Consider the following 548,667-nt stretch of genomic DNA (forward strand, 5'->3'; position numbering starts at 1 on the left):
TTCAGCTCCAGTGTCCAGGAGTGAAATGGTGAAGGTTAAAAACCGCTTTTCAATGACTTGCTTATCGTCGATCAGGACGACAGAGAAGAGGATTATTTTCTCAATTTATAGTTGTTCCCTCAAATATCTATCTATACCCCCCCCGTCCCCCCCTTCCCGCATGACAGTCAGATACCTGCCTTGATGTCCTTTGCTCATCCACTGTCAGCGCATCTGACGAGATATACGACGGAGGACGGAATGTGATCTGAATTTTATTCCCACCCATCAGCGCGGCGCCGTCTTGATTGACAGCCTGACAGGTGAAAGTGATGAAGCAGCTAATAGCATGTCAGTAAACGTAAATCAAGACTAATGTGGGGCTCAATGGATAAGCGGATTGGAGGAGTGACTTGACTGCGAGGTCAGCAACCTCGCAGGAGGGCGGGGGTGTGAAAATACAATACACATTCAACCGTGCGCCCCCCCCCCGGGTGATTGTCAAGGTCACCTGTGGGTCGACTCCGCTGTGAAAGAAACACTGTGTTTATTATGTACTGTCAAGATAGTTCGTTCAGGTTTTTAAACGTCTTTTATCCAGTGTTGGGCCTTTTTCTTTTTTTTACTCTGGAGGACGCAGACTGTGGGTCCGAAGTGAGATTTCCTGGATAACATATCGTGAACTTCAATAATCATTTATACCCAGTAAATTTAGGATTGTGTATTCAAGAGTTTTACAATTAATGGTGGATATTCACACACTACAGTACAGGCCAAATGTTTGGACACGCACTTTCATTCAATGTGTTTTCTTTGACTATTTAGATTATCACTGAAGGGATCAAAACTACCTTCACAGGTGTTTGTTGTTTAGGTTACTTAGTGGAATGTCTTGACTTTTTAAATGGAGTTGTGTTGTGCAGAAGTCAGGTTGAAACACAGCCTTATTTGACAACTGTTAGACTTGATATTATGACAAGAAACAATCAGCTGAATCAAGAGAAATGAAGCGACCATCATTACTTTTAGAAACAAAGCTCAGCCAGACCGGAAAATTTCCCAAACTTTGAATGAGCCTGTTAGGTGTGTCTAAACTTCTGGCCTGTACTGTACTGTATTATTTACCCTAAATAATTATTTGTTAAAGAAAAGTCAAATAAAAACCTATTTATGCAAGCTACCTAATTCCTAGCATTCCCTAAAGGTGTGGACTTACCATTCCACCATGATCTGGTGTCACATGACTCCTTAATTGACTATTGTCTTGAGCTACTGGTGTTCTGTCATCGTCTGGGGCTGCCTGAATCAAAACTTTATCTGTTGTCATCTGTCCATTTTTAGAATTTGGAGCTACCTGCATACTGTCATAGTTTGGATCTACATGTCTGCTGTGATTCTTCATCTGTTGTCCCTGAAGGAATTATTTAGGATTGTTTCTTGTTTTGGCCTCTCACTACTTTCTGTCAAAATCTTACTTAGTGCTGATTTAAAATAGCACTAATACTAGCATGTTATTTTTCTAGTTTTCCTCTTATCTTTATTAAATAATCAATTCTAATCTTGTTCTTCCTTGAAGTGGTCAACCCCGGCCCGTTTTCTGAAAACATGCAAAAAACGATGACAAGCATTTCCAGGTTTAGAACACAAATACATCCATTTTAATTTGAGAAAATACAAAAAGAAACCATGTACAATCTATGTACAAACGTTTTGTACAAGACAGTATATTTATCAGCAGATTATATTTGACAGAGTCAGGTAGATCAACTCAGCACCATCAAATAATCCATCACCCGTCGTATCTAAGAACGCATCCAAAACAAATTAGACTGCAGTGTCAAACTCCTGTTTGCCGCGATGACAATGTGCCAACAAATCAGTGATACGCAACAGCAATGTCCTGAATTATTCCTGGACTGATATGTATCCAAAGAAAATTCAAAAACTCTAACGTTTGTTTTTTAAAAAATAATAAAAATGTGATATTAAGACTTGAGACCCAAATCCCATCCCTGTGTGTCATTATATATTCTATATTCTTGTACTATTTCCCAGCATATAAGCTTTTATAGCCATCTTTTTTTTCAGCAAAAAATAGATTAACAAAAATAATGCAGCATACCGTGACAGTAACGATGCATCTTTGAATGGAGTGGACGATCTTTCAGTCCATGTACTTCTATTTTTTAGCATTTACTGGACGTAACACACAACACGGACGAATGTGTCAATAAGTAGGACTTTATGACCAAATTACAAAAATGCCACTTTTCGCTCTAGTGGGGCTTAAAATGGGTCCTCCTGCACTGCCTGGCACCGCACTAACATGGAGGCAACGATAGCTTGGATGTTCTCCATGTCAGTGCAAGACTCTCACAGTGGATTAAATCCTTCCCTGAACGACGGAAGGACGCGCGTTCGAAAAACTCTCCATGGCACTTCAAAGACAACGTTTCGAGGTATACGATGCATTCACAATACACCAAGTGAGAAGGATGAAGAGGAGCAGGTCGTTGTGATGAACGTTGGCTCTAAGTGAGCCGTACAGCACAGTATTCAAGTCAAAAAAATAATCGGAGCGTCACATTGCGAGTCGAAGCCAACGGTGTTTAAGTAGCTTAAATAAATGTGTAAACAAAGAACAAGTGGCAGAGATGTGAAGACAAGCTGACAAAATGGAATGTTAACCATCTACAAACACATCAAATAAAAGTCATTTGACTATTGAATTGGCGCTACCCTCCATCTTTGTGAAGACCGAATTCCATCACGCCCGATCAAACAGAACCTCTTTTGTCAATATAAACACTTGCCCGTTTTTTTTTTTTTACACAACAATCAGTTGTCTATAAAATTAGTCATTAGATCCTCAATGCTTAAGCTAGCTGTTTGCAACCGAATTACACACACAAAAAAAAATCACTTTTACATTTAAATCTTTTGAATGGAATTCTAATTACTACGACGATGTAATCACAGTTCAAAAGTTCACTTCAGGACAAATGTGCGTGAGGCCTCAGTATTATACAACCAATGGACGGACAGTGAAGCTCTGACCAGTTTTTGCCTTTGAAATGAAACAAGGTTAGATTCACGACAAACAAGTTCTGCACAATTTGTTTTTCCATAGTTTTTAAAGCCTCAAGAGAAAGAATCGTTGCGATAAATTCTACTTTATCGTCTTAAGCCCAATGTACAGTGTATGGCTTTGGGTTAGCAGAGAAAAACACTCATGTAGGAGAAAGTATGTCAAGTTATAACAACTGTTTTAACTAGAACTGGATCCTGAAGTTGATTCTTGGACTGACAAAAAAACGCTTCCCAAATTAAATGGGTTATCTGGGTAATTAGCGTTTGTTTTGGTTGTATTCTATAATACAATCTAGGAGTTTAACCCTTAAGGTCCCCAAAATGGTTAGAATGGTAGAACCAAATGTTGAATTATTAAAGAACTGGGCAAGGCTTCAAACTATTTGTCAGGCCCAATGGAAGCCAAATATAAGATTCCAAGTCTCCAGTCTCCGTCATAAATTGTAAAATACACATTCCAAAATAATTTAACAACTTTTTTATGATCTTCCCAACTCCTTTTTCGATATTTAATAACATTAATACAAAGCTGAGATATATATTCAGCAGTTTCTCCCTTTTCTTTGTGCTATACAAAACACATTTTGGTAATTTTGTTTAATTGAAAATGGTTTTCATTTGGCATGTTTTCACCACATTATTAAATGGGTTATATAGTTCCAGGGAGTCCAGTTGGAAACTTAGAGAAGAAAATAATAACTAATAATAATTAGTTTGAGGTGCTTGGTTTTGTTGCTTATTATGTGTCTTATTTCATTCTGTAATGCCAACACAAAAATCCCATGTTTTGTTTACAACACTGGCAATAAAACTTTCTGATCCTAATGTATGTATAGTTTCCTTGACTCACAATAACTTCTAAAACCACACACGGTATCTTGGGCTTAAAACCTCACAAGCTAACTCTGATGTTAGCATCTCTCCAGGGACCTAATTTAGGTCAAACACTGTTCAAATATGATGATCTACGATTGTGCCTGTTTAACATTTACCCTCCTCGACACACCTTCGCTCGTAGCTTAGCAGTGGACGCAGCTCAGATTCTACGAGCACTCAAAGAGTCGAGCTGCCGGGCTGAAGATTTAGTACAGCAAGCCAGTTTGGATGAGCTTCCTCGTGGTGCCGTTGACAAGCTAATGTGGGGGAAAAATACGACATATTCAGATCTTTTGATATGTCAACTACATTAGTAGTTTCACTTGGCTAAAGTCTGTAAAATGAATGGTTAAAATCCATATTCATGTGAAATGAGGACGTTTCTACCTCAAGCCCTCAGCAGGAGGTTCAACCAAACTCTCCGCAAGAGACCCTCGCCGCCTCCCCCAATCATGTTTGAGCATCGTGACGTCATCCAGGTTATTGTATCGAGACATCTGAATTGGCAGCGGAGAACATCCAAGCCTTTTTTTTCTGCCTCCGTGCCAATCCTGTGCCAGGCAGTTTTCTCTATCAGGAGGACCCATTGATGCCCACTAGTTTAGCAACATGTGGCATTTATTTTCTAAGGACACGACAGATGAAACATTCACTCTTCACTGTGATCCCAAATTTCTTCTGGATGACGTCAACGTGTGAACAGAGCTCAAACATGATTGGGTTCGATGCGGCTTTTTTGTGGTAAATCCCAGACTTTTTTCCTTTTTAGACAAGTTCCCGCATACCACAGTTATCAAACACATACCAGCTGATAGTGGACATTACAAGAGATACAATGTTCTTAAAATGTGAACACACTGATCGACAAGAGGTGTAACGGAACATATTTCACTCGGGTCTGTTTGTCTTTTCTCCAATATAGTCTTACACTGTAAAGTATATGTGATGATATGACACCATCAATAAAATTGAATTGAATATTCCTGATCCAAATACACTTGGTGTTAATGTTACACCATGCATCATCTTAGAAACACTTTCCAATTGATTATGTTTCCATTTGGTAATTGTGGTACATAAATAGACACACAAATGATATGGTGCCTTCAAAGTATTCTATGAAGTTTGACAATTATGTTTTGGTATCCAAATTCAAAAAACGGTATTGAGGGGGTCTACATCCGAATAATGCTCATAATGCACTCAAAACATTTAGCCTAGAAATACAGGAGGAACATTAGAGAGCTATAGGATTTTCATTCAAGACAATGTAGATGATATGATGGTATATGAGGTCAAAGAAATGGCTAAAAATTTAATTGTGTATTTACTTTTTTCAATAATAAATTGTTTAGTTGTTTGTTTTATTAATTGTGTCCCTTTTATCATTGTTTAGAAATGTGTCCTTTTTGTGTTCATTTGTTTTCCCAAGCAATAATTGAAGTAAATTCAATATACTGTTGAAAACGGGCCTTTTATCATATTTTTATTTATTCTTTAAGTGGATTTTTATTTATCTTTTAGCTTTGTTAAAAAAAAAATTGGCATAAGGACATATTTCTTCTCTATTTTCTTTCCTTGTTTTCCATTGGCTCGACGGCCCCTCATAACAGTCACAGTATACAATTTGGCCCCTGAACAAATGTAATTGCCCACCTCTGATCTACACGAAAGGGGCCAGGCTGAAATGAGCTGTCTCATGTTGATCTGCAGTGAGAACAGTGTTGAAAGGAAGGAGGAAGTTACCATGTGATGGCCAAAAAGGTGATTCATTAGATTATTTTAGACCCTGATATGGTGCTCAGGGTCAAGCCGCTCTATTGCACTGCTGATCAGCGTGTTTGAAATTGAAATAAATAGGTTTGCCCTTTCAGTTTTTTGCCCTCATAATTCCATTTGTACCCAATGTTTACCAACACAAGTCTAAAGGTGGAGGTCTTGTAGAACAAAACCAACCACTCTTCAGCTTTTACAAAAAACTTTTGGTCACCTGTAAGATGATCAGACCGAGGATGTTCTGGGTAGTGGTATGAACCGTTACACCTCCGTGATCGACTGTTCTTGACGTCGGTTACATGAGCATGTTGACATATCTCTCCTCATCGCTACACCACACGATGTTCTGCAGGACTGGAATGCACTCATGACGATATAGTAGCAAATGTGACAACAACCTCAGAAACGTTAGCGTGCCTTCCTTAGCGACATTCCTCCTCCATTTTTTAGTTTCGTCGTTAGCTCTTTCACACCATCCTTCTGAGCGAGGGCAGTATCCGATGGTACCGGTTGTTCTATCGAAAGTAACAGTTTTAGTGCAAATAGAACAGAAGTAGACAGGACACATGATCTTGGCGGATCTTTGGGAGATGATATGATCGCTCGAACCAACCAGCCACAGAGTCCGGTCGCACCGAGAGGTGGACTATTGCAAAGAATTCGAGGAAGTACTTTCTTTTTTTTTTTTTTCTTCAGCAAATCTTAAAATAATTCCAAAAAGTGCTAGAGGGGAGGGGCTGTACAATGCTTATTTTGATTGTCATTATGTACATCTCTATGGATACATTAATAAATAAAACAATTGTCCAAGAGCATGGAAGTAACATTAAAGGTATACACAAAGGAGGTCCCTTCCAGTCCAGGTTCCAGTCCAACCTTCTTTAGAAGAATGAGTGAAGGTGGTGATTCCTCATCACTCACGGTGTCTTTTAAAGAGTGTTTTTGGTGAGTCAGCATGGAAACGTCTGGTGTTCAGCATTCATCTTCGACTTCTCTGATCGGTGGAATCAGACTACTGGTGGATTTGTACTGGTTGACTTGGTTGGCCATGTGAGTGCTCATGGGCTTGATCTGAATGTTCCGTGGGTAGGCATTGTCTGGTTCATCTGTAAACCATTTCTTTTCTGAAGAGGACCGAGCGGGAAGGGGGAGGGAAGACAAAGAGTTAATAAAAAAACAAACATCACACGGTGAATTAAACTGCCTCAGTTTAAGTGATACATGTGCATTCCACAGCGTCAGACTGATGTGGTTCAAAATGATCTTTGATGGAGTAAACCCATCAAGTATCCATGTTGGATAAGACAGTCTTTTTGTGGCGAGACATTTAAATAAAAGGAACGGTGTCAAAATTAAATCAAATGATTTGGTTGTAAACTTTGATACAATTACTTCTTTAACTTTGCATGTACTTCATAATGAATACTGATCTTAAAAGTACTTTCTATTTAAACACAATTGATACTTTCATTTATCCACTATCATGGAAAATAAACACGAATAGGATCACAATTTCATATTATTAACAGTTACTAAATGTTTTATACAAGGGTTAATTCACCCCAATCTAAATTTCACTCAGTTGCCACTCACCCTCATGTCAACTAAGGTTTTGGATTATTTTTTAAGAGGAACCTGGTCCTTTTTAAAATGTAAATCCATTTTAAAACCTTTATAAAAAGGCGTATTCACTGTTACTATTGTTTTATTGTTTCGATTTTTTTATTATAACTTCCTGTTGCTTTTTAAATCTGTCCGTTTGGTGTTTTGAAAGGAGCTTTATATATAAAATAAATTATTGCTATTTATTATTTTATTGTAGCGACTGAAGCTCACTTGTCTTCGTCTTCATCTTCATCTTTCAAGGAGGATAAACATGTAGCTGGAGATTAGCATGAACATACAATTATGTCTATAACTCTAGAAAGGAACAGATTACTCTGAATAATCCCAACTCTTAGTCGACACGAGGGTGAGTAGAAAGTGAGTGAGTGAGTGAAATTTGGGTGAACTATTACTTTAAGTTCATTTTGAGTTCCTATCAGAAGTTTGTAAACTCTCTCACTCAGACATCAGCGGCGCCAATCAAAATGTCATTTTGAAAGTTGTAACTTTTTTTTTCTCAACCTGTGCAATGTGGAGCAAGCATGAGTGTGTGTTGAGATCTATCGGCGTGTGTGTCAGCGATCTTAAAGCCGCAGGTGCCGCGTGTTACAGCACTGGTATTTGATGTGTGGAATTGTGCCCCGGGGTGAAGCAAGATGCCTGCCATCTCTATCCAGTCTGCCGCTGATACGGTGATCCAGGTGTAGTCGCCTCAAACCAACGCATCAGTCGCAACCAGCAAAGGCACTGACACACACATCCCCGCCGATTTAGACCCCGGATTGGTCACGCCTCCCACTTTCCTGGTGTGACCGATGGCAGGGGGATGGACACACTTTTTGCAAAGTTGTCTGAGAGTCATTCAATTGGATGCACCGGGGGGGATTTCAATCTATGTGACCTAAATTCAACTTGAAAAAAGTCAGACCTGATGGGTTTCTGGTCTCATTATGAAACAATATAGATAAACACTCTGCTGAGGACAACATCCAGTGTGTCAGAGGGGGTCAAACACACAGAGCTCTCACACAAGGCATGATGGGTAAAAAAAAATATATATAAGAGAAACAAATAATGGGGGGTCATCACAGCCTCATGCAGAGTGAACATGGTCTTGATCATGGATGAGGAGAGGCAGCAACAGACACTTTGCTTTCTACATGAAAGCAAAACTTAAACTGAGGCAGTGTTAAACAAATAAATTGATTGAAACAAAAAAAATCCAAACAATGTTTTCATAACAACATCCTGGGAGGACGAGGTTATGAGAGGATCCCCAGGTAAGTCATGCAGAATCGTTAACTTGCATACCTTGGCCCATTCTATTCATCCTTGTTGCACTTCAGAGAGAGAGGTGAGTAATCTACCGTGAGTTTACACTCTACAAGCAAATACACATGCAACAAATACGCTTCATATTAAAAGCTTTTGCACACCAGAGACTCGCCTTAGCACAATTACCCTTAATGAAATATTACCCAGAAGTCCATTGAATTTACAGCAGAGGAAAATATGGTCAGTTTGATAGTAGCTTTAAGTTATTTGCTAACTGTTGCAGTGCATCAGGGAACATGATATATGCACTGAGGTGTTGCTTTTTTTTAACCTGCAGCTCATAGACATTTAAAAAAAAGTTGTGACGTTTCTGTCAGCCCGTTCCATATTGAGTCTAGTTCTGCTTGAGGTTTCTAACGAGTTAAAGTGACCAACAAGTATGAGTTCATCTGATCCAAGCAATAGGCTGGACAAGAACTCAGATAGGAATTCAGAATATGGACCAGGAGGACGATACACTACAGAGAAACTGTTTGGAAGTGATCTCTAGGTTGTCAAAGACGGACCAAGAACAATCATTTAAAAAAGAGTAAGATCTAATTGTGGTTTAGTACAGGCTAATAAACACTGGCCAAGTTAATAGAATGTGAACTTCATTAACTCGTCTTGTTTTTCAACTTTTCCATTATAAATTTCAATGCAAATATAAATTTGCATTTTGTCCTCCTAACAAATGACCAACTTAAAGATTGCAGGTAAATGGTTAAATTGCTAAAGAAACGGAAACCTAAACTTTTACAAATTTCCCTTATATCAGAAATAAAGTTGTTTTTAATTAGTATTCAGTTTGCAAATTAAATCTACAGTATGTAAAATAATGATTAGTTGTTTTTGAAGTCTAGATTAAAGTTTATTGAATCCTAAACATAATGACTTGTGTTGTCTCTGGGTCTAGGTGAACGACCTCCACCACTGCATATGTATTTATGGAAGCCAGGGAGGTCACCTGACACAACACAAGGGATACCACAAATACATTTTTACTTTCGGGACCACCGGGTCACCTTGACCCTGAGATAACACAAGGGTTAAACACACATATTTTAGGCCTTGGTTGGTGTGCAAAGACTGTCACACATCAAACATCTTTAGCTTAAGATGTGTTTTTCCGGGCTTCACATTTGCTTTGTACAATTTGTAACAAATCTGCATGCTTATTGACAACTTATTAAACTCTTATTTCCCCCAAATAGTTGAAAATGTTGATTTTGGGGAAAGAACATAAAAACATACGTGTAAATAAATGTTAACAATAATAAATATCGACATGCAGCAGCACAGGTGAGTGGCAAGATATCAAAGATGAAGGTGAGAGTTCGGACTATACGATGTCATTTATCAGTCTGGAACCGTTTGTTTAAACGACTAGAATTGTGGCACAATATCCCACAAACATCATCCACAACAAACAACGAGTATAAACTAATTTAAACACATAACGCCGATGTGACTCAAACAGAAGCTGCTTTTTGAGCCTTTGTTTTCTTATTAGTGATAAAGTGTTCCAGTCAAATATCTGGATGTCATGATGAGAATGTTAAGAGACGCGACAGGTATCATGAAGGAAAACACAAGTGAGGACAGTAAACACACACACAAACACACAATATAACGTGTCCAACATGCCACTAAAAAACATGGCTGCACCTACTTCTGTTTGTCGCGAGCCTCCCGAGTCTTACTGCTGCGGTTTTGTCTGTTGGACGCAGGGATGGAGTGGACGGAGGAGCTCTTTTTGCTGGAGGAATGAGACGAGTGGGACGAGTGGGACAAGCTTGTCCGCGACTGGCCTGCGTTGTGGTCGAACTGCATGAGGCAGAAGATCAAGTCTGTGGGCACCAGCTCGAACTCGTACGGAGGGTTGGTGATCACGTATCTGAGGCCAGAGAGAAGAATTCACTCAATGTCAAGATATTACAAAATAACAGTGTTAAACACAAGAAAATCTTTTTTTCCTGGTTTCCACAAAGAACTGTATGCAGACATATTCTCTCACTTCTAGTACGTCAACTTGGTGATTTCCAGAAGAAAAGTTTACTTGCTAAATTCTAAGCCAAATATGACCCTATAAAATGTATATCTCTTAAGAATAAAGTAAACCACAAGCAGAGGAAATTTAAAAAAAAAGTTTAAAACAAATAAAGATTAGAGAAACATGGAACTAAAAAAGTTTTCTACTCCAGGATCCATCAAAATGGTGTCAAAGGATCCAGATTTCCCTCCCTGGTCTCGGCTCTCTTCTATCACTTTATCCTCCCTCACTCTTTTTCTCCATCCCTCAATCTAACTCCCCCCTTCCCAGCCGATCACAGCAGGAGGCCCTCAACACTGAGTCTGGTTCTGCTCAAGGTTTCTGCCTTCTAAAGGGAGTTTTTCCTCCCTTTTTATTGGAAATTGATTGATAGTGATTTTTTTTTTAAAGAATTGACGCACCGTTTTGTACACGGGCTCGGTGAAATGAGATGAGCGTCTCTTAATCTGTAGATTCCAAAACACAGCATGTTGTAGGTCTTCAGTGCTTTGCAGAAGAGATCTCCATAACAGCCGCCGTCCTGAAGAGAAGAAGAAATAAAGCAGAATATAACAAACAAATGTGCTGTTGATGCTTTAGATCAGATGACAGGAAAGTGGTTCCAACATTAAAACTTAAAACTCCATTCTAACATTGACTTACTCCTAAGTCGGCGAACGGGCCGTCGTAGAGCGCCAGCTGGGCGACGCGACACCTGTCTCTGTTGGCCAGTGTCTGCGGCGTGCTGTAGCCTCCTCGGAGCGCATTCTCCTCGGCCAGAAGAGCCTCAAGCTCCGGGGTCGCTCCTCCCGTGACCAACGTCCGGATCAGAGTCAGGATGTTGTCGTTGAAATACGTCTGGGAAGCAGAAAATAGTTCAAGAACAGCCATTTTGTTTGTTAAAAATATATAGATAATAAAGAAAGCGTCTGGAACGGAATATTTGAAATATTAATAATAATTTAACAATAATAATAGAAAACAATAATTAATTAAACAGTTTCAATCAAAGTTTCTTGAGATATCTTTGTTGTGATGGCACTTTAAGCAAGTGATTAAGAAATGTCCATCGGTAGGAATGAGACCACAAGACAGACCAAGGACACGTTGGCGAGACTATTTATTTCAGCTACTGCCCCGGAACCAGACCCTGGATGAAGCCAGCGTTATGTATATTTAACACTAATGTGTTAGTTTCATGATCATACTGAATTGAGAGGAATATATTCTGACTTTAAATATCGGAATCTTAGATGTACAATGTGAGCAAATAAGTTGAACAGAATTTGCAACTCAAAATTGCAACAAACGACTCAGTGACGAGCTTTAAATACATTTTCATGATATTTCAGTCACCACTCGTAGACGCACACTTAACAGAAGGTTCTGTTCTTGGCTCAATCCTACTCACAATCTATACGCTTGGCAATGACAACGGAAAACAATTAAATGTTCACCGTTATGCTGATGACACCCAATTGTATTCATCAAGAAGCCAGATGAAAGTGATTAGATAAAACACGCATCAAATCCTGGATGACCCAAAACTTTCTTACACTAACAAAACTGAGGTTCTACTAGTTGGTCCACAACATCTTAGACGATCCCTAACTCATGATCAAGATCTTTATAATGGACTTGTTACAACTGCTAACACCACTGTAAAGAATCTTGGTGTTTGCTTTGATCAGGACTCATTTAACTTCCACATAAAACAAATTTCACGAACTGCCTACTTCCACCTTTGTAAAATTTAAAAAATCAGTATTTTCCTTCCCTTGGTTGCTGCTGAAAAACTCATCCATGCTTTTGTTACCTCCAGACTGGACTATTGTAACCCTCTTCTCTCAGAACTCTTCAGATCAAGCTTCCAAGACTAGCGTGATCACATTTCTCCTTTGCTGTCCTCTGTACATTGGCTTGAAGAATTAAGAATACAATTTTAGATCCTTCTTTTAACCTACACAGCTTAACATGGTCGAGCACCAACATACATCAGAGATCTAATCCAAACTTATCAACCTTCTAGGAAGTTACGATCGTTAAATTCAGATCTTTTCATTATACCACAAACGTTTAAATGTAGATTTGGAGCCAGGGCCTTCAGTTTTCAAGCTCCTCTGCTGTGGAACCAACTACCGGCTCAAACTTTTTGAAAAGAAGCCTATAGACCAGGGGTCTCCAAACCGGTCCTCAAAGGGCCGGGGTGGTGCAGGTTTTTCTTCCAACCGATCAAGCATGTATAGTTTAACCAATGAGGTTTCAGCTTAAACAAGCAACACCAGACTGTCAATCAACTGATTACACTCTATGACACCTGATTGGGTTAAGGGGGGTGCTCTTTATTGGTTGGAACAAAAACCTGCACCACCCTGGCCCTTTGAAGACCGGTTTGGAGACCCCTGCTATAGACGGATGGACTTTATGAACCCCTTTGGAGATCTCCTTCAGGAAATTAGATAGTTAGGATTCCAGGATATCCAGCTCTTATTCATGACGCTATATGTTTCAGTTTTTTATATATGTTTTAAACCCTTATCTTGTGTTAAAGAAATACCAGTTTTTGACTTTGACACATTTTACACAGTTTACCCTTGACTTATTAGACAACAAGACGAGGGAAACCTCTTAAATGAAACCCATTTAACAGATCCATCCGTCACGGCTACGTCACTGTCACTCTGATTCAACCTTGATTTATATTTCAACCAAATGATCTCTCACGAGCAACGTTGGAATTCAATTAAGATTTTTTTTTTTTCCCACTGATAAATGAGCTGAAGTGAAGGAAACAATTCTGGCGCATCCGAATGCTTCCAGCATGGGTTCCTCTTCTCAGACAAGTGTTTGACTGCGCTCTGCGGGTGTCAGCTTCTCTTGTCCTTCAAGCCGATCAGGAGCTGCTGGTGAAGACAGCTCGTGTCACTGGCAGCTCCTCTCCTCGCCTTCCTGACAGGCCGCCAGAGCTTCATGATGGATGAGCAGTGTCCATTAGCCGGCTTCACCTCTGACCGGCTCCAGACTACAGCTGACGCCCGCCCTCCCCCCCACACGGCCTCCTAACCCCTCACTCAGCGCTGGAATTAAACCATCAAGGCGGCAGAGAAGGGGGTAAAAAAAAAAAAGCCTTCAGTGAGAGGTAAAATTAGGTTTATCTTATCTCGGCCGCTTTGATGACATTGTCAAAAGGTGGAGCACTTTTTTGCGATCGCTTGCTATAGTCGAGTTGGTGACATCGTCGTTAACCTGACACACTCCCTTCATTAAAAGACCTAATAAGACCTTCCAAAGTTGAAGCCCTCCTTCTTAAAATAAGCTGTAATAGCGTCAACTTCCTTCAGGGTGTTGGCAGACCAGGCAGGGCGAGTTGAAACTGCAGTTACATTTCTATCCAAAACAAATTCTATCACCAATTCACCCTCAAAAACTGAAACCGTTGAACACCATGCTTGTTCACTTGATGTCAATTTCATATACTGTTTTAAATCAAGATCATTAAATCGATCCTCACCGCGCTCATCAGGGAGTCGAGCACGCTGACGGCGAAGGCGGTTCCGCAGGCGAAGGGCTGCGTGAGGTACAGCTCCGTGTCCGGGTCGTCGTCGTCGTCTTGGTCCAAGAACTGAACATTCGAGTCGTTCACTGAGAGATTAAACACGTGTTAGAAATACACATCTGGTGGCATACAGGCATTATAGCACATAAAAGGTCAGTTCACCTTCATATTAAATTTAAACTTCACTCATTTTCTACTCACCCTCTTGTCGACTAAGGGTTGGGATTATTTTCAGAGTAAAGTCAAAAATGTAAAGACGAAGACAACTGAGCTCCAGCGTTACATTAAAATGAACAAACGTTTTTGTCTAAAACTCTAAAAAGAAACAGATTACCCTCAAAATAATCGCAACCCTTTGGTCGACACGAGGGTGAGTAGAAAATGAGTGATGTTTCAAACTTTTGGTGAACAATCACTTTAACATTGATTATACGAAAAGTTCAAAATTATAATTAAAATATTATTTTAAATTGAAGTCCGGAATAGAGATGTATACCACATGCAGGCGGAGGCAAGTCGCTTTCAGAAATAATCATGTAAGGAGAAACATTCATTTCAATAACCATTGCAGAAGTCTGAGGTATGAACCGAGCGTTGCTAAACAGACGAATACAGATTGAACAGATTGAGGTACCAGAACCAGACTTGAACAATGGCTATCTTCACAGCTTCATGCATTTTTTAAATCATGCCGATTCTGATGGTCGGAACATCATCACCGCCAATATTTACCTGAAACAATGGAATGACATGTATTGTCATCTATAGACGTCGACCACTGAGATCAAGTCTTATAAATAACTGCTTTAAAATATGTTGTTGTTGTTAGCATTCGAATGTTTAAGTGATGTTTTGAAGAAATGAAAGAGGATTTGTTTCTGAATGTTTTAACTGTTAAAGTCTTCCTCTATAAGATGCATTAAGTCTCTCATCATGACCATGTTTTGAAGTTAGTTCTCCCCCATCTGAAGTCTGGGCGAACAAGAGGTTATGAGAGCGGAGTCTATTATGATGTAATAATGGCTTCACTCCTCCTCCAGCCAGTTGTAATCACGCCCTGCTTTGTTTATACAACGAGTCTCTTGGAGGTGGAGACTTCCTCAATTTATGACGGGTGGTGACAAACCTCCATTATTGTGGTTATGTTAAACAAGATTTCATGTCTAGAAAAACTGAGTGTTTTCAGTGGGTGGGCCTTGAAAACATTTTCTAATGTAAATATTTTAATGAAAAGAGAGTTTTGTACAAACAGACACATACTGATCAGTACAATAGAGTCCAACATCTATTTAAGACACACTTAAATCAACACAATAGTTGACCTATATTCTGAACAACTTAAAACTCTATAAACATTTAGCTATAAAGCATTTTTAATTGTTTATTTATGACACAATGACTGATTGTTATGAATATATTTTGATTCACGTAGTGACTCCTCTGCACTGTGGAAGAGAAATGTCAGTCAAAGATACAACAGGCGGATGCAAACGCGCTCGAGGGCAAGAGCGATGTGTGTTTAAGTGTGTGTGGTGGCAGCAGGGTGAGGATGCAGGGCAGAAGAGGGTTTTGCTATGGAAACAGCCACAAGTAGAGCGTGATCAAAGGCCTCGCGAGGCTCTGTAGACGCGACTGGAGGAGGAGAAAAATAAAGGGAGGACGGAAAAAAAAAACGATGAAGGTGGGCTTAGAAACAAGACCGAAAACAAGGACAACATGTGTTGAGAGTGAAGCCATGGTAGCAGAGGAGGCCTCGACTGCAGCCAGATGTATCTAGAGAAGCAGATGAGGAACGGATGGCAGCGGAGGACAAAGGCTCGGCTTACCCAGCTCTGTTATCATTTGTATGTTGAGTCCGCTTTTTTTTTCCTGACTGAGTGCAACCAACGGCAGCAGTTTGCCAGGCTTAGCTAACGGTGATGAGACAGTGGAGGAGAAACGCTCGCGTTATTGAAACAGCATCAAAGGTGGCAATAAAAGGCATTGAGCTACTTCCTTGTTACGCTTGCATGGATTATCGTCGGCTGGGAATCTCTGCCGACGCCGGGGCCGGAGCACAAAAGCAACAATTGGTCTCACGTGGAAAAATCTGTCTTATCTAGGAACGCACCTACGTCACACCTCGGAATCGATCATGCAACTTACGAAGGTGTGTTTTCGCTCGGCCTGACATAAATCTCCTGCTGGCAGCGGAAACTGAGCATGTGGCAGTAGAATTATTGTACACGACTGCAGTGAGACACACAAGTCGCCCACATCTCGTAACACACCTACAGGACAATCTTATCACAAGTTTGTCTTTATTCCCTGAACCTGCCTGCAATTGACTCAATCTGCTTTGATTTGAGTAAAAAAAAATCATTTTCTCTTTGACTCTTTATGTATTCAGGCCTTACAGACCTGCCTGTTTTTCTGTGAATACTTGGTTACACTTAAGAATGTGAAACACACACTATTATTAAGCTACTTATTCTGTATAAACAGATAATTATCCACTTCATAACCATCATCAAGTAGTAACTCACCCCTTTGTCATATTCTGCAATTAATAGTATGATATCAAGGAGTTCACTCTGAACTAAACCTCAACTTGTATTAGGCGTAAATACTATGCAATAAGTAATTCACAGATGATAATACTCTAATAATAATGAGTCTTTTTGTAAGGAAAAAAAGCAAAAATATACTAAAAATAATAGCAAAATAAGTATTTGTAATTGGGAATATTTCCCCTATTCTAAAGTGGCAACATGTTCATACTTTCAAAAAAAACTTATTTACAAATATTATAACGATAAACAATAATCTACAAGTATTTACAGAATCATAATTACCGTTCAAAAACCTAACTTGGTGTTTGTATATGGATTTTGTATAATAGTTTACATGTTTTTTGTTTTTTTTATTACCTTTTTACATCATGGTCAGGGACCTATAGATAAAAACTAGCCTTTTGGCTCATTCTAGATTTGTTAACCATGTTTTTTATGAAATTGCACTGTACCATTTTAAATACACTAATTTGAAATATTAATACCAGTAGCTTTTTTCCTTTAAAAGAGAAAGAAACATTATTGGGGAATTATTTATCTCTAGTACTTTGGTACTATGGTGAATAGAGAGAAGTTAGCTCGTCACCACAGTTTATTTTTTATTACTTCTTTATCGTCTATTAATAAACAGTAATTAAGGTGTTGTTCTTCGGGAACACTTTAACATCATACTTTTAAGGATAGAATATCGTCACAAATATATCCTACAGTATCGCCAGATTCTTGCCAATAAACAACCCTAGTTTGCAACTTTTAAAGCTCAGAGTTACAGAAAAGAAAAGAAAATTGGAGCCACAAAACCCTTTTGGCATTTAAAATAAAATATTATGTTTACCATGTACAGTTTTTTTACTGCAGTGTTTAATGTTTAACCAAGTTGTTTTTCAGTCTGTTCTTATGAAAAGCACTTTGTATATAAAATGATATAGTAATACTTTGATTTTCGTAAATATTATTATTACCATTTCCACAATGCAGAATAAAAAAAGGTCCTTCAAAACTAAATGATTTGATATCAAAAATGTAACGTATGGATTTTAATTTTATATTGTATTAGTATTTTTTGTTTTTTTGTTTTTTAGTGGACAGAAATCGTATCAACCAAATAATCTATAATAATGATCTTATCCATTGATTCCACCGAAACAAAAGAAAGAAAAATAGACCATAATGGATTCTTAGTAGTAAACAGTCTACAAATCTCTCAAACTTTAAAGTCCCGAGCAGAAGCCCGCGGCTCCAACCTGGATAGGATCTAGTCTACCCTTCCTAATGGACGAGCTCCTTTTCTAGGTAATGGCTCTTCCTCTTATAGGTAACATTAGGTGGCTTCTTTCTCTTCCTGGCCCTTTTCTGATCTGGTCCACGCTCCAGTGCTCCGTAATTGGGTCAGGGGAGACATAGTAGCCGGTCTCTGGTGCTTTCCACTGCCCCTCCGAGATCTGAAAGTTTCATGAGTCCCCACCACCAGAGGGAATACAGCCACCATTGTTATTAATAAATGGACCCATTTTGCAACCAAGGCAGTTTTTCCACCCTTCTACCTTTTCCACTCTCTTTGCTTTCTCTTTGCTTTTCCATCAGACTGAGTTTGGCTCCTGCATTAGTGGACAAATTGCAGTTGATGTTGCAATCGTCCATCTGACATCCTCAAGTTACACACGTCCAAAGACTTTTCCTCACATCCTCGTCAGCTGACAGAACTATGCAGAGCCCGCTCACATGAATACATGGACGGTTAGCGGCACCAAGCTTCAGACAGAACATGTGAAGGGGACAAGGATTGCACCAGACACAAGTCGGACCTTGAATGAGTGGAAACGTTTAGAGGTGTTTGCACATGATTAATGAGTCGATCTGGAGGTTTGTTATTTGGAAGGACATGCATGTGTTTTGCGTCTGGATTCTGGCGATTTTTGTACCTAGTTCTGTGATGATGGGGATGTTGGCGCCGGTGGTGACGGAAGCCTGACGCACAAAGCCATGTACTGGGCTGCTGTCTGGAGATGACCGGTCCATTCCAGGAGGCGTGAAACCTGAAATGACAACCAAAGAGTCTTTGAGATATACATGTATATATACGTATACACAGTACAAGCCAAGCATGTGCCTCATGGTGCCTCAGTGTTAGAGTGATCACCTAAAAGCAAGAAGGTTGCCGGTTCGCTTCCAGGTCGGAAGGGAGCCAACTTCTCACCTTTCTATGTGGACTTTGTATGTTTACCTTTGTTTGCATTAAAGATTATCACGCGATGCATCAAAACTACCAATGAACGCATTCAGAATTATGTATTTAACAAAGTGAAATAACTGAAAACTTGTCCTATATCGCCGAAAACCAAAATACTACTGTACAATTGGGAGTCAAATCAAATACAAGTCAAGTTAAACATTATATAGCTTCAAAAATATATGTTGGATGTAATCAGAAACATGAGTATAAATATTCAATAAACAACATTAGAGCCATTTTATTTTTTAAAAGGAAAGAACTGAGAAAATAAATAAATAGATAGAATTTTTTATAAAGGGGGAGATCAGACCAGGTACACTAGTGTTTCCATTGTTTTTCTATGAGGGAAATATTCAGAAGGTAAGTAAGTAAAACAATAAAAACATAATATTTTTAGTAGTATATTGGGTATGAATTTTTTTTACGGTTTATCCTGGATATGTTATACGACTCCCGACTTTTGAAGTTGTTGTTAATTTTATTTATTCTGAAACCAAAATATGTCTGAACATCAGCTTTAAAAGCTGCAGGAGTTGACTGTATCCTCTCATACTCAGTCATCGCTGGGAAATTAACATTCATTTAGGTGCGGAGGACCGAATGATTCCTGCCATCTAGGGGCCGGAAATTTAGTTTCAACAGGAAATAAACCGCATCATAAGGACTATGATTGAGAAACTTATTATTTTGCTAAAGAGCTTGGAATTGATTCAAAATATATATTTTAAACTAGTGCAAAACTTTTGAACACACACAATTATGACACAAAATAACCTTTACATACTTACTTACTTAAAAAGCAAGTCTCCAAGTGTAATATTGAAAGATTCACTTCAAAAAAAAGAAGATTTCCTCTCCACGTGACCTCTGTATTGATACCATTACATATAGTGCATCTGAGCCCAGTCAGCATGTCAACGTTCTCCATTCTCTTCCACGTGTGTGCGTTCAGAGAAGATAAGTGATGAAGGCCTTCAAACAAACATACAGAAGCGGTGCTTTTAGGGTCCACCATACTCAGCATTCACATCCTTCCATCAACGGCCACATCAATTTTAAATGCGGTTCATTTTGTTACAATAAAATTGGTGAAGTGGATACGGAGGAAAAACCTTTCATGGGGAAACGGCTCAGAACTGCAAATGACAAGCGGCATAAATCCACATGACTTCACTTTTGTGCCTCAAAGTGACAAGTAAACACCCTAAATCTGTAATGCTGAATGTATAATGCATTGACTGTGTTTTGACATCCTTCATTTATTGCTGACTTCAGCAGAAAAAAAAAACACACCGGCTCACAGCGCAGAGACCGAACTTAAAATGCATCGGGGTCACAAAGTTTTTCAGCAGGGGATGGTGAAGTCTGCGCGCCTGTGTTGATACAGTAAATGAGACAGTTACTTTATAAAAGCGATTGTTGAATCTACGCTGAGGAAAAACCCTGCAAAACAGTTGAGCTCACAGCAGGAAGTGTTCGCTCAACACTGAACACTGTTGTTACACCAATTATTGTACTTGGAGAGTGAGATGGTTTGACACTCCCAGGCTTTTGGGGGGAAAAGATGCTCTGTCGGAGTGTAAATTCCATAAAGTATGTTTTACCAACATGCTGTTGCTAAACTCGGCTGATGTTCTTTCAAAGCGAACACGCAGACAAACCTTCAACTGAAAACGTAGTGTCGGTGAAAACGGGTGAACATAGAAACCGCTTTATGACTCATGGTTGTGCGAGGGATGACATTTATATTATAAGGTTGATTTTAAAATGGAGACAAATTATATAATTTAGTCATGTGTGAACATCCGACGGCTCTTTAACATTTGTATTTAAATGGATACCTTCCTGTCTCTTTGTCTACTGACTCCTTCAAGAAACATCTGAAGACATTTTTATTTGTTCAGGCTTTTCCTTGATTTTCTGGAACTCCTGTGTTGTTCTCAGTTTTATCTTGACTTTTAAAGTATATATTTTATTGAGTATTGTTTTGATTGTTTGAGCGCTTTGTGACCCTGGTCTGGAAAAGTGCTATATAAATATAAATTACTTACTTACTTACTTTGGTAAAACTACTATTCAAATGGTATTATTTGAAACATTTTGTTTATATGAAGGGTAATATTATAATTTTATTTTTTATTATAATGAATAACTTCCTCTCTATTTCCTAAATATATAAACAAAAGATAAGATAATCAAAAGTAGTCGTAAGTAAGAATTTAAAAGTATTTTTTAAAGGATCATTTCATTTTATTTTTTTATTTTCCAATCGCTTTCTTTATATAATCATAAAATACTTTATTTTTAATTAAAAAATATATCTTTATATATTCTGCCTTATATTTGCTGCCGAGGTCGTGACTGACATAATAACGATTAAGATTATTATCTCTTAAAAAAAAGGAATATTTTATTTCTGTCACTGTGTAAAAATGTTTTCTTTTCCATTTCTAATTTATTTTTGTCTAAATATTTTTTTAATTTCCATTTTTTAAGATGGTTTAATAACCTATTAAATCATGCCATTATAATGCTGAACGCTTCTTCAACACATTGTCTTGCTACACATGACGTAAGCTGTATTCTAATGTAATACTGTATTTACTGGTGATACATTTCAGGACAGGTTGGAGACACGAGCCAGAAATGTAGAAGTTTTCGTAAGCCCTCACCAGAGCCGTGGAGTGAACTGCTGCAACCTCCTCTGCTCGACTGCGTCGCACATCGACGAGTGAGATCTAGGTTACATGCCCCCTCATCCCTGTAGCCCCCCGGGCACAGCTACGCTCTGCGGTTGACTACATGCTAGAGCAGCCGTGAGAAGTTCTCCCCCAGGAAAGATCTGTTTACTTATTCATTCGCACCTTCTTGTTTTAAATTCTACTGTCTGAACAGAAGCGTCGCTGTGAGGTGAGTATCCCTGCAGACTCACCTGTGACACAACAGTGTGGTGCCACGTGCACGAGCGCCTGTCACTCTCCTGTGTGTGCACGTGTGTGTCTGTGTGTAGCAAAGTTTCAATACGGTGAGTGAAATTGTCGATACTGGCTTCAAACATGGAATAAAAAGTCAGTTGGGATGACCTCGAGTGCAAATGACCATTAATTATATTGATAAAAATGATCAGTTTTACATGACAAATGTTTTTCTCTTCTCTCTAGTGTGTCACAGAAGCAGGAAAATAATTGTTTTTTAATAATATGGATAAAATACAAGCTTACGTTCTGTATGTTTGCATCGTTTTAGTCAAAGCAATAACAATGGCTTCACTCCTCTATCCAGCTGTAATTACACCCTGCTTTCTTTGTACAACGAGTCCCTTGAGTTTCCTTGAGTTAGTGGCCATTGAGTTTGACACACGTGCTCCATAAGCTGAACTGGATGACAACAATCACATGTAATAATTCACTCAAAATTCACTCATTTTCTACTCACCCTCATGTCAGCTAGAGTTGAATTAGAATTATTTGTTGGGAGTAATCGGTTTCTTTTTTAAATTATAGAGAAAAATGAATGTTCATTTTATGCGAAGTCATAAAGTCTACATTTTTACAGCTCCAAAATCGGACTGAAATTTAAAAACCTTTAAATTTCAAGCACTGTAATATTTCCACTGTCTATTTTTTTTTCAACCTAGAAACCGGTCTAAAAATCAATGTGCAAAAATATTTAATCTGTGTAAATGACTAAATCTGTCATATGTTTAAGAAATTTAGTGGAAAAAGAATCAGTGCAAACTGGGCAACCTTTGAAATTGAACTTCCAACAATTTATTTTTAAAGTTTCAAAATAAATAATATTTTAAAAGCCATCACATTTCAAGCATCGTTATTTTTGCCATCTTTCAATAATGAAGTTCTTTTTACATTTAATTTTTAACAAAATTATTTATATTATATTGATAGTATTTTTTCAAGTTTGAATTTACTCCAAATTTATTTCTACATTGAAAAAGAAAAAAGGTGAAGAATTTGCCTCTTTTTTATGTTTTTAAGTGTCTTTTTGGATGAAGATGAAGAAGAAGACAACCGAGCTCCAGTCGCTACATTAAAATGAATAAACATTTTTCTCTATAACTCTAAAAAATAACATTACTCTGAAAATAATCCCAACCCTTATTCAACATAAGGGTAGAAAAATGAGTGAAGTTTTAATTTTGGGTTGAACCATCACTAACAGTGTGAAGCTACATGTTGCCACAGCGATGAATCGCTCATGAGACTTTCTTCTCCATCATTTGTGCTCTCAGTGCCAGCCCTGGCGAGTCCTTTTCCCGACGTGTCCTGCCTAATCACAAACATGGATCTACCTGCCTCTATTGACATCGCTGTGGTCTCATCCAACATGAAGGTGTGTGTGAGTGTGTGTGAGACTAATGAGCAGCAGCTGAATTGGTCCGCCTGGTGATTTGTTACTCGCTGCTTAATGATGATGAGGCCTGATGGGACGCCAAGGATCACGTGTTTGTCGGCAAACATCAACAATCTGTTTCGGGACGACGCTGCCAGACACCAGATCAGGGGGAACGACGTCAAAACGACACCGTCGTGTTGATTACATCATTAAAAAGCATCATCAAGGAGCGTGTTGTTACAAGAACAAGAGCGAGACTGTCGGCGAATCATCTGGTGTAAACACTTTTCAAATGCTTGATGAAACAACCCCCCCCCCCCCAAAACCCCTCTATTATTTCATCTTCCTGTCACCCTTTTTTTCCGGGGTAACAAACTCCTCTTCTTACCTTGAGAGTTAGCCTGTAACACTCCGATGCTGTCATCAAACTGCATAGATTTGATGTTGAGTGATGCCAAGATGCATTCTTTATCCTGCAGCGAGGCGTCTTCGATGTTGTTCTGATTGGCTGACAGTATTACGCACATGTCGCAGAGGTTGATGTTGACAGCCCTTAAATCTGCCCGACTTAATGGCGTGCCCTTAAGGGGGGGGGGAGGACGGCACAAAGTGAGGACGCAGAACAAACAAGGGAGAGGAGGGAAGAGAAAAAAGAGAATGTGAGACGAGCACAGAGTGGGGCCAGGGGAGATTAGTAAACAAGTCTTCTTGTCGTGCGGCGATGACACGCAACTTATGCGGCGGCCACTGCGGGAATCAAAAAGATTCATCTAAAGCCGGCGATTCTTGCTCCGAGACGCGAGTCAGACCGATCGCTAACTGGCTTTTCGCAGGCACCGAACTGTCTGAACGCGACGCAAATAAAAATAAAAAAAAAGTGTTTTGTTTTTTTGGCAGGAGATGGAAGAGCCGGACTTCAGAAGACTCAGCGTTTCATGTAACTTTGAATTTACATCTGAGACAAAGTGTTTGTTTTCTGTCCCACAAACTGGTGAGTTAGCACACGCTAGAAGATAGCACTTCAAGTGATAGTTCAAACTTAATTCCACTCGTTTTCTACTCAACCTCATGAGCTATAGACAAAAATGTTTGTTCATTTTAATGTAGCGACTGGAGCTCAGTTGTCTTCGTCTTCATCTTCGTCCAAAAAGACACTTAAAAACATCCAAATACCTCCATACTGCTCGTCTGTAACGTCCATCTTGTATTGAAGCCTCCAAATGAGGAATAAAGTCCATATTTTAAGTTTGTTTGTAGCGAAAGCTGCTAGGTCATTAGAATAGGAGATACCTGAAGCTTTTGCTACAAACAAACTTAAAATAAACAATTTTTTGGGGGACAATTCCTCATGTCCAGTCTTCGATACAAGGCGGACGTTACAGGCGAGCACTATGGAGGTATTTTGATGTTTTTAAGTGTCTTTTTGGACAAAGTTGAAGACAAAGACAACTGAGCTCCAGTCACTACATTAAAATGAACGAACATCTTTGTCTATAACTCTAAAAAATAACAGATTACTCTGAAAATAATCCTAACTCTTAGTCAACATGAGGGAGAGTAGAAAATGAGTGAAAGTAAAGTAAAAAGCAACATCTTCTAAACTAACTATATTAGGTAATCATGACGATGAGATAATATCTAATAATAGTTAAATAAATGTTCTTTTGTTAAAGACTCATTGAAATCTTTATGATTCATTTGCTTAAGTATGTTCTCGATTGTAGCAAATGTGCCATGAAGGCAACACAAGCTCTGGTAAAGAAAACATATATTTCCAAAGCTTAAACTTTACCAATCAAACAGAGGGTAGTTTATATAATTGTGAGAGTTTGTTTTTCAGAAAATGTTATAATTCTCAACAAAAGAGCCAAAATATAGTTTTAATCAAATTAATAAACAAGTTGGTTGAAAATAATTATGTTAAGCGGAGAGTTTAAACTGAACAAAATGTTAATAGAATACAAAGTAAATAAATTAAATTAATATTATATATAATATAATTATATTTGTAATTTAATAGTTTAAAGACATCAACATCCTGATCAATTAATAAAAGGTAATACAGGAGTTCTCAATAAATAATGCTAGCAAAGCGTTATTGTGCTAGTTTAATACATTTAAACCGAAATATTTAATTTTACTTTTATTAGAAGCAAAATAGTTTCGAATACACATGTTACACACACCAAAGAATAGAGTTCGCAACACAGACTGAAATAAATTTGTTGAAGGGTGAAAATGTGGCACTTACAGGTAAGATGGAGACTTTAGGGAAGTTGTGTAAAGTCTCCCACTCTCGCCGCAGGTATTCCAAAGAGCCCACGAAAACGATGGGCTTGAGTTCATGGTAATGGAAGTTACTAGCTCTTAAAGGCATCACAAGGTTTCGCAGCCCCACTAAAGCGGACGTGACATCCCCAAATATACAGACCACTACATGACCACTGAGCACCGTCATGGAGGCTTCGCTGCGAGTCTGCAGGACAGAGGACGAGAAGAAGGGACAGAGGAGAGGAGATATCAGTGGACTTGTCTCGCGGCAGGAAAGAAACGATTTCACTTCAAACTGTTATAAACACCTTGAAATAGTTTGTTAACCACAGAACACATGTTAACCATTGATCATTACGAGAGATGGAAGGTTAAAAACTATTTGGTTTATAAGCAGTTTTTGAATGAAGAGAAGCATTTTCTAGAAAAGTTCCAGTCGAGTTCATGCAGTTTGTAAGATTTCAGGGGCACGATTTCACTCTGGACATTTCAAACTTCCATTCAACGGTTACTAAAAAGGTTTCCAGCGACTGCAAGATTTAAAAATAAATCTCACACTTTTCACTGACAAGCTGCAAACACTAACATATATATGTTCGTGAAAGGCAGCTCAACATACGTCATTATAAAACACTGGATATTAGAGCAATGCTTTGAAAATAGACATCAGTAAAAAACGTTGTACTAAATGCAGTGAATAAAAAAGTACTAGAATTTAAATAAAAAGTTAAAAAATATTTGCTGAAATGAAAAAACTGTCCTTTGTGCAAATCTAGATCTAGAAACACACACACATATATAAATATAAATATAAATACATACCTAGGTTTATTTACATACATACATACATACATACATAAACATATATTAACTAAATAGAAATATATAAATGTGTACACACATATATATGAAAAATGTATAAATGGACATGGTGAAGTGCATTAATATGAAAATACATTAAATAAATGTATTGAAAATATAGATCAGTAAATAAAAGTTGTGATAAATGCTCTGATAATAAAAAAGAACCACAATTTAAATTAAAACTTTGAAAACAACCTGTCCTTCATACATCTCAGTACTTCTATGTATTATTTGTTTTTAATTATTTTGTATAGATTTTAGAAAATATATACATATAAATTATAAATTGAAAATTAAAATATTTATAAATATTGCAATATGCATGTATAAGATAAAATATTGAGGCCACAAATATATTGATAATGTGTTAATGAACATGGTGAAGTGCATCAATATAAAAAATCATTAAATCAATGCATTAGGTTGTGATAAATGCGCTGATTATAACTGTTTGAAAAAAGTTTTTTCAAATGAAAACAAATGTCCTTTATGCAACTCAGTACTTCTATGTATTTTTAAACCTATTTTTATAGATGGAAAAAATATATTTACAAAGATATAAATTGAAATACAGAAAATGTATGAATATTTATAAATATAGCACATGTATAAAATTAAACATGTGTAAATGAACATTGTGAAGCGCATCAATAGAATAGAAAAATATTTGAATAAAACGTTTCAGTTCAGTTAAAAAAAAAAAAATCTCTCATTTGTACAACAATATATCTACTTATTTTTCGTGTTATTTTATGAAGATAATATCATAAAAATATTAAATAAAATATCTAAATTGTATAAAGAATATTTAAAAATATTGCAATACTCATTCATGACATTAAATATTAATGCAAAAATACATTTAATAAATGTCTGAAAATCTAGACAAATGAGACAAGTGACTCGAGTACACATGGAAAGTAAGACCATCACTCCCAGAGACTCATATTTCTATGAACCAAAATGCTTACAAACTGCTAGGATTAGGACAAACGTCATGCTTGTAGTCTTGAGTAAAAAACAAAAGGCAACAAACTCACCTTGAAACACAGAGGCAGTGAGAGAAATGTCAGTGCATATTAGTGGATCACCTTAGATGTGTGTGTGTGTGTGTGTGTGGGAGGGTGTGGGGGGGGGTCTTCCTATCATACTTACTTCTGGCTGGTTTTGTTTCTACTGAATTGTTTTTGTTTTTAAATGACACTATACTACATGCACGAGCGTGGATTCACTCACCAGGATGACCTTTTCGATGTCTTTGGACGGGCACCAGTGAAACATTCCTGTCGAATCATACCTCTTCACGCTCATGTCCATGTTTTCTATCTGGTCGTTCCCCGGGATGAGAAGAGGATCGTGTCTACTGTGGAGCACAATGGCGCAGGATATCAAGATTGTGCCGCTTCAATAAAAAATGCAAAACAAACGATGTAAATAAACTTAAAATGGTAAAAGCATGTTCTGGGTCAGCCCTTTGTGACACGAGGCTCTCATGGATGATCATCCCCAGAACTCTTGAAACTCAGCTACATGCGACAGCTCTTTTGACCCTTTCCACTTCATTTTAAGACTTAAAAAACATCTAACTCTGAAACAAACATGAAACCACAACATATCTTCCATCATAAAGTTGCAACCGGGTGGAAAATGTGGCCCCGGACTGCGTGATTCAAAGAGGAATATGGTTGGTTTTTTTTGCGACATAGAACCCTCATGACTGCTGCATGATTCCTGCTGCTCCACTTCTCTGGATGTCGACTCGTCAGGGAAGGCCCAGATGTTTGCGGAGAACAGTGCGACTTAACAAGTACTGACTGAGTGGCATGACAACACAGGGCCAATTACCAGCTTTTACCCTCTCCTCCAGCTCGCCGCGCCGCGTGGCGCAGAAAGTAAAAGCTCCGACAGACTTGCGCTTTAAATATTTCAGGAATTTGCCCAATCACATTTTGCTCTCCAAACTGACGGTCATTAATGTTTCAGTGAGGTGTCACAACCGAAACAAGCTAATCCGCAGCAGTGGCTCGCTGAGTGTGATCCGGTGAAACACTGGCCGGGGAAAAAAAAAAAAAGGCTGCCTTCACTCGCGCTACGACGACTCCGCCACTGTTTCTCTGCGTGTTCAAGACGTGTTCAAGACGTGTTCTCACAGTTGCAGGAGATCCAGATCCACAAAGACTCTTTCGCCCACGTTTAACCGTTTCTCTGTCTGTCTCAGTAATCTGGCACTTTTTACCAACTAGATTTAGCAGAATTTGTTTAGGAAATACAGAGGCCAGAATAATCCTTTTAACCCTCATGTTATGTTGGGGTCAATGTGACCCAGAGACAACACTAGGGATACCACAAACACATTTGTTTTCAGGGCTGAGATAACACCAGGTCTAAAAAGGGCAGCAAGTAATAGCAAATAAGGAAAAAAACAATTGACTGTTTCTTAATTAATTTGTACTTCCTAAAACGTTTGTTTTTTTTGTCTTACAACGTTGCACAGTGTTTATTTATTATTTTCATAGTTTAATTAAAACACCTATTGTTTTTTAATACATTGTATTGTACACTGTATATTACAATTTAATTTTTCCCAGAGCTGAAACATATTTTTTATAATTATAATTATAATTATATAGATATTTATGTGTTTTCATTGTCTAAAAACTTATTTTTTTTATGAATATGTGAAATGATTCTAGTTTAATGGGCAACTTTACTAATCAGTATGTTTGTACAAAACCTTCCTTTTATTGAAATATTTACTGTACATTAGTATTTACGTAAGCTCCGCCCACTAGAAACATCTCAAATTCTGGTGATGAAATCTTGTTTACCATAACCATGCCCTCTCTGCTGTGATTGGTCGAACATTGAGGTTTGTCACTGCACGTCATCAATCCTGGAAGTCTCCACATCCAAGGGCCTCATTGTATAAAAAAAAAAGCGGGGCATGATTACAGCTGCCCAATCCCATTTGACGACATTATGATGTCATAATGGACTCCGCTCTAGTAACCTCTTGTTTGCCGAGATTTCAGATGGGGGGAGAACTTCTTTTTTTATATATATCTTAATGTATTCTTCTTTAAACTTTTAGCCATGAAAAAATATGTTTGCTTTAAATCGTGATTTTCTAGTGTTAAGCCAGGTCAACCAGGTCATTTACTTCCTAAAAAGGTACTTTTTAATGTGATTAAAACAATTTTAACTACGTAATTTTGTCCAATCAGACACTCAGTAGTTATTAAATACTCTGTCGTAGATCTGCAAAGTTGGTTGCATGAACAGCCAAAAGTTGAGGGATAATCTTTACTTTGTCATTTTTATAACATTTTGGTTGCAACAGTGAATATAAAGCCAAACCCAGGTTCTCTCATCAAGCTCTTTTTTTATGCTCTTTTGATGCTATTTTTCACCCTAATGAAGAGACGCTCTGCGAGGGAAGGAAGGTGAGACATTTAGGAGAAGACGTCTCCGGAGTTCGACACACCTTTCTCTCAACGTCGGTCCTTTATCAACACGTCACTCACGGAACGAGGCTTTGAAGTTGCCACCGGAAAAGTGGAAGTCGAAAAAAAAAAAAAGCTGTCAATTAGTCGCCTTCTTTCTTTCCCTTTTTTTTTCCCCCACCCTCTTCTTCCTCTCCATCAGGTGATAATAACACCGACAGCATTTAGTGTTTTTACACTCAGCCTGAATCTTTCATCCGGAGCAGCGTGTTGCGCCAATCAAGCCGACGGTGCCGCCGTCACTTCAATGTGCTCGGCTCGCCTCCACGCCGGCGTGTTGCTGCTCCACCTCTCACTGCCGAGACAGCTATCTCTCAGCGAGCTGTCAGCGCTCTGACTGGCAGCTTGTCACCGGCTCAGCACACCTCCCTCCTCCTCAACCCTGCACTCGCTCTGCCTTCTTCCTGCCTTGGGGGTGAACCCACCACCACCACCACCACCAATGCTACCTCCTCCCCCTCATCCTCTAGTTGGAGCAGATGCATTGTTGTGCCACACCCAAAGGATATCAGCTGCGGAGGACGCGATTGGCTGCGTGTCATCAGCTTGTCGCTCTAGGATTTGTGGCGTCGTGTCAGCTGTGTAGGTTTAAGACGGGAGGCACTCTTTGAGACTTTCATCAGCGTGTGACGTTGCGCTGCAACGGCAAGGCAGATCATAGTCTGCGGAGAAAATGTCTCAACCGAAATCAGATCCATCCATTTTTCCCCATTTGACAACTTTATTTTCGTTAATTAATTAACAATTTAAGTAGTTTAAAGTGATGCTTAGAGTTCAACCAAAATGCAAATTTAGCTAATTTTCTACTAACCTTTATTTCGACTAAGGGTTGGGATTATTTCCAAAGTAATATGTTCCTTTATAGAGTTATATACAAAAATGTTTGTTCATTTTAATGTAGCGACTGGATTTCAGTTGTCTTCGTCCAAAAAGACACTTCAAAATCCATCCAAATACCTCCATACTTTTCGCCTGTGACGTCCATCTTGTATTGAAGCCTCAACAATAGAAATGTATCCAAAATTATTTTAAATTAAGTCTATTTTTCAAGCTTTTTTTAGGAGAAGCTAAGAGGCTAACATGCTACACAGACAGATGTAGCATGTTAGTCTTTTAGTGTCCGTTGAAAACAAGCTTAAAATATAGAGTTCAAACATTTTATTGTTCTTAACAATTCTTCATGTTGAGGCTTCAATACAAGATGGATGTTACTGACTAGCAGTATGGAGGTATTTGGATGTTTTTAAGTGTCTTTTTGGACAATAAGGACACAGGACAGTTAGCGACATTAGCAACATATTTTACCTATAACTACAAAAAGGAACAGATTACTCTGAAAACAATCCCAACCCTTAGTCGACATGAGGGTGAGTAGAAAATGAGTGAAATTTTAATTTTGGGTGAACTATCCCACTACTGCTGATCAAAATTTAATTGGCATCCGTTTTCATCCAGACAGTAGTTTGTTGCAGGGGTTCCCAGAGCAATTACATAAATATTAACAAAGACGTAGCGGAAGGAAATTACATTTCTATATTTAGCCTAGCTAGCTAAACATTGCTAGTAAAATATTGTTCATATATTTTCTGTGCAGCTTATTCCCTTATGGGGGTAGCAGGGGTATGGATCCCAGTTTATTCGAGCGAGAGACAGGGACACCCTGGACAGGACACACAGACATGCAACCATTCACACACACTTATAGCTTTGTACAATTTCCCCTAATCAACCTCTGCATGTTTTTGGACTGTGGGAGGAAACCGGAGGGCCCGGAGTAAACCCACACAACACAGGGAAAAGACAGAAATATCAAATATCATACAGGTTTTTAACTGGAATTGGCAAGAAAAGTTTGGGAATCTCTAATGTAGGCGAACAAACATCCATGAACACACTCACATGTGCGGACAATGGAGAGACCTCGACTGACCTCCTAATGTTTTCGCCACACAAAGAACCTACCATCTCACAGAACAGGAAGCACGTCTCAATCTGTTGATTTAACTCTGAAATCATGAAGAATTGTTTGGTTTTTTGGGTCCAAAAAAATGTGTTTTCCCCCCATTCTCTCTCTTTCCCGTCCTCGCTTCCCTTCCTTCAGTCTATATTTCAAACAGAGTTGAGTTATTCCAACGTATCACTCGGCAGTCACAGACTGGGGATGCTCGTGCTCCCCCAATCCCTCCCTGCCAGACTACGAAGACAGCCTCTCGCTTTGAAAATTTTCCCCATCATGCAAACTGACAAAGGCATGCTTTTCAAAAGCCCACAGCCAATCTGTTGATCATTATTTATTTACAAAGGCCTTCGGGCTGCGAGTCCTGTAAAAACCATACTTGATACATATTCTCTCTCTGCTGAGCTGTTCCCCCTCCTTCCTTGTAGAGTAAGGTATCCCTAAGGCGACCTCAAACAATCACTTTTCATTGTGCATAAAATCCACCTTGTAAAGCACAACTGTTTAATATATGTGGCGTTATATGTTGACAGGGGCAGCTGTGCGTGTGTGTGTGTGTGTGTGTAGGGGGGGGGGGGTGTGATGGGTAATTTGATGTTTAGCTGAGGGCTAAGAGAAAAAAAACTACACCTATAACAGAGGACTTGTCATCCTGGCACCCAAGAGCCGGCAGAATAGTGAAGCAGCCCTAAAGCGGAGAAAACTTTGACACCTCTTTGAAGCATTTTTTTTTTTCAAAACCGAGTAAATAACTCGCGCAAATTATTATCGAGATCAAAGCCGCGATGCATATATTCCATTGCGAAGAGGGACCATCCCTTACGCCGACAACGAGGAAGAGAATAAAAAAAAAAGGGCTTTGTACGCAAATTTAGGAAAACTAAACAACCTTTTAAACCAGCGGTTGGCTGGAAAAGTGCCAGTGCCTCGTTTGTTGTGTTGCAGTTATCTCCCTCTCAGCAAGGGCATTGAAAATGATGTTGCAAACTAGACTGAAGGGTATGACTCGGTGTCGGTCTAATGGCTTTGCGAGTGCGAGCGCTTGTTAAGTGCTTGTTTTGTGGAGAACTGAGGGGGAGGCCGGCGTGAAAACGCTGGACCAAATCATATAGGCATGCCAGTTACCGTAGGAGGAAGAAAGCCGGAGGGACGCGACGTACAAAGAGAGGAACGCAGGCAATCCTGAATGTACAACGTGTTCTATAAGCACATGCTTGACTCAGATCTCACACTCATTAGGAGGAAGTAGTTCGGTGAAGTATTTGGCTGTGAAACACAGGGAGGAAAACTTTTAACCTGTTTTTTGTTCTGTCTGTAATTTTCGAATTAGTTATCAAAAGTTCCCCCAGCAGTAGAGGGCGCCAGATACATATTGTCAATCTTCCATACGGCTGCTTTAATATTTCAAATGCATAAAAATGATTTGAAAAGTTTTTTTAATAACATAAACGTAGGGAAATAATAAGGTGTGAATAAGTGGCTGTGTGTGTTTTTATTTAAAAATCTAGTTATTTTCCTTTGAAAACCATGAAATATGTGTTGTTGATGAAATTATTTTTGTTACATATATCCAAGGAAAGTAGGGTAAAAAGTTAATATATGCAAATAATTATTTTATTGTTTTGCAATTTAAAAATCACGGTTATATCTAGAGCCACCTGTGCTTAGTGAGCCTTTTTTAGCCAACACTATCAAAGCAATTGTGTTAAGATTCTGACAGATAAATATTTTTAAAATAACTTTTTACAACTTGTATAACTGGATATAATAGTTGTTTTCCAATCGTTTTGAGGCTACATTTATCCGTTTGGCTAAATGGCCCCTCACAACTGAATATACAGTAATATGGCCCCTTTAAATTGTTACTGGGTGCAGTTTACTGTACTTTAATAGAGATAGGGAGTTACTGCAGAGAACCTGCTGGAAATTCCATGTTTTTCTATGTTATACCATGATATAACTTACTACTACTACTATTATAGTGTTTAAGAGTGATGTGAACGTGAAAGAAAAAGGTTAAATAAGGTTACAAGTATTACATATATAAACTAAATTAGGGGAAGTAAGTAAGTAAGTAAGTAAGTAAAGGTTATTTGAAAAGTGCCTTTCTAGTCCAGGGTCATAAAGCGCCTTAACAATCAAAAACAATACACAGGTAACATATATACTGTACTTTAAAAGGCCAAACACAGAGGGAGAGGAAGATCGTTCCAAAGCTTAGGAGCAACAGACTGGAAGGATCTGGTCCTGAACCGTGTTCAGGAACCATCAGTAGATTCTGATCCACAGACCTCAGAGCCCGAGCTGGGGTGTAAGGCTGGATCAGATCACTGATGTAAGGAGGAGCCTGACCATGAGTAGATATGAAAGTAAGAACCAGAATTTTAAAACTGATCCTGAAAGAAACTTGCAGCCAGTGAAGAGTTTTAAGGATCGGGTGAAATGTGAGTTCTTCTACTAGAGCAGGTCAGAATTCTCGCTGCTGTGTTTTGTATTAACTGCAGGTGAGACAGCTCCTTCTTGTTAAGACATGGAAATAAACTGTTACAATAATCTAAATGAGAAGATACAAACACATGGATTATAAGCTCTTGTGTGAAAATGATCAGCATTGAAAAATGTAAATTGAACATGTTTGTTCGTAAGATTTAAACACATCGGGAGATATTGTGTTGATAACACAATGATAATTAATAAAATAATAAGTATCTAGTTTACCATATTTTTTCTTTCAACACTATAAAGCAGGGGTTACGTTATGAAAATATTTTTCATACAAACACAACTGTCTTCTCTGGCCCTGCCAACCAACATATGGTTACACAGTATCACGGTATGTCGACACAGTTTCTTTCAGCACATCAAGTGTGACTAAAGTGAACCACACACTCTCGTCCCTTGTAAAGTCAAACAGATGCCGACCGTTACACTTTTATTCAGAGAGAACTGGCGAACATCGCGGTGTTCACGTCCTGTTAGATCTTCCCTCACCACGCCTCGCCTCGCACGCCCCAGTACGCACGGCATTTTCCACGCCGTCGTGAGGCCGAACCCCTCGCCACGGAATGAAAAAATCTTTCAAAATCAATTAAGAGCAGTTTAATAGCAGCGGACAGGATAAAAGGAAGGTAATATTTGAATTCATATTTGATTGCGATGATACATCTCGCATATGGCTTTAAGTACCGGCAAAAGTACTCACAGGGGTTCCCACAATAGAAGAGTCGCCCGAGGGCGAAGTACCCGCGCGGGTTCCTCTGATTGGTTGCCGGTGTCATTAGTGTCAGCATTGTTTAAGGAGTACATGTGGACCAGACCGGAGGAGGTGGCAGCTGCGACTCCTCGGCGAGAGGAGTTTCTTCAACAAAAAAAAAGATCCTCGCCGCCTCTTTTTTTTCCACCACAGAAATATTATTTCAGCTCCGTCATTAATAGCTGACAGCATCCCCGAACCCGCCGGAGCCTTACGGGGGCACTTCCCCACTCTATTTGTCTCCCACACCTAATTTGCCCCCCCCCCACCACCCCACCTCCCATCCTGCCACACTCCCACCACCACCACCCGCCTGTGAAGTATCTCTCAAAAACCTCCAGCCCCGACTTCCCTTCACTCCTCTGTTTGAAGGTTTGGAAAAAAAAAAAAATCAATGTCTCTTACCTCATCATTTTGGGTGAGCAGTTGGGCGAGTTTCGCATTCCGCCGTTGCGCTGCTTTTTTTTGGGCGAGAGAGTTGACGGATGCTCATCTTCGACTGCAAACACATGCACAGAATGTCAGAGCGGGAAGACAGACGGTAGGGGAAAGTGAGCAGGACCTGACATGAAACATAAATAGTTAGCAGTCAAAGTAACGAAGAAAACAAAAAAAACAAAAAAGGAAATTACAGAAGGAAATTAAAAATAAAAACGTTTTCAAATTAAAAGAAATGTAAAAGGAAGCATTAGTGACAGATTTGAAGATAAAAAATAAAAAAGCGGCAGGAGAAAACCTTGGAGAAAAACCAATTTATGAGCTGACAACGTTGCGGCGGGGCGAAGGCGATATCGTCGCCTCTGCTAAGGTTCAATTCAATTTTGGCTGTTCGTTCAGAACACCCTGTAGTCGGACGCATCAGAGCGACTTGTCTACACCACTGAACGCCATGTGATGGTAAACATTGTCATCGCGGCACAGGCAGAGAGCAATGACAACGACGGAGAGAGAGGTTAAGAGGATGAATTTGGGAAGGGGTGTAACAGTACGCGACAATTGAGTTGAAAACTTGATTTTTATTTTGTTGTTTTTGGACTGGCTGTGACAGACTCAACACACACTGTGATTTATACGTGTGATAATACAACTCAAGATCAGCTGTTTTGTTTTTTGCTGAGGGATTGAAAAAAAAATATTAGTTAAAATACAACTAAACATAGACATCTAATCGTAGACAGAAAAGCCTTCTGGAAACATAATATTATTTGTTGTTATAGTACTGTTTTACGACACTTTTACATATTTAAGAGTACAGTAAAAGAGGTCAATTAAAAAAAAAGCTAAAAACAGGTAACAATTATTAAGATTTATAAACTAAATTAAGTGAAAAAATTAGCTTGTTTATGTGTAAGATTTAAACATGTCATATTATTTACATTATTTACTAGAGCTGTGTATTGGCAAGAATCTGGCGATACAATACGTATCACGATACATATGTGACGATACAATATATTGTGATTCTGTAGGAATTACGATATATTATTTCTCTTAAAGAACAACACTTTTTACGGCTTTTACAACAAATAAATGAGCAAATATAAATCAAATGTGAAAGTGCTTGAAGAAAATTACAAATAATGTTAACTTAATTAACAAAGAAGAGTTTCAATCAACCTGGAGCAACATGCAATATCCAGTATCTGTCAGTGTTTACTTTTTTAACTTTAAACTTTGTTTTAAAGCCAGAATGAGTCCAAACATCAACTTTAAAATCTACTGGAGCCTGGTTTGCCATTTCTTTTTCATTCACTGCTGCCATTTTGTCCGTTTTGTTGTCACTTTGGCACAGAGGAAATGACGAATGTCGCCAACTACAGGCCAGGTAATTCATTTCATCACACAAATGAATAAACGCCATTAATATTAATGAACATTAATTGTAAAATAAAACTTTGAATGATTGTCTTTATACACACAATTTTGAAATATAAACCATAAGATAACTTGGAATTAAAATAATATGTGATTTCAAAGGTGAAATTATACTTCTACTACTACTACTACTACTACTACTAATAATAATATACATTTAATATATCGATACAGTATTGGGATATAAAATTATATTGTGATAAACCGTTATATATATTTTCCTAAACCCCTATTATTTACACATATTGTGGCAGTAATGTGCCTTAATAGAATACATTTAGTTTTTAGTTTTGACAAGGGATTATCAAAATACTATCTATTTTGCAATACCACAAAACCAATGGGTCTGCTGTCCATACGATAAACATCTTATTATGTTTTATTTCAAGTTCCCTTTCTTGTAGATACATTGGTTATTATAGAAAAAACTGAATTTAAATATATTTTCAGACTTTTATATTGTATTTGTCAGTTTCTTTTTACAAAGGTATGTATTAACATTATACCACCTAATATTATAGACTTCAGCTTTTCCTATCTGCAATGAGCACAAGCTAAATCAGTGGTTCCCCCAAACCATCTTCGAAAAATATATCAATAAGCAGAACATTTTTAGTGAAGTAACAATTTTTGCTTTTACATCAATGCTGCGTTCAAAGACACCCTACAAATCGGGAGTGTATCATTGTTCATCATACTTCAAGTACATGTAAGACATGATGTCATTTTTCACTAGTAAAGCTATAAGCATTCAATTTCTACATATTTTTGTTGCGACTAAACTTGCACTGTTTTTATAAATGCACCCTGTTGCGCCACTTTGGAAACCACTGACCTGAAGTATGGTATGAAAGTGTTAAACTACTAAAAAGAAAACGCTAACTTCTACAAGCTATGGTTTAGCTCACGGTGATGCTTGCATTAAGTGACCTTTGACCCATCTTTTAGATTTGTGGTACAACCAAAAAAAGGTCACGGATGAACTTAAGAATTCAAAATATTAACGTGGTTAATTATTTTTTCTGCTCAAATTGCAAACATAGTTTGGCTCTCAGATAACACGTAGCTTTGTACCGTTACACCCCTAGACATATAGGTTTGAGATTCCCATTTAATGAATAACTATTAAATGGAAATCCTGCCCGCGATCGGAGCTCTAGCTACAGGGCAGCGTCATGGCTCTTCTACTGGTCTACCTCCATGCCAAGAACACACTCAGCACTCCGTACACATCCGTGAAGGACACTCTCGGAGCGTAAATTAGTCGGCTATGCATTTCAAAAAAGCAGCCAGTCACAGCCTGCAGCGCAAGGTCAGCATAACCTTAATGAATTCATTGCAAAAAAAAATAAACATTACTTTGTCCAAATCCAAGTAAATATTTGGGGGGAGAGAACCCTACAGAAATGATTGAATTCATTCTGGAACGTTACCCTGCTTTCAAAAGCTTTCAGACTCCAGACTCGATCTGCTCAAATGCCAAGTGTAGCATCACTTCAAACCCATGTTAGTCCTTTGGTTAGAAATCAATAACACAGCATGATATTAGTGTGAATCAATGCGCCAGCCGTGACTATTTCAAGCGTGTGGAATTTCATTATTGTCTGCGCGCTGCTTTCTAAGCTGTCACCTAATTTTGCTAATGAAAGATAAGAAATGTGACGTCGCCTGCTAATAAAATGTCATCCGCTGACATTTCTTTTTGTGGCATTCAGGGAAGCTGAGAGAGAGAAAAAAAAAGCTTACAGCTCACTTTACAAATCGTTTTTTTTCTTCTCTAATTAATCCTTGAAAATACCCCCAAAAGCAGCCCCTTTGGCACTTTAGGCTCAACTCATGTGATGATTAAATAAAACTATTTGCATTTTTATATTGTGAATTTCAACAAGATCATTAGAATTAACCTTTATAGACTCATCGCAGTTAAGATTGAATAAAGTCTGAGGACCAACAACACCAAATTAAAATTAATTATCAACACTAATACACATTTTTGTCAAACAGTTAGTTAAATAAATGCGTCTCAGTCCATCTTCCACTGCATCAGTAGGCAAAGCAGAACCAGCGGGTCATGCAGCAGAACACACAGATGAAGGGACAAGCGTGGTACTGACTGATGCATCCCACTAAGGGGGCAACCTACAGTGCCTACTGTGACCGAGCAGCACGGCATTACTGGGGTGGTAGCGGTATTTCACCGGCAGACTGCGCGCCCGGTTCAGCCGACTCTCAGCCAGGGATCTGGCCGCCGCGTCTCCCGGGCCTGAGATACTGAAGCGCACTTTGGACTGGAAGGGCGCCGCCCGCCCGAGGGGAACCAGGCTCCCTTTGCGGTTATTTACGAGGGGGACGTTGAGCGTACTTTTGTTGAGCAGGGGGTCCGGGTTGGGGTGCAGGGTGTTGGGTTGGAATGCGTTTGAGGTGATGGAGGTGGAGCCAGTTTTTTTAACGGATGCTTTTTTATAGGTTGCTCTAACGTCATCCATGACTGTCAAACAATGGAAAATAAAGGTGATAAGAAAGATTGAAACAATCGAGTTAGTTGAAAATATGTGTGTGAAAAAAGAAGATTAAGAAAAGAAAATTGAATTTATTGATATTTTCTGCATAGTAATTTTAATTTTTTATTATTATCAATTAATACAATTATTAATTGATATAGATTTCAAAATATTTAATATTATATTTAATAATATTAAGTTTCATTTCTATATCCAATATGATGTTTTTAGTTCAATTTAAATAATAGTTATAATACAATTAATGAAATGAATAAATAATGATTCGTATTCTCGGGTTTAAAGTATAATTGGGCATTTTATTAATAAATAATTACTTGAAAAAACGGGTCTTTATTTATAACGAATAAATACAAATATATATATATATATATAACTTATGTAATACATTTTAAATATTTATAATTGTATTCATTTTAAATATTTATTTGTTAATTATTAATAATTTCAGTAAATGGGTTTAAAAAAAATGTTGTACTTGTTCGTGTCTCATATTTTATACATTTAGGTAAAAAATATAAGCACCAAAATAATGTTGTTATTCACATAAATAAGTTGGAAGACGCTTGTTTTACCTGAGAATTTAAAAGCTAAATAGTTAGAAATATCTAAATTACATTTCTATAGCAATAGAGTAAGAAAATGAAACGGTCGCTCGGTTCTATTACTGTTTCATGTCGTCCTGACTTTGGCCCACGACGTTGTCGGCGACGTCTGCATTAGTGACAGACATGAATAAATGACGAGCGCCTCACTCTCACTGCTCACACGTGCTGCACTTTTCTGCCAGAACAAAGCAGAGACACGACTCGGCTTGAGTCGGTCACATCTCATCAGATACCGCGTCGTTCCGGAGGCACGCGTGGCAAAGAAAAATCGTACTAATAATTCATCGTATTACTCATTGAAGAATTGAAATAGATGAATTATTGATAGTTGAGGATGTTTGGACTTTAATGGAGAGTAATTAAGTGTTATGGCTATAAAGAAAGGCTTGTTAGTAAGTAAATACATGTTAAAACAATATGAAGGAAATCATTTAAACATGTTGGGAAGAATGCATTATATTTATTTTCATCATCAAGCACTCACTTTATATTTTTCTCTCTGTATTAAATTGCTAACAAAGAGATTCTAGAGAAGGCTCCTCCCTAGATGCAACACTAATAGACTCAGCGACTCATTCATTCCTATTAGGCTGTTTAATTCTGAGTTTGGGGGCAGGAGTGGATTGTAAAGATGATAATCCATGTTAATCTTTGTATCCTTTTTCTTTGATCTATATTTTTTTAAATCATATTCTGTCATCCCTTGCACTTTGTTCCTTTTCTTGTTTTCTACACCAATTTCCTGAAGGAGATCTACAGAGGAATTAATAAAGTTTATCAATCTATCTAAATTGCATATAAAAAAAGCTACAATCTTTCTTCTTTTAAAAAATAAATTGACTTTTTATAAGAAAATGTATTTCCTGGCCAAAGTAAAACAAAATAACATTTGCAATGTTGAGGTTTAGTACGAAGGAAGTGAGATGGAGGAGTGGGATGGGACACAATTTCAGAGACTTTCCTGCCTAAAACTGAGACATGAAGGCAGGACGAGACGCTATTTCAATCGCTAAAAACTTGGGAGTATAACCTCAAAATAGGCCGTTGAAAGTGGGAAGGACAGCTAGAAAGCTCGTTTTCCAGTCCAGTTGGAACAACAGAAAGGTGCCGAGGAACAAGAAATGACTCTAATTTTAAATGTTTTGATTAGATTTCAATGTATTTATTTGTATAAAATGTCCAAATAGCTAGACTATTTACGCTAACCCTGTCACGGATCATCCTGTTGTAATTCATACTAAGACAAAACGTCAAGTCCACTCAAGACAACCAGCATGTTCGTGTGCACTAGAGGCTTCCCGGGAACAAACAAGCGGATGATGACTCCGATATATCTGGTTGCAAACCCCGACCGGGTGAGACAAAGATCCTTTATTTCCTGCCGTTCGGTTGGAAGTCCTCTCTCTGGTTTTGTTTCGGGAGGGAAAGAGCATGCTCGGGTGGCCCGCCGGCGATAAACAGACGTTTATCCCGGCCGTCAGCTGCCTCCTTGATTTAGGGGCCGCCACGATAGCTCCTGGATTCATCTGGCCCTTGTCAAACACGTGCAGCGTTAGAGAGCGCTCACCCGCCCTGGCAGCACCACTGTGCTTCCTGAACAACCCAGACGGCAACTGTCCCTTCCTGAAACCCCTAATCACATGACAGTGGTGGACGCCCTATCAGGATCCCCGGGAGAGGGTCTCACCGCATGAGGAGGTTTATGCCATGCAACTGTTTGTAAAAAGAACAGATCATGATCGTCGCTACGGAAGAAATGTGTGTTTTCGACATGACGGTAGAGAAACGAAACATGGAAAATGTTGGACGAAGAGATGCCATTTGACAAAAGCTACACTTGTGTACCAAACATTTACCTAAAATGCAATCAGCTTTGAATCGAACGCCAGTCTCTTTTTGGCTTCCACTGTTGCCTGGTGTTGTAGCGCCATCTGCTGCTAGATGCAGCACAGTACAGAAAGAATAGTTGATGGGACTAACATTCTTAGAACAGACTAGTGTGATACAGAATTCTCCAAATGATTTGACAGTTCTAAACATAGAGGGGGGGGGGGTGTTATCGTCAGCTCAACTAAGAAGGGAGTCTAGAGAAAAAAAGACATGACATTGCAGTCTAAACACTGAGCTGAAGCAAAAAATGGAAAAGGACAGAGAAACACACTTACGTGGTCTGACATATCCATTATACTTATATTTGGCTGAATGCAGAGACAAGTGGCACAGAGAGGGAGAAAGGATGTAATGCAACAGACACATTAGGAAATAGAGACATCAGCACAAGAGCGCCGCATGGAAATCAAAGAGAAATCAAAGAGAAAAAGATGGCGGTGATCGAAAAGAAAGAGTGAGTCGATGCCTTTTTTTTTTTGCTTATTGTGTCTCCTGGACAAGTTGTTTCTAAATAAAAAAAACTTAAATGCTGATGAAACCTGAGTGGAAAATTAAACATGATTAATCTTAACAGCGGTTCTACATGTCCTGGACTGAGAGAGAACTGGGACTTGAACTGGTGACACTCCTCTCCAGAGTCTCTTTTGAGCAGGAAAGGTCAAGGCCCAGGGGCCGGCACACGACACAGAGCCTCAAACAGCGACCCACAGTGGCCCTGGCATCTGTCTCTAGAGATCTGCCCGCACCACCAAGGCGGCAGCCGAACCAGCAGCTGGGGCACAGAAGTGAGGCGGCGTCGGGGGGCTCGGGCCTGCCTGGTGGACGGGAGCTGTCAGGGCAAGTTTGGTGACAGAGCAGCGGGGCTCGGGAAAATGAAAATGCAAACATAATTTCCACGTCTCTACGGATAAGATCACCAGCGGTGAGACGTGCATGTGCATACATGCACGGAGAGAGAGCTACACGCTGAAGGCAACACACTAGCGCCTGGACCAGGATATAAGTCACTCAAGATGTTTATTTATTTGGGAGCTAACAAACAATAGCATAGCCACAATGTTTTATCATGTCAATAACAATATTTTAGATAACTTTCTCATCTATTAAATCTGGATTAGAGCGTTGATTACTTTTTTTAATTCAAAATTAATTGGAAATATTTATAAATATTACCAATTTTTTCGCCATGAACACAGTTTTTAGTTTTTCCCATAATCATTTTCATTTTTTCCACTGATAAAAATCAACTTTTTCAGTATCTAATCTACATTTTAAATACATATTATGTCATATTTGTTTTCTCAGAATGATTTTTTTCCCTATATGTATTCTTTTTTTTTGTCTGTAGCTTCTTTGAGAGAATTGAAATAAAAAAAGTCCAAAAATATTGCTTAAAAAAATACCCATATCAATGTGTTTCATCCTCAGTTTGGTGTTTTTCTAATGAAAAAATTAAACAATGTATTGTTTATTAGTCAAAACTAACTGCTCTGTCACCATTTTTAAATACCCTTTTGTATTTTCAATTATTTCTATTTAAAAATCTCTTAAGATCACTGTGATATAATTAAGTAAACCAATTTGGAAAAAAGCCAACAGAATTAAACATTTTATTCTGATTCAAAGACGTGTAACTAGTTGTACTGTAAATATAGTTAAAGTTGTTTTTTTAGGAAATAAATTCAATTTCTTCCCCAATTCATGAACATTTATTGTTCGCAAAATAAATGGAAAATTTAAAATTAAATCAAATTTGAATCATGTATTTTCAAGACTTTTTAAAAATGTATATATAATTACTTTAAAAATAAATCCAATCAAATTATATCTTATTTTATGATGTTATAAGGTTACTTGCAAAAAATCATTATTTTATTTTATTTTTTGTCCTTGATCCTAAAGTATTTTTATTTTTTTAATTCTTTAATGCTATTTTTCTTTATCCCATATTTCCTTTGGCTTGGCCCCTCACAACAACAGTAACAACAAATTAAAAACAACATCAACAAACTTCTATTCCTACCACCAAGAACTACTATAGAAGCCAACTTTGATCACAAAAAACTAGCAGCCGCTGTCACACATTTCAATTGAAGACAAACTAGTAAAGTCAAGTCGTACTCAAAGAAGGTATAAAGACATTAAAAGAGTGAAGACTCTATATCCGATCTGGTTGAAGAAAAATTCACAGAGAATCCAACAACCCTTGACGGACAAATCCCAACACACTCATTGACTAAACCGGCTTTGTTCAGAGTCTAAAAGAGAAATGTAAGAAAGGAAAAGGCTTCCCTCAAATCCTACAGGGGGCTGAAGGAGAAGTGAGATCAGTAACCATGTAATGGCCAGTAATTGGTACCGAGGGATATCAGCCCGGACCGAACTACACGAGAAGGAGCAGAACTCATCATTGCATGTTTGACACTAATCCGGCCTGAGCCTGCGAACGGCGGGAGAATGTTGAGGAGGAAATCAGATCTGTTCGTCTGAACCTGAGGCTTTGATAGCGAGGCCTACTGCGCTGCGATGGATCATCCACTATTTTGTGCTTCCACTCTGGAACAGAATCCAGAAGAAGTATTGACACTACACTTCATGATAGTGAACTTCATAGATCTGTGTTGTGGCTAAAAGAAAGTACATAGTCATTTAAACTAGATATTTTAGGCACTACTTGAACAAAGATATACAATTGTTTATGTTGTTTTATGGTAAGATACACTTGTTAATTTTTAGTTTGTACAAGAGAATAAAAAAGCAATATTTTTTATATAAAAGTATGTATTAAATAATGTGTTTTTATGGCCAGGTTTCAGTAATCAGTTAAAAGGTAATGTATTTTATTTATTTTTATTAATAATTGATTTTGTCATTTTGAGGTGATCTCTCTTATTTTATTTTAATTTATTTTATCTAATTTTATTTATTCAATTTAATTATTTTACTATTTCTTATTCACTTTAATACTGTGTAATGCCACCACAACAAATTCCTGTTTTGTGTTTGCAACACTTGTGATAAATCTATGTACATAACCAATTAACTATATTCATTGAAGATATTGAAGTTCAAATTGAATGTTTGCTATTTTTCTTTTTTCAATTGATTTGACAGAAAATATTTCTTGTACTTGCAATACTTTAAACCTAATCTTTTGAATAGACGAGCAACAAAAAGTAAGCAATATGCTCTTAGGAACATGCAACAATTTAAACATTAATATTTCCTGATATTTCTGAAACAGTTAATTTAAACTTGGCCGATTCATTTTTTTCAAATCAAATGTACATTAAAAAATAAAGTACTTTCGGTATATTTAATGCATATTTTAATAGGGGGTTTTCCAGCAGTTATTTAAATCAAATAAAAATAATTCATGAATTTAATTCAAAGTCAAATAAAATGAGAAACAAAGGCAAAGCTGCGTCAACAGAAAACAAGAACTGAAAACAGCATCAACTCAGAAGTTCCCGAAAATGCAAATTGTTCATCAAAAGCAAATAGAAAAAACAAACATTTTCAACACCGTTAAAAAGCTGAAAAATACATTTTCTTCTGCATCTTACCTTCATCAAACACAAGTCAACAAATGCTAACAGTTGTTAGAATCACAACACTGCATGAGTGATGCAGCATGCGATAGCCACGAGTCTAACAGCTACCACTGAACAGAACCAGCACCACAGAGCCACCACGGACCCACTACACAGTACACATGATGGAACAGCAAGATGAGAAGAGTGGGAAAGTCGTGAAATAAATGTTAAAAACGGGACATTATACATGAAAAAAAGTTTGAGTTTTCAAGCTATATTGCTTCATAGTATGATTATACAATATATTTTATTATTAAATTCAAATTAAATTGAAGTTGCATTTTAACGTTTTTTTACAAGATAGCTTTAGAATTTCAAACATGGGCGGGGGACCCCAACCTTTTCCCACCACGGACCAGATTATTGTCGAAATTATATTTACAGACCAGGCTACAAATAAAAAAGTGAAAAAAGAAATAGCATAACTGGCGAAAAAGCCAACTTTAAAGTGCATTAAAAATATACCATAATGCTGAGTCAGCAGGAGCCCTGGACAAGATGGCTCTTTATAAAGGTTGTGTGTTTTTTACTAGTTTACAAGTTGATTTTTTTGGAGTCTTGACTGAAACTTTCAAAATAAAACATCTTTCAAACAGTAATAATAATCAAAATAACAGATATTATTAAGATTATTTTTTCTTTCTGTGAGGCCCCCACCGAAAAAAATTGGGATTCATATTCCACTAAAATAAATCACTTATTATGAATTATTTTAAGATAATAAAATGGTAAGTAGCATTTTTCGATTAGCATGTTAAGATAATAGCTACACATTTAGCATGTATGCTAGCCACACATATAAGTAAGTAAGTAATAATTATTTGCATTGGACCAGGGTCACAAAACGCATAAACAACAAATAAATCCAAATACTTTAAAATGCCATATTTTGGTAAATATATTAAGTTTATCGGGCGATACTAATTTAGCATCTTAGCATTTATTAACTTATTAACCCGTTTGATAGAATAAAAGAAGGAAGATTGTCAATTGAGCTTTGAATTCGAAATATATTTAAGTTGAATCGAATAAACTTAAGTAATCGGATGGAAAATGAGTGAACATGGAGACAAAACATTGTAAGACACAAAAAAACAAAAATTAAATGGATAAAGAATAGTGAGAAATAAACTTAAAGAATCCAATAAAAACAACAACATCAGTTGTGTATTCCAGATGAACGAGACGACAGCGACACACAACACCACGTCAACAACATTGTGGTACCACAGCCTGGTACAAACACACACACACACACACACACACACCACAGACACGTAACAGCATGTGTTGGGCGGTGTAACTTACAGGCACGTAAAGTGGTTGCGCAATCATGAACAGAGACAGAGGAAAGTGGGTAGGCCCTCTGAAGGGTGTCCATGTTACTATGTACACTGCCTGACATGCAAGAGCAGTCTTGCTCTGAGCGGCCGCAATCAAAACAACATGCCAGTTTCATTCTTTTGTAGACGGACATCTTGGCTACAGTCATGGGTCGGGATGAGAGGAGAGGAAAAGCAGCAGGTTAATGGCAGAAAGGAGAAACTTTCGTCCAGGGGAAAAGGTCGAAAGGTTACGTCATCAGAAAGTGGAAGCCTTTTGCTGCCGCAGACTTGAGCCCCGGGTTTTTTAAACTTGAAATCGTAAAAAAAAAAGTGATGCTTGTTTGAACTAGAGGGGGTCAAGCTGCGTGCTAAGGCTGCTACAGGTCAAAAGGCAAGAACTAGAACAGGGGGGAGGGAGGGAGGGAGGGAGGGAGGAGAGAGGAGAGGAAGGGGGAGGCATCCAGGGGGGGGGGGGGGGAGAAAGGCACAAGCAATGTCTTCAGCAGCAAACTTCATACAATGTTTCATACATTTGTACATCCTCTATGCATTTGGCTAAAGGAGTGGATCACGTACCTGTATCCCATCATGCAGCTGAGGCGGCTCTGTCCATCGCACTACACTAGCGGCCAAATCATGCTTCAGTCACCGCTCTGGCTTCACTCGTCCGCTTCCCGAGGGCGTGCGAGCGTTAACGTCTCGTGCTTATGATGTCAGTGGATTAACGGAGGTGTTTTATATCACTTTTTTTTGGGATTTTTTGGCCTCACAAAGTCAAAGAGAAACTATACAACTTTCTGACAGATAAACCAAAAACTTGCTGTTAATAATTTCCAATTTTATTTTGTAAATGTAAAACTATTTTTAACCATTTAATTTTAAAATAAGATTTAAAGTACATCATGTGGACAAAATAAAAGAAAAATGCTGAATTATTTTTACATTAAATATTTATTGTACTGTTTTCTTAAAGCAGCAGAAAATGTAACAAATAAAGTGAACTTAAAAATGTTGGGTTTTTTTTTTAGAATTGAAGGATTTTCTTTGTGATTTATAACTGGACCAAATATCAAATATGCTTTTGTTTTGACTTCATTTTATTTTTAATCAGCCTCAGAAAGTTAAAGATAAATTATAAAACTTTATGAAAATTAAACGAAAGTCGTGCTGTTAATTATTTTCAATTTTATTTTGTAAAATATTTTTAAAATTAATAATCCCCATTGATTTCTAAATATGATTTAAATTAGTTAATATGGATATAATTAGAGAAAAAATCCGAAATGAAATATTTATTGCCGCTCATGTTTTCATCAGCAAAAAGTAATAAATAACGTGAACTTAAACACAATAGAGTTTTTAAGAATTGTGGATTCAAAACTGCATTTTCTTTTTATGTCAATACTTTCATTGTGATTTCTAACTGAAGCCCGTTTTCACTCAAATATCATATATGCTTTTTCTTTTATTTCATTTTTTTTTAATTTGGCCTCAACAATACGCTTATGCCTTCAATGTCAGTAAAATAAAAAAGGTATTTTCTTTTGTATCACTTTTATTCTCATCTCACCAGTTCAGCTTCACCTGGATTTATTTCTGACTCAAAAAGTCAAAAGATAAACTAGATAAGCAGATAAGCTAATCATTTCATTTGTACATTTTTTTTTACCCATTTCATTTAAAAATATCATTTTTTGGTACATTTTGTGGACATTAAAGAATTATGTTATACAGAATATTAATAGATTTTCTTAAATCAGCGAAAAAATGATCTAAAAAATGTTTGAGGATTAAAAACCTGGATTTTTTTCACGCTGTTTTTTGTTGAGATTAATAACTGATGCTTGCAAATGTTGGTAAAATATCAAATATGCTGAATTAGTTTATTTATTTTAATAAAGAATAATGCACTTCTGTATCATCCAAAGACACTTTGATGACTGTACATGTGACGTGTGTGTGTGTGTGTGTGTGTGGAGTGTGTGTCTGAGCCCAGAGGGAAGCAGAGGCGAGAGTCCCCAGAGCAGCATCTCTAGATTGCTGTGACTGTGAGCAGAAACAGTCCCTGGTCCCCATTCTCTCATCGCCGAGGTGCAAACAGACAGCGGCCTAACTCTGTCTGGCACCTTCACAAACTCATGTTCAGCATCTTTGACACTACGTCACGTCGGAAAATATATAAGATTGGGGAAAAAAGGAGTGTCATCCTGTATTTTCCAGGCCAAGGACAGAATGGGAAACACAGATCAGAACCCACGAGATGAAGGCGACAGGGACTGTTGTTTCCTGCATGCATGTGCTCCTGGTGAGCATGTTATAAACATGCACTAAGACATAATCATCTCAGCGAGTGGGGGGGTGGGAGTGGGGGTGTGCAGAAATAACCGTCCATACTGATGGAAACGGTTGTCATGGAAACGCATACAACAGCAGCGGTGCTCTCAAACCATGCTAAAGTTTGGAAGAGTTACTTCGTTGTGAGTGACGATGAGGATTATTGACAGGTGGGAGGAGAGTAATGGACGACACAAGACAAACACACACACACGCACACGCGCGCTCAGACGATGTCTTTTGACTTAAAAAATGGGGCGTGTGAAGATTCAATGTCTGTCTCCCGACACTGGCCAACGGAAGCTATCGGGGCCCCAGGTTGAATGAGGAGGGCCCCGCTTCGTCAGAAGAACAGCAAGGGATAACGACAGAAGCTTCTTTTTTTTTAAATACTGTTATATAATGTATATCACCACGTTAATACACTTATGTTGAGATTGAACGAGGCACGTTAGCACCATCTAGTGGCGGCTCACTGGTAGATAATCCCACTTTTGTCACTTGCTAATATTATTATACATTTATAAATTTGAAGTTCTGGTGGATTTAAAGATGATCATGTTCTGCTCTCTGACACACAACCTCCTTCGAAAGAGAGCAGAACAATTGAAACCACTCATCGGGATAACAGAGTCGCCCCCCCATTTTCTCCTGCTCTATCCTAAAGCTGGCTCGACTTCAAGCTGACGTCATATCCTGCCGAGTCAGGGCTTTAAAACAAGACCTCCAGGTGGAGGTTTTGTGGCTTTCTGGTCTGAGTGTAGACATGAAAGGCGTGGAGAGGGATGCAGAGGCTACACTAGGACATGCAACATAGATACTTTCTGCTGAAGAGGATAAAAAAAACACTTCACTTCACTTTCAGTAATAGGACACCCAGTTTTTTTTTTTTTTTACTCACAATAAATCACTACCAGTGATAATTAATAATAAGAGATGTTTTCCAATGGCAGCAATGGGGAGGAAATACATTAGAATAGTGTCACTGGTCGTAAAGAAACATGGGAAAATAACAGAAGAGAAATCAAAACACAAGAGAACAAAGTGATTAATTTTCAATAGAGCTGTCGTTTGGATTAAGAAAACTATACAAATTATGTAATTGTACAATACTGAAGATAGAAACAAGGAGACGAACAAATTATAGATATAGAAAATAACATATCAAAATTATATATTTATAGATACAGTATAATTATAGTTTAAAGCATCTTAATGTTAACAATCCATTGTCAAATCAAGATAATGATACTTTTTTAAGACTAATAAGATAACTTTGTGATTATGTTTTATGTGCCATGATCATACATTTATTATACAAAATAAATAAATAATTAAATTTTGAATGTTACGATGTAACACGACTATCTAGTATAGTATAGTTTCTTTAAAAATGATTTGTATTTGTGTTATTGATGATATATTTTTATTTTAGACTTTAGTTATATTACAATTAGTTATCATTAAAAGTATTCCATTAGTATTTCATTTATGGTAAATAAAAAACACACTTTAAAGGTGATGATTCTATTTTTAAGTAAAATAATAAGCTTTAAATTAAATGCATCTATTTAAATATCCTGAAAGTCTTTGCATTTCTATTTTATCTGTTAAAATATAAAATTAGATGGTTAAATAAAAATAAAAATAACAAAAAATACCATTTGATTCTGGATTTTTCCGTCTTATTCAACACGTCCCCCATTATTATTGAACATTTCAAGAACAGGTAAAGTAGTACTAAGCATCATGGGAGAAGGGGAGACAAGAGAGGGGAGAGGCAGGAGAGGAAGGGAAGGGCTGGAGGACGACAAAACAACGGAGGAGCTACTTACGTCGTTTGCATCCACACTTCTTGATCCTTTTAGGGTCAGTGATGTCGTCGTGACAAGCTTTGCAGTAGAAAAAAGCTCTAAAAAGAGATGCAGCATTAACATTCAACATCATTTGAATCGACTCCCCGCACAGCGTGGGTGCGGCCATGGCGTCAGACAGAACAACACCGGTACCTCTTTACTTCTTTGGCATCACTGGCGATAAAGAACCCCAGTGTCCCCTCCTGCATCTTCACATGGTTCCCCGGGTTGATGAGGATGCTGGGAAGTGACAAGAGAATAGACACATGGTGCTCATGAACTTCTGGACAACAGGACGCTCATGCACACGACCAGCTAATCAAGAGGAATGGTACACACGCTTCGGAACTTGAAATTGAAATGTTCAATGTAGCGTCTTTTACTGCTGACACTGGTGGAGGGATTTGAAAGTGGATTTTTAGATTTCTTCCCAGGTGAGAACAGCAACAGAATGATTCAATTAGTCCATTTTAGTACAGAGAGGATGGACTGTTGTTGTCGTTAGTAGCAGACAGTGGCGTGTGAGGGAATGTACAGCTCAGAGAAATACTTAAATACAAGTCTCAGTTAAAAGTATCCTTTATATTAAATAAGAATCCAAAAGCTTATTTTTTTCATCTTCTTAATTAATCCAAAGATAAATAATAATAATAATAATACATAAGGTGTTATTTGCATATTATATATATATATATATATATAGTGTCACTAAATTTCATTCTCTCAACTCATGAATATTATATACTCAATTAAATGTATTTTATTTTTAAATGTATATTATTGAATTATTTTAATTCATTATTTATTCATTATTTATATGCCATTGTATGGTCATGACTGTTTTGTATTTATTTATTGTATTTATATTATTTATCTCTTTATATTTCATTTATATTTTTCAATTTTATACTGATATAAACTGATAATATATATATATATATACATCCAAAAAAATCCTGTGTTGTGTTTACAACACTGGCAATAAATGTTTTCTGATTCTGACACATTAGATGTTTTAAGCTTGTTTTAATTTTTATGTTTTAATACATTAAGCTTATAAATCAAACATTTTATTTATCAAAGATGTTCAACTCTAGCCTAACATGTGCTTACATAAAGAATAAAAAAAAGTGAATGTAAATCTGTTTTGCGCATCATTGTGGTTACACTAACAGAGCTGATGAACAACTAAATTGTGTAGTTTCAGCACGTGGTTATAAGCTGTAACATTCCCCATTAATTAGACTGACACGAGAAAAGACGCCGACACACACACACTTCTCATTAATGGTTACCTGTGGGCAACGGTCATCAATGATAGGAGTGTGAACATACTAGAAATCAAAACCACATCTCCACATATCTCCAGGGTCACACGGCAAAAAAACAAACATTCGAGCTCAGATGAAAGAAACTTTTTTTGGAAAAACCTGATTTTTGAGTTGATCATTTCGATGGTGGTTTAAGGAAAAAGTGTGAGGTTCATCTTTCACCTGTGCTCTTGAGTAAATCCATTTATACTGATTCAACAAAAATATTAGGGGTTAAGGGTGTTAAAATAACCTGTCATGCAAGGAGGATAAAACCTTTACCATTAAATGCCCCCCTGGGATTTTAATTTAGACATGATATCAGGCATGCTTTTTATTCAAACCAAAGATAAAAACCAACATTGCTGCCCAAAACTGAGATGAGATGTTGACTCGAAAGCTGATTTAAAAAATGAATGAAATCCTCAAATTGTGAGCAACAAGGCAGGAGTCCAAAACATCATGTGTGACGTGTCATTGCATGCAGTTACCAAAATACCATGAGGACGATCATAAAACAGAAATAAAAGAGCCACTGCGGTACAGTTATAGGGACGGGTACGTAGATGCAGACGGTTGCAGTAACTTCTGTGCAGTTGGATTGTTTCCCAAACACCAAACTGACAGGAAGTGACCTCACTAAAGAACATCTACTGAGGAGACGAACGAGCATGACACGACATGGGTGAGACGCACGTAACATTAACACGCCTCTTTCAACCGTCAGCCACTCACACACGAATGTACGTTAAGGGTCATGGGATGGAAAATGTGGACCACGATAATGAAATTTCAATTAAAACTCCAGATGCAAAATTTCAATTTGGATAGTTGCTATCCAAATCATCCATGCTTTTTTTTTTGTTGGTTGAGTGAGACACACATGAAGAAAAGGACATGCTATTATATCAACCACTGCCTATAGCAGTGACAGATATCCAGGAAAGCCAATTTTTAAATCAGATTATTTGTATATGTGCATGTTCAGGCCCCACACTGATTCTTAGCCTGAGAACCAGAGATTATTGTTCTGAAGAAAGAGTGGGATAATTAGTCGGACAGAATCGAAAAAACAGACACTTCAATAACAACTGAGAGACACTGAAAAAGAACTGAAAGTGAGAGAAATAAATTAGCAAAGGACTGGTCAAGGGACAGAACTGAAATAAGAGGTAGATATGGAGAGGGTGAGCGTTTGGCCTTGGTACACCGACAACAGCATAGACAGAGAAACAGCACTCCTACGGACAATTTGACTTCTATCGTCTTTCTCTGCCTGCAAAGAAGTTAGTGCATCGAGCACAAGAGACACCATGAAGAAAATAATAAAAATAATTAGAAAAATAAGCCCGTTTGGAAAAATGTCCCAAATGGGGAAATCTGCCCAAAGTCAGACGCTTTAAAGTGGTGGTTGGACTTTGGAAGTAAGATAAGGTAGAGGGCATACCGCTTTCGGCTTCTGCAAACAACAAGAAAGAAATCTTAAATCAAACAGTTGCGTTTAAAGAAACTATTGCCAAATAAACCAATGTTTGCAAGTAGATATATTCCACAGGAGATCTGGCAGATTGTCCCAGCAAGAGAATGAGTGTCAATTTGGCAATAGGGATAAAATGGATTAGCCGTCAAATGGCTTTTCACACACAGAAGAGAAACACATGTTAGAGTACAAGTGAGCACAGTCAGTGTATGAGTAAACTTAATTCAGGAATTGGGACCTTCAGTACAAAAGAGGGTGAATCACTTGTTGCTACTGGATGCACTGAGCAGTAAAAGTCCTAACTAAAAGATTTGTTGTTTTCTTTCTTGGATCATGCAGCTACTACTTTGTACTTCAATATGTGATTTCTCCTCTAGCTCAAATACAACAAGTTATAGTGCCATAGTCTGGATTAGAATTTGCCTTGAGAAACATCGTGATCTGATCCTGTCTCAAACAATGTGTCAATACTGGGCCCCTAAATCTAAAGTCAAAGACATCCAAAAGATCTAGGATCTTGATCCAAAGGACTCAGTTTTTGGACTTGGAAAAAGATCCCCGGTCCAACCCCTCAACAAGAAAGACTCAAGATAATCAGACCCAAACACCCATTCAGATAATAAGCAAAAAATGGACCCCGACTAATACTCAAAGACATAAACAGGAACTAGGTCAGGATATGCATTAGTCCAAGTGTAAGGCCAGGACCCTGACTAGGACTCTGACCAGGGACACATTATTTGTCTTATTTTAAATCAAACCAAGATGCCTTAACAAGCCCTAATTCACAATAAGACTGTGACCCTGTTAGAACCTCTGGTCCCACCTAAGGCCCTTGTTCACCGCTCACAAACCCCGATAAATGACCTATAACACGAGCATGAATCCTGAAATGTATTGAGTGTGCAACTATTCGCAAATGTCACCCTCATGTCGGCTAAAGGTTGGGATTATTTTCAGAATAATCCATTCATCTCGTCTGTAATGTCCCTTTTGTATTCAAGCCTCGACATTAGAAAATTGTTCCATAAAAACTTAAAGTCTGCATTTTAGCTTGTTTTTAGCGGATGCTGCTAGGCTATCTGCTAGGCTAGCTGCTAGTCCAATATCCTACACTGACAGGAAGTACTCCGTGTAAAATCATGAACACTTCCTGTGTAGATAGTAGACTGGAAGTGCTTGCTATATTTACCTGTACTTTCAGACAGTGTAGGTTGATGGCCTAGCAGTGTCTGCTTAAAAAAAGCTTAAAATATAGAATTGCTTAAGTTTCTCTGGAAATATTCCTCTTGTCGAGGCTTCAATACAAGATGGACGTTACAAGCGAGCAGTATGGAGGTATTTGGATGTTTTTAAGTGTATTTTTAGACGAAGATGAAGACGAACTGAGCTCCAGTAGCTACTTTAAAATGGAGGTACAATTTTTCTCTAAAAATAAAAACTATTACTTTGTAAATAATATCAACCCTTAGTCGACATGAGTAGAAAATGAGTTAGAATTCAGGGTGAATGTGTCGTTTCTGCAGGAGTTGCTACATTCTGGCCGTTACATCAATGCATTCACACAAGATGGAGTAGATGGATGGACGCTGCTACTGTTCTCAATTCTCTCCTCATTCATTAAGTTGGACATCCTTTTCCGAGGAAACAAGATTGTCTCTATAAGTCATGACACAAATGTTTATATAGTCGTCTACGAATAGCAGTGAAAACCAGTGTAACTCTTTCAACCCTTCGGTGATTGACGACCGGGACGACTAAGAATGTTAACAGACATTAGTTCTAGTCATCACCTCCACTTCAGAGGATCACAAACAGGAGAGATTAATTATATCCCTGGAAAAAAAAAAGTTTTTTTTGGCAGCTATTCGATTTCAGCCCTGATCTAGATGAATCATACAGCCCCGGAATCATTGAGAGAAGATTTAGAAGAGCAGACACAGACTTTGTTAAGCATGGAAAGGAAGCTATCTGAGATGACAAACGGCTACTGTGGGAGATATGCGTTCACAAACCTGCTCTCTCTCTGCTCAGACTTGTACTCGATGGCAATGAGCAACAGCTTCAGCTTCACGTAACACAGCCTGAAAAACATCAACAGCGACTTGTTTTAGTTGACATCGGTGTGGTTTGGTTCCCCTCAAGTTAAACCCTTCAGGATACCTACCATCCACTGTGTAGTAGGGAAACAGTGGTACTTACTCACAGATGGTGGGGAAGGAGAGGCCCACGAAGGCACTGGACAGATACTCTGTGTACATCTCGTTGGCCACTCCTTCAAGGTAATACTTCTGCCATGTGTCCTCTTCGATCTGACAGGAGCGTGCAGAGAAAAAAAAAAAAAAAAGTTTTTATTTCTCATCCTGGCTCAATGTGCTTCGCAGATGTTCAGGCCGGTCGCTGCGAGTTGATCCATCATCTTAAATGACAGGAAGACTCGTCTTTGAAAGAAGCAAGCACCTCTTTATTTTTACGCCACAGAGGAGCTAAACATATTCCAGATGAGCGCTCAAAGTAAAAAGATGACGTGCCGGGACATCTGATGGAAGACTCGGGCGGACAAAGATGTTAAGATTTCCAGGGGAATGTGCAGAATCTGTCAACAGGAGACCTATTGTACCCGCTCGCGTTAACCTCACCTCCAAACTTGAGATAAATCTCTTCATTTATCAAAAGGCTCGAGGAGAATCAGCTTATCTTTATTGCTTCAGACTGTTCGGAGGGAGCGATGGCAAAAGCAGACGGGGTGATCTGTCATACCTCGATGAAGGACCTCATGGAGAAGAGGTTGGCCAGCATGGTGGACAGGCCCTGGGCCAGACAGCTCTGGGCGATGAATCCTGCTTTGAGCTCCGCCAAGCAGATCGCATCATCGCCCTCCTTCCAATTCCAACTTGGAATGTTTAGCAGATGAGCCTTCATCCAGGGATGGACCAAGGTCATGAGAAACAGAGAGATGATTTACTCTTAAGAAAAAATATGCTTTTGATGTTTTTAGATTTTGTGTTAATTTAAAATCATGGATTTTATTTTATTTGGATAGTAAGGAATACAAACCAAATACGTAGGATGTTGCTCTAGAAATCAAAGGGGGTGTTTTGGACATGAGGACACATTAAAGTGTAAAGTTCACCTTTAGGGTGTTTGGAAAGAAAGAAACTGAGCACATTTCCCCATGTAAGATAAATGGTTAAACTGGAATAAAAAAATCCTTTAAATGGCAACTTATGTGAAAACCCAACTTTCCTAACTCACATCTTTAAAATGACTAATGAAGTAATTTTCGCCTTGATTATTTTTTTGTTTTTATATATATTTATAGTATCTTTTAAATTTGCCAGTGTAACCTTATATAACAGTTATCCCTTAAAGGGCAACTAATATGTTGAGTTAAGTGTCTCTTAAATAGATGTTGGACTCTATTGTCCTCATCAGTATGTGTCTGTTTGTACAAAACCCTTTTCATTTAAATATTAACATTAGAAAACGATCTTAAGGCCGGCCCACATGTCATCGACTTCGGAACTCTCCACCTCAAAGGGACTCGTTGTATAAACAAAGCGGGGCGTGATTACAGCTGGCTGGAGGAGGAGTGAATTAATATTAAGTCATAATGGACTTCACTCTCATATACTCTAGTTTGCTGAGATTTCAAACGGGGGAGAACTTTGTAAAGTAATAAGTTCAAAACATGGTCATGATGGGGAACTAACTGCATCTTGGAGAGCAAGACTTTCACATGGGTTTTAACATTAGATGTATTTTAAAGTGAAAGTAAAAATGTCTTATCACTCAAAGCTCAAATTAAAATATTACGTTTATCAATTCCCTTTTTTAATTTCAACTTTGTTAGACACTTTATTCCATTAAACTACTGGAAAGTTGTGCTAATTTATCCTGACAGATTCCTCTGTAAAATGTGAAAAGCCACCATCTAGGAACACTTGTATTCACCACAGTTGAAACCACATTATTTAAAACATATTTCAATTCTATTTAACTCTAGTTTCTGATCCTATTAGTTCAGTGCACTCATACTGTGGCCCCGTCTAGCATATTTTCCCTTCCCTGGTGACTTCTAAGTCTTCTAGTCTAAATCCTCTGCTATATTTTATTATTATGTTATTTGTTAAAGCCGAAGGTGTGTGATACGAGCAAAGGCTTCCACACCTTATTGTGGTACTGGAGCATCTGTGTGATGATTCTGATCTTGGGATGATAGTTCTTGATGGAGATGACCCTGGATAGACACAAAAACAGAAAGTAGTCAAACAATCATTTGTATTTACTTCTTTTGCACTAATTCATTAAACAAAACAAAAAGATTTACCTCATAATGTTTGAGGCGTCTTCCGCATCAGGGTCTGCACAATATTTGTTGGCCAAGATTAGACAGGCGTCTGCTGACTCAATCTGTGCAGGTTAAGTGGGGAAGGGAAGAAGAGATTGGTTGATGGTCAAAACTTGCACTTCTGAAGAAGAAAGCAATAGATCCAACACGTCACGTTTTTTTTCTTAATCCTTTTTAACCCTTATAGATAAATGCTTTAGACAAGAAGTCTGTTTTATACTGCATTGTGTCTGCTTTAGGACATCCCTGTGGGGGGAACACGTTGTCACTATCTGTCTGATAGTGTATGGTTAGATCGCACTGATCATCTCTGACTGTTGTATCTTCACTTTGTTTAGACATAAGAAGAACACAGTAACTAGGCCCCCAGGAAGCAATGACCTTAATCAAATCTATTTCTAACGGATAAAAAAACATTACTGTGTAATATAAATCTAGCCTTATATCATCTTACGTTTCTTAATGATAATCTTGTCTAAATTAAAAGACAATGTAACCAGATGATCATCTATCCCCTTAAAACTAGTGATAGTCTGATGAAGCGTCATGTTGTTTAGAGGTCAGTAGGTGGCGCCATCAGTTTGAAAATGATGTGACGTTCATTAGAATGGGTATTAAAAAAAAGTAAAATAGTACAGATGCTGCCATCAAGTGGCCCCTGAAGATAATGACACTGCTTCATGAAGCTTCATCAGACCAATGCTGTGTGTCAAATCGCATACTTGCGTACTCAAAGTTAGTATTTTTAGCGCGTAAGTGCGTCTCATTTCTTAGTATGCGAAATTTAGTGCGCCATGCACACTAAATTTGCGTGAAACACTAAATGCATATACTTACAGGTGCATTTTCAGCAGCAGTAGGAGGATGACACATCTCCGCTGCTGATACCAGCTTAAATATCTCGCAAATATTTAGTTTCTCATATTTTTTCTTTATTTCTTTTTCCAAACTTGCAAAACGTGCTGCCAGCAGGTGTCGGCGATAGCGTTCAAACAGCTGGTTGCAAGCATCGTTAAATAGTAGTTGAAGAAGAAGCTGTCGTGTCATTTCCTGTTAGTGCGTAGCGGCAGTGTTTGATTTGAAACATACTATCTGTTGAGAATTTGCGTACTAGTTAGTACGTACACTAAACGGATGCATACTAACTTCTAGTATACTAAGAGAAGTATGCGATTTGAGAAAAAGCACAACACTACTAAATACTAGGTAGAATCTAGTAAATCTGTAAAAAATACTTCTGTGTGATACAAGACGGATGATAGTGGTTCTATATGATGCCAGGATTTGGGAGGAAATATTTTATATGAAGTTCAGAAAAAACAAACCTACGTTCAGTTACCTGTGTACTGTACCCATGTTACCCGTCACAGAGAGCCTGAATGTCATACCTTCACTCTGGCCAGATCGTGAGGGTTGAGGACAGACCCTTGGTAGAACTCCACTTGGGTGAAGTGGCGTTTGAACAAGGCTTCCAGCTCAAGATTAGGGGAAATACTATCACACACAAGAGAGAGAAAAAACATGTGTCGATAACGTCTGTATGGGCGAGTGGTGGAACCAAAAGTGAACTTACTTATGGAGAAAAACAATTTCTACATTGACATCATCCCTGTCCTTGTGTAGGAAGTCTTTGAGGAAGTTGGAGACACTTTCGAGGGTAATATGGCCGCAAACGACAATATGCCTGGAAGAGGGGAAGAAATCATCTTGAGTGGGCGACATAAATCACGGTCCTGTCTCCCAACGATAATAAATCAAAGCACAGCAACAGACTCAAATATAGACAGAGAAAACAGTCCTTTCAAAGCCACCAAATAACTGAATTAGATCTACTCTGCTTTTAGAGAAATATTTTCCCCCGTTTGAAACGAACATGGTTGAATTCTGCACGACAAGTGCAATCAAACACTCACTCTGATCCACTTTAAAACTTCTACGATATAATCACGGAGCCCACAGTGGTTGGATTGTCATCCGTTCTCAATAGAAAAGCTGTCCCTACGGCCAAACCTCCCTTTGTGAGCTGAATAGATGTTGACAAAGACATGAACATCAATATGATCCTGCTTTTATACAGAGCATTAGTTAAAGGTTTCAAAGTGATTTTGAGGCCCGAGGTTGACACAAATTCTAAACAGGACCTCAGTGTATTTGACGGGTGCTTGGCAAGGTTCAGCGGTGCATTACAGCTGTGGGATCTGTCGGACCAAGTACTGATTATAGCCTCGAGGAAATGTTGGAGGTTGCATGGGAAAACTCTTCAGAAATCAAAGGGGGTGTTTTGGTCATGAGGACACATTGAAGTGTAAAGTTCACCTTTAGGGTGTTTGGAAAGGGAGAAACTGAGCACATGTCCCCAAATAACTGGAATAAAAATAATTCCTTTAACTTATGTATAAACCCAACTTTCCTAACTCACATGTTTAAAATGTTAAAGTTATTACTTGATAAGGTTCTCCCCCTCTCCTCTCTACAATCTTGGCAAACGAGAGGTTATGAGAATTCATTATGACGTTATAATGTCTTCACTCCTCCTCCAGCCAGCTGTAATCATACAACGAGTCCTTTGGAGGTGGAGACCTCCAGGATTGATAGCGCACGATGACAAACCTTGATGCTTGACCAATCACAGCAGAGTGGGCATGGTTATAGTAAACAAGATTTCATCTCCAGAAAAATAAGTGTTTTCAGTGGGCGGGCCTAAAGATAATTTTCTACTGTAAATATTTTAATGAAAAGAGAGTTTTGTACAAACAGACACATACTTGGCTGTATTTTATACTTTAATCAATAAATTACATTTTTTGTTTTCTGTTTTCTAATATTTGTAAGTTTTCTTACTAAAGCCTATCATTATTTGACAGAAATTGAGTTGCTTGGCGGAAATTTGCATCTAATGTGTTGATTTAAGTGCGTCTTAAATAGATGTTGGACTCTATTGTATCATCAGTATGTGTCAGTTTGTACAAAACTCTCTTTTCATTGAAATATTTACATTAAAATATTTGATTAAGCCGCGCCCACTGAAAACACTTTTTATTGGAGATTAAATTTTGTTTACCATAACCACACCTACTCTGCTGTAATTGGTCAAACATCAAGGTTTGTCACCCCATGTCATCAATCCCAGGAGTCTTTACCTCCAAGGGACTTGTTGTATAAACAAAGCGGGGTGTGATTACAGCTGGCTGGAGGAGTGAAGCCATTGTTACGTCATCATGGACTCTGCTCTCGTAACCTCTCGTTCGCTGAGATTTCAGACGAGGGAAAACTTTATAAAGTAATAAGTTGAAAACATGGTCATGATAAGAGACTTACTGCATCCTGGAGAGGAAGACTTCAACATTTGAAACATGTGAGTCAGTCAGGAAAGTTGGGTTTTCACATTAGTTGCCCTTTAACCAATATATTATAAAGTGTCTCAGGAAAAAACCCTTTAAATGTGTTTTCGTCTAAAACAGAACGAATATGTCCATGAAAAAAAAAAAAGTCACAGGCGACCTTCTCTTTTAGTTAGTTCCTAGTTAAATAGTTGGAGCTAAAGATGCCTGTCAGGGGAATTCAGAAGAGCATATATAAGATTAAAATCTGCACAAGCCCAGGATTCTAATCAAACATGGACGCATTCAGCAAAACATTCAAGTGCAATTTAACAGTGTTTGGCAGCCTGAACTAATCTGCTGGCTTCTATAATCTGTATCCCTCAGAAATAAAACTTGTTATTTTGATCCCAGACTTGACTAAAATACTTTGCCAAAATCCTTAAATGATAGATTGCCAAGTCGATGATAGCTCTTCTGAAGACACTAAGTACTTTGAACAGTCGGCAGTTCCACAAATTAACCCGGCCAGGCCTGGAGGCGGCGCGAGCAACGCACAACCTTAGTTTGGTGGAATAAACATTAGACAGTTTTATGGTTAAATCTTGAGCCTGAGTTGAGTTTTCCTGGACAAAAGAAATCACATTAGTCATATTTGATCTTTCTTCAGCTTGGGATCATCACACCTAATTTGTTATGACAGATGTCTTCCAGTTTATCTTCATTCTCTCATGTGGAAGCTCTGGCTAACACATTAACCTTCAGCAGTTAACTTCTAAAAGTACAACGAGCTCTTCTGAAACCGGACTCCGTTTGGCAGGTCAGGAGGAATAGCTTTTTTTTTTATTGAAGTCAGATGAAAGTCCAGATCACAGCTCCTATCGAGGGCCAGATGGACCGAACTTGCATGAAGTGGATTTGGCAACATAGCCGGTGTGAGGAGTGATTGGCAGCTCATAGATGTTCGGGGACATAATGGTGTTCGCAGATGTTGCGTCTACCATTTTTAAAAAAGGACCTAATGAGCAGCAATGCTGGCATAACTGGTTGGAGTCGAGCACAAGGGTCATGTGGCCGCTCAAAGCTGATGAGCTGAGATGTCTGCGGGCGAGCCAGCAGCCTCTGGCACCAGTCACGTCTCTTTTCAAGAGACCGAACACATCAGTCATGTTTTCCTTCTCGCTATGTCTGAGTACCCTTCTCTCCAAGGTTGGAGAGAAGATTAATGTTCTGTGATGTTAGGGTTCAAATGCCGTTGACAACTGTACTTTAGAAAGAACCCTAAACAACTACATGATTTGAAAACAAGTTTAAATGTTAAAATCTGCTTTCGTTTTTAAGTTAAAACTTCCACAGCAGTTCATAATATTACGCAAAACTGCCTCAATTAGTTAAAGTGATAGTTAATCAAAAATTCAGATTTCACTAATTTTCTACTCACCCTCCCAACGAATAAGGGTTGAGATTATTTTCAGAGTCATTTGTTCCTTTTTAGAGTAATAGACAAAATGTTTGTTCATTTTAATGTAGTTACTGGAGCTCAGTTGTCTTCATCCAAAAAGGCAATAAAAAACATCTAAATACCATATTCATACTGCTCGTCTGTAAACAAATTGCAAATGTCAGTGCACAAGATTTACACTGAAGGCCTTAAAATATTGACTTCTTTAATCCCTCAAGTCAAAGCTTCAATACAAGATGGACGTTACAGACGAGCAGTATGGAGGTATTTGGATGTTTTGAAGTGTTTTTTTTGGACGAAGATGAAGACGAAGACAACTGAGCTCCAGTCGCTACCATCTATCCATCTATATATACATATCCATCTATAAAAATTGCATCAAGGCGAGAAATATAGCAAATAAAAAAACAATACCAGAAAAAAAAAAAATATACACCTGTTGTACAATTTTCTTTGCCTCTAAACACATAAGAAACATCAACATGATACATCTTATTTTTTGGTTTGTCTTCTATTATACATGCCAATTGTTTATTAAGGTAGAGCAGAATGTCCCGAAAAAAAAGATAAATCAAACACATTTATAGTAAAACGCATGTGTAAGGTATTAATAAGTAGAATAAAAGATTTTATTTTGTATAAACACTAGTAACTGTTTGGATACCATGGTTAATTACTGGAACATCATCAGGGGAAATAGAGACTCTTTCCTTTCAAATATACCTTCTTCATCCAACTAAAGGTCTTTTTAATCTGATTTATGTCAGTATTGGTGGCTGAGAATTACACAGATAAAGCACATAGTTTCAATTTTAAGAACACAGCACACATCAATCTTTAAAAAAAAAAGAAAAATCACACAATGACTATTACGGTCGGAAGGGAGCATGCTCACAAATCATGCGGCGGTCACATGACATCCCATAATGCAAGTGGGACATGAACAAACAAGGAGCTCAAACATCAGCAACAGACTTGACTCACCTACTGCTCTATTCCACCTGACGTCAATAAAAGGTTCCTAAATTCATTTCGACGTGATTTGGTTACGACATACCTTGTTACCTTTTATGGCTCTATGTTTTAGTGAATGTCGTCCAAAAAAATGTTTCCCAGAGTTCACTTATAGTTGAAGACCTTTTTTTTTTTTTTAATCCTCTAAATTAAATCTTATAGTGATGACCTAAACACCGGTGTCGCCAGATAAACTTGTATGTGAGCTGTGTGTTGTCACCGCTGTAGTTCCAAACACGCTCCGATCAAATAATCCTCGCGGCCTGTTTTAAATGAGAGCTGAAGAGGTGAAAGAGTTTTGGAGTAGGTACGATGACATCATTGTTTATCGCGCCGTGATCCCGCAGATACGTTTAATCACATTTCAAATGACTTATTTCTGCTGGCGGCATCTCGTTGATAACCGTCACATGACTTTGGCGGAGACGTCAAAATCCTAAAGACGTAAACAGCGAAGGCACGTCTAAATTATAAAGCCTGGTCCTACTTAGCGGCTTTTGCTGTTTGGCGTGGATCTCTTGATGGTTGCCATGTGTCCGCCTCAGCCCCGAGCACGGGGACGAGGCGGGACGAGGAAAATAGAGTGTGCGGGAGAAACTATCTCCTGGTTCTGACAGGATTCTCTCAGCACCCATTTGTGGGTCTGAGCTGAGGTCAGCGACCAAATATAGCATTTCATCAATCTTATCTCGCGGACAGGCCAACATTATCGGAACAAAAGCTTCTCTTTTTGTCAACCCTGCATTAGACTGGAAATATTGAGCGGATGCTGGGAATAACAGGAGGTTACAAGTGTCGTGAAAGTTGATTTAACTGCTAGTAGAAAACAATTTCTGCTATTTTGACTCAAGGACTCTGTAGTGACAACATTGGAACAGACTAGAGTGCGTGTGATGTCATCAACTGTCATTTATAGACTTAAAGAAAAGACTCATCTAAACTTTTATTCTTAGACTTTTTCCTTTCTTTGGACAATTATATTTACATCCATCAATACATTTCCATCATCCGCTCAATATGATGTGTGTTCTACGATGAGTCTTATAATGATGATAAAGTGAGCAACTAGCTTGTTTATCTTCCCTTTTTTAACACGTTTTTGCATCTTTTTTAAAGTAAACTTTTATTTTCTTGCTTGTTATGAAAATAATTAAAGACAGTTTGGCTGTTTAATGGTAAGGTCTCTTAAAAAAACAAAAAACTATTCTTGCAAGAAGATTAATTATTTTAAAATGGGAGTCTGTGAACCCGCCTTTCTTTTTTCATTGGGTGAGAGATGTTTTATACTTTCTTAAATTGGAAAAAATAAGGTACTCTCTTAAAAAAAATCATCCAACAAATTTGAAAAAACATCGAGCCTCTTCTTTAACTTAGTAGATAAAAATAAACGTTTCAAATTTTTCAGATTACGTTGATTGATAAACAGAAAGTAGGGTGGGCCAATGCCAAGGCATTAGGTTTTTCATCTGCTTTTTCATCAGATTTTGTGTGTTTTTTGTCTATATTCTTGTTTTTGGAAGGGTTGTATCTACAGCGCTGTGCATTGTATTACACTTTTTGTCTTAATCTTTATGATTGACCGGTTGTTCTTAATGTGCTCCATTGTACCGCTCTGTATACGACCCATTCTGTTTTCTCTCTTTTGTTTTTGTTTTTGTTTTATTTTCTCTAAAGGGCTGAAAAAAAGAATATTTAAATTTTACAATGATACTGATTGTTTTGTTCTGTAAAATTGAATAAAAAAGTTGTTAATAACATGTTGAATTTTTCTTAAATTATTATTTTCTCTTATATTTAGACATAACATTTATTTTTCATTATTTATTTTTGTCTTTGCATACACATTCTTTGTCTTCATTGCTTTCTTTTGTCAAATTTGTAACTGGTTACAAGTGAACAGCCACCCCTTCCCCCATAAGTTCTCCGGGGCCCACTCCACCTCCCTCCTGTGGTGCGACAATGATCACTTCGTTTACATAACAAAATAACTGTCCACAGGTGGTTTCCAGCCAATCGGCTGCCCTTTCGTTTTTATAGGTAGAACAACAAAATGCTGAGACCTCTATTGTTAAACAAAAAAATAACGATGCATAACATTTTGAGATGAAAATGTATCAACTTAAGGAATGGTGGATGAGGTTTCATGAAACAGCTTTTGAGGTTTCATTAGTAGCTGTCGCTCTCAGTTATATGGTTATATCTGAACGGCAGAAATAGGTTCAGATATAAAGATTATCGAGCAGAGAATGTGCTGTAGTGGGCCTTTAAAAATGAGGACACTGTGTCATGAAGCCTCACCAGGTGTTTCGTGAAGCCTCATGAACCCAACACCAGTGGCCACTGTTGGTCATCTTGTTGACTGAAGAGGCATGATTATTTAACATTTATTAATCTGATTATGTTAAGTTATCAGATCATAACTTTGGACATAAATTGTGTCTCATAATGAAAAGGAGAAGTTTATCTTTTCTGCCAAAACGCAGAAGACTAAGTTGAAATAATGTGTTTTGGTAAAATATCAGTCTAGTTTAAAGTCATTTAAGGACAGAGAGAAAATAAATCTGTTTGCTGAACCTCAGTTCAGTTTGAGCTACGAAGGGAAGAGAACACCCACATGGTCATACGTTTTGCTTTGCATTCACACAACCGGACACAAGCTCCATCAGCTCCAGCACAGACGGACAGACAAGCACCTAAAACCGGGTTAAGCAAAGCAAGCCAAAAGCAACCCAGAGCCTTGGAAGGGAGAGAGGCAACCAGCATTCAGGGTGTGGGAGCTGACTGAAGATCAGGGCCAGAGTCATGTCAAGCATTGATGGTGCAGTGGGCAGGCAGACAGACCAGGAAGCTGGCTTTTGCATAAAAACCTAAATTGATGGAAAAGCCACATTTAGACATGCTTAAAAAAAAAAGAAGGTTAAAAAAAAACTAAGAAAACGTGCCAAATAAAACAGGAAAACTATCTTGCAACGGTCATTGAGATTGATGATGCTTGAAAAGACCACCAATAAAAATGCACTTGCAGATGTTATTCATCTTTTTTATCCTCGTCAAAATTGTCCTCGAGTCGGGGTTTCATGACTGCTTTCCTTCACCTGAACGGTGCTAATTCATCCATATCGATCCAGGTCTTAAAAAGTCAGACTGAGCACAAAGTCATGAAATCTCTATCCCCCCGAATAAAAATAAAAGCGCAACAAAGTTGCATTTAAAGAAAAAAAGAAAAAACAGCACAGCATATGAATGACTTAAGGAGAAGCTCAGAGTGATGGTTAGAGAAAGACTGAGGTAGAGAAAGAATCAAAACAAGACAGAGAGAGAGAGAGAGAGAGAACAAAGGGAGGACATGTGTGTTCTAATGGCCGAGGTCTCCAGTCACGCAGTGTGACTTCACATTTCTTTTTAAACCCCCAGTAAGTGCAATACGTCATAGGGGGCGCACTTGAGTCACACAACCACACCTTGTCTGGATTTCAACTTACTTTCTGCCTCGAGTCGAGTTATAACTCCCTCCGTATTTCTTCCGATTAAGGATGAGAGCAGCAATTTCTGGCACGTAGCGAGCAAACATGGCCTACATGCATGGAACAGAAAAACAGAAAAAAAGCATGCAGAGAGGGTTCTACCGCACACAGAAAACAGCAGAACCATCTGGAATACTTACTTTCTCCCATTAACCGCACTATAGGAACCACCATATTTCTTGCGGTTTCCTATTAACTCTATGATTTCAGGGACGTAGCTGGCAAACATGGCCTAAGGAGAAGATAGAGCACGTAAGAAGGGACTAAAAAAAAACGGAGACTACTACGCTGCAGAGAGGGTGGTGGGAAAACTGGTGATCCAGATTTCTGTCCAAAAAAAGAATGAATACAAAAGTAAAGAAGCCCTTTGAAAATAACTTCAGTTTTTTTGAGAATCACAGCTGATTGACAGTCAGTGACGGCACCCAGACCCTTTCTGGAGAGCAGAATTTAAATGTAGCTGAGAGATTTTCAATTTTTCTTTTTAAAAAAAGCCTATGTGCCATGTTTTGTCCAACAAACACAGAGAGTGTGGCAGGTCGATGTGAACAGGCCCGCCTGATGCTCCACGGCTACAAATCACATTAAGACTCATTTATTGGGCTTGGAAATGAGCTGGATGCGCTTTGCAAAGGTGGGTAAGGATAGGATACGTACCACGGTACAGTGGGAACGATACGGTATATTGCAATACTGTAGGAAGGATATATTTGTAGTATTGTCAGACCCAATGATTCCTGACGGAGTCGAAACTGTTTTTAATTTGTTTTGAAACCAAAATTTGTCCAAACATCAGCTTTAAAAGCTGCCGGAGCTGACTGTATCCTCTCGTCCTCAGTCATCACCAGGATCTCGCGGGATTACATTGTTCCTCTAAATGCAGAGGACGTAATGACTTCTGCCATCTAGGGGCTGGAAGTTTAATCGCAACACGAAAATTAATAAATGCTGTGATTGTTAACATGTTAATTGTCTTTTTGAAAAATTAAATAATTTTGTTTTAATCATACTCTGAACTGTGAAGCATAAAAGCTTTGCTTTTAAATATCGATACAGTATAAACATATAATTCAACATATTCTACAGTAAATTTGTGTTTAAGTTATTTATTTTATGAGATCCCTCATCAAGAGATATATATATATATATATATATATCTTCATTCAAAAAGTGGTTAAACTTTATAGTCTTCACTACTCAGAGATGCTGCAAAACCTTTGAACAAGCTGCATATTCTCTTTAATAATATTATCTTAAAAAAAGAACATCGGAAAATAAACAGAGCTCAATTTATAAGATGGTTTCTTTCTTCTTCTTTCTTTCATTCTACATATATATAGGGCTGTGTATTTGCAAGAATCTGGCGATATGATATGTATCACGATACATGCGTGACGATACGATATATTGCGATATATTGTTTCTTTAAAAGAAACTAGACCTTTTCTGGCTTTTACAACAAATAAATCAGCAAATACTTTCTCTAATCAAATGTGAAAGTGCTTGTAGGAAAGTGCTTCTCAAAATTTTGACAAAAATTTAAACTTATATTAACAATGAAGTGCATTAACCGTCACAAACAACCTAGAGCAATATCCAATCTCTGTCGGTGTTTAATAATTTTAACTTTAAACTTTGTTTTAAAACCAAAATGAGTCTAAACATCATCTTTAAAAGCTGCTGAAGCCTGGTGTATCTTTTCTTTTTCAGTCATTGCTGCTATTTTGCCGGTTTTGTTGTTAATTTAGCACGGAGGAAATGACGAATGGCGCCAGCTAGTGGCCAGAGGTTTAACTGCACCACACAAATGAACACGCGCCATGGATATTTGAGTGTTAATTGTAAAATAAAACATTAAAATTATAGTTATAGTATTATAGTTTAGTTATATTAATGGTTAAAAATGAAATATCGCGATATATCATTATATCAACATATACTTATACTATACTAATATATATATATATATATATATATATATATATATTTATATATATATATATATATTAGGGTGTATTATATATGTATATATTTAAAGTGTTATGGGGGCACAAAGTCTTCCGTTATCACATCAGCAAAAGGGCCAATATTTAAAGATTTAGTTTTGTTTAACTTCATACACTGATTCAGCCGCCATTATTCTAGACACCGAGACAAATCAATCGTTTTAATAGTCCTGGCTTCGAACCATCTGTGGCCTCAAGTCATTCTTTAACCACTGCCGATGACAGATAAAACTAAAAAAAAGGCCTAAAAGTTTTCCAGAATTTTCATCGCAAAGATCACCATGACCACAAGACGGTAAACACAGCTGCAGGTCATCAGTGCAAAGTGATTTTTTGACCAAATAAAGTGTTTTTTTCGTTTTCTCTTCATTTGTTTCCAAGTAGCTAGCCGGGTGACAGTTGCATCAGGGAAAATATCCACGGAGGGTGAAAGTGGGAGACTGTCGTTGCCGTGGAAACAGTCAAGCCGGCCTTAGCCACATCTCCCTGCCCCTGTGTTTGTTGGAATTGTGGGAAGAGACACAGGAGGAAGGGTGTCCTGAAACCGCAATTGCTTAAGGAAAGTTACAACAATATTAGCTTTGATTCTATTTCATAATTAAAATAAAACATGACACACAAGGAGAAGAACGTATTGACAGCAGGACGAGAGACAGAAGGCTGGAGAGGAGGAAATAACTAGGACATCAATATCATCCACAGTTCTAACATCATTACACAATGTTTTACACTAGCAGAGAATCATCATATTAACACATCTTTTATTAAATAGGGAGCGGTGGGGTTGGGGACGGGATCAAGGGACGGAAGGAAGTCGGGGGGGAAAAGAGCTTTTTTTACCAAACCGCCGAGGATGAAGAAGACCATAAACAGGCGGCCCAAAGTGGTTTTTGCATAGACGTCCCCGTAGCCCACCGTGGACATGGTCACCATCAGTAAGTAGACGCATTCCCAATAGGAAAGGGACTGGGAGTTTTGGAAGTTTTCCCAGGGATCCCCTGAGTTTTCCACCTACATATAAACAGAAGAGTTTAGTTTGTAAACACTGGAAAAACCTCTTTAATCACGTTTGATTAAGTCCAGGCTCGACGGCTCTGCGTCAGTGATGCTCGGACGAACTGGAGTTAGACTACCATCTAGTGGCGAAAAGGCTGAACTGCGTTTATCTGTCGTAAATATTCAACATGTTTGAACCAAGTTTCTTAATTCATTCTGTATAGATTTTAAATCCTATTCAAGTGATTTACAATAATTTATTTTAGTTAGATATGGAGTCACTTAATCACTTGAACGTTCACAACATAAAAATATTAATAAATCACTTTATTTTCCATTCTGTTTAAGTTGTTGTTTTACCTAATATAAAACAAATGTTTATTATTTTATATTTTTAATCAGAAACAGAGTGCTTATTGCTGTATTGTCAAAGTAAAACAGCATCGATGTACAGTGAAATGTATTTACCTCATTATTCAGCTGATAATATTTAGATATTAATTTCTATTGCTGTTATTATATTACAAGTAATACAAGTGGCTATTTCTGATGTGAAGTCAGACACTTTTTTTTAGGTTTTCTTATTTTGAAAGTATCAATGATTTAAAGTTTTTTTTAAAATGTTAATGTTAGATACAGTTTTAATTAAATGCAAGTATAATAAATCGACCATGTCTAATGAAATAAAGATAATAATAAATAAAGAAGGTTGCAAATTAGTATTTAAGTCATTTCAAATCATATATCCTACTTATAATTAAAATGATTTTTAGGGGTATATTTTCTCATCTAGAATGTCTTGTTTTATGCGTCTTGAAATAGACTAAAGATAAATCCCATGAGCATTTAGCATGATGCTTCTCTTACCAAATGGATGAATCCAGCAGCAGTGAGCCACGTGCTGATGAAGATGGAACACAGGTTCACCAGCTTGATGGAATTGCTGTGCAGAACATAAGAGCAAAAGTGTTCAGACCAGGTGGGATGAAAGTTATTAAACGTCTCACCTTGTTTTCAAGATATTCAAGAACTGTAAGATTTCAGAGAACTGTATTAACCGCAGCGCTCTCAGGAACCTTAGACCTGGAATGGACAGAAATAAAAAAAGAAAAGATAAAAGTTAAAGAGCAGCAATAAAAATGTCTCAAACGTAGAGGCTTTTACAGAGATGGTCAATAAATACATGTACCCTTCATTTAACTGATGTGCGCATCAAGTTTATTTTTTAAAACAGCATCTTCTGTGAGTAATTCTTGTAAAAAAAAAAAAAAAGAATTGTAAAAAAATATTTAAATCGGGTTCTGTTTTTAAGCTTGTTAAGAATTTTTTTTATAACATTTTAGGTATAATTAATGGAAAATTAAAATATAATTTCTAACAAAAGTTTTATATTAAAAAAAAATGGAATGCAATAAAATGGAAAAAAGACAGTATTTTACTGTTGTACACTCATTAAATATTACTTTTTAAACAACATTGAAATTAAAAAAACTAAAAAACAACCGTCTCCATTATAAACGTTTTTCATTTATCATTATGATTTTAAAAATCAAATAAAACGTTTCTTAAGTCACACTATATTTTTATGAAAACATCCCATGAGGCAAAAGAAGAAAGCGCAAGAGAACTAACTACTAAGTAAATACATTTAAATAAAGTATTTAATACTGGTAAATTGATATGTACTTGAGCTAATTTCAGGGTAATACTGTTTTTTTTATAGTAGAATACTTTAGTTTCCGTACAAAATCTGATACGAACTCAAACAGGCCTGAGCAACAGAGCCAACAGTCTGTGTGTTTCCAACTCGACCACTAGATGGTGCTAAATCTCCCTCTCGTCATGTCGCAGCCTACAGCTCGATTTCTTTCATTTCTTAATGATTTGAATTTCTGGTACAACGAAAGTTACATTTGTTTAAAAAAGAAACAATAATTAAAAAAATAATAATTTAAGAGCTGAATTGTTTAAACCAGACAAGTCCAAAGTATCACCTTTTGCTGATGTTGTGCAGCCTACAGTCTCCTTTATAAACAGAATTATTTAAGGAAAAATATACCACATTTTAAAACAATGACTTAAATATATTTATTTGATGTATTTTTTCTTCTTTACTACTTTACTACTGCCCATTTTTATTTTATATTCCAATCTTGTTTGTTTTCAATCAATTTTTTTTTTTACTATTTATCAATCCATTCTTCCTTCTTTCATTCCCTTCACGTTCATCCATCCATCCATCCATCCATCCATCCATCCTTCCATCCATCCATCCATCAAATAAAATGTGTTCAGATGCGTTTCTCCTTCCTTCCTTCCTTCCATCCATCCATCCATCAAATAACATATGCATTCAGCCATGTTTTTCCTACCTTCCTTTCTTTCTCCCATCCATCAATGCTTCCTTCCTTCCTTCCTTTAATTAAATAATGTATCTATTCAACTGTGTTCGATCCTCTCTTTACTTCATGTAAAATAAACAATTTGGTTTATTGTAAAAAATGTCACATAAGCTTGTGGTTTAGAACATTTCCAACTTAAATGGCCATTGAAAAAAGTTTTGTCCTTTTCACAAATTTTTCTTTAATATTCCAATATGGTTTTCTCAACCAATATTTACTTTTCAATACCGATTTATAGAGTTATTTATTGATTAACACTATTGCACTGACCAAAATAGAACAGATCCATCTTAAGTAACTTTGAAATCAAGAGTTGCCACAAAAAATGTTTTTTTTTTACCCCATTTCCAGAGAAACCGTAAATACACGAGCACAGAAAAACAAAGTCCACTGGATCTCTGGTCCGCTCGGTGACTCGGCGTGACCCTGTAGCCGTTCTGGAAAAGATCTCCACACGACTTCTTGCGCCTGAACGTCTCCTGGTGGGTCTGCAAGTCTGCCTCAGCCTGAGTCTGTCGGTACATCAGCAGCCGGGGAGGAATCATTGTTCTCAGGGACGGAGAGTACAGAAGAAGACCAGAGAAAAAGGATCCGGAGGATGGTGTCGGCTTGTTTGCGATCAAACAGGTCTGTGATCCAAATGTGACAAGAGAGCTTTGGTTGTCTCTAATCCTTAAAGCAGACAAATGTACCTGTTCTCCACTCATGTTTTCATCCTGTCAACCTACAGATGAAACGTTCTGCATCCAGCAGGGATTAGAGCGCGGATCACAAGAGCCAAACAATGAGGCACAAAACAATCATCGCAACATTTCAATCTGTGTCTGAGCCTCCGGAGCGACATGAAGAGATGCTCCTGCTCAGGTTCACACAAAGTCATTCAGTTCCTGAGGCGACCGAGACATTCACATGTCAGAGTTGAATTAGAGCCAGGTCAAATGATGGATCAGTCGAGGGTCTCAGATATGATTTGAGATGGTTTTGAAACATTTGACACTGTTGTGTTGCTAGAATGGTCATCCCTCACTTTCATCACATTCCTTTCTGCCTTCCTGCATTCCTTCCTAACTTTGTTCCTTCCTTCTCTTTGTGCCGGTACAGGATAAAAATAAACAAACTTCCTTCCTTCCTGCTTTCGTTCCTTTCTTCCTGCCTACAGTATTAACTCGAGGGTGACTTAATCCATTATAAATAAGATTTTCTATCAAACTGATTAGAGAAATAATAATAATTCTAGATCACTATAAGGAAAGGGTTAGTTCAGGATTTAAAAAAAATAACTTCCTTCCTTTCTTCGTGCTTTCATTCCTACCTTCCTGCATTTGTTCCTTCCTTCCTGCCTTTTTTTCCTTTCTTCCTGGTTTTGTTCCTTAATGACTTTGTTCCTTTCTTAATGACATTGTTCCTTCCTTTCTGCGTTTCTTCATTGTTCCTTCCTTCCTTTCTGTGTTCCTTCCTTCCTTTCTGCGTTCCTTCCTTCCTTTCTGCGCTCCTTCCGTCCTTCCTTCCTTTCTGCGTTCCTTCCTTTCTTCCTTCCTTCCTTCCTTCCCTCGTTCGTTCCTTCCTTCCCTCGTTCCTTCCTTCGTTTGTTTGTTCGTTCCTTCGTTCCTTCCTTCCTTCCATCCTTCGTGACTTCCTTCCTTCGTTTGTTCCTTCGTTCCTTCCTTCGTTTGTTCCTTCCTTCCTTCCTTCCTTCCTAACACTAACAGTTCACGTACGCCCTCTTCTGAGGAGTTCTGATTTTTCTCTGCACTTTATTGCGTTTTCAAAACAGCCGTGAACCTCCACACACACCATCAAGCTCTTAACAGTGTTGTATAAGAAGGTGATTGTTTGGTTTGAAATGAATCAAATGTTGACTTTTCAGTATTTATTTAGTCGGCTTACTCTTCTATTAAACACAATCACAACCTCTTCTTTTTCTAACAACACCCCACACATACATCAATAACAACACTTGGAGCTGGAGAATTAGTGTCAATGGGCGGGGCTTAAGATCATTTCTAATGTAAATATTTCAATGAAAAGAGAATTTTGTACGAACAGACACAAACTGATGAGTACAATAGAGTCCAACATCTATTTAAGACACACTTAAATTGCCCTTTAATAACGTTAAAAGGAAAATATACAACTTTAATCTGAAAGAAAGGGTCAAATTTTGTAAACAACTGTGGCCGGAAGAGAAATTTGGAAATCCCCTGAGCTGACGACACAATCCAAAATAGTGTGTGTAGAAAAATCTCAATGAATTTGTGAACCCTGACACGTGCTTGTGTACGAGGAAATCCCTTTCGGCACAGAAGCCAAAGCCTCTTTCACGCACGTGTCGGCTGGACAGATGCTCATTCAAAAAAATATATATATATGGAATGCCAGCCTGACTTCATTCAGGCATTATGACCCGGACATGCTCATGAGCCTGCTGCTGGAACCCACTGGGACCTTTTTATCAATGAGCGATCTGCGATCTGGGATTAGGTCATACTAGGTTCAATCTGGTCCTGCTCTAGTTTCCACCAGGAAGTCTCAAACGTAAGCGACCGATTATAGAAATGAAAAAAAAAAACTCTCTGGGCTGTAGATCTGGGCTATAACCTTCCAAAACGAAGCCCAGCCACCGGGCAGCTAAATCAAAGAGACTTAAGCTCACATGTATTGGCCCCTCTCAATGAACACCGAGGCTTCCTGCCAAAGAATGATCCCCATGAAGAGGAACTGCTCTGGTGTGAGTGCCAGGTACGGAGAGCGTGTTTCTGCAATACGACAAAAAATCCACTAGGAGGCAGTAGCGGTTTGGGTAAAAACAAAACTACACATACTTCAACTTTATGATACACTTTCAGTTTTACACAGAATACACGTTGACCTTCGATTGTTCCTGACCGATCACCTTGAAGATAATTTACGCATTATTTAGTTTTTATTAATGAAATAATATTTCTGATGAGATGTGTTTTGTTTTTTTCAAAAGTGCTTTCATAATTCTTTACATTTAATATGTATTGAATATTTTTTACTATCATATATTTGTATTTCTACTACTTTATATAAGATCTATATGTTGACTTGGTCTTTTCTTTTTTTTACTTGTAATGCTTCACATAGGTTATTATTTCATATTTAATTTAGTTATTTTTTTCTTCTTAGTTTTTCCATTGAACTGGCTTAGAAAATCCTTATTAATACATTAAATCATGAACTATGAATAATATTATTGTTTGTTTTTTCTTCTATTAAGATTTATACTTCTTATTGACTGAAAGTTTTCATTAATGAAAATGGGTTTTATTGGAAATTTAAACTTCTCTTTACTGAATTTGCTTCTGAAGTCGAAGCTCCCTTCTTTCCTTTTTCGCTCTTTTCTCCTGACGATCATGGATGTGATGGAAAAGGAGTGAGAGCTTCGGAGTGCTGAGCGACGGTAACCATTTCAAACAGCCATATGCTAATCCCTCCATGCTGCCTCTCTAGGGACCAACACTGGTTCAAGTTGTTAAAGGAGATTAATTTTCTTTTCGTCAAGCTCCCTCTCATTGCTCCTCCTCTTAATCAATGTCTAATTTACTAAAACAGGAAGAAACATTTCTCTGAAACTATACTTTTTTTTTCAGGATCACAGCAGAGAGAACATCCTCTATAAATCCTCTATAAGTGCTCCTTTAAGCTGGTGAAACACCCACAATGCATTTCAGCCGAGTGGAAAATGCACTCACACGTAGCAAGGTGTTGTGTAATTACAATTCTCACTGCTGCGGTTTGTAGTCCAGAAAGGGAAGTGTGAATTAATCTGTGGGGAATACACTGCTCTGTAAACAATCTTAACAACCGGGCAACAAAAGCACTCGAGTGAATGAGAAAAAGGAGCAATTATGGAAGAGTTTATTGACTGTTAAAGAAAAGCATTGTAACCGTGTCAAGAGTCGTCCAGTGCCATTAATCAACCATAGTGAACTGTGCTTACACACAATCTCTCAGGAAACCAAGAAAGAAAAGAAGGATATCTGTCATGAATACAGGTAATATCGAGGTACTTCTTATGGCACACAAAGTTCTCTCGTAGTAGCAGCAGTAGTGGTACTGTCTTTTGTTCGTAGTATTGTTAACATCTGATGAATGTTAGTGGTTACTAATCTTTAAAGGGCAACTCATGTCAAAACACAAATTATCTGAGTCACTCGCATGTTGAAGTCTTCTCTCCAAGGTGCAGTAAGTCCCTCATCATGACCATGTTTTCAACTTATTACTTTATAAAGTTCTCCTCCGTCTGAAATCTCAATAAACGAGTAGTTACGAGAGCGGAATCTATTATGAAATGATAATGGCTTCAATCCTCCTCCACCGAGTTTTGTTTATAAATTGAGTCCTTAGGAGGTGGAGACTTCCGAGATTGATGACACGGGTTGACAAACCTCGATGTTTGACCAATCACAGCAGAGCGCTCAAGATCAGCTAAGTATTTTCAGTGGGCGTGGCTTAATTACATTTTCTAATGTAAATATTTCAATGAAAAGAGAGTTTTGTACAAACAGTCACATACTGATGAGTACAATAGAGGTCCAACATCTATTTAAGACACACTTAAATCACTACATTAGTAGATCTTTAAGAGGTTTAGATTTTAAAGATGAAACAATTGTTGTTGAAGTAGAAGTGATGATAGTTGTAGCCGCAGAAGAAGAAAAAATACACTAGTAAAATCAAAACTTTAAATACATTTTAGGTTAGAAGGATTCATTGTGAAAGTCATATAAGATACCACTGGTAACTATGTGGTAATAGAAGTGGCAGCAGCAGTAAGGGTAGTGGTATTAGTAGCACTTTTACTTAGCAGTGGTGGTCGGGGTAACATAAGTCGCAAAACTAGCCGTGGAACTAGCATTAGCGGTAACAGTAAAGGCAACAGTAGCAGCAACAATTTGTCTTTGAAAGTAACAGAATTGAGACAGTTATATGTGTCAGCTAATTAAGAAGTTGAATAAATAGGTGAATTAGATGTCCAGTAGTACCAGTAGTAGAAGTAATAAAATCAGTTATGCTAATGTAAAACTGTTACGATTAGAAGTTTGTGAAAACTTAATTTAGTAGGCATTGTATTACACATAGTACTAATGGTCGAGAAGAAGTAGTAAAGTTATAGCGATAATAAAAAAAAAGAGTAACATAGCAGGAGTCATTTTTAACAAGATACATGTTAGCTAAACTATTAGTGGTGGAGATAAAACTAGAAGTAATAGAAGTACTCTAGAAAGTTGTGTTGCTTTGTTAAGTTTATGAAGTTGCAGATGCAGTATTTAGTAGCAACTTCTATTTTTTATTACCCCTTTGAGCACAAACATCTCCAGTTAAACGTGTAAAGAAACAGTTGAGGCTGGTGGTGCTGGATTATTTATACACTTTATGACAGTAATCTAAATTAAAATGTTCACACACGGTTATTTTGATACATATGAGCAATTAGTCAGAGGGCATGATATCCTCCAGCCTATCTGCACCCTGTTAATTTTATAAGTGACAGTTTGCAAGAATGCATGTAGCTTTTAACACGTGGAGGAGCCTCCAAACAGACTGTTGTGCCAACAGGACTTATGTTACAGTTCTGAGAGAGCTTCGGTCGGGAGAAAATAAACATCTTCTAAAGTTTGCGAGCGAAGCTACTTGATATCACGGATTAAAATAGACGGCAGAATGATGAAGTTATTAATACACGATCAAAGCTGTCTTGTTAAAAAGGTGAGACGCTCTCCAGTGCTCGCAGTATCTGCAGCGAAAGACGGTACGTTTCTAATGACGCCTGTTAATCTCTGCTGAATGTCAAGCGGGATCCAGACCACCGTTGCACTCGCTTTCATCATCATCATCATTTTCATCATCAAGGCATCGGAGCTTTACGAGGATGAGACGAGGACACCTCACGCCGTGAACGCTGACGGATTAGCTGAACAACCCGCACTTTGGGGTTTTTCGGTGTGTGGAAGTAGGCGACAACTATCTACTCAAAATAAACCGGAATATTAAGTTAAGAGTTTATTAAATAACTTGTGACTACACAAATATAATCATGAGTAAAGTGATTCTTACACTTCTAGATCACGTTCATTTGTGGCCTTGTTGAAATGCAACAATGAACTTTGACCTGTGTATATTGATCTTGTCAGCACAAAGATTTACAGCATGTGTTTCTACCAGGAATCTCTTAAATAAAACAAATTAATAACAAAACATGCTAGCTTAAATTATCTTTGAGTTACTTCTTCATCATTACCTGGGAAATTTGTATACCTAGGTATACAGGTTTCTAAGGTAGTGTTGAAGTAATTCAAAGATAATTTAAGCTAACATGTGTTATGTGTGATATACATACATATATAAATATATATATATTTTTTTTTTTTTACTAGGTACACAGTATTCTGGTTTTAGGTATAAAGGTTTCACAAAATACGATTCAATGCAACATTTTCATCTCCCGATATGATTCAATACAATATTTTCAGCTAATAATACGATTTGATACAATATATTTAGCTAATAATAAAATTTGATACAATATATTCAGGTAATAATCTGATTTGATACAGTATATTTAGCTAATAATACGATTTGATACAATATATTCAGCTAATAATACGATTTGATACAGTATATTCAGGTAATAATACAATTTGATACAATATATTCAGCTAATTATATGATTTGATACGATATATTCAGCTAATAATACGATTTGATACAATATATTCAACTAACAATACGATGTGATTCAATATATTCAGTTAATATTACGATTTAATACAATATATTCACCTGATAATACGAGTTGAAACAATATATTCAGCTTATTATACGATTAAATACAATATATTCAGCTAACAATACGGTTTGATACAATATTTTCATTTAATATTATGATTTGATACAATATATTCCGCTAACAATATGATTTGATATGATATATTCAGCTCTCGATACGATGCAATACGATTGCTAGAAAGTAACAAATTAATCTGATGTTCACGGCCTTGGCTACTTATCAATTTCTCTACAAAAAAAATCAACACATTATCAAGTTGTGATCACGCCTGGGGATCAAAACTTGGCACCAAATGTTATTGATACTCGATACAACAGACGCATTTCCATCAGTGCCAAATAAAGTTCAATAAACATCTAATATCTATTTTCATAATGTAATTAGAATTTAAATTCTCAATAATTAAGAAGCTGTCAAAAATATCATGTTGGGGATAGAATGAGACGGTGGAACACTGGGGCTATGAACATATATTTACAGGGCCAAAGGAAGAAGAAAAATGACTTCAAAGGGAGTATTTTTGTGCTGCGATCTAATTTGGGCTTGAAATTCTCTGAATGCACTGAGAAAGTAGGTCGTTATGTAATCCAGGTTAGGGTGTTTTCCCAGCCTGCTCATGCAAGAGGGAGTGTGTTTGGATGGTTTGTGTATTTCTACTCAACCATGGGCTTTTATAGCAGCACAAAGTGGCATTCCAGGTGCGTAAACACCTTAAAGCAGCAATTACGGATGAATCGCACGCACGCGCCCGTGCACACTCCGAGGAACTTCTCTCCCCATTAAGCTATCCACTCCGACGGCGTCTGTGCTGCCTGCAACGTCAGAGGAACCCAGGACTGTCACTTCCAATGATGAGGGAATGTTGACTGCAGCCCAGAGCGAGAGGGAACTCTGAGGCAGACTCACAGTGAAGGGGGGGGGGAGGGTGTGAAGGAGGGCCGACATGCAAAGGTGGATGGCAAGAACGAGAATTTGAAACTAAAAAAGTACTCTAGGTGATTCACGGATGAATAAAAAGGAATAGAAGACGTAATAAAAGATCGGTGAAGGTGAAGGTTTTAGGGTGGAAAGGAGCATAAATGACTGCATTTAATTCAGAGCTCTGGACATAAACTGCTGCAGTGCTAGGGTTCTAACAATACATTCATCTCATGACACGATTCCATACGATATACTCAGCTCACGATAGATTTCAATACGATATATTCAGCTCACGAAACGATTCGATATTATATATTTAGCTCATGATTTGATTCAATACAATATATTCTGCTCACAATACAATTCAATAAAATATATTTAGCTCACAATACTATTCGATACAATATATTCTGCTCCTGACATGATTCGATACGATATATTCTGCTCATGATACAATTCAATACAATATATTCAGCTCACAATACGTATTTTGAGTTGAAATACTCTGCTCACGATACGTATTTTGAGTTGAAATATTCTGCTGACGATACGTATTTTGAGTTTAAATATTCTGCTCACGATACGTATTTTGAGTTGAAATATTCTGCTCAATATACGTATTCTGAGTTGAAATATTTTGCTCACGATATGTAATTGGAGCTGAAATATTCATCTCATGATACAATATGATTCGATACATCCAACTGACAACAAGATTTAACACGTTATATTCGCAAAAAATACGAATTGATAGGATATATTTGAATATTTGCATAATTTTCTTAACTTTATTTTACTGTACTCTGAATTGAATTGATATCTTGTGATTGTTCCTCTTAATTGTAATTGAATTCATAGGAATGAAATGCAAAAATATTCACAAACATCAGCTTTAAAAGCAGCTGGAGCCGGTTGTATCCTCTAGTCCCCAGTCATCGCACAATTTCATTCTACTTAAAAGGACTTAATGACTGCTGCCATCTAGCAGCTGGAGGTTTCATTGAAAAAATGAACAAACATTGTTAATATGTTAAATGTAAATAAAAAAATGAAAAAAAAAGTTATTTTAATTTGCAAAAGTTTTTTGCAAATAAAAGCTTTTGGGAAAATAAAAAATAGATAGAGTGCTGTTGAATTTCAATACATCACCATGAACAAAAATATTGATATATATTGTTGTATGCTTTGTTCCTACACCCCTATGCTGTGCATTATAGGCGACTTAGTTTCTGCCGTTTATAATTGGCAGATTTAAGTATGTTCACAGATGCATTTGCTTCGTCCAATCATCACAACCTGAGCTGGCTTTGAAAGCCTTGATGCTCAGTACTCACCCAGCCAGCTCCTGTTCAGGTAGACGGACACAAACACGGGCGGGACGGTGAAGAAGTCGACCACGGAGTTGACTTCCAGCCAGAACCACAGCTTATCATTTGCCGCAATGAACTGCAAACGCCAAAATAAGGATGTTAAAATTTGAAAGGTTTGATTTATTCAGAGTGTCCCCAAAGAAACCCCGGTCCTCAATTTTAATGGCAAGCTGTCCCTCCTCCTGCCAACACAGCACCAGGAATCACAAAAGACGCATTCCTGTTGCTGAGTCACGCAAGACGCCATAAGCAGCTTAGAGGTTTATTTATTTATATAGTCATTTGGGATGGGATACAGTAAAACCACTTGGATGCCATTTTGGTGTGTTGAAAAATAATTTTAAGAATACGAAACAAAAACAAACAGTTCAGGAATTAATGCTCAGCATGATGGTGGCAGCTTACCCTCAGGCCAAAGTAAAGTAGAAAGAAGACATTGAAGGCCATATCGATCTGTAACGTGAAGTCTTTGTAGAAGTTCTGGCAGGATTCAATTGGACTGGGGAAGAAAAAGAAGAGAGAATAGAAGGTTAAACTCATACTACTGTACTTTAGTAATCACTTTTTTTTAAAACCTAGCAAACCAAGGTTTCTCAGCTCCAGGTACAAGTTTACCCTCATTCAAACACATTGCAAGTGTTAGTGCACAAAATATTCACGCTGATGGTCTGGGATCGTCTGTTAAAACAAGCTTAAAATAGACTTCTTAAACCTTTTTTTCAAAACAATAAAAAAAAAAAAATCATACTTATGTTCATTATTTCTCTAGAAAGAATCCCTTCAATAAGCACTGTCATCGTTTTTGGTCTTTCTATCCCTAGACTGTTGTTAAAAGAGATTTTATTCAATTCTAATCAAAAGAAAAACATGTCACAACACAACCAACTAGAAATAAAAGCTAAGAAGTTTAGTTTGACAGTTTAAACGGCCCAAATTCATTATTGATATCGTCAAGCATCTGTACAGATATAACTGGGTATAAATCCGTTTAATATAACCCTATGAAAAGAATAATCAGTCGGATCTGCCGCATAATTCAGGTTTACCTTTGAATGATTAACTAATAGGAATTTATGAAATCATTGATGAAATCATGCAGAAACTCATGACACATACTCATAAGGACACGCTAGGGGCAACCTTTGGGAAGAAGAATCCTAAGAGAGTGTTTAAATGAGCTGTACGGAGCACTCGACCAATGAAGACTTACTGAATAAACAAACCCTGCAGACGTAGACACGTTCTGTTTAATCATTCCACAAATCAAATATCGTGCCACATGACAAACCGCTTGCAACGGCTGACCGACTCCAGACGAATCGCTCCGAGACGATGATCCAATGTCTAATTCATGTAGAGTATCCTGAGGACATGTGTGAACTTTATCCCGGTAAAAATGTGTAATTAGAATGCGTCTGTGTCAAAGCTTTTCTTATTTATTTGGCTTATTTTTCCGCTAGTGAAGCAGGGGTTAATTTTGCCTACGACCCCTGCTTCCATTGATCCATTCTGACCCTTCAATTATTTACTCAACACCAGCCACTGACTCCAACAAGCTCCAGAACATCACAACCAACATGAATTATTCTGCACCACTTTACTATTATTTTAACTTCCATTTTCTCCGTATATCGTGCTGCCAAAAACCAGCCCACCAACTCACTTCACTCACTTTTGTATAAAACCACTCAGCCTGACAAGACGAATGAACACATGCACGAGCACACGGTGCACGCTGAAGACACCATTTGGAGAGGTCACTGTTGCACCTCCCCTTGGGCCCAGTTCTGGCCTATTTCTAAATCAGTCATGTGACCTATAGCATTCAAATTAGAAAGGATGGAATGTCAGGAAAGCCAGAGCTAGGTCGAAAAGCTTGTCCTGGAAACACAAATTTACAAAAACAGTTGTAAAATCCAAAACATATTAACTAATTAACCCTTATAAACATATTGAATGTACATAAATAAGCTAGAACCTCTGAGCATACTTTGGCCATCAAAGAACTCTGGTTTCCTCCCACAGTCCAAGAACATACAGATCTATTTCCTCTAAATGGTCCATAAGTGTGACTGAGTGTGTAGATGTGTAACTCTGATTACAATCATATTTTATCACACAGTGATAGTTAAATACATGCTGTGAATGTTTATTTGTTTTGTTTACAAACAAAATGTCAAGAATATTTCATTAAATGTGGGTCAAATTTTGTTAAATTTACTCCCAGAATCAAAATGAAATTAAGAGCCACGCTGAGAAGAGATAAATACAAAGTAATTGCTTAAGTTGAATTAAACTAAATAAATGATACTGAAGTGTAATATTGAAATGTTTTTAACAGTGTGAAGAGTCAATATAAGCGGGGGAAGTGTGCAAGTGTTATGTTAAATGCCAATTTTATACTGGTAGATATCCATTTGGCTTTAGGCTTGAATTTAAATTAAATCATCTTGGGGTTTTTTTTCTAATCTAGGTCAAAACTGTTTTTATTTTTATTTTACAAACTGATGCGAGCGTCCCTCAAGAACATGCATTGTATGTACATGTGTTGTTCATATAAATTATTGAATCCAAGCTTGAAGAATCAATATCTGCAACATCACGATGAATAAATTATGTCTATAAAGCTTCTGTTTGTATTTCTGTCGCTATTAAAGCTACAGAATTACAGTAGCACAGAATAGAAGAAAGCTACTAAACAAACTCAATTTCAAGATTATTTATTTCCCAGTTATATAACTTAAAGTGTAAATGGAAATGTAAATTGGGAAATATACAGTATGTCTGACAATAGCTTGTACTTAGGATTGAAACTAACTAGAATATAAAATATGTCCCTTTTGAGATTTTGTTGTTTCTCCTGAAGGCTAAACTTGGCTCATGTATCTCAGTGTCAAAATGTCTGGATAAATTGGAGCAGTTTTTATTTTATTCAGGCCTCACAACACAAAAGGCTCTTTTTGTGTGAATAACATCGACTGTCTGGCCCAAAAAAAAGAAATCACTCCCTGGACTTGAATACAAACATGTACGAACATTGTACAAAATAATTATTGCATGTACGATGATCTCTTGACCTGAATATACTCATGAGATTATTCCAGATTGGAAGTTTCTATTCTCTGATGACACAGCTTATTCCAAAATGACAATGCCGGGATGGGTCGGGCTCAAAGAGTGGTAAGGAAGCATGATGCAACCTTTTTACACAAGATACTTCCAACACAAAGTGAAACCTTTTAGCAATATTTAGGATGTGCTCAAAACTCCCATAGGTTTATTTGGTCTAAAACGCAAATATTGAACTGTTAAAGTCTTCCACCTAAAATGCAGTAAGTCCCTCATTAAGACCATGTTTTGAACTTATTACTTTATAAAGTTCTCCCCCGTCTGAAATCTCAGCGAACGAGAGGTTACGAGAGCAGAGTCCATTATGATGTATTAATGGTCTTCACTCCTCCTCCATAATCCCGCCCTGCTTTGTTTATACAACGATTGGAGGTGGAGACTTCAATTGATGACAAGTGCTGACAAACCTTGACGCTTAACCAATCACATCAGAGTGGGTGTGGTTATGGTAAACAAGATTTAGTTTCCAGAAAAATAGTGTGTGCTGGGTGTCGGCGGGGCTTAAGCACATTTTCTAAAGTAAATATTTCAATGAAAAGAGAGTTTTGTACAAACAAACACATACTGAAGATACAATAGAGACCAAGATACATTTAGGACACGCTTAAATCAACATTAGTTGAACTTTAATGTCTTATAAAACATAGACACATTAACAGAGACGAAGACACAGATAAGTACGACAGTCTGTGAGACAGGTTCCCAACCATGTGTCTGCTTCAGGAACATATCACACTTCCTCACATTAACCTCCTCCGACCAGACGTTCTTCCGCTGTAAAAACCAAAGCAGACAGATACATCTAATTCCTTCGCACAAGGGCAGAGGGTGGCGAGCTAAAAATAGCCGAGCACACCTTCAGTCGGGCCGCCAGGAGCACACCATTGGTCAGTAGCGTGACCTTGCTCCGCCACAGGAGCGATAATCAAGGGCGACCACTGAGTAACAACACTCTCTGCCAAAGGCATCTCACCGGATCCGAGTCCGTCATCGTACCCTTGCCACGTCCAACTACCGTCCAGAGATTACTCAGTGGCAGCATGAACCCAACATACACATATACATACATGAGAGTGAACCATTATTGAATCTTCCCCTCGCGACAGCTCCACCGAGGGAGACGGGTCGGGCTGGCACTTGAATAATTGATCCAAGTCAAGGCACCGCTCTAAAATGAAATACTTTAGCACCTTCGGCTTTGATGGGCAAGTGAAGCTTCTGCAGCTCTAAAAATAGAACACTCCCTTTTTTTCATCCAAATGCAAATGACTTGCATCCTGCCTCAAGTGTTTCCTCCCCACTCAAGAAATGATTTATTCCTAAGTGTCGGGCGCAGTTTTTTAAAGCAGCAGATAGTAAACCTCATTTGAATATAGAGGGGGAGTCGGGGGTTCAGATAACCCAAGAAATAAACCACATTCATCCTGGTTTTCAAAGTTCAAAGATAGTTAGAAATGTTCATTTTAAGGCTACAACAGTTACCCTTTACAAGAAAATGATCAAATATCTTCTTCTTTTCTTCTATCAGTGTTTTTGTTTCTACAAACTATCATGTTTTTTCTTTCAGTTACTTTTAACTGAAGTGCTTCACATGAATTAATCAAAGCAGCCTGACAGCCTGGAGAGTCACATGGGTAACTTTATGCCAAGTGTTAATAGAAAAAACGTTGGAACCATTTTGTATTTTGATCGTCCGCTAATAGCATTTTAAAAAATGAAATGAAAAACCTTTGGCCCAGGTGTTTTTAAAATTCAATGCAAATTTAATGTTTTAAAAAAAAGCTACAAATCCACTAAGGTTTTATTAATTTTCATTTGGGGATTATTAAGTGGACTGGGCTGACAGTCGAATAGGTCCTGCTGTGCTTTGTGCTTTGGTCTAAAAATAGCTGTTTTTTTTCTCATCACAGAGAGATATCACGCAGCAAAAAAAGCCACTTTTACTTCTATGTCGACTCTGGTTTTCGCTTGAGAAAAAAGTGTGCCGGGATCAAATCTGCAACCGCAAAGAAGAGAGTTAATTAGTGTTTGATTTGCGTTTTGCCTCATTTGCTTTTTCATGAAAGAGTAACAAGATTCAGGGAAAGGATGTTCTACAAAACAACAATGAGATACTATAACTAGCATCATTAGGATGTTTGTACATGTAAACATACGTTACATGATTTGTTTAAAATACAACTATATTTTCTAAATATAATAATGTTTAATCTGGTGCATTTTAAATAATTAAGTAAGTAAGAAGGTAATTTAAATTCGTAAAGCACCTTTCACAGACAGGTGTTTAAATGACAGAACAATACACGCTTAAAATACATACACGTTTAAAAACTTTAAAAGGTCAAGACAACATAGTGACAAACATACAGTATCAGCCCCAAGATCATTAAGAAAAATCATGCACGAATAAAAAGGTCTTAAGAAGCTTCTTGAAGGAGTCAGTAGACTCCAATAAACGCAGAGAGAGAGGAAGATCGTTCCAAAGCTCAGGAGCAACAGCCTGGAAGGATTTCTCTCCTCTGGTCCTGAACCGTGTGCGAGGAACCATCAGTAGATTCTGAACCACAGACCCCAGAGCCCAAGCTGGGATGTAAGGCTGGATCAGATGTAAGGAGGAGCCTGACCATGAATAGATCTGAATAAAGAACCAGAAATTTAAGGATCTGGGAAATGTGAGTCCTCCTACTAGAGCACCTCAGAATTCTCGCTGCAGAGTTTTGTCTGTGTTGGTCTCTTGTGGTATTGCTATTGTTTGTGGTGAGGTTTTGCTCTATAATTATAGTGATTTAAAAAAAAAAAAGTTATGTTTGCTGTTGGAACTAGTAAAAGTTAAACGAATTGTATTTGGATGTTTTTACCTGCATTGTTTTTGGACAGAGATGAAGACAAAGACAGCTGTGCTCCAGTCGCTACATTAAAATTAACAAAAAAAATTGTTTATAACTCTAAAAAGAAACATATTACTCGAAAAATAATCCCAACCATTAGTCGACAAGAGGGTGAGTAGAAAATAAGGGAAATTTGAATTTTGGGAATTTTACATTGTGGCTTTTGAGACTGTGTTGGTTATTGAAATGGTTTTGCTGTAGTAAATAATTTTGGTTGCATTGTTACAGTGCTGTGAAGGGAGTTGGTGCTTCTTGGAGGTGGATATCATTGTGGTTGTTGAGGGTTCAAATATTGTTACTCTAATGTTTGTGGACGACGTGCTGGTTTGTTGCAATGGTTGTCCAGGTGGTGTTTCAGTTGTTTCAGTAGTACTTGATGTGGTGGTGTGTCCAAACCAATTAATATGAAACATCTTGTTTTTAATTGACAAAAAAATGATTGATACTCAAACTCATTGTGATATTTACACATTCATTCATCTTCCTGCTACATGTACTTCATGTCTTCTTCTTCCTCTACTGCCTCCCTTCATTTTAATGATTTGACATTGACTGGCCACTAATGAAACCTTGTGAGACTGAAGACGACTCGTCATGGGGAGTAAACAACTGTGAGCGAGATACGTGACGGCGCAGGAGTGGGATGGGGGTGTGCAGTAGATGAATCGTTGAATATAGAAACAAAACTGGGACAAGAACAAGGGCATCCCTTAAAGCCTGCAGAGACTCTGCCCTACATTCCTGCTTATTGGTGAGATGAGAGCCGAAAGAAGAACTATGGGGGGCTGGAGGATGGACCGAGTTATTAAAGTGGATTGGCATGTGGGTGGGAGACGACTTTTGAGTCTTGCCAGGGAAGGAAAACAAACATGTGGGGAAGAATAGCTGTGTCGTGATGTTGCAGACTGATGATAAACCAGCGCATTGTAAAACCGAACAGAGGTTTTTTTTTCTCTCAAATGAAGATTCATCCTATTCATTTATTTATACCACACGATTGTTGAGCTCGTTCAAAGTGATAGTTCACCCAAAGTTCAAATATCACCCATTTTCTACTCGCACTCATGTCGACTAAGCGTTGGGATTATTTTCATAATCTGTTTCTTTTTAGAGTTATAGACAAAACTGTTTTTTCATTTTAATGTAGCGACTGGATCTCAGATGTCTTCGTCTTCATCTTCATCCAAAAAGACAAAAATCCAAATAGCTCTAGACTGCTCGTCTGTAACGTCCCTTCGCATTAGGAATTGTCCAAAAACACGTAAAAAAGTATCTTTTAAGTTTGTTACGTTACAGATGAGCTATTTGGATGTTTTTAAGTGTGTTTTTGGACAAAGATGAAGACGAGGACAACTGAGCTCCAGTCGATACATTAAAATGAATAAACATTTTTGTCTTCAACTCTAAAAACTAAAGGATTACTCTGAAAGTAATCCCAACCCTTGGTCGACATGAGGGTGAAAAAAAAAAGGATTTTGGGTTAACTATCCCTTTGAGAGAAATCAAGGTTTGCAAGTCCCTCATTCATGCATCCAGACACTGATGGGAGTAGGCTGCGATGCAGCGTGCCCGCTTGTGTTATGCGATATGACAGAATCATATGTGAAGCTGGGATTGAACCAGCAACTTCTTTGTAAAAAGCAAACCACTCTACTGTCTGGCAGAGACAAAAATATAAATAAAGTATGTATAGAAAAAAGTCCTTTGAGAGTTTAATTCAAGAAAACGATACCTTGATAATAACCAATAATTATCACATCAATAAGTATAACAGTGTACCTACAATGACACACGATTTACTATTGATTGATCAACGCCTTTTAAAAAAAAACTAAAAAACAAAGCTGTTCTTGTCTTTTTTACATGACTAATTGTTTTCAAATACACACAGCTATTAAACACATCAATAGTATTTTTTATTGAATGAATCAATAAAGTCAAAGTTGTTGTCCAACTAAACCAAGATAAGACTTTATCCAATTGAGGCCAATTTGAAATAATTTTACCAAAATGTAAGACTTTTGACAACACATCATTTAAAACGCTTTGTTTATGTTTCATGAACATTCAGAAATTTTGCAGTTGGTTTTACTTAATAAATTGTTCCAGGGAAAATCCCATCAAAATCATTCATTTGTCCTGCAACAGCAAGGCTTCCTTTTCCACATTAACCCATATTGCACTTACAATTTAATGACGCTGGTACTCTTCCAGTCATTATTTCCAGTATCCTTCAATCCTCGTCTTCCTACCATAAAATTAATTAACTTCACTCTCGAGTCTTTGAGAAAATATGTTTGTTCTTTACGCAGCTTGTTAAAGGTCAGTCTGATAATGTCACTACTCACATAAAACTGTGCTACTTCTCTCTTCCATTAACATTTAGCACCGACTTAAAAGGTCATAAAGATGCAGCGATTGTAAAAATGTTGTGATTAAGAGCAAATATACAAGTTTAATTTAGAAGCAAGGATAAGTCTTTCAGAATCTTTTAGTTGGTTCTGGGTGAGGTTTGTTAGCTTGTGTTCAGAGTTATGTGGTAAGCTGATGCTATATCAAATAGAACGTAGCAGACCGTAGAATAAGTCCAATAAATCTTCATCGGAGTGCAAGTGGGAAAGATTTACTGTCAGGGAAAATTGTGAAATATTGTGCACATAAAGGTCTGCAGCTGTTGAAGGGACTGGAGCTGGAGGTTGGGGTCACTCGGTGGAATTAACCAATTCATTTTAGACATGTCACAGGATGAGAATCTATACCTTTTTGGTTTAAAGGGATGTTTGGGGGGAAGGTAGACAACCATTTCCTTTAAATTTACTAAAGGTAAACACAATATAATCATTGTAGCATTATTGTGGGGCTAGTGAAAAAAATGCTTGTGAATACTGTTCAATTGTTAAGTCTAAGTTAAAGCCATAGTAATTATTAAGGATTTGAATGGGGGGCTACAAACTAAAGGTTTTAAGGTTTGACGAAAACCATTCTTAATATAAGGCGAAAACCTTAAAACAAAGGGTTACAGGTTTAAATGAATAAAAGTCATTGTTTTATTAAAGTTCAACTAATGTGTTGATTTAAGTGTGTCTTAAATAGATATTGGACTCTATTGTACTCATCAGTATGTTTCTGTTTGTCCAAAACTTCCAAACTCTTTTCAAACTCTGCTGTGTCAATCATCAAGAGTTTGTCCCGCATGTCATCAATCCCGGAAGTCTCCACCTCCAAGGGACTCGTTGTATAAACAAAGCAGGGCATGATTACAGCTGGCTGAAGGAGGAGTGAAGCCATTATTACGTCATAATGGACTCTGCTCTCGTAACCTCTTGTTCGCCGAGATTCCAGACTTTATAAAGTATAACTTTATAACACAGTCATAGTGAGGAACTTACTGCATCTTTGAGAGAAATTCTTCAATATTTGAAACGAAATGTGGGTGAGTCAGAAAACTTGGGATTTGACTTTAAGTGTTTAAGTGCGTTTTGAAATGATTGCAATTAAAACATATTTGCCACCTGGGTGGAATCATTTGCAACAAGATTTGGTTTAAAAACCACTACACACGCTTTAATAAACGTGTTATAATTTCAAACATTATGAATTATAACTGCACGAGTCATTTGAAACCTAGTGTGGAAGTGGCTCCTGCAGGGAACGGACAGATGCCAGGACTGCAATTTGTCTGTGGGCGTCTGCCAAACTGAAGACACACACACAGCTGACAATACACAGAGAAAAGATCCCGAAAACACACAAGACCATCGGACTGCCCCCCTGTTGCCATGGCAACCGACAGGGCCTCCCATTGACAAAATTCTCGGATGCAGATGTGTTGTGTTTTTGTGAGCCGAGTGGGGGTGTAGATTGGTGGAGAAGGCGGGCATGTGCGGATGAGTAAGAGCGCACGTGCCGCCGCCATTCACATCCAACCAGGAGTTCAGAACGTTCACGTGCGACGCCGGAGAAGTCTTGAAACGGGGAAGAGATTCATACTTACTCTGATGAATCTATGAAGTATATTCCAAGAGCTCCAATACTCAGCGCAAATACCAACACCACCTGGAATGAGAGAAAAAGGCAACAATTATTATTCCACTGGTCTGTAGATGAACACACAGTTTGTCACACAGCGCCCAGTTACTGCACGAGGGGCAACAAAGTTCCAGTTGAATAATGAACGACCTCCATGTCAGCAGACGGAGCTCGTTGACGGACAGCAGTGTAAGACACTGTTGTCCTAGGCTGGCGGTGAAAGGACAAACAAACGACTGTGACGCTGCAATCGGGAGCGACAATGTGTTTTCGCGAGGGCTGAGAGGATCCGGCCTATCGAGTGGCGACATGTTCTCGGATGCACTTGCTGAGTCAATGTTTACCGGGCGCTGTCAGTGGCAATAAAGAGTCGGGGAAAGTAAAGTCGTAAAAACTTGGTGGTGAAGAAGCAAGTCCTTCTGGGAAATCTCCAAGTATTACACAGAAATTAAATTAAATAAGTGTGGTTAGCGGGATCGCCTTACAGCAAGAAGGTAAAGGCGACTTGTGACCTTTATGTATGGAGTTGGTATGTTCCCCCTGTGTTGCGTGGGTTTACTCCGGGAACTCCGGTTTCCTCCCACAGTCCAACAACATATAAAGGTTGATTGGGAACTGTGGGAAACTGTCAGTAGTATCCTCTGAGCACTGTCATCAGTGAGCAGAGAAGCAGAATGAGTGCACGAATGCTCCTACCCAGGTGCAAAACAAATAGACTCAGGGACTCATTCATCCCTCGGGCTATTAAATTGTACAATTCTGAGTTCGGGGGCAGGAGTGCAGTGAGAGTATCTGGATGTTCTGTTCTATGTTAGTCTTTGTATCCTTTGTCTTTGTTGTTTTTCTTTGACCTATGTTCTTTGTCTTTATCTTTAGACTTAGATTGTGTCATCTTGTTCTTCCTCTTTATGTTCTTCTTCTTATTTTATTTTTTATGTATTCTTTTTTATTGTTTATGAAAAATTGCTGGCTATTGGTAAAAAACAATTTAATCAATAAAGTTTTACCTTACCTTACCTTACCTTAGTCATGAGTGTGTGTGTGTGTGTGTGAATTATTGTCTGTCTTAGCGTGCTCTGTGACAGACTGGCGTCCTGTCCAGGGTGTCCCCTGCCTCTTGCCCGAAGAAACTGGGATAGGCTCCAGCCCTCCGCGACCCACAACAAGGGATTAAGCGGCATTGAAAATGAATGAATGAAAAAGTGTTGAATGATATTTTGGTTGAAATGTTCCTGGCATCTGAACTAGACTAGAAGAAGAGAAGACGAACAATTCTTCCAGATCTGGTCATTCCCCCTATTCATCCGTCCCACAATTGAAGCCAATGTTCCCGCTGACCAAGTCGTTCATTATTGATGATGGGTGCTTGATCACTTTCATGTAATGATCTTCTAAATGAGATGATGCTTTGTGTTCCTAAATGCGGGACGGCTCTGGATGATAACAGGGGTCATGACAGAGTCAAACACTGAGCAGCTTAAGCTAAAGTTCTGAGAAAGAACTACATTTTTGTATGAATTGAAACTACTAAGGACAGAAAAAGAAAACATTTAATCCAAGTTCACATGACAGATCTTAAAGTGTCAGTGAGTAATCTGTTCCTTTTTAGAGTTATAGACAAAAATGTATGTTCATCTTAATGTAGCGACTGGAGATCAGTTGTCTTCGTCTTCAGCTTCGTCCAAAATGACACTTAAAAACATCCAGCCTTTTCACTCTACTGTCTACACTGGAAGCGTTTGAGATATTTACTTCCTGTCTGTGAAGCATGTTGGCCTAGCAGCTAACCTGGCAGCGTCCGCTAAAAACAATCTTAAAATCTCCAGCTTCAAGTTTATCCTCATTCTAATACATTGCAAGTGTCAGATTTACACTGATGGCCTGGTATCTTCCACTCAAAACAAACTTAAGAGATACATTTATTCACGTTTTTTCCAAACAATTCCTCATGTCGAGGCATCAATACAAGATGGACGTTACAGACGAGCAGTATGGAGGTATTTGGATGTTTTTAGGTCTTAAAAACTCTAGAAAACTCTAAAAAGGAACAGATTACCCTGAAAATAATCCCAACCCTTAGTTGACATGAGGGTGAGTAGAAAATGAGTAAAATTTGAATTATGTATGTTAATCTTATTATCTTTATTAATATATTTATTTTTGCTCCTCGAATGACAAACACATTTAATTGGAAACTGTGTTAGCTGTCGTGAAAACTAAAGCGTCACCAGACCACCATCCACCTTTGTATTTACCGATTACAAGAACACCTCGGTTCTTATACCTTCAAAAGCACTTCAGCGAAGGTGGAAATAAATACAAGTGCCGTCTCCAACCCACTGCTATAAAGCATTTTGTGTTTACGATGTGATTGGTTGAGTCTCTCAGGTAAAGTTGCGTTAGTTGTTACATTTCAAAATCAATCAACTGAGAAAATATGAAATATTTCATGGTGCTGCTAAAGAACGTCCTCACTGACAATCTTCAGACCCGTCACAAAGAACCTGAGCCAGCGTATTCAGGACAGATAAATAAAAGGTGAAAGGTTGTGCACGAGATAGACAAAAGAAGAGATGGAGGAACAGATAATAAATGAATAAAAGCCAGCAGCCAGAGGTCGTTGGTAAAAGCCGAGCAGCGAACAGCGATGCGTTGAGGTGATAAGACGCGTCATCATCTTATTCTGACCCGGTTATTCAGCTGTGAAAGCCTATTTTCTCATCCATCCCCCCATCCGGACCTCAGTTCATCTCTGACTCTCCACTATGAAAACCTGTCAAAACCTACATAAGCAAAGCTAACCCAGCGAGCTGCTGCCACTGTGGATCTGCAACACTGCCAGACTCGGGTGAACCTACAGGAATAACAATAGCAGAGGGGCATTCCCCGCACACAAATAGGATGTTAAGAAAGAGGAACTGCAGCATCGAAACGAGAGATTCTTTTGTTTGGAACATTATTTGTTGAGAAGAAAAAAAATCAACAGGAATGCAAGTACTAGTGTATTAACACTTTAGCCAAAATATTCTAAATTTAAAATTGTAACAAAACCAAAAAAAAATGGGTAATAAATAAGAATAAAAGTCTGAAACAAAGTTAATTATAAAAAGCAGTAGTTTTTCATCAATGAAATTGATGAAATAATGAAAAAATAAGATATTTTAGGTAAATTTAAAAGTTTAGAAAATTAAAAAAATATAGTATTTTTTGATTCATAAAATGCATCAAATAATGAACAATGTTTAAAAAAAATTCCTGGATTGACAAGAGATTCATTTTGAAAAAATTAAATATAATTAGTGGTTTTTGATTAATGAAATGATTTAAATAATGAACCATTGTGAGAATGTTAAAAAAAAAAAAAGGCTCCTGGAATGACTGAAATGACTGAATGAACAGATTATTTTTGTATTTAGAATGATTTTATTGAGAACAAAAAAATCGATTTAAAATATTCTACATCTAAAATTGCAACAAAAAAACTGGGAATGGATTGGAATGAGGATATGTGGTTAAATATAAATAATGAAAATAGGAAAATAGCAGGAATATTGGGATAAAAAAATAAAGGTAATATATAGTACTTTTTAATTCATGAAATATATGAAATCATCGTTAAAATGTTTTGGAAAAAACGCTTTTTCATTCATTCATTCAGTTTGAATTTGAAATTATTTTATTGAGAATATTTTTGAGAATAAGTACAAATCATGGAAAATTTGGGGAGAAAATAAGCACGGAAAAAATTAAAGATATTTTTTTTAAAGGTTGTAGTTTTTGATTTATCAAATAGATCAATTTAATGAACCATCGTAAGACAACAAAACAATTACTAACCCTTCCCCACTGTGGCACATGTCCTCATAAATGTTGTATACTCTTGCAAATATAAACTGGTAGAGAAATAAAACATGTGTCTCTTAAAAGAACACTTTAATGAAAAAAAAAATCAACCTGCAGGAAGGGAACTAGTGGTTCACCACAGCAGTCTACTTAATAGTCATGCAGGTTCTCGCTGGTGTCTCCTCTCTATATATAACGTGCTAAGCTAAATGCGTCGGATGTTTTCCGAGGTGCACTTTAGCAAGGCTGCGAGTGCAAAATAGGCCGGCGTCGACCGTGTGCCGGCTTGTGCATGAGCGTTTCAGTGTCTTCCAGGAGTCGGGTTGCAGGCTAAAGGTAGTCGCGCTCAGATGACAGCGGCAGCATTGTAAACACATAATAACGCTAAGTTACGCGTATAAACACACGTGCGGGTCAAACGCTCTCGCTTGGTTTGGCAGACGTGGAGGATTTTGAGATCCGAGCGGCTGTGAAGACTCGAGCCGAAATCTTACACGAGACGCTCATGTACATTTAATATGATATTTAATGATTTACCAAGTCCATCCGTGGCAGCAGAGATGAGACGATTAGAGTCAAGCGTAGAATAAAGCACTTCAGGGTTCAGATAAATGTTTTAATTTGAATTAATTAACCATTTGGCTTCATAAAGTACACTCACTTAGCATTATTACATTACTTACTTACATTACTATATATATATATATATATATATATATACATACATACATACATATACACTTACAAATATATAAAAACATATATATCAGAGTATATAGTTGTTAATTAAATTGCAACTGAGGAAAAAATTAATATTTTCCAAAAATAAAAATGTTCATAGATTTATAGAGATTTATAGATTTAGATATATATATATATATATACATATTTATATTACCAATTTAACTTCCATAGAAGATTTGCTAGTTGTTGATCCTTCAATGAAAAGTCTACCGTTGAAGTCTCGAAGGCACTGAAAGCTCATTTTGACACTTGAGTTTCTCAGTAATCTCACGAAACAAAACTGCGTGTGCGAAATATTGATAAGGTTTGAACCCAGGGGGCGAGTCAAGCGTGAACCCATTTACAAGACGCCGGAGTTCCAGAGGTCGACATCAAAGGCAAAGGCAAAACTGGCTTCTGGTCTTAAATAATGAATAAAAGCAAAAAATATCAAAGAATTCCACCAGAGTGAATCTTTCAGTGATTCTGAAAAATATCTCGAAATTATCTACTTGGTTGGATGCTGCAAATGCAAGTCAGAAATGGACAGCATCAGAAAATTTGGGATCATGCGTCTCCTGAACTCAAATGTTGCTTAGTTGCCGCAAAATATATACCCATACCTTTTGTAGTCAATCTCCAAGGCCTCATGTACAAAGAAGTTTGTTGAACTTCAACTAAATACGGTGAGACACTCAAATCTAGAAAATGGTGAACATACAAAAATATTCAGATTCATGAATCTATACATGCACACAAATACATGCACTTGTCCTTTGTACATCCAAATCCAAGGATCGCTCCGATCACATGATCTCTTGAGGGAAAATTTAGCTGATTTCATTCTGCAGCTTCAGTTTGATCAATCTGACGTGATGTTGTTCCACAAGAACGTCTGTGACTCTTGTAGAGAAAGACTTGAAGCGTCAGACGCTGATCGTTTTGTTCGTTATATTATAAAAACATGCTCATTATTCCTTTACATTTATTTCTGAATAGCTTGAAATAGCAGATTAAAATATTTAGTATAAAACGATCAATGTTGTCTTTATAAATACAGATCATCTGTTTGGTGAATGAGAACTTATTTATAAGTTTGTGAATAATTTAATATCCACTCATGTAGCTACAAACACTTGTGTGTGTGTTAATTTTTGATTAATATTGATCGTTAATGTAACTGATGCGAACATCTCAACATGACTGGTGAGGCTGACATGCATCTGAGCAGCTGATCCGTACGTACAAATGTGTCTACAATAGTTGCCCTTTAAAAATACCTTTTATAGATCCAAACCCACGTATCATGGAGGATATTTTGCTTGTAAATGGCTTTCCCGCTTTAATCGATCAGTAGTTTTAGCTTCTAAAGGTCAAAGGTAAATGCAGGTGCAGATCAAGACTAAGATAATAAACGTGTCATTGCATTTTTCTGCATTTTGCTAATAAAAGGAGTCATTACGAATAATAAAATCTTAATTATTGATCTATAATCCTGTCAAGATAAACTAGTTTTATGCAAAAATGTTTGTCTTTCAGAACTGGATTTAACGTGACTTATTATAATACACATTATATTATGATTTCTACCCGACGTTTTATCGATATCCTAATTAGCTGCATTTTCAGTGATGTTTGTCTCACTATATTTCATTCATTCCTCTTCATAACTCTGAAAGCGAGACCATCCTAGCAGCACATGAACTCACCATCTGGCAGTGGCAGCCGTCGTAAAACGTGGAAAAAAAAACAAAACACATCTGATTTATTGATTTCCAAATGCAATGTGGTTTGTTTAGACGGTCGTCTATGCTGCTGAAGCATCACATGCCACTCTGGAGTCAGCTCGCTCATTAAACTGTCACAATGTTTGTACGGGGGAAACAAACATCAATTACAAAAGTTTGCATCCATAACAAACACTTCCATTCATGCCGCGGATGAAAATGGTCTGACTTCTCGGCTCATGACACCAGGCTCACTAGTGTTCTTGTCAACAAGTCAAGACTCATCCTCACATGTCTCTTCACCTTTTCTTCTCAAGCCTCTCCTATCAGGAGATAAAGGAGGGATGAAAAACGAAAACTGGTATTCCACTCGTGTCCCCCTCTTTACAGCGATGCTGAGAGAGTATAATAAGACATCCAACTGAACTAAAGCGGAATAAAAGTAACTTTAACTTGGTAGTATTTTGAAATAAATGAAATTGTCTCCTTACTTTTTTAATGGATCATTTGCAATGTGTCTTAGAACTCAGCACTGTTGTTTCTCTCTTACGCACATTTGTCTGTCGAACAAAACATTTCTTGAAAATGTGAAGTATTTTTGTTGTAAATGAAATCTATGCATGTTTTGACATGTGTCAAGGGAGGCGAAGACAAATATTTTGGGTAGATCCGTTTTCATTGGATTCAATGACAATGGGATGAGAAAGAAGGAAGTACTCTTTTTTTTTCACAATTACTAAGGAAATTCTTCTTCAAACTCTTGTTTGAGAACATGATTGACAAGAGAAGGCTTGTTTTGGCAAGTGGAAAACATCTTTGACGATTTGGAACGTCAGTAGCAAAAAAAACAAAACTAGAGTATCTGCTTATCCATGGAAAAAGGGCAAAAGATAATTTTTCAGGTATATACAACTTTAGGTTTAATTTTTGCTTTTAAGTTTACTGAAATACTCAATGGACGGCAAATGTAGGTAATGTATCAGTTAAAAATTCAAGTGATCATTTTTTAACCATTTATTTATTCATAAATTGGTCTTTATTTGTATGCATAATATATATATATATATTTGATTATTTTAAGGACTGAAAATCCAACTTCACATTTGGATAATATTTCACTCAGCCTTAAGCTTGGTATTTTTTTGGTCTAGGAAATGCGAATTTTATTAATTATAATAATATTTTTTTCTAAAAAAAAAAGAAACAACAAAGAAACGTTTTGCTTTTTTTTAGTTCTTTGTTTTCTGACTCACTCACATGTTTCAAATGGTAAGTCCCTCATCATGACCATGTTTTGTAGTTATTACTTTATAAAGTTCTCCCCGTCTGAAATCTCGGCGAATGAGAGGTTACGAGAGTGGAGTCTATTATGACTAGTAATGGCTTCACTCCTCATCCAGCCAGCTGTAATCACGCCCCGCTTTGTTTATAAATCGAGTACCTTGGAGTAGGTGACTTAAGGGATTGATGACAAATGGTGACAAACCTCGATGCTTGACCAACCACAGGAGAGTGGGTGTGACTATGGTTATATCTCTAGAAGTGTTTTCAGAGGGCGGGGCTTAAACACATTTTCTAATGTAAATATTTCAATGAAAAGAGAGTTTTGTACAAACAGACACATACTGATGAGTACAATAGAGTCCAACATCTATTTAAGATACACTTAAATCAACACATTAGTTGTCCTTATCTGTCGAAGGCACCATGAACAAGCAGCAACAGGAAGTGTGTAAAAATGATGACCATGGCGATGATGCATGCAAAAATGTCTTAAACTAGCAAGGAACACAAACAAGCTAACAATAACTGGGATGTCAAGTTGCTGGCAGTCAGTTGACCCGTTCCTAGCAGAGCGCCGGGATTGTGCTTCATCACCTTCGAGTATGTCGGTATTTCGGGACAAAGTCACGACTGAAGTCTTCAGCCGGATGATGTATCCTCATGTCATCCTCCATTTTTATCCCTCACCTCTCACTTCATCTGGAGGATTAACATCAGAAAGTGTGACACAAACGCTCAAGGTCTAAGATCGTATTTCTCACAGCAGCGAGACATGTTGTTCAACTTCTTCTGCACAAGAATTCATGTCTTTTATGTTGTAAAAAAAAAAGAACAGCCTCAGTGAAACTTTTTTGCCCTGAAAATAAGGTCATATATATTATATATTAGTGAAAGTAAGTAAGTAAGTAATTCTTATTTGTATAGCACTTTTCTAGACCAGGGTCACAAAGCGCTTAAACAATCAAAACAATACTCAATAAAGTATATACTTTAAAGGGCAAGATAAAACTGATAACACAACAGGAGTTTCAGAAAATCAAGGAAAAGCCTGAACAAATAAAAACGTCTTAAGATGTTTCTTGAAGGAGTCAGTAGATCATCAAACACAGAGAGAGAGGAAGATCGTTCCAAAGCTTAGGAGCAACAGCCTGAATATTTCTCTCCTCTGGTCCTGAACCAGAATGAAGCAGTTTTAAAATGCATTTAGTTCCTTTTTCTGACATATAATTATCTGACATTCTTGTCTTTTTTCATCTTAATTTGTAGTTTTAAAATCGTAATTGGAGACCTAATCAGTTGCCAGAAAACGCCAAAGTATGACATCTGTGTTGTTGCTGAATCAAGAAAACAGTGGTGTTTCAAATGCCATTCATCGATTTATAGATCAAAAATTGATTGGAGAAGAGCAGCTGCTTCCTCGAGACAAGGAGAGAAACAATAGCGTCAATGGAAAGATGTGCTGTGTTTGCTAGTTGCACTGTTTGCACATGTAAAGTAGAGAAGTCAAGTGAAGTCTCTCCGGGCTTCGCACACGTTTTCTGCTAAACACGCTAATTCACATTTCTGATGCAAGGACAGGAAATAAGCCTTCCGTTGATGCAACATGCCGCTTCTTCACTTTTTCTATCTCGGCCTCCGTCACCTCTGATGCTCTCGACCTCCTATTGCTATTTCACAAGGACGCGGGGTTGGGCGGTCTCCAGGGGACAGACAGACAGTTTCAGTCGAAGGACATCCACGCATGCCATTCATCCACACTTTCTTGGCAGGCGATGTAGCGTTTTTTCCCTTTTAAAAAAATATCGTGGGGGGGGTGGTAATGTCGATCAATAGCCGATCAATAAAACACAGAGGTCTTGAATGTGTTCCAGTTATTTGAAACTTACTTTTCAAAACTGTAACGATGACACCACTGGTACTATTCTCACTGTCCAGACTTCAAATATCTGGTTCTGTTGGAAATGGATTTTGGCACCGAATCCCAGAGAAATGTTGATTTCCACTCGCAAAAGTACCTCTAAAGCAGGGGTGTCAAACTGGTCCACAAAAGGGCCGAGACGGTGCAGGTTTTTGTTCCAACCAGTCAAGCCCACACAAGATAACGAATCAGGTGTTGGCTTAAAGAAGCAACACCTGACTGACAATCAATTGATTACTGTCTTCAGACGCCTGATTGGTTCAACTATATGTGCTTGACCGGTTGGATCCAAAACCTGCACCGTCTCAGCCCTTTTCTGGACCAGTATGACACCTGTGCTCTAAAGTAGGTAAGTACGGTATGTATGTTTAATATATTGTGGCGTACTAAGCATTGATCAATGCTGCTCTTCCTCATAATAAAGGGAATGTCACGTTTATCAAATCTTTTCGGACGAGGATCCGTTTAACCCCGGTGGCCTCTTGGACGGAGATGGTCTCTTATTATAGAGCCTAAGCAACACAGAGACCTGATATGATGGGGGTGATGAGGAGGGGGGGGGGGGTGTGTGAAGCAAAGCCTCTTCACTTGTGACAAGATGACAGCTCTTAAAATGAGCATCTGTCAGTGAGCGATGAAGAGGAGGCCTGTGGGGATCTGTTTCAGACAAGACAGGACAACCTGTCTAAAAAATCTCCCCTAGAAGTTTCTCAGTGGCATCACTTATTCATAGCGAGATACCTTGGATTTTTGCGCCCCGTCACTGATGATTGGGAGAAGAATTATGGGACTGTAACCAGAAGACACCTTCTTTAACTTCAGATCAAGCTTCAGTTCAGGTGGTGACAATCCACGCCTCAATCACCCGTAGAGTTGAGGATCATCCATCTGCTCACATTGCACCTTACCCCATATTTCCATAAGTGGAAATGTATGTTTCTTTCAACATGTTACATTGTTGGATAAATAATAAAATATGTGGGCACTACAATCAAATTAAAATTAACTTTTTAGTGGCTCAATTTTGTTTGGAAAAACAAACATCAATCCTTAATCCAGAGGAAACCATAAAAACACCGCAAATGTATAGTTCCTAAATGTTTTAGCAATAATAATATCAACTATTTCTTCCTTAAAGGGTAACTTGTGTGAAAACCCAACTCTCCTGATGTTTTAAATGTTGAAGTCTTCCTCTCCAAGATTCAGTAAGTCACTTATCATGACCTTGTTTTGAAGTTTTACGTTAGTTCTCCCCCACCAGAAATCTCGGCAAAGGAGAGGTTATATGGCGGAGTCCATTAAGACGTAATAATGGCTTCACTTCTTCTCCAGCCAGCTGAAATCATGCCCTGTTTTGTTTATACAACAAGTCCCTTGGAGATGGAGACTTCCGGGATTGATGATGCACGATGACAAACCTGAATCACCAATCAAAGCAGAGTGGGCGTGGTTATGGTAAACAAGATTTAATTTTTTCAATGGGCGGGGCTTAAGTACATTTTCTAATGTAAATATTTCAATGAAAATAGTTTTGTACAAACAGACACATACTGATAAGTACAATATCCATTTAAGAGACACTTAAATCTTAAATCAACACATTAGTTGAACTTTAAATCCAGACTAAACACCGGAAAAATATAGTTCCTGAATGTTTTAGCGAAAATAATATTAACCTATTGTTTTTTTTTAATGATTTCAATTGTTTCTAGCAGGAACATTTTCTAAACAGACACAATCCCATAATCTCGTAAAATCGTAAATTAAACTTCAACTCAGGATTACAGTATAACATCAAGTACTTGTTGCATTGCATTACGGGGCGAGCATTAGTGCTTCATCAATCATAGATGTTATGAGATGAACATACCTGGCTAATAAATCCTTTTACATTTTTAAAACTTTCATAAAGAGGATTACATGATTCATGAAAAATAAATGGATGGAGGCGCCTGTTGAGTTTTGAAAGCACCATGAACAGATTAAATTATTACTTTAGCACCGATGTGGAGTTCTTGAGACTTACAACACATATTTATGAAGCTGGTTGGATGAATACAAGACAACACAGTGGAAAAAAACGACCATAAATATGTGTATGACCTTCAGCATTAGCCTTCAATCTGAAAAACTGGGGATTGATCAAGTATTGATTTGTCTCGAGTCTTAGGATAGAACACCGCCTAATTCAAACCTCTTTTCCTCTCGTCCAATACTGTCATTTGTCTCAGTGATTTATAGCCAGTTAACTGAAGATATACGCCAATTTCCAGTAAACTTAATTTATCTTCCATCTTTTTCGAGAAGAGCAGGTGCCTGGTTTGCATCATGAGGTAACGATATGGGTGAATGTGATTCACTTTTTTTTTTGGAAGTCATGTCTGCAATGTATCACTGATGACAGCATTAAAGAAAATACAGTGTCTGAATGCTGATTTTGTTACTGACTTAACTTGATTATTTGTAATTGACATAACCCCTAGAAGATGTTTTCTATCAAGAAAGTTCAAACACCATCATGCTTAAATTACTTTTATTAAGGTAGCACGCAGCACTTTTGAATTATGACCAGCCAAAAACAGAGCAGTCTCAAATAGGGCCATAAGGTCATTGTCCTTAGTCATGACCTAATGCTTTTAACAACAAATTGAAAACATTAAATCTGGTTTAAAGACACACATTTTACTTGTATACAAGTGAGAAAGAACAACACAGAGTTTCCATCTTTCCGTGTCAATCCTATCTGAAGTAGAGAGCTCTGAGGTACAGGTATATTCAAACCCTTTACTAGATATGTTGAATATAACATATTGAAAATGTAATTAATCATGAAAAGAAGGATAAAAAAAACTATTATTTATAGCAATGTTTAAACCATTTTAAAGCCATGAAACCAAAATGAAGTCAGTCCATGTGTAGATTATTAAAGTCGTAAACACTGGTGACAGCCTTGTTCAGTCCTGAAGGTGCTGAAGACTGGTCAGTTCATAAGACCGTTAACACCATCTAACAATCTCAAAATCGGTGCGATATTAACTCCACTCACTGTAGTGGAGTCTGTGTTTTTCCTAAAAAGTGACAAAAAAGGTTCCTTTAAGAACGATGTATTTGCAGGAGGGGGAAGTCTAAAAGGAAAGGAAGAGGAAGCAAGAGTCAAACGGATAAAGAGGTGATGATGACACGTGATAAAGGGATGAGAGAATTTTAGAGTGCCCCCTGTGGGACACGAGAAGCATTAGGAGGTGACAGTAAATTGCTTGTGGCAGCGACAGAATGAGAGCAAGCCGCTGAAGAGGAAGAAGGGTGGAGGGATGGAGAATATTAGAGCATGTCCTCTAAGGCACAGCAAGAGCTTAAATGCCAGCGCGTGTGCATGCCTGTGCACGTGTTCTTTGTGTGTGATGATGTGTGTGTCTTCAACCTTTCTATGTCTTCAATCTCAGTGAGACAGAGGGAGATCCTTACTGGGATTATTGCAGCGTTAAGTGATGAGAGGATGCAGGCGATGATCAGGAACATTGACTATTATTATCTCCATCACGAGCATATCAACACATCTGAAAGCTGCCCAGCACCTGCAGGATAACAAGCAGCTTTTCATTCCGAGCCGGAGCCGCTTTTAATCCAATGTTCATTTTGCACATGGCAAATAGCCGCAGGATGGTCATATTTTTGCGTGATATGCGACTTCTCAGCTGTCCCTGGCTTGAATGGAACCCATTAGCCTTCTGCTTCAGGGACATTAACACCGATCACTATCGTTCCAGATGGTGCAGATGCAGAGAAATGTCAGGCAAACATTTGTTTCACGGTATTGAAATGACTAACAGTCCGTCAAGAGGGGAGCAAAACAGGAAATGCAGGTGCTGCGTCACAAGCTTATTTCTTTAAATTAATGCTAGTTGATTTAATAATGAGAGACAGAAAGTCAAAAATATTAATGGAGATTAACGTATCCCTTACAGATGTATGTATTTACATGCATAATAAATATAGCATTTGGTTGGAGGGAAAATAAATAATGATAATTATTATCATCAATTATCATCAAGACTTGTATATAGTAATTTAGTAAAAATTAACAAAACATGAGCAAAATATAAAAACAATATATAATTAAACTGCTCCAAAGAAATTAGAAAAAAAAAAAAATCAGGAAAAAACTGCTTTACATCTCTAATATGTTGTCAGCAAATGAATTGATCTCCATTAATTTTTTATATATTTGTCGACATCAACGAAACCCTTTATTTATGTACATGCATAATAAATTTGATTGGAGGGGAAATGGATTATTATTATTATTAAAAAATAATCATCATTAACAATTCAATATGGTCATTTAATAATAGTTAATAAACATGAGAAAAATATGAAAATAAACTGATTGGAAGACAGTAGAACCGATTGCATATATAGCAAACATACAATGTTTTTCGTACAAATGTACCGAATATGACATTGGAGATTATAAATGGGTGATTTTATCTGTGATTTACAGAACAGATATAAAAAGTGTTCAGGATAGATGGAAAGTCAGGGCAGCCAATCAAAGCTTCCCTCTTCACAGGCCTCGTCTCAATGCTACCTTAAGTCATTTCTCTAGTACTCCTGGGACAGTTTTAGGACCTTCTACCAGAGACTTTCACTTGAGGCACATGATTATGAAGGAGCCAGTGTTGAAGATCTGAGCTTTTTCTGGATCACCCGGAGGTGGAGGCTTCTGGGATTAATGATGCACGGGGACAAACTGATGCTGAAAATGAAAACAATGACCAGTTTGAAATATCTTCATTGTCCGATAAACTGTCCGCAGAGGTTTAAAAAAAAACAACCAGATAGTTGCTGCGGACACGTCTGTTCTGGTGTCTACTCGAGTGGGCAGGAAACAGAGTCCGGCACTAGCAACATAAGTTTTACGGGGTGAGAAATTCCAACACATTTTGGACGCAGTGAGCTAAGTGTAGTATCTTCTGAATCATTAACTTCATTTATCTTTCACAAACATCTTTGATTTTGTTACTAATAAAACCTGACAAGGGCTGTAAAATAGTCACATGGCTCACAAGTTTTTATTCATCTTTAAGATGCATATTAGGTGCCGTTAATACTTTAAGTAGTTTAAGGTTTTAGGTTTCTGCAGCTTCTGACTTTGAATAATTACCAGCAGAAGCCTTTCGAAGGTTTTTACATTATGACTCGGCTTTTTTGTTTACAGCTCGTCAACGACGTTCTCTTCTTCGTTTTGACACAATCGGCACAAAACCAGCCAAAAAAATAACCTGGTGGGTTCTAATAAAACAGGTTGAAACCGGGGGCATGATGACATTTCTGCTGATGCATCCAAACCCCCAAAAGGAAAACTAATCTATAAAAAAAACAAATGTCTGAAGAGATTGAAGCTGCTTTGTTTGTAACCTTGACTGAACACATTGTTGAGCTTCTTCTTTGTTCCATTTAATATCGAGTCAGAAAGATACTTTCAAAGGAGAATACAGGTTCAATCAACTTCAAGTAGCAGCATGTGATGATGACCTCAAAGCCAAAGAGGACTTGTTGAAAATGTCAAAGTCTGCCTCCAAAGTGCTACTGTTCTGTTAGGATTTCTAAGATATATTGTTGCTTATTATAAGCTGTAAGACACCAATTCAACTTTTATTTTATCACTCTTTTGTTTGACAAAATCATTCTGTTTTCTACTCTTAGCGTAGTCGACTTCTCACTTCTCACTTCCAAGTTCTAAGAGATATCTCTCCATCTTTTTCTTCAATGGATCATCCAACCTAAAGGATCTAGCTGGTACAGGTCAGAGGGGCATCTTAGGGGCATCAGCTAGTTGTGGAGCCGCACTTCTGATGCTACTTAGACACTCTCCTGGAAGACCAACCTTGTCTCTATTTGTATCCAAGATCTTACCTTCAGTCACTGGAAGGGTGACCATATGATATTTAGATGTCTTTTTGGACGAATATGAAGACGAAAACAACTGAGCTACAGTCGCTACATTAAAATGAACAAACATTTTTCTCTATAACTCTAAAAAGGAACAGATTACTCTGAAAATAATCCCAACTCTTAGCCGACATGAGGGTGAATAAAACATAAGTAAAGTTTGATTTTTGGGTGAATTATCTCTTTAAATTTGAGATCCTAAAAAAGCATAGAGTTCAGATTCCCTGTTCCATCTTCAGGCGCAGGACAAAAGAAGGCCAAACCAACAATAAAAGGTTTCTCTAGTGTTTGACAGCACCTTTGAAATGATGCCCAATTGATTGTCACCTTGTTATTAGTTCAGGCCAGTCGAGCCAGTATTGTGTTGTTGTGTTAACTGAAGATGGGAAACAGTTGACCGTAAGAACATTCGTCCACCAGGAAATGTTTCCCTGACTTCCTCGTTGAAATGGATCCCAAGATCTCATGCTAACTTGGAGCTACTTTCAACTGGTGTTGGACTTTGTAGAAACCGTTACTCGTGCAATCTAACTTTCTTCGGGATTGAAAAAAAAAGCCTTCTTGATTCATTTGAATTCAAGAAGAACCTCAAAACTCATTTATTTTTACAAAAACCTCCATCATAAAGATTTTAATCTCTTAGTCCCGGTGTAAAGACCATACAATTGTGTCCGTTGGCCGGCGTTTAATTCTATAATGAAACATTAAGCACACTTTAAATCATTCTGGCCATGACCGATAATATTAGATTTATAGAACCAGAGCTAATTCAATAACAGCGCACGGCGACAACATTACTCTGCGTGATTTATATTGCAGATCTCAGCATAGTTTAACGCTTTTTCCAAACAGCACTTGGCAACCGGAGAACGCTGATCAAATTAAACACAGTCTAATAAATGAAAACAATCTCGCACTGTCACTTTGGGTCGAGCTTCATTTGTAAATAAATAAATAAGCGTTTTCTATATGGCCTACAATTCCCAGCGGGTGTGTACCTTTCATCCCAGAGGAGAAGCGACGGTGACACAATCTTCATCTCATTAAAACGAGGGTTTCGTTTCATTTCCTGAAGGTTAATGAGAAGTTTATCATCCACGTCAAAGCCTACTTTCTGACAACGTAGCCGGTGATGATAAGCTCGAACAGCGGCTCGCAGCAAGGTTAAAGACGCTGACTGCCGGTGGGACAAGAGCTTTTAAGATTCCATGAAAGAGGGAGAAAGCAGGCCTCGAAATCTGGGCGTATCTGCTGTTTGCTCTCCGCCACATCAGATCAAGACCTACGCAAGGTTGTGCAGCTCAGTCAATAAGGTGGGTGGAAGCGTGGAACCTGCCAAGACTGACATAAACCCAGCGCTAATACATTCGCCCATCAGTAGGAGGGATGAAGTCATTCTTGTGCGCACGAGAAATAAAATCCCACTTTTCTTTCTTGGAACTCTTTTTTTTTTTTTTTTTAAATCAGAGAGAGTGAATGTAATTTGCTTTCCTCATTGTAATTTTATAAATGACTCCGAAGTCAGTCGGCTATTATTAGGCGGATAATTAACATCTTCCTGTGGAGGAAACACAGCTGATCCAAATTTAATGTTGCAGGAATATACTCATTGAAGTAAAATGAAAGAAATGCCTTCAGGGCCTTTTCTTAGAAGTGGTTCAAATTTAAGTCAATATTATGATTCCTTTAAATCTTCACAATACTCACATTAATGTATTCTGTTCTTTCGGCCATTTTGGAACCATGCCTAAGCTACTTTCTTGGAGATATTCTACTCAAGCCAAGGACTGTTTGACTTCTCTGTGATCTTCAAGTTCAGGGGATGGTTTACCTTGTTGTACAAGTTGTATAAGAAGTTGACATTGTATTTAATAATGAATTCATTTTTCAGAGGGCAAATAATGTGTTGATTTGAGTTTATTTTAAATGATCTTGGACCTCTATTGTAGTATGTGTCTGTTTGTACAAAACTCTCTTGTTCGCCCAGATTTTAGACACAGGAGAACTTTATAAAGTAATATACTTTATATAATACTTTAAAACATGGTCATGATGTGGGACTTACTGCATCTTGGAAGACACTTGCAACATGTGAATGTGTCAGGAGAGTTAGGTTTTCACATTAGTTGACCCTTAAATGTTTAAGTTGACCACTGTCATCTTAGGACGAAATAAAAGACGAGATAAAAGATTTCGATCAGGTTCACACTTGAGCTGAAGGTCATGTCTGGTTTCGGCCTCATATTAACATCAATGTCGGTGAGTTCTCTTCTCACCTTTACACACTTCTCCTTTCATTGATCGTTGACCAACACCGCTGTGCATATTCAATACCCAGCCTACTCGGCAGCGTAAAGTTCAGCCGCCCGCCTGCCCGAAGGCGCCTTAGTCCACAGAGACGGAGGATTTTATTGGTTTAATACCAAACAAGTTTTACAGTCTCTCCACCTCAGTCTCAGCAAGCCAGAACTCAGATTTCACATGATTGAAGGAGCAATTTCAACCTGCTGAATAGCCATATATACAACGCTGCTGCTGCGTCATTTTAGCCTACATAAATAAGAAACCTAATAGGATTAAAGACTGAGCAAACCACAAGAAAATCAGTCATGTTGATATTTTGCCTCTTTGAGATTACTTTTTTATCATTTCCAGATATATCATTTTGTGTCTAATTGTTTCTCATATTCTTATTCAGGCAAGGAGAGGTTGGCATTTCACTCTGAGAACACACATCTCCTTATATTGACTCATATTTATCATTTACTAATTAGACTTAATTATAATGACATGTTGAGTATTACCTGCCCCGGAGCAATAATCCCAAGGTTCTTCATGTTATAGTTGTCCACCAGTCTATCATCAGGTAAAAAACACAATAATACACTCTTGGTAATTAAACTGCTGCACTGTAGAAAGAAAATTGCTGCCGGCTGGATGTAATAATGGTGTTTTCGTTGTTAACACAATCCTAAAATGCTCGCCTGCTGTCTTATCCAATCAATTAACAGCAAGATTGAATCACGTTCTTTTTGTTTTACTAGAATGTTTATTTGAAGAGAAGAAAACCGGTTTTCAACTCGAAAATATATGAATTATAATTCAAAGTGCACGATCAAAACTAGTAAAGCTAAACTTAATGAATGTATTGCTGATTTCATCTGCTGCTTATATTAAGGGTTATGGATGGTGAAAGAATTAGAAGCACGTCTGTAGTCATAGAAAACGGAAAAAAAATCCCTCAAAGTGTTGGAATTGAACCTGGAACCTGAACCTAGTTTCAGAACTACTTCCAGTGAGGAGTGTGTATTGGCAAGAATCTGGTGATATGATACGTATCACCATACGGGGACAACGATACGATACTGCGATACTGTAGGAACAAGGATATATAATTGTAGTATTGTCCGAGTACTTTACTTTGGTGATACAGAATTTACAGACCACAATAATTTGGATGAAGTCTTAAATGTTTTTGAAACCAAATTATTCAAAGCTTTAAAAGCGAGCTGGAGTTAACTGTATCCTCTCATTCTCAGTCATCACCAAGACCTCGCAGGATTTCATTGTTTGTTTAAGTGCAGAGGACGTAATGACTGGTGCCATCTAGCTACCAAATAAAAATTTTATTTTAGAAACACTTCATCAACCTGTACACCATTAACAAACTATTATTTTAATTAAATATGATTTGAAGTGAAAAAATGTTTTTTTGGGGGGAAACAAAAAAATGAATACAGTGCTGTTGAATATCGATACAGAATTGTGATAAAAAAGACTGTATATATCGCTGTATCTATATCTTCTAACACCCATCCTACCACCACTTTGAAAGATATTGTGTGATACTATATAAGCATGCCAGCTTCAATTATCCAGCGAGACACACGTTCGCTGCGGGAAAAGTAATAAGAAGGTGTTAACAAAACCAAGTCATCCATCTTTAGGACTGGTGGTGGTCTGGCCTCCTCGCCTCGGAGAGCCATTTGCGTTGAAGTACTCAAATGATGGAGCACTCCCTTGCTTCCACTGCGCAGTCAGTCTGTCAGACGGATTATTTCAAAATACGAGGGGAAACAAATTAGAGAAAGAAATACTGTCACGACGAATTACCAGAGAGAGTCTTCAACGCATTTAGCAGCACAGAAAGAGAAGATGAGGCGAGGAAAGAGAGTGACAAAAGCAGAAGAGGAGACAGTCGACATGTGCTTCTTCTTTGACGCACTGAGGCTTTGAAGTCAATACTGATGCAATAAAAGGGCTTGGAAGTCAGAGACAAACCTCCAGACCATTTCATTAACGCGTGTCTGTGGTTTCTAATTTAAGAGCTTAGTCTTAATGAAAGGCCGGGGTGTATGTGATAGAATATTCCTCACTAGTACAAAAAAAACAAGATTATATTGAGACCTGAAAAGAACTACAAGTCAAGCTATGACAGCTTTTGTTGCGGCTGAAAAAGCTTCTTATAGAGGGTGTCCGGTCATCCCTTTATGGTCTGGTATAGTTTCAGCCATCGGTCTCCATAGAAACGTAGGACCTCTACAAAATCCGACTCCAGTTTGACGTCCCATGTAAACCCGCTATGACCTTTTAGTTACCAAAAGAATACTTGTCCAAAACAAAAAGGCACAATTGATTCGTCTTTGGTCTCCTTCCTTTTCACACAATAATCATTAGTGCAGTATTCAGTGTGCAGTAATACCAGAACTCCCACGACAACGTATGGGTTAAGTCACATGTTTGACCAAGACATGGAGAGGCTTTCCCTGTATAGTACAGCATGATAGATCTAAAACAACAATCATGTACAAAAAATGAAATCCTATACAGTGGACTATTGCAACAGTTTGTTTTAAAGTCTTAACAAGAAGGAGCTGTCTCGCCTGTAATTGACACAGAACTCTGCAGCCAGAATTTTGACCGGCTCTAGTAGAAGAACTCACATTTCTCCGATCCTTAAAACTCTTCACTGGCTTCCAGTTTCTTTCAGAATCAACTTTAAAAATTCCTGGTTCTTACTTTCTGCGCTCGGTGGAGTCTACGGACTCCTTCAAGAAACATCTTAAGACATTTTTATTTTTGCAGGCCTTTCCTTGATTATCTGAGACTCCTGTGTTGTTCTTGGTGTTTTCTTGACCTTATAGTATAGTTATAAGTATATATTTTATTGAGTAATGTTTTGATTGTTTAAGCGCTTTGTGACCCTAGTCTGGAAAAGCGCTCTATAAATATAAATTACTAACTTACATTAGAGGTAAGAGGTGCAACCACCAAATCACATCTCTAGTAAGTAAGTAAGTAAGTAAGTCATTTTTATTTGTATATCGCTTTTCCAGACCAGGGTCACTAAGCGCTTAAACAATCAAAACAATATTCGATAAAGTATATATTTTAAAGATCAAGATAAAGCTGATAACACAACAGGAGTTCCAGAAAATCAAGGAAAACTATACTCTTAATGTAGAGGAGGCCCCAGGACGGACCCCTGGATTAAGGCTAGTTTGTTTCTTTAGCCCATGTTTTCTGATGTGATTTTTTGTTTAAATAATTGAAAAACACTATTAAAATCATCATAAAGGCAGAAAATTCAAGTTAACAGCAAATATTTAACAAAATTTAATACGTTTACAGACCTCCTTGTCGGTCACAGTCACCTGCCATGGAAACTGTGATAAGTAAGAGTCAGGGCAGGTGAAGCCTTGACGGGACAGCGTGGCCATCAAATTCCACGAAAACAGATCCCTCCCGGGGGGTAAGCCGATCTGGGACCAGGCTTAGGCAAGGGTTCTATAGACTCATTAAATAAAGGTTTAGAAGAGACATAACAATTAAAGCAGGTTATCTGTTGTTATGCTAAATGGTCAATCAATGTAAAAGTCAGGTCTCTGACCTTTCGTGTGTGAAGTTAGTTTAATGAAACATTGAGCGATAGCATCCATCTCTTGCCTCCGACACCTCTAATAACCTTTCACCCTCGAGAGCGGAGGATAAAAAGCCAATCTCTGTCATTTTACACCTACTCTCTTTTTTCACTGTGTGACTCAGACCTGCTGATGGTTCAGGTGAGACAGTCTCTCTGAGCGGCTGACACATTAAGCCAGCTGAGAAAGGCCACACTGAATTAGATAAAATACTCTGAGCAAGACATAAATGAGGATGAAAGTGAAATGTGCATTATCTCAAAGCATACTTCATCAAGAAAAACTCTAAGTATTGTGTTCATTACCTTCTATATTATTCATGAATGTTCTAGGATCGGTCAAAGTTAATTTTCCAGGACCGTGTAGAGTCAATAAAAATTTGAATGTACTAATATTAAAGTATAAAATACCAAGATCAGAGGGTAACAGACATAAGTTCCACATTTTAAAAGGAAAAGTTCGTAAAACGAACGTGCAGACCCATTGCTTTCTGAAAAGAAAAGAGCATTTGGTGTGCGTGTACTTTGTATACTGTATATGTTAAATTACATTCTTTAAACTATTTTTGTATAGTATTTTCTTCTACTTTTATAGTACACCGTTATGTTTTAAAACATATTTGAATACGACATGGCATTCAGTCAGCACCAACAACTGATGAAGGAGCAAGGTAGGGTTGTCCCAATTCTTAGTCGTATATTTCTACCCTTAGCCCTTAACACTTTAAAGCAGCTCTAGGCAGTTTGGGTACCTTAATATTTTTCTACTAAAATATTTTCATAAAACTTGTGATTGCACATCAACTTAAAACTAGTTGAATGACTCATACTGTGACTTGAGGTGTTTTGTGTGATTTTTATTTTCACTGTAAAAGTTCTTGGGGATGGTACATATCGCGCTGGTTGAGGTCACAACGCATATCATACCAACTGCTGCAAACCGGGACATGGTAAATTTTGCGACGTTTAGCGAGTGCTCATGGGAATATGATGTCCCGTCAGGCTAAACACTACCACTTTAGTCCAATGGTGTCGCTCGACTTCAGATTGCCTAAAATTGCTTTTAGGGGTAGGCGAAAGGAAGGGCTAAGACGTGGAATTGCCGCTTATTCTTAGAACTTTTGGTTTGGAGTCTGAGATTATACTAAAGCAAAGTCATCTTTCGTTTCCTCTTTGAGAAGATTGTAGACACTTCAAAAAGAAACATTGATCCGGAGGAATGAATACGCAATGAAATGCGGGGGTATTTTTGTATACAGTGTTTCTTGAAAATGTTGCTTCGATGTAATGCTACATTTGAGTCCAAACGGAACAGACCTATTGAACTCATTCTAAATGCATCATATGGCTCATACCCTAAATTTAGTTCCACTATATCAGTGTTGGTTGGACGATCAAGGTCAGACACAAGAGTTTTACATAATCCAGGCGTCACTGAGTAATCAAGCGTCATCTCTCAGATCATAGCAGGCAGTGATGACAAACATAATATGAGCAGGTCAACGTCAGGGAGGTGACAGGAGCCTCCGAATGACAAACAAGAGGACATCTGCATGCTCTGTGACTGCTTACTTGGCTCTCTCTCAGCCATCATGTAATTCTCTGCCAGTCTGTTTGCCTACAAGCCTCACTGTCTGTCATCCATGTAACGCCTAAAATCCAATCTAATTTGTGACCACGCCGCCATTCCGAAGCCAAGCGAAGGCATAAATTATCATTGCAGGGAGCAGCGGAATATCATTATAGCAGTCACTCACTGCGACTCACGGAGAGATCTTTTATTTTAATTATCTAATAGCCTCCTCTACTTGGTTAAAAGCTGAAGCGGGTTTGTGGTAATAAGCTAAGTGTTTTATTAGGCCGCTTCCAAATACTTCCACACTTTAGGTGGGAGGTAAAAAAAAATAGTTTTTATCTTTTTATTTAGGAGCATTTCTGTGAAAACTTGAAGGTCTTCAGGTTTGGCAAACAAAGACGATAAATGGTGATGGCCTCAAGATTTTTTGTAGGAATCCAAAATAGTCAAATTAAGGGGGTTTTGGACGGCCGATATCTGGGTTCCAAGAGGCTCGTTGGTTAGTTTGACAGAGTTCGTAGAGCCGACTAAAGTTAGTTATTGTAACATAAGTTTAACATCTACTATGGAATACTGCGACATGCCAGCTATGACTGAGGACAAGAGGATATCGTTGTCTTTAGCAGTTGTTAAAGTTTATGTATGGACATTTTATGGTTTTAAAACAAACAGTTACGACTTTGTCAAGAGTCATGTGCTTTGTTAATACTGCAACGCCAGAGTCAAGTACTTGACAACACTGCAAATGTATCCTTGTTCCTACAGTATCGCAATATAGAGCAAAATATCGTATCATTGCCCCTGTATTGTGATATATTTCCGGTATTTCTTTTATTCTCTAATAATCAAACACATGCACAGTCATAGAAGTATCTGCAGCAACCAAAACAAAATGAACTGATTAAAACAGGATGATTTAAGGAGCAAAGACTAGATGTCATGAATATTTGTATTTAATATTTTTATTCCCATTACACATATTTCAGAGACTAATTTACGTTATTATTTCATTTCAGAATCTATAATGTACAGTGTGTTAGCTCCAGTCCATGATCTGACAGCCACGGCAGACATTAAAGCAGGCGAACGTAAGATGAACGTCAACACTAAATTACCATAAGATCCCACTTATACCTTGTTCCATCCCATTCCAATTCAACGTGATTGTTTCCCTGACAACCGGGTCTAAAGCCGAATACCATTCTCCATTCATCAAGGCTTGTCAAAGCCAATTACAATGAAGAGACGAGTTATATTTTTCAAAACAGATATAATATCGAAGTACTTGGACAAGTAATGCTGCCACATTTCGTCCAACACAAGCCAGATAAGTAATCCGCCGAGCAAAAGCCTGGTTGGCGACTAACTGAAGCATCAATCCTGTGTCTGCTCTCTTGACCTTTCCTCAGTTTGAGAAACGATGGGACCGGCAAAAGGGCATGTACGTGGCAGCTGGGGAAGATGGGAGTTTGTCTCTGCCTCTTTAGAAACAAAGACCCATGTGGCAAACACTGAGGTTAATAGATGGAGGAGAGAGGAAGTACAAGCAATGATGACTCATCTCTGCAGAGTTATGACAGGCCTGGAGGCAAAATGAGAAGAAAAAAACCATTCATGAGGACAAAACAAGATCATCTGTTGCAGAGTTGTGAGATTATCACAAGATGAACCAGCCAGAACAAGCTCAATAAAACGAGAGAAAAGTAGACAAAAACTAATAAGTGTTAAAGTTTACTAGGGCTGGACCGTAGCAGGAAAAAGCACCACTCGCACTGGTAAATATTGCATAAATTACTAAATCTAATATGTTACATCCCCACCTGGGACCATGCTATCATATCATGGTGTTTTTGAGGTGGATACAGATTCTTCAGCTGCGTTAAAGTTAGATTTGTTTATTTATCTCTCTCCGACTTTCTGAAATAGTTTTCTGTTAAACTCGTATTGTGGTTGTTGTTTATTGTTCTCCTCCTATGCATGTCACAATGTTTCCTGGGACTGAACTTTATGAAACTATTTTGCAAAAGTTCAATAGGAAATGCCCAAAAGTAAGAACCTGTATTTTAAAAATGGAATTTTCTTTTAGCAGTCAGGTCTTATACTATAAACCCTAGTGTTATCTCTGGGTCAAGGTGACCCGGAGGCTCGGAAACAAATGTGTTTGTGGTATCCCTTGTGTTGCCTCTGGGTCAAGGTGAACGACCTCCCTGGCTTACAGGAGTACATATGCAGTGGTGGCACCCACTTCTAGGGCAAATGGAAACCCAGCTTGAGTCAGTGTCTGTCTATGTGCTCATAAATATCACAATGCATACATGTATATTGAAGGATGACTCTCTCATTGATCATTATAATCTTCCTTTCTTTCAATAAGTTTCAGCACTTATTCAGTATCATTGGCAAGACCATTTAACAGGAAACATGACTCTTTGAATGTTCTTTTAAACTGAAATTTAAAGCTCAAGTAGAAGCCATTTTTATATCAGACTTCCATGATCTTTTCAGACGCCTTTTCAAATTCTTTCTCACTCTAGTGTCGATAGCAATAACAGAGGAAGGTCTTTCGTTCCTCGTTTGGACTAAAGAAAAGTAAAGAAAAAAAACATCTTTCAATCATCACTCCATTCACCGAACATTCTTGTAAGGAGACAGATTCCAACTACAGACCAGGCAGGAGCAAAATCAAAAAGAAAAGAGACGGAAGTTCACACACCTTTCTTTCACACAGTAATGTCTGATCTGCTGTGATATTTGTGTGTTACAGATGTTTAGAAAACATGGTTTGTTAGTAGTAGTATTAGTAGTAATAGTTCAAGCTCAAACTGCTGCTGTGGTGGAGAAATCAAGTTCCTCCTACCTTTAAAAAGAAAACTTAACAAAACTTAAACAAACAGGCGAAGCTGCGTAACTGAAAGTAAAGTTGTTATTATGAAGGTTCTAGCCTTCCTGTTCTGACTCATCGTGGAGCAATAACAATGATTTTGTATTGAACTTTCTAAACCTTAAACTGTTTGATACACACACCTGTCCCCACATATAGCTTCAATGAAGATCCAAGAAAACACTTTAATGTGTGTATCATCCAACAAATGTCAGATGTCTGATATTTATAACTCGTATTTTTCATTTCCTTAAATAGTTCGGAGACTATTTCTTCCGTCCGTCAAAGGCAATAAAGGACAGAGTATCAAACTGAATAAATGTTGCTAAAATAACAACAAAGTAAAGCTAAACAAGAAGTCAGGTGAAAATAAATCTGCAAGTTCACATTCTGTGCCAGCGAAGAATGGATAATGTCATTATCTGGAGCAGTAAATGACTGCGAAATACTCAAGGTTCACAGGAGGAAAATTAATCTGTATGATAAGAAATATCTGATTAGGGGTATGAATGAGCTCTCCAGGCAGGAAAGGAGATCCTACCTTAAGTAAAGTTCAGGTATCTTTGCTTCATGAATAAAGGAAGATACACTGACAGGAATAAGGATACTGTATCTTCTTGTAGGGAAGGAAAAAACGTTGTGTATTTACAAACAACAAGATGGTGAATGTGAGCCGCTAAACTATTGCCAACGGAAAGAAAGAAAGAAGGAATAGGAGTTCCTGCCAGGCTCATGTTGGTGAGGTTTCCGACGCGACGTCTTCGGGTAAATAGAAGGAAATATCTTATCAATGGTGATGTAAGCGACAAAATAAAAAATAAGAATGAATAACAAGGGCTATTAATAACTGGAAAAAGGCAACTGATGTATGTATGGGATGAAAATAAAGTAAGAGGTAAAGCGTTGACTCACAGAGGATGCAGCAGTGAAGATGAAACGCAGCTAAGGTTCTGTCACGACTGAGCCAGATGCAGGAGATGTTGACAGCTGCAGCCATGCTGAGGAGTCTGCTAACAGCAATAAATTCGTTCCACACACTTAACAGGGAAGTCTAATTAGCTCGCCAGAAGAGACGCACACATTTATGCACACACACACTCGCAGGATAACCTTGCTTTATCAAACCCCGCATGACAGGACTCACACCTTTGGGTAGAGACTCAAGATGGAAACATTCCACAACAGCAGCGAACGTTCAGAGGGAGAAACACATGGGGAGCGAAGATAAACAAAGGCAATCTTTCGAGTTGGAACATGATGAATGGCGGCTTAGCAGGAGGAGAAGCAATCACAGTGAGTGAACCGTTCGTGACTCTTTCCTGAGCAGGACATTTGAGGACACATTTCGTCCCACTCACTCACTTTTAAAACATATCTTGAGCTATTTTAATGTAGCTTAGAAACACCCAAATACCTCCATACTGCTCGCCTGTAACGTCCATTTTGTATTGAAGCCTCGACATGAGGAATTGTTCAGAAATAAACATGAATGATTTTGTATTTTAAGCTTGTTTTTAGCGGTAGCTACAAATAATCAGCCTGTTTCCTTGTTGAAAAAATTGTAAGACGTCATTTACACTAAGATTAAGGCTGATGGTCTGGGAACTTCAACTAAAAACAATATTAAAATCAAGACATGTTTAAATCTTTTTTAGAACAATTCCTAAGAGCATCTTTTTGGACGAAGATGGAGTCGAAGACAACTGAGATCCAGTCGCTACATTAAAATGAACAAACATTTTTCTCTATAACTCTAAAAAGTAAGACATTACTTTGAAAATAATCCCTACCCTTAATCGATGTGAGGGTTAATAGAAAATGAGAGAAATGTAAATTTTGGCTAAATTATCAATTTAAGTCTCATCTTTTATTTAAAAAAATTAATAAACAGTAAAAAGGCAATAACCAGTATATCTGTAGGTCTATGTTTGTACCCACGTTCGCAAGTCTTGAGTGGAGACTAAAAAAAAAAGGAAAACACAAGCAGACAAGGTAAGGTTTCCTTACAGGGTGTCAGACTCTTGGTGAAAATAGGTTGAGACTCAAAGTCCCAGAGACAGCAGTTGAGTTGGTTAGATACTGGTTATGAGTAAGTTAATATAAAGAGCTACAATTATTAAAATTTCAAATCTTAACTATCTGTTGGAACCTTTTCCATGAACAATAACTGAAAATGGAAGCATATGTAAGAAAACAACGGGTAGGTGACAGAAAAGTGTTAAAGCTAAAGCCAAAGTATGTTCATCATATTTACCTACATAAGTTAATCCTATTCTCATTGTAATTGTTATTGCTGCATGTGTGGGAAAACAGGATGGAGAGTCTGTCTCTCGCTCAAGCCAGCTGTAAATCTTAAAGGAGTGAATACTGGTTCTGGATTGCGATCCTCAACATCAGTAAACCATTGAAGTTTGTTTATGGTGAAAAATTTAAGAGTAAGAAAATTGAGGGCTTGTGAAACTGTGAGAGAGATATAACAGCGAACTAACAGCTCTGTGCTTCAGAAATGATTCGGACAGAAATGTAAACTGTTCTACTTTCTCACTTGTATTCAAGTAAATGTGTGACTTAAAACCAGATGTGATTTCTATTCTTTGTTTAAATAAACTGCAAGTCAGATCTCTATCCTGACAGAAGGCTTTATCTTCCTTGAAACAGATGCTATTTTTACATAAATAGAAGGACAGAAAGATGTAAATCATGGAGACTATTGTATCATGCGGTGTGTAATCTTATGTTGGACAGAGGGATGACCAAAGGCGTTTGGAGATAAACCATGTGAACAGATGGTCTTCAGTTCCCACCAAGGATCCCAATAAGAAAAGATGGCGGGACTGACCTATTTCAGGTTCATCACGTTGTGCAAATCCAAGAAAATGCAATATCTACCTTTAGAGGCTGTAATCCTCTTCAAGGCTCAAGGAATCAATCGCTGCCCAAGATTCAAGACTTCTAGCGTCACATTTCAAAGAATGAACAAATGTTTTGCCTCTTAATGAATCACTATTAGGATCAGAGAACTGTTGGCAACCTTTAGACAAAGTTTCTAATTGGAAGGTCGTGGGTTGCCTTGGAATTCTAAGTGAAGCAAGAAAGTTGTTTTTACGTCTAACCTTTAAATTTCCCTATTGTCACATAATTAATACATTTAAGGAAAATACATTTAAAGTAATAGTGTCTACGCTCTACTATGGGAGCTTGCGAAATATTTACCCTGACTACTTACTATCTGTGTAGCATGTTAGCCTTTTAGCTTCTGCAACAAATGATCTTAAAATATAGACTTTTATTCTCCACTGTTTCTCATGTTGAGGCTTCGTCACAATAGGGACATTACATACAAGTCATAAAGAGATATTAAGATCGTGGACGAAGAAAATTGAGCTGCTACATTTTTGCCTATAACTCCAAAAAGACAAGAATTACAATATCCTCATTTCAAGGCTTCAATACAAGATGGACGTTACAGACGAGCAGTATGGAGGTATTTAGGTAAGAGGTAAGGGTCTTTTTGGACAAAGAAAACTGAGCTCCAGTCGCTACATTAAAATGAACAAACATTTTTGCCTATAAATCGAACAGATTACTCAGAAAATAATCCCAAATCTTACTCGACAATGAGATAAAATTTGAACTATCACTTTCATTTTTCATCAAGTTTGTTTAATTTCTGTTAAACATAGAGGCAGAGACACAGAGACCCCTGCTGGTGAATCAAAACTAACCAGTACTTTGGTCAGACTCTTGCCCTTGAAAGCCTAATGAGGCTCATCCACGGAGCCGCAGCCGTAAATTGCTTGTTCTGGGACTGATGAGCCGTCCAATGTCAGAGCTCAGCCCTTCACCTGTGTCTGGACGACTGCGTGTGGTCTCACGAGACAGGTTAGCTGTAGCTCATCAGTCAACCCTTTTACTTAACTTTGCTATCAAGACCGTGCATCAATATTTGTGGTAAGGGGGGTCATGTTTGACTATGTTTAGGGTCATTAACCCCTAATGTTTTCCCTTATGACCGCGAGCCAAGTGTCGACTGAACACCAGACTTGAGGCCGGTCATGTGTGAACGAGGCACTAAATATTTGATGCTTCGAAAAGCTGATGCAACACGGAGACTGACCCGGACATCCATCATCCCGGTGTGTAATTCATACGGCACATAAGGCGACACCGGGGTCTGATCGAAGTAGGATATATAGCCGTGTATGTTGCGTGTAGGTTATGGATGCTATGATTGCTCGAACCCAGGAGACTTTGACGTATGGCCGCTCCGAGGTAACAATGTATCACGGGCACCTTTGTGTTGTGACGCAACATTTAGGTGCACACATCAATCCGAGCGCACACCAGCGCCCGCGCACACCTGCTGCTCTTTGTTTGATGTGATTGCACGGCGGCAGCGTCGCCCTCGGTCGTAATGGCTTCTTGCTCAAACAGCCTCTGGTGCGGTCGAGGGTTGGGAGGATCTCTAATGACCGCGATGATCTGTTTCTCATGCAGCACATGCACGCCACTAATGGCCGCGCTGCATTCAATTCAGGCAGCGCCGCGTCAGAATTAAAACCTGGAAATAACTCCCTAATACGATTTAGAAGAGAGAGAGAGCAGACGACGAAATAGGAAAATAATTCTCATGGAAATATCTAAAGAATACAACAGAAGTATGAAACAAGTTTAAGTGTGTTTTTTTATTCTGAAGAAGAAATTGAAGGAGTATTTTGAACAGTTTAATAAGTGATAGTTCACCCAAAATTCTAATTTTACTAATTTCACTCACCCTCCTGTCGACTAAGGGTCAAGATTATTTACAGAGTAATCTGTTCCTTTTCAAAGTTAAAGACAAAAATGTTTGTTCATTTTAATGTAGTGACTGGAGCTCAGTTGTCTTCATCTTTGTCCAAAAAAAACATTAAAATACATCCATACTGCTCATCTGTAATGACCATCTTGTATTGAAGACTCGACATGAGGAATTGTTCCAAAAGAAATGTAAGTCTTTATTTCAAGCTTGTTTGTAACAGAAGCTAAAATGCTACACAGACAGGAAACACTCCCAGTAAATCTCACGCGCGTCTCTGTTTTCGCGAATATCATATGGACATACCTTTTCATCTTAAACACTAAAAAGGAACAGATTACTCTGAAAATAACCCCAAACCTAACAACATACGTAGTACAAATAGTGAAAAAAAACATCTGTTTTTTGGTTCCAGCTGGAGCAGTTTACGAAACTCATGATTCAATTATGACATTATATAAATCATTTTAAATATAATCCAAGCTCGAACTGAGAAAACTTGATTTAAGAGTTCAGGCACATCAACTCAGGGGAGAAAACAGAATCATGTGAGTTCATTTTCACTGCAAAAACAAGAGCAACACGTCTTTTAATTCATGAGAAGTGACTTGACTAAGTTAGCCTGGAGGTTAAATTAGACATTTTATTTCCACTAAAGTCATCACAGAGAAAGGTCGTTCTTGTATAGAGTGACGGCTTCATCAACTATTAATTCTGTGTTTTTGTGCGTGTCTGTTGAGTGTGTCCGTGTCTGCGTGTATCTTTGTGTTTTCTGAACCTGGATGTCGTTGTGTGCTTCTCCGTTTGTGTGCCTGTGTCTGTGTGTGCATTTTTATTTGTCTGTGTGTGTGCATGCATACGCGACTGTGTATTTGTGTGTCGGTTCAATTGTGTGCGTGTGTGTGAGTGTGTGCACCTATTTGGCTGTTTGTGTATGTGTTTGCTTGTGTATGTGTCTGTGTGTGTGTGTGTGCACATGTTTGTGTCTGTGCTTGTGTGCGAGTGCAATCACGTGTGTTGCTCTGTGTGTGAGTGCGTGCACATATGTGGGTCTGTGTTTGTGTTCACTTGTGTGTGAGTGCATTAGATCTGTGCGCGTGCTTTTGTGTGAGTGCAAGCACATGTGTGGGTCTGTGCGTGCTCTTGTGTGTGCAAATTTGTGAGTGTGCGCATATGTGTGGGTTTATGTTTGTGTTCACTTGTGTGTGAGTGCATGCATATGTGCAATCTGTTTGAGTGCTTGTGTGTGTATTTTTATGCGTCTATATTTATGTGTATTTGTGTCTGTTTAATTGTGTGCGTCTGTTTGTGTGTGTGAGTGTGTGCACCTATTTGGGAGTGTGTTTGCTTGTGTTCGTGTTCGTGCACATGTGTAGGTCTCTGTGTGTATGAGTGTGTGCCCATTTGTGGGTTTGTGTGTGTATTTGTGTTTGAGAGCGTCTGCATGTGTTGGTCTGCTTGTGTACTTGTGTGCGAGAGTGAGTGCGTGTGTAGCTTTCCGTGTGTGTGTGTGGTATGTGCACATGTGTGGTTCTCTGTGTGTGTTTGAGACTTCCCCCTAATGTCGAATGCCTGAGCGTCGCCACACAGCAGTTGCTATGGTTACCACCGAGCTTCTGTGTACACAGACTCATCATGACCGCATTGATGGGAGAACTGAGGATACGAACCGCCGACCTACACACGCCGTCCACGTCGTGTACATTCCAGCAACACACTGCTCACCCCCTGCTCACATTTATCTGCACCACCATGTGGCTGGAGTCATTACGAGGCAAACAATTCCTGTGGCGAAGAATGATCAGCCAAAGCAGAAGTAGCACAACTCACAGTAGGTGATGCACTGGCATCCCTTCACTCTGACGCACCGAACCACGAGCAGCTCGCATGGAGCTGCTGCTGCAGGCGTCTCTCTCGCTGCTAAAATGTCTGCCTCTGGTCTCCAACTTCAATGTAGGCTATATGTAGGGAAGGATGATGAAAGGGCCAGAGAGCCGCGGCTGTGCCAGTGCAGATCTGCGAGTGGAGAAGCGATGAAAGAGCGCCTCATTTAGTCAATTGACAGCTCCCTATAGGATCCTTCATCTCCACCATGAAAAGAGCAAATCCCACTCAACACAGAGAAAGAAAATGGTCACATTTCAGCAGGCGAGTTAGTCGTTTGCTTTACGATCCCACTGCTGCTGGTTCAATCCCAGATGCATTCTGGGATTTATATGTGGGATAAGCAAGATATGGAAAACTTTCTAGTGATTCTGACACTACAGGAGTCTTAACAAAACTTAAAACGTCAGCCATGTGTTCAAGGAGTTTTCTTATAAGCTTGAAGTGATTTTTAGAGGTATAGAAAACACATGTTTTTATTCATTTTAATGTAGCGACTAGAGCTCAGTTATCTTTAAATTCAATCGTCTCACTTGACAGAGCAACATAGTCTCATACGAAGAATCGATGGTTCCAGACCTGCATCTGCTGATCGATTCATTCTTTACAAAACGATTTTTATTCTTACACGATGATAAATAGATAGACCATTAGGTGATTAGTCTTTTAAAAATAAAGGAGCAATGAATGCTGGATGAGGGAAAGTCTGGAAGAAACACGACGTCTGATAACATTCTTCACAACTCTTTGACATCAACGATGCATTCAATGAAAATAGGATCGCAAATTATGTTGCGTTCAAGAACGTATGATATAACTTAACGCTGTATCACTAATAGAAAAAATAAACAGACAGATAACCCAGATCTGACAGAAATTCAGATTTTATGTGATTTTAAATTGTGGGTTTGATTAGTTCACTTTGAAAGTAATGAGTAACTTCAAGTAACAAAGTTACTTTTCCTAGTGACTAGTTACTTTGAAAGAAATGAGTAACTTAAAGTAACTGAGTTACTTTTCCTAGTGACTAGTTACTTTGAAAGAAATGAGTAACTTAAAGTAACAGAGTTTCTTTTCCTAATGACTACTGATTAACTTAAAGTAACTACGTTACTTTCCGTAGTGACTAGTTACTTTAAAACTACTGAGTAACTTGAAGTAACTGAGTTACTCTTCCTAGTGACTAGTTACTTTGAAAGTAATGAGTAACTTCAAGTAACTGAGTTACTTTTCCTAGTGACTAGTTACATTGAAAGTAATGATTAACCTAAAGTAACTAAGTTACTTTTACTAGTGACTAGTTACTTTATAAGTAATGAGTAACTACGTTACTTTTGCCTAGTAACTAGTTACTTTGAAAGTAACGATCAACTAAATGTAACAGTTACTTTTCCTAGTGACTAGTCACTTTGTAAGTAATGAGTAACTTAAAGTACCCGAGTTACTTTTCAAAGAAGTAACTAGTGATTTTACAAAGTAACAAATTCAAAGTAACAAACTCAACACTTTTGATAACTCATGAGAATTACATATTTCCCTTTTATTTGATGCGTTTGCTTGTGGTGGTGCCGAAATAAGTGCTGGACCAAGAACAAGACTTGAAATGTTGATATGACTAGATATTGTACGTCATGTATTGAGTCAATATAATCTCTAGAGTATCCTGAGATTAAACGCTTCATCTGACGCAGCAGTAAAGAGCAAACAAGAGATAACACAGGAGGCATGAACCTGCATCGCGAAGCACAGATCGCTGAAGGTTCTGGCTGCAGGATGACAGATGAAGTTAAAGACAGCAGGGTTTGATGCTACGCCAGATAAAGATTCCGACAGTGATAAATTGAACTGACACTATCTTTCCTCTGCACAAACACCACATTATATGCAACATTTCATACTCGACAAAGCAAATCAGACACACAAGTCAGGTAGACACAGTCGAGCGGCACGAAAGGCCGGAGAGATAACAAGTTCACAGAGATTCATCCGACGTCGTCTGCGGAGGGAAAATTAATAGCCTTTACTCCGCAGAGAAGTCTCTGCAGAGACGTATTAGTGAGTCATGAGAGTTCACCTCACTCCCAGCACGACATGGAATTGATACATAACCACGACTTCTCCCGTGTTATCTTGACTAAAAATCATCTCGGTGCGAGAACGTGCCAGTGAATGTGGAGATGACAGCTTCGACCACAATATTCCCGGCACCGGCGAATCACATGGCGGCTCCGTTCTTCTCAGTTACACCCGAAATATCTTGGGCTCATAATCGGGGCAGGCTGGGCTCGGGCCCAGAACGATCGGGTCGAACAAGCCAACTGGATTAAATCGAAAGCCAACTTGGGTGTGAAAAACCAGCTGCACCTCCGTCACCAGAGAAGGACCGAACTGATGCTTTACTTAATGCACGAACGTCGCTGCCAAAACAAGAGGGCGGGTGGAGTTCAATCAGATCCAGATATTGACCAATAAAAAGAGGAGCTGCATACCAGAACTCTGCCGGTGAGGGTCTGGGCCGAGATCATGACACCTGCCCAGTCTTTGACCGACGTCATCCATCCCACCTCGCTGGCTGGGACCTCCTCCTTCTCATCAGGATTCTTTGGCCGATCCGCCGACGGATTGTTAGCAGGGTTGATCACTTTCTGAGCCTCCTGGAAGAGAGAAAGTTAGGACATTAAACACCTCGCAGCCTTGACGGAAAAATCCTTAAATGGAATGAAAGTCGTTGTAATTTATGTGTGTCCGAGGATATATTCGCTGTAAATGCTTCATTTTCACTGCTGTGGGAACATTTTGAAAATCTTCCCCTTAATGTAAGTAAGTAAGTAAGTAATATTTATTTATATAGCGCTTTTCGAGACCAGGGTCACAAAGCGCTTAAACAATCAAAACAATACTCAAAAAAAGTACATACTTTAAAGATCAAGATAAAACTGAGAACAACACAGGAGTTCGAGAAATTCAAGGAAAAGCCTGAACAAATAGAAATGTGCAGACATTCATTCAATCATCTTCTGAGGTTTATTCGTGGTAAGATGGGTTTCGCAGGAGATACATGATACTTCTGGAGGGAAACTCATAACAGGTTTTCAGATCATTGCAGGGCACATCTGACAGACAACCACTGCCTTTGTTTTGTTTTCTGTTTGTTCAAAATTCTTCATTGACATTTTTACATTAGAAAATGTGCTTAACCCCCACACTGAAAACACTTTTTGAGATGAAATCTTGTTAACCATAACGACTCTAGTGTTATTTGTGAAGTATTATGGTTTGTCACCACATATCATGAATCTAGGAAGTCTCCACCTCCAAGGGATTCATTGTATATACAAAGCGGGCGTGATTACAGCTGGCTGGAGGAGGGGTGAAGCCATTAATACGTCAGAATGGACTCCGCTCTCGTAACCTCTTGTTCGCTGAGATTTCAGACGGAACAATTCCTATGGTCGAGGCTTCAATACAAGATGGACGTTACAGACGAGCAGTATGGAGGTATTTGGATGTTTTTAAGTGTCTTTTTGGACGAAGATGAAGACAAGGACAACTGAGCTCCAGTCGCTACATTAAAATGAACAAACTTTTTTGTCTATAACTCTAAAAAGGAACAGATTACTCTGAAAATAATCCCAACCCTTAGTCAACATGAGGATGGGTAAAAAATAAGTGAGATTTGAATATTGATTGAACTTTAACCGACTCCAGTGCTGACACACAGACTCACATGTTGTTGGTGCTACAACCAAAAACACACAAAAAGACTTTTTAATTTAATTCCTACTTGAGCGATGAGCGATGAGCAGGGCTGTTGTTACAGTTATGACAGGTGTCTAATAAACTGTCAAAAATGATCGTTTTTCCTTTTCAATAGGCTTCAGCTTTAATACAAGGTATTGGTTTACAGGTCAAGATAGGAGTACAAACATAGACGAGTCTTTAAAGTGTAACACAGGAAGTTTTAATCAACTTCCTGAAGACCAGGCTCATCAGCGCAGGGCACTAGGCTAATGGCTTCAGATTACCCAGCCATGACCACAATCATTAGAAAACCTATTTACAGAGAGACGTTGAGTCTTGTTCAACGCTTATGTGTGTGTTTTTCGCCTTGTGTGTGTCCTCTAATGCCAGGGCAAGTCAACGCCAGCCCTACACATTTTGCGCACAAGGGTTTTTAGGTTGATGGTTCCTCGGGGGATAGAGGAAGTAAGTCTGTCCCTCCCTCTGGTGAGCGGGCGAGTTAAACAGTTGTTCAGCGACATGCTTTGCTTGGCAGAGTCGCTGCATGCAGCTGTTGCTCTGCAGCCATTCATCCATTCTTGATTTGACACAAACACGCACAGAGATCACCAGCATTTTTCCTTTTTTGGAGGAAATAAAGGAAAGGATCGACTTCCTGATGGAAACCTTTCAAACGTCAAACTGTGAGAGATTCAGTGATTTGTGACGACTGTTGACCCGTCTAGAGGTCTGGTTATACTGCAGCTGAAATATGAACTTCTTTGAGATTTTACAAGGTCACGACTAAAAGTAGCATCTGACATGAAGCCATCAGAGCAGATTATGGACTATGGCGGCTACAGATTTGGTTTCCAGTAATCTACATTAAATTATCGCTATTATTCAAATTGAGTTGGAACATTTATATCCTACAAAATAACAAAAATAGACTAAATATATATATAAAAAATTGAATGAGAAAATCCCCCAAACAATTATCTTTCGAGCAACAAATTATTTATTGAAGTTAATTCCCAGAATATATTAATTAAAATGGCATCTATTAAAAAATCTGACAAAGACAGTGGTATTCATGCACAGTATATGGATATTTAAGAGAAGGTTAATTCTGCAATTATCATGTTATCAGGGATAAGATATTAAAAACGTGTTTAATTTTCTCTGGGTTGGGATTATTCTCAGAGTAATCTGTTCCTTTACAAACTTAAAGATGTCTAAATACCTCCATACTGCTTGTCCATAAACAAGTCTTTATTTTAAGCTTGTTTTTAGACGAAGATACCATTCCATCATCGTAAATCTTGCACATGTGCACTGACACTAAATGTCGGCCACAAACAGGCATAAAATATTAGTTTTTTTCTTGAAAAAATCCTCATGTTGAGGCTTCAGTACAAGAGGGAAGTTACAGACGAGCAGTATGGAGGTATTTGGATGTTTTTAAGTTTCTTATTGGACGAAGATGAAGACAAAGAAAACTGAGCTCCAGTCACTACATTAAAATGAACAAACATTTTTGCTTATAACTCTAAAAGTATATTTTCTATTACTGCAGGGTTACAACATTGATTCGTGCTTATTTTATTTAATATTTTATTGTGTTAAAACTGGTACTCACACCTTTTTGCTTCAGGTTTCCACTTCACTTTCACCTGCCATCAGCCATGTGACATTTTTATCATGTCCTCTCCACGTGTCCAGTTCATCTGACATCGGTATATGTGTCTCCTAACTTCTCTATGTGGCCTGTCTCATTTTTTTTTATTTCCGTTGTCCAGAAGTATTTCAAGAATCATCGACAGAATCAATCCAAGAGGTCAATCCAAAGCCTTCAGTCTATCGGAGCACTGTTCTTCTTCTTCTTCTTCTGCATGTTCATCCACAGCTGCATTATTCAAAAAGCCCTGTGGTCCATGATTTTTTGATGTCATCTCTCAATGTGCCTCTTACATCACGAATCCCATCGTGGGAGACCCAGCGTGCACGCATCAAAACAAAAGCAGAGTGCAACTTGAGTCTTCTGCATGTTTCAAAAGTAACGCTATAACAGATGCACCCAAGAGAGTGCTCCGTCCATTTCAAGAGGATTGTCTCGTCAAATTGGATTACATTTCATAATGATACGGCACGGACACAGCTGCCATTTTCCTAATTTGATTCCAACCCCCTAACAATGCCAATAAACTGGCTGTAAAAAAGCCTGACTTGGTCATTAGATCATTATCAGCTTCTGTGTTCAGGTCCTGCAGAGGAACACGCCGCTCAGGTCATTTAGATTTCAAACTTAAAAGGAGGTTTTCTCTTCCAAGTAAAAGATTTTCTGTAAGATTCCACCCTTCCCCTCGATCACTGCAGTGTCATTTGCCGACAGCACGCATGACCGAACATGATCAATATTCTGCTCAACGCTTCGCATCGACAGAAGCAATTTCAGGACCACATCAAGACGCCCCGAAACGTTTAAGTCCAGAAATGATTTTACCTTTCGCTTTTCTGGACACTTTGGTTATTGTATCGAGACATATTTGTTTCCTTTTCTTTCTTTCAGCAGTTTCTTTATGATGGAGAACAGCGTTTCCAGCTGAAATCTTACTTTACAAAATGATTTATAACATTCATTATTAGAAATCACTATTGTTTAGAAACCTAAAATAACTATACATTTGATTATTTTAATATCCAATATTAAAAAAACTGGATTTTTTATTTTTTTTTTATTAAATATATGTCATAATTAAACAAATATATATAATTAATGAATGGAATAAATAGAAAAGACAAGGAAATCCTTGATAAATATATAATCAATATAATTATAAACATTAAATTGAAGAAATACACTAAATTAATTAATTAATTATCACAAATTTACTTTAAAGGATAAAAAAAATACTTTTTGTTGTTTCAGTTTAAGGTTAATCATGTTTAAATCACACAATGGGAACTGATCATATCTTAAGAGAACTATACGACAACATGTTATAAAACAAAACAAAAAATGTTCCTTAAAACATGCAAGGTGTTATGAAGAAAATACATGTGCGTGTAATAACATAACAATATTGAGCCAATGTGTGTAAAACGTTTAAAAGAATTGTAAACATTTAAACCATCAAGAGTGAGAGAAATCCAAAATAAATGCATTGGATTTTAAAATAAATAAGAAGAGCTACATGAAAATATTGTTTAATGACTTTAAGTAGATTCTGTAGTTTTCCACTCATTGACAGATCAAGGGGTTTGAATTGAACACAGACACATAAAATAGAAACCAACTGTAAACACACTCAAACTAACTGTGTTGATTCAAGGAAGTGGATCATAATTCAAAATAATGGTCCTGCTGGAGCCAAGAAAAAAGGGCTCTCGAGGAATTCCCGAAAACAAAATATTGGTTCAATCCGAGAGACGATAACTTCAACCCTTATATGGTGAGTGTCTCGAGTAGTCGTAATGTACAACGTTCCAATAAATTGTAGATTAAAAACTCAGTTGAGAGAGCAAATCTTTTCACATGCAGGCGTTCTGAATGTAATGATGCGACACCATAAATGGCCTTGATGTTTGGTCCCTCACAACCAGGATTGAGACAATGATCGTCGTGACAAGAGCATCACGAAGTACAGCTTACGGCCTGATAGGAACAGCTGTTCTTCGCTCTCTGAAAGAAATGGTGCCGGGAGTAGGATGTCACATCGTGTGTTTAATGTGTATAGATGTAGCTCCACGTTGCGTGCTAAGGTTTCATTCAGTTTTGACAAAGACAAGGACTTTATGACAGTATTTAGTTGATTTTTAATGATTATTAATATTTGGAGATGTTCCTCCCCAGATGCAACACTAATAGACTCAGAGACTCATTCATTCCTCGTGCTATTAGATTGTATAATTCTGAGTTTAGGGGCAGGAGTGGAGTGAACGGATGATATTCTATATTCATCTTTGTATCATTTTTCCTTTATATCCTTTTCCTTTGCGTTATTTCCTTTGATCGATGTTCTTGATACTTGCACTTCCTGTTTTTATTAAAATGGCTGAACCTTCTGTTGTCTGCTGTGAACTGAAAACCTAATTTCCCAAAGGAGATCTCCAGAGGGATTAATAAAGTCAATCCATCTATGTTCAGTCTGTGTTTGTTTTGTAAATAACAAACAACATTGTGTATCACTCTTGATCCACCTCAGCCGACTTCTATCTACAAGAAGGAGAAGTAGATTCTACTTCAGGATCCCGAAAGATACAAAATCTTTGGGGTCAAATATAATGATTTTAACTTTGCTGAAAAAATATATTTAAAAAGAAAAGCTTCACAGTATACTTGGTTAGTTCTGAGATGTTTCTCCATCAGTATAGCCGCAAAATATTTGGATACCTGTTTGTTTTACTGGTGTCTACAAGCCAAAAGTTGTGATATACTACAAAATGTATATCTTGCCTCTCCTTCACCCCAAAGTCCAAATAGTATCTTTATATTTCCAGGAGATATTGAACATGTCATGCGGTCTTCATTGATAAAAAACAATGTACGGAAACTGCCAAGTCTCAAAACTGTCAGAGGCGTCTCAGGTTCACGGTTGGCGATGTGCCAGCTCCGAAGCACTTTTGGCATGTTGAGGAAGTGTAGTATGTGCCGAGAAGTTTCTTAACAGCGGTAACCTCACACCTGGCACAGCAGTGCAAGAACCACAGCAGTAAGAATATCACTCACACCTTTTTAAAGATGTATTACAAGAGGCTTTCATCTTCATTCACATGCTACACTTTCTAGACGCGACAGTCTCCGTCACTTTAAACTCCTCAGTCTCAGTTCTTATGATCAAAATCTAAATCTCTAACCCGATACTTCAAAGTTGAGTTCCTCAGTTTTAAGGTTCTTCAGGACCTCCCTTGACAATAAGTGGTATCCCAGAATGCCTGCGCATCAAGACTAAAATCAATGGCGGCGAAAAGCAGCAAAAAGTCGGGCTACAAAAATGTATTGATGTAAAAACTTTGAAAAAGCACGCAATTCTCTTAGTTCATTGTAGTTTTAAAGATTACATATCTTATTGTAACTAAATTAAATTATTCTTTACCATCTTTAGCTGGATGCGTAAGAGTTGCAAAGTGTAATTGTTCACGGTGATTAAGTTACAGCCGACATTCCCCAACATTTATGTTAAAGTAATGTAAAGATAATACCAAGTTATATGTAGCGTTAACGATAGCTACAGCTGGTGTTTCATTATTAATCTTATCGAGTTTAATAGCCATTTTATTTCTACTTAATGAAGTAAAAAGTCTCAGGTGTCACATTGCTTCCTTGTGCTAAAAGTAGTTCAGTCAAATTAAAGCTTAAAACAAAAAGACGGATCATAGTTTTCCTTTAATCTGGCAGTGGACGGAGTCTGCCAGGACGAGATGATCTCTAGCATCTCTCCTGGGTGGAGGAGGGGCGAGAAGAACGACGGGGCTGTCACGGACTGATGGCCGTGGAGATCAGGAGGAACAACATAAACAAGACATGGTTTCTAGTTCATCCGTGTGGCCGGCGGACGCTCGGAGAGGAGCACAGAAGGGGCCGGCTGGGGGAGAATCCATCTGCCGGCTATTTTTACACACCCATGATGTCAAAGTGAGAGTGAGACAGGCAGTGAGACAAAAGCGGGGGGTAGAGTGTGTGCACAACATCAACACCATTTTAAATGTATTTCATTGAGCCGAGGAGTCTGTATTATTAACGCGTCACTGATCTTGACTTCGCCGCAGACAGAGAAGCAAATTGAAAAAATATATTTTAGAAATTCATTACAAACGTCTCCATAAGAGTATAGAAAACAATTTATTTTGATGAAAAATTTAAATATTGTTGTTTAACACATAGAATGTCTTAGTTTAAAAAAATACATGTTTATAAAGCATGAATTAAATACTTGTTGGGTCGTTGACAAATGTTATTAAATAATGTATACATGGTTTCTCACGTTTAAACGCAAATCTAAAAAAAAATACAATTTTAAGTTACAAATGAATTCTAATGTTGGCAGTTGAATTTTGATTTAAAGTATTTTTTCCCCATTCATAGGAAATAAATATGATTACTGAACAAGTTTATTTGATTTGTTGTTGTGGGGTTGCGTTAAAAGGTAGTTTCGTGAAAACACACATCGTGAAATAATGAAACAAAAATATTAACAAAGTGACACTAACACTACTTAAGAAATAACCTTTGTTCAGTTCAAATAAGTAACGTGTAAATCAATTGTACCTCAATGTTCCAAGGTTTATATTTTCATTTCTATCATGTGTCACCTTTACTCTTTGTAATAACTCAAATGAAAATGAATAAACATGCGCGGTACTGAAGGTACAAAACTGCCATTAGAGCAGAAGCTTCCTAAGATTTAGTCATTATTTCCTAATTTCATTCATAAACCGTTGATGTTTCCTGGCAGCACTTTTCACTTTCCCAGGAGCCCCATTGACGTCTCACTTTGAGAAAAATGGCAGTTTCTGTGGACATCAGTGGGAATCTGAGGCACTCACGTCTCCCCTATTATTAACCAAAAATAAAAAGTGAGTATTGCAGCTGCAACACAAAAATGCCTCTATAATAAACAGTGAAAAAAAAAAGTTATTTAGTATGTGGATCAAACCCAAAATCTCCAGGAAGAGCTTCCCATTGAGCTATACAAACTGCTAATAAACGAATTAATTCATTGTGCTATTAGACTGTATTAATCCGAATTTGGAGGCAGGAGCAGAGTGAACAGATTATGTTATTCTATGTTAATCTTTGTATCCTTTTCTTTGCATTATATCCTTTGATCTATGTTCTTTATATTTGCACTTTGTCAGCAATTGCACTTTGTTCTTGTTTTTATGTATTTTTATGATATCCATCCATCTATCTATCCATCCATCTATCTATCTAAATGCATGCAGTGAGGAACATTTAAAGACAACATGTTTACAAAAAGTGTACGTATAAATGTAAGTTGAATTTGTAACCAAACTCTTCATAGACATTGCATTTGTAAACCAAGATCTGGCTGTATATAGATATGATTTAACTAAAAAAATGGGGGTAATGGTTAATGTTAGTGATTAAATGCAACAGAATTTTAAAGAAATGATTGTTGAATCCATATTTAACATAATAAAATTCTCTATCACAACAATGGGATGAGCAGTAAAACAAGACCTCAAGTTGCACGAGAGACAAACAACAGAGGACAAACAATTAATGCTGTAATACAATGATAATTAACCACATCCCCCACTATAGTTAGCCGGATCAGCGACGCAGGAAAACACAGTTCAATCACTGACATCAGCGCGAGTTCACGTCCTCTTTTTTTGTCATTTTTTAAAGTCCATGTAGTTCATCATCCGCCTCTGAATCATTGCGGGACGGATTGTTAATATTAGGATTGTTCTAATTAGCCGTCGACTCGAGGGACGATTTATAATGAGACTGAGAGACGTGATGCAACCGAGGGGGGAGAGGAACACGAGGCAGGTTCAAAAGCACAGACGCCATGGGAGGGAGGGGAAAAAATGGTGCCGGAGCGATAGCATGACCGAGCGATAAAAAGAAAGAAGTGAAGGTAGAAACATGAAAGACGGGTCAGACGAGCAGGCAGGGGAGAAACAAAAGGGGGCAGAGGCTGATTATGAGGTCGCTGGTAAAAGGAAGATTGGATTGAGAAACACAAAAGGAGGGAGAGAAAGCCAGGGACCACGTGACCGCTGATCTAACAGGACTTGGCTTTAGTGCAGCTGTTCCTCAGGCTTTCGTCTGCATCGTTGGGGAAAACTCTATTCCAGTGTGGGGGGAGGCTATTTATAGCTTCACCCGGGGAGACGAGAAACGAGTGAATCTAATAACATGCTCTGTTCCCCCTCTTTGCTATTTTAATGCCGGTACAGTTACCCAGTGTCCCTGGGTTATGTGGGCCTTCACTGGGTCACAGCGGAACAGATGAGGGGACACAGAATAGGCAGTCTGCAGTAAACAATTTGAAAAAAGAAGCATAAGAATAAATCTGGTCGCAAGATTAAAGGTGTGCAGGCGCCTAATATTATAAAAGGATTTATCAATGTGGTTTAAAGAAGCAAAGGATTCGAATCGCACAATAAAAATATCAATAAAACTGATGGGCTAAAAGAATGTTTATCCAATTTACTTAACCACGGTTTTAATTCTATCACTACTTTTGTTTTCATCACTGCTTGTGTGAGATAAGAATGTGAGGATTAGAGATGTCTTCGTGCCAATTTATTTTTTGCTGAAAACCATTGGTGTGAGATAAATAATGGCTCGCAAAACTGCCGCAGATATAACAGCGAACTAACAGCTTCAAAAAGTATTCAGACAGACATACAGACTACTTTCTCACTTGTATCCAAGTGAAATGTGTGTATTTAAACCAAATCTGATTTCTGTTTTTTGTTTAATTTCACTGTAAGTCAGATTCCTAACCTGACAAAAAGTTGTTTCAGAAATCGGGTGAGTTTGTCCAAATCCTGAGAAGCTAGAATAGCACCCATCACAGAAAGAACACCTGCACTACGGTCTTCTGGAAAAAGGTAGGTAAATTGTTGTGAGTGTGGGTGTTGTTGTGTCCAGTTCACTATATCTGCTCCATCAGTGCATGTGTGGTGCCGTTTAATTATGAAAGCAGCTTTTCCATGTATTTGTGTTCAACTCAATCATCACACTTGTTACATAACGCAGGGAAAGGTCAAGACTGCAATAACGATAATTGAATCGGAGCCATTACAATCAATAGTGTGAGCAAGAGTGAAGTGGCAGCACTGGTTGATGAGGGGAAGCGGTTACAGGCAAAAAATAAACGGTTGTATGGTTAGATTAAAGCAGACAGTTGTTGTCAGCCAATACCTCAATGTTATACTCCATTACTCAGTGACCTCCAACAGCCATTTATATCTACCAAGATTGACGTTTTTCTCGTCGACATACCATCGTTTCTGCACCACACGGCAAGATTGGGTCGGTAGAAGTACAATTTGGAATAGTGTTATCAACAACTCAAACTGGGAAATGACCTAAATATTAGAGCGAGACACTTTCAAGGTGACCTTGACGAAACCAACTCATGCTTAAAAACAAACACATATTTATGGAAGTATATCAACGCGATCAGAATATTAAATGGTTGAATTTAACATTTCACATTAATACACCTTTATTTTTTCCATTAAACTGTCTATATTCAATTTAAAAGGCTGCATTTTTTGCATTGTTATTATTGTTGTTGTTGGAAATAGAATATGAAGATCATTCTTTTTGAAAATATTGAATTAAATTAGTCAATAAAAACAAATTTAACCTTTTTAATTTTCAAATTCATTTTCAAAAGTCAATTATTTAACTAAAATAATCTAACCATTTAACATCGAAAAGCAATAACTTGTAAAAATAAATAATAATAATAATAATAATAATAATAATAAAATTTGAATTGAATTGAAATAAAAAAATATATAAAAGAATTCAAAGCTTGAAAAAATACTTGAATCGTAAAATGTAAAATGCAACCATTCAATATTCAGGTGACACTTCTTCTGTTTATATGGAACTGTTGAGTGAACTTCCATGTTGGTTACAACTATTACAGAAAAACCCGTCAGTTAATTTCTAATCGTGTCACTGTGATTGCCTTCAGGAATGTAAGTGCTTGTTGTGAGCTTATGTAACAAAAACGGTGAGATGTCGCTATGACTGACAAAGCTCTCGGTTTAGCGTTCACTCTCAGTTCCATCTCTTATGATCAGAACCTTTAGATCCTGATCCAAAAGATAGGTTGTAAAAACAAAGCCACTAAAATTGTTTGACAAGAAACACAGAAACATAAACATCTATCTTCAGGATGACATTAGTTCTCAGCAGGCCCTCGGCACTTGAGACGAGCTCACCAGAGACGGACCGGGAGATTCGTTTAAATGACAAGCACAATTCCCTCTTACAGGGGAAATGGTTAACATCGCTGTAGCCCGAAGCTGGACAACAAACCACAGGACAGGAAGTCGTTCTTAAACATGGACGCACTCTAAGCTTTTGTCCCGATTGTGACGCGGACTCGGCGAGTGGACGAGAAACAAGAAGGGAGTGATTTGAAAATAAGATACAAAAGCCTGCCAGCATTTGGTGTCTAAGGCTTCGGTGCTGGGATAAAAGCACGAGCGAATAAAGACACATCTACATTAGTGTTGCTCTCAGAAGACTGAGGGGGGGTTCATGAACATCTTGAATGAGTAGCTTTGTTGACGACCACTCTCTTCCATTGATACAGCCTTTGAATTATGGGAGGTTCAAAGGTCAGAGCTTGCTTTCCTTTCCTCGAGACATTTGGATTATTATTATTATCGTACATATGAAACATTCAATCAATAGTAAAAGAAAGGTTTTTAATCGTCCTTTTATTGGTTCTCCATGTCTAAAAATGTATATAACTGTAGATTTTGTTCATATTATCAATTATATAAACTGCTATAGTTCACTTTGAGTAGGATACCTAGGAGCAGCTGGTGAGGAGGTTTGACGTGCACAAGAGGAATTAGTTAACGTAGTAGCTGAGCCTGAAAAATAAAAATAAAAACACTATACTATCATCATCAAATAATACGATCATGACATTTATTATTAAAGTATTAAACTAATCATTTGAAATCCGTTTATCAAATCTAGAAAATGTAAAGCTTTCATGATGACGATAAAACGCTCAAGTCAGCCACAGGTATGCGTTCAATGAGAGGGAGTGAGACTTACAGCCAGTGGTTTTGGAAAACGTGTTGGATTTCGAGATATGAAGCATTTACTTAGTTATAAAGTGAGTTTTTAAGTTATTTTATTTTATTTCAGAAGACTAGCTTTTCTCTCACTCAAAACCACGATCATAGTAATATTTGTAACATTTCGTAAACTGTTTAAACATTGTGTTATCTCAGGGTCAATGTGACCCAAAGGGTTGAAAACAAATAATGAGCTCCCTGGCTTCCAGAAATACATACGCAGTACTGGACCGAACGTTCACCTTGACCCAGAGACAACAAAAAGGATACATCAAACACATTTGTTTTTCGGTTCTTCAGGTCACCTTGACCCAGAGATATTACAAGGGTTAAGGTCCTTCCAAATGTCAATATTTTGCTAACGTAATGGAACACATACTTTAAATTTAAGAGCAAGAGTTAATATTGTAATTTTCATTTAAACTAAATAAAAGAAAAATACTCTTGCCAAAAAACCTTTCAGAAAGTGGCAAAAGCACTCACTCAGCTTTTAAAATAAATAAACCTGTCATAGGTTACTTACCAAGTCATGATAATGGGCACACGACTCACACCTTTGAATTAACTGGCAGAAAAACTAAATCAATAAAACATTGACTATATTCATTTAATTTCCCATATATCATTATTTAATCTAAATCCTTTTTTAAGGCCGTAGACAAAGCATTGAGTGTATTCTCTATTAAATGACTGGTTAATCAGACGAGCAGCATAGATGGACAACTCTCGGTCTTTCTCGTGAGGGTTCCATTATTCCTCTTATCACCGACGAGAAGCTGCCATTCAAAAGATTCAACTCCTCCGACGGTTACAGAGACAACAAACAAAAGCCTTTTAATTGCTTGGAAATAAATGGAGGGCATTTGAACAATGATTGCAAAAAGGAAAGTCATTAAAAAAATACAATTAACAAGGTTGTCCTAGTAGTCCAATTATAACATATCAATATTGAGAGACAGCCTCTTTGTTGAACCTGCCATGACAGACTTCTTCATTCTTCAGCTCGTTTTTTTGTTTTTTTCGTTTCTTATTGTCCTGCCAGATGATGACCACACTTTTAGATGTGTTCTGACCCAGACGGCGACCTCCTGTGTATCCAGGAGGGAGTTTAAGTCACATTAGCCAATCAGCAGCCATGAAGAAGAAACTCCAACATGCATGAAAGACATCATCACATTATGGCCATCAGTAGCACGAACACCGGAGGCTAGTTTCCGCCATTTTGTCCGAGCAGAGACGCACAACTACGTCTTAAAAGAAGACGGTGGATTCAAATCAAAATCACACTAATAAAAACAGCAGCCATTCTTCCATGATCGCCCCTGAACGACTCGCTGATCTTGTTAAAGTCATATTTCTCAGGAGATCCATCTGTCCGGGGACACCCTGAAGGTCAGCTCCGCCTCCCATTATCCACACAGTTACCTTTACTCAAGGGCGATGGACAATTGTGTGGCGGGTGGTGTGTGTGTCGACGTGTAGTGACCGCATGTGTGTAGAGGTCGATCAATGATGTCCGTCATATTTGCAGTGTGTTCATGTCACCATTACTTTCATGTACAATTGTTCAAGAAGCAAAGTCAGGACTGCAGGCCTGTTATAGACATTTAGGTATTGATTTATCTTTGGTTTGAAAAATAGTTGAATGAATGTAATCCAGGAATATGAATTTACATAATAGATTTGTTAAACTCTTCTAGATCAAGAGGGACAAAGGTTATCCAAAATGTAGGCTTTGACATTGAATAAAATAATTCCAAAAGGAGCCAAAATCCTTTAGCAAAATCCCAAGTCGAACAAAATGTAATAATCGAGTTCAAGTCTGATTGTGATATTATTATTAGTTTATATTGGAGGCTCAATATATCTTCAATTTCTTTGTGTTTGTCCTCTTCTTTAGCGCTCACCAGTCATTGGAAGTCTCTGCACAATTGTTAACTTCAATAAGTAATGTTCCTTATCCAGGGGCCAAATGCTTTAGAACCTTTTTTTGTAACACGGACCGGTTAAAGGTCAGGATTATATTCACGAACCGACGTTCTGGACTGGTTACAACAAGATGTTTGTGCGTTTTCATCCATGGATATTTGATTGTATGCCGACGATGGTGTTATTTATGTGTGTAACTTCTAGATTTTCTTTGTGCCAATGTGTGAGTTTGTGTTCAACATTTGATATGGACTGATATATGGAAACAGAAGTTTTCTTTCTAGTTTGTCATAGTCATTTTTACTAGTGAAGAGTCACATGCTAATGCTATTTCAGAGAAAATCCTTGTGGCTTGTGAACCAATGAAGGAATGTTCAATGGCGTCTTTACATTAGGCACAAGAAGGGGTGCTCATATGTAGACTCAGCATAGTTGTGAATAGCATTGATCCACTTTATAGAGCAATAATTGAGAAAAAATATTTTATTAAGAATGATATTTTTTTTTAAAAAGACAACTTATGTGATGAAACAGTTTCCTACAGACAACCCTGGGTCACCAATATTCCCAGATCCACAACTGATCAAAATATTGGAATGACAATCCTTAAGGCGTAACTAACCTGTACATTTCTGTCAAAAACAAACAAACTGAAGAAAATCAACGACGTGGATTATTTTAAAAAGACATTGCCAGTAAAGAAAAACTTAGAAACTAAACATTTGGGACGCGATGGATTTTAACATTGAACATGGACCAATATTGACCCGTTTGTCCAGATGAAAGATCATAATACATCTTTTATATTCAAGGAACATACATCCCTGGTGAGTGGCATTTTTTGGGAACCTTTTATAAGTTGTATTATATATATTAACAATCGAATTTGATCTGGAATTGAATTGCAATGCCTCACCGTCGTCATGATAAAAAAGGGGGGCTCCATCATTATTATTTTTTCTTGTCATTTTGATAGAAAATCTTCATTTAAAATGATTAATGCACATGTAAAGTTTGAAGAATAAATTCTGCATAAATCTGGATACTTTCATTTGTCTACAGTAAAGATTAATCAGACATGAGAGTGCTCAGATTCTATAAAATAAACGTTATTTGTAGGACGTTTGTTTTGGTTGTAAGTGTCATTTCAGTATTAATCCAACAGCATACAACAGATTCCTCTTTAATAAGATGCTATTTTCCAGAAGAGCCAGTGCCTCACCATCCATGAACCTCAACACTCATCAGTCTGAAGTTCCAACTCTTGTGCGCCCCTTCATTTTCCATGCTAGAGACCCCACTTGTGCGGTCACAAAGATTCATGAACAACAAGAAGGGGAGTAAGATTAGTTAAAGAGCCCAAGACTCTCGCTTGCTGTTAGCCTACACATTTTATTTTATTCAATGTTTGCTCAGCCTTTAGCGTCACGTGAAATGTTTCCCTTGGCAGAAGTATGTGCTATCCTGGTGCTTTTCTTCTTGCACATAAAGAGTACACATTCTTTCTTTTCCAGGTGATTTGTTACAGAGAAGAACAAACAACGTCAAAACATCACCCGTCTTATCTTCCGTTGCCCTTAGACTAGTTTAATGAGCTTTCCAGTTAAGCCCGGCCCACTGTCAATGAGATGTTTCGCAGACAACAGACAGCGGCTACTGTCTGCAGAACAGACCATTTAGGTGTTTTCCGAGCGCTGAAAACAGCGGAGGTGCCTGCTACTCGCCCTAATTGGCTCCCTGCTGTCGGACCTGCGCTGATCAATGAGGCTCAGCTCTATAAAGAGCAACATCCGCATATGACTGGCAGCTCAAGTCTGCACCGGCGAGGTCAGAGATGAGCGGCTAATACCTCGGGGGATTTGATTGGGAATGTTTTTGTAACTTAGAGGCTTCTCAAGCAGAAACAAAAGTTTGAGAGAATCAAACTCCCTTTTTTTCCTATGTGTGGTCGCAGTCAGGACATTTCTTGTGAAATGTAACAACAACAAAATAAGAATCTTGACGCCAGGATTAGTTAAAGAAAAGTAAAAGGTTCAGGTTGGAAATTTGGTTGTTTGGCTTGCAAGTTCTTAAAGAGGACGTGGCCAGAAAAAAATATCGTAATGACATTATCTATTTAGGGATCCCAGACTTTTTCTTTTAACCCATGTGCTATTTCAGGGTCAAGGTGACCCGAAGGCTGTTGGGTTATCCTTTGTGCTGTCTTTGGGTGAAGGTGACCGACCCCCCTGGCTTCCAGAAATACATATGCAGTGTTGGAAGTCGTTCACCTTCACCCAGAGAACAAAAAAAAAGGAAAACTCAAATACTTTTGTTTTGGGCCTTCGGGTCACAGTGACCCTGAGATAACAAGGGTTTAGGATAGAATTTGATCACCAAGAAGGGACAGAGTAGAATCTTTTTTTTGCTGCATTGAAAGTAGTAAGTTAAGGTGACCTGGGCACTCACAGGTGAGGCGTGTCTAAAAGGGTGGAGAACATGGGTCTGGCCCAGCAGAGATGATATGTATGGATGATACACAGTGACGCAGCATTGGTCACGTACAGAGTAAGCAATGTTTTAATAGTCAAGGCGAGTTAAAAAGTGAAAAAATAGTTTGATCACTAAAGAAGATTCCGATCATTTCCATCATTTGCTGCGAGCGCTCAAGCTATTTTTACCTCCAGTACCGAAGCAAAAATCAAGCAGAAAACAACATCTTTGTCATCTAAATGAATCAATCACCCTTGAAAATGTGAGAGCAGAAAACAACAGATGAGTCGCTGTATGAGGACACTGAGCAGAACAGTCCATGCATGAGATATGAGTGACTAAGTACGAGCGCGATCCAGCCAAATTAACAGATGCGATATGCGCCAACGTGTCCTTTGTCCCGTCTTTCATAAGCATGTTCCGAGGTTACCGAAGGTTGATGTCGTGTTCCCTCTTCAGGGACTTTAACCCATTCTTCAACCCTCGCCATTTCACACTCAATTCTATCAGATGCTTCCTTTTCACTGTCACTCTCGGAGCTTAAGATGAGGATGAAGGCACGAGGGGAGATTAGATTGAGGCCTTGTTAGGTAGAGCTCCGCCAGTGGCCACACGCTTATATTCACGGGGAACCGTTTAATCTGTGCGCTGGCTTAAAGGCTGATATAGGTTCTTTTAACCGTAAACGTCTGGTGAGGTGTGTCGTCGTTCCCTGGTACTTAGGACTTAAATTTAAATACATTCTGGATGATGACGCCCAGAAGAGACCTTTGCTGAGTGGCCGAGAGAAGATGGCGCTTATCAGTTAACAGTCCCTTTAACTAAGACACTAAAGTTAAACGACATGATGGAGCCTTAAAGAAAAAGTCCAGTACAATATGGGTGTGTTGTTTGAGAGAGGGGAGATCAGCGGTCCATCACAGGACCGTGATGCATTGGTTACCGAGCAGCACATGAATAATCTTTTTGAATATAAATAATGAATACCGTTTGAAAGGCTTAAAAATATATATGGTATTCTTTCTTAACCCTTGTGTTATCTCTGGGTAAAGGGGATCTGAAAGGACCTAAAACAAATGTGTTTGTGGTATCCCTTGTGTTGTCTCTTGGTTAAGTCAAAACGTCGTGGAGGTCGTTCATCTTGACCCAGCGACAACACAAGGTATACCAAAAACACATTTGTTCTGAGGCCATCAGGTCACCCAGACCCAGATATAACACTATATTTAATTAACATTACCATGCGACTCTTGACAGATCAAAACATATGTTTCACAAGTTTATTCACAAAAAAAACCTGTAAACAAGTTTTGATTTATTTTTACTTTTTTAATCCGAAGGTGGGTCTGAGAATATAAATCTGACATTGAAACGGTCCGCGGTATAAAAGTGTTTGGGTCACTGGGGTGTCAAAGATAAAGTCAGTTGTTTGTGGCCCGTTAGAAGATAACATCAGAGCTGCTACGGTGACCGATAAAAGAAGTGTTGAAGATAAGAAGAGATTATCGATGTCAACAATCAAACACAGACTTCTTCCTAATTTCCCAAAGGGATCACTACGTTTCTATATTTATTAAATGAGCGAGAACAAGATGTCAAAGGAATTTGAAGCATTTATTGAAGGTCAATAACGTAGATAATTAATATAGACTCATGCTTCAAAGATTAAAAGCAATATCACGATGTTTGATGGACAAAAAAGACGTCTATATAGATTCAACAGGTGATGGCAGATCAGTTTTCGGGCCCTTAAATTACATCACTGATTTTTTTATTGTTAAATCAAGGGTGCTCATTTAGAATTTTTTGTTGTCCAGTTGCAAGATTGTTTTTAGACAAATTATATAATTCAAATTTTAGGTCTAATCTTTTTTGGCAACAAAGGTAAAAAGAAATGCTACGGATTTTATTTTTTTTAATAGATTGCCATTCACCTATTAAGAATACAATACAATTTGGAAAGAATAATAACTTTTTAGTGATTTATAATTATAACAAATGAACATTAAAGTAGATTATACAACTATTTGTTGCTTTTAATTAGATTTTTTAATTTGACAGTATCCTCAAGCGACTTTTAAAATTGTCATTTTTCCCATCACATTGGTTCCTTTGGTTTGATGGCCCCTCAAAACTACCCACACACCGACATGGTTCTCAATTAACCTCTATATGTGCAAGAAGAGGCTCTAAACACCGTGACCTCCAGATGACCCCCAGGCTGGACAATGTAAAGTGTTACGTGGGGTATATGAGTAGGTTGAGCACAACGTCGGAATTTCTCTCCTGGTTTTAAGTCACAATGGAATCAATTGTTGTTTTTTTTAACTATTTTCTTGACTCATAATCCTGTTTGTGATTCAAATAAACAAGAATAAATAGTTAATATAAATAATTCATGAATCCGAGAGGATCTCAATGTGTGTTGGATTGCTTATTCTGAATCTCCCGCTCTGGGGAAAAATAGAGAATTTAGGAAAATAAATAATAATTATGAATCTGAGGAAGGAGTGTGTTCTCCACTGCAGGGCCCCCGAAATGTGTCCCCCGAGAACCACCTGCATCTCTTCTCCGCCCCCTGACTTGACCCGTGCTAACGACTTGAACCACTCGGCGGAGTCGGAACAAGATATCACAGCCCCGTGGCTACAAATGTTCCAATTGTGAATCAATGCAATTATGCACGAGGCCGGCCTGGTGAAGCAATCTGCGCTCACATGAAAGGTCATCGCTTCTGGAGGAGACGCTGAACCTCACTGCGCCAACATTAAGCCGCCATGTGATGTCAAGTGTGAAGGAAGCTCTCGGGAGGGACTGGGGCTTCCTCGGCCTGTGTGCGCTCATCGCTTTCAACGTTTCCGTGTCGTCACTCGCACGCTTTTCAACGGTGACGTTAATACGTCTTGGATTTGGGAGATTATTATTAGATTCCACTGGATATTCATCCCTCAGGGTTCAATTCCAGACCCATTTCCATTCTACTCACTGTCTTTGTTGATTACAAGTATTTTATTTTTAACTTTATCCTTATCTGACCCCAATTCCTACTACTGTATATACTATTTTATACTCTGTGTTTAAGTAGTCGGCTGGATTGTGTAAAAGAACCATCTTTAGGAAGCACTTCATAACAATTTGACCACACAGTTTATGTTTTGATACAGGTACTGGTTCTACATTTTACATCTATATCGTGATGTGGTTATTGTTATTTTTATATCAGACTTTGCATTTCTTTACTCCTTTCATTGCTGACATCGGTAATTTTAATGCTTAAAAGTATGTCAAATAAAATAGATTAAATAGGTGTAAGGCAATAATATTGTCTCAAAAATAAAATAAAAGTATATGAGCAGCTCTGTTATCGACAGTGTTTGGTAAGGTACTTTGAAATGACTGTTACTAGTTCCTTCCTTCCTCAGTAACTCAGTTAGTATAAGTTACTAGTTACTTATAAGAGAGGGATGAAGGGAAATTGGATGAACCAGTGTTGGTTTGGATGCTGTGATCAAACAATTCAGACAAAAGTCGAAACAACTAAAATAAACAAATACGTATAAACAATGGTGATACAGATTTTTGTCTATTTTTTCCTCCCTAGGAACTAAAACATACACAAAAGTTGCTGTTTATTTTACTATTGATCACAGAAACCAATTAAATAACTACAATAAAACTGAAAACACTGCGTTAAAACTCAAAGTGTTGAATACATTTAATAACAGTAGTAGTACAGACAACAGTGAACTAATCAAACCAACAATTGAATCCATTGCTATTAATACCAAAGAAACATTCATGTGTACCAATCCTGTACTGCAACAGTCACTGCCATCTATATAAAATAGGTTTTGGCCGTGAAATCAGGATGTATATTTTATTATGACTCACTCAGGTCGCACACCTCTCCTCTACACTCGGGGACAACTTCCCAGAGGAAGTGGTTTGGGAGCCAAGTCCAACTGCGTTCAGCAGCAGATGACGTCTGCTCAGGATCCCACTGAGATGCACTTGTTTACGCAGCGTTGTGTCGCCGTGTGACAAAAAGAGACACCATCCAGCGGAGGGCAAAAAAGGCTTTCCCAGTGATGGATCTGAGCTGTGGGGGTGGTTTGGGCGCATGACAGCGTTGAGGAAACCTCCTCCCCGGAGTCAGATATTTGACCCTGGCAGGATTAATACAAGCTGCTGAGTTGAGCTCGAAACAAACAGAGCTGAAAATGCAGCACAAAAATAAAAAAGTGTTGCCAGGCCGCGTTTGCGGAAGAGAGTTGGCAACGGCCCTCGCATGCGATTATGTGAAGACTGAATCAGCTCGGCCGTCCTCGTGATCGCTGCAGAGACGGACTGCAGTGACACACACATTGGGACGTCGCTGATTAGCGTTAGCAATGGAAATTATGTTTTGAATACTAGAGTCGTTCATGTGAGAAGGTAATTTAGACTTGAAAACACGCCACGACCATATTCTTAGAGTCGTTATGCGACACTTGGATGCTGCAGCCCTGAACAAAGTGTAGTCTGGGGGCCATATACGGCCTTCAACTGTATTCATGCGGCCCTCCTGTTAACTAAATGCAGCTAATGTGTTGATTTAAGTGCGTCTTAAATAGATGTTGGACTCTATTTTACTCATCAGTATGTGTCTGTTTATACAAAACTCTCTCTTCATTGAGATATTTACATTAGAAAATGATCTTAAGCCCCGCCCACTGAAAACGCTTTTTTTCTGGAGATTAAATCTTGTTTATCATAACCTCACCTACTCTTCTGTGATTGGTTAAACATCCAGGTTTGTCAGCACACGTCATAAATCCCAGAAGTCTCCACCTCCAAGGGACTTGTTGTATAAGTCAAGCCATCATTACATCATAATGGACTCCGCTCTTGTAACCTCTCGTTCGCCAAAATTTTAATTTATAAAGTAATAAGTTCAAAACATGGTCATGATAAGAGACTTACAGCATCTTGGAGAGGAAGACTTCAACATTTGAAACATGCGAGTCAGGAGAGTTGTTGTTTGACAGAAGTTGCTGAAGATGTTCTAAAACGTATGTTTGATATCGTACTTTCCGCTGCTTATACCCTTATGGAGGTCAGAGGTCGCACCAACTACTACGCAACCGCCTGACCATTGATTTTGTTCTTTTCATTATTTAATACTTGTTTTACTCAAATTATTAAAGTTTTTTAATATCATTTCCTTTCATGCCATTCCCTTAAAAGTATGTTGAAAATATATCATACTTCAGATTTATACTATAGATACAATATTTTATACAAAATTAAAATTTATAATAGGAAATATTTTACAAACAAATAAGAATTTAGGTCAGGTTAATGCCATCATGGCATAAATATACATGTTGATACTTTACTATAAACATTTTTTTAAACCTTGCCCACCATCATAACAACAATACACTACAGTTGTAGCATAATCGTTTATTTTTTCAAATATATAAATAAGTAATACATAGATGAAAAATAAACATTAAAGGAAAAATACTTAAAATACGATATAACGGCACTTTATTTCAAATTTTACTTGCTAAGGAAAAATACATAAAAGAAAGAGCTTTTTATTTTCTTTTAGTTATATTTAGAGATAAACGAGTGAAATCAATCGAAGTAAAAATGTGTGGTTTTACGTGGACCTCCTCACCATGAGGTCCCCAGGTCTGAGCTAAGGTGTCTCTGCATTTCTGATAACACAAGAATCAAAGATGGACGAGAAACATTATCCGTCGTCACATATTGCAATTTATTCTTTAAATAACCTTCAGCATGAGATTTATACAGTTATGTATCCGTGTTGTGGTTTGATTCATCATCTGGAGTGTGATTCTAACGCTCAACCATCGGCGGGGATCAATATCGTGGAACTGGATCTTATTTCATCTTGTAAAACTAATGTACTCATGCGGCGCTGCAGCGGCGGAGTCAATCCTCTAATATTACATTTTATTGGATCTGGTAACAAGACCTGTCAGGTTCTTTTTATCCAGCGAGGATGATATTGCTCGTTTGTTTTGAGAGGAGAGAAGCAGAGAAGAAGGCTCTGAACGTATTTGTAGCTATAATGTATTATTAATCATAAAGAAAAACTGTGGACGGACCTTGAAGATTCTTCCTCTAGAAATATTGTATTTCTCTCTGACGCACTGAAACTTTTTCATGTATTCTCTGTAGAACGAGCTGCAATAGTAGTTTTATATATGGATATAATAGAAGGTCAGTCCATAATCAGAATTATGTAGCCTCAAGTCCAATAAAAGGTGGATACATTGACGACTGTGTGAGGTGTTGACTGTATCAGGGTCCAAATATTAGACTTGCTATGTTTCCAGGGTGTTGCTCTCACTCACCTAAATGTAGCTTTATCTATATATATATATATATATATATATATATATATATATATATATATAGTTATGGCTATTAGGGGTGTTAGAAATATATATATATATATATACTGTATATATATACAGTATATATATATATATATATATGGCGAAATATCACAAAATAGTTTTTCCACAATACTGTATTAATATTAGAATTATTTTTTGGGGGGGGTTAAAATGATATTTTATTGTCTACATTTTTTATGTTCAACTAAGATAAGCATATTACCTGCGTTTGTTAATTTTTGTGTTGCAATTAAACTTTATATATTATATTAAATTATACATTAGATGGCAGCATTTATTATGTCCCCCGCAGCTAAATGAACAATGAAATCCCTCGAGACGACTGAGGACGAGAGGATACAGCGACTCTAGCAGCTTTTAAAGTGGATGTTTGGACATATTTTGTATTCATAATAAACAAAAGCAGTTACAACTTTGTCAAGAGTTATGTGGTCTATAAATTCTGCAACACCATAGTCAAGTACTCGACAATACTACAAATACTCTTGTCCCTACTGGCTACTGTTCACATATGTGAATATGTTTATATGTCTTCTTGTTTAACAACTTGTAAAATAAAGCATTGTTGCGCATCGCAAACACTTTCCTTGATGAAAACAACAATAACCATAAATAAAGCAAACACTTCAGTAGTAGAAAATTAATAAATATTTTAATAGTAGTAAAATATGGAAATATGTGTTCTGGAGTATAAACTTCCTCCACATTTATTTGACATCTTATGATGGTGGGAAAGCAAATCTACATTTCTTTCAGGGGAACATCAGTCCAAGTGAACACCACACATGTGCATTACAACACCAGAGTTTACGCTTCATGAGGGTTGTTTTTTTTCCGGCGCTGCACATCTCGCGCTCGTAATCCACTCATCTCCATGTGCCTGTTGCTGTAACCTTCAGCCTGTTTGCTTCACTTCCACTGCGGCGGCGAGGAAATCCAGGGTCCCTAATCCTCGGCCTCACAGCTTTCACTTAACAGTCGCGGCGAAGATTTTCACCGTCTTCATTTGCCATTCACCAGGCTAATAGCTGCCGTTGATCAATACAGCGTGTAAGCGCTTCTCTGAGCTCAGCGTCGAGAACATTTGTCAAAATAAAAGCTGCATGTGACCCCGGGGGCCAATCAAGAGGCGAATTCTACTGCTTGGTAACACGAGACGTCGGATCAAACGTCTGTGTGTTCAGCTGCGGCGTCAGGTTACAACACGGTGTGATCCAAGCACACGGGGTTGAAATACTACAAAGACCGGCCCACACGAGTGATTAGTCCTCTGGTCATGAGGAGAGAGTGAGCTGCTGTAGGTGCCGTCAGGATGAGCTCATGACGGACAAACGTCGCTCGCATACGAGCGGTCCATCTCTCGTTGCCTGTCGCCTAGCAACAGAGACCTGGAAGGCAGACAGTAGGTGAGTGAGACAGAGTGTGTGGGCGGGGGAGGTTTTGGAGAAAGACAGGGAGAAGCAGAGAGGGAAGGCTGCGCTAGGAAAAGTCAACACACCTGTGGAAGAGCTGGGTGTGTGACAATGAACAATCACCAGCTCCTTGTTCGACTGTGTGTTCCTAGTTCACTCGAGGGATTTGTCCTGACTATTTTTTCTGTTGAAATAATAGTTTAACCAAAATTCTAATTCCACTCATATTCTACTCACTGGAGCTCAGTTGTCTTCGTCTTCATCTTTAAAAAAGACACTTAGAAATAGTCAAATACCTCCATACTGCTCGTCTGTAACGTCCATCTTGTATAGAAGCTTGCCATTAGGAATTTTTATGAAAAAAAATTATACATGTAAATATTTATTTGGTATTTGGATGTTTTTAAGTGTCTTTTTCAACAAAGATGTAGACCACTGAGCTCCAGTCGCTACATTAAAATGAACAAACATTTTTGACTACAACTCTTAAAAGGAACAGATTATAAATAATCCCAAACTTTAGTCGACATGAGGGTGAGTAGAAAATAAGTTATTTTGAATAAGATGTGCGACTTGTAACACTTAAGCACTGTGGTTAAGTTGGTTATAAACAAACTGACTTAATTATTCTTTACTTAAGACATACTTATAACATATAAAATATCACTTGTTAACATTGTTTGATAATTTGGTTAATGTTACTTTTGGTTTTTACATTTGCAATTTTTTTCATGTTCGTCCAAATAATAATAAGCCTTTTTCTTATAATATATTTTAATATATTTTTTATTATAATACAATATATAAATAAGAGAATAAAATGACTTTTTAAAGGTTTATTTTAAATTTTCACTAGATAGATTGGTCGCTTATATTTTTCCCATCATATAGAGGCTATTTTTCTTCTTAATCAAAACTTGGGAGTTTTGTTGTCGTCGTTTTTCCTGTATAAAATGCTTCAGTAATAATAGGGTTTAGTTAAATCTGTAATCGTTTCGGTGCAGTTTCAGTCAGGGGAGTTCTTTGGCATCATAGTAATGGACAATTATTTAATTATAATTTACTTAATTAACAGGTCAAATATGTGGCTTCAGTTTAAAACGCCTGATAAAAAAAACATTTTCACTTTATTATTTTGTAAACATTCATGTCTTGTAATATAAAAATATTTCCTACACTAGATAAAAATACTGTACACTTGCCACACAGGCTGACTGAGATTATTGCGGTCGTCAATCTTGGACCGACGTCGGGACAACTACATTCCAATAAACCTTCAACACCATGCGAAGCAGCCACATTGACTCAGATTGCATGTTCTAAATTTCCACATGATAAAAGCGCCATAGAAGGCAGAAGAAGGGCGTCCTCTTAATGCAGGTGGCAAAATACCGAAAATACCATCACGTTATTTTTAGCTCAGCAGGGGGTGAAAAATACTCCAAGTGCAACCCTGGCGTCCCGGGGCTTTACAAGACATATATTCTATAGTGAGGACGAATGTCGCAGAAGAGCAGTCAAGTCTCAAGGAAATGTCAATGACGTGCTAGGCTAGCTTAAGAATGCAAACATTCCCCCTTTTATATCGGATGTCTTGCGGACGCATTCAGCCTCATGACCTGCTGATCCGTGCTGCGTCAGTCCAGCACAGGGGTCCTTCAGTTATCCAGCTCTTAAACATGTCTCTTGTTCCGACAGCTCCGCCGATGAAGGTACGAGCCAAGATCTTCAGCGAGTCTCTGATGGAAAATACCCATCTCTATAGGCGGCCCGACTGAGGGCGCTTTAATTCAATCACGTGTGCAACTAAGCTGCCCCTGAATACCCACCCAGCTATTTTAAACTCCGCTTAACAATGACGGACTGGGAAGACTCCAGTATCCCCGAAAAATAACATTACGCAACAGAAACCAAACGTTATTTTGTCAGTTTCGTCATCAATAATCAAAAGAATAAAGCTGAAGGGTTGCTTCACACCCTGGAAAGGGCACCACTCCAATGCTAGGCATATAGTTTTTATAGGCATAGTTTTTTATTCTGGTTTATACACAGACAGAAGAAGTTGTTTGAGTCTAACTGCGACCCATGTGGATTTGTATGTTCTCCCCGTGTTTTCATGGGTTTACTCCGGGCACTCCGATTTCCTCCCACAGTCCAAAAACATTCAAAGGTTAAATGAGAACCCCAAGTTGTCCATAGGTGTGAGTGTTGCTCGAGAATGGTCGTAAGTATCTGTGTGCTCTACGACAGTCTGGGACGCTTCTCACGGTGTTCCCAGTCTATCGCCCTAGGGAGCTTGGATAGCATCCACATGATCCATTAAAATAAAAGGAGCAGAAACTAAAATAAAATACTCAAATATTTTGATAAAACATATTTCTAAATATTAAAACGCTGACTCCTAATTGTCTTTTTTTTTTTACTTAAATTTTGTCCCTTGCATGTCCAAAAAAAGCACCCAATAAACATGATGTATTTTTATTATTAAGAGTAAATATCATATTCACTACATCACAAATTACCAAATAGGGATACAATTAAATATTGGGTTAGCTAGCGCAACATGCAAGTGTATTTATTAGCAATTCTTGGCAAATACTTGCATTAATTTGTTTTTAATTTAATTAAATGAGAAATATTTGCATTTATATTTGACATAATGCTCAAAACTATCATTTATTTCCTTCCTAATCATGCCATGGCTGCACTACAGCTGTTGTTGACTATGCTAGCAGGATTATCTTGAAGTTCAAGTGGACGATCACACGTTTGTTCCCGGAATTCCTGGATTTTCCCGGCTCTCGTGCTGAGCTGAGCATGTGTCATCACTCCGTGCACCCTCCATTTGAAGTCAACTTCCAACAGTTGGATCGTCCACCATCTTTGTTATGGATTCAAGAAGACAAGGATGAGGAACGCAGCTTCGCTGCAAGGTTGTGGCTCCATCAATTATTCAGCGCGAGTATCTGTGTCCACACAACAAATGAACGACACACTGGGTCCTCCATTATTCATCAGGGATTTCACCTGTAGCCCACAGGTTGTATTATTTTCCTCCCACAGTCAGATGTACACGAGTCGTTACATTCAGCATTTCTATCTGCAGCACATGATATCCTGCGGTTCAAAACACAACCGTCTTGGATTACACAAAAGCTGCTCGCTGGAGTAATAGGTCGAAGCATAAACTCGATACTTGCAGCAGCAGCTTCTGTCTTCATGTGCATAGTCTGAGATCGTTCGGGGAAATTATTGATGACGTTTTATTGATCATCTGGTCGTCATTTATCAACACGATGTGTGAACAAGAGGAAGTAAGAAGACCCCAACATTCCCTGGTTGTTCTTTACTGGTTTCACTACCATCTTGCCATAAATACAAATACAAGAACAAGAAAATCCTTATTTAAATATATGTAAGAGAAATCAATCAGAGATAAAAAAAAAAAGAATTAAAAAAAAAAGTCACCTGAAGCTGGGTTTAAAAAAAACAAAAAGAAAACGGCCAACGACCCTCTTTGGGGTCCAGACCCACCAGTGGAAAACCACCGTTTCAAGAGGTTCGTGAGCAGGCGTGCTGAGTACACCTCTGACGCACAAAATGCTTCACAAAAGACACACAAACTTAAAGCTTAAAGGGCAACTAATGTGAAAACCCGACTCTCCTGTCTCTTATGTTTCAAATGTTGAAGTCTTCCTCTCCAAGACGAAGTTCCTCATCATGACCATGTTTTGAACTTATTACTTTATAAAGTTCTCCCATGTCTGAAATCTCGGTGAACGAGAGGTTACGAGAGCTGAGTCGATTATGACGTAATAATGACTTCACTCCTCCTCCAACCAGCGGTTATCACGTCCTGCTTTGTTTATACAATGAGTCCCTTGGAGGTGGAGACTTTGGGGATTGATGATGCGTAGTGACAAACATCAATGTTTGACCCATAACAGCAGAGTGGGCGTGGTTATGGTAAACAAGATTTCATCTCCAGAAAGACCAGGTGTTTTCAGTGGGCGGTGCTTAAATTCATTTTCTAATGTAAATATTGAAATGAAAAGAGAGTTTTGTACAAATAGAAACATACTGATGAGTACAATAGAGTCCAACATCTATTTGAGACACATTTAAATCAACTCTGAACTTTAAAAGATGTGTGCACATTAGCATTGAATACATTTTTGTTGGGCCACATAAAATGACAGATGAGTAGGTCAGATTTATCGCCAATCTTTACATTTGATCCATGTCTTCTATTTTTACACGTTCAGTTTCAAGAATTTACAAAGGTTTAAGATTATTGTGTCTAACTTTAACCGATTATAAAATCATATATTCAAAAAGATCTTGTTTATTGGATTAAGTATTTTAAAATGAAAAATTAAATTAGAAGAATATAAGAGACGGTTCATTGATCGTTGAAATGTTTTTACAACAACTAAGATTTATTTCCCAATTAATGTCAATCCACTCCGATTACTGACCCTGCATTTTTAAATGGCATCAAGCTTTTATATCCACATACGCACTCAAAGCGTGGCTTGACGGACAGGAGCGGTCAGTGCTGGTCAGAGGCTGCATGTTAAAGTAATTACAGAGCAGCCATCGTAGTCCTGCCAAGACTCGTCCCCCAGGAAGAGGAAACCGAGGCGGGACGTCCGTTTGGTTCACAAAGCAGCCGCCGCCGCCGCCGCCGCACTCAATGGACTGTCATGTGAGAACACACAGACTAATTTGACCTCTGACCTTCGCCACCTCTGATCCTGATCTCTGCTGGACAGGTGAAAGGGTCCATTTTGGACGGACACGAGTCACAACTTTTCCATTCGTGGTCCCTCAAGCGTGGGTCAGGTCCTTATAGGGCCTTGGCGGGGAATGAACTGCAGAAGCTTATGGATCACCTTCACACGCAAACACACGTTTCCTGCTTCAGTTCTTCAGGAGAGACGAACATTTTCACGCGTCATCAGCAAATCAACAAGGTTCTTGTGTTTATTTCCTAGAGGGGAAAAGGTCAAGTGGAATAACGACAGCTTAGCAGCAAGTAAACTCAGGTCTCCAAACTTGTACCTTCAGCAGAAGAAGAGTAGTGACCACTTTGGCCTTCAGTTAGTCAATGCTATATATATATATATAAATAAATACATATATTAGGGGTTTTAGAAAATTAATACAATATCTTTGATCTAGAACATGAAAATATATTGTATTGTTGTCCCGTATCGTGATGTGTATTGCAAAATGATTGCAGATACACACCTCTAATATATATATAAATGAATAATAAACATATTGGTATACAATTTAATATATTTTTTATTTATCCATATATTATACATCCCTATTTAAGTATTAATGAGATTTATTTTTTATGTAACTTAGAACAACTATATACATTTGCTACTGTTAGCTATGACATCGTTAGCCATGACACCATTAGCTATAGTAAGTAAGTAAGTAATTTATATTTGTAGAGTGCTTTTCCAGACCAGGGTCACAAAGCACTTAAACAATCAAAACAGTACTCAATAAAATAGATGCTAAAAGGTCAAGACAAGACCGAGACAAACAAAGGAGTTCTCAGTTTCTTAGTTGAAGGAAACTGTTTCTGGTCAGTTTTCTGCAGTGTTGACCTAGAGACATGTCTTTGTCAAATAAAACACCCAGATTTCTCAGGCTGACCCAAGTCACCCAAGTACTGACTCAACCCTGGAACCTTATCTTCAGGAGCAATAACCAAAGTTTCAATTTCGTCCACATTTAGCTGCAAAGTGTTTTCACTCAGCCATTGTTTGATTTCTAGCAAACAATTGACTAAGCTGTTCAGCCTCCGGGGCTCAGTTGGATAAAAAGAGCAGTAAAGCTGGATGTCATCAGGAAATTTGTGGTAAGAAACATCAGGAAATCTCTGAATGATTTTACCCAGGGGAATCAAGTACAGCAAAAACAATTAAGGACCCAGAACAGAACCTTGAGGGACTCCACGCAACAGATCCCGTCAGCTTCACAGAAGATGATTTTAGGAGCAGGAGGCACAAGAGAATGAATCGTGTCAAACACTTTGGGACACTGTTAGCTCTGACACTGTTAGCTTTGACACTGTTAGCTCTGACACTGTTTGCTTTGAAACTGTTAGCTATGACACTGTTAGCTACGACACTGTTTAATTTAAATATAAATGGCATATTCCCATGAATTCAGTTTTATTATCATTCATGTTAATATTACATCACGTTTACATTCACATTATGGTCATTTAATGTATTGATTTTGTTTTTTCCCTTTACATTTGACTAAATATACATTTGCTCATGCCTCACAGTGTAAGACACAAGGAGTTTTGCAACATTCCCAATCTTAATTGAATATCTGTGTGGGCTGGTTTTCCTTATCCCGCTCACGCCCACGTCCTCAACATTTCAGAGCATCACTGGCTGTTCACGCAAACGTGCCAACGCGCTGTTGCCAGCTCGTCAGAGTGCGACAACTCCAGTTGACGACAGCCGTACTATTGAAGAGACGTCTCTCTGACGAGACACATTATCCGCATCGATCGAGCTCAGGCTGTAACTCAGCGGTTTAACTGACCGAGGGACATTTTGTAAAGGTAAAGACGTTAATTATTTGTAGAGTCAATAACTACTAGACAGTAAACAAACATCAATTCCGTGTCAGACTATGGGAAGAAACCAACAGATGTCCATTATCTTCAATAATCTCAGACTTTTGCTGCCGGATCCTTCTTGTCACGTTTACGGCTCGTGACTAAAAATGTTTAATCCAATTAGCAGATCAGCCTGAAATGTTTGTAGAAACACAGCCATCCCTCCAGCAACACATCTGACAAATGTTTAGATCATCCAGAACAGAGTCTCACTGACTCACTTGCTTGTTTGTTTATGTCCAAAAGGCAAAACTCAGCCAGTTGTGGAGATGATGTGGTCGAGTGTGGGAAAGAGTCATTGGAATACACGCCGCTTTTTAATGGTAGAACACCCAAATTCAGCCAAAGAAAATTACTCATAGAACCTTTTATTGTTGTTGTTGTGATGAACTTGAAAAAACTTAGAAGGGTTCATAAGCCTGAGTAAATCGTCTGTTGACTAGTTGAAGAGAAAAATGGTATTTTGGGACAGAAATATCTGACAGGGCGTTCACACCAATCGACCGATTTTAATGTAACTTCGTGTCGTTTGGGGCGTCTGGGAAAAATTGAACACGTGGTAAAGTCGATGAATCTGAAAAGCTGTTGCGTGTTCAGAAATCAACGTTAAGCATGAGATGGAAAAATGAATCAAGAAGAAGAATAAAAACGAGGCTCTGGGACGTCACAGTCCAAATCGTCTTTTAAACTTCCACATGAGATAAGGATACAATCCTGCCTCTACGACCCGCCATTTTGAATTCAGACTAATGTTTCACAGACACACCCCCACCCCAGCAGATTGACCTACTTTTTTTTTAAAAGCGTCTTGAGAGACGACAGGAAGTCTTTTTGTTGCCAGAAACCAGCAACTAGTTAAGTGTCCGGTTTGCTGTAAACATACCTTTAGTCAATTGTGACGTGAAAGTCAACCAGCCGTGATGTTACACTAGTTTGATGCTTGTTAGGATGAAAACAGGTCATTTGAGTATAAATAACGTTTAATTTACGTTTTCATTACAAATTAAATGCAAAATCTTCAAGAAGCCTTGATGAGATACATTTGTTAAGAGGACGCTCAACACTGTACTTCTGTAAATGACATGCAGGAAAATATAAAATTGGCAAAAAGGTCAAAATAAAGTGTAAACTATAGACTTTTATCGTGTAAATCATTAACTGGTCAAATATCTGTATCAGAATTCTTCTAATGTTTTAGAATTCCCAGATGGTCTTAAAAACATTTTCCAGATGTGCAGTGAGAGACAGATGAATGGTGCAGCGCTCTCCATGGTGCTGAAAGTCTACAGATTTATTCAACTCAGGAAACGCATCCCTGCATGTAAGCATCTCAATCAATCCCCATGTCTCAAACGGAAGAGTAAACTGGTGATGGATACGAGGAAGAAGAAAAAGGGGGAGATCCAAATCAAGAGACGAGGAAGGGTGTCAAGTACAACCACATCTATCTTGGCTCAGGTTTCAAATAATTGTCATGATGACACATGAACACTGGCTGCTCCGTTTGAATATTTTAACACTTCCACGGAGCTCACTGATCGACATTTACCTCGTCACTCTTATACACGTTTGGATTAAATTTAAAATAAAATTATTTTATACGTTTCAATCGTTCCCATTTTGGGAAAAAAATATGTGAAACATCACAAACTAAAAATGAATTTTTACTGCAGAGACATTCGGAAACTTGACTTAAATTAAGACTTAAAAACTGAATTTGGAATTAAAACTAACATAAGTATGGTAGTGGAAGTGTTCTCCAGATAATTAGCCGTTAGCTTGGACACATGTGATGCCATAAGGAGATTGAGAGCAGTAGAAACTAAGCGTTAAAGTAAACAGACACGTGATTGATCATCAAGTCATTAGGTCTTATTGACGAAGCGCGAGTAAATCCCCTCACTGATCTGCACATAAAGATCACCGCGACTAAAAACCTGCTCCAGATTCATCAACCAGGCGGACCAAACAGATCTGATCGTAAATACCCGAGTATTTAATGAATTTAAGAAGTAAGAGCAGCTCATGGTAATGAGTCATTAGCACAAATTACTAGACAATGAAGACCATATTAGGAGGTGAAGATGATCCCGTCCACCTGTCAGACACACAAACAGAGATAACCGAACGACCTAACTTCTGTTAGCAGTAGAGTTGAAGTTATACATTTTATTTTTCCTTCTGTTAGTTGTGGAGTTGTGACAGGACAGTCAAAGCATCCTAACATAACTTTTCCTATTAGAGAATAAATGTATAGGCCATTATGTCTGAAACCTAACCGTAGATAAAGAGGAAGGAAGTTGGTCCGTACGTAATCGCTGATCGTAATTGCATCTTCTGGCACGTAATGGACGAAAAGACTGTTGGTTCAGGAGTGAAATACAACATAAAAACTAACTTAACCAGGCTCCGTTAATCTTTCCTCTGTAGAACATATTACAAGTGAAACATTAATGATGAAAAATTAACCCGCTAAAGAAACACTGCCGTTATAGTTAGCTATGACACTGTTATGACACAGCACAGTCTAGAGTGATCCGACAGTCCAAAATATCACCGGCTGACTAGAACATCGTTTGTATTGAGGAAACCTGTCAGAAAGGAAATATACCCGACCATTGATTATATATTTAGTTATTTTAACCGATAATTTTTCCTATAATCTTGCGTTTTATTTGTATTTTTACAAACATTTATCACGTAGAAAGATTTTTCACAATCATGAACCTAATCTGGATATTAAACTTGCCGTCAACTAAATGTGATACATTTTATTTTTTGTATTCAAAGGCATCCACGTACTGATCGCAAAGCGCAATATGAATTAAGCAGTTCATTTATTATAGTGACAAACATTATTTAGTGCATTCTTAAATTTACACAAACTCAGAAGCAGGTGTGGATTTTATGAGTAGCTAAAACAAGTTTTGAGCTACTAAACTATTGATAAAGGCCAAAATCCCATAAGTTTCTCGCTCTTTTACACGCAAATTCGTTCTGCTCACGCTTCATGAATGAGACAATGTTTTCATGCGTCATTCGCCCCCAAAGACGGAGCTGCCTCAAACCAGAATCTAGAAACATTTTTACCGTTTCCCAAAAAAATCCTTATTACTTTCCTCTTATCAACGCCATTATCCGCTTTCTGAACAACCCAAGGACACAGAAGACAAAAAGAAATCGGATGCACTTCTGCTTTGGGGACAAAGAAACCAGCTAAAGATAGCAGCCAACATCAACATGGCTAATGTTGATGGGACGGTGCCAAGCGGGGAGATCTTAGACGCTGCAGTGCGGTGACTACGCTGGCATGCAGACAGAAACCTGAGCCGGCCTGTTAGCCTGCTAGGCAAATGATGATTAGCATATTAGCCTAGCCCCCCTCAACCCCCTCCTCCGAGGTTAACCGAGACAGGTTGCCGAGGGCGCCGGTCGTGGCGTCGGTGACTTGTAATTCTCACACTTTCCTAACCTGGGATGACAACTGCGTTGTTCCCGGAATCGCGTGAGGAGAGGGGGAGGTGAAATGGCATATTTTTGAAGGTCACCAGAATGTTCCTCCCTCTTCCATCGTGTGCTCTGAATCATCATGCACCACAAATAGCTCCAATTACGGCGGTAACCTGGTTTTGACGTCCACTTGACAGGCCACGGTTCCTCGACTGCCCTGATTTCTGAGCGATGGGAAGAGAGGCTTGATCCTCACTCAGCTCTGACTGTTGTAACCCTTCAGTTATAAACTGAATAAAACAATCTTGATTATTTTTATATTTGGTTGCTACAATTAAAAAAACTGGAATTTCTTTATATAAATATATATTATTCTAATTATTTAGTCATTTATTAGCAGATAATGTATATGTTGCATGTCAGACCAATATTAAGAGAAGATGAATTGTTGTCATTAACAAGATTTTTTTAAAAATTAGATAACAAAGAAAGAAAAAAATAATAATTGTGAGGATTGGTACAACATTCATATTTTAATGTGTTCAATTTACCATTGAATGAATATTAAATATAAGCATTTTAATTTGTGTTGTACATTTTGTGGAAAATACAAACAATGTTTGTGTAAAAATGTCTCTTTGCATTAAATAAAACAACCTTCGTTATTTCATATTTGTTTGCTCGTGATTATTTTACAGTTTTAAAGAGATATTCACCTCATTTAAAATATATTTTTAAGGAGAAATGTCAAAATAATCCATTATTTTTTTCCAAATTACATTTGTTAGATGTCTGGTCATTTAATTTAATAATATTTATTAATATTACATGATGATTCATGATGATCAGATTGACATCCATGAGAAGTTTTCAGTCTTTGACACAGTTGATCACCAGATCCTGCTGAGAAGACTGATGGATGAAGTGGGACTGTCTGTGTCTGTGTTAGAATGGTTCTCATCATACCTTTCTGGGGGCAGTTTCAGTTTATCTGCCAATCAAATGAGGTCTGAATCAGCGGATCTGTTGTGTGGAGTCCCTCAAGGTTCTGTTTTTGGTTCTTCATTATTTTGGCTGTACTTGATTCCCCTAGGTAAAATCATTCAGAAATGTCCTGATGTTTCTTACCACATTTTTGCTGATGAAATCCAGCTCTACTGCTCATTTAATTCAACTGAGACCCAGAGGCTGAACAGCTTAGTCAATTGTTTGCTAGAAATCGCTGAGTGAAAACACTTTGCAGCTAAATGTGTAAAAAACTAAAACTCTGCTTTTGTTTCTTCTCGTCTGGACTATTGCAACAGTTTGTTTTCATTTCTTAACAAGAAGCAGCTGTCTCGCCTGCAGTTGATTCAGAACTCTGCAGCAAGAATTTCTTGAGTCGCTCTAGTAGAAGAACTCACATCTCTCCGATCCTTAAATCCCTTCACTGGCTGCCAGTTTCTTTCAGGAACTTTAAAATTCTGGTTCTTACTTTCAGATCTATTCATGGTCAGGCTCCTAATTACATCAGTGATCTGATCCAGCCTTACACCCGAGCTCGGGCTCTGAGGTCTGTGGATCAGAATCTACTGATGGTTCCCCGTACATGCTTCCGGACCAGAGGAGAGAAGTCCTTCCAGACTGTTGCTCCTAAGCTTAGGAACGATCTTCCTCTCTCTCTGTGTTTGATGGATCTACTGACTCCTTCAAGAAACATCTTAAGACCTTTTTATTCGTGGAGACTTTTCCTTGATTTTCTGAGTTTGTCTCGGTGATATCTTGATCTTTAAGTATATATTTTATTGAGTATTGTTTTGATTGTTTAAGCACTTTGTGACCCTGGTCTAGAAAGGCGCTTTACAAATATAAATTACTTACTTACTAAAATGAATTATCTTCTTTAAAATATGTATTTAAAAAAACAAATTACAAAGAAAGAAAAATGTATTAGACGGATTGGTACAATATTCATATTTCTATGAGTTAAATAACTAATGATTTACAGTAGGTGTGGAAAGTATTAAGACCCCTTTTGATGTTTCACTCTTTGTTTCACTGCAGCCATTCACTAAAATCATTCAAGTTCATTTTTTCCTCATTAATGTTGTAGACACCCGTCTATAGAAGACCTTACAGCTCACAATGCACGTCAGCGCAAATAAGAATCACGAGGTCGAAGGAAGTGCCCGAAGAGCTCAGAGACAGAATTGCAGCACAGTCTGGTCAAGGTAACATAAGAAATTCCCAACAGTGAAGCATGGTGGTGACAGCATCAGTCTATGGGTGTTTTTTTCAGCTGCAGGGACAGGACGACTGGTTGCAATCAAAACGACTTGCTGTACTCACTGTATATCAAATAATTTAAATTATTATTGTGTTTTTTAACTGTAGATACTTACTGTCAGAAACTCAAAATGGTAAAGGAAGGGAGGGATGCAAAAGCGTGGGAATGCTTGAAATGTATAGAAATAATAAAATAAATATGAGGGTTCTACTGCAAAGTTCTGCTTCACATAAGATAAAGAGCACAAGTGTGACTTATGATGCGAAGTGACAAAGCTTTGGAATAAAACGATCAGATTACGTGACAAAAAAAATTAAACCATCTTGTTTTTCCACACAGCTCTGACCAGCTACACTTGCTCCGTGTTTATGAAAAAAAAAACATACTATTCCAAATTACACAATAAAGAATGAGTACAAGGACGCGAGTAGAGAAGTGCTCACCCACGCACGGAAATACATTTTTCGACACCCACACTCACTCATAGCCGCTCTGATGCTAAGCTCTTTAAGGACAACAACAGCTGAAGAAGAAAGCTTGGAGACTAGAAACCATAAGCCATGATCCCACAGGCTAGCCAGGCGCAAGCTAGCTATCTCCCCGCTGCAGGCCTCCCGCGCCAGCTTAGCCCAACTTCCCTCCACGTCCGAGCGGTTTTGAACCGCTATCAGGTGGCCCCACCTCACATTTCCAGTGACGGGAATACCACTCCGGCTCTTGTGGAGCCAGGTACACCCTTCCTGACTGACCTTTGACCTCCGAATACTTCCTGGGGTGTTGGTGGACTTTTAATAGCCCAGTGACTCGCCAAAGAAGACATAACAGCATGACAGCACAGTGTGGATACGAGGGGCCGGACCTCGATGTCTGCCTCATGATATACATAGTCCGTGATATATGGCCGCTCCTTGTCGGTGGATTAACATATAGCAGCGTGGCACAGTAAACCGGTCCCTAGATGGTCATCAAAGCAGGTTCGGGGAATTGGGGATTAGAGAAAAGAGTAGAATCGTATGAGTCATACTTTCCACAAAGAAGAGAGTTTCATCAGCGTGGACAGTTTACGCACGTTTACGTTTCCCTTTGGTGAGTGAAAATGTTTTGAAGCTAAATCGCTCAGTGTCAGACTCAGTTTTACCATGATGGAAAAAAAAAGAGCTGAGCCACAGGAAACGCTGACAGCCTTCCTTCAGTTTGTAAACCTTCCATTTATGATCAACTATATTATTGGATTCTTTGAAACAGAATGACTTGAAAATTACTTATAGTTTATATATATGTAGATTCTAGATATTAAAGATAAACTAATGGGTTGATTTAAGTGAGTCTTAAATATATCTTGGACTCTATTGTACTAATCAGTATTTGTCTGTTTTTAAAAAAAGGTTTACCATAACCACGCCCACTCTATTGTGATTGGTCAAGCATCAATGTTTGTCACTATGAATCATCAACCCCAGGAGTCTCCACCTCCAAAGGACTCGTTGTATGAACAAAGCGGGTGTGATTACAGCTGGCTGGAGGAGGAGTGAAGCCATTATTAAGTCATAATGGACTCCGCTCTCGTAACCTCTTGTTTGTTGAGATTTCAGATGGGGGGAACCTTATAAAGTAATAAGTTAAAAACATGGTTATGATGAAGGACTTACTGCATCTTGAAAAGGAAGACTTTTGAAACATAAGTGAGTCAGGAGAGTTGGATTTTCACATTTGTTGCCCTTTGAAGAGTACATTCTTAATATATGTGCCTTTTCTCAAATTTATCTTTTTCAACAATTAAAATATCTACTTCATAAGGTAATTAATTTGCCTTTGATTTTACTTTGTGTAATTTATTAATTGTGTTTATGTGATTATTAAAGACATCATTCATGTTGTGGTTGACGCATTGATACAGGTCCAGTAATCATAATATTACATTATTAAACCAGACATTACATTGCAGATGCAGAGCAACAAAGGGAGTTAAACAGCTGCTTGTGTATCTCAATAAATAAACTCAAATCATTATGAGCAGCAGCCGTTAAATATCACGCGAGTAGGACGTGGAGGCGACAGGCGTCTGTGGTCGCGGTGGAAACTGACCATGCTTTGCCCCGAGACACATTAGAAGCATGTCCACTCCCTGCAAGTGTCAACAACACATGACCAGACACATGCAAGTCAACCGTCGGCCAGAAGAACACCGTCGGCTGCCTGCTGTAAATTCCTGACTGACTGTGAACAGTAGGTCACAACGACACATGCTACTTTGGAGACACTAAATTAAAGTCCATTGTGAAGAGTTAGCATAGAGAACATTTATTAAATCATTGTTAACTTCAGTCTAAAAGATCCAATTTATAATTAACATCTTGGTCCCAAATGGCCGAAAAACTTTTTAAAACTGGGTTTTTGAAGCATTCACTCATGGTTAATGAATACAAAAACATTTGTTAATTTAACTTAGAACAGATTTTGTCAAAAAGAATTTGCTTTTTTTATACTTTAAGAAAATAATTAACCAAAGAAGATTGGGGAATTGAAAGCCATTGGCGGCTCCGAGCCAAGTTTCTTACTTTGTCTTCAGATTTTGAAACAAAAGTAAATAGAAATATAATAAAATACACCTCATAAATAGTTAGTTCACCAAAATTCAAATTTTACTCATTTTTTACTCACCTTCATGTCGACTATGGGTTGGGATTATTTGCAGAGTAATCGGTTCTTTTTAGAGTTATAGACAAACATTTTTGTTCATTTTAATGTAGCTACTGGAGCTCAGTTGTCTTCATCTTCATCCAAAAAGACTTAAAAACATTCAAATACCTCCATACTGCTCGTCTATAACGTCCATCTTGTATTGAAGCCTCGACATGAGGAATTGTTTTTTTTTTTGTTTTTTTTAATGTCTATATTTCAAGCTTCTTTGTCGCTCTACAGTCACAGCTTTCACAAGATTAGCTACTTTAATTACCTCTACCAAATAGGTTTATGATCCTAAAAGACTCCAATAGCTCTCAATAGGAAATGTTGAAAAAAGGCACACAGAAAAGATTACATCTGCAGTTGTTTTGGAGTTTTATCTGGCTTCATGAAGAAAACTCAATGAATTGCTTAAGTAATTAAATTCATTTCTCTGTCGTACGAAAATGTGAGGTTTTCTTAGGGTTGCTATGTAGAATTTGTGTGCCTGTTTTTTCCATGACCCAACTCAATCATTCAATCAACGAAGATTATTTTATACTTTTGAATTTGAATCAGTTTTTTATAAAATTCATGTAAAAAAGTACACCTCAGTGCTTTTAATATCCCTTTTCTTTTTTTTTGTTGATAAAAGCAAGAAGAGGCAACACAAGAATAAACAAAAGTTAACGTTGAATTGTATGCAATATTGCAGCCAGCCACTAGGTGTATCAAAAATGAACGTAAAAGCCATTTCAGCTTTCTAGAAGCTGTGTGGAAATGTACGACCGTTGATATCCCGTCTGGCTGAATGACTCAGAGTGAGTCATGTAAGCTTCTCCTGCATTGCATATAAATAAGCATCATAATAAAGTATGATGGATGAAAATACATAAAAATGTGAATTATTCGAGGATGAGATTAACTCGTCATTCCACGAGATGACGTGACGCCACCGCCAACCATCGCTGGAATAGTGCGAGCGGCAGCTGATGAGAGGTTGAATCGTGTGCTGCTCTGGCAAAATGCAGCTGGTCCGTTTCCAAGCACAAGAGAACACATGGACTCATAACGGTTCCTCTCCGCAGGAACCTCCGCAGCCCATTCCATTTAAAACCCATCACACTCCAGCGCGGCCCACTTACGCACCCTGGAAGTAAAAGCGAACGAAAAAAAAAAAAAAAAAACACATCCAAGTGTATGTTTGGTGTTGATTTTAAATGGTGAAGAGAAGAACCCGGGCCCATGCCTTCAGTGAGGCGGCCGACCCGGAGCACATCAAACTCTCATTAGGAGGAATGAAACTTTAATGATCCCATGTTTGCCACGGGGACACGAACCTGGAGCGTCGTAAAAGTATCATTAGAAAAGACAAGAACTACTGCGAGAAAAGACAACAGCGCTGCAGATCTTGATAATGGTTTCAGACAATTTAATAAAGCTACGAAGCACAAGGGTCCAGACCTGGTGAGCTAAAAGAAAAGTCATTATTGTTGTTTTTTAAGATGCGATTCTGTTGTTCAGTGTCCTTTCATTTTTCTTATGGCCTCCTATACTCAAAATGATAAAACCAAGATATAAATAAAATGCTTAAAAAAGATAGAAGAACCCATTTTCTTTATTACACCTTAGATAAAAAGCAGATCTGCCTAGTTGAGTCACACTCCCTGGAGAAAGTGAGCAGAGGAAGAGCAGCATAAACATATCTTTTGGAAATAAAAACATTCGCATACATTTTATGCGCCTGGAAACCAAATACATTTTAACCAATGTACGTAGGAGAGATATTAATGATTGAGTTGCACCATGATATAAACAATATATAAAGAAAAGCAGCTAGAGGAGCGAACATGAACCGTGTGAGTCGATTAAAAAGGGGGATAAAACTGAACTGGAACCCATGATAAAAACCCCAAGAACATGTACAAGACTAATCTTCCCATCGATAGCCTCAAAAACACAGTAAAATACAAGCTAATCTAAAAGAAATTACACCTGTTGTAGATCTGGATCTACAATAGGAAGTATTTGAGATAAAAGTTATGACAAGAGCCTGAATGTCATCATGCTAGGCCACTGGCCTTATAGACAGTAGCTCCCGCACAACTCTGACAACTGTTGGCTCTAAAGTGAGGATAAACACTCCATGATGCACCTTAAGGGGATGTGGGGGAGGACGAACAGCTCAGTACAGTAGCAGCATCAGCGCTACACTGATGAAGTGGGAGGTGTGTTTGTTTTATACGCCGCCCGGTCCAGGACCAACTCAAAGACAAGAACCAGCCCCAAACGACTTTGTTTTATCTCAGATGAGCACAACGTCGAGATGTTGACACTCCTCTGATGATGATAGTGATGGAAGTGTCAGTAAAAAAACACCATTTTGTGTATCTGCAAGAATCTAGCGATAAGATATGTATCACGATACAATATATAGTGATACTATAACAAGGATATATTTGTAGTATTGTAAGTACTTGACTCTTATGTTGCAGAATTTATAACCACATGACTCTTGACGAGGTTGAAACGGCATTCATTTGTATACGATACGCATCACGATACAGTAGCAACCATACGACATATTCCGAACGAAAATACATTAGTAGTATTGTACCGAGTACTTTTCCTCTGTCAAGTGTCATGTGGTCTGTAAATTATGATTAAAGTAGTTACTGCTTTTATTTGTTTTAAAACCAAAATATATTTCCAGACATCAGCTTTAAAGGCTGCTGGAGTCGGCTGTATCCTCTCATCCTCAGTCATTGCCTGGATTTCAATGTCCATTTAGCTGGGAAGGACGGAATGACTGCTGCCATGTAGCGGCATGAACATTTGCCTGTATATGGTATAAAAATGTAATTATTTTACATACACATTATTGAACTATAAACTTTTAATAAATCTATAGTATGGATACAGTATTGTGGAAAGTGACGCCTACAATTATTTCTAAACTGATTTCCTTCCACTCTCGCTCTTCTGTCACAAATCCTCCATCTCGCTCGTCTCCACCCCGCCTTCACTCTCTTCTTCTCCTGTCAGTGAAATCAATCAAATTAAACACAGGTCAATGAGGTTTTCCCAGGCTAAGGTCTCCACCGGGTTGGTTGCCTGGAACACCTCTTCCTAAAAAGATGCCAGAGCCAGCGTCACAGCAGCCAACTTTGGATAGACTTGAATGATCGGCTTGAAACAGTTTGATGAAATAAACAAGTGCATCTCTTGTGAATAAATCAGTCGGTGCACTTCATCTCTGACAGAGACTGCTGCTGCACATCTCCTCCTCCACCCTACGCATCCAACAGAGGCGTCATATAAGAACTTCTGGAGGTGGCATGACGAAGAGCGAATAACTAGACCATTAGATAACCACACAGCAGCGAGCGAGCTCCACACAGAAGCAGCACAAACATGTTCACAAAGACTCAGAGGGAAAAATAGAGCAACAATATGTTAATCAGCGGCTCAGAGGTTTCCTCCACTTCAGCAGCACAACAGTAGCAGCGTATATTTCTGTCATTCATGCATATGCATTGTCATGTCGGAGTGATTCCCTAAGAGGGGAACCTCTTTTTTTTATGTGTCAGGTCTCAAGGTGCAGGAGGAAACAACCAAGGCTGAGCAGAGTGTTCAGGGTCATGTATGGATTTAACACTGAAAATTCATGTTAAACGACGGGAATAACTGGATAGTAAAGGTACTGTTGTCAAAACCTACATAAATAATGTAAAAAGAGACATAAAAATAAGGAACCTTTACTATAGTTCCTATAAATCAATATAAACTGTGTCTAAATCAAGGCCTGGGGGCCAAACCATGCCCTCAGGAGTCGATTTATGGGGCCAGCCAGATGGTTGGCTCAAAATCCAAGTAGTACAGAGATGGTTTAACCAAAATTCACTCATTTTCTACTCAACCTCATGTAGACTAAGGGTTTGGATTATTTTCAGAGTAATCTGTTCCTTTTTAGAGTTATAGACGAAAATGTTTGTTCATTTTAATGTAGCGACAGGAGCTCAGTTGTCTTCATCTTCCTCAAAAAGACATTTAAAAGCATCAAATTACCTCCATACTGCTCGTCTGTAACGTCCATTTTGTATTAAAGCAACAACAACAAGAATTGTTCCCCGAAAAAAATAAACAAGACTTTATTTTAGGCTTGTTTGCTGCAGATATAATAAGCGATATAAACCGAAATTACTCCATAAATACCGCAAATGCTTCCAGAGCGCACACAGTCTACTGTCGACAGTGGAAGCAGCTCGCGATATTTACCGGTGTAAGTCTAAAAATGAACGGATTACTCTGAAAATAATCCCAACCTTGACAGCTATTCTGAGTCAAGTAGTAAATGGTATGCGAGTCACACCAATGAGCCTTTTATGTTATTACCTAGAGAATGTTTCAATTTATCAATCTGAAGAAAGATAAACGTTGCAATGCTTCAAGTAGGTAAGGTGATCCCAAAGTGAATATGTCATGCACTTTAAAAAAAAAAAGTATATTTTAGTATTTTGGAGTCAAACTGAACAAGGGTCTATGGTAAATATGTAGTTAAGTGTCCTTGATACTTTCACTTCACTTCGATACCAGGTACTGAACGATACTTTTATCCAATACCTTTTTTCCCGGGATTAATTTTAACCAGAGCAAATAACATTAGACCTAGTACAAGTCTTGAGTTTCATTTTTCAGCTTCAGTAAATTTCCACTCCAAGCTGTATTCTTGAAGAAAAAGTAATTTCCAGTGAAATAGAACACTTCTTCATCTGATGTTCGCTGCCTTTTCAGTTAGCAGTTTTTTCTTCTTCCACACATTACCAAGTTTTGATCAGGCTCGGGTAACGAAAGTTCGCACCGAAAGACGAAACATGTTTCGAAACTTAATGCTAACGAAGTATTAAAGTAGGAGCCAGAACTGAAGTGCGATACCCAGATCTACAAGTACATGCCAGGAAACCAAACCGTTTTGTATACTTTCAAATCTAGAACATTCTTAAATACTACTATTAAAAAAACAGCGTAATGAAAATGTTGGTACCATACAGTCACAAAAGTGATTAATGAGAATCTTTCACATGTCAAGAAAAACATTCTGTGTGAAAGGGGATAATGTTATGTCCCAGCTACACGGGGATATAGGCAGAGGCCACTCTATTCATGTCTCCAGTTCATTTCAAGACACTTGGGAAAACAACCGTTCACACATCACCAGAATTCATCAATTCATCTGCATTTGAGGTCGAGTTGAATCACAATAAAAGTGTCTCTTCAACCATTAGTTTCAGTTGAAAGCCAGAGACAAGCCAGGCGACCATGACTTACTTCCTAACTGGGTGCTAAACTAGGACACCCTCATGTTCACTCATCCATCGCCCGCTTTTATCAAACCTGACTCTCATCCACCTGTGCTTCCCGTTCCTTAGACTTGTCAGTGAACTCGGCCACACTCGGATCCAGTTTCCTCCTCCTAATGTTCCTAACAAGCTGCTTCCCTCCACGGCCAAGTGTCGAGCCCACCAAAGTCACCCAACTGCAGTCGCAGCACTGACTCGGCCAAGATCACTCCTAGAGGAGCCTCGACGTGACGGACGACTTATTAATTATAATGTGGTTTGCTCGAAGAAACGTTTGACTTTCTGTCACAAACGGAATCCGGAAGACGACAGAAAAGTGGATCGAGTTATTAGTCTTGATGACAAAACCAGCAAACATGAGAGTCAGAGCAGGACTGCAGCTGCTGCTCAACCAGGATTTGTTCCTAATGTCAAAGCTGTGCTGAATATGATTATACTTCAATTCAAAGAAGCAAAAGTCCATTTTTAGCTCTAGTGACGACAACAGAATCCAAGATGGCGTCAATAGCTTTCCAGCACACCGTTTCAAACAATTGGTAATGACAAAAAAAAATAGGAATAATCAAAGTCTAGACTAACAAATAAGTATCAAAACATTTTGGAAATCTTGTTCTAGGGCTCTTTCGGTTGTTTCCCGTCACCGTCAAAAATACTTCAGGAGTACCCAGTACCGAAACTTGCCTCGTCTTTCGGCGCCAGGTTAACCCACGCGTCATTAAAACTTAATCTGTAGATTTTTCATAGTTTTTGTGTAATTTTCTTGTCGTGTTGTTTTTGTTCGAATTCATCTTGGTGAAATCGAAGTGAAGGTATCGGTATTAGTATCGATATTTGAACAATACCAAGCCCCAAGTGGTTTTCCTATGACATCGCAATTTTAAATTTTCAGGAAAATAACTGTTTTCTTGTTGAAAAAATAATTGTAACAGCATTTCACAATGTTTAACACCAATAAATTATGTATCATTATTATTAGAGCTGAAAAATGTAATTCAAGATTTGTACTACAATTTATGTAATTTTTTTCTTGTAGTATTGAAAAAAGGAAGTAAAGGTACCAGTATCAAAATGATCGATAAATACCCAGCCCTAAGTGTTTTTTCCTATGCCATTTAACATGTTTTATGTCATTTTGTTGTCATATTGTTTTCCTTCAAATTCATAAAATTTGTATGGAAAAAAGCATTATTCAGGAACTAGTATCAAAGTAAATGTATCGGTATCAGTACCAGTATAGAAATGTTTGATAAATACCAGTTTTCCTATGATATGGCAATTAAAAATGATTAAGAAAATACATTTTTTCTTGTTGCAGAACTTTTTGCAGTATTTCACGATAAAAAATGTTTTCAACGCCAATAAATTATTTATTATGATAAAGCTGAAAATCTTAACTCAAGATTTGTACTGTCAAAAAAGGATTTGCCAGGAACCGGCATCGAAGTAGAGGTATTAGTATCAGTACTTGTATTAGAATGTTTTGATTGATACCTAAACTCTACATAGTACTAGCTACCTCAGTGGAGCAAAAGGGTTTTTTTATTTTTTTTGTAATCGGAGGGTCAAGGTGACCCTTAGACCCGAAAACAAATGTGTTTGTGGTATCCCTAAAAAAGTCATAAATCAAGAAAAAACACATTAAATAGTATCTTCCATGAATGTATTTGAAACATCAGTCCCCGAACGTGTCCTCTCGCGTCACCAGTGACAGTTTGACTGTTAATAATTTCTTATTAAAGGCACTCAAAAGAGGCCAGATTATGGCTCGGCTTAAATCTTCATTAGCGTGGAGAAAAGGCTGCATGACAGAAGAATAATGAGCTTTCCAGGTGAGCGCTCTGACAGGATGAGCATTGACGTCACCACATGCTCTCGCTAGACTTCATTAGACGTCGCAGGAATTTGATTCTGATGAAGGACTTTTTTGCGTTTTAACCTTCAGTGTGACCAGTTAGGAGACGACATGAGGGGAGTATGTGCTCATCCTTCTGTGTCACGCAACACCACCCACTCCATTCAAAAGTGACACTCAGGGGGGGGCTATCATAATAAAACAACCACCCGCGGACGCTTAATATCCGTTTACAGCCGCGCACATCAGAGGACGCCGTCTATTTTTCCAAGAAGAAACATGACCACCTGGAACTGCTGCCAGTGTCTGATACAATAGTAGAATATATTAAAATATCAATACTTCAACTGGCAGAATGTGCCGACAGATTTTCACCAAGAAAACCGTGCATTTCTCTGGGGAATTTGAAATATAGAATCGACTTTTTCCTCAAAATAATCTCAAGATTGGTTGTCAAATACACCAAGTTACATATTATTGATTTATATATGTATATTACATATTTGAGCAAAGTTTGAATTGTTTTTTGTTTTTTTTAAAACACTAATAAATTAACAATGTTGCAATTTTTTCTTAACCAGAATGAGATTTTGCTATTTCTAGATTTTCTTTTTATGTGGAAACTGTTAACTATATAAAAAAAATGGCTATAGCTTTAACGTATAAATAAAGACCACAATTAGAAAAATAAAAGTTGGATAATTATGAAATTTTCTGCCGATTTATTCCAAGAAATGTTAATTATATTTATAATTTATTTTTTAATCTACTTTTTTATCCAATATTTGTGAAGTCTGTTTCAGTTGCATTTTAATCCAAAACATTTTGGAGCTGTTGAGAGCCAGTAATACTCAAAAATAATTTATTCTATTCGTTTATTCTATAAGTTATCTTGTCAAATATTTGTTTTAGTTGCATTTCAATCAAACACAATTTTTAGCCGTTAGGAGCCAGTTCACTTGAAAAAAAAAAATCCTTTATTAAAGTTCAATAAGAGATTCATCTTGCTGAAAATCTAGGTGCTATTTTCAACAGCCAAAATACATATAGTTGAACACTTTATGGTGACCACCCACCGAAAAAAAAAGTTTATATATTGTTTTATTGATCAAAAGCTGTCAACAAAGACACAATGGTATTGATAAAAGAGGAATAAAATAAATTATTTGGGAGTTTCTTTCATACCAGAAAGTTTGGGTTATGAATGTGCCTTTTGTTGGATATTTTTGCCAATTTATCCAGTGAAACTTGCCATTTATTGGTACTTAAAACTTGAAATATAGTAGTATTTTTTGGCAACAATAACTTATTTTCATGATCATTTAAAATGTCCTTGTCATAGGACAACACTTTTTGATACGGTTGCTGATACTGATGACTTCACTTCGATACTAGTACTTTCTTTCAATATCCTTTACCAAAAATTCTAACAAGAAATAAAATGACATTCAGCTTTTTCAGATCTTTTTCATCTTTGGTAAATTTCCCAATTAAGCATTATTTGTTAAAGAGAAAAGAAATAAATAGTTTCCAGTTCAAAAGAACAGTTCTCAAAGACAAATAAACTAATCTCACGTTCATTCATCAAGTTTTTCTACAGAAAAATCCACACAATATCAAGTTGTGAAAAAAAAACTTGACACTGAAACACGACGCACGGTTCGATACTCGATACTACCGAAGCATTTCGGTCAAAAGAACCAAAGTTGGATACCCAGAACCTACAAGTACATGCCTTGTATACTTCATCCCAAAATAATACTATTAAAAAACGAAATAAAAACACCAGATCCAGGTTGAACAATTCTAATGAAAATACCATTTACTCGTGGCAACACGACAAGTTTAAACAACCCATGGATGGAGCGTCATCTCAGAAGATGTTCCTCAGGCTGGAGTGACTGATGGAGATGCTGGGTGACACCTTGAAGGCCACCTTCCACGAGGAGGAACCAGAGCTCATAACCTACCTTCTTCTTAATGTTGCAGTGGCAGCACACAGTCCACAGATACTTGAGCGTCCTCCACAGCAGGATGATGAAGAGACCCCCGAAAAACGTCACCATGGAGGAGGCGAGGAAAGCCCACCACATGCGCTGTCCATTATTGTCGCAGGGCACCTCCGACGAGAAGGGAATGACGAGGTTCTGCATCTTGGAGATCAGGATCGACGACTCCGGGTTCACGTTATTGTGGATATCGCTTGTCCTCATAGAAGTGTCGCTTCCATGGGGGACGGTGCCATCCGCCTCGGCTAGCATTGGGGGTCCGTGGAGATCCGGCGCCAGCGTCCCCAGCCCCACTCACCAGCCATATTGCTTTGAATAAAAACCTTCAGATTGTTTGTTTTTGGTTTTAGATTCGAGACGGTTGAAGTCTTTCACGAGCCTCTGTAACGTCGCGCGCGCACTGACAGAAATAGCGTCTCCAAAGGCGAGACATTTAAAAATCCGCAACAATGACGAATGAGTCGCGTCTCGCCCGGAACGTGGATCCAGCCTCGACCCCCGCCATACTGTCCAATAGCAACTCAAAAAATGGAAAGAAAAGTGGAAGGTTTTTCTTAGGGTCGAAGAACGCGAGAGGATCCGAGGTCCAAGTCCACGATCGAGTCCGCAACAGGGTGAGGAGACACGGGCATGTTTCTCCAAATGCGTGGATGAGACTCCGGTGCGTCCGCGCAGCAGAGCAGCTGAGAGCCGCTGTCAGAGCCGCGTGCACGCGAGGAGGAGCGCGAGATTTACAGGTGGAGGGAAGGGAGGAGCGAGGAGCTAATAATAAAGATGCGCCATGTTAGCGTGCGTGTGTGTGCGTGTGTGTGCGTGCGTGTGTGTGTGTGTGCGGGTTCAGACGCAATGGCGCAGCGACTGTGTGTTTGCGCACGAGACGCGATGATTAGGCGCAACGTTTCAGCTGGAGTTCAGGGGTCACGTGACGAGGGTGTTTTTTTTTATGAAAGGCGATCTTGAGTGACGTCTGTGAAGGACGAGAAATGACATTGTTGGAAATAAATGTATAAATACATAAACAAATGTATAAATATATTAAAAAAAATGTATAAATACATAAACAAATGTATAAATAAAAATGTTCTAAAGGTATACATACATAAATAAATGTATAAATACATAACTAAATGTACAAATAAACAAAGGTTCTAATACAAAACTAAATGTACAAAAAAAACAGAGGTTTCAATACATAAACAAATGTATAAACATGTATAAATACATAAAAAAGTATACATACATAACTAAATGTATCAATAAACAAATGTGTAAATACAAAACTAAATGTATAAGTACATTAAAAAAAGTAGAAATACATAACTAAATGTATAAATACATAACTAAATGTATAAATAAACAAATGTGCAAATACAAAACTAAATGTAGAAAATAAAAAAATGTGTAAATACATAACTAAATGTAGAAAATAAAAAAATGTGTAAATACATAACTAAATGTAGAAATAAACAAATGTGTAAATACATAACTAAATGTGTACATATATAAAAAAAATAGAAATACATAAACAAATGTATAAATACATAAACAAATGTATAAATACATAAATAAATGTATAAATACATAACTAAATGTATAAATACATAAAAAAGTATAAATACATAAATAAATGTAAACATACAGTACATAACTACATGTATAAATAAACAAATGTGTAAATACAAAACTAAGTGTATAAATACATTTAAAAAATGTATAAATACATAACTAAATGTACAAATACATAAAAAAGTATAAATACATAAATAAATGTATAAATACATAACTAAATGTATAAATAAACAAATGTGTAAATACAAAACTAAATTTTTAAATACATAAAAAAGTATAAATACATAAATAAATGTATAAATACATAACTCAATGTATAAATACATAACTAAATGTATAAATACATAAAAAAAAGTATAAATACATAAATAAATGTAAAAATACATAACTAAATGTATAAATACATAAAAAAAGAGAAATACATAAATGAATGTATAAATACATAACTAAATGTACAAATACATTAAAAAAGTAGAAATACATAAATAAATGTATAAATACATTACTAAATGTATAAATAAACAAATGTGTAAATACAAAACAAAATTTATAAATACATAAAAAAGTATAAATACATAAATAAATGTATAAATACATAACTAAATGTATAAATACATAACTAAATGTATAAATACATAAATAAATGTATAAATACATAACTAAATGTATAAATAAACAAATGTGTAAGTACAAAACTAAATGTATAAATACATAAACAAATGTATAAATACATATATAAACGTTTAAATACCTAACTAAATGTATAAATACATATAAATATCAAAATGTCAAAATGAACAAATAAATCAGTCCTTCTGATTTTATTTTTTTCGCTTTTCTGTATATACATGTATTTATTTATACAATTAGTTGTGTATTTATTAATTCATACTGATGTCATTTATCGACCTTCATAGACATCAGTTTATAATTTGCTCAAACTAGGGTTGTGACAATACCAATATCAATATAGTACATTTTGTCAATACTAACTTTGACGTACACACCTTTATTAAATGAAGAAAACCATCATCAAGTGATCATTTCACATTCAAAGAGAGTGGATGGTGTTTTCTTTCATTTCATATTGATGCAAAAATTAACATCTATTATACAGTCAAACAGTTTTGAGAAGTCTTCAAATATAATAATAATAAACCTTTATACACGACTTTCAAGGATTTCTGTCACAGATAGAATTCAGTTCAAAATGTTGATTTAAATCTGGTCTTGTCAACATCAGTTAACAGGGTTTGTTAGATAGTTATCAGTTAAGTTAAGTTAGTTAATCAGATCAGTTATTTTTGACTGTATACTCAGTAGAATTGAATTATGATATGTCAATTTAAATATTCAAGAATACAATATGGGACAGGGAATTGATTAAAAATAATATAAATAAATGAAGTAAAAAATTAGGTACAAATATAAATAAATTTATGAAAAAATTAATTAAATATTAGGGATTTTTAATGTGCACAAGTAAAGAGAACATTTTAAAATTGTTTATTTTAAATAGTTAAATGTTTTTATGATAACCATAAAAAACAAAATCTCTTAAAGTACATTTTTTATGGTGGTTTCTATCATGCATGTCACTTCAAGAATGCGTTATTTATGTGGTGCACTGCTGATCCTTAAATCAGTGTCTGCAGTGGTCAGTACCTTTAAAACAGTGCATGTTTGTGCAGAGGTTACTTGGATATTTGCTTTAATGACCTACATTTTCAAGCATGGCTCACCCTAGCGTCCAGTTTGTTAATTGCAAGCTAAATATGATCCACACAAATTAAAAATATTTTCTCTCAAAGAAGTTTTCTCTTCCACAGAAAACACTGGTGACACGGATCCTCCTGCGTGTGAAAGTCTGTGGACACATGACAGGTGTGTGCGGGTGATGACGTGAGGCATGACTGGAGATAGTTTATGGACCTACTCTTCCTGGACTTCTGGAATGAAGGGTGGGGGGGGGGGGGGGTCAACAGCTGGTTCAGGCTCTGAATGACCAGCCTTGGGAACTGGATCAGGCAGGTGTGTTTGAACACCTGTGGCACAGACGCCCGATAATCTCTGGGTTCAATTAGAATTTATTAATGCGAGTGATTGTCAGCTGATGGACTCAAACGTGGGTCTGGACTCTGGTCACGATGAAGCCCAGCGTGGTCACCGATCTCGGTGAAGACCACTGGACGAGCAGACATGCCTAAAGAAGGTGTGTTGGTTAATTTATCGTCTGGGAAAATATTTGTGCTTATACAGAAATAGCTGCTGAAACTGAGACCTTCATGTCCAGAGCAGGCCGTAAAATACTAACATAAAATTTAAAACTTCCTTAAGATGCTTCAAAAAGCTACACCGGGAACAGCGAAGATGTATAAATACATCAGAGTGAATCTTCATTTATTGAGAGAATCATTAATTATTCATTAAAAAGACTGAGGTGATGTAATTGAAAGATGTTTATAACAATTAAAAAAGTAGGTAAAAGGGTAAATACATACATGTTAATATTTCAAAAATGTTTTTAAAAGGCTGTGATATATTCTTAATATTATCTTTTAATATTAAACTGTATAATAATGCCATCAAATCAAGTTTAGGCACAAATATATTACATATATTTTATATATTACATGATTTTTATGAAACTCTTTCTATTTCATTTAGATTTTTTTAACAATCAAATTGTTGTTTTACGTTTACAACACTGGCTATAAAAGTTTCTGATCCCGTTTTTATTTTGAAATAAGATGATATTCAAGGGTGACTTATTATTTATTATTATTAATATTTAATAAATAATTGAATACAACATATGTAATAAGTACAAATATGAACGTAATCATTGCTTCTTCTATTGAACCACAAGAGCAATGAATATTTGGTTACATGTTTTAATGATTTGATTGTTAACCTTTGTGTTATCTCGGGGTCAAGGTGTCCCCGAAAGCAAATGTGTTTCTAGTATCCCTTTTGTTGTCTCTGGGTCAAGGTGACCCGGAAACAAATGTATTTCTAGTATCCCTTGTGTTATCTCAGGGTCAAGGTGACCCGAAAACAAACCTGTTTCTAGTCTCCCTTGTGTTATCTCAGGGTCAAGGTGACCCGAAAACAAATGTATTTTTACTATCCCTTGTGTTATCTCAGGGTCAAGGTGACCCTAAAACAAACGTGTTTTCAGTATCCCTTGTGTTATCTCAGGGTCAAGGTGACCCTATAACAAACCTGTTTCTAGTCTCCCTTGTGTTATCTTATGGTCAAGGTTACCCAAAAACAAATTTGTTTCTACTATCCCTTGTGTTATCTCAGGGTCAAGGTGACCCGAAAACAAATGTATTTTTACTATCCCTTGTGTTATCTCAGGGTCAAGGTGACCCTAAAACAAACGTGTTTTCAGTATCCCTTGTGTTATCTCAGGGTCAAGGTGACCCTATAACAAACCTGTTTCTAGTCTCCCTTGTGTTATCTTATGGTCAAGGTTACCCAAAAACAAATTTGTTTCTACTATCCCTTGTGTTATCTCAGGGTCAAGGTGACCCGAAAACAAATGTATTTTTACTATCCCTTGTGTTATCTCAGGGTCAAGGTGACCCTAAAACAAACGTGTTTTCAGTATCCCTTGTGTTATCTCAGGGTCAAGGTGACCCGAAAACAAATGTGTTTCTAATATCCCTTTTGTTGTCTCTGGGTCAAGGTGACCCGAAAACAAACGTGTTTCTAGTCTCCCTTGTGTTGTCTCTGGGTCAAGGTGACCCGAAAACAAATGTGTTTCTAGTATGCCTTGTGTTATCTCAGGGTCAAGGTGACCCGAAAACAAATGTGTTTCTAATATCCCTTTTGTTGTCTCTGAGTTAAGGTGACCCTAAAACAAATGTGTTTTTAGTATCCCTTGTGTTATCTCCGGGTCAAGGTGACCCGAAAACAAATGTGTTTCTAGTATCCCTTGTGTTGTCTCTGGGTCAAAGTGACCCAAAAACAAATGTGTTTCTAGTATCCTTTGTGTTGTCTCAGGGTCAAGGTGACCCAAAAACAAATGTGTTTCTAGTATCCCTTGTGTTGTCTCTGGGTCAAGGTGAATGACCTCCGCCTTAACCCTGAGATAACACAAGGGTAAAGAATATATTAGATAATTAGAAAAGTTCAATAAAATAATGGAATTTTTAGAAAAACAAATAAAAGCCTTTAAAATTCTTAATTGTAGAGTGAAATACCCAGAAAAACACATAAACCGTGTAAAATTTGGTCGACGTGACCAAGATGAGGGTCTCTGCTGTCACAGCGAAACAATGACCTTTGACCTTAAACAACGGAGATAGTTTCCAATGGTGAATTACCAAGTCGTTTATTAAATAAACCAGCAGCTCATGCCGCGGCTGTAAATGAAGAAGTGAATCACCCCTCGGTCCAAATTTACTCTCCTGGCAGACGACATGGTGTTCCAGCGATAATCCTCCTTCCTCCCTCCAGCTCCGAGCTCAACCGAGGGAACTTTTCCACAAAATTTACTGACAGACGACAACTCTGGTCCGAGCTAATAGACGGTCAGGAGAGGAGGATATTAATATCGTATTCACACAAGCAAGAAAAGCCCGAAGAGACATCAGCTCATTCATCATGTGATCACTCGTGGTTATTGTCGGCCACAGCTGGGGGTGTGGGGGGGGGGGGGTACATCCATGGTCCTTCATGAAATACCAGCTGTTGAAGTGTGTGGAGAAGCCTGGCCGCGGGGGTCCCATGCTCGCAGACATTAGAGCTGTCAGATGTTAATCCAGGCAGGAGGTCGGGAGATGGACGAGTCGACGAGCAGGAAGATACGGAACAGAAGCGAGAGGGCTTTGCCTGATCAGCTCAAGTTCAGCAGGGGCTGTCGGCAGCTGCCCCCCCCCCCCCCGGAACAGCGGGGGACCCCGACTCTCTCCGGAGCAGGTGAAGGTTGAAGAGTCTGGTGGAGGAGCAGAGGGAAGGGAGGACGATCACATTAGTGGAAATATATGTCGCTCCAGTGAGCATCTGGAAGGGACTCGGCCATTGGCCACAGTACCATGTCACCTCAAGGGTAAGGCCTGGGGGGGGATTAGGGGGAGCTGTTTACATTAAAAAAAATGTTTTAATGAAACTCTATACTAGTTAAAATGAGATGAACACAGACTCTATAACAGTGATTCCCAACTTGTGGGCTGAAGGTATTGCAAGTGAGCCGCAAAATCGTTTCCAAAATGGTATCATTTTTTGGTGGTAGGGAGGATATAATTATATAAAAATAAAAATAAACATAATAATGTTTTAAATGTTAAAACCAGTTGAATTTAAAAGGAACATTTTCAAATATTATTTTCATTATATTGTTTTTCCTTCGAGTATTATACATGTGACAAGGAAAAGACAGAGAACGTATTATAATGCCTTCGTATTTATGGGGTCGGAGGTGGGCCGCAAAGGGTTTTGAGACTTAATAGTGGGCCCTGAATTGGATAAGGTTGTTGACCACTGCTCTATACAATTATATATTTCCTGCTTTTTGATGAACCTTTTGTGTACGGGGCATTAAATCTAATTAAGTAAGTAAGTAATAGCCATTTGTAAAGCGCCTTTCTAGACCAGGGTCACAAAGCTCTTTAACAATCCCAAGCAATTCACAGTTAAAATATATACTTTAAAAGATTAAGACACATAAGACAAACACAGGAGTCCCAGAGAATCAAGGCAAAGCCTGCACAAATAAGAATGTCTTAAGATGCTTCTTAAAGGAGTCAGTAGATCCATCAAACACAGAGGGAGAGGAAGATCGTTCCAAAGCTTAGGAGCAACAGTCTGGAAGGATTTCTCTCCTCTGGTCCTGAACCCTGTGCGAGGAACCATCAGTAGATTCTGATCCACAGACCTCAGAGCCCAAGCTGGGGTGTAAGGCTGGATCAGATCAGTGATGTAAGGAGGAGGCTGACCATGAATAGCTCTGAAAGTAAGAACCAAGAAATTTAAAGTTGATCCTGAAAGAAACTGGCAGCCAGTGAATAGTTTGAAGGATCGGCAAAATGTAAGTCCTTCTACTAGAGCGGGTCAGAATTCTCGCTGCAGAGTTTTGCTGCAGGCGAGACAGCTCCTTCTTGTTTAGAGACGAAAATAAACTGTTACAATAGTCTAAACGAGAAGACACAAACGCATGGATTAAAAGATCCAGAAAATGGTGACAAAATATATTTCATGAGAAGTTCAGAAACAAAACAACACACACGTCAGTCAGTGGTTAGTTGGATCTCATGATCTGCTGGAGCGATGACAACAAGATAAGATTCTTCACGTAGGAAAAAAAAAAGAGTGAACACAAACGATGAGGAGTGGATTAATGAGAGAAATGTGACAGATTTTACACAGAAACGACATGAAAAGTCTTTGATTCGATACAGAGGCTGAGAAAATCCTGGTTGTTGGATCCACATTTCTGGACGAATTTGCAATTCCATCGAAGAACATTGCGATCGGGACGATAACTTGGACGAGATGCTGTAAGAAATAAAATGTGGCTTTTAATAAAAAAAAAAAATTCAAAGAACATTTAAAGCATTTTCAGCAAAATAATCTACATTTACGTAAATTAAAAGTGTTTAAATGGTGTTGAAATTAGGTTGTGAGACCTGGACAAAGTGAGGCCTTTGATCTTTATGTAGCCATTGGGTAAAAACATTAAAATACAAATGCTGGACTTTTTTTTGCTATTCGAATAAATCTAAGTCAGTTTCCTAACCTGACAATAATGATAGACAAGAGAAAATAAAGAATGAGAGACAGGAATAAAAGCAGTAATAGTAGGTGAAAGTACCACTGTGGGAGAAATACTCGAGCCTAAATAAACATGTACTGGTTCAACATCACCGTCCGTGAACGACGACGGCGACGTTCAGCTAATATCGCCTTCGCCGCTGGAAGTTTTCCTCCAGAAATTGAAAGGTCATTTCATCTTCCAGTCGCTGCAGCTTTCAGCCAGATTGAATCACTTCCATCACTCTCCGTCTCTGAAGGACAAATTCACATTTCTGCTGGCCCATCATTATTCCGCCTCCTGTTGGAGGAGCCTTTTTAAAAAATGGACCTGTGCGGGGATAATAATGGAAGATACAGTATCACACTTGGATGGAAAACAGCCGAGTCATCAGTCTCTTTCACACAAATGAGTCTTATTGTCATGCTAATGTCAGGAAAGTTTCTAATGAATTGACTTGATAACATGGACCTTGGTCACTTCTTAAGTCCATCACCTCACGCTGGAGCCTATCCCAGCTTTTCTGGGCGAGAGGAGGGGGACACCCTGGACAGGATGCCAAAAGGAGCTGTCTCACCTGCAGTTGATTCAGAACTCTGCACTGCAGAGAGAATTCTGACCCGCTCTAGTAGAAGAACTCACATTTCTCTGATCCTTAAAACTCTTCACTGGCTTCCAGTTTCTTTCAGGATCAACTTTAAAATTCTGGTTCTTACTTTCAGATCTATTAATGGTCAGACTCCTCCTTACATCAGTGATCTGATCCAGCATTACACCCCAGCTCGGGCTCTGAGGTCTGTGGATCAGAATCTACTGATGGTTCCTCGCACACAGTTCAGGACCAGAGGAGAGAAATCCTTACAGGCTGTTGCTCCTAAGCTTTGGAACGATCTTCCTCTCCCTCTGTGTTTGATGATCTACTGACTCCTTCAAGAAACATTTTAAGACGTTTCTATTTGTTCAGGCTTTTCGCTGATTTCCTGGAACTCCTGTTGTGTTATCAGTTTTATCTTGACCTTTAAAGTATATATTTTATTGAGTATTGTTTTGATTGTTTAAGCGCTTTGTGACCCTGGTCTGGAAAAGCGCTATATAAATAAAAATGACTTACTTACTTACAAAGAAATACCCTAACCCTCACCTTGCTGTGAGGCGATCACACCACCGTTAAAACAAGCGTTCAGTATTAAAAGTCAGACGTTGTGACTGTGAATCCAACACGATTCCTCAACATCCCGACTCTACACAGCAACACCTCGGGAGCAGCAGGAATCATTTTCGGTTAATCCAATTATGGCCCTCGGATCCTTTGTTCAACCGCGTCACCGACGATTATTTTTAGACGTCGTCGAACCCGCCTCCGGTGTTTCCCAGATAATTAGAAATAACTGCCGATGGATGGAAAACAAAGTTCTAAAAGCGTTGCGTTATATTGGGTCCGTCTGGGCGTATTGCCTCAGCTGCCGCAGTCACTTGTCACGTAGGAGGCCGTGATGTCATCTGCAGCGAATACATTCTGCCGGAGCGGCCGTGACGCCTCGGAGATGACTTGTGAGCTTCGTGCGATCTGGGTTTCCTTCTTCCCTTGGTTTTCCTTGAGAGTGGGAAACACCCTTCACGTGTCCTCAGTAGGGTTACCTTGGACCATCATGCTGTGGAAGAGCAGATGTAGATAATGAAGTACATGAAGCAGCTGTTCTGAGTCTGTCCCAGTTAGTTGAGCTTCGGTTCACTCTCCCAGACACTCTTGGTCTTCAAGCCATCTTTAGAGGGCAACTAATGTGTTGATTTAAGTGTGTCTTAAATAGATGTTGGACTCTATTGTATTCATCAGTATTTGTCTGTTTGTACAAAACTCTCTTTTCATTAAAACAGTTACATCAGAAAATGATCTTAAGACCAACCCTGTGTAAAATTTGGGTGTTAAAAAAGATCAATATAGTTAATATGTCATAATATTTTTTACCACGATACTGTCTTGATATTTGACAGCACTGCATCGATTATTACCATAGTTTGTTTATGGTTTATAGTTTAATTATTGGTGTTTAAAATAAAATAATTCAATTTTGTTTAATCATGAATTGTTCATTTTTGTATTCCAATTAAACCTCCGGCCGCTAGATGGCAGCAGTCATTTTTTCCACCGGAGCTGCTAAATGAACATTGAAATCCTGCAAGTTCCTGGATTTGACTGAGGATGAGAGGATACAGCCGACTCCAGCAGCTTCTAAATATTTTGGTTTTAAAACAAATGAAAATATTTATGACTTAATCAGGAGTAATCTGGTCTGTAAATTCTGCAACACCAGAGTCAAGTTCTCAGACAATACTACAAATATATCCTTGTTCCTGCAGTATTGAAATATATAGTTTCGGTGCCCCTGTATAATGGTAAGTATCGTATCACCAGATTCTTGGCAATAAACACCTCTATCGAAAATTCTTAGTTTTTCTGGAGATAAAATCTTGTTTACCATTACAACATACACTCCGCAGTGATTGGTCAAGCATCAAGGTTTGTCACCGCTAGTTATCAATCCTCAAAGTCTCCAACTCCAAGGGACTCGTTGTACAAACAAAGCAGGGCGTGATTACAGCCGGCTGAAGGAGGAGTGAAGCCATTATTAAGTCAAAATGGACTCCACTCGTGTAACCTCTTGTTTGCCCATAATTCAAACGGGTGAGAACTTTATAAAGTAATAAGTTCAAAACATCATGATGATGAGAGACTTACTGCATCTTGGAGAGAAAGACTTCAACATTTGAAACATGTGAGTGAGTCAGGAGAGTTGGACTTAAATTGTAATCATTCATTTACCTTTAAAAAAACGTCATCCATTCAAATATGCTTCTCCTTCTTCACACACATTTTTACAACAATATGTGCATAAAAATACGTATATGTATATATTTAAAAAACTTAATAAGACGCTAGAGTAAGGGTTTAATTCATGCCGTTGTTTGATGGGATGTGGAATTTTCCAGGACAAAAATAACGAGCCATGAAACAACATATAGGGGCAAACGCAGCAACATAAGCGGAATGATTCATGAAGTAGTGGCACACATGAGCAGTCCCCGGAGGAAGGGCCACGGGAATCTGACCGTTGCATAAGATGAGCATTACATGATAAAGGCTTTTTTTCGCTACTGGCCAGAACACACAGATGCTTCTCCAGCAAGTTGGCACCGTTGCACGCGTCGTTGGCCGACTTTCAAGTTTATGATGAATGCACTTTATTCTCATTTAATGTACGGACGATCAGAGTAGCTTTGTTTTACTCAAACAATGGTTATCAATTAAAAAGTTATTCAGGAGTGTTTCGTGTTCTCTTCTTCAGGTGCTGAAGATATTTTCCTGCTCCTTGTACTCTTAAACTAAATGATACCTCTGCTTATGTATTCATTTTATATTATAGATAAAGCTATTTTTAAATACAAACATAATAGAAACTTAAATAAAATACTTCCTTTAATCTACTAAAATTACCTTAAACACTGTTTATCAATTAAGTGATTGATGTACTTTAATAGTTATGATATCAAATTAAATTATTTTAAGAAATGTATCTTATTACCTTTATATTTCTTTAAACAAATCAAGAATAAATTGTAAATTATAGATTGTATGTGTCTTAAAAAAAAAGTGATCTATATACAAAAATGTGTTGAAGACGAGACATTTCACAGACTGAACAGGTAATATTTTTATTTCCCAGTGATTTATTTTAAATTTAAACAAGAACCTTGATCAGAATTTGAATCAGGGACGACTGTGGCTGGTATAGACTTGTTGCTAAGCAACGGGGGTTCAAAATGATAAGAGAGGATCCCTGAGGATCTGAGGTTTCCACTAAAAAGGGTTCCACTGTAGACGACGGCTTGTCAAGTGTTCGCCCGCGGAACTGAACACTGACGCAAATCTCAATGAGCAACAGAAGTCAAACTTTTCTTCTTCTTCTTTATGTTTCACTCGTTTCTTCTGGTTTCACAGACTTTTTTAAATTTGATTATTATATTTTTCTTTACAATATAGTCATGTTCTATTCTTTAGTTTATTAATGAATGCCTTTTAATTATCATATGCACAAATAAACAAATATGTATTGCATTATTTAATGGAAACCTTTTAGTTTTATATAGTTACAGTATATAAAGAAATCATTTTATGCACCTTATTTTTATTCCTGCTCCGAGTCATGAGCTCTGAAGACTGTCCCAGCTACCTGGGGTAGGCAGTAGGAATCTAAACAGACCACTGTGGGAGGAAACCTGAGGCAATAAGAAAACAGTACAAATTCCATATTTAAAGCAGGAAACCTTTGTTAGATTGTTAACATTGAAGTGGTGACAGAGGCTGACCATGAATCATAAATTTCCTGTTTAGTATTTGGACTTAGTATTCTTATTTATACCTCTTCCATTGATCAGTATGTTCTTAATTTAATTAAATTCTAATTTACCAAAGGAACCTTCCCAAGGAATGAATAGTAGTATGAATAATAGAAAGAAAAGTACCCATCCATTTATGTATCTAAATATGACATAGTAGCACTTTTAACAACAAAATATACTTTCATTTAAAGAGACTAGAATCAAGATATATTTACAGAAATGTCCATCAGTAAAATATACTTGATTTTGTTTTGTTTTTTTACAGAACAATTCCTCATATCGAGGAAAGCCAAGAAAAAACAATTGTTTATCATTTTATTCAGCTTTTTAAAAACCCAGTGATGTCCTGAAATGTCCCGCGACCTCCGACCTCTGCCCCTCACCTGTCAGGCACGCTCGAATGCCTCCAACAGAAGATGTTAGTCAGTGAGGAGTTCACGGATGATGGGAGCGCTGATGTGACCCCATAACATCCCTGAGACTCCACGGATTAGTCACGCGGACCTGTGGAGGGCTTCGGTGACGGAGGGATGAATCGCTGGACCCTCATCCTCAGAGGTCAGGCGAGAGTTTGAAGGTGAACGAGGGAACGAAAACATGGATCTGAGGTTAACATATAAAGCCACAGAAACAACCGTGTATGTATATGTATATATATATATATATATATATATATACTACCGTATTTTCTTCAGGAACATCATCACTCTGTCGACTACTGACCACTGCGAGCTTCCAATCCGCCCTCTTTTGTGAGTTTCTGCTCAGTCAAGCTCATCACATTTAGTTGCTTCCGGTGCAGATTTTTTGCCGCTGACTCAGCATTTCTGTTAATTTCTGCTGCGTTATTATTTCACACTAATGTGTGGAGAGAATTCAAACACTCTCGGGGCTTCGTGACACGTTTATTTTTGCAACATCGACTCAAAAAATAAAAACCAGAAGAAACATTGTTCTGTCTTTTGTTGTTAAAACTTGAATGTAACAACAAATATAAATGACTTAAATTTGCAGCGATTACGTGTGTGTATGTGTGGAGACAGCGCCCTCTAGCGTCCAGAAACAACAGTTTAGCTTCTACTATCCACTCATTGAGAGAATGGGCTTCATTTTGGTTTTTAAATATTCAAAAACAAAGGCACCTGCAGTGACTATAAAATATGTTGTGCGCCTTTTTTTCACTAGAAAGGTTTTAGGTTTGGGGCTCATTCTACGACACAGATGCCAATTTCACTTCACTTTATTACACTTATAGAAAACACCTATAGAAAAGTTGGATTTTTCTGTCTTTTTTGGACATGGCAGCCACCGTAGCTTTATTGACCCTAGGGATGTGTATTGGCAAGAATCAATACATATCACAATAACAAGGACAACAAGATTATATATTGCGATACTGTAGGAACAAGGATATATTTGTAGTATTGCCCCGAGTACCTGACTCTGGTGTTGCAGAATTTACAGACCACATGACTCTTTAAAAAAAAGCATCCTCTCGTACTCAGGCGTCGTCAGTGTCACGGTAATTTTCTAAGACATTCAGATATGTCACATTTCATTTTAGACGTACTGTTAGTATCCAATTTTTAGATTAAACACGTAAACAATGTATTTATTCAATTCTATTGTGGATTTTAAAAATTAAGATATTTTAAATTTTTCGATTTAGAAGGTCCAAGGCCTTAGAGTGGAACTGTTACTGACTAGCTTTAAGTGTGTATATACAATTGAGTTTTACATGCATTTGACAAATTTGTCCCTTTTTATTTAGCCGTTTATGTCACTTAAAATGAAGCTGCATGGTTGAAATCGTAGCAGAGATTCTGACTTTTTATTTTAGCACCAAAGTTAATTTTAGTGCTGAACATTACTGAGTATTTATAGTGTAGATTCTGTATCATAACTGTTTTATTAAAAGTACACCATTGACAAAAACACACAATCGAGAAAATGCGTTTAATTCTCGTATTAATGTCTTGACATACAAATCACATTCTTTTAATAAAAGAAATGATCTATCAGTACCTGGCACTTTCTACACACACAACCATTTTCCAGTCACCGCCCACTCTCTGGAAAAAAACAAAAACAGTTCTGCTCTGTTTACCTTTTTTTCTCTCCCGGCCCAACAAGTCAAACTTCTGGACCAAAGTTGTTTTTTTTATGTGCAAGAATAAATCCCTTTTTAGTTATTCATATTAGCAGGCCTTCTTCTTCAGCATATACATAAATATATGGCGTCGAAAAAGGCTCTAAATGAAACGTAAGGAACTCATGTGATACGAACAGAATGAAAACAACGTGAAGTAGTTACAGTAGATATTAAAGTACCTTGATGTCGTCGACTGGAAACCATGGGACACTTACACGGTAAAGGTTCACAGCTAAACAAGTGCAAAACAGAAGTTTGAAAACAAATCATCACCTCGGCGAGGATTTTGGCACGATACAATACATGTTAAAGGAACAGTCTGTTTTCTTTTCCTTCTGATAGAAAAAGTCCATTAAATAACAGTAGAACAATGACGGACGATCAACGGAGGAGAAGAAGTTCACCCTGTTCATTTGCTTCATGTTGAGAAGAACGATGACTCGGGCTGATGGCGAATTAAAATAAGACCTCACAACCTTCATACTAGTCAAATATGACCTTCAAGAATCAACTCTGGATTTCAATATTCTGGTATCTCTCAGGCAAGATTTGTAAATCCCTGATGCTGAGGATAAGTCACTTCCTGTGGCACAAGAAAGAAGGGATCGTTTATTTACGTTTGTTTTTAGTAGCTATTAAAGTGGAGCTCAGAGACTTTTTCTTAGTGTGGGTAATCCAAACAAAGAATTTTACTACCTCAATATTCACATTTATTCATCTGAATATTTATGAATGAAGCAACAAACGTTTGAAAAATACTGCTTAAGTGTGACACCAATACTGAGATGGGGATTTAAATCCAACAGATGAATGATTCAAAGTATAAACAGGATTCGTAAGAATGTGAAACCACATCAAAACTACGAGATGAAAACCAGAAATATTAAAGCACTAAGTTGTTGTTTTGAGATGATCACTCAAAACACAATTTTCTTTAGCTAGGAAGGCAAAATATTGTCAGTTCTGAAGATGGAAGTGCTGAGCAAAAACGTAATGAATATGATCCCAATTATGGCAATATAAACATAAAGAGGCTGTATAGAAATAAATGGAATGGATTTGAATCTGGACTAATATTCATAAGAAGAAATATTAAAATCTCTGATGAAAAGGTGTGAATGTGAATGGGGATTTTAATTGTTGTTTTAGTTAGTTTTTTTTTGTTTTAACAAATTTTATTTTTAAAAGGCAACTAATGTGTTGACATAATGTCTCTTTATCATCACCTTTATTGTACTCATCGGTATGTCCGTTTGCATAAAACAAGTTTTTTATACAAAAAAAATTATAACCATACCCACTCTGCGTTGATATTTGTCACCACGCGTCATCAATTCAAGGGACTCGTTGTATAAACAAAGCGGGCGTGATTACAGCTGGCTGGAGGAGGAGTGAAGCCATTATTACATCATAATGGACTCTGCTCTCGTAACCTCTTGTTTGCCAAGATTTCAGACGGGGGAGAATTTAAAGGAATAAATTCAAAGAGACTTACTGAACATTTAAAACATGTGACTGAGTCACATTAGTTGCCCTTTAAGTATTATTTATAGTATTTCAGTCAAAACAGCTAAAATATATGTAAATAAATGTCATTGCATTAAAAATGGTTGCATTAAAATGTTATTAGAGAAAACTATAGATGGGAGAACGACATGGATTCCGAGATTAAAACAGTAAAGATGAGATTGAAAAAAAAATATTTTAGTTTACCATCAGTCGATATTGATGAATGAGTGACATGTGACCACAAGAAAAGTGAAATATGTTTTACCTGCTAAAAAGACCTCCAGACACTGAGGTAAACCACCTAGTAAAAAATACATGTAATATAGATTTATAAGTTTAATATATATATATATATATATAGATGTTTTCTGGTGTATCTGTATATGTTATACTCTATAATGTTAAATACAAGTTGAAGAGAGTGAGTTACACAGTGGTCTGTCTAGCCCTGGAGTGCATTCTGAAGCGTTAACCCGTTGGACGCCGCGGCGGCCGATCATCATAGTCTTGTGAGCTTCTCTAGTGTGCTGGTTCCAAACCCCCCCCCCCCCCTTCTTCTCCAAAGGCACTTCCCCAAAGGCCCATAGAACGTTCCACACACCCGAACACTACAGTAACACAAATGCATAGAGGAGACATCGGGCAGATTTCACGGTCAGTGCGACCATGGCTACTCGTGGATGAGGCGACGCTGAGGACACTGAGCTCCAGCATGTCTTCAAACACACCTTCACGTCTGGATCCACACGCTCAAGTCTAGACCTCCGGTCGGTCCACACTTCATCGCAGCCGTCGACGCTTCTACACACAACACGGTCGTCCTTGCACGGGTGCATAATTGAAGAAGAACCGAAGACGTCTTTCTTCAGACGGGCGAGACTGGTGGGCCGAAATCATCTCTAAAGGTTCTGGTACTGTGACTGTAAACACCTGCACTGAATCAATACAAGTACGACACCTGAAATCCCCGAGGGAAGACTGAGTCCATCTTCAGTCCTGCCTTGGTCGTAATCTTGAAAAAATATCAATAATTTACACAAACTTTTGTACCTCGGACGAGAGGGTAAAAGTTAGGGTTCGTGAGTCTTGCTGCAGTGGCTCGCCGTCTCCTCTAGGGGCAGCCGAGTGGAGTCCACAGGACTTTACTTTGTTCTTGATCAACTATAGTGGTGATCTGAGTGCAAATGTAAGAAAGGGTTCCGCCTTGAACGATACCTGAGGGGAGAGTTGAAAATGAATTAAGGAAATAACTTAAAATTTCTACCAAAATTCCAATTTCTCTCATTTTCTACTCACCCTCATGTCGACTAAGGGTTGGGATTATATTCAGAGTAATCTGTTCCTTTTCAGTTATGGACAAAAATGTTTGTTCATTTTAATGTAGCGACTTGAGCTCAGTTGTCTTCATCTTCGTCCAAAAAGACACTTAAAAACATCCAAATACCTCCATACTGCTCGTCTGTAACGTACATCTTGTATTGAAGCCTCGACATGAGGAATTATTCGAAAAAATATAAACAAGTCTGGCATCTACATTGTGTAACATGTTAGCCTTTTAGCTTCTACTACAAACAACAATACATACAAGATGGATGTTACAAAAAATAAATAAATAAAATAAGTCGAAATATTTAGCTTGTTTGTAGCGGAAGATCCCAGGCCATCAGTGTTAATCTTGCACATGTGCACGGACTCAAAATATAGACTGATTTAAGTTTTTTTCTTTTCAATTCCTCATGTCGAGGCTTCTATACAAGATGGACAGTACAGACGAGCAGTATGGAGGTATTTGGATGTTTTTAAGTGTCTTTTTGGAGGAAGATGAAGACGAAGACGACGGAGCTCCAGTCCCTATATTTTTGTCTATAACTCTAAAAGCAAAAGATCACCAATAAACCCAACACTTGGTCGACATAGGGCGAGTTAAACAAATAAACTAACACTTTGTCAGTTACTGCTGACTCACCTGTGAAAAACTTGCTGTAGTCTTGCTCAATCTTCTGTGCACTCTCATACTGCTCCTTGGAATGTTTCTGTGATACTTTGTCCTTCAGGTATACTGGGTCCTTCTGCTCTCTGCAGGGAGGAAAACCTTTAGATCTCAGAACGTGGTGGTGGAAAGTAGCGTGTGCGGCGAGTATCTGCAGTGAGGCGACCTCCGGGTCGTCCCTCGTTAAAGTCATCTTGACATGCATGTCGTGTTTGTCACATCAAGTTCAAGTCAGAGCGCCTGCTGTACTAACAAGGCTGCCATGTGCAACACAAGGTTTCTTAAGGCAGACATCCAGGTTCAATTAAGAGATCAGTCCTGGCAGATTTATGGTCCAACTGGGTCACCGTTTTGTTCCGATCTCTTTAACGTACCGACTTTAAACAAACATGTCCTCATATAGAAAAGTTGGATTTGGAAGCCACCATAACTTTATTGACACTAGGGCTGTGATTTGGCAAGAATCTGGTGATACGATACAAATGACGATACAAGGACAACGAGACGATATATTGCAATACTGTAGGAACAAGGATATATTTGTAGTATTGTGCGAGTACTTGACTCTGGTGTTGCAGAATTTACAGACCACATCATTCTTAAAAAAGGGTGAAGATGACCCGAAGGCCTGGAAACAAACATGTTTGTGCTATCCTTTTAATGCTACTGGAGGGGCTGGAGTCGACTGTATCCTCTCGTACTCAGACATAATCAGGATTTCAATGTTTCTTTTGCTGTGTAGAACATAATGACTGCTACCATCTAATGGCCTGAAATTCAAATATAATTTATCAATTGTCAATTAAAAAAAACATATTACTTCATTTTATAAACACTTTATTGAACTATAATCCATAAAACAACTATGGTACCATGTACTGTCGAATATCAAAACAGTATTGTGGAAAAGAATATGGCGATGTATTGCTATATCGAATTTTTACACCTATAACTGACACTAAACAGTCTTGGAAGTGACGAGTGTAGGTCCAGCTTGGACTGGACAAGCCTTCTATCGGTCAGAAAATTAACCAATGACCTGCTGTCTTTTCTGGCAAATGAGAGGTTACGAGAGTGGAGTCCATTATGACATAATAATGGCCTCACTGCTCCTCCAGCCAGCTGTAATCACACCCCGCTTTGTTTATACAACGAGTCCCTTGGATGTGAAGACTTCCAGGATTGATGACGCGCAGTGACAAACCTCAATGCTTGAATACTCACACCAGATTATTTTACCTACTTCTAGCACATGTATTGACCATTTGACATATTAAAATAAAGCCTGTACACAATTCTCTTCATTAAGGAGTGAAAAAAAACAAACTTACTTGATCTGCTTGGCGTTTTTGTAGCGGACGAACACAACAATGGGATAAATGTGGACACTGTGGAGCCTCTCGATGGCATACGGAGCAATGTCCAGCAAACAATGACAACCCTGCACATGAGATTATCAGGTTTAACTCAGTCCAGGGTTGTCCGTCATCTCGTGATAAATACCTTCTCAGTCGTTTCTTTTATTGAAGCAACAGTGGTGACGTCGAAATGACCGCTCCGGCGTTTGTAGTCGATGAAGAGGCAATCCTTCACGCCACGTTCGATGGCTTGCTGCGACGCCTTCATCACTTCTAACAGAATAAAACGATGCATCAGAAATAAAACCTACGAGGTCGGAACTCAAAGTTTCGCAAACTGAACTGACCAATAACGCATCGGCAAAACTTCCCCGGGGACTCCTTGACCAGCATCTCCTTGACCGGGTCCGTGAGCGGGCCGAGGACGAGGACGGGTCGAGGGAAAGTGCACTCCACTTTCTGGACCCGCTGGTACGCCAGGCTGATGCAGTCTGACACACAGAGAGAACACAAGAGTCACACATGTGGACCTCACAGCTGCCGCTTTCCTCACCTTCCAGAAAAGGGATGGAGTCGGTGCTGATGGTGTCCAGGGCGACCGTCTCTTTGCTCTCTTTGGAGCTGCTGCGCTTGTGTTTCTGTTTCCTCCTGAAGAAGGATCGACGGGCCGCCGCTGAGAGTGTCTTCCCGGAATCTTCCTTCATTTCTGTCACACTATGGCGTCTGTAAAACTCTTGGTCCATCCTTGAAACACACAGATTTTATTTATACATAATAATATATATAATATAATAAACAATTACCTGCAGCGCCATGTTTTTTTAAATAAGGCTATCATCTGAAATTATTTGTTTAATGGACTCACATGTATTTACTGGGAATCTGCCCTCTCTGGATCTGCTGAGCGTTCTCGTCGAGCTGCCACGCCATCCACGTCCCAAAGCTGCCTTTCGGTAAAGACTCGTCCACATACAGGATGTCATCCTTCTTAAAACTGAGGTCTCCTTCTGCTTCTCCTACTCTGTCATAAAGTGCTCTGTGGAAGAAAGACAAGAAGAAGTGAGACTGAGAAGATACTGACCAGAATTATAGAATTATTATACAAGGCCTGGATTATATGTGCTCTTTGGCTCTGGCGATTTGTGAGAAGATTAAAGGATTTTAAGTTCACCTTAGAAAAATACAGCACTATCATGTATTGTAATACCTATCCTCGCAGACTTATTATACGATAGAGCTTCGCAAAGTAATAACATGACGGAGCCTTGGAGAGTAATAGTAATAATACTACGACGCCTCGGAGAGTAATAATACTACAAAGCCTTGCAGAGTAATAATACGACAGAGCCTCGTAGAGTAATAATACGACACAGCCTCACAGAGTAATAATACGACAGAGCCTCGTAGAGTAATAATACGACACAGCCTCACAGAGTAATAATACGACTGAGCCTTGCAGAGTAATAATATGACCGAGCCTCGTAGAGTAATAATACGACACAGCCTCATAGAGTAATAATACGACACAGCCTCACAGAGTAATAATACGACCGAGCCTTGCAGAGTAATAATATGACCGAGCCTCAAAGAGTAATAATACGGCCGAACCTCACAGAGTAATAATACTACAGAGCCTCGTAGAGTAATAATACGACACAGCCTCACGGAGTAATAATACGACCGAGCCTCACAGAGTAATAATACGACAGAGCCTCACAGAGTAATAATACGACCGAGCCTCAAAGAGTAATAATACAACGCAGCCTTGTAGAGTAATAATAGGACAGAGCCTCGTAGAGTAATAATACGACAGAGCCTCACAGAGTAATAATACGACACAGCCTCACAGAGTAATAATACGACCGAGCCTCAAAAAGTAATAAAACGACAGAGCCTCACAGAGTAATAATACGACCGAGCCTCACAGAGTAATAAAACGACAGAGCCTCAAAGAGTAATAATACGACACAGCCTCACAGAGTAATAATACGACCGAGCCTCAAAGAGTAATAAAACGACAGAGCCTCACAGAGTAATAATACGACAGAGCCTCACAGAGTAATAAAACGACAGAGCCTCACAGAGTAATAATGCGACACAGCCTCACAGAGTAATAATACGACCGAGCCTCAAAGAGTAATAATACGACCGAGCCTCAAAGAGTAATAATACGACCAAGCCTCAAAGAGTAATAATACGACGCAGCCTCGTAGAGTAATAATAGGACAGAGCCTCGTAGAGTAATAATACAACAGAGCCTCACAGAGTAATAATACGACAGAGCCTCGTAGAGTAGTAATACGACTTGCGGAGTAATACTACAGAGCCTCTCGTAGAGTAATAATACGACAGAGCCTCATAGAGTAATAATACGACTTGTGGAATAATACTACAGAGCCTCTCTGAAGTATTACTCCACAAGGCTTTGTAGTATTACTCTGACAGTTTGACATAAAATTGGTTCGTGATCAATAAGTACAAGCTGATTTAATCCATAAGGCGCACTGTCGATTTTTAAGGAAGTTAAAGGAATTTAAGTTTGCCCTAAGTTTGAAAAATACGGTACTATTATGTTCTTTTTAGACTTATTTCCTGGCGAAAGTTTTGTGATGATTTTTGTGAACCCACAATATGACTGTTGCCTCTTGTAAGTAAGTAAGTAAGTAATATTTATTTATATAGCGCTTTTCGTAATAGTATGACAGTAGTGAGATCACTCTTGAGTTGACTGAAGTATTCATTCAAGTACTCATATGCAGCAGCGTGGGTACCGGCGTCCATCTCACAGATTTCTGCTGCTTTGGAAGAACCAGGTTTATAATCACCTAACGTAAAATCCGTCCCCTGGAACCTCTTTGATCAGGCTGAAGTCATCGGGTCGGTGCTGCACTTTGATGGCGACGGTCTCTGCAGGCTTTAGCATCTCGACATAAACCTCTTCTGCCGTTTTATTCTTCATGCTCACCGTGTTGTACTGCAGAGGAGAGGACATTACGTTTAAAAAACTTTTCTAGTACAAGAGAAAATGCTCGCCACAGTAGAATCCATCTTGCCTCCAGAATCAGATCCCCAGAAAGCAGACCATCAGCTCCTCTGGCCGGACTGTCTTCATCCAGGCTCTCAATGTAGACGCCCCGCAGGTTCCCACCACATAGCGTGACCCCCACCTCAACCCCGGGTCGACGCACGGTAACCAAGCGTGTCTCGCTCACCTTCTTCTTGCCATCGGAGGAGTGCATTCTGGGTACGAAGATTCAGAGTAAAGTTTGGTTGAAGAAGATCTCGGGTGCGTTGGGGTCTACCTGATGAAGCTGCGAGGGCTGGTGGTGGGCGTGGTCTGCTTGGACGATGGAGTCAGTGTCCCCTCATCCTGCTCGCTGAGAGTGTCGATGGTGGAGTGATTGTCGGGTGTGGCGGCGCCACTTCCTCGCGGGGTGGGAGTGCTGACCGGCTCTAACCGGGAGCTAATAATAGAAATAAACCATTATATGAGACCTGATCATACTTAAAACTTGTTTATTCATGTCAACATCATCTTCTTTTCATGGCTTTATTGTCGTTATTGTTCATTAAATGCATGTTCAGATATACTTGGGGTGTTACCTGGAGCGTGAGTGGTTTCCCAGCTGGTACATGTGCGGGTTGTACTGGGCCATGATGGTGACGGTGTCACACTGCTGGCCAATAATGAGTCGAGCCTGCTGCTCCGTGGCGTTCCTCAGGTTTATGCCGTTAAACTGGGAGAGAAACCAGTAAAGGAGGAAGGATTATTGAACAAGGCATGTAGCAAGAACATTTGAGAAATTTAAATCAGACACTCTCTAGTCATAGACCACATGTGTAATTGTTTACAAAATGATAAAATGTACTCTTGGTGCTCAGCCATAGTGGAAATGAATGCAACCACCATCTTCAAATCAGTGCTGTTGCAGGTTAGTTCAAATAGCTAAAAGATCACAGTAATTATTTAAACGCTTATACAAATGTTCCCTTGTTGAAGTCTTCTTGAAGTCCATGATCATGATCATGTTTTGAATTAATTTCTTTTTAAATTTCCCCCCGTCCGAAATCTGGGCAAAGGAGAGGTTATGAGAGCTTAGTCCATTATGATGTTATAATGGCTTCACTTCTGCTCCAGCCAGCTGTAATCACGCCCCGCTTTCTTTATACAACAAGCCCCTTGGCGGTGGAGACTTCCTGGATTGACGGGCAGTGACGAACATCAATGTTTGGCCAATGCCAGCAGAGTGGGTGTGGTTACGGTAAACAAGATTTGATCTCCAGAAAAAGTACATTTTCAACGTAAATACTTGAATTAAAAGAGTTTTGTACAAACAGACACATACTGATGAATACAATAGAGTCCAACATTATTTAAGACAACATTTAAACTGATTACTGTGTCCTTACTTAGAGTTCAACTTATGTTAAGAGCTTCTACGAAGCGAACTGAAACATTTCCATCTTCCATCAACTGACCTCTAGTAGCTGGTCTCCATACTCCAGCCCTGCCTGGTGGGCGATACTTCCTCCAGTAACCTTGGAGACAAATATCCCTCCATTTTCTCCTCCGACGATGGAGATCCCCAGCGGCTCCGCACCTTTGTGCACAACGACGTTACGGGGTTCCTCTAAGTACGGCCTGGAAGACAAACGTAAACCAGGTTATGATGGAAAACAAAGAAGAAATGATGGTGAATGTTTTTTTTTCTGCTTCTGCTTCAGAAACTATGACCGATGCATTGATTGATATCGACTTCACCTCACATCGTTTCGCTCGCTCTGATAAATGTGCTTTTATGAGACGCTCGCAAATTCCATGGAGTCGGAATGGGAAGAATGGATCAGCAGCCAAAGACGAAGGGGAAATGCAGCTTTACAGCTGGAGTCAAGTCTGTAGCATAACATACAATCTGCAGGGGGGGGTCTTGGCTGGAGGTTAAAACACAAACATGCTTCGTGACCATGTTCATGGGGCAGAAGGATTTCATGCAACATCCAACAGCTGTGGGTGTTTCCCCAGACATGGGCTGGATTCACTGCTCAAGTACCTCGGACATGAGTAGAAGTCACAAAAGCTACTTTTGCATCGTGGGTAATGCAAAAAAACACTGTTGAGGATTTATGCGTCTCCTTGTCAGAGAGAGAGAGAGAGGGGGAGTCGGGCTGAGGAGGATGGGGGACGCATTCTTTTGTCGGAAATATGAAAACGAACCTGAGGCTCCTGAGAGAGGAGAACCTCGGCCGGGCGGCCAGAGGAAGCCTTAGAAAAGATCGGTTACGGTAAAGAGATCTGGAGGGATTTCAGAGAGACGTAGAGGAGACAGAGAGTAACAGTTTAAGATGATGTTATCACCGAGGCCCGGACGATGATATCCTACTTTTGTGGGAACAGGAGAAGAAATGATAGACCCGGTGTGGGAACATACATTTAAAGTGGGGGTCACATCATACACCCACTGTTGTTCGGGTGAAAAAAGTATATTTTTTAAAACATAATAACTCGTAATACATTATTAAATAATAGGTAACATTATGGAAAATGTATATATTTTATCATTTTTGTATCATTTAATCTCAGATGGTAAGTTTAAATCAATATATAAAAGATTAAAACATTACCAAAAAAAAGGAATAAAATAAATATTTGATAAAATTAAATATAAGAGAAGTAAATATATAGGCACAGTTTTGATAATGTCTTGAAATACAATGTTTTGTATGTATATATATATATATATATATATATATATATACACAGTATATATATATGTTGGATTTTTTAATGGACAATTAAAAAGAATATCCTTGATATAATTGAAAAATTGTTTGTTTTTAAATTTTACAATAAAATCAATAGAATTTTTTCAAACAACAAAATTAAATCAACTCTTAATATTTTAAAATTATGATAAAGCTGTGACTAAATACACTGAGAAATAAAATATAACCATTTAAATATAAAAGAAGTCTTGGGCTGTTTAACCCTTGTGATATCTCAGGGTCAAAGTGACCCGGATTGTGTTGTCTCCGAGTCAAGGCTCTCTCTGGCTTCCAAAAATGCATATGCATGTGGTGGAGGTGGTTCACCTTGATCTTGTTTTAGGGCCTTTGGGTCATCTTGACCCTGAGATAATACGAGAGTTAAATATCACAAAAGAAACCTCCAGAAAACTAAAGAATATTTTTATTATGCAACTCCTTTCTTCCTTCTTTAACCAGGATTAGGGTGAAGTTTTTGCACAGTTAAAGGTCGTCTCAGACATACCTGTCCTTCCTGCGCTCTCCTATCGGCAGCGGGCTGACGGAGATTTGGGGTAGAGGAGAAATGGAGCCTTGTGATTGGCTGCTGGCAAATGAAGACGTCTCCAGATTGAGCGGCGACTGAGGCGGCGTGATGAGACTCGGACTGCTGCACTCCGAGTGCGACAAGGAGCCTCGGTCCGACCCCAGCATGGAGCGAGGGTAGCGAGGAGTCGAGGGGATTTTGATCCGCTCCGTGCGGTACTGGACGTTATTGGAGGAACCTGCAGGAAAACACTCGGTTACATAAACCACTCGGGGAGCGACGACATATCCATGAGCGTGTCTTGCGTGAGTGAGTGAGTGTCGGACTGACCGAGGCGAGAGCCGGTGGGCAGTGAGTTTGTACCGTGTGAAGCTCGGCTGCTTCGAGACGACGACGGCTCAGAGAAGTCTCCGGTCCTCTTCTGCTGGCTCAGGTCCAGGCTGAGGCGCCCCTGGTGTTGAGGGCTGTTTGGAATCGTAAAATAAAGCCTTGAGACTCGCATCGTTAAAACACAAAGGGATTATCAAATGAGATGTACACGTGATACCAGATTAATTAAATTTAATTGCATATTTCTTATTTTAAATTGCCACCAGGAGGAAACAAGACTCATGAGGAAGAATAAAAGCCACTATATCATGATCCTGTTCACTTTTTTTTACTTACTTTTGTTGAGTCATTTGGAATCTGGTATCAATCTAGCTGTACTTCGTGGACTGAGCTTTAACTCTTTTTTTTTTTAACCACTAGGTTTGACATGAATATTTTTAAATGACCATAACTCCTTAAAGATTATCCCATCCAGAAAAATAAGAAGAAATAATAGACCAGGTGTGGAAACATTCATTTAAAGTGTGGGGTCACATCATACACCCACAGTTGTTCAGGGCCTTAAAATTGTTATTTAGTGCAAAAAGTTTTTGTACATCATTTTTTGTAATAAATTATTAGATAATAGACAATGTTATGAAAATGTGTGTATTTCATCATTATTTTTATCATTTAATCTCAGATGGTAAGTATAAATCTACGTATAAAAGATTAAAACACCACTAAAAAAAGGAATAAACAAATATTTAATAAAATGAAATAAAGAAGTAAATATCTGGGCGCAGTTATAAGAAGTAAATATATTGGTTGGAATATTAAAAGGGACAATTAAAAATGAATTACATTTTTTTTTTTTGCTTTTACAATAAAATCAATGGAGAATTTTCAAACAATAAAATGAAATAAAGTCTTAGCTATTATAAATTCTGTAAAAGTTGTAAATAAATACAATGAGGTAGAAAATATAACCATTTAAATAAATAAAACAAAGTACAATTTGCTTCAAACAGAGAAGAAGCAAGGTATTTTGGCCTCCGGCATTTCTGCTTTAAGAATGCACCAAGAAAGTGCAGATTCAGCACTTACAAAGGCTTGAACATAAGAATTTATTAGGGAGTTCACTGAGAGGGGGCTTGAAAAATGAGGGGTTGTGTTGTCGGGTGAGACTACTTTTTAATTGTAAAGCTTGTTTTTGAGTGTGTTTTTACATTGTAAGGCACATGGCTGCATTCAATGAGAGGTAGTTGGACTACGAACATTTGCATGTTATTTTAAATTTTAAATAAAGTGTGATCTTTAAATAACACCTGAACATTTAAATTATCAAAAGAAAATGACAGTAAAAAGTCAGAAATTAAGGTTTTCTATTGTGAACACGTCATAAACTTCTTATTCATCACCTCCATTTGCTTATTCCCCATATTCTCTGTGAAATACTTGTTGTGAGAAATAACTATGAGATACTGAAAAAGTACTGATCAAAGCCATACATTTGAAATAAACATGTATTTTGTTGTGATCAGAGGTAACAACCTGGTGTGCGTGTGCTGAGGGCAGATCTTGGAGGCGACGGACGGACAGTTACTGGTGTGAACCCGGTGACTGCGGACCGTGTACACAGGGTTCCTCATCACCGCCGTCACAGCGGGGCAGGGGGCCAGACCTCGGTGAGCAGAATCTAAAAAAGTAAAAAAAAGGTTAAACAGTGACACCTTAAAAAAAGAAGAGTTAAAAAAGACTTACTTGGAGGTAAGGTGCCGTTATAGACGGTGGGAACGAAGCCGACACTGTGACGGTGGGAGCGACTGGGGGAGGAACGCAGCATGTCTCTGGGTTCTGGAGAGTGATCGTCATTGGAGTAGCTCTGTGGATGATGGAAACAAAACTGTCTTGGCAAGAAATCATTTACTGGAGAGTTACAGAAATAACTAAGAGAGAACCAGGACTTCAACATCGCAATTAACATGTTCACTTTTGTGTTGCAATCAAACTTCTAGCCGCTAGATGGCAGCAGTCATTACGTCCTCTACAGCTAAAGCTACAATAAAATCCTGCAAGATCCTGACTAAGCACGAGAGGATACAGTAGACTCCAGCAGCTTTTAAAGCTGATTTTGGACATAATTTGGTTTTAAAACCATTGAAAACAGTTGCAACTTCATCAAGAGTCATGTCGTCTGTACATTCTGCAACACCAGAGTCAGGTACTCGGAAAATAATACTAATACAGTATATTGTTTTTCCTACGGTATCACAATATGTCGCAATATATCGTATTGTTGCCCCTGTATCGTGATCAGATCACGCATTTGTCACACGTGTGGATGATCCCTTTAATGACAATGGAATTGCTATTGTTGCATTCAAGAGCTATTGATATTTTAAAACTAAACATAACATGTTTAACTGAAGGATAATCACTTTAATGATCAAATTAACACACAAAAATCACATGGGCTTTTTATAAATTAAAATTTGGATCATTGAAGAAGAGCGATAAGACATAAAATGCTCTGTTTCTGTGAAGAAAAACATGCCGTTAATGAAGTTTTAAGTGGACATTGAGGATTAGATTAGTTCACTGTTCATTGTCTACAGTATTCTACTTTTCAAGTCATTTAATTTATTTTACAAATTTGTTTTCCTTTTAAGGTTATTATGGTTTTTTTATACATTGTTTTTCAGTTAAATTGTCGTTAATAATAACTCGTTTCTGTAATCATTAATAACAAAATTGTGATTACTGGTTTAAAAGTTGTGACCCAGTTTCTATGTAGTTTTAATTATGAATATCCTGCCACTTTGAAATAGGCAACAATTTCACAATTACAAATATTTATTTTTGAGTAATTAGGACTCACACTGTTAATGTTGTGCTCTTTTATTTTAAAATAGACTTTATGAATAACAGTGAAGTAGTTCTCTCTATTTAACCCTTATTAGGTGTAAGTACAATGAGAGAAGTTAATATTCACCCAAATAAACCTTTAGCTTTTCCTCCTGTTAATAATCAGTAAAGATAAGGTGTAGTTCAGTTATAATATAGTCACAATGAATAATAGGTGGCTATTTTGTTGTTAATACACCCGTGAATAAGTAGCTTATTAATAGTTAATACGTGTTCCCTGTTTGAAGTTTGAATTGTATTTCTTTATTTAATTTATTGTTCTTTTATTCTTGTCGGAATATTAACAATTAATTTAAAGACGTGAGAGGCACCACAGAAGAAGAGTCTGACCTGGAAGGCGGGCAGCGTGATGGTCTGAGGCGTCATCCTCCGTCTTAACGCAGGGGCCGACTTGGGTCTCGGCCTCTTCACTTCCAGCTCCTCCGCCCTGGTCCTGCCGATGTCCTCTTCGCACGACTTCCTCGAGGTCAGGACTTTCCCGTCGAGGAAGTAGTGGTTCCCGTTCCGGTCCCGCTCCCTCTCGCTCCTCTCCCTGCTCTCCGCCGCCCCCTTGGGGCCGACGGCGTCGCCGCCCTTGCCGTCCGAGGTGATGGTGCAGTCGGAGGCGGAGCTGCTCTGATGCTTGTGTTTGAACTTGAAGGAGTCGCTTCGGGTGGGAGGAGTGGGCGGCGTGGGCGTGGGATTGGACGAGGAGGAGAGGGAGTCGGTCTTCGAAGGCTGCGGAGAGTGACACGCCGCCGCCGCCGCCATCTGATTGGCCGCCATGAACTCCAGCTTGGAAGAAGGCGTCTCCGGGCGCTTGAACGTGTCGGGGTCGAAGATGGACTTCCTCTGCTTGGGCGACTTGTAGATGGAGAGCTGGGTGGCCGCCAAGATGGGACCGGAGGGGTCCGCCGCCACCGACATGCCTCCCACCATCATCTTGGGCCACGTTCCTCCGCTGTGCTTCCTCTCCTGCGCCGCCTCCAGGACCATGCAGTCGGACGGCGCCAGCGGCTCGAAGGGGAGGGAGGACGGCTGCTTGGTGTACTGGCAGCACTCCTGGAAGGCGCTCGGGCCGTAGCGTCCGGAGCCCAGGTCGGAGGTCGGTCGCAAACCCGTGGCGTGCAGAGACCCCGTGGAGAATGGCTTGTCCCCGAACATCTCGTCGGATCCGCCCCGGACCTTCCGCCGCTCCCCGGAGATGCTGCTGGAGCTGCTGCCGCTCGCCACGTCCGCGCAGTAGATGTCCGTCTGCGTGGAGCTGTTGTGCCTCAGGTTGCGAGTGTTCCGCGAGTGGATCTCCGACAGGTGGTAGCGAGCATTGGACTTTTCCGAGGAATCGCGCAGACTCTCGAAGATGTTCTGGCCGGATGTGCTGTGCGGGAAGAACTGGGATGGAGACAGATGCAGGATTGTGTCAAACGAATGTCAAAATCATTTGACTACACAACAGCCCCTCAAATATTTAAAGCTATATTTCACAAAAATTTCACTCACCCTCATGTCGACTAAGGGTTGGGATTATTTTCAGAGTCTTGCATTGAAGCCTCGACATTACAAATTGTACGGAAAAAATAAACATTTATTTATTTTAAGCTTGTTTTTAGTAGAAGATAACAGGCTATCAGTATAAATATTGTGCACTGACACTTGTGTGTGTGTGTCAATAAGGAAAGACTTCAAGCTAGAACAGAGACCTGGACCTTCTGCTACAAACAAGCTTAAAATAAAGACTTATTTAAGTTAATTATTCATGCTCTAATACAAGATGGACGTTACAGACGAGCAGTATTGAGGTATATGGATGTTTTTGTATTTTTGGACAAAGACGAAGACAACTGAGCTCCAGTCGCTACATTAAAATGAACAAACATTTTTGTCTATAATTTATAAAGGGAACAGATTATTCTGAAATTAATCCCAACTCTTAGTCGACATGAGGATGAGTAGAAAATGAGTGAAATCCAAATTTTAGGTTCAACTTTTAATCCTATTCTATTTAATGGTTTTAGGGCTTAAATCTTCTTTTTGAATCATTGTTTGTCTTAATCCTGAGACAAATCATTTGTTAAAAGTCATTATATATTGATATTCAACATGAGCATTTATTATTTCTGTCCTTCGTATATAATATATATATATATATATATATATATATATATATATATATATATATATATATATATATATTCCTTTGTATATAAACATTCTGTGTTGTATAAGTTGTTAAACAAGTTGTACCTTCATCAGGGAGAGGCTGAGAGAGTCTCTGGAGTTCCTCAACAGGGCTTCACACTCCGTCAAAGATTTGTTATCCAGAGCAATTCCATTTATCTAGTAACAAAAACAGTATAAGATGAAGACAGAAATGCACTTGAACATTTTAAGGTTAGTTTAATATGTCTGTAACAAAAGTGCAAAAACAATACATTTATCATTAGTTTGACACAAGAATTAACAGTTGAGTTAAGATATAATTTAAATTCTTTGTTAGAATCATGCATGTATACTTTTCTGAAGTGAAAGTTGGTTTCTGTTTACTGAGCCGACTGTCAGTCAAATATCACCATTATGTGATGGAAAAGGGTTAAAAGAAAGTTAATAATAGCGCCATCTAAAGGGCTGAGGAGGGAAGCGATTTCGGTAAAATGAAAATAAGCATGACGTCATACACGCGTGACAAATAATTATAGCGACATCTATTGTATATAAAGACTAGATCCTTTAAAGATCCATTTTTAAATGAATACTTCTTTTTTTTAGCAGAAGACTCACCGCAATCAGTCGATCTCCAACACTCAGAGAACCCTCCTTAGCTGCTGGACTGCCCTGAACTATTGCGGCGACAAACACGCCGTTCTCCAGACCGATGCCACAGTCTGACACACACAAGGTCAAAAACGTGAGACAGGAAGTTCAAACTCGTTCCGGGCTGAGCTCACCTTTGTGTCCGATGAGGTTGATGTGGACCGGAGTCACCAGCCTTCCGCCCATAGACTTCCTTCTTCGCACCACCAAGTTGATCAGTCCTCCTCCGCTCAGAACCGCCTTGACCACCTGCTTCCGGTCCTTGTTGGTCAGGTCCATGTCGTTGATCTTGAGCAGCCAGTCGTTCACTCTGAGGAAGATTTAAAACGACACCTTTAGGGTGCTGCTGTTGCCATGACAACAAGGATTGTAGCCACGCACCTTAATCTTCCGTCTGCAATACTTCCTTTGTCCACTCTCGTCACAAATATCCCACAATCCCCTGGTAAATACGGATCATTCACCCCCTCAGCAACATCAAACCCCAGCGCCTTCAAATCCATGTCGTCCTGTGAACGAGTCAATCAGACGTTGACCTTTGACACTTGAATACCGTCACGCGTCAGATCGTACCCGGTCCTTCTCAAACTCCACCACCTCCGTCTCCCACTCCAGCGAGTCCGTGTCGATGGCCGAGTCGTGAGAGCTGTGAGCCATCAGCTGACAGAACCGAGCCTCCTTCTCCAGCTGACTCTCCATCTTCTCCCTTGAAAGAAGGAGACACGTGTGAGAAAGTGTGAGAGTTTGACAACACTCTATGTCAGCTGTGATACTTGTGTTCTCGTGTTGTCCTGGTTCTGTTTGCTCTTACAAAAAAGTGTTTTTTATAATTAATATTTAGAAATTAAATTGAGGTGCCCTCAAGCAAGAATATATAAGAGAAGAACAAAAACAGATCAAATATATTAAAACTTAAAAAACTTTAATCTAAAGAGATAAAAATGTAATTAACTGTTTTAAGTAAAAATATTAAGTGCAGTAATCCACATTAACACAGTTTATTTCATTATATATAATCCAAATTATTTACAGAAATAAGATCTTATTCTCTATTGTCATGATTCAGTATGTGAAAATGCACAATAACTTTAAATCATAAATTCATCATTTTTAAACACAGATGTCCAACTGGTCCAGAAAAGAGAGTTGAAAGCTGAGCCGGTGCAGGTTTTGATTCCTACAGTCAAACACATATAGTTGAACCAATCAGGTTCCTGGAGACTGCAATCATCTGATTGTGCTTTTTTAAGCCGATTCCTGATTCGTTAACTCATAAATGCTTGACTGGTTGGAACAAAAACCTGCTCTGTCTCAGCTCTTTTCTGGACCACTTTGACAGCCCTGGTTTAAAACATCTTCATATGATATGAACACACTTTATAAAAAATAAATATAAAGAAATCAAATCTAACATTGTGGGACAAATGAATCCCAGTAAAAAAAAGTTACTTAAACAATTAACCCTTGTGTAATCTCAGGGTCAACGTGACCCGGAGGCCAGAAACACAAAGGGGTTTGTGGTATCCCTTGTGTTGTCTCTGGGTCAAGTTGAACGACCTCCCTGGAATCCAGAAATACAGACACAGTGGTGGAGGTCGTTCACCTTGACCCAAAGACAACAAAAGGGATACCACAAACACATTTGTTTCGGGCCCTCTCAGTCACCTTGACCCTGAGATAACAATAAGGTTAAGAAACATTTACAAGAATTAGGATTACCTTCCTTTAAGACCTATGTGTTCTTTTTAGCCATTTATTTATTCAACACAGTGCATGTTTCAACTGTTTTTAACTGAGAAAGTTCAGTGAACACTTTAGATTTAGATTCGGAATAGAAATGAGTCATGTATGAAGTTAAATTTTACAGTGTTTTAAACAAAACACAGGAATCTTTTCGTGGTGTTGAAAGTACATTGAAAAACGGAACCAAGCAACGAGGCAGCTTCAGTAACATCTTGGACGATGATTTATTTATATGCAGTTTCCACATGAAACCGGCAGAGGGAGCCATCAGCTACACTCTCCACAGCCTGATAGACTGCGTGGATCCCAAACATTGCTGCTTTTGCAGGATTACACTTTTAATCTGGGCATGCTGAAAAGCCAGCAAACAAATAACCGGGCAACAGCGATGTCTCCAGAGGCGTAGCATCTCAGCTTAATTCCAGCCACACAGCGAGAACAGCCGCTTACGGAACAAAGAAGTTGGACACGCACGGCTGGCAGTGCGGCGGTCGATCCCACCCAAATGTGAAAGGATTTACCGCGGGACGCTGAGTCGAGCCTCATTTGTTTGTCTTCCAATTTCCATGATAATTATCGGAAAACCAGGCTTAAACTCACTTCAGTTCCTTCATCTCCCTCAAGGCGTCGTTCTTCTGTTTCCTCATGTCGTCCAGGTTCCGGAGCGCCTCGGCCAGATCGCTGACCGCCCGGTCCCTCTCCCGGCGCAGGTTATCACACAGAGTCCTGCAGACGTTAAGGATGGTTAGACTTGCCTTTATATCTGAGAGAACATTCCTGACCTTATGCTCTCCCTCTCGGCGACGATCTTGTCTCGCTCCTGGAAGGCCCAGTCGCGCCGACACTTGGCCACCTCGGCCTCCTGAGCCGCCTCCTTCAGCTCCTGGGACATGGCCTCGCACTGCTTCCTCAGCATCTCGATCTCCTTGTTGGCTCGCTCCATGTCCAGCGTGGCGGAGTCTTGTTTCTGAAACCACAAACCAAATGAATCACAATCGTCGTCTGTATTTGTGCAGGAGTATAAAAGTGCTCATGCAGCTGATCCATCTCTACATAGAACTTAATTTAGTCATCGTTTTTTATTTTTTATTAAATACATTTTTTGACTTTGTCCCTTTCTGACAGTCAGTAGATTTTATATCGTAAGTTGAGGGAACTCCAACACCCACGTATGATGCAGGTGCAGTTTAACACTGCCATTGTGAGTCCATTATCGTGCGGTACTCTGCTGCAACAGCTACAGGCAAGAACAGACTGCAGCGGATTAAAAAAATATTGTTAAATTAAATTAAATTAATTTTATTAGTTATTCATTTTCTTATTTATAAGCACATTTATGGTAATGTAAATTGTATAATTATTTTTTTTATTTATATATACAGTACATTTATATTTTTTTAATGTTGTACTTTGTCGTTACAGAATATAAAAATGAAATAAAAAGATTAATAATATAAATTCCTGTTTACACAACGGCAATATACGTTTTCTGATTCTGATATTTATTGAATATTTTCAAGATGTATATTCAATTAAAAATAATTTGTGCTCAGATTAATTACTACTTTTTTTCCATCTTAATTGTGTTTATTTCAGTCCTTTTATCCTTTTTCCAGAAACAAATTACATTTTTCATTATCTAGAAGTTATTCAGCATTTTCAACTTGATAACATGGTTAAAAAGTCTAAAACGGACATGAATAATCAAACTAGATTTTGAATTGATTTACAATGAAAATTACTTTTAAAACTTCACACTACGCAACCAGACGTCTTTGTTTCATTGTACTACACCTACAAACCCATGCACTCACTATATGTTAGTCTTGCTCCCCGTCAGTGAACTCATCACTGCATCTGTGAGGCTAATAATCTGACAAACAACCAAAAGTATTAAGAATAAGATTTTTTTTTTTTTTTTGGTAATCTTTCCGATGTCTCCATCAGGAGGGTTTGTAAAAAGAAGAGGGCCGTTTTGTGTGACCTAAATCCTCTTAAAGTTGTGTCCCACGACATTCTTTTAATCCTGCCCTGGACAGCTCACGAGCAACACTAATCACTTTATCATGCTTCGGACCTTCTTGCCAGAGATCATGCAGGGGAGCGGGGTGACGAGCGCGAGGCCATTACCTGCCGAGCCTGATAGTACTCCCGGAGCAGCTGGTCCCTCTGAACGATGGCTTCCGTCCTCTCCTTGCGAGCCACGTCCCTCTCCTCGCGGACCGTCTCCATGTCCTTGCAGGCCTGACTCAGCTCCTTCTGCGCCTCCGCCTTGTCCTTCACCTCGTGGCAGTATTTCTCCAGCAGCTCGTTCCTCTCGCAGATGGCTCTGTCCCGGTCCACCAGGGAGGAGTTCAGCTCCTGCAACAAGGGTTCACAATACCATGAGTTTGGGCATGAAGACTTAAAAAATTAAAAAGTGATTGACAGAACTCAATGACATTTTCCGGAGCGGACCAAACAACCTGTCAATCAAGGGATGGACGATATGAAAAGAAATGTATCAGCATATGGATGATTTAACATCAACAACATACTTCAGAAACTGCTTTTTATCTCCTTCTTTATTTTGGTAGCATGTTGTCATGACGTCTAGACTTCAGTAGTGGATACTATGGGTGTTAAAAATATCGATAGGGTGAAATATCGTGTTTTTCCTTTTCCTCAATACTGTATCAATATTCCGATAGGATTTTTTTACAATTAAAATACAAATATTTTTTTATTTAACATTGGGTTAATGTTCCTGTTGCAATTAAACATGTGGCCGCAGTCGTTACATCCTTCGCAGCTAAATAAACATTGAAACTCTGCGAGATCCCAGCGATCCCTGAGGACGAGAGGATACAGTCAACCACAGAAGGATGCAGATATTAACAGCGTTTGTTCATTTTTGTGTTGCAACGAAACTTTCATTCCCTAGACGGCAGCGGTTATGTCCCCCGCAACTAAATGAACAATGATCTAGTTGATGACTGAAGATGAGAGGATACAGTCAACCACAGTAGGATGCAAATATTAACTGCGTTTGTTCATTTTTGTGTTGCAACAAAACATTCATTACCTAGATGGCAGCAGTTATGTCCCTTGCAACTAAATAAACAATGATCCCGGTAATAACTGAGAACAAGAGGATAAAGGACTAAAGCAGCTTTTAAAGTTGATGTTTGGACATATTTTAGTTTCAAAACATATGAAAGCACTGAAAAAATGCTAAATTAAAAAAAAAAAAAAGTTTTTACAATAGACATACTGTATATTCACGCCGAATTAATTTTTAGGTTTCAATTAAACCTCCGGCCACTAGATGGCACGAGTTATTACTTCCCACACAGCGAAAAGAACAATAAAATCCAGTTAGATGACTCAGGACGAGAGGATACAGTTGACCCCAGCAGCTTTTAAAGCTGATGTTTGGACATATATTGGTTTCAAAACAAATAAAGTCATGTGGTCTGTAAATTCTGCAACACCAGAGTCAAGTACTGGACAATACTACAAATATATCCTTGTTCCTACAGTATTGCAATACATGAAATAGTTGACTCTGTATTGTGATACTTATCATGTCGCCAGATTCTTGCCAATACTAGTTCACTTTTTGATTCATCGACAAATGGTTTTCTTTAATTTTAGAAAAACTTGTATTATTACGTAAACAAATAAATATTAAATAACGAAAAATCAATCATTTTACTATCAAAAAGGGGTGATGGTTACATTTGTTTCTTATAAATGAACCAACAACTGCTACATATTAAAAGTGGTGATGAGCAGCTTTTAAGTACATACAAAATCCTTAACTTTAATGTGCAGATAAATAAGAAAACTTACATATATATCTTACATTTAAACCCTCCCTGTGACTAACACGGACAGCAGGAAGGGGAGCGTACCTGTCTGAGCGCCTCCAGCTCCTCGCTCGCCACCACCCTCTCCGAGGACGTGTTCTTGAGTCTGGCCTCGGCCGCCTCCAGCTCCGTCTGCAGCTTGTCCACCTCCTTGATCACCTGGTCGCGCTCGCTCATGATGAGGCGATACTCGTTGAACACCGAGTCCCTCTCCTCCTTGTACTTCTCACAGTCCTTGACCGCCTTCAGCTGCAGGTTCTTGAAGCGGGTCACCTCCGACTGCAGGCGCTCCATCTCCCTCTGCAGCTCCTTGTTCTGGGCCGAGGACTTGTTGAGCTCCTGTTGCAACGAGTCGAACCTGGAGGACGGGATTGAAGGCGCAGCTGTAGTTATTTGATGGAGAATATATTTGTGGAAGGAAGTATGTGAAGTGACTTCATTCTGTAGGAGCTTTATAGAATTTATATAAATAGTTTTTTAGATAAATATTGTCGTTTACATTTGGAATCTATTAAGAGAGCCATCATTTAAATTATTGTTACTATATATATAGTTCATAATTACACAAAACTCTCAATATATATAGATATTTAAAAATATTGATATGGTGTTACATCGCGATATTCTTCTCCATGATAGTTTATCAATATTCTACGGCACTGTATACATTATTTTTTTAGTAATTTCATTTTTAACCATAGTTCTTTAATTTTTTATAGTTCAATAAAGTGTGTTAAATAAAATAAATAATTAAACCTTTGTATTTACAATAGATATATATTCATTCTTGTTCATTTTTGGGTTGCAATTTAACCTCCGGCCACTTGATGGCAGCAGTCATTACTTCCCACACAGGGAAAATAACAATAAAATCCAGTTAGATGACTGAGGATAAGAGGATACAGTCGACTCCAGCAGTTTTTAAAGATGATGTTTGGACATATATTAGTTTCAAAACAATTGTTATTGTTATTAAAGTATCACAATATATTTTATGGTTGTTCCTGAATCATGACGCGTATCATTTCGCCAGATTCTTGCCAATACACACCCCATATATATTTATATATACATGTGTTTATTAATTTTATATGTAATTTTGTGTTAGTTTCTCTTATTTTATTTTTATTCCTATTAATCTCTTTATTTTATTTATATTATTTCGTTATTTTACCCTGTACCACCAACATAAAAAAAATCCTGTGCTGTGTTTACAACAATTGTAATAACAGTTTCTAATTCTAAATTTGTAGAAAAAGTTTGTTTTTGATTAATATTTTAACTAGCCTCACAAATAAAACAGAAGGGAAGTGAGAAAGTAAGAATCATGGGCCTTAAAATTGCCAAAAGGAACTAAAAATCCTTGTAATAATTGTAATTGAGATTGTTTTATCTCACAACTCCCCAGTGTGTTCATGTCACCTCCTCATGGACGTGGAGTACTGCTGCTGGTAGTGCATGGCCGAGTCACGCTGCTTCAGTAGCGCGTCCATCTGCTTCTGCAGCCGCCGATTCTCCTCCTCCGCCTGCTCCAGACGACTCAGGTCGGTGTTGTGATTGGCCACCTTCTCGCTGTAGCGCTTGCTGAGAGCGTCGTACTCCTTCTTCACACCTTCCAGCTTGTCCATGGCCGTGTCGTAGAGTTTGTTCAGCACCTCCGAGGATCCCTTCTCCCTCATGACCTGAGAGGTCAGACACACAACAATCATCATTGTAGCGAGGAAAGATCAGAATGACATTCAAAAAAGGACATTGAATATGACAAAAAATAATGTTAAAATAACTTCACATCCACCAAACATTGAGGATGTAGTCAGCTCCTTGTAAAGTTGCAGAAACACCAAGTTAATATTGTGGATTTGTAAATGATAATAGATAAAACAAGCAGGTTGCATTTAAAAACACCTTCCATCAAGGAACAAATAAGGGTTGGTCTTCTATAGATGTAGATCAGTGCCATCGGAATAGATAGTCGATGGTTGAATTTAAAAATATTAATCAAATTATTTTTTGAATAATCATTTAACAATTTCTAAATGAAAATGTTTAATTTGTTTTTACTGAATTATTAAATTATTCGAATATTGAAAAGTTTTTATTTTAATTTGTATTTATTGAATATTTGAATTCAATAATTGTAATAATTTTAAAATAAATGTATTTTTACACATTGATTTTGACATTCTAATTCAAATAACTCAAAAATTAATTTTCTAAATTGAATATTTTTAAATTTATAGCATTTTAAATTCAATATAAAATGCTTGTACATCAGTGCCACCAGACAATACCAAAAGAATACAGAGATAATTGATAAAAAATTTCAGCCAATCATGCGACACAGAGATGATGAGGTGAAAACAGACACAGTGTTAGTTAATTCAGGTATTTTCAATAAAGTGTGTCAACTTTGTTTCGATGTCTTGGCTGTTAAAAATCTTACATACATAATCTCATCTGAGTGAATTGACTGAATTAGTAAATATGAGGACAACTAATTATTTTAAAAATTAAATGAAAATCGTCCAACAAAAATAACTGGCTTCGCCTAATGTAAGGAATAATTTGTTTATTCAAATTATATTTCTTTTTCCTTCTGAAGCTGTAGCTCTTCATGTAATTGCACCGCGGTCCCTCTGGGGGGCGCAAGAAGTTGAACCAACAACCTTTTCGGTTTTGCTACAAGCTTCCTAAAACATTCATCTCAACCATTATCAGGAGATAAAGGACATCAAAGCTTCATCTGTGCTTGAAAAGACACGACTCATTAAAAAAAAAAGAGTGGTTTCTAACATCTCCCATCACAACTGTAGCCTCTTTTAGCAGAAGCTTGTGATTCCATGAGCGTCTCTAGGCTCGTGTTCGTGGGCCGAGAGCCAGCACCGTAGGTTCTGATGCTGATGTGGTTCCTGCGACAGCCGCTTTGACCTGCGGCTGTTGTGACCTTGTCTACACTGCGCATAAACTCATCATGTGGCGACGTGGTGAAGTTGAGGGTGCCCTTTGCCCGAGCCCTCTCCTTCTGCGTTTGCCCTTTTCGAAAGCGCACCGTGGGCACTTCCATCTGCCCGACTGCCTGAGCTCAGGATCCCCACGGGAGCCGCTCTTCACTGCAGGTCAGCAGATAGATTAAAAAAAATCCAACTCTTGCAAAGCTCAACTTTGGGATTTGCACCAAACATAGTTGTAAAAGTATCTTCTTTTTTTTTTTCTTAATACCTGCTGCTGTTGTGCGCGGAGGTCGGCCAACTCCACCTGGTCCTGCCCGTGCAGCCGCTGCAGCTCCTCACAGCTTTGTTTCAGGTGATTATGTTCACGGACGAGCTGAGAGTTTTCCTTCCTGAGCGTCTCCGTCTCCTCCTTCAGCTGCGTTTGCTCCCCTAGAATCCGACTATGAAGCATGCTGGAGACAAGAAAAACGCTTAGTCAGACTTTTGAAACTATCAAAAGGTTTCAATGATTTGATTTAATCACACAGTATCGCTAAAAGTGTCCATTTATTTTTGTTTTAAGTCCAGAATTTGCTGAATTACGGAGCTCCAGACATGACATCATCAACCGATGTAGCGAGAACACATGGGTTTTTACCCCCAAATTCCATCTTTTAATAAGAGGCACTATTTTGAAGGATGACAATACCTTAAATAAAAGGTTGACGTTCTTTATATTCTCACATTATTGACACCAGTTTATTCTGAAGAATGTACCACCTTAATATTTCTACCAGTGTAATAATTCTGTTGCATTATTGTATTTTGTTGAAAAACAATATTTATACAAACTTGTTACAGACCATAATGTTATTATACATCGCTTTTTATATATTATTAGCAACGCATTCATTTATCTGATGCATTTCATAACAAAATTCTTAGAAAATAACCATCTGCCCGACAACAATTTGTTCTGTAATAGTTAAATCAATATTGAGATTTTCAACAAAATAATTTGTAAAATAACCACAACAATGAGACCGCAGTGTCAGGGATAGAACACGGGACTTTTGGGTCCAGAGCTCTCCAGGCTGGTGACTTGTAGGAGCAAACTGCCATTCATAAATAACCACGACTTATCATTTTAGTGACCTCTTTTTCTTTTTTTTTATCATGTAATGTCTGTGGCCCCCGTACTGAAAATCCAAAGCGATCATTGTACGAATGTTTGTAAATATGATTGTTTTTTAGGGAGAAAATAATTTAATGTTTTCAAAGCATTTTAATCTTATATTAAAATGACTGAAAACCATTTTCAAGGATAGTTAGTTGCATAGAATAACCAACGTCTGCTTAATTCAAAGTACAATTAAACATTTGTTAAAACTCTTCTTTATTGCATTAATTTAAAGTGTACCCAAATTAAATTGAATTACTTTTAATTAAAGGTATTACAATAATTATTGTTGTACTTATAACCATCAAATTAATGGCAGAAAATGTATATTTAAATAAACAGTATCAGTGTAACTAAAAAAAAAAAGTAGTTTATTTATTTATCTTAAATTATTTATTTTATATACTAGTAGTAGTTTTTTTGGTAAAAAATAAGTAGATCATTTACCAAATGTCATGTCATAATAAATATTTGTTACCTGTTCAAATTAAAATACAAGTGCAGGTAATAAAACGTTTTAGGATAAATGAAGGAGAAAAAGGGTGAAATGGACTCACTGGTAGAAGTCGGCCTCCTTCACAGCCTCCTCACATCGCTTCAGTGTCTTGGTGTGCTGGTTCTGGAGCGACTGGAGGTCCGTCATGGCCTTCACACACTGACTCTTTAAACGCTCGTAGTCGTGGCTGGCTTTGGAATTCGGCCTTAAGGAGAGAAGAGGAACATTTTCTAACTTCAGCAGCCTTGAGGGAGAAACAGGCACCGAGACGAGGACAGAAGGAATTCCAAGCGAGTGAGGATCTATCGCTACAGACGAACACTTGAAGTGATACTTCAAAGACCAGAGAGAGAGTTGGATTTTTTTATTATTCCCAAAGAAGAAAGAGAGCATCTGTTGTGAGCTATAACATTGTCTTCTGCCAAGAAACACTTGGCAGGTCTGGGATTCGTACCTGCAGTCGTCAAAGGTGGTCCCAGGCGACGCCAACGCGAGGCGCTTGCGGAGCTCGTCCCTCTCTCGAGTCACTTGGCGGAGCTGGATCAAGATGGTGTCCAGGTTGTCTGAGGACGGTCTGTTGTCGTTGATGGCTGGTGGAGGAGAGGAAGCTTCGCCGTTGACGGGTGACCCTGAGATAAAACGGATATTAAGTATTTCCATTAATCTCACGATTAAAACAGGCATCTAATGTGTTGATTTAAGTGTGTCTTAAATAGATGTTGGACTCTATTGTACTCATCAGTATGCGTCTGTTTGTACAAAACACTCTTTTCATTGAAATATTTACGTTAGAAAGTGTGCTTAAGCCCCGCCCACTGGAGATGAGATCTTGTTTACCATAACCATACCCGCACTGCTGTGATTAGTGAAGCATGGAGGTTTGTCACCACGCAACCTCAAGTCCCCGGAAGTCTCCACCTCCAAGTGACTCGTTGTATAAACAAAGAAGGCCCGATTATATGGACGGTGGGCATGCAAGAGACACAAAAGTATTCTTGGCTTCACAAAACTTCTTTAAGATGGATCCTTTAAGTAAAAAAATCAGATTGGAATTCAAAATTTGGCTCTTAAAACTCTTAAGAGAATCAATTGTTGTAGTGCATTATGAGACTTGACCTCAGTGACGAGTGGGTTTTTTTGTAAGTAATATATAAAAGACAGTCATTATAATGTCTCCAATGATAAAGCTGGATTCCTTAATTATCCACTTTCACTTCCAGAGATTACATTTTTTGTACCATAACCACGCCCACTTTGCTGTGATTGGTCAAGCATCTTGGTTTGTCACTGTGTGTCATCAATCCTGGAAGTCTCCACCTCCAAGAGACTTGTTGTGTAAACAAAGCGGGGCGTGATTACAGCTGGCTGGAGGGGGAGTGAAGACATTATAATGGACTCCGCACTTGTAACCTTTTGTTCGTCGAGATTTCAGACAGGGGAGAACTTTATATAGTAATAAGTTCAAAACATGGTCATGATGAGAGACTTACTGCATCTTGGAGAGGAAGACTTCAACATTTAAAACATGTGAGTGAGTCAGGAAAGTTGGGTTTTCACATTAGTTAATAAATCCTATATATGCTCCAAGTATAAACCCTTGAATGTATTTTTTGTCCACACACACACGGTTGATGTTTATAAATGTGACAGCTGTCACAAAAAAACTTGAGATGCAGATTTAATTTCTTCTTTCCTGGCCTGCATGTGTTCAAGCCAATACTGCAAGAACTTAAACCTCATTTTGAGATTTGAATACCATTATTTAGCCGATGATTAACTGTGCCAGCTGCTACCTTCTCCCATGGTTGTTGAAAGAAACAAACTTTTCTTAATCATCTGATATGTTGTAAATTACTCACAGAAATGAAGACGAATTATTCAAAGAATATTACAATTTTGTAATGGTTTATCAACAAAAATTTTGATTTGAACAGCCACCATTAGATCTTGTCCTGGCCAAGCAGGACTTCTAAAAAAGGACAGGAAATTGGAGTATTATGCTCATCAATGACTCAACATTTGGCCCTTTTCGGGGGATTTATATAACGCAGCTGAATCATTTGGACCTTTGTCAAAGGCAGCAGGAGGGAAGCGTGACAAACACATTTGACTGTGAGGCAACTCTCCGACTGTTTTTAATTAATGGTTGAGTCTCAGGAAAGAAAGACGAGAGAACACGGAGGTTATGATCGCAACGTTGACGAGATGTTGAAAAACAAACCTACCGACGCTACTCAGCGAGCTGCTGCTCTCGGAGTCTGACGGCATGGTGGAGAGAACACTGTAGGTGGAACCTGCCAGGAAAGAAAAAGAAAAGGTTTGGATGATGAAAAACACACTGCGTTTTATTTTTCTACTGCAAGACTATTATACAGCAACAAACGCAGATACGACAAAGGATGCGCATCATGATACAGGGACAACATTAAAATATATTGGGATACTGTAGGAACAAGGATACATTTGTAGTATTGTCGAGTACTTGACTCTGGTGTTGCAGAATATACAGACCACATGACTCTTGACGAAGTCTTAACTACTTTCATTTGTTTAGAAACAAAAATATGTCCAAACATCAGCTTTAAAAGCTACTTAAGTCCTGTATCCTCTCGTTCTCAGTCAGCATTGTTTATTTAGTTGTGGGGGACATGACCGTTGCCATCTAGGGAATTAAAATTTCATTGCAACACAAAAATTAACAAACGCAGTTAATATTTGCATACTACTGTGGTTGACTGTATCCTCTAGTCCTCAGTGATTGCTGGGATCTCGCAAAATGTCAATGTTTATTTAGCTGCGGCTGGATGTTTAATTGCAAAAGAAGCATTAACCAAATGTTGAATTAATAAATATTTGCATTTAAATCATAAAAAATATCCTATCGGAATACTGATACTGTATTGAGGAAAGGGAAAACATGATATTTCAGCCTATAGTTGTTTTCGACTGTATCCTCTCGTTCTCAGTTATCATTGTTCATTTAGTTGCGGGGGACATGACCGCTGCCATCTGGGGAATTAAAGTTTCATTGCAACACAAAAAAAGGAACAAACGCAGTTAATATTTGCATCCTACTGTGGTTGACTGTATCCTCTCGTCCTCAGGGATCGCTGGGATCTCGCAGAATTTCAATGTTTATTTAGCTGCGGCCGGATGTTTAATTGCAAAAGAAACATTAAGCAAATGTTGCATTTATAAATATTTGTATTATAATCGTAAAAAAATCCTATCGGAATACTGATACTGTATTGACGAAAGGTAAAACATGATATTTCAGCCTATAGTTATTTTCGACTGTATCCTCTCGTTCTCAGTTATCATTGTTCATTTAGTTGCGGGGGACATGACCGCTGCCATCTGGGGAATTAAAGTTTCATTGCAACACAAAAAAAGGAACAAACGCAGTTAATATTTGCGTCCTACTGTGGTTGACTGTATCCTCTCGTCCTCAGGGATCTCGCAGAATTTCAATGTTTATTTAGCTGCGGCCGCATGTTTAATTGCAACAGAAACATTAACCAAATATTGAATTTATAAATATTTGTATTTTAATCGTAAAAAAATCCTATCGGAATACTGATAGAGTATTGAGGAAAGGGAAAATGTGATATTTCAGCCTATCGTTATTTTTGACTGTATCCTCTCGTTCTCAGTCGTCACCGGATTGTATCATTTCTTTAGCTGACGTAATGTCAGCTAGCAACCAGAAGTTTAATTGCAACACAAAATACTTCGGAAAATTTGCACGTCAATTGTAAACGCACTTTATTTAGCTGTAAGCCATAAAATAACTATGGTTAAAAAAAAACAAACAGTGGTGTTGAAAGTCGACACAGTATTGCAAGAAAAAGAAATATATATATCACGATATATCGCTGTATTGATATTTACCAACACCCCTATGACAGTGTACTGACCTACTTCACTCAACTCAGCTGCACTGGAAGAATCCTGAACAAGAATCCAAGCAAGTTACTCTGAGATCGATGTCCCCTTTACAATTTACCCCAAATATTTTCTTGGGGAAAAAGCTACATCTGGTAAGAGGCAGGGACACCCTGGACAGGACAAAAACACCAACAAGATACAGTATGTCTGTACAACTGTAGGGTTGGCGAGTAGATATACGATAATATACGCAGTCATAGTAATGGGGTCACGACTAGTTTAAAGGTCTCACTGATACCTTAACAACCCATGATCGAGATAAAGGCATGATTTATGGAACGCTTGTGAAGTGTTGAATATGCAGATCAGAGTGAGACATCACGCTGATGTTCCGTTGACAACAATAAACCTGCGTCGAGCCTTGATGTACATTTCCTGTACGCGTCTTCTAAAGCCCGGTTGAAGAGCGATCCTCTTTTCATTTCCTTTCTCCACGTATGAAGGATCATGTGCTCTTTTCCTAACGCTTCAAATCGGTTTATCTGCTACACTTGCCTTTCACAGAAAATCCTGGATGAATCCTGATCCAGTTCAGGTCAGAAAAACAACTTTTCAAGCAGCGTAGAAATATGGAAATGTTCGAGTCGACTGGAAAGAATGTTTGAAGATAAACGTAGCGCTCTTGTTTTTGGCCCTGAAGAGTAATCATTGGAAATATAATCCTAGGAAAACTATATCCCTCCAGTCATTGAGAGCAGTCTAATGTTTCTGTAATGTCGTGGATAAACAAGATTAGTCGAAATCCGCCTTGGCTTTTTAAACTCCGTTGTGAGGTATAAAAATAGAAGCTAACCGTCGACCTTATTCGCACTGATTTCTATCTGCACTCATTAGCATCTGTCACAGAAGGCAATAAATCACGGCTCTCACCTTTCCGAAGCATCTCCCTGTGGCGCAGGAGCACCGGCGCTCGCCTGCCATACGGAGACCCAGATTCACCACTGAGTCGTGAACGCCGTCCAAAAGTATGATGAAGAGAACACGGCGGAAATAACAATCGCAAAAGCGATTCCAACTAACGTTATTTATTTTGATGATCACAAGCTTTTCTCACTCATTTTGTCGACTAAGAGTTGGTATTATTCTCAGAGTAATCTGTTCCTTTTTAGTTTAAATCTATTTTAATGAAACAACTTAGCGCCCAGGGATGAACTTCCTTCAAAAGACACAACAACAAACATCTAAATACCTCCATACTGCTCGACTGTAACGTCTCTCTTGTACAGTATTGATGCCTCGAGGAAAATAATTGTTCTGGAAAAAATAAAACAAGTCTAAATTTCACGCTTGCAGTTAATACAAAACTCTGCAGTGAGAATTCTAGCCTGCTCTAGTAGAATAACTCACATTTCACCGATCCTTAAAACTCACTGGCTGCCAGTTTCTTTGAGGATCAATTATAAAATTCTGTTTTTTTACTTTCAGATCTATTCATGGTCAGGTTTCTCCTTATTTCACTGATCTGATCCAGCCTTACACCCCAGCTCGGTCTCTGAGGTCTGTGGATCAGAATCTACTGATGGTTCTTGAACATGCTTCCTGACCAGACGAGAGAAATCCTTCCATGGTGTTTCTCCTAAGCTTTGAATCCTCTTCTCCCTCTGTGTTTGATGATCTACTGACTCCTTTAAGAAACATCTTAAGACATTCTTATTTGTGCAGGATTTTCCCTGATTTTCTGAGACTCCTGTGTTTTTGTCTTATGTGACTTGGCCTTTTAAAGTATATATTTTTTACTGTGTATTGTTTTTTATTTGTGACCCTGGTTTAAAAAGGTGTTTTACAAATGACTATTAATTACTTACTTACTTCCAGTAGACTTTGTGCAGTCTGGAAGCGGTTGCGATATTAACCCAGAGTACTCACAGTACTTTCGGAGTACTTCCAGTTTACAGCGCTGTCTTTCAATGCCCGCCCCGAACGTGGGTAGAAAATAGACTTGTTTAATTTTTCCCAGAACAATTCTTCTCATCGAGGTTTCAATACAAGATGGACGTTACAGACGAGCAGTATGGAGGCATTTGGATGTTTTAATACGTCTTTTCAGAGGAATTTTAAAAATCGAAGAAAATCAAGTGCAGTATTTGTATGAAAAAAGGAAATCTTGCTAAAGCCTCCAGCCCTATATACTAAACAACTGTCCTGTCACAATAAATAAAGGGTTAAGGGGAGAACAACTGAGGGCTACCAAGATGCCTCCGCGCCAGAGTAGCGAAGAACACAAAGCCTATAAGCTAGTTAGGTCAGATAGAATCGATTCACTTCTGCCGCCTTTTAATACAGGAAAGGGAGAATTTTCCATTGTAACTGCGTCTTAGATTCTCCGATCAAACACACCCTCTGTTGACCCGAGACCTCCACTGGTGGAATAATCCAACATGATGTCCTCCATCCAAAACCCTCTCACCGAGCTGTCCTATTCTGTCACTTACGATCTGATCTATTGCGCATTAAAAAGGTTTGTACGCTCCAGCGAGAGCGTAAATGTTTATCTATCCAAGACGGCGTCTGAGAGTGTGATTCGCCGTGAAGCCGAACAGCTGCGGCACGACAAATAAACGCCTTTTGTTGTTGACGTCAAATCGGGTCATTTTCATTTAGCCTCCGTTCGAAAATCGGAAGTCACGCAAAGAAAAAAAGCTGCCAAAAAATGTGCCTGACTGTGTCGCATTGGCAGTGACACGTGAACAACGGTGTACTCGGATTAGAACGGCAATAGATTCAAGCGTTCCAGATCTCCATCTCTGGTCCTGGTCTTTTCCCAGCTGAGTGCGGCTCCAGCTTCACTCTGTGACAGGGCCAGGCCTAATTAAGTGTGAGCGCTGTGCGAGCGAGCCGGGGAGCGCCTGTAGACCCAGGAATGGAGAGGGGACGAGGGGGCACATGAAGAAGAAGAGGACAGATGAAAGGAGATATCCTCACCGAGGAGCTGAAGGAGATAAGGCTGTTTGAGATACAAAAGAGGAGCAGAAAGTAAGGAGTGGGGAAAAAAAAAAAAGAAGCCGCTTTGCCGAAGCAGCTTTTTAATCTGCTCCGACTTTCCCTGATGCTCAACACTTTCAGTCTGAGAAGCGCTTGAAGCGAAGAGCTTTGAATTCATATTGTTCCGTGACATATTATGCGAACCACTGCAGGGTTGCACGTCTTTTTTAAAACAACCAGCAGTGACGCTGCCAGAATGACATCCTCGTTTCATGTCGTGCCTGAGACTTAACGCAAATCTGACAAAACACAACACAACCAATAACATTCAGACAAGGGCGAGGATTTATTTCATTGAGAACACAACATGCTGTATTTAGCATTTCATTTTTTAACTTTTTATCAACGTGCCAGGAGTGACAACAATGACATGACCTGAAGGGAAACTCACTTCAAAACCTTCCTGACTCATGTGTTTCAAATGTTGAAGTCTTTCTCTCCAAGATGCAGTAAGTTCTTCATCATGACCATGTTTTGAACGAATTACTTTATAAAGTTATCCCCCGTCTGCTCTCGTAACCTCTTGTTCGCTGAGATTTCAGAGTCTTTCAAGAGAAATTGTATTCTCTACTCCTTCATCTAGCTGTAATCACACCCCGCTTTGATTATACAACGAGTCCTTTGGAGGTGGAGACTTTCAGAATTGATGACGCACAGTGACAAACCCTAACGCTTAACCAATTACAGCAGAAGTATATTCAGTGGGCGGGGCTTAAGCACATTTTCTAAAGTAAATATTTCAATGAGAAGAGAGTTTTGTACAAACAGACACATACTGATGAGTAGAATAGAGTCCAACATCTATTTAGGACGCACTTAAATCAACATGTTACTTGAACTTTAAGGAACCATATTACATAGAGTCAGACAAAGAAAAGACGCTGAATATAGTGAGGAAGTTTATTTTAAAATGTACTTTGTGCAGCTCTGACATATACACAGTTGAACCAACGAAACTTCTTTTTTTTAAACGTGGCAGCAGAATCTCAGAAAATAATTGCGCGTTCCTCCCTCCATCTTTGACTCTTGTGACTCTTAAAGATAGTCTTAAACTCATGTATAACCTAAATAACCAATTTACTTAAAAACATATCAATGATAGCAAATATGAGATTTAAATTAATAAAAAAACTTAAAATTCCTCATTTGTCATCAAGCAAAAGGGATTAAGAAAAAGCTTTAATATGACATTTTAATGAAAAATATAGAACATTATTTCAAATTAAAATGAGATATACACCATTTCATTATAAATTAATGTTATCTACATTTATTTTTTATCCTAATACATTAATTTGTTTTATTCGGAAGAAAAACTAGTGAAACAAAAAGGAAATAAAGGAAATTAAGCAGTTTAACATGTTGTATTTGGAATCCTCTGGCCCCGAATCGGCCAGGACTTAAATCTCCTTATTTAGATGAAGCTGTGAGATGATCGTCCAAACAAGCGGCGATGAATACGACTCAAACGGCGCGTCGCATACGAGCTATCTGGTGATCGATGGCTCTGCGGTGTTTCCGACAGACGTTTAATCATCAATAGTAATTAGCAGCAGCTAGTGAGCGCCGTCATTTGTAAACACAGCGACTCACTCAATGAGCACAAACACATTAGAGCGGGACGGACGTGGATATCTACTGGAGAGAAGTCATCACCATTTTTGCATTAGGTGCAAAAAAGTGGAGATTAAACATGTTCATTTGTAAAGTTTAATATATGGTCAATTGTTTTAATGTAGCTCTTTGATAACGTGACATTCAGGAAATTGTTTCAGGGTCCATATGGAACTTATATTGCATATTTTTTTTTATTTCTGGAGGTAAAAGAAAATCCCTTTAGTTCTTTAGCTATTATGGAAATGAACGCAACCCCCCACTCTCACACTAGTCATGTGCTCACTGTGCGAAGACGATGAAATTATGGCGAGTAATGAGAGAATTAGGTGCAAAAAAGTGGAGATTAAACATGTTCATTTGTAAAGTTTAATATATGGTCAACTTTTTTAATGTAGCTCTTTGATAACGTGACATTCAAGAAATTGTTTCAGGGTCCATTTGGAACTTGTATTGCATATATTTTTTATTTCTGGAGGTAAAAGAAAATCCCTTTAGTTCTTTAGCTATTATGGAAATGAACGCAACCCCCCACTCTCAAGCTAGTCATGTGCTCACTGTGCGAAGACGATGAAATTATGGCGAGTAATGAGAGAATAAAAATAAACCAGGCTTAGAAAATATGAATAATTGCAAAATATTACATGGTGCCGCTTTAATGTCACTGACTAATAGAAGCGGAAAGTTAATTCCAAAATAAATGGGTTTTATTTGGGGTAAAAATTGGTTAAAAAGAAAGAAACGTATTCATTTGGAACCGGTCCTGTTTTCCAGACTCCATTAGATACGATGACATGAAGCGCCGACTTGCGAGCGAGGCTGAGGAGGTGACAATGATTCCACCGAGGACCTGAGGCCAAATTAACAAAATCCCGCCTCTATGATCTAAATAGGTCAGAGACAGTGCTCGCCCTTGCTCTGCCCTCCGGGTTCCTCTTTCCCTCTTTCTCCTCTGCTTTCCCTCCACATCATGGTGGCTCGCTTCATCGCCAACAGTTGCTCCAGACGTGCAAGATCACCAGCGCCGAAAGAAGGATGGCACGTTACCATGGTGAAACCCGACGAGTGGAATTGCAAATCGAGCATCGCGGTGGAGGTTAAGACTTGGGGAGGCTGGTTGAGGACGAGCCTTATTTGCCGCGTTTCAATTATTCATCAGATTAAATTCTGCCTAAATCAAAGTAGAGCCTGAAGCGAAGTGACCGAGGTCACACCTGCTGCTCATCTCGGGTCCAACGAGAAGTAAACGCATCGGAGGAAAATGTTCCGATCGGCGACATGTTCAGCGATATTTCATCCACTCTGAATTTTTTCAAGCACAATCCCAAAGTAGATTGGATTGCTTATGACAACCCAATATGAATAATGGATTAAAGCGCCTCTGTAATCATCTGTGGATTATTCCTGTACCGTAGCTGGATTTTCCAATAGTCAGATTCTCACTAAGAAATAAACAATTATATCATCATTTCAGTTGCATTAATTGTCTGCTTTTTATTACAAAAAATATATATATACATGACAACATAATAAATTTACTCATCATTTACTTCTGTTGTTAGTTTTCCAGTCAGTTCATTTAATTCTCATCCCTTTATGTTAATCCCCAACATTACTGGGCATTTTAAAGCCATTTAAGACGACACCGTCAGTAGCACAAATCCTCTAGAAAAAGGGAAAGTTTCGTTTCATCCCCCGAGTCGTCAAGCGACATGACTGCCGCTAATACTCCCTGGAAGGAAATGCACCGCAAATAACCTATTTCTGTCTCAGACTTCCTCTTCCATCTTAATCCTTTACATAGACCTGGCCTTTGTCATTGATTCTGTCAAGTAGGAAACATTTCTTATTGATGTGTTAGAAAATATCATTATGGCAATACATCCTGATATTATTTTCCAAGATAATGTATCGATCTCCGACAGCACTGCATCGATTTTTGGGGGGGGGGCTCATGTTACCATAGCTTTTTACGGCTTCTAGTTCAATAATGTGCCTTTAAAATAATAAAAAGAAATTCAATTAACATGCCGTTTGTTCACTTTTCTGTTGCAATTTAACTTCCGGCTGCTAGATGGCAGCATTCATTACGTCCTCCACAGCTAAATGAACATTGAAATCCCACGGGATCCCGCGATGACTGAGAATTAGAGGATACAGTCGATTCCATGTTTGGACATATTTTGGTTTCAAAACCAATGAAAACAGTTACGACTTCATCAAGAGTCATGTGGTCTGTAGATTCTGCAACTCCAGAGTCAAGTACTATAACAATACTACAAATGTATCCTTGTTCCTACAGTATTGCAATACATCATATCGTTGACCCTGATTTGTGATACGTATTGTAATGTCAGATTCTTGCCAATACACAGCCCTTATATCAGTATATCAAGTAAGTAAGCTTTATTTGTCCAGTGCATTTCACAGACCAGGGTCACAAAGCGCTTAAAGAACAAAACACTACAAATACATAGTGAGTCAAATGTTACTTTGGTTGCTGTCATTTATCAATTAGTTTTTTCTTCAAGGATAGTGGTCCTCATTTCACAAATAATCTTATATTATACCCTTGTTCAATCATTAATAAAACTCTTCAAGAAACCACTCTATACTTGTGTAAAAACTCGACACAATGGTCGATTATGTTCTGGAACACTATCCATCCTTGATATTCCCGAAGAAAAAATGCAGCCTCAACAACTCCTCCCATCACTTTCGTCAGCAACAATGACTTGCAGCGATAAATCACAGCTGGTCACACCAATGTCTATTTTAGGGGTGTCCCAGAAAGAACGTCCTACAAGAGCGGTCGTGCATTGATCAGAAGTACAGAGCTACTTACATCAAGCACAGTTTCACTTTATCCTCAGTATTATAAGCAGAATCAAGAGTTGTTAAATATCAAATATGTACTGTACTGTATCCCATATAGTACAGATATCCCATATCTTTGGTGGGCCTGGATAGTGTAGTTTTTTTTTAGTTCAAGATCGTGGTTTTAAACACATTTTTAATACATGAAACAGTATATAATTACATTAACAGTAACAGAGACTAGATAGGGGTTCTCAGACTTTATCACCTGATCCATCATCAACACAGTTTAAAGTTACTTAGTACAGCGTTTAGTGTTCTTATGACCTATACTCAACTTGTATCATTTATTTTGTGTACTAATAACCTCAGGGAAATGTACCAGAGTTACCATTTTTAACAGTAAGGTTATCCATTTTCTTTTTCTGTTAGAATGTTATCACACAGGGACGGATCTAGAAAAACATTTACGTTGGTTTCAAGAAGGAAGCAGGAACTTTTGGCTGGTTGCAGTATGACATATTGAATAGGAATCCGTTTGGAGAGTAAATTTAGGGTGCCATTTACTACCCAATGCCATCCCAGTAGATCCATCCATTATTTCCCACATCTTCATAGAAAAGTATTAAATACCTGCATTGCATTCATGTAAAAGTATAATTGTCAAAAGAAAGATACTGTACTTTTTTGATACTTGGGTTGTTTGGACGACATGCATTTTTAATTATGTTTAATGGATAATTGCATGATATACATCTCCAAATGTCTTGTTCTTGTCTGGATCTTGATCTTCAAATGTCTTGGTCTCGAACTCCCCGGTCTCGATAAAGTCTTGGGTCTCCCGATATTCGTACCAACTGAAAGCGGCAAATTTGGTACTGGCTTCTAAAGCCAGAAAATGTACTTATACATCAAAATGAAATATATATATATATATAAATGTAAGAAGACATTGAAAGTACAATCTTTTAATAAATGTGCACCGGAAAAAGGCTTTCAAGAATAAATAATAAGCAGAAAGAAACTTCTCTTCCTTGATTTTTTTTATCCTGTATCGGTTTATTTTCATATTTTGTTGATAGTTTGATGGTGATTTTTCCCATTTTAAATATGGCCTGTGACTCAAAAAGGTTGGTAAACTCTTAACTAGTCTTGTCTCTCAAATATAACTCAATCTTTTTGGAATTTTTGGAACTAGTTGATGTCCTGAATATCAACCCTTCCTTAACGAACGACTGTAAAGAAACGCTTTATTTTAGATGAAAAAATTCACGTCACTAAACTAACAAACGTGAACTGTATCCGATCCAGACCAACATTATATTGGGAGAATAATCAGACGCTCAACTTTCATGTAACCTTCAGCGTCTTATACAAGCGTCTCCCTCATCCATTTATGGTTCAAGACTGCGAAATAAATTCTAAATTAATTCCTCCATCCCACATTCTCAGACCTCCACAAGCCAGGCAGTGCTCTTAACTTCTGAAGACGCTGTGACACCACAGGGCCAGGATTCTGGGCAGTGGGCCAGTGAGGCTTTTGCCGCTCGAGTAGAGGATTGATCATCTGATTTATGGACGTCCAAAGTACGAATAAACAAAGTCATCTCGCGTGATGACATCATCAGCCAGGATTACTACACCGCACGCACAGCCTGACTCACAACTCCATGTGCACTCGGGCAAGTGGTCGAACTCGCCCACCTTTTTCCGTCCCGTGGTCGGGGACGTGTAACGCAGCTTGTTTTTCCAAGCAGCGTAAAAACAGTCGGGCAGCGCAAAACAAAGGGAAGAAGACACGAAAATGCCTGCAGCTCAGTCGACCTGTCAGAACAGCTGAGCAGCACCAAGATCCAAATGTGCCCCCGAGAGCACGCGCTATAATGGCTCTAACTCGGCTCAGAACCATAACTCCGCATGACCAGGGCACCATTTACTTTCCATGAGAGGTGGAAGAAGTCTGATCTAATCCGGCACCGTGCAAACAGCTAAAAACAACAGCCGTGTAGACAAACACTACGATTGGAATTAGGATAATCTTGTGACATCCCTTTCACTTTTAACAACAGCCGAGTCAGAAGGCGTTGTTAAAACTATGCTAGACTATCACTTTTTTAAGATTAATGGCATAAAGAAACAGAATCGTTTTCATGGCAAGACTCATTTTTCAGATGAACAAAAGTGAAACTACACAAATAACTGTAGGCTTTAGCACACAATAAACTTCTACAACAGGAATAACTTTCTCAACCAGATTTATATTCTGGATTAAAGGATTCAAGTGTGTCTTTAGTTGATCTTGGACCTTGTATGTTCATTTTAATGTAGCGACTGGTACTCGTTTGTTGTCATCTTCGTCCAAAAAGACCTTTAAAAACATCCAAATACCTCCAAACTGATTGTCTGTAACGTCCATCTTGTATTGAAGAATCAACATCTGGAGTTTTTCAGAAAGAAATTAAATAAATACGTACATTTTAGGTTCGTTTTTAGCGTAAGATCCCAGTCTCTCAGCTCCAGCTAGTATCCCTATTGAAGCAAGTTTTAGTGCTCATGACCAAGATTTTCGGTGATGGCCTGTGTGACCTTCAGCTACAAACAAACTGAAAATATCGACTCGTTTCATTTTTCTTGGAACATCCTCCAAGATGGACATAACAGACGTATGGAGGTATTTGAATGTTTTTAAGTGTCTTTTTGGACGAAGATGAAGACGAAGACAAATGAGCTCCAGTTGCTACATTAAAATGAACAAACATTTTTGTCTATAACTCTAAAAATGAACAGATTACTCTGAAAATAATCCCAACTTTTAGTCAACCAAGAGGGTGAGTAGAAAATTAGAGAAATTAGAATTTTAAGAATAAAAACATAGAAAAAATGTGAACACCTTTAGAGTCAGAAATACATTAGGAGACATCAACAGATGACAGATACACGCCAGTATTCCATCCATCTAGTAAAGTATTGAACAAGGAATAATGGAGTAATCAATAGACTGCAATTAACCCTGGACAATAGATGTCAACTCAATAGTTGTTGATTAAATACGATCAGTCTGGCACCGGATCACATGACAAAAACATTGATCCCTGTGTGATAAGTGCTTGTGTAATAAACAGAAATTAACAGCGTTACTCAGATCTTGATCCTAGACACCCTTCGCTTCAGTGATCAATTGTGAAACGAAGATCCAAGTTCAGCAAAAAAAAACGTACTCGCCAAATGAAAAGCAAGGAAAGCGAGTTTGGTTCCGCCCAGGGGAGATATTAGAGAGCAGTAGTCTGGACAAAATGCAGCCTGGGTAATAACTCATTTGCTCGTCCGGTGTTTTATGGAAAAGGGACACGAACTGGCGCACAAACACACACACACACACACACATGCTTATGTCCTAGTCGTACACAGCAAGCTGCTGATTCGGCACTTTAGGTCTGAACAACTTCTTAACAAAAGGCCTGTTGTCCAAGTCCCCCTCGCCCGGTTCGCTTTCTCATCGCCCGTCTCCGCGTACAGCCGTGCAAGTGTGCTCGCCCAGTCAGCGGGAGAGTCGGAGCGAAAACGATTTAATTCTCAAGTTAAGCGAAAAGACCTCTTTTTTTTAAAGAAAAAAGGAGATTGACAGCCAAAGAGGATTGTGTGTGCTGCATCCTGTCAGGGAGAATTGCGTTTCCCTCCACTCTCAGCGAGTTTAAATCACTGTCACCTGCACTAGAATCCGCAAAAGGGTGAGGGGGGAGGTGCACGGCTTCTCTGGGAGTGGAAAAAACTGTAGCATACAGGGAGAAGCATTCTGCACACGAGGCAGCCTGAATCCTGCCATTTGCATTCATTCAATAAATGATATGGGGTTTTGGGAGTGCAGATAATACGCTTGTGTGAATTCACAAAGCGTTCGGTTGTGCAAGATATGTGGACTGGATCCTCTGCCTGGACGGTTTGTTTCAGGCTGGATTCAGAAAAAAGCTCAAGCCACGTTGAATAATGGACCACGTGTCCGTTTCAAGTTGACATAAAAGCTTTTTAACAACCGACTAAATTCTGCCACTTCTTATAGAGAATTGCACTCACAATACACGAGTCTCTAGACAAGATTGAATTCACTTTAACAACTAATTCTTCGTCATCCTCGAGGAAGATTTTACCGTCAAAATAGTCAACATTTCCAAACAAACTGTCGTGGAAACACACCTGGTAACAGTTGTGTTCAGTTTAAGATAAAAACGCAAAGCAATTATTTAGTGGGAGGAAACCGGAGTGCCCGGAGTAGACTCAGAAACACAGGGAAAACAATAAAACGCAACGAAGAAATGCCGCAACCAGGAAGCGAACCCGCAACCTAAAAAATTGTCAATCAGTATGTGTGTGTTGTGTGTCTTTGTGACAGACTGGCGTCCTGTTTAGAGTGTCCCCTGCCTCTCGCCCTAAGAAGCTGGGACAGACTACAGCCCCCCCTGCAACATCCATAAGGGAATATGCAGCGGAAATCAAAATAATTATTTCGTGTTTTTATTGAAAGCAGCAGGAGATCCATGAAGCTTTGTGTACATAAATAAGATATCTTACCACAACAATGCTGTAGAAGAAGCTCCACACTAAGGTAGTATGACAACATATGAATATGAATGTATCCAGAGCTTAAATGGTAGCTCAGAGCATGCATACAACGTGTAATAAACCCAAACTGTATATTCTCTCTGCCATCCCAAACGAAGCGTAGCTGGCTTATGAGTATTTCATCAACTCTCTCTGTAGCTTCTCTCTGTCTTTTTTGCCTCGAGGTTCTCTGGAAAACAACATGTATACGGTCTCTCGCAGGCGCGGTGGAAACAGTAATCGCATCAGGCGAATCACTACACTAAAGATAATAAAAAAAGGACATTAAAAGTGCAATCAAGTCGGCGGCAGCCAACAGTCCAGCGGCTGATGCGGGAAAAAGCTGCGGAGGAATGATAAAGCATGTCTTGTAGAGGCGTTCATGCCAGCGAGAACAAAGCAGGGTCTAATCCTCTGCTGAATAACTACAGGCCAGACTCTCCACCACCGGCGTGTTCTGGTCGCCTTGTACATGGCAGGGTTTCTAGGAGGTCCGTGAATGTCAACGGAAGGCAACATGCAAGTCTTGTGTGACATGTTACGGTTGGTTTTAATTACGAGCCAAAAACCATCGTTTCGACTCCAGAGAGGTTTTTGGGAACTTTCTTGCAAGAAGGCTTTTGTTGTTCCCAGTGACCAGTTAGTCTGACCACAAAAAATTGCTGCAACCACATGGAGATACAAGCAAAGTGATGACTTGAGACATCTTGTGAATGCTTTTTTTCTTGTACACAAAAACTAAATATCCATAACGTCAAGTGTTTTATACTTTGAGGGTTATCTTTGCATTGTATTCCAATGCTAACATCAAGAATCAAAGTAGGGGTACCCAGAGAAAACCTTATTCAACAAGTCTCCCAGCATACTTGATTTCATTGTATCCCTTTTCTGGATTCTCTCCATTTTAACTTATCGGTACTAATAAAGTTACTTTTGCTACAGCTGTCACACTTTATTTGGAGTAGCGAATACTCATTTCTAACAGTTACCAAAAACTAAATTATAATGTAAAACAATCGCAACAATGAATTTGATGTTGTTTTCTATATATACACATCATATCAGTGGTGTCGTTATTTTTCATATTTAGTTAACAGTATTTCATTAATTTTTGATACGCAATTGGAAAAGAAAATGCTAGTTAATTTAAAAGTTTATCATGTTTAATTCTTACTTTCATTTTATTCCACTCATCTTGTGTGGCAGTAAAAACTTGAAATACAGTAATTTAATGAAAAGTGATGACAAGAACTCTGGAGTGTGAAGTGTGTTGCAGTTTTAGTTGAATATTGAGGGTGGTGTGCGAATTCCACCTCCCTTGTCGTTTGCCAATCAACACATGGTGAGGTGTGATGTTGTGCGAACGACTGTTATCATTACCTACACCAGCTTTTACACCTCAGTGTTCTCTTCGTTTGAATCTAGATTGAACAGAACAATACAGTCCATGGCATTTACTGAAATTCAATCGAGCTCAATGAAGGCGACGGTTACAGTATAACGTGTCTGGCTTGAAGGGCAGCGGCACGACCAGATCAAATTAACTTTTCTTCTTGTGTTACTACATGGTTTGGGAAATTCAGAAGGTGAGATAAATGAATCTCTGTAACCAACTATTTAATATAGACAAGTGCACCAGTTAACCTTTGAATCCCTCCTAAAAATAAAAAAAAATAAAAACCTTTTATTGGTCTGAATTTGAGCCGTTTCCTGGTCAGGATTATAAGACGAATTCTGAGGAATTGAGCGACAATATGGACCAACAAATAAAGACCAGAAATCAAAGATGATCCATCCAGTCGTGAACGCTTGACTTGACCATGATCAGGTACAAGTAGGTGAAAAGTCAATGTTTTCTCAGGACCTTAAAGTGGGGTTGAAGTTGTAAAGATAACTCTTCACTGCTCTCTTCACAATTCTGCTAAATATTTCCACCAGGTTGATGCGTTGCTTTTATTTTTAAATCATCCTCAATCTTAAGTTATAATTAATAAACAATTATCTTGTTCTAAGCCCCGCCTTCTGTCTTTATCTTGATCTAGACGTAACAAGCGGTTGTTGAGGATTATATAAAGTTCTAAAACAGCCGAACCTCGACACATTGTCTAGTAGGCGTGTGGCCACTGACCTTTACAACATGAACAGACCAGAGACATCATGTTTAAATGTTATAAAACTGAAAAATAAACAGTGAAGTTAAGCAGACTCTCATTCCTACACACTGCTAGTTCTTAAATCTTAATGTAACAACAATTATTAGGAAATATTCAGTTGTTCAAATGATGTCAAAAGAATGTGTGATTTATGACGCCTGAAGTTTGAGGATCTTTTATTGACGTCAGCTCTGCCGCACAACTGTCACATTATCAGTCTGAGACAATGAAAGTAATTCTCTTCAGTCTATATCGTATGTTCATATCTCATCACCCGTTTCATGTCGTTATCCGAGTGATGGTTCTGACATTTCCGCCAGAAATCTGAGCTTATATGGTCGCTATAATCTCTGCTTTAATATCCCCCTGAAGTTCATTGAAACCTTCTCTGATCACGGCACTAACTGTTAGTTAAGCTTTCACACACATCCAGGCATGTTGTATTAAATCAGAACCGAATGCGTCGCCATCACCCAAGTGCGTGTTTATTATACCATAACAATCATTTATGTCGATTACTTCAAAACTAGTTTTGAAGACATAGTCGTAGATTTCTGCTTTAGATTCTGAAATATTCTCATCAAGATTCTTATCTAAATAGTTTTAATTTCCTCTCGTCATCATCACATTTTGTTTCATTCTCAACTCATACACTTTTTTAACGCTCAGATTTACAGTTATTTTATATATATATATATATATTTTATATATATTGTATATTTTCAATTATTTTTTATAATGAAAGTCAATGAAATGGTGCTGGTGTCTTCACCCATAGACGTCACACATAACCAAGCTTCTTTTTTTTCAGTCAGACCACAGGTGGTGGCTTAAATTAACATCTTAAAAAAGGTAACAAAATTCTCATATAACGTACTGTATAAAATGAGACGTTTGGACTATAGATATTCTAAAAAGCAGGTCGAGAAAATGAACTTCGGCCGCACTTTAATGATTCAGTGGTGTCAAAAAATATCCTCCTGCAAACGTCAGGACCGCTTTACAAGAACTGTATGCTATTTAGTTCCACCCCAGCTTCTCCCTTAGCTCAGATCTCAAGACTCATTCTGCATTCAGGCCCCGGGGCCATGACACTGGCTGTGGGTTAAACCACTGGCTTCAGTCATTCAGACAGAGCTAAACAGACAAAACTAGTGGAGGATTTTACACTTGGTCGCTCCCTTGCTGTGAAAAACAAGGTGTTCCAGTGCTGTCGTACACGTTTTCCAAGACTCTTTATCTTAGGCTCTCTTTTTTCCCCCAAAACCTTTGTGTGTATATCATCCTCAGGATGTTTAGCCAAACATGGAAGCTTCTGAAGATTTGAGATTTCTGAACCACACCGTCATCTAGAGAACAGCCAATGCCATGTCATCGCGACTAAACAGGAAGTTGAAACTCACGATCAAGACATTTAGGAGACCCTTTCGCTCTTTTATAAGTGATCATATAAATGCATTAACTGTATCTTACTTGTGTTTTCATAAACAAACCTTACTACTTTTCAGGTGAAAAGTTGATCACAGAGGAACCCTATATATATTAAAAAATATCACTTAAATACTTCATTATTTCCCAAAATATACATTATTATAAATATGTTATGTACAAAATGTATAAATATCAAATGTCTGATGCCAACAAGAACATCCATTCCTTAGTTTGGACTCAATTTTCTTTGCTGTAGAGGCTTAAATGTACTGCAAATGCTCTGGGTTCGGTGGCACACATGTGGAAGGATGAGCACATATCACCCGCTTGCTAAGGACAATAAGGAGCCACATGTCAGTGGGACATCTGTTGTCATGGAAACAAGTCGTCTGAGTTAATGTGCCATAGCGGTGAAATGCTATTGATGGCGAAGCAGGTTTTTTAATCCACCATTTGTGTGACATACATTCATGGAGGAGAAATATTAGAGCAAATGTTCATCTTAACCTTTACTGCTCACGACACTTGATTCTTAAACAGTATATAGGAATAAATCAATAACTTTGTACCTATAAAATCTTGATGAAATGTATGTATACCAAGACATACTTTTTGTGTCAAGTCTACTTCAAGAGCTCTTTAAAATGTAAAAAAAAAGAACAATGGCTAAAAAGTATGAATCTGATGTCCACTGACTGTATTTTTTTTCTGAAGAAGAAAGTGAAGAGTGACACTCATTATGGAAAATTGTCCCCGAAAAAGGAGAAAAATTTTGATACCGCAAAATATATCCGATTGGTGCCAAAAAACAACCAAAGTTCTTTACCCAGCCCTAATTATAACCAATACCATGAATAATTTTGCTACGTCTGAACTAACACGTAACATTGTCACAAATTGTATTTTTTTAACTTAAATTAAATGTATTACATTGTTCACTACTCTGACCCCTAGAAGAGCCAAGGTCTCAAGCAAACAATTTCACCATAGATGATTTATTTAGTAGAGTGCTGAGCTCAACCTTCAACCGTGTCTCGATTTGTGTCACAGTAAAAATAGATATTATCAAAGGGAGTTCACCCTTAAATCCAATTTCACTCATTTTCTACTTACCCTCATGTCGACTGGGGGTTATAGACAAAAATGTATATTCATTTTAATGTAGAGACTGGAGCTCAGTTGTCTTCGTCTTCATGTTCGTCCAAAAAGTAACACTTAAAAACACCCAAATACCTCCATACTGCTCTGCTGATCTTACAGAGGAGCAGTATGGAGGTATTTGGATGTTTCGGTGTCTTTTTGGATGAAGATGAAGATCAACGAGTGTTTATTGAATTGAACATACATTTTTGTCAATAACTCTAAAAAGAAACAAATTACAAATATTTCCAGCCCTTAGTCGACATGAGGGTGAGTAGAAAATGGGTCCAATTGAAATTAAAATAAATGTTTGTTGGTCATGTGTCTTGACATTTGGTCTCAAAGATGGCATTGATGAAACTGGTTTACACTATTTCACAAGAACATTTTGTTTCCATCAGAGCGATTTAAACCTGACTTTTGTTCAACAACGTCTCGGTGTGTTACGATGCAAAAAGACAGCAAAAGAGCCGGAGTCATTCCTCTTTGCAACAGAGTGCAAAAGACCTATTGTTCTCCCATGTATTTACGGTGACTTGACATTTAAAAAAAAAAAAAAGAGACCAATTAATACCTCTCACCAAAGACATCCCACAACATTGTCTTATGTTGAGGCAATAGTATCTTATTTAATTCTGATTTTTGAGCCACGTTTAGAGGAAGAAGAAAAAAACATCATCTCACACACACCTCTGCTCAGGTCGATGAGGACTAACATGTCAGCGGTACGCCCGTTGTCATGGAAACAAGTCATCCTACCTAACGTAGCATGGCTACAACATGGGGAACTTGAGCTGGTCTAAAGGTGTATCTTAATGGATCTGATGTTGAGTTTCAGATGTTATTTGATACATGACCAGGACCACCCAAGGCTTGCATGTGTGGGGGGGAAAAATGGGGCTCTTACCGGTGGAGTGGTCCACAGGTCCCCCACCGTTGGTGCCGTTGAAGAGGGCCGTGTGCAGGTCAGGGTACGCCTTCTCCAGGGCCACACACAGGTCCAGGAAATGGTCGCTCTCCTTGTTCATGAGCATCTTCAGGAGGTGCTCCACCTTCTCGGCGCTGGACGAGCAGTTCTGGTCCAGCTCGAAGCGATCCAGTGGACTCAAGGCACCGGAGACGATGAGCAGCTCGATGACCCGGTCCGCATCTGTGATGGAGTCCAGCAAGTTCTGGTGACACTGGTCGAGCAACTCTTTGTGCTTCGGCTCCATGGCTACAGAGTTTCCCCTTTTTTTTGTTTAGCTCGCCTGCTAACCCGGACGGACGGGAGCCCCAGAAAAAAAATCCCCCACACACACACCCGATTCAAAAGTACCGAGCGATCCGGGAAGTCAACTTATCGCCGCGTGCAGGAGTTCGCTTCAGAATCGCCGGATCGATTTCCGAGGAGAAGCCGAAACAGGCGCAAGGAGCCATATTTGTTGCCCGAGGCTGTTGACTGCAGCGAACAGCGATCCGTGTTCCCATCTCAGCCGAGTCCCTCGGCTCGTGTTGTTCGGATCCCTCTTCGCGTGGACCGAGCACATTTCTTCCACCCCCCACCCCCCTTTTGCTCGTGGATCTGGAAGTGCACTCAAGTGCGAGGAGGGGGGAAAAAAAAGTCACGTAACTCCGCCGCTGCTGCTGCTTCACTTACACTGTATCCTCCGCCATGTCTGAGCAACTCAGCAGCTGCTGCGCGCTGTCAATCAACGGGCCCCTCGCTGACCGTATAAGGAGAAAAGGGCGGAGTTTGGAGGAAGGACACGCCTTTTTTCTCAATGGGCGTGCGAGTCGTAGTATATTAAAAAATACTTTTTTGACCAGAATCACTGGAGTTCTTCAAAAAAGGCGTAGCGGGTCTACATCCTGGCTTTAAATATCACTTAAATAATCGCAACACTGATTTCGGAAACCACCGTTGAGAAGATCACTTCCGGTGCCCAGTAAAATATGGAAGTATATCAGTGCCATTATAACATTGAATGGTTGAATTTAATATTAATAATTGTGAAAGTTTTTCTTATTGAAATTATTTTACTCTGAATCAGAACCTTTTATTGCCAGTGTTATAAACGCAATTGTTTTGATGTCATTTCAGAATTAAGTTATTAAATAGGTTAGGTTAGGTTAGGTAGAACTTTATTGATCCCTCAGGAGTTCTCCTTCGGGAAATTGTTTTTTTTTCCAATTAGACACAGCAATACAGCAATTATTCATAAAAATAAAAATAAGAACAAGAACAAAGAGAAATAAAGAGAAAGAACAAGATGATACGAAGAGTAAGATAAATAAGATAACACACAAAATAAGCTATAGAAAAACCGAACCTATGGAACCTAAAATAATGTTATTTAATAACGTATATAAGTTGAATTCCCATTCAGCTGGAAATCCCTCTGATCATCATTACATTTGTTTCACATCCTTAATTCATACAAAAAACATAACCTACACCATCTTTCTGTTAGACCACAGGGTGCAGCTACATAAAAACATAAGAAAACAATTTCAATTTAAAGTTCAAGACCACCCAAAACTATATTAAATATTATTCTGAACCTGAAAATGATCTAAAAATTAGGTCGAAAAAAATCACTGCAGCCGCATCTTTATTCTTCAAACTGCAATCCAACGAAAAGGTTCAACTTATTTTCATGGAATAATGGAATTCAATAGTTTTTTTTGTTTAACCCTTGTGTTATTTCAGGGTCAAGGTGACCTTATGGCCCTAAAACGTGTGTTTGTGGTTATATGGATACCTCAACCACTTTTGATTACAGGCCACTGGGTCACCTTGACACAGAGACAACCAAAGGGATACCACAAAGACATTTGTTTTCGGGCCACCCAGAGATAACACAGTGATTAAATGTCTGGACAATATCTACACTGACGTGCCAGTGCTTCTTTGTCGTCACATGATCGTCTGTGCGTCGTATGATTGGCTGAAATTTCTATCAAGTAGCTCTGTATTATTTTTGGTATTGTCTAGTTACACTATACAGACATTTTTTATAATTGATTGTAAAGAGCTACGAATTCACACATATATTATATATATTATTATATTCAAAATATAAAATTGATTGAATTAAATGATTTAAGAAAAACTAATTTGACCTTTTAATATTCGAAATATTCAATTTAATTATTTAATAGAAACCTTTAAATATAGAAATGATTAAATACAATTGTAAAACAAATTCAAGATTTGAAATTATTTTAAATGTCTATATTCTGAAGGCATTGATATATTTCCATTATAACTATTGATCTGTAAACTACTAAAAGATGATTGATGATCACATTTAAAAAGAAAAAATGTAAGAGAATTTAAGAGTAACATTGTGATGTGTGACAGATTTTAAGTATTATATTTAAATTATATATAGAGATTTTAAGTATTATATATAAAGTCATAGTTTCTGTAAACCTAATTTACAAGGATTTATCAACTATTCTTCTATTTTTTACAAGTGGTGAAATCAAATTTCTGTAGCAAAAGAGAGGATTATCTGTTGTGCACAGTAGCTACACACATGTGCACTATGGTCTCTGTATCCAACAATGCAACCCATTTTAGACCCAGAGATGTATTCAACCATGATGCTGATAAATGAGACGAGCAGGATTTGTGAAGCACAATCTGATGATGGATGCAGTGTGGCTTCAGTCTGGAGCAGACTAAATATTGTTGGCGCAGCAGCAGGCGACTATGGACATACCTCTCAAACCGTGACCTTGTTCATGCATGCAACCCATCTCATTGTGACATCTACATGTCGCTCCCTCCCCCCAGTCTTGTTCTGTGTCTGCCTCGGTCGCTGCAAAGCCACCGCCGCCATATGCCCCGATGCCAGATCAAATATTGAATGTATTGATGAGACGCTGTTTTTAAAGTGCTGACACTGATTCTTCCAATATACCCTCGATCTCATGAGGCAAAAGATATGATATGTCATCTTAATTAAACATACATTCATGTGTCGTACAAATTAAGTTTAATCTGTTTGTACAAATATGAAGATAAATTGTTCCATGTTTTCTTAATAAACAAAAGTTGATTCTTCCATTAATCACTATTATATTTTATGTCTGTCAGTCACATCAGAATCAGAAACATTTATTGCCAGTGTTGTGAATGTAACATGGGATTTCTTTGTGGTGTCAGCACAGAATTAAATAATGTAAGACACGAAACAAACAATAGAAAAACAGAACCAAGCACCAAGGCAGCCATTCTGCGAGACCGATACACACAAACACACACAAGATACGCAAGTATCTACTTGATTGGAAAATATTTTTTCCGAGGCTGCTGCAGTCTTACATTCTTACATGACTGTAGAAGGCATGATTGAAATAGATACTAGATAATCATGTCCTTCTAGCTTCTTATATTAATGCTTTGATAAACATTCAATTACTCTGACTTTGTGTAATATTTTGCTTGAGTTTGACCCTTTGTTTTGGGATTGTTCTCCACAAGCTTCCCATTATAACATTCATATTTATATTCCCCTAACTGTAAAGTAAAGTTTACGTCTTTTCTATTTCATCTAATATCAAACTACTAAATGCCAATTCAAATTGTGTGGATAATTGCCTGCTTCAGACGTTGGCTTTTGAGTAATTCTGTCTTTGTATTAGCAGAACAACTTTCCTGACTCACTCACGTGTTTCAAATGTTGAAGTCTTCCTCTCTAAGATGCAGTAAGTCTTTCATCATGACCATGTTTTGAACTTATTACTTTATAAAGTTCTACCCTGTCTGAAATCTCAGCGAACGATAGGTTACGAGAGCGGAGTCCGTTACGAAAATAATTATGGCGAGCTGTAATCACGTCCTGCTTTGTTTATACAACGAGTCCTTAGGAGGTGGAGACTTCCTGGATTGATGACGTGCAGCGACAAACCTCAACGATTAACCAATCACAGCAAAGGGGGCGTGGTTACGGTAAACAACAGTTTGTTATCAACAACACTTCCATTATCAATCAGGACCATACGTTTTTATTATTGTAGGTGTAGGTTAAACGACAGTTACAGCCTCTTTGCGAGAGATTGAGACGTCTTGCTTGTACTTGATACGAGTTATTACTCCTCCTTCACTGACACTAAATGCTCTCTTCACAACCCGTCTACTCATATCCCCTCCTCATTTAAATTCTGGTAGTTATAATCTCGACATCCATCCCGAGCCAGCGAGCCTTCTCTCGTGAAGATATGTCAGCATCACGACTGCACGTCTCCCAGAGTGCCTTGAGGCTCCACAGCAGGCCCGGAGCTGCTCTGCAGACACGACTTGTTTAATGTGTTCACTGCAGCTTTATGGACGCATCAATTCTGCTGATCCAGTTCTTCATCACCGAGTGGTTACTGTACGGCGCGTGCACGTGATGGACGGCGGCTGTCGCTGCACGAGTGGATGGGAGGACGTGGAGTGAAGTGAAGCAGAATTTAGAATCCTTTAACACAGGAGTGTCAAAAGTATTTAGCAGATCCCATTCTTAATTATATAATATGTTATTGAAACTTGAATGAGCTTTAATGCTCATAACTTGAATTTCAACTAATATGTTGATTTAAGTGTGTCTTAAATAGATGTTGGACTCTATTGTACTCATCAGTATGTGTCAGTTTGTACAAAACTCTCTTTTCATTGAAATATTTACATTAGAAAATGATCTTAAGCCCCGCCCATTGCAAACTATGGGTGTTAAAAAATAATTCAAGTCCAAGGCACTTGTTGTATGAACAAAGCAGGGCATGATTACAGCTGGCTCGTGAAGGAGAGAAACCCATTATTATGTCATAATGGACCCTGCTCTCGTAACCTCTCGTTCGCCCAGTTCTCGACGGTGTACAACTTTATAAAGTAATAAGTTCAAAACATGGTCATGATGAAGGACTTGAGAGTTGGTTTGTAGAGCACTTCCTGTAGAAGACAGAAAATTGTTTGGAAGAAGCTTTTATTTTGAAGTTCTGAATGAGAAAACTATTTTATTGATACTCTTCGATAAAAAAAAACAACACATTTGCCTCTCGCTTGTTTTTTTCACTTCATCAAATGTGGCCCTTTTCACGTGATCTTTTTCAAAAAGACATTTTGGACTACCCTATTCATGGTTTCTTGCGCCTTTCGCCCTAGACAACTGGGACAGACGCGATCTTGTAATGGGAAAAAAAAAATCATATTTCTTTGAGTTTGAACCACTTCAGCGGTCTCGTATTTTATGAGGTAACATTACCCTCTGCTGGTGGATTATAGTAACTGTAGTTAATGACGCAGCATCGATTGTATTGTAAATACATATTTATATATATTTAAGTATATGCACTCATGCACTGATATTTTAATGGTTATTTAATGTTACAATCAAATCATTCTGTAACTGCTCATAAGCAACACGTGCACTTTCACAAACACCATAATAATAAAGAAACATCTGATACTTCATGTTAAGCTATTTATTTTTCAACTTGCTGCTTACATGTTTTATAAAATTAAAGCAAATAAAAGTGACAAAACTGGTCGATATGAAATGTGACAAATGCTACAAAATATATACGACAGCTGGGGGTATTTTGGCACAAGTATAACAGCTGCATAAAAATATAAAGATCTTTATATTGTAGTTTTTATAAATGTAAAATCCAGCTGATGCGCAGCAAATATATGATTGTAAAACTTTGATAACGTTGTGCAGACAGAGATGCGCAGCTCCACGTGTTTGATGTGTGAAGACTACGACAGAGTAAACAGAACTTTGGCCAAACATGCGCGAGTATAATGCATAATGATAAAGACACGTGATGAAGAGAGAATCTGCTTCAGTCGCTGCCTCCACAGAGCTTCAGTAGGAGTTTCTTGTAGTCTCCAGATGTGTCCCCCTGTCCAGGAATCACATTGAAAACCATTAGTCCTTCTCTTAACGTACACTCGGTCCGATGTGATGAAAGGAAGCACTTACCGAGATGTGAGTGTACAGAGACTTGCCGTAGTTCTTTACATACTCCTTGCGAATTTCCAGCAGGTCCACCTCAGAACGCGACACCATGATCCGGATCAGGGTTCTATCTTTGGTCCCGGCTCCCTGGACACGACAACACAACGGCAGGGTAAACAAACCAGAAGTTGAGTCGAGGTGACGTTTGCAGGTCTGAACTCTCACCTTCATGGCCTTGTACAGCCTCTCAGCGAAGTACGCCGGAGTGTTCTTGATGCACTTGACTGAAACAGACAGAGAGCGCTTGAACATGTCGTTTTAGAATCTCCAGATGAAGAATGGAATATATAAATTATGTACGACCTTAGAAAGGAGAGGAACGACAAACAGAACATGCAACATGCAAATTTAAAACTTCATTAAAACAGATTTCACTTTGACTTACATGCACGGGTGAATTCTAAGAGAACACTTGCATTATTAGCACAGACTGGTGCCTCTGGAATATGCAAGAATTCATCACGGGTTTTAATGAATTCAGCATAAGGTCAGAACTAAATGTTAATCTGTTTTCAGAGCATTAAATTATATGTAGGACAATGATTCGAGATTTACATAGAAGAGAATAATGCAGCTCTTATTTTATGTGATGTAATACATCATCTTTTATGGGCTTCAAACAGCACATTTTAACACTTGTTTAACTGAAAATCATGTTAACGCATTTTGTCTTTACAATCCAAATAATTTAGATCAATTTTTTTTTTAAAACAAAATGATTCATTCATTCATATTCCATGCTGCTTAATCCCTTCGGGGCACTGAAGCCTATCCCTGCTAGTTCAGGAAAAAGACGGTGGACACCCTGGACAGGACATTAGGGCACACAAAGATAGACAACCATTCACACACACACACTCATGCCTATGGACAATTTTACAAGTTCTCAATAAACCTCTGTATGTTTTTGGACTGAGGGAGGAAACCGGAGTGCCCGGAGTAAACCCACGCAACACAGGGAAAACATACAAACTCCACACAGAAAGGTCACAAGTCGGCTCCTTCCCGACCTCGAAGCGAACCAACAACCTTCTTGCTGTGAGGCGAGTTGTCCGTGTTAAGGTCAGTAATATTGAAAAAGACACACTCTTTCCAGTATCTCCTGGGAGGCCTCCACCCAGTTTCAAGCGAGGTAGAATCTTAAAAGTACTAAATTACAGTTTATCGATCTCATCTCCTTCTTCACCAAAGACAGAATGGAACATTCTTCCAATGAAAGACACTCTAAGATATTCCACCCACAGGGTAAGAATTCTACTCCAAATAAAACTAGGACATTCCTCCCTTTTTGAGACGGAGAACCAGAGTCTCAGACATTAAAGGAGCTGATCTCCAAACCTCCTGCAACAGTTTATCGTCTACAAGCACTGATTTTTAATCTCTTATTTGGAGAGTAAGATTTGTTAATTCTGTATTGATAATATATTTTAAATACAAAGAGGAAGAAGGTGTGTTCCCGAAGATGAAATGAACAAGATGAGGTGAAAAACACTGCAGTGCAAACCAAGTACAAGTTTAACTCATTTAAAATCAGGACACTGTACCATAACCCGGAGAAATGTTTGCAAAGGAGGACAAAAAAAAAATACATGTATTCAACATGGCTGCCAAATTAACCCAGTTAAAGTAGACTTTTGGTTATTATCATATTGATCAAGTGGAAGCTCTTCTCACCGACTGCCAACATTCCACTCTCCAGGTCTCCAGACATCTCTCTGCCGATGCTCTTCTCGATGTCTCTGCCACACATCCGCTGGTACTCCATGAACACTGGGGTCAGAGGAACACTTACAGCAAACTGTCAAAACGATGGTCATGTTGAATCTTTTTCTACCTGCTCTCAGGTGAGGTTTGCTCCTGGAACACAAGATAGCGTTGAACTTGGACTCATCGGTTCCAAGCTTGTTCTCTCCTGCAGCGTATAGAGCCTGAGTGGCAGAAATCATCAGAGTTATCCACCAATCAATTTACACTGTGTACAGAAATCAAGCTTTTAGTTTGAACCTGAGCGTCCTGTTGAGCCACAGACATGTCGACATGTTCTCTTTCATCACGGCAGCCCTGCACACAAAAAGAACAACGCTTAGTTTCCTCGGGTTTAAAGAGAAAGTGCAAAGCTTGGACGTGACTCCACCTGAGCAAGAGAAACCAGCAGTCTGCGGAAGTGACCCGAGGTGTCCCCGGTGATGTGGTCTTCCAAGGTTTTCTTGTATTCTGTCGAGATTCATTTTTATTAGACTCGTGATTGACCATCTTAAACACCGGTACTGATCCACGAGACATTAGTTACTGGCCCGCAAAGAAATAAAAACAATGTTCTATTGATTATGACTGCCTGATGGGTGCTTTATTTTATTTTTAAATAACAACCAGATCTTCTCTTAAATAACATGAAAATGAGTAAAACATTCCTTATAAGTAATGCTTAAACACAAACTCACACATTGACACAAAGTCTGTGAAGGCAGAGACACACACGTACTGTATAAACACCATCTTTGGCAGTCGATCAAAAATACATGGTTGCAAATACAACTTGTTGTAACCAGTCCAGAGCTGGTGCTGATTCAGCGTTATTGTGAGATGTTTTTTTCATGCACTTAATTGTATTTTTTTTTGTTTTTTTACTTTTTATATCTGGTCTGCGAATATAATCCTGACATTTAACCGGTCAACAGTACAAAAAAGTTTGGGGACTCTGGTCTAAACCACTTTCTGATGAATCGTTTTATCTCACCAGTTTTGTAAATGCGATTGATCTCCTTGATCTCAGCATTTGAGCGCGAAGAGAGGATCTCGATCAGACAGGCTTCATCGGTTCCTGCTCCCTGTAGATCATTTAACACAGTTGTATTCTTCATGTTTTTGATCTGCATCGTAGGCTTCCTTCACAGGACTTACCTTGATGGCGCTGTTGAGCTCGTAAGCGTCAAACTCAGAAGGGGCCTTCAGCATGGCCATGACCAGCTTCCTGAAATCTCCAGACAGCTCCGAGTGAAGGTCTTTGGTCAGATCCTACAGAGAATAAAATAAAACATGTGTACCATCAATGTGTGTCGATGCAGATGGTGCCACACATTTGACACATTTTTCTTGTTTACTGCTCACACCTCCTCCCACACTTGATAACACCATCAAACATATTTAAAAACAGATTAAATGTGGCTGATGACGCCTCTATTGCAACCATCTGCTCCGTCCTCCTGAAAACTAGAAGATTAAAGAACATTGATGAAGACAAGGTGAGCCGTTACCTTGCCATAGGAGGTTTTGTAGGCCTTCAGCATCGGAACACGCTGCTTGATGGAGCGACTTCCCAGCAAATCAATAATCGCCTGCTCATCAGTTCCTGAACAGATATGTTATTAAGTTAATATTATTACAAAGCTAGTGAGGAACCAGATGAACATAGATGGATGTTTTTGGAGGATTCAAATCAGATGATGTAATGGGATGAAATGCAAATGTGTATTTTACATTAATGGTGTAGAATCAGGTTTCAACGGTAAAGCAAGAGTTTATTATTTATGATCATTATTTATATTTCTCCAAATATAATCCAAAAAGTTGTTGCTTTCCTGTATTCAAATTCAAACTTTATATATATATAAGTATATAAGGAAATCTCCAGAGGGATTATGTGTAATAATCTAAAAAAAAGTCTGTTATCTTAAAATAAAAAAAAAGTGTTATCTTAATCTGCCTCCGACTTTTATTTTATTTTAGACAAAATATATATTTTTAAATAAATCTTCCTATATATATATATATATATGTATATATATATATATATTAGACATGGGCAAAGTGTGGCCCTGGCCCTCATTTGGTCACAGTAAAATATGAAAATGTATAAATATTAAAAATGTGTTTTTAAGTCGATATACATCTTGATGATTTCACCCCCTTCTTTTCTTGTTTGTTTTGTCTTTTTTTTCGGATGAAAATACAACTTTATTTTATTTCGTTTTTTTCATAATACCTTGGGATAACAACCCTTGTACGCTTATCTTTTGCCTTTTATTATTTTTTGTTGTTGTGTCAAAATATATATATTTGAAAAGGTTGTATTTTTTAAAAGTTCTCTAAATAAAACAAGTATATAATACACAATCGAATTATAGCTTTGACTAGTTTCATCATGTTCTATTTTTCTTTTTCCCCCACATATTAAAGCTCATTTTGTGCAGCCTCTCTTTGTTTGCCCCTAAAGGAATATAATTGCCCACCACTGATAGATATATAATAGTGGGCATGTCTGTGTGTGTGTGTGTGTGTGCATGTTTGCCTAATCTTAGTGTCCTTGTCAGGCTCTTCTCAGTAATTGAAAGGCTTATCTAAAAGACCACCTTAATTTACGCCCTTCTCCATTATCACATTTGTGTAATTTATTTCACTTTTCTTAAGACCTCTAGAAAAGCAAACCTACATGCCTGACTTAACAAGGCAATGCAGGCTAGTTCAGCCAGTTACATTTTAAAGCTTATAGTTGAAAAAAGTTTCCAAATATTAAATAAAAGAGATATCATGGAACACATGCTAATGTTTCAGATTCTTACCGAAACCCTTCATTGCCTTTCTCAGAACCTCCACATCTCTTAGGGGATCGGCACCAGGATAGTCCTTGATTGTTCCCCGAAATCCTTTCTACATGACATCACGAATAGTTATTCAATGAGTCTGACATAGTTCAAAAATAGTAAGTTAAAAACCCACACTCACAGGCGGAGCCATCGGCATGGCTCCACCTCCATAGGCTGGCATCGATGGATTTGGCGAGGGGGCCTTGGGGTACGTTGGTCCTTGTGGCGGTGCCGCGCCGAAGCCCGGCATGGGTGCGTGGTTGGGCGATGGTGCCTGAGGATACCCAGACATTGGCTGGCCCGGGAAGCCCATTCCTGGCCCTTGGGAAGGGTTCATGGGCCCTCCTGGCTGTGGGTACACGCCATATGACTGTTGGTTAGGGGGTTGGGCGCCAAAACTGCTTTGGTTAGGGACATTCGGGTACCCCCCAGGAACTTGCATTGATGGGTTGGGATACCCACCGATACCGGCTGGCATCTGTGATTTTGAAAAGACTTCTATAATCAGTGTGAAGATTGCGAAAACGTGCATGAAAGAAAGCTCAGAGAAGAAGCACATGCATGGAAATGACATGGATACGACATATGACAGTGAATCAGTTGAAGGAAAACATCACAAAAAGACTACTATGAAGAGAAGAGTAGAACGTTTTGGACGTCGGTTGGCTTATTAGCATGCTAGCTCTTAGGAAAGGTGTAAAGATTTAACTAGATCCAGTATTTATAACATTGAACTACAAAAGAACACATGCAGACAAAACAATAACACCACCGAGAACTGCATTATGGTATGCATGAATGGTGTTTTGCTCATGCAAAAGAAAAGAATAAAAGCATAAATGACTGAAAGGGAACCTCACTTTGAAAGCGTCTTACCGTAAAAGCGAGCAGTCCACACATGCCTGTGTGAAGCTTTCTAACTACAATCTTAACACGTGTTGTCATGCGGAACTTGAGTTCCGGTTGAACCTACCATGCCAGGGTATCCAGAGGAGTTGGAGGGATAACCACCAGGTGGGCCGCCTCCCCAGCTGCCTGCAAAGGAAATAAAGTTTAAAAAAAGCTAGATGGAAGTATTTGTTCAGCAGCAGGAATGACCATTTGGATTTCCGTGTTGTCAGTAGCTAGCATGTGGGTGAGAGAGTGTCGAGAGAAAGGGAGCAGTGTCTGCTGGTTGACCCTCGCCACTTCCCTTAGCAACAGCACAGGATTGTTTGCTTTTTAAAGGGAAACTCTCCATTCGAGCGGGTGACTCATGGCGTCCATTCCCAGTGTGACCATTGACTCAGCTCATGTGGATTCAGTTTAAATTTTTTTTTTTTTCAGATGCTCTGTCGGTGGTGAGAAAGAATTGCAATCTGTTGACTGGCAATAATGACAATAGATGTAGTGATATATTGGGATATTCTTTTCCAAGATACTGTAGCGATATTCGACAAGACAGAGTATTCGGTCCACTCAAAGAATTTAAAGTTGTATGAAAATACGTTATTAGGAGATTAAAGGAGGGCAGACACCCTCTCTATGTTTCAAAACAATTTTAAAACCTTACTTTTCGATAAAGCCTATAATTAGGACTGACTTGAGCTCTGCTTGAATCATCCCTTTCTGTTATCTTGATCTGCTATAGGCTTGGAATGCTGGAGGAGTTTTAGACACCGAGCTCTGTATATCCTTCCTTTTCTGCATTACATTCATCACCTGTGCAGTTTAAACCCAACTGATCCAGCACCTCCACCACGTCATCGGATCCAAAGTTCTCCCCAGCACCTCCATGGACTCTTCTATACTCTCCTCCTTTCTCTCACTGCATCCTCCCTCACTCTTCTCTCCGTCGATCTTTCTATCCCCTCATCCTTCATCCCAGCCGTTCACAGCAGGAGGCCGTCAACAATAAGTCTGGTTCTGCTCAAGGTTTCTGCCTTCTAAAAGGACGTTTTTCCTCTCCAACGCCCACACTGTGCTCTACTCATTATCAAGTTGTTGGGATCTGTTTTTCCTTTCTCCACTATAGTCTTACTTAAACTCTAAAGTGTCTTGAGAGAGAACTTTGTTTTGATAAGACACTTTGGAATAAAATTGAAATTCAATTGAATTCAATTAAATGTTGTTCAAAATACTTAACTTTAATCTATAAATAAATTATTTTCGTATGACTTAAATCTCCTAATAATGTATTTTGTAGGACTTTATCGCTATTTAGGATTTTGTACGACTTTAATCTCGTAATAAATTTATTTTATGTTACTTTAATCTTTAATTTTCCTTTTTTCAAAATATACTTTTTGCTTGCAAGTCATATTTTTTACGTTCCCATGTATTTTTTTTAAGTTAACAGTTCCATAATGTGCTTTTAAAATAAAATGTTTCTATTTTTTTAGAATTAACATGAAAATATTCACAGCGTTTGTAAATGTTTATGTTGCAAATAAACCTCCGACCGCTAGATGGCAGCAGACATTATGTCCTCCACAGCTAAGTGATCGTGGAAAGATCCTTGAGAAGACAGTCGAGTCCAGCAGCTTTTTAAGCGAATGTTTGGAAATATGATTTTCACAAACATAAACAAATGGCATGTAATATACGGTATCGTTGCCCAATTATCTTGATATGCATAGTTTTGCCAGACTCCAAAACACAGTCCTAATAAAGATGTAATAACACAATAATATACAAGTTAAACTGTTTTGTAAATGAAGTTTTGCAAATTACCAGTTGGGGGCGCAGGTGGATAGGCTCCTCCTGCAGGTGGATAGCCTCCTGCTTGCGGTGGGTATCCACCCGCTTGTGGAGGATAGCCGCCAGCCTGTGGTGGGTAGCCTCCAGCCTGTGGAGGGTATCCACCTGCTTGGGGTGGGTAACCAGGCTGCTGAGGGGGGTAGCCACCAGCCTGTGGGGGGAAAAAGCCAGGCTGGGGTGGGTAGCCTCCAGATTGAGGGGGGTATCCAGGATAACTCATGCCCTTGAACACAAAAGAAACATAATGTCAAGAACAATCAAATATAATTGTTTGAATATTTGGTTAACATTAAGATAACCACACCTAATGTTCAGATCTTTCGCATGACTCAGCGAATACTACCTCAGCGCAATTAGCATTTAGATAGCTAGCATAACTATGTTAATACCACTTCACTGAAGCTAATCTTCAAGTAGCTCACAGAGCTAATGGCTACATAAAAACCAACTAAATAACTTTAGCTTCAGACACAGTGTTATGAATAAAGCTAGAAGCAGTATTTGCACTTGTAGGTGGTATCAGTCATAGTATCAGTATCATAGTAAATGAAAAACATGTCTCAAACTATGCAGTCTTCTTTTAAGACAGTCATCTACAGTATTAAAAATTTCAATAACATTGATTATTATTGATTTAGCGTTTGACTGTAATGTCTCCTACGGTACGACCACAATAAAGGATGGAATTGGACATTTTTCTTTCTTTTTAGTTTCTTGTAAATGAAGACTAGCATCAGGAGCTGATGGTGCAGGGAGGGCAGCTGCCATGAAGGTAAGAACATCAGTCTTAAGCTATAAATCTATATTTAAAAAAGTGAAAAGGAAAGAAATACTTTGGTAACTCACGTCTCAGATAATATTTGGACACATTTTTGACGGTGTAACGCATAAAATCGGTCGTAGGTCAGAAAGTACAAACAGATTTAGTACATAAGGCTTATAAGGCGCACTGTGGATTTTTGAGAAAAGTAAAATATCTTAAGTGCGCCTTATAGTGTGAAAAATTTGGTAAATTAAATCATGGTGTTTATCTTTTATGTTGGCTGTAATTTAGTACCTATTTAAAGTTGGTCTTTTTAGGAGGTGTTTGAATGGAGACAGAACTCTAAAGTGGTAATGTAGTGCAAGTGTAACAAGATACAAAGTGGTTATAACCCCCCACCACACAAAAATTGTAAATATTGACACCCCTAATATAGATCTGGATACACATAATTTCCATTCTTAATTCATTTATTTATCTATCATTTGTTGTTTTATTTATTTTTTACTGTGTATTATGTGTATTGTATTAATTGCCTCCACTGTTGTAGAGACACAAAACTGAATTTGATTGTACAGCACTAAGTTGTACTATGACAAAGAATAGATTATATTAAAGTCTGTCAAATGTTTAATGTAAGTAAATAAGTAAGTAATATTTGTAGAGCGCTTTTCTAGACCAGGGCCACAAAGCGCTTAAACAATACCCGATTAAATATATGCTTAAAAAGGTCAAGACACCACCGAGACAAACAGAAGTCTATTACCTCTATTTCTGGACTACTTGATAAAACCTACATCTATGAAAGTCGAGCCAAATGACCTGTGCTTACATTCTAGTAAAACTCAAACACAAACTAGTTTTCATGTTAGCTCACCAAATATGTTATACCCAGCAGGTAAATAAATGTAAATAATTGTTGTTAGACCTGTCACACCTTTAAAAGCTGTTTGGAACAAACTTGCCGAATGAAGACAGTAAAGGAACAACTGGACTTTGACATGATTGGACAAACCCTAATTCCATGGATGTTAGTTAACAATTATTTATAGATTTTCCAAAGGCTAGTCTGACATCATGGAATTCAATAACATTGTGTATAATTTATGTTGTTCATTGACAACAATGCCTGTAAACTTCTTTACCACATTCTAAAGGGTTTCACTTAACCTGTATAGTGCCTAACTTCATACAGTTACACAATTGACAAACGTGGTATTTTGAAGGTTGTTAGTGGAAATAAGTAATGGTAGAAGTGAGGAAAATGAGCAGCAGGGAAACACAACAAGAAATACATTGACAATAATAATAATTATTATAAAAACAACTGAAAATAATCACAAAAAACAGCAGTAGTACAAAACAGTAGATAAAGTCAATAAGAACTTTCCCCTTAACATTTTTCATTGTTGAATGTTGATATAGCGATATAGTTAAGATCACTGGGCAAAAATGCAAATCACTCAAATATAGGCAGTCAAATATTGACACTCTACGTGTGCCGTACTTTGACTTTAATATAAATTTAAATCACGCGTGGTCTAATAAGTTTAAGTACGTAAGTAAGTAATTTTTATTTGTATAGCGCTTTTCCAGACCAGGGTCACAAAGCGCTTAAACAATCAAAACAATATTCAATAAAGTATATATTTTAAAGATCAAGATAAATGGTCTCACACATTAACACAGCGGTTCCCATCGGCTCGATGATTAGAACAATATTTTTCAGGTACATAGTCATCAAACAATAAAGGCTTATGGACTCATAAGAGGTATATTACACATGTGTTAACATTATAATAAATAAAGTGTGTAACCTTTCTGAAAATAAGGTTGTGAGATGCTCAGTAAATACTACTTCACTGCTAACAAAGTAGACAGTTGTCCCCATTGAGGAAGCTTAGAAATGTGTCGAAACCTTTAACGTATAACTAAACAGTTTGTGAAGGAAGTGAAGTCAGAGTAAAAATTCTTTTAAGATGTAAAGTACAGATACAAACCAACATTATTGCAACACATTCTGCTGTAAAAAAGTAAACCTTCCTTCACCAGTATCAGTTAAAATACGAGTTTAACTACAGGCCTCCATGAATGTTCCTCTGTACACTTTGATACCTCGTCAAACCCCCTCGGTGTTTACATAACAAGCGCAAATAAACCTGTATGTTATTATAGTTTCTACAAACTTCACTGACTGGATCTTTTGAAATAAACTAAGAGTATTCAAGTTCATTTTTTTTTATGTTCCTGCTGGTTCCGAGCCCCGTGGAGTCCGCAGTGACGTTGACAGATCTCAGTGTAAAGTTACATTAAAAATAGCCACAGGAGGAGGAGAAAAACGAGGCGAGCTCGACGTTTTTACAGTAAAACACGACGAAATTAAAAAGATTTCTTGTTCAAATTCTAGGAGTTTCCAGTACATACCGTGGCCTGTTTTGCGTCGCTTCCTGAGAAAAGGTTCGTCAAGAAGACGGGCTCGGCTGGGTCTGCAGTGGGCGTGTCCCAGACGTTACTCTTAAAGGCTCCGCCCACCGCGACTTTATGGCAGGTCACGTGACGACCCGTAAACTGTTGGTACATGACGAGCAGACATGTGTCTTTATGACCTGTCGGAAAATGTGACACGCGTGACGTCACTCGAACAATGACATATGGAAACAGTTCGTTTATTATCTAGAACAAACACACCTGCCCAGGTATTACTGATGAACTTGTTACACAATGTTATTACTCACCAGGCTGACCTGTGTTTATTAAACAGTTTCAATGGTGGTTTTTATCTATATAATAATAAATACATATGGAAGCCACCTCTTCATTTGTTTACATCAGTTTTATCTTGATCTTTAACATATATACTTTATTGAATATTGTTTTGATTGTTTAAGCACTTTGTGACCCTGGTCTGGAAAAGTGCTATACAAAAAAAAAATACTTACTTACTTACATATATAATCATGTATGCACTAGTCTAATTCTACATGTATGTATATGTACACAGTTTTGTGTAAATGTTGGTTTCCTTGTAAGTAAGTAGGTCATTTATATTTGTAGAGCGCTTTTCCAGACCAGGGTCACAAAGCACTTAAACAATCAAAACAATACCCAATAAAATATATACTCAAAAGGTCAAGACAACACAAAATTGAAGGAGTCAGTAGATATATCAAACACAGAGGGAGAGGAAGATCGTTCCAAATCTTAGGAGCAACAGTCTGGAAGGATTTCTCTCCTCTGGTCCTGAACCATGTGCGAGGAACCATCAGTAGATTATGATCCACAGACCTAAGAGCCCGAGCTGGGATGTAAGGCTGGATCAGATCACTGATGTAAGGAGGAGTCTGACCATGAATAGATCTGAAAGTAAGAACCAGAATTTTAAAGTTGATCCTGAAAGAAACTGGAAGCCAGTGAAGAGTTTTAAGGATCGGGGAAATGTGAGTTCTTCTACTAGAGCGATCAGAATTCTGGCTGCAGAGTTTTGTGTTACTTACTGCTCCTTCTTGTTTAGAAATGAAAACAAACTGTTGCAATAGTCCATGGATAAATACATGTTAATATTCAGTCTCACCTGTGAATTACTTTTCAAACAGTTTCCATCAGGTTCCATTAATAAATCTTTATGAGTATTATCTATTATCAAATAACAAAGTTCACAGGGGTATATAAGGAAAAGGGACGAGGGTGACGGGCGAGGATAATCTAAGTAGGTTTATGTGGTTCACTTTATGAGGAAAACCATGAGGTATTATCTTGTATGTGGAATACATCTATCTGTAAAATAAATAGTATGTTGTCTTATTTTTGTTTGATGATCTTAAACATTTTACAGAATTGAATAGAATATATTCTTTGTCATAGTACAACATTGTTTGGTTAGTGCTGTACAATCGAATTTAGTTTTGTGTATTTACACCGATGGAAGAAAACAATACTCAAATATATATACATGTATAAAGTTGTAATACACGTATCATATTTTTGCCATGTTTGTCTTTTTCTCGTGACAATTCTTTCCCTTTCCAGTAAATGTATGCTCATATAAATAACATAACACATATCATTAAGTCACGTGTCTTATCTTGTCTTAACACACATGCAATCCTCAACCCATCAAAACGTATACATTTATTTCAATTCATTTTCTGAAAACGTGGACTTTTTGTAGTATAAAAATACTATTAAAACATATTTTTAAACATGACAGGATTAAAGGAACACAGTAAGAATTTAAAAAATATGTTTCAAAAATGTTTTTATAACCCTAAAGCCAGTTGATCTAAATGCATTTTCAAATAAAGAAATTGGTAGTAAAGAAAACCAAATACACCTATGGTCTGATATTATGTACTTTAATTTATATGTAGTTTCAAAGATTTTTTACATAGAAATCTTAGTTTTTATTGAATTCTAAATTGATGAGAAGTGTCTCTTGATGTTTATTTTTCTCTCTCTGTTTGCCTGCAATGTTATATCTGGTATTAGCCTCACGGTTCAGCCAATTACAAGTCAGAGTATTTACTACCATGTTTGAGGTCAGTCGTGATCTGGGATGATTGAAAGGTGATTATGTCATGTTTGCACGTCACTGCTAAGATGGGCAAGTTTTACTTTTATGTGACACAAACGTTGATTTATGTGACTCACATGATCGTGTGAGTCAGACTGGATATTGTGAAGGGTTTTGTTCCGAAAAACGTGTAGTTGTGTGTCTAAATGTTACAGTGAATTATTCTCAACAATCTCAATGAAGTCTATACAGGTATATGGTTGTGACGTCATCAACTTGATGGAGAAAAGTTGATTGTTTACTTTTATCCAAAGACCTTTGGTCAGAACCTCAAAGATAAAGCTGATAAGTCAGGAAAATACACACCTCCCTCTGTCTTTCATTCCTATTTACGATGGGACTGAAATATATTAAGGCATTTATTACAAGTACTAAAACATGCCACTAGATGTCAGTACAAAAACAGTTATCGTACTTCTCAGCGCAGTACTAAATCATCCTACATATAAAGATACTAACCAACCATGATATTTAGATTTTTTTTTAAACTTTTTTTTCTCACATTCATCAAAAATATAAATATTATTGACAAATAAAATTAATCCAATTACTTTTAGGACACATGTTTGTTTTGTCCATAGTTATAAGTCATTTTTAATGAACTAAACTTTCAACTTGTATATATAATATCAAGCTATAATAACATTATTTTCCCATCTCATTTTTGTAGATTGTATCTAGCTTGAACAGTCAAAGTGTGTTTATGTTGCCTATGAGAAATGTAAATGACAACGCAGCCAGTCAGAGCATAACATAAAGATGTAAATATTAACGATTTAAAAAAAGGATGATATGTACCTTGAAAATATTAAGTTATTATTTCAAGGCAAGTTTTTATTAGAATGTAATGCTGAAATATCAAGTAACACTCAACTAAATGTACTCACCAATAAACATAAAAGTTGAAGATCTTAACATTTACTTAATTACATCCAAGTTTCAAGTTCTATTTATTTAAACAAATTCAGTAATGTCTACTTGTTTTTATTAGGCATAAACTTAATTTTACACCAAATTGTAAGAGCTTATATCTGTGACGTTTCTATTTGCTGTGTAATTAGGCAGATTTGAATAGTTTTTACTGTCCATTGATATTTTAACTTACTTGGTTTCATTAGGTTAGGGTGACCAGGTCCGGCCTGTCTGGGTGGAGTTAATAAAATTCTTCCAATGTCTCAGGGTTTTGACATCAAGACTTTATATTTAAATCTTATATCATTATAGTAATGTGCCGAACTCGAGACACCATGACAAATAAAAACCAATTAGACAAAGTCCATCAATCAAAAAGCTTGTAAAGATATGTTTTCCTTCTCAATGACAATTTTAGATATGGTGACCCAAAATCAAACTGAACAGCTCCCATGACCCAGAAGAGAACACTTCTAGAAAAGGAAGCTAAAGAAATTTTAAATGAACCCATTTATATTATCTAAATAATAATGCATTTGAACTTTTAATTGTATAACCTAAGAACATCCAAACTAAATCTAGTACTATGATGGATAATTGCCCAATATTTTATGGGGCAGCCATTAATTCAACATTGGCATGACTGGCATAAAAAGAACAAAGAGGCCTTTAACACTGTTTTCGATATAAAATATCAGGGCAAAATACTGGGAACATTAATGAAGTTTAAGAGTAGACCAGCACCATCCAAAAAAACTTCAGTAATAAACAAGTCAAATGATCACCTTTCTGACAATGTGTCATTAAAAACTAAACATGTAGAACAGGAGTCCCAAAATTCTTTTTGGGGGGGGATGTGGTCAGTTTGAAACCGAAACTGTGAGACGATCGCAGTATTCTATTGTTTTCCAAAAAGCCACACATAATCAAACAACTCATTCTCCGAAAAGTTAGTCAGGAAATAATAATTTATGAAACAAACATGAACCAAATAACCCTGTGTTCTTTACAGAAACAAGTCCATGGAACAATAACCTTATGTTGTGTTGTAAAAGTTCAGCTTAGTTGTCAGAGTTTAGATATCAATTTTTAAGGCCCTAAAATGTCCATATTTTTCAAACTATACCTTCTTAAAGGGCAAGAAAATCTAGGTAGGTGTAGAATATAATGTAAAATATAATGAAACAAACACATTTTAATCAAGCTACTCTAAATTATTTTATTTACCCACTAAACATGTGTAGTCCTATATGTTTGTCTATACGTCTCCTCTTCGTCACACAAGTCGACAAGGGCGGGGTCATCAAGCTCGATGATGCCGTATTTCAGGATTGTAAGAAGTCAACAAAAGATCCTGACGTACTGCTGAAATATCTGAAAAGGAAAAAGCAGCCACACGCCTAACTAAAATAATTTTAACCACTTGGTTTCAATGACCAAGTTTTCCACGACAGCGTTCAATGCTGTGGATTCGCTCACATATACTTCTGGTCGTTGATGTCTTTGTTCCAAAAAAACACCTGCTGCCCTGAGTGAAGATAACATCGAGGATGGCCTGAGGACAAGAGGCCCAAGTTCAGACGATAACATCGAGGACGGTGCAGTCTAATGCATCTGGATCTCCTTGACAACTTTACAATGGCCCACTTATAATACGATGACAAAAATAAAGCCTAATGTCATTTATCTCTATGGCAACAGTGTAGTTTGAGTACTGTAAAAAAGATGAGCCCATGTGCATGATCCAAAACCAAAAGTAAATGTAAAGAAAGAACAATTCTTGCTCTTAATGTGTCAAGCAAGTGTCATTGTATTTTAGAAATGCCATTGCATTTTTCCCAAACCATCTAAGATGAGGCTTTTTAATACTTTTACCTTAAACAAAAAAACTGTTTAGCTTTCTTAAATATTTTTGCCCAAATATTTTTCTTTCATCCCAGTATCATTTTTTATAGAGAAGATTATTTTCTTCTTTAATTTAGACAAAATGTACACATCTTAAGACATTTTTATATGTGCAGGCCTTTCCTTGATTTTCTGGAACTACTGTGTTCGTCTCGGTGTTATCTTGACCTTTAAAGTATATATTTTATTGAGTATTGTTTCGATTGTTTAAGTGCTTTAAATTACTTACTTACTTTTATTTTAAAATATTCAATGTTTTCAACAATGCAAGTTAGTAAGTAAGTAATTTATATTTATAGAGCACTTTTCCAGTCCTTCACTTAATGTGATTAGAATTAGATTTTTCAATTTGAGACTTGAACAATTCTAGATTTATTTCCGAGATGAAGCAATAGTCCAGCATTTTTTTTTTTCGAGTTCCTGGTGTAATTTAAAAAAATAATCTGTAACCAGCTAGCTAAGCTGGCAGTTCCTCAGTAAATAGAAAAAAAGCCCGAAAAACAAATAAATTATATCAAATTGTCTACTTGAGACCTTGGGTCCAGCAAGGGTCTGAGTGACGCCATCTGGTGTCCATGTGTGAGATGCAGTGTTGAAAGTGTTATGAGCCAGATTGTACAAATTTAATGGGGTTGTATTTAAAACTGTAGGTCCCTCATGAATCATTATTCCAAGATGAGAAGTTTATTTTAAAATGTTGTACGACATTTACATTTTTATATTAAAGGCAACTAATTATATATACAAGGTTTCATTTATTTTCATTGAATAATGGAATTCAATTATTTGCATACTGAAAGATTGATTCAATTAAATTAAATAATGAGTTTATTGAAAAAGGTTAAATTTGTATTTTTATTTTGAATTAATCCATTTACTAATGTGTTGATTTAAGTTTGTCTTAAATAGATCTTGGGCCTCTATAGTATGTGTTTGTTTGTACAAAACTCTCTTTTCATTAAAATATATACATCAGAAAATGTGCTTAAGCCCCGCCCACTGGAAACCCTTTGACTTTCTGGAGATGAAATCTTGTTTGTTTATTTCAGACAGGGGAGAATTTTAAGTAATACATTCAAATCATGATGAGGGACTTACAGCATTAAAATGCTGAGGGGAAAATATGACGACTTTAACATTTACAGCAAGTAAGTAAGTGAAGAAAGTTGAGTTATAACGTTAACTCTCCGTGTTGCGCAATTGATTTTAAATCTCGTTCTGATTGGCTTGTGATGAATATGTAAATAAGAGGCGACCTGTGATTGGCTGCGGCGGCGGCCGAGGCCCCTCCTCCCTCATCAGGGATTCATGGCTTCTTCCTCCGCGATAAAGGAGGCAGATAGCGGAGAATGGGGAGCAACTTTCTCTCCTGACATGCCTGCGCAATGAACTCTGAGTAACAGACTGGGACGAGGCTCCCGGAGTAAGGAGGTCAGGGCACTTTTTTTGGGGGGGAACATCCGAAGAAGCAACAGCAGCGTAGCTTCAGCCATTTGACGTGAAAGATGAGCTTGTTGTCTGCCATAGACAGCAGTGCCTCCGTGTACCAGCCCGCGCAGCTCCTCAACTGGGTCTACCTCTCGCTGCAGGACCCCCACCAGACCAGCGCCTTCGACGCCTTCAGACCCGATCCCAACTCGTCCCACCCGGATCTGAACTTCAGCAAGACCCCCGCGTCGGCGGAGTTGAGCCCTTCCCTGAACTCCAACTATCTCAACAACTACTTCCAGCTCCAGAGGAATGAGGTGAAACTTTTCAAACTTTTTTATAAAGTTCTGAGCTCGAATTTCCTGTAAGACATTACTTCAATGTAACTGATTTGTATATTTTATTCATAGAGAGTAAGAGACAGAAATAGAAATGAACAATAATAAATTATATTAATCTTATTACCAGCCATTTTTAACTAAATCAAAACGAACTTAATTAAAATGCAAAAGTAAAATAAAATAAATAATAAATACAAACATAAAGTCTTTTTTTGTGTATAGATAATTACAGTGAACAATAATACAATGTAAATAATATCATAAATTCGTTATTACTCACTTTACCCAACATTTTTTTTTTTATCAACGAACAAACAGTAGGAAAAAAATTGAGGAATAATTGATTTCTGATATACTTTCCTATATATTTTAATTTCGAGATTGTTTGAAGTAAAAAAGATATAAAGTAAATGAATAAAACGATTAACTTTTATCGATATCTATATATTTAATAGTGTATTAATATACATCATAGTTTTATTCACATATATATAATTCTTTATTTCGTTTAAAGTTTAAAGTAAAACTAGTTCAGCATATACCTATAGCACATCCGTTATTTCAGGGTCAAGGTGACCCGAATGGAGGTTATTACCTTGACCCAGAGGCAACACAAGGGATGCCACAAACACATTTGTTTTCGGGCCTTCGGGTCATCTTCAGGGTCAAATCAACAAACATGGCAAACAAAAATCTAACAAAAGACGCAAAGACCAATAAAAAATGGACTGAATAAAAAAACCCTCTTAAAGTTAAGTCTTTAATTAAATAATTTGGTTACAGTGATATAAGTCAAATTATATTGAGAGATTCTCTGATCGGCACCGGACCACAGGTGGTTTAAGCATCATAATGGTTAACCGTGTTTGAACAGCAGCACTTAGAACTGATGGCATTATATTGTTCCTGAGGTCAAGACAAGTAGTGTGATAATAGCACCAGCAATAGAAGCTATGGCCGGCCTTTCAATCCTTGACGGTGTGACAATGGCAAGTATGTTCCTGCCAATCTGCTGTCGGTAATCCTGATACTGCCCGGCTGTTTACCCACAAGGCATCGTGTTTGTGTGGAGAGTTGAGTGTAGTCAAGAGGCTCTTGAAAGCATGTTTGTGTGCTGGGATTTTCCAATCGAGCCTCAAGTCGCACGACAGGTATTTTAGAATTATATTTAGTTGTATTATTTATAATTATAAAGCATGTCTAAATCAAGGATGGGTTCAAGTCCAAGTGAAAGTGTCGCAGTGTAAACAAGGTCCTAGATTCCACTGGCTCTCCTGAAAACCTAAACTCACCAATTTACTGACTTTCAACAGCAATTTGTTGCTGTAATTATCGTCATAATCGTGCTTCAGTCGCTCGTATCTCAGTGAAAGTGGGGCAGAGGTGAATTTAATGGCATCCTGCTACTTTTTTCCAGACGACCTGCTGCCGTCACTGTCTTGTTCAAATAGACCCCATTAGACAAACTATCTTTGTTTACATATCGTCTATTTTTATAACTTTTAAGGACAAACTGGCTGGGGTCAAACCTGATCCCTGAGGGCCACAGAGCAATGACCTCTTTCTGCCGCCACGGAAACACACTTTAAATGAATCAGTGGAACAATACCACGCTTTATATTTTTTATTATAAGAAACTTAACTTCATCTTCCTGTTAGAAAATGTAACAGAAAATCTAATCTGTGTGGGTATTTATGTGTTGTGTGTGTATGGTGCATCTGCATCCTTTTTGTGTGTGTTTGTTTCTTTTTGTAAAAAGTCTTTGTCACCTTAAAATAACTTTATAAAAAAGATTTATTATGATTATGATTATTATGGCGATTATGATTATTACTTTTATGATTATATATAGTATGGTCAGCTCTATTTTGCAGTAAAGATAGATTATAAACTAGTCAAATTAAATAAAAAGTATAACCATAAATATACTTGTTCTTATGTCAACTAGCTAACAATTAATCATTACAAATTACTTTTTAGCACCTTGTTCAGCCTCCTGCCCTGCTAAACTGGATTTTCGTGCATTGTTCTGAACTAATGTAATTAAAATAACGTTGAATCTAATCTAATAGTTTTCAACCCTAGAAAAGTAAATTAACTCGAAAAACTCCATCATGTCAGATTATAAACAGTACAATAGCGACTAATTGGCTTATTAATGGTCAATATTAGTCCACTTATCTTAACTATTTTTAATAAGAGAACATTTCAATAACTAGATAGATATAAAGACCCTGATTCAGGTTTAGTTTTATCCGTCAAGCCATTTAACTGTTCAGTATCCTTCAAGTCATTGAAACATAATCTATAAACTATGTCCTAATTTCACAAAAAAAAAAAAAAGGTATTGATAGATCTAGTAGAGCGAAAAAAAGCAAACATTTTTCACGAAAAGTTCTTTTTTTTAAAACAGAAAATCGGATGTGATGAAAAGCAATTTAAATCAAATCTGTTATTTTCCATGAATCACATTATGAATTGCTAAAATTCAATCTGGAACTGGTCCTTGACCAGTCGCAACAGATAAGAAGTGATCATTAAAGGTCATCCTTCAAAGTAAAAAAAAATCCTCCAAAATTGGAGATCTGGTTGACGCAGTGAGATAAAAAGATGTCACAGGATAACTAGCATTGTTGACTCTAAAAGAAAAAAGATTTAAAAGGAACAAATTTGGTAAACACAATTTCCAGTCTTTTACTAATAACAAGAAAACCATCCAGAAGCTAAATGTTACATTTTATATCAAACAATAACCGACTTAACTGAGGTTAACAATAGCAAATATAATTTTATCACTCTTTCTGACAGTATGGCAAACTTAAATTCCAGTCAGAATGTGAAATAAAAAGCCGTACGAGCGCATACAACCCTGGGAAGAGCTACAGACACATGGAAAATGTAAGCTACCACAACGCTGTAGTACCTGATTTATGATGACCAAAAGTAATAAATGAACATGAGTCTCAGAGCTGGAGGTGGTTAGCGAGACAATCTCACAGGCCGCGGATAGAAAAAAGTTGGCCCAGTCGGCCGTCCTTGTTGCCAAGTGTATGGTTTCTCTCTTGAGGAGGGACGACCGTCAACAGCAGCTTCATTTTCCACAAATGTATCTATACACACACACAAAAAAAAAGATGGGGAGGAGTTCCTTCAGCTTCAGTTCATACACCTGGTCGTGAAAAACACAGACTGAAAATCTACATTATTCTAAGCATGGGTCGCTTTTCCTGTCTGCTCCGGCTGGAATTCCGAAGAGAAGATATGAGGAGAACGTCGGACTGATTCATATTCAGAGAGGCACGTCTGGTGAACACGCCGATGCCCTCTCTGGCTCTGGTGGACCATGGTTGCTTGAGAGCCAACAGTGCATGGTGACACCGCTGATGCACTCCAGGCTGGCGAGAACATGCTTCCGATCTTGTTTACATTGACTCATCCCCCCGTAAAGTCCTGTCTTCCTTAGTACTTTTCCAGCTCATGAGCACAGCTGGGCCTCTCGCCAGATGTTCTGAATTTAATGAGAGAAATGATCATGGAGCCTTGTTTTTATTTTTTTTCTACCCCCCCTCGTGTTTTTTTGCTCCACAGAAAAGAGGACAGCAAGTACTCTGAGGAAATTGGTAATTAATGGTTTCATTGTGCAGCAGTGTTATTATGTTGTTGTGTTTATTCACAATTTATTCGGTTGTTTTTTCAAGTTCTACACCATTTTGTATTCTTGATGCAATTGCTGAACCTTCAACTACATTCAACAAAACTATCTTTTTCACTGTTGATCAGGCAAGATATTTATCGTTATTTAACATTAATAATTTCATACTTTTCTATTTCACTAAATACAATATTAATTTTTATTAATACTTTAAAGGATGCATTTTATTTTTTTCATTTATTACTGATGTAAAAGAATGTTATCTTTGTCCTTTAGTTGTGTGTTTCATATATACAATATGTTCATTGGGGTGTTATATTGATATATTATACATCATGATATTACTTTCCACAATACTCTATCGATACTCGACAGCACTGATCAATGAAGTTTGTAGTAATTTAAATAATGATATACAATTTGATTTACAATTAACAAACATTTACGCCAAGTGTTCATTTTTGTTTTGCAATTAAACTTCCGGAAGCTAGATGGCAGCAGTCATTACATCCGCAGCTAAAGGATGACTGAGGACAAGAGGATACAGTTGACTCAAGCAGCTTTAAAGGCTGATGATGGACATATGTCGGTTTCAAATGAAAGCAGTTACGACTTCGTCAAGAGTCATGTGGTCTGTAAATTCTACAACACCAGACTCAAGTACTCTGACAATACTAAAAAAATATATCCTTGTTCCTACAGTATTGCAATATATCGCGATACATTTATATTTTATATATTATATCGCCAGATTCTTGCCGTCTGAACCTGTCTACTAATAAATTTGGATAGTGAGGAAGGATTTGGATAAACAACTTTAAATCTGAGGCCATTTTGACCCCACATGAAGATATGTGTATTTATTGTTTTGTTTTGCTGCTTGTTGTACAACAACGACAAGCTAGCATCCGATGAATGCCCCTGGTCTCGGGACAATGACAGGAAAGGTATCAGATAGAGACAAAGCTAAAACCTCCTCTCTAAGACAAGTCAGTCTTGTAGATGCTCAGATATAAAAGTGAAGCTCCTACTTTTACTCAGAGAAAAGGAGGAATTAACTTGGTGAAAAGATCCAAAAGTCATTTTGTAGAATTTGTGACCTTATTTTTTAAACATTAGCTCTGGTTCATTACCGAATCTTAAACAGGTCGGGAATGAACAAGAACAAGATATTTTCTCACTAAAGTCACATTAAAATGGATGAATTCAGAGTCAATTAATTCGACCTTTCTAATTTCAGCTCGTTCTAACGGAAGGTCGTATGTTATTCATTTATTCATCCACGTCCTGCTCTTCTGCTTCTGTACAAAGTACTTTAGCACAGCTCAAAACAAAAGAGGTGTAGGTTGATTTCGAGAAACTCAGATGACTTTACTCAACTGTTTCCACATCTTTGGCAGGCCCTGAACAACAACGTGTACAAGAATGTCTCTCCCTATGGCTCCTTGAATAACATCGTGGATGGACTCAACTCCCTGACGGACCACTTCTCCGACCTCTCCCTTTCATCGGAGCCAAGAAAGCCCAACAAGAGACCTCCACCCAATTACTTGTGTCACTTGTGCTTCAACAAGGGCCACTACATCAAAGATTGTCCGCAGGTAAGAGGCCTGTCAAGTTTTTTTTTTTATTGACATTCCTTTGAAGGAGGCTTAATACGTCTTGTTGTATTATTTAGTTAACAATAAACGAATCTCTGAAAAAAACACAAAGTTTAATTTTGTGGCAATCCAAATGTCAACAGACGGCTGTATTTAATATTCATGTGGACATATATGAAGGTTGAAGATTCAAGCAATAGACTAATATAATTGAAATCTGTGCTTGATGCAACAGGCCTGTTGCTGGCCCTGATCTGACCTACTTGTTAAACAGACTGTCTTCTGTCTTCACTTGTCATGTGTGTGTGTGTGAGTGTGTGTGTGTGTGTGTGTGAGTGTGTGAGTGTGTGTGAGTGTGCAACTATTTATTACCACCGAGTTGCACATCTTGGCCGACTTGGTTGTATTCATGACTATATAATCAGTGTTTCAAGAGGCTGTAAACCATTACGATTTTTAATATTAAAAATAATTGTGACACAAAACTTCTATAAAACAACTGTTTAATTCCTGTGGAATTTCTGCCGATGTGTTTTGATCGAAGGGTCTGATGAAACATCACATCTTATGGTATGTTATTAAACGTCTCCTCTGAGACCATGGTTCTCATTTGTAAGATGGTGGAGTATCCTGTCTTGGTCGGGGGGGAAAGATTCTTCCTCAGAAGGAGTTCAAATATCCTGGCGTCTTGTTCACGAGTGAGGGAACAATCACTCAATTATTTGGTTCATCTTGTGAAAATTGTAACAAAATTGTTTGAAATGAGCGGAGCGAGTCTTCCAATTCCATGTGAGCGACCTTCGATTCTGTGTTATTGGTTCACGGAGGAGAAATGGAATGTGCTCAACATTTTTGTGGCACATCCATCGTGATCTTGACCGTTGCCTGAATGATGGATGTGAATCACGGTTTCATAGAACCCCGTTGAATGTTTCATGCCTCATAATCAACTCTTTGGCCTCCCCCTTTCCTCTCGCCCTCTCTCCACGAGTGATATACACCAGCAGAACCCCGAGTGTCTTGCATGGATGTGTAACGAGGAGCAGATGTGAGATTCAACTGCTTTGTCTTATGACACATGATGGCTGGTCTCTGGAGGTCTGTAAAAGACATGTGCACTGCTGAAATGTCTCTGAGATCGAGCCAAACTTCGATGTGTGGGAATTAGATCATCTATTGACCAGTCCAGAGGGAGCGTAATTCCTACTATATCATGCAACATGTAGCTTTTACCTTTTTGTCGTGCTCTTAAGTAATCCTAAAGATGTGGACGTGAGCATCAATTTACTGATAACGATAGCCAAGGCCGAGAAAAAACACAACTTTTAACACGCCTATCGTATTCTACAAGCGCTGGGCTTAAAAATGATCCGCGAAATCTGCTGTTCAAAGTGGAACACTTAGAGCGGTGTTGTGTTAAGGAATACGATGACTGTGGAATTAATCTTCCTATAGCTGTTCTAAGGTTAACCTCCAAATCACACACAGATGAACACCTCTCTGGGTTCTATTTCTTCCTCGGCTGAACTGCCAACAGTAACTCAAATGCTGCATATTCTCCAAAAGGCATCCGCGACTTCACAGCTCAACACTTCTTATTTATGCCCCTTGTTGTTTTTTCTTGAGTCGTTTTCCACCCACATGTGCTACATCAGGTCAACTATCAACAGTTTGAACAAGACGTATGGATCTGGCATGTGATGAAGAACACTCTGCTTGTCTGTGACAATGAATTGGTGTATTTTACATATGCTGTTCTGTTAAATAGTTTGTCATGTTAAAAAATGCTGCCCCAATAAAACTTGACTCCTGCTTCAATCCTCAGAGCGGTTAATGTCATGAACAGTCCGACTCTTGAGTTGTGTCGCAGCCAAACGCACTGCAAGTGTCTCAGTTCACTTTCACATTTCAGTCTTAAATCAAGACCGACTGAAGCATTGTTTAGATATTTTAGTCCGCCATCACGTTTTCAATTGCGGAACCACTTTTTTTCACTTTAAGTGTTAATTTACCAAAAAAACTTCACTCCTTTTCTACTCACCTTCATGTCTACTAAGGGTTGGGATTCCTTTCAGAGTAATATGTTCCTTTTTAGAGTTATAGACAAAAATGTATGTTTATTTTAATGTAGCGACTGGAGCTCAGTTGTCTTCGTCTTCATCTTCGTCCAAAAACACACTTAAAAACATCCAAATACCTCCATACTGCTCGTCTGTAACGTTCCTCTTGTGTTGATGCCTCGACTTAAGAAATTGTTCCAAAAAAAACTTTTGGTTTAGGGTTTCAAAGTTTGTTTGTAGCGGAAAGTTATTAGTCTTTCAGCTCCTGCTTAAAGTGTTTCCTCATTGAAACACATCACACATCATGTCAGTGTGCAAGGTTTACGCGGATGGCCTAGAAGGTTCCAATTACAAATTACTTTAAATATAGACTTGTTTATTTTTTTTCTCAACAATTCCTCATTTCGAGGCTTCAATACAATATTGACGTTACAGACGTTTTTAAGTGTCTTTTTGGATGAAGATGAAGACAACTGAGCTCCAGTCGCTACGTTAAAATAAACAAACATTTTTGTCTATAATTCTAAAAAGGAACAGATTACTTTGAAAATAATCCCTTAGTCGACATGAAGCTGAGTTTTTAATTTTGGTTTAACTAACCCTTTAACCTCCTCAATTTATCTTTGCAATCTGTTAGCTAGCTAGTTGCCTAGAACTAAATAACACAAGACATGATATTTGCTACTACTACTACTTTGTTAAATAAAATATGACCAAAATATAACATATATACTTATTATATGATATACTGTGAAGTCAATCTTAAAATACTCTATAATAGTTTTAACTCTAGATGCCGAATACACAAACTCTAAATAGCCAGTTCCCCTCCTGAGGAGCCATGTGGTGTGGTGGGACAAATGTGTTTTAGCTCTTCAATCCTCGGGGAGTTGAGTGCGAGCCACAGGCCTGGCAGCAGCTACCCAGTGCTCCCTGTCGGGGGGGACAGAGGTGTTATGTAAACTGGCTTTTATTCGGAAAATGAGGTCGCTCTCAGAGTTATGAGCAGAATGCCTCTCGCTGCAGTGCTTTGGCTCGGCTCCAAGATGTCTTCCACTTGCACTCATGATTTGGTCGGTGGACTTAAACAGTTGGCCTCGGCTCTGATATGTAGGATCCCTCAGCCATCCTGTGAATGACATCTTCTTCCAATCATCGCTGTAGGGAGATCAACGCATGGAAAAATGTCTCTGCTGTAGGTGTGGCAACACATGTGGGCTCTCAGCTTGTATAAATGTCTGGTTGGTTTAGGAATTCTGCACCTGTATACTGTATTGTTTCGCCACGGTTCGGCTCACACATCAGACTCCCGCTGGAGGTTTGCTCTTTCCAGGGCTTGCCCATGTGTCTGCCACTCACCCTGGTTTTCATCAGTGACACAGAGTTTTACAGCAGTTTGATGATGCATTTTGCGTTTTGTTTCACACTTGGGAACAACAAGGGAACACCAATGGAATGCTAACACAGACAGAGCTGATCCTGGGTCCACAATGACTTGAAACAATTAAATGAATCATCATTTGGTAGTTCAAAAAATATTTTAAGAACTTTAAACCATTTAATTATTTTTTAAAGGGCAACCCAACACTCCTGACTCACTCACATGTTTCAAATGTTAACTCTTCCTCTCCAAAATGCAGTAAGTCCATCATCATGACCATGTTTTGAACTTATTACTTTATAAAGTTCTCCCCCGTCAGAAATCTTGGCGAACAAGAGGTTACGAGAGTGCAGTCCATTATGACGTAATAATGGCTTCACTCCTCCTCTAGCCAGCTGTAATCATGCCCCACTTTGTTTATACAACGAGTCCCTCTGAGGTTGAGACTTCCGGGTTCGATGACAGGCGGTGACAAACCTTGATGTTTGACCAATCACAGCAGTGGGGGTGGTTATGGTAAACAAGATTTAATCTCCAGAGTTTTTAGTGGGTGGGGCTTAATCACATTTTCTAATGTAAGTATTTCAATGAAAAGAGAGTTTTGTACAAACAGACACATACTGATGAGTACAATAGAGTCCAACATCTATTTAAGACACACTTAAATCAACACATTAGTTGCCCTTTACGAGATTTTTTTTTTCTGTGTAGCATGATAAAGAAATTGGGATTTTAGTCATGTATCTCTAACCAGTCAAATCAGCCATTTAAGAATTCTAACTAACTTGTATCCACATTATGGATGAGCATCCCAGTAAAACCATCATTTAAAAAATGTAATCTGATCTTGTACTAATAAAAAACCTGCTGTGTTAAGCAGGAAAAAAAAGACAATTCTCAGTATATTGATCAAAAACAACAAAAAAAAAACCTTCCAGGAAGTCTAGATCATGGACGTAATAAGTCATTTTTCTTAATCAAAGTACTGCTGCTATATATATACTTATATATAAATATCTAATTGAACAAAGAGGTTTATGTCTCAGTGGTGAACTATATATTAAAGCTGAGGTCAGAGCAAACACAAAGCTGCCATTATCCTGCTACTATAATAAAGCCTTTATCCAGAGTTGATATCACACCATTGGAAGTAAAGTCTAAAGTACATAAGAAACATCTTTAATGTGTTTTTTTATTTAGATTCACACCTTCAGTTAAGTGAGAAAAACAACAACTTATAGGCAAATGGTGACTTAAGAAACTAGCTGTGAACTAGTGACACCAGCAGACCATTCAATAATACAAGATGTCATTGTTTAGGATTTCCCTCCTTCTTGTAAATACTCAATTACTTGACTTAATGTCTACTTAAAACCCACACCATCAATTTTCACAACTTTAAATAAGACAAAATGAAAAAAAGGTTTGGATTAGTGAAAGGTTTTCTTAAAGTGGCTAAAGATCGCGATGTTTGTCCAGCCCCCTCCAAATGTTCTTTCAAAATAAAAGTCCTGCTACACAGAAGTGGATGAGTTAGTATGACACCTCTTGCTAAAAGGAAGGCTTGGCTTCCATCAAAGGTGAAGGGTTTACATAAGTCAACGCTAAACAAACATCACAACAAGGTGATAATGAGGTGTGGCGCCCCAGTGTTTGTCATCCTTTTCTAATACATTTTTATCCCCAGAATAGCTTCGAAAAGCCATGCTGGGATAATGGGGCCAATATTCGTGGTTGAAATGATGAGTGTGAAATACTTGCATCATCACATTTCTCCGTCAAAGCACCGGGTCAGAACATCAACTTCTTGAAGCTTTTCATTCCATCTGGATTTGATGTGACATAAAGGAAATCAGTGAGTTCCCCTTACTCATGAACAAGACGCCAGGATACTTGAACTCCTTCTGAGGAAGAATCTTTCCCCCGACCAAGACAAAAATGTACAAATCATGTCAAATTTAAAATGGCTCAAATATTTTTAAAAAGCAAGAAATTATCAATTGCCAGAAAACATACAAGCAATGTTCATGCAAAGGGAGGGGAATATAATCTAAGTGGAGATCAAAACTTTAAGAAGCCTAAGGCTCGTTTTAAATATGATAATCATGTGCATATCGAGCTGTGAAGTGACTTTGTGGAACAGTATAGAGACAGAAATAAAACAAAGTACATCTGTTTAAAAAAAAGATTTATTTTTTATATAATTAAGTATACAAAAGAGGACGTGTGAGTACCAACGATGATAGTAATAATGTATATTATGTATATCATGTATACCTATTTAGCATATGCTCATATATTACACTATATACTGTATGTATACATATATTATACATGTATAATATATATATATATATATATATTTCTTATATGGAAATCTGTGTAAAAATATTAGTCAATGTGCCACAAACAAAAGGATAATTAAAAAGTACTTTACTTCTTCCTACTCCTTTTTCGAACTACAGGGTTTAGTTTTGTTTTCTTTTTATATTCTGCTTTTTTTTTTGGTGTTTTGTATGTACAAATAATGTAGTCATTTCTTTTGTTTAAAAACCTTATAAATAAATATATAAGTTCATTCATTCATTCATGGTCTTGACGGAGACATTCATTGACTGAATCTTAAGCCATTCAGATGAATGGTGGACCAACTCTCACATTCCTCAGACTGTAGATGCTACTTTAAACCAAATATCCTCAATATTAATTTCCCAGTCATGCTTCCACTAAACAAGTCGTCTCCTTCCTTCAAAACATTCTTCCGAAGTAGCCAAACAGTCAGTTCATCCGTAGTTCAGCAGCTTATGTGGGTTTCCTACACTCCATCACAGCCGACTCAAGTTCTCCCTGTGTGGCTGGTGGTCGTCTCAGAGTGAAAGAATAGACATCTTTGCTTTAGCTTTTAGAATGTTCAACCAGCTCCTGCCTTGACAGAGTGAAACATATACAGTCTGGACTTAAATTGTCATGAGAGAGTTGAGCCCCCTCCACAAACTCTTCCACTCTGACAGACTTCCAGGAGTTTCAGTGACACATCACTTTCAGAGTGTCGTCCCTGAGAAGGGCACCGGTGACTTTTAAGGAGGAACTGGGGGTGAGGGCACTTCCCCCGAGAGGAAATCAAAGTAGAGCATGATAAAACAAAGAATGATAGAAGTTTGCTTTCCTGGCAGCTGGTTTGTGTTCTGGACAGAAATCCCATTCTTCCTCTCAGTTTTTTGCTGAGGCAACAATCGCGCCACTTCCTGTTTTGGTAACCGTGACTGTCAGTGCTCTGTTTTTGTGAGAGGCGCTGCTGTAACTCACCATGGAAATTCTATATTCTGGGGGATTAGGCAAGTCAAATAAAACAGTGATTCCAATACTAAAATATATTTTATTTATATTTTATTATTATATTTTATTTTTGTCATTTGAAAAAACTAAACAAAATAAATGGATACAAAACCTAAATTAATAAGAAGGTATTATATGAATTTATTATTTATTTTAAATATTATTCCAGTTACATTTGTGACATCTATAGCGTCCATAAGGTCAGCAGCCATACAGGCCGTCAGGAACCAGGACAGGATGGTTCGCCTTTCAGTGAGAGGAAAAAAGGTCGACGTTGGATGTTCACTACAGCACCATTTCCTGTTTACACAGCAGGTCCAATTCTTTATGTTTATTAAATGTGTTTTTTTAAGTGTTATTGCAAGACCGAAAACACAATACTGATCAATGAAATTTAATTTGCATCTTCTTTATCAATTTGAATTGTTTATTCAACAGTTTTTTTTTCTATTTTTATATAACAAAATGAGGAATAAAACTAATTCTTTAATTTAATTTTTCTGTAATTCTTTCGAATGTTATGTAGACGTGTTAAAGAAATATTTGAAACAATAAATCTGTTCTGAAAAAGGATTTACTTTTATGATATGAAAGGGTAGTTTAAATCCAGGGTCTCTAGTTTCATATATATTTAAAAATGGTTAAAATTCATTTATTTTGCTGCAATAAAACCACAAAAAGCGCAAATGCCAGTGTTTTGAAGTGTTTTTGTAGATGCAAGTACACATAGCTAGTGTAGTAAAAATGTGACCGGCTCTTCTTCAGGTGCTGCTCCTCTGCAATTTCTACTACTAACTTGGTCTTGTATATAATACTAAAATAATAATAAATAAAGTATAAAGAGTAGAACTACGATCTAAACTTTTTTATGTATATACTTCTGAGGAAAGATAGTATCTGTTGCACCCAATGAGATTTTAAATAAACTATTAATATAACTTGTTTTCTTTCTGTCCATCTCTTAGCTGGATGTATTTCTCTCTTTCCTCCAGTTCTCAGAATGTACGAACCAGACTGACCACAGCCATTATGCATGTCCATAAATGTCCGGAACCCTTTCTCAACATTCCAGAATGCAAAACAGCAGAAAAGAACCCACACAAAGTGTTTAATAGTGTGTGAGCGTTCAAGATTTTCTTTATTATCGATGATTCGCTGCAGGTTATTTTCCACATTGTTTTCATTCTTTTGATGAATGTTGTGCAAATTAAAGCTAAAGCGCAGGCTCATTGTGAAGCCGAGTCAAGCTTACATTGACTAAACACACACTGACCCCTGTGGCTTCACATATTGGCCACAACTGTGCCCTAATCTCTGGTTAACTCAGTCCGGATTTCTAAAAAAGACTGGAGCTCCTGGGTTTGTGAGGATGAAAATGGACCAGAGAGGGGAAAAAACATGAACAACAGGAGGGCTCTTTTGTAGTCTATATGTTGACACTCAGATAAACAAGACTATATACATGCCCCATATGGATTTTTTGATTCCGTTTTATCCCTAGATCCTTCGGACGCAGTGAGGCTGCGATCCCGCTGTGCTAACAATGCATGCTCGCCTTCCTGACCTCTCTGTCTTGCAGATTCTGCAGGCACACAATGGCAGCTTTAATTACCAGCTTCCATTCCCACCACCAGCGCTCCTGCCAATGGTGCCCATTCACCACCCCGGGCGTTCCCTTAGGTGCCCATTCACGTACAGCACAAAGCCAGCAGTGTCGTTCGTCGATCTCTTGACACCAAATCTGCTGCAATCTGACATTGCTTGCGGCTTCACCGAGACCCCCATCATATCTCACACCAATCTATGACACAACAGAGTCTGTGCAGCCAAAAAGAACTATCAGCTCTGCCAAGTATTGCATAGATTTTGTGCAAAATGTTTAATGAATGTATTTAAACTTCATATAGTTATATAGGTACTTAGGTTATTTTCTCTTGTTATTTGGTGTATTTCAAATATGTATTCATCATTCAATAATGTAAACATGCATTAACACTATTGTATTTGCTCACTAAATGTATAGTAAATCACTAAACTTGTAACTAGTTTAATGGCTTTGTTGCCTCTGCCAAGGAGACTATATGATTGATTTCAATAAAAAAATAAAGAAATGTTAATAATGGGACCTGGATTAGAAGGACGTTTATTCAGTTTTGGTGGTAGTCCGGATTACCATCTGGATCTACAAACCTTATCAAGGATTTGTTGATCACTGTGAATAGATAGCTGCAGCACTTTCTTCATCTAGTGTGATTGTTATGTAAGCGACTTTCTCGAAACCTCATTTGATACAGTAGAAATCCTTTAATTGTCACCTTCAAGATTCCACCATGAAATTAAAAAGCCTACATTTTAAGACAACCTACCATAAAAAAAACTATTGTTTTGTAATCAATTACAAACTGTTGCTTGGCAACGGTCTGAACTCTGAGTGCTTCTATAGTAACAATACATATTGTTGCTCTGAATGTGTATTTGGCACCTGATCCATGGCACTGGTACAACTGTGAGCTGATATATTTATGAACCGTGCTATTCTACAGGGGAACTTCCACAAGTGAGGCTTATGATTGGATCTTTCTCAGTGTTGAAGATGTTATATACTGTATAGTCAAGTTATATATGAACTAGCTTAAATACAGATCATTGTTTGACGACGGTTGAGTTCACTTTAGATACACTTTAATTATCTTGTGTGTTCTTATGTGCATCTCTCCAAACTGCTCAGTACAATAATATTTATTTTTGTCTTGTGATGTTCTCTCTAATTTCAGACTGGGCATATTTAGCAACAAAACTTTTGCTTGATTAAAAGGAAGCAGAACTCACTGCGGGGATAAATCTTCTCTCTTTATCTGCAGCGTGTCGGGGAGTTTCTGGAAGGGATGAGGATTTGATGGGGGAGGTGCGACATGAGAATGTTATTCCAGAGCGACCCCTGATCTTCCTTCCAGTTGCAGTCAAGGGTCTTTCTGCTTGAAATCTCACTTCTGCATGTCAAAAAAAAACAGAATACAGAGTTTTTAATCACATGATTTGACCCTAGTATGTTAAATATCCCAGAAAATTGTCACTTAATATTAGAAAAAACAATAAAATGCATTAAAAAATCCGCTCCTTCTGCGAGTTGTTGATCAGTACAAAAGGCATTTGTGGTGACAAGCGACATGATTTAGTGGCGTTAGATGGCAAACACAATGGCACTGCTGTTGATGGAGACACTTGTTTCACATACTTTAGTCATCTGTTATCCTGGTATATTTAATAATGCTACTCTCATTGTGGAGACATGAAGTCATCAAGGTCTGTTAAAAGGAACTTAAACAATGGTTGTTACAGTCACTCTATAGATGTTTTTGCTAATGGTCAGGTTCAGATTAGACTAGTACTTGAAAAATAACCAGTGATGTCAAGCTCAATAAGGAAGGGCTTAAATATTTAAACTAAAAACAAGTGGCCAAGCAGTTTAAACAGAACTTTTTTCTACTGTTTAACTTTAAATGGCTACTTTTGGATCACTGCTTCTCTTTCCAAACATGAAAAACATGTACCAAAAATGACTATGTATAATCAATATACATTGTCGAAAAGTCTTAAAAACTGTGGCGGCTATGAGCTACACACTATCAAAGGAATTCATGGAGCTCTAAATAGAATTTGTAACTAATGCTAATAGAACACTTTGATTTAAATCAAATCAGTTTAATTAATCTGAAGTTATCGTCGAAATAAGTCTTTAAAAGAACATTAATCTGGTCCGAAAACATTGCGTTCCATCGTAAATGCAATAGTTGCTGAGGTTTTGTAAACAACTCTTCTTCGCCTACTGGGTGTTATTCCCTCATGTATTACTACTGCCACCTGCTGTTCAATTGAGCTAATTATTATAAATAATATTACACATTTTAAACAACAGGTACCTGATTCTAATATTGAGTAACTTGGCATAGTTCTTTAATATCTGTTTGCTTTTGTAGTTAAAATACTGTATTCATTTTAATTTGCCATTGTCTGGAATATACGGAACATTCTGTACTTAAACCCAGGGGCACACAGTGGCACAGTGTTTAGCGTGATCGTTGCTGGTTCGCTTCCAGGTCGGGAGGGAGCCGACTTGTAACCTTTCTGTGTGGAGTTTGTATGTTCTCCCCGTTTACCCCGGGCACTCCGGTTTCCTCCTACAGTCCAAAAAAATATGATTTTGGTGTTCTCGAACTGGCTAAGAGTGCATGAATGTATCGAATGAACATAAACTATTTAGATTGCGGTGGGATGATCTCGTACCAGGAAATGTTGTGTGCACCTCTGGATTCCCTCTGCTGCGAGTCAACCTGCTCTTGTCATTCACCGGGGTTGGTAATCCAACGCTGCTCTGCAGCTGCACGGCTCGCTGGGTACTGAGGGACAGAGGCTAAGTCCAAGGTTAGGGGAGTGCAAGGGTGTTGGGATTCACACCCATTCCCCCTCATTTTGAAAACATGTATTAGCTCAAGAGTTGTGACCGTGAGCTTGTTGCCTTCATGGCAGGCGAGCGATATAGGGTTGGACTTGAGCAAGGATACATTCCAGTGGAATCGTGTTTTCTAAGAATAAACGCATTGAGAGAAAGGAACGAAAAGATCCTGTCAAAGTATCCGAGCCTCAACGAGAGAAAGTGTTATGGATATGAAGAAAAACAACCACATGCAGGATTCTCATGGGTAGCGATCCGTCATCCAAGAACATGACTGTGAGAGCCGTGGCCAATTTAGGATTCTGGATTGTGGAAATCCAGGAATCTGGGGAAAGGGTTTTGGAAAGCTACTTCCTGGCATCGAGACACAACTTTGCAGCTGTTCTGGACATGAACGAGTTAGTCACAGGACGATACTTACGAACATACGTGACTATACATGGTTCAGTGGTTAGTCTACCGTAACACACCAATGTCATGAGCTCAGTCTTTATCTAAAGCCGCAATTTTTGTCAATTACTTTGACATGTAAGTATCATGAGTTATAGTGACTATATGTTTAAACACAGATGTGTCAAACTCAACAAAAGTACTCTTTCATAATTGCTCCCTAACTTGACCTCAGCTAACAGGAAGTCTAAACTGAAAGTAATATCAATCCCAATTGAATTCTTGGAATCTAATTTTAACAAAAAGCATCTTTGTGGTTTGTGCAAAAAAATCAATTGTCCCCCACTGGTTCCTCCTAATAATACAAGAAACTCTTTAGTTCTCCTCAAACCACATCTTCTCTTTCCCACTTCCCGTTTTTTTCTCAGTTTGAGACATTTTTCAGCTTCATCATAGAGGTTTAAAGTGTTGGTTGGCCCAAAACTTTACTCATTTTTTACTCACCCTCATGTCGACTAAGAGTTGGGATATTTTCAGAGTAATCTGTTCTTTATTAGAGTTATAGAAAAAAAATTGTGTTCATTTTAATGTAGCGACTGGAGCTCAGTTGTCTTCGTCCAAAAAAACCCATCCAAATACCTCCATACTGCTCGTCTGTAACGTCCATCTTGTATTGAAACCTCAACATCAGGAATTGTTCCCAAAGGCTAACTTGCAGCACAGAGGAAAAACTAAATATCGCAAGTGCTGTCTACCCTGGTAGCACTTGCTACATTAAAATGAACATAGATTTTTGTCTAGAACTCTAAAAAGGAACAGATTATTTTGAAAATAATCTCAACCCTTAGTCGACATGAGGGTTGATAAGTAGATTTCACTTGAAATAACAATTTAATCTTCTAAATGGACAGGATTTGACTTACTGACCTTGAGTTGACACATGTTTGACATTTTCTTTAAAAAATAAACCAAATGTTTAAAATGATTAGAGAAACTCACACCCAAACTGAACTTGTTTTCAATTGTATTTATACAATGGTGGTTTTTGGTCAATGCTTGTTGATGCATGTGTGGAACAGAGTCGTGAAGTTTACTGATTAACAGTGTAACAGATTAAAATCTCCTTCATCAGAGTAAGAAAAAGGAGAAAAGCAGATCTGGACAGCACTTTTGTATCTTTGTTCCGGGTCTAACATTGTGAACAAAGAAGATCTGCTTCATAATACCAACTTAACTAAGAATTTGCACAAGTAAGGATTCTTTTCAGAGTAATCCTTTCTTTTTTAGAGAAATGTAAGACCATTTTAATGTAGCGACTGGAGCTCAGTTGTCTTCATCTTCGTCCAAAAAGACACTTAAATACCTCCATACTGCTCGTCTATAACGTCCATCTTATATTGAAGCCTCAACTTTAGGAATTGTGAAAAGTGATCCTGAATTCTTTACAGGAATAGTCATTTTTATCCTGACACAGAATCAATTTAAAATTAACTCATAATGCAAGTAGAGTATTCCAACAGAGCCACTGACATACAAGTCCAATAAAAACATCGGCTGCTAATTTAAAATGGGGGATGTTTTTATAATTGTAACTGACTGAAGTCAACATCTGGAGATTATTTAAAGAAATGTAATTCAAATGAACCAAAAAAGTTTATAAAAATCTATCAACGACACAGGGCTCCATGTAGAGTTCATCGAAGAAACATTCACTTTAATGAGTATTTACTGGAGCTGACTTCGGGGGATTTGTTGTAATCTAAATCAACACAGGCCATATATTGGAATATTAATCTTTGCATTTTTTCCACTGTGATTGTAAACCTTATCTCTCCTCCTTGGTTGAAGTATTGGTCGCTACTGATTAAAAAAGGGGTCTTCTAATAAGGGATTCATTCTCCATTTGTTTTCACGACCACGAGAGAGCAGTGATCCCTCCTGGACCGGATCGACTTTTGTTATATATCAAAAAGATGCGAACAAATTGAATTCATACCGCCACAAAATATCTCCAGATGAATATATTCAAAAACCTCACTGGGAAGAAACAAAATATGTGTTTTTTATTATATTTTGGCAAATCACCGCCCCTTATCTTGATGAGTTATGGCAGTGGGATGTTTTATTTGAGGTCCAGCTGTCTTGATTTACCTTTCAGATTCTAAACAAAAGTGATATGTTCAGGTACTGGGCGGTTTTACAACGTGAGAAAAGCTGCACTGGCAAATTTTTCTAGTCTACAGGGCCTCTCGTCCAGCTGTGAGTTCATGTGTTTGAAAATACAAAACTTCATGCCCCTCTTTGACATGAATTTAGTATTTGAAGGGCATTTGTCAACTCTTTCAGGGTGGATTATGCTTCGGGATAGAATGCCAAGAAGGTTTGAGGTAGGGTAGAATGATCCTAACACCTCTTCAGTTGAGTCGATCAAATCACACATGGCAGGAGGACTCCAGCTTCTGATAGAGAGATAAAGACAAAAAAGGAGGAGAACCAAAAACAGTAAATATCAATGGTCCTTACTACCTACTCTTCTGTTCGAGAATGTTTTACTCAAAGGGCAACTAATGTGTAAGATGCAGAAGTCCATCATCATGTCAGTGTTTTAAACGTATTACTTCATAAAGTTCTACCCCGTCTGAAATCTGGGCAAACGAGAGGTTACGAGACTCCATTATGGTGTAATAATGGCTTCACTCCTCCTCCAGCCAGCTGTAATCACACCACGCTTTGTTTATACAACAAGTCCCTTAGAGGTGGAGACTTCTGGGATTGATGATGTTTGGTGACAACCCTTGTGCTTGACAAATAACAGCAGAGTAGATGTGGTAAACCAAGCGGTTTTAGTGGGCGAGGCTTAAGTACATTTTTTCTAATGTAAATATTTAAATGAAAAGAGAGTTGACTGATGAGTACAATAGAGTCTATTTAAGACACACTTAAATCAACACATTAGTTAATGAGTGTTAGTCCTCCAAAAAGGCAGCAAATCCAGAGTTAAAAATGTGTGGGTCATAATTGAGATGCAAGTCTTAAGTCTAAAATGAATTATTTTGGCGTCTCTTCAGGGCCGGAACTGAACTTGTGGTTTCTTCACCACAGTTTCATTAGTTGTCCTCTTATAATCAACCCCCTTATTTTTCCCAGCGAGATATTATTCTCATTTGTAAAGACTGGTGTCTTCGGTGGTTTGACCTCAGGAAGCGACGAGGGAGAATGTGTTACTCCGAGAATGGTGAACCGCAACATGCTCGACTCCGAGTCGTTTTAAACGGCTTTCTCTATTTGTTGCACTGCGGCTTTTGCAATCCAGTCGGCAGTTGGAGGAGTCGAATACCTCTGGATCTGATTATACACTAAACTTGTCAGATTGGCGTTTTAAAAAAAGGGAGAAAAAACTCTCTGTCACTGTTCCCTCTGTGAATTGTACTTAGCAGTTTATGGCAAAACGCTCCCAGGCAGAGTTCGACCTGAAACAAGTGGGATGTGCTATTGTGGGCAAACTTCTTTTTATAGTTTTATGAAATGTCAGACACTATGGCCAGCGGAAATAAAGAGCTTCGAGAATATGAGCCCTTTTTTCAAGAATAGTACCCTGACCCACATGATGACACAGATGAGTGTGAGAGCAACTATAGGCAAGACCAAAATAATGCAAATCCATGTATTTTCAAACATCTCGATTTGACTTGCAGGTGTCAAAGTGTGTTTCATCCACCGGTGCGACCAAAGTATACACCAGACCAAGTGTGTGTTTGAGGTCATGCAGAGTTCACAATTGCGTACAGTTTATATTTAGAGGCAACTGTGCAAAATAAGAATGCTTATTCCAGCCCAAGCAAATACAAGAGTGTTCGGAGCAGCTGTGCTATCGTCTGATGCCTTCTAAACACTAAAAACAAACCTTTTTGCTAATTATTTTTGGTTCCCAAAAGTGTTTCTGCACACTTCCTCTCCTCTCGGTGTGTGTTTGCTTGGCTAATCCAACGATGGGTTACGGGTGTTTAGTTGTAATCAATCGTAGCTGACTTTGGGCAAAGGTGAGATATTGTATTACTCTGACAGGCGATCCATCACGGGCCACACAGAGAACATGGCTAACGTTCAGTGCAAGAGAATCTCTGGATAAGCAAAGTCTGAATACGTGTTTGTGATTTTAGTATCGCAATAAACAATCTTGGTATTGTAGCAAATAGATGATAACAAACTTTTCTATCAACCCGCTGGACAGTTAGTCATCAAAATCTCTCATATCTCCTGTATAATGAAATACTTTTGAGTGTTTTTTTTTCCACTCAAGCACTGAAGAGTTTCCCGACCGCAACCCATAGCATGAGGTTTAAGTATTTGAGTTTCAGATATAAATAGTAATTTAAAACAACACCAAATATAAATTATTGGTCCCTTGTCCCCTTTTCCCATGTTAAGTTATTTTGCTAGCAGACAGTCAGACAGATAAATCACATTACCTCCATAGTTATACAGCTGTCTACAGTCATTTTCTCAACCCTCAAATGTTGAATGGTTCTGGGTTCTCGAGGCCCTAAAGGTTTTTTTTTTTTAAGAATAGCGTATCCTGGTCCTTTTATGCTGTCAGGAGTATCAATGGACCAAGAGTCAAATGTGACTAATACTATTAAGAGTCAAGTGTTTTTGAGGTCAAAGCTTACGCATGAGGCATGAAATTGTCACGGAAATATCAGATCACAAGATATCTGTCTTGAGATAAGAGGGAGTATCAAGAGTACAGTCTTCAAAGGTATTGTAGGATTCCAAATTGAAAGGGCTGAGCCTCCATAAATGGATACTCTGTTTGATCAAGTGTTTAAAATCCACCTCATCCACCTCTTGGACATTTAATCTGTAAAAACAAGATTGAAAGAAAAAAAAAACTGATGCTTTAATGGATTCATGTTTAGGAAACAGTCGGGTATTTCCACGTCATGTCTGGGACTGGAATCAGACGTGATTGATGCTTTGATCTTTTCTTTAATGCTTCGCAGAGGACGGCGAGATCCCAGGTTGGAAAACCACATCCACCAGCTAAGGGTTAGCATGGCTAGCTCAGAACCACATTAAAGTAATTGGTGGTCTTATCAGAAATGCTACGCTTAATGAGCGAGCCAAACAAAAACTCAAGCGCCGTTCAAAGCTAACATAGTCGACTTCACCTCTGTAAATCTATCGCTTTATGAGCCGCTGCCAAACAAAACACAGATTTCGGAGATGAAGACACACAAGCGCACACACATGCAGGTTTGCTGTTCTTGTGTTGGTTTTCTGACTGATGTCCTGAGGGATGTGGAGAGGCAGAGCGGGGCTTGAGCTCCTTTGTTTACACTGATGGTTTCCAGATGCGAGCGAGAGATCGCAGCGCAACGGAACGTAGGGAGCAGCCCGGCCGGTTTTGGGGCCCCTTGCCAGAGGATCAGGATTAAGGCGGTTCTTGAAAAACATGCTTTTGTTATAATTGAAATGCTGTGTCCATAGGTGTTAGCGGGAGAATATAATTGAACAGATAGAGTTTATAGAGTCGTGACGCATCTGGTTCGATTAAACACGTCTGACTGTGATTAAAATATTTGTTTTGTTCAGTAATGGAAGTGTATATTTCCTCTAACACAGACAAACTTGTGTCGTAATAACAGAGGGATTTGCTGGACATGTCTGCCTCATCATTGAGACGTTATTGTGTTGTTTTTTTAATGAACAGTGGTGCATTGTGAAGGAGCGATTTATCACCAAAACAGCACCTGTTCCCGTTTCTATAGTCACTTTTGGCCTCAGAGCGTCTTCTTTACAGGCCGCAGAAAGAGACAGCTGCAGCAGAACCAGCTCGGAGAGGTGAGAAAGACGGCAGGAAGAAAGAGAGACGAGAAAACAGTGGGTGTATTTAGAGTTTGTACTACATGTTGAGATTAACGAAGAGTCCCCCCCCCATAATGCACCTGGCCGAAGGCTTGGCAAGTGGCGAGGGATGTTTAGTCCAGCAGCGGAAACAGGCACTAATAAAGCTTGTCCTGTGCGCGGCCAAACACAGCTGAGGTGGTTGACAGTGTCATTCTTGTGCAGCCATCTGCAGGCCTCAGTGCTCGCCTCTGATTGGCAGCTGCTTTTTAGTCGCTGTGATGCTGTGCGAGCTCTGAATGTACTCTAGCACCCGGGCCGCGAGGGCAGTAAAACCTCTCTCACGACTCTCTTGATGTGGTCTTACTCGGCACCAGTAAATATTACAACTATTGTTTACCCTAAATGACCCGACAAATGTGTTTGCTGTTGTGGTCCGCTCTTCTAAACACCCTCCGGCCATGAGAAAAGATTTTCATTAGGACTCCTCGACCTGTCGGAGCTTATGCAAAATAGAAGACAAACAGTTCCAAAAAATAAGGAATTGTCTTTTCTTGGACAATGACAAAAGATTAAACTTGTATATAAAAGAACCAAGAAAGCATTTTTTCCTTAAAGGGAAACTAATGTGAAAACCCAACTCGATAAAGTTCTCCCCCGTCTGAAATCTCGGCGAACGAGAGGTTACGAGGGCCCATTATGGTGTAATAATGACTTCACTTCTCCTCAAGGCAGCTGTAATCATGCCCTGGTTTGTTTATACAACGAGTCCCTTGGAGGTGGAGACTTCAGGGATTGATGACACATGGTGACAAACCTCAAGGTTCAACCAATTACAGCAGAGTAGGTGTGGTAAACCATCAATCAGTTTTTAGTGGGTGGGGCTTAATCACATTTTTGAATGTAAATATTTGAATGAAAAGAGAGTTTTATACAAATAGACACATACTGATGAGTACAATAGAGTCCAACATATATTTAACACACACTTAAATCAACGCATTAGTTGCCATTTAATGTGTGATTACACTTTTTCACTCTTCTATAAATAAAAAAGTTTAGTTCACATCTGTTAACATTGTCAGTATTGTTTCCCCGCCTCACCATCTGGAACTAATTTACAAGATAAGTCATTTTATGTCCTTCCTTTCAATTATAGGGTGTTGGAATTCTTTTAATAGTTAGATCTGTGATCACCACAATGCTTCGACAATAAACACGCAAGCTTCCTTTTTGGTTTCTAATGATAATAGCTTCTTCCTGACACAAATCTAAAGTGAATATATGATGTAGGATTGTAAGGTACAGGTGCACAATAATTAAATCTAAAAGAAAATAGTAATTTTGTATCTCACACTCTTCTGACATCATCTTTTTTTTTTTAAATGTTGGTTATGTAAAAACCGTGAGTCTCCGTATTGTAGTCGACCTCAACAATATTAAAATAGCATATCCTTGACACTGGCATCCTTATTGGTCACAATATCATCATGAACTAAATTTACTTGCCACATAAAAATATCTTGGTCGGCCAGATTTGGCCACAGGGATTAAAATGGGAAGTCTTAATTTGAAATGACCTACATCACTGTTAAAAATTGTTGCATTTACAGCTGCTGGTTCTTCTATTAAGTCCAACGTCTATGGGGTTTTGGGCAACAGTTCTCTCCGTACCAATGTAAGTCCATGCGTATCTCTCTGTGGTCTCAACTTTGTTTTCCCAGTGGTCACTAATGAGTGGGTTCAGCTTGTCTTTGGAACCGACTCTTAATATTGTTTCATCAAAGCCGGAAATTGAGCATCAGCGTCAGGCAGCACGACTCTTCATCATTTCACAGTATTACCTGAATTGCCCTGAAATTTAAGAGCTTCAGATTCTGTGTGGGTTTGCTTTCTTAAACCATGTTCTGTTATAACAACATTCGTGTGCGACTTCCCCTCTCGCACTCCAACGGAGATCCATCCCAGCATTCCTCCACATGATAATGACTTCAATGCACTGTAGTTGTGGTCACAGTTCCAGCAGTTACCTCGCTTTCTCCCCGTCTTTCTGATGTACGCTCTAATTGAAAGCAGAGCCGTGATTTTTACGACGGGTTCTCGGTGCTCTGCCCCCATGGAGGCCATCTGCTTTGGTTTTAGATTTCCTCCTCCTTGTTCCTTTTCTGTTCCTCATTCCCTTTCGCCATCCTCTTGAGATGGGCTGATTGCGGGGTCTCTCCGCGGTTGGCTCGGTTGACCGAGGGGTTCCAGGTTGGAAGCCTCATTCTGGTGCAGCAGGTTTGTCTCATTTACAATCCAAGATCTACAGCAGTTTATTAACCTGCGCACGACACCGTCCTAGTTAAACATATATCAAAATTAATAAGTCGTGAAGGTGGAATTCATGAATTCTTCAGCTGAGAAGTTAAAAGCGAGAATGTGTTTGTATTTACGCCTCAGAGTCAAGTGTTTTTCTATCATTGTTTGTTTGTGTGTGTGTGTGGCCGTGTTTTGCACGGAGATTGCATCAGTGAAATTGAGTATGCAGTGTGTGTGTGTGTGGTATAAGCTTCATTAAACAGTTCACTGACCCATAGTGTGTGTGTGTGTGTGTGTGTGAAGACCATGTTTTGTCGGACCTGAACCAAAGGCCCTCCTCGATCCCGCCAATGCCGTCTCATCAGACCTCGAAACACTCCCAGCTCTTATCTCAACACGCCAGCTTCCAACTAAGAGCACATAAACAAACATTTACTCAAAGCTGGAAACGTAACCAAAGTGTTGCAACGGCCCACACGTCTGGTCCGACACGTAATCGCACGCTCGCAGTGTCAACTGGGATAATTACACCGAATGACTCACCCGCTTCCATGTGCGCTCTCATGATGACGCAGTTGCATCAACTCAACCCTTGAGTTACTGTTGTGTTTACGAGTTCTGCTGTGTCATCTATTTCCGCAGAGATTCGTTAAATGTTTGGTCTCTTTTTTAAACAGGCTTGAACAAAAGCTTCAGTAAAGTCCAGTAAAGGTTCAAACGTCAGTAATGAGACACAAATATTAAAACACTTCCAGAAGGTTTGGAAACAGCCTCATCATGCTGCTTTAACCTGTTATTCTCATTCAACGATCAACTACTAATATCTGTGCAGGTCAAAATAAAGTTTACTTCATGATCAAAAGTTTGTGTCAATCATTTGTTAAGATGTATATTATCTAAGATCAGTGGCAGCTGGCCTGGTTAGCTCGCTTGGGTTTCACTGGTTCAATCCCCGCTCTCGACATTTGAATTTTACGAGATTTTTTAAATGATAATTGTTCTTTGAAGTGTTTTTGTGTGTTTTTGATAAGTCTGTAGAAAGTAGATCTGATGTCCTGGTGCAGGGGACAGGTTGTTAATAGTTTTCCTTTAGTCTTTTTTTTAATAATTTGGTTTATTATATATGATGTATCTCACAGTATTATTAAATGTTATGTCCTCTCCAAGATGCAGTAAGTCCCTCATCATGACCATGTTTTGAACTTATTACTTTATAAAGTTCTCCTCCATATGAAATCTCGGCGAATGAGAGGTTACGAGAGTCCATTATGACATAATAATGGCTTCACTCCTCCTCCAGCCAGCTGTGATTATCCCTCCCTTTGTTTATACAACGAGTCCCTTGGAGCTGGAGACTTCCGGTATTAATTACATGCGGGTACAAACCTCTATCTATCTATTTGACCAATCACACATTAATTATGATAAACAAGATTTTAGCTATAGAAAAGTCAAGTGTTCAGTGGGCGGGGTTCAATCACATTTTCTAATATAAATATTTCAATGAAAAGTTAGTTTTGTACAAACAGACACATACTGATGAGTACAATAGAGTCCAAAATCTATTTATGACACACCATTAGTTTCCCTTTCATTAGTATAGGCAGATAAATGCACTGGCACAAAGTATACTTTCACCATCCACCACTGACCAAGATGTTCTTAACTGGAAGAAAAACATAGATACATTTTCAACTTTGTTGCCTAAAAAATTAAGTGTTTCAGTATTTGAATTACTCCCACCCTTACAAATCTATTCACATCCAACTTTACCTGTTTCTTACAATCCTGAAAAATCGAAGTAAAATTATTAACAAAAAATATTTATTATTCCAACAGACTGTTTGTAAAACCTGGTGGTACTAATGTAACACAAGTCTTATTATTATTAGCGCCATCAGTACTGATGCATGACAAAAACTTCAATGGTCTAAGTACACTTAATGGAATGAAATGGTAAGGTTCTGTTTACGACTGAAGGATGGAGCAGTGCAGTGTCAATGTTCCTTATCCAAATGGGAGAAGCCCTGGGGCAGACCGAGGACACACTTGAGAGATTCTGTATGTGGGTTGACCTGGGAACGCCTTGGTATTCCCCCAGAAAAGCCGGAGGAGACAGAGGAGGCTGTTGCCTGTGAGACTCAATAAAGTGGTTTTGTTGCAGTGGTTTTTCTTGAGTGACTTTTCTAACAACACTATCTTGTTTCTTCTGTGTTGTATTGAAAACACACAGCAGGTGGTGACACACAATTATCCCTTTTGTTATGACAACGTGACAAATTGTCGTCCAAAGACCTGCGTCGAGTGCGTGTGGTACTTCATATGGACTGCGTAGATATTCATGTCTGTTTTGAGGATATTAGTAGCGTCCAGAGCGAAGGCTCAGAGAGTCTTAGCTGCATGAAAACACTCGGTGTGGAGTGCAGCCAAAGGCCGAGGTCAGACCTTGGAAGCAGCAGGAGACGGCAGACAAATGGTCATGGGGATGATCTGGGCTGTTTGGATCCTGCTGGGCCTGAGAGTTTTTTTTTGTGTTTAAACTGCTCCAGTGATCCATAACAATTGCGGATAATGCTGAGGAACACATTGTACTTTCCAGTCATTTATCTTGCTCGAAACTGCTGGTTCACACCGAACCTCTGGACTTTCCTGCCATGGAGATTTTCCTCCAAGATTTCAGCGAAAGTTCCAGAACAGTTTTCCAAGCTTGCGCCGCTGTCACGCTGGGAGACGCGAGCTTGACAGCTAGGGTTGAGGTCATGCTGTTAGGGGACAGATTTGAGCCGCTCATACTTTGTAACCCCGGTGCCGATGCAAAGTGCTGACGTCTGTCAGGACGGCGCCAGATGCTGCTGATTAAACCGTCCATGACTCAGAAAAACTAGCAAGACGGAGTAAACTCTCGCCGTTCATCAGGACCGATTGTTTTCATAACAAGGGGCTTATGTAACGTATGGTGAACAACCAAAGAGTTCTGATTTGATACAAAATAAATCTGCACACTTCTATATTTTAATGCCATCATACTTGTTTGTGACATCACTCCCATGTCAGGTACGATTCAACTCAGTGTTGCTATAGTGGCCTGATTCAAGTCGCCAACATGAAGTCATCCCGGCGGCCCCTCCCGACAGCATGACTCTCCAGCTCGTGCTTTTTAACGGCCGACCGATGGCTGGTAATCATCTCCCTCCGAGGAATCAACGGAATAATTCAAGCCAGCTGTTTTGGAAGTAAATGTACATTACACAACCACAGATTGTGCCAAGAGTTGTGTGTAGGAGTGTGCCGCGTGATTAACTGATATACAGGCCGGACAAAGATGGACGCGCCCTTTTCGTGTCCGATTTATACGTGTTTTTATTTGCCGTGTAAAAGGTTTGCAGAAGGGTGTGGACCTGATGGAGAGCGTGAAAAAAGGATTTGATAATTAATGAAACACAGCGTTTAGAGGTGATTAAACTTTTGATTTAAAACCGCAAAGTTGGACATCTTTATTGTTTTTACTTCACAAGCATATTTTCTGGACCTTAAACAAAATACCATGTTGCTTTGGTTAACTGATTATACATATATATATATTTAGTATTTATATGAGATTTTATGTTGTTTATTTTAACACTTGGTCTCACTGTGTGTCTTAAATAGATGTTGACTTTATTGTACTCATCAGTATGTGTCTGTTTGTACAAAACTCTCTTTTCAGTGAAATATTTACATTAGAAAATGTGATTAAGCCCCGCCCACTGAAAACAATTTGTTTTTCTGGAGATGAAATCTTGTTTATCATAACGACACCCACTCTGATGTGATTGGTCAAACATCAAGGTTTGTCAACCCAGGAAGTCTCCACCTCCAGGGGACTCGTTGTATAAACAAAGCAGGACTTGACTACAGCTGGCTGGAGGAAGAGTGAAGCCATTATTACATCATAATGGACTCTGCTCTCGTAACCTCTAGTTCGCCCAGATTTCAGACGGAGAAGAACTTTATAACATGGTCACAATGATGAACTTACTGCATCTTGGAGAGAAAGACTTCAACATGTGAGTGAGTCAGGAGAGTTGAGTTTTCATATTAGTTACACAAAACTAATGCAAAAGTATATTTCAAAAAAAGTTAAATATGAATTATTACTTGTATACGTTTGTTTTGATGACCAACCTTGTAAGTTCTGTCGCCAACTGTATCTGGACTGACGAGGAACTCGGGCGGCCTCAGATTAAAAGCCTGCAGTGATTGATGGTCTTGTTCAATTGTGTTACTCCGTCCATCTGCTACTACTTCAAGTCTTTCCTCTGGTTCCTGGAGCCCAGTTTCTGTCAAATACACATTCAAACAGAGATTCCTTTTTCACTACATAGTAATGGGACCCATGCAGTTCTGGTGACAAAGATCTAATAACAGCTTTTGTTGCAGGTTACCATCCAAATACACATTATATATGAAAAGGTCTTTATTTAAGATCACATCATATGAAATGCTTTGTTGGATTTTGCTCACGCTCTGGAAGAGGCTTTGGGCCACATTACCGCCCAATTATTGAATCACCATCTTCCTTGACTTTGTTTTTGAAACATGATTTTTGGTTTTGACTCAATCCGTCTTGTTTTGTTTTCACAGGCGAGGCCTAAAGGGGAAGGCCTGACACCTTATCAGGGGAAGAAGAGATGTTTTGGCGAGTACAAGTGCCCCAAATGTAAGAGGAAGTGGATGAGCGGCAACTCATGGGCCAACATGGGACAAGAATGTATCAAGTGTCACATCAACGTCTACCCACATAAACAGGTAATGGACAATTTAAGGATGATTCCAAACACTTTATGACAAGAAGTCTTTTACTTTCCCTGAGAAATACAGTCTCAGAAGGTTTGTGCAACCGGACTAACAGGAACCAGACCCCGGGACTGCGTTTGTCTCGAGAAACTCACACATGGTCTTGCTTAAATAAAGTTGGTGTCATATAACTCAAATTGCTTTTGCCTCTTTGGTAATAAACCAACTGCAAATAAACGAATTACTTTCGCTGGAGGATAAAAGTTGGGGGGAGAGTTTGGTGATTTACAAAAGATCATTAATCGCTCACAGACATCAGATAACACTTTCAGAAATCCCCCCTCACTTTAAATGACGGTGAAATTATATTTATCCGGAACACTAGGAAGGATTAAAGGTTATTGTGAGCCGTCTGCTTGGATGAACCTCAAAAATGTTCCAGCAGGAGAGATATTTTATCTCAACGAGTCATCTCTGTGACGTATATTGAGACACATAAAGAAATAAACTAGAATTGAAAGGTTGTGTTCAACACCGTAGAGGCTTAATCATATTTAAACATCATATTAAACACCATCCCTGCTCATTTCTGATATGTTAATATTTGAGACATGTTTGTTTTTTTTCTAGATTTTTTGCACACGTATTTTTTTTTTAAACTGTGTGTTGCTTATTACATAAAGAAATGTTCAGGAATTGTGGCCTAGTTAATTAAATATGATACATCTATTTAAAAAGACATTATTGTTTAAAAAGATAGATTAATATGTGTTTTTCTTTATATTTAATTCGATATTAGATTTCTAGATATCTAGATAAATTCGATATCGAGATCCAAGTATCTTCTACACTTTCTATCTAATTTTGGAAATTTCCTGGTGGAGCAGGGAGGACAAATCCAAGGTCTATGTGCCAAACAATCTAAGACAGGAAAGTCCTTATTTTTTTATTCCTATGTGGGAAATTCCACTTGCAGTAACAAAAACTGAACAACAATTTTGTTTTTTTAGCTACTACTGATACTAATATGTGAAAATGTAAACATGTTTAGTACCGAATGGTATTCGTAAGAGATCTATATATATGTACACACAAACATATATGCTATATGTACTGGATATACACCCATATGTAAAGGTACAATCTAATAGGCTGTGGTATAATTGTAAATACATTTTATTTATTGGAGTTGACATTTGACAGTTGACATTTTAATCTGATTTGTATTCTTGATTAAACAGCATCAGCAAATATAACCTTGTTCAACTAAAACTGTATTTTTATATAAAAAAAAGTTCTGACCAGTATTCAGTCTCCAGTACTTGTGACTCAGATCTCATAGCATTGAAATTCCTCGCTTGTTTAATGTGGCAACGCTTTAAACCAGCCAGCAGATTCCCTGCATACACATCATCTCCATCTTAACATATTTCCCCTCGCCCTTCTTTTTTTTTCTACAAGGACCTTCATGTCTGCGAGTATCAAAGAACTCCGGGCACTCCCAAGCAAAACTTTACAAAAATGAAATGTGTTTTTTAATCCCATCCATATGCATGAAACACGAGTCGCTTTAAACAGGGGAAGAACCGAGCCACGAGCATTTAGCTGGGATCAAGTGGATCATTTTACGCTGGATTTGTGCCATGTGGTCCCATCATGGTTCTAATATCATTCTTAACAGTCACTTCACACGAATATGCAGCCACAAAAATATACTTGACTAGAGGGACATACTTGAACGTTTCCTTGAGGGAAGGATTAATCCAAACATGGTCGAGGTCAACCAGGCGTTTCAAGACCCGGAGCAAGAGATACAATCAGACAAGACGAGTAGATCATAAAAAAGGTGACATAGACGACCACACGTTTAACTAGTCAATTCACTGCTAGTTTAACTCCTAGTGGAGTAACTGTGTGAAAACCCAACTCTCCTGACTCACTCATCTTTCAAATGTTGAAGTCTTTCTCTCCAAGATGCAGTAAGTCTCTCATCATGATCATGTTTTGAACTAATTGCTTTATAAAGTCTGAAATCTCGGCAAACAAGAGGTTACGAAAGCCGCATCTACTATGATGTAATAATGGCTTCACTCCTCCTGAAGCAGCGAAGACCTCCCTGCTTCTTTCTTTATAAACAAGTCCCTCAAGTGTGGAGGGATCAGGGATTGATGACACGTGGTGACAAACCTCCATGCTCGACCAATTACAGAAGAGTGGGTGTCGGTATGATAAAACAAAGCGGGGCTTAATTACATTTATATGTAAATATTCCAATTAAAAGAGAATTTTGTATAAACACAGTGATGATACAATAGAGTCCAAAATCTATCTAAGACACACTTAAATCAACACATTAGTTGCTCTTTAAATTACTGACTTTGAAACCTTACAACGTAAGATAATGACCTGCTGGACTGGCCTTGTCTGGGGTTATTTTCTCCAAACGTCACTTCCCTGGAACCTCGAATGACTAGACAAACATTCCGCCAGAATTGATCGTTTTCGCTGGAGATTAAACTGCTACATTTACGCTTATTTTGTTTAAAAGTGCCATGAGCAATCCTGACATTCAAGTGGAGTTTCAGTTTTACATGACAACTTTAGGATAAGAGCGTCAATAAAGACCAAACATCAGGGAAAAGCTCTCAAAGTGATTCACACAAATCATTGTTTTATGTCATATAATCTCCTGTAAACTGTGCAACAAAGCTAGAGCTATGTCGCTGATTATTATCCAGGAAGTGAGTGTCTGTCTCCATCTTGGTATTGGTCTGAGAATGTATCTTTCCCTGAGACAAAGCTCTGACTTAAACCTTTTAAAATAAACGATCTATGGCTCCTCCTCTAATGCCAGACATTCCTAATCCAATGGTACCTTTATTGACTATGGGGGGGAAACCAAGAGCCCAGACTTCAGAGGGTGGACAGATTTGCTGAAGGACACTTCAGTCTAGTAACTCACTTCAATATTTTCCAATAAACCTACGGGGACACAATGTCTCAGACAGAGCGTTAATGAAGTCTGAACACTTCCTGGCGGACTCGGTGGCAGGGGAAATCTCCTGGCTCTGACCTGCACTGACCCCTTTTCTTCTGTAATATATGAAGTGTTTGGTGAAAAGCTCAAATGAGGTTGATATTTAAAAAAAAAAAAACAATTGATGGGAAATAAAACATTTCCAGGCAGAATAGTTAAAACAATCGCCCAGACTGCTGGCTCAGAGTGGATTCCCCTATGTTCATAAAACGGCTCCAAGAAACCCAGAAGTTTTGCTAATATTTCCACTCGAACTGTTTCTGGATCTAATTTCAGTTAAATGTGACATATCTACGATTTATTTGATGTTGTCATTTTGTAGGCTTGAATTGTTGCCCAAAAGTAGTGGCCAGTTAACAACAACAAAAGCCCTCAACATTTAACCAATTGGACTCGTAATAGTTGAAAATGTGATTGTTTTGGTCCAACGCTCTGGGCGGCATTTTTGTTTAGATTCCCTGTTATTGCTCGGAATTCCCCCTTATCCTCCCCAGCATGTCCGGGAACATAACTGGATTAAACTAAATAAGGGGAAGTGAGGACCACAAAAAAAGGAGTGATCTAGACTTTTATTGAGCAAAGACAAATGGCTTATTATTGCTCCAGTTAAAGTCAACCATATAAATCAGGGGTGAAGACATTCGCCTGAGCTACTTTGAAATAGTCAAGACTAAGGACATTAGAAATTAACAACCATTATCTTGGGACGTTTGTCTTTGTCATGATAAGTCTGAGGTACTTCTGGTCTAACCAAGCAAGACACCTTGTCTACCACTTACTGATTGTAAATTAAAGCAAACACAAAACAAGTACATACAAAATCTAATCTAATGATTGAGATTTTGTTCAGAGTAATCTGTTCCATTTAGGAGTTATAGACATATTTGTTCTTCTATTGAAGCGACAGGAGCTCAGTTGTCTTCGCCTTCTGTTTTTAAGACACACTTAAAAACACCCGAATACCTCCACAGTGCTCGTCCTCTTGTATTGAAGCCTCAACATTAAGAACAAGTCGATATTTTAAGTTTGTTTGTAGCGGAAACTCCGGGTCCCTCAACTCCAGCTACAATTGTATCCACATTGACACGGATTGGAAGTGTCAGTGCAAGATTTAGGACGCCAGGCCATAAACGTAAATCTTGAACGCTGACTCTGTGTTTCAATGAGAATTGAAGCTGGAGCTGAGAGACTTACGCTACAAACACATTTAAATGTATTCTGAACGATTCCTCATGTCGAGGCTTCAATGCAAAATGGACGTTACAGTCGAACAGTATGGAGGTATTTGGATGTTTTTAAGTGTCTTTTTTGGACAAAGACAACTGAGCTCCAGTCGCTACATTAAAATGAACAAACATTTTTGTCTATAACTCTAAAAAAGGGACTTATTACTATGAACTTTGGGTGATAAAAAACGATTGGTTACATTCTGGATAGACATCACATGTAATGTATAATCCTCTAGCGGTTTCAAAAGTGCTCTACCAAGTCAATCTTCTGAGCTTTAAATTATAATGACCGTTGATTTTGTTTGTCTGCAGCGGCCCTTGGAGAAGCCGGATGGACTGGACGTCTCTGACCAGAGCAAAGAGCACCCTCAACACCTGTGCGAGAAATGTAAAGTCCTGGGCTACTACTGTCGCCGGGTGCAATAATCAACCCTGGCCACATGGCAACGCTGGTGTTCATCCAAGACCTCCACACTCCCCCCCCCCCCCCCCTGATCGCTTCCCTTCACTGAAACCTCAAGTGTCAGAAATACTTGCCTCCGTCCCGTGGAACAGTATTAGAAAACAAGTGCTCTTATTAAGAATCCAATGTTTGTGTCAAATCCTAATTCAGAAACAAATCGATGACCTCAGTTTGGGGTTGTCGGCTTCATGTTTACAAAGATGCCTTTTTTATTTCCCAGTGAATATCCGAGCGGACTGGTCAGCATTCACAAGGCCTTTTGGTTATTTCTGTCCGCATCTGGGTCACCAGCACGTTTAAATAACTGTGAATGAACTGAGGGATAATGTGCTGGACGTCCCGCGCTAACATTTGGCCTATTTATTTTGTTTTGTTTTGTATAGTTGTGCAATTAACAGGGACAGAACGAAATATTGCTTTTGTATGTTTGTACGCCACCTTGAAAATGGTGTCTTTTTAGAAACTACTGTAGGTTTAGTTGCGTGGCGCGCGCACGCCGATAGTGTTTGCGCGTTGCCATCTGCCTTATTAGCGTGTTAGCATAAACAAGTAGCATCAGGAAAACGTTTTCCCCACTGAGCTCACAGATATCGTGGGTCTCTGGTGGAACATCGAAGGAATCTATAAGTGCCAACTGGACATGCATACTCGTATTAGATCTTTACCTCCTCAGATTCGATCTGTCCGCTAGTGCCTGGTGTTGCCGTCTGCCTGAGCGCAAGTGTTTTTGCTTTTCGTGATGAATAGTATTTTGGCATCGCCATGACGCCCAATTAGTGCTGTAGCGAGTTTGTTGATAGCAACACAAACATCTGGCTTGTCTTGTTTGTAGCATGATCTGTAATACAACTGTGATGCATTGTTTTTAACCAAAAGTCCTTTAAGAGAAGTTCAATTTTACCTTGAGTTTTATGTTGCAGTGCTAGCTAACAGAGTGATGCCAAAGTATTCTAGTCCTTTTTGTTTTGAATACAAGGAACAAAATAGATCGAGTTAAAAACATCTGACATTTAAACGACTCTAAATGTTGCTGGTGAAACATTTCTATTTTGTCTTATTACAGAGGAGCAACTAATTCGAATCAGGGTTGATTGATAATCTTTGGCTAAATTCAACATTTTGAGTAATTCCCTGAAAAATAACTTTCTGAAGGGTCATGTGGTTTTAGCACGTGTCATTAGTCTCTAGTTTCTGTTTTCTGTCAGCAGTTAGCTCAGCGATCTGACAGCAGTGAGTCACATTCTCACCAGTTTTTCAAAGGTTAGGTGAAAAAAAAAGAAAAAAGAACTCCTCAAAACAAACAGCAGATCGTAGGAAAGATATTCCTTCTCACACACCGGTGCCTTGGCAATCCCAGCGAAGCAAGATGTTAACATTTTTAGGAACGTTCCGTCTTCCAAACTATGTAGGACAGCTGATAAAAAACGGAGGGAGGAGGAGGTTGGGGCTCGCGGAAAACTAACCATTTTGGATCCCATCAACTCATGCTGTGATTTATTATTTTATGTTGGTGACTCGAGGTTGTTTAGAAGGTCATGGTTAATTGAGATTTCTCCGAGTGGGCTGGTTTGGTTCTGTTTAATGGTAACATCGCATCACAGGTGAATATTGGAGCGTCTATCAAGCTCTTATTGAATGTGCTATATTGTTAGACTCTTGGTATCCATGTTCGCTATCCCAGTGCGTTATATAAGAGTCTTGGAAGTTTGAGAAGCTGGTATCAGGAAATGTGGTTTAAAAAGGGCCGGAGAAAGTTAAGAGAAGAACATTGTGTTTAAAAATGAGTTGATATGATTGAATTAATGTTGCATTAATATGATTATTTCATGTTGATGATTGAATGATTTTGGCTACTTTAGCAAGTCAGGCTTTTACAGTCCATTTTCAGGAGGAAGTTCTTGGTAGTTCAGATTAGTCAACTATCCTAGTAACCAGTTAAAATGATAAGGCCACACAAGCGTATCAAACATACTGTTTATTTTTTGTCTTCTGACATAAGTATACGTCACCATCAGTAGGAATTTCATCTGGAGATGTACAGTCGATGAATACTGTGGTTGAGAAGATTCACACTCGTCTTATAACTTGAGTAAAAACCTGTTGGAGTTACCTTGATATTGGACTACAATACATGTTTTGATAAATGTTTTCGCTTGGAGTCACTTTTGTAGGTTTTAATTTAGCTCTGGTCGGTGCTAGTACTGAGAAGGTAACTTGGGAAATTGCAGGAAGTTATCGTGGTATCTTTTTTTCTGCTGGAAAAGGTCGTTTTATTGGTTTGAATGATGGTTAAACGTTGTCACAGTGTTGAATGTTGTAATGAGGATAAAAAAAGGTTACATTTGAGGTAAAAAACTTTTTGGGTTTATGAAGAGTAAGTAAAAAAGTAATGTTTAGTAGTTGAAGACTAGCAAAACTATCTTTTGTCGTTGAGATACTGATAAATTAATATAGTTTCTAACTTCACAGGAATCTCATGAGGGCTCGACTGAATCATTATCATGATCATTTTTTAATATCTTAATGCTTCAGTGTCATTATTTTACTTTTCTTGGTCCTGTTACATTGGAATAGCTGAAAAAAAAAATCCAAGAATTCCTAGTGAACAAATGGCTAATATAGCCTCTGTTTATAATTGAGTGAATCCAGACGAGCCAATATCTCTGATGTGAACCAAAGCAGTTTAAAAATATTCTATACATTAATAATCAAGTTTACTCGACATGTGTGAGAGATTATATCAGTGTATTAACTGGATAACAGAGTCAGATATTGAATTGTAAGAGTATATATAAGATATTGTATTGTATATTGTAAGTTTGTTGCAATAGTGTACCAGTCAGGTGTTTAGACGACACTACATCCTGAACAACAGTATACATAAATTACCAATGAAAAATATTAACATTCACTCAATTAATCCCTTTATTAGGTTATTGTGTCACTCAAGTGAACAGGTACATCGTTCAAGAGGAGAAATGAAGTGAAAATGGAAGGATATTTTTATGTGAAAGGGTGATGGTTAAAGAGGACTTCCTGTTTTAAAATATAACTTTTCGAGAATCTTGAACATACAATCATTAGAATTTGATGGAGACAACTCGAGACGCTGACCAAGGACCAAATCAGTTGTTGAACATTGAAACTTATACGAGCACCGTTGATCTCAGACATGATGTTAATCATTCGTATTGTGATGCAAACGTCTCGCTGTGTCGACGTCCAGGGCAGCCGTCATGTGAAAACCTCATGGTTTTGTTTTGGGTAAACGGCATTTATATGATCAGTGAATTGCAACGGTGTTTTTGAAAAAACGTTAAAGACCCCTAATCCTCCTCCTCCTCCTCCTCCCATACCGTCTGTCCATCATTGCTGGTGACATTAACAGGCTCTGTTGTTCTGATGCCTCCTGACCGTGAAGAAATCAGCGTGATTGACAAGCCAGCGAGCGAGATTAAAGAGATGTAGCGATAAATCCTGCGATCGGGTCAATTTCAAATGGCAAAGCCGTCGAATAAGGAAACCTTGAATCACATTATACTTGACTTTTCTAGTTTGCAGTACACATTTTTTTTATGAAACAAGATGTGTATTTTAGAACACTAACTAGATGTTGACATTTTTTTTTTAAAAGCGATCTGCAAAAAAGCTCCGGAGATATTTCCCCGACAACGTTTGTATATATTTGATGTCCCCGGACAATATCGTGCGCGTGAAGAAGGGCCTACTTGTTGAACTGGGAGTCTGTTTTTGAATTTTTTGGGTGAAGTTTTACAATAACCGAAGGTATTATCCTGCAGAAATATTTATGGAAGAATTTTTCTACAACTCTTATTTTGTATAGAATATGCACAGAAGTTACACGTGAAGGAAAATATTGTTGTCTACATAGAATATTATTAAAAAAAACAAACAAATGTTGGTACATTTATAAGCCATTGTATTATTTGTTTCTTGTTATGAAATAACCCACAGTGTTAACCCTTTGCCATATATATCGATGAAGCGTAATCACATGTATTCATTTGTGTGTAACCTGAAGATGTGTTTTCTTTTTACTGACGGATACTCACCACTGTTATTAAACTGTGACATGTAGTTTGCTGACAACAGCGACAACGAGAAACTATTATAAAAACGTTAGCGTGTGCGAGACAAATAACTATTTTACAGTTTGCATGTGCATGTGTTTGGTTTCTAAAGAGTTACAAAGTGCAATGTAAACTTTATTTAAATATGTAACAAAAGGTTGTTTCTTTTTTAGCCATGAAGCATTTCATTTCCTGTTAAGATAGATTGTAGGAATACTCGTTTTTTTGAATGTAGCGTGTTTGTGGTCGAGTGTGTTCTTTGTCGTCACTTTGAAATGTTTGTAATGGAATATTTCGATAATGTCATAATTACAATGGACGGGGCGCAGACGCGAGGGCGGGGATCACGTCTTCCACCGCACGTCTGTTTCTCATGTCCATGAAACGGCATTCCAAAATGTGCCTTATTTGTTAGTGGAGAACGCGTTTTAGTGCTGTCGAGAGTGAGATGAATAAAAGTTATATTGAATTAGGAAGGATGGTTGGTGTGGTTTCATTCGTTGGAGTGGGCACGACGGTTGTTACCAGAAACTGGAAGGCGTTTGCTTTCTGTCAAAATCAACTAAACTGTTTTTGTGTGGGTTTTAGTTTAGACTTTGAATTCAAATGATACATTCATCTGTGCTCGAATCCATTTCATTTGAAATTAAATATTTTAACTGAACGTAAATGTATCATGAAAGTCTCAATCTAAGAATCTGCCTGCAGGTACATCCACCAAGTACTCTGGTTTCCTCCCTCGGATATCATCTAACTCTAGATGAGAGTGTTCAAGTGACCTCTGAAGGGGTTCCCCTTGCCACTTACCCTAGTAGCTGGGACAGACTATGACTAAATGACTATGAAAAAAATGAACTAATATTAACTGTCAGCTTGTTCCGACAGTTTCCATTGTTCAACTTATCAGACTCACAGATAAAATCCGAGAGAAGTCACTATGACTATGATGTTTGCTGATGATATAGGGATTTGTAGGGATAGTCAGAAGGAGTTGATGTATAAAAAGTATTTTGCAGTCGGAAAAAGTAATAAAGAAAATAAAGAGTGTTAGCAAAAGCCTAAGTAATAAAGTGCACAACATTTTTTAGTGTGCAACAAATTTGAGTCAATTTAAGTGTGTCTTAAATTTATCTTGGACTCTATTTTACTCATTAGTATTTGTTTGTTCTTACAAAACTCTCTTTACAATGAAATATTTATATTCTGGCGAGTTAATCTCGTTTACCATAACCACACCCACTCTGCTGTGACTAGTCAAGCATTAACGTTTGTCACTGCGCGTCATCAATCATGGAAGTCTCCGCCTCCAGAGGACTCAATGTATAAACAAAGTGGGGTGTGATTACAGCTGGCTGGAGGAGTGAAGCCATTATTATGTCATAATAGACCTCGCTCACGTAACCTCTTGTTCGCCAAGATTTCAGACGGAGGAGACATCATCATGATGAGGGACTTACTGCATCTTGGAGAGAAAGACTTCATCATTTGAAACATGTGTGAGTCAGGAAAGTTGGGTTTTTACATTAGTTGCCTTTTAAAGTGACTTTGTATATATTCATTCACTGATGAGATAAATTACTTTAATACTTGGAACAAAACTAAAAACAAAAACACAAGTCAGATTAAATTACTCTCTACAATAATAGCATTTCCAGCAGTTCAACATTCCGACAGGTTTTTGGATAAAAGCGAAAAAGTTAAGAGTCCGAGTTAAAAATGCTCAACTGACCCAACTGGTCAAGTTATTTAAGCAGACAAAGGTAATTTAAATTAAACTTTTTTTGTTTCATCTAGTGAAGTTAAACTGAACAATACAAGACATATCCTACCAGATGATTTTATTGTTACATATTTTACTCTATTAAAAAAGTTGTAGTGAACTTTGACCTTATAAAAATCAGTCAACAATCAGTCAATATTCAGAATAACATGTGACTAGTTCAATTCAGGCTGCTAATGTGAAGGAGTGGGAAAGAAGGATCGTGGTTTGCTTCTCCGTTTCACAACATTTGGGAAAAGTGTCAAGCGAAGTGAAGAGAGACATCAGACACATGGAGCCGACGCGACTCCCAAGTGTTGACAGGAAAAGCAAAACAGGAGAAGGACGGTCGCTCCGTGTTGAGTCGACCTTTGCAGCCCAACGATCGTCGAGAAGCTCCGGCGCTCAGACCTCCGAGCCCCGCGGCCAAGTGTGCGTGTTGAACGTGCATTCCTAACCCCAAAATCCAAACCAGAGGGTGGCGACCCAAATTATATCAAGTTTGTTAGAACATCTCGGAGCTCAAACACAGCGAGCGCTGAAAAGTCTCTATGGCAACAATGTAATCGGAGAATTCAAACAAACGCTGGAAGGTCAGTGTGCATATGGTTTCGTTTAGAGGCCAGAGCTGCTTTTTCACGTCGCTTCATTATTTACTTTCACAAAGTATTACCTCGATAAGCAGCACCACCCAGTCTCTGGCGCTCAGACACGTCCCCGCCTCGCTGGGCACCAGAGAACCTTCTCCAAGTGGACATTAGATGCAAAAAAAAATGGTCATAAAACAGATGTTTAACTGATGAGAAGTATTTTATAAATGGATCCTTCTGCGTGTTTGTGAATTCATGTTTACATACAAGTGCATCCCTGATGATTATGGGCCTGGATCGTGTGTCTGAGACCATGGCTCTCACTCAAGAGCGAGAGCAGGATGTCTGTCAAGGTTGACGTGGAACACTTCCCAGATGGAAGTATCCTGGGGTCATGATTGACAGAAGAATGTGGCGAGAGATTGACAGGCGTCTTCAGTCATGATGTGTGGAAAGAGCAGAGAAAAATGTTCTTTAGGAACTAGACCAGCAACTTAAGGATTCAAAACATTCTGGCACAGAGTTTTTATTTCATTATGTACATGTTTCTACTATATTTGAATATATAAATAAATCTGTGATTATTTACTGGAGCAGTAAATGCTGCAGCGCCCTCTGGTGGAGCAACTGAATTAAAAAATCAGTTTCTGTTCTGTCTGCATATACAGCCTTTAATACAGAGAAAGCTAATCGTGTCTATCACTCTGTCTTCAGTGGCTTCTGCAAAAACCTCTCGTCCTCAATCAACATCTACTGTAGGAAGGCTTCAGGTGACGCCACTTCCCGGCCTGATGGAAAGGAAGTGCTGCCGGGGTCTAAATAAAGCAGCTGGATCGTTTCCAGGATGCTTGAAAAGCTGCAGGGTCAGCGAAAGTGGACAGCAAAGGTTCAACAGATGAAGAAGTCGTTTATTTACTCAAGTTGAATGTTATAAAAGAATATAAATAAAGGTTAAAGATGAAGTGACAGTCTTTACTAAGATGATAATCAGTGAGATGCTCATAAAATATTGTTAAATTTGAGTGATTATAAAGTTTAAAACACATAAAAGGCTCATAAACAGTGCAAACAGTCATTTATGGCAGTCTTTGTTTTTCTTTCGTGGTGTTCAAGAAAATATACCTGGTTCCTTTAAATCCAGCTCAGAATGAATCCCTCACATGTTGCTCTGCTTCTTCATGAGTTCATGCCGGTTTTCTCCGGGTACTCCAGTCCGAGCTTCACATGCTGGAAAACAGCTCATAATATCATCATCATGAGAGAAATCGTCATTTGATTTCCCCGCAGTCTGTGACGACGATCTTCTTCAACACGCCACCGTCATGGAGGCCGAACGTTTCCATTTTCATCACGACATCCAGTCCCTCCTTCACCTGCCCGAACACCACATGTTTCCCATCCAGCCTGCCGAAGAAGAAGCACTCACAGTGAGAGTTGTAGGAATTAAAATAATTTAAAACATCTTATTAAAGTGTAGTTCACCACTCAGTCTTGGTCGTGCAGATGAAGAATTGGGAGCCGTTTGTGTTCGGGCCTGAATTAGCCATTGAGAGTGTTCCTAGAGCACAACAACGGTTATAACGGTGTCTTATGTTTAGTATTATTACTTCCCTAAAACAAACCAGAGTAAAATAGGTCAATCAGCATTTCAAAACACACTTTTGATTAAGTTAATGATGCCCTCTAGTGGACAAGTAGGATAATGTGCACCTGCCTTTGTACGTGCTTCTGTCCAGATTTAAAGGTAAATGACATCATGAGCCAGAAAAACAACTGATCATTATTTACTTAGTTACACGTGAGATTAAATTGTTCTGAGAATTGTTGACAAAGACTTATATATTTGTTTCCACTTGTTCATTAATTTTCATTAAGATCATTTTACCTGCTCCGGTGTGTTTCAGTTTAAAGTTTTCATCTCCAAACGTTTTCCCGTATATGGACTTTCCTCCTGTTCCGTTGTGGTCGGTAAAATCTCCTCCCTGAGAGCAATCATGGTTTTAGACGTTAAATATAATTTATCTTTAAAGGGCAAATAATGTGTTTATTTGACTCAAAAAGTAGATTTTGGACATATATTGTGTAATAAGTGTGTTCGTACAAAACTTATCTTAAGCCCCGCCAACTGAAAACACTGATTTTCTGGAGAATAAATCTTGTTTAATTTAACTACGCCCACTCTGCTGTGATTGGTCAAGCATCAAGGTTTGTCTCCATCTCCAAGGGACTTGTTTTATAAATAAAGCGGGGCGTGATTACAGCTGGCTGGAGGCGGAGTGAAGCCATTATTACGTCATAGGCTCTCATAACCTCTCGTTTGCCCAGATTCAGGAGAACTTTATAAAGTAATAAGTTCAAAACATGGTCATGATGAGAGACTTACTGCATCTTGGAGAGGAAGACTTCAACATTTGAAACATGTGAGTCAAGAATGATGGGTTTTTACATTAGTTGCCCTTTTACTATATTTCGGACTTTATAACTTTTAAAGTCATCAGACATGTCTCAAAGTTTTTGACTAGATATTGTGAGTCTTGTGAGGAACTCAAATGGGCTCAGGATTTTGGAGAGTCATAAAACCTAAAATGAGTTAAAAAACAAACTCAAATGTCATGTGATGGTACTTTAACATTACACAACATAAACGTTGTAAACAGGATGTTGATTTATTAGTAGCATCAATCCTTGTCAAAATAAAAGTAGCAAGTTTCTTTCGACATTAAAATCATGTGAATCATCTAACTTCCTTGATAAAAGTTACTGTCATAAGTACCTGTATGTGGGTCATAAGGTGAACACAGGTGATACATCCTCACCTGACACATGAACTCTGGGACGATCCTGTGAAACACTGACCCCTTGAACCCGAATCCATGCTGCCATGTGCACAGAGCTCTGAAGTTCTCTGTGGAAACATTCACAGCTCAAACAAATGCACTTCTTGCACGTGGAACTTCACAAACCTGCAGTTTTTGGAACGACGTCCGCATTTAACTAAGAAGAAGAAGAAAACGTGAGGTTGATGTAATGCTACATGCTAACATTAGCTCACAAGCTACCTCGATAACAATCCTCCCGAGAGGCTCATTGTCCGCCTCGACGTCCAGGAAAACCACCGGGTTTAGAGAAGGCCTGGAAGAAAACGCTCTGGCTGCAGCGATGCCCGCTGGACTGTATCTTATACGGTTTTTTAACTGAAACATGGTGGTGACATGAGCCGCGGCGAGGAGGCTAATGTTGACATGTGACGTCAGGTAGTCATGGTCGCGGGGAGGGCAGAAACAGCGACACTTGGTGGCCAGTTGCAAAATCGCAGGGTCGTTTAAAGGCGCTCTATTTATATTTAGAAAGTTATTAACTGCTCAATTACACAAATACTAGGTTTACTCAAACTGTATTCGTTTTAGATACATTCATCAGCCAGTTTGTACTTTAGATTCTGAGTCGTTTGTCTTGTGTTTCAGGTGACATTTTGACTACACAATGAATGGTTTACATAAAAGTCTTACTAAATTACTACTGTATAGTATTTTCGTGTCAGTTTGAACCTACAGTAGCTTGTGATTATCATTGTATAGATTCAGAAAAACAAACAGGAATCTGGTCGTGTTTTTGAAGATTTGACTGCAGTGATCTCAACAGAAGTGAAACTGTTTTTCTTGCTCTAAATTATCAGTAGAACAAACCTTTTAGATGTCGATAGCACCTTGAACTGAGTGTAGCTAAAACTTGTTTAGTGAGTCCTGGTGTGTGAAACTCACTTCAAAGCGCTATATAAATACAAATTACTTACTTACTTACAACAATCTCAGTTAGCCAATAAACCTGACATCTTCAAGACTTGTACATTGTGTTTTTCCATATAAATGTTTTAATGTTATCGTCTTTTTATAACCTTTTAGTGCCAATTATTGTAAAAAAAAGAAGTGTTATTACATTGTGTAATGTTTATATTATGCCTTTATTTCTAGTATGTATACCTTTGTGTTTATCACACAGTTCTCTTGATCCACTAACACAATTTGCAAATGTTATTTCTAAACCTATAACTTCTACTCCTCACGAAGAAAAAAACAAATGCATCCATGTTAAGAACCTTGTGTTTCACAGAGTCTGAATTTTTTTTTTGTGTGTAACATTTGTATTATTATGTATGTCTTATTTTATGTTATGACTCAGTAAAGAACTGATAGTTTCTTAAAACCCTGGAAGAAGATGTTGTGACTCGATGCTTGAACGAAGTTAAATGCAAATATCTATTTTCTATTCGGCCTATAGTCGATCTATAACCAACTCCATCAGCAGCATCATTCTATAAGTGTTGTGGAGGGAGAGGAGCGACATGACTCTCCAGATGAAGATGTAAAACACGGTGAAGGTGTTTCTCAAAGTCAGTGCTGAGGATCCTCGTCTGTTTCCATAAATACACAATAACAATCATCACAGCTCACAGTGTTTACTGTCTGTAAACGAAGCTAGCCTTTTAGCTTCTGCTAAAAACAAGCTTTAAATATAGACTTGTTTGATTTTTTTTTCTGAACAATTTCTCATGTTGAGGCTTCAATAAAAGATGGAAACTACAGACGAGCAGTTTGGAGGTGTTTGGATGTTTTTAAGTTTGTGTTTTTGGACGAGAAGGATGAGGTAAAATTGGCGCCATAATGTTAATTCTGGCTGTTCACCCTCCTGCCCTCTGGGAGGCGCTAGAGGAGCTTCAGGACTAGCTCCTAAACTCTGCCTCTTGACATCTGAATCACATTTAAACTCACGTGTCTCTGTAATATACGTATATTTATATTCACATCCTTTAAAGCGGTTTCTAATTTATTTATATCTATATTCTTGCTAAAGAACTTCTGGATGGTTGCAAATTGCATTTTGTTTCTGGGTAAATGTGACATGTACAATGACAATAAAGTTAAATTCTATTCTATTCTAATAAAGTAACACACAGTACAAGTGAGTAGTTGAAGTGCTACTCAAAGTAAACTAGTGTTAGTGTTCATCAAACCAACTAGATAATGAGCCTTTTATTTGAGAATATCTGGAAATAAGATTTATTATACATGTTTAATCATTTGTAAAACGAATGCAAGGTTTACTAAAGATGTCAGAAAAGTGTTTGGAATCCATTTTAAATGTGCTGAAAGTGTGAAAATGTTTTGTGATGGGCTCAGTTCAGAAAGGACGGTTTGAAAAGTGAAAATCACAGAATTCCTGCATCCACAACCATCATCATGTAAAGAATTGGTTTAGCTCCTCGCCTTGCTCACGAACACTGCTGCCATTTGAGGTGAAAAAAAAAGACCCACATAAAGTAAATTTTGTTTTCTAGGCTTTTACGTGTTCTATGGATCTTGCACGTACCAACTGATGTCAAGAGACACAGAAGACATGTGATGTGTTCGTCTGAATACATATTTATTAGATAAATAGTAGGACGTCACGTCATCTAACTACATACAGGTTTGCAAGACTAAAAATCACAAGGTTTTATGAAGTGATTGTAGAGAGATGTACAAAACTAAAGAGACCACCGACACTAGATGTGCCAGTCGCTTCCAAATTGCATAAAAATGTACAAATTCTCGTTTACAAACTAAATTTGGAAAAACCGATATGAAGCTCCAGACTCTGATCTTTTTTTTCCGCTGAAATTTTGTAGCACCGTTTAGGATAAAGTACACAGGTAATAGAGAAATACACAGAAGTTTAATATTACACAAAGGAAAAGGTTTTTCTCGTGGAGGCGTACATAAAGTATCTTACATGAATGAACAGGCGTGGTTAGCGAGGTAAGCACAATCCAAACACATTTTTCCCAGTTCAAGGTCTGACAGGAGGATGCAAGCTTTACAAATTCTAAATACACTATGCACACTCCCCCTGGAGAAACTGAATACATTTCTGTTAATGTGTCTCTATTTGTCATTTACACTATTTACATACTTTTTCTCTTCGAATTCGCCGACACGGCTCTTTCATTTTACAAACTTCAGCGTAGACTTTGACCTCGGTACATTTTTAAAAATGTCATGACATAGTGAGTGTTGTACATCGAAACAAATGCGGCAGTGCATCGTCAACAAATGATCGTTCCGACCACAGATCAGTCAAAGCGCCATGTTTGGTTCTTGAACAACAAATCTACAAAATAAAAATAAAAAAACTGTATAGGATGTTTGTCTGTACTGGATGAATAAAGATAATAACTTAAAAAAAAGGGATAGAAAATGGGATGAAAATAGATAAATATCTTCACAAGTGACGTAAGAAAAAAGAATTGGGGGCTAAAAATGTGTGGATCACACTTTATAAGATTAAGTTCATGTGCCAAATATCATGTCCATTTATTTAAAATCTAAGCATTTCTCATTATTATAGCATCTTCGTGTTCAGTGTTTTAAAAACATTATCACTTCACATCATAACACAAAAAGGTGCTTCTTGAAGCACAGAGAAGTATTTCTGCATGCTGGAAAACTGTTGATCTTCTGAATGTTGCGGGCCGATAAAATTAAATTCATAGACCGGATTTGGCCCTCGACAATTCTGTTTGATAAAAGTTGTTAAAATTTTTCGTCTAAAACTCAGATCCAAGTTCCTACCGTCACTGAGTTTGTGACCAAAAGATGGAAGATTCTCGTGAACCAAATGCACCTTTTCCGTCTAAAGAGCTCAGTCATTTACGAGAGACTCGGAGTAGAACCTCCGTTTCTCTACATTGAGAGGCCGGTTGATGTGGCTCTCTTCACCCGGGGTGCTCTGTTCCACTGGGGGGAGACATGGGTCAGACCCAGGACTTGTTTAAGAGACCGAGAGTGTTCTTCTAGATGTTTCTAGGAGGACGAAACCTTTCTTAAGCAGTAGAAAATGTATGAATAGATTTTGTTATTAGCATTTTTGCTCATATATTTTTTAGCAATTGTAGATGCAATGATTTTAATTCTAATTTAAATCAAGTCGACAGTGAATATAAAGTTTAACCCTCTTTTTCTACATTCTTAAATGAGCTCCAAAAGTGGCGACATCATTCATATGAAGAAAAAAAAAATCATTTGTCTCTTGTAAGAAATGTATCAAATAAATGGAAGCGGTGTGACGGAGAAACACACTTGTGACAACATTAGGCTTGTGTGTGTGTGTGTGTGTGAGTGCGGCGGTGAATGTGTGTGTTTTGGGGGGTACCATGTCGCTAAGAGAAAGGTACGTCACTGTACGCTCACAGAAATACTCACAACGCTTATTTACAACAGCTAGAAACACTGTTGGGTCATGCAGTCGAGCAACAACAGAAGGAACAGAAGAAGTTCTATTGAAAAAAAGAAAGAAAAAAAAAGAGAGAACTTTGGTGAGACGATGAGAAAAGAATAAATATGGATCGTTTACGGGGGGCGAGGACCTGTTGGCACACTTGAGGACGAGCTTGAGCGACACATTGATACCACAGAAGAAGAGAGAGGGAGTTGAAATTCTTTGCTCTTTCAATCGTCTCCTTTTTTTGACGCAACAAAACACACACATCCACTGGATCTGATTCTCCTCCAGGTTCCGGTCGAAGTTTCTCATGCACTCAAGTCATTGTTTTGGAAGAACACGTCTGAAAAAAAAGAGAATAAAAACAAGTAGAAAAAAAAAAGCTACAACACTTGTCCTGGCGCCGACGGCGGCTTTTTTGTCTCTGTTTGTGTAACTTTACACATGATAATTTTTAGCTGCACAGTTTTCTGTCCAAAAAGTCACAAATATATGTATATATTTATATATAATATCACTTTAGTGCCGGGCGCTGCAGACGAATCCTTCTGCGGCTCAACTGGTGCGTGGAATCTTTACAAGGAAAAGCCTCTTTGGAGCAGCTTCCTGTTCGCCTGTACACGTGAGCTCGCGCAGAGGAAGTGACGTGTCTCGTGGACGGACAGTCTGTCAGTCAGAGGAGGTAAATAAAGGGCTAGTTGTTCTCGAAAAGGGAGAGAAGGTCATCGTTGCTGTTGGAGGGGAGGTCCGGCGGGTCCAGGTACGATAGCAGCTCGTCCGGGTTTGCTAGCTCCGGTAACAGCTGGAAGAATAACAGACAACGTTAATTTTATTCACATTCAAGGCTACTAGCATTTAGCTACGTGCTAATGCTACACTGGTTCCCTCACTTTGGTCAGCAGAGAGCTAACAAGCTAACGCCGCATGTCACTGTGTTTATGTGGCGCTCACGAGGTTATAGTAACTTATCTTATTTAAACATGTGGAATATTTATGACGCATGACAATGAATTGATGTATTCGTTATTGTATTAACTCTAAATGTAACTTTCTTCTTTGTTTTGGCTTTTTTCGTAGCTATTTATTGCCTCTTAAAATAGATACTTTTGGAAAAAAATAGCCTTTATTTATTATTATTATTTTTATTAACGATTTTATTGGCATATTTGGATTTATTTTATGTTATCATTTGTACTTTTCTTGTTGCGAGAAGTTTTCCCATCATATTTGTGGCCCCTCACAACAGTCATGTTATATAGTGTGGCCCCTGAGGTCGTTTTATTGCCCATAGCTTAGAACCAATGAAAATTGATTGATCTTTTTAAGGGAAGCTAATGCTAACTTGAATTTAAACTATGAATTTAAAATACAAAACCAATGAAAATTGATTAATCTTTTTAAGGGAAGCTAAAGCGAATTTAAACTATACATTTAAAATAAGATTTGTTTATTGTGAATGTTTTTTTTGATAAAACTAAAACTTTATTTTTATTCACTAAAATTTGAATAAAATGACATCAGTTTTTGTGAATAATAACCAAGTGAAGACGCGATAAAAAACAGTGTGAAAATGACTAAATAAAAGTATTTTATTGATGAGTAAAAAAAAACAGAAGCATTGACACAGAACTGAAAGAGTTTTTGGTTTCAATAAAAGAAGCGGCACACGGGTCCACTTACGTCCAGCGAAGGTTCCGGCATGTCCTGGGCTCCCGGACCCATGGGCCCGTCTGAGGAGGGGTTGAAGTTCAGGTCAGAGTGGGGGTGTGTGTTCTGGCCCGGCTGCTGCTGCTGCTGCTGCTGCTGCTGCTGCTGCTGCTGCTGCTGCTGCTGAGACTGGCGTGGCTGCGACGACTGCCCGCCGTGGTGCAAGGAGGGCCCCGATTGGCCGCCGTGATGCAAGGGAGGTCCCGATTGGCCGCCGGGGTGAGGGGAAGCGTGCAAGCTATGCTGCATGGGATTGTGGGACTGATCGGGATGAGACATCTGCAGGGAGAGAGAACGACACGTCAACAACCGGTGATAAAAAACAAGCAGCTGCGACATGAGCCCATGAGCAAAAAACGATCGTGTCGTGAACCCACCGGGTCACTCATGCCGTGGTTGAGAGGCTTGTCCGGGGGGAGCAGACCGTTGGGACCGTCTGGAGGGTGAGACAGCTGAGGTCCGTGGATGAAGTCGTTCAGGGGAGGACCCCCGCCTCCTCCTCCCCCCACACCTCCGCCAAGTCCGCCACCCGTGGGGGTCCCGTGAGGGAAGTCAAAGTTCCCCTGACTGTGATGATACACGTTTCCTGTGAAGACCAGAACAAGCAGTGGTCAGTGGCGACGTCCTTGAGTTTTCAAAAGTGATCTTGGTGGATTCGAACCGTTCCCACCTGATCCTGGATAATCTCCGTTTCCACTTGCATGTTGTCCAGGGTTGTGGGGATACGAGTTGGGACCGGGTCCAGAGCCGGGACCGGGTCCAGGCCCCAGCTGGGCGATCATCTCCATCACATTGGGCATGGTCATCTGACTCGGGCTCATGGTTTTGAAGCGCTTGGCCAGCGGTCCGTCGGGGTCCTCTTTGATGTGCAGCTCCGACTTGATGGGCACCGGCCTCCAGCTGCAGGTGGGGTCTATGGTCACCTCTTCGAACTCCGAGCTGTTTCCAAAGGGACAGACGTGTTGGTTTCAACGCGTAAATAAAAAAGGTCCTTCTGCTGATGAATGAGAGCAGCTTACTTTTGGATGGCGTTGAGGATTCCCCACATGTACTGGTCCACTTCCAGACCCTCCAGCAGAGCCGTTTTGCTGCACCAGAAAAGAAGCCATGAACGATGATTGTCAGTTTACTCGTTTGGTTAGCATGAGGACGTTCTTTGATAACATTAACAACACTTTTGCTGATGATAAACAAAAATTAATTTGCAGTACTTCAAATATATGTAAACACAAATCCACTAGTTTCTGATCACACTGTAACAAACAGCTGATTCATTTCAACAGCAGATCGTCTTCGACAAAACCACAGAACCAAACACTCCTATCGCACCTTTCTACACCCTTCTATATTTAGTGACCTCTGATTGGTCGCTACAAAACTGAATTTAAATTCTACGTCTATGGCTCCACATTACAAGTGATTGACAGCTATTGGTTTTGTTGGGCGGCAAAGAATTACGGGAGCTATTCAGGTCACCGTTTCTTCACAGCGGAGTGGGTGTGGTTATGGTAAACAAGAATTATCCCCTTAAGTTTAATCACATTTTCTAATGTAAATATTTCAATGAAAAGAGAGTTTTGTACAAACAGACACATACTGACGAGTACAATAGAGTCCAACATCTATTTAAGACACACTCAAGTCAACAGTTAGTTAACCTTAAACAATAGTAAGCCACTCTGGTAGTCTTAAGGGACGTATCAGACTTGAAGTGGGGATTTTCAAATTTTATATTTAACGCAGATTAATGTATCATCGTGATTAATCTAACTGTTTAATGTGTTTAGTAAGATAAGATAAGATACTCAACCCACATTAAGTGTATAATTTACTTTATATTAAAGCAAAAGAAAATATGATTAAAAATGGATTTAAATTAATATAATATTTAATTGCATTGAATTGAAATGAAGCCACATAAACCTCACCCATCATTTCTTAAAGCTGTGCTCAGAGGAAACGAATGAGAAAATAATCCAAACATAGGGAACTTTTTTCACGAGTAAAACTCAAACCTGAGGCGAGCCGACTTACTTGCATACAGGACACCTCCACGTGCCTCTCTCGCAGTTCAGCTGCAGGTACGACTCCAGATCGAAGCACTGCAGAAGACATTAGCCTTAGTGCTCTTGAGCATTCTCTCCCGTCAGAACGTGCGACTCCCGACTCGTCCCTCAACTGACCTGCACGTGTTTGCAGTCGTGGCCCCTGGCGGGCAGCTGGATGCGCCTGAAGGTGATGGGACATTTCAGGGACACCTTGATGGCCGTCTGTTCCACGCCGTCCTCGCCGTTGAGGGTGGTGCTGCCCGTTGACGCCGCCACGCTGCTGAAGTTCCTCTTGACTGGGAGGTGAGGGAAGAAACCAGAGGGTTTTTACCGACTGTGTCGTGCAATTAAAGACGTTTGTGCTTTTTTATTAAAGACTCACTTTTGGTGATGCAGTGCTCGGCAGGTAGGAGCCTCTTCTTCAGGAGTCCCTGGAGGACCGAGCGCACAGATGGCCGGTGGACCAGCTGCAGCACGAACAGGTGCGACTGCACGAGGGACGAGGAGCCGTCAGCGGAGGATAATGAAAGTCTCGGAGAGGTTTTTACGGGGAGGAGAAGACTCACGCAGCAGCAGGCCGTGACCGTGATCTGGATGGTGTTCCTCCCCGGCTGGCATACGTGCTTCAGGTGCAAAGGCTTGTGGGAGGTTTTGTTGTCGCCGCGCTCGATGGTCAGCGGCGTCGCGTTGACGCTGACCTGGACGGACGCCGGCCAGTTGGTGTTCATCTGCCGGTCTTCGTGGTGGTAGCACTTGAACTGCAGCTCCAGGTCGGACCTGCAGGAGGAGAAATCGATCAGAATTTTTACTCAATTAAACTAAAAATATTGACGTTTGAATAGATTGTGATCTTGACCTCCACATGAGGGTCTGGTGGACCGAGGGTCGGAGGTGAAAGACGTGGTTACTGACGGCCAGGTTGTGCTCCAATCGAAACGGCTCCAGCACGACACCGTCCCGGACCGGGAATGTCAGCCGCAGCTCCTCATTTGGGTTCGCTGAAAATAAACAAAAACAATTAAAAACTTCCGTTCATAAATACATGAAGTTTGTGTGGACTCACATGGAGGGGGAGGAAGTGCTGTCATATTTGGTTTGATGTCAGGAGGGAACGGAGGCTTCACATCCTGGTTTGGCGACAGATAAGGAGGGATACTACTTCCTGGGGTCATGGGGGGCGTGGGGTTCCCCGGGACTGGGGAGTGGGGGTAGTTTCCGGGTCTCGGGGGCTGCAACAATATAAAGTTGAATGATTAAAGGTTGGTAAATGATTTGAGATAATTCATGATGAATTAGTTTTTGTTGGTCATACAAGCATGTAACACAACGTACCCCGTTTCCTTGACCGTACGAATATCCACCACCGGAGAAGTTGCTGTTCTGAACATTGAAGGCTTCCTGCTGAATGAAAGACAACTTTTAGCCCTAGATCTGTAGAAACACACACAGCCCATTAAAGTTTCTACTCTGGTCCTCATGAGGTTTTTCTTTAACTAATGTGTTGATTTAAGTGTGTCTTAAATAGATGTTGGACTCTATTGTACTCATCAGTATGTGTCTGTTTGTACAAAACTCTCTTTTCATTTAAATATTTACATTAGAAAATGTGATTAAGCCCCGCCCACTGAAAACACTTTGGAGTTGAAATCTTGTTTTATCATAACTATGCCACTCTGCTGTGATTAGTCGAGAATGGAGGTTCGTCACAGCATCTCATCATTCACGGAAGTCTTCACCTCCGAGGAACTTGTTGTATAAACAAAGCCGGGCGTGATTACAGCTGGCTGGAGGAGGAGTGAAGCCATTATTATGCTCTTGTAACCTCTCGTTTGCCAAGATTTCAGACAGTGGAGAACTTTATAAAGTAATAACTTCCAACATTGTCATGATGAGGAAAGTTGGGTTTTCGTGATTACTTGCCCTTTAAGCTTATTTCATTTATTGTAATACCACCATTTAAATTTAAAATTCCTTTAAATATTTCTTAAATTTTTTTTTTAAAACTTCCAATGTTTTCTTATCATCTCAAGTCTAAGTATTTTTCTCCTCTGACATCATTTTATGAATGCACTCATAAGTTTAAAGACGTGTGAAGACAGAACGTAGTTTTTTCTCCAACAAACCTTGTAGTACTGGCTCATGGGCATCCCCGGCGGGTACTGCCCCTGAACCTGCTGCCCCGGCATCCTCTGCCCCGGATAGTTTGGTGACGGCAGAGGTCTGGAGGGGTTGGAGGATGGGTACTGGGCCTGCTGTGGCGGGAACTGACCGTTCGGCCCGTACTGACCCCCGTATGCCTCCCCGGGGTACGGCCTCTTCATCCCCTGCATGGGCATCCCTGGCCGGGGTCCACCAGGGTACCCCTGCTGCGGCATCCTCTGCCCGTGGGCGGCGAAAGGCGACATCCCCGGCGTTCTGGCGTGGTTCATGCCCATGGGGGGTCCGCTCATGTTGGGGTTGTTCATGCCCGACCCGATGTTAGCCGGGTTCATCCCTCCGGGGGGTCCTCGTGGTCCCGAGGGCTGGTTCATGAACTGGCTGTTGTACGCCTGACCCATTTGAAACGACGAACACATCTGCAAGAAGAGAACTGAGGTCATTGAAAGGTTTAAGGTCAAATGGAGGTCAAGGGGAGTCGACGTACCTGTCCGTACTGGTTCATGTCCTTATTCTGGGTCTCCTGCAGAGCGGCCACTGTTGCTGTGGCGGTCGCCGTGGCGGTGGCGGCTGCCGCAGCAACGGCAGCTGCGGCGGCGGCGGCCGCGGGCTGCGTGAAGTCGCCCGGTGGACGGGTGTGCGAGCTCATCCCCATGCCGCCCTGAGGAGGGTTGGGACCCCCGGAGTAGCTGCAGAGAGCAAGGGAGTGTGAGGGGCTGTGGTCGATGGCTTCAATTACCAAAACACCTACCTCCCGCTGTATCCCCCTGGACCTCCGGGGTACCCGGGGCGGCTGTACATGCCCTGCTGCATGTACGTCTGGTTGGAGCCTCCTTTGCTGGGGAACTGCTGCTGCTGAGCGCTGAACTGAGGGGAGTTGAGACCCGCCGCGCTGGCCGACATCCCCGAGCCCATCGGGTTCCCGCCGGGATTCATGGGGTTATTGCTGTTCGCCATCGGGTTCCCCAAAACCTTCGAAAGGGAGGCAGCGGAGTGACGTGACCGAAGTCGGGGACGGAGAGAGGTGAACGGGAGGACGGGAACTCACCTGACTCTGGGATGTGTTGGTCACGCCCCACACCGTTGTCACCACGGACAGCGACCCAGGAGGCTGGTTAGTGTTCTGTTGCCACGGGACCGAGTCGTAGGGAAAGGAGCCATCACTGTAGAACACAACGACAGCAGGTACTGAGCGAGACGCTTGATAAAGTTCAAATAACTTCAAAAAACTGTCTCCACTCAAGTTTTGCCATTAGTGGCTCCACCTCAAGCAATATTACCTTTGTGACCATAACATTATGACCCAAGTCCTGATTTATGAAGCTCAGAATATTTGCGTCACAATAACAGAGAATAAGTTAGCTTGTGAAAATGTTTTTGTTCTATGACCTCATTTTTTTACTCATCAAAACCAGTTGAAAGTGTGTTTATATTACATGACCTTGTTTATGTATTAATTTATATATATAATATATATTGTTTTTTGTGCCCCCAGACCATCACTGACACTTGTGATGCGTTTCAATGTGGATAACATTGTAGCTAGAGTTGAGAGATCTGGAGCTTCCGCTACAAACAAACCTAAAATACGATTTATTTAAGTTTTTCGGAACAATTCTAATGTCGAGGCTTCAATAAAAGACGAGCAGTATGGAGGTATTTAGATGTTTTTAAGTGTCTTTTTGGATGAAGATGAAGACGAAGACAACTGAGCTCCAGTCGCTAAATTAAAATGAACAAACATTTTTGTCTATAACTATATAAAGAATAAAACATAATCCCAATCCTTAGTTGACATGAGGGTGAGAAGAAAATTGGGGTAAACTATCACTTCAAAAATTCATCTTAGAAGTAAATACCAGTGTACAATACACTTATTCTTTACTGTGATAGACTAAAAAATTCATTTTTCATTTTACAAAAAAACGTTTTGTTCCTCTTAACTTATCATGAATTCATCTTGTTACTTGTTTTATGAAGAAGAATTAAATTTCACAAGCGCTTCTCCAAAAACAAATAAAAGGATTTATTGTGTGTCGTCCAATAATGGCTCAAACAACTGAAGGAATCAGTGCTGCTGTTAGACAACACACGTTATTATGATTTGTTGTGAGCGTGGTTGCCAGGTCTGAAACAAGATCCTGCTTTTAAGATGGTCGGGGGGGCGGGGGGGTTCAGTATCTTGTGGTATTTTTACAAGTGAGGGACCCTGAGACGACACCTACAGTCACAAGGTTTCACAGCCTCAGATTGTCAGCTAACATATACGGTACTAGCCAATGCAGCAGCAACTCATGTGGTCCTGACATAATACAAGTCTCTTATTATTATTAATATCAAAACTTTACATTAAATAAAATAATGATTTAAGTAACGTTCTTCTTCACTCGTGTCATCTCTCCAGCTGTACGCCGGAATCATAAAATTAGTCGATATGACTGAAAATTGAAACCCGGTAAGATGCTGGAAAAAATCTGGTCTAGTTAGTGAGAAATGTTTTGGCTTCGAGTCTCTAAACAATTAGACAAGTATGGGTCCTCCAGAGGCAGGGCAGCCTGCCAGTGGAAGGAGAAGAATTGTTGCTGTTTTTGGAGAGAAGCTTGTTTTCACTAAGGCTTTGGAATGAAGGACGCGCTCAATATTTCCTCATAAAGGCACGACATGATCCCAAGATCCAGCTCCAGCACCCCTACCCCCCCAACCCCCCACCAAACCCCCCCTTCTTCTTATTTTTCAACAGTGACTTGAGCACACAGTGTTCTACAAAAACATTACTTCACTTGTCTCCTCGCTACAGATTTGCACTCTTACACCGACTGACCCCAGATCCTCCCTCAAAGTCTGGTCCAAAAAAAACTCACGCTGGTACTTTTCTGCACAAATAACAGCGTTTTTCTCTCAACAGAAAACACAACTTTGACCAGTTGATACTTTGACATTATTTTTTTGGCAACATCTGAGGAGGGTCATTTTGGTCGCCCCACCTGTGTGTGAGTCCGGGTTTCATACTGTTCATGCTGGGCTGCATCGGGACTTTTCCCTGCGATTCTGCGTTCTGCCGGTTCTTCTGGTGACGCAGCAGGAGGAGGCGACCCAGCTCCTCGCACCACGACGACAGCAGGGCTGCAGGGAAAACACACACACACATGAGCATATGTGCACACACACTCACACAGACAAACACACACACACATGGAGGCTGTGTTTTATGCTGAAACAAGCAGATCTGTAACTTCCTAAACATAATCGATCAACACACAATTGGATTTCTCTAATCTGGTTTCTGCCTGAGGATATTGCCGAGGCCTCCAGGGGGCGGTCTAACGCAATAAAGCGTGATCATTATTTGTGAGGATTTCATAGCAACTCTTGTCACATCGCCGGCTTCACAGAAAAAAAGGAAAACGTGAAATGGAGCTTTGAAGGGATGGAAGTGATTGATGTCACAGATTTTTTATCCTGGAAGTCAACAGGAAACGATTCGTCTGCCAATAAGAGTCACACAATTTGATCCCATTCAAGTGTTTGATGAACAAAACTAAAAGACAAATAAGAAAAGAATGTATAGAAAAGATTTAATGTTTCTTAAAGTGATAGTTCACCCATAATTCAATAATATTTTAAGAGTAATCTGTTCCTTTTTAGAGTTATAGGCACAAATTCAAGTCAATTTTAACTGGAGCTCAGTTGTCTTCGTCTTCATCTTCGTCCAAAAAGACACGAAAAAATTGTCTATATTTCAAGCTTTTTTTTAGCAGAAGATCCCAGGCCATGAGTGTAAATCATGCGCACACTTGCAATGTGTTTCAATGAGAAAAGATGTCAGGCAGCAGCTGAGAGACTGGGAGCTTCCGCTACAAACAAACTTAAAATAAACAGATTTATTTAAGTGTCTTGTGAACAATTTCTCATGTTGAGGCTTCAATACAGGAGGGACATTAAAGACGAGCACCATGGAGGTATTTGGACGTTTTTAAGGGTCTTTTTGGACAAAGACAACTTCTACATTAAATGAAGAAAGATTTTTGTCTATAACACTAAAACGTAACAGATTACTATGATGATAATCCCAACCCTTAGTCGACATGAATAGAAAATGAGTGATATTTGGGTGAACTGTCACTTTAAATCCAGAGGAAAATAAAGAGTTTACTTCCAGAGGGCATAGAGCCTTCTTATTACTCCACCCAGAAATGATGGAGAGTTTACCTCTCGTCTAAATCACCACCTCCACACGGTGGTTTTAGCAACCTTCAATTTGGGGTTTAAAGATCAGCTCCAAGCACTAGGAAGGCACAGCCGTGGAGAAAGGCACAAGGGTGGAGGAGAGGTGAGTCCACAGAAACACTGGCCAAGGTCAGTGACGGCACCAGAGCGAGATTAGTCCAGTCATTTACACAAACTGTTTCCTTTTCTGTGGCTTTCAAACCACTGTGTCATACATGTAAGTCTGATGGACAAACAGATGTTTCCCTGGTGTTTAATCACTAACATCCACCTGACAAGGTCATCAAGGTAACACGTGTTAATTCATGGAGTAAGAGAGTCAGCGACATGCGCCTGCAACAAAGCTCCACCACCACCAATCTCTACTACGAGATTGATTTTTACAATGTCAAGCTTGTGCTGGGAGCCGACTCGCCGTCAGGGAGGTGGAGGCAATGTGACACGCAGACACACACTGTTGTTGTGTTTGCTTGTTGTTGGAAACAACAAACTGATTGTGGTCGATTTAATTACGGAGCTGAAAATATTCACACGTGTTACCATGCTGTTTATGCTTGATTTATACATTTAAAGGTCGACTAATGTGTTGATTTAAGTGTGTCTTAAATAGATGTTGGACTCTATTATACAGACCAGTATGAGTCTGTTTGTACAAAACTCTCTTTTCATTGAAATATGTACATTAAGCCCCGCCCACTGAAAACACTTCTAGTTTACCATAACCACACATATTCTGCTGTGATTGGTCTAGTATCAAGGTTTGTCACCACACGTCATCAAATCCTGAACTCTTAACCTCCAAGGAACTTTATAAAGTAACTCTACTTTAAGTAGACTTACTGCATCTTGGAGAGAAAGACTTCAACATTTGAAACATGAGAGTGAGTCAGAGAATTTAGGTTTTCACATTAGATGCCTTAAGGAATAGGAAATAGAGAAATGGATAAACTTTAATTTAAAATCTAACTTTAGTGACTACCATGGGTAAAAATAAAAAAGATTTATTTTCAAGATTCAAATGCTGTATTAATTTTTTTGGAATCATTTTGGGGCATCACGTGATTAATATTATATTTATATTTTATATTTATATTTTTAATTTAAAAAAAGAGATATTTTAGTGAACATAAACTTATTTTGCTATGTCTGCTTTAACATGGTAAATATGAAGGATTCTAATGTCTTTTCGGAGTTAGAATCAGAAGCTTTTATTGCCAGTGTTGTAAACACAACCCAGGATTTTTTTTGTGCTGGAACTCCAGAATAAAATAATATGAATTAAATAAAAAGAGATTGATAAACAGGAATAAAATAAGAGACATTACCATTAAACGGAAAAAAGATAATGACTCTTTTTTGGTGCCAATAACACTGTGACTCACAATACTGCGATAAAGCACATTTTTCAGGATTTTCTCTTCAAATCCTCACACAGAAGCGTTTAATTGAGTTAGAGATCGTCATCACGCTGACTCAGGCTCACCTTAGAGAGGGAGTCCTGAGTGAGCACTAGTGAGCACTAACTAATGACCTACTGACCCTAACTACTATGACGGCGTTTCTCGGAAGAGTAGAGCCTGTTATATGACAGACGTAAGCCAATGTGTGAGCTCTTCCACTAGACTTTCACTCATCAGGACTGACACGACGTTCAGTCATGAGAAGCATGTGTTGTTGTTTTTAGGGAGATACGAATATATGAAAACTTAAAAACACTGAGCCAAACATCAACTTCCTTAAATCTCAAACTATAACATGTTGCGTTACATCAAGTTATGTTGAGCCGGTGTTGCTAGTTTGTCAAGTTGTAAATTATTTTCTTAAATATTTGAGGATAAATTAGACCGAGCTACGAGATCAGATTGAGTTTGTGTTCCAAGTTTCGTCTGGATTAAGGATTTTTAAGACCTCCCAACAGCAAAAACTGACAACTTATACAACCACTCAATTAAACTCAATTTTACTTTACTGGCAAAATGTTATTTATCTTTATTACTTACTTAGAGATTTAAATATGAACTTCTGTGGGTTTGAACCTGGTTATTAAGATTAGCTCCTCGGCAGATGTATGTGCCGTCTCAGTGCTTTTTCTAAAAACCTTTAAATTGCCCAAATTAATAATATAAGATGTGTAAATGATCGTAAAAGTCATCTTAAGAGAGGAAGAATAGTCCTGATCTGTGGATTTGTGGACTTTCTGTGTGGAGTTTATATGTTCTCCCTGTGTTGCGTGGGTTTACTCCGGGGAACTCCGGTTTCCTCCCATAGTCCAAAAACATACAGAGGTTATTTGGAACTTGGGGAAATTGTCCGTAGTTATGACTAGGTGTGAATAGATGTATGTCCTGTCCAGGGTGTCCCTGCCTCTCGCCCAAAGAAACTGGGATAAGCTCCAACAACCCCAAACCAACCCCGACCCCTCTTCACGAGCTCCATAAGAGAATAAGTGGTAGAAAATGGATGGATGGATGGATGGATATTTGGTTAACTCAACATGGTTAATGAATATTTTTACATTATTATTATTTAACTATATTATAGCATCATTTTTAGTGAATAGAATTACAGCAACAAAATCCAGTGAAGCAAAAAAGCAAAAAATACAAATAATAAAACCAAAATCTCCTCAATTCATCAATGGTTTAAGAAGTGAAGCTGATTCATGATACAACTGAAGATATCCCTGAACCAGAGATCTGATTGGAATCTGACAGATGGAGATGAAAACTGGTACGAGAAAGTCCTGATCACGTCTGGTGACCCACTGAGGAGAGCTAAAGATCCAAATGACTATTGAAAGTGCGCTTCTCTTTCATGGACATGGATCCCAGTGAAGCTGTAATTGCTGCACTAGATAAACGTGGAAACTCTCATCACCTGTACGACACAAAACCCCACTGATCATGTCGGGCTTTGATAGAGACATGTATTACTGTGCATGCAGCCCTTCTGGGGGGAACACAGACAACACAGTGAATACTAAATGGAAATTTACACTTTCTGAGGATGAACATTGCGGCACTAGACAAAGAAGCCTTCAGAGACAATGTGTGGGATGATTAAGAACATCTGTAACACAATGGTACGTAGTATCTGCTGCGTGGGTACCACAGTATTATGCAGAAGACACATATGGAGGGCTAATAAAGAAGCCTTTGAAATAAAAAGTCATGCTTTTGTTTTTTTTGTTTTTTTTGCCGTAGTGTAATGGAAGCCATTTAAGCAGTCAGTCAGTGATACCCCGTCACCTCGCTCTCTCTCTCGGCTCAGCCGACTTCTCAGAGAAGAGCATATCAAATGGGCTTAAGTCTCAACAGCTTGAAGGCAGAACAACTTAAACATGCCCTGCAGAGACAGCTCTGTCGGAAATCACACCGAAACCAAGACCTAGACAGGAAGGAGACGAAGCGGCGCTCTCCTTACAGTCCCGATGAACTGATAGAATTTGGGGGCTTGTTTGTCGTTATTATAGTTATAGTCACCACATGGCTGCTTTGAATTTCATCCATGACCTCTGGCTGTACACCAGGCATGAGTGGACGGAGGGAGGGAGCGGATGGATGGAGGATGCTAGACATAGGACAGGTGGAGATGGTGGGAAGTGGGCAGATCCCCTACTCCCCGCGACATATGTGTGTGTGTGTGTGTGAGTGTGTGTGTGGGTCACAAGCCAAGAGATGCTGCAGCCCAGAGGAGAGGGAAGCGCTACCTGAGTCACTCTGACATCTCCTGCAGGTGCTGGTTTCTGTGGGGTTCAAATTGCACATTTTTAAACGGGGCAGAAGAATCAGCACAACACCACACATAATGCAGTACGACGGCTCGGTCTGACTGGAGATGCAAGATGTCGGTGTTTGAGCGCCAAATGTAAGGGGGGCGGGGGGGTTCGTAATCCTCGCAGAGGACGGTGTTGAAGTAAGCAGACGTTCGTATTAGATCTCAGGAGTCGTAGATGATACGTTGGTGAGTGTCACTCTTTCGTCTCCACCTAGTCTCCGCTTCACAACAGGGACAACAAAACACAGCGTAACCCCAGGAAGAAAGTAAAGAAACATATTCAAACCAAAGATGACAGGGAGTGACCTACATTCACGCTAAAAGGCTAACTAGTGACGGCGACTGATACGCCATAATTATAATAATAAACGCCACTATTACATAAATGGGAGCAACTAAACGACAAGAGCGTCATTTTATTTTCCCGCATGAAATTCTAAAATGCAGACATTCACCATGTATTTAAAAACAGAATCAGTGACCGCACTTTTTTGAAGCAAAGTCTCTCATGCCCGGTGTCTCCCAAGCACACAACTTAGCCTAAAAAAAATACTGACAGAATGTAGCTCAGACAAAGTCTTGCCCAAAAACCGCTAAACAAAGTTTGCATTTTATTTCAAAATTACCGGTTTATAAAAAAAACATAAAAGATACCCATCCTTGCATCCAATACTTGAACAATTTAAAATCACTACCAGCAGACCATTTAGGTATATTTTAAAAAGGTTATTTACAAAGTTACATGAGAACAGGACTAATTCTGCGTCTTTTCAAAAAAGAATATTGATCTTTATTATCCATTAAAGAAAGATAGTTACTGTATATTCTGCCACAACACAAAGACACTTGCAGTTAGTTCATTTTAAGGACTTCAGAAGTCTTAAATGTGTATACGTTTAATTCCCATGTTTACTTTTACATATTTAAATAGACATATATTTAAATGTATTCAATGTACAAACAGTATATGTCATGCCACTGAAGCAGCATTAGAGGGGAAACAAATACTCAAGGTATTAAAATCAAGAGAAAAAAGTTTTTTTTCTGCCTTAAATTATCAATAATATTTAAAATTAAATTGAGTGTTTCTGTTGTATGAGTAGTGATGTTATAAGCATCTGACGAACCTTAAATGTAAATATTCATTAGAAAAAAAACTGTTGAACATAAATCCGGCGTCAAGTCAAGTTTAAAAAACTAATTCCTTATGAAATCTATTTGATCAAGTTAACTATTTTACATACAAATACATTTATGCTTGAATGCGAATAAATAAAGTATATAAACACGCATGTATGAACATTATGTATTTTAAAGCAGCTAAAATTACACAGTTACTCTATATAATGCTATAAACTTAAATTAAATATTTGTTCCTTCTCATCTGTTGGCGCTCAGTGCAGTGCTGTAGTACTGCTTTGTTCTGTGACGACAATGTTGGAAATGACACAACGCAACAAATCACATACAGTCTGCTTGGGTACATTCATGGTGACAGGGGTTAGGACGCTGATGAAATCTGACCTACATTCCAGCTGTGATATAAAAAAAACAAACACAAAACTCAGGTGGCTTGTGTGTGTTTGTCACGAATCCTTTTGGTTAAAAACTTGTTTCTCATTTATAATGCGTCAGCAGAATGTGTGTAAAACGTGAACGGCAGGAAATTAAGGGGATTTTGTAAATCTTGTCGTAGCTACTCACAAAATCTACACCTGCTTGTGAGTTTGTGTCAATTCAAGAATGCTCTAAAATAAGGTTTGTCACTATTCCAAAAGAATCCAGATTTTTTAAATCCAGATTATGTTCATTATTGTGAAACATTGATCAATTTTACATTCTTTCAACACGATGAAAATGTATAAAATAGAATATTTATAAAATTTCAGAATATAGGCTAATAATTGGCTAAAATAACAAAATATATAAACAAGGTTCAGATATATTTTATATATATAGAGGATTCCTCAATAATACGAGTGATGTTCTCGTCAGCAGGTGATGCATTTTATTGTGAGATCATTCATCCTGTGACTGAAGTGTTACTTTTGTCCATTTATTTGCCTCTAGTTTCATGTTAAAATAGGTGCATCTCACCTGTGATATGTTCTCTGTTCTACAGAGGCGAGATTAACAGACTGCGGATAGTTTGATATTCAATATTTGCTCCGGAACCAGCCGAGTCTTCGTCCACTCTGAAGTTGGATCACTGATAACGACCAGTGGAGCAGATCTGATAAGGTCGTCTATACATTTATCGTCTCATAAGATCCTTATGTCAGGATGATTAACCGAATTTGTCACATCTTTGATTGTCCTGCCCAAAACTTAAAGAAGAAAAAAAACCTTTATATATTTTTAACTACTTAAAAAAAGGAAATAAAAAGTTTTTTCTGAAGTGCACTTCACCAAAAATTATTTTGATGTCCGCTTCAGAAAACATATTTTCTCTCTCTGTCAGGATCATCTAAACCTCCTTATATGGTGATCGTCGTCTATTCATCTGTGGATATTTATGCTTATTACTCTTAGCCATGAGCTGCTCTCGCTTTTGAGTTTCATCAAATACTCACATGTTCACGATCGGATCCAAGTTTTTGGCCTGGTTCGTGAATCTGGAGCAGGTTTTAAGTCGCGAAGATCTATATGTGAAATATGTTTAAAATCTGCCTGGGATTTACTCTCGCTTCATGATTGACACCTGCTATTATTGAAGTCAGATACGATGCAAGAGTCTGGACCGAGCGTTGTTGGACACGATTCCCTCACACAGGAAAGCAACCGAACACAGTCTGTTGTTGTTTATGCAAAGATATGCCTACACAGAGAGGCGCTCGCATGGCTGCGGAGAACAGCGAGCTCGGAATGAACTCTTATCAGCCGTGTGCAGCGCGCCGCCACTGGAGGGAAACTAGTAAATATCACATGCCTAATTATGAGCAGACATGCTACTTATCTCAACTTCCATAATGTGTCTTTCATCTCACTCTGTTCTCGCCTCAATGGAATCACAGGAGTGAATAACACAATCAAGGATGGGAGATTTCCCAGGGCCCGTTTGAAAACATGGAGACGGCGAATGATTGAACGCCATTCAAGGTTGAATACAGGTGAGTGGACTACAGCGATGGGGATGAGGAGGAAAATAGGTTAACCATCCAATGCTATCATGTAAGAGGAGGGCAAAGAAATGTAGCTGTTTTATATTTAATACAATTATAAAGATGGATTTGGGAGAAAATTATCAAATTAAAGGCTATAAAAACAGATAGATTATAACATCTTTAAAATGCATTTCCACTGTATGAAATAGATCATTAAAATGTTTTTTTTAAATCAAATGTAATGTACATTTATGCTATGCCTTCAAATTAAATATAAAAAAAGGATATTTATTAGTATCAAAGATAATCAGCTACACATATGCATCTAAATAAAACAAACATATTAATTAATTTAGAACAATGTCAGATGCTTAACTAAGAAATGTACAATTAAAATATGTTTTAAATAAATATCATACTATCTACTAGAAAATATTTTTCATTACTTAAATCATGTAACACAGTAACTGGAGGTCAGTTCAGAGGTGAGGTGTGGTCAGTAGAGCAAACAGGAAGTCAACCATTTTCAATGAGAGGAAGTTCTTTTTGGAGAGAAACATTGATTGGTTGACCTGTTGACCTGTCCGCCAAATAAACACGGTCTTGGTCGTTACATTTTTTCAAGTTTCTGTGGAAATCTGTTAACTTCCAAGTTGCAACTAAACAACCTTTTTAGCGGAGCTTGAGGACTTTCTATAAGGTTGAAGATGCTCTATTTGTTGGTACAGTATTACTATAAGGGATTTAATCATGAGCTCCTGAGGGCCACATAAACGACTGAGCCTTGTAACTTTATCCTTGTGAATCATTTCTATTTTTATCTGAACTGTTTATCATTTATCACCGACAACATGTTTAAGGAGGTTTAGTCATTGTTTTTGTGGCTTCAAAAGGCAGAAAGTGTTATTCATTCTTCAAACAACGTCACCACCAAGAGAAATCAAAGAGTTTGGATTTTGAAGAAAAAAAAAGCTGACTTGAGGCAATTTAATCCATGAGGATGTATAACATGACAGACTATATGTCTGCGCAAAGTATCAGAGGAGAGACGTACGGAGGAACAAACATGGATTGTTCTGAATAGCATTGTGAGGTTAATGGGGTAAAATGTGTTTTCCTTTAGAATAGACCGTTAAAGACTTTGAAACACACCGTTTTGGTGACTCATATAATGACACTTATTGTAGCTAGCTCTCAGGAGCTAATGCCAGAAAAAAGTTTAAAAAAAAACACATGTACAACTTGTTTAAAATTATAGAAAACTAATATATTTTTTTCACTTATTTCTACTCACCCTCATGTTGATTCAGGGTTGGCATTATTTTCAGCGTAATCTGTTCCTTTTTAGAGTTAAAGACAAAAATGTTTGTTCATTTTAATGTAGCGACTGGAGCTCAGTTGTCTTCGTCTTCATCTTCGTCCAAAAAGACACTTAAAAATATCCAAATACTTCCATACTGCTCGTCTGTAACGTCCACCTTGTATTGAAGCCTTAACATTTTTATTATTGATTAAACAACTTAAACAAGTCTATATTTCAGTCTTGTTTTTAGCAGAAGCTACTAGGCCATGAGTTTAGATCTTGCAATGCGTTTCAATGAGGAAAGATTTCAAGCAGGAGCTCAGAGACTTAAATCTTCTGCTACAAACAAACTTAAAATATACATCTTATTGTAGACTTATTTAAGTTCTTTCGGAACAATTCCTCTTTAAAATAATAATAATAAATAAATACATGTTTACCTATATGAACAGATTATTCTAAAAATAATCCCAATCCTGAGTCGACATGAGGGTGAGTAGAAATTGAATTTTGGGTGAACTATCACTTTAAGAAAGTTTCTCTATATTTGGAGTTGTTGTTGTGATGATTTAGCATGAGAAGTGCTAGCAACTCATTGTAAACAACTCCGGCTGAACAGAAACAAGTCAAACAAACAAACAAGAGGAGTTCGAGGTAGAAAAAGTTTGGACAGTTTTAAAGTTAGCTGCTGGACGCTGATGTTATTAATTAAAGTCATTTGTAATTGTTATAGAAAGAAGAAGGCTGGAATAAATAAAGCCATGCCGACTATCGGAGACTAATTACGAGAATATCATCACACTGACCAAAACAATTTCGGCTTCAATTAACCGCAAATGTTCCATCTTTCTCTTGGACCCAAATGATAGTGAATCAAATGCTCCGCTGGCCTCTATTAACCCCTGATCCCACCCCACGCCTGCGTAAACTCTCATGATACACTAGTTTAGTAGCAGCGACACACACACACACACATGCCAACACACACGCTTACCCTGAGCCAGGCAAAGTCCCTGCACATCTCATCTCATTCCCTTCATAGTGCTGCGAAAAAAGACTCAAGTGTCACAAACGCTCCCGTTCCCCCGCAGAGGCCAGTGGAAAGTCTCAAAAGCTCTCGCCGCTTCCTCCTGCCTTGCACCTTATCACTCTGGTCCTACTCTTTTTTTATTACTTCCTCCCTCCTCCGCTGTCTTCCTCTCTTTTCTTCTGCTCACTCTCCTCCTCCTCCTCCTGCTCTCTGATCTGTCTTTTTCCCCTTGTCCGGCGTCTGCACAATGCACATCAATTATTCAGAGGCAGTCTCCCGGTTCCTACCGGCTTATCCAATCAGAGCCGGGCTCTCCGCTAATGGGCTCCTGCTGTACCTGCTACCGGCTCCAGCACACTGGAGATGATGGTGGGGTGGTGGTGGGGGGGGCGGCAGACAAGAGGGAGCAAAAAGAGACAGATGAGCAAGAGGCAGGATGAGAAGGAGAGATAAAGACAGCGAGACAAACAGGAGCAGAGCGATAGAGGAAAAAAGGGAAAGATATTGCGGCGCTTTTCACCTCTGAGGCTGTTTTTATTGATGTGCCACATCTGTTTTCTGAGCTGACAAAAACACACAAGTACATAATCCAACATTGCAGCTGCGGCGTGTCAGGAAGGGCAGGCGGCGCAGACTGCAAACTTGCAGAAATGGATAGTGCTTAATATGCTGGACAGGCTTGGGCAGCAGCCAGCGAGTGACAGAGGAAGTGGGAGGGAGTTAAAAAAAAATAAATAAAAAAAGACGGCATGAGATGTAAAGATCAATCTGCTCCCAGACAAACAAGCAAGTGAGTTATCAGAGAGAGAGAGGGGGGATTCCTGCCTGTGGGACCAAACCTGACAAACGTCCCCCCTGCGCCTTCATCACCAGCCACTTTGTAAATCCCACTAACAAGATACATCAGAGCGGATCTGAGCGAGCGGAAGGTACCGAGAGGGCTGAGGGTGAACCGGAGTTCATCCTCGGGAATCTGCCCCGAGCGTAACCCAAACGTTCTGGATGAGTCGAGAGGAAACACCTAAACGTAAGCGGCCGTCCTTGATCCTCAGCCGCCCTGAGAAGAAGAAGAAGGGAAAGCCCACTCGTCCCGTGACAAGCGGGAGGAAGTGGCCTAAGTGTGCGACAGACACGCTCAATCATCGTAAATATCCACATGCTCGGATGAAACGCACACAATGGCGCCATTGTTTGACGACAACATGACTTGAAAAGGGTGTGTCGACCACCCCCCCCCCCCTCCCCCCCACACAAGGGATGATGAGTGGAGGGGTGAGTGTGCCGGATCAAGAGAGACAGGTCTAAATGGTTCATGTCCTAAGTATGTCCGGTGATGGAACCCTTTACAATAAGGATGAAAACAATCAGAAAAAATATATAAACTCTACTTTGTTTGTATGTTTTTTTTTGTCTGACTGTGATCAAAACAACTTAAAAGTTAGTTTGAAAGTATTTGAAAAAAAAATGGCAAAGTTATATTAAGACAAGGATGAATGGTTACCATTAGTTTCAATAAGATTTACAAACATTTTAAAGGTTACTTGGCTTCTCTCTGTTGCTTCTGGTCTACAGCGGCTCTGAAGGGCCAAAAATAGAAAGAATCAATAAAAGACTAAGACGATCAAATCACTAAAATAACTCCGAAGTCATATGAACATGATGATGTTTATTTGAACTTTCTATAAGACAATACTGGTGGGTTAGGGGACTAGCAAAAATATATTTCAAATTGTATTTTATTTTCCCTCGAGCCAATTCAATTCTCCAATAATGGAAGTTGTTTTGTTTATTGGATCAAATTTTTTTTTACATGAAATGTGTTAGAGGTTTGAGCTGGAAGGGTTGTTGACCAATAATGTTTAGTAATTTAATTAATTTAGTAGTCTATAATGGTGTTTGTTGGCAAGAATCTGATCATATGATACGTATACAGGAACAATGATACTATATATTGTGATACTGTAGGAACAAGGATATATTTGTAGTATTGTCCGAGTACTTGACTCTGGTGTTGCAGAATTTACAGATCACATGACTCTTCAAAAAGCCGTAACTGCTTTCACATGTTTTGAAACCCAAATATGTCCTTTGACTGTATCCTCTCATCCTCAGTCATCGCCAGTATCTCACAGGATTTCATTGTTTCTTTAGTTGCTGAGGAAGTAATGACTGATGCAATTTGAGGAACGGAAGTTTAATTGCAACACAAAAATAAACGCTCTAAATATTTTCACGTTAATAGTTATTAAAATAGTTTTATTTTCAAACACTCTATTGAACGCCCTCTCAAATGAAAAAAGAACCAATACGGTGTTGTCAGTTTTGTGAAAAGAAATATCACGATACATCGTGGTATCGAACACACCTATTAGCTAATGTGGCATTATAAGGCTAAATCTATTTAGATTCGGAATATATATAAAAAATATATTCAAATGAAAATCTAGAAAAAAAAAATATATATATATTTTATTTTTTTATTATTTAAATAAAAGGGACAATAATGAGAATTGTTTTGTTGTTTTAACCTCTAAAATAAAATAAAGTGTTTGTCCAGCATCCCGTCTTCCTACAACATCTAACCGTATATTTGAACGTTAAACAGAAGCAGTGAAAACACATTTTTTTAAACAAGTAAACAACCCACCAGCTGAAAGTGTAATAAGCATGTCATTTGCAAATAAATGTAGCAATTATGAAGCGAAAAGACTACAAATACAGCTCCATAATTAAACACTCCGCCTGGAGCTTTATTTCTATTGTAAAGTTCTGAAGGTAGTTTTGTGTTGCAAAGGGATTTCATCATCTGAAGCGAACCTCTGGAGAGTGTCAGAGAGGAGGAGGCCCGTCTGCTAAAAATAACCCTTGTTTCTTTTTAATAATTCAGTGTCTTGCTCTTACTCAGCAGTAATTAAATATAAAAGTATGTTGGACTGATTGGGTCAGAAACAAAGAAGGCCTGCAACTTCCTCTGGTTCAAAACACAGTGAAACGACAAGGGTGAGGAAAACAAGCGAGTGACGAGATCGAGACAGACGGGCTGCACAAGCGTCAAGAAACGCTCGTATCTGCCGTCAGAGAACAATCGGATGAACTTGTGAACCGTGTGTGTGCGTGTGAATATTCTTGGTGGAAAAAGGGCAACGGGGGTGAGTGGGAACCACACCCGGAAGTTTTCTGTCAGGAGTTGACACAGCACAGAGGTTGTTTTCCTGGACGGCCGCTGACGGACGGATTTCTCCGTCACACGAGGACTCGACGAGCTGAGAGGATTTGTTTAAAACAACAACCGACACACGCACAGGTAGCTTCTCGTGTGAACCCTGTCAGTACTGCGCATGCACGATGGAGTATTACGTTTTGAGTTGGACAAAAATGTGCATCTGTGTTGCATTCAAAATATACAACTTTGTTCATACTGTATACTGTTAATATAGCCGATAACGTAGCCTCTTCGAAGCATCGATTGCATGTAAGACGAGCAGAAAAAAACGTTTCATCGTTTCTGTACCAGCAGGTGGTTAAGGTAAGTGGTTTCAAGCTAACTATTAAGGTAGAACTTTATTGATCCCTCAGGAGGTCTCCTTCGGTATAATGTTTTCAATTAGACAGAGCAATACAGCAATTATTCATAAAAAATAAAAAAAATAAAAAAAATAAATAAATAAAAATAAAAATAAAAATAAAAATAAAAATAAAAATAAAAATAAAAATAAATAAAAAAAATAAAATAAAAAATAAATAAAAATAAGAACAAGAACAAATAGAAACGACATTCCAGGGAAAGGTTTTGGTTGGCCAACATCAGTTTAAAGAAGAGTGGGGTTTGTGTGGATGATGATAATAAAAAAGAGTTTATCCTGCAAAACAGTGGTACATTTTGGAAGCTCCCAGTTTTTCACAGGGTTAAATAACAAAAGACAAAACGTCCTGATGATTATAGTAAATGTACGCAGACTTCATTATTTATTTCCGTCTTCACGCTTCATAAAACTGATGCTTTGATGTTTTAATAGACATTACTCTGCAATATAAATACAAATTATATTTTTCAATGCAACACATGCCTACAACTGGATCGCAGATGATTTCCCAGACCGTCTACCGACACTTTTATACGCTACTCCGTTTTTTTCTGCATCGCTAAAGACTCTAACAAGACTTCAGAGCCGATAATTGAACTTTAGAAGGACGGAAAACAAAAGAGTGCAGCCTGGTGTTGAATGGCGTCGACACTCACAGGGGAACTCTGGGATAATAATGACGGAGCAACATTTTACAATCCTGTAAGGTTGGTGTGTGTGTGTGTTTGTATTATCTAATGAAGCGCTCAGGTGGACATCTGCTGGCTTGAGTTCATCAAACAACACTCGGACTTCTCCAGAGACACCGAGTAAGGAAATAGCATGAATATTTCATAGCAGCCTGCAGTGTGATAGTTGCAGCTGGTACTGAAAGTTAACATTAACTCAACATGGTTTCTTCAGGAGCTGCTTACAGATGGACGTGACACTGTAATCCAGGGAAGTCAGCAGGCTCACCGATGCGTGTTTCAGACAATTTAGGAACGAAACATGGTTCACTGAAACCTTTATTATTGATATAAATATGCAGGCTGAACTTTGGTGTGAGAAATCAAGGGTCCCTATTCGGCCCATGTGAGACTTTGGTCTCAGACTTAGATTTGGAAAACCTTTTACCTACCTTAGTTTTGTCTACACTAGAAAAGTTCACAATATTTAAAGTGGGTGTTTCCTGTCTGTGTAGCATGTTAGCATTTAAGCTTTAGCTACAAACGAGATTGAAATATAGACTTGTTTTTTTTCGAGACGAGCAGTATGGAGGTATTTAGATGTTTTTAAGTGTCTCTGAAGAAGTAGAGCGCCACCTTTGATCTTGAGGGTAAAATCTTTGGAGTTAGATAATTAATGTCTTGGGTCAGAGGTATAACAGTGAACTAACAGCTCTGTGCTTCAGAAAGGATTCAGACAGATATGTAAACTCTGTGTTGTTCTTCTTTCTAACGTGTATATAAGTAAAATGTATCTTTAAACCAGATCTGATTTCTATTATTATTTTTAAGACAATGCATTTCCTGCATCATGTCTCACACCTGCATCATGAACCTTTTTCTCAGCATCCGACAGGCTCTCCTTCACCTTGCCTTGATAGTACCAGCAAATCCAGGATCCTCTTCACGTTGGGCCCAGCTGTCTGATCTACACTAGTCTCTCTTATTACCCTCTCCTTCTTTCTTCATCCCCCTCTATTTCCTTCTCTCTCCCCAATCGGTCAGAGTAGACGACTGTACACACCGAGTCTGGTTCTTCTTGAGGATTCTGCCCATTTAAAGAAAGTTTTTCCTCGCCACTGTCTCTCACTGTGAATGTCTGGGATCTTTTTTTCTTTTATACAGTGTCATTTAAACTGTGAACAGTGTCTTGAATCTTGACAGATTAACGCTTAAAATAAAACTGTATTGAAGTTAGAGCTTTGATGTTAGGTTGAATAATCTAGAGACTAATCCCTTCCATAATATCCCAAAGGAATTTTACCAACGGATAAAAAAGTTATATCCATCCATCAATCCATTCATCTATCTACCTAAATATTCAGAAAAACAGTAAAGTTACTAGACTGTCTAGCTAAAGCAAACCAGCGCCACCTAGTGTCCGTTAATGTCAGCTAATAAACAAACAGTTTTTTTATATTTCTGGATGAAACTTTAGACATAAAGCCTGAAATCCTCTCTTCGCTGGTATGTTCTTCGTCTGTTGTCTCAGAACAAAGCAAGAGAAAATAATCTGAGCTCGCTCGTCATAAAGGAACAGGTAAATCTAAACCTGAGCAGTAGAGAACGATGCCCGGATAACTGTATTCTTGTTCATAGTTGGGAGTCTGAAATGATTGAGTCCAAATAGAACCGACATTGATTAAAGCATGTAGGTATTTACACAGATTTTCAAGTAAAGATAATAATTTGCGGTGGACTCCAGTTGCTGTGAAGCCAAATAATTGCTTAATCAATTAGCTTTTACTCTGACGCTCTGACAGAAAGTTCCATTGATCTGCAGTTTTCAAGGTTTGGCTCGGTTTCCGAGGAAGGAGGATCAAGGCACACCTATGCCCTCCACTTGGCTTCCAGATTTGCAGCTTTTTGTCGCCTTAAGGGCTGTCTGCACATCTTGCACACACAGTACCGTAGCGTAAAAAAAAAAAAAACGAGCCGGGTGAAAGTTGTGAACGCAGCATGGTCGTCTAGTGTCGATCATGTCTCCACTGTCGCCCCTCTGTCTGCTCACTCAGACAGATGTCCTTGTAAGGGAGGCAAGATCCTCTGAGTCACATCTGTCTCCCACCCAATAGCCTTCCTGTCTTCCTAGTTTCATGCTCATCCCATCCCCCCATCACTGCATAATTACACCACAAGCCCCATTTGTTATACAAGCATAAACAGCCTTCCCCGAAACCCAGCGCTCTCTTATATTAGATCCCAGAACCATCGCAAGACCAGAAAGATGATTCTGACTGTCAGTCGGACCCAGACGGCCGGCCATTCAGAGGCTCGGGCCTGGACAACAATCACATTATCCCGACCCAAGAACACAGACGAAGAGTGAAATACAGCGATCAATAATGTACACTGACGTCTGTCTGCCCACTTAAGATCCTCCCAACGAGATGCTCCCACCCGGAGCTGAAAGAGGAGACGCCGCAAATGGAAGAGGGTTGTTGACGTGACGCGGCATTTTCGCCGCCTCGACGGAGACAGAGATTGGAATTAATATCTCACTTCATGAGGATGATGTTGATTGTCGTCTCTCAATGTACTGTGGTGGTTTATTTCGGGTTCATCACACTGGCTTTTTTTTAGTTTTTGAGAATGGAAATCGACTTGTTTACTATTAACACTTGGAAAACAGGAAACAAATTAAAAATATTCTGTATTAATTACTTTGTCAAAACCAAATCAAACCATGTCAATAAAAATATGTTTTATCTTAAAATGAAACATGCAGTGTTACTTGCTTTAAAAAATAAATAAATGTAAATACTCTGAGGTAAGGTAAGGTAAGGTAAAACTTTATTGATCCCTCAGGAGGTCTCCTTCAAGAAATTATTTATGTTGATGTGATGAACTAGTTTATATTGTAAAATAACCAAAGTATACGTACAAAGTACATTGATAACAACCAACAAAAATGCGGCATGTCGTGTTTCCGCTGTACTATGCCGGCATTTGTGAATACTTTAAGTTCCAATTCAACGTATTAAAATCTTCAGGCACTCCATGTATTTCCAGATACCACAACCGATACATTTATGAATTCTCTCATTTTAATATTTGATCCTTCGAGCAATTGAATGACTGCTGTGTTTTAATCATGCGACCTGAGCACCTTGGCAGAAGTATGGGCTCACCGAGTGCTTTTCTAGGTCAAGTATTTTCTTACCATTCGGAGCTTGATTCCCCTTTTCAACAACATATTTCAATGAAGTGCTACATTTCACATATTCCGTCTCTGGCGTCACTTCTTAAATATGTGTTTTTTTCGCTTCCCAAACAATTACACAAACAATTTCATTCACTCCTCACATGCAACCATCTGTGTGCGTTTGAAGAGCCGTCACAAGGTAAATAAACATAATATCCGTGTCAAGGATGACGTCCTTCGCAGACAATAACAACCAAATCAGGTGGTTGAATCCAAACATTCGCCTCTCTGGGCTCCGCACTTACGTAACAGCTGAACTCTCTTATCAGTGTTTCTGACTCGCAGCTACAGCTTTGTCAGGCTTCTGTCAGGCAGTGCCAGCGCTTCAACACACATCAGTAACACCTCTCCAGCCATCCATCTCCTCCTTTCCTGCCCCTCCCGCCTCTGCACAGCTCTCTTTGACAAATGTACAAGCAGCGGCTGCATGGCTGGTGTGTGTGAGTGTGTGTGTGTGTGTGGCGGGGGGGAGGGGGGGGGATGGGAGGTATGGATCGCTGGAAATTGGATTTGAGAGGTGAATGTCTGAGGATAGCATTACTGCTCTCTCGCTCTCCCTCTCTTTCTGTGGAGTGTGCGCACAAATGTGAATGGACGTTCATGTCGACAGGAGCAGCTGTGTAGATTTCTTTTGTGAGGTTGCCACCCGGACTGCTCCTTTCAAAAGCATGTTAATGTTTAATGGAAACTAAAAATATCTGGCACTATAATGCTCCCCGGGGTTTTGGCGAGATGCCCTTGGTTAAAGTCACTCTGCCCTCAGACGCACATTAAAGCAGGAGAAAGTATGGTAAATGCTTTTATTTGTGTTTTCCGTTCTATTCATCCTGTGTGGCGGGGATGCAGCATTTAACTCAATTTATCAACACTAACTTACGTACTTACTTATGACATACCTCATGAAAGTGTACAACAAGAATGGATCAATCTTTTAATTTGGGACGTGTTTAGGTAGATAACTATTTTTTATTTAAACTACACTTTCGTTTTTTTTTACTTGCAAGCCTTTTATTATTTTTCAACAAATTCACATATATTTTTTTATTTTTATTTTAACATTGTAAATTAATGGTTTAAATAAAAAAATATTTATATAGATATGTTGAAAATAAAAATTAGAGGGGTCATTATCTTTTATATCATGCACATTTAAATAAAATAAACGGAAAGTAAAGTGAAATCTGTCTTAGCTTTTTAAATCTAAATCCATCTTCAGATATGGACTCTTTACATAATAATTCCTCTAAGCTTTCAATCGAAATTCTTCTTTAGTTATGGACTCTTTATATAATAATTCCTCTATTTTTTCAATCGAAATTCATCTTTAGTTATGGACTCTTTACGTAAATATTTACTCCAAGCTTTCAATCTCAATTCATCTTCAGTTATGGACTCTTTATATAATAATTCCTCTATTTTTTCAATCGAAATTCATCTTTAGTTATGGACTCTTTACGTAAATATTTACTCCAAGCTTTCAATCTCAATTCATCTTCAGTTATGGACTCTTTATATAATAATTCCTCTAAGCTTTCAATGGAAATTCATCTTTAGTTATGGACTCTTTACGTAAATATTTACTCCAAGCTTTCAATCTGAATTCATCTTCAGTTATGGACTCTTTGTATAATAATTTCCCTAATCTTTGAAAATAAATTAATCTTTAGTTATGGACTCTTTATTTAAATATTACCTCCAAGCTTTCAATCAAAACTATATTTCAAGTTATGGACTCCTTATTTAAATATTTCCTCCTAGCTTTCAATCTGGATTCATCTTCAGTTATGGACTCTTTACTAACTTTCCTCTCATCAATGAATCTATTTTAATACTTGTTTTTATGTGTCAAACAGTCAAACATGCTCAGTTCAGCAAGTGTGGTTGGAGTGAAGAACAAAGACATGATGATATTTCCCCCAACGTGTGGGAAGAATAAAGTCATATCACGTGACCATGCAGTTGTTGCGACTGTCGTCGACCGTCGGCTCTTACCTGCAGACTTGGGCGTGAACTTGTCTCTGTTGGCAGCACACACGGCCAGTAGCCGGTAGCCCAGGTCCAGGTCAAACCCTTGCTGAGCAGCAACACGACTGACCACCTGGTGAAGAAGAGCAAACGTTTTGGGAAAATACTCTTGTCCGGCAGTGAAGAAATAACTGCCTTTATGTTTAAATACATGTTTTTTTGTTGTAATAATACAATATATTAACAGTCAAATTATGAATGAGTCAAGCGGGAGGCTTTGAAAGGTCATCAGCAGGTTGGATTGTGATTAAAGCCGTTAATGGAACCAGATGTTATCTGAGAACATATAATATCAAAGCACACATAAGTGTGAGGGTCAGCCAGAGTTCCTCAATGAAGGCCAACCCATAAGCCAGCAGCCTCCAGAAGACCTTGTCCACTTAAACTTTTATCTGAGAATTATATTTAAATGTAATTAATTATTTTTTTTCATATGCAGCTCTGACAACGTTTTGACTCATTGAATTTAATTGTTTGTTTTTTTTCGGTGATCTGTCTTGTTGAAGCTTGTTTATTCTTAGTGAGTCACCAGGCCAGAAGTCTCTCTTTCACTGATCTCTCCATCAACCTCTGACTGAAAGTTACATTCAAGAATATCTTCTCTGCTATGAGTTCCTGTTCCCATTTAAATAAATATTTGATGTCAAATCATATATACATTAGATAACCTCACTGGATTGTGGTAAACAAAACGTTTTTTTAAACATTTAATTAACATTAATATTGATTTTGTTTTGTAGTCTATTCAAAAATACTCGAGGACTGAGGGCAAATAAATTAATCTATAAGAGTTTTAAATTATTGAAATGTGTGTTTTTGTTTGACAAGTTTTTGTATAAGTATTTTAGAATTATAGACAAATATGTTTGTTCATTTTATGTAGCAACTGGAGTTAATTTGTCTTCGTCTATATCTTTGTTCAAAAATACACTAAAAACATTCAAATACCTCCATATTGCTCGTCTGTAACTTCATCTTATATTGAAGCCTCGACAAAAGAAATCATTATGAAAAAAATTAAACTAGTCTATATTTTAAGATTGTTTGTAGCAGAAGCTAAAAGGCTAACATGCTACACAGACAAACTCCAAAAAGACACGGATTATAATAATATAATAATCCCAACCCTTGGTCGACATGAGGGTGAGAAGAAAATGAGGGAAATTCAAATTTAGGGTGAACTATCACTTTATGTTTGAAGCCTGTGATGAAAGAATATAAAATACTATAATAACATACAATTACATTATAATTATTAAATAAACATTATATGAAACTAATATAAACTTGATCAATTCTATAACAACAACAACACACCTCTCCAATAAATGATTGTTAAACAGCTGTGGCAGAAGAAGCAGGTTTACTACACAACAATTAGTGTTTAACAACAAGCCAAACAATCTTGTTCAACCAGCCACGGCTGTGAACTCGTGTGTCAGAACTCGAATCACCTGCTCATTATTGCTTTTTTTCCGTGTGTGAAGCAAAGTAACGAGACAAAAAGGAAACCTTTGAGGGAAGTCACGCACTTGTTGCATTAATTCTCCAGATAAGACGCAGCTCGCTCTCTGATGAAACAATTTGGCTGATGGAACGAGCCGCCCCCCTGCTGAGTGGGATCTCAGTGGCGGCTCCCTTCTATAGCTCTTTTATCAGCCTTTAAGAGGCTTTTATTGTGATTTACACATTAATGAGCATTCATCTGTTTGCTCACGCTACCACTTCTGCGCAGTCTGGCAGTGTTGGTGCTACTCCACAACTTCAGTCGCTCCAAATCCTCGCCCGCACAGGAAACATATGTCGTGCACACTCTTTGGCCGACGGCCAGGAGGGATGATGGAGCTGAAGCGAGGATCTTCAGAGGTGATCGTACTGGTCAAACCTATTTCTTATAAGTGTTTGCATGTGTATGTCAAGTACAAAGCATTAGAGGGCAGTGGGGGATCAGAAACTCTTGCCGCTCAGTTCCTCCACTAGACTCACCTTTTATTGATCTGTGCGGCTACACTTTTTACTTTAACACTCAAAATGATAAATTACCACGATAAACGTCAAAGTACTTGCTTTCTATGGATATATTGAAATCCTATATTTTTTTAACATCTACTTAAAAATTAGAAAGAATAACTGGCCGAGTCTTTTAGTGATTTTGTAATATTAATAAAAAATATAATTAAGATTAATCTATTTATATTTATATTATATAGGACATTCATTATATGATTTATATTATATAGATTATTTATATTATTATTATTGTATTAGAAAGAACAAGACGACTGACATCTAGCCGAGTCTTTGACTGTTAACGATTATGATGACTTTATAATATAAATAAAAACATCCGTACAGATGTATATATTTATATTTATATGATATAGGTTATTTATTTTATGATTTATATTATATGGATTTGTTTTCAATTTATATTATTTAGATTTTTTTTCAATTTATATTATATAGATTATAATTATGATAATAATAATTATTATATGACCTTGGTTATTATAATAATAATAACAATAACAATTATTATTATTATTATTATATTAGAAAGAACAACACGACCGACATCTGGCTTAGTCCCTTTTCAAATTATGATGATTTCTGAATATAAAAAAAAACATATTTAAATATGTATTTATTATTATTTATAGTTTTTGTTTAGATTTTATGGATTTATATTACATAGATTTTCTATTTTATGATATGTATTATATAGATTATTTATAATATTATTATTATTATGATTAAATTAGACAGAACCACACAAGTCTCTTTTTGCAACTATATATATATATATATATATATATATATATATATATATTTTGAAAACATAAGTTAAGATGTATTTGTAATAAAAAGTAAATATAAATCGCTGCTCCATGCTTCAAAGCGCTTCCTTATGTTAAGATCCAGTGAACGTTGCATCTAAAACCCTAATCTTCACACTTTAATACAATAATTCAGGGCTAACATACCGTCAGACATCCCATGAGACTTTGCTCGAAGGGTCGCTGGAAGGCCCGGGGATCCCCACACCAGTCCAGCAGCTCCGTCGCCGCCGAGTGGAAGTTGGCCGGGTTCTGTAAGTGCTGTACCAACAGAGAGAGCTGTTAGAATTATTAGGAAATAATGATCAACTCTCATTCTTTCATCAAGTACAACAAATTGGAGAAGCACTTGTTGTGTAGCCCTATGTAACCCCCCCACCCCACCACCCAACACCACCTCTTCAGAATCCCCTGATTTAGCGTCTTGTGTTTCGCCGCAACCCTGTGAGGACCTTGACTCCTTCCAACGAACGCCCACTCAGCACTCTGCTGCATTGTGGGAAGAAGATCACACCCATATCAACAATGATGCCAGTGTTTCCTGCTAATCTCTCCTGGCAACACCCAACTCTCACCCTCATGACCCGCACTGTGACCAAACCTTTTCCCTCCCAGCCCCTCTCGCCCCCTTATTCATTGCCCCTTCTTTTTTTTTGTGTCCAGGATGTAACAGAGCCACGGCACCAGAAGTCCACTGGCTGGCTCGGCCGTGCACAAAGAACACAACCTTGGTCCTGGCAGCGCTGTGTGCAGACTCAATACCAGCCATTGCTGCGCTGTCTAATCTCTTTCAGTCTCTGTCTGTCTCTCTTGCTTGTTCACTGAGGCCTGAAACAGTTGAGTCCTTTCTTCCCAGTGTCTGAAGGCTGCTCGACGCTGGCAGGACACAATAAGCGGTTTTAAAATTGGGCTCCCCTTCTTCACGGCTCAGGAGGTTAATAGCTCCGAAATGGCACCGAGCTGCGGCTCGTTCGGTCGGCGGGTTTTGAGCCCCCACTTGAAAGCGTTTATTATTCTCATCTGCAGCTGACGCGTCTTGTTGTGCGTGTTTGTGCACAGAAGGTAGCGCCATTGTCTTAAAGGGCGGCAAAGGTGAGCGTCTTTTGAAAAGGCGGCTGCTTTTTGGCTGCTGGTGGTGACAAAAAAAAAAGAAAAAAGGGGGAGCTCTGTTGGAAATGGACAACCCGTCAAGCTTGGCAAGCGCCCAGGGGGAAAATCTCTGGGAGCTTCCAGTGATATCATGAGCCTCAGAAGAGGTCTTGAGAGACTCTCCTTTTGTGACGGGAAGATTAGCCATCGTGGTGTCCGACAGGAACGAGGAGATTAACCCATTTACAATGAAACATTGGACGTGCGAGATTCGGGATCCGTTTTATCAAAACCTGAGGAGCCGCCAGGTCGTTCAGGAAAACTAAGACAATTAAAACCTTTGGTCAACTCAAGAGTTCAAATTTGTGACAGAAATGTTTGTTCATTTTAATGTAGCGACTGGAGCTTGTCTTCGTCTTCATCTAAAAAGACACTTAAAAACATCTAAATAGCTCCATACTGCTCGTCTGTAACTTCATCTTGTATTAAAGCAATAACGTGAGGAATTGTTTTGAAAATATTGCACAAGTTCTGACACTGTGAGCTCTCGTGATATTTACCTGGAATGTTTCCCGTTTGTGTAGCATGTTAGTATTTTAGCTTCTGCTACAAAAAAATCATAAAATATAGAATTGTTTTATTTTGTCTGAATATACAACCGATGCTTAAATTTAAGATGAAGTTACAGACGAGCAGTATGAAGGTATTAAGATGTTTTTAAGTGTCTTTTTGGACAAAGATGAAGACGAAGACAACTGAGCTCCAGTCGCTACATTAAAATGAACAAACATTTTTGTCTATAACTCTAAAAAAGGAATAGAGTACTCTGAAAAGAATCGCAACCCTTAGTCGACATGAAGGTGAGTAGAAAACAAGATTGAAGTTTGATTTTTGGGTGAACTAACGCTTTAATAGAAGGACATTATTTAGAAAATCTGAGAGGAAGTTACGAAAATAAAAATCAATCAATCACTGGAGCAGTACAAAATAAGTTCATTTATAACTGAATATTGATTGAGAAAAAACCCCCACTTATTTTCAAAATACAAATATTTAAAGGGGGTGGTAAATGGGGCGGTATATTTTGCTACACTTGTACACCAGCTTAGCTAGCTCAATATATATCAGTTTATTTAATTCACACCGCATTAGAAAAAAAAGGCAATACATTTTTCAAATCTTAACACAAAAAAATCTAGTAAATCATGTATATTGATTAAATGTCGGATGGGAAAAAAACCTGATTTTCATATGAAGTGTAATATAAATATTTATATATAAATAGTAAATAACAAATAGTATCAAAATCAATATTATTATAAATTTAGAGTATTACATTGTTTTATTCATATTTCAGGTGCTAGTTTTGTCCTCCTCGTCTTTGGTTAAAAATAAGTTTATATTTTATTTTAAAAATTAATTACGTAATAAACTACAATCATAAATTAATTTTGAGCTCATGAAATTGGATCTGTGTAGAATGACCCAGATAGACTTCTGTGTAAACAACATGCTGTCATCAATAAAAACAACAATTTGTGAACTAAAAAAAGAACGTAAAAATTGTTTTTCAAGGTGAATCATCTGTTTTTTAAATAACTTGATAATAAAGCAAAGGGAATGATTGTTAAAAAAAATAAGAAGAGGATGGCAACCAATCAGGTTCAACGATGACACACTTGCTGTTTCAATCTGCTCTGAAAGTGTGTTGGCATCTGTATCGTCGACGGGAGTTTGTGGACGCGTCTCACATCGGGGGTCGCACTGGAGGCCAAGCGGTCCGGCGTGTCCAGCCCGAAGAGGAGCACGAGGAGCACGGGGAGCACGGGGAGCACGGCCGAGGAACAGCCAGTTCTAGATGAGTGATATAATCTGGCATTATTGCTGCTCGATGGGAGACATATCAGCCCGGAGCGCCGGGAGCGTCAGAACTAGCACAGCAGGGGCTGTCTGCCCAAATCTCAACTCATGGCTCCTCCTGCTGCAGAGCTCGCCACCGACTCTGCCTGACAACATCAACTCTGGTGTGAGGGGGAGGACAGCAGCAAGAAACTGTTTTTTTTTTTGTTTTTTTTCAGATGGGTCTGAGCTGTTCTTCTTGTTGTTGCTGTTCAGGGTTGGTTGAGGACAAGAGCGGGGAGGTGGGGGTGAGTGGCACCAAGGCCTGGAGCAGACAAAGAAGCAGACGTTTGACGGAGAGTCCTCGTGAGTTGATGGACTAAGTTCCCTGTTTTTTAGGAATCAAGCTGTGTGGAGTGTACCTGGCTGTGTAAATTGAGTCAAACGCCTGGCTCTCAGCCAGAGCTGCTCCCCGAAAAAACCCTGCTGGCAGTTCCAGCGCCAGCTCGCAGAATCGCCGTTTGAAGTGGGTTTTACTGTGAGCCGCGAGTATATAAACCAAACTACAATTAGTGCATTTATTAAGCCTGACTTATTAACTCAGACTGTGTTAGTGACGCTAAGGAAAATTCATGGAGTCACGTCTGTTACGCTACGTTTGTACGACTATCTTCTCAAGGATTTGACGTCACGCTGACATACTTGAGCTAGTATGAGAAAACAATCCTCCGGTCTGTATTTAGAAGTGCAGCTAATGTCACATCACCCTCTTCTTGTTTACTACTTCAAGCTTCAAGGACGACTATATGAGTCACATGTCTTCCTCTCCAAGATGCAGTAAATCTCTCATCATGAGGAAAGTTATTACTTGTGAAGTTCTCCCCAGCCTGAAATCTCAGCGAACAAGAGGTTACAAGAGTGGATTCCATTATGATGTTATAATGGCTTCGCTCCTCCAGCCAGCTGCTCACACCCCGCTTTGTTTATACAACAAGTCCCTTGGATGTGGAGACTTGGAGTGGGGATTAATAACCAAAAACAGTATAGTGCGTATGGTTGGAATAAACAAGATTTAAGCTCCAGAAAAACGTGTTATTGTGAATTTAAGCACGTTTTCTAATGTAAATATTTCAATAAAAAGAGAGTTTTGTATAAACAGACACATACTGATGAGTACAATAGAGTCCAATATCCATTTAAGATACACTTAAATCAACATATTAGTTGAACTTTAACTGTATTAACAAAAAAAACAACTAATTTTAATTATATTTATTGAGTATCTTTCGATGTTTCTTGTTCTTATTCACCACTTAAATAGAAACATATTGAATCTTTGATCCTCTTTTGTCACGGTTTATAATGGGCCCCCCTGGTCCAGGAGAAAGTGGAAATAAATCCATATCTAGAAAAGTTGCGTAAGTGTGTCAGTCGAGGTTAGTTTGGATAAAGATTATGGATGTTTCACAGTCGGTGGGGGAGGGGCACGGGGTTGAATATCAACCGGAGAGAGAATGTCAGCAAATAATCTAAAGCTGAAAAGCCCCATCATTCTCCGACTGGATGTAAAGCTGTTGTATGGATGTTTGGCAGATAGAAAAGATGGCACCCACGCAGCGTAAACAAATGGGCCCACGACCTGCCAGCCAGTTGTTGGAGACTATTAATCACGGCTCGCCCCGGGTTACGTCTGTGCCACTCTGCCTCTTCAGACCTGGCACTCACCATGGCATGGAGACAAAACCACAACAAGACGCCGCACACGTCACAAGTCAAGGAACGTGAGGCGGAGGAACACATCAGCATTGGGGGGTGGGGGGGTGGTCTCTCTTGATGGTCCCTTTGAAGTCTTTCGGTGTCTCCGCTGCCAGATTAGCCTCTTTCTCGCTCACCATGACCCCGTGAGCTGTGCGTAGGACTAAGAGGTCAACATGTAAAGAGCTGTGAGGGTCTTAAATTGACCCCCGTCGTCAGTTCAGTCAATTATTATTTAAAGTTAAAGAATGAAACACTGACAGATACTGGATATTGCATGTTGCTCTAGGTTGTTTGAGACTGTTAATGCACTTCATTGGTAATATAAGTTTACATTTGTTGCTCATTTCTTTGGTGAAAAAGTCAGTAAGTTTTGTTTCTTGAAAGTATATATATATCGCAATATATGGTATCGTATCGCCAGATTCTTGCCTATACACAGCGCTAGTTTATCCGATTATCGTGATATCAGGGTTTATTTAGGTCCATTTGTTTCACTAAATTCATTAAGTTTTGTCTCAGGTTTCATTTCATAGTCACTTACATGTTTGTAACTCTAAATAAATGTACAAAGAACAAGTGATTCAAATACCGTTTTTGGTGTTTTTTTGTGTCATTTTCTTCAAATTAAATGGCGAAACATTTTTACCTTATATATTAATATATTGATATTTCTTAAAGGACAATAAAACACAAGTATATGATTTTTTTCATATTCATAATTAATTATTATTCTTATAAGTTAAGTTGTAGATAAATTCACAATGTAATCTTAGACCTCAGCACCTAATATTTTAAACAGATTGCATGTAATGAGTATTGTTTTTATTTGACTTTTTAAATAAATATGTCTTACAACAAAAGAAGAAAAGCAACTTAATGTGTGACTGTTTATTTGTCTACAGATATGTGCCGTGACTGGTCACATGTTTGCAAGAGCAAAGACAAGATAATGCAGCTTAATTTGTCGAGGAAATAGTGACTAGAAAATCTCATGTTAGTGGAGTTTGTTCCAGATATGGGAGAAATAAGTCAAGGAAATGGGTGTTTTTCATGTGACTCACCTGTTTGATGCACTGCAGCCTGTCATTGGTCTGCTGGATGTGCCGATCCATTGATGGTAGCGTGTTCATCTTGAGGTTTCTATCGGGACGCCATTAAACATCTGAGTTCTGGAAACAGAGACAGAGAACAATTGAGGACATTTGCAATTAAAAAAAAATCAAAGACATTTTCGTCACATAAGTCTGGCTTTAAATTATCCCTGGTGATCGATCAATAAACAGCAACAACAAGAGCCATTTTTCTGCCTCTGACCATGTCCTTCCAAAAATGGGTTAAAGCAGGATTAATAGGTATCATGCCTCGCGCCGAGGCCCCCGTCACTCCCCATCCTCGGGTTTATCTCCATCGCTGTTGGTGCTCCACAGATTCCTCCACACAAAGAGGTGAAGTGAAAAACCACAGGTGGGAGTAGAAGCTAGGCGAGTAGAAAGCTGCTCGGCACTGATAAAGGGTCTCCCTCCACGTCCCCTGCTGTGAGAAACAGAGCGGGAGAAAAGGAGCCCGAGAATTTTCAAGTGTAATGCTCAGTCTGGTGCTCTTATCTGTGAAAGTATTGCAAATATGCAACGCTCTCCGACTGCTACTTTCACTCCCACCCGCGCCTCTCTCCCCCACACACACACATTTACACGGTGTAAAATGTCAACACGGAACCTGGAATTCTTCACTTTGATTAAGAGCGAGTGTTGAGGTTCAAACACTCGGCGAGTACGAGTGTTTTTACTAATCCTCGGGAGTATTAGTGCGAGTAAAACCACCTCGAGTGTGTTTCTCGTTCTCGCTGGGAAGTGAGTATGATCACCAATCAGCTGAGATATCATGAATATATTTAAAAAATATCATCAGCCAATGACGGTTCAACATCCAAAAAAATGTAAACACACTCACTCAGAGGCAGACAATCTTTAAGATGTGCTTACATAGAAACAACAAACACAACTGAACAGTTTTCCAGTTATGCTTCTAAAGAAAAACTGCCAAAACTCCTCAAAGGTTTATCTTTAAATAGAAAATCCACACACCTGAAGCTTTGCATTGATATAACTGTCATGATGTTAGCCCCCCGAACTACCACGGCAGGACCCCCAAACACAGACTCTTTTGTCGAGAGAAACAATAAATCCATTGCTACTACCATTATGAACACAATCCAGGATTTATGACATTCATAATAACCATGATTGTAAAACAACATTCAAAGATGAGTTCCATGAGAAACAGTGATGATGAAAAACAAGTTTCAGTCTGTATTTAGGTACAATGGAAGTCAGAAAGTGAGTTCGATTTTCCTTGGAAAACCTACTGTGTGTATTCATAAGACAATATTAGAGTCAGAAGAAGTGTTTATAGTTCAACCAAGCCAACTGAAAACACCAGGAAATACTCAGAAATGTTGACAAAAATCAAACCCCCCTTTGTTTATACAAAGAGTCCCATGGTGGTAGCGACTTCCAGGATTTATGACGCACGGTGACAGACCTTGATGGTTCACAGCAGAGTGGATGTGGTTCTGGATTAATCAAGTCACCAAAACATGGAGTAAAAGTACCAAACACAGCAAATAAAACACTGATGAAGAACTTTGAACAAGAACTCACAATACTGTCATCGCTTGACTTCAGTTCTAGTGACGTGTGGTGTCAGCCAGTGTCCAGTAGATGTCTCCCTCTCCTGCAGCTCACCCAGCCTGAGCAGCTCACACGCTCCACCCAGAGCAAGTGCTCCGGTGAGGGCTCCTTTAAGCCCTGACAAGTGCTACAAATCCCCCTCAGCGGCTCGGCAGCTCCGCAGACCACTAACAGGGCACACGCTCCGGCCCGGCGCTGGCCGTCTGACCTTGTGGTTATTGATTAACTGTTCCTCCTTCCTGCCGTCCCAACACAGCCCAGACCAAAGAGGCCGGAGGAGGCCGGTGGTGGTGGGCAGTGGGGAGGTTTTTGGGGGGTAAGGGGTCGTGGAGTGGGGGGGGGATATATTACCCCTACAATCTCTTTTCTTCTCTCCTTCTGCTCCAGAGGCTCCACAACACCACACACAAAAAAACTTTTATTAGCTGTGGACAACAAGGGCCCACAGGCTGTGAAGAGGGAAATGAGTGAGGTGGAGATGTGGCTGGACGACCCGGCTGTGTTCACTTGTACGTGAGATAAGAAATCAATCTGGCTGACACACCTCCCTGGAGGAAACACAACGTGTTGCGTAAGAGTGGAGACCAGACTGAGAAGCTCCTCCTCTTGTCTTCCACGTTGTCTTTATACTTAATACAATTATTAGATTAAGTTGGGATACGATTACTGTACGGTTACTTGTAAAATATTTAGATACCGTATTTTCCGAACTATAAGTCGCACTGGAGTATAAGTGGCATTTTTGGGGGGAAATTTATTTGATAAAATCCAACACCAAGAACAGACATGTCATCTTGAAAGGAAATTTAAAATAAAAATAGAATAGAGGCAACAACAGACTGAATAATTGTACGATATGCTTACGTTACACAACTGAGAACATGCCTGGTATGTTAACATAACCTATTAAGAGTTATTCAGATAACTATAGCATAAATAACATGCTAAGAAGTTTAACCAAACCATCCGTGTAACTCCAAATAACTAAAATCCAATGAAATCTTTATCCTCGGTGTCACTTTTAAACAACTCCGCTAACTCCGGAGGTAGACGATGCGGCGCTTCCTCTCTCTACGTTGAAATTATCAACACAGGCCTAGAGCGCCCTCTTGCGGTTTAGTGTGAAAATAACATGTGAAATGATATTCCGGTAATAATTTGTTAATAATTTCACACATAAGTCGCTCCAGAGTATAAATCGCACCCCCGGCAAACTATGAAAAAAACTGCGACTTATAGTCCGGAAAATACGGTATAATATTAGATATATATTTGCTGATAAAACAAATGTGTTGATTTAAGTGCGTCTTATATAGATCTTGGACCTCCATTGTACTCGACCCACTCTGCTGTGATTGGTCAATCACGAAGGTTCGTCACTGCACGTCATCAATCTCGGAAGTTAAACAAAGCGGGGCAATATTACAGCCATTATTACATCATAAGGGGCTCTGTTCTCGTAACCTCTTGTTCACCAAGATTTCAGACAGAGGAGAACTTTACAAAGTAATAAGTTCAAAACATGGTCATGATGAGAGACTTACTGCATCTTGGAGAGGAAGACTTCAACATTTGAAACATGTGAGTGAGTCAAGAGATTTGGGATTTGACTTTAGTTGTCCTTTAAAATCTGGAGAGCTTCAGAGACTCGCTGTCTAAACACTCTTATTGACTACAATTGAAGTGGAAGAGCCACATTCGGCAACAAGATAACGCTAGATTCAGTACTAACTTACAAAGAGCTACAGTATTCATCCTACTTGTTACACCACTTGTCACATTCTGCCCTTGTCCAAGTGCGTCCTCGAGGATCCAACAATCCTTCTCTACAACAAAACTCAAAATCCCATGATCCTCAGTGCACCATCACACTGAGATACTTGACCCAGACGCTCTGATGATACTAGTTTAGTGGTTCAAATCTGGAGATGGTTAGCACCTGATCATGATGGATAAACAGCTAATGGAAGAGACGTGCTCTCAGTTGAAACTACATTTACGCTACTAAAGACTCGTTTTCGTCTGGGGGTGGGGGGGTGGTTCACGATGCAGCACCGTGAGGGCAGTGCTGAACAATAAGAGGAGCCGGCAGATGAAATCAGTCTGGCCGGAGATCATTATTCAACAAGAGTCCGCCGGAGGAGAGCATCACTATGACTCCTGCTCTCCAGCCACGGTGGGGGGTCTCCTCCCCCCTCCCCGCTCGTCCTCACTTATATGACCAGCAGCTTTTATTCGCTCCCCCTCGCAGACACTATGTGCTTCGCCTTTTCTATAGCCCTCAGACATCATTAGAGCCACCCAGTGTGCGACTCCTTTCCACCACCTTCTATTTTCCTTTTCTATCATTTCCCTCTTTGCTGCGCCCTGTCCCTCATATCTCACCCCTGCCAGCCTCCCCCTCCCTCCCCCACCTCCCTCCCTCCTTCCTGGGGCCCTGTGCAGGAGCTGCCATAACAGGAGGTGGAATGGATTCATTTGCTCTAATGTGGTTTGGGCTGCAGCGTGGCACGGCACAGAGCGACACTTTCTCCCAGTGCACCGGGCGCTCGGCCTCTCGTCCTCTTTTCTTCGTGTGTTTTCAAACAGGCCAATCAACACCAGTCAGCTGTGTGTGACCCCCACACCCCCGACCCCCCCTCAAACCCTTAGCCTTTGACCCCCAATCTCCACTCTCAGTGTGTCTCTGAAGAGCTAACAGCCGGCTCTCCAACACAATATTTTAGAAGAGAAAAGTCCTGGAAAAAAAGGTCAGAGGGAGGAGAAAGAAAGTGAATTAATACAATATGATTATTGATTTCCAATATTTGAAACTTACATGCTTAATAGTTGAATAAAATACATTGATTTATGATTGTATATATCACATGTTTATCTACCTTTAGATGGTTATTCAGCAGAAAGAAAGTTTATTTAAATTAAATGGTTACAATCGATGCAGTTTCTATATATATTTTAAAAGATTTCTTACGCTTTCATACTAGATTAACACAAGCACAAAAAAAAAATTGAACTATCAACAAACACAATTAACAACTTGAAAAAAATGAAATTATTAAACAAAGTTTTTAAAGAATAAATCACAGCACTGTCAATAAAAAGCAGGTGGTTTAACTTCCGAAAAACACGTACACTAACCATAAACAACATACAAATATATTTGGGGTGAATCATAAAAAAAGAACAAGAAATTAAAACAATTAACTCAAATCTTTCAATGAGAAAACGTACATTAATAAAACTATCATCTATTAAAATGAATAATTTATACATGAGTAAACGTGAATAAATCATAAACCCATAACGTTCCAAGTAAACAAGTGTTTACTGCAAAATACACATTTAAACTGGTACATCTTTAAACAATCCTCAGCCTGAATAACCTTCTGCTAATGCAACCCCCCACCCTCTTTCTCTTTCTATCCTCTCGGTTTCTTTTCCCTCCAAGCAAAGCCAACTATTAGTCATATCGCTCCCTCCGGCCTTTGTAAAACTCTGCATCATTGCTGCCGGCCGCTGTAAAAACGTGAAATGATTTCTCCCAGGGGCGGCCAAAAATGAACTCTAAATGTTGCTGTTTGTTTATCTACTGTTTTAATGTGACAAGCGTGCGAGCGGCGGGCAGCGATGTGACACCCAAAACTACCATGCAAACAGCTGGGATGTGCGGATATGTGAGCCACTCTGTTGCTATCTATAAATATGGGGGCTTCAGTCGCGGACTGTGGCAGGTATGCGCCACCAGATACCCCCGGGAGCAACCGATTATTTCACCACTCGCAAGATGAAAACGGAGCATGATGAACAGGCTGAGAAAAAACAACCACGACGTCGCTTTCGTCCAATAAAGCAAACACGCTTTCGATTAGAAGAACGTGACTTTACATCGTAATTGATCCGGAAAATGACGAATTCTTAGTGTAATGTCTTCAACTGAAACAGGAAGAATATAATGAAGCAAATTATTAAGGAGGACAAGATATAAATACTTCTAACACATGGTGAAATCTGTGGCTAATATACTTAGTAGAATGATAAACTATGGATTATAACTAGTCTTAATTGAGATTATTAAAGTTATAGGGCACAGACCTTGGCACGGTGTGGCCTGGGGTCCACAGGCGGGGCCCTCAGGTTAAAGTGATTCCATCAGTCTGTGTGTAATCCTATTTAGTGAGCGTGTAAATATGTCTTATTAACTCCAAAACTACTTGAGTAATTGTTTTTAAAGATTGCATGTGACTACTTATCTCTCAGGGAAGGATATGAGTTGCAAGAGACCCACATCAAAATTCAAACAAGCTACATTTTGATTAAATCCAAGTCAAATTTAAGAGATAAAACTTAAGTATTTCCAGAATGTATGGGTCCTTTTAAACCATATTTGTATTGTTACTTATTAGGGGCTGACCGGGGGTCAGGAGACCCACATGAAAATTAAAAAAAGGTCCAATTTCTAATTTTAAAATAGGCAGGTTCTGAACAGAAACGGGTAAGTTAGAAATTTTAAATGTGTCTAAATATAACAAATTAAGGAATTGCAAAAATAAAATACCACTATTTGAGTTAGAATATTCTGTTAAGTACATTTTGTTGGTAACAAGGCTGGCTGAACAAATATATATATATTTTTTAACATATACCATATTAAATACATATTATAGAAGCATTACTTTAATAATTTCAGCTCCTGGGCAAGAAAATATAAATATATATATATATATATATATATATATATATATATATATAAAAATAATCATTCAATCCTTTTTTCTTAATGTGTACTTGCAAATATATATATATGTCTACATAAATCTTTCAATCGTATGTAGACATTCTTTTTGGTTCTAGGTGCTGTATATAATGTGGCCCCTGAGGATATTTAATTTCCTGCACTTGTCAGTGCATGTTCTCTAACATACTGAAGGCCATAAGTGTGGCTCAGCATCACACCCCTGCATTAGTTTGGATTGTGCGGAGAGCAGTGGCGGTGAAAGGCCATCTGTCTAACTCAAGATAGAGGAAATCAGGTCATCCACGAGAGGAGCAGAACTTGAGCATCACATGATGTATGAAAGAAGTCCCTATTCCATAGAATGTTCCAGTTGCTGCGAGTTATAAATACCAGCAGAAGATTGTCGTACTGTTACGTACGATATCTCTGGCGTCACTAGGGGTCGACGACTCGTGATGCCGAGGGTCTACGAGGGGAACACGACGTGTGTTTTTATCAGCAGAGCAGGTCGTCGCCCGACGACCCCGAGAGCCGAGAGCAGAACGAGTGAATCTTATAACCTTTATTAAGTGGAAGATCGGCACTTTGGCGGACGAGGCTGTGATTGACAGCGCGGTCTGACAAGCTGTTGTAAAACTAACCTTTCGGGCTTGACTCCAGCAGTTAGCTCACAAGCCCCCCCCCTCCCGGACCCCCTCCTCCTACCCACCGCTACACGGGTAAACTGACAAATTCCACGTCCTTCGGTTTCAGCACAAGCAGAAGCAAATGCAATTAAGCAACATCCACCGGGGCGAGCGTAACACATGGACGGAGGAGCGTCGGAGGGAGCATGTGACGCTCGACGTGGGGGGAGACTGATGGAGTGTGTGCAGGAAAGAGAAGCCGAGGCAAGAGAGTGAGACTTACAAAGAGTGAGTGTGATTCAATCTGCTCACTAAGCCATGAAATGGTATTGGTGTCATTAGGGAGAGCAAAAATATATCTTCACCAGTCTGCCCTCCTCCTCTGCCTGCCTTTGAAACACCAACAAAAAAAAAGAAAGAAAAAAAACACCAAAAAAAAAAAAGATGAATCCCTTTTTACTCCTGGAGCAATACATCACTGCTGCAACTTTTTACTTTCCTCTGATCCACGCCGGGATGCATTTATTTGATCACCAAACACTATTCTTAAAGGGATAGTTCTCACAAAATTCACATTTCACTCATTTTTTACTCACCCTCATGTCGACTAAGGGTTGGGATTATTTTCAGAGTAATCTTTTCCTTTTTAGAGTTATAGACAAAAATGTTTGTTCATTTTAATGTAGCGACTGGAGATCAATTGTCTTCGTCTTCACTTAAAAACGTCCAAATACCTCCATACTGCTCGATGAAGGCTTGACATGAGGAATTGTTATGGAAAAACCTAAATCTTTATTTTAAGATTTTTTTTAGCGGACGCTGCTATGCTAGCTGCTGAATTAGTTGCTAGACTCGCACTGAAATTGTGTTTTAATGTAGAAACACTTAAAGCAGGAGCGGAAAGACTGGGATCTACTGCTACAGACAAGCTTAAATAAAAAAATATTAAATTTTTTTCTGAATACATTCCTGTGTAGATGCTTCAATACAAGATAGACATTACAGACGAGCAGTATGGAGGTATTTGGATGTTTTTAAGTGTATTTTTGGACGAAGACAACTGAGCTCCAGTCGCTACATTAAAATAAACAAACATTTTTGTCTATAATCCTAAAAAGGAAGAGATTACTCTGAACATAATCCCAACCCTTAGTCAACATGAGGGTGAGTAAGAAATGTGTGAAATTTCTAAGCATGTCTTGTTAGCATCATGATGAAATTGAGGAAAAATGAAGCTACACTGCTGTACCAGAGGAGACGATGGGCACAATAATATAAATGAAAACCATTTGAAAAGCACTACCTTTCATTATAATTTACATTCGTAATTGAATGATTATGTGTAAAAAAAAAAAACATGCTTTCTCACTAATTTCTCATTAGATTTGGAATGTTGTGGATATAAATTGGCTCATGTTCATTACACCACGAGGCTTGTGAACCTTTCACATTAGTTTAGCAATAATTACTCCCTCACTTAAACACCTCTCTAACACCATCTATTTATCCCTTTCAGCATATCATCGCGATAATTAAATATCTGCAGCGCAATAGCTGATTTAATAGCAATTAAAGGTGTGCTTACATGTAGCCTCCAAACACAACACATCCAGGGTTACGGATTAAACAAAAACACTTTGGGTTTTTTTGGGGGGTGGATTTATGCCATTTTATCTACAACAATAACACACTCTTAAGCACATGCTCCACAGAAATATTGTTGATGCGTTTGTCAAAAGATTCTCACTCTCGTACGGATCAATATGCTTTGTTTACCACATCAGTGATCATGGTGTTGTATCATCACTCCTTTCATCTACACATTCATCGATACACAGACACATTGATTTACATGTAGATGTGTAACTGTACACAGTTTAACAGAAACACGATGAGGTAAGTGCTAAGGTGAGAGAAGGTCTAAGTGATCATCAAGTGTCTTTGGGAATATTCGTTCTATGGATCAAGACAGGTTTAAAAAAGGAAAAAAGGGTTTTTTAGGGAAAGAAGAATTTAAAGAGACAGTGTTAGACCTGCAGGCGTGTTCCACACATGATCACATCCAGTCCCTCCCGACACAGATTCAAACTCTAGTAACTATTTTCTCTAGAAGCGATCGGGAAACTGCAATATATACCTTTGTGATTCATAGCAGAAACTACGATGTAAATAATAAAAATCTTTGTATCTTACATTAAAGTATATGATGACGACTGACACTTTATTTGAAATAAAAGGCATTTCCACTTTGTTAGAAGGATCACCAAAGACAGAACCAGGTTTGGTGTCCGTCTATCAAAGGTACTAATTGACAAAATTATTACGTTGGTACTTCATGGTTTAGGGATTTATTTTGGATAGTTTTTACTCATAGAATTTGACTTTAGAGTGAAACATCATTGACACGGAGAACATCATTTAGGGTGTGTGATGGTCCCAGTTGCAGACGCTAAATGGCAACTCATGTGAAAACACAACTTTCCTCGCTCGCGTGTTTCAAATATTGAAGTCTTCCTCTCTGAGACACAGTAAGTTCCTCATCATGACCATGATTTGAACTTATTACTTTATAAAGTTCTCCACGGTCGGAAATCTGGGCGAACGAGAGGTTACAAGAGCGGAGTCCATTATGACGTAATAATGGCTTCACTCCTCCTCCAGCCAGCTGCAAATACACCCCGCTTTTGTTTATACAATGAGTCCCTTGGAGGTGGAGACTTTTGGGTTTGAAGACATGCGGTGACAAACCTTGACGATTGACCGATCACAGCAGAGTGACTGTGGTAATAATAAACAAGATTTTATCTCCAGAAAAACAAAGTGTTTTCAGTGGGCGGGTCTTCAGCACATTTTGTAATGTTAATATATCAATGAAAAGAGAGTTTTGTACAAACAGACACATACTGATGATACAATAGAGTCCAACATCTATTTAAGACTCACTTAAATCAACACATTAAAGGTTCTTCCAGATCATGAAGCCAGTAGCAATCATGGTAACTAAATAATAAAATACACAGCTAGTCTATGTGTTGCCATTGGTGATCGGCAGCGTTTAAATCTGATCGGTCCAAAAACAGCGATTTATTTTTTTCAAATTAAAAGGGATGTATCTAAAATTCTAGAAAAAAAAAAGAAGTGCTGTTTCCATGGAAACAGACATGTGTAAGTATTACATTAGGGCTTAATTGTGTGCATGTGTTGCCTTCCTAGGTGAGTTCAGTCAGATTGTGTCTACTATGTATTTATTTTTCCAAAGCACTTCTTATGCTAAAATAAAAAGGAATCACTGAAATACGCGATACTGTTTCTGCTTCTTCAAAAACGGTACCTCCTGACTCATAGGTACACAAATAACAAGAGTTCTTGAAATCCTTTGACAGATGTTTTTTAGCTGAAACAACAAACATTAGAGGCAGCGAGACCTTGCTGCTGCTACAGGGGTGAAGGCGACGCGTCTATTCAATTCGCCCGAGCTGATGCATTTGTTCCCGGCGTGCGTCGGAGTGAGGGCGCGAGAACAAAACACTTTTAGCTGTAAAAAAAAAAACACAAAACAAACACCAGGCTCATTCACCAAAGCCAGCATTTGGCAAAGAAAGCCAAAAAAAAAAAGGCGTCAGTGAAAGACTAATGTGCTTGCTTTCACCGAAAGATCCCTTTTAGCGCCACCAACAAGTCGAGGGGTTCGCTCGTGACGAACACAGGGTACAGGATCTGTAAAGAAGACGCTCTCGCAGGTATGTGGAAGGGAGTCATGAGAGGAAAACACTCTTGCAACATATTACATGGAGTGGGAGGCTAGGAAAAGACGGAGATAAAGGTGGGGGGGTGGGGGGGCGGTTGCGGTGCAGGGGAGAACGATGGCGAGAGGTCATCCCTGGGTAATTTGTTTTGGAGCGCAGACACACAGGGAGCAGGTAAACCAATTACAGTGTGACATGAATCACTAAGACCCACGGGCGGCCGTGCGGTCGAGCAGCCAAACAACCGTTGAGTGCACTCTGTCCCTCAGCGCTGGTCAATCACGACACCGCCTCCCAACCCTCGCTGACCATGATTGCACATCTGGAGGAGACTGATGTGCGGAAGAGAATCTGGGAGAATAACACCAAAGCGTCGGTGTGTGTGTGTGTGTGCCGGGGCGCTCCGGTGCTCTTGTTCTTCCGTCAATCACAGATCAAGACGAAACTTTGACAAGAAGTCGTGCGGAAGAGATAAAGTTCAGCTATTTGTGGAGTATCACCTTAAGATTCTTTGAGAGGAGCTGCTCGCACTGGTTATCGTTGTAGGAACATTCAAATTCTTGATGTCAGAGCGAAATAAATAACAAGGAACAACAAGGCTTGTTTGATTAACACAATGGCCTCTGGAGTGGATGTCACCGCAGTGTGGAGGTGGATCATAAGAATATTGAAATATTGGAAATCTTCTTTTTTTTTATGACTGATATTTTGAATTATTTTTATATTAAAAATTGATTTCTTTTCTTTGTTTGAGTTATTAACTTTAAATAATTTAAATATTAAAATAAATTAAAGACTTTTTCAAATTCCAATAATTAAAACTTTTTTTTTTTTTTAATTCAATATATTTTTATTTGTAGCATTTTAAATTCAATACTACATTTTCAGTATTATAGTGCCCCCGGACCATTCCAAAATAATACAGAGCTTCTTGATTAATTTCAACAAATCATATCACAAGTGGATGATCATGTGACGACATAAAAGCACTGACACGTCAATGTAGGCATTTCTCAGACATTTTTTTTTTTAATTTTATTTATTTATTTTAAATCAACCTTACCAAATATACAGTACTCATTAATGAATGTATTATTATTTTTTTTTTTTTTTAATGTATCCTTTCAATAAACAGATTATTGAATAACCATTGAAAATGATTCAATGCTTAAAAGAAAAAGACGAAAGTTCAAAGTTTCATAATTCGAAATGTTAAATTTACCCATTTATTTTTATGATGTCACTAATCTACTTCCATACACTAAGCAGCATTTGGTTGTTTACATATTTTTCAAATATAATTATGTCACAAGCAACAATGTTATCTTCCAAATGTATTGGTTGTTTATAATGGTTGTATGTTTTTTATTGGTTAGCTGCTGTAAGTAATGGGGAAAAATAAAAATAAGAATATTCTTTTATATTTATATTATTATTATTATCATTATTCATTTTTTAATTATACTAAATTATATGGTTTGACATTTTTATCTGTACTGGAAGTATATCCAGCTTCTTGTCTGGTTAGAGAGATGCCATAGAATTTCTTTGAAAAACAATTGAAAAAAGCAAAAGTTGTTCTAATGTTGTGTTTCTATAGGTCACAGCAACTGTCATCAAATCATTCGAGGATCCTTCTGTGGTTAATCTAATCTAATCTAATGGTGTGTTTGTGTGTGCTTTGGTCGTTCGCTTCCATCCCGTTCAGAGAAGCCGCAAACAATAACGGCGTGGATTCAGCTCCTGCGAAGACTTAACCACACCAGTGGGAGGTTCATAAGCGTTTACCCGACAAAGACTTTAAGCAATCACTTGAATTTTCTTAATCACCGCGGCTGCTGTCAAAATAATGTCGTGTCGGAGCCTCCAGACATCAATGCCACGGGGTCGGTAAAAAAAAGAGAAGCAGGAAAATAACTAGTAAATAAACATCTTTCTCGCCCGCCTTAATCCTCGCGCTGACGCTAAACTGACAGCGGCGTCGGATGAAAATCCGCCCGACATCAGACGGGCAGGAGAATGAAGTTGACAAGGATGGCACTGGATTAGATATCATCTTGGCACTTGCTTTTATTTGGCCTCGGTGCGGGCGAGAGGAGGGGTAAATATTTGATGAAGGGCATCATGGCTGCTTCCGAGACGTTCTCAGGCTAATAGAGACACGAGCGTCCGTCGAGGCCGAGGCCACCGACGGAGAGAGTGGCTGGACGCCCACTCGGCGCGTCCACCAAAATAAAAAACCCAGCAGGTATTGAAATGTCGGGCCGGCGGGCGGATCGTTCCGATCGTTCCATCGGCGAGGGCTTACACTCCATGATGTTGAAGCTACCATCTTGCTTGGAATTAATCAGAGCCTGTGAGCGTCTCTCTCCGTGATACTAACTGGCTATTTCCACCAGTGGAAACGACACTCCCTGCTCCTTCACACTCCTCTCCTCCCTCTCCTCCCTCTCTCCATCTCACCTGCTTATTTCCCATTTCACCCAATGATTTCCTTCTCTTTTTTTTATCCACCCCTCCACCTCTGTATTGTCTTCCTGCCTCCTCCACCCTCTTCATCTCTACTCCTTCACCCCCTCCTCCTGACTGCCACCCTCCTCTCTCTCTCTTTCTCTCTCTCTCTACCAGACTCTCTCCATTCCTCTGGCCCTAAAACCAGCCCCTCGGCCGCCCGCTTGTGCTCACTCAGATGGCTGTTACCATGACAACCCCGTTCTTTCAGCTAGCGCAAAAATAATGAAGACAATGTGTTTTCCATTTAGATGAGTTTTCTGGCGCAGCAGGGAGATATGGAGTGTCCATCTTGCCTCCTCTTTCACTGCGGAGGAAATGTAATAAAAAAAAGAAAAAAAAAAGATGGGGGGGGGGGGTTGTAGCCTCGCCTCCCTCTTTTTCTCCGACACTCCTTCGCTCTGAACACAGTTGCAGGTTGGGTGGTAAAGTGAGCTCACAGAGAGGTTAAGATCCGGCCAGGAGATCATTTGCAGTCAGGATCGTGAAGCAATTCCGTTAAAAAAAAAAAGATAGTTTACAAAATCCTGGTTCCCTGTTGGCGGATCTGACAATGACAAACTGTTAATGTTGCAGGACTTTATTTGGACTGCGATGAGATTGGCGGCGCACAATGCACCCAGCGTGGGAATAAGTGCCATGACAACTAAAACTGATGGAAAAAAGGCTTCTTTTCTCCCAAGTTATTAACTTGCACGGCACAACAGGGGGAACCACCAAGACATCCACTTGTTAGGGGAATGAAAAGCAACATTCATGCTGCTGGGAAAAGTCATTCAGGGAAACTTCGGAGGATTTTTCACACCGAAACCGTTTCGACATTGGAGCGTTTGATCCAACGGTGTGTCATTTTTCAACCTTGTGGTCCACTTTAGCCCCGCGAACCCTCAATACGAGAGGAATCTCATGCCAATCCTGATAAATGTCTCATGTCATCGTACACCGCAAAAGTCTGGAAAACTGTTGGTGAAGAATTGTTGTTTTGGCGTTGGTTCTCAATGTTAGTCATTTTTGTAATCTTTAAATGTCCCCACTGTAACATCATTAAACAAGTTTATCTTGTCTTTTGTGCCGACGAAACCATCTTACTCTGCTATACTCTTGAGAATTGTCTTAACCCTTTCACCACATTATACACCGCAATACAAAGTGAAAATCTATTGGTCATTTTAGGGTTCACTTGTTCACTAGCTTGTTCGTAAAATGATTTAATAACTAATTTTAAAATGAGGAAAACTTTAAACCCGTTGAGATTTAGCTAAAATAAAGTTTATTCTTTGGCAATCTTTTTAGTATTTTTCAATTATTTTAATATTAATATTCAAAATCAAAAGGACTTTATTCTGCAGGCCAATCATTGTATGTCACATGTACTAATTATTACCAAAAAATGTTTTAGTTTTGTTTAGCAATATATCAGCAGAGGTAATTGTTTCATAGTATTTTTTATTTTTTAACCAAAACAAAAATAATATCCGTCTTACTCAACCGTAATTATTATATAGCATGAGGGCATTATGTGTTTTTTCGATGGTACCAGTTGACAAGAAGAAAGTTTTCAACATTAAAGTTGTCTATTCTATGCTTAAATGTTGTATAAAATATTTAAAAAAAATGTCTCTGACTTTTAGGAATGCACTCATATATTTTACCTCTTATTAAAAAATAAACAAATGGGACAGTGGACCTCCTAATGACTCTAAGTGACACGCCACGACCTTTGACACCATAAAATAACGTGAATATTCAAAACCAAAAGTACAACATTTTGCATGGCGATCATCATACGCAAAAAGACACTATACAGCATTAAAAACATACAATGAAACACAAAGTTGTCTGGGCAGTGAACTCGCCTCACATTTGGCAACATGACCACATTTCCATTAAGAGCGATAATACCCATAACGCTGGGAGCAGTCCGGCCACCTGCCAGTCAACTCACATAAACAACCTTTATAAAGCCTTGGCCCGGATCATAATATCATTACATTGCTTTATTTGAGTCATTACGCCACACAGACAAACTTGTAACCACATCTGAGCTCACAAACTAGGTTCCTTAGACAGACGCACTCGACCAAATCATGGTTGAAAACATATCTTTTGCTTTTATTATCTTGTTGTGGCTTAATAGTGAAGAGAAATTCAGTTTTCTCTTTTTGGTTTATCCTTTTTAAAAAGTTGAACAGCCTCTGGTTGAGGGTCAGACTTTGGGAAAATTTACGATACGAGGAAAAAAGGGGGGGGGAAAAAGTGAGAGGACAGCGAGAGTGAGTCGTATAATATGTGTATGTCTGCGTGTTTACAGTGGAAATAGTGAGTCAGGGACATTTTCTTTGGGTCTCTTTTCCAGTGTTTATGGAGAGTGGTGAGGAACAACACTTCCTGAGAGGAAAGCCAGTTTTCCAAGCTCTCCCTTCCAGCCACGCGAACACTCTGTCTCCAATTTATGTTTTCTACCCAGCTCTGCGTAAACACCAGAACATGTTGGTGTGCACAGGGGGAACCAGGGTGGGAGGGGGGGCGCCACAGACAATACTTACACCAAATAAAGTCAGTCAGACTCACTAATCATGAACAAATGATCCAAAGCATCCCGTGCAAAGTGAAACCCCAGCGTTTACCAGCTGTAACCGAGACTTTTCTGCTGGAAAGTCTTCCCTGGCATGACAAGCTGGTGCTTTTGAAATGTGTTTTTTTGAATCTCCACCTCCTCATGCTCTCAAGTAATCTCCCTGTGATTCGTCATTTGCTGGTGACAAATGGAATTAAAAAGAAGGGTAGGTGGGGATCAGTGAACCTCACTTTCCCTCCGCTTGCCTGCCGCCCACCGCTTCCTCTTCATTACATGGAGACTATTAATGAAGTCTTTTAACAACACCAACAGGGAGTGAAGGAGGGATTTCCTCGGTTGGCAAACATCAAGCGAAAGCTGGTTCCTGGACTCGACTAGCTCGACCAATTAGGAGTAGACACTTGTAGTGTATATGTGTAGGAAGAAGGAAAAACGCTAGTAATGGTCGAATAGCCAGTGCAGTAGTGTAGGACTGGTAATTCCACTTTGGTTCTTTTGTGGCACCGACCAAAATTCTTTGATAGTACCGAGTATACATGTGTTTCAGTGACAAGTTTTGGTAGCCATTCATGATAATGTGTGGATTTTTCTGAAGACAAACTTATAAGTGACTAATTCAGTGAACTGTAAGACAAGGGCTTAGAAAATGTACCAAAGTCGAACATTTAAACTCTAAAAAACGCTGTGTACTACTTGTAATGTCATTTTCTTTGTGTTAGAATAGATCTCAAAATTAGCATTAAAAAAATGTATTGCTCATGAATTGGTATCAGTACCAGAATCCCAATTTTTGCCTCAATATCCAGCCCTACGTTAGTGTTTTGGCAACCTTTGTCGAGTCCAAGTTTGTTTCAATTAAAAAGGAATTCAAGAAATGTGCTTTTTCCATTTCAAACCAAAAGAGTCGTGCCATCCTTCTGGCCTTTTTTCTTAACACTGATTCTTCTGCTAGGTGGACTAAACAGCTGCTCTGGGGCTGGAACTCATGCATGGCTTACTAAACTGATACGACGTTAGGGAATTCACAATGGACTCGTGCCATCTTGACGCTGCAAGCAACGCAAGTACAAACTGTTACCACTTCCATCTCAACGACTTTTAAGAGTCAGGGTGGCCTTTGCTAATAAAAAGAAGATGATGGAGGTTGAATGTCAGATTTGAGGGAGTAATACTTAGCATAATAAAAGTAGCATTTATTAATTTGCTGAATAAGAATTTATCATTTGGCACAACAGTCTTCTGTGTTATTCTATCTGTTGCAGTAACATAAATCCGGATAAAATCCAGATTGATGTGTCCTGTCTGAGGAAAGCTTCTTCAACAACATATTATCTTGCTAGTTAAATTATTGCTGAATGGATGCCTTGGGCATAGGTTTGGGAAAGTCACCACAAAAAAAAGTTGTTGAATGGATTTCTTTCATGACTAAAAGGTCATTAACTTTTGGGGAATTTCTTTTTTTTTGGGCAGTTTTATCATAATTCATACAGAAAAATACGTAGTAGGATAGAGATATGACATAATTATTGCAATTCAGACACCTTTTTTGCAATATTATATACAATATTTAAGCATAGAATAGACAACTTTATGGTTAAAAATGTTACCCTCGTCAGGGGGCCAAACTGTTGCATCAAAATGAGGCCCTCATACTGTATAATGCTGAGGGTTAAGTAGGGCGGGAGGTATCGAAGTAGGGCTGGGGATCGGTTCTTTGTTGGCGCTGACAAAAATGCTTTGGTAGTATCGAGTATCGAAACATGTGCGTGATCGGAAACTTGATAAGGTGTGGATTTTTAGGAAGGAAAACGTGGCAAAGGCAAGTGAAGATCAGATTCAGATGTTACTTGTTAGCAAGTTTTATTTTGCACTGGAAAGTATTTTGTGTGTTCTTTTTTCTGTAAGCAAACAGCTTGGAGTGGAAACTAAACAAGGTTGTTAGAATTGGTATCAAAAAAGTATTGTTGAAGAACCGGTTCCAACTGAGAGTATCTGTGTTAATACCAGTATCAAGAAGTTTCCATCGACACCAAGCTCTAGGGTTCAGTCGGGCAGAAAATGATGGCGAAGAAAGTAAGCACGTCATTTTAAATGTGTCTTTTAAAGGTCCATTTTATGCCTTTAATGTTAAATTAATGGATTGTACTGCAAATTTCGTACAATGACAATGAATATATATGCTACATTGCTAAACCAAATGTAAATATATACATATTCTTTGAGTGACAATTGGTACATGTGACACTGCATATGTGTGAAGGCGTCAGGATCGGATTTATGATCCAACCCCTGGTTAGTATCCGATGTCGAGGTGGTCACCTGCCGCTCACCGTGCCGGCGTACACATGCTCAAACAAACTAATCATTAGCAACTGAAACAGCGTCACGCTGCCTCGGCGGCTCACACTGTTTACATTCCCGCTGAGAGGTAAAAACCAGGATTGTTTGATCCTCCAAGCAGCACATACGCATCAAAGATGGTGGTTGAGCGCTAAAGTTCCATATGCATGTGGCGACGTCAAACCTAGCTTTGATGCGACCCGGGGGGGACTGCGGAATGCACACAATATTTGACGGTCTGGCACATGACGACATGCTTCAACACGTGTGCGAGCGAACAGGTGAGATGGTGCGCATGTGGCTGTGATGTCATTGTCCGCCACCTGCAACACCCCCCCGTCCCCCCGCACCTCCTTCCCCCCTTCTGCCACAAGCACAAATCCCTGCAGATCAAAACTGCACTCTACCAAATCCACTGAAAAGCCTGTTTACTGATGATCTGGTGTGAAGACAACACGCCGCTGGAGTGGGAGAGCGAGAGAAAAGGACGGCGGCGGAGAGAGGGAAGAGGTGATGGGTGAGAGTGGCTGAGGCAATCAGGGAGCGGTCGACTGCAGGGGCTTTTATTATGAGCCATTGTACAGACGCGAGGTGGGATAATTGGTCTCCTAAGCTCAATGCGCAGCATGCATTTTTAATGAGCCCACACTGTTGCTCATTTAATATACAGTCAGGAGATTAGAGATAAGGAAGAGGAGCTGGACGTATGGGGTCAAGGGACATGTGAGCAGAATATGTTCATTATTCCTTTCGCCCGTTAACTATTGTTAATGCCATTAAGCAGTGCAACACTGTCTTATCGCGCTTATTAACACGACTTGTGAATGGATTATTTGAAATTAAGCCGGAAAAATGAGCAGGAAATTTATTTAGGATTGAAGCGTAAAGTCAAATAAATTCTACGATCGTCCTTCATTTCTAATTCTCTTTTATTATTTTATTTGTTTACAACAGCTAGACGACAGTAGTTTAATGACATCGTTTCAAAAAGATCACAAATGTAAGTAATTTATATTTATAGAGCGCTTTTCTATACCAGGGTCACCATAAACAATTTAAAAAAATACTCAAAAATATATACTTAATAATATACACAGGAGTCCCAGAAAATCATGTACATACAAGTAGTAACACCTCCACCACGCTTCTTATTTACCTTTTTCTTGTGATTTATTTTCACCCATAATGATTTATTTTCTACCATAATGGTAGAAATTATGGGGCAGAAGTTGCATACAAAAATAGTGAAAAGGAAGAAGAAGCTTTCACCACAAAGAGTGACAAATCCTTCAAAACATATGTGGATTCAGATGGTCAAACGGATAACCACAATCATCATTTTCCATTTTAAACATTCCCAGAAATTAGTTATTTTACCAGCAAAGACAGAAAAATGTATTCTTTCTGAAATACTTCTCAGTACTAAGAGATCCCATGGCTCTGTTTAAAGCACTTGGAAAATGTATTTGAAAATCCAAAGAAGGTTCATCGCAACACAGACAAAACCAACCGTCACAGACCACCTGCTTCCTACAGTTCCTGAGCAATAAGCTGCGCGAGTAACAGAATAAGCTCCGGCTCAGCACTTCCAACTAAACGAAGAAAACCTTGTAATGTTCTTACCGGCCTGAGAGCAACAAAAAGAGCAGCCCTCGCATTACAGTTGTGTCAGACGGGCATTAGAGAGTGGACCGGCAAGTTAAAGAGGCTGGCGTCGGGGGAACAGAAGCACCCAGGTTTAAGTGAATTAAGAAAAACTAAGTCTTGCAGAGCCGCGGCACGAGCCCATCTCTCCTGGTCGTAGGGCAGAGAGCCTGGTGCTGCCGCCCCTTAATAGCATTAAACACCTCCCTAAGTGTTGTTTGCGAGCGAGCAGGCTGGCAGCCACCGTCGGAGGGGTGGCAGGATAGAGGAGGAGAAAACAGTTGGCCGAGAGGAGACATGGCAGGTGGAAGGAGTTTGATTTATGGCAGGTTTCTGTTTCTCGCTCCCCTCTTCCACTAGGACGACTTCCTTTAGAGACCTCGTAGACCTCCTCCAGCATCCTGCACCGAAGCCCCCCCAGCGTGGAACCATCCATCAACCAGTCACATCCTGGATATGATGAAGGGAAAAGACAGTAGCTCACAGAGCAGGGCTTCAAACTCTCAACCTCACGACGGTCAGGTTTGTACCATTTGTGGCGACAACTTAAGACGTAAAAAAGTGTATTTACAAATTCATTCCACGGCACTAGCATCAGACGATGAATGCAGGGGAGGAGAGGGACGTTCTCACCTCAAGTGTTATTCTGAAACCGCACTTTGGAAAAATACATACTATTTTTGTAGATGACACCATCCAGCTCAGCAACAGACTGAATGCTGACGCGCCCACACAAAACATGATCTAAAAAGAGCCGAGTGGAGACACAAACAGCATTAGATCATGCTGGAGAGTAGCTTTTAAAGGGGGTCTGCGACTAGTGATTTCTTTCAGTAATAGATTAATCTGCAGATTTATTTTCTACTAATCCATGATTTAGACAATAAAGAAAATGAAAAAGAAAAGCAGTACTTTCTTTTCTTGACAGTTAAACAGTACTGCTTTAAACAGTTATTTGTTGAACACCCCTGCTGTTTAAGTTAAATAATATATATATATATATATATATATATATATATATACACTGTATATTAAACAGCACACCAGTGCTTTATTGACAAATAAATTGTCTTTTTCAATTAAATGTTTGTTTTAATGGTGTAAAATTTGCATGGCAGGAAAAAAGAAGAAGGTAAATTGCTTAATAAAAATGTTTTTTAATTGATTCCACGGATTCATTGTTGCACCCCTAATAAAACGATAGGTTTGCGTCAAATTGGCAGGTGAAAAGAATCAACATGAATCATGAACTCTTTTTCAAGCCACTACAAAAGCAAATATTATACCCCCACCCCATCCTAAACGTCCCAGCATCTCTCCTGGAAGAGCACCACACACAAATAAAGAGCGCTGAACACAAGCATCTGGATCAGACAAATGAATTCTATTTTCTGACAGCAGACAGACGGACCCCCTGGTGGGTGGCTGTAATCGTCCACTTCCCCTCCTCCTCCTCCTTGTTCCACTATCTTTAATCCAGATCAGATAGTCGGACAATGGCGGGAACAGAGTGGAGGGCAGGGAGTGCAACACTTGCATCATATGCCAGGCTCCATTCGTTTCCGGCACCTGATATTAAAGGGCGTCTCGCTTGTTGGATAAACACTTGTTGGCCATTAAACAGACACACATTGAAGCCACTGTAGATTCATCATGTCTGGGCTTTAAGGCTGATGAAGATTAAGAACGGATGTGAATCAGTTCTGACTTTAAACCTAGTAACTGGTCCAAAAAAGCAACACAGAAGTAAAATATTGTGTTTAAAAATGTGTAAAATTGTAAACACAATAGACAGTGTATTAAAATAAAAAACACTGGGGGGGGTGTATTGGATGATACGAAATGTATCACGATTCAGGGTCAACGATATAATATATTGCGATATATTGTGATACTTTAGGAAAAAGGATATATTTGTAGTATTGTTTGAGTACTTGGCTCTGGTGCAGAATTTACAGACCACATGACTCTTAACATATCTTATACATCTTAAACATCTTAAGACGTTTTTATCTGTTCAGGCTTTTCCTTCAGTTTATCATATCTTGACCTTTAAAGTATATACTTTATTGAAAATTGTTTTGATTGTTTAAGCACTTTGTGACCCTGGTCTGGAAAAGCGCTGGACAAATAAAAATTACTCTTGACGAAGTCGTAACTGCTTTCATATGTTTTGAAACCAAAATATATCCAAAATCAGCTTTAAAAGCTTCATGATTCGACTGCATCCTCTCGTCCCCAGTCATCTCAGGGATCGCTCATGATATCTAGCGGAGGGAAGGTAATTACAACACAAAAATAAAGTAATGCTGTGCATGCTAATAATAAATACAATTTAAAAGAGAAATCTCAACTGTGTATTTGCTACACGGTTCCTCACGGACCAAGATCCTGGTCGGAAACCAAACCCGAATGGAACTTGTGAGAAGGGTCGTAACTGAGGACTTGTGACGCTCCAAGGGCCAGACCACTTCCTGTCGCACGTCAAACTACTCCTGTGGTGACGGGGGTAACACACAGGGATGAGGTCCTTTGTAGTACAATATGTGCTTTGTATTCATGGCAGATAACAGAAATCCGTCGGAGGAGAGAAAACAGCAGCCATTGATTTTATGCGCCGGGCAGGCGTTCCTCCATTCCAAAGTCCGGTCGATACCCACACCAAGAGCCGGGAGCTGAGGGGGGGGTTATACACCCCCTCTGGACACATTTGCGGTCAGGAGCAAGTGGACATAAGTCTGATCAGATAATAACAGCGACCTCATTACCTGCCCACAGTCGCACAACCACACAGGAGGAGGGTAGTAACTGTACGCAGCCGGAATAAAAGAAACAAGAACAAATGAACTCGATACAGCAATTTTCTGTAGGGCAGAGGCGGGGAGGAGGAAGGAGGGAGGGAATGTTTCAGCATTAAATCCTTTATCAAGTAGCCAGCAAATCAAACATTGATTTTCACGAGCCACAGTGCCAGGGGCAATAAGGATCTCCCTCATCAACCGAGGCGGCGTCGGCCACACACACGCCCTCTAGTACACAAACACTTCGTCAGCAGACACTAAATGAAGTTTAAGTCAGGTGGTAATTGCTTCAATCGGAATCGCGAAAACATTTGTTTGTGTCGCCCCGATCTGAGTCGGGGGCCAGAGATGGCGGCTCGCTTTGATGTTCGCGAGACGCAGACGACGAAGACAGACGTCTGGAACGATAAATCACTGCTACCGACATCATTTCAACACAAATGCATAATCAGGAGAAGATAACTGTCAACGTATTATATGAAGTTAAGTGTGTCTTAAATATATGTTGGACTCTATTGTACTCATCAGTATGTGTCCAAAACTCTCTTTTCATTGAAATATTTACATTAGTAAATGTGATTAAGCCCCGCCCACTGAAAACACTTCTCTTTTTTTCTTTTTCTGGAGTTAAAATCTTGTTTACCATAACCACGCCCACTCTGCTGTGATTGGTCAAGCATGAAGGTTTGTCACGATGCGCCATCAATCCATAAAGTCTCCAAATCCAAGGGACTCTTTGTATAAACAAAGCAGGGTGTGACTACAGCTGGCTGGAGGAGGAGTGAAGCCATTGTTACGCTATAATTTACTCCACTCTCGTAACCACTCATTTGCCAGGATTTCAGACGAAGGGAGAACTTTATAAAGTAATAAGTTGAAAACTTGGTCATGAGGAAGACGTCAACATTTGAAACATGTGAGTAGAGTTGGGTTTTGACATAAGTTGCCCTTGAAGGATGATACTTTACACTACTTCCTCTTTTTAAACAAAGCCTGGTCACCACGGCAAGTGGTGGATGACTACACTGTACCTTTAAAAATAGGTAGTCAAACTTAATCTAGCAAGGGTGGAAACTCCATTCAAGTCAGGGTTTAGACTGAAGGTCCTGAAAGTCCCATTTTCTCTCCAAACAACAGAATCTCATTTTTAAAAAATTGAAAATAAAACACAAAATATATCTCAAAACAAAACAACTGGTTGAGTGAAATTATTCCTTAAATAAACACATTTTGGATGGTCTAGTTGACCATTAAAGTGAATATATAAAACTAGAAATCAATAGCTGTTAAAAAGCCAAATAATATGACAGTTTGACACCTATGCACTAAACCAGAGGCGTGTTAAACTCAATCATACAAGTAGCTAAAATCTTTGGGCAGCCAAGGCTAGAACAAAACTTACTTAGTTTACCAAAATGTCTGTCACAGGAAAGAACAAGTCTGATGAGTTGGAATCTACAATCTTTTTATCTTAAATGACTATTTATTTCAAGAAATGAACTTAAATCTACTATTTAAGGCAACCATCCAGCTGGCCACAGAAGATTACTTGGGGAGCAGGATTTAGTACCCCGGGCCTGGAGTTTGACCCACATGCTCTAAAGGATTCAAACTTAAAGACAGAACAAAATTTGCCAAAATACATATTCTTCTCGTGTCAGAGCCCAACTGCCCTCAGCGGACGAGATCTCTCTCTCAAAACTAGTTTCCTCGCATGAGATTGAGCCAGTGTGACATTTTCAGCTGCTCGCTGAGAGCCAGTGATACTAGCGAGGACGAGGAAACACAGAAACATGTAAGAGATACACGCACAAGGAAGCAAAATGGAAAAAACAGGTTCAGGAAATTGGTCAGTTCCTGTATAGAGAAGATAGAGGCGGAAAGAGTGGGAGGGGGTCACGGAGAAGACAACCAGAGGGAGAAACTGACAATATTTCTCTTATTCCGAAACGTGGAGGCTGACAGCATGTTGGCAATAATTCATCAGCCTCTGAAAACCGTCAACGTTCATTGTGGGTTTCAGAGAGAGTGAGATATTGAGAATGATTTCGTGTCAAATCTGGAGACACAAACCCGTGGACCAGAAGATAAATCATTAGTTTGGTTTGGGTTAAATCAAGGTTAGGTTTATCTATTAGGAAAGCACTATGTGTGTGTGTGGGTGGGTGTGTTTGTGTAGGGCTACGTCTTCTGCCAAGTCCCTTCCTTCTCTGCGCCTCTGTAGTATAAACTTTGACCCCGGCGGCCCCCAGGAGCAGCGCAGATGACCCCGGCTGAAATGTGAGCCGCTCGGAGCAGACGGACACCCGACCCTCCGGATTGCGACTGAGGCATGAGGGCCCCCAGACACAAACACACTGATATAGACGCACACAAACACCTGTGACACACACCGCGACGGACCCGAACTATTGAAGACGCATGAAGGGGATTTCAATAGCGAACAAAAAAAAAAAAAGACAGGCTTGTGTGCTAATATCAACACCTACACACACACACACTTATCACTTACAGCGAGCGTTTCACAACATGAGCAGCATATATTACGACGACTCTATTGTATCTGCTGCAGGGAGGGAGCGTGTGTGTGTGTGTGTGTGTGTGAGAGTGTGTGTGTGTGTGTGGAGTCGGTAACAAAAGAAATGGCCACCTTGCAAAGCTCATGTTTCTCCAGCAGACCTGACAAGTCTTTTTGAGGTTGTGTTGTGTTGCTATTCCATATTAACAATTGAAGTTCCTCAAAGCAGAAACACTGAATAATAAATGGTTCGCAAATATTTTTCATAATGACATAAGAATAATTTTAGATAAAGCTAGAACTTTATGTTCAACTTTTCAAACTTAACTTGTGGATTTTTGACCAGACGTAGCAGCAAACTGGTCGGGCTGATGGGAAATATTGATACGGCAATGTGTTACTATTTTATTTTTCAGAATAACATAATCAATATTCAAAAGCACTGCATAGATGTATTTTATTTTTTTGGCCTTCAAATATTTGTTTTAATACCATGGTTATTTTATGTACATATTATTATTTTCTTTTATTAATATTTGTTTGTTATTACATTATGTTACATTTTACAGTCCAATAAATTGTGTTTAAAATAAAAAATAATTCGATTTTGTATTTACAATAAACACACAAATATTCGCAGCATTTTTCTGTGGCAGCTATAGAAAGAATTAAATCCGGCAAAATACTTGCAGTGACTGAGCATGAGAGGATACAGTTGACTCCAGCAGCTTTTAAAGTTGATGTTTGAACATATTTTGGTTTATAAATAAATAAAAAATATAATAATAAATGTAGTTAGGACTTCGTCAAGAGTCATGTGGTCTGTAAATTCTACAACACCAGAGTACTCAACAATACTACAAATATATCCCTGTCCTACAGTATCACATTTTTCGTATCATTGTTCCTGTAACATATCGTAATATGCCGTTCAGCAGTTAATTCTTCAGTTAAATTTGACTTATATTCTATGTGTAATATATAGATAACATTAGACACAAATCATTTAAAAAATAATAAAATAAATATTCTAAAATATGAATTAATGTATTTCGATAAAACATTCATGAATTAAATTTGTTTCACATAAATAAAAATAGAACTTAAATAAGTTAAATTTAGTAAAAATCTTTATTCATTTCTGTTTATAGTGTAAATGTTTACACATAATGGTATATAAGAAAAAAAATTGAAAATTAATTATTTGGGATTGAATGTTTTTAAAGATGTAATTAAAATAAAAAAATGTCTAAATTTACAACGATATTTTGAAAAATATTAATCAACATATTTAGACATATAATTAATGACTGATTCACTTTTTATTTCCATCTTCAGTGCATCAGTGATAAGTTTGATTTCATGGTGAGAACTTCAGTCTTGAGAACTAAATAAACATAACAAATAAATACAAATCTTTCAATCTTCTTTAAAATACCTGATACAGATATCTTCAAGTGAATTTTATGCCAAAAATGACCACCTGACAACTTTATTTTCTGTGCTCCAAAAAGCATGTATCGAGCAGCGAAGGAGCATTTCGAGAAGAGCCTCCATAAGCCATGATGTAATGTCAACACGGGTCTGAACCCTAAACAAATGAAACTCTATTGAAGTGAACTAACAGCTCCTTCAGGCACTGGGAAGTCTTTCATTGCTGAGTTTTTACAGACCAGCAGCTGCATAAGCTGGTGAAGTTTCCAAAAAGAAAACAAGTCCCACATCACACTGTAAAGATCTGCACGGCCGCCCTTGTTTGGGGAAAGAGGAAAATCAAGTTGAAATTAAGGAAGGCGTCGCGTGAATCGGTGCAGAATTGATGAGAAAAGAACAATGTCGACAGCGAAAAGGATAAAGGGTCTTTAAATGGGATTTGGCCTGACCCGCCGAATTTTAGCTAGGAGGCAACGGAGCAGTGCTCAGCCAGTGGTGGATCATTTTTCATCTCCAAATCTGCTATGGCATGGTCAGGAGTGTGTGTGAGAGGAGAGGGGGGCGGGGGGGAGCATGGCACTTCCACAAAACATTAGAGGACCCAGGGTGGGAGGGGCCGCCATCCAGGCAGCATTGTGGTCCATCTCTTGTGGTTTTCATTGGTGCTACCCTGACAACACAAGGCTGGGTCTTCCCTCACTGCTCAGCTGAGCAATCAGGTCACCTCATCTTGACAGACAGTAACACACGCACACACAGACGTAAACATGCAGACACACACACACACACACACACCCTGCAGCTGTTGCCAATGATGTCAGTCCTGATTTGGCCGAACTGGCCTTTTGTTTCACTGCATAAACACAGAGCAGAGGACAAGACTTCATTTTGGCAGTTCAGTAAGAGTTGTTTTTTTTCCTTTTTTTGTTTCGCTTCCCAAACGGGTTGATCGCGTCAATAGCAGCTTCACTTACAATCATTCACGACACACTACAGGCTGCTTACACGTCTTTGTCAGAGGATTCTTAAAGAGATGTTCACACCAGGCAAGATGAATTCATTTCACTCCGGCATCCATCAGTTATTGTCAAACTGCTCTAGTTTGTATTTTATTGACAACAACGAAAGACTAAAGACTTTAATAACTTTACGATGTTTCCTCTTTTACAAAATATTTGACCCATTTATTTTTTTGGCACCTTTTTAAAATTTTACAATAAGCCTTCCATGTTCTATTCAGTAATCTCATTTTGAATTCAATACTTTGCTTTTTTCTTGATCCAGTAAAATGTTATTGCTTTTTAATTCTCAATACAGTTTAAAAAAGTACCTTCTATGAGCTTAATCTGCTTCAAGAATGTGTTTGAAAACTAACATCTTTGATGAGAGAAATGTTTCTTTTAACCTTGCTCTTATAAGGTACGGGACTGTAGGAATATTTGAAAATTATTACAAAGAAATACACTTGAAAAATAGTTTTAAAAATGAATGATAAAAACATCAATAACTGAAGTGTAGTTCATTAACAAAACTAGACTTTTACTTAACTGTTGGTAACGAAGACCGTTCTTGACCCAAAACTTTTTATTTCCATAGACCAGATTCTTTTTTAACTTTTGTTTCAATTTAAAACTTTTGCAAAGGTAAAAGGGTATTTTTCTTACCTTAAAAAATAGAAACTTGCTTTGTACACGTCTTTATCGTGTGTTTTCGCAACATACTATATATGAAAAAGATAAAAACGCCAAATTTCAAATCGTGTTAGAGTTAAAGCAGCAGGAAGTTTACTTGTTGGGTTCGTCTTGAACTCTTCTAAACATTTTGTTGTGAACAATAACAAACTTGAAAAATGCACAAACCATCTTCCTCCAGCTTCTGATGTATTTTGGCAGAACTGTCTGAGGAGTTTAATTGCTACTTTCTCCACATTCCTTCGTTCCCTCTTCTTCCCTCGTGCACATGTTTCATGGCAGAGGGACAAAAAATCTTGTGTACCATGCAAAGGAAAACTGTGACGACGTGAAAGAGGGAGCCAAATTTTTCTTCTACCAGATTTTGGAACGACTAAATTCAACCTCATGTGCACAACAACGTCCCGGAGCTCTGGAAGCTTTTCGCTGGACCACATTTCCAGACCTGAAGAAGTATATTGGTTTGTGAATTGGGTGTCGACTGTTGGCCAACGAGGAGTGATTTCATTTCTCGTGAATTATTCAAGTGGAGTAACTAATTGTTACGAAGATCCTGAGTAAGTCTACTGGATACATATACATCAACAGGAGACACATAGTTGAATGAAGAATACGAATAATAAATAAATGTTTATTGTGAGGTGCAAACAATGGCACCGATCTGAAAGTGTGTATATAAGTTGTCTGTTTTTTTTAGACCAAACATTTGCATCTTTTCATGTGATGAGCCTGCAAAAAAAAACACTACATGCATATAAATAATTTTTCCCAATCCTGGGTTAAATTGCATTTTTTACTCACTGTTTTGTCAGTTGTATCATTTAATTTAGGCCATGCATGTCCAAAGTGCCCAAAGGGCCCTTTAGCACAATTAATGTGGCCCTTAATCTCCGTTAATAAAATTAAATATTCAACCAGAGAATGTATAAAACACAACCTCAAAGGAAAAACTAGAAAGAGTGCATTTCCAGAAGAAAATGCAGAGTGAATGCTGGCCATAGCTGTAGCTGCAGTAGAAGTATTAGTAGTAGAAGTAGTCGTGGAAGTTTTAGTGGAATTAGTAGTTAAAGTAGAAGAAGTGGAATTAGTAGTAAAGGTAGAAGTAGTAGAAAAGTAAAAGAAGTAGTAGAATTGGTAGTAAAAGTAGAAGGTCAAACTGGAAGGAGTTGGACATGAGTTAAAGATTTTCCCCATTGAAATGAATGGGGTAGAAGAAGAAGAATAAAAGAAAGAGTGGAAAAGATCAAATAAAGTTAGAACATAGCCCGAATTTCGGAAACGAGCTGAATTGATAAAAGTTTGAACGGTTCAAATCGGATCAAATTTGTGGCACACAACAAGTGGATCCGATGTCAATGATAATTAATTAACTTTTTTTTTTAAGTTACCGTCTTCCCAGTTGAAGATTATAGGAGCTTTTATTTTGAAGTTTCGAATGAGTTTACTCTTGGTACGATGTAACAGTTTTGGCTCCTGCTCGTTTGATCAAATGTGGCCCTCGAAAAAAAAAGTGTGTACATCCCTGATTTAGGCCTTTATTATCTTCTCAGCAAGAGAAAATATTTCACATCATAACACGCAACGTTATGTGTGCTAACAAAGGTGGGTTAGCTCTGTTTGCACCTCAAACTGAAGAAGATTACCTTTCAACACAGACTAAAATACTCTGAGATGATGGTAGCTGACCACTGCGGTGACAAGAGGGATCAGGTCATCCGACATCAGAGGGTCTAGATAAACGATGACTTCACGGTACAGTGTCAGGATCTCATATCGCAGCTGGATTCACAACAAACCAAAGCCATTGACACGAGCGCCAAACATATCATGACACCGTCCAAGATCCTATTTTGCTATAAATAACGTGCACGCTCGACAGATTCTCCTCGTTGTATGTTACAGAGCAGAGGTTCACAGAGAGTCATCAACTGCGGTCTCAACACTTTTTTAAGAGAGTGTGATGCGTTCAAATGATCGGAAGAAGCATTGTTGAAGCTGTCAAGCCTGGCGTGGTATTGTGCTCGAGTGTTTAGCGGAGGTGCGGAGATTCAGCATGAGTCAGTCGGATATCAAAAGAGCACCATTAATGTACGTCTGCTGGCGTCCATCAGCACTCAAGAGGAGGATATGATGCAAAGCGGCCGCCGTGAGTCACACGCAGACACAACCGAACGCAAACAAAGCCGATTGCAGGAAAACACCGTAAGTGCTTCGTCTTGGCTTTGTACTCCAGAGCAAACAGTTCAGCCATGTTGGGTAATATCGCCTGAGAACAAATAATCTGAAAAACCTCAATTGCCCCGGCTTTTTAAGCTTCATGAAATATTAATCTCCAGACATTTTCCCCAGGAACATCCTGTGCTGCTGCTGATTGCCTGATAACCATCAGCTCCACACACATTAATAACAATAAAAAAAAGATGGTTATTCGTTTCACAGCACGTCCAGGTGGGTGTCACCACAGACGGCCAATATGTAACCTCATTTATTTAATATGTTGCTAATAATTCAGATAAATAATAATACTTGACAATTGATTTATGCACCTTTTATTGACTTGTAAGTTTATTTAAAAACAATGTAATCCAACTGAGTAAACTTAAAATATATCCTTGTTGATTTCCAATCATTTAATTGTATTTTATCTTGCATTAAAACCTCAGTAAAATTACTTTTATTTTATTTTGGGGGGAGTTAAATCGGATCAAAGGGAAATAAAAAATGTTTTAAAAACACAAAAATGGCAAGAGAGCCGTTTATTTTAAATAATAATTAATACATTGTTTAGTTAGTTCATTTGAATGACACTATACTAAGGATAAATCACACACTAGTTTTCAATTTTATTTGTTTTTCTCATATCTCTTAAAGAAGCTTCAGAAAAAAGGCAATAATACATCAAATTAATATTTGGAAATGAACAATAGGGAATCATTTGTATCAAAATATAAATTAGATAATAAAAAGGTCAGTGGGAAAAAAAGGAACATAAATATGGCAAATAGACAATATTTGCATACATTAACATCATTAATACAAAAATTAATTAATTTTGGATGTTGAATTACTATTATACATACATTATATACATGACATGTGTAGCATCTACCAATAAAAAATAACCAATCCATGGTTCAAATATATTTTTAAACACTCCATCAAACCCCTTAAGTTAACTCAACAAGATCCAATATTAAATAGTTAGAAATCAAAGTTGAAAACATTCAATGATAATCGGTGCTTGTCTAGACCGTGAAACATTGACCGTCCGATCATAGCTGTGCGTCTGACACCACTGAGTGGCAAAACGCTATTATAACATTATGGAGCTTAACAGCCGGCCGTGCAGCAGCTGATCATAGGTCAGATTCCTGTTCCCAGTGATATTTTTTTAAAGACCAACATGATATCGTGTTTAGTAAAGCAATTTTTGGAGGCCCGCCGGCGGAACAGAAGGTCAGAGTTCACCCTCGGCATAAAGCGACCAGAAAAAAAAACGAGGGCTGTGAAGTAACATAATAAATCATTTGAAGGGATTTTATAGATTGCAGATTTAATGTCCATCTGATGGGGAAAAAAGATCCAGAGTTAATCCTCTTAGCTGTTTGTTTGGTAATCTGATTTAGTCTGATTTTTAGGCTGCCATCTCCGGTTGTGGTTACTGATGCTGTCTCTGGACCGACCATCACCATTTTTTAACACCAATCCCGTCTCCCCCTCTGATTATTAAGGTTTAGTTGGGATATATTTACAAAAATTCCAGCACTTGTGGGATTAGATGCGCGCACACAATGCGGCGTCTGCTTATGAAACGAAGCCGAATTTCTGACATTGCTCCAGAAAGACACACCATGGCTGTCCCTGCTCCAAATAAATGACCTACTTTGCACATTAACACACATTTACATGCAGGCATGGATCTCTGGCATCTTTATGGCTCCTGTTCTCGGGCTCCATCGCTCTTTTGCTGAAAAGTGCAACGTGGCTTTTGTCCAATCCTTGGAAAACTAAGCCTTTTTTTTTCAGCACTTCCAGACATATTTGAGGAGATCATTCAGTCTGTGCGAGCGACAAGCCGGACCATATTTCCTCCCGGGGCTAAGTGGAAATAGGTGAATAATATGTACCGGCTTCTCCAGCAAGACCCCGCTTTTGTCGTGAGAGCCTGTTAAATGAAGGTGAGGCTGACACAGAGGCCCACCTAAGGCGCTCGCGGCGCAGGCAGAGCTATTTCCAGACCGCCAGCCCCTCCCATCTCCTACACCTCCATCTCTGGCGGCGGGGGGAAACCACGCCAGTGCACAGACCCCAGTCACAGACACAACTCAAGAATGGATCCATTATTCACACGGGCCTGTTCGGGGACCGGCACACAGGGTGGGATGTAGCGACGGGACACGCACGTCTACTCAACTTGCTGGATAAAATCCATAATGAGACTCAAATATTCTTAGTAAAAAGAAAACAAATGGCTCCCGTGGATCCTGTTCATGTGCCGCGAGACCTTAGCAATGAGAGAATATCACGGTTTTAAAATGAAATGCGACGGGAAGATTTAGCATCCAAGGTTGCGTTGCCGCGGACGACGGTAAACGCACGTTTAGACGCACGCGTCGACAATCGACTGACGGTTGATCGCTTCACACGACATGACAAGGAATGGGAGTGGAGTGCCTTCTCCACTTCAAAAACACACACAGAAACAGAGGATTGTAAACAATTTCCTCACGGACCGTGATAAGAAAATGTGGTAAATGAGTAATCTGATATGCATGACTTGAGGTTTCTCTGTGCCTTTCTTTTCCACTTGGAAATCGCAGGTTGCATCCATAATTTACACCAGCCTCCGTCTGTTTCTCTCTTTTCCACCCGGCTCCCTCCCTCTTTTTTTTTTTTTCCCTCCCCATCTCCCCTTCTCTCTCCTGGCAATCTGGCTTTTGCAGCTTTGCTCATTTGCATATTGCAGAATGTGCAGATGCCACCAAAAATTATTCACCTTCCAGCGATTTGATGCCGTTTCACATAAATTCCGACTACACTATCGACATTGTGCACAAACAAAAAAAAAAAAAAAGAAAAAAGGTCTCCCTGTGTGTATCGCACACGTAATAGGATGTTGTTAAGTGTGATGTTCCCTCTCATCCTCAGCCCGGTGACATCATCCATCATGTCAGTCAAAGGTTCCTGGAATGAGGCGAGGACGATTGATGGAGTTCTACTCTTTAACCCCTTTTTTCAAGTCAACCATGAGGTCCAGGAAGAAGTGATCATTTTGAAGGGACCTTATTCTTGGTGATTTTGCATCAGGCTGAGGAAGACGAATAATGGGATTAGCATTCCGCCTGTTCTTGGAGAGAGATGCCAATATTGATAAGGGGGAGGAGGATCAATGGTCCAACAAGGTAACCGGTCAAGGGTTCAGCAGAGCTAGCACTCCGCTGCAGGTATAGCACCTCGGGGACAGTTTGAAGCAGAGCACTCCGGCACCACCGCGGAGCTTTTAAATGGGATTTTCCTGCTCCTGTGAGCCGAGCAGTTATAAAATCAGACAAACATTGGATTTGACTGCCGTGACTGAAGTGAAACAATATATTGAATTTGTTCGCAGCGTGAACAAAGGCAGAAAACTTCTTTAAAAAGAAAGATTATTTTACCTCTAAATTCAAACACGAATTCACAGAATGAACCGTTTATTAAATAAAGGTCAAATAAAGCCCGGAATCGTCTTTCTTGGGGTAAACGCAATCACTTTGTTTCGCTAATACACTGACTTGAGTTCATATTTGTAACAAAGTGATTTAATCCTTCAGTATAATATTTTTATGACAAATCAAACGTGGTAATCAATGAAGTATTTATCCATGTATTTCATTCGATACACCAGATGCTAGCATGTTAGCAGAGTTGGAAAAACAGGTGCTTGAAGGTGTGACAACCTTTGAATTACCAGTTGTTGGTAAAGGATGAAAATGTGTGCATTTCAGAACTAACCACAGATTAGACAGTTTCATGCTAAAATTAGCCACCAGTATTTTTAAACATAGGCTGAAATCAATCATCAGTACCACTTGAACTTTGTTAGGCACTTAGACTAGACATTTATATAGATTGTATTTATGCAGACCTGGTATATATACATAATGTGGTTCCTATGGAAACTCGGTTAGTTACCCCCTGTGTGATTCAGTTCCTAGATTGTTTTCAATCAAGTAGCAGCTCTGTGAGTATGATGTGACTAACGGACAAATGAAACTCATAATAATAAGTGGTTATTATCAAGAATACATGAAAATATCAAGAGATCAGCTGTTAAATTAAACTGTCATACGATTTTCTTCTTAGCATTATTATTTTTTCCAAACAAATTGTTTAGTCGTACCACACGACCAATTTAACAAAACACTGAAGATTAAAAAGATTATACAATCATTTTTTATATAGTAAATAAGACTTTATTTTTAATGCATATTTTACATTAAATTTGAAGAAAGGCTCAAATTAATACCCGACATCAAACTAGCGACATACTTTAAACTGGAAATCAAATATATAAGTCAGATTGTGTGTATTCAATGATAAAATCTCTTTGGATACAGGAAGTTTGACATTTTAGACAATACAGTATCTTTACATAACAGGTCTATACCACCTGACTTACATCTTGTTCTGGCTAGGAAGAAGCTAGAAACGTAACACGAGTGTTTTCTGTCCAAGGTACAACCACTTATGTGCTGCATCAAACTGTCTTCACATTGTCTAAACTTGTTTGAATGCATTCATTTCACCAGACTGAGCTGTTGAATCAGGATTCTTACCGGTGGATGAGGACACTCCAGTGTTTCCTGGGAACTCTGTTTCGTAATCCTCATCAATCACAGCCGTAGTCTGAAATGAAACAAAGCAGAATGCAAAGCTCATCAGGGAGTGTGACAAAGTACAATCTGCTCTTCACTGATAGGAAAACAAGACTTGGGTGGCATTATTTATCGAGATGGAATTAAGCGTCATGCCGTGCTGGCAACAGATTGGAAGCACGTACTGAGGAATGATAGAGATGTGCAGGATGTGCTTCTTAAAACCCCCTGAAAATATGCAACAGAAAATAGTTATGACAAATAATAAAACCACGGTTGGTGCTAATGGTTGCGTATTTCCAAATTCATCCAACGGTTTACAGACGCAAACATACAGACAGAGGTGAGTGGTTCTTTGTCTAGAGTAGGGATGTTAGAAAATATCGATGCAGTTATATCATGACATTCACAATACTGTATTGATTAGTTTTTTGCTTCAAATAACATTTTATTTCTTCGAACTTTGTTAATGTTTGTGTTGCAAATAAACTTCCCGTTGTAGTTCCAGCAAAAAAGAACATCCTGCAAGATCCCAGCGACGACTGAGGTGAGGATACAGTGGAATCCAGCACATACATATTTTGGTTTCACACTAAATGAACGCAGTTCATACTTCATCTAGAGTTATGCGGTCTGTAAATTCTGCAACACTAGAGTCAAGTACAGTATCACAATATATAGTTTCGTTATCACTGAATCTTGATACGTATTGTATGACAGGTTCTTGCCAATGCACAACCCTATCCTACAGTATAATGATCATCTCCATGTTGTCTACCTCCGCTCAACATTAGTCACTGGGATTGGTTGACTGCAGCGAATATAAACCTGCCAGGAAATGACTAAATTAGCAAACACAGCTAGTGCTAAGTGATGCTAAACTAAACATTCTCCTCGTTTGATTAATTGGCCACCATCACAACTTCAAATATAATTAGTAATAAGCGTTTCATTACCGAAATATAATCCGGTATTGTGGTTTCTCTCTCTCCGAATGAGGGGAACCAGAAAAAAGGCACTTGAGCACAGAGAGCCCTGGTTAACCGGCGCTCATTAGAAGTACTTATGTGCGCTTATGTTGGCATTTTCTAACGCCGGCATTAGCTCAACGATGGCTCCTCATCAAGGTTCACCGGCCGGGAGGTTTACCTTTTACTCCTGAAGGACTGGGAGGATTCTTCTCACACCATTATTCGCTGTTGATGTTAGCCAGTGAACCAAAGCCAATACAACACAACTCCCCTTTTCTGGGACCTGTGAACGCCCCTTTACTGTTGTCAAACAAAAGGAATTAAAGCCTTTAAGCCCTCACATCATCTTCATCTACTTTTTAGTTTTCGGCAAAAACAAAAGTTGTTAAGATGTTAACATAAAAAGCTAAATAAACATTTTAAATATAAGTTTGCAATGTTTCACCAAGTGTTTTCCAGAACGCTTGTTTGTTCGAACACGTTTTTATTTCACAAAAACGTTGAGTGTTTCAAGGAAAAACTGTATTCACTGTGTTTAAGTCTTTTCTTCGCGTCTGTGACTGAAAAGCAGAACCTGCTGCGCCTCTTCCACTCACTTGCAGCAGGTGAATTCAATGCCCGTGTGTTTCCAGTTTCCTGAATAGAGCTCGATATCTAAAACCGCTCTCACAAAAGGCATCGCGACTCCAAATGATTCGCTTGGAGATCCGACAAAGGCGGCGGAGGAATTCACTAATTATTTAATGGAAAAAATGAAAACAGCCTGGTATTAATTTTTCCCCGACCCACGCCGAGAGAAAGAACGGCCACTGATAGCTCATCGAAACAGGCGGAATTATCAGAGGGGGGAGAGAAAAAAAACAAACAAATTGATGCATTGATTCAATAGTTGTTTATTAACAGCCCTCCCAGGAGAAGATATAAATTCCCATGTCGCAGCTTTGTTTCCCCTCACGCGACACAACAGAGCGCACGAGAGGAGAGGTGAGGAGGCCACGTACACAATCAGAGATATAAACGTCTGCGCACACACATCTTACATCTGGACTAATCTCCGATGCATTCACAGATGCCGTCGAAAACATAGCAGAAGGCGAGAATCTTGCAGGAGAGAGGCTTGCCATCTCAATAATTTATTCACAGTCTCATCTTGTCTCACACCAGGGGGATTTCTGCTTTCAATTTACACCATTTTCCTCCAAATATTCCGATCCGTGAGCAGATTTGTTTGGGATTGGCACGCCGAAGGTCAACGCCGGCGAGCTAGCACCGGCGCGCTCCCCTCGGCGGGCTCGTCCATTAGCGCAGTAGGATGGCGTGTGTGTGGCGTCCTTTGTTTACTTCGGTGTGGACCGGGTGACACCGGTGAATAGGCCGATGGAGTGCGGAGACGTCGTCGAGTGTCTCAGCTTATTAGGCCACTTTCCAAGGACACAGGAGGCTTTAGACGTTGCACTGGCGATGGAGGGGGGGGGCGGGATAGAAATTGCTAATCATAGCGAAGATGCAAGGACAGCAGAGCGAGCACATAAAGGACAGGAGACAGGGGAAGAGAAAAGTTATGCTAAAGAAAAAATGTCCTCGCTCTGGGTGTCACATTGGGACTGAGAAAAAGCACGGCGAGTCAGGCGTAAAGTCCTGGAAGACACGGGTCAAATGTGATAGGATAAGCTGTTACCATCCGGAGCAAACGACAAACCCGGTGAACAAAAAAAATCCCCAGTGAAACTGTATTTTCAATTTGTCTGTTTGAAATCTTCAGCGTTCGTGGGAGCACAAAGGATCTGCTTTGTTGCTCGGTGCTGTTGTTGCACGGGTCCTTTGGGAACGGATCAGTCAATTTCACTTTACTCTCAAAGTAGGCGGCATCCATGCAACACAGGCAGAGAACATACTGGAGGTGTGTGTTTGTCTAGAGGAGTCTTTTCTAAGGAAGGAAGCTTCTGAACATGTAATCCCACTTTTCAAGAACTGGGTTTGTACACTAGAAGGGCTGGAAAACATGGCAACATATGAACAGATGAATGAAGTTATGTAAAGAACAAGATCTTAAAGTTAAAATCTGTGTTGTCTGCCTTGTATTTCATTATTTAACTCTTTGAATTTGGTGGCAAAGGTCAATTCAACATGTTTCTGTGGGAGTTTATCTGATAGAGAAAGATGTGTTGGCCAAAGTTAAATAGTTTTATGTATCCTATGAATGGTGAACGGTACTATTTGTATTTATTTCTCCATTAATTATGTCAAATCTTAATTATGCCAGTTCTGCAACCAAACTGAAAAGTAATGTAGATTTCCGGACTTTTTTTTTTGGTTTCATTGATTTAAAGCCATACTGGGAATACCTTGTTTTCCCTTATTTTCTGGTTGATCAATTTTATTTAAAACAGTTGCAATTTTAAAGGGCAACTAATGTGAAAACACAACTCCCCTGACTCACTCCCACGTTTCAACGTTGAACTCTTACTCTCCAAGATGCAGTAAAGTCTCTCATCATGACTATATTTTAAACGTATTACTTTATAAAGTTCTGCCACGTCTGAGATCTCGAATAATGGCTGCCCTCCTCCTCTAGCCAGCTGTGATCACACCCTGCTTTGTTTATACAACGAGTCATTGGAGGTGGAGACTTCCGGGATTGATCACGTGCGTTGACGAACCTCGATGGTTGACCAATCACAGCAGAGTGGGTGTGGTTATAGTGAACTAGATTTTAGCTCCAAAAAACCCAAGTGTTTTCAGTGGGCGGGGCTTAAGTACTTTCAATATTTCAATAAAAAGAGAGTTTTGTACAGACAGACATAAACTAGAGGTCCAAGATCAATTTAAAAAACACTTGATTCAACACATTAATTGCCCTTAAAAAACTTGTAGCAAATAAAAAAAATCTATAAAAAGTTGTTGGACAAAGTTTGTAAATTCTTCCAAACTCAGATACTTTGTCGCATCAATATTTATCCAACCGCAGGCATGCAACTGGCAGAAATGTGTAGTAAAAGTGACTGCTAGAGGCGTGAATGGCTGTGTGGTAGCCAGGCACAGTGCAGCGGTTCAACACGCCCTGCCTAACCCGCTGACTAACAGGCAAGCAGACAGGCGGCGGGTCGACCACAGACATTTAGCCTGTAATGTTGCCAAGTCAGTCGTCAGGGCCGCGTTGTGCGGGCCTAAGGAGAGTGGGAGCGGCAGGTTAGAAATCTAGTGCATCGAGCGTTAGGTCACCGGGCTTCGGCTTTTTCTTCCCTCAGCCCACCTACGTGAGGCCGTGGACTCGCCAGCATTGTCTCGTGATAAAGTCCACTTGCTTTCTTTCCCCCGGGGAGTCCTCATGAGCGGAGCGCCGCCTTGTTAAACTTTAAATGTCAGCGTCCGTGGGATGCAGCATTGCATCAGTAGCCCTTTTGCACCCTGCGCCTTGTGGAGGAACTGTGTCAACAAAAGTGAAACTTTGCACCGGTGTGACACAGCACGGAGGAATGCAACAATGGATGATGCTTTTTTTTTTTTCTCGGTGCGCTCCTCCTCCTCCTCGCTAGATTGTGGGCAGGTCCAAATGTAACCCAGTAATTATCAGGGTTATTTTCTCCAGAGGACCAAATCCCTGTTTATGAGACTCAGTGTGTGTCACCCAGGCCTGGCCGTGAAGCCACGGGACTCTCCGGAGAAGAAAAACTGGCTATTCTGTGGTTGCCAGCTTATGCACTTGCTTATTTTAAAGCAAAAAAAACGCTTTTTGTCGCTAGCTGTGTCACCTCAAGTGAGACTGCAAAACTCCTATTTCTGTGTCAACTGAAGTCTCTCTGCAAATCCAAAGCTATTTTAAGACGGCTAAACAAAGAGTAAACATTTGGGAAAAGATATACCAAATTTTCCACACTATATAGCGCAACGTCAATGAATGATCTATTCTTGAACTTTTTTCACACACCAGAATATGAGGCGCATTAAGCAAAACAAAAATGCCATATAAATAAGTCCGTCAACACTTTATAAAAAGCACTCACAATTAATTTTAACCTCAATAGTCGTCTGATACCTCTTAATGAAATGCTAGCGTATTCAAAATGTTCAGTTACAACATGTGCAAGGATTGAAGTCTGTAAGTTCTTGAATAAAGCCAGAAACATACATTATCACGCTTCACACAACAACACCGCACGTTATAAAGTAAGTAAGTAAGTCATTTTTATTTGTATAGCGCTTTTCCAGACTAGGGTCAAAAAGCGCTTAAACAATCAAAACAATAGTCAATAAAGTATATACTTTAAAGATCAAGATAAAACTGATAACACAACAGGAGTTCCAGAAAATCAAGGTAAAACCTGAACAACTAGAAACTTCTTAAGATGTTTCTTAAAGGAGTCAGTAGACTCCATCAAGTGCAAAGAGAGAGGAAGATCGTTCCAAAGCTTAGGAGCAACAGCCTGGAAGGATTTCTCTCCTCTAAAGTATATATTACTCCACAACGCTAAAGACTATGGTAAGCATGAAACGCTTCTATATCAGAAAAACACAACCCAAATTAATCCATATATAACGTGCTCCGGATTATAAGGCACATTATCATTTTTGAAAATTAAATTCTTTTAAGAGTGTCTTATAGTCCAGAAAGTAAGGAAGGCTTATATCCGGACGTGAGAAGGAGACCTGCTTTTACTGAATTGTGAGGAAAATAATAAATGCTTTTCCACAGTTAATGGTTGGATCCAATCCCTTCCCAGAGCTAGACTCTCTGGAGAATAAGAAACCTGGGTTTGTGGAGCACATTTCCTTTTGGCAGCGGCCACAGAGGAAGTGAGACTATGAAAGGGCAGTGGTTAACAAGGCCTGTAAAAACACTAACCAATCAAACAAGCTGCGTATTATACAAGTTGATTAGAGACAAACAGAAGGGGAAACAAAGTAGACTTGTCCTTCGCACCGCAGGTGGTCGCTCAACAAAAAAACGGGAGACTTCAGCAACAAGTTTTTTTTTTTTAAAAGTGCATTTGCATGTAAGAAACCGTTAGCCGGGGTCAACAGTACGTGCACACAAACGGATCAAAAATCAGCCGCTCCTCTCACAAAAGCTGCTTCCTCTCCGTTTCATCACGCAGCCCAGGCTTTGTTAGTGTGCGGAAATGCCTCTGGAGGGAATGAAAATACTGGCAAGTCCAAGCAGCTCTTTTTGAAGACAGAGAGTGAGGGATGGGGGAAGAGACCTGCAGCTGCAGGATCACACACATGAAACCACACACGTGTAAGATTGAGCATTTCTAGTTACGCAGAGAGATAACTATGTTAACCTAAAGACCATGTGGTTACAATGCAAAGTCCGTGTCTCACTGACGGGGCCCCGGATTCTAGAGCCGCAACTATTGTTATTAAAATTATGGCCAACGAGAAGCTCACACCCATTTTGGAGTCAGGGATTTTCCAGCCTGGGAATTACTCTCGGAAAAATAAAGACAGCTCTTTTTCTCTCAAAGTTCATATGATTAGAAAATCTATTGGTCACACACACACACACACACACACACACAAACACACACACAAGTCGACAAAGTTTGAGATGTCGGTCAACAACAGTCCAAAGGAACTTGAGTGAAAATACTTCAAATATCTGAGCTCGGTTGTGTTTTATTTCTATTCCATTACACAATTTAACAGTCCTTCAAGTCGTCTAAAAATCACATGGTTGCAACAGTATTTGTACGCGGACGATTACAATCAGCCGATGGGCAGCTAATAAAAAAGCTATTAAAGTAGCTTTTTCCATTGGAGTCTCATGCGAACATTAAAATGGAATTGACATAACTGCTTCAATTATTCGATTAAGTCTATGTCTAATGGGATAATTAAGAAAACAATGAGTGAATAGTTTGTAGTTTAACCAGGATATGGTTGAGATTATATTTGGAATGCGGATTTAACCTAAATGCTTATTTTGTTTGAACACAATGTAAGGAATTGATTGGAATTATGTTTTCTTTTATCTGTGAAATTAGGATAAAACCACCAATAAAAGTGATAAAGAATTTAAATCACAGAGGATTTATATTTACAGTCCAAGTTAGGGGCCAAACACTTCCATTGAATGTCTTCCTTCCTTAATATCATTTTACAGTTATTATAAATCGCTGTATAATAGTTAACATCCATAATATCTGTTGCTCATCTTATCTTAAGCAACTCTTTATGTTACAACTTCAACATTAACTTTGATTTAAATGTTAAATGAACAATTACAAAGGGTCGGGACCGAGTCATGTATTTTCCCTTGTTGTGTCTCATCAAACATCAAACCTTTAACATAACAAATAATACGATTAATTCCCCAGAATACATTAGGATACGGTTAAAATGGTAACTTAAGAAGCTGAAGTGAAGTTAAAGTGTACCCTGTAAACATTCATCATGATCCACTATCCTCAAGAGATCCACTAATTCGTAATGAATAATTCATTATCATCATGCTCAAGTGTGTGCTCGGAGGCACGAGCCAGCTCTGGCTGGAGTGTTCGGGAATTTATTTCTTCTCTTCCGGTTGACAAAGACAAAACGCTGAACTAAAACTGTCTGGAGCGCACCAGGTTTACTACAGGAGCTAATGTCAGCCAGATCCAGCTCCTCTGTCTCCTAGTGCCACCCACACTGACACACAGTTGACCCAGGAAATTTAAAAAAAACGCCTTCTATTTTTGCTAGATATTTCATGTAAAATTAACCGCCCACACACAAAAAACTGACAGACTTACACTCCCACTGGTGTTTTTATTATCGCTGCTAGTTAAGCGGTGCTGCCTTCAGTGTAGAGAGACAAATATCTCAGTTTTGATCATCTGAAAAGGACTATAGTTCATTGATATTGACTGTAGTTAATCTTTACATTACATTACAATGACCTGGCAAATGGTGTTGAACTGTTGCAAGCAAGACTCCCGGCTCTTCTAGGACAGACTGGACGGTCCATATGAAAATTCTAGTCTCACACGTGAGTCAGTGAGAAAGTAGGAGGGCAAGCAGTCAATAAACACTCTACTATCAGGAGTCTACATCATATGTTGGATGACACCGTGCATCTCTAACGGTTTCACTGGTTCATCTCGGAACATCCTGATACTACTTCAGATCCGAGTGAGAAAAGTGTCAAGTGTCAAGCAAATCTTTTATAGCATGAATATCAATCAACCCATAGACTCACTGAAATAGGATTAATTTCCATTTTATCTGCATTGCAGCATTAACTGGCAGGAAATGGTTATAAAGAGTTATAAAAGTACATGTGTCCAGCAACTATATACCTTCTTAATTCATAACATAACTTCTTAATCAAGCCATCTTCGTAACCCTAGACCAGCTGTTTTAACAGCTGTTGACAACTTCAGAATCCAATTAAATCTGTTAGCGATCCAACTCAACGGTCTTATGAGAAAGAGAAAAGCAAATTGGTTCACTTCTAGTGGAACTAGTAGAGCCGAGTCCCAGTCCCATCAGCTGGAACTTCATAAACATCGTCTCCGTGACCGTGTGGTGTCAATAACATTTTACATGTACTAACATTAAAGCAATACAATACCAAAGTTAAAGAAGAACTGAATATAACTGAAAAATACCAAAATGTACTAGAATAATGTGACTGAGCGAAGTGTTAACATCTCTCTCACTGTTCTCTGGACAGAAAATGGCTTTTTGGTTCAAGTTTCTTTAATTCCAGGCACGATATATCTGCAGCCAACCGTGACTGCTTTTGGGGAATGAGTTTGAAGACTGATAGATAGGGATTCAGTTGAAACTAAACATAGACTTGTAGTTAAGAATCAATAATATCGACGCCAAGACAAGACAGTCCAAGTCAAGGACTGTGAACGAGACCTAAAAAGTAAAAGTAAAATCATTGCTTATATCAAGATGAGAAAGACCAAGACTAATTGAAAACAATGGCATCGACCGCACAGACCGAGACAAGTCCATGAAACAGTGGTCAAGTTGACTTTGGTGAAACTTGATGCGTCGTGGATGAAGTTTCGTATTGCTATCCATCATTTGCATCAGCGTTTTGAACAGACGTGGGTTTAAAGTTCTTCATTAGACACCAAGCATCATAGTAAGTAGCCATCAAGCAGCCATTCGTAGGGAATTGTACAAGCATTCCGTTTGGTATCACAAGCTATTTCTTAAAGGTTATTCCCGTGTAAATGTGAATCAGCCCATAAATGGCAGGCCTTTATTTGAGCGCTGGTTTCATAAGCACTGTTTGCAGAGCCTTCACTATCTCCTATCTTTGCAGCGTAATGGTGATGAGTAAGTACACGGAGCCACGATAACAGACATAATGGCTTCATGTCAGACAAAAGGCTGCGATGGAAACAATCCTTCTCTTGCCTTTAGTGTGGCTTATACATCAGAGCCTTAGTTCAAGATATTAAACACCTGTGACGACGTATTTTGACCTGCACTTAGCATCCAAATACTTTGTTTTTATCACCTTTAACTTAACTTTAAATCAAATTAACCATAGATTCAGTGCTTCAGAGGTCAACCCAAAGTGAAGAAACCGACTTGGAGTTTGTAAAGGTGAAATTTGGAGCAATTTAAGGTCACTTTCTTTTCTCTACCATCTCTATGAAAGATGCTTAAGACTGTAAACTGAGCTAATGTTGATCAAAGTCGCTCACACGCCATCCTCCCCCTGACACTCCTTCACCCGGCACAGGAAGTCCTTCTCAACATCCTCTTTACCCCTTGATTTGAGATGTTTTTTTTGTATAATCACGACCGTTGAAGTACCTGGAGTGGCCCCTTGGAAAAAAAATTAATTGCCGGCCCCGGCGTCACATACAAGTGGTGCATCAGGCGGAGATCCACTTACAGCAGAAAAAGGTGACTGAAACACTGTCAGATATCGGAGAGGAAAGCAGATTCAACATTCACTGACAGAAGCTTTCAAGACAGCTGCTGGAGTTTTCCTCTCCGTCACTCTCGTATTCACACACAAACACACTCTCGACTCCCTCTCTCCTTTTTAGCCAGTGACAGCAGGCACCCAGCGATGACATGAGGAGTGTCTCTGGCAGCCAGTAAGGCAGCACTAAACAGACAGAAATATCTGCTCTGACAGACGGACAGACCCGTCACCCACGAAGACATGTGTGCAGCTGTCACCCCCTCTTTCTCCCCGACTCCTGGTTTGATTTTTCCTGGAGGAGACACGGCAAACATGGATTTATATTTGCCATTAAAATGGGGAACATCTTCACGTCTGACATGAGGCCAAGAGTTCCCTCTTGTGAACATCTCCGGCAAACAACACCGGCCCGAGCGCTTTTGCTCCTTTTCATTTGATCCTCCTTTTGTTCATGATTTCCCTCTCTCGCTCGCACGAGAGCTTGTTCTTTCTATCTCCGTAGACCTCCCTTTTTCCACAGCCGGTCTCAATTAAAAGGGGGGGTCAGGGAGTAGAGCGGAGAATATCTGGGGCTGTCGTATATGGAACCGGAGGAACTGACATGGCAGCAACAAGAAACCAGCGCCACAAATTGCAGCTATGAAAGAAGGACGTGCGTGTGTGTGTGTGTGTGTGTGTGTGTGTGTGTGTGTGTGTGTGTGTGTGTGTGTGTGTGTGTGTGTTGGCATGGGGGGGGCGGCTGCCTGAGCACATGTTGCATAAATCTGTTCAGTGTCAACAGGTTGTCGGTGACCTTTGACCTTTTTATTTAAACAGTTGAAAATGACAATGCAGACGTTGTTGTGGTTTTCTTTATGAACATGCACTTTAGCTTAGCAAAACTGTCTTGTTCTATTCTTCAATAGGGAAGCAAATCTAATCAGAAAAAATGAAAATAATACGATTTTTTTAATTTATACCTACAAATATTGGACTAAAATGTAAATGATCAACTCGACTCAAATCACTTGTGTTTTTAAATGCATCATCTTTTGTTCCTTTTCTTACCCTCAAAACATCTTTAATTTCCAAAAAAAGACATTTATTTCATCAAAAAGTTTCAGATTTTCATTAAAAAACATTTCAATGGGAAAACTTCTAACTTCCAACAAGGGTTTCTGATGAAGTTATCTGCAGATGTTGAAGACAATTCATTCTGTTTAAAGCATTTGGACAGGAAGTAAAAACCAACACTGTTAGAATAAATGAAGGTGGAGTTACAGCATCATGTGACACAATAAAAACAATCTCTTTTTCAGTCTTCCTTGGAAACTTCTGCCCTGAGAAGAGAAGTGCTTTTAATTGCCTCGTTCCTTTGGTCCCCACAGAGCAGCGATGAAACTGGGGGATGCAATTTTACGCATATGCAGGTGTTGCATTTCAAAATAATTTCCTTATTGAGGAAATGATGTGAAGAAAATAAATAAACTTGAATAAATATGTGATTTTATCTGAAGGGCAATTACATAATGCTGTTTTATTCGTCTGTATTTTAAATGTTCAGGAGTAATACCTGCATATTTTAGCTCCATTTGAGTGCCTTAAAAAGTGCAATTTTATGAGTTCCCCGTTTAGTTCTGATAATAATGCCAGAAATATATTATTAAGTTTCGAGTTTTCCTTGATACCAGCTCTTAGAGGAACCAAGACCATAACATATGTGGACAACTCCGTCATAAAATTATTTTTTTAATGACCCATCGGATGATAGTTTAATGATCATGTTGATAAATATATAAATATGCCAATGTTTATAAGAAGATACAGAAGGAAGTTTAAAAAAAATAACACTTTCAGTTTGCTTAAAACATTTTGTTGTAGCTTCTGACTAAAAATCTAATCCTCTGACTTTTAAGTTCATGTGAGGGAAATAATGAAACGCTATTTTATTGTTCTGTATTTTAAATGTTCAGGTAGAATACTGATGCATTTTTTATCTTAATAAACATGCCTATAGAAGTTGAATTCCAGCAATTTCTTGAGTTGCCCGTTTAGTTCTGCTAACAATGCCATAAGTATTAAACGAAAAAAATATTAACAATGTTTTATTTTATGTATAAAGTTTCCTAGATAAGAGCATTCAGAGGAACCAAGGAAATAATATCTGTGGATGCTTTTTTTCAACTACTACTACTACAACTAACTGCAGGCCTTGGGGCCAAATCCAGGTAGGGAATTGGATGGTAATTGAATTATCATGTTGATGAATATATAGGTTATATAATAAGAAGATCAACAGATTATAATTTCAGTTTGGTTAACAAACAATTTGTTCAGTTTGTGACTAAAACCTCTTTCCTAATTTTTTAAAAAATATGTTGTTTTTTTTCTATCCAGATCAATTATGATCCAAAGACCTCCGCACAGATGTTATTTAATCACGGAATTAGAAAGTAAAAAAAGTGATGCAAGTAGTCATTTTCCCCTGGAATCCTTGAAATGAGACACAGCAGCCGTCTTTTCAAAAATAAACTCTCTGCCAAACACTCGGCTCAGAATTAACTGCGTTTGTTAAGGCAGGGACTCGAGTAGCTTGGAGCGTCGTGGAAAGCCTGTTTCCTGATTCCTGCGAAGAAAGAGCAATCAGCTCTGCTTCAGACGGCATCCGACGCTCTCCTTCAACCGGCATCTCCATTGTCATGTTCTCACATGTCTGGCACGGAACACATTTGTCCTAATCTATGCAAATGGGACACAGATGGACACGCATGTATGAAGTTGAACAAGCATATGTGCCGCTCTTCTTTCCCCTCCCCTTCAGCCGACTTGTTTGACACTGCAGTTTTATTAAGAGTTAGTGGAGCCCCTGCCACGCTGGCACCATTCCACCAGATTCATCAAATTATTGAAATGAGAACATCATGTTTCTTTTGTTTATTGCGTGAATAAAAAGCCGAGAAACAAAGCTAATGAACGCCATTTCTCACCGCAACAGCTTCTCCCTCGGAGTGACTTCTTCTGCCCGGGCATCGGAGGAACGTCCCGGGCATTATGAGGAGCACATTAATGAGTGTGTGTGGCGTGGCGTGTTGTGATGCGCGGCATATTACAGCCATTCATCAGAGCCGGGAGACACTTGACAGGCGGACAGCCAACAGGTTGTGTAATCATATAACACAACCATGTCAGGGCCCTGCCACGGCTCTGTGTCCCATTCAGGCATCTAATGTTGTTTTCCTGCGGGTAATTGACGACGCCAGACACAGACCCGGTGATTGATAACATCGTGGACCTGCCGCGCGACAAAGATGGCGGTGGATGGCGGTGATGTCATGCACATTTGCAGGTACCTTAAAGCGAATTCCTTCTTTACTTCTGTCCTCGTTGTAGGAAATCATCTCAATCGTTTGTGACGAAATTGATTCAATAATTCTTATCGTATGAGAAAATATTATTAGATTATGATTACCTTGGAGATTACTGGAATAAGATTATTAAGATCAACGCAGAGTCAGAAAAACTATTTCTGCTGATCAGGGAGTTTTTCCTAAAAACCTGCCTCATCTTGTGACTGAGCTTTTTTAGAAAGGTTGCCTTGTTCGAACACGTCTCGCCAAGATATTGATATGAAGGGGAGCGGTGAGTGAAATTAGATGCATGGAATGGAATTCCCCCATCAAATACTGCGAAGAAACAATTATTTGGGTGATAAACATCTCCTGATTAATTCTCATTATCTTCTCAGTGCACACAAAACAGCATTTGTAGACAAACAGTTTTCACAGAAACAAAGTAAATTAATTTTTAATGCTGCGTTTATTCATCGTTTTCAACACGACCATCACCAGTGAAACTACATTTGAGCCGTTTTGTAGGTTAATGTGATGTAAATAGAAATAAAGCGACTTACCCAACTTATGTGTTGATTTAAGTGAGTATTAAATAGTTGTTGGACTCTATTGTACTCATCAGTATTTGTCTGTTTGTACAAAACTCTCTTTTTATTGAAATATTTACATTAGGAAACGTTATTAAGCCCCGCCCACTGAAAACACTTTGTTTTCATGTAGGAGGAGTGAAGCCATCGTTACGTCATAATGGACTCGGCTCCGTAACCTCTTTTTCGCCCAGATTTCAGAAAGGAGAACTTTATAAAGTAATAAGTTCAAACCATGGTCATGATGAGGGACTTACTGCATCTTGGAGAGGAAGACTTCAATATTTGAAACATGTGAGTGAGTCAGGAAAGTGGTGTTTTAACATTAGCTGCCCTTTAAGAAAAGAGATCAGGCTTAAGAAAATAGGATTTCTTGTGAAAAAAAAGCATAAATTTAAAGATATTAGACTCAAGGTAATGTCAGGCAGGACAAATGGGAAAACATGTACGAATAAATAGTATTAAAGCACTCAGAGTTCACACCTCTAGCTGATTCAAGATTTCCGCACGAGTATGAACCATTCAAGTCAATGACAAATCCTTCAAAACCTCCATCGAAGGTAATCCACAAAATGTCATAGTACTATTTTTCATCCGTTTTTTAATTAGAGATCTGATACACACATAACCTTCTCTGCCTTTGAAATTAAATATACTGTAACATATAACCGTTCAGGGTTCTTTTGAGGACATTCACCAAGGACATTCCAATGTTCAACAATATTATTGAAATTTAAATACATTTGTAAAGACATATATACAGTATATTAATAATAAGTCAGAAGACAAAATATTTTTTTTTAAAAATGAAATAAATAATATAAATAAAGCATTAATATAATGATTTATTAATAGCACTTTTTTTTATGAAAATGTTCATTAAACCGTCCTTTTCTAAATATGAGAAAAGGGGCAATATGAATTGATACTAATAGCAAAGGAAATAAAAGATTTATGAATATTTCATTTGGAGTGTGACGTGTCAGAGGGTTAACAAAGACTAAGAAATTGGATATGAAGTAAGTATTTTACATAACGTATCTGCTTCTTTTTATTGATAGCAAAAGACTTTGAAATGAGTCAGACAATGTCCAGGTCTGGTGCTCTCGCTCACCTCTTACTCTCTCTGAATATTAACAGTGTTAAAACGGAACATTGAGTTTCCCGCTGTCAGTCATTGATTTACCGTCACACATCAACAAAGCTTACACCGCTAATTTAGGAGACAAAAGGCCACAGGCTGAGCAAATCCATATCAATAAAGAATTGGCAACGCTGGCTGTGCAACAGCTCGAATTATTTATTAAACGTAATGAGTCATAATTGAGCAAAGGCGAGAAACGTCATCTAAATCTATCAAAAGAAACCATTAGAATACATTAGTCCAAGTTATAGCTTCAATTATTTCCAAACGTAACATGGTTAAAGAGCTACTCCTGTAATTACGACGTCACAAGAACACGGTCCAAGGAATGTGGCGCAAATATTCCGACACAGGGCAGTGTCGGGGGGGCGTGGCCTGGAGGCAGACTGAGAGCTCACACAACCTGTTCTGGTCGACACTTACCTGGAAAGGTGTGTTGATCCGGCCACCGTCAGGCTTCTGAACCAGGCTGGCTCTAATGTGTTTGACACAGTGTTGAGGTGTAACTTGAGTAAATCAACACATAATCTTTTTATGTCCCGATTTTCACTTGTCCGTTTTCTCTTCACAACTTTGTTTGCTACAATAAATAAATAAATAAATTCAGCATAAATAAACAGCAAAGGCATATTTACAGCTTTCTGTCAACGACCCGTTTCACGCCACGTGTTGCAAACGCTTTACACACTGGACACTTCCTCTCTGGCTGCTTTGCTGGTTTATCTACTTTTACGAAAGTCAACAGTCGACCACATTCCTGTCTACGAGACGTACTATCATGTTTACTAGCTCGCAAACATCCAGCCACCTGGGTTTTGTCGTGCCTGTGAACTTTAGCACATAACTGGCGAGGTGAGAGCAGCGGGTTTCCAAGTGTGAAAGCATGGAGCCGATATGATCGATGATCGGATGACAATTGTGCCGTTTAATAGGCAGCTGTTGTGCGACACCTTTCTGTTTTGTGAAGTGTTGACAATAAACATGCATGTTGTCAAGGTGGTCGTTTATGGAAACACCTGCCTCAACCTATTGTTGACAGACTGTGAGTGAGAAACACTTTTAAGAAATAATCCAAAATAAATGTACATGGTTACACAAATAAAATACCTCATCATCCAAGATACAGGTTAGATTAATGGCTCAGATGGTGTTGCCTCTTTTCTTAGATTTAAACAAAATCTATTTTTAAGAGGGTAACAGTGATGACTGTGACATCATTTTGGTGTCACAATAAATATATATAAAGATCTAGACGTTTTCCATGTTTTATTGATAATAAGGAGGGGTGTTAGAAAATATCCATATGCCGTTATATTGAGGTACTGTTTCGACAGCACTGTATATTATTTTATAGTTTACAGTTCAACAACGGGTGCTTAAAATAAAATAATTTATTTTTGAATTTACAATTAACATGCTTATATTTACAGCATTTTTGTGCAGCACTTCCACTAGATGGCAGCGTTCATTTCGTCCTCTGCTGGTAAAGGAACAATGAAATCCTGTGAGAACCCGCGATGACTGAGGACTAGAGGATACAGTCGACTCTAGTGACTTTCGAAGCTGGTTAGTTTTGGTTTGAAAACAAATGTAAGCAGTTACGACTTCGTCAAGAGTAATCCGTAACACCAGAGTCAAGTACTCGACAATACTACACTTTTGTGTGCTTTTGCTTATTGTATTCTTGTTTTCCCCTGATACTGCTGTAACTAAAATATCAAAACCACATCTTCAAATAATAATAAAGGACAAATCTATCCATCTATCTATAGATATGAAATTGTAATGACAAAAACCCTAAAGAAAGAAGAATAGGTGAGATTTTTTTTTTTCCAATCTACAACATTCAGTCCATGTGAACGTCCGTGGAATGGCAACTACCTGTTAATAATCCATGTGGGAAACAAGGGAAATTGCTTTAATGCATGGTCCCATTGGTATTGACGAAATATACGATACTTCATTTCCATCTTAATAGTTTTCTTTTAAATCGTGTCTTACCTCTAACAGATGGGAAGTTTTAGCACCCAGTGTTGTCAAAGCCAGAAATAAATGAACAAACGAGGAAACGGAGCAGTAAAGGTTCGCCTCACTAGCCTGTGGTGTATATTCTTTGCGTTGAAGAAATGTTTAAACCGACACTTTCTCCCAAGAGGTTGTGATGTGTGAGATCCAGGACCAGATGAAGAGGTAACATCCTCAGACTGTCTCTGGATTCATCCCTTTTTCAGCTGAATCTGGTAATCGTTTCTCCCAATATGTGGTTGAAAGAGAGGAAATGTTCGAGAAATACAATACATTTGAAGATGTGGTTTTGGCAGGTGCCCACACTGCATTTTTTCCATCACTTGTTCAAGAAACAAACCCAGAACATTGAGTCCACGACATTCCCACGGAATGTCGTGGACTCAACAATGACGGGACAAAGCATGAACCCTGATGGCCTTTTTTAAAATAGTGAAGTAAAGCAGTAAAAAGGGTAACATCTGCCGCAGTCTGTAACATGTTGTTAAGAAAGCCCACTGCTTTCTAAACAAATATCGCCAGCGGAACTCTACATTACTCATCCTGGTGAGCCGTCTGATCGGATTCAGCCTCGATTGCGCCGCCGTTTGATCAACCTCCCCAACTTAGTGGATGTGTTAATGTGAGACAGACGAGGGGAAGGAATAAAGTAGGTCCGTGAATACCAAACAAGATGAATACAAGGCGACAAGCGGCGGAGAAACCCAGTGAAACTCTTTCTTCTTTCAAGTGTCTACAGTCGTGTGTTGTCAAGCTCTCTTGTCGTCTGGCACTGCCTCGCTCTCTGTTGCTGCACACGACTTGTTACTGCCTATAGTCGGTCTATTTGTGCGTGTGTGTGCGTGTTAAACCTGTCGCTTTCTATGCTCTGATGTCCGTGCGGTAATCGCTTTGGCTGATCCCTTCTAGTCGCGCATGTGTGTGTGTGTGGTAACTCGGTTTGTCTGGCGGAGTGTGTGTTTGTGTGCCAGGCAGATGTTCCTGGGGTGGCAGCATTGCTCAGTGCTTGCACACAAACACACACACACACACACACACACACTGCTGCAAAGAAGATTAAGCTGTACTTTATTTTTTTATTTATTCCCTGAATCTCACCCACACCTCACGCCGCAATCCTCACTCTTAATCCCTGGAAACAGAATCTGCATTTAAGGAGAGCTAGCATCTTACATCCAATATTCACGCACATATCGAGTGTAAAGAACGTGTACGACGGTTAAAAAAAATGTTACAATACTGATACCAAGGTATTTATCCGTACCAGTTGCTGGTCAGTGATAATGTTTACTCTTTCCTATATAAATTTAAGATTAATACCACATATTAAACCATTATATTTCCCCCGAAAAAAGGTCCAGATCTGAACTGATTTGCAGAACCATGCTGATGATTCTATTCATTTGTTAAGTTGTGTATGTTCAAGACATTAAACATTGAAAACAACAACACAAATCCTTCAGTGAATGTGATCTTTTTCCTGTGTGCACTTAAAATAAATAATTACAAGTTTGGATTATAAACTTGTTCAGTAAGTAAGTAAAAGCATGCAACGCTACAATATTGATTTATAAAGTATATAAAATGCTTCTTTAAAAATGCAGATTGTAGCTCTCCAGAATATAAAATCATGACTAAAACTTCTCAGAATTATCAAATTTCCCTATTGTTTACTTTTCCGCATCATTTAATAGGAAAATATTTTTTTCGGTTTATCTAGGACACTTTTAACTCGGACCCAGTGGTCAAAACTTGCAGGCCAAGATACTTCCTTCCAATATTTGGTATCTAAAAAAAACATACTTTGTGACCTAAGATCAAGGAGGTTGAAATATCTCCTGATGATAAATACAGTAGAAGAAGATAATTATGGTATCTTAGCTACTAAGTAAAGTTAAAGAATTTGTGAATGGCGTTGACAAACTGTCACAGGTTTAATTGAAACATGTCATGGTGAACATATTTTATATTGAGTATTGGACTTCGGTTCTTTTTCTGGCTCCGACCAAAATGCCAAAGTACCGAAATATGATTCTTTTCGTCGGTAACCATGAGTTATGAAAACCTGAACTGAGGAGTGACAAAGGAAGTCACTCATTTGTCACTTTTTAGCGAGTCGATCGATACCAAACCCTAGATTTACACAACGCCGCTTAAAAGTTCACCACATGCAACAACCGCGGAATCATCTCCGTGAAAATCATCGTTTAATCCCCACTTCTCCGGCCCTGACTGGGGCTTCTCAGCAGGAACTGGCTGGTTTTCTTCAAGCGGAGCCAAACAGGATCCTGCACAGCTCCTCGTAAAGCAGCTGCAGACTGCTCAATTCCCAGTTCCACACCAGCCTCCAGCCCACGAGGCTCCAATCAAAACCAGCCACATTACTCTCACTCCGCCATTGCGTGCCAGCAGCGTTTGGGGGAAGGAAGGAATAACGGTGGTCGGACCAATAAGCCGTGGAAACTCTTACCTGTGTAGCTCGGACCGCGGAGGTTGTGACGCTGTTGTCGCCGCTCCCGCCCCGTCCCGCCCTTCATGTATTCCTCACAAGATGCCCCTCGCTGAAGCCGGGGAAGATCTAACAAGGGGGAGGCAGAAAAAAGAAAGACGGCGTTAGATTTATTGGAATGGAATGGGACAGTTCAGACAGAGGACACGTGTATCACCGAGACTTTTAGTGTTGAAAAATGCATGCAGGGAGTCACCAGAGAGTTGTGCGTTACAGCCCACATTTACTTTAGCTGGTAACCCTGACTGAGATCCAATGAACCAATGAACAACTGTGCCGGGCCGACACACGGCAGCATGACCCCCAACCCCCCATCACACCGGACCGATGTCCTTCCTAGAGGTTATGAGCAGACCGCCCACTTGGTCAGCCTCATCCAGAGTCCATTTAAACCTGCTGTAGTACGACTCCCAACACCCTGCTGCCTCTGTCCAGAGACTTCTTAGATCAGCAACATTACATTTCTGGACCCCAGGAATATACAGATGGTGTTTAGATTTTGATTTTGTGTTTTTTAATTAAGGTTACTGTATCGATATTCCAACAAGCTGCGCCCCAAAATACTTTAAAATAAATAATTGATTATTTAACATATTTTTAGATGAAATATGAACATTTATGTAATTAACTTTGAAATATCCAGCGTCTTCGATACTGATTTATTTAATTTAGTTTTTTATTAATGTTCCATCGGCTTTCTTAACCAACAAATAATAAAATAAATAAAAATGTATAATGTGCGACCATTTCTTAATTTCTTGGCAAAGTAAATATAATCCATAACTGTGTTTGTATTAAGTTTTCATGAGGAATTATTGAAATAAGAAAACCTTTTAGAATTTGTTGTGGCGGCAGTACAGAATATAAAGACGAAATAATACGAATAAAATAAAACGAGGTTGATAATAAAACACAACCCATTAAAATAAAATAAGAGACATCACCTTAAAATGGCATATAAATGAATAATGAATAAAAATGAAATAGAGTAGAAAACAAATGTTAGCGCAGCTTGGGAAGGTATTATAGACGGACAGCGAGTGTAAAAATAACATATTTGAACATGTTCAACTTTTAAATAGACATTTTAAGAGGACCAAAAAAAAAGGTGGTTGGGAATGTTAGCGTGAATGTTAAATATGTCCAACTGACGATCGGATAACAATGTATGGAGGTTTTAAACAGATGGGGTGTATCAATGACTGCGGAGGCCCCTTGCCCATATATCGGAACACCTGCTTGTGCGTTTAATCCGAGACCCCGGTGAAGACCATACTGTGGGAAGAAGGCTTGGTTTTGGATCCGGTCCAGAAAGGAAAGACACAGGGCGGAGAAGAAAGCCATAAATACGCGGGGAGGCGAGCAGGTGTCGCAGACAAATGTGATTTACGGACTCCATGTCTCACACTGTGATGACAGGTAAGCCTATTAGGCTGATATTACACAGCTATAACACGCACAAATGGACCCTCTTAAAGAGCAGCCATCACTTGCTTCAAGCATGTTTCCCATTTCTCGATCCGATCGTTAATGCATTAAATGCATTTTAAATACTTGGATCGCTTAAAGTGCCATAAAGAAACAGAGATTATGCAGATTGTCTCACAAAGAGCTACACGTCTTCCTGCTTCTTTTGTGTGCCTGAGTGAGTTTATTACCCTTTCCTGATATTCATTTTTGAGTATTTATTTACCCGTTACTTAACTAAAACTTAAATTATCATTCAACAATATATTGAATTGGCTTCAAATAGTTTTTTTCTCCTATTTTTATTGGTTTGTAATCATATTTTGCTGAGATTATTCTATGGCCGGGTATCGATCCAAGTTATTTTGTGGCACAGACCAAAAAGCTTCGGTAGTATCCACGAGTGATCAAAACTTCATCATTTGTTAATTCTTCGAAACAACAACTGAAGTGACAAAGGCAGTGAACGTCACTCGTCACTTAGCAAGTGTTCTTTTGTGCAACGGTAATTTGTTGGGGTTTTATTTTCTTAGGAAACAGCTTGAAGTGGAATTTAGCAAAGCTGAAGGAATAAAATCAGGATTTGTACCATGTGTAATGAAATTTTCTTTTTGCTAGAATTGATCTTTAAAAATGGTATCTGAAAAAAAAGGATTCTTTAGGAACCACATCGAAATAAAGGTATTGGTATCGAGAATTTTCCATCATAGCCATCCCTAGATAATTCGGATTTCTAGTATTTTCAGTACGTTTACGTGGGTCCATCTCTTCATTTACATTAATTTATCTTTGGTTAAAATTTCACTATGTTGTCTTTATTTATTTAAATTGAAATACAATAATACATTTCTTAAACATTTAAAGGTCATCATAAATAGTGTTTTGGGTTGTTTTTTTTCAAGCTCACTGCTCTCGAAGATTAAAAATGAAGGTGAAACCAAGTACAGTGTGAGCATCAGTGACCAGCTAATCCATGTGAATAGTAGCCTTGAATAGTGAATGAAAAAAGATATATATACTGATGAATTCTCTTTAGATATGTTGAGGATTTGAGAAACAATACTGATCCTTCCAAGTAAAACCAGCTTTGAGTTTTATTAAAAAGAAAATGAAATTATATCCTTGAAGAAATCATAACCAGGAAGAGGAAGTGCATATAGACTAACAGTGAAGAGCATCTCTGAGTACGAGAATGTAAACGTGAGTTCAGTAGAACATTGAACCGAAATCTGGAATCGAGTTTCACTCGTAATAACACATGAGAGACACAAGACTTCAGGAAAATTGCTAGCACTTGGGCACAGCACTACAGATGGCGCTGAGAGCGGCACAGCACAAAGAAATGTGTTCCTTAATAATGTGCTGAATATTGCAGTGAAAGCCTGAGTACCAGCTCCGGCAGACTCTGGATTTTTATTTTATTCCCGTCAGAAGTGTGAAGTCTTTTATCATCGTGATAAGAGGCTGCAATAAAATCTTCAAAGGAAGCAACGGTGCTAAATGAGGTTTTCTTTCCTAATGTACGAGTGTGTAACAAAACAATCTCAAGTTTGCCGCCACAAGGCTGTGTTTAGGGCTGCGGTTATCAAATAATTTAGTAATCGAGTTAAAAAAATGTCACGGAGTGATGAGATGGCACATGTTTAAAGATGGATAAAGAGCACTCGAAATTACCCAAAAGGTTTCCTTGACAGATTTTACTTCAACTCAATTCTAACTCAATAACTTTCAAGTATTTATTAGCAGCGGAATTCATTCATTTGAAATTAAATTAAATGATTTTTTGTGCCAAAGCTTTTAAATACTCGATTTGAAGAGGATTTTAAGCAATGTGGTAAAGGGGGTCAAATTTGGCCAAATATACCAAAAATCAAACTTTTTTTCACCCTTATTTACGCTTTGCAAAATTTGCCAGGCTAGAATACTAAAAACCTCAAGATTTTTGTTTTGTTGAAACAGTCTTAAATTGTAAAATGTTTTGTATAAATCTGTCGTGAATCAACTGTTGTTGTTGCTCGTTTTAGCAAATGTTAGCAATATAGATTTTCAGGATATAATCATATTTTTGTTGCGCTTAACTCTGACATTTAAGAACAATTTACTAGAAAAAAGAAAGAAAAACAATTCTCAGCTTCTGCTGGCTTGACAGCATGTTTGTCGTTGGGTTATGAACCTAGTTTATCTTTTTTAACAGACAATTCCAGATAATTTTACAATGAGCCAGTTAAGCGACAAAATAAAGGGACGACAAAGCCCTTAATGCCACCATGTTTATTCAGCTTTCTTTAGAGGGGAACGACGGACACAAGAGGTTGAACTCATTCAAACATGCACGTAAAAACAAGCGGTTGTAAAAGCCGACCTCATCTCCTCATGGCGAGGACGTGTTGTCCCTGGAACGCTTAACACCCCTCATCAACTGCCAAAGCAGAGCAGTAAAAATCAATGCCCCCCCCAACACAGCAAACACCAGTCAATGATGGTCGGTGGAAGGAGACCAGAGCAAGAATGCAGCAGGAGAGCTGCAGCGACTGCAGGGAAAAGGTCAGTCTTAAACTAAAAGAGGTCGACTAATATATGTAATTGATTACCTGCATGCTAATAGAAGACCTTTAAAAACCCGGAGAATGCAATTTAAAGCAGCAGAGTCTCCTACATCGATCGGGACCGTGAGCTGGAGAAGCCATTTCCCCTTTTGGCCGAGATAAAACACATTGCTTTGAGCCGTCAGATACTTATCAGGAGGAAATTAGCAGAGGAATAGCATTTTAGCAAAACAAACAGGTCAAGTGTTCCTTCAACTTGAGTGCTCTCCTTCTCCTCCGCTCTGATATCATCATCTGTTATTTCCTCCTGTTCAAATGCCAGCAGTGAAGGAGAGGCCGTGTTTCATTCAGACACACCATTTGTAATAAAAAAAATAAATAAAAAAAACATGCAAAGCTGGTCCGGCCCTGCAGCCCCGACAGAGTGCATGTTGTTTGAAACAGAGAAAATGAGGTTTCGGTTGTGTCTGGGCTCCTGGGAGCAGCCGGTCTAGCCTGCCAGCACAACGCACGCACACATTGACGCAATCTGCACTACATCATGGAGCCAGATCTCACCAAAACAATATTTGTGTTTTTGGCCTGCAGTCGGCGGGGAACAGAGCACAAAGACAGGGTGGGGGGGAGAGAAGAAGATGGCAGCTCAGCGTCAACTTCAACAAGGGTTGAGCAGTCATCATCTCGCAGCAGGTTATTATGATAACAACATGTTCCCCAGACAGACACGCTCTGATTTGGTTTCAGAGGACTTGCCCTTCCTTCAATAAAATCTCCTCCTGATAACATCTGATAGGATTGGAAAAAAAAAAAAAACTCAAATGTTTTTAAATCGTTCCAACTTGTTTGATGGATAATGATTCGCTGTCACTAACAGATGATCGCTTTCTAGCTCACTGCCTTTTTTATTTGCATAGAAGAGAGAAGAATGATTGATTGAAAGGTTACCAAGCCAGGACTGATAGAAGGAAGCCAACTGGATGTTAAAATTAGCTTTCAGACATATTTTCAGTTCATCATATTAAAGAAAGAGACATCCAAAAAGTGTCGAAATACCAGATAATGAATTTTTTTTTTTTCAAACATAATTATATAAAAAAAATGTTTGTGCAAAATTAAAAAGAAAAATACAAGCAATTAATGTTTATTATTTTATATGATGCTGTATTCCTATTGCTTATTTTGTATTTGTGCGTTTTTAATTCTGTAATGACACCACACAAAAAATCCTATGTTACAACACTAGCAGTAAAAGTTTCTGATTCTGATGAATGTGAATTAAAAAGATGATCCTTTAAAAAAAGAGTAGAAAAATATAAATATTGAATAGGACTATTACTTTAAAATATTGAACTTTATTACCTTAATTAAATGATTGATTAATTATGTAGATGCCGTGTAATAATTGGTTAAGAAATGAGGTGTAATAAATGACAGGGGAAGTATATAATGATAATACAATAATGGCACGTACTTAATACGAAAGGAAAAGGCTCAGTTAATCATGTATGTTTAATTTAAAACAAGGGAGGCCCTCGGGAGAGGATGAGAAGTCTAAATGTGGCCCAGGTCTGCCCTAACAGCATCTGTTGCTGAGCGCTTCATTGCCTGCTATTACCTTGAATTGTAAACACAGTGCTGCCACATGGGGAAATACATCATTTCATTGTGTCTGTTATCATCCACTTCTAACCAGTGGGTGTTTTGGCCCTGAATGGAGTCAGCCGAGCTGACCCTGTGATTACCTCCACGGCGTGGCATTTTCCTCGACCGTCATCATCGCCGAACCCTTTAAACATCCAGTGCTTCTCCGCGACAGAGCCGGGCTGTTGACATACTGAAGACATTTAAGATAATCCCGGAGATGTCTCAGTGTTTTCCAAGATTACATCTTCAAAGGGGGAGAGGCGGCCGGCAGCCTCTACTTGAAAGGGAGAGAGATGCGGAGGCTCTTGTTCTGAAGGAGGGGGAGGAATAGCTCAAGAATGCAATCATGCTTTTTGAGTGGCGAAGGGCCTGTCCTGGCTCGTGGAGGAGGCAGGAGGGTGTCGGGATCGCCGAGTCAAACGGATGGAGGACAAACATCTGTTGCACGGAACGACCGAGGAGCTACGAAGATGTGCAACATCTAGATGGTTCACTGGACTTTCTCCTGAGGTACCTATTGTTGCCGAGCTAGTCCAAGGTCACACTGGGAGAAGACCCAGGATTGGTTTAAATGTTCATGTTGATAAAAGTGTTTAAGATAAGGGAGAGATATTATGGATGTCAACATTAATAGTACAACTAAACTAATTTACTCTCAAAGTATAAAAGGCAATATCAATTATTTTAAGGTAAATATACATTTTGTTCAGCCCGGGGCAGCTTAAAGCTTGATGCACCTAATGTTGAAGTCCAAGATGCAGTAAGTCTCTCATCATGACCATGTTTTGAACTTACTACTTTATTAAGTTCTCCCCCGTCTGAAATCTCGACGAATGAGAGGTTACGAAAGCGGAGTTCAATATGATGTAATAATGGCTACACTCCTCCAGCCAACTGGAATCACGCCCCACTTTGTTTATTCAACGAGTCCCTAGGAGTGTTGACTTCCTGGATTGATGAGACACAGTGACAAACCTCAATATTTAGCCAATCACTGAAGAGTGGGTGTGGTTATGGTAAACAAGATTTCCTCTCTAGAAAAATTAAGCATTTTCAGTGGGCGGGGCTTAAGATAATGTTTCTAATGTACTTTGTTCATTATCACTTTGTTGTTCGTTTCGCTTAACTTGCTTCCGCATTTTTAAGATCTATATCTTTCGGGAATGACAACAGGCTTATTCCTGCACTGGATCAGTTATTACACCAAGCCAATATGATTTTACACTTAATATTCAGGCAAAAATACCACTACAGGTCCCAAATACAGGTAAAGAAAAATGCAAAAAATCAGGCAGCATCTTTTCCATGCTTCCTAGTGAAGCCTATGGTCATCATGTCCACAGTTACCACATCCATGAGCATCGCCGGTCTCTACAGCCAATTAAATATGTAAAAAAACTACTCAGAATACGTTTATTACCAGAATGGTAAAAACAACACATGATTTTTTTAAATGAAAAACAAAACAGTTAAATACACATAAATGATTAAACAATGTAATCTTACTATCTTGGAAATAACAACACATCATTATTAATTATAGGTTATAATATAATGATATATTATTATATAATTTACAACTAGCTTAACCAGTAGAATAAAAATGTTACCACAGTGCAGAAATAGAGTGCATGTCGCATTTGTGTTTCATCTGTTTGAGCTAAATGACGCACATTAAATCATTAAATTTAAAAAGATTTAGAACGAAAATTGTTGATGTAAGTGTATCTTAAATAGATATTGGACTCTATTGTATCATCAGTATGTGTCTGTTTGTACAAAACTCTTTTCAAAATGTGCTCAAGCCCCGCCTACTGAAGTTTTTCTGGAGATGAAAATCTTGTTTACTATAACCACACCCACTCTGCTGTGATTGGTCAAGCATCGGGGTTCGTCCCCACGCGTCATCAATCCCTCCTTCAACGTTGGAAAGAAAAGTTGTGTTTACAGATTCTGCCGTTTAAATCCTTTTGTTCCTCTGAAAGCACTAAGAACATAACTATTTTGACCTTTAACCTTGTTGTTTTTAAAAATCATTGTTCAGATTAGAAACCTTAAATACGTGTCGTCACTGACAAGCTAAGTGGAGTTATTGTTGAAAAAAAAAATCCCTGAGGGGAGATCTAACCCCCTCGCCAGCATGTGACCCATCCTTGTTATTTAGGAGTCAGGAACTTCCTGCTCCCTCGGCGCTCGTCCGTAGATCGTGTAACTCCGCTGATCACCATTTAACTCCCACTCGCCCTCACAGTGTGCTCGACATAAGCCGTCGTCACTCCACATTCTCGGATGCTTTGCATGACATCTGTGGCCGCCCGGCTAATTTCCATCTCCCAGGCAAAAAATCATATGTGTCACGCGCCAGTCGCCCCGTTGAAGTATCAGATAAAAGCTAGAAATATGACTCACGACTGCAAATGTCAGCAGTGACGTCCTCTGTGACTGCGAGCACCTCTTTAATGACTCATGACAGTGTCGCGGTGACGGACGCGACGATCCTTCTGTCCTCGTCGCACTTGATTCTAAGTATAGCAGTATTTTTGTATTTCATCTGTAGCTTTTTTATCCTATTGCTGATTTCATCGGTGAGTCAAAAACCCCAGAGCCCGGGTCCAAACACAAAGCTCTGGTCTGTTATCAGTGGCACATACTGTACCACAGAAGACGCCACAAACACCAGGACAAAGAGGCACTGAACCACCAGAAGGCTATGTTTGAACCCCTCGGACCAGACGGAGGAAAAACAAATATGTCATCGGCAGGAAGCTTGGCTGGACGGAGCCGCAGAATCGCTTGTAATTGATTCTGAAAGGAGCAGAGTTTGGAGTGAGCATTTATAAACAGCAGAATAATTGCGGGCGGACAAAGCGGTGCATTAGGATCAGTGTGTGAGCCCCTCCTCTGTCTCTCCGCCGGCCATGGTTGAAAAATTAATGCAGCAAACTGACAACACTTAGGGCCTCCCTCTCTCTCCTCCCGTGGACCGAACTGGATCGATTACCAGAGTAAAGCGCCGCTCGCTCGCGCTACAGAAACATGGCCACTCTTCGACACGACCTATGGGTGTTATTGTATTCGTGGGGTCCCCCTCGAGCCAGAAACAAGTCTCTGATCACAGTTTCAATACATGATGCTTATTTTGAATGTTTGTATCCAAGAATGACGCCTGATTTAAGCATGCATTTTCATTTATTATAAGATACAATCGATGTTTACAGTTCATTTGTTTGTACAAATGTAATGTCTAGAGAAGAAAAATATATGATATCTTTAATTAAGGCACTGATTCCTAGACATTACCATTTAAGTTCTTACATCAATAGCCATTATACTGACTAAATCACTGCTTTTAGTCATTTTATGTGTTCTTGTCTTTCTGTAAGTCACATGACACACACTGTTGTTTGAAGAATACAAAGCTTCTCGGACCACCTTTATGTAACCATTTAACTTCACATTACAAAAATCACCATCACTCAACAATGCATATTCTGCTTTAAACACCCAAAACACAATACAATTTGAAAACAAACTATATTACAGATAGAGTCCTGGAAACCCACTTTTACTTCACAACCTGAGGTTCTACTAGTGGTTTAACAAGATCTTAGAGAACCTCTACCCAATGATCTAGTCTCTCACAATGGACCCCCATCCTGCTGTGCTAGCACTACTGCAAAGACTCTGGGGGTTAACTTTGCTCAGTCATTGTCTTCTCTAAGACGCTTCTGAGAAGCTCATCCATGCTTTTGTTACCTCCAGGCTGGACTACTGTAACCCTCTCTTCTGTCAGGATGCTCAAAACGCTCATTCAAAACTCCCTTCCAGCCTGGTTCTGCTCAAGGTTTCTGCCAATAAAAGGAAACCACTTGCTAATTGTGATAAAGTCTCTTGCGATCCAAGAATCTCCACTCATTTGAGAGTTTATCTATTTCAATAGACAAGACACTCAAGGACATTTAATGTTGTTGTACTTATATTCGACGACTGAATAAAAAAAATAAAAAAACAAGTGTTGAATCACCGTTATCTCCCTATGTACCGTTACAAATGGTGTATTTGCGTGCCGTGGCACTACAGGCATGTGTGCCTGCCTTCATTTGTATGCAGGTAGACATTTCTGAGTTCCATTTCCACAACATCAGCCAAGTAATTCAAACGAAGCACATCTGACTGGAGAGGATAACATAAAGAAAGGCATCAGCAGAAATGGCAGCAGGCAGTAATCCCCTCAGCCAGGGCCGCCACTTGTGTTTGCCACGCGGGCGGGGAATGCTGTCAGTGGTAGTGCCGGTGTGGCCCTTATCAGCGGCGGCCATAGGGCTCCTCTAATAACCCTGCTGATGTTTTTTGCAGAGCAAGGACAGATGGGAAGACAGACAAAAGGGAAAGGACAGGTTTCACTTCCCACTTGAAGAAAGAGTCCGAGCACAAATATCTATGTGCTGAGCACTCGTTTCACACACAACCAGTTATAACTTAAAGATAAGTTGACCAAGTCGCCTATAAACACATCGACAACTTTCTGATAGTGTCGTCTGAACCGGGTGTCACTGCAGGCCCAGCAGGAGTGTATCAGACTGGAGCATCATTATCAGCGTTCACAAAGGTCAAGCACAGTGCTTCCAGCTCTTTCCTTCTGATTTACGCCTTTGTGTTATTACCTCTGTTCACATTCATCTCCATCCGTAAATCCAATCACGCAGCCTCGACGCTGCAGCTCCTGGTGCTCTCAGGACGGTCGGGCCGGCAGGAAGCAGCTTATGTAAATACACTGCTGTTGACATTAGACGGGCAACACATGCCGCCTCGCTGCGACAATGACACATCCATTACTGAATAACCAGTCGCCACCTTATCGTGTCAGGGATGTGATAACTGGGGCGACAGACGACTATTAAAGCGATTATTGTTTAGAGGTTTTTAAGTGCGTCTTTTTGGACGAAGATGAAGACAACTGAGCTCCAGTCGCTACATTAAAATGAACATACTTTTTTGTCTATAACTCTAAAAAGGAACAGATTACTCTGAAAATAATCTCAACCCTTAGTCGACATGAGAGGACACTGTCACTTTAAAATGGCGCGATCCAATCATAACATTTCTAATCACATGACGTGTATATATTTACAGAAATAGGAAGTTTATATAAACATAATCACAGAGGAAGAAAACCAATGCCGTTTATTTTTTAGAAAATGTAAGTTAATTTTAGCTAAATGCTAACAATGATCTTACAGTTTGATTTAGTTGCGTTATAATGTTTTCCTTTTCACCTAATCAAACGGGTAAACTTCAAAATATTTACAATTTACACAACACGTGAAAAAGAAACTTCATACAGTGAGACCAAAGATCGTTGCACAAAATGATCGGAGACCAGAGACAAACTATAGGGCGATATCTGAGATGTTGTGTTCTTTGTTTGACGTTTTCTGTTAACTTAATTTATGTGTCAGAAAAAGAAAATTATTCAAATAATTAATAACCTGGAAAAACAATAAACAAACGCATACAAGTGTTTCTCTTTCTAGTCGGGAATGCACCGTAACATTAGAGCAAAATACCTTATTATGAATGAACCTACTTATAATTATTTATTCATTTAGAAAAAGGCCTGCACTGGAGTGAGGTTCCATTTTGTCATAAATGAATAAGTTGAAAACCGACACTTGCAAATGAAAGTGTCACACAAGAAAGACACAAAAAACAAGAAGACATCATCACATAAAAATGCTCCCAGGCACTTTCCACTCTTAGCCAATAATCATTACCTACACAGAGGCTCGACATGCTTGATGCATCATGAAAATATCCACTCTCGTGTGCCTTAAAGGAGCCTCAGAGCACTTTGTGCCGAGTGGCCCGAGCGCACCGCTGCGTGGATGCCACATGCAGCATAAAAGACTTAATCAGGTCTCCAGTGTGGAAGTACGGCAGTGCCTTCTGAGAGAATTCCCACAGAAAGTACTGACAGAAACCTTGGCGATGACACAGAGAACCCTGCAGGCCTGTCAGTTCGTCTCGATGGTGCTCGGATCAGCACTCGGCGGCGGAGAACTTCTTCTGACACGCACTCCAACACTGGCTGACACGAATCTCCAGCATCACTTCAAACATCCACTCCGTCATTCAACATCATATTCAACATGTTCCGTGTGCGAGGGTTTCTCGTCATGACCGTCAACCGAGTCATGCTGAAGACTTAGTGACACGTGCGACGCTGGGACTAATGTGACATTTACCATGTGATTAAATGCCAAGATTCTTATCTTAACTCCAGTGACGATTGTAACAATTCCATTAGATGAATAAAAACCCTGTTAATACATTTTTTTTATTGTACTTTTTATCAGTCATTCAATTAAAATATAACTTTGAAAAGTTGCTTGTTTTAGAAATGTTACTTTCCTATATTATGTGATTGTTTGACATAAATTGACCTACTAAATTGACATAAAACAGGAAATATATACTGTATATAAATTCTCTTTTTAACAGGCTTTTTCGGAAATAATTACCTAACTCTGTTTACATTGAGATTCCAAAAATTCCACCAATTAAATAGATTTAAGTAAAATAATGAAATGTATCATTTTAAAAACTATTGTACAGCTTGATCATATACTTTTTTTATGTTGAAGTGATACTACACCCAAAATCAAAAACATCCAAATACCTCTATACTTCTCGTCTGTAACGTCCATCTTGTTTCCTGTCTATATAGCATGCTAGCCTTTTAGCTTCTGCTACGAGCTTAAACTATATCTTGTGTACTTTTTTTGGAACAGTTTCTAATGTTGAGGCTTCAATAAAAGACAAACGAGCACCACGGCGGTAAAACTAAACAACAAAAAATAATTACTACTATACATTTTCGTCAAGAATCATAAATTATTCCACCAGAGAAAATATTTCTAGATTGCCATTGATATTGTATGTGCCATCAAAACGCAAGCGGAGCGTTCAATAAGTAATAGTGTCGGAGCAGCGAGATTTTTTAAACCGCTCTCCTCTCATTATCAATCATTAATGGAGTTTCCATCAAAAACACTTCTGGCCCTCAAGTATCAGATCTCTCTTGAAGGTGCACGGCCCACATTAAAAACCTCCCACTTGATCACAGGGAACAAAATGCCTCCTTCTCATATTTTCACTTGGGCAAATTAGAATAATGACGGTACAAAATGGCTAAATTGTTCACAGTGGAAATGTAAAAGTAAGCCGAGGTCTAGGTGTAATAGATGAGGGTTAATAGGAAAATGGCAGAGTTTAACCACGGCATGGAAATAATAAACCAACACTAGCTTTGCTTCTGATGGAATTGTTTGAATAAATCATTGGTTATTTCTTACAAAAGCTTTACAGGACAGTTGTCATGTTGTATGTTCTTGAGACAGTAGACAAGAAGCAGCGTTACAAGAGCGAGAGTTGAAGGGTTTCATTTTGACCAGGATAGTTAGAACCAATTATATCTGACAAAGTTAGGGAGGCAAAAATCAGAAGGTTTGTTGGTAGACATATCGGAAGACAAACGTCAAAAATGGAAGTAACGGGTCAAAGATAAGGAAGATGTATGCGTTTGTTGAAAGAGGTCAAAAGGAGGACAAAGGGTTACCAGGAAGGACAAGTAGGAAAAGATTGAGAAAGCTGCCGTGCGCTGACAGTCTGTTGAGAAGTGGAAAGAAATTGTAATAAAGATTCTGTCAATAAAAAAAAAGTAACTCAAACGCCCAAGCATATTTTTTTCCATTGGTAGAATCCATCTGGCATAGGGATACAATTAAGTAAAACTCTTTAAAGTTGATGTTCACCATCTAAAACAGAGATTTCTGGGTATCCATGTATAAGCCTGGGTATCAAACCTCGGTTTTGTGGCAACAACCAAAATGCTTCAACAGTAATGCTTGTCAAAAATCAAAACATCAAAATCAAAACATGCTTGTAACATTTTGTAACAAACTGACAGCTACTCAAGCAGATCCAACTAAGAAGATCTTGCGATTCATTCTATCCATTAACATGACCTGAGAGTAACGTATCCTACATGGAAACCCCTGTCAAACTGGGGCCACACACACATAGACAGACGTTTAAAGTGTCCATAATAATAAAGAAGAGGACCTCTAAATTTGTCAGCCACTCGTTTTCTCATTGGTTTTGTGAACAACCCTGAAAGATCTTCACACTCAGGGCCGCTTCCCTCTGCTCTAGGACGCTCGCGGGCCCATCTGGTCAAAGTCACACAGGACACCCTGTGCATCAGCAGCACTCATAAAAAGCCATAACACCGTTGATATTCTTTAAAAACAAATACAAGGTTAAACAAGCGCCAAGAAAACCCACATAACCTACAAGATTTTTTTTCTGCTTTGAACCACAAACTCTCGATCCCTACACACAAAGTCCTGTAATTGATAGTAGAAACATATTTAGAATTACCCTACAGCACTATTTTAAGTGTGTTTTTCTGTGTCCTAGAGGCAACTTGCGCATGATTTGTAGCTGCAGACTAGTGGGTGGTACACCCGGAGAGCTGCTATGGCACTGGCTGTCACTTTCTGTATTTTTTTTTTTTTTTACTCCTCCAACTCCCCCTCTTCTTCCCCCTTTCTCCTCCCTCCCTCACTCAGTCGGACTGTTCTGTTTCAACGCTCCGACCTTGCCTGTCATCAGGATAAAAACACCTTTTCTAGGCGACTGCCTCAGAGAAGTACAGACTCTGAGAAGAAAAATTAAGGACGTCCAAGTTAAGGACAAAAGGCTTTAATTTCCAAAACAAGCACCATCTTTCATCAGGAGTCGTTTGTTTATATATTAATGGATGATGTATGGCAGGAAGATTACTGTTGCACAAACACTTGAGGACGTGTGGATGATCTGAAGGCAGAGTTGAACGACAAAAGTGCAGGAGTCTTGTAACCAACTACACTTTAGCCTACTTTTAGGTCTAAATAAAGACATGTGCGCTTGCTCCCTACAGTTCTTTTATAAAACATGACAGCAGTAATCTTGAAGAGACAGAAAACCAAGCTATTCGAACAGTCATTCAATGGACCACAAAGACGTTAAAGCTATGTACTATACAAAAGTGGGTTTTGGGTATCTAATATACGCTATTAGGGTTATCACAAGAACGGATACTTCGGTACCAATTTGGAACAAGTCTGATTTGTACTTTGCAGTCTCAAACAAACACGCTAAATCTTCATAGTGCTGCTTTAATATAAGCATTGTAACAAATAAAACCTATTTGAAGAAGTGGAAGTAAGTAGGTCACAGAGAAGGAAAGAAAATGTTGTCATTCAGCACGCAAAAAAAAGTTAATTTCACAGTTTCTATTTGTAGTCTGTTCTTGGACTTTGCAGGAACTATCAAGATGACCAATGCCTTCTTTCATTCTCATTCTCTCCCACAATTGAAATAGTTTTTCACAATCATGAATAGAAATATCTGCAACATTAAGTCCGAGTTAGATTCTCGATTATACATTTACAAAACTGGGGCTTTAAGAATAAAAGGCTGCACAATATAATTGTTTTTTAAACACTGAACATAGAGTAAATGCAATATTAATATAAGGAGCTGAAGTAGCTTGTTAGCTTTGGCTAGCTGAGATAAAATATGAAGGTGTCGTGTATATTTGTAATGTGAAATCGTACCTATGATTGGAAACTAATAAATATATGATATAATACTAATAAATGAATGTGGAAAATGCATAATCAAAAAATATTTTAAAGGTATTAAAACAACATAAGCAAGAAAAAGAAAAGAGGTTTGTGAAAGTATTAGTGGTTAACATTATTGTTTTTTTAAGTCAGGCTGTTATCCATGAATCACGACCTGGAGAATATTCCTTTCACTCAATATAACTGTAGTTTCGTTGAAAAAGATTAGATGCCGATTATTAGATTAGAACGGTTTCAACTGACCTCTTTAGAACATGCTGATGTAGTGAGATGTTCATAACAATGAAGAAACAAGTGACGGCTTGTTGCCGCGGCCGCCAACAGTCGCATATGAAAGAGATCTTTATAGTGTGCCAGTGCTCCGCTGGCACGGCGAGGCCAATTAATGCACTGAGCCAGGGAGCTAATATTTGCTTTGAGAATGTTATCTTTAATTTGCAGAGTAGCTTGTTTTATTCTGGTTAGAAAAGAGATTAGAACTTTTTTTTTTTGCTTGTCTAGTCATACATTTATTTGCAGATGTGCTGCTATTGTGCAAAGAAATCCCCTCAGACTACCTTTAATATTACAGTATGCTCACATTTATTCACTCACGTTCTTGCTTTTCCCTGTAAAGATCGTGTCACAGTATTTGCTTTATGTGCTTCTTATTTGTCGTTCAAACATTTACACGCTCTCGCTGAACAAACACGACGTAAGATATTCAGTTTCGATAAGAGGCCGTGGATAGTTCGCTCCTCGTTCGCCGCTTTCCCCGTCCCCGATCTCTGCTGAATCACAACAGACAACATGAAGTCTAAAAAACCAGTGAGTCAGAATACGACGGTTCCCTCTGGCTGTCAAGTTAATCCGACGGGTCAAAGAGTTGAACCCTCAAAAAAGAACCTCCACTCGTATGTTTAACAGTCCCTGAATCACTGCACACATTGTTGCTGTATCCCCAATTTAATTTTAACTCAATTTATTTTGAAATGATAATCCTTTCAGACGCTGCGTTCCTTGACAGTGCTTTCAACCAGATGGAGAAAATAGTCAAACCAAAGCTTTGTAGCGACATCAAGAGTGAGGATGTCATCCTCCTCTGACAGTGCCAGGGAAACGGTGCCAGGGACTATTAGACACACGACGGGCTTGATTGATGAGCTCCAGCCATTTTTAAAAGCACATCACAGGTTTCACAGAGGCGCTTTCATACATCCTTCCTTCTCTTGTCAAAATTTAAATCAACTTTTGGTGACTCCAAAATTTATTTTAGACTGGCAATCCATCACTTTTTGGCTGTCAGTGTTGCTTTCTTGATTTTCCTTTTTTTTGTTGTTGTTCAACAATTGCAAGTTTTTTGAGCACTTTTAGAGGCCAAGGAGCAAAGTCGGCACACAGTGTTGTCAGGAAATGATGACAAAAAGTAAATCAAAAAAAGAGCAAAAGTTTTGTTTTGGTTCTAAGGGTTTAGTTTTGGCTTCTGCATCACCAACCCAAGAAACGAATGGTGTGAAATGAAAGTGTATTTTTCTTTGACCATGATCATGTTGCCGGTGAATATTTCTAAATGTAATAAACCAGATTATTTAAGAGCTAGCTCAAGGTTTTTTTAAGCATATTATATTAAATGTTTGCATGTAAACACTCGACTATAACACCCTAAAACTTCACTATTGGGGCCGGTCTTAAATGATCAACTCTTGTAGATTTACGGGGAGGTTTGATCAGATTCAAGGCTACTAAAAGATCTAAAAGTTCACAAAACTAAGAAAAACATGTTTTATTTTTACCCACACCATTAGTCACACAATTTGTGAATATAAGCCAAAAAAAGGTTTACAATAGATCTTGACTTTCAAGGGGTCACATGAGAGACTCGTGGTAGAATAGTTTTCCTTCTCCAGCACATTAAGAAAGTAATTGGCTCTTAACTTTTCATCAAATTATGTTTTTCCTCTGCCAGATAATTTCAAAATAGAGTAAATTAAATGAATATTAGAGCAGCCTTGTTTTCTTTAAATACTGGTTATCAATCAAAAAGTACAGCCTCAGAGTTTCACCCGACTAAAGTATTCATAAAGAAAACACGGAATGCCTCGAAGCAGTGTTTTTGTGCAATGTCATAGTTATTGATGAACCACTTAGTCTTTCCACTCAGTTTTGAGTGGTTTTGTAAACTTCTTAGTCCTTAGTTAAACTCTTACAAGCTATTTTTGAACTTGGTTTGAATCCACAAGAAATTTAAGACACACACGTTTTTTGCTATCTTAAAGAAAGATTTGAATCAGGAGAACCGTCTTCATTTCTCTTTACAACGATAATGGGTTTGAGCCCCCGGGATATTTCCTAAATTTACATTTGTCTGTTTTTGAATGTTTGAGTTTGGTGTCGTCCATTTCAGGTAAGAGGAGGCTTCTGTTAATATTTGGGCTTGTTTCTGAGTTAATGTGTGTTTGGAGGGTGGGTCTTAGTAGTAAGCAAATATGGGAGCGCACATTCGGAGAGTAAACTATATTTGTTAGTATTTACTGCCCAATGACTGTTAGTCACGTATTACACGAGCCTTATGTTTGCATTTTTAGACGGCTCGCCAACAGAAATTAAATGCTAAAAACTCTAGTTTATTACTGACAAGCCAGGCAGCTTTACAAGGCCAGTGACAACCTACTGAAAATAAACAAACTAAACAAATGTTTCGTAAATATTGACATTTTAACTTTAATATATATACTGTATATATATATATTACAGATCGTAACAGGATTAATTTCCTATCCCATTAAAATCGTCTCATAATTAATTTTAAAAAGGTATCAGAGTGCACTCCTGAATTACACAAAGGATTAAATCATTTCTACAACAGTAGTTTCAGAGAGTGAAAGGCGACACTACGCCAACAATAAATGTCAAAATTCCCAGCGCGATCAATAAGCTGCCATTAATCTCTCTGGTTGGTATGTGAAGTGTCAAACTTGGCAGACACATGCCATGTATGGTTGTCAATTCTCAGGGAACAACCTTTCTAACACATTGGAACAGCAACAATTAACAAGCTTTTCATTCAACTTGTAATGGGCTGTGTCACTAATGGTGTAGCCCCAGGCGCCCGAGAAAAAATCCAGTTTAACTGTCAAATGCTCCGCTTTAGATCAACACCCCATCACTGCAGCTGACAAACAGGCAAACACAACTGAACACCCAGCACGCTCTGCGTATGGCTTTAGTGTTAAATAAAAAAAACACTTGGAACATGGAAATATATATACAAATAGTTTAAGGAATCTTGCACTAACATACAAGTGAGTGGAACTGGCAAAAGAAGGAAGTTGATGAGTTAAAACCAAACTATATTAAAGACTGCTCAATTCACGACAGCATCACATCATTTCAACAGTTGAAATGTGGAGCGTAAACATGCCGTAGCAGTGTTGCAATAGTTTTAAAGGCAACACCCTTAAAGCGGGTAAACAATATTCTATTCATAAGGGAATAACGACACATAAAGGAGGAAAACTGACAGTGAATTTAAAAACTTTTCTAACATTTTTTAAATACTTAAAGTATAAAGATACAGAGTTAAACGAGTAGATAATTTCACTTTACTGAAGCTAGCTCTGTTATCAGCTAGCTAAGCTAGAAGGTATACGATTTATATTAAAATAAAAATGGCAATTCAAATAAAAATAAATGATTTGATATATGTACTAAAAGCTTGTGAAAAACTTTCCTGACTCACTCACATGTTTCAAATGTTGAAGTCTTCTCTCCAAGATGCAGTAAGTCTCTCATCATGACCATGTTTTGAACTAATTACTTTATAAAGTTCTCCCCCGTCTGAAATCTAAGTGAACAAGAGGTTACAAGAGTAGAGTCCATTATGGTGTAATATCGGCTTCACTCCTCCCCTAGACAGCTGTAATCACGCCCTGCTTTGTTTATACATCAAGTCCCTTGGACTTCCAACATTGATGTTTGACCAATCACAGCAGAGTGGGTGTGGTAATGGTGAGTGGGGCTTAAGCACATTTTCTAATGTAAATATTTAAATAAAGAGATTTTTGTACAAACAGACACATACTGATGAGTACAATAGAGTCCAACATCTATTTAAGACACACTTAAATCCACACATTAGTTGAACTTTAAATCCTAGAGGTTTCTCACACTGTGACTCCCACACCTCTTCAAGACTAGAAATAGATAAATAATGCTCTAATAAAGTCTGGACTAGAAGCTGCTCCTCTTGCTGACCCCGTTACGTTGAGCCACAGATCAGATCAGGGACACTGCACGACAGATGTCTACCCTGGCGCTCTGTTCCAGGCATGAGTGCTGCTGGCACACACACCAAAGAACAGAATGGAGGGGTGGTGGTGTGTCGGGGGGGTTTGGGTAAAGGAGAGAGAACAGGGTGAGGGGGGGTGGATGGCATGAAAAAAAAAAAAGGGGAAGAGGAACAGGGAGAGGAAAGTTTGCCTGAGGAAACTACACGTCTCACCGCACAGACTCCATCTGATCTACTCTGTCATCTTACTGTCAGACAGCAACCAGTTTGGTCACGGAGTGACACTAAAAGTTTAGCCATACCTAAAGTCGACTTTCACCCCGACTGGCTGGGACGCCTCACGTGGCCCCCCAGAAACCTCCATTGGTGCTCCTTTTTTTTTTTCTCCCTACCATAGCAATAAATAATGGAGTTCTAACCTGGAGTTCCAAAGTGTGCTCGTAGTTGACCTCCACGCCACAGAGCCCCGACTCCACTTCAGCTTCGAGGAGCAACACGGCGAACAGGAGACGGACAAAGCCGGCTAATTATAGCCTCACAGCAGGATGGCCAGAAACAAACTTGATTATCATCATCGTCAGGACGGCACAAAGGAAACCTGCTGCCTCCTCCTTTCCACCACAATCCAATAGAGAGGCTTTTAGCCTTCGTAATGATTTACAAAGTGACAAGTCAAACAGATTTACTGTGACAGCCTGAAAGGGACGGGCACGTACGCCATTATTGGTCACGTGACCGGACCTCCTGGCCCTTTTTTCTGCTAGCCCCCTTTTTTTCCTCTGCTCCCGCTGGTGACCCTCCCTCCTGCCTGTTGCAGGGGACGAACAAGAATGAGGCTAAATAGAGGCAGGCGAGGGCCCGCCCCCCCCGACCAGCACCTTCCTCCTCCTCCTCCTCCACACGAGCCCCCCGTCCCCTTCAAACCAGAGGGAAAAGGCGGCTTTTCTGGAAGTCAGTTAAAGCGACAGCTCCCAGATCTGCTCACAAAACACTTGTAGAAGAGTAAATTGTAGATTTTAATGATTGTGGCCCCCGAACTCCGCAGCGGTCTTCGCTCTCCCGGCCGCCACGAAACACTATTAAAACACTTGAAAACATTAGGTAATCGCTGCACCACCCTCTCTGTATTCCTTTTCAAATAAAGAAAGTGTGTTCCCGATGAGCTCACGCACGACACATGTTTTCCATCCATGTTCATCAGACCCGAATCCTGTTTTGTCCTGACTGACAGCCTCCACATTTGACTTTCATTTGTTGAAAATATGGAGCAAATTTTGAAGATCATCAGTCCCTCGTGGCCCGGGATGCTTTTCCCCGACGCCGTCGCACACTTCCCTGCCCTCTCTCCATCTCTGCCCTGACTTCTCTTAAAAAGGTGAAAAAAGAAAAATCACCTTGGCTGTTGTTCGCTCTTTGAAAACAGAGCCACCCCTAAAAAAAAAAAAAAAACCCCATCAGAGCTGACGGCCGGGAGATGCGAGTAGAGAATTCTCAAGGAGCGCCTCAGGCTACGCATATTCAGTTTCCCTCTTTCTGGCTTCCAAAAACAAAGGAATTCCAGAGAAAATCAGGGCAGGACCTCACCCCGAGCCACCGCTGTTACCCCCGCCTCTCCTCGCTCCCCTTCTCACACCACACACACACACACACACACATTTCACGACAAAACACAAGCAACAACAAAGCAAAGTGACGGACACCTTGCTCTTGTTGGGCCATCATGTTGATTCGATAGGAGGGGAGGCGAGACGGCGGCGAGACAGCGAGGAGGGTGAGGTAGTATGAATGATCATGATGATGATGGATCCGTGTCAACTGTTATAAAACAGTTAATCATCAATCATGACTTAGAACATCAATATTAAAAAATTCTTGGGAACATTTTTTTGTAGTTGCACTGGATTAAAATCTTTCCATGCCGGTCTGAACAGGTTATATCTTTGGTCTAAGAATACATTGGGTCCTTTTTAAAGAACGCTTTAAGTATTTTACAGAATCCTTAGAATCAACAAACATCCTCATCACTCACAGATTAAAGACAACATAGCAATGGAATAAAGTGTCTATTTAAACTTGTATCAAATGTTTAGATACAAAATATTTCAACCATTAGACAAAATATTTTGGGTTTTTAATACCTATGATGACACATTAAATGATCTATTTTGATCACATTATCTTGGAAATTGAAAACACATTTTAGGTTTTATATTAAAGTTATATTTGAATGCATTCTTGATGCAAGTTTTTGTATTTCCACAATTTAAATGAACAAAATGTACTCATACTGTACTTGTTCTTTAGCTCTTGGAATGGGAAGTGCTTTTTTGTCTGGCTAGATTTAATATTTTTGTTGAAAATATATGATTATTAATCTTAATTGTTAATATTGAAATCAAAAAATATATCTCCTATACCTAAAAAATAAGTAGGAAATCATTTAGAGTGGTTGGGCAACAAATGCTAGAAATGGACGTAGTAGATAAAAGGATAAGAGGAAGACAACAAATGAGGTTTATGGATGAACTATGCAGGTCATAAAAGGGATTAATGGAGGATACAAAAGACAGGTTAAGGTGGACGAGGCTGAACAAGCCAACTGTGCCAACAATTGTTCTTGAGTTGATGTGTGAAAACGTAACACAACCTGCAGATTCTTTCACTCACGGCCATGTTAACTGTTGCTTTCAGCTTGTTATCACAGACAGTAAAGCGAGAGTTGTTAGGTGTTGTATGTACTGCGTTAAGAACAACTAACAAGTAATTACTCTGAGCTCCACTCAATACTTTCTGCTTCAACCTCAAACCCTGCACAGGAACACACAGGAGCTCTTGAAAATACACACATCAGAGCAGATTGCGTTATATCTACACGTTGATCTTAAACAACGTCAACACATGCCACTCAGCTTCCCACATCCTTCATCCAAGAGAAGGTTCTGGCGCTGAAACCAAGACGGACGAGAAGCGTAAGAAAACTGAGTTAGAGTGTGTTAATGTAAAGAAAATAGACGCATAAGAGCTTTCCAGTGATGATAATCCTGCAAATGTTAGCTCTTTCCACCGTGTTGCTATAGGAATAGCAATATATAGAATATATAGAATATTGCAGGTTTTATTGGAAAATAAGTATTTGCATCACATGTACTTATTTTGTCAATAGTTTTGAAAGGTTAACATTTAAATTCAATGTATACGTTATATAAAAATAAACGTTTATTTATGATTAAGTTTATGCATAATGTTATAGCATATTTACACTCAAAGATCCTTACTTGGGCCTTTATATATTTGTTCCATTTACTAATATGTTTATATATTAAAAGCTACATTACAAGTTTTCTGAGGCTCCACTTCTTGGTCCCAGCATTGATTTAACCTCATAGTCTCCATTTAACCTCAACAATCGCAGTCTATAACGTGGCCCCCTAACAAATTGAAATACCAGAGATGAAGGTTAGAGATGGATTAGCAATTTAATAAAACTTTTTTAAAGGGTTGTCGTGAATACATCACAAAATAAAAAACATTCCGAGTTTCCTTTTCACTATAAAATATGCCATCACTTGCTATGCCGACTATATATTAGTAGATGAAGCCGACATTTGTCAAGAAAACATAGTATTTTTACTAAATGTATAGTCGACAATAAAATATAAATAAAATCTCCTCTAAGGAGCACATTGCTAAATTAGCGTCTGAAATGTGAAATCCCTTTAAATAGCAATGATGTAATACATCTAAAAATACACAAACTCACTGCCCGTTACCTTAATCTGGCTGCGCAGATCTCCGTCACCGCGGCGGTGTGCTTTAGGAGCCGTAAAACAGAAAAGGAGTGCAGGATTGTCAATAATCTTCTGACAGATAATTAAGGAGCCTTGGGTGACAATGACAAACATTGTTTGGAGGCTGATCCCTGGCAAGCACTGTATCATTACTGTCTCTGGAATACACGCGATTAGCTCGGCTCTCATTACCGATATGATAAACGACGACTTCCACCATGGCTTTGGTTCTGCAGTCGGTGGGAGAGAGAACAGGAAAACAGGAGTTGAAACACATTGCCCTTCTAATAGAGCAGACGCCAGCAACATAGGCGTGTTATCCGCTGCACGATTGCAGATAATGCCTTTGATATTTACCAGGGCCAGACCCATTATAGCTCCTTTTCCAATATGGAGTGTGAACGACCAACAGCGCGGTTTTAATGAAGTGGACTTTGAAATCCAAAATTCTTTATTTGTTTCACTCCTCATTACCCCGCCAAACCTTCTCCATCTCCCCCCCTGTTTGGACCCAGGCTCTGAAGTTAATGCCGCAGCTCTGTCCCGACACAGCGGTCCGTCTTTCTTTACAGTCGGTGTATCCACACAGAGGTTTAAAATATGCCCCTTTATCTGAGCCGCCCAGGCGGGAGAATGAAAGGGATGTCAGTCCTTAGAAGCCTGGGAAAGCGCCGGGCTCAACCGCCGGTGTCAAAACCGAAGGGAGGGCACCGAGCGGGCAAACACACCGAGCGCTGTAATAGAGTTTTTCTGTCGTTCTGTGTAATGTCGAAAAAAAGTGGAAGAAAAACCGTTATAACAGGAAAAAAAAAGAGCTTCTGGATTTGGATTTTTACGCCTGTACGGTTGGAGCTACTCTCCCTAACAACCGCAGACTTCATTAATAGTCTGAAGAGGACAAGTGGAAACTTGTGTCTCCGTCCATGCACTGTCCTAATCCAAATCCAAATGTGGCTCGCGGAATGACCTTTATTTGAAACCAGGATTATGACACAAGAGATTGGAGCTGCAGACTGTTATTATGTTGCTAGAATGTCTGCTGCACACCTGCTGCACCAGAGGCCCTTAGTGATAATAGCTTCAAGATGGACCTTTTCTGAAGACCGGCGGACCAGCTATCAATGCACCTTAGTTAAGTTGGCACTACACAAGGCACATAAAGTGATAGTTTCGTCTCATTTTCTACTCACCCTTATGTCGACTAAGGGTTAGGATTATTTTCAGTGTAATCCGTTTCTTTTTAGAGTTATAGACAAAACTGTTTGTTCATTTTAATGTAGCAACTGGAGCTCAGTTGTCTTCATCTTCATCCAAAAAGACACTTAAAAACATCTGAATACCTCCATACTGCTCGTCTCTAACGCAATTAAGTAAGTAAATTATATTTGTAGAGCGCTTTTCCAGACCAGGGTCACAAAGCGCTTAAACAATCAACACAATATTGAATAAAATGCTTACTAAAAAGGTCAAGATAACACAGAGAATAACACAGCAGTTCCAGAAAAATCAAGGAAAAAACGTCCATCTTTATTGAAGCCTCAACATGAGGAATTGTTCCAAAGTTCTTTTTAATAATCCGAACCCTTAGTCGACATGAAGGAGAGTAGAAAAAAAATTGAATTTTGGGTGAACTATCGCTTTAAATACATTCACAGTTTTATCTGTATATCAAAGTGATTGATTCCTTATGTACTTATAGGTAACGTGATGATGACATGAGCCTAAAACCATAACATGAGTCAAGAAACACTCTGAAAAAAAGCATTGCAACCGAAGAAACAAATACAGTCTTCTTGTGTTACAGAATCCTTTTTAATGTTTCTTGTCAGGAAACAGGCAGCCATGCACCCCCAGAAGCCATGCAGGAGACAATTCAGCCTTTAGAGAATCTCTGCAATCACTCTCCGTCTCCCACGCAACTTCACCCAAATCCCAGTCCACTCCGCGAGACAACAGCTCCAACTCGACAGGAGTGTTTAAAGCACAGATATGATGAGCGCAGCGTGCGCTGTATTATCTTGATTAAAAAAAGATTCATTACAGGCTTTAAGCGAGGCATATACGCCACACGCTGCGTGAGGGGGAACTAAAGACTGTTTAAATCCATCCAAGAATGTTCATCAACAATTGGCCGTTTCCAAGCATGACAGGCTTTGACTTATTGATTCAGCCCAGAAGGTAGAGAGTCGTTCCATGTGCTGATTAGGGAAATATCCTTCAGGTACTTATCACGCTGGAACACGAGTCGGAGTAGTGATACATCACCTGAATCACTATCATTTGAAGGTTAATATCATTTGAAGTTTGGAGAAAAATTGTAATATTAGAAACCTTGACTGGATCTGTAATGATATCAGTATTAAAATAGTATTAGAAAAAAGATAGCTAGACTTTATTAATCCCTCTAAAGATCTCCTTTCGTGAAATTTCTATCTATTATACAACAATATGGAGAATATAACAAAGTGATACCCACTTTAAATACCACAAAAACCACTCTACCGCATATGGTGGTTTAATAAATGTTTTTATTTATGACTGGAGGTGACCATTATTTCATTAAAGTACAACTAATGTGAAAACTTTCCTGACTCACTCTCATGTTTCAAATGTTTAAGTCTTTCTCTCCAAGATACAGTAAGTCTCTCATCATGACCATGTTTTGAACTTATTTCTTTATAAAGTTCAACCCTGTCTGAAATCTCGGCAAATGAGAGGTTACTAGAGCGGAGTGAATTATAACTTAATAATGGCTTCACTCCTCCTGTTGTAATCACGCTTCGCTTTGTTTATACAATGAGTCCTTTGGAGGTGGAGACTTCCGGGACATTGATGCTTGACCAATCGCAACAGAATGATCTTGTCGTTCAGTGGGCGGGGCTTAAGCACATTTTCTAATGTAAATATTTAAATGAAAAGAGAGTTTTATACAAACAGACACATACTGATGAGTACAATAGACGTTAAACATATATTTAAGGCACATTAGTTGCCTAAATTATTAAAGTACTCAGGCTGTTTTATATAATAACAGGTATTGGTTATATTGTTATATAATAACAGTCATCACATGGTACTTTGGCAATGCTTTGAAGGTTCATTCAAAGGAATTTTAAGAAAATAATTGAAAAGTTGTCTTCTACATAGTGGAAGACTGCACGTGGCAATTCCAGCCATGAGGTGAAAGTGTGAAGACGTCTCAGGGAAGACGGCCATCGACGCAGGCCAGCAGACATGCCCCGCTATCAGGAGAGACAAGGCAAACACAGCAGATCAGTGCGGAAACCGTAAACCCACTGACCCAGCATGAAGACGGAGAGGGGGACTAATTAGTGACTGTACTTACAACTCAAAGAAGAGTGCGAGAGCAGCAGTGGAAAGGAAGGAGGGTGAAGAAGAAAAAAAAAAAAAAAAGAAAAAGCACACACACTCTCGGAGCCCACAGTTGGAGGATGAGGACAATGAGTTTGTTTAGCTTAAACAGGATTTACAAGCCAAACAGACACACGCCAACGCCACTCACTCAGACACATACTATCTCTTTTCCTCTCCAGCGAAACCCCTTTCTCTCCGACACAGACAAACACAGCTGAGACAGGCTCTGTGAGGATTTCATCAGCAGCAAAAAAAAAAAAAAAAAAAAAAAAGAAGTGAGGGTAATTGCTTGCGATGGTGAGAAGTCTTGAGTGCAGGCAGCAACGGCGGGTGAATGGACGGGGAAAGGGAACATTTTGTTCCTCCTGTGTGGGCTCTCATATTGTTTCCTGGTGAGTCGACGTGTCATTTATGATTCAAAGGCTCCCATCGAAGCTGGACCAGTGATGGCGGCAGGAGGACGTGGTCATTGTGACGTCGCTTGCACTCGTTTCTCATGGAACATCAAATCAAACATGCATGAGAATGTGACATGGTGGGCCTGAAACTTGGCTCTTCACTCTGCCTCACTCTTGGAAAAAAAAGCACTTAGAAGAGTGAGCGTCTCCAAAGTGTAGGGAAGTCTCAGGTTAAAGCTCAGAGGAGTTCACGGTAGCAGACGAGTTATGTGTCAGTCTGGTCTGAGTTCTTTAAAGGGCGACTTATGTAAATGACAACTTTCCTGACTCACTGCATGTTTTCAAATGTTGAAGTCTACTTCTCCAAGATGCAGTAAGTCCATCATCATCATGATATTTTTAAGTTACTTTAGACATTTCTCCTCGTCTGAAATCTTACCAAACAAGAGGTTACGAGAGCGGAGTAAGTTATGACATAATAATGGCTTCACTCCTCCTCCAGCCAGCTGTAATCACGCAGAGCTTTGTTTATACAATGAGTCACTTGGAGGTGGAGAATTCCAGGATTGATGACATGCGGTGACAGACTGATGCTTGACCAATCACAGCAAAGTGGGTTTGGTTAATGTGCACAAGATTTAATCTCCAGAAAACACATGTTTTCTTAGAGCGGGGCTTAAGCACATTTTCTAATGTAAATATTTCAATGAAAAGAGAGTTTTGTACAAACAGACACATACTGATGATACAATAGAGTCCAACATCTATTTAAGACTCACTTAAATCAACACATTAGTTTAACTATATTATAACAGAATAAGTAATGTGACTATAGCAGTAACATTTGTTGCAATTGTTCATTGATTTAGGTAGAGGATCTGGAACTCTGGAATTATAGTCCCACATATTTTTTTTACTCCCTTTGATTGTTTGCAGAGTCTTCGCAGAAATGTGAAGTTAGGAAGAGGTGTGCACTCTTTTTATGCTTTTCCAGTTATTCTGGACTAATAGATTAAAGGAATAAAACAATCATTTCTTATAAGCAGGGATCTTGGTGTTCATTTCCAACCAGATGACTGAGGGAGCTCTGATGCCAGATGAAAACTGCAGATCAGAAATGTTCTAAGAACGCTTTACTTTTTCGTGGAAATTAGCAAAATCCCCAAAGCATCAAGGAGGTGAAAAGGTCCTTTTATTGTCCTTTGAGTATAACTGTCTGGCAGATATCAGATTCCTCAGGAGCCTCCTTTCACAGCAAGTAGCAAGGTTTTAAACATTTTTTTAATTTCAGTTTAAATCCATTTTATTTGATATGATGTGGGTTGAATAGCGGCAAAAATTACTTCTAGAACTATTTTTTATTTTGAATAAATATACACCAAAGATGGAGACAATAACAAAGAAACTTGCTCATATTTTAAACTTTTTTTAATGAATTTATCTGACTTAAAAGCTACCAAAAAAGCTAATTCTATATATGGTACAAAGAACCTATGCTGATACCTATAGAATGATGGAGATAGAAATGACAGAAAAAAGCTTTAGCTAAAAAGGGTATTTTAGCTTGTGAGGAAACTCACAGCAACTCTAGGCTATCACAGTGACAGCATCTGGTTATACGATACGCATCGTGATACAGGGACAAACATACGATATATAGCGTTACTGTATGAACAGTAGTTTAAGAGAATTGAAAAATTTACAGGATGTATAACTCAAAATCATAACTGCTTTCATTCGTTTTGAAACCAAAATATGTTCTACACTGCAGCTTTGAAATTAGCTTAAGTCTACTGTATCCTCTCATCCTCAGTCATCGCCGGGATCTCACCGGATTTCATGGATCCTTTAGCTGCGGAGGACATAATGACTGCTGTCACCAAGTGGCTGGGAGATTAATTTCAACACAAAAATTCTGTAACTATATTTGCACTTTAATTGCTCATTTAAAAAAAAATGGAACCATTGCATTTAAAACACCATGTATTGAACTGTGCACCAAAAATAACTATGGTAAAAAATAAAAAAAGATATGAATATTATTTGACAGCAAAGAAAGTATGCATTTATTTATTTGAATCGATACAGTGCAATCGAATATTGATTCAGTATAGTATAAATATATGAAGGGCTAGGTATCAAACTTCAGTTCTTATTGGCACAGTATCAAGTATTGAGACATGCTTTGTCTTTCGGTGCCAAATCTCGATACCCAGGTGTGATCAAACATGATCATCCATAATGTGGGGATTTAGTGTTGTTTTCACTGGAATTTATTTTTTTTTCTTCAAGAAAACAGCTAGGAGTGAACATTTACTGATGCTGAACATTTGTTTTTTCATTTTCTTATTTTTAGAATGGATCTTGAAAAAAATGGTATAGGAAAAAAGTATTGTTCAGGAAGTGGTATCGAAGATCTTGGATTGATACCCAGCCATAGCCATATATATATATATATATATATATATATCCGAATAGATATTGTCTAACACCCCTATTAAAGACTATCTACCCTCTTCCAAGACGATTGAAAACAGATACTTTCTGTGCTGCATTTTATTTTGGCACGCACGACTGCCTCCTCCAACTTTAAATTGAATAAACTGATTTACAGATCGAAGGCGAGTTATTGACGCTGCGAACAAGAAAAGCCTCAGAGTGACATTAGCAGCTTGAGCAACTGTGGCGACAAACATGTGGTGCTGAGGTTTCTTATTCTGGTCCACAATAGTCTGAATATAACACACCGACTCTGTGGAAGCGGGGAGGGCGAGTTACATTCAGGAGCCCTTTTTTTTTTTTTTTTTCAAAGTTATTACTTACACTGCAATTACTGCTTTGACTTGAAGAGGGCTTAACTGAGGACTTACGGGTAGAATTACAACAACATTAAGGAAGCAGTTGGTTACTGACACGAGTGCAACTTTTACTCAAAGAGAGCTTCTGCTGTTATTACCATTTCAAGCTCTAATTGTCAAAATTGGTCTTCAAAGTGCTCGAAGGCAGCACGCGTTTGAGCTTTTCTTTATCATCAAGACGAAAATAGGCGCATTGGAAAACAAAGCCGTCTAGAAAACGACTGCCAAGTTGAACCACAAGTGAGACAGAAATGAGAGGGAGAATTAGAGGCAGACTCGAAGCTTCGGGAGTCGAGTAGGAGGGTTCAGGCTGATAGGGAGACACCAGACAACGAGATTCCATGTCAAGTGAGCACTGAGCAAGTATTTCACAGCGCCGGAGAAAAAAAATCAACACAGGCAGTTAGCTGAAATGTCAGGCTGTCAAAACATTGATTAGCATTTGCCAGGTTTTTAAACACTTAACAGACTCCAGCTGAAAAACACAGAGCGGCTGCAGACAAGCAAGTGTTTAAGTACTTCTGATCACTTTTAGATTCATCGAGAGCTGCGAGCGAGACGCGCCTCCCGCAACGATCAATATGTTTGAATCGGTAATACAGACCTTGACAAGAATGTGTTAGAACTTCCTGTATTTCGCCAAATGCTAAAGGTGCACAGTTCAAATGGATCTGTAAATGTCAGATCTATTCCCTCTCAGTAGCAGCATGGTAAATAAAACACATTTGAAGTATGCCTTGTAGTAAATAAAAGGTAATCGGTCTACTTTTTATTACATGAATTAAAAAGAAAAGTCCTATTTTGTGTTTACCACACTGGCAATAAAAGATGAATTTTTACTGTGAATTAATGTCTGCGATTGTTGAATCATTTAAATTATGTATACACTTAATCTTCATCTGGAGCCGCCTCATTACATATTAATGCATCCTCTTGTTTGAATATAATTGATTATAAATTAAGCTATCAATTAATATGTTTCTTATTTTATAGGACTTCATCGTTCACTCTTTAAAATAAAGCCTAGTCTTATGTTTATTATGTCCACAGTTATTTTGTGATTTATGTATTAAAAAAAACATTATAATAATAATAATAACTTAATATTATTCGTTTTAAATAAACTGCTATACATGTTTCATGTTTTGACAAAAAAAAAGTTATTTTTCTTTATCCCTTTTTCTACTTGGCTCCTCACAAAAGTCACTAAATATAAAGTTGTCCCGTACAAGTAATACATTTAAAAGGTACTGGCAAGCTTTCTCAAGTAAATAAGTATATATGTTGACACATATGTTTTATCAACAAACACCCATGTAAAATCTTTTCATTCATTCTTTCTCTACAGCTAATCCAGGTCAGAAAGTGGACATAAAGTAATTTAATCCTAATGCACTCAAGTCAAGACGTTCGTTGAGTCAACACAGTGTTACGGAGTAACATTATGGTGATCATTACACAAACACGGGGCAGACTAATAACTCAAGCTAAATCCCAGCACACTCCTAGTTCATTCGCAGCAAAGCACCTCGCCATGCAGCAGACCAGAGCTCCAGTCGTAAACACCCACATTTGATTTCAAAGCGAGTGTTCTGGAGCCTTTAGCCTGCTCAGTGAATCAGACACTCTTGCGTCTTGTCTCACAGCCTGGCTGGCTGCAGAGAGGCCCCAGGAGGGACAACAGAAGGAAAGAAAGCTCACATAAAAAAAAAAAAACACAGATCCACACACTAGTTTGAAACAGTTGCAGATGGCGTGAATACTTTGCCCTCCTCCTTTCACAATTCATCAGGCGACCCCCCTGAACAAGTGCGACTTTTCTCAACAAAAAAAACCTCCTGGTTGAACGGGAAGAGTGAGGTAAACAAACACGGCTGATGAACGTGGACGAGCGTTGCCGCTGAAACACATCCATTACATCACCGTTTAGAATCACCGAGGAAGCACTGGAGGGTTCGCCCATCATGAGAAAGTGTGCCTACAAAGACGAGGGACAACAATAACAGCTGCAACCCGACGCAACACGAGCGCAAGAAAGTCACAGTTTGTCTTGAAGCAGTCAGTCTGTTGTGATCACCGCTAGGAGTAACGCCATGTCACGTTACGTGTTACAGTTACTCACAACCAAACATACACCGGCTCGTACACTTGGAAACTTTTTTCTTTCTTACTTTCTTAAAAAAGTTAGACTTAGATTGTATCATCTTGTTCTTTCTCTTTATTTCTCTTTGTTCTTATTTTATTTTTATTCTTATAAATAATTGTTGTATTGCTGTGTCTAATTGGAAAAAGCAAATTTCCCGAAAGAGACCTCCTGAGGGATCAATAAAGTTCTACCTAACCTAACCTAAAAGTTACTTTCCTTAGTAACTAATGACTTTGAAAGTAACCGAGTTACTTCTAAAACTGGTAATGTTACCATTTTAAAGTAACTTACACTGGTTGTGATAAGGCGTGTCATCTCACCTACTACAACTTACGTTAAAAACACCATAAATCATGATCATTTTTTTTAAAAATGACTTGTTCAAAATCATCTTTTTTTTTTTTTGTTGCAGAAGTTAAGCTGTCCTGTGAAAAAAGAGTCTCCTCCTCCTCCTCCCTCTCCTCCTCCTCCACCCATCGGGAGCCCCCTCTCCTCCTTTGCTCTGCCCCGGCTGGCCTCACATCCAGACGGGAGGAATTTAACAGGGAGGGTCCGCCAGACTTGAGGCAGAGAGAGAGAGAGGGATCAGAACCCTCATCCACCCTCTTGGTAAAGAGGAGCTGCTGGAGATGTTAGCTGAGGCTGAGGCGGTGATGATGATAATAACAACACATGTGTGAATGATTCACATATTTATAGTAAAAAATCAACTTAATTCCCACGAGTGCTCCAATTTTTTTAAGGGGATTTATGAATGACCCCCCATCAGAGTCATCATTGCCCCCTCCAGGAGCGCAGAATCACGGAGGTCTTTGAACGCAACACCAGCAGACATGGAGCTTAATTGCATTACAACAGGTAGCTGGTAATAGCTCGGAGTCAACAACACTTATAGCTTAAGTGGCACACATTCTCAGTTTAGCATCAGCTGACCGACCAGCTTTACAACACTTGCAACCCGGGTTAAAGACGCCGGGTTAAAAAAAAAAAAATGCAGCGAGCGAGAATCCCGAGGAGCGGTGGATGTCGCGGGCTCAACCCCGCTGACACTGCCTCATCGGCGGCGAAGGGTTTTCCAGGAGGTCCGCCTATTGTTAGCAGGTAGTCCAGGCTTTGCAAACCATACAATAAAATAATAATAGAAGCAGCCGCAGGGAAACTTACTTGGAAGCTCAAGGTTCCTGGTGGCGACTCCGTGTATCGTTTGTTTCCACAAAAAAAGGAAAAAAAAACCGCGTGTTTATGGAGCTCCTCGTCCCGGACGACGAACGTGTGCGCGGCGGAGACGCTGCGAGTGACGGACTGGATCAACTACCGGAGAGCAAGTTGAAGTGTCAGATTACACTGTTACCACAGACGAGCCGTGCTCCGCGGGTAGGCGGCAAAACAAGAAGTGGAGTGGGTGTCCAAAGGAGGCGCCGAGTTGTGAGTGTAACGGCCTTATAATGGGGCTGCTAATGGAGCGTTTCACACTGGATCGGGAGCGACAGTGCTCCGGCTATTGTGTGTCTCTCACTGCTGCGCACGCTCGTGTCTCTAACCAGGAACCAGACGCTCGTTGAGGTGCAGTAACTACGGTGGACCTGACGATGGAGGTTTGCTTTCGTTCAAGGCGCCCCCCGGGGGACCCGTTTGTGGCCCTTTAGCACGTTTCATCAGAGTTATTTTTTTATTGCTATTATCAGTGAAGGGTTCCACCAATTGAATACAACGTTTTTATTTGTTCAGGCTTTTCCTTGATTTTCTGGAACGCCTGTTGTATTATCAGTTTTATCTTGACCTTTAAAGTATATATACTTTTTTGAATATTGTTTTGATTGTTTAAGCGCTTTGTGACACTAGTCTGGAAAAGCGCTATACAAATAAAAATGAGTTACTTACTTACTTACTTACAAATGTGCACCATTAAATAAAAATAAAGTCTTTAACATCAATCTAAAAAATGCAATATGCAGTTAAAGTGATATCACCCAGAATTATATTCATGTTCTTCTCACCCATATGTCAACTAGTGGTTGGGATTTTGTTCCTTTTTAGAGTTATAGACAAAAATGTTTGTTCATTTTAATGTAGCGACTGGAGCTCAATTGTCTTCGTCTTCATCTTCGTCCAAAAAAACATTCAAATACCTCCATACTGCTCGTCTGTAACGTCCATCTTGTATTGAAGCCTCGACATTAGGAACTGTTCCAAGAGAACATAAACAATTCTATATTTTAAGTTATTTTGTTAGTGGACTCAATGGATCCTGTTATTAAAAAGTTTGTGTGACATTTAAAAAAAAGTGAAGCTGCTAACCGTCTTTCCAAAAAGTTGATTTTTTGTTGAACTAGATGAAGACTAAGGAACTTTTTATTATTATGTTATAATTATTTAAGGAATCATGTGCATATTTGTTGTTTACCCTTGTGTTATCTCAGGGTCAAGGTGACCCGAAGGCACTAAAACAAATCTAATTGTTTTATCCCTTGTTTAAACTTCCAAACTGTACTTAATTAAATTAACAAATTAAATTAAATTTAAAAAAAAATGTATTGTGTTGTTTACAATATGTAAATAAATAAGAATTGTTCTAAAGATCACATACATTCTTAAGGTCAATATTTCCATCAGCTTACAATTAGTATGATTGTAATTATTATATATTAGGAACTAATTATTATTTTTTATTTTCTTTTTAAACTTTGTTTTCTCAATCAAACAACACATAAAAACAGTATATACAAATGACAAAAACATAAATAGATCAATAATAATGAATGCACAAATAATATAGGGGGTTAGACTGATGTTTCCTACAAAAATATATATAATACAGACAGACATAGTTCAAAGTTCTAGTAGTCATTTAGACTTGATTCGTTGTATAAACTTAAATTATTTAAGTAACATAAGTCCATTTTTCACATTTCTTACAGCATTTTTCATCCTTAGTTTTTATTTCATAGATGAGCAATTTCATTTTGTAGAGCATTAATCCCATCACCATAAGAAAAATAAGCAATAGCCGAAAACTTGTTTCTTATTATTGTTATTATTATTATACTTGTTGTTGATAATAATTATACTTTAACAGTCATGTAAAACAACAAACATTTTAATATGAAACATAAGAATATACCTTTTTTTTATGTTTAATAATATTTTTGTACAAGCAATAAAAGAGCAGCAATTTTTTTTTGTCTTTCAAGAAGTTAATATCCATAACACTATTGTTGTTCTAATCCCATAATCTAAATCCCTTACATCTTTGGTAGATATGTAATAGATGTCTTGTGTTATGGTATCTCTCTTCTCTTTTATAACTATTCTATGAACGTTTTTTATGTGTTATTGTCATTGATATTGTTGAATTCCTTTCCAATAGGAACACGCCACCGGCAGTTTTAAATAATGATTTTTTTGAGTTGTAAAGTAAAACCCAGTTGGAATGTTGACCAGCGAGGCTGGTTGTCATAGCAAATGTCTTTCCAGTCATAGTAACTATGATGCCTGACACAATAAATGGATGGTAACACGATCAAGATTTTCAGCTGTAAAAATTCTGCGACTACTTAATACTATTAATAAGACCTTTTTAGAAAAGCATATAGCCAATTTTAAATAGTTTAATGTTGTTATACTATATTGTGTTAAATGTCTTTATCTTGTTTTAAAACTGTAGCACTTTGAGATTTGGTGTTGGAATGTCAAGTGAAATATAAATATATGTATATTATTATTACTAGAATAAGGAACATATAAGGATATTTTTAAAAATTCAGATTTAGGATCAGAAATGTTTATTGCCACAGGAATTGTTTGTGGTGGAATTACAGAATAAACTATTATAGATGAAATAAAAAGAGATTAATATTATATTAAAATAAAATAAGAGATCCTACATTAACATAAAATGACGTATAAATGATGAGTATCTCTTGAAAATAAATACAATTAAACAAATGTTTTTTTTAAATTCAATTAAATAATATTCATGTCCTGAAAAACTTAATTAAATGTAATATATTTTGGTTTTATTTATTTTATCTTTATTCATTATGTATATGTAATTTTATGTTAATGTCTTACTTGTTGTATTTTATAATTCTTAATTATAACTAGTCATAGTCCCAAATGCAATTGTACAATAGGTATCTGTTAGGAAACTAATTTAATAATAAAAATTATAATTAATAGTAAATTAGTAGCAGTTGCTTAAGTAGTAGTAGAACCAGAAGAAGTAAAAACTGCGCTATTATCGATAAGATAATATATAAGATATTGTGTGCGAATTAATATTGCAGTAGTACTAGTCTTTCAAGATACTAATACATGTGTGAGAATTAATATTGCAGTAGTAATAGTCTTTCAAGATACTAATACATGTGTGAGAATTAATATTTCAGTAGTACTAGTCTATCAAGTTACTAATACATGTGTGAGAATTAATATTTCAGTAGTAATAGTCTTTCAAGATACTAATACATGTGTGAGAATTAATATTGCAGTAGTAATAGTCTTTCAAGATACTAATACATGTGTAAGAATTAATATTGCAGTAGAACTAGTCTTTCAAGTTACTAATACATATTTGAGAATTAATATTGCAGTAGTACTAGTCTTTCAAGTTACGAATACATGTGTGATAATTAATATTGCAGTAGTACTAGTATTTCAAGTTACTAATACATGTAAGAGAACTAATATTGCAGAAGTACTAGTCTTTCAAGTTACTAATACATGTGTGAGAACTAATATTGCAGTCTTTCAAGTTACTAATACATGTGTGAGAATTTATATTGCAGTAGTAATAGTCTTTCAAGTTACTAATACATGTGTGAGAATTAATATTGCAGTAGTAATAGTCTTTCAAGTTACTAATACATGTGTGAGAAATGATATTGCAGTAGTAATAGTCTTTCAAGTTACTAATACATGTGTGAGAACTAATATTGCAGAAGTACTAGTATTTCAAATTACTAATACATGTGTGAGAATTAATATTGCAGTAGTAATAGTCTTTCAAGATACTAATACATGTGTGAGAATTAACATTGCAGTATTACTAGTCTTTCAAGTTAGTAATACAACATTTAACATTTTAAAATCAGAGGTAATACGTTATTTAAGTTAATGTGTTCAAGAAACTATATTCTATATCGACATTGTGACATATAGTGAAAGACAAAGCATCGCTTGTTTCCGCTGACACCCACACACACACACACACACACACAGACACACACACACACACAAACACACCTGTCTGTTCATCAACACACCTTATCTCGTTTTATCTTTAAAAAAAAAACGAACTCCTAACTGACGGATCCAGTAGCCCCGCTCGTCCGGGCTCCGCATTTTGCCGGCGGCCGGTCTCCGGCGGAATAACAAAGACGTGTTTGAGAGCAGCGGCAGCCTGAGCCCAGCGATGACGTCAAGGAACAATGTCTGTCCTCGCACACGCAAGCTTGTCTCGCTCTCTCCGCGTCAGACAGACAGCGTCTCTCATGGAGGGCACAGCACCAGACACGGTGCACGAGACAAACAGGGGTTGAATCTGCAAGCTTCAAGAGCAAATCACCTCCCATGGTGACCCTAATAAGTGACACTAATAAAGGTGACATGACGAGGTCAACCCAGAGGTCACGCTCAGTTCCCCCCTTCACATAACTAGATCAGAGCGCAGGTCAAATTCCTGTCAGCGGATTGAGGCCCCACACTGTAAAGGGAAGGAAGTGGCTGCCATGCTTTGCTTCCTGCCTGCAGGGCTTCTGATACTGATGCAGCAGTGATGAGGGGTGGGTGGGAGGGGGGTCTGTATCACTGTCTCAAGGACACCCCAGCCCTGTGGTCTAAGCTATCCATACTGATGGGGACAAATATGACCAGTGACATCACTCGCTCCGGCAGTCACTCATTTTTATTTCGGGAGCCAGGTTCTTGGATGGAGATTGTGGGTGAGCAGTCAATGTCATGATGCGCTGCCTGGACGGTTTCTTTTTTTTTTCTTGTGGAAATGGCTCGCCGAGATGACCCGTGTCTTTGTTGTGGTACTGGGACCGTTATAAATGGGCTTCGCTTGTCAAAGTACGACGGCAACATCCACAGAACACTTCCTGTACAGCGGTTTTAGTGCTTGTAAGGAAATGTTATTGTCCTGTCTTTGTGAAGTTTTACTGTTTTGTCAAGAGTCAAAAACATTTATAATGACAATTGAAAAAAACTTTGGACAAAAAAATATCAATAGGAGCACATACTGTATATATACATAAAATAAATAATTTTATTTATTTATTTATTTTGAGGGGAAAATAACTTTTTGCCAGAAATAACTTTTAAATAAGAATTTTAACAAAGAATATTTTAAATTAAACTTTTCTTATTACATTTATCTTTTTATTCAATTTTATTTATTTAATTATTATTATTTAACACACTACAAATAAGTAGAGAAAGAACTATAAAACAGAACAAGATTAAAAAAAATGTACAAACAAAAAACAAAACAACTCACAATATAAGCACACACAGGTTTGCCCAGACCAAGGTTCCGTTGACATCATAAAATAAATTCCTAATTTTATAAAAAAAATATGTCTGATCTTGTTCTTTGTGGAAAAACTTATTTCGAAGGCTACATAAAAAAATAAATCCATTGTGAGACTCCAGATGTCTTTTTCCAGGATTGGGCTCCCTCTTGGTTTCAGACAAATATTTAACAGGGATTTTTAATTCATTCAACTATTAATAAATAATATGTTTTTATTAAATTCGATTAAAACCCTTTTTTAGCTTACATTTTTAATTTTCTTCCCATTTTATGAGTTAAATAAATTTGTAAGATCAATATTTTTATCGCTTGATGTTTTTATAAAAAATATATTGCACCCCCAAAATATCTATATTTATTTTTTTATATAATCTGGGTTGTGTCATATTCCATAAAATATACTGTCATTTTGTTTTCATTTTCATTTAAATAAATCCTAATTTCATGCGCTAATCAATCACATGTATGCTGAACATAAAACAGGCTCCAAGGAAGACAATGCAGATGGAAAACGGGTCTAATTAAAAAGAGCCATTATGAGGTTTGCATTGTTTAAGACTGCTTTTCCAATTATGTCTAAATAGCAGGTAGAATTACTTCATCTCGGGGAAAGAGAGGATATGAATTAAATGATTTTACTCCTGGGAAGTAATCTAGTTTTATTAGACCGTTCCAAGGTTACACTAAATTAACTCGTTTAAATTTTTTATCAAGGACGGAAAGAAAAGTAAGTCGGACTAAAGAATAACCTTCACTGTGGAAAATTGTGGTGAAATATTCTAATACCAGCCACATCAAGTATAATTTCATTTGATTTCAGTTGTGTGTGTAATATGTTCACTCGGCTTCTTTAATTGTTAGAAACTTAACAATTTCTATTTTACTGAGTGTTTAAGTGACAAACCTACAATCACGCCTTATAAAATAACGACTTTAACATATTGCCAACTAGCTAAAGAATGTCTCGGGGCTACACAATTAAGCCTATTGTGCATGAAAGTTGGACTTTGTTGAACTAAATCAAAGAATAAAACAAAAAAAGTTTGGTATTTCCTAAAACTAAACCTGCTTGATCAGCAAAAATTTGAATCTAATCAATCAACAAGTCTGTCATTCGTTGCAGGACATTATGTATCTTGTAATAAGTGAAAAGGTTTCCACGGTCCTTGTTTTTTTATATAGTTGGCCGAATGTTGCCCACAGGCCTGGAGTTTGATAAGTTTGATCTGGAATATTGGCCGATGAATAACCTTGACAGAACAAACCATTTATTTTTATTTTTATGAAATCGCTTGTACATCACATATTTAAACAAAACATTACATAATATGATTGTAGCAAATAAAACTGAGCTTATTAAACAATGTCAATTAGTTGAGAACCTTCTACGCAAGTCACTGAATTAAAAAACTAAGTAAGTAAGTAAGTTATTATTATTTGTAAAGCGCATTTAAGGTAAGGTAAGGTAAAACTTTATTGATCCCTCAGGAGGTCTCCTTCGGGAAATTGTTTATTTGTTAATTTGTTTATTTGTTAATTTCTCAGACCAGGGTCCCAAAGCGCTTAAACAATCATAACAATACACAGTTAAAATATATACTTTAAAAGGGCAAGATAACATAGAGAAAAACATAGTAGCCCCAAGAAAAGAAAGTTAAGAAAAAGGCTGCATAAATAAAAATATGTTTCTTGAAAGAGTCAGTAGATCCATCAAACACAGAGGGAGAGGAAGATCGTTCCAAAACTTAGGAGCAACAGCGTGGAAGGATTTCTCTCCTCTGGTCCTGAAGCGTGTTCAGGAACCATCAGTAGATTCTGATCCACAGACCTCAGAGCCCGAGCTGGGGTGTAAGTCTGGATCCTGAAAGAAACTGGAAGCCGATGCAGAGTTTTAAGGATCGGGGGAATGTGAGTTCTCCTACAAGAGCGGCTCAGAAGTCTCCCTGCACTATTGAGATTTCATGTCATTGTCTTCTGTAGGGAGTTTACTGAAACCAAAAGGTTCAGCTTTATTGTGGTCAAAATGCTGTGTTTAAATGTATTGTAAATAGATGTTTCTGACAGAGGCTTTCAGCAGTACAAGCGGTAAGAGCTTGTTCAATCAACAAGCTTGTTCAAATGTCAAGGATCTTATCTTAACTTAGATTTTAAAATAATAAAAAATCATCTAGGAAAAGGGTTTATTCATGACTTTAAGGCCCCATTGTGAAGTTTCCGAATCTGACGCATCTATTGTTGCCTTTATTCCAAACTGAAATCCACGTGTTCCACATCATCCATCAAGTTTTTGTTTAATGGCGTCTCAAGGTGACAGGCCAGTTACGGGTGTCAGGAGAAGTGCAGCAGGACCACTCACTCTCTGCTGACACTCTGCACCTCCATGAGTGGCTCGTTGTCAGATGTCCTCACTTTCCCTGCATGACGGGCTCCCTAGCCGCTCCGAAATAATTCGGCCAGATGGCTGCCAACAAGATGGATGGATTATAGGTGGGGTGACTCTGGCTCCTCTTGGGTTTGGTGTATGATTTCAGAGTGAACGCATCAAAGCGGAACAAAAGGGGAGTGAGCTCAGGCGAGGTTAATACATATTGCATTGTGTATCGCATTCACATAGGAAAACTTCTTAAAGACAATTTATTTGAAAACCAACTTTCTTGACTCACTCATGTCTTCCTCTCCAAGATGCACCAAGTCCCTCATCATGACCATGTTTTGAACTTATTTCTTAATAAAGTTCTCCCCCGTCAGAAATCTTAGCGAACGAGAGGTTACGAGAGCGAAGTTCATTATGATGTAATAACGGCTTCACTCCTCTTCCAGCCAGCTGTAATCACGCCCCGCTTTGTTTATACAACGAGTCCCTTGGAGGTGGAGACTTCCAAGATTAATGACACACAGTGACAAACCTAAATGTGAGGTTATTGTAAACAAATTTAATCTCCAAGTGTTTTTAGTGGGCGTGGCTTAAGAACATTTTCTAATGTAAATATTTTTAAATAATAAGAGTTTTGTACAAACAGACACATACTGATGAGTACAATAGAGTGTCCACCTAAAAGGTATTTGTTGTATGAACAAAGCAGGGTGTAATTACAGCTACTTTTGACATTTTAAAGTAAAAGTGATAACTAACTAAATATATTGATTATTTTTGGATAAATGATGTAGACAATGGATCAACATTTAGACTTTGAATGGTACATGTTGTAATGGGATCAGAGAACTATAGAAACAAACCATTTTGAGACTCTTTATAGCTCATAGTTGAGCCAACAAAATAAGAAACAAGTGAAACTTTTATACTTTGTCATCAATAACGCTGATCCTGTCAATCCTCCTCTTTCATAACTTAATGTATGCAAAAACTTAGTGAAATGTCCAGTGTTACCTAGATATACATATATAAAAGAAGAGAAGGGAGGAAAAAGAGAGTTGATGGATATCATCTTTATTTTACATGTATTAAATGTCAAATTGGACCTATTAGAAATCCAACCAGGGTCTTCTGTCCCCCTCGAAACCCCTTATCATTGTGAAAAATTCAGAAAATCCCTCTTACTTCTCTCTCTGAAGGTTCGACCCGAAGCCTACTGAGAAGAGGCAGATGAAAGACGTGTTAAAACAAGACATGAAACGTCTGGCAGTGGACAGCATTGGTCCTCTTTGGCGGTGACAAGAAGTCCGGACAGAAAGAGAGAGTTGATGGTTCGACCCAAGAGATTCTTTCACAATTCATTTCCCCTTCATGTGCTCTTTAAGTGTTTCCTGAACATGTGGACTGTGCGACGGCAGACCGACCGGGCCCCACGCTGACGGGTCTGAGCGGCCACAGTGGTAATCAATGAGTACTCACCAGAAGACTGTTGGCGTCCAGATAGCTAACAGCTCCCCGAGGCCATGAGAAGGAGGTGATGATGTTGCCAGAGACAGGGGGAGGTTTTCCACAACACCTAAGGAGGAGGACACTTAGTTTCAAGAGAGGAAATAAAACCTCACTCTAGTGTCCTGACAATACATGTGGCACATGGTGACCAGTGGTTCTGAGGTACAATGTTCATTACAAGAAACATTTTTTGAAAATATATCTTGATGTATGAGTCTGGTTCTGCTTCAGGTTTCTGCCTTCTAGAAGGACGTATTTTCTCGCTGTCACATTATGATTCACTCATTGTTGATTCGCTTGGATCCTTTTCTTTTCTCCCATTTAGTCTTACTTAAACTTTAAATTAACACATTAAATAAAATAAAATTGAATTGAAAGACTGTATTTGAAGTATTTGTTCACATTATTCAATTTTAAAGTTTAATGACACAAAGCAGAATAGTATGGCACTACAATTGCAAATATAAATGACCTAAAACATAATAAATAAATGCAAAATTACACATTCTAGTTCTTAAAAAACCCCATATAGATCCTATTGTAAACGACATAAGACAAGTAAAAAAAACACTGAAATGTCGGTATATAACAGTCCACCTTTATTTTAATCAATTTTAGTCTTTGTCCTCAGTTTCCTGTTTGTCAATATGGCCTCAACCCTCAGCAGATTCCACCTTCACCTGCTGCAGCAGCTCAGGAGACAAGAGACCTCCAGGGTCATCATAGCCTCCACTGTCTGTCCTTCCATCTCCTACAGAACGTAGTGAAATAAAACATAGTCAATATACTGTCATCAAAAATCTGTATGGTATTAAACATATTTATTACATAAACCCAATGCATGAAATCTGAATGTTGCGTTACAATTTGTTATGTATACTAGTTTAATTAAATATATTGTACAACAAACAAACAATAATGATAATATTGTACTCAACAAGTACTTCAATCTTTATGTTCAGACTTTTTTCTTGCTCTGTCCACCAGTTATTTAATTCCAAGGAACTTCTGGCACAAGCTTGTGTAGGGAAATTTGAAGTTGAAAAAAATTTTGAGCTGCCTTTAAATTTTTTTCTCCCATTTCTCCTCCAGAGACTATCATTGAGATCACATGTTCTGTGTGAGATAACATGTTGTTTTTAGCAGACGCTGCCAGGCCAACATCCTCCTCAGATATGATTCAAAACCAAGTCTAAAATATTTACATTTTTCAGGAACAATTCCTCATGTCAAGGCTTCAATACAAGATGGACGTTACAGACGAGCAGTATGGAGGTATTTGGATGTTTTTAAGTGTCTTTTTGGACGAAGATGAAGACGAAGACAACTGAGCTCAAGTCGCTACATTAAAATGAACAAACATTTTTGTCTATAACTCTAAAAACAAACAGATTAATTTGAAAATAATCCCAACCCTTAGTCGACATGAGGGTCAGTAGAAAATTTAGAGTGAAATTTTCTTGGGTGAACTATCACTTTAACATTCAGTAAACAAGATGACACAGCCAGCACGTTTTCAACATTAAATTTAGCAAACAATGAGAATTTTTGAGAATTGACTGACAACACTATTTAATTCTAACCAAAGTAATTATTTTTGTAGTAGAAAAAGATCCAAAAAGGAGGACAAGCGTAGGACTAAATCTGGATGTATGGCCAGCCTAGAGTGTGCAAATTCAATAAGATTTAAGGACCATCACGCGTGGGTCATAGTATGTTTGGACGCATAAACGCACTTTATTAGTAGTTTATCTTTTCTAAAGCACTTTGAGGTCAACAAGCGGTTCAGGAAGAATCTCATCCTTCATCTACTGTTGGTGAACAAGATGTGAGGCAGAGTGGTGGTCCGATGCTCGGGGTGATGGCTGCACTGATAGCGCTATATTTAGTTGCCTTCTTCTTCCCCTCATTGTTGCACGGCTTGCGTGTTTGCATGTGTGAGCTGTTTTATTTTTTTTTATTTTGTTGTGCAACGCAGTGTCTGACCTTGGAAAGAACATGTGCCAGAGGGATGTGGGGAGAGTAAATGTGTGACCATTTCATCCTCTGTGTCATCCTTGACTGCACAGCAAACTACCTCTGGCCACAGAGAGCCTCTCATGAGGACATTATTAATAAAGCACAGTCAGTCTCATAGGTCATGTGTTTGTTGTTGCCGGAGCAGCACCCAGGATTGATGCCCGACACACCAATGAGGAGGTTTATTGATCCCCACAGGGAGCTACGCTTTTACTGCCCAATTCATTAAAAACCACAGATATGCAGGAAAAAAAAACAATTAAATTCAGATCAATTATCTTCTGCTTTTGAAGTCTATTCTAGCTACCCAGGGCGTGTGGCACTAAATTGAGAACTTTTAGGACAGGACAACATGTTTTCAGTATTTATGAAGTATTATTCACACTTAGCAGATTGACTTTATTTCATTTTATTTTATTTCATCAACTTTATTGATACCTCTGGAGGTCTCCTTTAGGAAATTGTTTTTACAAAAAACAGCAACACGGACGATAGATTTAATTAAACAAAACAAGAAAAAAGTGCAATAAAAGGAAAGTGCAAGATGACACAATCTAAATCTAAAGATAAAATAATAAAGAAAAGGATACAAAGATTAACATGGAATAGAATCGTCTTTTCACTCCACTCCTGCCCCCAAACTCAGAATTAAACAATCTAATGAGGAATGAATGAGTCCCTGAGTCTATTAGTGTTGCATCATGGGAGGAGCATTGGAGCACTCCATCTGCTTCTCTGCTCACTGATGACAGTGTTCAGAGGATGACTGTCATCATCCATGATGATCCATTTACAGTCATTAAATAAGCCTTTATTTTAAAGGACTTTGGGTGGAGGGGGCTCGCTCATATGTACATTTAAATAGTGGAAATAGGGAAAACAAAAGTTATTTAGATGTCTTGTCAAGTGTCAAATCATTTAGATGATTAATGGTTTGAAAGAAAACATGTTTTGTACATGTTTTCATTAATAAAATATCATATTATATTTAATATAAATATATTCTATTTATTCAATTTGAAGGACATATGAAATACATTAAATAAAAACATCTATTTTAATTATTAGTTCAGTGGTCAACGTAATGGTTTGATAAAAGTAGGACTTGAAGGCACGTCATAGTGCTCATTTAAATTATATTTTTTATATATATATATATATTATAATATATGAAACAATTGTAAATGTTTTTTAAAAGAAATGGGGGAAAATTAAACTTAAACAGAAAATGAAGTCCGCATATTATGTCTTTAAATACAATAGAGAAGAGAAAAATTACATAAAAATGAAAAAGAAAAAGAATCAAAAAGAAAAGTCAAACTGCAGTAACACAAAATAATAAAACAATTCCACGGTTACAAGAGGACCAGGTCAACACAGTCAAGTAACCCCGGGGCCCCCCTTTAGCAGTGGGATCCTTCAAATAAATATCTGGGATCCACACAAACTTTGATCAAGAGTTACGAGGAGGCGTTAATGTTGGTGGAAGACAATGCTCCTCGGAAGCATCTGTTAAGTGCCGGGACACAGATGAACCAACACACATCTCAGACACCATTACTTCAGAATCTCCCATTCAGGAGCCGGACTGTTGGCTCTAAACAGCTCTCAGCGTCAATGATCCGCTGACTGAAGTTAAAAAGGAAAACAGGCTGGAAAGACAAGCCACCTAAGCGAGTGGCTATTTCTCAGGATGACGTTAATATAATAGTGCTGGTGCCTAAAACAACTTTGTATTGATTGGCATAACCTTTTAAGCCAGTCGATCGCTGCACTCTCACTCAGAACTCTCTGGCATGAACTCAAGAAGGATTTATCGCAGTGTTGCACGTTCAATATTTGGTTTTCTCCCTGCTGTTTGTTTGACACTCATCCTTTAATTGTGAACATAATAAAATGTAAATAAGTAATTGTGATTTCATATTAACATTATATTAAATTTATATGTGTATAATTGTGTGTCTGTAAACATCCTTTACTTGTAAAAAGAGAATAATCAACAAACAAATCAAACAAATAAATGAAAATAATTTATATATCTATATATATATATACTGTATATATATATATTTTTTTTTACTATAATTTAAATTTGATTTGATATTGGATATATATATACTTTTATTTGTACAGCTGCAAAAATGTTATTTCCCTTCTTCTGATGGAGATTTTCTTATTTCATATTTTTATTTTCTCTGTGTATCATACCATTTACACTGTTGAGCTGTACCGGTTGTTTTATGTGAAAAATCAATAAACAAATATCTTTAAAAAAAAAATAAAAAAATTGATTTGATTTATTTTATACACACACATAAAGGAGGAATGAATATATACAAAATAAAATGATAAGAATGAACAAAAATAAAAGCATCTAATGACCATAAGCTACAAACACATTCATAAGACATTGTAATAAATGCTTCATAGAATCATGTATGGAAACCTATGACAGGCTTTAATGAATTATTATGAGTCTGGACTTGATTAAAATGTAGTTTCAGAACCTAAATCACGCTAAATAATCAATTAAGGGCTCAAAAACACTCTGTAATGTTATCACAAACAACAATGTATTCTGTCGAGTAGAATTTGCTGCAGGTTTTCATCATTAAATGATGAAGTGTTTTTTACTACTTAAAGTCATCTAAAAACAGTGTACTCTTGTGACAAGTTGCCCAAAATGATAATGAACAGCAATAGCTTGTGTTATAGATGTGTTATAGATGTGCTTATAGTGCATTACACACAATCTCTATTTTTACAATGATAACACACCGTCGTTGACCTTTGACCTATCTGCCACATTAAGGTACAGTCCCCACATGATCTCGTTGTGATGCCACAACATTATCACCATTTTATCAACACAAACCCAAAACGAGTAATGTCAGCAAAAGACTCCTACAGCAGCAAAAGGTCAAACAGTCATGAGTAATACCTTCAGCACAGATATGACCATAAAAGAAACGTGATTCATCTCACTGTGACTACATTCATCCACAATCGTAAAAAAAACGACTTGAGCGTTCGAGCCTCAGACGAGCAGGACGAGATATTGAATCTCCTTCCAGAGAAAATAAATAACGCCCTTGTCTGCGAGTGACCGGCGCTCACTCCCAGACTTTTAAGGCGGCTCGAGTTACTGTGGCCCCTGACAGGAGCAGACAGGTTGTGTCTGAGAGAAATACCTTCCCACAGATGACATCATGGCGGAGGAGAAACGAGGCAGAGCCAAAACTCAATCATAGTCAAAGACCCCCCCCCAACACCACCACCACCACCACCACCTTCTACCAAATGCATGATCTTATCTCATAAGGTTCGTCTCTGACTGATTTTAAGCGTCCGTTTCAATCACCCGTTATTGGTATTCAAGAAAACATGGCTCCCCAGTGTCATCTCTGAGACAAAAGTGATCTAACAAGACCGTCTTAGGGACCAGCTTTATTGTGTGGGTTGAAATGAGCTGCTCCCACCGAGGGTGGTCTCCCCTGGGCACTGGGTGTGACATTAAAAGGATTTGTCCGTGAAGATGTGACTCTATTACTGCAGATAATGAAGAGAACATCAGAGAGTCTGTTTCTTACATGTTCCCTGTGTGTGTCGAAATAATCTCATCTTTCTCGGATTCTTACTGAAGGCTGTGTTTACAGTTTTACTAGAATTTTAGCATTAAAAATGTTTAAGTGGGAAAGTGTAGCTGGCAGCACCCCCTGCTGGTGGAATTATTTTAGGATTTAGGAGAGTCACAGACTACTTTTCTACCAGCGAGGAAACAATTGAAAAAACGTACTATTAACAGGTTTGTCAATACATAGTTCTACCTATAATCATATTGAACACATGTTTTACTTCGAGTTTGAATTGAGTGAAGCGTGGATGTCACTTGAAATATGTTAAAAATTACATTTAATTAAAATGACATTTAATTAATTTACAATAAAAAATTGTCAGTTTAGCCAGGTTTGATATGCTAAAGGTGGTGGATGTTTTTTTTTAAGTAGCTATCAGCACAACAGATTTATTTACCTTAACTGCTTTGTTAGATTCCTGTTCTCTGGATAAAACCAGACGTCCAACATCCCATACTAGAGGCATACATTTAATTTGTGATGCTGATAAAATGCAAAACTGAGTAAAAACTCCACACACTGAATTTCTCTCGAAATTTTATTTGAAAAGTATTCGACAGTGTTCGAAAACTGCTTAAATCCATAGTAAAGGTTGATATTTAGTAAATAAAACACTGATTAAAACTGCATATAAATACAGAATGTCACTTTTATCTATCTATATGTATCAATATTATGGCATGTAGAAAGAAAACATCCTGCTTCATGAAGTAGTTCAAGTTGTAATCTTGTTATGAATGTTTAGTACTGACTGTCAGGCTCACATTCATGTCCTCAGTCAAACTCAAAATATTTGATCTTTTCAGTGACGCCACAAGTGGTGTTTTAACTGAGCAAACACGTCAGTGAGAACAGTTCGTGGACACGGCTGGGCAGTGATCTGTAAACTTCCCCACCACCACCCACATGTTGTCCCACTTCTGAGGCCACCAATGACTCATCCTTCCATGACAAAGACACTGCCCAGGTTCCCCTCCGTGATCAGTGTTCACCTTCTACGCACCGTGTCCTCATATCCTGATGCTGTTTGGAATGTGTTGCCGGGCGACTGACTGTGTAAACATAGCAGCTACGACAGGAAACCTCCTTAAAGTGATCGTTGACACAAAATTCAAAATACACTCATTTTCTACTCACACACATCTTGACTAAGGGTTAGGATTATTTTCAGAGTAATCTGTTCATTTTTAGTTGTAGACAAAAATGTTTGTTCATTTTAATGTAGCGACTGGAGCTCAGTTGTCTTAGTCTTCGTCCAAAAAGACACTTAAAAGCATCCAAATACCTCCATACTGCTCGACTGTAACGTCCCTCTTGTATTGAAGCTTTGACATGAGGAATTGTTTAAAAAACTTAAACCAGTCTATATTTTAAGCTTGTTTGTAGCAGAAGCTAAACAGTTAACATGCTACACAAACAGGAAGTCTCCAGGTAAATATCAATAGCGCCTCCAGGAGACAGTAGACAGTAGACTGGAAGCGCTTGCAATAATTACCTGGAGACTTCCTGTTTGTGTAGCATGTTAGCCTTTATGTTCGTGTTACAAACAAGCTTAAAATAGAGTCTTTTTGAAAAAAACAATTCCTCATGTTGAGGCTTTAATAAAAGATGAACGTTACAGACGAGCAGCATGGAGGTATTTGGATGTTTTTAAGTGTCTTTTTGGATGAAGATGAAGAAAACTGAGCTCCAGTTGCTACACTAAAATGAACAAACATTTTTGTCTCTAAAATGGAACAGATTACACTGAAAAAAATCCCAATCCTTTGTTGACATGAAGGTGATAAGAAAATGAGTAAAGTTTGAATTTTGGGTGAACTATCACTTTAACTCTGTGGAAAAAGAGATGCAGAAAATTCCCCCCCCACAAGCTGTAACAGTGACAACTGCAACTTTGACCTTCCAACAATACTTGCTTATGTTTGTCCCAGAATGCACCTTGTTAGCAAATACAAGCAACAACTCGCCAATTAACTTTCCCTTTCATTTGAATTACAGAAGCAGCCAAGAAAGTGCCATTACTAGACACCCCCCCACACCCCCCCTGCTTAGAGGTCTCATCAATTCTCTGTTATTGTTGGCAGTTGAGCTAAAGCCCCGGCATCGATCCTTCACCCTGAGAGAAGATAAGGTGGAGGATCGAGATGGATTCCATATCTATTATCTAATGGAATTCCTCCTCCCAGAAAGAGCTATGGATTTTCTGTCATTGAAACTGTGAAAATGTGTGTCCACTGTGTGTATCTCTGTGTATTTGTGTGTGTGAGTGTGTGTGTACTCTCTCCAAGCACAGAGCGACACTTTTGTAGGATGGATTAATGCGGTGAGCAGAATATGTTTTGAAAAAGCCTTTACGGACTGTTGAAGCATTCAGGAAAATGCTCTCTCTCTATGAATGTGTATTGACCTGCTGCTCCCCAAATGGCCTTTTCAGAGAAGTGCACATACACTGGCTCTCATGTGGAGTATTACATCAAGAACTGACCTGCCATTGAAGCAGCCATTGTGCTCTTCTGACCGAGAACACACTATGTTCCGTCGAGAGTATCATACATCTGTGGCTTCAGAGCAATAGAAATAACAGGCAGTCCGTTAGCAAAAATAACAAACTAAATCGAAATTGAATGTGAAGTATGAACTTTGAGTCGACAGTCGTTTTGTTTATCACTTTGGGAGTAATACTATACCATTGTTGTCAAACTCAAGATGCTTGTGTTTTGAACAACTGTTCTAATGAAACATCACATCCTTTTTAAACTGACGGCACCCCCTACTGACCTCTGAACAACATGACACTGTTTCATGACGCTTCATCAACCCGTCACTATCAATGTGTTTTAGTGTATGTTCCTTATCTTATCTTAAACACTATTACAACAATATTACAACTACTTTTCTTTTGAGCTATCAGGCGGACCCAATAAAAGGACTTGGTAGTTGAGTCTGAGATATGGAGGATAGTAACCATTTATTTGGGCTATTAAATTGTACAATTCTGGGTTCGGGGGCAGGAGTGGAGTGAAAGTATCTGGATGTTCTGTTCTATGTTAGTTTATGTATCCTTTGTCTTTGTTATTTTTCTTTGATCTATGTTCTTTATCTTTATCTTTAGACTTAGATTGTGTCATCTTCTTCTTTCTCTTCATTTCTCTTTGTTCTTGTTCTTATTTTATTTTGATTTATTTTTTATGAAAAATTGCTGTATCTTCTGTGGCTATTGAAAAAAAACAATTTAGATCAATAAAGTTTTACCTTACCTTACCTAACCTTACCTTATTTCCGTCTCTTATAACACCTGATTCTAAACTAGCCTCCTAATACCATACTTAACTTGTATTCCATACAAAACCCAAAGGTATTTCCATCAGTTCTCATCCTTATCTTCACCATCTCAAACATAAAGATGACTAACAAACGTGTACTTCACTCCAGATAATCCCTCGATACACGTTAAAGAACGATACGTTCGGTCCGAGTTTGAAAAGCTGTGGTGCAGTTCATACGGTCTCTCCGAGCAACTGCTGATAAAATGGTGCCTGGTTTGCAAGACACACATGAACGCCCGAGGGTTTATGTGTGCAGTCAAGGGAATATAATTTGAAGAGAAAATGCTGTGAGTGCTGTTTGCGAAAACGGTACTTGTTTAAAAATAGTCCAACTCCGGTGTGGGAAAAATATCAAAGGGTCAATGAAAAGTAGGGATTCAAATAGGGCTATAGCCAAAAGAGTTTTGATTATTCTATCTTCACACAAAGAATCTCCTCTGAATTTTCAGAGTCTGTTACAAACTGCCATTTCAAGGTCCGTTTTCCGACTTACTATCTGTACAAAAATCATGCAAAACAGAAGAGTTTTCCCAACCCAACAATGACAATTAAATGCTCTACCCTAGCCCACAAAGAGTTAATTTAAAAGTGAGGATTTTATTTAAATAATGAGCAGGAAAATAAAAAGGCAAGCTTTAAGCGCAAATTATTTGTTAATTTAAGTGTATCTTAAATAGATGTTGGACTCTATTGTACTCATCAGTATGTGTCTGTTTGTACAAAACTCTCTTTTCATTGAAATATTTACTTTAAAAAACGCTCTTAAGCCCCAAACACCCACCTCCTAGGGACCACCCATAAGCGGTACACCACCTGCAAAAACTACTGACGCCGTCCAAATCTCTATTTCATGCGTCATTCTTCCCTTACTTGTGTACAAGACCCCTTAAGACACTTCAACTCCTACTCCTCAGGAAGGATCTCATCCCTCGCCCACCTTATTGTGACTGAGTAGAATGGACTCCGATGTTCCTCGCCTCCCCACAGACATGGTTGAATCTCGGCAGGAGTGAAATCGGGGGAGAAACTACCACCAGGAGGGGATCAGTTGACAGCTCCAGACCTCTCTTAACTCAAGTGTCCAGGTCTGAAGTGTTGTCAAGTGCACATACACCCTAATGCTTAAACATTTTGTTCATTATTGATAATCTACCATTCTTTTTAAACTAACTTCCCCAGTATGGTCTTTGTAGTCCCTCAGCAGGAAGATGGAATCTTCTTAAAGTGCGTTTTCAGCACCCGTTCTAAGATAAGGTAAGGTAAGGTAAGGTAGAACTTTATTGATCCCTCAGGAGGTCTCCTTCGCGAAATTGTTTTTTCCAATAGCCACAGAAAATACAGCAATTTTTCATAAAAAATAAATCAAAATAAAATAAGAACAAGAACAAAGACAAATAAAGAAAAATAAATAATGAGAAATAAAGAAAAAGAAAGAGAAAGAAAGGTGTAGATTCTAGAGCATATGCAAAAACATCAGTCAGGATCAAGGCTATCAGGCTACCCTTTGTTTCAATAACTGAAACCCCAATGGACAGTAACTGAGCCTTGGAGCCATAAGTATTCAACAAACCCCTACCTAGTGTCTCTTACTTGTATCAAGGCAAAAAATGAAAGCAGTCTCCGGTACCACACTGTTGAAACAAGCATCTCCATTTACTTCACTATGACTGTCACCCAGGAATAATGTGTATTTACAATGGAAATAGAACCAATTTAACAGATCTTTACTGATGTAAAATGAACTCGTCGTACATGAATACATGTCCACACTGTCGCCCACATTAGCTGCAGCATTGTTGAGCCGGTTATGGTTCAGAAACACACACACACACACACACACTCCTCTGTGTCTCAAAGACAGAAGTCGACGCTGTAATAGGGAAGGTGATAGCCTTAGTGGGTAAATGAATGTCAGCAGCAATTAGAGGCCCTCGTAATAGCATCTTACAGAGAGGCCACAGCACAGCCGGGTCAGGAGTTTACCATGTATCACCGGGATTACATCCACACGGCGCAGACACTTCCAGCCAAGGACGTCTCGAGGGCAGAGAGACAACAGCAGAGAGTCTCCACACAGAGTGCAGGTGATTAATGTGCACACGGCCACGACTAACAAAGTGATAGCAGGCGCTACAAGAGCCGAATAATTCCCCGTAGAGAACGCCAACAGCTTGTTGTCCTTCATCCTCGTCTTTAGCTGGACCGCCGCGTTTAATTGAGACCTCAGAGGGTTTGGAGAGCGAGCTTAAGGGTGTAAACACAGTGTGGCAATAAAGATGGCAGAAAAATAAACAGAGAAATTAACACTTGATTAAACAGACTTCTGTGGCCACGGAGATCTGCATCTACACAGGAAGTACTGCTCATTAGCCACGATGTGGACGCTGTAATGTATTCATCTCCAGGTGGGAATAAAAAAAAAAACATGCAAATTATTTGGACACAACCCGGAGCAAGAAGAGATTGCGGACAATTATTTGGGACAATATGAGATCTAGATTTTCCTTGTTTTTTTTTGGACGGTGGATATTGACCCTGAGGCTCAGCTGAGACAGATAGAGGTGGAGAGGACACAAGATAGAAGATTAGAACTCAACTCACAACCACATTATTTGTTTTATGACCTGATGGAAAAACAATATAATCCAGTCCTCAAAGTGCTTCTGTGCCTCTAAACAAAACATTGACCCACAACAAGACCAAGTAAGACCCACATTTAGCCCCTCGTTTTTCAAGTATTACTTTTATATTGTCAATGGTTCTCAGATGGAATAAGGTGGAGAGCCCGGACGGGGTTGGGAATGAGGTCACCTGGGAAGAGCTGGACGATGTACCTGCTGAGGCTGATCCCTTCTCATATTTATTGAGAGTCTTTAACTTATTCACTTATCACAGAAAGATCTAGCCAATTACACAAGGAACCAAGTAATATAACCCTTCAAAAGCGGCATAAGGCTCCTACTTTACAGTAAATTCCCCAAAACGTTATTCAGAAAAAGGAATTAAAACTTCCGGCTTTCAAATTAAGAGCATCAAAGAAACGTCTACCTTATTTATTATCACAGTCATACTCATAACTAATCCTCTAGACTACAATACCAGAAAAAAATGTCATAAAATTTGAATGTAAAGTTCTAGAGAAATTGATAATAAAATCATCATACTTACGCTATGACGTTTATATCGTCAAAGATGACAAAGTTTATGATGCTATGAATCAATAATTATCCCATAAGTTAGGATCAGTGACTGCCTCAGATCTATTCTAGGTGATGTAGACTCTCATGACACAAAATTAAATTTTGAAGAGATATGTTTATGATTCTATACCTGTCATGGTTTTAAGGACGCCAGTCTCATAAATGGTGTAAATAAACATTAAAAAAAGGCGAATAATGTTTTCACTGAGCATGTCAAGACACTCCAACATCTCTAGTAGCTGGTTGAGTTTCAAGTGGGTGTACGATACAGTTGAGGTCACACAGGGGTGAAGATGTTTCACAGCTGATGGAGTTTCTGGTTCGAGGCTTCATCAACACATGAGTGAATAGAAACAGGAAGATCCTAATAAAGGGAGGCAGCAGATTCCGCTATAGAATCAGAGGCTTTTCCCAAAAGATTGTAACACTGATCTAGTCTCGTCCAAAGCTGACAATGTCTACCAGCAGAATGAAGGAGGGGCATTGGGGGGGTGAGGGAGATGGATGGAAGGACAGAGCGAATCAGGGAGGTTGTTAAAGAGAAGCGGCGGCGAATGATTGAGTGGCGAAGTGAGAGCGCAGAAGGGATGCAGGAAGCTTAGAGTAAAGGCAGAGATGGCACATTTATGCTCTTCACTCTCAGCGGTTACCTCCAAAGTGAGGCAGCAGGAACATTTGCTTTCCAGATGATCAAACAACCTTCGGAGGAATTCAAACCCACCGTCTGCTTCAGTATCTGCAGTGTGTGGGAGGCGCCGGGCAAAGATGGCGTCAAGCCCAATTAGACATAATTATCACTTTCTGTGTCCTCATCCTGCAGTCTTCACGGTGAGGGACGTATCGCAGAGCGCCCTCTGTCGGCGTGAACGTCCACGTCGGCGTGGATATCTTCCAGTTTTGACGCCATTATTGAATCTATTTGTCCCTCGGTGCAAAACGGTCTGCACAACCTCAGTGTGCCGGCGCCAGTCGGGACAGTTTGTCACCTCGCTGACAATCTGCAGGCAGCCGAGGAGGAGCAGGTGGAGGGTTCCCAGTCCAGCTGAACGGTATCATGCTACAGGGAGGACTGAGACAAACGTATCGCCCAGGAACACGAGCGCACCAAAGAAATCTTTGATGTTTCGGATGGTAGCTCCTTTCAAGTCTGCATCGCAGCGTCAGTTTCATTCACACATCACATCTCAACATGCTGCTCAACGGCAACTAAAGTCAAAACTCTCCTGACTCTCATCATGACCATGTTTTGAAATGATTACTTTAAAAAAAAGATCTCCCCCGCCTGAAATCTCAGCGAACAAGAGGTTACAAGAGCGAAGTCCATTATGACGTAATAATGGCTTCACTCTTCCTACAGCCAGCTGTAATCACGCCCCGCTTTGTTTATACAATGAGACCCTTGGATCTGGAGACTTCCGGGATTGATGACATGCGGTGACAAACCTTGATGCTTGACCAATCACAGCAGAGTAGGTGAGGTTATGGGAAAACAACATTTAATCACCAGAAAAACTATGTGTTTTCAGTGGGCGGGGCTTAAGATAATTTTCTAATGTAAATATTTCAATGAAAATAGAGTTTTGTACAAACAGACACATACTGATGAATACAATAGAGTCCAACATCTATTTAAGACACACTTAAATCAACACATTAGTTGAACTTTAAAAGAAAATATATGTCCTTTATAAGTTATTAAACTGACAACAACAGATATCATTGCTAGAAAAATGTAGTGTAACCAATTGAAGTTCATCTTTACTAAGCTACTGCCATTTTAACTGTGTTTAAAACAACACTTTACTTGTTCAACCTTGTTTTTTTAAGTGCATGTAAAATAATCTTGAGCAACCTGTCACATACAATGTGCTTTATTGGCGACATAAAACATACATTAATCTCATTCATTAAAAGGATATATTTTCTTTTCATGAATTGTCGTCAATTTGACTTGCATTTTTAATTTGTTAAAATTCTTGATTACTTTATATTACAGTTCAATCAAATATGAATTAACGGTTTGTCAATACCAATAAAAGATAATTCGTATAGTTAATATAATATAATTGTCTCGGACAAGACGTGATGTGTTTGATATACAAAACATACTTTCATATAATTTAATTTAATGAATTGTTTTCAATTTGATGTAGAATCCTGGGTTTGCCATTATTATAAAAAAGATACTAAACGTTATGGGGTCTCACATTTCACCACAGAGAAGCGATCAATATTATCCACCGTATTGTTAGTCAGTATTTTAGTGATGTTTGTAGTTGATGGTATTCTTACTTTCACTCTTCTCTCATGTCTTTCTTTCTTTCGTGTTCTGTCTTCGTTTTTTCCCTGTAAAATGTTTTTTCTACTGCACAAGTGAAATTCCCCGCTGTGGGATCAATAAAGTCTGATCTAATCTAATCTAATCTAAGCATAACATTGTATTGTATTGTATACAGTTTCTCTATCTAGCTTAGTATTATCACGAATATAAGATCATTTATATCATAAATTTTCATAAATGATGGAACATTTAATAAGTTTCTGCTTGGAACCTTGGCTCCTGCCACATTAGACACACATATAAAGAAACAGTGTCTTTGTAATAGCCATATAATGTCATCATTAAGCGGCGGTATGTATTTATCCGGTTAAAATAGGCTTAAAGCACAACGTTTATAGTTGAAACGACACTGTCGGCCCAATTTGGACTCATGCTTAGGAGCTAATGGATAAACGGTCTCACATAATGACCCTTAAAAAAACCTCACTTTAGAATCATCTCAGCATCAGTGTTTGTATCCTATAGTAATACTCTCTGGTGTCCATGGCAACTGTTTTTACTGGTACAGAAGAGCTCAGGTGCTCAGTCTTCCACCATACACACTTTGGGGCTTACACACACACACACACACACACACAGCCAAGATAACGGCTCCCCTGACAACAAGGCACAGCTTGCATGGAGTGAATGAAATGAAGACCAGAAAGAGCCAGCAAACTGTTACATCAAGCCTCTCTGGCAAAGTCCTCCTCTCACATCTGCTTTTGTTGCTGGCTCACGGGAGAGCCCTTCTGTTGGCTCGCGAGGAAATCAGTCCCCCGCTGTTCTTTTTTGGCTTTTTCCTGTCCTTCTGGAGGGGAAAAAAAAAAAAAACAGCCACAGAATGACTTGTTTTTGTTGTAGAAAATGATTAACACCTGTCGTGTGACGGAGGACCGCGGGGTCAGCGAGGGCCGAGGACGGCCACGGCGTCGCCCCGGCTAAAAGGGTCAGGCGGGAATGCGTCGGATTACGATGCTCCTCGTGTCTGTTTTGCCAATACGACCTTGCCTGTCAAAGACTCCTAAGTGGCGTAATTGCTTGTACAACCTTGTGGAGGCGCACACGCTTGTCCTCCATTAGATTCAAACATTTCTGGACGCCGCGCGTTAGTGTCAATCTCTCCCGCCTTTTTTTTTTTTCTCTTCTTCACCTTTTGAGCTCTCGCTACGATCCCTCCATCCTTCTTCTTTTTTTTTTTATTGTCTGTCACATCCACTCGGCCCCGGCGTTCTCCTGTCCGGGCCCGCCGGTCCTCGCGTGCGTGACAGAAAGTGCTCGCATTTATTAGGGATTAGATCACTAACGAAAACCAGACAGGAGAGCTCTGCGACTGGAGGTCGTGTGCACGGATTGGTCGGGAGGCCAGCCTGGCGGTCCAGACGTGATCCGGTGCACGATGTTGTGCGAAAACGTTGGTCGTGAAAGATTATTTGATTGTGATACTTCTTGACTAGGGTTGTCACGATACCAAAACTTCAGTACTCGATGTCCAATACTAGTAAATGTTTTTGTACTTCAAAGCTTTTCCATAGCATGGGTAAAAAAAAGAAGCCTCAACTTTGAAGTACACAATAAAAAAAAAACCGAAAAACAAGAATGAATGGTTTCACATTCAAAGAGTGGTGATGGTAACATTTTCTTCTATATAGATGCACAATAAACAACAATTATACTTTCCAACCGTGCTGATGACCACCTTCAAGTATAAAGAGAAAACATATTTTCGTTGTCTTTTTTTTTTTAGATTTTTGTGACTCTTGGCTGTAGTCTGAGTGTAACTTGCTTCTGGTCGGTTTCATCCAACTAATACTGTAAAGAAAAATCAAGTGTATTTTACTAATAACTTAAGCCAAGCAACGCTCGGAAAGCGTATAATAATGTTACGTTAAATAATTGTATCGTCTCATTTGTTAACATAATGTTAAGTATTATAAAGTGTCTTTCGCTCAAATGACAGAACGTGTCTCTGTTGTTAGTTTAGCATTAAATAAGTTATAGTGAACTGAAACTCACATTGAAAGTGTTCCCTTTAGTTCCATTACTTAAGAGACACGTTTGCAGGTTTAATATTTACTCCACATTCATCCACATTGAATCCAAAGTATTTCCAAATGTGACTCCAACTGGCAGGTTTATCAATAAGACGAGGTTTATTGTTTTAACATGTACTAACCTCCGTCCGTTCTGCCAAGAACACGTGTTATGGTACCGTTGTATTGATTGCATGCTGGTCAGACTTACATATGATGGGGAAAAAGCATATATTATCAAAGTGCAACTAACGTGTTGATTTGAGTGTCTTTTAAATAGATGTTGGACTCTATTGTACTCATCAGTATCTGTTTGTTTTTACAAAACTCTCTTTTCATTGAAATATTTACATTAGAAAATGTGCTTAAGCCCCGCCCACTGAAAACACTTAATTTTTCTGGAAATCTTGTTTACCATAACCACCCTGCTGTGATTTTTCAAACATCGAAGTTTTTCATCAATCCCGGGAGTCTCCAAATCCAAGGGATTTGTTGTATAAACAAAGCAGGGCGTGATTACAGCTGGCTGGAGGAATGAAGACATTATTACATCATAATGGACTCCACTCTCGTAACCTCTCGTTCGCCCAGATTTCCGACGAGAGGTGAACTTTATAAAGTAATAAGTTCAAAACATGGTCATGATGAGTGACTTACTGTATCTTGGAGAGGAAGACTTCAACATTTGAAACATGTGAGTGAGTCAGGAGAGGGTTTTTACATTGGTTGTCGTTTAAAAAGATCTCAATGAATAATGTCGTGTTTTATTTCGAATGACTTTCAAAAATGTCTTTCTAATTATTTACCAATAAGAAAAAAGGTGAAAGTCCTAAACCAAAGGAATGGTAAAATACTGGTTTGAATTTAAAACACAATCATTTTTTGAGTTATTTTACAGAAAGTTTTGGGGTGCATTAGCACGGTCAAAATGTGCCATGTAAGCCACAGGCTACACATTGCTGATATCCAGCCCAGTAGTTATGTCGGTGTTGGCCTCTGTGGCTCCCACGTGTCCCTCTTTTCTACCTGGTCCAGGTCAGACAATCACCAATAGATTCTGCCCAAGAGACTGAGATCAAACATGACGATTGAAACTGTGCCACTGTGAAGCTGCTGGTTATTGTATGTTTCGGGGACACCCTGGAAAGGTCAAGTCCATCAGTGGGGCACAAGTAGACAACCTCTCACTTAAACCTTTAGAGATTGAGCTCACAAAGGGAGCCAGAGTGACTGGTAAGAACAATGTAAAAATGAGTTTAGTGACGTGTAATAACAACATCATGTTTGTCACGATTTATTTCCACCATCAGTGCACCAGAAGAACTTCAAAGTCACCAGCATGTGACTAATTCGGAGCAGGAGCTGTGATGCAGAATGATGATGGAGTAAACATGTATTTAGTGTTTTGGCTGAGCGTCCGTTACATCACTTTTTTCCCGGGCCAAGGTAGAGCCGACACAAAGACACGACGCCTCTTTGGCAGGCAAGGGCGGCTCTAATGGTCGCTCCGCTAGCCTCGGAACCAAAACGACGCTGTCTTAGCGCCGCTCCATCTGTCGCTGGACGAGGCACCGAGGCTCCCCCAGGTGGGAGTGTTGTGTCAGCCTTGCAGGGTCATTACGGCGAAGGCCGCGGTCCCCGCCGAGCTGCGACTAATGCCCAGTAGCGAGATCTCATGCAGACCTAATGTATTCAGTCTCATTAAAGTGTGCCAGCCGCCACAAGTGCCCGCTTGTTAGAGTGTGGCCAACTGTTAGCCACCTCGTCTGGTCAACTGGAGAACCGACGAAGGTCCTGGTCCAGGTTTATCATGACCAGAGAGTCACTATGAGATGGAGCTCATTTTGTCAAGTCCGTAAGACAAGATTAGACAGAGGCAAAGATCGTTATAAATAAAAACCTTTTTTCATCGATTCACAAATGATTTTTTTTATTCTGACCTTCTTTTAGACACATTTTTATAGCCCTAACTGTTTATATGTTTATGGACGTTTGTGCTGTGTCTCAAATCGCATACTACTCTTAGTATACTAGAAGTTAGTATGCATCAGTTTAGTGTAGGTACTAACTAGTACGCAAATTCTCCACAGATAGTATGTCTCAAATCAAACACTGCTTCTACACATTAACCGGAAATCACATGACAGCTTCTTCTTCTACTTCTATTTAACGATGTTTCAACCAGCTGTTTGAACGCTATCGCCACCTGCTGGCAGCACGTTTAGCAACTTTGGAAAAAGATATAAAGAAAAAATATGAGAATCGATATATTCGTGAGATATTTAAGCTGGTATCAGCACCGAAGACGTGTCATTCTCCTACTGCTGCTGAAAATGCGCCTGTAAGTATATGCATATATATGCATTTATATATGACGTACGCACTAAAAATACTAACTTTGAGTACGCTAGTATGCGATTTGAGACACAGCACAGGTCTCTGTCTTTTTTTGATCAAAAATGGCCCTCCTTAAAAAAAAAGTTTGGAAAGTTCGACTTGGAGGTCCAGACTTCGCCATGAGTTGGCAATGGCCAAAATTTGAGTTTTTTTCTGACTTGGGTGGGGTGAGTTTGACCCTCAGTCCTTGTTCCTAAATCACAAATGAAACATGTTTTATGTATAAATTCAAACTGAGGGGGACAAACACTTATTTATAAACGTTGGCTCTCTGGAATCATCTCCGGCGCTCTCACAGTCGACCGGTTGATGGAGTCTCGGCGGGCTCTTGAGCCAGAGTCCTGTGTAAGCAGCAGAACTCGGCGCTCCAATATGTTCACTGGCTGATTAGTGATCTGGTCCAGAAGTGTTGTCGGGGGTTGAACGGCGCCAGATTGTACTCCGGTAATCATCCAAAGTGTTTTGGGGGGGGGGGGTTCGGTGGCGACGAAAGAGAGCAGGTGTTTGATTGTCAGCGATCCATTTGGGACAAATTCAAGTCCAGAAGTTGGCAGCAGACGTGACTGATTGTTACGACTCTCGTTCCAGGTCCGGAGGAGCCACGCTGCTTTTGTTGTGTGTTTATGGATGTTGAGACAATATTGAGATGCTAAATTGTTTCGTCAAAGCTTATAATTTAATCCATTTTTTCCAAACTTTATTTTGGTAACACTGTAGTATGGGAATATTCATTCCTAATAAGATACTTATTTACATCTATATTAACAGCAAATTAGCCACTTATTAACCATCATAAACTCACAACTTGTTCTTTGTGACTTTTTTTAAATAGTAAATATAGGAGTTTACTCTGAACTACACCTTTTTTACTGATTATTAACAAGAAATAAAAAAGTAAATAAAGATTAACTTTGCTAAAATGTAACTTCTCCATATTTACCCCAATTAGATTCAAGTACCATTTCTAATACTTTATCTTTTATATGAAAAAAGGAAGAATTAATAGCATCCTAAATACTCAAGATGTTTCCCCCATTAGAAAAAAACTGTTAGAGTTAAACATTTTTGATGTTATAAAACCTCAAATACTTCTGAATTAATTATGAATATGCTGACACTTTAATTAAGGAACTATTTCACAATTACAAACATTTATCAAGGTAATATGCTAATACTACTTTTTAAGTAGTTTTTTTCCTTATAAAGAGACAGTATTATTAACATTGAATTAATTATTTAATGGCACTTACACCTAATAATGGGTAAATAGAGAGAAGTTAAAAGCCTCTCATTACTTTTTTTTTATTTCCTGTTAATAATCAGTAATTAAGGTGTAGTTCAGAGTGAACTTCTTAATATCATGATATTAAAGGTAGAATATACAGTAGTCACAATGAAAAAGGTCCGGTTAGTACTTTATGATGGTTAGGTATTTGTATTAATATGTGTTAATAAGTTAATAATAAAGTGTTACCATGGTTTTCTTCTCGATATTATATCAAGCCATTTAACTATTACTTTTAAATTCTGTTAATATTAGTATTTTATTTATTTTTGACTGTTAAGAACTAATTCAAATTAATTATATTATCAAATTAAAACACATTTATAGTTACATTTATATTAATTATTTAGTTGTGTATTTTATATATTTATTTAATACTTTAATTTGATTGTACACTATATTGCATGAATATGTAATTTACAGCCTCTAGGTCAAGCTGAACAACCTGCACTGCATAAGTATTTCTGGAAGCCAGGGAGGTTCACCTTGACCCAGAGGCAACATAAGGGATACCACAAACACATTTGTTTTCGGGCCTTCGGCCACCTTGACCCTGAGATAAAACAAGGGTTAGCTAAATTTAAAATATATACAGTATAACCAGTTATTTTTGCGACTATACTTCAAATGAATTGCATACATTTATATTCTAGTAGTGTAATAGTATAGTAGATGAGATGTAATTTATATTTTGTATAAATCTACCTCATCTGATGAACGTAAAAATCTTCATTCATCATTCCTTTTATCTCTTCGCAGGTCTATTCCTGTGTCCTGACGATGGTCCTGCCACATTCCACAGCTGACCCAGAAGTCCTGTCCCACTCGCTCCGCATAAATCTCAGCGTGGATCTGTCACTCAGCTCCCGGTAGAAACCAGGCCAGCGACTCAGACAATGGGAGGCCGAGCTGCCACGGTGACAAATGTGTCCGGCCTGGACTCCAACGGCCTCCTCTTGTGTGAGCTGCTGCATGTGCTCAAGCTGCAGCGACAAGACGTGGAGACACTTCAACATGACGTAGACCAGGAGCGTGAAACTCAATCAGACAAGACACTGAAATCCTCTAAGTCTCTGCCTGAAAACAATATTTTTACAGCAAGTATGATATTGTCTTTTTATTCTCTGAGGTTCAATATAATTAACTATTTTTAACAAACACTCTGAATTCAGCTCTCTCTCTGAAATGTATCATTAGTTGTACCAGACTTTCAAATCCACGAGACACAGACGAAACAGTGGGCAGAAAACACCCATTTAACTCGTGATGAAAGATCACGTACAAGTTTTAAAAGTGAGCAGCAGTAAGACAGAAGGAATCCAAACAGGAGCAGCCAAACCACTGGAGTCAAATATGTATCTGACTAGTCGAACCATTTGTTTCCTCTGCAGCATCAGATGTGACAGAACAAACTCACTCTTGCTCACATGCAACCATCTGTGCCGCACAAGACGCCTCAGGTCGTATGTGATAATGTAATAATAAAAGTACATGGCAGCTGTTTACACATCCCCTATGGAAGGCCGTCTTAACACAGCGCCCCCCGGTTAGGTAAGAGGAAGTACATGTGTGGCAGCAATGATGACACAGTTAGATATGTAGAAACATGTAGTTAGATATCATCGTCAGTGTTAGTAACATGTAGTTATATATTCTCCTCAGTGTTAGTAACATGTAGTTATATATTCTCCTCAGTGTTAGTAACATGTAGTTATATATTCTCCTCAGTGTTAGTAACATGTAGTTATATATTCTCCTCAGTGTTAGTAACATGTAGTTATATATTCTCCTCAGTGTTAGTAACATGTATATATATATCCTCCTCAGTGTTAGTAACATGTAGTTATATATTCTCCTCAGTGTTAGTAACATGTAGTTATATATTCTCCTCAGTGTTAGTAACATGTAGTTATATATTCTCCTCAGTGTTAGTAACATGTAGTTATATATTCTCTTCAGTGTTAGTAACATGTAGTTATATATTCTCCTCAGTGTTAGTAACATGTAGTTATATATCCTCCTCAGTGTTAGTAACATGTAGTTATATATTCTCCTCAGTGTTAGTAACATGTAGTTATATATTCTTTTCAGTGTTAGTAACATGTAGTTATATATTCTCCTCAGTGTTAGTAACATGTAGTTATATATTCTCCTCAGTGTTAGTAACATGTAGTTATATATTCTTTTCAGTGTTAGTAACATGTAGTTATATATTCTCCTCAGTGTTAGTAACATGTAGTTATATATTCTCCTCAGTGTTAGTAACATGTAGTTATATATTCTCCTCAGTGTTAGTAACATGTAGTTATATATTCTCCTCAGTGTTAGTAACATGTAGTTATATATTCTCCTCAGTGTTAGTAACATGTAGTTATATATTCTTTTCAGTGTTAGTAACATGTAGTTATATATTCTCCTCAGTGTTAGTAACATGTAGTTATATATTCTCCTCAGTGTTAGTAACATGTAGTTATATATTCTCTTCAGTGTTAGTAACATGTAGTTATATATTCTCCTCAGTGTTAGTAACATGTAGTTATATATTATCTTCAGTGTTAGTAACATGTAGTTATATATTCTCCTCAGTGTTAGTAACATGTAGTTATATATTCTCTTCAGTGTTAGTAACATGTAGTTATATATTCTCCTCAGCGTTAGTAACATGTAGTTATATATTCTCCTCAGTGTTAGTAACATGTAGTTATATATTCTCTTCAGTGTTAGTAACATGTAGTTATATATTCTCTTCAGTGTTAGTAACATGTAGTTATATATTCTCCTCAGTGTTAGTAACATGTAGTTATATATTCTCCTCAGTGTTAGTAACATGTAGTTATATATTCTCCTCAGTGTTAGTAACATGTACTTATATATTCTCCTCAGTGTTAGTAACATGTAGTTATATATTCTCCTTAGTGTTAGTAACATGTACTTATATATTCTCCTCAGTGTTAGTAACATGTAGTTATATATTCTCCTCAGTGTTAGTAACGTGTAGTTATATATGCTCCTCAGTGTTAGTAACATGTAGTTATATATGCTCCTCAGTGTTAGTAACATGTAGTTATATATTCTCCTCAGTGTTAGTTACATGTAGTTATATATGCTCCTCAGTGTTAGTAACATGTAGTTATATATTCTCCTCAGTGTTAGTAACATGAAGTTATATATTCTCCTCAGTGTTAGTAACATGTAGTTATATATTCTCTTCAGTGTTAGTAACATGTAGTTATATATTCTCTTCAGTGTTAGTAACATGTAGTTATATATTCTACTCAGTGTTAGTAACATGTAGTTATACATTCACCTCAGTGTTAGTAAAATGTAGTTATATATTCTCTTCAGTGTTAGTAACATGTAGTTATATATTCTCCTCAGTGTTAGTAACATGTAGTTATATATTCTACTCAGTGTTAGTAACATGTACTTATATATTCTCCTCAGTGTTAGTAACATGAAGTTATATATTCTCCTCAGTGTTAGTAACATGTAGTTATATATTCTCCTTAGTGTTAGTAACATGTACTTATATATTCTCCTCAGTGTTAGTAACATGTAGTTATATATTCTCCTCAGTGTTAGTAACATGTAGTTATATATTCTCCTCAGTGTTAGTAACATGTAGTTATATATTCTCCTCAGTGTTAGTAACATGTAGTTATATATTCTCCTCAGTGTTAGTAACATGAAGTTATATATTCTCCTTAGTGTTAGTAATATGTAGTTATATATCCTCCTCAGTGTTAGTAACATGTAGTTATATATTCTTTTCAGTGTTAGTAACATGTAGTTATATATTCTTTTCAGTGTTAGTAACATGTAGTTATATATTCTCCTCAGTGTTAGTAACATGTAGTTATATATTCTCCTCAGTGTTAGTAACATGTAGTTATATATTCTTTTCAGTGTTAGTAACATGTAGTTATATATTCTCCTCAGTGTTAGTAACATGTAGTTATATATTCTCCTCAGTGTTAGTAACATGTAGTTATATATTCTCCTCAGTGTTAGTAACATGTAGTTATATATTCTCCTTAGTGCTAGTAACATATAGTTATATATTCTCCTCAGTGTTAGTAACAAGTAGTTATACATTCTCCTCAGTGTTAGTAACATGTAGTTATATATCCTCCTCAGTGTTAGTAAAATGTAGTTATATATTCTCCTCAGTGTTAGTAACATGTAGTTATATATTCTCCTCAGTGTTAGTAACATGTAGTTATATATTCTCCTCAGTGTTAGTAACATGTACTTATATATTCTCCTCAGTGTTAGTAACATGTACTTATATATTCTCCTCAGTGTTAGTAACATGAAGTTATATATTCTCCTCAGTGTTAGTAACATGTAGTTATATATTCTCCTTAGTGTTAGTAACATGTACTTATATATTCTCCTCAGTGTTAGTAACATGTAGTTATATATTCTCCTCAGTGTTAGTAACATGTAGTTATATATTCTCTCTTCAGTGTTAGTAACATGTAGTTATATATTCTCCTCAGTGTTAGTAACATGCAGTTATATATTCTCTCTTCAGTGTTAGTAACATGTAGTTATATATTCTCCTCAGTGTTAGTAACATGCAGTTATATATTCTCTCTTCAGTGTTAGTAACATGTAGTTATATATTCTCCTCAGTGTTAGTAACATGTAGTTATATATTCTCCTCAGTGTTAGTAACATGTAGTTATATATTCTTTTCAGTGTTAGTAACATGTAGTTATATATTCTTTTCAGTGTTAGTAACATGTAGTTATATATTCTTTTCAGTGTTAGTAACATGTAGTTATATATTCTTTTCAGTGTTAGTAACATGTAGTTATATATTCTCCTCAGTGTTAGTAACATGTAGTTAGATATTCTCCTCAGTGTTAGTAACATGTAGTTATATATTCTTTTCAGTGTTAGTAACATGTAGTTATATATTCTCCTCAGTGTTAGTAACATGTAGTTATATATTCTCCTCAGTGTTAGTAACATGTAGTTATATATTCTCCTCAGTGTTAGTAACATGAAGTTATATATTCTCCTTAGTGTTAGTAATATGTAGTTATATATCCTCCTCAGTGTTAGTAACATGTAGTTATATATTCTCCTCAGTGTTAGTAACATGTAGTTATATATTCTCCTCAGTGTTAGTAATATGTAGTTATATATCCTCCGCAGTGTTAGTAACATGTAGTTATATATTCTCCTCAGTGTTAGTAACATGTAGTTATATATTCTCCTCAGTGTTAGTAACATGTAGTTATATATTCTCCTCAGTGTTAGTAACATGTAGTTATACATTCTCCTCAGTGTTAGTAACATGTAGTTATATATCCTCCTCAGTGTTAGTAAAATGTAGTTATATATTCTCCTCAGTGTTAGTAACATGTAGTTATATATTCTCCTCAGTGTTAGTAACATGTAGTTATATATTCTCCTCAGTGTTAGTAACATGTAGTTATATATTCTCCTCAGTGTTAGTAACATGTAGTTATATATTCTCCTCAGTGTTAGTAATATGTAGTTATATATTCTCCTCAGTGTTAGTAACATGTAGTTATATATTCTACTCAGTGTTAGTAACATGTAGTTATATATTCTCCTTAGTGTTAGTAACATGTAGTTATACATTCTCCTCAGTGTTAGTAACATGTAGTTATATATTCTCCTCAGTGTTAGTAACATGTAGTTATATATTCTCCTCAGTGTTCGTAACATGTAGTTATATATTCTCCTCAGTGTTAGTAACATGTAGTTATATATTCTCCTCAGTGTTAGTAACATGAAGTTATATATTCTCCTTAGTGTTAGTAACATGTAGTTATACATTCTCCTCAGTGTTAGTAACATGTAGTTATATATTCTCCTCAGTGTTAGTAACATGTAGTTATATATTCTCCTCAGTGTTAGTAACATGTAGTTATATATTCTCCTCAGTGTTAGTAACATGTAGTTATATATTCTCCTCAGTGTTAGTAACATGAAGTTATATATTCTCCTCAGTGTTAGTAACATGTAGTTATATATTCTCCTCAGTGTTAGTAACATGTAGTTATATATTCTTTTCAGTGTTAGTAACATGTAGTTATATATTCTCCTCAGTGTTAGTAACATGTAGTTATATATTCTCCTCAGTGTTAGTAACATGTAGTTATATATTCTCCTCAGTGTTAGTAACATGAAGTTATATATTCTCCTTAGTGTTAGTAATATGTAGTTATATATCCTCCTCAGTGTTAGTAACATGTAGTTATATATTCTCCTCAGTGTTAGTAACATGTAGTTATATATTCTCCTCAGTGTTAGTAATATGTAGTTATATATCCTCCTCAGTGTTAGTAACATGTAGTTATATATTCTCCTCAGTGTTAGTAACATGTAGTTATATATTCTCCTCAGTGTTAGTAACATGTAGTTATATATTCTCCTCAGTGTTAGTAACATGTAGTTATACATTCTCCTCAGTGTTAGTAACATGTAGTTATATATCCTCCTCAGTGTTAGTAAAATGTAGTTATATATTCTCCTCAGTGTTAGTAACATGTAGTTATATATTCTCCTCAGTGTTAGTAACATGTAGTTATATATTCTCCTCAGTGTTAGTAACATGTAGTTATATATTCTCCTCAGTGTTAGTAACATGTAGTTATATATTCTCCTCAGTGTTAGTAACATGTAGTTATATATTCTCCTCAGTGTTAGTAACATGAAGTTATATATTCTCCTCAGTGTTAGTAACATGTAGTTATATATTCTCCTCAGTGTTAGTAACATGTAGTTATATATTCTCCTCAGTGTTAGTAACATGTAGTTATATATTCTCCTCAGTGTTAGTAACATGTAGTTATATATTCTCCTCAGTGTTAGTAACATGTAGTTATATATTCTCTTCAGTGTTAGTAACATGTAGTTATATATTCTCCTCAGTGTTAGTAACATGTAGTTATATATTCTCCTCAGTGTTAGTAACATGTAGTTATATATTCTCCTCAGTGTTAGTAACATGTAGTTATATATTCTCCTCAGTGTTAGTAACATGTAGTTATATATTCTCCTCAGTGTTAGTAACATGAAGTTATATATTCTCCTCAGTGTTAGTAACATGTAGTTATATATTCTCCTCAGTGTTAGTAACATGTAGTTATATATTCTCCTCAGTGTTAGTAACATGTAGTTATATATTCTCCTCAGTGTTAGTAACATGTAGTTATATATTCTCCTCAGTGTTAGTAACATGTAGTTATATATTCTCTTCAGTGTTAGTAACATGTAGTTATATATTCTCCTCAGTGTTAGTAACATGTAGTTATATATTCTCCTCAGTGTTAGTAACATGTAGTTATATATTCTCCTCAGTGTTAGTAACATGTAGTTATATATTCTCCTCAGTGTTAGTAACATGTAGTTATATATTCTTTTCAGTGTTAGTAACATGTAGTTATATATTCTCCTCAGTGTTAGTAACATGCAGTTATATATTATCTTCAGTGTTAGTAACATGTAGTTATATATTCTCCTCAGTGTTAGTAACATGTAGTTATATATTCTCTTCAGTGTTAGTAACATGTAGTTATATATTCTCCTCAGTGTTAGTAACATGTAGTTATATATTCTTTTCAGTGTTAGTAACATGTAGTTATATATTCTCCTCAGTGTTAGTAACATGTAGTTATATATTCTTTTCAGTGTTAGTAACATGTAGTTATATATTCTCCTCAGTGTTAGTAACATGTAGTTATATATTCTCTTCAGTGTTAGTAACATGTAGTTATATATTCTCCTCAGTGTTAGTAACATGTAGTTATATATTCTCCTCAGTGTTAGTAACATGTAGTTATATATTCTCCTCAGTGTTAGTAACATGTAGTTATATATTCTCCTCAGTGTTAGTAACATGTAGTTATATATTCTTTTCAGTGTTAGTAACATGTAGTTATATATTCTCCTCAGTGTTAGTAACATGCAGTTATATATTCTCCTCAGTGTTAGTAACATGTAGTTATATATTCTTTTCAGTGTTAGTAACATGTAGTTATATATTCTCCTCAGTGTTAGTAACATGTAGTTATATATTCTCCTCAGTGTTAGTAACATGTAGTTATATATTCTTTTCAGTGTTAGTAACATGTTGTTATATATTCTCCTCAGTGTTAGTAACATGTAGTTATATATTCTCCTCAGTGTTAGTAACATGTAGTTATATATTATCTTCAGTGTTAGTAACATGTAGTTATATATTCTCTTCAGTGTTAGTAACATGTAGTTATATATTCTCCTCAGTGTTAGTAACATGTAGTTATATATTATCTTCAGTGTTAGTAACATGTAGTTATATATTCTCCTCACAGTACATTCAGGCAAACATCTGTTGCTGCTGAACAGACAGGAAGTGACATCACTGACTAAAGCTCTTCACATAATGGCTGCTCAGCAATCAGAATTCAGGTGGAAAGTTTGAGTTGACAAAAACTCCCGCTCTCGACACTTCAAACACACTTTTGATGTCGGGCCTCAGTTTTTTTCCAGGCTATTCATGCATCAGTAGTTTTGAGAAAAACACAGAGACTGAAACAATATTAGAAACGGTGCCTACAGGCGCTTCTTTGAAGCTGAACGCCAGTGCCGCTCGGCCAGGCAGCCATTGATGGCGTGCAACTCTCCCCACTTAGTTTGGATGATGTTTGGTCTTGAGCCGCGGCTGGCGGGGAATACAAAACAGCTTTTTCCCCCCAGACTCCAGTCAGAAGCGATGTTAAATCTTAATATCCGGGTTTGGATCTGAGAAAGTCTTGCAATCATTTGCTCAATGGAGCGTGTAACATTTGGCACGAAGCATCGCATTTCAAGTTTATACAACCAGTCCAATGGTATGCGGGTGTGTTTTCTTCAACTCAACTGATAAATATTCATGACGGCAACTTTTGTTTTTGAAAATCTTTTTCTCTCTAACACTTATTCAACTATTAACTTATCGTCGTAAGAACTTGACTGGTTTTATCCAGATCCAAAAGTATTGAAGCCGTAGAGAATATTTATTCTGTTGAATTTCATTTCATTGGGAACATAAATGACCGAGAAGGTGGGATGAAAAGAGGAGCGGCTCAAGTGTATCATCGTGACAAGACCACTGAGATGTGAGTGCTGAGAGCAGCCTGGGAGGCATAAGATGTCACGTTTAGTGACCATAATAATCTTTTTTTTACTGGGATTATTCACAGCAAGATGAAGAGGCAGGCAGCGTTCAAACAGAAGGAAAACATGGCATTTTTTAACAGCGTGGTTTCATTTACTAACACCGAAAAGAGGCACAATTTTGAGGCACAATAAAAAGTGTAACACTTAAAAATATGTTAAAAAATGCTTTCAGTTTGGCAATACAAACAGACATTAAAATCACAATGTCTATTTTTTTGGTGCTTGTTCAAAACTGTCACGTAGATTTCATCAGTACCCAAACGGTTTTCAACGTCCAACTTTCGGCAGCAGAGTTTTTTGCGAAAAACTGTAATAGAGACCCTTCTATAGGTTCATGGCCTCAGACGTCATCAATTATTTTGACAAGTTATATAACTCAGTTATGACATATCTTCTGTTGAAGGTGTCTCTTCATTTAACTAACACTCGAAAGAATGAAATGTTGCATCAAGAGGACAATCCCCAAAAGACAAATACACAGTTAAAATGGGGCAGATATTACTATATATATATATATATATACATTCTTACGCTCTTGTTAACTCCTTTAGGGTTCAGGTTGTTTAGATAAATGATCCCCAACTTGTTTTTTACTGTAGACCATTTGATGTGAATTATTTTCTCAGACCAACCTTCGGATTAAAACATTAAAAATGAATCATAAAGAGTTTCGTTTTTTTTCCACTTGTTTACAGGTTTATTTTGTGAGTAAACGTCTTCTCAGTCAAGACTCATATGCTAATGATACTTTAGAAGAAGAACGAACCATCCTGTTAAAAACAAAACACCTTTCAGACAGTAAGAATCGAACAGAAAATATAATTATAAAAATAATTTATGTGGAGCCCGGTAACCAATACCCCAAAGACCGGTAATGGTCCTTGGGCCAGTGGTTGATGACTCTGTAGTGTTGTGTGATTCAGCTCAAGGTCAAGAACTCTTTATAAATCTCACAAGAACTCTTTATAAACTGAGAGACAGGCCCATGAGTACAGCCTCAATCCACCACTGACCAGTGTAGAGTAAACCACTCAATAACAGACTGGAGTTAACCAAAGGAAACACAATATGTAGGTTCATAGGTGTCCCTAAAGGTCCTGTTAACTGATACTTGTGGGTAATGTTACATATAAATCATTTGACCGCAATCTATAAAGTTATAAACATCAAAGTCCAAACAAGGGGCTAAATGTGTCAAACATGACAACAAAATACTAAAAGAAACTATCTTATATCTTGTATATCTGAAGGTTGGATATAAAACTTGATAATATCCTAGTGTTATTCTCCAATTGAAAGCATTAAAGAGAAACCGACATGAAAAACCAAAACTAACTTACTTTAACTATTACTTTATAAAGTTCGCCTCCCTCTGAAATCTCAGCGAACGAGAGGCTACGAGAGCGCAGTCCATTACGAAGTAATATTTGCTTCACTTCTCCTTCATTCATATGTAATCACACCCTGCTTTGTTTATACAACGAGTCTCTTAGAGGTGGAGACTCCCGGGATTTATGACATGCAGTGACAAACCTCAACATTTTATCTCCAGAAAAACAAATTGTTATTTGTGGGCGGGGCTTAAGCACATTTTCTAATGTAAATATTTCAATGAAAAGATAGTTTTGCACAAACAGACCTATACTGAGTACCCAAAGGACTTTGGACAACCCTGTCTGAAGTATTGTGGCTCCTCAGTGTCGCTCAGGCAGAAAAACATCACCTCCACCGTGCCAGCTCCGCCTGACAACACGATTTCGCTCCATCCGATCAAGTTCTACGAGCATCAGAAGTGGAAGATCCAGGAATGAATCTCTGTGGGACAGAAGAGATCTTGGAATAGCTGCGCCAGCAGGCAGGAAGTCATGCACGCGTTACCGCTGCCATCAGGGATTAGCAAGGTGTTCTATTTTATCACTCTTTCCCAACTATTTGTTCCTCGTGTGATCCTTTCCTTGTTAGGATTTGACTTAATGAATCATATTCATGCGACATACACCTGCTCATGTGACCGCTCGCTCCTTTATTCATGAAGATGCACATCATGCTGCATCTCAGGACACACCACTTCCTTGTCAATTTTTTACCATCTACCTTGCATCTTTCTACTAATTGAATGTTTCCCCTGTAGCTTTCCTGCTCTGCTCTCCTCCTGATATCCATATTTCATAAGCACTTCTCACCATTTCTTCTTTATCCCTGCTCTTTTTCGTGCCAGTGCAGTTGACTGCACAACAGGGAGCAGCTTATATTCTGGGTTCCGTTTAATTATTAATAGGATTCTCAACACATAGCCTAATCCATCCAAACAACTTGAAGTACTGACACTGTGAGGAATCATTTTCTGCAAGGTGTGATTTCTCTTTCAGAGATTAGACCATGACCCAGTTTCACCTGGTTTAGCTGGAGATGCAGCTCAAAACTGAAGAAAGGTGGTGCCGGGACTTCACTGAATTTAAATCAATAAAATAATCAAATATTTACCGTTTTTACAGATCATGCTTCTGTTGTTTCTAAACATTTTCATGTCTATTCGCATGGATAATAAATTGTGTTAGTGGAGACTTCTTGGATTGATGACGTGCAGTGACCCACTGCTTTAACAATCACAGCAGAGTGGGTGTGGTTATGGTAAATTCAAAATGTTTTCAGTGGGCGGGGCTTAATCACATTTTCTAATGTAAATATTTAAATGAAAAGAGAGATTTGTACAAACAGACACATACTGATGAGTACAATAGAGTCCAATATCTATTTAAGATACACTTAAATCAACACATTAGTTGCCGTTTAAAGTAAAAACATGAGCCATAAAGTCGACCTCCGTTATATGAAGAACTTGCTGATCCAGTCAGTTTGCTGAGGGAGCTTTATGTTTAAATAATTTAAATATACATGAGTAAGGATAACTTAAAAATACATTTGAAAACCAAATAACTCTGTGGAGAATTGGAGGAGAAAAGGGAGTAAATTCAGGAAAAAATGTTGAAAGAAGCTAAAATTATCTTACACTTGATGGAATAGATCTTGATGAATAGCTTTCCTCTTTACCGTTCTTAAAATCAATGCTTTGAGACTTGAAGAGACGCTACTGTAGTAACGTACTGAAATAATGTACTGTAGTAGTTACTACACTAGTCTATATACTTTATATGAAAAAAGTCTCGTATTTTGAATGCGACACACATGCGCAAATTGATCTTTGGTTTTCCAGATTGTTTTCAACGCTGTGTTTTAGTCCAAATCTGGGTGTTGTAAAAACATGGAGGATCGAAATATGCCATTGTGCATGCTTACACAGATCATGCACATGTCCCAGATCGTGTACTTACATCCCCCTTTCCCTTGATCTGATGGAGTTGCCCTTCATCGAGAGGTCTATGAAATAATCATGTGGTTCGAGTCAGTGGGACAGAAAGACAGGTCAGTGTTTGGTAAAACAATGCACAACCAGATTTGTTGATAAAGATCAGCAGATAAGATTTAAGGTACGTTTCACTGTTTTTATCGAGTTGCGGAATAATAATATTCCAGGTAGAAGTTTGGACAAGGCCATGTTGTTTGCACATATTGTGGTAATTAGCTGTTGAGGGGAAACTCCAGTTACGAGGATACATGAACTGATGCTGAAAAAAGGAATAAAAGTGGCAAAAGATATTTAATTGTACTCCCTGCTAACAGTCAGTAACCGTGACAGTGCTGCAGACGACAAAAACAGAACACGAGGAACCAGAGTTAGAAGCCGAAGTGATGAAGATACTGAGGTTGTTTTCGGGACCAGATAAGATATAAGTTTAGCAGTTAATGTTGGAGACGTTTGGATACCAATTTAGATGAGTTCATGGTTCTGAAGAAATCAGAGGTCACACCTGAACAATACTAAGACAAGTTGATTTTTTTTCTTTCATTTACCATGTGTAACAGAATACAGGACCATCCATTTTTATGGGGGAACATTAATTTTTAGAGAAGCTAAATACAAAACCTGAACGTAGAAGCAGTCGTTGAAATAGACCTTGGTGGCTCGTGGAGAATGGAAATGGATATTGAAGGTGGAGGAGGAAGAAAATCAATTTAGTTGTGGTGAAGAAAGATGTGAAGAGTTGTGGTTGCAATGATCACGACAGTGTAAGGTTGAGGAGTTTGATTTGAAAACGAACAGAAAGAAAAGATTGAGTTAGTTTGAGATTTTGATTGATTTTATGTACAAAAGGCGCCTTTTGAACGGATGCTTGGAAGGATACCAGCGATTGTCCACCAACCCAAGGAACAGTGAAGTGGTACTTTTGTCAAATGATTCACGAATCAGTTCTTCACAAAAACGATCCGCCCTTCGATGTGTTTGATCCTGATGCGTCACTCAAACATCGCCTCATGTCAGGTGTAGTCGGCAAACACTGATACAACACGACACTCGTACGGAGGTGGGAGACCATGTTTAACAAATGTTCTCCAGTAAATAGTGGACAGCTGTAAAAACCTTTTGTCACCGGGCGTCAGTACTGCTGAGGTTCTCCTCCTGATGGGGTCCTCAGCGCGGCCCCTGACAGCGGTAAGGTCAGGGCCTATTGATTTTTTACCAGCGCTCAATGAAACAGCAGGCTGCTCGGTGCAAAAGACACCAGTGTGAAGGAGGAACAAGGCACCGGCTTAGTTACACCGGCTGCTACTTTCATTTCATGTAGGTGTACTATAATGAAAAAGCAATACACAGGATCTCTTTATGATTGGCTTTCCACTTGGCTGCTTTCATCCTTTTTATCTCTCAGATCCGCTCTCACCTTGGAGTAAGGCGGCAGAAACAGGCTTCCGTCTCAGAAGGTGCTAGTAGGACTGCGGTTCTTTGTGTGTAGTCTACGGCGTCCCCCGGTAAAGTGGGAGTCTATGGAATTATGCGTCCTTTTAATCACGCTCGCAGCGGCAGGATGAGAGTGACGGAGAGCCGACACAAAGCTAATTCCATCGCTGTCACATCCGATCGTCTCCCGCCTGGAAAATGAGCCGCGGTAATGACACTCGGCCGATGGCACATGTTCACGCACATTTACCGAGGTAATGTTTGATCGGAATCCATCTGTGATAATATGGTGGACGGTGGCGATGAAGTGATACGTCTGGTACAGTGGTGATTTTTTTTGCCAGCTTCTTTAATGCACGTTAAACAGATTAGGGTATTTATCTCTGCTTGTTGAGCGGGTCATTAGGAGGGACTTATGGATGTGGTGTGTTGTACTGTATGGACCCAGACAAGATGGAACCAAATTAAACACATTCATACTGGAGGGAGAAATTCAATCAGGATTTAATGTGATGCTGCAAACACAGCAACGTGCGCCTCAATTATTCTGTAATGTGGGTTGAAGGAGAGACAAAGAAAATTGTGCATTTGAAAGAAGACAATAGATGTGACACCTTAGAGTGACCCACAATCACGTCTGTTTCATATTAAATTAAACCATTCAAGTTTCACTTGCACTGACTTCTAAATGCAAAAATAAATAAATGTGGTTGTATTGTTCTGGTTGAGACAACAGGGGGCTTTTAAATAATCACTTATCTAAATGTTTTTAAGGTGGGAAATATCGCTTTATTGGTTTATAGGCTTTTGTTCACATATAAAAATATTAATGTATGTCTTTGATTTCTTTTCAGGGATGCCACAGCAAGTCCAGCAGGAGACTGGGATCGATACAGACCAGAACATTATGGAACTCTTTTTTATCCACCTGAGGATGAATGAATACTTTTAAATTAAATTAAATGTATTTTATTTAACTTGTATTAATTATTATTATTATTTATATTTAATTGCAATACTACATATTATTTAATTATTTAATTCAGTAATTCGATCACGGCACATTTTAACTTCAGATTCAGATTCTAATTTATACAAACACCACAGATGTACCCTCTTGTGTCCACTTTTATGGTATCCATGGACCTCACTGGTTCTTTCTGGAACTGGAACAATTCCACCCTGACTCCACTCTCTTCTTCATATCATCCACCTCTGCCCGGCCCAGGTAGTTGACCCCAAAAATGTGTTTTTCGTTTACTCCCTTCTACTGGAGCGCACCAAAAACCAATTTAAACTTCAGTCAATACTTTTAATCTAGTTCTCAACATTGTGTCGCAAACTCAACTGTCATTCCATTCTTGACACTTATGTTTTTTCACAAGAGATACAATCTCATTATGCTCTTAAGACAATTCTGAGCTTGTCCTTGTGATCGTTAATATTGTCGCTACCTTTACAGCTCACCTGTCATGGGCTTATCTATGTACCATATATCTTGACAGGTTGGTTTCAGGGGTCAACAACCTGCAACCCCCGCAGCCACATGTGGTTCTTTCCGCACCTCACTGAGGTTTATGAAAGTAAGTATTGGTATAGATGTTGTTATTTAATTGAAATGTTCCGTAGCGGATTTCCAATGTTGCATTAAAAACAAGTGTCTCTTTCAGTTCAGTTTTATTTAACCATGTATCCCTTGGGTTGTCTCTGGGTCATTGTAAACGACCTCCACCACTACATATGTATTTCCGGAAGCCAGGGAGGTCGTTCACCTAATACAAGGGATACCACAAACACATTTGTTTGTGGGCCTCCAGGTCATGTTGACCCTGAGATTTAAGGAACAGTAACGCACACATTTTCCTTATAGTGGTTAAAAAAAAGAAATTAAATTTCCCTCTGCCCTCAAAATCAAGACTTGTACTATATAAATTCTTATTTTAATTCTTCAAAAATATAATTATTATATTTTTTTGCAGGTCGCTCAGTTACAGATGTACTGACACATATAAATGAGCTAATTTGATAACAAATCAATTCGTTTTGAATGTCCTTTTATTGTGTACTTGTTTATTTATGCGTTGTTGAAATGACAATAATAATAATAACGATGATACAATTAACAACTTGAGACACTTTTATTTGTGCAGACTTTTCCTTGATTCTCTGAGACTCATGTGTTTGTCTCTGTGTTATCTTGTCTTTTTAAGTATATATTTTATCGGGTATTGTTTTGATTATTTAAGCGCTTTGTGACCCTGGTCTAGAAAAACGCAATACAAATATAAATTAATTACTTACTTACAATTATTGGTAGTGTTGGGAAAGTTTACTTTCTACGTGAACTAGTTCCATGTTCAGTTCCCGAACTTTAAAATGAACTAGTTTAGTTCATAGTTCATGATTTTCTTAAGTTCACCACTCCGAGAATTAACTAGTTCATAGTTCTTCTTTTCTCAATATGTTGCTATGAAGTCTTTCTTTTTTTAAATCATCAATTCATCACCCCAAATATATAACCACTGACAGCAGATAGATGGATGGATGGATGAATGGATGGATGGATGGATGGATGGATGGGTGGATGGATGGATGGATGGATGGATGGATGGATGGATGGATGGATGGATGGATGGATGGATGGATGGATGGATGGATGGATGGATGGATGGATGGATGGATGGATGGATGGATGGATGGATGGATGGATGGATGGATGGATGGATGGATGGATGGATGGATGGATGGATGGATGGATGGATGGATGGATGGATGATTATGGACGTTATATAGAATTATATTTCAGCCGTTATGTAGCGCTCGTTGTCCGAATGGCTCTCTGAGTGGCAAAGGTCGTGTCTGACTCTTATCATTCCAACTGGTCATTAGAAGAAAGAACAACTAAATTGCACACCACTGATGCCTTTTATAGGAGTCAAGACCGAAGCATAAGTAGACCAAAGTACTCGCAGTCTTCGAAAGAAAAAATCACCAGAAGCCCAAAATCCATGGAGTGGTCGAGTGACAACACAATCACTCATGGTGCAACAATAATCTACAACACCATCGTCAACCAAAGACAGGCGAGTAAATCAAAACAGCGACTTCACCAGAGAGCATCCGTTAATTCCACGTTAGCGCCATCACGTACTGTACGTGCTGAGAGCCACTAACAACACCATGAATTATGCATTCCTACGGCGGCGGACGACATTATGGAATCTTAGCGGCAATATGAGCAAATCTGCCTTTTTATTCATGCCAGTCGTGTTTAATGAATCACGCGGAGATTGCTCTCAGTGTTGCCATTAATCAGAAGCTTCTCCGCCGCTGATTGAAGAGGGTAATATGAACAGGAATACCAATGAGTGGAGGAATGTGTGAAAACGTGGCAGGAAGAAGTCAAGCGTGAGTGCTGTGTGCGGTCCAATCCTCTCCCGTCCTGATGACGGATCAAGTCCATTATGGTTTGACTGCGAGGATATAGAGAAAGTATATCAAACCGCCGCGAAAGCCACCAGGGAATGAAAACAATTTGGTGTCGGACTTCTATCGGAAAACAATGTAGCCAGCTTGTCTTGGTGCAGAGAAAGCTGCATTATGCGACTATTAAATCCCGAACACAAATTTGTTTCATTGATTGAACAAAGCTGCGGCGCTATTCTGGCTTGAGGGAGGATTTTCTACATAAATTGAATCTATAAATTTTGTCCATATGGAGCTGATGTCCCTGAAGTATGAGCGCATTAAAAAACATTTTGCTTCTATTTGTTTCCGTGTTTTGCTTGGCGGGACTGTAAATCTGAACCCTGAGTGAACCGCTGTAATTGGCACATTTGAAGATATGTTAATGAGCGCTCGGCATTATGCCGCTGTAGACGTTCGGTTGTCTTCTGGTCCGCGTTTTTAATGAGTAGATCAATGCCAGTGCGCTGTCAGATAAACACAAGCCAAGACAGTAAAGAGAAGCTGGAAAGCTCAGCGAAGAAACCAGATGAAGCTTTTTACTTTCCCCCCTTTTTTTTTTATTCGAACAAACACTCGGTGATAACAGGATAATAACAGCAAACAACATATAGAAACAACTGTAGAAATGCAGTGAAATTGTTTTGAGTCTTGTTTAAAGAGCAACTAATGTTTTGATTTAAGTGTGTCTTAAATAGATGTTGAACTATATTGTATCATCAGTACAGTATGTGTCTGTTTGTACAAAACTCTATTTTCATTGAAATATTTACATTAGTGAATATACTTAAACCCCGCACTCACTCTGCTGTGATTGGTCACCGCGCGTCATCAATCCTTAAAGTCTCCACCTCCAAGGGACTCCTTGTATAAACAAAGCGGGGCGTGATTACAACTGGCTGGAGGAGGAGTGAAGCCATTATTATGTCATCATGGACTCTGCTTTCGTAACCTCTTGTTCGCCCAGATTTCAGAGTAATAAGTAATAAGTTCAAAACATGGTCATGATGAGGAACTTACTGTATCTTGGAGAGGAAGACTTACAATTTGAAACATGTGAATGAGTCAGGAGACCCCTTTTAAATATTTTTTGTTTCTCAGCCGGATAAAGTCTTGGGGTCTATAACTGTGAAGGAAAAGCTGAGCCCCAAAAGGTAAAGCTCAAATCTAAGTTTCTTCTTTTACAAGAGAGTAAAAATTGACGATATTAGTTCTCTTTGCCGTGTCTGAGTCATCCGGGAGTGACTCGTAGTAGAACCTTAATGCCCTTGTTCATTTAAGAATGCTTCCTGCACACCTCCCTGTTAAGGTATTGTAGGCGTGTCCAACTTGGAGGTTCCAGGACAGAACAAAGACGACTATTGTTAGGTTGACAGTATATTTGGTTCTTTGTTTAGTACGTGTTGTAGTCGTCGTGTTTGTAGCTCATGTTTGCATTGTTGTGACTCCTGAGCATCAGTGGCGCTCAATAAGCTGAGGTGTATTCAGTGACAGATACCCTCCAGCGGGTGAAACAGCAGTCGTCGCCGCCGTCCTTGACGTCGCTGCCTCCGACCCCGGCGAGCGACTCGGTCGTCACGCCAACCACCCGCCCATCATCGGCGTCGCACCTGAACTCCCGGTCGTGGAGATCACGAACAGCACGACTGTGCCGCACGCTTCCATTAGCAGATTGAAAGATGGTGTGCGAACGTTACATGCAGGACATACATTAAAATGTCTATATCCAGGATCCCTCTCTGCGGAGCCAAGGACACGCACACATGTTCTTGTGGTTTCTCTATGATTCCACACACACACACACACACACACATGCAGCAGTCCAGAGAGTATCACACGCAGCATTCCATCATACTGTCACTCACATCTGCTGCTCTTTCTCATTACTGCAGCCTCCTGACTCTGCCTCTCCTTTACCTCCCCTTCAGCCCTTTCTCCCTCTTCTCCTCCCAACATCCCTCTGCTCGACTATTTTCCCTGCTCTACACACTGGCCTGACACACTTCTACACTGATGCACTTGTGATTCTTTTATTGATACCAGGGCGTGATTCTTTTTCTTTTTGAATATATTTTTATTCGTTGAAAAATATACAATTTTAATCTTTATAGTTTTAAGAAAAAGTGATGATAGATGATAATAAATGATTAAATTAATTGTATGTTCAGATAGCAAGTCCTTAATAGAAATTAAATTAAATGGAAATCTTTTATTAAAATAGGATTTGAGTACAATAAAAAATAAATGATGTTTATTTCCGCTTTATTTCTGGTCTGTGTGTATGAAGTGAAAAAGGTACAATGTATAGTAAAAACAAAACAATATTTTATGTAATATTTACAAATGAAAACCCAATGTCCTGACTCACTCTCGAATGTTAAAGTCTTCCTCTCCAAGATGCAGTAAGTCCCTCATCATGACCATGTTTTGAATTTATTACTTTATAAAGTTCTACCCCGTCTGAAATCTGGGCAAACGATAGGTTAAGAGAGCGGAGTCCATTATGATGTAATGATGGCTTCACTCCTCCTCCAGCCAGCTGTAATCACACCTGCTTTCGTAATACAACAAGTTCCTTGGAGGTGGAGACTTCTGGGATTGATGACATGTGGTGACAAACCTCAATGCTTAACCTATAACGGAATTATTTTATCTCCAGAATTTTTTTTTTTTTTCAATATTTCAATAAAAAGAGAGTTTTGTACAAACATACACATACTAATGAGTACAATAGAGGTCCAAGATCCATTTAAGACATACTTAAATGATTTGTTGTCCTTTAAATTAAATGTAAAAATAAAATGAAACAATGTAAAATAAAAAATGTTTTATTTCATAGCACTTTTTCTTATTCCCCTTCTTTCATTTAGCAAAACATTCAAATGTAGCTCATTTTCTACTCACGCTCATGTCGACTAAGGGTTGGGATTATTTTCAGAGTAATCTGTTCCTTTTTAGAGTTATAGACAAAAATGTTTGTTCATTTTAATGTCGCGACTGGAGCTCAGTTGTCTTTGTCTTTATCTTATCGTCCAAAAAGACACTTAAAAACATACAAATACCTCCATACTGCTCGTCTGTAACGTCCATTATTATTGAAGACACGAAAAAAATAAAACAAGACTATATTCTAAGCTTGTGTGTAGCAAAAAGGTAAAGGCTAACATGCTACACAGACAGGAAGTCTCCAGGTAAATATTGCAACCGCTTCCAGTCTAAAGTCTACTGTCTACTGGAAGCGCTCTTGATATTTACCTGGAGACTTCCTGTCTGTGTAGCATGTTAGCTGTTTAGCTTCCAAAACCATCTTAATACCTCCATAACGTTCGACTGTAACCTCCCTCTTGTATTGAAGCCTCAGCATAAGATTCCGAAAAACTTAGTCTATAGATCCCAGACTCTCAGCTGCTGCTTTATTTTTTAATGTCCATCTAATTTACAACCTTTAGTGTAGATGAGTGTGAGTAGAATTAGAGTTTTGTGTGAACTATCACTTTGACCACGTATTCAATAAAAGCTAACATTGTGCCCAAACTAAGAGTGCCACATACTGAGCTCTGAAAATGACGAAATGTACTGTATCATTCAAAACCTGATCATCACCAGTGTTTCCTAACATTGTTCAAAGAGGAAAAGCTCCCTGTTGCTGGCCTCAGAATGTCATCACGAGGGCTGCAGATGGCCCACGGGCTGTGTGTTTGTCTGGTAAAACTCTTGCCTTCAGTCGGTCCAGCCGCATCTTTCCTGCCTCAACCCAATAATTAGAATTCATGAAACAAGCATTTCCTTAAAAAACACACTTCCCTGTTGTTCCGGGGCAACTGAGGCGCAGATCATTTAATATATCAGCACCTAGCAACTGGCAGATGGATACAAGTTGGCGCCGGCTGCCAAAGCTGATAGGACACTGCAGGACTGCAAAATGAGCTGTGATGATTCCCCTGCTGAGGCCGACGAGAGAGACAACACCTCATTAAAATGCATCCGCCGTCCAACAACACACTTTCAAGCACAGAGTGCAAAAGAGCCCCGAAAACATACACTCAGAAGCTACACAAACATCACTCACACGCGATCACACGGACGCATGTGACGCGGTTATTCACGATAACTCGAGCTAACACGCTGAAACCTACATGCTAAAGATGTGCGTGTGGTTCTACGAGCCGGTGAGTCATCGGGAATTCTGTCTGTTTTCCCTCCGTAATGACAGAAATGAAATCTTTGCATGTAGAGCGAGCGGCCATTAAAACAGCACCTGTTGTGAGAGTAGGAACATGTGTTCCGGATCACCATCCGTCTTCAACGCAGCTTTGTTGTTAGCGACACGCTAGCAGGAATATTCCTCATCACACACACTAACACATTCCAGGCCTGAAGGAAAGCAGAGATGATTATGTGTTGTGTTTGGTATGTATTTGGACTCCCCGCGGCTCCTGGTACCGACTCATCATGCTGAGACAGCAGAACAACATCCGGCTAATGCTAATGCTAACGTGGGCACTCTCTTTTAGCTGTTTAGCTCTTAAAGTTCAACTAATGTGCTGATTTAAGTGTGTCTTAAATAGATGTTGGACTCTATTTTACTCATCAGTATGTGTCTGTTTGTACAAAACTCTCTTTTTATAGAAATATTTACATTAGAAAATACACATAACTCCCGCCCACTGAAAACGCTGGAGATGAACTCCTGTTTACCATGCCCACTCTGCTGTTAATGGTCAAGATTTGAGGTTTGTCACCGCACGTCATCAATCCCGGAAGTCTCCAACTCCAAGGGACTCGTTGTATAACCAAAGTGGGGCGTGATTACAGCTCGCTGGAGGAGTGAAGCCATTATTACGTCATAATGGAATCAGCTCTCGTAACCTCTCGTTCGATTTCAGACGGGGGAGAACTTTATAAAGTAATACGTTCAAAACATGGTCATAATGAGAGACTTACTGCATCTTAGAGAGGAAGACTTTAACATTTGAAACATGTTGGTGAGTAAGAAAAGTTGCCCTTTAAGAGAGGAAATTGGAAAAAAAGACCCAAAAATTACACCACTTTTCAAATGGGCAGCGCCAGGAAAAAATATATTACATTTCCAACCCTGACTCCCGAAGTCACAAGCGGATCTAAAAAAACACACACAGGTTCATTTCACCATCAAGTTTTAAGTAGCCTTTTTGGAAGTATCTTAATGGTAGACAATTGATAAAGAGAGAATAAGCGTTGGCTGGCTTTATACTTCCATCCAAGGAAGAGAGGAAGTGTCCACCTGTCCGGGGTGAAGCCTCTGTTGCCTGATGTAGCTTCTATGGTTTGTTATTAATCCTTGGAAATGGAGCAGATTCTCTAAAACGAACATGAAGATTTGTGCAGAGATGTGAATGAAAGTCCGGTAGAGGAGCGAGTGGCTGAAAAAGAGGGCTGAGAGACAAAGAGGGCGAGGGTCCGGCTCCTGGGACCCACCGCCAGGGTTGAGGAGAGAGAGAGAGCGAGAGAGAGAGAGAGAGAGAGAAGCTTAATTTCTGAACACCATCTGTCACCGGTCCCTGGGTTGAAAGCTCCGCTGATGTCGAACCTCCCACTGACACACACCGGTCTGACACCACAGATATCCTGGAGACAGCGGCAACATCACCTAGCAACCTGACCTCCTTAACGCTGACAGGCTTCACCTGGTCCACATGATATCTCTGTGTGACATCATCAGGGAGGGTTGTCACATGACCAAGAAGCAGAGCTGCGTCTGAGAATCATAACAACTATAGTCACCGCGACCACATCATTAGCGTTGACATTGCGATGACAAAAACAACGCTTTTAGGCATTCCATGTTTTCGTTACAAGATGCAGGAGTTACTACATATTTAAATAAAACTTCTTAAGCAAAAAGATTCACTTTTTAAATGTTTGAGTGAGATGACGATAAATATTAGTGGTATGTATTGGCTAGAAAACACAATATATTGTAATACTGTAGGATATATTTGTAGTATTGTTGACTCTGGTGTTGCAGAATTTACAGACCACGTGACTCTAAATTAAGTTGTTACTTTTTTAAATCAAAATATTTCCAAACATCAAAATTAAAAACTTCTGGAGTCTGTATCCTCTCATCCTCAGTCATCACAAGGATCTCACAGGATTTTATCGTTTCTTTAGCTTGCAGAGGATGTAATGACTGCTGCCATCTAGTGTCTGTAAGTTAATTGCAACACAAAAATAAACAAACTCTGTATTTGCTTCTCAATACTTTTGAAAATCTTTATTTTATATTAAGACTACTTATAGAACCATTAACAATACAATAACTATGGTATAATATGAAATATGCCAAACTTTTTTTGGAAATGCATGTTTTTTTAATGGATCAATATAGCGCTATCAAATCAGTACAGTATCTTGAAAAAAATACAGCAACATGTCCCTGTATCGATACTTTCTAACACTACTAATAAAGATGGAGAAGCACACATCAAATATTTAGCTGGTGTTATACTTAACATGACGTTCACGATGATGTTTCGCATCTTTCAGACATGACGGTTTGAATCAAAAACAGGCGTGAGGGATATTAAGAGGCAGGAGCAGGAGATGTCCTGAGGACAGACCAGTCCTTGGCATTTTAATCACTTCACTTGCCTCTCTGGAGGGATTTCCATGCAAATGAGTGGAAAAGGTCACAGCACTGGGAGAGACGTCTATTCCGTGGTGTTTATAAACAAGAGGAAGTTCACACGGTGAGCTGCCCGAAGGTCTGTTAATACATGCAATACCTGAGTATTCATTTCCAGGCTGTTGCCTTCAGGAAGAGTTCATTTTATGACCAGCAGACGCCGGAGCTTTGCTTTATTGAAGGTGGCCCCCATGTGGCCGATCAGGTAATTACACCCAAGAAATGACAAGAGCTCGACCACATCACATCCCGCCAAGAATGCTTTATAACATCCATTAGGATTAACCCTGGCTGGTGATAAAAATTATTTTAAAATCTGCTCAATGTTACAAACTTGGGTATAAAGTGGTTTTCTTCACGTGAGCCATTAGAAAAGAGCGTGACCTAGAGCTATTTTTTTTGAATGAAGGTTATCAAAACATCCTCATTAGGCTCAGATAAATACTCTTGAGAATAGATACATTTTTCTTTAACAGCGCATTTTGGTTTGAATAGACTTTTTGCACATTTACATCTTGAACATTTGTTGTTTACCAAGTTTTTTTTCTGACACCTGATGTGAGCGTTAACACACGAAACAGTCATTTCTTTCCAAACTTTATTGGATGACAATATACAAGAACATCTTGAGCATGAAGACCTCTGGTTGTCCGGGATCACTGGAGAAAGAAAAACAAAATCAGGTTATTTAAAAATATAAAATCTAATGAGTAAAAGGGAAAGTTTTGACAAGATTTGGACCTTTAGCCTTTAATGGGTTAGATCGTGACTCAATAATATTAAAGATCACATGAAGTTGTGTCATTGCCACAGACAAACGTGTGGGAATACCAAGTTATTAAATCAGAAAAGGGTAAGTCTAGTTACAAACTACATGAGGACGCTGAGAAGAGGGCAGGGCAAGTGTCGGGGTGTCTACGACAGCATTTAAGGGTTTACAGTAACAGGGTGAAAGGGCAGAGGGCATGCATTGGGCACTCGTGTCAGAGACTGGAGGTGCAGCACAACAGCACTCAATGCTCACTGTTCTATACCTGAGCAGTTTACTTCTGCAAAGAAAATCCAATGGAAGCAAAGGATTAAAAAAGAATAAAGTAAAAGATGTTAAGACATTTAAATGAATAGGTTCTTAAGAGTCCTTAAAACAATTATTCCTGTTAAAAGAAGTGTTGATGAAATAAACAATAAGATGGACAAACAAAATTTCATAACAAGAATATTTTGTGGCACAACTGACTGAGGTGGAACAACAGCCTGGTCAGAAAGATCGTATATATGGTCATTTGCTTGAGGATTTTTACAAGTTATCCGATTTAGTAACTGTACCTTTTTGCCAGCAGCACCCACACTGGCCTTCTTGGTGCCTCGTACTCTCTTCATTCTGTTCTTGCGTTCCTTGCGCTGTTTCCTGGAGGTCTTCTTTTTCTCATAGAGTCCGTGCTGTAAAACAGAATACGTTTTATCTTCACAGTAGAAATGAAAGAAATGTATGGTTGGGAGCAAGTAACATCCTTAAAAGATGATGGGAAACTATACTTTTCAAATGGCATCCATCAACATAATCTAGACTCATTCATACAAAGATTATAGGTTGTGGTGCTTCTGCAGTAAATAAAGTTTAAATCGAAAACAATGACATCAATGATGTAAGGATTCAGATTTACGTTCACAGATCAGCAACATCTGTATAAACCACCAAAGATTGGCTGCCTCAAATCTACCAAGTTAAGATTTAACATTTGCATAATTTCCAGTGGGTTTTATACAACTTATTTAACTTCAACAGTGGACACAAAAGTGCATTTTTGGACGACCTGGATACGTTTAAGCCTATATAGTTGCAGACTCGATTAAAGTAAATTTCAATACAACAAATCACTATTGAGAATTTTAGGGTTTGATTAGAATTGCCTGGAAAACGGTATATAGACCAGAATAAAAACGGACTAGAAAAGGCTTTTGTGAAACACTTTCTGATCAAAAACATCAACATTATAGCAGATTAAATTATTGTGTCATGATATTTGACATCATTGGACAACAAAAACAATGTTCTTACAACAACTGGGCTTCTACAAATTGGGGTTAGTTTACCCACAATTCAGTAACCTTCATGTCAACTAAGGGTTGGGATTATTTTCAGAGTAATCTGTTCCTTTTTAGAGTTACACAAAAATGTTTGTTCATTTTAATGTAGCGGCTGGAGCTCAGTTGTTTTAGTCTTCATCCGAAAAGACACTTAAAAACATCTAAATACATCCATACTGCTCGTCTGTAACATTCCTCTTGTATTGAAGAATCAACTTGAGGAATTGTTCATAAAGGACTTAAAAAGTCTGAATATTTCAAGCTCGTTTTTAACCGACGAAGACAACTGAGCTCCAGTTGCTATATTAAAAGGAACATACATTGAATGAATCCTTAAAACTCTTCACTGACTTCCAGTTTCTTTCAGGATCAACTTTAAAATTCTGGTTCTTACTTTCAGAGCTATTCATGGTCAGGCTCCTCCTTACATCACTGATCTGATCCAGCCTTACACCCCAGCTCGGGCTCTGAGGTCTGTGGATCAGAATCTACTTATGGTTCCACGCACACAGCTCAGGACCAGAGGAGAGAAATCTTTTCAGGCTGTTGCTCCTAAGCTTTGGAACAATCTTCCTCTCTCTTTGCGCTTGATGGAGTCCACTGACTCCTTTAAGAAACATCTTAAGACGTTTCTATTTGTTCAGGCTTTTCCTTGAATTTCTCAAACTCCTGTGTTGTTCTCAGTATTATCTTTATAGTATGTACCTTTTTGAGTATTGTTTTGATTGTTTAAGCGCTTTGTGACCCTGGTCTCGAAAAGCGCTATATAAATAAATATTACTATGAATCAGTATGACCTGTTGATTTTTATATGAAAAAACTAAACAAGCACAATAGACTTTGCCAAAACTTTATCAATCTAATACTTACCCTGGCCAGTCTGTGCTTGGGTTCGTTCTTCTTGGCGAAATCTAGAGAGTCGTACACCATTGCGAAGCCTGTTGTCTTGCCGCCACCGAACTGGGTCCTGAACCCAAAGGCGAACACAACATCGGGGGTAGTCTTGTACATCTTGGCAAGTTTGTCCCTGATTTCAGTCTTTGGGACTGTAGCCTTGCCTGGATGCAGCACATCGACGACCTTCATAGGTAAAAATTAAAAGATCATTTAATATATATACGAGCAACAGTTTGTTAAATAGAAAACAGTTTTGCATCTTACCATTTGCTTCCTTTGAAGGAGCCTGTTCGTCATGAACTTGCGTGTCCTGACTGTTACTGTGTCATTCTACAGCAAAGAAAGAAGCAATCATTTGTCATTATATCTACCAATATTGAAGGCTTACAACATGAACAACATCAGAAAACAAGGGTCTTAAATAATGTGGGACACCGTCCTGTTAGACAACAGGCAGATATTGACACTAAAATCATCCTTATAGCGCGGAAATATGAGATAGCCACGATTATGCATGTCCACAGAAGCTAAAGGGGCCTCGCTAAAGCTAGCAACTGTGCTAACGTTAGCTAGTCAGTATTAAGTAAGCTTTATATTATTGGTAATAGCGAGTTAACCGCTTATATCTGCCCGACTTAAACAGCCTTTATATTAATTCAATACGTTTATAACTACCATTACTACGCTATCTGAGCGGAACAACACTACATGTGCATCGTATGGACTGAGAGCAGGACGTGTAGCATTTATTGGTCGCTCATCAAGTTTTGACTCTAATCCGAGCGAACCACAGTAATATCAGCACAGACGTTTACTTAAAGTTTTATTAATCAATCGATGTGCTTAAAATGTGCGAAGGTGGCCGGATTGACTTGATGTTGGACGGATTCTTTTTCGATTTTAGCCTCAACACTCACCATCTTGACGCCGGGCTCGCGCAGGGACGTAGAAAAGGAGGAAGAGAGGATAGGCGACCCGATAAATGCCTGTAGAGAAATTGATGGGTAGACCCTCAACTCGCCTGATCAAAAATCCCGTATAGATGTTATAAGTATATTACACGTTCTATTTATTTATTTTGTCCGAAATGTCTTTATAATATGTGGTGAATAAAATGAAATATATATCACAAGTTCTTTCGGTATACGTTCATGTCTAAAATCCTAAAAATAATCTCTTAATAAGGATTAACAAAAACTGGGGATGAAAATAGTATTTAAAAACTAATTTATTATTTAAAAAAAGGTCGTCTTATTCAATGTGATAGTATTTTTTATTTCGTTCATTCAGAAATGTAATCATGTAGCCATAGAAACGAAACCAATTTGGCGCATCTCCGGTCAAAACTGGAGTTGTCAAAAAAAGTATTTAAAAAGTATAAAAATAAAAGCTACATAATTTACAATTATGTAGCTTTTATTCTCTAGCTAATTGAGACCAAAAACGAACTTTTTTCTTTTTTTTTAGTTAATAAATAAATATGCATCTTCATCATTCATAAGTCCAAATGAATTAATAACAATCGTATTATTTATGGGAATGCTATTAAAAGCTATACAAATGAGAAGAAAAAAAAAGTATATATAGTATTTTACATTCATTTTCCTACTACTCATTGAAATAAACCACACAACACCTTTTATTTGTTACTGAACTTTATTGATGTTGTAGCAACAGTGTCCACTGGCATTGTAGTTCCATTCAAAGTAATAGTTGATGGTCAAACAGATGGTTACAGTTTGTTTCAAATCTCTTTTTTTCACACAATGTTAAGCCCTCATTGTCAAACCAAACTCATTTGAAATAAACCTGCAATCTGTAGGATAATGTCACAAAAAGATTTAACGCCCCAAAATGTATTCAAGCAGCCCCTGATAAGAACCAGGATGGTGTGCAAAGCCACAAAATAATCGTTTCAACCGTAGAGACAGTCCCACTGGCAAGTTTGGATGTTTGAGGAAACCTTGTGGAGAATCGATGGGCTATAAGTCAACAAACTAGTAACTACTGGTCTTAAACACAGCATCACTCTTTCAAACTCAAAAAAGAAGTGAGTGTGATTCTGCTTCATGAAAACACAAACACTGCTGATTACAATGCTGGCTGCTTAACGTTACAGTGAAAAAATAAACCTCTCTTGGAAAGTATAAATTGATGGCAGGAACCGAGGTTTGGTATCCGGCCTGCATTCAAGTAAGGCATGGGCAGACGTACATGACACATGTAAATGATAAGGTAATGTTAGATTAAGGAAACTGGGGCAGATTTGTTGACTGAGGGCATGGAAACTTAATAGTTTAAAACTATAAACCTACAACTTTTATAAAGGTTTGCAGCATCTCCTAAAAAAAACCCTTCATTTGTTTCTGAAACAAACTGCATAGCAAAACATGTTGTTTAGCAAATTCCAAATCAACCAGTGATCAATTGAAGCTTAATCTAGGAAATTGTGCAAAGATGTTCCCGTCACAAAATGGCAGTAAATTCAAAATTAACGGAATTCTAAACTTTATGATCATTACGTGCGTTTGGCATTTAAAATATTATTTGCAGTTCAAAATATGATATGCTTTTTCAAACAAATAAGTTAACGGAATGACAAGAAATTATCTGTTTAGCCGTTTTCTCACAGGCTGTATAAAAAAAAAAGTGACGTTCTTTTCAAGTAGTTCCAAATAAATCGATTAAGTACTTACATAATGTGCTAGTTGGGGTTTCCAAAACAAACCGTGATGGATCTCAAAGCTAAGATAAGGCCAGTGATAAGAATGATGCCCCCTTCCTCCTCATTTTAAAGTTTAACTATCAATGAAATAGGTGCAAAACCCAGACTTGCATAAATCCAAATGTGTAATCTTCAATCTTGATTGATCTATGATCCTCATGTCTGCTCCCTGCTTCTTCTCAAAGATGGTACCTAAGGGAGTCTAACAAGGGGAGCCACACTGAACCTGTATGTATGATGAACATTCTCCGATGGGTTACACACATGACATCCAGCTGCAAAACAGAGAGCTAAAATAGATGGCTGCCATGAGGGCTCACAACATTGGTTTTCTACAAGCCAAGCCACTGGCTCACGCCAGGTTGTTTTCTTTTGCTGGTGGGATTTCATTCGGTTAGATGTCCATTTCGAACTGAGCATCATCAACTGTAGAGCAAAAAAAAAGGTGAAATATTTGAGATCATACATGAAAAACTGGTTCAATTCATTTGAATCACTGGTATCAAAATGTTTTGAACCCTTGGGGCCGAATAAAATGTACATTAGGTAGAACTTTATTGATGATGTGTTCTACTCTATGAAGACATGCTCTTTGCCCATCAGTGTTTTGTCATGTGGAAACCGACTTATTTTATATGCTGTATGTTGATTAAAATCAAAGCAGATTAATGTTCATGTTTATAAGATATCATTGTTTGAGATAAGTTAATCATATTGAGCAAACTTTAACAGAAGTTATGATTCCGATGGTATTGTCTTTTAATTTTTGAAGGCTCAATCAATTTTGATCATCTCTGTGGTCTGTCCTCTTTACTTGACCAAACTATGAGATTCCTTAACTTCAACATCAGTTTTACTCTTATTTGGATTATCTTATCTCAAACAATGATATCTTATAAACATGAACATTAATCTGCTTTGATTTTTATCAACATACAGCATATAAAATGAGTCGGTTTCCACACGACAAAACACTGATGAGCAAAGAGCATGTCTTCATAGAGTAGAACACATCAATGAATCGACAAAAAAGAAAATAATTCTTGTTGTTACGATTCATTAGCTGATATAAAAGTGAATCCATCTATCTAATACTCAACAGGAAACTAACCAGTTGTGGGCTTGCGGTCGTGGTTGTTGATGTGGTTGTTGGTTTCATTCTTCTGTTTCTCATTCAGGTTACTTTGGCTGGTTACCCCAGGAATGACAGGCAGGTTAGCTGGTGGAGTCTGGGCTATGGGAGAGTTGCGTCTGTCCAGCAAGAACTTGCGGTCATAAATGATTCGGGTTCCTGAAAAAAGGGCATATGTTAACATTTTCTCTACATTGAATAAGTTAATGACTATGTTTAAGTTCACAGAATAGTTCAACTGTGGCAATAGTTTGTTTGTATTAGCTAACATGTAAGTACATTCCATGTTTTAACTCTATATAAAACTCACATCGTGGAAGCATGATAGATATGTATTACATAAGTACGTGTTCATTTGCTGCTTCCGGGATATCGGCAGTGGTCATTCGGTGCGTTTTTCCTGTTTAATCGCACCATCTGAATAGCAGCCTGACCGCTGTATTCCCCTATTCAACCGCGTTTGTGTTCTTTTAGTCATCACTATTCGTCAATACTGATGACATAAGACACATGTTCTAGTTTATCAGGAATATCAACATTTACGGATTGAACAAGTACAAGTGCAACAAATCATTTGCCAAGTTTTCCCTCGACAAAACTCACTGGCAAAACATCTAACGCAAGTAAAATGTTAATTGAAACCCCTATTATATTATAAGTTATACATTTATCTGCAAGTCTGCCAAATATCTTTGAAATGGATTTTTTTAGACCTGTCAACTGCCTGGTTGAGAATGACCAGCCTTGTTCACTGAAAAAAAATCACTTCCAATGCTAATGTAATTAATTACATTTTTAATAATACACATATACGGTTCTTTATGTTTCCAATACTGTATAATTAAACAACTTATGGCATGTTTGTTCAATCATGGCTATTAATTAGCTTTTTCTATGCATATTTTGAGAGACAGGTTTTCTAATTTAACTTGAATAAGTTGATTAGAAATGATTAACATCATTATTACATACCTCTTTTTCGGTTCCGTTGCTTTTCAATGATACCAACTTTTTTAAAATTGGGTTAATATTAAGCAAGTTATGACATCTTGAAAGTCAAATTTACCAAAAATGTCGAACCTAAAATGTTCTATTGACTTAGTATTAAGGCGGTTAACAGAGATTCATTTTCACCTGTTTTAATAACCCATTACTTTCTTAAAATTGATAACTGGAAGCGTCTTTACGAGACGTGTCTGATAATATTACTTAATATAAATCAATTAATCTTTTGACTTTTAGACACATACCTACATTATAAGACAACCAAAGCGAAATAAATTTACATACATGAAAAAACATAATTTTTGTGTATGTAATTAATCCTTTTTTTAACAATATTGTTATTAATTTCACGTGTACATCCTCGTAAATGTATAAATTGACATCTATTTCTTCGTTAAGCGCCTGTTTAAATAAGAGGTTTTAAAAAACAAACCCAGGGATCTGCAGTGTTTGCCGTCCATCACTCTTCAGCAGTTATCGATAAACCAGCCAATCAGCGCGCGAGGATGGACCGAAGGGGCGGGACTTGCTTTTGTTTTTGTTTTGACCGGGATGACAGGCAGCCTAGGCCGGACTCACATCCACAACACGGTAAAAAGCTCTAGAAACAAGTGGTGACAGTTACCTCCGGGGGTGGTGGAGAATAAAGTGCCTCCAGGGGTGGTACAGTAGTCGTGAGGTAGCTGCGTTGTATCGTTGATCAACACCGTCTTGGTCGGGATGGCCCTGCTCTCGCTCAACTGACGACTGGACGACATTTTGTTTGGGGACTTTTTTTCTGGAGCAACGGAGAATACGAGTTGCTTTTTTTCCCGACGGACGGTGGACACCTGGCTGATCTCCACCTTTTTTTAAAAGTCTTTCTAAAGGCTTTCTTGTCTCTCCGCTCGTCCTCCCAGCCGTCAGCACCGTCCCCTCCCTCAGCAAAGGCAGGAAGCACGACAAGCTGCGGCCGGAAGTTACGTCCAACACGGGACACGCCCCCCCCTAATAAATCTCAGTTATTTCAAAACCGATTTTTTAAAATTGTGTTTAATGTTTTATTAATCATTAATTATGAGTTATATATGTTTTCACAGTTTTTATTATTATTATTATTATTGGGTTTTATTTCAAAGTGCGCTATAAATAAAGTGGCTCGAGCTCCATTTGAACCTGAAGGGGTCGCGTTGGTGTGATAAAAAAAGTAAATAAAATAAAAGAAGACGTGAAGAAGTTTCTTAGTTGTTTGACAAACTGTACCACTCGGTTACAACTAAACATTTATCTAAGGACATTTTATAAAATAGGAACTCTTCAAGAGCCTCCTTCAAAACTCCTTTTACTTGAGTAAAATTGATTTTACTCACCTCTATTCAATATAATAAGAGCAATTTCTTATATATTATAATGTGGTAAAGATATAAATTATACCAGGCTTTAGATAATTTAGATGGAGAATTGATCAGAATAAGAAAAACGCTTAAGGTATTGCCAGGTTATAAGGATGTAAGGGTAAGGATATACAATTAAATGATACGAATGATGTAAAAATAGATGAATAAAATAAAATATATTTGAAATAAAATAAGAGACATCACTATAAAATGGCAAAGAAATAAATAATAAATAACAGATGGAAATAAAATACATTTAATCAAACAACATTCATGATCCGGACAGCAGACGGATAGGAAGATGTTCGGCTCCGTATAGATATAATATATATAAATATATCTAAAAAGAAAAACGAATCTTTGGTTAACAGTTTCTTTATCTATGGACTTTAATCAGCCTACAGTCCCTGAACGCACCATCCCAGAGCTGCACATGCGCACTAATGATCTCCTCTCCCACCTCTCTCTCCGCCGCCATCCTTCATTGACACAGAAACACAAGCCTGAACTTCAACATGAGCTTCACAGTGGAAGAGAGAGGGATCCCGAACTCCCTGAGCTACCGGCTCTTCTTCAGTGAGTAGTTTCAAAGGACTATTTATCAGACGTTTAATCCGGATTATTTTATTTTCACGTTAGCTTGAGCCTCAACCACGTGTCGCTTATTCATTCAATGTTCTCAGTCTGTGAAGTGACAACATTTGTTAATCTGAGTCACTGTTAATCCTTTTAAGTTCTTCTTTGTTTGAGTCTTTTTGTTGTTGTCGGACCAGATCTGATCCTACTAGTCAAACCGGGTCAATTACTTACTTACTCCGCAGTGAATATTTAAACCAGTTTCATTGGATATGTCTCTACTTGTGTTAATGTGTTTTTTAAATGTGTAGATTCAAATGAAAGTTGAGAGGTGTATCTGAACTTGCTTGACCACGTCACCCACCAGGGAGACATAATACGACAGTGTTGTGTGGACAACACCCACCCCTAGTGTGACGTCACCACTGAGCTCAGAGACTGGGATCTAGATTTTTTGTTTTGTTTTAAACCTGGATGAAAAATGTAAAGAAACAACCTCCGAATGAACCAAGTTACCCTGGATCACTGAATAAATATTTCCTTCTGCTTTATCTGCTCCTTGTATTCATAATAGTCACAGTTGGCTTGTCCAGTTTCTTCTAAGAAAGTGTATTTTCATCTTTGATTTAAACTTTTATCATATAGAATCTCTATCTATTTCTATATTTAATATTTATTTGGAACACTTCCTCTCTCTTTGCCCTTGATGGATCTACTGACTCCTTCAAGATGTTTTGTTCAGGCTTTTCCTTGATTTTCTGGAACTCCTGTTGTTTTATCAGTTTTATCTTGATCTTTAAAGTATATACTTTATTGGATATTGTTTTGATTGTTTAAGCGCTTTGTGACCCTGGTCTGGAAAAGCGCTATACAAATAGAAATTACTTACTTACTTACTTATACTTTTCCTAGTTCTGAACCCAATTTAAAACATTACTATCTGGTTATTATTAATGTTTGTTCACGACACACTTTCTCCTGCACTTTAAGCAAATTATTTTGTAGGTTAATTTTGTCTTTCGAATTCTTTCGTGCAGGAAATGCTGAGGGCAAATACATCTCACCTTTCCATGACATCCCAATGTACGCGGACGAGAGTCAGGTAAGCCCTAGATACAACACTACACATGGAGTCTGGAGAATAAAGCTCTTGTCAATAAGTAACAGAAATAACTCAAGTACTCTTTAACCTCCTTTACCTGGGATATTGTTTTCCTGATCATGATCTAATATCTAATCAGAAGAAAAATATTTGTTAGTTACAGTTTATTAATTTGGTACGCTTCTTCAAGGTGAGTTAATTTATTTAGTTTGGCATTTATTAGAAGGAACAATAGAAACATAAAAGTGAAATATTGATATCATTTATCATAATATTTCCCTTTAAATGCATGCCATTCAGAAATGTAGTCACTTAAAAAAGATCAACCTTTGACAACTGACAAGGAACAATCTTTACGAGAGTTCAGCCAACATTTTGAATATTGTTTTTTTTATGGTTATATTGGGCTGCCATGTTTGGTTTGTTGGAAGTATTCCCAGTTAACCAGTATTTCATACATACAGTATGTAGGCAAGTTCCCTTGTTCTGTGTTAATGAGTCACAGGAAGTCCATGATAATTGGTCAGAAGTTTATTTTCTTGCGTTTGCATTTTAACTATTGCAGTTCAAACACGATTTATTAGCCTATAGTCTTATGTTTTATCATTATTCTTTTAATAGACATTTTTGATGTATAAAGAACGTGTAATATATTTAGTCACTTTAAATAAATAATTCCCCATCATGAGAATAACCTGGATTTAAACCAGCTATTGTCAACTAATTTAACTAAATGTGATATATTTTGTTTAAATTATGTCAAACACAAAATTCGTTAAATTCGTTCATAGTCTTGTTTTATTTTGCTGGCAGAACATCTTTCACGTGGTGATCGAGGTTCCAAGATGGACGAATGCAAAGATGGAGGTAAGAATGTCAATTATTTGAATAAATGTTGTTTGTAGTTCAACAATCTTAAAACAATGTTGTTCCTCCTCTTAGATCGCCACCAAAGACCCTCTGAACCCCATCAAACAGGACGTGAAGAAGGGGAAGCTGCGATACGTCGCAAATGTTTTCCCTCATAAAGGCTACATATGGAATTACGGTGCCATTCCTCAAGTGAGTCATGTGACCTGCCACCCTCAATGTAAACTGGATTTATACGTTTTATTTATTCTGTTTAGACCTGGGAAGATCCCGAACACAAGGATGACGCCACCGGCTGCTGCGGTGATAACGATCCTATTGACGTTTGTGAGATCGGCACCAAGGTACGATAATATTTTCTAACTAATGATGTTCATTTAAAAAAAAGAAAGATAACGTTTTTAGACTGAGAGTTTTATGAGCAACCACTGTGTTCTGGCCGCTAAACTTTGGTCAATAAATGCTCAACCTTTAATGTATGAAGCTTTTGTCTCTGAAGTGTCAATAATCCAAAATGTAATCTCTGTGTTCTGTAAAGTGAGCAGAGATCTCTCCTTTATTTTTTTTACTTAGTATTTTTCACACAAAAGCCATATTTATTGACATATAATCTCAATAATTAAAAGTCAAAGTATTCAATTTAAATACGTATGTTAATGGTATGTTCTTAATATTCTTTTTTCTACTGTGTAGTTTAAAAATATACTTTTTGTTTTGTAATTTACTCCATTCTGCCATCTAGTTTGAACTGTCTTTTTTATCTTTGATACTGCATGTTTCTTATCTCTTGTTTTTTAATATTTTTACATCTAAAAAATACTGTGAACTACGGCTGTGTATTGACAAGAATCTGGCGATATGATGCATATCACGATATGATATATTGCTGGAGGAACAACAATAAATATTGTGTCTTTTAACGAAACAACACTTGTAGGAAAGTGCTTCTCAAAATGTTAAACAATGTAAACTTATATTATCAAAACACAATGAAATGCATTAACCGTCTCAAACAACCTGGAGCAACATGCAATATTCAGTACTTTTAATGTTGTTTTAAAGCTCATTTAAAAATTAGTCTAAACATCCGGTTTAAAAGCTGCTGAAGCCCGGTGTGTCATTTCCATTTCAGTCATTACTGCCATTTCGCAGATTTTGTTGATAATTTAGCACGGAGGAAATGACGAATGTTGCCAACTAGTGGCCAGAGGTTTGATTGCAGAATATAATAAACAAACGCCTTGAATATTTATATGTCCATACAGTATCGGAAATTTAAGAAATTGCGATTATATTTCATCATATTCATATTTTATTACATCCCTACCGTGAAAAGTTAGCTTTGTTTTCTCTCATTATAATCATCACATATTGACAATAAACCTTGATTTTATATATGACTTTAAATTAAAAAAGGAAGTTTCAATGATGTTTTTTTTTCTCTGCCAATCTAATGTGATGCATCTCTTACCAGGTGTGCTCCCGCGGCGAGGTCATCAAGGTGAAGGTGCTCGGCGTCCTGGCCATGATTGACGAGGGAGAGACCGACTGGAAAGTGATTGCAATCAACATGGAGGATCCTGAAGCCGACAGCTTCAACAGTAAGAACTGGATCAAATCTTTAAAAGAAATCAACGTATAAAATCAACCTTTTTTTCTGTTGCGCTCAGACATCGACGACGTCAAGAGGTTGAAGCCCGGCTACCTGGAGGCCACGGTCGACTGGTTCAAGAGGTATAAGGTGCCGGACGGGAAACCAGAGAACAAGTTTGCCTTCAATGAAGAGTTTAAGGATAAGGTTCGCTTTTTTTTGTTGTTTGACATGAAAGCCTCTGACAATGATCAACAAAAACCACTTTATGTTTCAGGACTTTGCTATCGAGGTCATCAATGGCACTCACAAATTCTGGAAAGCGCTGGTGTGCCAGAAGTCCAGTGCCGGTGAACTCAACTGGTGAGATGAAACTCAAGTTTCACTTTTAAGTTCCAGTCATGACTTTAGTCTCCACCACATCACAGCAAAAACACCTGCGTGTCCACGGCTGACAGCCCCTTCTGCTGCTCAGCAGACGAGGCTCAAGCTGCCGTCTGTGAAGTAAGTCAAACTTTATTTTTCTTTCTTATGAACACGCTATTTACTTGTAACCTTTACTTCTAGTCATGTCCATGTGGAAAGGCCGAGTCGATTCCCTCGTCGGGTAAGAAAAGTCGTTGGAAATATTTCTCCGACTGTATTTGTGATCGTTTCTCTTTCGTTCTCAGTCGATAAGTGGTTCTACTACGAGCGCAAATAATCTGCGCAATTATTGCACGGCTGACCTTCCTTCGAGCATGGGAAGGTGTGACGAAGAACTTGGACCAGAAGGTTGCTGAGTGGGATCTTGGAGTAGTGTCCTGAAGATCTCTGTGGAGATGTGCTTATAAATGCGCATTTCTATTTGCTTTAAGCTACAAGATGTATCTTACTTGTTGTCTGTTTCCCACCTCCTTAAATAAAGATCAACAGCTTTATCATTTTCACCAGTTGTGTTTGTTTTTTTTGTAGATGTTAATATTTGTGCTAAGATCCTTTATGTTAAACGTTAGAAAGAAACGCATTTATAAAGGTTAAGCATCTTACTCTGACCTCATTATAAGTGGCCCCACCTTACCTTGCATTTTGATTACAGATGGCGACGCTAAATCGATTTATTCAACTGAGTTAGGTTTCAGTGGAGTTTAAACACTCCTGATGAATAAAAAGAAAAGAAATGAGCACGTTTTTAATCGAACATCAACGTTGCATGATACAATGCTGGTTCCTGCTTATCACCAGCCTTTGACATGTACGCTTTGCAAGCTATTATACCTTAATATTAAATTTATAAACACCATTATAAAAAACATTTTTTTTAACGCTTTAACTGGGCACTTTTGTAGCAAAAGTGCTTGAATTATCAAGCTTTCCTTTTTTAATAAATACATAAAAAATAAATAACTCACATGACTGCTGTCGTATTTTTGCGCTTTTCTAAGATAAACATATAAAGGAACAGTATTTGATGAGTCATCTCTTTATCATTCCCTTCTCCTCAAGCGCACTTTTATCGACGCTTTTATTTACTTAAGTGACGTACTTCCGGTTAGCTGTCAACTTTTTTAGCTTCACAACAATCGACCGGTCAAACTCGGAACAAACTCCAGGACCAAAGTTGAACAAGGTAAATCCACCAAATATAGTCTTTATGTTCTATTTTATTTTTACGATATGTTACCTTGAGCTATACGTTTGTTGAACATAGTTGACAAAAATAAAGTTTGAGAAGCTGCGAGATCATGTTGTCGACACTGACATCGCTCACACTTTGACAGATCGTCGTTTTTTTTTTTAGCAACAAACGATTATCTTTTTAATATAATGTTTAAATGTTATTATTTTGATCATGTTTGCCTTCGTGGGAAAACAGGTTGTAACAACATATTGTTTAAGGTCTCGCGGTACGTTAAGTTGTTCGGTTTATGACTAAGAAGGGATTTGTATTATCAATTATTATTAAGAATTGTTATTACATTAAAATGAATAAATGTACAAACATGTAAACATATTGATCGCAAATTTTACGCAAGAGTGAAAGGTGTGCGCGTGTGTGTGTGTGTGCACGCGCGCGCGTGTTTGGCTCAAGTGTCCTTGCCACAACCTGCTGTAAAAATAGTCATCGGAGGTTCAGTGTTACTCCCAGAACCAACTGGTACTTCCAATACCCTCGTTTTCTTTTGTGTGATTATACACAGATTACACATACCAGCAGAATTAACGCAGGTCAGGAACTTGCAAGTCTTTTTTTACCCATTAATGTCCATTTATTTTGAGAATCAATGTCCTCATGAACCTCATAACTGTGTTTCATATCTCACTCGACTCCTCATTCCAGGCATTCTACCACCATGTCTTTCATATTTGACTGGATCTACAGAGGCTTCAGCGGCGTCCTCCAACTATTAGGTAACTTGAACTAGCTCCGGAACATTCTTCACTTGTCAAAATAAACCATAGTTTCATGTTGTAATAGTCGATTGATGTTATCAGATCATAAGTGTTAGATACAAGAATACATTTACTGACAAATTGACCAACTAAATGTGTGTTCTGGAGCTACCCCTTGTCTTCTCCCCAATAGAACCCTAAATAAAATGTAAAAAAGGATTTAAATCGTTTTATTCAATGAACCCGTTTGAATTTTCCACTATTTTAACTCAGGCCTGTACAAGAAGTCCGGCAAGCTTGTGTTTCTCGGACTTGACAACGCTGGAAAAACGACGCTTCTGCACATGCTCAGAGACGACCGCCTTGGCCAACATGTTCCGACGCTGCATCCAAGTGCGTTAACTTCTGTTTTGGTGTGTTGTTTGTGATAATTGAGCCAGAGTTGTGTTGCTTTCTCTCAGCTTCTGAGGAGTTAACCATCGCGGGGATGACGTTTACAACCTTCGATCTCGGCGGCCACACGCAAGGTATGAGTAGAATGCTGCTCGTCCAAACTCACCTGTGTGTCAATGTTGTGTTTCTATCGCAGCCCGTAGAATCTGGAAGAACTACCTCCCCGCTATAAACGGCATCGTCTACATGGTGGACTGTGCTGACCATGAGCGACTTGTAGAAGCTAAAGTTGAACTGGATGTAGGTCGATCTTCACTTGTGTCACATCATTATAGAAGTTAATTAATTTTTTGGGGGGTTTCAGGCGCTTTTAACAGATGAAACGATCGCAAATGTTCCTGTTCTTATCCTGGGGAACAAGATTGATCGCGCAGAGGCCATCAGCGAGGACTCCCTCCGAGTGATGTTTGGTCTTCATGGACACACAACAGGAAAGGTAATGAGTTTGAGTGATAAACAAACCTTCAACAGTAATGTAAAGGTTGTTTTATTTAAAGGTCAACTAGTGTGAAACTTTCCTGACTCACTCACATGTTTAAGATGTTTCAAATATTGAAGTCTTCCTCTCCAAGATGCAGTAAGTCTCTCATCATGACCATGTTTTGAACTTATTACTTTATAAAGTTCTCCTCCGTCTGAAATCTGGGCGAACAAGAGGTTACGAGAGTGAAGTCCATTATGACTCCTCCTCCAGCCAGCTGTAATCACGCCCCGTTTTGTTTATACAACGAGTCCCTTGGAGATGGAGATTTCTGGGATTAATAAACAGTGACAAACCTCAATATTAAACCAATTACAGCAGAGTGGGTGTGGTTAAGGGTGATCCTGATTTAATCTTCAGAAAAAAAAGATTTTCAATGGACAGGGTTTAAGCACATTTTCTAATGTGAATATTTCAATGAAAAGAGTGTTTTATACAAACAGAAACATACTGACGAGTACAATAGAGGTCGAAGATCTATTTTAAACGCACTTAACTTATAAAGATAAGAAGTAAAAAATTGAACATGTTTAATTTAACAGGTTATATCTAGACATTAAATCATTAACTATAACATTGTACTGACAGAAAACTGCTTATAGGCATTCCATGTTTTCTTTTGTGTCTGCTTTTGATGGATAACAAGGCATTCCTATTTGATTTCTCCTTTCTTTGTATCCAGGGCAAGGTCTATCTGAAGGAGCTGAATCTGAGGCCAATGGAGGTTTTCATGTGCAGCGTTCTGAAAAGACAAGGATATGGAGACGGCTTCAGGTGGCTCTCTCAGTACATCGACTAACTGATGCTGTTCAACTGGTGCTGTAGAGCACACAAACAGATGTTCCACACACACAACTACCTGTCGCGAAGTGGTTGGGTACGAGTCAGAACTTCATTGGGGTTATGTAGCTTGTTTGCTTTGTGTCAAACTCAACTGTCAAAAATCCAGCTAGCCCACAATTTGATGAGGCAGGCAAGACATTTAAAGAGATTTAGCTCAAAATTTCAGTCACTACTTATTAAATGATTAAAGATAAGATTATTAAAAGGATAACTGATATTACATCAGTTATTGACTAGACGACAAGTCTATACATTTTACTTTTCCTTCCAACATTATTGGGGTTAACGTTTGGCCCCTTGTGCAATTGAGTTTGACACCCCTGCTTTATGTGGTCAATAATCAGTCTTACCAAACATTGTGGTGGTTCCACCGTTTCCTCAAGTCTGTGAAGAGTTGTGTAGGCCTTGTAGAACATGCTGTCAACCACTCTCTTGGTCAGTTTTATTTTTGGCAGCAGGTTTTATGTTACAGAGAACGTCCGTTTAAACTTTAGAGGGCGAGGTTACTCCTCTACATGTGCTGCTGTTCTTAAATCTATATGAATCTAAAAATGAATAGGTGTCATTTTAGACGATAACATAGTTTTATTTATTTTGTGTTACTGGAATGTTAAGCTTTATATTCTGTGGTAAAAGATTTGATTGTTAACAAGGACAATGGTTCTAATAACACAAACCACTTTAACATGAGTACTTTGTGATTCGGTATCACAGGCAGTGGTATTATGAGAGTACTCAGAGTTAACACGTTAAACAAGTGCAGTATTACATGTTATGTATATTTTACTTTATTTATTTACAAAGGGTACCCACAAAAAAAATTATATTGTGTGTTAAGTCTGACAAATAAACACATTTAAAATTCTCTAATCGTTTGTCATTAAATTGTGAATATTCATCTGTTCTTTTTTGTTTACTTGTTTACACTCGATGAGTGGTCCGTGTGGTACTGAGAGTGCCAGAGTTAAGTATTACTCAATTTCACAAAAAAAACAACATTTGTTGTTTTGTAAAAAAACAACCTTTACCCCATTAGCCAATGATATGAATCGTTAACCTTCGTATCTTTCCGTGAGTCGACGCGCCGAAGGAGGCGGAACCCGGAAGTAAGTCGACGGCGTCATGAAAGTAAACAAACTTTGGATTCGCTTTTTTTTTTTAAACGGTGCATGATCACTGTTGCGTTTGGATTCCACAGTATATTCATAAAGGAATTATTATGGACCTGACAGAGGTCGAGAAGCGGTGTTGTGTGGTGTCGGTGTCGGACGGCCGGACGGCACCGGTGAGCTGCAGCGGCGTCATCGTTCACTCCGGTGCCGGTGTCGTCCTCTGCGCCGGACTCCCCTTCTCCCGGTTCCTCGCCGAACCGAAGTCTTTAAGCAGAAACAACAAGTGTCTTCCTCCCGACAGCTTCCCTAAACCACTTCAGATCCGCTTAAGTTTGGGCAGCCAGAGATCATCCAGATCCATCCCTGAATTCGAAGCTGAACTTGTGCTGCTGGTCAACTGTCAGGAGCTCAGACAGTCTCTACAGTCTGTGTTTCTGCAGACTGACCAGTGGGGTTTCCATGGCAATGTAGAGGATGAAGATTTGGTGAGAAACACTCAGTTCCTCAGCTGGTTTGCTGTCCTTAAAACAAGTCACCTGGCTGACTCAGGTGTCATCAAATGGAGAAACAGCTCATCTCTACAGAAAGGTGAGCAAGTCGTTGCATGTGGATCCCCGTTCGGCTCCCTCTGTTTGGACCTCTTCATCAACACCATAAGCAGAGGCATCGTCAGCAACCTTGCCGGAGATGACAACGTCGTGATCCTCACCGATGCCCGCTGCCTCCCCGGCACGGAGGGAGGAGGTCTCTTTGGGGTCAAAGGTCCGGATCGTCTTCATTTCATCGGGATGATTGTGTCGCCCTTTGGTTGGAAGGCAAACGAGTGGATCGGACTCAGCATTGTCTGCTCGTTCCAGGTCATCCTCAGGAACATATTATCTTGTGTTGGTGCTGAAGATCCACTCAGAGACCTCCAGCTGGTGGAGAGAAACCTGAACATTTCCAGCACAGCACAACAGACCATGTTTGTTGGGTACCCGACTGTATGTCTTGTGGACAGTGGGTCCCTCTGGGGGTCTGGTGTTGTGGTTAGCCCTGACTTAGTTCTAACCTGTCGGCATGTCGTCCATGACCAGTCGACAGTCACCCTGAAGTTCCATCAAAAAAATAGGTAAATCTTATCATGAGCATGTAATGATAGTCAAACTTCACTCATTTTCTACTCGCCCTCATGTCGACTAAAGGTTGAGATTATTTGAGTAAACTTTTCCTTTTTAGAGTTATAGACAAAAATGTTTGTTGATTTTAATGTAGCGTCTGGAGCTCAGTTGTCTTTGTCCTCATCTTTGTCCAAAAAGACACTTAAAAACATCCAAATACCATCATACTGCTCGTCTGTAACTTCATCTTGTATTGAAGCCTCGACATTAGGAATTCTTCCAAAAGAACTTAAGTTTGTTTTTTTGTGGAAGCTCTAGTTCTCCCAGCTCCAGCTACACGTTTGTCCTTATTGAAAAATATTGTAAGTGTTAGTGGCCATGGGATCGACGCTGATAGCCTCGTATCTTCTTCTAAAATATAGACTTGTTTAATTTCTTTTCGGAAAAATTCCTAATGTTGGGGCTTCAATACAAGGTGGAGGTTACAGACGAGCACTATTGAGGTATTTGGATGTTTGTAAGTGTGGTTTGGACGAAGATGAAGACTGAGCTCCAGTCGCTACATTAAAATGAACAAACATTTTCACTTATAAGTTTAAAAAAGGAAACGATTCCTCTGAAAATAATTGTGTCACAAAAAACCAAACATTTATGTTACAGAGTCCTTACTGTCCCTGGAGATGTTCTCTTCTCCACTAGCGTGACGTCTCCGTATGATGTGGCCGTGGTCCAGATGAGAGAATCCGTTCCACATTCCTTGATTCCCCACATGGCTGAGAGCTTCTCTCCAGGTGATATTAGAATGTTTCTTTTGTATCCATCTGAAACTAGTGCTTCTTAAAGTATACCTTATTTTCAGGAGACTCTGTGTTAGTGGTCAGCTATGGTGGTCTAGGTCAGACCTGTGGACCCTCCCTGACCAGCGGCATCATCTCCAAAACCATCAACCTCAACAACAAGCCCGTCATGCTGCAGACCACATGCGCCGTTCAAGCTGGAGCCAGTGGGGGCGCTGTTGTGCGGAGACACTCCGGAGAGCTGCTCGGTGAGTCGGTACACTTTGCGATCAGTAGGGGGCACAAGAGGACCGTGTTGTATTTTCTGTGCAGGAATCGTGTCCAGCAACACTAGAGACTTGACTGCCAAAGTGACCTACCCTCACCTCAACTTCAGCGTCCCAGTGACCGTGCTGCAGAGTCTGTTGCATCAATTCACCGAGACAAGAGACACGGACGTGTGGAAGGCTCTAGACACCACAGAAGAAGAAGTCAGAAGGGTTTGGAGGCTGCAGGACTCTCAGAGCAAACTGTAACAGTGATTGACAAATGAGATGGACACTTGGTTCTCAGGCTCACATGTGCCTTTGTAAGATGATGCCAGCAAATTAAATTAATTGTATAATAGGTTACTAATAATGATACTTGAATTAGAACCGGATTTCCACTTGACCGGTTCAGGATGTGCTCCCAGCTTTCCTCGAAATTGGAAATTTAGGTGCAATCGGAACGCAATGGATCTCCACTCACATTTTTTGGATTTGACAAATTTTTGTGAGACTTGGCGACCAACCTTTTATACTTATGGAGCCCGCAAGAAAGAATAAATAATGTCCTGTGTGGCAGCATTTTGAGCTGATCTCTCCTGATAAAGTATAATAATTCTGTGACATATTTTCAAAATGAAATAATCTAAAAAAAAACAAACAGCTTGAAGCCAAGCACTGTGGAAAATGTGCTATTCTTGAATAAACATTAATATTTGTTCCCCCAAATACAAGTAGTTCAAGCACATTTAATTTAAAGTGAAACTACTCGGATGGAATGCTTCAGTGGCTCATGAAGCTTAATCGTGTCATCACTAACTTTAATATTAAGTGTGTTTATTAAAAAAGGAGTCTGCTGAAGAAACATTGCTCAAAGTGTTCTGTGGCAGATGTGTGTGAGTTCCCTTGCAGGTCTCTGAACACATGTTTTCATCAAACAAGTCAGATATTCAGCATCGGTGCACTGACAGGAGGCTGGAAGTGATTGGTCCCTCTGGTGATTGGACTCTGCGTCACTGTCAGGTACTCAGACATCTGTGAACCAGCGAGAAGACAAAACACCCAGCGGGACACCTGCAGCCCCCATTTCCCGCCATCTCGGGGAACGTGAGAGCTTTTTGTCAACACGCAGTCAACGGAGGGTGTCATGAAGCTTCCGTCTAATTCACGCTCATGTGTCCTCATGAGATCGATTCCTCCGCCTCGGGAAAATTTCTTCAGCTCATCACGCCTACGATAATAACTTCCACCACGGTAACAATAACAACAACGCCAGGTTACGGTGACCATGGAGGCCACATGGACCAGTTTATTTAAAGCCTTCTTTATATTGAATTAAACACAATAATTGATCCACACTTTGATACAATGTACGCAAACAAGCTCCGCTAGTCCTGGAAGGTTTTCGATGACTACTCTTTTCTTGGGGATACACATGTTATTTACAAGCTAAATAGTGAGGTCATGACTTCATGAAGCGGGACAGAGAACTACCACTTGAGCTCAAGCAAAAATGACGTGAGGTTGTTACACTTCAACCGTCAACTTAAATGTTGTTAATTTACATAAACTACATATAAAAGTTGATTTTTAACAAGCAAGAGCAGCTGCTGACAGTCTCCATTATTCGGCTGAAATAACAGATCAAGGACGAAGAACATAATTAAGGATAGATTCACAAGAATGAGTAACAGAAGTTGTCGACTTCATACCCCCCGTAATGATAAAATGTTGCACCACCCGCCCAACTGTGAACGCTCCTAACCGTTTCCCAACCCTTTAGACGATTTACTTTATCACCTGTGCTCTCCAATTAAGAGGTAAAACACATCCAACTCCTTGTTGCACAATCTTTGTGTATGTGTGTAAAACCATCACAATGCTGTTGTAGAAAGTTTGGACTACATATTGGCTCTACCAGATATATCCCCCATCATCCACCTCTCCCACCTCTCCCTCATCCTCTTCCGCCTCCTCTCCGGTCTCCTCGGCTCCTTTCTCCTCCTCATCTTCCCATCCAACGCCACTTCCTGGATCCCCCGAATACGACAGTTCCTCGTCTAAAGTGAATAAACAAACAAGAAAATTGCGTTAACGCGTCGCTTGGTTTAGCCTGAGAGCTTTGCTAATATAACTCAAATAAATTCATTTTTACAATTGTACATTAATAAAACACTTGTAAACAAACTTAACTAATGTTTACAATATTTTTCTAACTTTTTAAAATTAAGTTAACAAACCTTTAGGTTGCTTCAATAAAAAAATATTTTTATCTTTATGAAATGTATGGATTAACAAACTAGCAAACCTTTATTTGAGATGTAACAGAAAGTAAGTAAGTAAGTAAGTAATTAGTATTTATATAGCGCTTTTCCAGACCAGGGTCACAAAGCGCTTAAACAATCAAAACAAAATTCAATAAAGTATATACTTTAAAGGTCAAGATAACACTGAGACAAACACAGGAGTTCCAGAAAATCAAGGAAAAGCCTGAACAAAAAAAAACGTATTAAGATAAGATGAGTCAGTAGATTCATCAAACACAGAGGGAGAGGAAGATCGTTCCAAAGCTTAGGAGCAACAGCCTGGAAGGATTTCTCTCCTCTTGTCCTGAACCGTGTGCGAGGAACCATCAGTAGATTCTGATCCACAGACCTCAGAGCCCGAGCTGGGGTGTAAGGCTGGATCAGATCAGTGATGTCAGGAGGAGCCTGACCATGAATAGATCCGAAAGTAAGAACCAGAATTTTAAAGTTTATCCTGAAAGAAAATGGAAGCCAGTGAAGAGTTTAAAGGATCGGAGAAATGTGAGTTCTTCTACTTGAGCGGGTTAGAATTCTCGCTGCAGAGTTTTGTGTCAACTGCAGGCGAGACAGCTTCTTAACAGGAATATATTTGTATCACTAAAAGCTAACATAGCTCAATATCAAAACAATGTGAATGTGAATACCAAATTCACATTGTATTTAACAAGAAATGTTAGTTGAAGTAAGTGTTTAACTGCAGCATAAATGAGATCATGCTGATCAAGGATGTTCAATGTATTCATTTTTTTTTAATTGCTAAAATGCTGACTTGCTAAATGTTAGCGTTTCTTAGACATGAATGCATTGATTAAACAAAAGAAAAATAACCGTTACATTATGCATTCTATATAATTTTGTTCATGTGATTGCTTTATTTATTTGACTGAGAAAGCTACAGCAAATTTGAGAAATTCTGACAATCGCTAAACTCTAGGAGAAGCTTAGAGATTTTTATTAAATTGAATGATCAACACAAAATTCAAATTTCACTCATTTTCTATGCGCAAGAATTAGGCTGCTAGCCTAGCAGCCTCCGCTAAAAATGATCTTAAAATATAGCTCTGTATAATTTCTTTTCAGGAACTATCCCTCATGTCGAGGATTCAAATCAAGATGGACGTTACAGACAAGCAGTATGGAGGTATTTTGGTATTTTTAAGTGTCTTTTTGGACGAAGACGAAGACAACTGAGCTTCACATGTTTTTGTCTTTAACTCTTAATTGAAACAGATTACTCTGAAAATAATACCAACTCTTAGTCTACATGAGGGTGAGTAGAAAATGAGTAAAATTTGAATTTTGGGATCACTCTAATTTAAATTGATGGTAAAATATCAATGAAAAGATACACAGTTGCTAAATTGAACCATGCAATGACTGAAAATGTGATTTATATACACAAATAAAGACGTATGGTCCACACAGATATATAGTGACAAATTGGAAATAATGTGTCTTAAATCAAGGGATGAATGAGTCCTGAGTTAAACGAAGGGCAAGTGTCTGACATTGAATTTTAACGGTAATTTCCAAATCTTGTACGGAGCAGCTGTTATCAGGAGCAGGTTCAGACCTCATTTGTCTCGAAAGACTTTTTCACTCGGCGACAACGTCACTTTGGAATGCAAATGACTCCGGACGCTTGAATAAGGGTTCCTGCAGTGAATGATGTTGCAGTCATTAAAATAAAGGAGGCCTTGTGCAGAGAGACTGGTGGGTGTGTTGGTGGACACCAGGGGCCGGGTCCACAGGGGACTTGTTTGTCGCTCAAGCCACTTTAATTTTGTGGTTGATGCATTGACTGCAATGTTCTTACCGCAATCGGGCTTGCCAAGAATCCGTGAACCGGCTACCTCTCCTCCATTTTGATCCACGCACCAGCACTCGCCCCGGTCGCACTGCTGCTTCCTGTAGTAACCGTCCTCGTCGCAGTTCGGGATGAATCGACCTGCAACATGAGGGGACAGTTTTCACTGTGGCGAGCGGATTAACATATCCTGCGTGCTGGTTCGTCGCACATGGATCTGTGCCCGAGTAGGTCTGTAATGTTTCCAGCATGTGCGGCTGCCAGTTCTGCATCCCATAATGAATACAAATATGTTGAAGAGGCAGCGCCATGTCAGGCACTCACCAGACAATCTATCTTTATTTACTATCAAACTAGCACACAATTATTTACATGCCACTGCTAAAATGTCACATATAACAACACTCGACTAGATATGCTTATTTGATTTAATTTTATACATTATATTTTATAAAGGGATAACTCATTTATAGCTCAATATGTAAAAAATGTTTTAGAAAACAATTTTGGGAACAGAAATTTGAGAGTTCACCCTAAATTCCACACATTTTCTACTCACCCTCATGTCGACTAAGGGTTTGGATTATTTTCATAGAATTTTTAGAATTATAGACAAAAACGTTTGTTAATTTTAATGTAGCGATTGGAGCTCAGTTATCTTCGTCTTTATCTCGTCCAAAAAGACACTTAAAAACATCCAAATACCTACATACTGTCAATCATATGTCAACATTACCATTGCTAACCTAGGTCAATTGTCTACATCCAAAAAGACATGCCAAGAAACATCCAAGTACCTCCATAGTACTCATCTATGACGTCCATCTTGTATTGAAGCCCTGACAAGAATATTTTATTTAGAACAAATTAATCAAGTCTTTATTTTAATCTTGTTCACCAGAAGCTAAAAGGCTAACATAATACACAGACAGAAAACACACCAGTTAAATATTGTGAGAGCTTCTAGAGAAGAAGGTTTCCAAACAATTCTCATGTCAGGGCTTCAATACAAGATGGACGTCATAGACGAGTACTATGGAGGTATTGGGATGTTTCTTGGTAAGTAAGTTTTTGGATGTAGACAATTGATCTAGGTTAGCAATGGTAATAGTGGCATATGATTGACAGTATGTAGGTATTTGGATGTTTTTAAGTGTCTTTTTGGACGAGATAAAGACGAAGACAACTGAGCTCCAGTCGCTACATTAAAATGAACAAACTTTTTTGTCTATAACTCCATACTATGGAGGTATTTGGATGTTTCTTGGTAAGTCTTTTTGGATGTAGACAATTGAGCTAGGTTAGCAATGGTGATATTGACATTTCTGCCTGTAACTCTAAAGAGGAAGAGATTATTCTGAAAATAATAGCAACCCTTAGTCGACATGAGTAGAAAATGATGATTAGGTGAACTGTCCCTTTAAAAGCTGACACAAAAATAGAAAAAGATTAAAAAAGATAAATTAGTTACGGATTTTAAATGATTATGAAAAATAGACTGTATAAAAACAGGGTTAACTGTCAGAAACGTTGATACTTCATCAGTATATTTCTTTACCTTGACATCAATATCCACATAGATAAAGGAAAAGGGCTGCACCTATTGTAGAGTCAAATTAATTGGATAAAATACAAAGTTCTGGTTCATTCTGGTATGATTGAAGATGAAAAAATAATACATTATTTTACCCCTGACAATGTTAATTGAACTGGATCAATGCTATGATGCTTGTTTTGCTTTATTATATTTTTTAATGTATATATATATATGTCTTTGAACAAAATTGAAACACTTGCTAATTGTAAGCCTTTGCATTCAGGCGTAAATAAAAAAAAACAAGAAGAAACTTCAACTCTCTATTTACTCTTATGCTGTGGATATTGTTTCATTCATGTCAAGTCAAGGCATTTTCCTATTGTTCAGACGGCACGTGAGCCTTCAATCAGCTTCCTTGCCAGGCGGTGAAGTGAGCTTAAGTTTTGTGAACGCTTTCTTGAATGTGACAGAACAGAAAGAAATCAAAGACATGCATGTCGAAGCCCATTTAGGCTTGGAACAGTTAAGAAAACGAGCAAGAGTAACGGACTGTCACACACGAGTGATGCCAGTAAAACAACACTTGCTTCAAGGAACATCAAATGGCCCTTTGCCATTCCGTGTCCTTGGATAGTTCTGAATCACAGCCCAGTCAGCTCTCTGAAGTCTGCATGCACGCATTTGTACACACACACACACACAGATAACAACCTTTCCTGCCGTCTGTCAGTATCAGATCTAATCCACACGGCTGATCGGGAAGTAATCCATGCCTCCTGCTCAGGATGTGTTTGATTAAAATGACCCGCCAGAGAAAAAGATCCATTTGGGTTGAAATCCTCTTATGTAGAGACTCACCAAACTTTCTTTTACCGCCGTCGAGCACTTGGATCCTCTCCAGTTCAGCCAGGCAGGGCGGCTCTGAAGAAAGACACGAGAAGAGTCAAAATCAGGCGACGTTTATTAGAAAAGACGAGCATTTGTTTTCCAGGATACAAGAGTGGATTTTCATTGACATGTCATTGAGTCGACAAGTATCGTTTTATTGTAGCGACTGGACCTGAGATGTCTTCGTCTTCATCTTCATCCAAAAAGACACTTAAAAACATCCAAATACCTCCATACTGCTCGTCTGTAACGTCCATCTTGTATTGAAGCCTCGACATGAGGAATTGTATTAAACAAAATTAGTCTACATTTTACGCTCGTTTATAATGGAAGATCCCAGACCATCACCATAAATCTTGAACATGCCACTGACAATAAGTTTGAATTAAATATACAGAATTATTTAAGTTATTTCTGAGCATTTCTCATATCGAGTCTTCAATACAAAAGGGACGTTACAGACGAGCAGTATGGAGGTATTTGGATGTTTTTTTGTGTATTTTTGGACAAATATGAAGACGAAGACAACTGAGTTCCAGTCACTAAATTAAAATGAACATTCATTTTTGTATATAACTAAAAAGAAAGAGATAACTCAAAACATTTCAACCCTTAGTCAACATGAGGGTGAGTAGAAAAGTTTGAATTTTGGTTGAACTACCACTTTAAATGGTTGGATTTGCTCACATGAGATTGACAACAATGTGAATAAATAGTAAAAAAATCAATCAGTTGTTGTTTTCTTAAACACTTCAGGGGACTTGCTCAACCAAGTCTCAGCTCGACTGGTCTGCTGACAGACCATCTCTGTGAGAGCCGTGGGACAACAGTCCTGTCAACAAGCAGCCGTGATGTTTTCTAGAGCCTCGTGGTGACCGTTTCTCACCGCAGGGAAACTGAAGCATGAGTGGAAAGACAAATAGTGACAACACAAGAAGTGGCTTCCTGTTGAATGGCAACACCTGAGGGAATATGTCTGCACACAAGCGTGTGAATGTGTGCGGGAAAACTCACTCTCTCTCCAGAAGCACAGGCACCACTCCGCTGTGGAGACCTTGCCGTCTCTGTACGAGTCGCAGGAGTTGAAGAAGGGGCGGATGCAGATCTCGTACTTGTCCAGGTTGATGGCGGCCAGCTCGGCCTGGTCCAGGTACAGGTCGTTGTTGGTGTCCAGCTTGGAGAACATCCAGCCGATGGAATCCTTGCAGCTGGCCACCAGGCTGCGGTCCAGCACTGACGAGACATGATTGACAGAATGAATGTCATGTAAAACCCAAATAAATGTCTTTTCATGGAATTATGATGCCATGGTTTTTGAAATGAGGTTTTAACACAGGTTTTTTTTGATGATAAACCAAAGAAGGCTCAAGGTGGGAGGACATTGGAATTGTGCAGTCTGAGGGCCAAACATGGCCCTTTGATGGTCCATGAAGTGTAGATATCTGGGACGGTTTAAGACCTGGTCATATCGGAACATGACCTAAAGCTGGAAGCGACAAGGCCGATAATTCTAATTGCTGAATAAAATATCTTCATCCGCTAAAAAACAAAGCTGAAATACAGACATTTTTCTGGAACAATTCCTCATGTCAAGGCTTCAATACAAGAGGGATTTTACAAGTCCAGTCGCTACATTAAAATGAACAAACATTTTTGTCTATACCTCTAAAAAGGAACTGATTATTCTGAAAAAAATCCCAAACCTTAGTCGACATGAGCGTGAGTAGAAAATGAGTGAAACTTATTTTTGGGTGAACTATCTTTACTATCTATTTTTAAGGTAATCTGTCTACAGAGCACCAATGTCAAACTCAAGGCCCAGGGACAAAAAAAGGCCCACCAATTTAAATGAATGCAGATTAAAGTCCAAGTTAATTTAATGACCTATGTAGATGCTAGTGCTTAAGATAAGTTAAGAAACAGAGATTGAGGATGTCAGCAATTATGAAGAAACATACAAAAAAATGTATTTATGCGAAATTAAGGATCCAATGATGAAAAAATAACATCGCAATGATAATTATAATGTCTCTTAATCCAGCGTTAGTTACAGATGGTCAAAATTGGTAATGTGTTTAAACCTTGTTTGCGTTATCCCTTTGTTTTGTCTGTGGGTCTAGGTTACCTGCTGGCAGAGGTCGTTCATCATAACACAAAGGTTTAAATGAGTTAAATCCCTAAATTGAACTGTGATTTATTTATTTTTTTTCTTTAGTAACTGAGTTTGACACAAATGCTCTAGAGAGGAGGATACCAAATATTTTGATATTGCGAGCTACACCAACGGCACTAAGTGAAGCCCAGGGCTACTAGAGGTTGAATAAGGTTTCCTCTAGGCTATAAATGTCTGGAGACCCTTACCAAGGAGGTGTTTTGGACCAATCAAAACCAAGATCGACCTATAAATAAAGAGCCTCTACCTTTTAGCGCCTTCTCCCCATTTTGATTCCATCATAATGTTATACAATTGTAATTTTTTATTAAATATTATCTCAAAAACACAAATGAACAGTGCTATCACCGAATGTTTACTGAAAATCTTTTTCTTTCGTCTGCTCCCTTCAGGGGTCACCACAGCGAATCAACCTCCTCCATCTAACCCTGTTCTCTTTATCCCCCTCTCTCACACCAACCAACTTCATGTCCTCTTTCACTACATCCATAAAACCTTCTCTTTGGTAATTCCTCTAGACCTCCTGCCTGGCAGTTCTAACCCCAGCATCCTTCTACCAATAAACTCACTATCCCTCCTCTGTTCATGACCAAACCATCTCATTCTGGCCTCCCTGACCTTATCTCCGAAACATCTAACATGTGCTGTTCCTCTGATTGACTCATTCCTGATCCTATCCATCTCTATCTCCTATCCTGCCTTTTCCTCAGTGCAGCTGTCTCTAGACCACAAAGCTTCGCTGGTCTCACCACTGTCTTGCATATCTTTCCTTTCATTCTGGCTGATACTCTTTTATCACACAGAATTCCTGACACGTTTCTCCTACCATTCCACCCAGCTTGAACACATTTCTTCACGTCTTTTCCACAATCTCCACTGCTCTGGACTGTTGACTCTAAATAATTAAAATCCTCCACCTTCTCTCCACTCATAGCCTCATGGTTCCACTTGGGTTCCTCCAATTTACACACATATGTTCTGTCTTTCTGCGACTAAACCTTCATTTTTCTCCTTTCTAGAGCACCTCTCGAGCTTTTTCCTCCACCATCCTAGTCCATGGAGATTCCTGTCTAGCCTCATCTGTCGGTCTGTCCATCACCACCGCAAACAAGAAGGGACTCAGAGCCGAACCCTGATGTAGTCCCAACTCCACCTTGAACTTCTCTGTCACACCAACAGCACACCTCACAGCTGTCTCACAGTTGGCATACATGTCCTGCACGTAAAGTTTCCACTACTCTTTCCCATAACTTCATTGTATGGCTCATCAACTTTATTCCTCTATAGTTACTGCAATTACGATCATCTCCCTTATTCTTACAAATGGTCAGCATCACACTTGTTCTCCATTCCTCAGCCTTCTCCTCTCTCTCAGATCTTGTTGAATAGTCTAACCACAAACTCTACTGCCTCCTCTCCTAGACACTTCCATACCTCCACATGTATCATCAGGAACAACTGCCTTCTCATTCTTCATCCTCTTCAATGCCTCTGTTGGTTCACGGTTCACTTTAGTCACATCTTCTACCCTTTGTTCTCTTTCATTTTCCTCATTCATTAGCTCTTCAAAGTACTATTTCCATCTTCTTATGACTTCTGTGGCACCTGTTAACACATGTCCCTCTTTATCCCTAATCAGGGTGGTCAGCATCTGGAAGCTCTCCCTGACCACCCTGATTCTTTGTCAACTTCTCCCTGAAAACCATAGAACAATTCTGTATTCTCATCTTCCACCACTTTGTTCTGCCTTTGTCCTCTTCATCTTTCTTGCCACTAGATTCATCCTGTTAACCACCATCCTATGCTAACTTGCTACACTCTCACATACCACTACTTTGCGTCCACTGATCTTCTCCTCTAGTTCCCATCCCTACTGTGGGGCATAGCCACTAATAACATTTAACACCACATCTTAAATTTCAATCTTAGTACTCATCAGTCTATCTGACACTATTTGCATTCCTAAAAAAACTCCTCTTTTAGGATAACCCCTACTCCATTTCTCTTCCTTTCAATACCATAGTTGCTTCTCGCCTTGCTACCTTTTCACCTGGTCTCCTGGAGCCACAGTATATCCACCTTCCTTCTCTCTATCATGTCAATCAACTCTCTAGCTTTTCCCATCATCGTCCCAATGTTCAAAGTTGGTGAACCCGCCTTACTCCTCTCCTCCTTCGACTTGGACCCACAGTAGTCCAATTTCCATTCTTACCCTGTAGGTTATCGGCACCAATGGTGATCATTGTTAATCCGGGCCCCGACTAATCCGGTATGGAAGTCATTGTTTCGATTTGCACGTTTGGTTTTGGCATAGGTTTTATGTCGGATGCCCTAACTGACAGAACCTTCTGCATTTATCTGGGCCTGGGACCAGCTCAAAAAGACACTGGCTTTTTACCTCTTAAGGCTGCATTGTAATGTTTACTGAAAAAGAAACTGTTAAATCATCAATTAATTTCTTCAGCACTGCCATGTTTTAATGAAGCCCCGTGGGTAAAGTAATTGTCAGCCCCTGCTATAGCTGCACAGGTCAGAGTTTTCAAAGTGAGCATAGCAGTACACTAATAAAGTAAGTTGGACCCAATTAATAAACTCTTAATGTGCTGATGTTTTTTTTTTTTCATTTCAAGACTGTAATTACTTTTATAACATAAGTCTGTGCAGTGCTAATGAAGAACTCTATATTCAAACAGTCTTTTGAATCGGGAGTAAAAAAAAGAAGAAATATTTAACTAAATCAAATAAAATCATTTATATGATGATGTATTAATGAACATATATGCTGTATAGATAGAAGAGTTGATCAACCTGAGGTGGTGTAGGCTGTGGTAGTGGTTCTGGCTCCAGATTTAGTGTTGTTATTCTGCTTGGCGTTGCTCTGCAGGAGCTGGAACCAGTCCCTCAAGCGCTCCCCGAGGTCAGCCAGATCCTGTCCGGTGCAGCTATCTGTGATGGAGAGACAGTTTCTGGGCCTTCACTTTTTTTTTCACAAGGTCATTGATGAAGATTATTTACACGGGGATAGTTACTCTTAGAGCCGAGGATTTGTGTTAATGGTCTCACCATGTTTACTCTCCTTCGACGGGGAGGCTGCTGTCGGACAAGGACACAGACCTGAACATTTGAGGGTCAGAGTCTTTCCTGTGAGACACGCTTGCTGCTCCAGCTTGCACTGCAAGACACACACACGTAGAATAAACACCCAGAGACATTAACAAGGGGGATTTAAAGGTGAAATACAAAATTGGGATTGCCACAACAACATCAAATATTCAAGAGAAGTCTGTTCATTCAAATTTTAGACTTCTGAGTTGTCCATCCTGTCCTCCACTGGAGCCCAAGGTCGAGACTCAAGAGATGCAACATAAATCAATAAACAGACTTCTGTCATGGTGAGCAGCGATTGGTCCATCTGAGGCCATACATCACCACCTCTGTTCCACCTCCAGAGTCTCCAAACCTCTGCAGATGTCCCGACATATTGTATGTCAGCTGTTGACAACGATCACTAATGGAAATGCTTCCCTTAAAATCAAGCAACAGCATTTTAAACTGGATCAAAAGAGGTGCAAATATAACATTTTTATACTGCCTATAACATTACCATTAATTTCTATTACTGATATTAATTATAAAAAGATCATTTCATAATAATTAAAGGGCAACTAATCTGTTGATTTAAGCGTCTCTTAAAAATATCTTTATAGGACTCTATTGTACTCATCAGTATGTGTCTGTTTGTATAAAACTTTCTTTAAATCCCACAAGTCTCCACCTCCAAGGGACTTATTGTATAAACAAAGCGTGGTGTGATTACACCAGGAGGAGGAGTGAAGCCTTTATTATGTTGTACTGTACTTCACTCTTGTAACCTCTTGTCCGCTGGAATTTCAAAAGAAGAAGTTTATGAAGAAATGACTTCAAACCAATTTTAATTTTTATACCGCCTATACTGTTCCCAATATTTCTTTATTTATTACTGATAATTCAGGGTCATTTGGTGAATTGACTATTGTAGAGCATTATGTGACTTGACTTTAAGTTATTTATTTAAGAGCCTGACAACTTACTTGCCTAATGCTTAACTCATGACTCATAGCTCTTTCATCCTCTCATTGTTGATCTTGCAGTTCAGGCATTATTATTTATATCTTTACATTATTATTTTATGGATGTCTGACTGGTTCTCCTTGACAAATGTTGCTCCCTTCCGAGAGAATGACATGAATCCTTATTGAATGAGTCATGGGGTTGTTTGTGAGCACAATTAGCTGATCCACTGAAGTAGATATTGATCATTTAAACATGCTAATATCTCTCTTTAGTTTGCCATTGTTGAAAACAGGGTTGTCTGCTCATGCATGTCGCACTGAGGCAATAACTTATCAGCTGTCATGTAAACATAATTACTCTGCAAATACAGCCACGTTTTACCCTCAATAACACCAACACACACTTCCTTCAAGCAACTAGAACTTGATCATCTTGATCATCTGCATATCTTTTACCTTTGAGGCATAGTTGTGTCCATCCGATCCACACACTGGCCCAGTAGAGGAGATGGGACATGGCTGACAACTCCCATCAGAAGACCTGAGAACAGGCTGCTTGAGTCTAAAGAACACAAGACAAACACGACTCAGAAGAACAGAAAGAGACAGAGCTGCAAAGTGAAGGCTGCACAAACACCAACCCCCCCCATCGCCATTGTCACAGTGTGTTAGCACATCATTAAGCGACATGTGGTTGTATAACTCACGCAGGAGTTCTTTATTAGCCTCTTGCTACATTTATAGAATGTCCTGTCAACATGTTGGTTGTAGCGCACACTTACCTGTGCTCCAGTTTCCTGCGGTTGATGCACACTGCTCTCTGGTAGCCTTGGGCGATGCACACTTTGTGTCGGCTGCACTTAACCTTCTGACAAGGATCCTTGGTGGTGTCCACATCTGAGGAAGAGCGAAAACACAGAGGCTTTCAATAAGACAAGAAAACAGTGCAACGAAAACACAATAACACAAGGGGTCCAGAATTTGAACACTGAAAATGAAATTTAAAAAAAGCTCTGAATGTATGTTCTTCACCTCCTGAGACGCCTTGTTTCCATACAAGGAAGGGCATTATAGTTTTGCCTTTCAGCACCAGGGTACATAAAAACAAAGGCTTGACTGCTGGCCACATTTTGGCTACCCGCATTTTCTTGAAGTCTATTTGACCTATGTTTAGATAAAACTACTGGAATTTTAGAAAAATACTTCTAGCTACCAAACGAAACGTGGAAATATTTGATGAAATATGACTGAGATTGTGCGTCAGATTTGCTAAACTACTGGTATTAACATGTTAATCATGGCTTGTGTGTTTCAAAGCATTGCTTGGTTTAAGTAGGGAATGAAATGTGTTGGAATGTCTCAAAAGGACAGATTACAGGTTTGCTCAAATTAGCCATCATGAAGAACACTAACCTTTGTTTGCTTCATTTAAGACCAGCTGTAATTTATTATAGGCTCTGGGGTTTTTTTGGATTTTAACTTTGGTTTTGCCTCTCCGATAATCAAACACTTACGATGGAATATAAGATGCGACCGAAATAGTTCTTACTTTAGAGTGAAATCGGACATTACACGAGAAGGTTCTGTATTAATCTCTTCTTGCAAGTAAAATTGTTGTGACTTTAAACCAATTCTGATCCCTGATGTCTAGTATTTAATTCCATAGCTTTAAGTCAAATGCCTAACCTGACCCATTATAACCAAATATACCAAAATAAACCAATTATGTATCTACATTAAAGTGGTACAAAAGTGGTTTACATAAAGTCATGTTAAAAATTATTAGAGAGAAGACTTGCTTTCATCAATTAATAGTTACAGTATTAATCAAGTAGTTACTTGAAATAAGATAAAGTGTGATGCTGATCATTTAAACTGACATGCCCGAATAAACAAATACTACAACTAATTGTGTCATGTGACTAAGAGACAGAAAATAATAAGTTATCTAAAACAGGGTTTCTGGAAGTGCATGTAAAAAAAGTTATTGTTATGAAAACAGAACATATTGAAATATTGTGTAATTTAAACTATTATGAGATATCTTTCTTTTTAAGATTATACTGGTCCAAACAAATATATTTCAAGTTGAACGACAAATGAAAGACGACAATACATTGATCAAAACAGTAATTCGACATGTGCCTTCTTAATCTTATACATTTTTATAAAATTTGTATTCCTCGACCTCCTCTCAAAGTCCAGACTCACAGAAAACCCATTTCAGCTGCATATATCAGAGAAGTCGTCCTTCCGATCATCACTCAGAGCATGTGACACAGTTCAAGGCAGGATCGTCGATTGAATACTGATTTGAGCTCTGACTTCTTGCTTCACCATGACAGACGGATGACTGAAGACGCTGCACTGATCACTGCTCATCTCGCACCCTGTTGTCGGAATTTAAATCGGCATGTTTGAAGCATCTTCTTCTTTCTTTCAGCAGCCGCGAAGTGATGCACATCAATGAAAACAGCGAGAATCCTTTATTTGATTCAGCGTCATCTATCATTCTACACACTCAGCACACATTTGAATTTCACTCCTGTCAGTAAAGCTTCCTTACATCCCTCGCCCTGTTGCCATCCAGAAACCTGCATCAGTGCACATAATCGTCCGCATCGATCCACAGCTGTGGCTTGTGTATCATTTGTGTGATCATCCTCCTCCTCTCAACATGATCTGCTTTTATGGCGGCGTTCTCATTTTGCCGGATCACCTTTCTTGGCCGAACACATTAACGTGTCGCAGGATTATTGAAGCAAAAACCCACGGATATCTGATTTGAGAAGCAAATCCAAAACAATGCAGCGCCCCTGTCATGGCTGAGCTGGTTGTATAACTGAGTGCTCTGCTGGAGAAAAAACACTGAGGCTCAGAGGCATTAGTTCCAGACTCATCTATCCTGACTGTCAAAACGTCTTCGGTAGCCTATTTCCCAGTTGGCATTAATTGTGTAGATGACAGAATCACACTTCTTTTGTTCAGGTGATCCCTCACAACAACAAGAGTGCAACCGCTCTTCAGAACGTAGGTGAAGTAAACCAGTCATGCCACAACAGAGAGCATCACATCCTGCCTCCTAATATGTAAACACTCGTAAATAAATCTTGTTTGCTAGTGAGCCGTTACAATACTGGCACAGTGTTGCACCGCCGGTGCAGAAGCATAAGGTAGCTGCCTGAGCCGCGTGTTAACTTATCAGGATTCTACGGATTAAAGCAGTGGCAGTGATGATGATGTTTCCATAGCAACAGGCTCTCACTGGCCCAGGAATCGTTTCGGGTTGACTGTGATTTGCAGCTCAATCTGGTATTTCGGAGAACTGTCTCCTTCTCTGCATCGAAAATACCTGATGCGCATTGAATACCTTCCCTATACATTTTCTCCACACGTCCCTGCCATCCTGCGATGAATCTCAAGTGGTCACCTTTTACATAAACCGAGACTGAAACCTTTGTTATTTCGCCAGCCCCAGTCTTTGAGACGCTTAACTGCATTGTGTGTGTGCAGCTGTACGTCACTCCTAATTGGCTCCCAGTGTCTCAAAATAATCCAATTCAGATTTACTGAGGGTTTAGCCCGGCAGATTGAGGATAATTGGGTGCAGAGCGGAGAGTACAGCCTCATCTTTGACCCTCTTATCAGCTGTTTGCCCACTCTCCGCTCCATTATGCCTTCAGAATTTAGTTAGTAGGATGAAAAATGGAAACCGAAAAAGACGTGGCAGAGCTAAAGAAAATAGTGTCTTGAGAACGAAAAATATATATTTTTAAATTGAATGGATAGAAGTAGTGTTTAACCCTTGTGTTATCTCTTGGTCAAGATGACCCGGTGGCCTGAAAACAAAAGTGTTTGAGGTATACCTTGTGTCAACCTACATCCCCTGTATTTGATTTCTGGAAGTCAGGGAGGTTGTTGGGACAGAAGTAACACAAGGTATACCTCAAACACATTTGTGTTTGGTCCACCGGGTCTCCTTGACCCAGAGATAAACACAAGGATTATTTTATTACATTTTATGACCAATATGGATTTAAGAGAATAAACATTGACATTTTTGCATTTACATCTTTTATTTAGGTAATACTAAAACGGTATTATTGTTAAAATAAGGGTAAATATAGGTGCAATAATACTGTTGAAGTAATAATAATAATAATAATAATAATTCTGTTATATTCCACCTTTGATTAAAGAAATCTAAAAAGAAACCACCAAAAGAAAAGGTTCTCCACTGTCCTCGTTCCTTAAATATGGTCACCAGCCAAATCCCAACAACAAAACCTTAACCTGTACTACTGGATTACTACCCAAAACCGCCCACTGAGGGGGTCTTTGTGCCGCAGATGGGACATGGAGCAGATACTCGCCAACGTGCAATCATCTTGCAATCTTCCTTGCATGATAGAAATCTACTGTGAAAGGCAGCGCTGGGTATTAAGTCACTCTTGATTAACTAAATGTTTAAACATTTGGCTCCAACAGAACTGGATCTAAAACCCTTTCAATACATGAAGCTCAGTTCATGTTTGCAGTTTGAAGCGCCTCCTTGTTGACATCTATCTCTCAGCGCGGAAAGGTGAATCTGAGTTTAGGATTTTCTTGATGACATGGCAGATGGCAACAGCTTGCTGGTTTGCTTGCCCTGTTCCCCTAACAATTAAGCAATGCTCACTGGCAACTCATTTTAAGTCTGATGAAATCAGCATTTCCTTCTTAAACGTCCTTAAAGGGAAATTTAAATTTCACTCATTTTCTACTCACCCTCATTTCAAATAAGGGTTGGAATTATTTTCAGAGTAATCTGTTCCTTTTTTAGAGTTATAGAAAAAAATGCATGTTCATTTTAATGTAGCCATTATCATTATTATTATTATCAGGATGCTTTTTTTTTTGCTCCAGTTGCTACATTAAAATGAACAAACATTTGTGTCTATAACTCTAAAGAGTTGGGATTATTTTCAGAGTAATCTGTTCCTTTTTTAGAGTTATAGAAAAAAATGTATTTTAATTTTAATGTAGCCATTATTATTATTATTATTATTATTATTATTATTATTATTATCAGGATGCTTTTTTTTTGCTCCAGTTGCTACATTAAAATGAACAAACATTTGTGTCTATAACTCTAAAGAGTTGGGATTATTTTCAGAGTAATCTGTTCCTTTTTAGAGTTATAGACACAAATGTTTGTTCATTTTAATGTAGCAACTGGAGTAAAAAAAAAGCATCCTGATAATAATAATAATAATAATGGCTACATTAAAATGAACAAACATTTTTTTCTATAAATCTAAAAAAGGAACAGATTAAAGGAATAATCTCAACTCTTAGTCAACGGAGAAGAAAAAGAGTGAAATATCAATTTTTGTAAAAGTATTTATTTAAACAATATACCGATTTTCAACTACAATTACACATTTTAAACTGTAGTCCACCAATATTTTAAACTCTAATCATTCAATTTTAACCTATATTCATGTACATAATTTTCAACTGCTATTGAACAATATAATATAATATTTGCACGAGGACTGCAACAAAATCTTCACAGATGCATCAACCAAATGTTCTGTTGAGCTCTGTATGAGTTTTAAGTGTGCATGTCTGCAACGATGACGGCGAAGGTGCCTGTGGACTTGTTTCCACATATCTAAATTACACATCTCCTGCCGTGTTCACCGTCTCCAGAGAAGGTGATTCAATCAGAGCAGCGCCGGCTGCTGGATAGACAAATCGACAGATGAAAGCTGCTCCAAATTAGCCTGAACCCCTTCATCTCTCCCAAGTCTGCCTGGAGTGCAGTCAGACACTGTTGCCTAGATGCAAAACTGTTGAGATCCATGTGTGTGTGTGTGTGTGTGTGTGTGGCGGCTAAATATCTCCTTTGTGTCTAGGCTGAATAAAGAGATGAAGACGTCACGATGGTGTGTGGTCTATTCTGCTGCTTCACTTCATTAGGCCTCTTATAACAGGCTCGTGGAAGGCAGATAAAGCTTTCCGAAGGAGAGAAAATATCATCTTCTGCAAGGGCTGCTGGTATAAGGCAAGTGTAATACAAGGTAGATGGATGCAGAGCAAGAGGGAGTACAGAGTCATCAATCCTAAACACAGTTTTTAGAATCAATCACTGGGTCAAAAAATTTAAAATAAAAGACGTTTATACATTTATATCAATAAAAAGACGTTTTTAACGTAATTAATCAAAAATATTTCAACCTTTTCTTTTAAAATTTGTTTGGCCATACCTATGGGTTTATACTGTTACAGTTACAACTGACCATGAAGTGACAGAATGGACAGATTTTAGCAAAATGTTCTTATTCTTAATATAAATGTTTTATATGTGGTACAAAGTGTCCGCCAATATCTCAGTAGAAGTTTCGTTCACTCATAAAAAAGGTTTTAAAAGTTGTGTGACGACATGAGGTAGTGTGTGCTTGGACCGATATCGAAGGGCCGGCCATACACTTGAAAGTGTGCCTTAGACCTCCCTCATTTTCAAGGGCTATCTGGCCCTCGTCCGTACCCCTTTTCTTTCATCCAATGTCTCAGAGGCATGCAGCCAATCAAGGGGTAAGATAGAGGGGTAGGGGTATTTTTGGGACACACTCTTAAAAGGTAGTTATAGTGATGAAGAAGACAAGTTAATTTAACAACAAAGGAGGACTGTCAGTCAACGATGTGGGCAGCCTTCACTACGTGTTCTGTGATGCGTGGGAGACAATAAAAAAGCAATCAATTGCTTTGACGCTGTACAGTATTTCAATAAAGGTATTCTTTTAAAAATATGACAGTTTTTTCTACTCAACCTCATGTTGACTAAGGGTTGAGATTATTTTCAGAGTAATCTGTTCCGTTTTAGAGTTATAGACAAAAATGTTCATTTTAATGTAGTGAATGAAGCTCAGTTGTCTTCGTCTTCATCTTCGTCCAAAAAGACACTTAAAAACATCCAAATCCAAATCAATCCCAGAAGTCTCCACCTCCAAGGGACTCGTTGTATAAACAAAGCGGGCGTGATTACAGCTGGCTGGAGGAGGAGTGAAGTCGGTATTACGTCATAATGAACTCTGCTCTTGTAAGCTCTCGTTCGCCGAGATTTCAGACGGGGGACAGGGTTGAGAATATTCATCCAAAAAACATTTTCTTCTTCCGTCTTCCTTCTGTCACCTGAGATTCACCGTGACAATCGAACTAGTAACCTCCAAGTTGAGAGGTGGACGGTATTTGACAGACTCCTCACACTAAATCAAGTCTTACTCTCTTCTGGTTCTTTAACTTCACCCCCGGGCTTTTAAGGGGCGGTAATTAGTCCTTCATTAAGCCTTTGGAGTTTGTGCTAATGGACTCTGCTGACTCCACTTAAGCTCTAAATCAGGCAACAATAGTAGAGGACATGACTCCGTGTCAAAACTGGGTTTGTTCAATTAAAGCGGGACTCACAGAAGGAGTCAGGCGGGCGTCATCTTCAGTATGTTCGGAGAGAGAGAGGAGGAGGAAGAAAGTGCTGGTGGGTGGATTTAGAGCCAAATCTGCATCTCCTGCGGGCGAAGCCACATGAGACCCAGACTAGCGGATGGATCGGATTTGCACCATTGTGTCGAGCGCAGGTGACCTCCTAAACCTAAAATGCACCCGACTGTCTGATGCCATAAAGGAGAGACCATCTGATCAAAACTGATACTAGGAATACAAGAGTCTATTTATGGATATCAAGCAACAAAAATATCTCTCTAGATTACAAGAGCTATGTCTATGGATTTAGGCTTTTATGTACAACCGGTCAAAAAGTAAAGCACACAGTAAAAAAAAGTTAAAATGAATTTATTGGAATTCTTATTCTGTGTCACACAGGAGCTTGTTTTTACACAGCAATGTGTTAAATTACATATTTTCAACCTTTATTTATCTGCTCTTTTGTGTTATAAAGAGCCACATTATTCAAGATCAAGGTTTCCATCACTGCAGCGAGAATTCTGACCTGCTCTAGTAGAAGAACTCACATTTCCCTGATCCTTAAAACTCTTAACTGGCTGCCAGTTTCTTTCAGGATCAATTTTAAAATTCTGAGTCTTACTTTCAGATCTATTCATGGTCAGACTCCTCCTTACATCAGTGATCTGATCCAGCCTTACACCCCAGCTCGGGCTCTGAGGTCTGTGGATCAGAATCTACTGATGGTTCCTGAAGCTTTGGAACGATCTTCCTCTCCCTCTGTGTTTGATGGATCTACTGACTTCAAGAAACATCTTAAGACCTTTTTATTTGTGCAGGCTTTTCCCTGATTTTCTTGGACTCCTGTGTTTGTCTTATTTGTCTTGGCCTTTTAAAGTATATATTTTAACTGTGTATTGTTTTTTATTTATAAAGTTCTTTGTGACCCTGGTCTAAAAAGGCGCTTTACAAATAACATTTACTTACTGTCTATCATTTATTCCTGCTCTTGCTCTTCAGTCCTCAATCCTGCATTTTAAAATTTTATGTTTCTGTTGGTTTAACCATTTACCATTCATATTTTATTTATGCTTGAATCCATTTCGTAAGTCCCTCTTTTTTCTCTATAAAATAGTACTTGCTTTTATTCACACATTAAATATTTTATTGTTTCGGTAGATGAAAGACTACAGACTAAGCATGCAGTTTGATTTTTACAGTTACATAATTATTCTACATGAAGGGAATATATTTAAAGAATAAATACAGGCTTAAAAAAAGATAAACAAAGGAAATTCATAGATTTTTTTTAGCAAATAAGCAACCAATTACTTAATAAAAGTATATTTAAATTCAGCATTAATGTAAAGATAGATCTAAAAAAATCATGTAACATTTTTTTTTTAAAGTTATCTAAAATTTCCATTTGTTACTGGGCCACACAGAAAGATAAAATAATTTATATAATTTCTGTTCTATTGATTATTGCTGTTGAAAGATGATAATAGATGATGTGTAGAAAGTCTGTACTTGTGTTTGTGTTTAGGTACCAAAACATGTTCCAGACTTGATAATGTGCAGATTTTTCTGAAGAAAAACTGATGAGTGACTAATAAAGTGGGAATATTTAACTCAAGATTTGTACTACATGTAACGTAATTTTTTTCCGTTAGAATTGATCTTATAATATTTTGATCGAAAAAGTATAATCCCGGAACTGGTACCAAAGTTAAGGCATTGGTATCAGTACCGGTATCGAAAAATTTAGATCAATACTAATCCCTACTAGGTGTTAGTATTTAAGACAATTGTTTTAGTCAGGTTTAGTTAAAAAAAATAAACCTGTTAATTAGTAAAAAGGGGTGAAACACAAGCTGGATATGATTTAGTTTCAATCGTACGGTTGGTCACTGAGTATAATACCTACATTAAACCAGCTCCTGCTCTGCAAGGTTGGAAATATTTTGTCCATATACTCCATGTACTAGATAAACATCCAATTAGGGACATTGATCTTTATCAGTTTGGCATTTGCACAGCACAAACATAACAATTATGAATTTCAGTCAACAAGAAAAAAAATGTGATGTTCAAATTCTCCAACACATCATGTGGAATGAAGCACTAAAAGAAGAAATGAAGGCGAGACTTACTGTCGGTGGAATCTTGATTCTCGTCCCAGGTACGAACGTAATCATCCTGAAGGGAAAAAAAGAAAGAAATCAGCCATGGCAACAGACAAGGATTTGCAGAATCTACTGATGACTTTCTGTCATCTTGATAGAGGACACCTGAAGAGCAATACAGTATTGCCTCACAATGATTATCGTGTGTGCTTTAGCTTTGCGGCGCGATGATTAGCCAAAAGGGAGACAGATGGCTGAAGATCTGTGTTAAAATGAGCTCAACAAATCTTGAAACAAGGACAGTATGTGAGACATATTGCAACGGTGATGTGCTTTTTCCATGTAAAGTGATAGTTCTCCCAAAGTTTCACTCATTTTCTTCTCACCCTCGTGTCGACTAAGAGTTGGGATTATTATCAGAGTAATCTGTTCCTTTTAAGAGTTATAGAGAAAAATGTTTTGTTCATTTTAATGTAGAGACTGGAGCTCTTCGTCTTCATTTTCTTCCAGAAAGACACTTAAAAACATCCAAATACCTTCATACTGCTCGTCTGTAACTTACATCTTGTATTGAAGCCTTGATGTGAGGAATTGTTCCAAAATAAGCTCAGTAAGTATGTATATTTGAAGTTTGTTTGTAGCGGATTTTATCAGTCTAATAGTTCCTGTCTGACGTATTTTCTAATTGAAACACATTGCCAGTGTCAGTGCGCAAGATTTAGGCTGCTAGCCTCCTCTTAAAACTTAAATCTTAAAATATAGACTTGTTTAAATATTTCCGCACAATTCTTCATGTCAAAGCTTCAATTAAAAATGTATGTTACAGAAGCGCAGTATGGAGGTATTGAGATGTTTTTACGTGTCTTTTTTGACGAAGATGAAGACGAAGACAACTGAGCTCCAGTCACTACATTAAAATGAAAAAACATTTTTGTCTATAACTCTAAAAAGGAACAGATTACTCTGAAAATAATCCCAATTCTTAGTCGACATGAGGGTGAGTAGAAAATGAGTGAAGTTTGAATTTTGGGTGAACTATCACTTATTGGGAAAATATACAGACAAGATACAAGTAGGAAAAGTAAATAAACTGACCTCTACCTCCTGTAGAAATGACAGCACAAGGAAGAGAAAAGATATTAGAAAAAGGGAAGAAAGGTGAAGAAACATTACATTTAAAATATAAAGTTTCCAAAATGTATACGCTTTTCACCCAATACACCTCTAGAAAATGATCAACAACAATGGTACATGAAGGCTTTAGAATCGAACTGCATCAATTTAAATAGTTAAAATGTAACCTACATCAGCAAAGTTGTAAGATTAGGACAGTTTTTGGTGAAAAAACTAAAATTGCATGATGATACAAAGAATATCTGTATAAAGTGTGAACAATATTTTAAAAGAATCGCACAAAATGACCCCGAAAAACAGACCATCATAGACAAAATAAAAAAGTAAATATATTTATATTATTAATATCACACTTTATTTAACGTAAACAAAACTGAGAATGTGTCAATAAATATGACGTCATCTTATGAGAGTAAAACATTGAATTGATATAAAAAATACAAAAATATACAATAATATACATCTAAATCAATACAAAGCAGAAAGAAAAGAAAAAGCGAAAGAAAAAAGCTTTGAGTCAAATACATGTTATTAAAGATACATATTGTATCATGAAAATTCTTTTTTTTTAGACACCCCTTGTGTTGTGTCTGGTTCAAGGTGTTACCACAAACACATTTGTTTTCTGTCCTCCGGGTCACATTGACCCAGAGACAACACAAGGGTTAATGAATATTTGTTTGTGTGTGCCTCGTCTTTGATGCAATGGATTATCGTCATGTTAATGGATGTGTTACTCATCACTGTAAAACTGTACCGCTCTGAAAATTCAAAGACCAATCCTGACATATCTCGGGTCTTATCAGCACCGGAACCTTCCTCCGAGTCACGAAGAGGGAAATGATCACCAAAGTAGGACTCTATATAAACTCCCTCCCGCACAACTATAAATCCTCCTGCTTCTTCCCTGATGATTCTCCGTCATGACATGTAACCTCATTGGACACGACGGCGTCTCCAGAGTTTACAACCTGGTCATCAATCTGACGCCTCCAACGTCTCCGCCATCGACGCGTCAGCTCCTGAATTATTTATCACGTCTTTCCTGTTCCAGTGTTTGTGCCAGGGTCTTATGAGAAAAGAGTCCGGTCGCCGCAGCGACAAGACTGGAAATCGATGACTTTGTAAATGAAAAAAACAACAAAAAAAAAACAACATGGAAAATGTATTTGTGTTGGAAAATAAATTCTCCTGAGTGTACTATGAAGGAGGGCATCAAACGCACTTCACGCTGACAGGCTTGGCAACGGAGCGCCGCAGTTACATCACTTGAAGATATGACTCAGAGGCTGAGGTTGAAAAGACAAAGAGATCAGAGGTTGATAACACGAGATCTGAAGGATGGCTCTTGTTTAACAGCAGGATCCAGGCTAGCTGTAAAGTCTCTGACGGATACATCATAATTCTCGCATAATCGCCGCCGTGAGATCTGTCTCCTCGGAAAAATCCTGGCCGGAGATATAGGCAGGACCGGACGACTAGTGTGGATCTGTCGGGGGTGTTCTGACTGGCAGGTGTCCGCGGGCAAATGTCAGCTGTCGGATGAGCTCTATGTTCTTTGTGTGTGTGTGTGTGTGTGTCATCTCTGCAGTGGGTCATGAATGGAAGGCAACAAATACCACACACTGGGTTTGGACTAGCTTTGACATAAGAACTCGCGAGATCTGTTCTGACGTCCGTCCCTTCCCTCAGAAGCTGCCACAGTGGATCAACATTTAATCCACCATATACAGACAGTCTCTATACCAGACCTTGGCAAAGTGCGGCCCAGGGGCCACATGCGGCCCTTTGACTGCATTTATGCAGCCCTCGTAATGTCAAAGTATGATCATGTATAAATGGTTCTAATGCATTAACAAATGTATTTTGTATTTATTATTAATTTACATTTTCACATAACACTTCCCTCCTTTTTGTGTATAATTTTTCGAGTATATTTTAATCCCTCAGAACATTTTTTTAAATTTAATTGAAGAACTGTTTTGAAAAAAACTAATCTATACAAGAATAAAATTGCAGCATATTTGGCTTAATAAATGTCACCACCAAATGACGCATTTCCTTTTTTTTTAGGGATTTTTTCGTCTTTCATTTTGCTTGTCGGCCCCTAACAACATTCACAGAATTGAATGTGGCCCTTGAAGAATTTTAATTGCCCACCGCTGCTCTATACCATAGTCACCGGCTGATACTTTCTTCTTCTCTTTCGAAAAATAAATCCCTTTAATTCATCAGATGAAAATCATCCCAACGCTATCCAACATATGCAGTGACCCAGAGACAACACAAGGAATAACACAAATGTGTTTTAAGGTCACCAGGTCACCTTGACAAGGGGATAACACAAGGGTTAAAAGACCAGAAAATGTAACCTATGTCAGCAAAGTTGTAACATTAAGACAGTTTTTGGTGAAAAATCTAAAATTGCAGGACGATACAAAGAATATCTGTATAAAACATGAACTATGTGTTACCAGAATCGCACAAAATGACCCCGAAAAACAGACCATCATAGACAAAATAACAGGTAAATATATTTATATTATTAATATCACACTTTATTTAACGTAAACAAACCTGAGAATGTGTAAATAAATATGACGTCATCTTATGAGAGTAAAACATTGAATTGATATGAAAAATACAAAAATGTACAAATAAGTGCAAGTAAATCAATAAAAGCAGAAAGAAAAGAAAAAGCAAAAGAAAAAAAACTGTCAAATACATATTATTAAAGATACATATTGTAACATGAAACTTTTTTTTTTTTGAGACATCCCTTGTGTTGTGTCTGGTTCAAGGTGTTACCACAAACACATTTGTTTTCTGGCCTCTGGGTCACATTGACCCTGAGCTAACACAAGGGTTAAAAGACGAGAAACCCAAAACAACAACAGCAGGGATGATCAATGGCCGTTTCAAGTTTGGTCTTGGACAAAGTTACAGCACCCACACTTCTTCCTGACATTCAAACTCAGGTTTTCTGTCAATATTTCTCTTCAGGAACGAGGGAGTGGGCCTCGAGCCCAAAGAAATCTGCAGCAGGAGTTCCTCTCTCATCCTCTTCCCAGTCGACTCTGTCAACGCCATAAGCTCCTCAAGCAAGTGAAGAAGCCCTCAAAAAATAAGAGAGCCCTCAGAGAGCTGGAAAGGAACAGAGCTCCAGACAGAGCCATAATTACATGGAAGGCATCTACGTTTTAGGATGTTCTACAAAGACATCGCGAAAAGATCACACAGAAGCATGAGAGAGAATTTTCAAAATGGTCTGAAAAATAAAAGTAAAAACCTGAAAGTCTGCCCTGAGGTTTTGTTCGGCGGCAGCTCCTCACATTTTGGAGATTCACATAAAGACTTGAACAGGTTTCAAAGCCTCATATTGTTGGAAACAAAACCCGGCGCTGTTCTCTTATCTACAAGCAGACCAGAGCTGCAGGGATTGAGATGTGAGACGGTTGGTTTCTCAGACATGTCTCGCAGGTGAGGTTTCAACCGCTGCTGCTCTCCATCTTAGGTGGTGAATAACAACTTTGATGTGGTGAAAGAAAGTCTGTTCGGCTAACAACATGTTTGTGTATGACTCAGGGCTACTGAAGATGTGTTTACAATAGTACTGAAGCATCGAAGATCTCTGCCAGCTCACATCACCAAGCTTCGGTCACTATATACTCGACGACGTACCTTGTGCGTATATTTTATATTATATGTTAAATCATTTATTGTATTTCTTAATCTTGAAGATCATTTTGTGCCATTTTTCTCTAATCCTTGAATAGCATAGCATAGCATAGCATAGCATAGCATAGCACGCCATGATTTCACGCCATGTCACGCCAACTGTTTCTTCCTCATCTTTCATATGTTTTTCCCTCCTTCTATGAAGTTACATATTTAAATAACAAATTCAATGTTTACTCTTTTCTAAAATAATCTATTTCTACAATGTTTATGGAAGTATATTAGGAATTTATCGCAAATACCGTTCAGAATATTAACTAGTTACACATATAATGTGTTTATTGATGTTTTATTCTAATCAAATATTGGGTTGGAATATATTATAATTTTAGAGATTGTTTTTTTTTTTAACCCTTTTAATCGGTTTGTGGTATCCCTTGTGTTGTCTCTGGGTAAAGGTGAAACTCACGTTTGTTTTTGGAGAACCGGGTCATCTGAACCCTGAGATAACGCAAGGGTTTATATAAGATTTGGCCAATTGACCATTGAAGTCAATTTTGACGACATTTTGTTCTCTCAACTGAGAGCAAACAGATGACAAGTGGGATTTGAGAAGGAGTCCCAACGTTTGTATCATGTTAATCATTAAGAAGTGGGAATGGGATTATAATCACAGTCCATTAAACCATCATGGCCTGACGGGACCTAGACATCAAGTCAAAACTATAACACTATTTAATATACATTGACAATCTTTATATAGACTAATTAATGAATTATTTTTCAAAAGTATTTTTAATGCTTTATTTTTAATTGTGTTCTGCAATATGTTTCAATTATATTTTACCCCCAAACAAAAATATCAAGCCCAAATGATAGAAATATAATAATTTGAATTCATGGTTCTGGTTTTAACATTGTGGTAAAACGTAAGAGTTTAGGGCTCAGTATTGAACTGGGTTTTTTTTGTAGCACCGACCGAAACACAACACACATGATAAAAACATGCTTCGTCTTATGGTGCCAATGTTTGGCAACAAATTGTGAATACAACTTGATATTGTGTGAATTTTCTCTGAAGAAAAACTGATAATTGAAAAGGCAGTGAACATCAGATTGATTTGTCAATTGTTTACTATTTTTCTTTTACACTGAACATGATTTATTCTTATTTTCTGTAAGACAACAACTTGGGAGTATTTACTAAAGCTGAAAAAATAAACTGAAGATCTGTACTATGTGTGATGCCATTTTGTATTTGTTAGAAATTATATTTTAATATTGGTATTGAATCAAATACGATTAGAAACCAGAATCATTACGCAGACTTACACATTCTTACACTTTCATGTTGCAAATTTAACCAAAATTGACAAATTTCTGTGAGTGAAGTACTAATCATAAATGGTTTACAGCTAAGGAATTAATATGCCTAAAGACTTCCTGCTGAGTTGTTCCACATTGTTCTATTAAAATACCTGTAAAAGAAAGTCACACTAGTCTTTTTCTGAGTGTCTATAAATAAAGACTGACACTGAGAGAGACAGGGTATAAAGAAAAGTTGACAATTCTCATGACAATCTGCTACCAAACAGCAAGATCCTTCACACTTGGATAAGAATGCAGAGATCAAATAGAAAGTGGCTGACACAACACAGGAAAATCGATGTTGTTCACAGTGGCAGGAGGAGGGTTAATGATTTGGAATCTCCAACAATTTAAGTTGAAAAACAGGCCTGGATCTTTTGTGTGTAATTCTTTAAAACCTACACAAACGTGCAGTCCTGGGCTATAGGTTGTTTTGTAAGATTCACTGGGTCAGAAGTCCGTAGAAAGCATAGCACTACAATTGCTCTGAGAAAGGAAACATATTAATGGTATGAATTTGTAGCAGGACTGATGGTTGTCTGCTTCTTTCACTCTTCACAACATCAACACTTCAACAGCAGCTCCTGCATATGACACTGACGTGAGCGACTCTGGTAAGAATCGCCAGACAGAGCTTTTGACAATAATCAACTTTTTGTCTTGACGGCTTTTAATGGAGTCTGGCTCCACTCTTGCAGACGCCGTTATTCAGTCCGTCTGCTGCGTATTTTCAGACCCATTAAGTTTGCTTTTCCCACTGACAGAGACTTCTTCGACTGTCATAGGCTTAAAGGGAAACTGATGTGTTGTGCATCTTAAATCGATCTTGGAATCTATTGTACTCATCAGTATGTCTTTTTGTACAAAACATTCTTTTCATTTAAATATTTACATTAGTAAATTATCTTAAGCCCCGCCCACAGAAAACACTTTTTCTTTTTTCTGGAGATGAAATCTTGTTTATCATAACCACACCCTCACCCCCCACCCCCAAGGGACTTGTTGTGTAAACAAAGAGGGACGTGACTACAGCTGGCTGGAGAAAGAGTGAAGCCATTATAACGTCATTTGGACTCCGCTCTTGTAGCCTCTCGTTCGTTGAGATTTCAGACGGTGGAGAACTTTATAAAGTAATACGTTCAAAACAGGGTCAAGATGAGAGACTAACTTCATCTTGAAGAGAGAGACTTCGACATTTGAAGTCAGGAGAGTTGGCTTTTAACATTAGCTGCGGTTTTAATCACAACTAATAACTAGAACTGAGGCTTTGGTGCACTACATTGAATTTGTTGGAAAGCAAACCAAAAATCCAACTTGCATTTTTCTATTTTAACAAGCTCCTTTTGTTCTTCAGCTTTGTATGGATTTGCATTAGTAGAATGAAATGTAGAGTGCACCTGTCAGATTAAAGGATTGAACATATCCCACTTTATTATTTGTTGACAGTAACTGCTCAATCTAATCCTCTTTTCTTCCTGTAAAATAGATTGAATTTAAGTGTGGAAGCTATTTTTATTCAAGGCGAAAGCGCCTCTATCCTGAATCGGCTTTTACATTTTGTAAAGGAATACATATTAAATATTTACAGTATTCCTTCTGCAGCCTGTGTATTGTGCGTATTGTGTGTCTCTGGTGCGACTGGGTGTGTTTGTGCAGGAAACAAGAAGAATTGTGAAGCTCTTCTTTCATGTCGAGCAGCTTTGATTATCGCTTTCAGTTGTTGGTTTAATATTCAGCGTTCTGCTCTCACTGGAACCAGCCAGTCAACATCAATTTGTATAATCTGAACGCCGATAACATCAATGAGAAGGGTTTTCTACATTAACGACATTATTCCCTTGTTAAATTCCTCTGCCCAAGACTGTTCCAACCATCATCAATATCAACAGGATTCCACGTTATCTTTGGGAATTATATAAAAAATATATATAAATTGGCGTCCAATTAACATGAAAGTGGAATTTAATGGAGGACGTTTCCTTCGCCTGGAGCAAGACCAGTGAGAGGATAGAGTCATCAAACTCCCAGAGATACTTGCTCCATTTCAGCTCTACAACAGAGCCCGCTGTTGCTACGGCAGCGGGCTGAAATCAAAGTGGTTTCCATCTGCGAGTCCCCGGGGAGGCTCACTGGTTTCCTCTGATGTTTCGACTGTCATCATCGTCATCGGCGGCAGAGACGCCGCCACTCATTGGCCTTCAGCGCAAAAACACAAGCGTGCGTGCAAACACAACTAGACAACTGCTCCGGAGAATAACCCAAATAATCCTGAAACGTCGCTGATTGGCGTTTGTCCTATTCTTGGAGGCTTCTTCGTTCATGTTGGAGGGGGTGGGGGGGGGATCTCAAAGACCACCCAAAGGATGTTCTTGGGTTCACTTGTTCTATGTTGACTTATCATCAAATTCAACTTTCAGAGAAAATGTTCAACCACTCTGCTGTGATTGGTCGACCATCAATGTTTGTCACTGCACGCATCAATCCCAGAAGTCTCCAACTCCAAGGGACTCATTGTATAAACAAAGCAGGGCGTGATTACAGTTGGCTGGAGGAGGAGTGAAGCCATTATTATGTCATAATGGACTCTTGTAACCTCTCGTTCGCGGAGATTAAAAGGAATTAGTGTTAAAGGCAGCAAAACTTATCGTGGAAAGAAGAACCTGCTAATTGAATTGTTATATTTGTGTACTCAACAGGACACCTCGATTTACTGGTCATGATGTAACCTTCCTCTTATGACCACTGCACTATAAGAAATGTATTAATAGAGGATATACTGACCCTAATGCCATGTGTACAAGCATTGTGAGGACATCTCAAACACAAACGTTCAATAAAACCCCTTTCAAGCGAGTTGAAATTTTTCTTCTAAGTTATTTTTTCACTTTCCCTTCTCGAATTTATTGCACTGAAAAAAATATTTAACATGCTAATCTATGTACAACTACGGTCAGGGATTCTTCTGGTGATTTTTTTTTTTATTTCTAAAATATACTTATATTCCTTATTTTTTCTTTATATTGCTTTTATTTCAAATTAAGTTTAACCGCAAAAATAATACAAAAACGTATGGGGAAATATCTCTATCTGTACAATGAGTTGAACCAAGAAATAGATGAAAGCAAAGACGTAATACTTTATTCCATAACTATGTGTAGGTTTGAAAAGCACATATTTTTTTAACAAATAAATACACACAACGAGCAAAATAATTTTTAGTAGTGTTTGAAAAAAAGTAAGATCGGATGGATCAGTGTGATCCAATTCTAAAAGCATTCAGAAATATTTCTGGTGCCCTGCATTTATGTAACATTTATTTTAATCCTGAAAAAAATATTTAATCTTCCCATTCCTACAAATTCATTACTGTACAGAAGCACAGTTCAAGAGAGCAGAGAATGTGTAATCACAGTCACAATAATCCTTCCCCCTCGAGGGTTGCTGCCACTTCTCACATTTTCTTCAAGGGCTTCCACGAGGCACTGGTTTAAGACGAACATCTCAACCCCACTGTATTTAAAGCTGCCTACTGTTGGCATATATAAACGCTCTTCTGCAGGAGCACTGTAAATCCCATAATGATACCTATCACATGCTGCTGTGACCCACCTGAATCAATTAAAAAATTGAATTGAACAGAATTTGTGGGAAACATAATCCAGCCGTAAAATTGTCCAAATCCTGCTGGGATCATTAGTAATCGTTTGAAAGCGCTGGCGGCCAAATGTCCCTCCGTACATTTGCAGACGTGGCAGTACATCACCAAGCGTAACCTGCAGGCACTAATCAATCCCTGCTGGCCGGCTCAGTGTGTTCAGCTGCTGAATATGCACATTAATCTCCCACCCCTTCGCTTCACTTGCTTAACTCTCTTGTTTATCAGATCTTCTGGGATTCATCCTTAGATGCCCTTTATTAGAGCCTGGGAGAAGGACAAGGACTCCTTCAGCGAATCGATCAGGATACGAATAACCATCCGCCCCTTCATCCATCCCCCTAGTACGTTTTCTCCCAGTGTTTTCTGAAAAAATCTCATCTTCTATCAGTCTATTGATGTAAGAACTGAAGTGGTTAATATTAAGAAAACCAGGAGAAATCTCATCTTCAATTAAACTCCTACGAGTTTTTTCTCTTATATTTGTCCAAATAAATGAACCTTCAGATGAACCACACGTGAAAGTCAACAAGAAATTAAAGAAAACAAGGTTCTAATAATATGGATTAAATGAAATAGTGGTTAATAAAGAAAGGGTTTCAGTGCTGAATCTCCACAGAAAAGTGTGCAATTTAGGTCATGACTCATCGGAACCCATGCATGTCTTTTTGTGACTCTGTTAAACCATTCATAGTGTTCAGAATTCTCATATTTTCTACATTCAATTGAATATAATTTCTTCACCCTGATATACAGTATCTGATTCAAGGGTACGCTTCTATTATCAGCCATCAAATAAAATGCTACACCAGCATTTTTATCTTGACCAGGAGAGTTTTCCAAATGTTTTGCAGGTTGGGAATTGAACCATCACTGCACATAGTTGGACATTAATCAAACAAGAACAATACCGACGATAGCTGCATGAAAAGAATGTAGCAACAAAATCCAGGCCAGAGGGCCAAATGTGGTCACTGATATTTTGATGAATGGTCAATTCAATAATATAAAAATGTACATTATTTGAGTGACAGTTCACCAAAGATTCACTTATTTTCTAATCACCCTCATGTCGACCATGGGTTGGGATTATTATTAGTAATCTGTCTCTTTTTGGAGGATATAGGCAAAATGTACAGTATGTCCACTTGACAGTCGTGAAAAGGGTTTATTCCCTTTTGTCCAGAAAGACACTTAAAAACATCCAAATAACTCACAAGTATCATAATGCACGGAAGCAATAATAACAAAGTTTAAATTAGGTTTATATTCCAGGTTTAAGTTTCAGATCATTGAATATATGGTCTCATGCTTTTTTTTACCCTAAGTCTAGGATGAAGCCTTTCAGAGAGAAAAAGGGGACAGTTTTTGGACGAAAGTTGCCTTTATGTTCATCTCAAGAATATAACGCTAGAGGTCACCAGGTACCATGCTTTGCTAGTTTTGTATACTCCTGTTACTTCCATAATTTGTCTATCTTGGTATGAATACAGTACACCAATACATCCGTGGGGGAAACAGTGACAATGACCTCAATTAGCTTTTTGGGACTTGGACACATGGGACAGGTTGCTAATGTGAATTACCCAACTCTCCTGACTCACATGTTTCAAATCCCTTCCTCTCCACGATGCAGTAAATCTTTCATCATGACCATCTTTTGAATGTATTACTTAATAAACTTCTCCCCCGTCTGATATCTGGGCGAACAAGAGGTTACAAGAGTGAAGTCAATTATGACGTAATAATGGCCAACTATAATCATGGCCCACCTTTGTTTTTACAACAAGTCCCTTTCAAGGTGAATACTTCAGGGATTCAGGTTTGATAACGTGCAGTGACAAACCTCGATGCTTGACCAATCACAGCAGAGTGGTTATGGTAAAAACAAGATTTTATCTTCAGAAAAACAAAGCATTTTCAGTGGGCGGAGCTTAAGATCATTTTCTGATGTAAATATTTCAATGAAAAGAGAGTTTTGTACAAACAGACACATACTGATGAGGACAATAGAGGTCCTAGATCTCTTTAAGACACACTTAAATCAACATATTCAAAAGTCACCATTGAATCTGGGAAGATGAAGTAAACTGAAGGAAAGTAAAGGGAGCAAAAAAAACAACCAGGTGCAAATATACCTTTAGATAAACCTACACAGTCAACACACCTTGCTAGCTTTTCAAGATCAGCACCTGTGAACTGGCTTCAGATGAGTTTGACCAAGAAAAGATGAGAGTTGAAGGCAAATAAAAGTGAAATGTTGTGCGTGTTTTTGCCGCCGGTGGAGGAGCCGCAGTGTCCGCGGTCCCTCCGCCGTCGGCAGCAGCAGCAGCAGGACTCACGTCTCTGAAGCGGTTCCAGTGCTTCATCTTGCGGGTGTACTGTGAAATGGTGGACAGCCACTGCTCGTCCTCCATGAAATTCCCCGTTTTGTCCGCCTCTTTAACGCCTTTCGCGTCGCCCTGCAGGGACGGAGCCGCCAGCAGCGGCAGCAGCAGCAGCAGCGGCGGGACGAGGAGCCGCAGCAGATCCCTGGTACCAGCCATGACTGCGGAGAACCACGAGAAGAAGAGGAGGAGGAGGAGGATGCTGGAGTGGAACCACCGACTGATGATGAACCCACGGGATGCTCCTTCTTCTTCTTCTTCTGCTGGGAGGAGGAGGAGGAGGAGGAGGAGAAGATGGGAGGACGAAGAGAAAGAAGAGGATCTGGTGGTGAATCCTGCTGGTGTGTGACACCGTTACACGTCTCTATAAATACTTGAAGGACGTGTTTACATGTCCATGTGCTCCTACTGAACTCCCACTTGTAGTTTATGAGGCCAGTGTCTCACGCAACATCAAACCCCTGCATATTTTTGAATGCTAAAATCTAGGGTAAGCATTGCATCTATTTACTCTCCACATAAATATGAAATAATTATTTGCTGGGTTTAAGAGTTTTAGACTTTTATATTTTAATGATGTCCTTTTTTTTGCCCTTACATAATGTGTATCTTTTGAATATAATATTTGACTATAAGACACTTTCAAATGTGTCTTATTTAAACAAATATTTATGCATTATAATTTAGGTTTATTATTTTTGGTAAATATTATCAACAAAATAGGGATTCAAGTAAAGGGATAGTTCATCCTAAATTCAAATTTCACTCGTTTTCTACTCTCTGTACCGTCATGTCGACCAAGGGTTGGGATTATTTTTTAGTAATATACTCCTTACTTGAGTTATAGACAAAAAATGCACATTCATTTTAATGTACAGACTGGAGCTTAGTTTTTTTCGTCTTTTTTAAAAAATAAATACACACTTAAATCATTCTAATACCTCCAAACCAATCTTCCTTAACCTCCATCTTGTAGCCTCGACATGAGGAATTGTTTAGAAAAAAAAAGCGTAAATAAGTCTGTATTTAAAGTGGTTAAATAGTTTTTAGCAAAAGATCACAGGCTATCAGCGTAAATCTTTGCACTTGCAATGTGTTATTTAATGAGGATATACTTGTAGCTGGAGCAGAAAGAATGGGAGCGTCCACTAAAAACAAACAGACTAATTTAAGAATTTTCGGAACAATACAAGATGGACGTTACAGACGAGCAGTATGGAGGTATTTGGATGTTTTTAAGTGTCGTTTTGGACGAAGATGAAGACAACTGAGCTCCAGTCGCTACATTAAAATGAACAAATATTTTTGTCGATAACTAAAAAAGGAACAGATTACTCTGAAAATAATCCCAACACTTAGTCGACACGAGGGTGAGTAGAAAATGATTGACTTTTTTGGTGAACTATTCCATTAACATTCTGTCATTGAGCTATTCTTCCGTCCATAAGAAAACCAAACAAAAGTGGACGAGGCAAATATTTACATTATTAGATATTGTTCATGAAGATAAACCTGTGTAAGATAAAAAACGATATCCGTGTAACTATTATTTGTTGCACCTGGGATTTCTGCTCTGGTCCACCCATGTTCATTTCTCTCAGACAGACAGGTAGATGATAAATAAGGGGAGGTTTAGTGCAGACAGATGATATTTAAATAATTGCTATTAAGCGCATTTAAATGTCATCCTGAAGCCATAATTAAAACTATCACATTGAAAAATGGGGAAAAGGTCGCCCACCGTTTTTCACAGAAAATTATCTTTCACTTTCAATAACTTCATGTCATTTCCCTTTGCAAGTCCAAAAAAAACAATACAATCTGTGGTGGTTCTGATTTATGTAATTTAGTTCTTCAAATTACAACTAATGTTGCTTTCCCTGCTTTCCTGACTCACTCGCATGTTTCAAATGTTGAAGTCTTCCTCTCCAAGATACAGTAAGTCTCTCATCATTACCATGTTTTGAACTTATTACTTTATTAAGTTCTCCCCCATCTGAAATCTGGGCGAACGAGAGGTTACGAGAGCGGAGTCCATTTTGACATAATAATGGCTTCACTCCTCCAGTCAGCTGTAATCACACCCTGCCTTGTTTATACAATGAGTCCCTTGGAGGTGGAGACTTCCAGGTTGGATGACGCACAGTGACAAACCTCGATGCTTGACCAATCACAGCTGAGTCGGTGTGGTTATGGTAAACAAGATTTAATCTCCAGAGAAACCAAGTGTTTTCAGTTAAGCCCATTTTTTTTCTAATGTAAATTTTGTAAAAACAGACACATACTGATGAGTACAATAGAGTCCAACATCTATTTAAGACACACTTAAATCAACACATTAGTTACCCTTCAAGAAAAGGATGTAATTCTGTGTTCCTTCTGACCCAGATTCCGCATAAACAGTGCCGGTCTACCTCTCAAACAAATTTCCTTTTTGCCTTCAAAGTTAAAATCACTCAAATGAACAAATAATCCTCCTTTTATTACCCACCATCGCGGCGACCTCCACCAACAGATCCAGGAGGTTTACATTCTGAGGCACCTGATCATCAACATGCTTTGTTCCGTCATACCTGAGGTGTTTTCAACCAACAAGAGAGACGAGGGATGGGATTGTATGGTTCCTTTTGAGCTGTGATCATGACGACCGACAGCGTTATTATTCTGTGACTGTTTCTCTTAGTATGATCCAAACTTTTGTTGTATACTGACAGAATATCCTTCACGCCAGTAGATTAAACTCTTGAATAGCTCAACCCACCCTAAGAAAGAGCTAAACAAGAGTCAACTCTTCTTTGTGAAGGACTGTGTGATGAAAAACGTATTTAAAATAATGGCCATTGTTTTCTTCAATTTCTTGATGATTTGAGTGTGTTTATTTTATTTTATTTTGTATACAAAATGTATTTATAACTATAAATAAAATGTACAATACAGCAATTATTTGCTCAAAAGTCTAGAAAGTGATTTTTTTTTTATAAATGAACCAATTTTACACGTAAGTATAAAATACTGTTAAATAAAAGTCTTGATATTGATATTAAATGTAGTTTTAAAAGTTACAATAACATTATTGAGCAATTACGTTGATGTCTGATATAAGTAAAAGAAGAAGGTTGTAATCTGTATATATATTTTTTAAAATACTAAATAAATCAATGTTTATTAACATTCGATTCACGTTTATTTACGACAACATTGTAGAAAATTCATTATCCAGCCCCATTTCATGC

At 38.5% G+C, this 548,667-nt stretch overlaps 12 protein-coding genes across 38 annotated transcripts; 4 read left to right on the forward strand and 8 right to left on the reverse strand.

Annotated features, from left to right (window-relative positions):
• Window positions 1–1,606: 1,606 nt before the first annotated feature.
• Window positions 1,607–176,122, reverse strand: kcnma1a (potassium large conductance calcium-activated channel, subfamily M, alpha member 1a). Of its 18 annotated transcripts, XM_087803096.1 has the most exons (36): window positions 175,742–176,122; window positions 127,226–127,390; window positions 92,199–92,260; window positions 82,593–82,686; window positions 82,152–82,263; window positions 71,688–71,763; window positions 71,548–71,623; window positions 70,525–70,695; window positions 67,819–67,910; window positions 59,932–60,042; window positions 59,747–59,852; window positions 58,338–58,420; window positions 58,178–58,247; window positions 56,768–56,923; window positions 56,210–56,319; window positions 56,023–56,091; window positions 53,975–53,986; window positions 51,371–51,457; window positions 51,197–51,273; window positions 50,263–50,271; window positions 47,011–47,184; window positions 42,382–42,414; window positions 42,073–42,150; window positions 39,233–39,577; window positions 35,620–35,713; window positions 27,738–27,864; window positions 25,618–25,842; window positions 23,755–23,947; window positions 18,703–18,816; window positions 16,055–16,138; window positions 14,184–14,314; window positions 11,336–11,530; window positions 11,095–11,213; window positions 10,313–10,537; window positions 8,638–8,666; window positions 1,607–6,845 (listed from the first exon to the last, which is right to left on the reverse strand). In XM_087803096.1, the coding sequence occupies exons 1-36, from the start codon at window positions 176,030–176,032 to the stop codon at window positions 6,694–6,696; spliced, it is 4,347 nt and encodes a 1,448-aa protein (XP_087659222.1). In that variant the 5' UTR covers window positions 176,033–176,122; the 3' UTR covers window positions 1,607–6,693. The 18 variants fall into 18 exon arrangements, with proteins under 18 accessions (XP_087659222.1, XP_087659223.1, XP_087659224.1 ...); XM_087803097.1 differs by lacking the exons at window positions 50,263–50,271; window positions 53,975–53,986 and having other exon boundaries at window positions 42,073–42,153; XM_087803098.1 differs by lacking the exons at window positions 39,233–39,577; window positions 50,263–50,271 and having other exon boundaries at window positions 42,073–42,153.
• Window positions 176,123–190,449: 14,327 nt separating this feature from the next.
• On the reverse strand, window positions 190,450–240,342 carry LOC148069586 (disks large homolog 5-like). Of its 4 annotated transcripts, none has more exons than XM_087803079.1 (33): window positions 239,621–240,341; window positions 220,258–220,326; window positions 218,487–218,661; window positions 218,094–218,237; window positions 216,646–216,829; window positions 214,849–215,108; window positions 213,472–213,784; window positions 211,706–211,936; window positions 210,358–210,542; window positions 210,176–210,301; window positions 208,406–208,538; window positions 208,214–208,341; window positions 207,967–208,142; window positions 207,800–207,903; window positions 207,266–207,358; window positions 205,373–206,413; window positions 203,879–203,999; window positions 203,669–203,813; window positions 202,169–202,269; window positions 201,785–202,043; window positions 200,732–200,809; window positions 199,996–200,158; window positions 199,120–199,253; window positions 198,819–198,980; window positions 198,570–198,756; window positions 198,342–198,490; window positions 196,382–196,552; window positions 196,070–196,260; window positions 195,864–196,007; window positions 195,662–195,789; window positions 195,490–195,599; window positions 194,135–194,244; window positions 190,450–193,383 (listed from the first exon to the last, which is right to left on the reverse strand). In XM_087803079.1, the coding sequence occupies exons 1-33, from the start codon at window positions 239,925–239,927 to the stop codon at window positions 193,280–193,282; spliced, it is 6,126 nt and encodes a 2,041-aa protein (XP_087659205.1). In that variant the 5' UTR covers window positions 239,928–240,341; the 3' UTR covers window positions 190,450–193,279. The 4 variants fall into 4 exon arrangements, with proteins under 4 accessions (XP_087659205.1, XP_087659204.1, XP_087659207.1 ...); XM_087803078.1 differs by having other exon boundaries at window positions 202,136–202,269; XM_087803081.1 differs by lacking the exon at window positions 220,258–220,326 and having other exon boundaries at window positions 202,136–202,269; window positions 239,621–240,342.
• A 4,812-nt stretch (window positions 240,343–245,154) lies between these two features.
• On the reverse strand, window positions 245,155–256,297 carry LOC148069587 (annexin A5-like). 2 transcript variants are annotated; one of them, XM_087802252.1, is made up of 15 exons: window positions 256,218–256,297; window positions 253,004–253,253; window positions 251,265–251,326; window positions 250,425–250,640; window positions 250,268–250,355; window positions 248,963–249,057; window positions 248,610–248,723; window positions 248,446–248,536; window positions 247,843–247,922; window positions 247,713–247,769; window positions 247,543–247,636; window positions 247,383–247,478; window positions 245,874–245,932; window positions 245,673–245,795; window positions 245,155–245,592 (listed from the first exon to the last, which is right to left on the reverse strand). In XM_087802252.1, exons 2-15 carry the CDS (start codon window positions 253,248–253,250, stop codon window positions 245,533–245,535), a joined length of 1,482 nt encoding a protein of 493 aa, XP_087658378.1. In that variant the 5' UTR covers window positions 253,251–253,253; window positions 256,218–256,297; the 3' UTR covers window positions 245,155–245,532. The 2 variants fall into 2 exon arrangements, with proteins under 2 accessions (XP_087658378.1, XP_087658377.1); XM_087802251.1 differs by having other exon boundaries at window positions 250,425–250,769.
• A 6,241-nt stretch (window positions 256,298–262,538) lies between these two features.
• On the forward strand, window positions 262,539–302,043 carry zcchc24 (zinc finger, CCHC domain containing 24). Its single transcript, XM_087802737.1, has 4 exons — window positions 262,539–262,925; window positions 268,003–268,203; window positions 292,595–292,759; window positions 297,326–302,043. The coding sequence occupies exons 1-4, from the start codon at window positions 262,686–262,688 to the stop codon at window positions 297,437–297,439; spliced, it is 720 nt and encodes a 239-aa protein (XP_087658863.1). The 5' UTR covers window positions 262,539–262,685; the 3' UTR covers window positions 297,440–302,043.
• Window positions 302,044–304,803: 2,760 nt separating this feature from the next.
• On the reverse strand, window positions 304,804–307,152 carry ppifa (peptidylprolyl isomerase Fa). Its single transcript, XM_087802059.1, has 6 exons — window positions 306,976–307,152; window positions 306,880–306,910; window positions 306,733–306,821; window positions 305,802–305,898; window positions 305,399–305,474; window positions 304,804–305,320 (listed from the first exon to the last, which is right to left on the reverse strand). Exons 1-6 carry the CDS (start codon window positions 307,117–307,119, stop codon window positions 305,185–305,187), a joined length of 573 nt encoding a protein of 190 aa, XP_087658185.1. The 5' UTR covers window positions 307,120–307,152; the 3' UTR covers window positions 304,804–305,184.
• A 2,457-nt stretch (window positions 307,153–309,609) lies between these two features.
• zmiz1a (zinc finger, MIZ-type containing 1a) lies at window positions 309,610–436,652 on the reverse strand. Of its 6 annotated transcripts, none has more exons than XM_087803104.1 (24): window positions 436,536–436,652; window positions 403,152–403,259; window positions 383,700–383,769; window positions 348,632–348,739; window positions 343,032–343,163; window positions 340,015–340,120; window positions 325,022–325,057; window positions 320,070–320,208; window positions 318,134–318,248; window positions 317,837–318,057; window positions 317,573–317,774; window positions 317,052–317,504; window positions 316,261–316,326; window positions 315,992–316,157; window positions 315,785–315,926; window positions 315,495–315,705; window positions 315,311–315,416; window positions 315,064–315,224; window positions 314,915–314,982; window positions 313,900–313,968; window positions 313,551–313,819; window positions 313,258–313,466; window positions 312,854–313,159; window positions 309,610–311,975 (listed from the first exon to the last, which is right to left on the reverse strand). In XM_087803104.1, exons 4-24 carry the CDS (start codon window positions 348,698–348,700, stop codon window positions 311,868–311,870), a joined length of 3,354 nt encoding a protein of 1,117 aa, XP_087659230.1. In that variant the 5' UTR covers window positions 348,701–348,739; window positions 383,700–383,769; window positions 403,152–403,259; window positions 436,536–436,652; the 3' UTR covers window positions 309,610–311,867. The 6 variants fall into 6 exon arrangements, with proteins under 6 accessions (XP_087659230.1, XP_087659229.1, XP_087659231.1 ...); XM_087803103.1 differs by having other exon boundaries at window positions 316,261–316,329; XM_087803105.1 differs by having other exon boundaries at window positions 316,261–316,329; window positions 343,032–343,145; window positions 436,536–436,651.
• Window positions 436,653–490,701: 54,049 nt separating this feature from the next.
• Window positions 490,702–494,102, reverse strand: rps24 (ribosomal protein S24). The gene is made up of 5 exons (XM_087802846.1): window positions 494,020–494,102; window positions 493,367–493,432; window positions 493,076–493,285; window positions 491,444–491,557; window positions 490,702–490,776 (listed from the first exon to the last, which is right to left on the reverse strand). Exons 1-5 carry the CDS (start codon window positions 494,020–494,022, stop codon window positions 490,774–490,776), a joined length of 396 nt encoding a protein of 131 aa, XP_087658972.1. The 5' UTR covers window positions 494,023–494,102; the 3' UTR covers window positions 490,702–490,773.
• A 637-nt stretch (window positions 494,103–494,739) lies between these two features.
• eif4ebp2 (eukaryotic translation initiation factor 4E binding protein 2) lies at window positions 494,740–498,904 on the reverse strand. The gene is made up of 3 exons (XM_087802127.1): window positions 498,590–498,904; window positions 496,939–497,118; window positions 494,740–496,253 (listed from the first exon to the last, which is right to left on the reverse strand). The coding sequence occupies exons 1-3, from the start codon at window positions 498,720–498,722 to the stop codon at window positions 496,222–496,224; spliced, it is 345 nt and encodes a 114-aa protein (XP_087658253.1). The 5' UTR covers window positions 498,723–498,904; the 3' UTR covers window positions 494,740–496,221.
• Window positions 498,905–499,757: 853 nt separating this feature from the next.
• ppa1b (inorganic pyrophosphatase 1b) lies at window positions 499,758–504,408 on the forward strand. The gene is made up of 11 exons (XM_087802126.1): window positions 499,758–499,916; window positions 500,954–501,018; window positions 501,832–501,885; window positions 501,961–502,080; window positions 502,146–502,232; window positions 503,363–503,489; window positions 503,559–503,686; window positions 503,757–503,842; window positions 503,908–503,983; window positions 504,047–504,086; window positions 504,151–504,408. Exons 1-11 carry the CDS (start codon window positions 499,856–499,858, stop codon window positions 504,180–504,182), a joined length of 876 nt encoding a protein of 291 aa, XP_087658252.1. The 5' UTR covers window positions 499,758–499,855; the 3' UTR covers window positions 504,183–504,408.
• A 595-nt stretch (window positions 504,409–505,003) lies between these two features.
• Window positions 505,004–508,527, forward strand: sar1ab (secretion associated, Ras related GTPase 1Ab). The gene is made up of 7 exons (XM_087802281.1): window positions 505,004–505,088; window positions 505,800–505,870; window positions 506,126–506,245; window positions 506,314–506,379; window positions 506,442–506,545; window positions 506,610–506,741; window positions 507,469–508,527. Exons 2-7 carry the CDS (start codon window positions 505,813–505,815, stop codon window positions 507,583–507,585), a joined length of 597 nt encoding a protein of 198 aa, XP_087658407.1. The 5' UTR covers window positions 505,004–505,088; window positions 505,800–505,812; the 3' UTR covers window positions 507,586–508,527.
• A 241-nt stretch (window positions 508,528–508,768) lies between these two features.
• Window positions 508,769–511,671, forward strand: tysnd1 (trypsin like peroxisomal matrix peptidase 1). The gene is made up of 4 exons (XM_087802563.1): window positions 508,769–509,852; window positions 510,502–510,632; window positions 510,701–510,886; window positions 510,951–511,671. Exons 1-4 carry the CDS (start codon window positions 508,849–508,851, stop codon window positions 511,151–511,153), a joined length of 1,524 nt encoding a protein of 507 aa, XP_087658689.1. The 5' UTR covers window positions 508,769–508,848; the 3' UTR covers window positions 511,154–511,671.
• Window positions 511,672–512,160: 489 nt separating this feature from the next.
• Window positions 512,161–545,733, reverse strand: spock2 (SPARC (osteonectin), cwcv and kazal like domains proteoglycan 2). Its single transcript, XM_087803116.1, has 10 exons — window positions 545,390–545,733; window positions 533,240–533,285; window positions 524,429–524,543; window positions 524,103–524,208; window positions 522,658–522,766; window positions 522,403–522,540; window positions 518,436–518,654; window positions 517,392–517,454; window positions 515,006–515,137; window positions 512,161–512,943 (listed from the first exon to the last, which is right to left on the reverse strand). Exons 1-10 carry the CDS (start codon window positions 545,591–545,593, stop codon window positions 512,798–512,800), a joined length of 1,278 nt encoding a protein of 425 aa, XP_087659242.1. The 5' UTR covers window positions 545,594–545,733; the 3' UTR covers window positions 512,161–512,797.
• Between the last annotated feature and the right edge of the window lie 2,934 nt (window positions 545,734–548,667).

The sequence above is a fragment of the Callionymus lyra genome, chromosome 11 (assembly GCF_982586985.1).
Source record: "Callionymus lyra chromosome 11, fCalLyr1.hap1.1, whole genome shotgun sequence".
NCBI lineage: Eukaryota > Metazoa > Chordata > Actinopteri > Syngnathiformes > Callionymidae > Callionymus > Callionymus lyra.

What these genes read in the sequence shown, in the direction of transcription:
- rps24 (XM_087802846.1), bottom strand. An exon ending in TCCTTCAAAGGAAGCAAATG is followed by an intron (nt 493,286 to 493,366) that starts GTAAGATGCAAA and finishes TTACCTATGAAG; the next exon opens with GTCGTCGATGTGCTGCATCC. An exon ending in CCAAGCACAGACTGGCCAGG is followed by an intron (nt 491,558 to 493,075) that starts GTAAGTATTAGA and finishes TCTGTTTTACAG; the next exon opens with CACGGACTCTATGAGAAAAA.
- LOC148069587 (XM_087802251.1), bottom strand. Translation starts at nt 253,250, where the DNA reads ATGAGTTATCCTGGATACCCCCCTCAATCTGGAGGCTACCCACCCCAG. An exon ending in CCTCTGGATACCCTGGCATG is followed by an intron (nt 250,770 to 251,264) that starts GTAGGTTCAACC and finishes TCAAAATCACAG; the next exon opens with ATGCCAGCCGGTATCGGTGG. An exon ending in AGCTCAACAGCGCCATCAAG is followed by an intron (nt 248,537 to 248,609) that starts GTAAGTCCTGTG and finishes AATGATCTACAG; the next exon opens with GGAGCAGGAACCGATGAAGC.
- ppifa (XM_087802059.1), bottom strand. Translation starts at nt 307,119, where the DNA reads ATGTTTCAGTTAAAAAACCGTATAAGATACAGTCCAGCGGGCATCGCT. An exon ending in CGTCGTTCCAAAAACTGCAG is followed by an intron (nt 306,822 to 306,879) that starts GTTTGTGAAGTT and finishes ATGTTTCCACAG; the next exon opens with AGAACTTCAGAGCTCTGTGC. An exon ending in TCCCAGAGTTCATGTGTCAG is followed by an intron (nt 305,899 to 306,732) that starts GTGAGGATGTAT and finishes GATTGCTCTCAG; the next exon opens with GGAGGAGATTTTACCGACCA.
- kcnma1a (XM_087803096.1), bottom strand. Translation starts at nt 176,032, where the DNA reads ATGCTAGCCGAGGCGGATGGCACCGTCCCCCATGGAAGCGACACTTCT. An exon ending in ACTGCAACATTAAGAAGAAG is followed by an intron (nt 127,391 to 175,741) that starts GTAGGTTATGAG and finishes TCTCTCTTCCAG; the next exon opens with GAGGCTCAGAAAGTGATCAA. An exon ending in GATGAATAGAATGGGCCAAG is followed by an intron (nt 6,846 to 8,637) that starts GTATGCAAGTTA and finishes GGTCCTCTTCAG; the next exon opens with AAAAGAAATGGTTTACAGAT.
- zmiz1a (XM_087803103.1), bottom strand. Translation starts at nt 348,700, where the DNA reads ATGAACACGCTACCATCAATGGATCGGCACATCCAGCAGACCAATGAC. An exon ending in ACATGAACCAGTACGGACAG is followed by an intron (nt 317,505 to 317,572) that starts GTACGTCGACTC and finishes CTCTTCTTGCAG; the next exon opens with ATGTGTTCGTCGTTTCAAAT. An exon ending in ACGACTGCAAACACGTGCAG is followed by an intron (nt 314,983 to 315,063) that starts GTCAGTTGAGGG and finishes TGTCTTCTGCAG; the next exon opens with TGCTTCGATCTGGAGTCGTA.
- zcchc24 (XM_087802737.1), top strand. Translation starts at nt 262,686, where the DNA reads ATGAGCTTGTTGTCTGCCATAGACAGCAGTGCCTCCGTGTACCAGCCC. An exon ending in TCCAGCTCCAGAGGAATGAG is followed by an intron (nt 262,926 to 268,002) that starts GTGAAACTTTTC and finishes CATCTTTGGCAG; the next exon opens with GCCCTGAACAACAACGTGTA. An exon ending in ACGTCTACCCACATAAACAG is followed by an intron (nt 292,760 to 297,325) that starts GTAATGGACAAT and finishes GTTTGTCTGCAG; the next exon opens with CGGCCCTTGGAGAAGCCGGA.
- eif4ebp2 (XM_087802127.1), bottom strand. Translation starts at nt 498,722, where the DNA reads ATGTCGTCCAGTCGTCAGTTGAGCGAGAGCAGGGCCATCCCGACCAAG. An exon ending in ATTCTCCACCACCCCCGGAG is followed by an intron (nt 497,119 to 498,589) that starts GTAACTGTCACC and finishes CCCTTTTTTCAG; the next exon opens with GAACCCGAATCATTTATGAC. An exon ending in CGACCGCAAGCCCACAACTG is followed by an intron (nt 496,254 to 496,938) that starts GTTAGTTTCCTG and finishes TTTGCTCTACAG; the next exon opens with TTGATGATGCTCAGTTCGAA.
- ppa1b (XM_087802126.1), top strand. Translation starts at nt 499,856, where the DNA reads ATGAGCTTCACAGTGGAAGAGAGAGGGATCCCGAACTCCCTGAGCTAC. An exon ending in GAGCTACCGGCTCTTCTTCA is followed by an intron (nt 499,917 to 500,953) that starts GTGAGTAGTTTC and finishes TCTTTCGTGCAG; the next exon opens with GAAATGCTGAGGGCAAATAC. An exon ending in TTTGTGAGATCGGCACCAAG is followed by an intron (nt 502,233 to 503,362) that starts GTACGATAATAT and finishes ATCTCTTACCAG; the next exon opens with GTGTGCTCCCGCGGCGAGGT.
- tysnd1 (XM_087802563.1), top strand. Translation starts at nt 508,849, where the DNA reads ATGGACCTGACAGAGGTCGAGAAGCGGTGTTGTGTGGTGTCGGTGTCG. An exon ending in AAGTTCCATCAAAAAAATAG is followed by an intron (nt 509,853 to 510,501) that starts GTAAATCTTATC and finishes TTTATGTTACAG; the next exon opens with AGTCCTTACTGTCCCTGGAG. An exon ending in GGCTGAGAGCTTCTCTCCAG is followed by an intron (nt 510,633 to 510,700) that starts GTGATATTAGAA and finishes CCTTATTTTCAG; the next exon opens with GAGACTCTGTGTTAGTGGTC.
- spock2 (XM_087803116.1), bottom strand. Translation starts at nt 545,593, where the DNA reads ATGGCTGGTACCAGGGATCTGCTGCGGCTCCTCGTCCCGCCGCTGCTG. An exon ending in CCTGTGCTTCTGGAGAGAGA is followed by an intron (nt 517,455 to 518,435) that starts GTGAGTTTTCCC and finishes GTCTTTCTTCAG; the next exon opens with AGCCGCCCTGCCTGGCTGAA. An exon ending in CGGCGGTAAAAGAAAGTTTG is followed by an intron (nt 515,138 to 517,391) that starts GTGAGTCTCTAC and finishes CTCATGTTGCAG; the next exon opens with GTCGATTCATCCCGAACTGC.
- LOC148069586 (XM_087803078.1), bottom strand. Translation starts at nt 239,927, where the DNA reads ATGGAGCCGAAGCACAAAGAGTTGCTCGACCAGTGTCACCAGAACTTG. An exon ending in TAACGGCACCTTACCTCCAA is followed by an intron (nt 203,814 to 203,878) that starts GTAAGTCTTTTT and finishes TTACTTTTTTAG; the next exon opens with ATTCTGCTCACCGAGGTCTG. An exon ending in AAAAACGCCAAGCAGATCAA is followed by an intron (nt 194,245 to 195,489) that starts GTAAGTTTGTTT and finishes TCCTCCCTGCAG; the next exon opens with AGAGCAGAAGGACCCAGTAT.
- sar1ab (XM_087802281.1), top strand. Translation starts at nt 505,813, where the DNA reads ATGTCTTTCATATTTGACTGGATCTACAGAGGCTTCAGCGGCGTCCTC. An exon ending in TGTTCCGACGCTGCATCCAA is followed by an intron (nt 506,246 to 506,313) that starts GTGCGTTAACTT and finishes GCTTTCTCTCAG; the next exon opens with CTTCTGAGGAGTTAACCATC. An exon ending in TCTCGGCGGCCACACGCAAG is followed by an intron (nt 506,380 to 506,441) that starts GTATGAGTAGAA and finishes TTTCTATCGCAG; the next exon opens with CCCGTAGAATCTGGAAGAAC.